Source organism: Phaenicophaeus curvirostris, chromosome 3 (assembly GCF_032191515.1).
Source record: "Phaenicophaeus curvirostris isolate KB17595 chromosome 3, BPBGC_Pcur_1.0, whole genome shotgun sequence".
Classification (NCBI taxonomy): Eukaryota; Metazoa; Chordata; class Aves; order Cuculiformes; family Cuculidae; genus Phaenicophaeus; species Phaenicophaeus curvirostris.
This window is the reverse complement of record NC_091394.1, coordinates 79,391,158-79,925,992: the sequence shown is the minus strand read 5'-3', so window position 1 is coordinate 79,925,992 and position 534,835 is coordinate 79,391,158. Positions and strand designations below refer to the sequence as shown.

At 38.6% G+C, this 534,835-nt stretch overlaps 2 protein-coding genes and 2 non-coding genes across 7 annotated transcripts; 2 read left to right on the top strand and 2 right to left on the bottom strand.

Moving 5' to 3' along the window:
* Positions 1–154,156: 154,156 nt before the first annotated feature.
* Positions 154,157–161,768, top strand: ABRA (actin binding Rho activating protein). The gene is made up of 2 exons (XM_069854531.1): positions 154,157–154,978; positions 159,537–161,768. The coding sequence occupies exons 1-2, from the start codon at positions 154,227–154,229 to the stop codon at positions 160,009–160,011; spliced, it is 1,227 nt and encodes a 408-aa protein (XP_069710632.1). The 5' UTR covers positions 154,157–154,226; the 3' UTR covers positions 160,012–161,768.
* Positions 161,769–166,081: 4,313 nt separating this feature from the next.
* OXR1 (oxidation resistance 1) lies at positions 166,082–439,983 on the bottom strand. 4 transcript variants are annotated; one of them, XM_069854518.1, is made up of 18 exons: positions 439,899–439,951; positions 400,800–400,878; positions 313,396–313,561; positions 306,385–306,581; positions 230,710–230,792; positions 221,437–221,544; positions 220,269–220,388; positions 215,421–215,573; positions 208,541–208,725; positions 204,843–205,633; positions 201,112–201,280; positions 197,862–198,024; positions 177,060–177,140; positions 173,550–173,675; positions 172,683–172,835; positions 169,419–169,514; positions 168,781–168,854; positions 166,082–168,066 (listed from the first exon to the last, which is right to left on the bottom strand). In XM_069854518.1, the coding sequence occupies exons 3-18, from the start codon at positions 313,452–313,454 to the stop codon at positions 167,931–167,933; spliced, it is 2,694 nt and encodes an 897-aa protein (XP_069710619.1). In that variant the 5' UTR covers positions 313,455–313,561; positions 400,800–400,878; positions 439,899–439,951; the 3' UTR covers positions 166,082–167,930. The 4 variants fall into 4 exon arrangements, with proteins under 4 accessions (XP_069710619.1, XP_069710620.1, XP_069710621.1 ...); XM_069854519.1 differs by lacking the exon at positions 313,396–313,561 and having other exon boundaries at positions 439,899–439,983; XM_069854520.1 differs by lacking the exon at positions 177,060–177,140.
* Positions 384,315–384,397, top strand: TRNAL-CAG (transfer RNA leucine (anticodon CAG)). Its single transcript has one exon. It is a non-coding gene; the product is annotated as a tRNA-Leu (tRNA).
* Positions 415,884–415,966, bottom strand: TRNAL-CAG (transfer RNA leucine (anticodon CAG)). The gene has a single exon. It is a non-coding gene; the product is annotated as a tRNA-Leu (tRNA).
* Positions 439,984–534,835: the final 94,852 nt, after the last annotated feature.

The window sequence follows — 534,835 nt, the reverse complement described above, 5'->3', positions numbered from 1 at the left end:
CTGGAGAGCAGGCCTTATGAGGAGCAGCTGAGAGAGCTGGGGTTGTTTAGCCTGGAGAAGAGGAGGCTGAGGGGAGACCTCATTGCTCTCTGCAACTACCTCAAAGAAGGTTGTGGAGAGGAGGGATCTGGCCTCTTCTCCCAAGTGACAGGAGACAGGACAAGAGGGAATGGCCTCAAGCTCCGCCAGGGGAGATTTAGGATGGACATTAGGAAAAAATTTTTCATGGAAAGGGTCATCAGGAACAGCTACCCAGGGAGGTGGTTGAGTCACCTTTCCTGGAAGTGTTTAAAGGATGGGTGGATGAGGTGCTGAGGGGCATGGTTTAGTGATTGATAGGAATGGTTGGACTCAATGATCCGGTGGTCTTTTCCAACCTGGTGATTCTACGATTCTATGAATCTATGAAAGAGACAGTGCTCTAACATCCAGTACTGGCCTGTTGAGTAGATAAGTCATCTCCATTTATAATCACCTGTAGAACAGGTTACCAAGACAAAAAAAAACTTTAAAAATCCTTCCTCCTATAATAACAACTTTCTTCTCTGCAGATCTGCAGCTCAAACCAAAGCTCTGACCATGCCTCAAATAATCTCACTTCTGCTTTGGGAAGAGCAAAACTGAAACAGCATCACAGCAAGAGTTTAACTCTCTTAATTTAGAACCAGACTGTGCCACAGTTGTGCCAGAAGACATTCCTACCTACCTGCTCTTACATAAGCTGGACAGCTTGAAGAGAGAGCCAGTAAATCCTGAACACAGCTGATGCTGTTGCCTGACTGACCTGCATGTGCATGCACATGCACACATGCAGAAACATGAATTCATATGTCTGAAGAAATCCTGGCACAGCCAATCAAAGTAATGTTTTTAAAATTTTAATCTCAAGGAACTGTAATCTAAGACCAAAAAAAAAAGCAGAAAGCACCAAAAGTGCAATTAATTAAAACTGCAATGCCAGCAGGAAGGGAAGACTAAGGAAAAGTTTGTGGAAGGTAGGGGAGCAAGAACAGGAAAGAGAGAAGACAGCGATATGGGACTGTGTTGAAGAGAGAGAAAAGACAGACAGATTGGGAAGAGCTGAAGGGAAAAGATTACTTGTGAGACAGCAGCTCCATATTTCCTGTGTCATGTCTCTCACACAGCGTAGAAACTCCCTTCTCCTCCAGGAATGTCCAGCCCCACCCCCGCCCTGGCATTTGAGCAGTATGAGCAAGAGTCTATGGGTCTTGTTTGCCTTCAAATTCTTGTGGGGAGGGCGTTTGTATGCTTTTTAAGTTTTGGCACAGGGAGCAATTTAGTAGGGATCTTTGACAAGACATAGCTGCTTATGGCTATGCCAAAATAGATCTGTAGCATGAGGCTTCATAATTGAAAGATTCCTTTAGAAAATGCTGTATTCTGTTGTGTGATTTTAAAGTACTGGTCACAAAATAGACCCTATAATCATCCAAAATCTTGTGAAATTAGAGCCTCTATTCTTCCACTAGCTAAAATTTCTGTTGGGAGCAGATCTTGTTCTCTATATAAATGGTCTCTGCAGTTTTATGAACCAGAGAATTCAATTAAAGAAAATTAAAGAATGGAATGTAAGTATTATCCCCCAAAACCACATATATTGAAGTATATGAAGACCTAGACATCAGTTCTGTGTCCTAGGATAGAGAATCTTGATCCCCAAAGTGTTACCAAAAATTTTCCCATTATGCTTCTCACCTTTCTGTCAATTTGATAGTGCTGCTATGCCTCATCTGAGACAAATTAGTCAGGGGAATCTGTTAATATATTAATTGGAAGAAAATTAGTATCCAATTAATTATCCAAAACCTAAAAGAAACAATGTTGCCACTTTACATTCTGTTTTCATTTAATATTTAAAATGTAACAGTCATAAATTGATATCTGGTAAAATTTAAAGCAATACCTGAAAAACAGTTCCTTTCCAGAGTAATTTTTGGTAACAGGATGCCTGAGAAACAGTTCATACTTACAGCATGAGTTGAGAATCCACCAGTAGATAAATCAACTTTGGATAATATTTATTCTTCCACTAAAAGATGTGGATCTCCATCCTTTCGCAGCTCTCTCATGCTTATATTTAGAATCATTGTCCCCTTTAAAGGAAGCTACAAATCCCAGACTTGATCTCATTCAGCTGCATTGTTGAACCACTGATTTGTTTTCGTTTGAGTAATGGAGCATAACGCCTGGATATATGTTTTACTCTTTCTTTTGAAGCAAATCTTTCTCCTTCTCTGCTCCCTCACCTCCCCCATTCAAAATCTTCTGCTTTAGAGTTCATCTTTCATCCACTAGAGATTATTATTTAGTCTCTCTTTGATAGCTTCACTTAGTGCTGTTTGTTCTGTAAAACCTCCAGGCAAAATTCTCCTCCTGGACTCATGCAGTGTTTCTTGTCTTCAGTCTTCTGCTCTGCCTTCATGTGGAGTGAGCATCACACTGCCAGTAACAAATAGTGTCCTATTTGAGGATTTTTCTTCAGTCCTTCCAGAGAATCTGGAACCTCCGTGCAGGTCTCCAGTCCCACAGATCCTGGCCCATCCCTGAGCACTGACCAGCAGATGCCCAAATCTCCCTCTTCTATGAGTGGAGAGAAGTATGGCCCGGGAGCCATTGTAACAGCACTTTTTCCTGAGTTGATGTCTCTGTACATCTTCAGGCTGTGCACACTCTAAAGCAGCACTAGTGGAGTGAAGGTGCTGGCTTTTAGACTGCCTGATCACAAGCCAAAGATGATACGTGCCAGTATGGCCTCATTAGCTCAATGTTTTTCCTCTTATTTTTCTGTTAGAATGAGAAACTAATGTTAGTTTTACCACAGGAGGAGTTAGGCAGTTACCTAAACATGCAGGCGTAGAAGTGTCTAGCATTGCTTCAGAGGACTGACACTCTCATTTGCCTGTAGCACCTGTCAAGAGCTTTGGCATTTGTTTAGGGTTTTTAAGGCTTTGGAAAAGGCAACAATAAATACATTGGACTTTGTGCTGTAAAAATAGATTTCTAAGCAAGAGCGGTTTTGAGTATGAACGGTGTAAAATGAAGAGATGGCAAATTTACCTCTGTGGCTGTGACTATGGATTTATCAACAGAGGTTGAGTTAAGAGCCAGCACCTCTGTCACTGCTTCTTTCCCATTATGTGACTTGTACAAATTTGCATGACACCATCACCTCCTGAATCTCATTTCCAGCCACTGTGAGCTGTCCCACAGTTCAAAGGCTGTATCAGAAAAACTGACTCAGTTTTATGTAATCTAAAATAGGTTAAATGATACTGCTTCAAGTCAATGGATAATGCAGGAAATCAAAGGAGATTTTCAAGATGATTAATCTGTTTAGATTAACATTTTACACATGTTAAGTACTTAAAAGGGGGGGGGGAAGCAAAAGTGCTTACATTTTCAGTACAATTAGATACAATATAAATACATAAAAATATAGTTTAAATTGCCATTGGAAGCGTGGGGAAAAAGGAAATTGCCATTGGATGTGTGGAGAACTCATCCTACTCAAAAGCAAGCTATCCTGCCATCTCAGTTTACTCAGAGATGCTGAGAAGCCCTTGTTTCTGAAGTTTTTGCTGTCTACTGCCACCTGTGGTTCAAAATGAAGCTAAACATGCAATAAAAGATCAAAAATAAGGAAACTGAAGGGAAAAATAAATATGGTTAGGATGTCCACCATGGATCGCCAAAGTTGAGTCTATATTTATGTACAAACTTTCAATCCCACTGATTTCAGTTTACCACAAATGGATTAAAAATGCATTGCTTTTATAGAAGTGTAGAGCTTCCCTAAGGAAAATAATGAAGTTTGCAGGGTTAAAAGTTGCTCCACAAAGCGTAAGCGATGGAGAAAGGGGAATCACACAAAACCATTCATGTTGCCCATACTACAGTTTGAAAAGATGAGAGATTTATATATGGAGTACACATCAGGAGGCCTAAGAAAAAAAAGCAAAGAAAAGAAAGCTATATTTTGAGACAGGAACCAAACTATAGTCAAAAAATTTACATTAAATTAGTCTTCAGGACGAATGTTCAGTAGTAGGAAATGCAAGGATTCACTTTGTTCTTCCAACCTAAATTTAACCAACTTATGCATAGCGCATCATCCTGAAAGTCTTTAATTACTTTCTCACATGCAGGTTTTAGCACATGGTCCAAGAATCACATTGCAATAGGGTTTCTGACTCATGAGAAATAATTCATTGGGAAATGGAAATAAATCTTTATAATTTTATACTTTTCATTCCTCAACGAATCAGCTCATTTTGGCACCTTTATTTACTCTGGAATCATATTTAACTATACAAAAAAATACTGTGTCTTTTCAAGAGTTTAAGAATTCGTTTTTTTTCTCTTAGGTGTACCTAAGTGATACTAACCATAAGATGGTTCAAATTAATATCTTCAGACCAGCCCAAACTGCTAATCCTGTTGCCATGCATAAGCTATCTCATTTCTCTGACCTTTCACTTTCCAGTGTTCAAACCAGAGTCGCTCTGAGGTTACAACTTAGAGGTCACAAGGCCATAGATAACCTTAGATATTAGTAGGACTCCATGTCATTTTCTTACAGAAACCAGAAGTGAATCAATATTTAGAAAGCTGGAGAAATCCAGGGATTCATAGTCTTTTGTCTGCTTTGAGTTTCAAAATCTGTGAACTTAACAGCTCTGATTAAAAATGAATGCAGATGGAACAAAACCAGAAGCAATTTGGTTACCCATGGGCCACAAGCACAATGGTCAAACATTATTTTGCTGATGGGTCTCCAGAAGATGGTCTGGCTCCATATCCAGGTTCACACAGTGGCTGTGGTACAGCAGTGATAAGCTGACGCTGTTACACGTGTAGTGAAGATACCAGGTCTGAGCACCTCAGCTGTATAGAAATGTAGGCTTACAGAATATGTACCATGAGAAAAAGCAGTGTTTTGAATGGAGATTTAATAGATGAAAGATAGTTTTTTCATGGCAGCTGTGCCCTGAGCAGTTCAGTTCTTATCTGCTTTGCATGTGATCGGGGAACTTGGGGCTCCACAGTGAAAACGGGTCTAATGCCCTTCCTCTCTTCATCTTCTTCAGGTCAGGTGAGGCTCTCACCATAAAGGAGCTCAAACACCACATTCCACACTAATTCTAACAACTCTTCTCAGGGTCATTCCTGAAGGAGCCCAAATCAGCATGATTTCACATAACTTGTATCTCCTTAGACATTTCTGTGCACTAGTTAGACACTAAAATGTTTTAAGGATGTCATTCTATATGTCAATTTGTTGACTTGCAAAATACTTCAGTGTTACTCTGTACTTAATGCCACATATTTCTCAAATGAGATATTTTCTAGTTGTCTACCCTCTTAAGAGCACATCCAAGAACCTGTGCAAAGCATACAGTTCAGAACACGCCCACATGTAGAGAATAAGGGAAAATGAATGTCCTAATGCACATCAGTCCATGTCATATTAAAGGCAAGTGAAACTGAATAATAAAGCCCATGTAAAGCCTTCTGAAGTAGTAACATTTGTGATTGCATGAACAGTCAAGCTGTTTCAACAGGAACTGAATTATTCCCTTGGTTGTGGCTTTTCTGCACGTTTTAACACTGTATCTCATGATATCTCTAACTCCTAGAGCTCTGGGGCAGGGTCATTGTCTGTCAAAACTGATCCTGAATTTGTGACCTTTAATCTGGAACACAGTGGAAATTAAAATAAAAAAAAACATAATGAAGCATTCTCCTTTCTTTGCAAAAATGAAGTCAGGAAAGGCTAGTTGGCACTATTTCTTTCTGTATTCTCTTTGTCAGTAGCAACACTGAGGCTTTTACACAAAAAGCAAGATAGGGAAAACAAGGATTTTTTAGTCCAACAGGTTCCTGCATCATCGATGGAAACATAGAGAGATGCTGTTTGTGCATGCATCTTTCTGACTCTCCTGCGGCATCTGCAAATCACCATATTAAACTGTTCTCCAGGAAGGAACATAACAACAGCGTACTAAGTATGTCAAAACACTGAATGGACTATAAAAAAGATTTGATCTGTAAGAGAAATCTTCAGTGCTCAGTCTGTGAATTAGGGGATTAATGTCCTGGAAGGGATAAACTTTGAATTCCACCATGAAATATCAGGTTGATCTATGCATCCTGAAGTATTTATTCCCTTTTAGTGTTCCATGCATTGTTATCAGAAACAGTGATTACACAATAAACAGTGCTAGTAGTCAGTCAGCAGGACCCTGCCAAATTACAATGCCCTCTTCGGTACTGTGAACGGAGCTTAACTAACAAGGGTGAGATTTCACCTTCTTCCTTCCGTAAAGGCCACATCACTGAGGGATTCTTTTCAACCCTTGCTGTCTTTCCTTGTTTGCATTGATCAGCTAGAAACTGAAGCTTCCTTAGCTTGTCTTCTTCTTTTCCTTCCTCCTAGAAAGTGCATGTGGAAATACTTTAAAAATATTAACATGGACTTGATCCTAAAACAGCTCTATTCATACCGAAATTTCAACAGACCTGTTGCAACTAATAATTTTGAAACCTTTTGACTGTTCTTTCATATGACACCTGTGAAGTGGTACCAGAAATTTAGTGAGAAAGGCATACAAGATGGGCTTTAATTTTAGGAAACTGCAGCTGCAGTACAGTCACTTGGGACAAAGTAAAGTAGGTGCTACTTGATGACTTGTCAAGGACCAAGCTGTCCTTCATGGGCTCCAATGCCTGTACAGCATAAAGCCTATTTTTCACCTTTTCAGATTGCTATGAGTAGCTAGGGAATAGGAACATCCCATGTGCACTGTCAAGAGGATACAGGCTGACAAGGCAAACTGACAAACTTCTGAGGAAAAAGAAGGAAAAAACCTTTTTTCTCTAAAAATTGCATATCTAACTATTTGCTGGTGAGTTGAAAAGACTAGTAGGCACTCCAGCATCCAGAGGCATCATCAGGGTGTCTTGGAGAGGGCTGGGGAGGGCACTCTAGCCTACAAAATCTGGTCAGTGTTCTTGCTCAGCTCCGAGAGGTGTCTTTTGCTGTCAGTCAGGGTTGTTTTGCTCAGGTCAGACTACTACTGTGTTTCCAAGATCAGTCCTCTTAAGGAGTGAAGTCCTGCTCCTCAGCAGCATAGCTGGTGATTAGGGTCATCAGAGCTGTCTTTACAGGACAGTGCCTGGGCTACTGTCACTCAGGACACCAGTTATTCCAACTCAGTTGCAATGCATACCTACCTGAAAAAATAATGGGCAATTTCTCAAAAACAGTATAAATCCAAAGCATTTCTCATATTTCATAGGCTATGAACTGGTTCCTCATACATTACTTTCTAGTGGAAATCTACCGCTGAGTTGTGCTTCTCTGATTTCTTTGTTTTATTTTGTATATCCAGGTGAGACATCCATTGCAAAAAAAACCCTGAGTCGCTGTTTTCCAGTGTTTAACACAAAGAACAGAGGAAAAGAACATCAGGTGGAGGAAGTAGCAGGAGATTCCTACTAAAGTTTTCTTGGTAACTGGGATGAACAGAGTTGAGGAAGAGAGGGGAAAAATGTAGTAGTTCAGATGGAGTAAAAACATATGTGACAGTGCAGGTCCCCTAAACTATCACAGGACCTCCAACACAAAGAGGCCCTGGCTACCAGAAACAGCAGCAAAACACGGAGCATAGATGAATTTAAAGTAGCAGCATGGTATTGATGATGTCAGACAAGGAAAAGAAAAAAAAACCAATGAACTGTCTGTCTCTCTGATTCGATGTCTTGTTCTATATGATGTCTATAAAAGCTAAGGAAGGATTCCGCATGACCAGACTGGTATTTTTTTATGGTCCACAGATCACTACGACCCAGATAGTCATTTCATTTGTTGGTGACAGAGTCGCTGAGTTTGCATTCACTAGCCTCTGTTCACCCCTCAAAGCTCCTTCACAAACACACAGACATGAAAGGAGAAGAAGTAATTCGGGAAGTCTCCTAACACAGCAGGGTTACATTTGTAATATGGAAGGGGTAAGATTGACAATCAGGGTAGTTTAATTCTATTTTCAGAAATCGGTACCTAGCACTGGATTATCTTTAATGACAGACATTGAAGTGTCAAAGGACTGTGTCAGGTTTCAGACCTTTCCATAGTTTAAATTCCTGTGTTTAATCAAAGGTTAACTGAATCATTGCTGGTGGTGAAGAGTTACTTCAACGTGATGTTGTTGTGGGTGGCCTACCATAAGTAATACCATACTCAGCCTACAGTCCCCTACCTGCAAACATATTTTCCATGCATGTCTGTGAATGGGAAATAGATGTGACAGTATATACAAACTGTCTCTCAGGAGAGAGACAGTGCAAAATAGTTCTAACTTCAATTATTTCTTGACTGCTTTATCCCTTAGCTGAATACTCTTATTTTTTCTTGTGACTCTTAAAATTATTTCCTTTCAAATAGGATAAAATGAAACAATAACAATTAGCTTGTCTTAATTCCTAAGTGTCAGAACTTATATCAGCAGAGTTCTCTCTCATTCTGTCACACTGCATTTTCTTACTCATTTTTTTTTCTAGGCAGCTTATTAGTTAGAGAAAAAAAAGAAACCGACTTTATGAACTGATTTTTTATAGGTTTGGCAATACTTAGCATATATACATAAAGTAGGACATAAGACAGAAATCGTCTCATACCTCAAAATTGTAACTTACATGTTATTTTTTTCCATCTCCATTAATACAGCTGTATTGAAAATAATTTCTGTGAAGAGTATGGCAGCAGAACCCATGGGTATTTTTTATGTTCAGATACAGCTTTGCATCATATTTGGAAGGCTATTCCTTCCTATTCTATTCCTTTGTTATGGTAGCTAAACTGTTACTTAGTTTGGTTGATGTTAACCCTCAGAATGTTAACCCTCAGATGTTAACCCTCAGATGTTAACCCTCAGACTACATTGACTGGCTTTCTCCAAAGTATATCTTTTGAGGCCATTTATATTTTCCTGTTTTACAGTCCTTGGTCAAATATACATAAAATTTCTAAGATATTATAAATAGTATTACTACATAAAGGACAGATGCATTTGACACTTATTCTAGACCTGATTTGTAAAGTTTTCAAGTCTAAAAAAGGTGAATGCTGTGATTAACCAAGATGCTTCAAAAAATTGGAACTGAAAATTCTTTCCACTATAACGAAATATCAACACCATGCTAGTCTATTTCTACAAAACAAGGATTTTCAGCAAAAATTTGCTATTTAACAGAAATATTCAAGGCAGGGAATTTCTTTCTAGAAATACTTGTGGTACCACTGAAAACCACCAGATGAAACAGTTGGTTTTCCAATGAAATGTCCACATTGGTATAGTGGTGGAAGAATTCTGTTTTCTTGGTTCTTTGCTCCTCCCTTTCCACCCCAAAATTCCACTAAGGAAAAGAACAGTAAAATATAAATAAGAAACAACAATTATTAGCTTTCTGGGAGAAAAAAAAATGCGAAAATTTGCATTTCCTACCTCTTCCCTCTATGTTATAGGTGACATCAGGGCATGATTAAGTGTCTGAAAGTATATTCCTATTTTAGTGCCTCTGTAATACACATATAACAACTGAACCAATTCTACTAAAATCATAGCTGCATATCTAGAAGCGATAAGCTGAGCAGAGGAAATATTCCTTACTCTAATCAAGTGTCTTGCACAGAAGTTCACATAAGATGGAGTTTTTTTGCTGTGCATCTTTGTTCAGTAACACCCAAAAGAAAGACACTAATTTCCTCAAGCCTCTCCAAAAATAATGCACTACCTGAGATAAATCAAATTTTATTCAATCTGTAAATGTACAGTCAACTTCCTACCCTGTATCCTGAAGCTCTCGAGATGAAGTGGAAAACAATGAAAAGCAGCAGAAATCCTTTTTCTGCTTCCAGGTGGTGCAAGATCTTTCTCGCTGTATACCTCCTTTTGCTTTTGCCACTGGCCAATTCGAGACACACTTGATCAAGTAGCCATAAGTAAAGGAAATTTGTCATAACTTGGGAAAGTACAGGTCTCCATATAGCCTCCTGAAGGTCTGCCCCTTCATTCTATGAAAAAAATAAATGCATTCCACAAACTAAAGATTTGGTGTTCTGTATTGTCTAGACAATGCACTGAATTTCTCACCATTTTAGGTCAAACACAAGGTCAGCTCTTGAATGAGTTAGTAAAATAGTATGAAATCTGGTGGAGGCAGAAAGTTATGTAAATGGACTGCACATTAAGCCAACCTCTCCTTATGTTAGATACATTAAGGGGAACATGCATCTGCTCTGAATTTATAGACAGATATAAAATGATTATTGCAAGAATTGTAGATAATATGATCCAATGTGAATACAAATCTCTGGAGTATCCAAGGAATTCATTTTAGTTTTGAGAAGACTTTGATCTGTCAACATTGCTATTTTCTGTTCTAAATAACAATTAATCCATTAGAGCAGTGTAACTGAAGCCAAGTTTTCTGTAGATTTCCACCCTGCAACAATAGAAGTCAGTTGTAACACAAAATAATTCATATAACAAAAGAAGTCATTCAAATTTTGCTCATCAATAAAACCCTAATGTAAAATCACATCCAAAAATGACATCTGTAGTTTTAAGCAAGGTGGGGTTACTCGAGTAAATCGATATAATGTTTGACCATAAAGAATTCATGGCCTTCCCTTGTTCCAAAAGCTGTCTAAGCTGTGAATTTATATTACTTATTTTTCCAATATTTTAGACTGTGGTGGAAGTAATGAAATGTGTCAATAATTTGTTACTTTAGACTGCTTGCCTCAGAAATCTGGTTTCAATTCCATTGAAATAGCATCTACTTATAACAAGATGAACTGTTTCAATGTATCCAAGGCCAAAAAAACAAATCTAGTGCTGAACTGAAAATCTAGTGAACATGTCAGTGCCTCGGTCAAAAATAAGAAGTATTAGCAGTCAGAATTCCAACTTAAAAAACTTACTAAAATAACAATTGAACATAGGACTGTACCCCTAGGGTGTTTGGTGTATTCTTTAATTTTTTGTTTGATTTCCATAAAATCTATATTGCTGCTCTGCTGGCTCTTCCAGGTAACAAAATACATTTTGGAGAAAGTCTAAAATGTTTTAAGTACTTTTTGCCTCCTGTTTCTTTTGCACTTCTCTTCATCTTAAAAGTGCAGAAACAGGAATATTCCAAGTGGTTGGACTTCGGGTTTGCTTTTTTTCAGTTGTGTCTTATCCTGCAACATCCTAGGAATCCTAAACACAGAGTTTAAATCTGATAAAGCCTTCAAAATTTTAAGCCAAAAGAGTTTAAGGAATATCTTTAATTTCATTAAATATTTTTGCTCATGCTTGAAGGGAAGAATGCTCAGTCACATCAGTTTAAAGTTCTAAGATGTTTATATGATAAAAATACCTAAATAACCACAGTGCAAATTCTGTATTTTTTGTTTGCTACTCTAGCAAATCACCCTGCACCTCTGCAGTAATAATATCCGTCAGGAATTCCAACCAGCTCAAGCATGATCTCCACTTCCTGAGAACACATAGCTGTTCTCAGGCTGTCGATTTTTCCAAGGGTATCTTTATTTGATCTCATGAAACACTTTTGTCCCATATGAGACTAAATGCATTGATATACAATTTCTAAGTAAATCCCTAGACCACTTTTTTAATAATGGGGTTATGCTACCATGGCTCTGTTCTTGGAGATCTTGCTTTTACTAAGCAAAATCGTAAAAATACCTGCTTACGCTTCTCAAATTTCTAATCTTTCTGTCCTTATCAGCTTTGGACAAATACTACTTGGCTTGATGCCTTGTCAAAAATGATATTTCCTAGGGTGTTTGGTGTATCCTTTAATTTTTTGTTTGATTTCCATAAAAGCTATATTGCTATTTTTGCCTTTGCAGTCAGAATAGCATTTACAGCACAACCATTTTACACCTCTGTTTTTCCCTCAGGTTTACTTTTAAACTACAGACAAACCACACCACCAAAGCCAGCAATGTAACTACAATTTGTGAAATAATTTTGATAAATGAAGAATTCTCAAAGAAAATTAATTCTGACAGTGGGTTCACATAAACTACATTGGTTAAAAATGACATATGTTACAGCGAAACAAATTTTGGTTTAATGAAAGAGATTGGCTTGATTTATTCCTATAGAGATTGAGTTTGTGACTGGAATTATCTGTACAAGTTTAACAATTTATTTTCCTGCTAAATCTCTTACTGAAGACATCACTGTCCCTAAATGTACGTCAGGACCAATCTGGTTCTGTACTTTTGCTGGATTTTATGAACAGCCAGTTTTGGAACCTGCACATTTTTAGAGTCTGATACTTTATGTCTTACACTGCTTCTATCTACAGAAGTACTTGTTGTCCTCTTATTATGACTCTCCACTAATGAGGTGACTCTCAGTGAGGACAGAAACAAATGCATTTAGAGAAGATTAGAAAGCCATTAATGGATTATTAATATTACATAACTGTCACACAATGGAAGAGCCTAAATAGTAATTAGAGCAGGAAACTGTTCCCATCCTGTCTTCTTCTGCATATACAAAGACATACACAATACAGTACATGTCCTAATAATTTACAGCCTGCCAGCAATGAATGGATGGACAAGACAAACGTATTAAGTTATAAATACATCATCTGTTCCCAAGAAATCTCAAACCTCCAAATGGTGTCAAAAGGCTGAATTTATACTGGGCTTATAACCAAGGAGGGGAGGAGGGAAAAGTTCAATAATCACTAGTTTTTAATCAGAATTGAGAGAATAATTGTCTCTAAAAGATACGTTGGCACTAGTACTGTTATGGTGGAATATGAAAGGACTGATTCAACTGAGCTTGGAAAACTGAGGGAAAAATATATAAAGAAAATGTAAGTGGATTAGTTCACCAGTGTCTCAAAATCATGCTGCACTGTCTTGTGTGGTATTTTGAATTACTCTAGCTGAAAAAAACTGCTTAACTGTTGTTTTTCAAATGTATCTCAGCTAAGGTTTCTCAAAGGTATTCGTTGAGGTTTGTAGGTAACCAGATACCAAAAAGGGTCAAACTTGACAGGGTGGCAGTTATTTGGTTTTGAGCAGATGCATTGCTTGCACACATTTCCCCAGATGATGTACAACACTATTTCATGCAGTCCTGCTGAAACAGCCTCCAGGCCTCTGAAGATCATTCCAGCAAGGGACAAAGACTTACAGATTCTGATGGAAAAAAATAAGAAAATGTAAGAGCTGGAAGTCCACAACCAATTAAACCCCACATGAATTTCCACTCAAGTGATGGCAGCTGTCCTGTTCAGTGCACTGAGCACAGAATCAAAGATCTCCAGTATGCGAGGTTTATTAAAAGGCATTTACAAGCATCTGTGGGTGGTACCTTGCTCAGGCCTTGTGTTCTCTCAGCACAGAAGGGGGTATCCAGCCACATCGACCAAAACATTGCACAGACAGTCATTACAACAAGTAATCTTTCCTGAGATCAGCAAGAGTTGCAGATTTGGGATGTAGCATTATTGCTTGGTGAATTATGAGTAAAATCACATATGCAATAATCCCACATGTACTGTTTTATCCTGCTGCAGAAACTGAAAAATGAGGAGTAACTTGATAAAGTTTTATCCTTTTAAAATGATGTCTTTTAAATAAAGATTTCTAAGTCTGCCTTATCAAGTCTTCTGTATTATTTCATTCATGACTCTCTTTTGTGCATTTAACTCTTCATTTTAAACCAAACTGACACTGCAACTGTGGCCTAGCAGTCTGTGTTATTTTCTACAAAGACTGCAGCCCTTCTCCCTCCACTGGACAATTGAAATTTACAGGCCACAACTTCAATAAGGTGTCAGTTTTCAAATGACAACATAGGAAAGCTTGTATCTGGTAAAATCAAACTCCTCCCTATATTCTGCCTTTTTTTACAGAAGAATTCTGTGCAGCAGTTGAAGTTTAAGACAAAAGGGAAAAGCAGACACAGAATATATGGAAGATTTCCATAAATATTGCTCAGTAACTTTGTCATTCAGAAGCAATGTCTTTTATTTGTTGACTATAGATTTTGTCCCAATATTTTTTACAATAATGTATTTTAAACCATTTGAACTGTAATATTTACAGGGTATTCTTATTTTTATATCATCTTATGCAGGAAAGAGAAAGACAGTGAGCTTTCCTACTCTACACCACTCATAATTTTAATGGACTATGTACTCCTTTATCTCTTCTTTAGTAGTAGAGATCACTTGTTCATTTGTTGTACAGGAATTGTTTCAAACATTTAATCATTCTTCTTTCCTTTCTCTCCTCAACCTCCTCTTCACTCTGCTACTATATTCTGTTTGTGATGAAGGCAACATAAATGCAGTCAGTATTCAAGATGTAAGAATCCCATAGCATTGTATGATGGTGGGGTTTTAATTCCTGTTTTCTTTCATTCCTTTCCAACATTGAATTTTCTTTTCTGACTGCTGTCGAACAATGAACTGATTAAATAACAAGATAAGCTCTAAGCTTGTCTAATATGAGCTCTCTTCCACACTTCCATATGCATTAAATGTTTGCAGATCCAGCCATAGACCAAATTTTCTTTCAAATGTTAATCAGAAATGAAAATAAGAGTTTTCAAAGAAAGGAAAAAAAAATCTATTAAAAACATCTCTAATTTTATTAGAAATAAGATTGAAACTCTGTCCTTGTAAGTTACTTTAGATGGATTCTGGAAAGTTACTAGAATAATTTTACAGAAAGTTACCTACACTTTAAAAGCAAAGTTTCAATTCCATTTCTAAAGATAAGAGAAAAATCGTGCTTTTTTTACTCATGTGAGTAGTGTTTTTAAGGCATAATATGGACTCACCAGCACTGACTTAAATCCAGGGTAACACTGTTGGCTTAACTGGAGTGGATTTAGCCTTGGAGCACTTTGTAGCACTTTGGCAAAGTTCTTTGAGCAAAAGTTTTTATGTGACAAAAGCAAGACATTGTTAGCTACTTTCCAAAAAGCTTGTTAGAACAGATGTATTCTCCCTTACACTGTTGTTGCTAAGTCATTTGTCATTTGACCCTGAAATCTCTTTATGGTGTGAAACGAAGCCCAGAAATCAGTGGGAAATCTTCAATTTGGCCTTGTATTTTCAAATTCATTCCTTTCTTCGGGACATTGATGTGCTAAGCCCATTGTCATTTCTACCAATTAGTTTTGACTAATTCAGTTGATGCAATATGATTTTTTCCACACACATCTAAGATCAGAGTTTGGCAGAATGTTAACAACACATCTTAAGATATAAGATAGTGCATATCTTTCCTCATATGGTGTACTGCTGAAAAAATATTTTCTCAGAGACCAAGATCAAGTTGCTCCAGCATCACTTCCAAATACATATGGAAGAATATTTTACCACAGTACTCAGCTTTTGCTTAGCACACTCTGTGTGGGGGTCGTGTGTTTGTGGTAAGAACAATGCATGGCAAAGCATCCACCTTAAACAACTCCTATGTAAAGTTTAAATTTTATGTTGCTGTAGTTGACACCTCCAAATCAGTAGAGAAGTTATACTTACTGGCACTGGTCTTGGAGGCTACTGTGCAGTCAGCACCCTTGAGAGCAATTCTTTATTTTTAAGAATGAATTATGTGGATACTTCATGGTAAATCATTTTCATTTCTATCCAACAGGAAAATTGTCATTTGAAACATCAACAACATTAGCCTCTCCAAGGATAAGTCATCAGGTTGGAACATTGCATGAAAAATGAGTAACATCACCAAAATGTACAACTTAACATCAGCAAAGGAGGCATAAAGCAAATTTGCTTTTGCTTAGTATGGTCTAATTTAGACTATATGCCAACCTGATGAAACTTTAATCCTCTTGAAAAAGTGGAAAACCAGGAATTTCCCCAAAGCCTGGAGATGGCTGGTGGAAGAGGCAAGGGTAGGCAAGACTACACTTCTTTGTCTCAAAGTGAAATATGAAAGTATTTCACTTTTGAAATAGTGAAATTTTTTTTTTTCTGAAATTTGAAAGTAAATTCTTGTGTGCAATTTTCAAGAATAAATAACAGTAGCATAATCATGTATGGCCACCTGTTTGCATGTTTTAGGTTGATATATTCACAGTTCTGTGAAATACCAGTGCAAATGTCTGATTATTTTCTGTTCTTGAAATCTGAAATTGTTCACCTGTGCATATCTTGAACCTGGGGCACTAGCTGCAGTAGCTGCAACGCAGCATAGACTCACATGTACACACATGTTGTTCCCTTAAATAACTCATCAATCAGCAGCAAATTATAATATTCAAATATTCAGTATAAAGCAGTCGGCTGACAAAATGGACATCTGGATTTCACATTAAAATTGACAGAGCGTGCTTTGCAAATGTTCTGCTTTATTTATGTGAAATGGAAAAGCAAATACATGATGAATCATTAGACTATATTTACATTACATTGAAGCCACAGAGATATGGTCTAATTAAGGGTTCATATTGCTGTCCATGGAGCCCACTGAGTTGATTTTACCTCTACTGGAAGTCCCACCAAACAGGCCCACAGAAAAATGAGCCTGTGATTGTGCCAGTGAAGCAAGATGAGCTGCTGGTGCTGTAAAGAGATGGGGTCCATGAAACAAGAAAACTGGGGATGGTTGTATTGGCAGAACACAATGTTCATACAGCATTTGCCGCCAACAGGGCTACCATATCCTTGTTAAAGTTTCTCCCTTTGGACTGCATGTTAGGTGGCATTTATGAGGACATAGGGGCTCAGGGATGGCTTTTGATCATAGAATCATAGAGAAATAGAGCCATAGACTCATACAATAGTTTAGGGTGGAAAAGACCTTCAAGATCATCAAGTCTGAGTGTAAATCACTAAGCCGTGTCCCTAAGTGCCACATCTAAATGTTTTTTAAATAATTCTAGGCATGATAACTCAACCACTTCCCTGGCCAGACTGTTCCAGTTCTTGACAACCATTTCTGTGAATTAATTTTTCCTAATATGCAATCTAAACCTTCCTTGACACAACCTGAGGCCATTTCCTCACTACAACCTCCTTTCAGGTAGTTGTATAAAGCAATAACGTCTCCCCTCAAACTCCTTTTCTGTAGACTAAATAACCCCAAGACCCTCAGCCACTCCTTATAGGACTCGTGCTCCAAAACCTCCACCAGCTTTGTTGCCCTTCTTTGAACATGCTCCAGCAGCTCAGTGTTTTTTCTTGTAGTGAAAGGGGCCCAAAACTGAACACAGTATTCGAAGTGCAGCCTCATCAGCGCTAAGTACAGGTTGACAACCACTTCCCTAGCCCTGCTGGCCATACTATTTTTTATACAAGCCAGCATTCTATTTCCCTTCTTGGTCACCTGGGCACAATTCTGGCTTATATTCAGGCAGCTATTGACCAACACCCTCAGGTCCTTTTCTGCCTGGCATCTTCCCAGCCACTCTTTCCCAAGCCTCTAGTATTGCATGAGGTTGTTGTGACCCAAGTGCAGAACCCAGCACTTGGTCTGTTAAATCTCACTCAATCGGCCTTGGCCCATTGATCCAGCCTGTCCAGATCTCTCTGTAAAGCCTTTTTTCCTTCAAGTAGATCAACATTCCTGCCCAACTTGGCATCACCTGCAAACTTACTGAGGGTGCACTAAATTCCCACATCCAGGTAATTGATAAAGATATCAAACAGAAGTGACTCCAACACTAAGCCCCGTGGAACATCACTTGTGACTGGCCACCAACTGGTTTTAACTCCATTCACTACAACTGTTTTATGGCAGATTTCAACTTACAGTTGCTATATCAGGCTTACCAGCAAAAAACTGTCTGTTGGCCAAATAACATAGATCAGATTGTAGGTTCCTCTTCCAGCTTGCGTGCCTTCTATCTATCTAAGTGGCAAAAAAAATCAAGGAGAAAAAGAGAGGAACGAATAACAGAGTACCTCACTCTGTAACTACTCCAGCTTTCTTTTCCTCTCACAATCTGTAATTTCTCCAGCTTCGGGCTTCTTTTCTTCCCAAAGCAGATGTGTTACACTTTCAGCTCCAGAATCCTTGGGCGCTCAGGTTCCTCACTCCTTCACGCTGCTTGGTTTCCTAGCTCCTGCCAGATTGTAACCACACTACTCTGACATCAAATCCTAGATTTTCAGGAATGTCTACACTAGTAAACAAAATGGATAATGATCCATCTTGTGGGTCCCTGAACAAGAAGGGCAAGGAGTTAATATTCTGCCCCAAAGACATAAGTCCCTTGAAAATGAAAGAGTGTCAGCTGGTGAGAAATAGAGGGAGTGTTCATATTCCTTTGATCCAGTAGCACTCCATTTGTTATGTGGCCTCTGAAGACATTTATGCCTATTTTCCCAGAGGTTTCAGTATATTTTCATGATAATTGTTCACAAATAGACAGAGCAATCAAGGGACCTTCTGAGCGATATGAACAAATAAGACCTCATAATACTTAAATCATGCTTGTTTTGTTATTCTGAAATGTCTTTACTGACATTTATGGGGAAATAAGTTTTCTTTTTTTCAGAGTGTTCTGTGGTATCCTGGTAGCTTCAGCTGAATACTTTCCAGGACTCAAGACAAATTCAGTCTGGGTCAAAACAATAAAGTTAATATTTCACAGGATATATTTTAGAAAAATTAAATAGAATGGATCAGCAAAACCTGCAGAATTATAATGTATATTAATATAATTTTTAAGCATTATAAATAAAACTGAATATCAAACAGTCCTGCCAGATACTGCAGTATGTCTTGGATTTACATTGACAAGAAAACGCTGCCACCAAAGTGTGCTTTGGAGATATTTGACAATGATCAGATGAGTGCCTTAGAATGGAAATAAGATGTGAAAATCCAATCTCATTTAGCCATACATAGATGATTTTGAAACTGCAAAATCGGATTGTTTAAACTCACTAGCTGGAACATTATTCATTTAAAGATCAATGGATTTCAAATATGCTGAGTACATGTTTTTGAACTCCACTTAAAAAATAATTAATATTGATTTTTACCTCTATTTAATTTCTTCTAAAATTACCAAAAAAGTATCCAAATAATACTGTATTTCCTAGCCTGCGAGTTTAGACAAATCTGATCTACTGAAGCCTGTTTCACAATTTTAGATAATTTTAAAAATTTTAGTTCTGTTACCAGTGCTTCTACTAAGTCATGTTTTATTCCATGCGTATCCTATTTTCTTGCAAGAGAAAAATATCAAGAGGATGAAAACTTTCCCTTGTCCAATGATCTGATACCTTACATCAGCTCCATTCATTTTACTCTGTTCATTTTACTCGTTTGCTCCCCCGCTATTACTTGCCCTGGGCTTGTTATGACAACTTACCGTAATTTTATGACAACTTATCATGGTAGCTTAAAAGGTAATAATCCACAATGGGAAAGTCTCAGGACTGCAATATTTGACTCCTAGACATTCTGCTGGCATCATCTCAGTGAGAAACAATTGAACAGGGGTTTGGAAATCTTTGCTTTGTACATTGGAATGTGTCCATATACACAAAATAGTACTGCAGATGGAGGTGAGCATAACTGAGTATTTAATGCAACTGCACTAGTTTCAATACCCCAGCTAGTTCATTCAAGGCCAGATCTGCAGCCATGTCTATATGGCTCTTTCTTTAGCTGTCAGTTCACTGAAGTTACAAGCATTAGTAAAAATTAAAAAATGAAATTATTGATATAAATATGAATGTAACCTTAACAGATTGCCTGCATTTGTTCTTTGAGAGCAAGACAGAAAGCTAGATAACTCTATTATTGATTTATTGGATGCAGGTTAGTAAAGCTGCCATTTAATTTTTCTTCAGTGCTGCTGCTGTTTAGCCTATAGCTGGCAACAAATCTATATATGCAGCATCTCTATCACCCCTCCCTACCCCAGGAGGACAATTAGAAAAGGAAAACTCACGAGCTGAGATAAAAAAAATTAAAATGGTTTCAATAGAACAATGAAATAAGATAAAATAACGATAGGAAAATACTAATATTATTATAATTATTATTATATACAAAATGACACTCAGTCCGTTCCAAGAAGTGATAGCAGAATGTGTGCTCCAACAGTGAATGCCAAGTAGTGGACAGAGTAAGCACAACAGTCCCAGCCAGTGCAGAGATCACACCCAACATGGAGAGATCACCAAACATAGAAACTGAACTCAGAGCACTGGAAACTGGACACTGAGAATACAAATGCCAAAAGCAAGGGTAATTCCCTTCAAACTGTCTACTTACAAGTGGAGCATGACGTTCATTGTCAAAAAGATGCAACTGGAAAGATACAAATGATTCCTTACTGAGAGATTGAACTTCACACTGAACTTTACGAAAACATTATAGATATTCATTTTCAAGCACATTTATTTTCAGCTCAAACATATTATTTTCCATTCTCCGCAATATGCCTCAGAGTTTGGTTTTTTTTCATTGAAGAAAGAAACAAAAAGAGGGGTTTTTCTGTTTTCCTGAAGCGATTTCCTTTAACTTTTTATTTTACATAGACAAAAAGGAAAAAAAGAAAGAATTCACAACTCCCAGGCAATTATATAGTGATTGTAAATATACACGTTTATATGTATGTCCATGCAGTGTCTCAAACACATATTCTTGCTCAGTTGCCAGTGATACTTTTTTTAACACAGAAATTTGCTCCCTGACATCGGCCCAATTCTGCAAGACAGTGAATAACCTACCTATTGTGGTGACAGCATTGATTCGATTGAGAAGTCTGCATAGACACCAGACAATGTCCTTGAGCGTGGTAAATTGCTGAATGACAAACAAAAATTTTGGGGTGTAAACTTCAGATTTCATTTGCCCTTTCCCAGTGAATATTTAGTAGGGGAAGAGTGCATCTAATTGCTCCTTTTTCAAGGCTTTTAAAATAAATTCCTGTCTATGTATGCTGGTAACAGAAATAATTATTTCCAAGAATAATATCTGAAGGCTCCATTAAACGACAAAGAGTTCCTAGGCACTCTGAGCAGAAGCCAAGGGGAGGCCACAAGTGATACAGAGACTGGCTCTGTACACAGACAGCTGATTTGGCAAGAAAATAACCAACATACAGAAGAAAGCCTCTTTTGGTTTTCATTTCCTTTAAATCTCTTTCAGCACTGAAGCCATGAGAGTTGTACGCAGGCTGGCACAAGTAAAAGTGTTTAAAATTATCTCTTTCTTGACACAGAGCCACTGGATAAACTATGAAAATTTCTTCAATTGGTTGAAACAACTACTACTTTGGTGACAAAAGCTTTTTAATCCAATGTCACAGCATCTCTTTGTTACATTTTTTGGTATGAAAGTGGACTCAAAAGAGACAGTATAATTATTTTTGTACTTAAAATTTTCTTCTTTTTTCCAATAGGGAAATAAATCTTCCTTTAACTGGAAGGCATATGGCCTGTAATGTCCTTTGTGTTTATTTTTTCCCTGTGGTTGCTTTTTCTGTATACATCTTTAAAGAGCTTTCAGGCTGACCTACACGCCTGTTGGCTGACATTAGCTGGGAGAGTTGAAGTATCTTGAGAATACACTTACCATCAGGACCAAGATGTTCAACTGACAGAAGGGCCAAATAATTTTTGGATACTGACGTACAGATTGACAATGTTATATGAGTAAATTTAGAAGAACTAATTTGTACCTTTACAAAAAATGAAAAATACAGAGAAATACAGAGAAAATACAACAAGAGTAGTTTAACATGTCACTAGAAAAGTTCACATGCATTTTTAATTAAATTATGTAATCATTATTCTTAGTCTAGTCTAGTCTAGTCTAGTCTAGTATTATGTCCCGATTCTCATGTACTGATGTCAATCCAGTATAAAGCTGTAATGGAGGAAATAGTAAACCAGTATGTCATCTGCCATGTTAAATTCAACACATAAAAAAGGACTGATACTGAGCAATTAACACTCCAAGCATTCTGGAAATCTTCCAGTTTTGAAAGGCTTTATAAAGTTTATAAAAATTCATGAATTTTAAAAGCCCTGGATTTATTTTTTTTTAAATGCAATGCAGTAGCTGGAAAGAACCTGGAACATACAGGCGACCACCAGGAACCATATCTGGGGGAAATGGGTCATCATGATGCAGGAGTTGAGGCAACTCTATTGCCATCACTGGAGTTACAATAGTGTAAAATGACAGGTTGCTTCTAGGATCTGTCCTGACATGAAAAGTGGGTTTGATTAAAGACTCTACATTCTTCTAAAGGATATGAGAACAGCACAAGTCAGTCCCAATACCAACACACTTCAATAACTCTGGTGTGTAAAACTGCATGTAGATTACTTGGAGCAATGTGTGTCTCATGGTTTACCATTTTTTAAGAAGTCATGCATTAGTAAGTTTAAGACAATTTCTCAAAAATGTCACATAAAATCTGTCCCAGTCCTCCATGCCTTGCAAATCAGGTCACTATTGCTCTTCTGATAAAATCAAAGCAATTTTCCTCCTACTGTTGTGTAGTGTAGAAAATGAACCCTTACCAAGACTACAGTTCTCAAAGGCTTCTTGGCCCTAAAAGAGGACATATCACCATAGAAAAAAACTAACCTTCAGGGGAAAAAAAAAATTCTTGGGGGATATTTTAAGATCAAACAAAAAAGGTTCCTTAAATGACAGACATTTCTTACCTTTTCTCCCTGATACAGTTACTATATCAGAAAAGAATCAATTCAGTCACCTAAACAAAGGCTTCTGGTGACTTCTGAGATATCTTAAGGTAGCTGAACAAGGTGTCCCTGGTGAACAGGAGACTGGACCTGCATGAGATCTGTATTTTTCTGGGGAAGCAGTTGGAGGTCAGGTGGTCTACATGACTTACTGTCTCCATTTAGGCATCTGAAAGGAGGCTGAATACAAGAATTTCTATTAATAATAGGGCATCAGAGAACAGAAAATTTCTACAAAACTAACATGCTCTCTGGATATCTCTAGCTTTGAAATGAAGGTTATAATTCATCCCAACATTAATACTTTATTTTCAGTTGAAGCTGAACATAACTTTAGGGAAATAGAGCAATTTTAATTTGACAAAGATCGAAGTTGAAAGTTCTGGGAAATTCTTTTATTAAATTAGAAAAAGATGGATATAAACATCTGAAACACAGCAAGCTCTTGGGAGCAAGATTTAGACACAAATCAATAGGATACTAGCTAGATAGTTTATGATTCTAAGTTTTCTTTTGTTTCATTGACCTACTTTGTAGATATTTAGCTGACAAAGTGCTGAGAAATATTGTAGATGATTAATGACAGTAACATTGTTCTGAAATATCAGGGTTTGCAAGAAATGTTTGCTACTATCTCCCACTGGCTTCAGGCCTGTGTCCAGACTTCTCTTATTCGGCACCAGCAATGAGAATTCCTTCCTCTAGCATGTCCCATTTTGATTACAACAATGCAATTTACTGAAGCTGGAAAGTATCAGCCTTGGGAAAGTTGCAGCTGCTGCAGATGCAGGAGCAGTTCACTTTCTCAGACCTGTTAGTCACAAAACCTCTTGGTTTGCACTTGTAGCCCACACACCATCTAAAGTGGTCTCTAGAGGTGAATTAATCTTTTTACCAATTAAAAAAAAATTCCATGGGACTGTGTGGTGCCTGCTTGGAACATTCAGTTAAGGATATACATTTTGTGGGACGAGCTCTGGCTTAAGTGGGACTGAAGTTTCTACATAGTTTTGCTTCATGGGAGGCATACTTCAGTCCCTTCCTGTACCTTCTTCCTCAGATAGTAAATCACTGCATTAAAATTCATTTTACTATTTGGGAAACCAAAATAAAAGAAGTGGGGGTTGTATCAAAATGAAATATCACAAGATTATGGTTATGAAGGTAAGTTAGAGATTGAATTTGCTGTTTTATCAAAATAGTCAAATATCCAGCTTTAACATACCATGGAAAAATTAGCATAACAACTCTTATTGCTAATTCTTACTGGTGTCTTTTCAACACTGTAAAACTTTTGAGTTGCATTTTAAATGAAAATTGTATCTAAATATAAAGTTTGACAGGACATTAACTGAACTCCCTCAGTAATATATAAATGGTATTTTCTATATATTCACAATACGAAGGCCATAGGCTGGATGTAGACTGCTTACTTTTCTAAAAAATCTAGGGTTTACATGCATTCATATATACATACATACATAGATATATACCTATCAAAATTATTAGTGTGTATCAGGGAACAGATGTTATTTTTAGATTTGTGTGCAAAAAGCAAAACTTCAGAAATATATGGAATTTCAAATAGTGTTAATGAATTCAGGAATTCAGGAGGGCTCAGTATGGATGAAAATTTGGACTCTTGGTCACATCTAAGTTGGACCATTTTGATACTACAAATTAATATTTTCTTTTCAGTGTGTTTATTTTGACTACATTTTGTTGAACTGCCCTTATGAAATGAAATTTTCTAGGATAGCTCTGTTGTGGTAGCTATTTGTGTCTTCTTGCTCCCTTACAGCTTGTGTATTTCCTACTTTAAATGTACACCCTCTTGGATTTTAGTCCTATGCTGTGTCACATACTACAATCAAATCCAATGCCATCCATGCATTGTGGCACCCTGAACCGCAGGAAAACCAAATAATAACTAGAGGCACATATGGACTTGCCAAGCACATTTGCTTTATGATGAAGATAATCTCCTGATTGTACCCACTTAATAAAATTTTCTGATTCATATCATAGAGTGATCTTGGGGCACCTGAACTGGACTCCTTTCAGACATTAAAGAGTTAATACTGCTCCAGCCACAGATGGTTTGTGTCTGGACTGTGTGCTGGTTCACACTGACCTACTCTTCTTCCTCACCAAATGCACGTAGTGTGCGTCTCCAGAAATATTTCCTTATTCATGCATAACCATTGTTATCAGTTTGCTCTGTTTGCTGATGGAGATCTGTCTAACATCTGAAGGAAAACTGACACTCTGTTGGCTTGATCTTCAGGAGTGGTTTAGGGAATATGTTGTATATATTCTGAAGTAGTTGAAAGGGGATTATAAGTGGAAAGCTTTTATTTTCTTATTACTTTTCCCTGTCACTTAGGTACTGCTTTGAAAATTCCTTAATTGATTGAAAACTTGAAAAAGAACCTTTTTCCAGAGGGAGGGAAGTGGACTGTACTTTGTAAACTTACTGATAGTAAAAAGCACCCAATTAACATCAGAATATATGATTTTTTTTAAAACCCAAAGATCTAAAAAAGTGCAAGAGCACCTCGGACATTGAAAGGTATGAGGATTAAAAAATCAGATGGAGGAACAAAGAGAAAAGAGGGGGTGTGTGTGAGAGAATGCCACCACAATAGCCATACCAGCTAAAACATTGATAACAGAATACATAAAATATTTCTAAACAATACCACAGCCTACGCATCAACCACAGGGTAATAAAGACCCCACATAAGCAAAGACATTACTGAACATATAATCTTCATAGACAAGATCAGTTCCATAGAGTCCCAAAGTTCAGAAAGGAACAGTCAATTACATTTATTGTGAATATATTGCCAAGAATAGACAAGGTTCAATTGTACTGAATGGTTCCTGAGGTCATGAAATATCATTGTTCTAAGGCTTCCAGCTGGCAAATTCATTCTCTCACTCTTTCATTTAGTCCCCTGTGTTTATTTTATAATTGTACTCATGACTGCAGAATTACTGAACCCGTCTGTGCAGCCACAAGATGGTTGTTTTCAACAAAAAGTGTGTGAAAATTGTTAACCTGTCTGTAAGCAAATTATTCAAAATACTGAGTTCAGTCCTGATCTCATGTTTATAATTAATCTCCAAGCTCTAATTTGAATTTGTAATGGCAGTTTCAGATTCTGAAATCCATTGTCCAGGAAGAGGAGTTTTTACCAGGTCTTATTCATAAATAATAAAATTCCAGACTACATTTGTAAATTGTGCCTGGCTGTATTCTGGGAAACCACAGCAGAAATAATGTGAGCATTAATTGCGTTTAGGCCATAAAACTAGCTGAGTGGTGAAGGCTAGCCCTTTACTATCACAAGCAAACTCACCAGCTAATCCACTTTCTAAAACATAACAGCACTAGGGCCCTTTATCTTTATGCACCATAGAAGAGTTACATCATTGCACAGTCAAATCCTTTTGCTTTCAAAACTGACACCTTTGCTTCCATTCTCCTGGTAAGGGTAGAACTAAAGAGCAGCCCTCTAGCAAGGATCTCCCTAGCTAGACAGCTACATGCAAAACTTTGAAGTATGCGTGAAATGCAAGAATCAAGGACTTCATTAGGGTCCAAAAATGAGGGTGGACTCTGTACAAGATCAAGGAATGTCATCTTCAGATGTTTACATGTAACCGTTTTCACTAGAGAGCAGTGACTGCTGGAGATCAGTGGGGATCAAAGTAGCAGATCCTTAGACCCGATGGAATTCAAGGCACTTGGAAGAAGAAAGGCACTGGCTGATTGATATACTGCCTCTCTTCACAATGCTGACTCTACCAACTAGCTGTCCACAGATCACAATTCTGAATTACACATTTGGTACAAAGCTATACAGATACCCAAATTTTTCTTCTGGATTTACTTTCATTTGTAAAGACACAGTTTAGTTGCCTAAGCAGAAGTACAGAAAACCATCTGAGATGTCCTCAGTATCTGAAGTGGCCTCCATCACCTTCTTCAGGAAGGTGAGACTTTCTTAGCTCTCATGACTCTTGTGTCAGTCACGTATGGATAACAACCTGACTAACTGAATCAAGGCTTAAGAGAACAAGAAAACCCTTCCTACTCTGGAGATGACCAAGAGAAGATTTATTTTAGGTTTTTATTTCTATGAATAATTCTACATTGCTGTGGCAAAGGATATATGCAGCAAAAGCTGAACCTGTCTTTTTTGCAAGACAATGGAGAAATACACACTCTAACATACCTCTTATCCTTTTATTATTATTTTTTAATCATATGCCTCAAAAGCAACTTCAGCATTTATTGTTACTATTTTCTCGTTTTGCTTTCATATTCATAATTAGCTACTGTGGGGTTTTGTACAACAGCAGTGAAATTGCCTAGTTTGTGGGATCCCATGTAGCTGCAGTACAGAGTATTGATTTACATTCAGATATGTCTTCCTATTCACCTAGGGCTAGCCACTTGCTGTTTCAATGAAAAAACATATAATTCAGAAATGACTGGTTTAATATTTCCTGGAATGTTTGCAAATTTCGTATTAGAAAATCATTGCATAAAATCCAGAAACATTCCAGGGAACAGATAGGGACCTTTCTCTGGACTGCTCCAGCCTACAGAGAGTATATCCTAGTGGGCACAGATCCAGGGCCAGACACTAAATATTTAGCAGACGGATTTTTTATTACATTTTCCTTATAATTACTTCTTATTTCCCTTAGCATTTGTTAAATTCATATAGATTTGGTTAGACAGCTGAATTCATGTTTTAATGTTGAATTTAAGACCACCTGTTCCTACTCTGGCAAGTATTGCTTACACTCCATGACACACTCACATTGTCAGATTGGTAACAATATACACTATTATAGAGGAAAATGAGGGTTCCAAACTTACATTTAATGATATTTTCTTATTTGTTTTGATGTGGTGTGTGAGCCAGCATTTCGGTGTCTGGCAACTAGGACTCTCAGACAGAGATGTCATACTCACGATACTGTAATTCTTGGCACTTTTTTTCTCTAATTGCAAATGTTTTACCTCCCAGAAAGTAACATTTTCCAGAAGAAGAAAACTAGTCATCCTAGCTCCTTAACAAACAACAAAACTCTCCAGATGCTACTGTCATGTAAAGGCTTAAGTGAATTTAGCATTAAGTATTTAAATAAAAAGTGTCAAGACTGTGCCAGCACTTCATAATAAACTTCTCCTCCTTAAGGCTGTGAATTCTAGTGTAAAAAAATGCAGCCATTGTAACTGCTAGAGTGTGGTAGGTCATAAAAGACCATTTTCTCCCAACTGACACTGAACTGATAATGGGTAATTTTCATTTAAAATAAATAAGAAAACAATTTATGCTGTGCTCTTTTTTGACTTATAGAAAACAAGAAAGAAGACAAAGTTGTACAGGCAGGAGAACTTACTAATAAGATTGTATCTATTTTAAAAATATTAAAATCTGAGATGATATCTTCCTGACTGGAAGGGGATGGCTGAAGTGTATCTGACTTTTAAATTCTACTTATATTTCCAGTTGAAGACATTCCTGTCAGAAAATGTGTATTAGAATAGAAATATATCAGTTCTCCTGGACTATGAATGTAGATTTGAAAACCTTTTTCCAAATTTTCTAGTGTCACATCCTTGGTTTTGCCAAAACTTTGCAGGTCTAAGCTGTGAAGACCCCCCAAACTGCCTTTTTCTATTGCAGCCCTGCAGGTGGGAAGCTTTTGGAACTCCAGTGAGATATTTTTGAAAAAATCAGTTCAATTTTTTTCTGGAATTAATATTTTTAAGATGTTCTTCCAAAGTAAATACCTATCCATATTGTGTATGAATGGATAGATCTACCCTTTCCATGCTAAGGTACTTGAATTTGATACTAAAAACTCCCTACACATTAGTAGTTTAAGTTCCTAAACAGGTTCTTTCCAATCCCTTAATATTTCTTTTGATGTTGGGGAAATACCCCATGTAACTGAAAATTATGTGTTCTTTTTTACAGAGTCTTGCCTTTGTCTTCAGTCATTATTTCAGGTCATCTGACATTTAGGAAAACAACTCTTTCGCCTTATTGTTCCCTTTTTTTTCCTTAATTTAACCTAAAAAAAAAAAAAGACAAAAGAGGGGAGTTTTAGCTTTTATCTGTTGGGAAAGAGGAAAACTGACAGGCTGTAGGAAAGCACTGACAAAGTGTTATTTGCTTGCCAGATGGCTTCCTCTTCTTATATCTAATTATAAAGACAGAATGCCTCTGAAAAAAAAGGTGGTGTTTCCATTTTGTTGACAAAAGACATACTCATGTCATTCATATTTTTCTCCTTTCCAACTTTGTATAAATTTAAAAGACACAGGACATTGGCTTATAAGTGATAAGAAGCTCACTTCAGTGTTATAAGGTTAAGTAGTTCAATCTATCTAACCTAAAAGAAAAATATGGCAAGTTAAATAAAAAAATCTATATTTTAGTCAAATTTTTAATTTAAAAAATAAACTATAACATTAGGTCATTGGTCTATTTTATGGGTAATTAAGTGATATTTATAAAGATTTTCTTGCTCAGTAATGTCTTTATTCAAAGCATGAATGATTACTAGATCCCTATTTCTAATTTTAAGCACATCTGGGGAATTATAAGCATTGACAGACAGAAAATATTATATAAAAGTCATTGATTTTCTGGGCTGACTTTTCTGCATCTGAGATGGTGAGTAGGAGACACATTATTAAGGACACATCCAAACTTTCTTTCATAAAGCTGTTCATTTCTTTCTCCCTCACCTTTCATTCTTTACTCTTTATCTGTCATAAATCATGTCTAAAATTTCAAAGATGTCCAGTGTTTCCTTCAGCAGGACTTAACTTGCTCACCTCTTGAATCCTTGTATGGAAGTCAATTCAGCCACACAAGATGAAAAACTTCAGCTAGTGTGCTTTACTGTATGCTTCATTCCAGAAAATTTATGTACATAGAACCTGGGAGACTAGCGTGTAGAGTTCTGTGCAGAATTCCTTTGCTCTTATGTGAAAATCACTGTTCGTGGGGGGTTTTGTGAAATAAGAATACATATTTTTACATGTCTGTTTTTTTAACTGAAGAAAAAAAATGTATTGTAATCCTTTTTGGGGAAAAAAAGTATTTTCCTGTTATTTTTTTTTTTTAAAGATACAAGCTAAAAGCTTCCTATTTCTTCTTTTCTTCTTCGCCACAGTTATCTTCCCACTAGCCAATGGGACTTCTGGGTGAGAATCTTTGAACTACAGTTGATCTAAGTAGTAAACTGACTTTTAATCCTTAGCAAGAGTAATATGACTAGAGAAACCGGACAAAATATTCACATTGTTGTTTGTGTTACAAAATACAGCAGTACATAGAGGCCTCTGTCTACAAGTGTGCTGCATTATTCTTGACCTAAGTCAAGATCCTAGGTATATTTTACCTAAGTAAAATGAGGGATAGATCTTTCCACAAACACTTCTAGAGTTGATAAGCAGAACAGAAAATACATGAAAATGTATCTACTACATGTATAGGTGGAGAAGTGAGCCACAGAAACAACCATGTAATATCATAGATTGTGACACATACTGGGGCTGAGCCCTAATCACTTGGGTCAAGGTGGAAATGAAGAAATCTAGGGTCCAGAAGATAGGAGAAGAGTGGCTAGAAAGCTGCCCGGAGAAGAAGGACCTGGAGGTGTTGATTGACAATCAACTGAACATGAGCCAGCAGTGTGCCCAGGTGGCCAAGAAGACCAATGGCATCTTGGCTTGTATGAGAAATGGGGTGACCACCAGGTCCAGGGACGTTATTCTCTCCCTGTACTCGGCACTGGTGAGACTGCTCCTTGAATACTGTGTTCAGTTCTGGGCCCCTCATCACAAGAAGGATGTTGAGGTTCTGGACCAAGTCCAGAGAAGCGGAATGGAAGCTGGTGAAGGGGCTGGAAAACAGGCCTTATGAGGAACGGCTGAGAGAGCTGGGGTTGTTTAGCCTGGAGAAAAGGAGGCTGAGGGGAGATCTCATTGCTCTCTACAACTACCTGAAGGGAGGTTGAGGAGAGGAGGGTGCTGGCCTCTTCTCCTAAGTGACAGGGGACATGATGAGAGGGAATGGCCTTGAGCTCTGCCAGGGGAGGTTCAGGCTGGCTATCAGAAAAAAAATTTTCGTGGAAAGGGTCATTGCACATTGGAACAGGTTGCCCAGGGAGGTGGTTGAGTCACCATTCCTGGAGCTGTTTAAAAGACTGGTGGATGAGATGCTCAGGGGCATGGTTTAGTGGTTCATAGGTATGAGTGGACTCAATGATGGTGGAGGTCTTTTCCAACCTAGTGATTCTGTGAATACTGTAGATTAAAATACGAAGTTATAACATCACGTCACTGATCTGTGTTGTACAAAATTAGCCTATGCTTACAAGGGTTCTGTTGTCAGAAAACTGCTTGAATTAAAAAGGAGTAATAGAAATCCCTGACTACCCAATATGTTCTTCTTGAGCATTTTCAGAGGACAGGCAAACATGACACAGATCCTAAACTTACTGAATGCAGATTCATGTAGAAATGCTACATATTGGCTAATATTTAACACTTCTGAAGCCAGTAGGAGTTTTATCACTGTTTCATGGGATATCAGAAGTTCATCATATTGTGGTCATCTAAAACACATGCTAACCACCAGATATATTTATTGCTGTGCATAACTATTTGCAGGTATGAACTCCAAGGGAGGACAGAACGTTTAGTCATCCATATTCTCTTATGTATAGTCCTGAAATTAATTTGGATTACATGGATGTGGACTGTCTTACAGTAGAAGAAAATATTAAATATAATCCATATCTTATTAAAAGAAATAATAAAAATCCAAAAATAGTTAGCAGCTTGTTCCAGAGTAATCCCAAAAGATACATGCAAACACCTTTCAAAATATCAAGCATCAGCTAAATCACACATCATGAGACTAGGAAAAGAATACATAAAATATCTGTATTATCAGTTTTGTCCAGTGGATAATGATGACATTTTACAATTATTATATGTTCTAATACACAGACAGGTTTTTCTAATATTTATAATTTTAAAATTTTTTTCTTCTGAACTACTGTCCATAATATGCAATGCCAGCAATTGAATTTATTCAATTCTTTTTAGGGATATCATAATATCTAATTAGTAAAAAGATGTTAAATGATTTGTAAATAACAAAATTTATTAACAGAAGTTTTCTTATGTTTTACAACAGAGTCTTGGTCAACTTTCCAAACAATTTTATCTACTATATAAATTCTCTTTTTTTTTCTTTTTTCTTTTTTTTTTTCAAAAATTTGGAAGTTTACATGTCTTAAAAGTTCACTTTCTGTTCAATGGCTTTTTTTTTTTTGGTAATCACTTTTATTAAAGAGAAAAGGATTATGCAGAAAGGGATAGTTGTTGTAGGAGATATTACATGACTATGTTTTTGAGAAACTTGAAAGGACAAACAGCTTGGGGTTACTTCAGCTATTGATAAGATGAGATACGAGCTTGGTTCACACACTGAATCAATTATAGTAAGATGATAATTGGGAACAGTTGAATAAGTCTTAATTCTTTACCTAACCTGCTAAGGCATATATAGGACTCTGGGGAATAGCTGCAGACTATCTTAAAACTTCCTTCTAAAATATTTGTCAGGATTTCCTCTGAGAAGTTTGGAGGACAAAACTATTTGAGAATGTCTTTCCCACAAGGTTTTCAACCATAATATCTTCTAAATATCTTTTTCCATTACATAAATTCTGTACCTTGACTTTTTTACCTCAACATTTATTGTATTTGGCTCTTTCACAAGCCACTTCTTTCCTATTTAAAAATTCTCACAGTCATCATTTACACCTACATCCCTTCTACAATATGTAAGAGTGCAACTCTTATTCCCCAGTGCACATTTTTATGCACCAAGTTTTTTTAAGCAGTAGGACTATTGGGATCCTAGATGTTTTGGTTGGTCCAGAGTGGAAGTAACAAAGTATACATACTTGAATACAAGTTACTGTTTATCAGAATATAAAACAATCTCTCGTCAATCAGAATTAGAAAATAGCATTTCTGACATGGGAAAGATTCAGGCCACTGGAGAACTTGGGAGCAATCCTGGATCCATGCTGTATCATTATTGCATTAAGAGTACAGGCTCTTGAAGTTAAGTACTAACAAAGCTAGGGCATCTCAGTGAGTTTTAAACAGTAGTTATGTATCGCTTGATGATAAAGGACAAAAGAACAAAGTATTAATTTCATAGCACAAGAGAATGGTATAGGATAAAGTAAAAAGGTGCATTCTGGGCTATATTGGGAAAAATTACTAGAGGAAGAATCAAAAGAAATGGAGCTGTATGATACTCTAGCAAACACCCTGCCATTCCCATTGAGGATGAAAAAAAAGAAGGCACCACAGGAAGTCTGACATCTAGGAAAAGAAGACTAATTTTATCATTTTCATGTTTGTACAGCAATAAAATTACTGATGTAGATTATAGTGCCTTCATTTGAATTAATTATCTCTTTTTTAATGTTAGATTCTGACAAGTGTCAAATGATTTAATTATAAGAAATTAGAACTTAGGAAATATTACAAAATACACAACCACTGCTGAAAATTGCTTTAGCTTCCAGCTGTCAAAATTAGATAATCAGTTCAGAATTTTGTGCTATCACAGAGTGCAATTACCTGAAAACTGCTCTATCCCATAGAAACTTTTTCTTTGATGCTTAGCTGCAGTCCAAACCTGAAAGAGCGAAATTAACTCTGGATTCTGAATACAATCTTATGTTTAAGGAAAATTAAATCATCTACCTTCCAACAATCAAATCTCAATGGATTACTCTTCCTAAGGGTGTTTACAATTAAAAAAACTTTCTGATTCTTCTGTAATATAACTGGGCTCAAAAGTGTCCCCTGTTCTATTCCACTGGAAAAAAATAAAAACAAAAAAACCCCAAAACCCAATAAAAACTTACCAAGACCCAACAAGAAAATTAAGGAGACAATTAGGTCATTTGCCTAAAACTATTCTCTTGTAATTCAAATATAAGTGTTATAAATAATGTAATATAGAAATTGAATAGGAATACTAGTATGTAAAACTAATTTTACTTCCAGATGAACATGTAAGAGCTTGTTACAAAGTTATGCCTGAAGAAAGTTGTGAAGGAATAATGCAATAATGATCTTTCATTGACTCTGAGTTAGTGTTTGCATTGTACAGCTAGAAAATGCCATGGAATACTTCCTTTTCACGTACAGCCCATAGCAGCAGGAGCTAAGACATATATGTGCTGGGAGACAGGAGTGAAATGCTATTCCCTTTTCTTCCTTCATGTCCAGTAGAAACGTGAAGCCAGAACAGCTGAGAAAGTAAGTAGCTGTGCAGTTAAGACAAACTAAACTAAGCTCAAGTCTGCCCCAGAAATAAAAATGAGAAGGTAGCAAAAGCTAGTAACAACAGTAGGCAACAATACTCATTAAGACACCTCATACATCCAGAAGCAGGACTTCTTTGTGTTAAGCATGACGACATATCAGCAACGTCCTTGAACATATTGCCAATGTTAACAAAAATCTCTGTTTTGAAATCAGGAAGCATCTGTAATAAGGGGACAGGTAACTGCGCTTAGGATCAAAAGGTTTTGTGTAAATATCCAATATTGTACATAGAAATTGTTAATCCATTCAAACAGTACTTTCTCAGATCTGTTAAACCCAATCTGCTGTTCTGTAACTTACAATCAAGCTGATGAGGGGAATGTTTTCACTGTTGCGAGTGTCCAAAAATTATTCTATTCTACTTTTGGTGAACATGAGACCAGGTCATCCTTAGCCAATCTGTATGGCAGACTTTCACCAGCTATCCTGAAACTATTCCAGCATTGATTTCCCTTTCTGTGCGATTACAGGTTTACAGTTTCTCCTAATGAGTCACATGTAACTTTTCAGAACAGTGAGGGAGGGAGGGCTGTGTTTATTATTATCTGCTTATTATTCTTTGCTTTTTGTCTGTTGTGTTTCCATTCAGTCATGTTGGCACCTGTCATCATAACAATGTAGGCATAATTTAGTTATTTATTTCTCTACTTCCCGTTCAATAAATCAACAATAAGCTTGGGAACTGGTCCATGACACTTCGCTCTGCAGGCTTAAAGGAAGTGAATAGTAAAGAGTTATGACTGTTCATCTCTCAGCTTATCCATTTATAATTTACTATTGAAGAATTTAATTTCCCCATTACCTTATGGATAACTCCCTGATAATATGCCACATCAGTTGTTACTCTTAAACATGAAGATTTCCCTTTCTAACAAGGTGAAATGTAACCTGTTGTCAATAATGTTTCTTTCTGGTTTCTTTCTCAGATGAGAACAGGTTGCAGGAACATGATCACTGCAGCAGAAATGGCCTTTCATATAAATGTTATTTCTGAATGCTGATCACAGTAGTCTCGTGGAGTGAGAGACAATAGCAGTGACACTGGTGCTCATCTGGTATTACTGACAGTACCAACTGCAGCTCTGCTGATGAGAATAAGAGAAAAGAGAGGGTGACAATGGCAATGCATAGATCACTTCTATAATATGATGAGTAGAAAAAAATATTTAGAAAAGTTTCCAATTCAGTAAGAATTCCAGTTGGCACTGTAAACTTAATGCCTTGCTTCAGTAATTCCTTGATGCCATAACATGAGAAATGTCTCCATTTTAGCCTTTAATTTCCATGAAATAATAAGTTATTATCTTCTTATTGATCACCTACTTGGATATCAAACTGAGGAAAAAAAAGCAAGAGAAGTAAGCAGACATCACATTTTTAGTTTTCGTGTAATATAAATAACAGTAACTTCACAGACTGTGAAAGGCTACACCATTTTCTCTGGCTCAGGTTTTCTGCTTTTTTGAGAGCCATTACTCTTTTGGGGCTGAGTCCTGGGCCACAGATGAAAATATGCATTGCATGGCTCACACAATATAAAAGTTTCTTTCTCTGCAAAAGACGCTGCTCCGAATTTATATAGGTGTTTCGGAAGCAAAAGTGTCCATCTCCTTTTCTTGTCTTCATGGATTATTTATGTTAATGCTAGTGAGTCAACCATTCAGCCAAAGTGTCATCCATGTACTGCCTATTTCTGAGAATGTAATGATGTTCACTAACAACATTCTTTAAAGAGAAATGCATACTGACTCAAGTCTGTTCCTATTTAAAATATAAAAAATATAATTAAATAGGATCAATTCTCAAGCAGCATTACATTGTGATACATACCCCACATCCCATAAAAAGGCTAAAGCAACTCTGTGTCACAAGCACATCTGCAAGAGGCAGAAGTGCTGTTATTACTTGTAACAGCTTCTTGGGCTTCTTTATATGCACAGAAAGGCAAATACCTCCAGTCTTTCTCCCCTTCATTTGTTTAACTATTTCTCTAAATCTGAGGCAGATTTCTGGACCTGTGAGTGCTATAGTACTTCACCTGTAATTAACTTGTATGTGTAGGAATATTTGTTCTTTATTTGCTTAATTGCAGTCAGTTGCTTCATGATAACAGAGTAGACCATAGAGCAGATAGCAGACCACAGAAATGAACAATTGCAAAATATTTACATCTTTAAAATAGGAATACAAAATTCAGCTTGAGAAAACAGCCACTTTTCATTAGAAGCAACCACTAGTGTGTCTTGGACTTAACCTAAAAACAGCTGTTGCTGCAGAGTAAACATACTCTGGACCAGCTGACATGGAATAATCTAATCCCATACTAAACTCTGTTTTCCTTCAAAACACGGTTGGTTGTATCCAAAGTACCCACTGAGAATAGTTCCTGACCTACTGTACAGAGTCCTAAACTATGCCTGGTCATATCTGTGATTGTGCTGGAGACCTCTCCTGCAATTTATTAGTACGGATGATGGAGTTTCAGTGCCTGGGAGCAGTGTGTGGCAACTTTTTATCCACTAGTCCAGATGTAGCCCAAAGAACTACTTCTGGGCTGCAACATCATTTAAAACACTTTCAGTACTAGGGAAAGAGATACTCACTGCACGGTTTGTGTACCAAGCACATATTTCTGTGAAAATTACTTACAGAGAGAGGAAAAAGACACAATTATCTTAATTTCAGTTAATGGAAAAGATCAGGAACTAAAAAGTAAGAGAATGCAGAGCTCATCACTCTTATTTTAGCAAAGCCTAGACTATAAACGCATTTGTTAATCTGATGGCTCTTTTTTTTATGGAGTTTTTTGTGGTCTCAACAATTTTAACTCTGTTTTTCTTAAAAAAAAAAGGTAAGAAAATAGATTCTAGCAGAGTGAACAGAGAAAATAGAAGTAAAGACACAAAAAAATAAGAACAAACTATTCAACATCACATTTGTATCATTTTCTTCTACCAAAATTAAGGATTTAATGGCTGCTAAAGGTCAGTGGTTCAAATCTGAAATTAAATAGCTGGTTTTCAGAGTTAGTGGTTATCTGCTTTTCTCATAGACTTCTGAAGATTAAATATCCAAAATATTTTAAAATCAAAAGTTTGGGACTAACAGAAGGTTTCAGGCATGCAACTTTCAGAAGCAGTATGTTGTACTGGATCTAATGTAGAACATACATGCTAGTGCTTGATAAAAAAGGTTAGTTTTGCATATCAGGCCACTGGATGGAAAATGGCTTAAGCTGGACCAGGTGCATAACTGTGATTAATAGCTCCCTTTTACTTGCTAAACTATAATGCATCAAGCAACAGAAGAAACAACTAGAGAATCCTAGACTTTGTAAAGCTTCTGGTTTCTGGGAAAATACAAGATTCACAGCTTCAGTTTTTTTCCCTACAGGGTGCACTTTGCTCACTTTCACTTTCAGAAAATCCAAAAGGCTGAGTCTGGGCCAGCATTCAGGTGACTCTGAGCATATTTATGGACTGACTCTAAATTAAGAAATGGATGATTCAGGTAAGATATCTTAGCTATTGGAACTAAACTGCAAAAAGAGATGTTGATGAACATGTGAACTAAAACTAGAATTAGATCATGTATCCAAATGCAAGAAATTTCTCAGAGACCCTTTGAGGAAATTCTGTCAAATCCCATACATCATTGAGATAGTAAACCTGCAGAAAGGCAGTGTGGATTAGATATCTTGGATGCAAAAGCCCAAGCCACTTTCCTCCCAGAGATTTACTAGCGGCATTTCAAATTATGTGGAACTTCCAAGCCAACCCAAATACAGTAACAACTTTGGTGTAGTGCCGATAAAATACTTGAGGAAAAAAAACAAATTAAACAGATAACAATAATGTGATAAATCAAACACATGAAAAGCTATATGACAACAAAGGCACTGAAATTCACTGTGAAACTACATTGATTAAAAAGGATGAAAAAGATCAAGAAGAATAAATTAAAAACTATAAAGTACATCCCACTAAAAGTAGAATTAAAACGTCAAGAACACTTTTGTATTTTATTCATAAATTAAGACTTAAATGTGATCAAGAAAATATTTCTTTATTGTTAAGGGGAAAGGCAATAAATCAAAGCCACATTTGTAAGATGAAAAAAAAATAAGTCATTGAAATGATAAACAAATAAATAAAGTTGATTTGGAAAAAAAGAAAACAAATTATCTTCACAGTAATTTAGCTTGTGATTTTTTAATGACATGGTGGAATGATGTCAATTAGAGCTCTTGAAGATCCAATATTTTACAACATAAATAACTCTGAAGAAATATCAGTATTTGATACTGCATTCCCAGCTGAGTGTCTCTTGAGAGTCTCACTGAAGTGCTGATGCTTCTTGTCAAGTAGTATTTTGAACAACAGCTAAGCTATATAGAGTTGCCTCCACCCCTCTGGAGTTCAAGCAGCACCTGCCTACACCTCCACAACCATGGGCACCTGCTTTGAAAGTTGCAAAACCAGGGTCTGTAGCATTACTTCATGTAAAGACAGAAGACAGAATGAATTTAAAATTTGGATGTGTGCATGTAGGAAATATCCTGCTTTTTTTTCCTAGTAGAAAAGGAGGATGTGCTGCACATTGTACAAATAGGGTTTTAATCCTCATTCCACTGTTGCCAGACTGAGAACATAAAAATGAGATCTTTCATAATCTAAAGTACTCCAAAAAATCTGAACAAAAAAAAAAATTCAAAAACTTGTCCCAGAAATAAAGCATAAAGAAGAAAACATACAAATACCTTGTGCATGTAAAAATGGATTCCCAGTATTTTAAAGAAGACACAGAATCATAGAATCATGGGATGGTTTGAGTTGGAAGGGATCTTGAAGATCATCTGATTCCAATGATCCTGACATGGACAGGGACATGTCCCACTAGATCAGCCCACCCAAGGCCCCATCTAACCTGGCCTTGAACACCTCAAGGAATGGGGCAGCCACAACTTCCCTGGGTGACCTGTTCCAGCACCTTACCACTCTCAAGGTGAAGAAATTCCTTCTTATGTCTAGTCTAAATCTGTCTGTCTCCAATTTCTAGCCATTCTCCCTGGTCTTATCACTACATGCCTTGGTAAAAAGTACCACCTCCACTTTCTTGTAGGCCCCCTTCAGGTACTGGAAGGTCACTATAGGGTCTCCTCAGAGCCTTCTCTTCTCCAGGCTGAGCAAGCCCAACTCTCTCAGTCTGTCTTCATATGGGAGGTGCTCCTGTCCTCAGATCACCTTTGTAACCCTCCTCTGGACCCATCCCAACAGTTCCATATCCTTCTCATGTTGATGATTCCAGAACTGGACACAATACTCCAGATAAGGTCTCACAGGAGAGGAACAGAGGGGCAGAATCACGTCCCGTGATCTGCTGGCCACGCTTCCTTTGATGCAGCCCAGGACACGGTTGGCCTTCTGGGCTGCGAGCTTCCCATCAACCAGCACCCCCAAGTCCTTCTCTGCAGGGCTGCTCTCAATCACATCATCCCCCATCTTGTATTGAATTTGCAGATTGCTCCTTCCCAGGTGTAGGACCTTACAATTGGCCTCGTTGAACCTCATGAGATTCAAACAAGAATAAAATTTTACAATTTCAAGATTTTGAAAGTTAAATGCTTTACTTTAGAAGACCTAGGATTTTACACTTACTTAGTATTTCATATTTACTTTTAGAGAGGAAGTGCTTCAGGTCAGGAATTCAGTCCTCAGGAAGAAGCATTAAGATCGTGTAAATAGTAGGATACACAGATTATTCTGTGCCTGCACAGCACTCACCACATTACAGTCTTAATCCTGACTGAGCCTTTGGACATTAGGATGATTCCAGGTAATAGGACCAATAAGGAGAGCAACATCAAAAATAACATGATAAAAAATTATACATGTGACAAGTTACAGTAGTTACAGTATGAGCTATCTCAAGAACCACTGAATCACTTTGCTATATTTCAGATTATACGGAGAGTCTCGCTGCTTAGCATCTATGAACAGCTAAAGCATGACAAAAAGAATTGCAGCCTGCTTTGGTGAGAAGGAAGGAGAGCTGAATTAACTGCAGGAGTATTTCTGAAGCTGACAGTCATGATCCTTTTGGGATCTGACTTCTTTTAATATCTCACTGAGCATATAGATGCAAGCAAATACCAGTACTTGAAGAAGAAATAGATGACACAAGTCCATGTGATATCTAGAACCAAATACAAGAATCTGTTGACACTTATACCTCACATAATGTATTTTCAGGATCAACACTTGTACAAGCCTGAAAATAACTAACTGGCAGAGAATGACAGCTCCTGTGACAGATGCATGTGTTCTTTTATTTGCAATGCTGCAGCCCTCTCATTTAGAATGTGTTGACTGACCCTTATTTGTGAGAGGCAATTTATATGCCTCTCTTCCTTTTCAGGTGTGAAAATTGCTCTTCAAAATTGTCTTAGTATGTGACACATAGGTTAGGAGAAATCTGTCCTGCTGTAGTGACTGGTTTCATAACCACAAACTGTCTTAACTCCAGATTTAAACATGTTATCCAGTGACTTCTAGTGCTAGAAACAGGGAAAGGATGCCATTACCTGATGGAAGTTTTACTATGAAGTACTATCTTAATATGTGAGTCTGGAACATATCATGGTTCAATGTACTGAACTGGTATCTTTTGTCATTTTTACTGGATTGAAACCACCTGTAGAAAGACTTCATTCTGAGATTGGCTTTATCTGTACAAAATCATCCTAAGATACGATGATAACCTGAACCTGTGTTCGAAAGATTTCATTTTTGAAAATTACAATCACATGTTTTGAATCTTTTGAATAAATATTTGGAGGCAGGTAATGTTCTTAAAAGCACAAATAATGTAATTGTCAGCTAAATCCATAATTCAACTGCAGAACACATGTCCTAAGAAAAGGTCAGATTGACAATCTTATGTATGCAGGTGCCAGAAAAATAAAAAACATTGCAGAAACTAGCCAGAATAGCACATCTGCGGGAAAAAAAATAGTTGTGGATCTGGCAGTAGCCACCACAAAAGAAACAGTAATATATTAGTTGACAGTAGGAATGTAGCAGATCTGAAGCCAGTTTTGTACTGAAGATTTATATACTATAAAGAAGTGTCTATATCTGGGGAAAAGTATTGTGGATGCCAGGGAAGCTGACCATCTGCTTTTCAGGTTTCATAGATGTCTCTTCTCAGAGACAAGCAAAGGGTCTGATTTTGTAGTCTTGAGTAATTTTATATTTGTTTCTTAAAAAATGCCACATACTCTTGTTTCCACATAGTATGCTAGGTACCCTGAGTGCAAGAATCAGACAGTACATACTATACTCATAAAAGAAAGTAATTAAATCCTACATGTGACAGAATATCCACTGCCTTTTATATAAGCCCAAAATCTCTCTCATGCCCACTGTGCTCCATGAGATGATAACTCTCTAGATCTCATCACTGCCCTGTTTCAACACATTCTCATGTCACACTTTGCCCATTGCTATAAAAAAAAGCAAGAGAACCTTACTTGTACTATTTTATGGGAAGAAAGAAGGGTGCTCTCACACAAATGCAGAATACCTCGCAGTAAGACGATGAATGACTTGTTCATTTCCTAAGTACTGACATTGATATGTAAATACTTTTGAAATGTTTATGTTTTATGTTGGTGCCACTTCTAGACTTCTAAAAAGAACTCTTCACTTTTAAGGCTATAGGTCTGAGAAACATTCTGAGACTTTGAGCGTGCAAACAAGCATAACCACAAGCATAACTTTCAGTGCCAGGATACAAAACAATCTCTTTGTTTCTACATCAGATATGCATAGGTTTTATAAAAGGTTTCCATATTTTTTTTACTCTTCCTGACCTCTGATTCTGTAAGAACAGAAAATGGACTCAGAATTTGTATATATTTCTGTATGTCTATCTTTTTTTATAAACCTAGCTACAGGAATGTCATGCAAAACAACCTGCAATTGATATGCAGATATCAACAGTATCAAATTTACCACAAATGTGGGCACAGAGAAGTGGTGATGAATCTAGTAAAACTTCTTGTGCTTCATCCCTTTTAAGCACTTCAGCAGTAGACCTACTACTTTCTTCTCTCGTTTTCTTTTTCAAGAACAAGTAACTGCATTTTTAACCTAAACTCACACTTCTTAATATTATTTGTTCCAAGAAAAGAATAGTTTTGTGAGACTTTGCATTTACTGAACTAAACAAGTTGTGTATCTGCATATTGCAGTAAAATTACTGTGCAAAGCATCTGTTTACCTTATACTTAATTTGAGAATTAAGAATACAGAAAATGATGTATTGAATCCTAAGGCTACCAAAGAACATTACTTGGAGTAATTTTATCACCTTTCTGAAGAAGCTTATTCTAAGTCATATACTGAATTACAGATATTTTTATTATTGGTTGTTGTTGTATGAGAAAATAAAAATAAATAATAATGAATATTTTACTATTTTGTGCACCACATATCTCTTGACTGTAATTTCTATATTAAAATCCATATTAGACAGAGGTTTTGTTCCTGAGTCCATAGTATCTATTATAGCCTGTAAAATACTTAATCCCAATATTATGTCTAAAGCTTTGCAATACATTTCAATTGAAGTGCTTTTTCTACCACTGAAATCGTTCTGAATCTAAATGTCTGTACGTGTGTGCGTTAAGCTGTATGGGTAAGAGCAAAGCTGTATAACTAAAAGCAGACAATATCTGTTTTCTTGAAACTTCTTCTAAAAACATGACAAGAGTTCTGACAGTTATGGAGGTTAGCCAGATTTCTGGGCAATGTCCAGTCCTGGCCTATGCTACTCCATGAGATAAGCTGACTTCTTACAATTACACTTCAATATCCAGTATTTATTGTACAAATTAAGTAATCCCTTAGAACTCCTCTTTTCTGAAAATTTTTTTCAGACCTATGTCATCTATTTTTTACAGCTTTTTTCTAAAATACCCAAGACCAGATGTTCAGTTGCTAGAGATCCATCAACTGCAACTTACAGAGAAGCAACTAGTCCCAATAAGAGTGCAATATTAACATGTCTGAGAACTAAAGTCTGGAAAGCAGAATTGAACTGCCAGAGGATCTAATGAAACAAACCTGCTAATTCATTCAGTGCTAGACAAGAAATAGGTGCAAATCTCCTAACATCATCACAAAAATCACTCCAGAAAGCAATACAATGTGTCTGCTGTACACATCTGTATAAAATTGAATCAGGATATTAAAAATGAAGCATTTCCTTTTTTAGAACAAAAACATTGCAAGTGAGATCTGTCCAAACACATATCACAGTTAAAGAGAGGCTTTCTGTTGATTTCAAAGAACCTAGATATGCTGTTCACGAGCAGAAACATGGAACCAGCCCTTTATACATACATACAAATACATATGAATATGTATGTATGGCAGTTACCCACAAATGAAATGAGAGTAGATTGTAGGGAGAAAAACACAGGAGACAGAGAGCCTCCTGATAACATAAGTGAATGCTCAGGTTATCACTGACTCTTTTTTGCTTGACCTTATGAACACTCAACTGAACAGAAAATTGGTCTAGATTTTTACCTCAGTCACTTCTACAGAATTTCACTACTGTAAGTTTTTAATGCAAATATGGAAGGTCCAGTGCATCTGGTAATCGGAGCAGTGAGTAGGGCTACTAGCTCTCTATAACTGCATTTGCTGCACTGTACTGACAATATAAGGAGCTCTGACAACTAGCAAAGATGCTGTGTTGGGTTTCTTTGCTAAAACATGAAACCTTCCTACAGATTCTGAGCTGGAGTAGAATTTAGACTTGTCCCCATATAGTTTTGGTAAATTCTAAAGACATACCAAACAACTCCAGGACTGCCTGCAAATTTCAAATAAATGTGGTAGTCATAAATTGACAACTCTTCATATGTTCAGACCTATAAACCACTCATCAGTCTCTCTAATCTCTATTGTGCAGGAAAAAGAAGAAATCACAGGAGACATCTTTTGGTTTAATTTTTTTTTTTTCAGGGTCAGGCTGATGACAGAAATATCTGGCAATAGAAAGTGGCATACTTCTAATAGCTACCTACGAGATGAGGTGTGAGAAGCACTATTACTCAAGTGAGACATAAAAAATTGACTAGACATGACAGAAGAGAAAACTATAACTTTAAATTCCAGTTGTCACTTTGGAAATAAAATAACCAGCCTTAGTGATGTCTTGATTAGCATGTTGGCATCCTGTCATCTCATAATCCAATTGAGAATAAAATTGTTAATATCCTGGTATTCAGTGTTTACCTACTGTGTATTTTAAGGTTATTGAGTTAAATTAAAAGGCTGAACTCATTAGCAGAGTAAGTAACAAAGCACAAACTACATTCTACTTAAATCTCTGGACAGGTGTTGGAAAGAAGCCCAAATAACAACATATTAATCAACACCTAAGCTTAGAATTCTTTGCAAGTGATATATTTTTCACATCAGCCAGAGCTTTTTACCCCTCATACTCCATCTGTTAGAAAATAATCATCTTCAGTACCACCAAAATAGAAAATTACAACTTTTTAATCCTCAAGGAAGATGAATCACTGTAAAGAAGGAGCAGGAAAAAAATATGTGTATATCCTGTCAAATTAATGCATTATCAACTAAAATAAGTACTTTTCTTATCATGCATGTTTTCTGACCTCTCAATGCCCTTTAATAACACTGTAAATGAAAGAAAAATGCTGACATATGAAAAAGAATTGTATCATTTTCTCAACCATTAATGGAAATTCTGTCACCCTCTGAAAAACAAACTCAATCTTAAATTGCTGGAAACTATCTTTAAACTACTATTTACATCTGCAGAGAATCTTCCTTATTTTTCATTCTGAAAGCTTTATATATCGTGCTTTCTAAGCCATTTGCAGCCACCAGAAAGCACACAATTTGAAACAGAATAGCCAAAAAATCTGCCCGACAAGGTCCTCAGTGTGCCTCAAACCGCTTTTTGCCTCACCTTTTCTCCAGTACTACCGGTCCAAGAATTTAAATACAACAAATCTTGCCACCAGTCTTCTGCAGACAAAAATCTAAAAACAAAGTATCAAAAAATCCTGAGGTATTTTAAATATTGTTTTCATGGCTCAAGCATCAAAATGAAAAGGAAAGAATTGTAAATTCAAGGACAGATCTTCATGTCATCACCATATTTCATAACATATATCCTCGGTAGATCTACACCTTCCATGTGTTGGAGGTATAGTCATACTATACAGTGACTTTATTTATACAATTCATTTTAAGATTGTGAATCCTGAACTCACCTTCTGGAATTCTGGCATCTTTAAAATAGTCACATCCTTACATGTGTCCACTAAAACATAACAAAAAACCAGGACTTATTTTTGCACCCTTAAGTCTGCTTGAGGTTTTGTATTTCCACGTAGGAATTCACTGAAGTGATTACTTTCAGTAATTTGAATAAAAGATATATAGAGAGATAAGGACTCTTGGAAGAAATATGACTCAAATTTACATTGTTCTGTAGGCAGGGAAAGCTATTTACTTTAAAGAAAGGTAGATTAATGTCAGAAGACAAGTCCAGCCATAGAACTCATTCTTATTTGCCATAGAGACCTAAACTGATCTCCAAAGACAATGATCATCTGGGGAAAAAACTTGTTACCAAATGCAATGCCTTCAAGAAAAACATCAAAAAGGAAAACAAAAAAGAGAAAGACACAGAAGTGAAGAAATCAGAATCAAATCTAAACTGTTAAGCCTTCCAAAATCCTCCTTTTCATTGACACTGGGAGACAAACCATCGCTGGTCATACAGCTTTCATATTGCTGTCTGTTAGTAGCTAGAAGACATGCCCTCACCAAAGCTTCTGGAATTTAAAGGAAGGATCAGTAGCACAAAGTGAAAAATTATTGTAAATTTAATTCTATTGGTCTGAGGCATATACGTCTTTTACATTATTACCTCATCTTCTATTTTCAAGAGAAAAGTGTGTAGTTTGTATAGCTGCAGAAAAAAGTAAAAACTTTGAAAACCCAAAGAAAGCATTGCCAGCACATTTCCTTGTGCTGACAGAGGCTCAGAAGTCCTAGGGCTGAGGAGTGAACTTACTTATTAGAATCTACTCTGATTCAGATTTTTCTCACACAATGTAGAGCAGACCTTGCTTTCAGACACTGAGCTGTGCAGGCAAAAGCAGAATTTCCAAGTGGGAAATCCATGAGAAGTGAGGGGGATTGGGTGAGAATGAGCTGAAGCAGTTTCTATGCAGAGGAGGTCACTGGTAAATGAAGTTTGCCACTTCAGCTGCCCCCTCCTCCAGGCATACCCTGCCACCATCCTCAATGTATGCAACTAACTCACAGGCTCAAAGTTTGCTCTTCAAGCCACAAGACATCCCCTGAGTCAGCAGAGCCCCTAGATCCACAGCCTTCTCCAAGTCCATGTGCCAACCCTCGAGATCCTATCTCCACTGCCCATAGTCTCTCCTGCCTCGTCTGATTTTGCGCATCACTGTCTTACACAGCAGCCTCCCCAGAGTAATATCTTTACCCTTCCACATACATCTCAGATGCACAATACATCCACATCCCCTAACTATGTTTATGTCAAGTTGATGTTGACATAGGAGCTTTCTCATCTTCCAAAGACTGAGGAAAAAATGTTCAGGGAAGAAAATCTGAAGGAAAATCCTTCTTCTCCAGCCCCCCAGGATAAGGCTGTTGCAGTTGAGCGCAGGAGAATGCAGTCTATGTCACCAGCAGACAGACAGGCCACTGCCTTCACTGAAAGGACAGGAGAACCTACTCCCATCCACTGTCCAGGCGGGATCTGCTCTCAGGGCCTTTCACTTACCACAACTTACAAACTCAAGTTACATCCCATATGTGATGTTAATAGAGAGAAGATAGACTAATATACAGATAAATGGCTAATTTTTTTTCTTAATTTACTGTGGCAAACTGATTTCCTTCAGCCTCAGGACCTTATTTATTCTCTTGAACACATAGCGCTATTATCTGGACAACAGCAGAAATAAGAAATTGCAAGGCAGATCTAGATATCAGCATTTTTCATGACCTTTTCTCTCTTTTGCCTGCATAGACACAAAATTTCTGTCATAAGAGCAAGAAATTTTAGTCTAATTAAGACAAAAAGAGCTGAAATGGAGGAGATCACAATGACTGCATATACTTATAGAATCATAGAATCACCAGGTTGGAAGAGACCCACTGGATCATCGAGTCCAACCATTCCTATCAAACACTAAACCATGCCCCTCAGCACCTCGTCCACCCGTGCCTTAAACACCTCCAGGGAAGGTGACTCAACCACCTCCCTGGGCAGCCTGTTCCAGTGCCCAATGACCCTTTCTGTGAAGAATTTTTTCCTAATGTCCAGCCTAAACCTCCCCTGGCGGAGCTTGAGGCCATTCACTCTTGTCCTTAGAACAAACAAGGCAGAATTTTTGTTAATCTTTATTCCTGCAGTAGAACTCAGAGCAAACTTTATATACACATTACAGATAGCTTGTACAGAGCCTTTGTTCTAATTTAAAAGATTACTTCCATGTATTTATTTTGAAATACTGTTATTTTACCCTTGGGATAAGAGATGAACCAAATCCAAAGGCCCTAATTCAGGGCTTATTGAATTCAGTGGCCTCTTTTCCTCAGACTTTACTGGAAGTCCTTAGTACGTTGACATCATTACCCTGAAATATTTACTGTACAAATGTTATTCTGTCAGAGACAGCAAATAATTTCCATGGGACAATTAAACCCTGACTAATTTGCTCATGTGAGCGAGTTTGAATTTGATGTCATAGGAGTGGCTGGAATAGTAGTAGTTATCAAACTGGATTAATGGGCTTCAGAGAGTCACTGTCAAACTCTGCTATGGGCGTCTCAGGCAAAGAGCTTGCTGTGTGTAATGGCACATCACATATCTGTGAATATAAACCAGAAAGTCCCAAGAAAACAGCATAAGGTATTTTTCAATACCTACTAATGCTAAAAAGATCAAGGTAAAAAAGGAAAAAGGGTAGTTAAAAGAAGGTGGATGTTTTCATTTCAAACCAAATATCAGTTTAATTTTTTAGAGCTTTGCTAGTGACAGCTTTATGAAAGCTTTATTTTTTAAGCTAGCCTTGAAATCTAATCCAGCTCTGACAAACAGGTCATTTAGCTTTTAGAATTACATTTATTTCAGCTAAAGAGTTAAAATAAATTCTTTACATGTGATTATAAGGCTTCTTTGTAAAAGACACTCCTTCCATTTATTTTTCTATTTGTTCCATTTCGTTGCCAATTCACAATAAAACAAAATTTCTCCTTTCAAATGATCACAAAGATCAGCATATTTTATTAATCCTACTCTAGGCACATAGTGCTTCTGAATTAGACATAACCACAATTCGGTGCAGTAGTAAAAAATCTCAGGTTATCTACTTCTCAACCAATTTCAGTGTAATTTTTTTATGATGATTCTGAGAAGCTCTTGTGCATAACCTCATATCTATGTACTTTACCACAAGGACTTGATCAGTCAAGAAGTATATTAGACAACTTTTTTATTACCAGCTAAGACTAATGCTATAAACTCAGGGATTAAACAACATATACAGACGCATGTCTGGACATTTCAGTTTTCAAGGCACATTGTCAGAGCTCATTTATAACATTCTCGCCCTTGACTACAAATATAGATTTATACACTGTAATTTTTATGAAGAAGTGGTCAAGCTGAAATATTTTTGGAAGCTTTGCTCTGTAATGAAGGCAAATTTCAAGTGCATCCCCAACTTAGCCCAAAGCAGTAACTCATCAACACATTAAAAGAGAATGCAAAACATGTTTCTTTTTCCTAAAGGTATAGTTTGGATGTAAATTCATCATAATTTATATTAATATACTTGCTTATTCTTTAGAAGAAACAGTTTAAAAAAGCATGTATTTATATTACATTTTATTAACACAAGTCCTTACATTTTTTGCTAAGATCATCCATACTCCAAGGCAAATCAAATAGCCACTGGGCTGTTTCCTTCCTTACTCTTTCTGTCTGTTTGTTTTATTTATAAAGTTAAAGATTATTCCGTTTGTTTCAGCTGCCATTGAGTGTCATAGGAGGCAAAGGGCATGCTCTGTGCAGGTGAGTGTTGCTCAGTTTGCCCATCATAAGCATTAGCCACATGTGACCCAGCTCTCTTCTACAAACCCAGAGGTCATATTAATAAATTATTAAATCCAACCCAAATTTTCCAGCTGAGAAACTGCAAAAAGAGCAGCCAGATACCACTGGATGACTTCTAGGCCAGGGTTGGCCTGTATCAGGTTAACAGAGAGCAAGGAGGGCATGAACTCAGCCATGCTCACACTCTCCTAGTACTTCTCCAAAGGCCAGCCTAAAGGGGCTTCCTCCACCAGGAATTTGCTTTAATTTCCATTCAATAGTCAATAAGAGAGCAGTCTATCCGTTTCTCCAGCCTCTGTCCTTATAGCTTTAAATTCCGTGGGTTTTCAGTCACATTTTAAGATGCTTTAAAGAAACAATTAAATGTTAGGAAATTTTCTACTATTGGACATTGTAGATACTACTCTTGTCAACTCATGTTTGATTATGAAGCTTATAGCTGTTACTGGACAGTTAGTTCAAGCTCACTAGTGTAAAAAATCTCAAATAACTCTAACCTAATCTGGGTCCTGGTTTCGCTGCAGGGGAAATACTGGGCTCCAGTGACAGGCGTGTTGAACTTCTTTTAACTTCTTTTTTTTATTCACTGAGAACCAAGAAAGTTTTTCAGCCTCATAAGAGAAGTTCTGTACATGTGTCTTCATTTTTATCAGTCAGAGAGATTCTAGAGAGATTATTTTCTTTTCCAGTGTTACTAGAATGTCATAGAGATGTTAGTCTTTTTTATATTAAAAGCAATGGGATATTTGCCACTGATTTTAATGAGGACAGGATTAGGGCCAAAATCCTAACTGAAGGGTTGTTTTTTTAAAAAGAAGAATTATTTCATACCAATGTCCTCTTCGTTGTGCTTTATCTGGCTAAACTGCATACTCTGTGTTCAGTATTTGTTTTTAACTAGATCAGGCCAACATCATTTTGGTTGGCAGTTACTCCTAAATGAACAAACCCTTAGAAAGACTTCATATAAGAACTGTGCTAAAACCTTGAATTTAAGTACAGTTTAATATTTTAGTATACTTTAATTAATGTCATATATTTTTAAAATATATTGGATTGTAAAATTGGATAAAAATTGCATCCTGAAATAAAATAGCTTGGATTAAGGATTCTCAGTCCACATTAAGCTTTATTTTACATTCTGTAAGACTTTTGTTTATATATAGTACTTCGTGTGTCCTACAAAATCTTAGACACTTATTCATGACAACAACCACAAGCTTTTTCAACTCAGATCCTGAGAGTTATTTTATTTTATTTTATTTTATTTTATTGTATTTTACTTTATTTTATTTTAGTCATTGATTCCAACTGTACATATTGATCAATCCTAAAATTTAAAAGGATTGTTATTGTAAAAATGTCAAAATATGCTTGAGAAACAGATCACAGAAAATGGAATCCAGACTTTTCCCTATTATTTAATCAGTTAAAACAAAGAGGTAACAGTATTAAATAAACTATTAAAATGTATTTAATTATTTGTTCACTTGAACATTATCCAGTGTCCTATGAAGCATCTAAGATTATAATAATGAAGATAAGAAAGAGAATGCTATCTTCCTATATAGCTTCAGTTTTATTTTGAAGTTTAACAGCTGATTATGTGTAATTTTTACTAGTGGTAAGCAAGTTCCTCCTTTTGATTTAACTGATGTTTCATAGGGTGATCAGTGGGAAACAGTATTGGAACCATATAAAAAAATAGTAATAGCTCAGGTTGGTGATTTTTTACACAGCACATTTTTCATTAAGCTACTTATTTACAATTTTGTCTTACAGTATTTCCCTCTATTATTTTGTAGTGACCCTTGATTACATTTTGTGAACAACTGTGAAAGCCACAGGTAGAGCTGCAGCAAAACTTATTTCAGTTACTGAGCTTGGCAGCCTCTTGCCCAGCTGCACTTTACTGGCATTGCCAAGCTATGGAGCCATAGATTTCCCTTAAGACACAAATGAGGTCTCAGTTCAAGATCTTAAGTTATTTTCTCAAAGTTATCTACACTACATGTTATCTCTTATTTTATGTAAAATGTCCATGTAATTTACAATATTTTATAGTGTATTAAAAAATATTATGAGAATGATGCTGAATCAAGAATGATTTGGCAACCAAGCTCAGTTTTTGTAAGTAAAATCATCAGACATTGCTTTCATCATTTCTTACAACACTCACAATTATGGATACTTAAGAACTCAGTATTCAACCATTAGCTAGTCTTCAGCGCCTACAGATCTCATGACTGATCAGACAAACTGATTGAAAAGAACATAAGTTTTTCAGTTATCTGCATGGGAATTGTTTCCTATTGAGCAGCACAGCTTTCTTTATTTGAACACATGATAAAAAGCAAACCAATTTCATAGTAAAATAATTTTGATGAAGCACAAGATAACAGGTTTTTAAGAAGTTGTATCCCTGCTTTTTTCGCCACCTTAAACTTAAGACAACTGGCTGACTTTTAGATTTCCTGTTGAAACTATGAGGGCTTTATGTGTTTACATCTTTTAGGCATTCTTAAAAAAAGTAGATTTATGTAAGTAACAAAAATGAAATTTGTAATGAAATTTCGCCCAGAAAAAAACATATGAATGTGAATTTAACTTCATATGCGTACTTAAAACTCATTCAACAGCATTCTCTTCTAGTTATGAAGTTCAAAATGGCTTAGCTGAGAAGTGGAAAGAAGTGATCAACAAAAATAAAAGTAGCCACACAGACCTGCTTTTAATGAAATTAGATGTTAGTCTTGAAAATGAGCTATTAGATTGTACTACTATAACAATACTATTCCGTTTTATAAACTTCACTGCTAATAAAATAGTAAAAATCTCTACATTTTCTGTAGGTTTACAATATATCTCCCCAATTTGGTTCCAGAAAGCATTTCAGATGATTTTACTCATTATTTGAGGCAGAGTTGAAAGTCAGACTTGAATTCATTACTGATACCTCATCTGAGGGAATGGTTCCTGACTGTCAGAGGCTCAGAGTATTTTCACTTTGGCCATACTGAAGTTTTTCAGGATTATCTTGAAAATACTGCAGTGATTCAGCTTTGTTTTAAAGTGTTGGCCTATGTTTAGTTTTGTTCTAGTGTATAAAATGTCTGTGACAAAATGGACAAAATTATCTTATTGGCTTTGTTTTCAGGAGGAAGCAAATACTCAAAGTTTTGATAATGGTCTCTTTCTTAAATTCATTTTCCCCTCTCCAGGTTTTCAAAATTCCATTGGGAAGTTTCATATCTAACTGGGTCTTCCAAAGGTTTCCTAGTATTCTGTCTCAATGATTTGTGGTTGAGCTAAAACCCTGATCCTACTGAAAATAAAAGCAACACTTGATTTTGTATTACTAGTAAAACGTAGCCAGGAAGCCAAAGGAAAAGAAGCACCCAATAAAAATGAAAATCTCATTTTGGGATCAAGCCAATACACATTTCTGTCAAGTATCAACAAAACAGCCCATGCATTTTCCCTGGCTTAAACCTTACTATAAGATACATAGTTTAAAGGCCTTTTCCCCTCTATTTAAAACAAAACCAGAAGGCAACACCCACTTGAATTCCATGACCACAGCATGGACTTACAAAAAATTTATCAGCACACCTGAAATGGAAGCTGTGACATGAGACAGATAGAAGCGGTCAAAGAGTTCACCTGAGTCATCAAATTGGTAGTGCTGCTGAACTATTTGATACATCAAAAAATAGTTTCAGGGAAGAGCTAAAAGAAGAAAAGAAAGCCAAAGATGAAAGGTCACCACCTTCTACTGTTACAAGACTTCAATAAAATCTGGATGAACCTTGTTTTCTTAAGGTTTTTGTAACCTTTATGTAATGTTAGAAAAAGCTGGTTTGTTTTAAGAAACAAATTGCTTGGTAAGGCTTTATTTAAGATTTGGACAAACTAATTTTTGCTAAGGAATCCTGAATATTCCACCACTCAGGAAGAAGTGGATTGACCTGCTCAGGTGAAGTGATGTAACAGTCAACAATGGCTAAGAAACATTCACTGAAGGAGAGTTCAGCTTATGAACTGCACAGGACAATAACCATTTTGTATATAGCTGCCTACAAACATTTAGCTTATCTTTTCACCACAGACATCCAAAGAAACATTAAATAACGTGTCATAATATGCAACGGCATCATGACTATCTTTAAATCTTGACAGCATTTTACACTCACCTTTTAAATTTTTAGCATTTATTTTTAATTATTATGCCAATGCAAGTCAGAGTTGGAGACGCATAAAGGTAAAGATTGCATGGCACCTGCACCAGCCCTAAATATCAGCCAGAGCTGTTTTTCACTCTGCTTTCCTGAGCATTAAATTCTCTCAGGTTCTAAAGTGCAAGAGGTAGTGTCTATCACACACACAGACATTTAGTTTCTGAGCATTTGAAGAGGACAGGGTATGCGACTAAATCCTCATCTGGTTTTAATAATTGGACTTAACAACAGATTTACAGCAGCTGAAGATGTCCTGTTACCCCTAAAATTAGATACTGGCCTGATTTTTCAATGGAGAAATATCTAACAAACAGCGAGATTATATTTATATTCTTAATGAAAATGTTTTCTCACCCAGACTTTCAGTCTTGGCCTTGGGCTACATTTTCTTCATATGCTCAGAATTTTCTCACATTAGACCAGCTCTACTGGTAATGTACATTATTGCAATGACCTCATTCTCATGTAGTTCTTTACATTTCTCAGAATCTGGAGAATTAAAGACCAATTCATTTGTCTAGGATAAAATTAAATAGACATTTAGGTCCAGAAAATTTGGAAACTTTTTTGTTGATGCTGGCTTCAATAACTATCTATTTTTACTGTATTATTTTTCTTTGCAATAAACCGTTACAAGCTGGAAAACACCCTAAAACGTGAAAACAAGCTCTGAATGCTGCAGTCAAAAGCATCAGCATTACTCTTCACTAGTTATTAACAGTATCAATTCATTATGTTAAATAGTACAGAAAATGCAAAAAATAGATGCATCTTTATTATGAACTAGGCCTTACCTTGTTTTGAAATATACTTCAAAAAGCTACAGAAAAATACATGTTTATACATACAGTGTGGCAACTACAACTACAGGCTGCAAAAGAAATGTCCTAGGAATGTGCTCTAGCTTCTGTATGACAGGCGTGAAGGAAATTGAACTTTTGATGGGAAGAAACAGGTCGCAAAGTAGGAGGAAAGCAAAACTGACAGCTTATTAATTCTTACATGGTTATGGCAGTATTTCATCTCTATGTAGATGTTAGGCACAATGTTTTCATAGCTGCCATAAATTTAAAAATCTTGGCACATAATTTCTTATCCCTAGTACCGGCAATTTCAATACATGGTTTCAGTATAACAATAAAGTTACTTAGTTATATGGAAATGTAAACAGCATGCTTTCTTTATTATAATTTGACAATAGTTTGCAGCAACATTTTAAACTGAGAGCCAGAGGCTAAAGGTGTTCTTTTCTTACAGGTTATTTTTTTTAAAAAAGTTGACTGATTTATTTAGTAAAATTACTATCACCAATTTACATCAATGTAACGAAACCTAAAATGTGTTCCAGTGGTTTTCATTTACCACCATGCAAATTGCTGGTTTTAATTTAACTGGAAGTTCTTATGGGAAACACCTCATTTGTGGATGAGAAAGACTTCCAGGGAAAAACTAAAAAACTTTCATCTTCATCCACACTGATTTCCAGGGAGGGGTTTGTTTCACTAGCAAGGAATGACGATCTCATGTCAGTCAGCACGTGGGATTCTCTTATACCCATGCAGAAGGAGTAACTTACAGATGTGTACTGGATAAAGCAGTGCCAGAAGATGAATGAAAGTATTAAAAGCAATACTATGATTAAAAATTGGACATAGATGCTGTAACGTTAGTACTTACTTGCTGATATACAAGATTAAACCATCATTTTATGACAAGGTTTCATTTAACGTAATATTTTCATCAAATGAGATAATTAGTAGAGGCAGAATGAAGGGGGGAAAAAAAGAAACTGTTTTAAAGTTTTTAATCAGTTGATTTTATTTTTCGGCATCCAGCGCTCTGGGGAACTGAATAGTGCTACCAAAGCCAAATAGCACACGGGAGAAACTAGGTAAGCCAAGTTCCTCGTGCTAGCTAATTGTGTTAAATATGTGTTGATTTCCTGGTGCAGGCAGATATCCCCCTAGGAATGGTGTCACTTTACCTAGAATTTTACAAGTAGGAATTCAAATCTGTAGCACTCAATGTATATCTACCTGCTGCTGCATGTGACTCTTCATGATATCTGCTGAATGTGATTTTTCATGATATCTTTTGGCAATTACCTGTGTGCCTTGACTACTTGATATATAAAATGTCTATTTCTGGAAATTTTTAGCCAGTTATCTGCGAGTTTCATGTGACCCTATACTAGAAAAGACAGAAATGATCACTTCTGCAACAGGCTTGAAGTTGAGCCCCTAGTCATCTCTTTTACAACTTGACAAATCCTACTCGACAAAAGCTGTTCTTTGTATGAAAGCCCTTCTAGACTTATGATATCCTTCTCTGACCCTGTTGCAGTTCTTATATATTTTCTGAGATGAGAGGGAAAGGTGCTGTAAGAGCAGGCAAGATATATACACTTCCTAGAATTCATGGTAGTATACTGATGCTCTTGCAATTGCCTGTTCAGCACACGCATGACTCCCCAAAGACAGGTAGTTCTCACTATCTCATTTTACACCTTTGTGGCTTGGAAACAGACCATTTCACAGATAAGGGATTTCTTTGGCAAACTGTCTTTCCAAATAATATGTTCTGTATAATAATACAAATAATATGATTTGTATATGGTAGTAGGCTTCCCCATATAGGCCTGAAAGAGATAAATGTTGCTTAAATTGTATATGATATTAGGAGTCTTATTGCTTGCTAGTCGTGAATCAGGGAAGAGCACGCTTAGCTCTAAGTGGAATGAGACTACGAGGTGAAAACAAAATTAAATCCATGTTAGTAAGACTAACACATTTTCAGTCTGGAAGAAAAAATTCTTGGCTATGTCTTTTGAAGTGAGTTAGATGTGGGAGAGAAAGGAAACTCAGTCTGGTTCTAATAGAGATTTCAATACTATCTAGAAATAGAGGAGAACTCATTTAGAATTTAAATTGTACCATGTGTATGAATCTAAAGATATCAGCAATACTCTCTACAGGTTGTACAACTTGTGCTTCCATCCAGCTCCTAATGTACATAAAATGAGAAACACAACCCTTTCTTCATTCTCTTTTGCTGATTATGGGTAAAATTACAAGCCACTCTTGAACCGCATAACCTCCAAAACTGGGATCAATTGTTGATTCAGCTGAGGGAAGTAAACAGTCCACATATATCTACAAACAAAAAAAATGTAGACACAAAGAAGGTCAAACAATAGCAAGGTGGCTTCCTTTAAGTAGATGTATTTCAAGAATATGCCAATAGTATATATTAAAATCAGAGACAGATAAGAATAGTCTTAAGGTTAGTAAGTGTGGAAAACAAACTTAGTCACCAGATATTCGTGAACTGCTGAATTTACTGAGAACTTACACAGACTTAGAAACTTCTTAACATGCAACTTCACCATAAAAAAACAACTGTGTAAGATCGAACGACCTTCACTTAGATTGAAAATAAATTTGCAGACAGTGAAAAGCCAGCTAAGAGGATAAAAAGAAATCATTATTATTTCTATAATAAGCATTATTGCTGTATGTTATATAAACCAGCTCCAGTCTAGGTTAACTCTGACACCTACAGTATTACCCAATACCTTGTGCTAAGGTAATGCTCTTTATTTTGGCAGTAATGCCACTTTCACAGTGATAGGCAGAGAGATAATTAAGTGGCACTAGAGCTGGTTTCTATTTGGTTTAACCCATTTTTGTGTACAGTCTTCCAAATCCAATTGTTTCAATTGAGTTGCTGATAGGATAAGCCTTTTATAGTTAAAAATAAGATCTAGTAGTAGTGTTCCTCATTTTGATAGTTAACAGTCAAAAAACAAACTTTATATTAGCAGAAGTACAAAGTTACCTTAATTTTGAAATAAAAAAAAAAAAACTTAAGGGTCCTAGTTTTTGTTCTTGAATGCATTAATAATAAGCTCTCTAGTACCAGTAACTTTGCCCTAGATACAGAGATCAATGAGAGGCAGAAGCTGATACAGTCAAGGTTTACTTATTCTGACTTCTAATTATTTACTTGCTAGAAACTGCAGAAACAGGCAGAAAGAGATCCAGTGCAGAAATGTAAAGAAACATTCCTCTGGAAGCCTGCAGATTCCTCTTTGCACAAGTGGGCAGAGGAGAAGATAGAAAGGGGTCAAAGTGGAATCAGGAGGGATTGTGTTCTGTTTCTTTAGCAGTATGACACTCCTTTCTGAATAAGAAAACTCTTCTTAACCAGACTTTGAAAACAATGCTGAAAACTCTGAGAACATATCTAATGGTCTGTGTTAGCAACTAAAATGGTGAACAAGTACTATCGTTATAGAGACACTAAACAGATTTAAGTGTTACTCGGACACACTAAGGCATATGAGCAAGAAAAGTAAAATGGCATCATTCTGCATTGATAAAAATTTACAAATGAATGACGCTTTCTTGTAATTAACTAATATAGCTGAGGAATAGGAAGACATTAAAAAGATAACAAGTGGGGAGTGGGAAGAGAACTGCTACACTTAAACATTTTAACGGTATACTTAGGCTCATTAGTTAGTTTTAGATATTAGCCAGAATGTTTTCTAAATGACTCCTGCTATCCATAACTAGGTTTTCAATTCATTGTCTAGATAAGTTTCTTCAATCTCTAATTGCGCATTTTGCGTTCAGAGGAGCTCTGTGTCTATAGAAAATCCTTCAGCTGGAATTAAATTTGATGTTTCCAGCTGAGAAATTAGGAAAAAGCAGAAAAACAGAGCATTGCATTAGAGAGATTTGGAGCATTGCTAGAGGCAGAACAGAATGAGAACTTACATCATTCCTGCTATGAAACATCCAACTAATACATATGTGTTTACTTTATCACTTTAATTATAATGGAACGACACCTACAGAAAACTGACCTCCTTGTTCCCTCTCCTCTATGTTTCATATTTCTTTATTCTTTCAGAGAGAGCCCATGTAGGTCATTGGCATCCAGGGAGAGATTTGCCTCTTGTCACTGCTACCACGACTACCTAATAATTAGGAGCAGCATTAGAGATTGAGGACGTATGGAAAAAATTTCAACACTGTATACACACCAAGGAACTTAAAAAACAGGGTGTTTCACCATAAATAAACACTGTTGCACTGGTGAAATACTGCCACAGTGTGTCTCTCTTCAATCCTCCTATATTCATTTGCACAACATAAATGAACGTGAAAATAAAGTTTACAAGATAGGTGAGAGGTGTTATTTCTTGGTCACGTTAGATTTATCAGTCACAAATCATTGTAAATAATTTTTGCTATTAACAAACATTTTGCTTTTGATCTTTGCATAGAAAAAAGACACAACGTAGCCTAGTTTAACTATTTTATAACTTTAAGCTAAAATATCAACAGACTAAAAAAATAAACAGAAAAGTAGGCTAATTTTACAATTTCACAAGCTGGTATTGTGCAAAAATCAGTTTATACTTACAGGCCATTCCGTGCCTTTGAACAATGAGATACTTTGACACCTATTTCATCAGTCTTTTCTAGTTGAATCTGTTTCCTGACACATGGGCTACTGATCATAGAATCATAATCATAGAATCATAGAATAATCAGGTTGGAAAAGACCCACCAGATCATCGAGTCCAAACATTCCTATCAATCACTAAACCATGCCCCTCAGCACCTCGTCCACCCGTGCCTTAAACACCTCCAGGGTAGGTGACTCAACCACATCCCTGGGCAGCCTGTTCCTGTGCCCAATGACCCTTTCCGTAAAAAGTTTTTTCCTAATATCCAGCCTAAACCTTCCCTGGTGGAGCTTGAGGCCATTCCCTCTTGTCCTGTCCCCTGACACTTGGGAGAAGAGACCAGATCCCTCCTATCCACAACTTCCTTTTAGGTAGTGATAGAGAGCAATAAGGTCTCCCCTCAGCCTCCTCTTCTCCAGGATAAACAACCCCAGCTCCCTCAGCTGCTCATCGTAAGACTTGTTCTCCAGCCCCCTCACTAGCTTTGTTGCTCTTCTCTGGACCCGCTCCAGAGCCTCAACATCCTTCTTGTGGTGAGGGGCCCAGTACAGATGAGAATAACCTCCCTGGACCTGCTGGTCACACCGCTTCTGATACAAGCCAAGATGCCATTGGCCTTCTTGGCCACCTGGGCACATTACTGGCTCATGTTCAGCCGCTGTCAACCAACACCCCCAGGTCCTTCTCCTCCAGGGAGATTTCTAGCCTGACGTCTCCTAGTCTGTAGCACTGCATAGGGTTGTTGTGCCTCAAGTGCAGGACCCAAGCAGGCCTCAAGTACTTCTTAACTCTTCTCAAGCATTTGAAAGAGATGCATTAAGTCTCTGTTTTGTTCTCTTTCAGCTGATTTCACAATCCTTCTCTTAAGAAATGCCAGCACTCCTCTGGTAGGCAGCAGTCCAGTTTCCATGGTCCTACTACGGGGCAGGAAGGAGCCTAGTCAGATTTCCCCTTCTACTTTCCTGGTATTCTAGATGTTTCTTTCAAATCTGGCTCTGAAGAACCAATAGAGCAAGAGATCAATGAATTTGGTATCAAGGTCATTTATAAAATGCTGTGTCTCCTTTGGCAGCCTAAGAAGAATGAACTTTTCCTGACTAGAGGTGTGGTAAGGATGGCCTATCTGACCTGAGTTTAGATCCCAAGTGAGAGCTGCAGTGAAGAAACACCACATTAATTTTTGTTTTATATATATTTGTTCTAAACAAGTTTCACATCTCCTTCCAGTCTTCCTGGAAAAGACTCAGATTAAGTTTGATTTAAGCACTAGGTAGAGGTTCAGTAAGACTGCTTTCGAAACAGCAGTTTTCCTGAGAAAAGAGTAATGGACAGAAAAAAATAAAGTAGAATAAATAGTTGAAGAAACCTAAAGCCTTTCCCTACTCCCACCTCTATGAAATATCAGCAAGTGATTAGATTATATTTCTCCTACTGATTTTCTTTAATAAAAGAAAGTTCAAATCTCATCAGTAAATCAGATTAGTCCGGAAAATAAAGTTCTCTACTGGACTGTATTTACATTTAACCTATTATGTAAATGCCTAGTCAAAGTCTCCTCTCACTCACACAGGGAAATCTACCAGCTGTAGCACAATTTAATTGTTATATGGGGGCAGAATTTATCCTAGTCTCTTCTATATGACCTCAATTTTTGGTATGCTGCTCGCAAATATCTATCTTACCTGCTTTGTGCCAAAATATTCTCAGGCATAAAGAATTTCACCTCTTCCTTCTCCAGTCTTCTCATTCTGGCAGTTTGGCCCTGGTGCAGGTGCTGAAAACTAGATTAGATGAGGGAGGGAAAAGTAACTTGATAGAGTGGTGTGGATTGGTGTGAAGGATGGAAAACTACATTGGCACTCACATCAGATAATCAGGCTACTCAAGAATAGTAAAGCTTCAAGGAAGTTATTCAGGTCATCCCAATACCTCCTCACTTAAAGAGCTCTTGTAACATGTCCAAAATATACTGTGAAGAACGTTTAGAACAATGAAACTGTTTTTGTTAAATATGGATAGATCGATAGCAAATCTATGGTAATATTATTTAAGGAGATAGTAGCACTTTACTATTTTTACTATGTTTTACTATTAAAGCTATGGCATGGAACAATAGTTCAAAGGTCTTCTGATGAAGTATCTTCAAAGTATTAGAGGACAAAAAAAAAGTTTCGATACTTGTATAGGATCTCTTTCTCCCTCTCTCTCCATTTTCTTGTATATGTGTTTATTAAAAATGTACCTTTTCAAATGTCTTTCCAAAGCAGTCCCTAAAGAAAACAGTAATTCAGTAAGTGGAAGGTATTATGAAAACAACTGAAGTAAAAGTCAGGTTTGAACGCAGATACTGAACCAGCAAGACAACCCTATGCAGGGAGGAACTGCAGATTTGAGGGGCACAGCACTGAAGGCTCACCAAAGGAATTCCTTCTGAAAGATTGCGTTGACAGGATAACAGCACTGCTGGCTGTTACAAGAGCCAGCCAGCATATAACTCAATAAGCAAGCTGTGGCATACATTAGCTAAAATTAAAGAAAACATTAGTCAAAGCAAGGTGATGGATTCTTAGCTGACAACAAGATCAACAGTGAGAATGTAAATTTAAATGTGATATCACATCTCCCGTGAATGAGATCAGCCATAATGTATGTGGCTCCTGCTAGTAAATTTAGCAACCAACACCAATACAATTGGCACCAAAGAAAATGGAGAAAATAAATCAAATGTATATGTGACTGCATATCCATATGTGGGGATCTCTTCCTTACTAAAATTTCTTTATAGATATTCACCAGAATCGAGGAGGTTAGTGCAGTTTTCTACTTCCTGTACATTTTAACACTGCCTAACAAAGGGGAAGAAGGGAATATTCCACAGTCATCCAGGATTTTTCCCACAACTGTTCAAAATAATTTATGGTATTCAGATCACACCTTCTTTTCTGGAAGGCTCTGCCTTATTAATATTATAACATAGGAAAAGAAATAGCTTATACATGGCATATGTTTTGTGACTATCAAACGTCAGTAATCAAAGATAATAAAAACGTCAGGCAGACCTTTCCTGGATCTGGATAGCATGATGTGAGAGGTACCTGTATGGCTCGTTTGAGTAGTATAAGAACAATAGGTGCAATGACCTAGACTCCAAGTTGATGTAAGAATCTCTTATTAACTGGAAGACATAAGACTAGTGGCTTCCTATGAGCTTTAATTCCTTTGAAATGTGGTTATGGGCACATCACTTTCCCCAGGCAGTCTGAAAGCTGACGTTTCTTTGCACTTGCAACTTCTTCAGAGGCTGCTTTCCTGTCAACTCCCCTTTACCCAAAAATCAGCGTAGAATTTAAGACTGGCAAAGATATGCTTGTTAGAAGGTCTTATAATTTTTTTGAAGGAATTACAACTGTAGTGGTGAAGTGCTGGATTTTTACTGAGAAAGCTGAGGCAAGGCAAGGCAGGGTGAGACAGAATGAGAAGCCCAGACCTGCGCGTGGAAGAAGATTCAGAAAGTCTTTTTCAGTCTCCACTGAAAATTCTTCACTTTCATCAGAAGACAAACATCAAATATTTTTTTCTATTTGAAGCAGAAAGCTATCATCTCCTTTTGGAATGTATTTGGCTTGTTCTGCATTGCCTCTATGCTGTTATGAACTAACAACATTTTGGGTTTTGTTATGTGTTAAATCTATTAGCTTAAAATATCTTTCTGTAACACTCTCCAATACATCTAAAATTAATATATTGTAAGAGAACTGTAGCCAAAACCTACAAAATATATCTTATACATTACATTTTAATCTGGCTATGGAAAAAAGTCCCCCAAATATGAAAATCCATTCTGACCTTTCGTATATAAGATATGCATATGATCTGTACTTGACAAATGAGTTTTTAAACTGAATGGGTTTTTAGGAGGAAATATGACATCAACATAAATTAAACTACAAGTCCCATTCCTTTCATCTTCTCATATTGAGCACATTTTTAAAAGTACAAATCTTTAACGAAACAAGAGTTTGTAAAAGTTTCATAAGCATGAAGTGAGTCTTTCCCTGTAATTCTTACAGGTATTGATTTCTCAGTCTGATTATTTTATATTCTTAAATTGTTCATAGAAAATGCAGCATGCTACTGTTAATCTTCACATCAACAAAAAGACTTTTAAATTTACACAACAAAAAATTGTAACTTAAAAACATTTTTTCTTCTTAATTATGGGTAATAACCACTTTTCTTACTGCTACCAATTAAAATACAAAACAGGAACTGTAAGACAGAGGTCAAGCACTGATCAGAAATATAATGAACAGGGGCATAGTGTAACATGCCTCTGTAAAAGAGAAGTAATGTACCAATGCAATGAGAAACCTGTTCGACCAACTAGACATTCACAAGCCTATGAGGCTAGATGGGATCTGCCCAAGGGTATGGAGGGAGCTGGCAGAGGTGCTTGCCAAACCTCATCATCTACCAGCAGTCCTGGCTGACTGGGGAAGTTCCACTTGTCTGGAGGCTGGCAGATGTTACACGCATTTACAAGAAGGGCTGGAAGAAGGATCCAGGAAACTATAGGCCTGTCAGTCTGACCTTGATGACAGGAAAGGTTATAGAGCAGGTCATCTTGAGTGCTATCACACAGCACTCACAAGACAGCCAGGTGATCAGGCACAGTCAACACGGGTTTATGAAAGGCAGGTCCTGCCAAACTAACCTGATCTCCTTCTATGACAAGGGATTGTGCCCCTCTACTTAGCGCTGGTAAGGCCACACCTTGAATCCCATGTTCAGTTTTGGGGCCCTCACTACAAGAAAGACATTGAGGTCCTGGAATGCATCCAGAGAAGAGCAATGAAGCTGGTGAAGGGGCTGGAGAACATGTCTTACTAGGAGCAGCTGAGGGAACAGGGGTTGTTTAGACTAGAGAAAAAGAGGCTGAAGGGAGACCTTATCACTTTCTACAACTACCTGAAAGGAAGTTATGGAGTGGCGGGTGTTGGACTCTTCTCCCAGCTGACAGGTGATAGGATGAGGGAGAATTGGTCTCAAGTTGCACCAGGGTAAGTTTAGATTGGACATTAAGAAAATTTTCTTTGCTGGAAGGGTTTTCAGGCTCTGGAACAGCTGCCTAGGGAGGTGCTTGAGTCACCATCCCGGGAGGTATTTAAAAAATGGGTAGATGAACTGCTTAGGGATAAGATTTATTAGTGGACAGAAACTGTTTGGCTTGATGATCTCAAAGGTCTTTTCCAACCAAATGATTCTATGATATTATTCTATTCTATGATATGATTTATATCAATCATACTTATTTTTAATTCAAAATTTACTGTGGAAGATTTTTCTCATGCAACTCTAACCACAGATAATCTCAGCTGAATTTTAACAAGTTATTATGGTGAGACTTCACCTTTGGTATCACCAAAGGGAACTGCAGGGTGGCTGAGGCTGGCAGGCAGCCCTGGCTTTCATCCAGTCCAGCTTTGCTCTGAGCAGGATCAGCCAGAGCAGGTTGCCCAGGGCTGTGTCCAGTCAGGTTTCCAGTGCCTCCAGGGATGGAGGCTCCTCTCCAATCAGACTAGTCCAGAATTTGGCACCCCTACAGAACCAAAGCTTTTTCTTATTTTTAAGTGGAATTCCCTGTATTTCAATTTTCACCTGTGGCCTCTTGTCCTGTCACTGGGCGCCACTGACTAAAGCATGGTTCTCTCTTCTTTTCGCCCCCTGTAATATATTTATGCACATGAATAAGGTTACCCCGAGCCTTCCCATGTCTGGGCTGAACAGCACCTCACCCCCTTGCCCCCTTAGTCTCTCCTGGTATGACAGATACTTCAGTGGCTAAAGTGGTTAACAACCTTTTCAGAAGGTACTGCAGGTATAACGTGTCCTTATTGTACAGGAATTAGAATTGGATGTTTCAATACAAAAGTTCTACGAGGCTTTGATGTATTGTTTACTTTGTTGACACCCTTAGCCAAGTCATACAGTGTGAGAATCACATTTCTGCTTTCCCTATTGGACCTACTAACATATTTCTCTAGCCTGTATATAAAATGCTGCAGAAATTCTTCTGACCTTTGAATTATTATATGCCGTGTGTAACAAGATATTATCCAGTGCAAAAATATGAAGGAGGTTTTTTTTCCACAAAATGTGTCACATTTACCACAAATGGCAGATCAAAATGCTAGTGGAACAGACAGACAGAAAAGGGTGAATAATTTGCCTTTCACATTTCCTTTTAAACTTCATTCCCAGAACTTGTATGTTCCAATCCATTGTAAGAATAATCATAGAATCATAGAATAATCAGGTTGGAAGAGACCCACCGGATCATCGAGTCCAACCATTCCTATCAAGCACTAAACCATGCCCCTTAGCACCTCGTCCACCCGTGCCTAAACACCTCCAGGGAAGGTGAATCAACCACATCCTTGGGCAGCCTATTCCAGTGCCCAATGACTCTTTCCGTGAAAAATGTTTTCCTAATGTCCAGCCTAAATCTCCCCTGGTGGAGCTTGAGGCCATTCCCTCTTGTCCTGTCCCCCGTCACTTGGGAGAGGAGACCAGATCCCTCCTCTCCACAACCTCCTTTCAGGTAGTTGTAGAGAGCAATGAGGTCTCCCCTCAGCCTCCTCTTCTCCAGGCTAAACAACCCCAGCTCTCTCAGCCGCTCCTCATAAGGCCTGTTCTCCAGTCCTTTCTTCAGCTTCATTGCTCTTCTCTGGACTCGCTCCAGAGCCTCAACATGCTTCTTGTGATGAGGGGCCCAGAACTGAACACAGGATTCAAGGAGCAGTCTCACCAGTGCCGAGTACAGAGGGAGGATAACCTCCCTGGACCTGCTGGTCACACCATTTCTGATACAAGCCAAGATGCCATTGGCCTTCTTGGCCACCTGGGCACACTGCTGGCTCATGTTCAGTCGCTGTCAACCAACACCCCCAGGTCCCTCTCCTCCAGGCAGCTTTCTAGACAGACTTCTCCTAGTCTGTAGCACTGCATAGGGTTGTTGTGCCCCAAGTGCAGGACCCGGCATTTGGCCTTGTTAAACCTCATGCCATTGGACTCTGCCCAGTGGTCCAGCCTGTTCAGATCCCTTTGCAGAGCCTCCCTACCCTCCAGCAGATCGACACTTCCACCCAGCTTAGTGTCGTCTGCAAACTTGCTAAGGGTGCACTCGATGCCTTCATCCAGGTCATTGATAAAGACATTGAACAGGGCTGGACCCAGCACTGAGCCCTGGGGAACCCCTCTTGTCACTGGCCTCCAGCTGGATTTCACACCATTTCCCACCACTCTCTGGGCCCGGCCATCCAACCAGTTTTCCACCCAGGAGAGTGTGCGCCTGTCCAGGCCAGAGGCTGACAGTTTCTCAAGCAGAATGCTGTGAGAAACTGTGTCAAAGGCTTTACTGAAGTCCAGGAAGACCACATCCACAGCCTTTCCCTCATCCAGCAGCCGAGTCACTTTGTCATAGAAGGCGATCAGGTTAATGTAATGTAAAGGCTAGTGAGTTTATTTAATTTAAAGATAGTTTTCACTTAGCAAGAAAGTAACATTCATGAAAACAAATTACAGTGAAGATCTTCAGTCACCAAAGAGCACATCTCTTAATTAGATGGTAATAACTAACTCCAAGATAAATATATTCAGAAACTGGTTCCAATAGTATTATCTACTTGTATCAGATAGTGTTTCAAATGGAGATGAATAAATATTTCCACCGTAGGAAAAATGTGAAAAACTAAGGCAAATAAGTAGGTCTGAGCAAGAACAAAAAGGCCCCGAAAAGTAAAGCAGCATAAACCTCAGTATCACTGTACATGGATCATTTATGGCAGGAAGTGATAAGCATGTCTACCAAAAGACGTGTCTACCGAAAGAAAACAACTATGTTCCATAAATTATGGTTTCTTTTCATGTTTTTACTTAATTTTGTCTTTTTTTTTGCTAAGGCTTGATATAGAAAAACTGTTAAAATTAAAGGAAATGGATTTTAGCAAAACAATGAGGAATATTTTAAATCAAAAAAGAACACCGAACTTGTTTTGGTATACTATTAAGTTTACTTAAATTAAATTGTTACTCCTCCACTACAAAACCACAATTCTTTTTTCCCATTTCCTATGGAAGTATCAAAACAACAGTTAAGAAGGAAGACATCCTGAATACCTAATGGGTGTAGGAGTATCTTCTTCAGCACAGCCCTCTTACTGGCATACAGGCGGACTTTAAGGAGCTTGCTGCTTAGGCACTATGCAAAATGCACCATAAGGTAAGCACAGATCCTTTGGAAAAGGGTGAGCTCCTAGCTTAGGCTTCTTTGGAGACCTTCTGATGTCCACTTCGCCCAGGTGGACTATTCAAATAGCAGGGTTGGATTACCTAAATAGCATTTGTGGGAATAGATATTTAGTTTCAAAACTAGAACAAAGACTGTTTGAGAAATGAGGGTCCTGACTCACAGAACAACAAGACCATGTGGGCTGTTTCTGACATCTTTTTATGACTCCTGTCTATCTCCAGCTACTATATAGCAAGACTTCCTGATTACATGCAAGTCTGCAATTTTCACTCTGTAGAACAGGGTCTAGGAAGTAAATGCTTTGCTTTTAGTATTAATATCTCTATCAGATTCAACCCAATGCTTGCAGGAGTCCTCACCCTGCAGAGCACAGAGCTATAGCAGTGCTCTCCTGAGAAGAGCCTCTGCTTCACGCTTCATATACATATCTATACCAGGACCCAGATTAGACCCAAATGTCTGTTTCTGAGTAAATCTACTTGAATTTATTCCTTCTTCTGATTTCATCATGCCAAAACCTGGTGTAGTAACTTGAAGACAAAATGATTTAATGACTTTTTTAAAATAACAGCAACATATTAACTCTATTACTTTAACTACTTACTCCCAAGAATTGTACTTGCCTCTAAATATATTTTTTTTTTACTTTTTTTTATAAACTGTGACAGATCTCACATCTTCTTTATCCTAATTATTTCAATACATTCCATCCATGTGGCTCTCATTCTATTGTGTCATTTATTTTGCAAATTAGTAGTGTGTGTATGGTGCCATTTTGCTGCATCCTAACAGCAGTCATTCTGTTCAGTATGCAACTAAATACTGCATACACAATTACTTACATTTAGGTCTAGTTTTCCAGGTACTGCAACAGACTGTGTTTAAGAGCCAATGATAAGCTCTTGGGTTTTCTGTAACAACATCAAACTTCAATCAGCAGTACTGATTTTTGCACTAGGATTCAGATTTTATTCCCCAATATCACAAAAGTCAAGTGATTAATTGTCTCTCTCTTCTGGAGATAGCATATGTTGCTAGTACTAGCAGAAGCTATTTTTTTATTCATAGCAGGCCACGTAAAAATTGGAATTCTAACCCTTCTCAGATTCAAACTGATTTGAACATTTGGCACAAATCTTCAATATTTAGCATTTAAATCTACTGAGGAAATATTTATATCATCTGACTCTACCGACTCATCCTAGTCTTTTAAGCTACGTTGATAGTACGTGAACTCCTCACTTCTGTGCTCTAAATCGCCTGCTCAAGAGGCCTGCCATTTTCCATTGAACATACAGAAAGTTTAGAGTCTTATCTGAGGTGGTTTGAAGAAAACACTAGGAGGACCTTCTGCTGAAAAAGCCTGTGTATCTGCTGTTGACATGTCACACGTTTGTACCTCAGCCTCTTGGCATTTCTTAAATGTTCTAGGTCAGCAACAGTCTAGTAAAAGAGTAATCTTTTCTAATTGCTGACCTATTAGAAAAGCAGAGAATATTGGGATACTAAAACTTGATGGCCAGCAGAACACTTCATTGTCACAGTGTAATAGTTACATAAAAAGAAAAAAAAAAAAAAAAGCCAGCTAGATTTGTAGCTGCTATGAATCAAAATGGCTTCAGTGATCTCAATAAAGTGACATCCATTTATCTGAGGCATCAAACTTAAAAAGAGTAATTCTTTAAAAAATATCTACATCTCAAGTACACATTCTTTGGGGACTGATCTCATCTAATCAGAATGGGCTGAGTCAAACAGTCAAACAGTCAAAATAAATCAGAGGTCATTTTTTCCATTAATAAGGTGTAAATGGATAAAGAATCACGTGTCCAAAACATCACTTACCTCAAAATAACAAAAGTTAGAGTTTTCATTCCTGAATATAAAAGAAAAGACAATACTTGTACCCTATCCACTATACCACATCCTTGTCAGGAACTGTTGAACTGATGGTCTTTCTAGGCAGTTTGAAACTTAGATCTTGAAACCTGGTGTTACATCTAACTTTACCCACTGCATGGAGGTTCTCTTCAGGAATGATAAGTAGTCAAGATCCTAACTCAGGCAGTTCAGGTCAGTTCTGAAAAGTAAGAAGATTTAACCCATTTTTAAGATACACAGTTCTAGAATAGTCTTTGGAAGGAGAATTTGGAATTTGGCCAAAACCTAAAAAACTCGGTAGAGAATACAATTGAGAATATACATGCCTAGAGATAAAAAAAAAGAAAAATGAATAGGAAGAAGGAGCTAATGAACACTTACTAGCTAATGGATACTCACTATACTTGTATTGAGAGAATAAGAAGTTTAATCAGCAGTCGGATTTAAGAACAAGTAGAAGACAGTTGTTCACAGAAAGCTTACTTCATCCATGGAGCAAATTGCCACAAGGTGTACAGGATGCCAAAAGTATAAATTCCTCAAAAAGCTATTAGATACAATCATGAGAAAGTTCATGGACTGTTATTAAATGTGGGTGAAACGCTGCAACCTATGGATCAGGATTTCCCTAAATTACAGATTGCCAGCAGCTGGATATGCCACTGGGACTATCATTTTATGCTCATTTTATTTTTATTCGCTTTCCTGAAATATCTGCTACTGGCAGTGTCAGAAACAGGATCTTAGGCTAGAAGAACCTTTAGTCTGATCCACTACAGCCATGGTTACAAGATCCCAAAGAGGGTTTTTTTCTAAGTAATGGGGCTTTTTTCTAGAAATTCCCAAACTGTACTTTATCACACCTGGGACATTCTATGCTAAACAGTAAAACATCATTCACCATTGCAAGACACCTTAAAAAAAAAAGGGCAAAAGTAGTTCAAAGGAAGGGCCTTATCTATGACTTATTTTGCTTTTATCAGTTTTGGTTAAATCATTAATGTTTCTTCTAAAGTAGAATTATTTTTAATACTTCATTATGTAAAGTCTGTCTTCATGTTATATTTGTATTGTCACTACTGATTTATGTGCTTTTAATATATCAGTTTTAAATTTCTTGGAATGTTGATCAAGCCTTTAATGTAGTTTGAAAAGTATCCTTTTAGTGCTTTTTAATGCAATTTAAATCATTTAATGAATCACCCATTTCATCCATCATTAAATTATATCATTTACCTTAGAAGTTGTCTGGATTATATATACTTCTGTATTTTAGGTGGAAAAAATACAACTCAAAGGTATTTACATCTCAAAGGTAATTTAAAAAAAAAAAATCACAAATTCCAAAATCAATTACTTTTTCAAAATAAAATGCAGTGCTTTGAAAAGGTACTTCCTTTTATTTCTGTAGGTACAGTTTTTCAGTTTATTCCCATCCAAGAAAATGAAACACTTTGTTTCTCCATAATACAGCATGCACTTTCCAAGTGGAACTGACTCATGATGTAAAAAATCTCTCTTTGGTACTGCTCTGCAGGGTGGCAAACGTCCATAGATGCACATACTCAGAGGACAGCATATGCATTATTTCTGGCTATAAATGAATCTAACAAAATAAATTCAACCAAACAAAAAAGAAAAGAAAATAAAATTAGTATGGACAATCAGGATGTTAATATCCAGGATGATTTGAAAAAACTAGATGGCATCTCCCATCAAAAATGGAGAACATAATATTAGCTATAAGTTGTTCTGAGGAAAGATGTATTGTTGAATATGAAAGAGAGTTTTCACCAGTGCATCCCTAGCCATGCTACCCCTGGTGAAAAAGAAAAGAAAAACACTTTTACCTCTACTTAGCACCCCATGCTGGAGGATGAGTTCTACTTGACATTACAGCTAAAATTGTTACTCCTTAAAGATATGCTTTCCCTACTCAAAGCATGAGTACTGGTTATTTATGCCTACAAAGCCATATGGGAAAGGCAACAATTATACTTTTACTGATCTGCCACTACATTGAAGTAAAAGACACTACCATCACCATGTTCATTGTTCTAGAAAAAAACCAATGGATAACTCTCCAAGCTGCAGTATCATCAAGCTTCTTATTGTATAAACATTTCTCTCACATTTTAAGTGGGTTAGAAGTAGGACAGCAGGGAAGATTAAACACCAGATTATTTTATGAAGCGGTGAAATGCCCATTTTACCATCTTCACTAGCAAGGTTAGGTGCTCTTCTCTAGTTCCATGCATGTGTGACTTTTCAACTCTTAAAAGCAACCAAATGGAAGAAATTTAGACTTCCACATCTACTCATACACAATGCCACTGTCATACTCACTTTTGAGTTGCTTACATTTAAGTCTACTGAGGTCTGTAATTTTAAAGTGTTTAACTTTCATTTGTTTCCCATCCTGATCTAGTTAGTTTGGAAGGCAGAGACATGTTAAGACATCTGGGATTCATCTAATGTGTTCTTTTTAACACAGGTTCAGTGTGATCAATCCCAGATGCTTGAAAACTAAGGTTATATATAAAATGGTCATAGTTTTGGGGCAAAATCAGATTCACTTTCTGAACCTTAAAAGCAGGTGTTCTTAAAATAGATATGAGTTAGATTTAATTCATTTATTAAAAAAAATCAAAACTAAACTAAAAAGAAAGAAAGGAAGATAGGTGGGAAAACTGGAAATTAATCCTACCTTTTTTATTAAAGTACAATCATAGAATCACAGAATCACTAGAATAGAATTATAGAATCACTAGGTTGGAAAAGACTCCCCAGATCATCGAGTCCAAGCATTCCTATCAAACACTAAACCATGCCCCTTAGCACCTCATCCACCCATCCCTTAAACTCCTCCAGGGATGATGACTCAACCACCTCCCTGGGCAGCCTGTTCCAGTGCCCAATGACTCTTTCCGTGAAAAATGTTTTCCTGATGTCCAGCCTGAACCTCCCCTGGCGGAGCTTGAGGACATTCCCTCTTGTCTTGACCCCTGTCACTTGGGAGAAGAGGCCAGCACCCTCCTTTCAACAACCTCCTTTCAGGTAGTTATAGAGAGCAATAAGGTCTCCCCTCAGCCTCCTCTTCTCCAGGCTAAACAACCCAAGCTCTCTCAGCCGCTCCTCATAAGGCCTGTTCTCCTGCCCCTTCATCAGCTTCATTGCTCTTCTCTGGACTCGCTCCAGAGCCTCAACATCCTTCTTGTGGTGAGGGGCCCAGAACTGAACACAGGATTCGAGGAGCGGCCTCACAAGTGCTGAGTACAGAGGGAGAATAACCTCCCTGGACCTGCTGGTCACGCCATTTCTGATCCAAGCCAAGATGCCATTGGCTTTCTTGGCCACCTGGGCACACTGCTGGCTCACGTTCAGTTGTCTGTCAACCAACACCCCCAGGTCCTTCTTCTCCAGGCAACTTTCTAGACAGACTTCTCCTAGTCTGTAGCACTGCACAGGGTTGTTGTGCCCCAAGTGCAGGACCCGGCATTTGGCCTTGCAAACCTTCATTCCATTGGTCTCAGCCCAGTGGTCCAGCCTGTTCAGATCCCTTTGCAGAGCCTCCCTGCCCTCCAGCAGACCCACACTTCCACCCAGCTTAGTGTCATCCACAAACTCACTAAGGGTGCACTCGATGCCTTCATCCAGGTCATTGATAAAGACATTGAACAGGGCTGGACCCAGCACTGAGTCCTGGGAAACCCCACTGAAATCCACTTAGAGAATTCAGATTAGTTTACAAGCCGTTTTAGGCTGGATTTTCAATGTTATCAGACATTAAATTTGCTCAAGACTTCTTACCATAAGCTCCATCTTTCAGTCACGTTTTGAGCCATCAGGGTAGCGGACTCAATTGACATCTTTTTAAGGAGATTTGGGCCAATGCAGTTCAGCCTTTCCTGAGAAATAAGACTGGAAAGAGGGAGATACTAGCTTCCCATAAGAAAATAGTCAATAGAACTGTTGCTAGAAATTCTATCAAACCAAATGTAGTGAAATAGGACCCTGAGGTTAGGTGGAGGAGAGAGGCAATATAAGGGATCCCCAAGTCAGAGAAGGGCCTTTTGCCATTGCTGTGAAGTTTTAGCCCAACTTTAAGAAACTAAGTTACTGTTGTTTGGGTAGGATTTATTGTATGTATGCTTGATATAACTGCAACGTGAATGCAACATGTCCACCAAAGCTGATGAACCCAAAAGTGTAGCGTAAAAATTCTAATTTCCAGAGACTTTAGTGGGTATTTAACTGAGTTTAGTTCTTTCCTGGAATAAAGCTGGCATTTGTATAAATGTAGGATAGTTACATGAATCTTCAGATTTGTCTTACAATAGCTTAGGCTAGGCAATGTATTTAGTGCTAGTCGTTGACTGGAGTGCATAGAGCCTTGTCACTGAATCTGAGATTGCCATAAATTTATAAGCAGAGTCACATAATGTGTGACTGGTGTGTTTTCTACATTTTTCTACTTCTCTGCTCTAAACCCAGAGCATGTTCATTAAAGAAATTCTGAGGGGAAGAAACACCAAAAATAAAAAAATATTAGCTAACTTATACAGATTAGCTTTCTTTTCTTCATGGATACAATAGTTTCAAAAGCTAGTACCTAGTGAATTTCCAAGGTCTGAATTAAACAAAAGTATTTTCCTAGTTCAAAGGTAATTTTCATTTTCTATTTATATATGTGTCTCATTTCTAGTCCTGCTAAAACCTGCTACTGATTCAACAGCCTATATCATAATTTTCATGATTGGCAAAAGGCAATGGTGGCAACTCTCTTGACTCCTTAATCATTTGAAATGTCAGTGATAGTTCCTATTAAGGAGTAAAAGGGAAAATGTGAGTTGTGTGGACAAAGGTGTCTGATAAGCACAGTTCATCCCACCGGTAGCTTTGTGTGTTATTTCTCAGACTCATTTATATAGTTAAAAATTGCAAGATGTAATTAATGGTCACACTGTTTGATTACCTTTTCTAGCACCAGCATGCCCAGCTGAAGCTGCTTGTAAACTGGAGTGTCATAGGACCTGATCCCTGCTTTTATTGCAGCTGTTTGAGTGTACTGAATGGTTTTCAAGCATCATCAGTGTGCGCAGGATAGACAGCACATCTAGGCTTGGAGAGATGATGGGGAAGAAAGCATTCTTCAAGTAATTCTCAATTATCTAGCTGTACCTTTATTGACCATCTCTCTCTCTTCTCACTGAAAGTTGTTCTCAGGTTTTCATTTGTTTGTGGTTCTGGGCCTTTTTTGGTCAAGCAGAAATCAGATACATGAGGTTTTTAGATCTAATTTATAATAACAATTTCTTTTAATGTAATACATATATGTCTTTTTTGAACAATATTCAAAATTATGGAAGGCAATTAATAACAAAGCTCAGAAAAATCTCATAATTGACCTGACATGCTTGAAATAACTTTGGATAGGCTCATTATATGGTAATGCATGTCATAAACAAACTGGCTTTATTTCTGCTATAATACTGTTGAGGAGTTTGATCATTCAGCAGAAATGTCTGTTCTGGTCCTTTACATATCTCTTAATGACATTTCCTCTGAAGATCTCTGAAGGAAGCCAAGGAAGCAAATTGTGGGAGTGTATTATTTCTATCATGGGAAAAGGTGAACTGTTTTCTTAGACTTTTAGATTCCTGGTGTTACTGAGAAGGATAAAAACACTTCTTGTGCGGGAAAACTTTTTATGAAAGTATTGGACCAAGGCTCCCACTCCTAAACTGAGCATGGAAGCTGTGGGAAAAGAGATTATTGAGGTCAGACAAGGTAGAGTTCCATATGACAATAGGTTTTCATAAAAAGCAAGAGATTTTCTTGTCAACCAGACACAGAAAGTAAAGGCCAATTTGTAATTTATTAATTCCAGAATTAAATGTTTATTTTGTTTTAACATAAAATACATGGACCTTGTTGCTTATTACTGAGAGCTTATTATAGAGACCTACAGAGAACTGATTTCAGGTTGAAAAAAAAAGGGAGAATGGGACATAGAAATGACAAAAAAAAAGAGAAATATTGAAGATTGATAACAAAGGGTTTCTGGGTGGAGAACATGCAAGTAATAAAAAGTGTAATAGAGGACGAAAATTCCTGAAGTAATGAAAAACTTCAATGATATTGTTTTGATGCTCTGAGCTTGTCAAACAGTTTTGAAAATATTTTAGATTAATGTTTTGAAAGAATGAATGCAGAAAAAAGAACACAGGAAAACACCGAGCAAATTAACTTTGAGTATGAGCAACTCTATAGCACATTTTGCCACATCAAATCTTACCATCTGATTCCTGAGGAATACTGTATGGAATGTATGGAAGAGAAAGAGAGGGAATATAGTAGGAAGAAAACAGAAACAGAGGTTGTTTTGAGCCTCCAAGTCCAGACTTCCTTCCTTTTAGCCTCATCATGTTGATCAACTAGACTTGAATAAGAAAGGAAAGAAGCAACCAAATAACCTGTTTAATTCAAGAAGACTTGCATCCATGCCATCTAAGTGTTCTATTAGGCTCAGTATCCCTGAGCTGCAGCTGCTCTTTGTTAGTTTAAGGCTAAGAATAGAACATATGATAAAATGAATAAACAGTCTCCTACATTGAGAAAATGATTTTTTTCCCTCTGTAACCGGTCATTTAAATACAAAAATATTTATCCTAGGGGTTTGTGCAAATAAATAAATGAGCAAAATTTAAAAATAGCTTTTTTCTTTCTAGTGTACCTCTTCAGTGGCTAATTGACATGGCTAGAGAATTGCATTGCAACAAGACCTCAGGATGAGTTACACGGAGCATGCAACTCTTCCCCTACTGATGACCTCTGGAACCTCTCTCTTAAGCAGCTAATACTTTACTTACTTGGAGGGAGGATGATAGGTAGCTAGTCTGCTTAAGTCTGACAATCCCTAGGTTACCTATATACTCTAATGCAAACATCTTTTGAACTCTGCATCCTAGAATGTATCAGACCATAAAGATTCAGTAATCAGATAAAGTTGGCAGCCACATTTCTTCAGGCTTCATACATCAAAGACACAGAACAACATTTTGAGTTATTTTTATGTCTGCTGAATAGAACATTTTTAATCTCCAGTTGAAAATAAATGTTTTCTGTCACAAGTCTGAATCTAATATGTCCTAAGACTTTTTGGCTGTCATCAAGCCACTTTTTCACAGAAGGCAGGATGGATATCACATTCCAGTGAGAAAAACAGTTACCATGAGGCTGGTTTTACTTCCATTTGCACTGGTGAGAATTCACACTTTCTTCCAGTAAGCTCTTTTTTAATCTAAGCACAGCCATGCCCAGGCAACAGGAACTGCATGCACCTCCTTCCTATTGCAAACCCAGTTCCCAGGGACCAGCTCGCTCTTCCCAGCTGTGAGTGTAAAGTCCAAAGGCAACTGACATTGAATAAATTTTATCGAAATTTGGCTGTCGAGCTAAAGTTCTGGAAGTTAGTTTCTCAATATCACATTTTAGAATATGGACAAAAGTAACACTATGTAGTTTAGACTGATTTTCAGATTAAATTAAAAAACATATGAGGATGCCTAGGATCGAAGAATCACAAATCAAGCATGTATATGGCAAAGTTATAATGCTGCCAAGGTCATTCGTTTCATTTTCTGCCAGCTACTGAATCAGGAGTTTTAAATGTCAACAGTAAAAAAATATGTCATTGTAGAATGCAGAATAGTAGAGAAAAACAGTAAAATGAAAAGAGCAATACCTTTCAACATAAGCTAGTATAACTTTGAACTTGGATCTGACCTCAGCATGAGCCTTTCTTTGAGCAGCAGGTCAACTGAGATGCCTTCCAGATGATTCCTCTCATTTGAGTCAGTCTATGCTTCTATAATATCACTGTTAAGTTTTACAAATCATGAGGATTACAAGACTGGACTATAATTCAGTTTTCCATATAAACACAACATATCTCAGACTACACTAGCAAGGACATAGAAATTAATTTCAACAGTAATTTCAACAATAATGGAAACATCAAAGTCATAAATTGTTTATTGAAGCTACTAGTGAAACATAAAAGATATCTGTCTGAGGCAATATGATACCAGAACTTCGCATGCTTTTAAAAAGAAATAATTAAGAGAAAGTTGAAACACATGGAAATAAACTCAAGGAACATATGTCAATAAAAAGACAAAAATTTCAAATAAATGTAAAAAAATGCATTTAAATTCATACACTTGAACTCACATGAATGTGTTTCACTGTAAACAACAGATATTGCTTTCTCTTCCCAAAATGTAAAAGCCTTTTCTTCTGCAAAGGACAAGGGATAAATCAAGCAGGAACTTAATTGTGACTGAACTCAAGATCCTGATAAAATATACCTGGAAACATGCACACAGGACTTTGGAGAAAGCAGTCCACTGATAAACTCTCACCGTGTTTGCTACATTAAGTAGTAATCATAAAATAAGTTAATCTCGTAAAGCCCGGAAAGTCAGAATGATTGTGTAATGCAGTGCAATAACTTCAGGAACAAGCGGGAAACAGACCCCATCTCTCATGAATTACAGTGGCTGATACAGAAAAAAGAAACTTATTTCCTCTTCCCTCAGCTGCCTTTGATTAATAATTGGATTGAATTCATACTGCTTTTGACCATCTAGAAGTCTCATGCCCAGTCACAGAGTCATAGGATACGGAATTTTTACACAGTCAGTGGAGAAAATTGATACCTCTAGATAAATGGATTAGGTTCCAGTGACTGTCAAGGACCAGTTTGAGAAGGCTGGGTTCAAGCCTGGTTTGACACAGATTTGAAATTGATACACCTAGATACCTAGATCAGGTATTGGTGACTACTTCCCACCACAGCTGTCTTAGTTAAGTATCTAAAACCATCTGTGGTGGGTGTCAGGAGTAGAAGCTGTGTTTGAGCTCAGGGAAATGGACATAATTGTAAGATCACAAAACTATCATTGCCACAGCTGTTGCAGATCAAACTGGAATTGTTCTCTGACATTTGCAGTTCAATAACATCTTTTGAATTCTGACAACTTACATTCTGTGCTTGCCTTTGTTTATACTTTCAGTAATGGTAGATATGCTATAGCAGGTATATCAACATGCAGATGCTTAAAAAAGACATTTAAAAAAATCTAGATCCTCCTATGTCCCTATTTAAGCCTGAGAGACTATGAATGTTTTCATTATCTTTAGTAAGCCCCTTAGAAATGGTTCATGAATATTGAAAGATTACTAATTTGTGTGTAAAATCCATGATATCACAGTCATCCTGAGAAAACAATAATTTTGTGAAGTAATTCAGAATTTCAGCTAAAAAAATATGCTAACAAGTATTTACAGTATAGTGGGTGGAATGCATAATCCCTTGGTTATATGATATTACTGTCTTAAAACAAAAATGAAGATGTTTTTCCCATTATATTTCTTTCTGAAACTTACAGTAACATTTCAGAAAAGTGACCTTTATTTTCAAAGCTAAGATTATCATAGCTGAGACAATTATACCTCAGCTTCAGTATCAGAATTATACCAGAGTTTCAGTATCTCTGTTTTACTGCTTAGTCTTCCACAAACACATTCTTATAAATTTAGTGTTTCGCTAAATGATTGAGATCACTCAGTCATCAAGTGACTGAGATCAGGGTTAATAGCATCATGCAGAGAAATGAGTTTGTCTCTGCTAATATTCTGGAGATTAAAAACTTATTTTCTCCAACAACCTTTCCACTTTTCACAGGAATAACATGCTGATCATTTTCCTGTCTTTCTAGATATATGACCGATGCACTGTATGGATCTTTTCTGACTCAATTTGTGTTGGAGATGGGGACAACTGCATTTTCTTGTCTATAATTCCAGCATCTGTTGAGGAAAATTTGGCCCTGAAGTGTTGCTTAATGCAGCTTAGAAATCTACTACAAGAAGGGAATGAATGTGGCATGAAATGGTAAACAGCTATCTAGGGATGCTGCAGGGAGGGGCTCCTTGGCTCTGGTCTAGGTGCAGACATCCTGGCAGCAGCTTTTCAAATATGAGCGAAACTTTAACTTAGCAGGAGCTGCAGTATGGTTGTCAAGGTTATATGAAACTGCATCAGACCAAGGAAATAAAAAAAAACTGGGTTTCTGAACCTCATACTGATGAAAAATCAGTAAGAGGGGTGGAAAAGACAAATTATGATCACTTTAGGTGGGTCATGATCTCTGGAAAGGGAGGCTGAGCAAGTCTCCTTTCAATGCATGCATCACACACTGTGCTCTGAGGTGACTGGCAGTGGTCCTGATGAAAGGACAAAGTAAATTATGATGCAGTGCAATGAATTAATTATCTACTTTTTATGCCACAGCCATATCCTGTCACTCTCCAGGACGCCGGCTTTGAGCAATCCGTGATTTCCCATGCTCTAGGCTGAGTAGAGATCATGTGGCTTTAGTTCTTGGATGCTTTAGCATTGATTTTGGTTTTGTTGTTATTCTGTCAATAGGAGTAAATAATGAAGAAAAACAAAAGGATGCCAACTAGCTGAAAGACAACTTCAACTGCTCTATGAGAAATCAGACAGCAGGGAATATAGCATACAATAGATATTTTTAGAGACACAGACTCATTCTATTTGCCACTTTAATGACCTCTCATTCCTTAGACTGAATAAAAATCCACTACCTTTGGTCATGGGAAACCTGGCTTTGTGGCACAGCTGCCAAATAGCCTAGAGAACTCAGTGTACCTCCTGATAAGTGTTTTTTTATATGGTCAAAGATTCTATGATCTTTTTGTCAATGCATGTTTTAATGGTGACAGTGTGTATTCTCACTGCTAACACTGGACAGTATAGATCTTCATCTGACACTGTAATATCACATACTACAGAATGTTGTTCTTGCAGTGTAAGAAATGCATAAAACAATTAATCAGTATTCTGGAAAGACAAAGCAATCATGATGTGACATTCAGGCAGAAGAAAAAAAAGAATAGTCTTCAATATTTCTTTCCAAAACAGATGATATGCTGACTGATACAGTAACTTGGCTTGACTGCTAGAATGCATCCTTCTTCATTGTCTCTTTCATATTGTGCAAGAAATTAGTTACTAGATCTAACATTCTAAGGAATTTTACCTCTATAACTTCAGTGTTAAAATCCATAGAATCTTATCTGATGGCTTGTGGTCTACACGAGAGGATCTGGATGGAGGAAAGGCTCATTTGTGAAAGAACAGAGGGCATCTCTTGTGGGATCAACTCTACTTCTGGAGGAGACCAGGAGGAGTTGACAAGGATGGAGAAAGCTAAGTAGACCCAAATCCTAAGTTGGTTTTTTTGTGGGATTTTTTTTTCTGTAAAGAAGTATGTTTTAAAGCTTACCCAATACAACCATGTTTAGGAGAGGTAAGACAACTCAGTTGTATTCAGTATGTCTGGGTGAAGGAATGAGCCTAACCATGTGCACTAACAACTGTGATGAACAATGTAGCGTATGATTTTTTTGAACTGATTTTTTTTAAAAGGAAAAATTTAACCCAAGGAAATCTCCTATTTATGATATGACGACTGCCTGGTTACTATGTATCACCTCAATTTAAAAGAAAGGGAACAGTGCTGTGAAAGACAGTCCAGCAGCTGTACCGGCACCGACCATCTACTGGCTGACTGGTGGAAGCTGGGTGGCACTGCTAGGGAGAGGTTCTGCTGCCACCAAGACTAAAAGGTCAGGTCCAAATCAGGATCCAAATTTGGCTCTGAACTCACCAATGCCTGAAGGCAATGAAGGAGATACCAGACTTTTTGAAACCAGATTTTATTATTTCACGAGGAGATAGTCAGGCACATAGTCAAGTTTGCTTAGAAGCTGAGAACTTGAATGTAGAATAGAAACAGCCTATTGTATTACACCAATGTTTCCTAAGCAGACCTCTAAGTAACATTTTCAGAGAAGGCTGAGAAAAAATTAACTAGCTCTGGCTAGATTACGAACTCTATGAAGTATCTATTTCAACTAATGCTGTTCTCTTTTTTTCAGGCTCCACCCTACAGAAGCTGACCCACTTATAACATTAGTTATTGAGGTAAAAGGGACTGCAACTAACTAATGCAAAACATAAACATCTGTAAAGGATCAGGCTCTGTGACAGTAAATTCCAAATTTATCCAGGAACTCCGCATTTCAGAGAAGACTCACAAGTCAGTCATGGTATATCTGGCCAGGTAAACATTCAATCAACTACACTAAGTAGAACAACTCTGTGAGGAAAGACTGGTGCAAAACTTGCATCAATGCTTTGCATTCTAATGCAAAACAACCTGAATCTGAGAAATAAACCACCCATCTGGTAAACAGGATACACTTATGATTTTTCATAGTCACAGCAAAAGGCAGCATCTTTCCCCCTGACTACTCCAATAACTTTCCACCTACCTGTTTCTGAAGAACTCATCCTTAGGGACCTCTCAACCCCCTTCACCTCATCCTTCTGAGACCATCTCCTTCAGATCAGGACATACCCTAGAGTCCACACTGCTCTATGACCAGCAGGAACTGAGTGACAGGAACCAGAAAAGGCTGGTTCCTGTACCTGAATCTCAATGAGAAACAAATGGAATTTTGTTTCCAAGTGCCTAAATTACTATAAAAAAACAGTGCTAATTGACTTGCTTCAAACCTTTTGAAATTTTTATGTTTATTTCAAGAATTACACATCAGGATATCATTGTTAACACATTTATTATCTTATTTTGCAGATTTTGACTAAAGAAAAACAGCTCTGTGAGTCAAGAACCTGTCAAGAACCAGGTTTATTGACCATGCCTTCAAAAATAGTGAGAGCATTAAACATAATATTTTACTGGGAAAGGCTGGAAATGCAAAGCATTTTTGGCCTGGTACAGTAAATCATTTTCCTCTTTGGTATGGCAAATAGAGGGACCGCTATCAAAATAGATCATCCCTCAGGCAAGTATATTCTGCTTTTTTAAAAAATATGTTCTTCTTCCTCAGGATGCATTTCAGTGTATAAGAAAGGCAAACACAGATGAATCAGATTAATAGTATTGGAGCGTGTCAACTTGAGATCGTGTAAAGATCAGTGCTTGCCAATAGCCAGCCACAGTCAGAGTGAGAACATAAGGCTCACATTACCCCCATCCTCCCCAGAGCAGATACAAATCTCAAATGTGTCAAGTGTATGTTTGGTCCTGATTAATCATAGGTAGAGCAGCTGCACTGTCAGTCTTATGACTGACATCAGTACTACACCAGCCAGGAAAAAAATCTTTCTCTGCTCAGAGCAGTACTTCACGCATTTCATTTTAAAATTGTTTCTGGGACTGTCCTCCATGTTAAATATTTCTATGGCTTCCTGAATGCTTCATTTTCTATCCATCAACTGAGACTGATTTCAGTCCATTTTTCTTTTTCAAGTTTATGCCAATGTCTACTGATTAAAGAGTTGCATAGGAACATCTGTTTCCAAATTTCTCTCCCTCTTGTTTGTAACATTTCTTCTGATACTTAATATATTTGAACAACTAAATATCTGAATATCAATCTTATTTAGCCATCCACACTATGTGACACACATATTCAGGTATATTGATAGATATGTATATCATGGAGGAGAAAATTCAGGAAAATCTGGATAAACCACCAGTGAATTTTTTAGTATTTCTGCTGGTAAGTTTTAGCTTTTATCTGGCAAGAAGGCAGGCTCTTGAGTATATAGATATTTGTAGAGCTAGGCAAACATGTCAATCACACTTAAAACTGATTTTTTTTTTTTGACTTTTTAAATTTTGCCTTTTATAATTAAAACCAAATACATGTTGATTTTTTTCTTATTTAATGAATATTTTATAAATGAAAAAAGTCTGATTATATGTGGCATTTTATTTTTGTGTACTAAAAACTATTTTAAAGAAAACAAACTGAATTTTCAAGATATTTCATTTACATGCAAATATTTAATTTAAGCATTAAAAGCCATTGAGTATCATTAAAGCAATAAACTAGAAAAAGAACCAAGAAAGTTAAGGATTTAATATTCTGCAACTATTTCAGTTTTGAAATGTGTTAAATAGACTAGTTAATTACAGAATGAAAATTAAAGCTATAGATAAATATTAGTTGCTAGATTTGATCATAAACTGAAAATGCAACACTAATTTCTTGTTTTCAAAGGAAACAATAATCACTTTTTTATTTATTTCTATTTCAAATTACCCCTTTGCATACTAACCAGTTATTTTGATCCCTCCAAGTAGTTCAGAAAATGAAGGATTTCTTTATGCAATATCTCTCTTCAAATTTTACCAAGACCTAAAACCAACATCGATGTTAAAGAACTAGGTTTGATAGCCATGTGATAGCCATGTGTGGCTTACTAATGAAACAATTGCCACAGTGTCAGTCACGAGAAAAGGCTGTCAACGTTGTTGTCCTAGAGGGGGACTATTTCAGGAAGAAAATGAGCACTCAGTTATTGCCTTGAAAATAAAAGCCTCATACTTTATAGTGCAGCTCTGAAACCAAAGTCATTGAATATGTTCTGGTACGATAGGGAAGAGACAGGGACACCAGCATCCCAATTATCCTTTTTTTTCTGGAAGTCTTCAAGAATAAGTTTCTGTGCTGACTGGGACACAGAGCTTCTGGAGGCACTTTAAATCCTTCTCATTGGATCACCCAAGTACATCACACAGGACAGAAAGAAGTGTGATTCCCTTCTTCCATACAGCTGGAAACTCAGCAGAGAGGGAACAGAGAAATCAAGACCCAACAGTAAATATTAGTTCCCCTAATGACTGACCTCGTTGAGTACAGAGTAGAAAGATTTCCATCACCTGCCTAGGGTCTACTAGAGTTTTGTATCTTCTGGAAAGCATCAAGTTTGATGAGCCCATAAGCTTCATGGAAGCAGAGCAGGGGACTACCTTGGTTTTCATGGAGTAATGTCATTTTCATCAGCACAAAAATCTTGACAACTTCCTTACAGAGACTAGCACTCTGAACCATAATGAGCAGTGGAGAATGGTGACTGCTTCCAAATCCCAACTTGTCAGCTTTTAAACTTTAAAACTGCAGGATGATGTTTTATAGTGAGCATAACGGTAACATAAAACTGTGACATTTCAAGTGACATTCTTGGTTTGAAGAAAAAATATCTGACACTTTCAACTAGCGAAGCTCTTCCCTTACTGACCCAAGAGTAACGTTAGAGTTGATAACAATCTTTACCAAACAAGAACACAAGTTCAGTAATAAATAGTCTTCAGTACAACCACCATCACCACAGATGAAAGACCAGAAGCTCAGATTATACTCTGTTATTTGTAGACTTTAAGCTTAAAACAACAATCAATTAAAAAAATCATTTTAAGGACAGATACCTCTACAGAAAAAGCTATAGTGACTTCTTACATGTATTTGACAAAAGCCATTAATCTACTATGTTTTGCAAGATTACATTTTTCTAAGTATTCATAGGGAAGAAATACACAGAGTCTTAAGAAAGTCACAGTATTTCTGTAATTGTGAGAATGAAATATAATTGCTAGCTTACAGTTACTAAACTATCCCTACCAGTTCTTTACTTCAACACTAAAGTAAATGGCATTTAGAACCAGTGTAAATGAAAATACAAAAGAGGTATGCAAAACTTGTCCCCCAGGTGTATCAGTTTACTTTTTGGATTGTAACCAAAGCTCTCAATTTTCTTTTAAATTCTTTCTGTTGATTTCAATAGGGTCAGGTCCCTAATATGCTAAATCATTATACACGTTGTTGAACCTAATATCTGGTAGTTGCAGTATTAGCTGCAGTATTTGCCTTGAAGAGATGCTTCCATAGTATTTTCACCTTATTCTTTGTCTAACATTTTCATTGCTTTTTCACAGTCTCAGAAAATTGATTTGGACATTTTTAATTAAGGAAGCTCTTACTCTTGGTGTTCTGTGTGTTCATTCTTGTATAGTGTGCCACAGGTTCAGCCTCTGCCCAAATTAGTAGCAGTAGTAATATAACCAAGAAAAAAGAAACCATTTCTGGATAACTAAAACCACAATCAAATCTATTGATTAATTAAAGCACTTCAATTCTAAAATCAAGATTTGAATTGTTCTCTTTTTGTAAGATCATTACAAGTTACATTGTCATTGTAGGGTTTTATCTTTTGATTATACTGATCTGGATATGAGTGCAAAAAATACTTCAAGTGAAATAAAATTTAAAAACATTTTTCTTAAGGAAACATATGCTTGGGGCACCAATGAACAGCTACTTATCCACACAGGCAGCATAGTAAATTCATGTGCATGTAAATGTAAATATCATTAATTAAACTCTGACAAGTCCCAGATCGTATTTCAGGGTGGAGCTCAATCTGTGCAGCACTGGCAGTGCGAAGATATGCTGAAGTTCTGTCAGTGGCTGTGGCATTCTGTTCTTCTCCAGGAAAACCAGAGAGATCGTATCTTGATAACAAAATCTTCTGTCATTTGAGCCCGGATTGGTGTATACATTGCAAACACAGAGAAAGCTACACGGAACTACGATTGTTATATTTTCTTTGATGTGGTATCTCTAACAGAGAAATAAAGTGTAGCTGATCCCATATTTTACAAATTTCCAGATCTATTGGCATACTGTAAATAATAAAAAAGGGTTTTTTTTCTTTCTCTTTAGGGTTGAAAATTCACCTGCTATTAAATCATAGATGCATATACCCATTAACAGAAATTTGTTTCACTATATTTAATATAAAGAACACTTCATTGACATTTTAAGTCTTGTCATTCTGTATTTCTTGTAAGATACCATGCATACAAAAACTACCCTTGTAATCTGCTTATATGAAACTACATTAACTTATTTAGATGATCAAAAATAAAGGAGCCAAATTTCAGGCTTGATTGCTAGACAAGGTTATTCGATAGATAAGAAAAATAAAGCCTTTTGTATGTAACAGCTCGAAATACTTGTCTGATCTCCATCTAAGACACCTTTCTAAGAATTAGGTTTGTCTAATTAAAGAGATAAGGACTAGAAAAGTTCAGCACTTTTTTTTAAATATGGCTGGTGGGAACATTAGGTCCCTGATGCAATAAACCTTTTATAATTTTATTGAATTTTAAATATATGAAAATACTGTCTTCATTGTTGCTGCTCATGTGAGATCTAACCATATAGTCAACATGTTGCTGCTGCAGGGCTGGTACCTCACAAGTTAGGTTGTCTGTCTGAAACTCCAAGTGTGTAGCACTGATTCAAGAACACCAACACATGCCCAATACTAAAAGTATTTTGACAGTATTTCTGCTGCAGGTACAAGCTCTCAGAGCATGAGCTTAACTATATGTCTAACTATCTACTTATGCAATTAGAAAGAATCTTAATCCAAGAACATAGAAATAGATTTAAGATAACAAACAGCATAAGAATGAATGTTCAAAAATACTTCTGAATTTTCTGAGTTCATTCAGAAGGGAAAGAGCTGGGAAAGAGTTTATTGCTAAAGCCTTGCAGTAGTATATAACAATAGCTTGAACATCTCAAGGATGTGAGAGAACAAGGCTTCATTTCAAAACCAGTGTAACCAGAGATGAACATTTAGAGTCATAGCTGTCAATAGAGCACTGAACAAATGCTTTAGCCCTTTTATTTTGATATTTTTTAAGTTTTCCATTCTATCCAGTAAGAATACTGTTCTGACACTAAGTACAACAAAAAAAAATCCATAAATTTTATGAGTAAGAAGTGGGTTTGAGTAATATTAATAAACAAATGCTAAGGAACAGTATTCAAACACTTAACTCAAGCATTTCTTTACAATGCAAACCCTCTGCCCTAAGGGCCATGCACACAGTGGCAACCATATCATAGGGAGACCTGCTGTGGATATTTACTAACTCAGACCACTACCAAACATGCATAAAAGCCACTCATATGCTATGATTCTGTATGAAATGCCATAAAATAATCTTTCTATCTAACCAGAGCTATGCTAGCTAATCTAAGGTTCTTATACATTATTCCTTCCTTTGATAATTAATGAATTGTGGTAATACTGAGTATGGTATATTAGTAAAACATAATTACATTTTATCCCAAACTATTAATAAACAGAGTATATGCTTATTTTTATCTCAATGTCATAATGCTTTACAGCATGTATTTTTTCTTTGTGAAGTGGCAAATTAAAGATAAAAAGAAATATTTAATCTACTCTACAATAATGTGCTTCTGTTTGAGTCTCTACTTTTTTTGCTTACAGAAACAGGAGCTCAGTCAAAATCAGCTGGTCAGTTTTTTTAAGCTACAATTCCACTGTGAGTAGTAATTTCTATATAAATGCTCTGTAAATTTTAGGTGGTCATGAGGGAGGATTTCCTTACAAGATAGGAAAACAAATAAGACATTTTTATTTCAATTAAGCAATAAGTAACACAGTTGTGATGACACAATTTATGTTCGAAATACCTGTAAAATAATCATAGTAATTAAAATACAATAGTCATCATATAGGATCTAATTTACAAAAAAATTTATAGTAGAACATTATTGCAGTCTGGTGTCCACCTGTCCTGGGCAGTTATGTACCAGGAACCTTGCTGTGAGTTCTCTAAAATGTAATAAAATATTATTAGCTCAGGGAATTCTGGACAGATGTCAAACTGGTCCTAGCCTCTTCTACTAAAGTGTTTCCTGTAGTAAAGCACACAAGTGCTGCAGCTAAGGTGACGCATTTAAATCCAAGTTTTAAATCTTACAAAAATATATGCCTCCACTGCTGTTGTACTGGGAAGTTCTCACATTTCCTATGTGCCAAAGTTGCTTCCAACATGCCTATCCAAACATCCAAATACCTACTGAGAGCCCTGGTGCCTAGGAGTGCAAATAAGCTGAGACTTCATGCCAAGAAGCAAGATACCCACGTTTAAATGTGGTGCTTTCTAGGTTTTTGAAACCATCTTGTAAAACGGGAAGCTACAATGTCCATCAATATTACAATATTTCACAACTGAGAGTTTGTGGGTGTTATGATAACAGGATACTGTGGTCTAATATAACAAATATATTTTGAAAATGCCCAAGAAAAAACTAGTTCAGAATCATTGACTTGAAAACAATTTTCCATGCTTTTTGGATCTTTGAATATATTTTTGAGAATACCAGATGTTCAAATATGGTACTGCAGGAGCAGTGCTGATCCTGCATAGGGACTGGGACAGGGTCATGTGAGGTACTTCAGAATCTGCTAAAATGTTACAGTCCCAACCCTGATGAGTATAAAAAAAAAAAAAAGCAAACTCATGACAGTACAAGAACAAAAATATCTTTTGCCTCTGCTTACAAATGCCTGTCCAGTTTATACTTCGATTTGAATTAGTGGCAAGCATGTTTTATATTTAGCCTGTCCAACTTATAAATGCCTGAACAACATTGGGATTTCAAAGTAACATCTGGTAACAGAAGTAAGCAGCATCATTTTGTATCCACTGGTATCTCTCTGTTGGTTCCACATGGCATTTACAGATCACTTTTCTTACAAAGTTCAGCTCTATCTGAATAGGCTGAGATAAAATTATTCTATGCAGATTAAAATAAGCAAATTACCCAAGGCATTTATGTAAAGAAGAGACAAAAGTGTGACTGAGCTGGGAAGTCATGGAAACAAGACATGAAAGCTATAAATTTATTTTAAATGAAAATTTATTGTAATATTCATAGCCAAGTACAGAGTTGAAGAAAACTGTACAAATATTACCATTTCCTGGCAGTGGATACCCATAGGTGCTCTTCTGAGAAACTAGAAAGGGAATGACACTTTAAGATTTATGTTGTTTTAGACTATATAAATTACAATATTGAAACAAGCTTTTTGCTTTACTCTCCTTTCCATTCTACTTCTGCTGCTGGGTACACCGATTGTTTATCTAGTGAAACTTAGTCACATAGTACCAATATTAGTAAGCAGAATGTGAAATATAATGAAAATATGACTTAGTTATGCTTGGCTCCAGTAGGCTAAAGAATATAAAACACTACCAACAGAGATTTTCCTTTTATGGTGGAATGGGATACAGTTGTAAAAGAAGGCATAGCAGGAAGAGTTTAAAGTTATGCTAAATTGGCTACAGCAGTTTAATTAGGGATTTGGATATAAAATGGATTTTATTAAGTTCCTGCCTATTTTTAACAACTCCTTTAGCCTTTAAATTTCTATAATACACAGATGTTTCACATGCATGTATTATTTATTATGGGATGTTTATGGTTGAAACATAGTAGATTTACTACTAAATAATGCTCCCTAGCTGTTTGAAATGCCAGTAAGTAACAGATGTGTTTTTACTGAAGTTTATCATAACTCTTTGGGCTGCCGAAAGTTTCATAAGGTGACTAGAGGTCTCTAAGAGGCCTCAGTTCATAGAAGTCAGAATGCAGTTGTTTGTTCTTTCATCCAACTTATCTTGAGCTGGACACAGGAGCTCACATCAAGAGTACTTTTGAATCTGTCTCCTACTGTGGAAGTAAGGGTTTCCTTAGATCAGGCAGTAGTGTTAAACCATCACCGCCCTCATCTGCCCTAACTGATTCTGTGTTAAAAATCATCATAGAGATAGTAAGTATGGCTGCAAGTTCAGTCAGCTGTCTCCTCTGTCATCACAGCTCATAGTTACATCAAACCACAAAAGCAACTTCAGAAAAGGTGCTAGCAGAGTACCAGCATTGTGTCGAGTATTGTCTGTTCTGCTGTCTGTGCTATGGTGTTAGTAATTTACTGCAGAAGATCAGGGCACATAGCAGTATCTGGCCACCACCTTAACTGTCATGGCTAGATTTGTCTACTTAAGCCCTTGTTTAGAGCATGTGTGAAATGCATACATTTCATGTTGGTAGTGATGTTTTATTGTTATGTTACTTGGCAAAATTAATAATACTGTATTTTCTCTCTTCTTTTGAAGATCATTGTACTCAGACACACAGCTGCAGGCTCAGGAAGTTCCTGAGCCACAAAACATTGGAGGCTGGAAGAATAGTTTGGAAGTGCTAAATCACTGACTGAGTATATCAGTGTATGTTTTCTCTATTTTGAAATTCTTTCCAAGACATCTGGGTTTGGCCCTAGTAAAGGATAATGAGTTGATGGACTCAATGGGCTGCCTGATCTTGGAATATAAACTGCTTCTTTCTATGACTCTGAGCAAAAGCATAGCGACAGCAGGGTAATCAAGCAGTGCTTGGCAACTAGAAATTATGAAAAGTAATGAGAATTGAGGACAAGTTCCAATAAAGGACATAGAAAAAAAGGAGAACCAAAACCACATGCTAGGAAAGCATTTCTCAGTCACACACCACAACCATGCAGAAGGCAGAAGACTTACACATATAAATGTCAACTCCCAAAAAAATGAAGAGCACCTAGAAGTAAGATGGGACTTGACCTTTGCCTCAGTCTGTAATCAGTCATTCTTGTAGTCAGGATGAGGGTCTATATGATCTTGTAAGACACTTACAAGAAGATTATCTTCCCTTCTGATAAATAAGGGCAACTGAAACAGCACTGTAACTCAGAGAAGCTGACTAGGAAAGCAAGAAGCTAAACAGTTTAAATAATCATTTCAGGATGGTTTTATAGGACAAACAGAATATGAATAGAAACTGAGAAAATAATTTATGAATTACCACACCTATAATGATAAAAAAAACATGATAAAAAACTGAAACACATTTCTTGGCTAGCAGTGCTTCATTTTGTGTTTGCTGTAAGGATGTCCTATCGCTGTAAGCAGTCCTATCTCTGCTTCCAGGTTAGTTGCAGGAAAATATATGACTCCATCCTCTGACAGATTAGATGAAAGAAGAAATACTTCTTTTCCCCTGAAGTCTCTGCCATGGGAGAAATTTCCCCTGCTCTTGGCAGAATGGGGAGAAAACACCTCCCACCTTGGGGGATATCACCCTCCAGAGCCGATTGTGAAGGGGCAGAAATTTGATAGGAGTGGTTGGACTCGATGATCCAATGGGTCCTTTCCAACCTAATGATTCTATGATTTTATGATGTAAACGCACTCCCTACTAAGTTCCTAGAGGACACCGGTTACCAAGGTTTTAATTTCACTTGTACCAAGCACAGTCAAAGTTATATGCGTCTATATTAGTACTAGTGGTCATTATCAAGGTCCCAGCCTAGTGAGTTGTGTAATGTGGATGAACTCCTGAAGTCATACAGAGTTCTGTCCATGACAACCTCCCATTGACCTCAACACAGCTGTGCAGAATTGGGAAATACACCAAGCTACATCCACCTTGAAAATGTAATCCTGAAAATGTGAATGAAGGGAGGGCACTAGTGTCCTAGGTAATTATCTAATAACTGAGTCGCTTCAGTTAGATTTCAGCAATTACAAGGCATGAACCGTTGTCAAATTGTTTCAGAGAAATGTACAAAGTGTAGTGATAATGACCATACCACTGACAGAAAATAGGAATAATTGTGACAACAGATGGATGAAATTAAACAAATCAATAATTGTGCAGTTTAAAAGCTTATACTCTGACCTCATATAAATGTTGTCCTAGCATGAAACATGGCATTGATTTGTCCACATTATAACATAATCTAAAAGAGGTCCTTTGGTAATTCATTTTGTTCTTTCAATTCAGAATTCATTATATTTTCCAGTCACAGTGTCTGTTACAAAGCACCATAAAAAAAAATCTTTAACTTTACATGTTTTTTACTTATCTCTTTGCTCTATTTTGTAGTCATAATATGGTCAGATTTCATAGGCTGTAGCTTCTGCTCTTATTTTTATAGCAACTGCCTTTCACTACACAATGGCAGCTGCAACTGTACGTCCTAATTAAAGCATAACTCTCCCTCCCTGCCTCCCATACCTGACACCTGCCCAGAACTACAATTATCTTTACCATTCTGAGATACTGCAAAAGCACAAAGAATTTTCTTTTTCAATTTCTTCCTCATTCACCCTATTTTTGAGTGAAGCTATTCTTCAAGCAGAAAGCTAAAGGCTGCACATTCTTGCCACTTTTATGCACCATTAACTGCAGCTCATTCACAGAACAAATCACCAATTGCTTCATAATCCTTTCTTTCTTAACAGGAATTTCCAAATGTTTTTCTTTCAACAGCACTGCTTTCTGCATCAGGAAGTGCAGGCATTCACCTTTAACTCCATGCTTTTGCAATATCGTGGCACTTAATCACATCCAAAAATGGTTGATATCAGCTGGGTTTGCCATCCTGCAATCTTAAAGTGTCCAGTCCTGCGAACAGAAATAAAACGCTCTTACTTACTTTATAGAAATTACAGGGGTGAAACAATAAATAATATTAAACAATAAAGAAGTAAACACTGAGGAAGAGTTTTAAGGATTTAGAAGGACTAGGGATAAACTTTTTCTCCAGTCAGTTTTCCTGATGTTGTTTCTTTATTTACAGTGAAGGTGAAAAATGGTCTGAAAATAGACTGGAATGTAGCTGTGCTTTAATATTTCTCTGCATTTTGCCTGCTGTGAGAAAGTATCCCACAATAAATTGAAACAAAATGAGGTTCTTGCTTGACCTCCAGCCTTACTTTGCTCTAACAATAAAACTGGTCACAAATACATTTGATTCCACTGATTTCTTTTTATAGGAATCAAAAAGAGCAAATTAGGTTGCAATGCACTGAACATAAATCTGCTGTGTTACTGAGGTTGTACCAATGAATAGGAAAAACGTGCAATTGAGTGTATTTTATTGTGAAAAACAGTTCACTTAAGTGGAAATAATTCCCAAATCTCAAATCAAACCTGATTTATTGCATTATAGTGTTTATTATATTCAATTTTATGGATAACTTTGCCAGATATACATTGTAGAAAACTAGTGTATATGATAATGTAAATCAGTCAAATACAATTTGGACAAGGAAAACCAGAAGGATGTGTGATGTCTGTACTAGTTTGTGTATCTTATGCACAGGGAGCTCTTCTGATTTTGATTTTCATGAAACTGAAATATGATTCTAAACACATAAAAGTAGCCAAGATAGAAAATGCATTATCTTGGCCATACTGTATACAGAGAGAGTACATACTGTATACATAGAGAGAAAGCCTTGGAATGCAAGCTTTTGCCATTTAAATGTTCAGTTTGGATTAAGAGACATCCCTTCATAAAGAAAACCATAACACTTCTTCCTCCTTACTTCTGCTCACCCCATTTCACTTTAGTTCAAAATACTGCCATCTGAGAAAATCAAGATTATTTTATTTGTGTCTTTTATGGCTTTTTAGAAAATGTGAGGTCTTCAGCAATGCTATTCTCTTGTGGAGGTGGCATAAAAGTTTGTGAACTCATAGAGAATAGATAAGTTGGCCTAAGATAGGTTAAGTGGTCACATTTAAATTTATGACTGCGGACAAATTAATTCACCAGATTCTCTGGGAATATCTAGCATTTTGTACATTGTCTCCTATGCTCCTACACTCAAACTTTGAGCTCCAGAGAATATTTGATTTTCTAAAAACATGACAATTACCTTATCTAGTGCACTATACCAAGAAACTGAGAAGTTTTAAGGAAAACTGGACCACAGTGTTAGAGAGTAACTCCTAGATTATGAAGGCCAGCAACCACATTATAAAACTCTCTAGCAATTCCTCAACTATATCAAGAACGTAGGAGTAATATCACATGCCAGAGGCATGCGACTAGTTTGTTTTAGCTCACTTGTACCAGAGGCATGGACAGAATTGTGACAGGGCTTTGCTGAGCATGAGATAGACGTAAGCTTGTGATCGTAGAGAGGGAGTTGAAGAAATAAGCGTAGAATGGAATAATTTGGTGGTGACTTGGGTGACTTGGGTGAACCTAAATCTTAGCAAAAACTCAGGCTGACCCTTTCCCTTCCTCTCCATGCAGGCTAGCTGCCACAGAAGTGTCATGCTGGTAAGTTTGGCCTAATGGTTTCTCTTAGGGACATATTGCTACTAGGGGAATATTTTTTATGTCTTCCAAAAGCAGCAGTCACATCAAGAAAATAGAATAAGAGTAAGTAAGAGAAAGTGACATTTTACATGGGCTTCCTGACCCTTTCTGGGTTAGGACCATGAGCATTATAAAGGTGAGCAATAAAAGCAGTCATGGTTGAATATCCATATCCTATACAACATTCTTTGAAGGTTGGTAAAACATTTCCAGTAATGCAAAAATAAAATAATACAATGCAATCTTGCCTCAGAGTATTTTTTAAATTATCTTACAAGTCAATTTTCAATTTCTCCTTGCATTAATGGTAGAAAAAAGAAGGCAATTTTAAAATAATTTCCTATTGGTCTCCATGATTTTGTCACCAAAAACCTGCTGGTGATATAGAATATAGTTCAGCTGCACACCTCCACCATCCAGCTCACAGCACTTTCTAGGGGTCCAGGTGTCTCCAATTTGGAAGAAATTATTAAAATCTGTTCAACTGGTTCTGAATCAAAGAGCTCTGTAATTGCTTGGTTCTGGGGCTTTCTACCATCTGAGGCTGAAATGGTAACCATCTGTTAGGAATTCCTCCACTAAGTAATTGTATTTATATTCTGCAGAATAACAAAAGAAAAATAAAATTGTTAAAAAACAAAACCACTTTTAGCTATAGCTTTGTTTTGAATGGAGTTCTGAAACATGCACTTCACTGTGGTTCTTGTCAAGTTTCTGCACTGGCTGATTTTACAGCAGAAAGAATAATTTACTTTCTGTGGCATATTAGTACTTTATGCTAATAATAACTCACAGGAAAAAGCAGCATTGTTTTGCTATTATTCATACATCAATATAACGTGTACAAGGTGCTGAGAGCTCCACAGATTAAATTCAAGAGAATTCCTGGCACAGGGAGCATAGGATTAGAAGAATGGTCTTCTCTGTAAAATAGTTTCTGTAAAATTAATGTTCACTTTCTACTATCTAAGGTCACTTTGTCTTTTACAATAAGGCTTAACTTCAACAACTCGTCACATCTCAACATTAGAGGTCTAATAAAAATCTAGTTCTCTAGGTTTTGTCTGTAGTCAATAATGAGGAAAAAAAATCACCTTAAGGTTGTTGTTTAAGCTGGGAGAGGTGACTCAGCTTGTGGAAGAATGTCACTGTCTATCCATCTATATTCAGTTTTGACAGCCTTTGGACTCATTATTTGTGCTTTAGATGCTTGTCCATAAAAGGAAGTGCTTAATTTCTCCAATTTGTTATATATTTTCCCACTTCTACAATTGATGAGGGTACATAGAGCTCCTGAATAGAACTTCATTTTCAGACACTGATTTCTATTGCATTTAATAACAGTGAGTACCCATGAAGGAAAGATTACATGATTAAAAAGAGTATTATAATGTATATACATATAAGAACATTAATTCTATGATTTCAGGATTCTGAAAAAAATGTGTTCAGGGGTTTGATTTTGTGGTCTTTTTTTTATTGGGAAATGGAAGGGAGGAGATAGTATCAGTTTGTTGCAAAAGACATCTCCTTTCTTAAACGACAATCACATAAGATAACTCTCACCTTTGAAGACCCTAAAGACCAAAAGAGTAATGTGAGTGGATGATTGTACAGGTGGACAACTGAGGAACAGAGAGGGACTGATCAGTGAGTTAAGCAAAGCTTCAAAGAATGCCTACAACAAGAGTTGAAGAGTACTCTCCATTTCCAAATTCAGATTTTCTGCAGGGCTTCTCTTTGCCAGTTCAATATACAACTGCTGACTCTGTCTCTTCATATCTGGAGAAGACAGCACTCTGCCATCATGTCACACGTGTCAGGCTCTTGACATGCGGCTTCATTCCCAGTTCTCCCAGTACAAAATCTGTGGAAGAGACGAGAATGTTGGTTTCTTGCAGAAAGTGACATTTAAATGACCATACTTACAATGTTTCAGAGGAGGGGACAAAATGTTGGAATGAAAGCTAGGAGACCGTGGAAGAGGGAAATAGAAGAGTTCCCACTTTTATTGCTCACCTTTATAAAGCCCATGGGCCTAACATGAAAGAGATCTGGAAGACCGTATAAAATGGTACTTTTTAATTTACTAGACACATTAATTATTTTCACCCCTTCTCCCACACCTGTCTCTCATGGAAGCCTTGTAGGCAGGAGGTATGCTGTAACTCGTGCTTGCCTTGCAATTTTGAAGCAGGAATAGATTCCTTGTACAGTGAAGAGCACAATAAGGCCTTGATTGTGAGTTTGCCTCATTGGTGTAGCATCCTTTAATGCAATATTTCAAATTTATTTTTAAATTACATGCCTTGTAGATATGTATGAAAATAGGGAAGTAGGGGCTTCAGTTTTCATTTGTCTTTATCTCTTCCTGAAGAATAGATAGATGGCCATGAGCGTGTGCTTTCAATCCATGTGTTTTACGATATTTGGAAAGTGTATTTTACTGGGGATTGGCGAACTGCTTTATCCTAATGCTCCTCTTCTCAGTAGAGGTCTCCTTACCAGTGAAGTCCAGCCTGTAATTCCTTCCTGGAGCCTCCTGAACAAGCAGCCTTTTCTCTTCTGCCTTCACTTCAGGACTCGAAGCCACTGACAGTCTGTGAGTAAATGCCCAACCAAAGCAGACCCCTCTTAGACAGGCCACTGAGTTGTGGTTAGCCCCAGGGCTGGACATTTAATGTTACAGCTTGCATTCATCCCACTTCAGGCAAAGCATCCTCTGGGGACTGTAAACTAAGCCATGTACTTTATTAATTCATTAGTGCCCTTTACTGGCTCTCATATTATTGCGGTAACAGAATTACTGTGACCATGAATGCTGTTTTATGGCAAAAATAAAACTGGAGCTAAATTGAGTGTGACAGTGACCATAGAGAAGAATAACATTGCTAATGGAGCTCTTGCACTGCTCAGATTCCACAGACAACACTGGGACTGTAAAATAAGACTCAGTTTGATTTTATACATAGCAACAATATCAAAACTGACAGAAACAAGGGCTGCAAGATAGAACCATACCAAAACTACGCTTATGTCAGAAGAGTTTGACTAATGAACTGAAGACAGGAGGTCTGAAGCAATATATTCAGTGCTAAGGTTAGTAGCAGTGCTGTAACTTAGCCAAATATGCTTTTCTCAGCTCCATTTTGTTTCTAGTTGGGGAGATGCTTTGTTTCTCAGCTGTTGTGAAACTGAAGAGAGTTAATAGCAAAAGTCACTTCTTTATGGAATAATATTAACACAGCAAGAAAACTCGGAACAGTTGTCACTAAGTCAGCATGCTCAGTCCTGCCACCTCCAGTGCATGGCATAAAGGACAATGGACCCAGGCACACAAGGAGCCTTCACTAGCAGGTGGTGGAGAGCAGAACACGGGACTGGCTTGTAAGAAGAAATCTCCCTCAGCAACAAGGCCAGCAACACACTAAGAAGCTGTCAAGCTGACAGAGGTGTTTGCAGTTCATTAGCAGAAGTCACATTAGTATCCTGGTTTAAATGAAGCCTGTTGCAATATGGAGATCTCCGTGTCGGAAATTTAAAGCATCAATTGTAGCATGCAGGTTCAAATCAAAGATCTGATGTAGCGGAAGCTGGAAATGAGAGAAGCAAGAACTGAAATTTAGTCTCAAGCATAATGTGCCATGCAGATGTAATCTCATCGTGTAGTCACTTTTCAGAATTCAGAGAATACTGTAAACTTGCATTAACGATTCCCAGGATAATAACCACATGGTGCATTAAACAGAATATGGAACAAATTCTCCTTTCTTTTCAATGATTTACACAGAAAAAGATGCATCCAGCAGCAATCAAACTGATTAAATTTATCGGAGTTCAAACAGGTAGATAAAAAATAGAGAAATTAAAAAATTAATTTTCAACTCTTAATATTAAGCTGACAGTATCATTTAAAAAAGTTAAATCCCTACTTTATTAACATCCATTCATCCACAAACTGTGTTGGCACTGGTAGTGTCATTTTTGGAAAGAGCAGTAATCTCAAAGATTCAAATTTGGAAGTACATGCAAAATTGTGCTAGCAAAAATATTTTAAAGCCTGCAATCCAAAGGAAAAAAAATAAGAAAAGACGTAAATTTAGTAATGATGGTTGTGCATGCATAAGCCTATGTAGAAGCTGTAATGCAGAACACTTGTACACTTCTACAGATTGTTTAACAGACATGAAAACTACCCCAAGGGAGATTTCCAACCCATAAGAAGCATCCACACCCTTCAGAAAAATCCCTCTCAGAATATAGTCACATTCAAGCAGAAATCCTGTAAAAATATTGTGTCCTACACTGATGTAACTCATCACGCATATGCACTCATTGGGAACAAGTGGAAGCATAAGTGTAGCTGGCTTTGTAGTTGAGGTTTGTTCCAGGTTTTTATTCTTGCTTGCTTGCATGCTTGCTTTTATTCAAACTACAGAAAGAGTAAACTGGATGGAAGAGAGCATTTCTGATAAATTCCCTTCCGGGAGACCTATATTTGGTCTGGTTTGTTTTTTTCCCTTTTACTTTCTAGGTGGTTTAGCTTGTTTTCCCTGCTTTCACAATTGCACAGCCTGCTGCCCTCTAGAGTTGCAACTCTTTGATGTCTTGATGCCTCCAGTCCTTGACTGCCCGCTTTCTGGAAAGGTGGCATAGACAAGTGTCCCGGGAAGCTACTACCCTGGGAGACCTAGAGCTGAGAGCACTCTGGCTTGAATGACAGGTCTGATGCATTCCCATAGAGTCAGCAGTATCCAGTGACCCTCCATATCTAGCTAGAACCAGGGATGACACTGACACAGCAGAAAGCTGCCTACCTTACTTAGAAAAGTTTCCACCAGTATCTTTCCAAGAAGTACCTTGGAGGTATGTACTACATCTGCAAAAAGGGTGAAGGGGTTGTTTCTGAACGTGCTTCCCCAAAAACCTGTAAAGGTATTTAACTTTCTTTAGTATACTAGTTGATGCTGTCTGCTGGTACATCAAGCCAGTGACTGTGGCACACATGTACCAAGGCAGCACAGCCTTTTATCTGCCAAGATAAAAAGAAAGCTAAAAATACAGGCATAACTCTTATCTTTGGAAGAGTCTGCTAGTGTCAGAAGCCAACTGCAGGCTCAAAACCACTGGAGACAAGTTCACCTAAAGGCAAAATTTGGTCCCAAAATCACATTGCATGAAGGAAGTGCTATTGGAAGCAATTAAGAAATCAGCATGTGTCAAGGAAACCACAGTTATTTTCTCTTGAAAGTATAGGAAGGTAGTGATATATTAGGTACCATTTTGTAACGACAACCACTGTATCAATGTGAAAATTTTTAAACACCCAAAAGGTCATTCACAAACTAAATCTGATGTCCTTCATGTCATCAGAACAAATATATGACACACAGGGTTAAAAACAGGACACATCAGAAACTGTGTTTATTCTAGTAATTACGCGCATTCGGGGTGAGGTTGCATAAACATGAAGAAAGCAATATTGCATAATACATAATTTCAGGTTTAAGGAATTATATTTATAGAGTATTTAAAATTGTGAGGTTTCACCTTAGGGAAGTTGAAGTCGATGTATTATAATGTATTTTAACAGGAACTCTAACAGGTATTTGAGAGATGTGTGTTACCTTTGAAGATCCCCATAGCTTTATTAGTAAGCATTAGTAGCATTGAATCAGAAATTCCAGTTCTGTCATTAAAAGACAACAGCTTTTCCAGTTTGGTTTGCTTGACCAAGGCTTTGCTTTCACCAAGTCATACATCAAACATAGACTACTATGATTATGAAAAATAGTCTACTGTACAATCTTGGCCATGTGACTTCAAGAAGATGTCTTGCAACTGAAACCTGCTGGTGAACAAGTATGATTTTAAAATCACCAGAGACAGATTTTTTAATAAGCTTTGAGAATTTCCCATTATTGCTTAACTTTACTTTTATCTTATTACTTTCATATTATTGCAATATTACTTCTGTACATCAGATATTACACTATTATAATGCTCTTACACATCCATATTGAAATTTTCATATTGCTCACTAATAAGTACTGACATTTTATTTTACAGTGAATTTGCCTACTGTTGAATTCTATGCATTTGATTTTATAACTTTGTCACATTACAGTCATCCACTTGTGAGTATTTAAAAAGTGATCAATCACCGTGTAATCTTCGCCTTCATTTTTCAGTCTTTCAATATGAATTATAACTTTTCAAACAATTAATTACTCTCTGAACTGTTTTTGGAATTTCACTCAATATTTGAATATATTTTTTAAATTACATATAATAAATCTGAATATCTATGAGAAGTGCAGAAACATGTAATACAAGCTGTACATCATGTACCTGCTCCTTAATATTGAGCTTTGTATATAAAAGATATATATTGCATTAATAGCCTTAGTCAGAGAAAAGCTTCGAGACTTTACAATGAATTGACTGTGCTTATACACCACAATCAAATCAATTTAGTGCTTGTTCTTCCAAAAGGTCATCAATATTGTGCCCATGATCTACTTTTTTGCTTCCTGTGAGTAAGCATTTCTCCTTTGGCCGTGAAATGAAGTTGCATACTATAAGCTGGCTCTCATCTACAAGGTGAGTCCCACCACTCCAGTCTGTTACTTTATCTCTCACCTAAGCCTGGAACAATATGTATCTAAAATCAGCAAAGACTTTATGTTTCTTGCAAGTAATTTATGATAATTTTTAAAAGCATAGGACCAAGAACTATTCCAACAAAATGCATTTTAATAGAAGCTCACTTTTTTTACTAGTAATAAATCCCAATTTATATTCACTTTTAGTCAGGGTTGGATATTCCAATCCATCCAAAATAGATCATTTGTAACACTCTAGCTCCCTAAGTGAAATCACAATGGTGTAGTAATTCAAAAATTTAATAGAACAATCAATATACTATGTCATTAATATTCTGTCTATTGGCCAAAGTGATTACATAATGTTAATATGAATTAATCTACAAGCCCATGTTGACTATTCTAAATTTTACTTTCCCCCCCTTCTTAATGCTTTATTAATTTATTATCATATCATCATTTATCAAGGTTATGATGACAAGTCTATGAATTATTCAGATTTTTCTGCATCCAAATTTTGGCTTTACATTAGCTTAGTTTGGATTTTTCTCAGTGTTTCCTGGTTCACTGAAAATAAATATGAATGAATGAGACAGTCTCAAGCCTTGTCTTTTAAATATCTTGGAAACATTTTCTTTGGACCAATAATTTAAAAATGCCTTAAGTTTAGTAATTACTCTATGACATCTTGCTAAGAGTCTATTGGAAAAGAAAGTACATGTGTGGCCTTGTGTGATACAATACTATCTCTTTTTAAAGATAGCTGAATTCATGCTTTTGCATTTTCTGTATAGCTATGGAATCCAATATTAATATTCAAATTTTCCTTGTTTCTAACATACTGCATGAAAATTCTTTTGAGTTCTACTTTACTTTTATTCATTAGTACTTTTCCTTTCTTTTTTTTCATTTCACTGGTAGCCTTTGTGATTCATTCCAGTTAAATGCTTCACAGAAGAAGAGTCTTTACCTCCATTCCCTGACTTTTCATTTACATCTATTAAATTCAGCTTAGATAATTCCATTTCCTCTCTACAAAAGTTTGTTATGCTTATGAGTAGGATTTTTGTAATCAGCCTAAACATTTTTTTCCAGATTGTGGTTTCTAAGGAATTAAGTCAAGTTTTCTTTTCATTTTCAGATATGAATCATATTTTTCTGTTTAAATTTTATTTTGGATTATTTGACTCATAATCAGCTTCAGCTTTGAGAAGTTAAAGTTCCTTAAGGCATTACATGTTTATTTATATGAGGTCATTTGTTTTAATTCATTTGCAATCTTTATAATCTAAATATGCACAAAATTTTTACTTTGGGATTAATTCTTTCCTGTCTGACAATATGGGAAAAACAGAATTTCCAATATTTACTGAATTCAGTTATTTAATAGAAGTCATCTATAACATAAAAAAATTGTGATTTTTAAATATAATTAAGAAGAAAGAACAAAGAGCTGCTCAAATTTATTGCCACTATGATAGTGTATGTTTTACCTTCAGTCTGTAGTTCTGTTTTTAAGCATAATTTGCTCATTAATACAAGCTACCACCTAAGTGACTATATTCTGTGGTATCTGGTGAAGTACTCCTCCTGAGCAGTGGGTGAAATGAAAGAAGTAGGCAATGTATTTTTCCTCTTCTCCTAAAAGATTAGAGATCATGATTTTTGATATTTCAGTCATGCAAAGGTTCTGAAGAGATCTGATTAACATAAGACAAGTTTCACCCTTCCTTTTGCAATTTGCATAACACTTCTCTGCCTTACCCATCAATTTCTTCCCTCTGAGAATGTAGATGCTGTTTCTGCTGGCTGTGAGCAAATTCAGACCATATGAACTCCATCAAAGCTTGAACAGAGAGTGAATCCAGGCATACAAGTCTCAGGATTCCAATCACCTGTTCTTATGCACTTAAAATTATTCAGTAACACTCTTGAGGCCAGAACACGGAGTTTCTTAAAGAGGATCATGAAGTGCATTGCACTGGGGAGCATGCCTAAGCCCTAGTGAGAGACACTTGATTTAAATCCAAATTCCCACAGGAAAACAGTCTGATAGATACACTTAAACTCCTAGCTCCCATGTATAGAATTGAGTCCAGTGCAAAGCTCATTCTCTTTGCTTGCAAAACATGCACAGAGGAGCCCAAAGAGGTGTTTGCCTAGGAACAATGACCTGCTCATGACAGTACCTGCTCAAGAGATTGGAAAACTGAATTTTAGGTTCACTTTCAGCCATAGGTGGTTTGAATTCACTTTGCTGAACTGTCAGTTGGTAACTGCCAGGCTAGAAATTCTTCAGCTTCAGTTTTAAGACTGGGAGAGTACCATTTAAAGCCAGAAATACTACAATTTTGAAGCGAAAGAATGACTTAAACAAGAGGATCTTGACTCTATGCTGATCAAGCATCACTGCTGGATTTGTTCCCTTAGGCAGTGGAGTAAGGTCAGTGCAGGAGCGCATCCCTGGTACCTCAGTTTACCTAAAAACAAATGGGGAAATATGTGACAAATGTGAGGTGAAGAATATCACACCTCTCTATGGCTGGTTGATGACTGGACAGTTACACAGTGAATTATGCTAAAATCTCTCAGTTTTCATCCTGTAGCTATTCCCACTGCTGTGCTACCTAATGTTTTCTTTTGATACTTCTGTCAAAGTATCTGTCCAATCACTGCTCCCAAAGGGAAATTGTGCAGAAGCCACATGCACGTGGGTCTGCTGGTTGGTATGGCTGCTCTATCACACTGGTGCCCACACAGCTGTAATTCACAGTCTTGGGCTAGAGAGAGTTTACACAGTCAGGTCTGAGACTAAGAGGCCAAATTATTGTACCTTGAACAAGTTCTTTTAAAGATACCTAAACCAGACAAAGGTACATGGATGGTGCTGAATGGCAACACTCCAAACTTCCCACTATATAAGCCAGCATGGTTCTGCCAAAGTGTGACCCTCACATGGAAACACAGTACAGTAAAACAAGACTAAGCCATGGAGGCACTCCTCCAGACAGAGATTCCCACCAAGTCTCCTCATCTGTATTTGCCTCAGACATGCTCTATAACCATGAAAAGGATGGCAATACACAACTCGGCTCTCCGCTCCCTGTAGGACATGAAGGAATGACATAACGGGGTGTTAAAACCCACAACACAGCTGGAAAAGCATTCTTTCAGAGCAGGGAAGACAACATCGCACATACTCCAAGAATTCCAGTCCAAAGCCTTGGAATGATTCAAGCATGTTTTATGTTTTCCTGGACCCTGAGTGACTCCTAAACTCAAGCACTTAAAAAGATGAGAGCACAGACACCTCTGGGGCAAACAAACACTCGGGTAAAGGCATACTTACAGTTTCCCTTTCCCCAAATATACTTTTGGATGGAATCTGAGATAAGAACTTCTAAAGGAGAGCAATGACAAAGAAAAAGTGCTATTTTTATTCAAATGACCAGTGAGAGGTCTTTTCCTTGGTGTTATAAAGATCAGTTTGTGATACTTAAAATAAAATTGCCTCTGGTGAAAACCTTTGTTTCTATAGGAATAGACTCTGCAATGATAGAAGAAAGAAACATAAATAAATAAATTTATACTGAAAATGTTAGCCTGACCACAGTATAGTGAGGCTATGTATGTATTAACAAACAGAAAATGCTATTTGGTAATAAAACAATAAGATCAAAATTTATCTGATAAAAAGGCTTTGAGAATGAGAGAAACACACATCACAGAGACTATTCAAAATTCATAGCTGTGTTTTGTAAACATTGCAAATGAAAGATAAGGAGTGAGACAGATTAGAGCTCCATGGCACTTTTATTGTATTTATAAATTTTAACACAATGTATATGGGTTTTATTTTTGTGCCTATTAAAATGTGGGCCCACATTTTAATATTACCATCTAAAGTTATTCTCACTGAATTCGGCCTACTGAGAAATGCAAACACTGGCACATACATGGTGATTAAGTACAGATGTGATTATTTGACAAATAATCATAACAAATAATTGTCACTTCCTTGTTTAGAAACCACTAATTTAAAACATGTGTGTGCTGACCTAACCTTGCTAGTGCACCCTCTTCTAATGTTGGGAGAGAAGAGGGAGAGAGGTTCAAGCTGTTATCTTTTCTACAGGAAAATTAAACTTTTGTTCTCTGGTTCTAACTTTCTGTTTCACAAAGTTACTTTGCTCAGAAACATGTTTCACACTGGCTTCTGTTCTGCAACGCTTGTCATAAAAAAATGCTTTTGGAGATAGTTGAGTGGGAAGACAGGAACAAGACATGATACATTATGATACCATTCCTTCCAGATACAACTGTGACAGTCATTTACATTATTAGAGTGCTGCATTTTTCCAGACATGAAGAATACACAAATATTTTTTCAGTTAGAAGAATCTTAGCCTAGATAAAGGCAACAACTAAACTGAGATATGTTTCATGAGGGAGAACATGGTTGCCTCATCTCAGGCTTTGGTCTTGATACGCCCAGGAATGACTAGGAGCTCTCTGTTCATATTGTTGGAGACTGATTGCCTTGAGTTCACAACATGGTTTTAGAACGCAAGCAGCCACAGAAACCTGTAGGTACAAGGGACTTCAAGCAACACATGCAAGAAGAAATGAAATATTTCAAAGAGAGAGTAAGACTCAAATGATCTCAGCTGGCACATAAAACATCCATTTTGTTTGTTTGTTCAGGAACCAGACATCAAGTCAGTATTGGCATTTAACAATAACTCCTATAGTCATAAAAGGCACAAAATATTTAGTTGTTTAAATATTATAAATTAGGAATTTTAATTTACCCATTTACATCCATAAAATCAAAGGTAATTTCATTTCAATTAATGATGTTCTACCAAAGATAAACAAACACTGTCAGCAGTAATTATTAAAATGGCATTTTCCTAATGCATGTGTCATGTAGTAGTGTTTACTTTGAAGTACGTTGTTTATCTGTACTGAAAAATGTTAAGCCCAGTCTTCAAACAATTTAATTTAGGTTCTCAATCAAGTACTGGTGTGGAGTCTTTAGGAAAAAAGAGCAAGACTCTCAGTGACTGTTTATGTAAAAAAAGCACTGTTTACATTTCAACTTCCCCTCAGAATCTGTAGTGTAATATTTATAGAAAGCAGCTAGCAAAGTTGTATAATTTAATTATAATGAGCAATACAATTTTAATTAATTATTACAACTTTCTTTCATATCACTGTTGTGAAAAAAGAAGATAAAGGAGGTCTTCTGTACTAACAGGTTGTGGACTTCTTTCACTTTCTCTGGGTTTTTTGTAGATACTTTTTATAAAACAAGAGAAATCACAGCTTTGATAAGTCACTAAGCTTGAAATCAACAGGTATTACGTTTTATCTAAGATCACATTTCACCATTCAGTTTAAGCACGGCTACTTTCCAGGTCTTCTCAGCCTTATCTTTACTAGAAAAGATGTTGTGAGGACATAATATAGTCCCTTTCAGGAGAAGCAGTGGGAGTCCAGCTGCACATACCAGGTTGCAACCTCAGCTGTGGAACTCACCAAGACCACCAAAGTCAGAAGCTGTAGTTGTCCCAGCAGCTTTGTTCATCCACCATGAATAAAGAGCTGCTTTGGCTCCCAGGACCATGAGTAAGCCTTTATTACCTCACTTGCTGCTGCCTACCTCTGCTCCGTTCTCTCCCTTGTCCTTTTTATCAACAAGAAAAAAAAAGACTAAAAGCAACCCAACAGAAACAGCTTATTCTTCTCTCTTAATAAAGATGCTTCCCAGATCAAGATCCCACAGCCCAAACCTCTGGTGAAAAAGACTCAGGAGTCTCCCAAAGGCAGCTTCCTAACCTTTCAGTTTCAAAACCCCATATGTTTTGTACTTTATTTGGTTTTAGTTTGTTGGTTTTTTCCTCCTGCACAGTCTAATCAATTATTTTTATTTTTTTTTATTGTTTGTTATGAATATTCCATTCTATTTACCATGGGAATTAGCAATCCAAAAGCTCTGTATTCAAATATCTCAGCTACTTGTGACTGTTTTACAATGGCATGATCAAGTTAATACCTATGTGACTCTAGGTCCATTTACTCTATTAAAATTAATACTACTGAGTTTATTTCCATAACAATTTTATGTGTCCTTAAATATGGCATTTAAATGCATCCATCTAAAGGAGATATTTTGGCCTCGCTTTATTCTGCAGAGTTTCATTTTCTGAATAAAGTAAATGATGTTTCCTCAGAGAAATTTCCTATGGAAAAATATGTATACATTTAAAGCTAAACCTGTGATTCTCTGGATTAGCCCCTATATAACTGCTAAGAATTAGACACAATATCAGGAGAATTAGTTCAACATAATTTTATTATATTAGGAAGAAAGAGCACAGAAACCAGCTCAGTACTGGGATTGTCAGAAGGAATGCATTGGTGATATGACATGTCTATCTTCCCCAGCTCCCCTTAGTGTCTGATCTCAGCATACCAAGATTGCTGTGATTTCTGTGTATGGCTGGGGCCGAAGAAAGAGATTATCTTCTTCTGTGATGTGACACAACTGGAGAGAACATTTCCAATACTAAGGTCAACTTTTCCTTGCCCCATGAAAGACAAGAACCTGTGGAAGCTGAATGATATAGTGAGCAATGAAAGAAAGATAAATTTACTTTTTGGTCCACTTTCTTAGCAGAAAGGAATGTGTAAATTATATGGTGCTAACAAGAGAAGTTGATTCATTTAATTTATGGGTGTATCCTTAACTATGTCATTGGGAAGAACAGTTCTAGGGATGTGTGACAAAAAGGCATGAAGAAACCACACCAGATACAGTAAATATGGTCTTATGCCAGGGGAGATTTAGGTTGGATATTAGGAGGAATTTCTTTACTGAAAGGGTTGTCAAGCATTGGAATAGGCTGCCCAGGGAGGTTGTTGAGTCACTATCCCTGGAGGTGTTTACAAGACAAGTAGATGTCATACTTTGGGACATGATCTAGAGGTGGACTTAGCAGGGCTGGATCAATGGTTGAACTCAATGAACTTAGAAGCCTTTTCCAACCAAAACCATTCTGTGATTCTGAGAAAAGCTGAATTTCAAGAAATTGTCACAGGTTTTCTGACTGTAGTGTAGTCAAGTAAGCTGGCTTTCTAGGGTACATCAACCTAATGTAAAACTTTTCTCCGTGTCCTTGATCAACATATGTGGAATCAATACTAATCAAATGCAACTCTTACACACCTGCTCTGGCTTTGAGAGAACTATTTGATGGGGTGGCTATCCAGAAAAAACAGGTAACACTTGAAGCACCGTTTTCATTGACTAATGGTACCGCTCACCCAGACCTGATTCTCACTTGCTTCCCTCAGTCTCGCTAGTTGATCTTTGGAAGGAAGATGGAATATGAGATTTCCCTTTCACCCTCAGTCTCACTGAAATACTCAGCAGTTCAAATTTTCTCTTTCCTGCTTCCTACAATCCAGCTATAAATTCACCTCAGAAAACAAAGCAAAATGCAATACATCACCACTGCAAAGATGAGGGGGTGGGAGCAAGGCAAGAAAACCCCTAAAAACCAACCAAAAACACAATCACACTGAAGGCTCAATGTATGTGGTTACCTTGTTATAAAAGTCTTAGCACCTTACATTTCAACAGCTCCTCCACAGTAAATCCCCTGTGTGCAACTTGTTTCTTGAAAGCTCAGATGCAATTTTCTACATTCCTTTAGACTGGGGCTCACTCTGCAAGTGAAAGAGCTCATTTACACATCCTTTTACAGATCAGAAGCAGTAGGCCTGTAGAAATTTGTTCACCTTAATTCATCCATGGAATTGGAAAAATCTGACTGCAGATCTGTGTAACAAAACATTGGCATGCAAGGCAGAGATGTTGTCTCGTATATACTTCCTTCAGTGAAGCATTTTGCAAATGTCTTTAGAAACTACTGGAAATATTTTTTTGTAAACATGTTCTATACACTAAGATATTAGAATGGTGTCTTTTGCACACTTAAAGGAAAAAAAGTATTGTGGATTGTCCATGAACAACTGATTTTTATAAGTACTTTACCATATCATATCATAATTTAAATGGTTATTGAGCGAGTATTTTAGTTCTCCAGGAGTGAATCAGTTTTCTGTGATGATTTATGAATTGGTCAGAATATTATCTCCGTTTCTGTACTGTATTAATTAAATCAAAATGCTTGTTGTTTGACTTTGGGAAAGTCATTTTGATTAGTAAAAGATGAGTAGCAGTTGAGTAACAATCAATAAAAATTCCTTGCCAACAGTGTCCAAAAACCTACCAAAACAAAGATATTTTCATGTTTACTTATTTTTTTATTTCTAAGGGCATTTTTTGCCATTATTGAGAGAAATTACATTGATTCAACAATCTCAGAGTTTGAGTAAGAGATACATGAAAGAAACCTATGAAAAGTGGATAGAAAAATATTGAAAATTGTATTTAGCATGTAGGTAATTATAGTTTATCATCAAAACATTTCAATCTAGGCAGAAATAATGGAGAAAATAAATCAGAAGATTATCTAACATTTCTTTAGAAACAATTATGTATGTTATGGTGAACAATTAGCTGAATATGACAAGATAATATTACATTGTTCCTTCCAGAAAAAAATGTATATAACAGCTGGAGACCCTCCAGAGGAAAGTAACAAAGAAGATGAGAATCTTGCAAAAGTCTTCACTGAAGAAGGGCTGAAAGAAACAGGATTGTACTATTCAACCTCCCGAAAAGTCGTTGTAGTGAGGCAGGTGTTGATCTCCTCTCCCAAGTAACAAATGATAGGCCAGGAAGAAACAGCCTCAAGTTGACCCAGAGGAGGTTTAGAATGGGTATTAGAAAAAATGTCTTTACAGAAAAGGTTGTCAAACATTGGAACAGGCTGCCCAGGGAAGTGGTTGAGTCCTTGTCCCTGAAGATATTTAAAAGACATGTAGATGTGGCATTTAGTGATGCGGTTTAGTCAGTGTTGAGCTTATGATTGGACTTGGTGATCTTAAAGGGCTTTTCAAACTGAAAGAATTCTATGATTCTATGAATCTTCCACGGTGGAAGAAATTTGGCCCAAATTTTGTGGTTCTGTATTCCTCACTTGCAAGATGAATGTTGCTGACCTTCTGTTACTGCGCAGTGATCTATGATAGCAAAGCAGTCAGGTAGAATACAAGTGCTATGAAATACTAAATTATGTATGGAATTAGAATTTCCTACCTCAGGGTCACTCACTACAGTTTGCTTTGACTTTTCATTAGCTCTATTGAGGGAAAGGTTACTCTGCATTCTCTCAGGTCCTCCAGGGATAGTTTTGAAAGCAGAAAATAACGACCAAATGACAAATACCAGAGTATAGAATATATTGTTAACAGTGAATACTCTTTTTCCTTTGACAAACCATGCTTGTTTGCATGTGAATGTGGGTATTGATTCAAATAGAAACCATTTCTCAAAATCTTCTGTAAAAAGAAACCAACTGATTATTGGAAGAGAATAGGTTGCAAAATGTGTGAAACAAACCTTAGGACTACTTAGGATTCTTCTATGATTACAAACTGTATTCACCGTTCAGCCAGATCTATCGTAGGATTTGCAAGCAGGGCCAAGCCCACCACCAACCCAGGCACTATGCAGCACTTAAATACATTGGCTAAACACAGGTAAAGGTCACCAAAATTCATCATCTTATTAGGATGATTACAGCTATATTTTCTCCCACTAACCTGCTGTTTCTGCTAGAGACCTTATGCACTCACAGACCTGTCACTTCACGGGAGTGAAGCATTCTTTTCATCATATATTACAGTGCTAAGGTCAGTTCTGGTTCACTAAGCCAGAGGAAAATCTATCATTTCCATATCTAAGAGTCACAGTGAAATGTCTAATTTTTTTGGCTTCCTTTTTCTGATGTCTTCAGCCTTCTGTAAGACTCTTATTCCTGTTTCTCCTATCAGCTCTTGTTTAGTTCATATTTCTCTTGGTATGAGATGCGCTCTGCTCTGTCGTTACCTCCACTGTCCTCCCACAGAATAGCCATGCCTGGGCAGCTTTTCATCGCTCTGTGTCTCTAACTTGAGCTGTTGGTAATTTATAAACGTGATAGCTGCTTTCAACGGAACTGAACTACTGGACATAGCACAACATGTACTGGGGGACATCTACAGGCTGATTCCTGGCACAGAAATTTAATGGAGAGGTACTTCTAGGTAACTCAAACACATCTCAGTCACACCTAGGTCATCTTCCTTCTTTCTTTTAATCAGTCAGTCTTTAAAAATTATATCCTCACTCAAAAAGTTAAAACAATAAATCCTCTATTCCATATGATGTGCATTAAATTACCTGAAACTGCTTATTACCCTCAAAATAGCTAGAAGGCGATTATTTGATCAAACAGCACTAAACATTTTCAAAATAATGATATGATGTAACAACATAGATCTTATGTCTGAAAATTTTTGATCATTTGGATGTCATTTAGCAAAGCAAAAGATCCAAAATTTTAAATACTCTCACCACCAAAGCAATGTATTTTATATACAGTGGTCTGATATCATAGGTATGAGGAATACAGTAGTTTGGCTTTTTGCAAGATAGTTGTTGTGGCCTTTTTTTCCCCTTTTTCACTGGCTACAAAAAGCCAAACTACTGAATGAAAGAGAGGTCTGCTTAAAAGGGTAATAATATAGGTAAATCTAGCTGAAAAATCAGTATATTTCTCCTTAGCCTATGAGAATTTCATTAAGGCAATGAGAATTAGATCTTTAAAGAAATGCAGGCACCCAGGTCCTAGTGAACCCAGCGATACTGTGAAAAAGAGTAGGTGTAATTAACCTATAGGAATGTACATACTGAAATGTATACAGAGTATCATATTTAACTTATGCATGAAAAGATTTCATGAAACACAAACTATAGATAAGATTAGAAGCCTTCTCCCTGGAAAAGTCCTATTGCTTCCACATTTCCTCAGTGTCAATAATCACCTATCAACCTATAGCATAACTTTGCTGGAAGGAGTGTACAGCTGTCATTACAAAGTGTAGCTTACATGTTCCCCAGTTTCCAGACTTTTTGGTCACATGTCACTTCAGCTATCACTGCTGAGAGCTTTCTCAGTTGGCAGAGTGGACATAGCAGTTTTTTAATTCAAGATCTTTAGCCGTATCTTCATACTACGTGAGCACCTAATAAAGCCTCAGTGCTAAAGATATCAGGAGTAAATGAAGCACCAAACACTTCCACAAAAACTGTATTTGATCTGTGGCTCTTAGTACTGTCTGCTAAATATTAGTTTACACTTAATGGCCAAGAATATATTTATAGAGGTAACAGTCGTGTTACAACAAAATTTTCAGCAAAATCCTAATTTATTGGGTCTTCAGTGAACAGGAGATATCCAAACCTCATATTGTCCTGAAGACTTTGCAAAGGCAAAGTTGCCTTTATAACACCAAGCAGATCTCCTACAGCTTGTAACCAGATTTCAGCTGCAGCTCAGCTGCATGAGTGCCAAGCACCTAGCAGAGACAAGGTTTGTGTGCTATCAACAGATGTTCATGATTGTGCTTCTAGTGCTTAAGCTGCTGAGCTATTACCAGCATCTTATTACACATTTTCTAACATAGATAATATTTTCCAGGCCATTGATCTCTTTTTCTTCAGTTGTCCCAATGCATTCAAGCAGCTCCATGCAGGTGAAACAGTTTTCCTACATGAGGCTGAAGAATGTGGGTTTGGGGCTGGGAGCCCTTTGCGGGATACAGACATCTCCTTCCTGTGACTGTAATTGTTTAAATCACTAACTAATGTCAGAGTCATTTCCCTTTATCCCATCTTTACAAAGACCGACCTTTACTGAAGAGTGGCCAAAGGGATGCAGAGCCGTTGGCTACAAGAGAAGAGCAGAGGAAGTTTTGGGAGAAGCCGTCAGTAGGCTCTGATAATCTATTAAGTCTTCTGCAACAGAAGGTTTGTGAAACTCCCCAGAGCTTATGTGGACTCTGTTAAAAAGGTAATACCATATTCTCACTTGAATCTATCCCAGGCCTGGAATCTACCCCAGAAAGAAAAATAAAAGAAGTACAAATTAATTTTCAGTGTGTAGTAAAGCCTCTAGTCAATTACGTTATGGTGTAACATTTCTCATTTTTCCCAGAAATGCCGCAGAACATTTTTTAAAAGCCAAAGTGGTACTATTATTTGATGTGGTACTATTATTTGATGTGAACCTCATCATAGAGTTTCCAACCATAACTTAGTAGCTTATTCACTTTCTTCGTAAAATTATTCACTTCCCTCTCTGGAATAATTGAGTTAAAATTTGCTTTCCTAACTGTTCTTGTTGAAATACAACCAATGTATCTGAGAGATAAAAAGATCAGACATTTTCCTTGTGTCTAGAGTGAAAGTGAAGTTCAGTGATGTGTTGGCAATATTCTTAGTTACTTCAAAATATATTTCACAGTCTCAGTTTAAACATCAGAAAGTTGTTTTAGTTATGAAAATTAACCCACACATCTAAGTTTATTCCTCCCTGATAGCAATCTGTCCTAGACAGATTACAATACCATCATTAAAGTGTGGGTCACTTTTTAATATAACTATACTTTCTATGTTAAAAATATTTAGCTGTGCTATATGCTCACATTTCAACTACATATATAATAAATAAACCTCATTCTCAAGGTCTTCAGTTAGCACACAATTCCTCTGAAGTTACTGAAAAATAGCTAATATACAGATGTAAAAATCTCAATTGAGAAATGAAGATATATTCATTATTTATTTGGCTGTGAAACAAGAAAGTGACAGGTCTCTACAAACCATATAGGAATAAAAGAGGAGTTAAGTAGGAAGAGTGACAATACAAGAACTATGATGCCATTTCTAAGCAGCTGGACTGGTGACAGTGTCAAGACCATTCATGAGCTGGGAGAAGCTCTATCTTTACATTCACAAAATATAATAATTTTAAAGGTAGATTTATTTCTACATTTTTTCTGATATGATATTTAGGAAAGCATCTGTCTTTCATATGCTTGTAAATACTTAACTACCTTTAGGACACCATAAAGCATTATGCAGTCTGCTATGGTTCATAAATTTAGAACAATGAACCATTGTATGTGACGTTTCAATGTTAACTTTTCAACAGCCACTAACTACAGTTTCCTAACAGTGCACACAGCATAGCTCTCAGAGGATCACTTCTCTTCTGGATATCAGGGTGTTAAACTAGATGGGAGGCCTGGTTGACAAATGTTCTGTCAAATTACAATACATAACTATGAAAAGAGCAAGTGGAAAAAAGCCTTTGTCAGACAGGACAACTTTGTAGGGTCAGTCAAGTGCTAGCCAATGTCAGCTCTGCTTTTGCTAGTTCTGCTCTGCCACAGGAAAAGCATCTAACAGGCTGCTGAGCAAAAATATCCCTAAACATAGCTCAAACCAGGCACTATGAACAGAATAGGTTAAAGATCACAGAAGGAAGTTATTGACAGCCAAATGACTAGCACTCAGTAACACCACCTGCAAAAGGTGCTCAGATGCATCACTTTGTATCACGAGTCACCTAAACCTTGGACACCAGAAGAAGCCACAGACAAGGGCATGTAGAAAACTGCCAGAGAAATATCTGCTCCTCAAGTAAAAATCCTCAAACAGCTAAGGATGTCATTTTTCCAGGACAACAAGATGACTTCATACAGAGAGCTCATACATAAAGTAGGCCTACAAGGAGATTGAGGGAGGGGCTATGCCTACAGGGTGACACTACATCTGTCAAAGTAAACTCAGTTGCAATGGGAAATGTTCCCAGGCAGAAGGACTCAGTTACCTTTTCTGTTAAACTATTAAAATGGTCCCTGGACATGTTTTGGTCTCCCAAATAATCTGCATTTCTCACTCCTGCACATAGAGTCCAAATGGGCCGCATGTCACTCCCAAAAGGCAAGTGGACACCTTATTTTAAGGGGTGGCAGAGTATAGTGGTTAGAACAAAACATCATGGAGTTTCAGTACTGCAGAATGGACATGGACACATTTAGCTGGAGTGGCTTAGAAACTCATGGACTGCAGCTACAGCACTAGCTAAGCAAAGCAAGATAAAAATTCTGCCATAGGCAGAAAGCACAGCTGAACAACAGGAGCAAGGATGCATCCTGCTGCTCCAGCACTTACAGCTGCTCTTGCTGTCCTCCAAGGCTGAGCAGCCTCAATCAATTACAGGCCTCCCTCCCTTTATTGCAGACCCAGCAGGCCAATCCAAAATGATCTCCTGAAAACAGTGTTTCCTGTGCACTGAAGACTTGCCCCAGAATGCTGTAACTCTATGCAGCACTCCTACATTCACTTTTAAAGGGTTCATGCATCACCAGTGCACCACAGCGTGGGAACTCTAATTTGTATATCATTAATCCTGCCTTGGGATAGGAAAACGGACTGGGTGACCTTCAGAGATCTATCCTAGCCCTTTCTTCTATGATAAATATGGATTCAGGACACAAACTTTCTTTTTTTTTTCTTTAAAGTCATTCCACAATTTCTATACTTCACCAAAAAGAAAGAAAACATTTTGAGAAAATAATCCAAGCCATGTTCATTTAGTGCCTGAGAAAATACATGGGTCTGCCAAGCTCTGTCAGACTCTGAGTCTGGTCAAGAAAGCCAATTTTAAATTCTATGATCTCCCATGAGAATACTCTGCTAATATTTATATCTCTGCTCTGCTCTGGGTGGTTGCCCAACCTCCTCAGCTGAACTCATCCACTAACCCAGTGTCAGGAGAAAACAGATTGTTGTTTCTCCACTATGAAAGCTGTACCACAGGGCAACCAGTCCACTTCCAAGTCTCAAGCAATACCACCAAGTGTAAAAGATGCATAAGTTTACCTTCCCTTTTGGGTCAGGAGACTTGGGGGTTTGTTGTGATGATGCATTCTAAGTGACAGTTCTGGTGGACTGTAGAATAGCACAATGATTTAACTCTCATATCTAAATTCTGGGAGATATTCACTGAATAGCCAAACATGGACACCTTCCTTTAAGAACTGAGGGATTCCTCCTGACTAGCATGACCAGGGTGCACTTTCTCAGCCAGGATATGGAGTATCCGTCAGAGTTGCTTCCACTACTACTTCTCCAGATGTCCTTCAAGACATAGTTATTACCAGTTTATGGGAGTCAAATCACAAGTCAAACAACAAGAAGATACTGGTAGAAGACATCTTTCTAGGTTCTTCACTAATTTTCAACCATGGTCTCTCTGACTGCATTGTACAGATCAAAACACGTTATAAAATATTTTGAGCTTGCAGGAAAAAATGCAAACCAAACTCAAATAATTTATGTTTATCAGTGACATAAAAGAGCTTATCACCATGGGGTTTACCAACAGTTCTATGTAAAATCAAAGCACCATGACAATCACGGCCAGTGAGCAGCATTTCCAAATATCTGAAAGTCAACAAACTACAATTCTTTTATATCGGCTTTAATCAAAGCAAACTCAAAGAAGAAAAGGAACATGTTCTTTAATTGAGAGCATTATATTAGGCATTCTATATCTATTTTTTCAAGAAAGCCCTCTTGGAAAGCATAATTGAGTATGTTTGCTCTTGCCCAGCTTAAAGCAATAGACTCCAGATTTACCCATTTCTCTCAGCTTTTCCAGGTAGCATCATTTTTAAAACACCATGCTGCTTAAAAGTAAATGTTTCTTTTCAAGTCATATTTCAACACAAGCAAACAAGCAGTTAGAGGTCCACCATGAAAACAAAAAAAAAAAGTGCCTCATAAATCAAAGCTATTCAGCTAAATGAAAGGAAATCGTATCTCTCTGTTTACCTATAAGAAACCCTATAATTGCAGATAAATATTTTTCACACCTTAAGTACTGATTTTTCTTAAACTTCAGAATGACCGCAAACTTTCTTTCTCTAAAAAATTTATAGAGAAAATGCAGGAAATCCCAGGAGAAAAAGTTCCTACATATTCAAGTCACTATATAGCTTCAATACAAGTTGGCTTTTTCCCCAAGATGATCACCACAATCTTAAACTACAGCATAAATGAAATTATAAATATGCATTGAAAACATGATTCAAATCTACCATGGATTTCCTGTCAAAAATACAATATTTCAGATTCACTCATTAATTGATGGACTTCCCATTTTCTACTCCACAGCGAAGTTTACTTGCTTCTGGTAATTTGGCTTTTTCAGCCCCAGATCACAAGAATTGCATCCAAATCTGACAGTCATTCCTGACAGCCTTACTCAGTTAAAGCTTATTGAATTCTGTTAAAACCTCACAGCAAAACTTTGTCACAAATTAGAAATGGAAGAGGGAAAAATAAATGACTTTTTTTTTGCATCTAATAAAAACAAACCCTATTACTCTGCAAACCATTGAGCAGCTGCAAGTGCTTTTCATGGAAGAATGAAAAACCTTATTTTCATTTAAAACCTGGTCTGGACTTCAGTTATACAGAACATGTTCCCACAGGTACCGCTCTTAACCCTTGGATTGTTTCCCCTCAAGGAATAAGTTATTCCTAGCAAAGAGGTCTTGTTAACTTATGGCCAGATATTCATTATACAGAACATCCTTAAGTAGCTCAGCTAAGGTCCAAAGACCAACTCATGCCAAAACCATACGGAGGCAATGACAGGGAAGCATTATCCTAAGCACAGAACTTTTCCTAGCGTCTCAGATGAGAAGTCATAGAATCATAGAACCATAGAATGATAGAATGGTTAGGATTGGAGGGGACCGTAAAGATCATCTGATTCCAACAACCCTGCCATGGACAGAGAAAACTTCCACCAGACCAGGTTTTTTAAAGCCCCATCCAGCCTGGCCTTGTACACTTCCAAGGAGAGGGCATCCATAGCTTCTCTGGGCAACCTGGTCAAGGGCCTCACCACCTTCATAGTGTAGAATTTCTTCCTTATATCTAGTCCAAATCTACTCTCTTTCAATTTAAAGCCATTAACCCTTGTCCTGTCTCTACATATCCTTGAAAAAAGTTGTTACCCATGTTTCTTGTAGTCCCACTTCAGGTACTGGAAGGCTGCTATGAGGTCTTCTTGGAGCCTTCTCTTCCCCAGGCTGAAAAGCTCAAGCTCTCTCAGCCTGTCTTTGTAGGAGAGGTACTCCACTCCTCTCATGGTCTTGGTGGCCTTCCTCTGGATTTTCTCCGTCAGGTCCATGATCTTCTTATGCTGGGAGCTACAGAGCTGGATGCAGTACTCCAGATGGTGTCTCATGAGAGCAGAGTAGTGAGTAGAATCATCTCCTTTGACCTGCTGGTCATGCTTCCTCTGATGCAGTCCAGGGTGCGGTTGACTTAACCAAGACTCTCAAGTCCTTCTCAGCATGGCTGCTCTCAATGCAGTCTCCACTCAGCCTGTGCACTTGGGATTGTCCTGACCCAGGTGCATGTCTTTGCACTTGGCCTTGTTGAATTTCACAAGGTCCACATGCCTGTCAAGGTCCTTCTGTATGACATTCCTTACCTCCAGCATGTCAGCTGCACACAGCTTGGTGTCATCAGCAGACTTGGTGAAGGTGAACTCAATTCCACTGTCCCCGTCTGTGGTCTGAGACAAAAGATGTTAAACAACAAGGTCCCCATACCGATCCCTGAGGAGTATCACGCATCATCGGTTTCCACTTGGACATCGAGTCATTGACCACAATTCTTTGACTGCAATCATTCAACCAATTCCTTTGCTACTGAGTGGTCCACCCTTCAAATCTACATCTCTCCAACTTAGAGACAAGGAACTTGTATGGGACAAGTGTGTCAAATGCTTTGCACAAGTCCAAGTAAATGGCATCAGTCCTCAAGAAAACTTCAATCTTTGTACCAAATTTCCTCAAGACAGTTCCTGAAATAAATATGTCAATATTTTAAGGGGTTTCAGGAATAGAATTTTTTCAATACTTTGCAAAAGAGCAAAAGTTGTTTAGCAATTGCCTAAATGGAAGAGTAAACAGAAATTTCTCAGAGTCATTTCCAGAAAGGACAAAATGTCATATTATTTTTCTAACACTGATTGTTGTTCTGTTGTTACCTAATATTGCACTAGATAATCCCATTCTACTGTAAATTGGTCTGACAAGTGAATCAGCTCACTGGTTTCATTTACCTTTAACAGAAAAAATTGATAAGTGTATGCCACTATTTCATTATAACACCCAATCCTCCAGCCTTATGGTTTTCTCTCAAAGAAAAGCAGACCACTTCCCATATGTTTTATTTTTTGAATCCATAGTAACTGTTTTTAATTTTTCCCAGGCATGGGTTCCCAGCCTAGGAAACACCATTATTTAACAGCAGGAGGACAGCATGGCAGGGAAGAAATTAATTCTTTGTTTCGTAACATGACTTTCATAACCGTAGTGACTTTACTTTCAAAGTACATGAAAGCTATAGCTATTTGAAAGCCATAATCCCAAAGTTCAAACTGCCTTGAGTCCAATGTCATATTTAAATACCAGATCAGGGAAGTTGTCTTGTCTGCGCTTTTTGTATAATGATGCTTTTATATAAATTTCTTTTTCTTTCTGCTTCCAACTGGACTGGGGAAGCCTAGCTCTCCCCAGCCAAACCTGATTGTACAAAAATGAAGGGTATTTTCCATTGAGATGAAGCACAAAGTCCAGTGTCATTGTAATCTCTCAACATGAAGCAGCAGAAAAGAGGTCTGCAGCAGTCACCTTCCATCTGAGAAAATCTCACACTATGAAACTATACAGAAAATTTGCACCATAGAGTTAATGGCACTGAAAACAAATTCTATTTCCATTTCTGGATATTGCTGTTTCATCATCCCAACACAGAAAGCACTAAGTTGGGAAGGAAAGCATGTGGACTTGACATTTTCATGCATAGATATTTGCCAGAAGTTTAGTCTGGCAGGAGGTCTGGGAATCAGATATCCCCTTTTGCTGGTTCCTGATGCTTAAAGAGTCAAATCTGTCTCTACTGGAGGAGCTACTTTATTTTCACATCATACTCTCTTACACACAACTATAAAAAATTTTTTGCATTTCTGGAAAGTTTCAGGTGGGACTACCTTGCTTCTCAGACCATGGCCACAAGAACCGTTCCACTGTGTACAGATTTAATCATTCCAGTCTCCATGCTGTTCCTTAATGCTCATTTCTGCTATTCCACTTCCTTGATGCCAGCACAATATATCAACTGTTTGACCATTTTATGAGCTAGATTGATAATGAAATGGTTTTTATAGTAGGCATAACCAGAGAAGCAGGAAGTTCAGGCAGGTGCAGAACAAACAGCTGGGGGTGAACTGAGGATGAAAATAACATCAATTATATCTTTCTCTTCAATGATTTAGCTCGTGCAAACCACCTGTGAGTGCATTTAGCAAGGCAGCCGAAAACGTGATCAGAAAACTTCAAAAAGGAGACATCCTGGTAGGCATACCAGTTTTACAGCTTGTCCAACATCAGTTTTAGTAGCACAGCTGAGGGGACAGAGAGCTGTGGTATGGAACAGGAGTCATGACTGATAATGGGAACAAGGAGCCAGGAGGAAAGGATTTCCTAGACCAGCATCTCTGCCAAGATAGGACAGAAGCTCATCCTTTACAATGTTATCTACCTTGGTTTAGGTCCTTTCCAGAATCGGGTGCTCAAGAGCTATGCAGGGGTCTGTACCTTGAGCTGAGTTCACAGCACCAGGCTGCACAAACCTCAGCACCACTAAGGCTGTCTATAGTCACCCCTGCGGAGCATAGTCCCAGCTGCCTGCTGTCCTCAGTTCCCTGATTGCCTACTACCTTCCCTGCAATAGTCCTTTGAGGATATAATAGGTTGCTTTCCTGGTCAGTGCTGCCACTTGCCAAACACCCCCACAGGCTCTTGAGAGACTAACTTTGATTATTCAGAATTGAATTCTCAACAGACTTTATAATTTCATACACATATATCACCTTCTGTTGCAGGTTAGCTATATTCTCAGTGTACAGATGTCTGTCTCTCTCCTGTCAAACTGGTCCCTGTGTCCGTACAGCTCTGCTACACCTGATGAGAAGCACCGTGTTGAGACAGAGCTTTCTGTCCTTGCAAAGCAGGGTGCTGGCTATGTTCCTACCAGCATTTGCACAGTCAGCTTGCTAGGAGAGGAGGCAGGCTGGCTGACACTGTAAGTCCACTGAAATTGCCAGAAGAGTTTGATCCCAAGAAAAGAAGTAATTCCTTCGTAAAGGTACTATTCAAAATTTGTTGAAAGTTATTTGAAAAATTGCAGAAGCGGGGAGCATCTCACAGCATAGAAAAGAGTCTGTTGAAGGCTGGAGCAAAAGAGAGAGGGCTGAAGGAAGCAATTTTGTTCATATCTGTGTTCCTCTGCATTGTCAAGAGCTCCAGACTAACTTTGATTCATATTGCCACCACTCACCATTTCCGTTACAACCCACATTACATCATACAGTAAATAATATGAGTAGATAACAGCCCAAGAAAATCAATGTTTCTAGCTCTAAGCGCTGGATCTGGCTTACAAGCAGAAAGATGAATTTTCTCTCCCTCACAGGTGGACCGAGTATGTACTGGGAGAGCCATAACGGGCACTGGTGGTCACAGACCTGTTAGGAAATGTAAGCCTATTGAAATTAATCTTCATCCCCCAAACTGGGGTAGCACTACAAAGTACTCTGCCTAAGAGGGAGTTGGCCTTTCTACTTCTTAAATCCACCTAAGACAGGGGCTTATAAACTTTTTGGCATTATTGCCAATGATCACTATTTGAAAATGTGAAGAATATTATTTAAAGCTTTTCTCCCTTACTACCCCACTGTAGAGACATTTTATAGGGAAGAAGGACTTGATGCTGTGGGCCTTGTTGATGTTGAGCAACCCTGACAAGATCTTGAAACAGGGAGCTAGCTCGGTGGAAAGAAGAAGCAACTGAGAGAAAAACAAAGAATAAAAGTGTCAACTTGGCTAATTTTAGTGTAACTTGTTTAAAAGCATGTGAGGTTGTTTAGTCAATAATATGTTAGTAATAGGCACGTGAACAAGCACTTTTAAATAATAATAATCTGTAGATAAGTACGTGAACAGCTTATGCATAACCAGATGTGTAACCTGAAAAAGTATATAAAGAAAAAACTAACACAATAAAGGGTCTTCAATCCATCAGATTGAAGTCTGTGTCTCAATCCCATCAACACCCCACCTCCCTTTGCTTTTCTTTTTCTTCCATTCTTGAGAAATTGAATGCAAAATCAGTTCCAGTTCTCCCCCTTGTGTGACAGATTTCAGCTTCCCCATAACAATGCATGAGGGTGCCATGACTTGTCTTTTAGGCAGTTTACTATTCTCAGCAAAACCATCAAAGTAATGCATTTAATGTTACTACTTTTGTTTATGTTTTCTGCACATTTTTAAACTAGTTCGTATGCCTCATCTAAGACATGAAAACAAAAGTCTTTGTTTAGCTGTAAAGATGTGGAGTAAGCAGCAAAAATGACTGTGTAATAAGCTGGCACTCAGCCCACAAAAGTGAAAAGCTCCAGTCAGGTAGGTACATATGTATTCATTTATAATTCTAGACATCAAAACCCCCACTTTGTCATTTTATGTTGCAGTAAAAGTAAACTGCACTTTGTTTAAAGTGATTCTTCATTCTCCCAAACCGATAAAAGTTCCTAAAAGAAAACATTAGCAAGAGTAATCTAATTGATCTTCTGGGTGAACAGAGTTCAAGCACAAAAATGCCATAGTCTCCACTGTAGCATAAGCATAGGATAACCATGGGCTTCCAACCTGGGAGGCAAAGGCACAAGGTCTGTCCCCTTAGGGATGCACTTGAAGAAGCCAGAGAGATGTCTATATGGCACCAAATCCTACTTCAAAGTTCTCTGTTTCCTTTCTTATATGGATTTGAAGACAGAAGTAAGGAAGAATTCCTTTTCAAATCCTGCCTGTAGTGTATTCTTCCTTTAAACTAACCTTATTAACCTATGTAAACAATCTCTCTGGCTTTAGGACCTTAGAAACATAAGATTCCTTTTCCAGAGGCTCCCATGTCTGCCATCCTCCAAGCAGCCCAGAGAAAGCTGGCCATCTCCGGCCCTCCGACAATCCCAGAAAAGCCTATTGGCAAGCCAAGACTCCTGCCCTGACCCTTTTTTTTTTATTATTTATAATAACCTACATGTCTTAAATAGTGTCCCCTTGAAAGATCAACATCTTCTGTCCCAAACTGTTTCCTTACTCAAGCCTCATGGATTTGTTTATTATTCTGGAGCAAACAGTAGCACTGAGGTCTCCTTGTATTATCCTACACTTACATATTAAGTGTAAGAATTCAGATGTCTCTGGGAAAATTACAAGAGCTCGCTGAAGACAATGGGGATGCATTCATTACCAGCAAAATGTAAAAACTCTAAAGTAAACAAAACCAATGAAGGCTACTAAAACAAAGAATTCAAAATCAGTTTTCTAGGATCAAGGCAGTTAATGTCTGCTGGCAGAAAATACGTTCATTATAAACACCTAATTGGGGCCACAGAATACATTACAGTTAACAGAGTTGTAATAAATGCATGATTCTCCACTGTTTCTGTGGCTGTGGATTTAACCATATTAATATTCTAGAAAGAAAGGATAGCATCCAGTACAACCGTGGCAAGCTTTGAGGAGAAGGCCCACGTGAACCTCATGAAGTTTAATAAGACCAAGTGCAATGTTCTGCAGTTGTGTTGGGACAATCTCCAGTATCAATACAGACTGGAGCATGAACAGATTGAGAAAAGCCCTGTGGAAAGTGACTTGAGGATATCAGTGCATGAAAAATTTGATATGAGCTGATGATGTGCACTTGCAGCCCAGAAAGCCCGGGCTACATCAAAAGAAGCATGATTAGCAGGTCAAGGGAGATGATTCTGCCCCTCTACTCTACTCTGCTCTTCTGAGAACTTACATAAAGTACTGCATTCAGCTATGGGATCTCCAGTACAAGAAAGACATGGACCTGTTAGAACAGGTTCAGAGGAGGGCCACAGAAATGATAAGAGGGCTGGATCACCTTTCCTATGAAAAAGGCTGAGAATGCTGAGGTTGTTCTGCCTGGAGAAAAAAAAGCTCCAGAGAGATCTTCAATATTTAAAGGAAGCCTATAAGAAAGATGGAGGAAGACGGTTTACTGAGGTTTGTAGTGACAGGACAGGGAATAATGGTTTTACACTGAAAAAAGTTAGTTTTATATTGGATGTAAGGAAGACATTTTTTACAATGAGGGTGGTGAAGCACTGGAACAAGTTGCCCAGAGAAGCTATCGATGTCCCACCACTGGAAGTGTTAAATGTCAATCTGGACAGGGCTTTGAGCAACCTCATGTAGTGAAAGATGCCTCTGCCTATGGCAAGGGGCTTGGACTAGATGATCTTTAAACATCCCTTCCAACACATACCATTCTGTGATTCTATGATCTGAGATCTCCAGCACTTCAGAGCAGTTTGCACAGAAGCCTCAAGATTTAGGGGAAACATTCCTTAGTCTGCCTGCCAAATACGGCCTCTGCTCCTCTCACTAAATGAGACAGATGCTCCACTTAAAGGGTTGCTACCTTCTCCATACAGGTTTGCAGTATGTACAGGGTTCTGTACATTTTGCAGTGGTGGTTGGGCTCGTGAGCCTTGAGTGAATATATTTGCTGCCAAGATAGAAACAATAAGTTAAAACAAAGAAAGGCAAAGAATTACTTTTGCAGCCAGCAGTGTACAGGCAGTAATAACACTGTGTGTGATAATTAATGAAAGATTTTTCTCCAGGTATCTAGAAAAAGCTGATGGATGGCAATTTGAATATGTAAGGAAGACTATATTTATTTAATCACTGAATGCAATAAATTAAGATTGCATGTTATCTTAATTCCATGGGAAACACGGTCAACTGCACTTATTTTTTTAAAACTATGCTTACAAAGAGCCAGCTCCGTAGCCTAAGAAAAGAACTTTCTGTTGCCAAAGACACACATCCAAATCCTAGGCTTGGTAGGAGTTAGATAATAACAATCTAGGGTAGGAAAGAATAATCTTGATTTGCACCACAGAAATGTTATGAGCTCATAAAGGCAGCATTAGTTGTTTTGAAGAACATGTGGTAAGCCTTTCCAGGGATGATCATGCAACATCTGTCTAAACTGTGTGTAAAACCAGAATATAAAAAAATAGCAATAGAAATAGGTTTCACCATTCCATTTTATCTCATTATCAAGTTAGTGATTCAACATCACTGCTTCTACCCGAAAACACCCATTACATGCTTATGCTTCCCTGGTGTAAGGAATCACAGAGCCAGGTGCTCTGTTGTGATAGAGCATATCAGGGTGTAAATGGAGAAGTACTTAGAAGTACTGAGTATCTACCAAATGAGCCAGTCAAGCACATTTTAAATGCTCAGGTCCTTTGAAAATAAAGCCAGCATGATTTAGTGGCCTTGAAATACACTGAAAAGCCCATGCATCTCATCTCAAACATATACTTACAAGCAGAACTTCAGACTCACCACAAGGAAACTTTCTCTTTACATTGTTAATATAAGTCATGTTCTAAATGAATTTCTTACCAAACTGCCTGAGGAATATCTTGATATACTTCAAGATACAGCATAATGTTATGTATTTTATTGATTGTGTAGAATCCAGAATCCCAAGGGGAGAATTAAACAGGATGAATAATGAAGGATTCATCTTCCCAAAGGTAGATAGAAGGTAACCCCTTGATAGCAATGGTTGGACTCGATGATCCTGTGGGTCTTTTCCAACCTAGTGATTCTGTGATTCTGTAACTCCTAAGTAAGTAACTATTCAATACAGATATGCAGATTTATCTTAGGGAAGTGAACTCCATAAACTGTCATTCCTCTATAGTCGGGAAGCTAGGTGATTTTTAACAATGGTAAAATTGTCCTGCAGAACTACATGCCCCTTTTCACAACTACCAGCTGGGAAAAAAACGAGTGCTTTCTAAAGCACTTCTAGGGCTTAGTTCTGGAAAAAATAAAAATTGCAAGGGGAAGATCAAAACTGCAAAATTATCATCATTTTTAATAATTTGGCTAAAACTTTACAACCCTAGATATTGTCCCTATACTAGCATTCTAATCAATGTTGAATCATGTTCTTTATTTTAATATTTGCTACTTCAACTACTATATAGTAATTTTTATTCACTCTTTTTTCATAGCATTTCCTGTTATATGTATTTCTGTTCATATTTCTTTGAGCAGTACAGCAAACTTCAGTGTTCTTTTATCCTATCTCATTTTTCCAAGTAGCATGTAATATAAAGACAAAACAGTTGAAAACTTGTCACAGGTTATAGCAACATGAAGTTCAGGATAGAATTTATAACCATAGATTGCTCCTGCTGTCTAAGCTTCTCTGAGCCATGGAGGAAATTTCACAAAAAGACACAAATATTTAGATGAGTCAAAGTAAATTTTGTTTATTCTCTTTGAGATGTGCAAGTCAACTTATCTTGACTGACATAAACTAAAAACAGACTAGCTACATCTGCTTCTAGAATAGAAATTGAACAGCTGGAATTTGATTACATCCTTTATATTTAAAGGCATGGATGTTTCTGGTATGTGGTTAGGATTACAATTAGTCTTCCTTGATTCATACATATAAGCACTAGCATACTAGCCAATGGGATAATGCGCAGATGTAATTCAGATTCTTGTTTCCCTGTGTGCTGAAAGATTCTCTGTGGTTTTAAGAACAGATCAGACTGAGCACAGTAATGAAAATTTCCTAATGACACAGTAGACACCACTTTTAGTTCAAGACTGAAATGTTTTTAATGCCCACACTCAGGGTCATATTGTCTTTATGTTCAAATGAGGAAACTGAGAAATGAGCTTCAGTCATATACCAAAGGAGTGGGAACATGGGAATGCAGTCTAGCAAGGAGTCTTTAAGATATTAATCAAATGATGGTACAGGAGAGGAAGTTTATGATGTTTGTTTGAAAAGGAGAAAAGAGTATATGTAAACACAATCTCCTTTGTCCCCTCCCCAGAATTTGTGTCTGAATGTATTTTACCCCCCCCAGAATATTTAATAGGCTGAATGTTAAAAGAATAGAGGTGCCCAGTAAGGAGTTTAAAGTGCATGAGTTCATCAGAGATAGGCAATGCCAAACTGAGCCCATGTCTTTCTTTGCTAATTTCCATGGCAATCTGATCTACCTGGACTTCAGTGACTATGATAGACTATTGCCTAAGACATTAATAGATAAGCAATAAGAATTAGAAACGTAAAAGAATTATGAGGGGCTGAAAACAGCTGTGGTTAATGTTGAAAGTTTTAAGTATCAGGCTGGGAGAAGGAAAGGAGCTACAGTGCAGCCCTGCAAGGCTTGGTTTGGGGAAGAGTTTCACTAAGATTTTGGCACAAAAAGCAGCATGCTTGTAAAACTTGTTGATGACACATAGTTGGAAAGCAGCACCAGAGGGAGATCAAAATAGCAAACAAGAAGAACTGGTGATGGCTGTCATTAGATGGACATAAGGAACAGTACTGGGAACAGGATTAAATTCTAGGGGCATGTCCATGTACAAAAAGACTAGTAAGAATTTCAGGTATAATTTTGGACAGTCTCACACTGTGAAATGAAAGGCAGTGTGACACTGTTAGGCAATCAAAAAGTGGCTAAGCATTCTCAAATATTATAATCTAAATCACAGAAACATAGAATAGTTTAGGTTGGAAAGGACCTCTAAAGGTCATCTAGTTCAAGCCCCCTGCAATAAGCAGTGATATTTTCAACTAGACCAGGTTGCCCAGAGCCCAGTTCAGACTGACCTTGAATGTTTCCAGGGATGGACATCTATCACCTCTACAGGCAACCTCTTCCAGTGTTTCAGCACCTCATTGTAAAAAATTCCTTCCTTCTATCTAGTCTAAATCTACTCTCTTTTCATTTAAAACCATTACTCCTTGTCCTATCAAAACATCAAAAGAAGCGTGGCCAGCAGGTCAAGGGAGGTGATTCTGCCCCTCTGTTCGTCTCTTGTGAGACATCATCTGGAGTATTGAGTCCAGTTCTGAAATCCACAACATAAGAAGGATATGGAACTGTTGGAACAGGTCCAGAGGTGGGCAACAAGGATGATCTGAGGGCTGGAGCATCTCCCATATGAGGACAGGCTGAGAGAGTTTGGATTGTTCAGCCTGGAGAAGAGAAAGCTCAGAGGAGACCTTACAGTGACCTTCCAGTACCTGAAAGGGGCTACAAGAAAGCTGGAGAGGGACTGTTCACAAAGGCTTGTAGTGATAGGACTAGGGGCAATGGGCATAAACTGGAGAGGGGCTGATTTAGGCTAGGTATAAGGAAGAATTCCTTTGCTATGAGAGTGGTGAGGCACTGGAAGAGGTTGCCCAGGGAAGTTGTGGATGCCCCACCCCTGGAGGTGTTCAAGGCCAGGTTGGATGGGGACTTGAGCAGCCTAGTCTAGTGGGTTGTCCCTGCCCATGGCAGGGTGTTGGAACTAGATGATCTTTAAGGTCCCTTCCAACCCAAAATATTCTATGATTCTATGGTTCTATGATTCTATGGTTCTATGATTCTATGGTTCTATGGCAATGCTTCTGCCCCTTCTTCCTCGCCTGTCCTTTCTGAACAGCCTGTAGCCATCGATAGCTGCACTCCAGTTATGGGATTCCTTCCATCAAGTTTCATTAATGGCAACTAACTTTCTAGCAGTGTGGTGGCTTCCAACTCCTAAATGTGAACCTACAATGTAGATTGGCAATTATCTCCAACAGAGGGTATGTCAATACTATTTCATAAGATACTGATGAGATGTGAAGAGAGATTTTTAGGGCAGCTGTATCTGATGGGAGGTTTGAATGTCTGCAAGCTTGTGTACTAACATCTGCTGTTAGATAACTGCAAAACCTCTGTAGAATTCCCATACAGTTGTCACTGTGAAGAAGCTAATCTGCTCTCTCAGGATCTCCCTATGTAGCCCACCTACAGGAATAACTTTTTCATAGTTTATCTATTACTTTTCTGGTGCTCATAGACCTTGAGGACACTGTCTCTTCTAATTCTACTGCTAATAGTATGTAGCAGAAATCAGATAAACTCTTCTCCAGGAAGCCTGTACCATCTGGTGGTCAATGAGAGCTTTATAGCAGGGAACAGAATTAATACTAATAATAAAGGTGAGGTGTTTGCATGCAGTCGTCTACATCTGAGTCAACTCATAATCTGTTACTATAGCTCTTTTATTCAATCTTTCTTTTAGGAATTAGGAGGGAATGGTAAAACAGACAGTGGAAAAGCATCCCTCTGTTTCCACTGTTGGCAAGGATTCTTCATTGCCTGATTGTGCTAAGCACCCACATGCAGCAAGAAAAAAATCAAAAACGAATACAGATCCTACAATGTATATGCCAAGAGGCTTGCAGAAAGATGCCTGCTGCCATCTGATTTATAAACACCATGGAACATGCCATAGCCTTGTTTGTGGTTATCATATTTTATATACTAAATTACACAAAGATATTTTCTGTGCACAAGGCTGTTGTTCTTGGCTGCAAGATATCCTGCTCTCTCTGCCTTAGCATCCTCTCAGTGAGTTTGCAGTACAGCTGAAGCCAGGAAAAGTGTTTATAGACAAAGTAATTAATTTTAGTTGGTTAAGAACAAATTAAAAGAAAGTATGGAACTAGTCAATACAAAGGAAATGATCTTTATTTAAGGAATTTCCAAAAAAATAATAATTTTTTTAGTCTCTTATTACTTTAGTCTCCTTTTGTGCAGTCTCTGCTCTCCACACAAGATGGCAGCTCTTCCTTCCTTCTACCCAGCTATTCCTCAGCACACTGAAAAGCATTTCCCTTTCACTTGGACACTGCAGGTGCTACTGCAAAAATAAAAAAAAAAAAAATAACCAAGCTAGGGACTAGCCTTGTGACTCTAGTCATTGTTTCCTCCCAAAACAGCATCTCACATGGTACAGCATGATTTGTGAGGAGCAGCACTCTTTCCTGGAATACTCCATTTGTCTAATTCCAGCAAACAACAGTAATTGATTTGTACTGCATGTCACAGTTTTTGAGGTTTGAAAGTGAAACATAAAAGAGAAAATCAAACACTTGTTTCAATTCAGGTTACAGGATATTCGCATGCAGATAAGGACATATAACCCTATGATTAAACTGTTGAACCACATCTCCTACTGCCCTGGCTGTTCCGTCATTTAGAGAAGTGCATGGCTATTTGCCTTTCACATTTGTTTTAGCACACTAAGTAAATGAGTGCATTTCAGCAAGGCAACAGAGAATTCAGTCTTTGCATAACTCAGACTTGCTAGAAAACAAACAATGAATTTTATCAATCCTAATATCGATTTGACCCCAACATTGCATTGAGTGCCTCTGTAAAGTCAGAAATTCTGAAGTGGACCTAGCAATTAATAGTTTGTGATTAGCTGTCCTAAATGATGCCAAATTGCCAGCAATACTGTTTCCTTCTGAAACAAATGACGAACCAATTTAAAACGTACAGCTTCTGCTCTGCTGAATCTCTTTCCTCCTGGAGTAGGTTACGGAATGCCTCTCTCTGTAGTGAGCCAGCCCCCAGCTGGTGTCGACGACGTGGATGTCTGCACCATAATCATAAGCATGGCCTGCCCCTCTTTAAGAGGAGCCTAGAAGAAATGCTTAAGCACCTGAGAGTCATACTTATGGTCGTCTCAGGCGCCGAGAAGAGAAAACCTGTACTCTTATACTATGCACATAAAGTAATGTAGGCTTAACCCAGTAAATATTTGTTCCAAATGTATTAATCTCCTCTAAAGGTCCAACAACCAACCATGAAGGAACTAAGAAGCAGCAAGCAGGCAATAGGGCTACCCCACTTTCCCCACCCGCATTTCCCTCTGTAATTCTGAGTTTTGTGTGAGTGAGAAACCAGCAGGTGTCAGCAAGAGCTTGGGAATGGGACAGACTCTCACAGCCCACCAGGACTCCAGGAGAGGCTGAATCTGCTCAGTGGTGGAAAAAAACCAACTTTTAAGTGGTTGTTTAGCTTAAAAGAACTAGCGAGCCCTCTCCTCTGGCTGATTTCAGAAAGCAGTGGAGCAAAGGCAGCCGGAGCTGCAGGCAGAGCTCTGCCAAACTGCACAGCCTCTCTTTCCCGCTCAGGCACACAAACTTGGGCACACAGCCCTGGATTTAACTGCAGAACTTACTAGGAATATGTAGGGTTTTGACAGACCATCCGAGTGCTGCAGGTTTGAGGGCGGCCTTTGCGCATGCTTTTAGCCCAAGTTTGGATTCAGCCACACTGTAGGGATGAAGGATGAGGATGCTTGGAGGAGTAGAGCCAGCAGCTGCTGCAGCTCTCTGTATGGATCCTGCACTGTAGCTCTCACTGCAGTGAACTCCAAAAGTAAAAAAATTCAGAACAAAATCAGCACTGAAGCTACTACTGAATTAATTCTCACTCCAATAACTGAAGGAGCCTTTTATAACAAGCATATTTCATTTGGAGTGTCTGACTACCATCACTTGAAATGACCAAATAGGTCTGTAATTGAGAAGAAACAGAAAGGACACAATGTCTACTCTTTTCAAGAGAAGACATACGAACCAGCCATGCTAAACACAGTGCTTTACATAGGCAAACTTTCAAGGGCAAAACCAACTAACATCAACTAACAAAAGGGATCACTTTTGTTCCAAACTAGAGAAATCTACTATGAGGCCCTGAGCAGTATGAAGCACTGATGCTATCCATCAGCAACTACAGGGTATTTGCAGGGCATTCAGCAGGTGAAAAACCATCATATTATTTTCCAAAATGCTCATTCCAAATTAAATGAGTCAAGCTTTTTGATCCTTAATGAGCTTTTTATTTGCTTCCATATCCCCCCCCCTTTTTTATTTTTCTTTCTTCTATGCAGTGTAGCTAGGCAGCAGTATAACTATGTATCTATACATACAGAAAAACGGGCAGGGAAGAGAAGAGACCAGCATGGCTGAGTCAAGACCTGCTGGTTAAACTAAAGAAGAAGAAGGAACTGCACAGGTAGTGCAAGCAGGGACAGGTAACCTGGGACATGTATAGAGACACTTCCCGGTTGAGTAGGGATGAGGTCAGGAAGGCCAAGGTGCAGCTGGAGCTGAACATGGCAAGGGAAGTGAAGACTAACAAAAAGGGCTTCTACAGGTATGTCAGTCAAAAGAGGAAGGTCAAAGAGAACGTACTCCCACTGGTGGTTAGGAATGATGATCACGTATCAACAGACGAGGAGAAGGTTGAGGTAGTTAACAACCTTTTTTCCTCGGTCTTCACTGATAACTGTTCTCCTCACCCCTCCTGGGTCATGGGATAACAAGATGGTGACCAGTGGAATAAACTGCCTCCCACTGTAGAGGAGGATCAGGTTCGTGACCATCTGAGGAACCTGAGCATATATAAGTCTATGGGACCTGATGAAATGTATCCCAGAGTCCTGAGGGCATTGGCAGATGTGGTGGTCAAGCCACTCTATGATATTTGATAAGTCATGGCAATCAAGAGAAGACCCTGGTGACTGGAAGAAGGGTAATGTTGTGCCCATTTTTAAAAAGGGCAGAAAAGACAACCCTGGGAACACTGACCTGTCAGAATCACCTCTGTGCCTGGGAAGATCATGGAACAGATCCTCCTGAAGTCATGCTAAAGCACATGGAGGACATGGAGGTGATTAGTGGCAGCCAGCACAGCTTCACCAGGGGCAAATCCTGTATGGCCAACTTAGTGGCTTTCTCTGATGGGGTAACCACAGCAGTCAACATGAGTAAACTGGTGGATGTGATCTATCTAGACTTCTGTAAAGCCTTTTACACAGTCCCCCACAACATCCTTCTCTCTAAACTGCTCTTTTATGTTTTCCAGGATGCCAATGAGCCAGTCAGGCTCCATGTGTGTAACTATGGTGCAGTGAAAACTGTCCCACAACTTTTATAATTGCACCGAGAAAGGAAAAATGTTTCCTTACATCAGCTGCCTTACGCCAACCCATAAGTTACCGACAGTCTATGCATATATATTTTTTGCCTTTATTCTCAGTTTTCAGAAACATTTTTCACCACCAAATAGCAAAAATATAATAAAAATTCTGTAGTGTTTACTAACTCATCTAGCAAGATGAAGTTCTGAATGCATAATGTTTTCATTGACAGACAGCATCCTGATGAAAAAGAAAATCCTCATGGAGTTAACACAAATACCATAAAGTACAAGGAAGTTCTTGGAGAAAACTTCGCAGGTTGTTTTCATTTAAAGGTCTGTCTCCTGTTTTGTTAGGATCCTTTCCCTGAGATAGATATATGACGTGTAAGATAATATCGATTTCATTTCTTTTTTAATGCTAGAGTTGAAGGCTCTATAGTTAGCAACATTACAAAATGGAAACAGCCTGCTACTTCTGGACAAGATTGTGCAATCAGCGTGGCAAAGTGTGGGTGCTCAGCCACAAACTGAAAATACCCACTGACCTCAGTGGCAACTGCACATTCCAGAAGAGTCTCATGAACACCCTGAAACATCACATGGGCTTCAGCTGAGCTCGATGGCAGTTTAACATGCTCACCACTCCACTTACCTGCCGCACCTACTGCATTTGAGTCTTCCTGAACTGTGAGATGATGTCACCACACTAAGAAGAGAGAAACTGTGGGCTCAAATAGGCATCAGAGGATGAAGGAGAGGACTCAGGGCTGTCCACATGATGCATCTCCCAGTGCGCACCTGTAGCCCAGCAGAACTGGAGCCTGATGCCTGCCTACACTATCACACTCCCTTACAATGAGCAGCAAAAGAGAAGAAGCCACCTAAAGGGATAGGTACAACTTCACCTGGGAAAGGTGCTAGTCTGAATACAGGCCCAGACTCCAGAAAAGAAAATTGTCCCTCCCCTGCCTCCAAGCCTTTACCACCATGGTGTTTCTTCCCTAGAAAATTTCACCTTGCTGCACTGGAGTGACAGCTCTACACACAGAGACGCCAACTGTAAGAATTAGTTTAACATGTCTAAAACATTTTGTGCTTTCTATGCTTGGAAACAGTTGGGTAAGGTTTGCTGGGACTTTCCAAATATGGCACCCACAGGAAATGTCACACTGAACAGCAGGAGTTACAATGCAGAGGGTTGCTGCTGGAAGTGTTGAATAATTTTACAAAAAGTGCTACCAACACTACCTTAAAAAAAATGTCATCTACTTCAAAAATAATTGGTCCTTCATTTGCTTGGGAAGCCAGGTTCAAAATTCTGTTTCCCTGGCAACAGTTGAGGACATTAAACGTGCGATGTGTCTAGGAAAGAAAATAGATGGGAATGGAAAAATACTCCTGAAAATTAACTAGAAGGATTTGCAGAAAACCAAGAATGGGTGAGCAGTCACATATCAATAGACTCAAAGATCAAATATTTCATTCTTCTAAGTTGTGCAGGAGATAAAAGCTAAAGCTGGTAGTTGCTGTTGTTTTTATCATCCTGTTGCTTTGTTTTCTGCAGTTGGTGTTACACTTAAAACCTGTTTTGAGTTCTTCTAAGAGAAAAATAGAGGCTGAACATTGCATGCTTCCCTCCTTTAACACTGCTTGCGAAGGCAGCATTGCAGGAGCTGTGCTAGGTAGCCATTCTCAGAAGTGTCCATTGGTTCATTTTGTTGAAAGAGGACACCTATATCTATGCGGGTCATTAGTGTCCCACTCTGTGCTTCAGCGTGGCCTCCTGCACGCTCACCTGGCACTGCACAGAGACCAGTGTGAGACAGATGGAGGGCAGATGAGTTGTGCCTGGATGCTCTGTCCAGCCAGCATGAGCTGCAGTGCCCAGTCAACGCTCTCATTGCACTCCACAGGCAACAAGCCATCAAACCTAATTCCAAGCACCCAGCAACTGGATGAAAAGCTTTGCAGTACAATTTGCACAGTGTGGCACTGTTTGCAGAGTGGCATTTTTCAGTTTATTCCTATTAAATAGAGCCCCAAATTTATTAATTTTCCGCTTTACCTGAGTTCTCGTCAGAAGACTGGCTTAGTTTGCTAGCTGAAATATTTTTGAGAAGTCATGCAATACTAACGGATTAAGAGCTTCCACAAATTATTCTGTGTTTTCCAAGAGTGAAAAATGTCAGAAGAAAAAGAGCAGAACTCTGTTCTACCCCTGTTCAAATGATAGGAACAAGTTCTTTCTGCATAGAATCACTTTTATTTTTTTTTATATTGAATAAACCAGTAGACTTTACCCTCCCAATCTGAACCATATTAAAAGAAGAGTGATACAACACCTACAAATCCTCCATATACCACTAGCAGTTATCTGGAAAGACAATGGTGGGAGAACGTGACTTGTTTAGGACCCAGACACCAGCTGTGGCATCTGAGCTGATTTGTGTCCGTCTGCCTCACTGCTCAGTTCTACTAGCCGAATAAAACAATAAATAAATCTGAAGTTGCAACAAAATACCAAGTATTTATTTAGACATTTAATGTGTTTCTAGTCTGTTTGTCTCTAAATTGATTAAAGAGTTCCTCTCAACTCAATTTTTTTGTAAATTAAGTTTCTTTTCTAGGCTCGTTTCATGTTAAGAGTGATTTGAGACTGATCTGGCATATTTACTGCCCTTTTCTCAGGGAGCTGTGAATATACTTAATACGAACTAGATTACACTCAGTGACAGCCACATCCCTTGGTCGCAGGAGTCTCTCCCTGTCCTCCAGTAGCCTGGCCGAGGGCTGACAAAATCAATTGTCAGATTTCTGGTGAAAGATTTCCTCTGCAACTGCTAGCCACTGCCAGTTGATAAAACGTAAGAAAGCAGAACGAAAACTGCCACAGCAAGGAACAGGTGGCTCTATGCTTTTTCATGTTAATAGTCCAGTTTTATTGATGGTACTAGAACTGGGGCAGCTAATACCTCCTATACTTTAGCCTCTGGCTGTCACACTTTATTGTCAAGCTCTTTTTTATTATGCTTAGCGGGAGCCAGTAGGAAGAAATGAGTACTGCACAAGTGCAAGATCCTTGTTAATCATGGTTTGAAGCCTCTTCCAAGACAAGTTCCTGTTCCTGCACATGTCCTTCCTCTAGGAAAATTAGAGGAAGAAGATCAAATATGATCCCTGAAAAGAAAGATCAGAGGCCTAGTTACTGGATAAATGAAGCTAATGGAAAAAAATAGTCTTCAAAAAGAAATAAAAAAAAGCAGTCCTAAGGATTGGTCTGTGGATGAGAAGCCATTTAGGTATACCAGATAGGATTTGACCTTGCAGATGATGTGGACTTCAATTCTGTAGCCCTAAAATTATTTCAGCATGGTAGGAATAGAAAGGCTGCAGCTGGTGCTCTCAATACCAAGTTACGTGCCACTGGCACAGAAGTTACAGCAGTTTATTCCAGCCACTAGATTAGATTCAGATGCTAATAATGGGAGAGCAGCAAAAAGCACCATTAAGGTAGCATGGCTGTGCCCACCTCTGTCCAGCATCCAATTTCACCATCACTACATGTTCTGAAGTCATCCTCTGCCTCCAGCAAAACAACCATTGATGCCTTTTCTAGGAAGGACACGGAGCAGCTTTCCACTTTTGTTTTTAACCGTCCTGGGTGATTGTGCCTTGGCTGAGTTTTGCCCTTAGTTGCAAATCAGTATTGACTGATTCCACCAAACCGATTATGCTTCCTTCACCTGTGCCTTTTAAACTTAAAAGGCTGCCCTGAGCTGCTTAGGAAAGCAGTTCAGGTAAGCAGGCACTGCGTGTGGAGCAGCAATATAGGAACAGTCATTTCTGGAGGAAGGTGACAAGGGTTACCCTTTTCTCTTGTGGAAATTTGTTTCACAGACGCAACAGCCTCAGGAAAGTCCTCTACCTCCCACACATCATTGTTACAATTGAAGGTTTCCTTGTACCAGGGAAATGTTTTTATTTCAGTTATTATCTTCACCCTACAGCTTTATGCAATCATGTAAAAAAGGCAAAATTGCTGTTTCTGAGATAAGAACAAGGTCTCCAATACAACTTCTTTTCTATGGAAAGTCGTTGTGGATAAACAGAAGAGATTTGAGGTGCTTGTAAAAACATTTGGTGCTGGTAAACTATGCAGCAGTGCTTTCTCCTGGCTAAAGCTTCCTAAATCTGCTTTCCTGTATGCCCATTAAAATCGTCTGGCTTCTAAATAAGAATATAAGCTTAACTGAGGACAATTTTCTATTCATCAGGTTGGAAGACAAGTAGTAGAAAACTTGTTTTATTAAGGCTGAGAAAAGAGAGTTGTATTGTTAAAGGAGCCTTCATGTGTTGCCTTCCCCAGTAAACAGTGATAAAAACTATGCAAAGACAGAAGGAATGATAGCGTGACAGCTAATATCAGCCACGGCTTTCACAGTCTTCAGCAGCTGACATCCAGTCACGATCTTCATCTGCTCCCCTCACAGCTTCACACAAGTTTTGATAGACTTGTGAAGAGAAAAAAAAAAAAGAGGTTTACAGAATATGGCAGTTGGAAGAAGACAAGGTCTAGTGGCAGACATTCCTTTCTTAACCTTTTTGGGACCCCCAAGAAGAATCTATCAGATTTTAGTACACTTCTCAAGGCCTTACTGTTTTTCTGTGGTCTGTAGAGAGGTCTAAGAACTGAGGATCAGTTCCTGCCTAGCATCTATTACCAACAGGGGACCATCCATCACTGGCTTTAAAATTATTTCCATTCCTTGTCATGACCTGAATCCATGTTGTGCCTGATCTAAAGTGTTAACTTCAATTAGAGAAACTTGTAACAATCTTAGCATTTTCTTTGTGATTGTTGGGAAATGGGAGGTTTGATGCCTTATAGCAGTGCTAGGTGGCATTTCTTCAGGGTTGGCCCCACTATGATGTATTACCAATAGGAATAGGAAAGCTCTCCTTGAATGACTTGGTGCTTGTTTTAATCAAATGTGGCAGTGGTTCTCCATGATTCTCATATTAGTTAAAAGATCATGGAGCAGAGTCACAAGGTTTGGGTCAAGATGCCATTAAGATAGTCTTTCATCACATCACATCACCTCACATGGTGGGGTTTTTTAATGCTTTGTGCGTTTGGAAGACTTTAAGACCAGTTTATTTTTTGAGTAAAATGCAATTAAAAAATGTATTAATGCTTAACATTTGCAATCTACTTTAAGGTATTTGATTGGAAATTCTAAGCCCAAGCCTCTATTTAAACAACATGAAAGTAAACCTTCCTCATCTTTGATGCTGATCCTATTCATAAACATTTTTGGCCACACCGGCTTTGTCCAAAGGGTTACTGCAGAACAGCCCAGTGAAACACTTTATCAAATGGAAATGCCAACAGACAACAAGGAGGGAGCCAGCAAGGTGCAATAAAACAATTAAAAATCAACATAAAGCAAGACATTGTAAAATCCAAATCTACTATTACAGTACTAACACACTTATTGCAGTATTAAGTTTATGAAGTTTAAATTATCCTAAGACTTATTCAAGTCTGGTGGAAAAACACCCTATGCAGCCAATGAGACAAGAAAAAGACAAAAGAAATCTCAGTCCACAGAATTACTGAGCAGCCTAATTTCAGTACAAAAAGTATTTGATTTCACAGAGTTCTGTTAGCCCAAGTCAAGTTGAAAAAGGCCAAAGATGTGTGTGGAAATGAAGTTCCGCTACGTGTCATTATATAAACATATTAATAGGCTATTCTCCGAATTTCTGGGAGACTACAGAACTGCTGAGGTCTCAAAGGGCCTGACAACCACTGACTGACAGAACTGCAATATTCATCAGTTTTATTTTGGAAAGGCGAAGTCTGGTCATTGTGGCAATGACAGTCACAGGGAGGTCAGCGAGCCTGGCAAGGACTGGAGTAACTTGGTCCAGCAGCTGGCAGTGCTCACAAAATACACGTGAGAAACAAGGGGAGATACAGGGAGAAAAAAAGTGAATATTCTTTTTAGATGTAGCAAAAAATAGTTTCGTACCTTCCTTCCAAACAGAAAAATCAATGGAGGAAGCAGAAACATTTAATCAATTTTACCAAAAATAAGAAGGACCTAATTTTTGTTTCACCACAAAAGTAAGATTTATAGTGTGAGGTTTTATTTAATATCTCATATAAAGAATTCTGAAACAAAACACTGAAAAATGAAATGCTATAGTTTTCAAGCTCTGAATGAGAAGAGTTTTGGATTTATACAACTTGTTTTCATATTTTCCTTACAAAATCCTTGGGCATTGGGAGGTCAGGTGAAGGTCATGTTCTTTCTTATGTGGCAGCAAAAGATGCAGTTTTGAAAATTCCTGATGTTATGTCAGAATTTTCTTGAAACTCAACTATTTTCTGGAAATATTTGGTTTTAATAACTTTATATTGCAATAGAAAATGTGCTCCATAGAAAATCTTCCAGTAAACTCTAACAGAAGTGCCTTGTGCTATGCAAAATGTTGCTTTTGTTGAAGCTTTATAGTCAAGAAGAGTATTAGAGGTACTACTTTACAGAAGTTAAAGACCTTATGCTTCTGCAGCTCTGTTCCCTCCTGCCCCAGGCAGCTGTCTCAACCCAAGAACTCTATCCACCTTCCACACAGACCTCTCCTCACTCAGAGCACAGGACAGAAAATGTTTTGTAATAAGCGATGTCCCTAGGGCTCAGTGCTGGGTCCAGCCCTGTTCAATGTCTTCATCAATGACCTGGATGAAGGCATTGAGTGCACCCTTAGCAAGTTTGCAGACAACACTAATCTGGGTGGAAGTGTGGGTCTGCTGGAGGGCAGGGAGGCTCTGCAAAGGGATCTGAACAGGCTGGACCGCTGGGCTGAGACCAATGGCATGAGGTTTAACAAGGCCAAGTGCCGGGTCCTGCACTTGGGGCACAACAACCCTGTGCAGAGTTACAGACTAGGAGAAGTCTGTCTAGAAAGCTGCCTGGAGGAGAGGGACCTGGGGGTGTTGGTTGACAGCCGACTGAACATGAGCCAGCAGTGTGCCCAGGTGGCCAAGAAGGCCAATGGCATCTTGGCTTGTATCAGAAACGGTGTGACCAGCAGGTCCAGGGAGGTTATTCTCCCTCTGTACTCGGCACTTGTGAGACCACTCCTCGAATCCTTTGTTCAGTTCTGGGCCCCTCACCATAAGAAGGATGTTGAGGCTCTGGAGAGAGTCCAGAGAAGAGCAACAAAGCTAGTGAAGGGGCTGGAGAACAGGCCTTATGAGGAATGGCTAAGAGAGCTGGGGTTGTTTAGTCTTGAGAAGAGGAGGCTGAGGGGAGACCTCCTTGCTTTCTGAAATTACCTGAAAGGAGGTTGTAGAGAGGAGGGATCTGGTCTCTTCTCCCAAGTGACAGGTGACAGGACAAGAGGCAATGGCCTCAAGCTCTGCCAGGAGAGGTTCAGGCTTGACATCAGAAAAAAATATTTCACGGAAAGGGTCATTGGGCACTGGAACAAGGTGCTCAGGGAGGTGGTTGATTCACCTTCCCTGGAGGTGTTTAAGGCACGGGTGGATGAGGTGCTGAGGGGCATGGTTTAGTGATTGATAGAAATGGTTGGACTCGATGATCTGGTGAGTCTTTTCCAACCTAATGATTCTATGATTCTGTGAAGTCATTATACTTTAATTTTGTTTTCTGAGACTTATTATGACACACTATCCAAAAAACATCATCAATTAAAAAAAGTATAAATGGAAGTTATTTATACTGATAGTGGCCAGCTCTTGTAAACATTCAGCAGCAGCAGGCACATTACTCCCATTTTTCAGATAAGATTTATAGATTGCAAGACCACTTATTACTGTGTAATTTTAAATAGGGCATTTTGCAGTTAAAATAGGGTTTATTGACAGCTAAATGGAAAGTTAATAAGTTTTCAAAAACAGCTTGCTACAATATTGATTCCATCATTTAAAAAAAGGTGAAGTTCCACTAGTGAATCTTTCTCCTTAACAAACATGTTTACAAAAGACACAGAACAAGATGGTTTAAGTGGTTTCACGTGCAGAGGAACATATGTCTCGTGACAGTGTCATGCACCAAGATGATGGCTCATGGAAGATGGTTTCAGGTTTCTGAACAGATTGGTGCTGGGATGGTGTTGATACTAAGTGAACAAGCCAGACAGGATCAGAGCTGAGTCTTTCATGTTATAGTAAACTCAGACAGGACCCTGACAATATGACCTCATTAACCTCATGACTTTTGATCTCTCAGTTATGTCCAGCTCTCTGCTCACGAAAGAATTTGGGACAAGCCTGACTCCAACAGTAAAATTTATTTATTTTTATAAACGCTCTAATTACATTGGCTTGGAGGTCATCATATATTTTTTTTTACAGCCACACTGAGTAGGGTTTATCTATTCTTTTGAGATGCTGTAATGGTCTGATAATACAGATGTAGGACACATATGTTGTACAAGGAAATTTAACCTGTGAATTCATTTGCAAACTAGAATTTCAGCATGAAACCAGAAAATGACAAGAAGTGTTGAAAGTGTCACTTAAGATTTACTGTGATTATGTAATTATATGAGCTAGACCTGTCGGGACTACAAAAATCCCCTTGTTCAGAAGGCAGGTGAAGTTTAGAGAAGAGCTAAGCTATGCTAGGAACATGTTGAGCATGTAAATGACCAATACAATACCAGTGTGGAAAAAGATGGAGGTGATAGCTCAGTGCCAACACAGAAGTTACCCACAGAGCTTATTAATGGGAGAATATTTCTGAGTTATTTTGTCCAGTAAGAGGGCTCTGGATCAATGTTGGTGTCGTAATTCTGTCATTATTTCTTTTGCAACCCTGATGTCATTATTAAAGTAAATAGGCCTAAGGACCCTTGTCGCTTGTTCTATCCTAGAGTCACAGAATACACAAACCTCCCAGAGTAAAATCAGGGGGTAATTTGGCAGAGAAGCATCCCAGCTGTTGCTTTAAAGCTTCACATGCTTCTTACAAATTCTGTCCAAATGAAGTCACTGCATTTTCATTACAGAAGTACCTGAGCAACCTTGGATCAAGGCATTCATTTTGATGAAAGATTAAAATCCTCCTCTAGTTTGACATGTATTACATTGAAATATACTATGGCATATGCTAGTAAAGATAGACAAATTAAATTTTTGTTAGAATGGAGTGCGTAGGAGCTAACTCATGTAACCTCCAAAGATAACTCCAAAAATAATTCCTGGCACATTGATGTTTCTCTGGTTTTCAATGTCACTAAGGTACTGTTGCCACTGTTATTCTCAAATGCTTTAAAGGTAGCAGTTTCCAAATTAACTGGAAGAGCACTTTCCATGTCCTCAACAGGGAAAAAAAACATCTAGCTCTCAAGAAAACATTGATCGTGTATTCAGATATATGTGGTTACTTATGCAATGTTTTTTTTACCCTTCTGTTAGTATATGGTATGTGCATTCATCACTGCTACCATTTAGCTCTGTACCTCTGGCCTGGGCTGCCATGAACCTTTCAGGGTGGTGAACTCCATTCCATGCCCTTCATAGAATCATAGAAACATAGAATAACCAGGTTGGAAGAGACCCACCAGATCATCGAGTCCAACCATTTCTATCAATCACTAAACCATGCCCCTCAGCACCTCATCCACCCGTGCCATAAACACCTCCAGGGAAAGTGATTCAACCACCTCCCTGGGCAGCCTGTTCCAGTGCCCAATGACCCTTTCCGTGAAATATTTTTTCCTAATGTCCAGCCTGAACCTCTCCTGGCAGAGCTTGAGGCCATTCCCTCTTGTCCTGTCCCCTGTCATTTGGGAGAAGAGGCCAGCACCCTCCTCACTACAACCTCCTTTCAGGTAATTTCAGAGAGCAAGGAGGTCTCCCCTCAGCCTCCTCTTCTCCAGGCTAAACAACCCAAGCTCTCTCAGCCGTTCCTCATAAGGCCTGTTCTCCAGCCCTTTCACCAGCTTTGTTGCTCTTCTCTGGACACACACCAGAGCCTCAACATCCTTCTTGTGGTGAGGGGCCCAGAACTGAACACAATATTCAAGGAGCGGTCTCACCAGTGCCGAGTACAGAGGGAGAATAACCTCCCTGGAGCTGCTGGTCACGCCGTTTCTGATACAAGCCAAGATGCCATTGGCCTTCTTGGCCACCTGGGCACACTGCTGGCCCATGTTCAGTCGCTGTCAACCAACACCCCCAGGTCCCTCTCCTCCAGGCAGCTTTCTAGACAGACTTCTCCTAGTCTGTAACTCTGCACAGGGTTGTTGTGCCCCAAGTGCAGGACCCGGCACTTGGCCTTGTTAAACCTCATTCCATTGGTCTCAGCCCAGCGGTCCAGCCTGTTCAGATCCCTTTGCAGAGCCTCTCTGCCCTCCAGCAGACCCACACTTCCACCCAGCTTAGTGTTGTCTGCAAACTTGCTAAGGGTGCACTCGATGCCTTCATCCAGGTCATTGATAAAGACATTGAACAGGGCTGGACCCAGCACTGAGCCCTGGGGAACCCCACTTGTCACTGGCCTCCAGCTGGATTTCACACCATTTCCCACCACTCTCTGGGCCCGGCCATCCAACCAGTTTTCCACCCAGGAGAGTGTGCGCCTGTCCAGCCCAGAGGCTGACAGTTTCTCAAGCAGAATGCTGTGAGAAACTGTGTCAAAGGCTTTGCTGAAGTCCAGGAAGACCACATCCACAGCCTTTCCCTCATCCAGCAGTTGAGTCACTTTGTCATAGAAGGCGATCAGGTTAGTTTGGCAAGACCTGCCTTTTGTGAACCCGTGTTGACTGGGCCTGATCATCCTGATTCATCCTGTTGTTTGTCCTCAGTTGCCCATACCCTCCAGTCCTAGTAACATGGAGTACTCTGTATTGTCTATACTGACTCTACTGACTGCTATGTACAATTAAAATACAAGGTTTTCTTTTTAATCTTCTGATAGGCCAGCACCCTTCATAATATCAGACAGCAACCACTTATCATGGGAGTATGTTCACCGGTATTGTTGGGAGTCCCCCTGTAAAAAGTCTGGATCAGCAGCAATACATATCAGGGTTTAACCCTTTCAGATATTCCTAAATTTGAACTGCTTTCTGTACTAAAAGATTAAGGAAACATGAAGTCCATAGAAAAACCCATAATAATGTTTAAATAAGAGAGCTACAGCACTTTAGTCTGCATCAAATGCTGACATTTCCTAAAAGTACTGTTTCACAGCTGGACCTTAGTCTCTGGTCTACTTTTAATAAATGTCAAGGAACCATCCCAAACTAAAGGCAATAGCACAAACATGAAAGGTGCAATGGCTCAGTTGTTAACCTACTTGTTTACTATTAAGTGTTATTCCTAGTAAACAGTTCAGAATCAAAATTTATCATCAGTAATCAGCAGAAAAAGGTCTTCCTCCCTTTCAACTCCTCAGCCGGCCACTTGCTGTGGACCAGTGCTCTGGGTACCTGACTCTGCCCATGGTGCTCTTAAAAGACCTTCAGTGCCTGGCACTGTGGATCCTGCTCCTAGTGCAGAGCGTGGGCATTTGCCAACAGTCCTCAGCCTTGCTGGCTTTGGTGTGGGTCCGGCCACACCTGCAGAACACAGCACAAGCAGGACTCACGAGCAGCACCAGCAGGGAGGAGGAGCTGCACAAAAAGACAAAAGACTGTATGCTCCATGAGACAGTAACATGGGGGGAACTGCTAACAGAGGTGAGGGTGTAGGAGCTGCACTAAGCATTTATCATGGCAGAAGGCCTCCATTGTGTATCTCCACTGTGGATCTCATGGTGGCTCATAACCAGCACCTCCAAAACAATGACAATGAGAAATGTTCTTCCTATATCCAGCTATTTTTATTGTACTTCTAATGTATACATGGCAGATATATTTCTTGCTAAGGATTTTTCCTAAGCTGATTGCCAAATGTGTGCAATATTGCAACCCCAGGGCTGAACTAAACTTTGCCCTTTTTTTGTTATTCAACTGACAAAGTAGGAGAGCTCTTAAAATGGAGCTTGAGAGTAGATCTCCGTGCTCAGTGCATTGCCTGGTGCCAGCCTATGGATTTCACTCACAGAAATGCTTCTCATGCGATTGCCAGTGGGTTTCAAAGTGTGGGAAGAGAAGCCTTTTATCCCTATTACCTCTCTTCTACTATTCAAAATCTCCCAGTCACTTTCCCATTCTTTCCTGAGTAAAGCTGGAACTTCATAAATTACTATGTGGAAAGAAATATCAAGAGAGAAATAAAGACCAATATTGATACAGTGCAGCAATTTCTGCAAAAAATTTATTGGCAATCATATGGCTAAGAAAAGAGCAAAAATAGATTACTTACATCTGACTTAGTTTCCTGATGTAGTAAAGCTTGTTAAGCCCTCAGGGACAGATCTGCTGGCCTCTGCCACAAACCTTAACAGGCTCCATAGAAGAGAAAAGGCAAATGCAGCAGCCCCAACAATACCACACCCAGTCCAGTGATGTGAGTACCTTAACACTCTTTAAACATAAACGTCAACATAAACATAAACATAAACGTGTGCTTCTCCTTTCTCTTTATTTCAAGAAAAAAGCTAGAAATGCTGAGGCAGCATTCTGGGGCTGTTAAATAATACTGGATTTTTTATTGCTCAGTCAAATCCCACTTCTAACTATCTCCTGAGATATATAACGCTGGATTAAGTGAGCAGTGACTAATGATCCAGGGAATGAGCCAGAAAGGTTCAGCCCAGTATGAGCTAGAAACAGTTTACCTGCCTGAGAAGCAAAACTTCTCAAAGCAGCCAGACATGCATTTTCTAAAAATCAAAGCCACTCTCGAAAATTCACCACTTCCTCAACTTTTCTGTGGTCAAATGGCTGATAATATTTGTGAGTGAAGTTGGCTTTGTTCAGTCAAGAAAAGGGAGTGAATAGTCATTTTTTTCCTCCAAATCTCTGTTAATACACTAGTCTATATTTTAAATCACTCAATCATTCACTGGATTAATAAGCATACCTGCCCATGTGCTTAAGAAGAGCATGCTGTCACACCAAGTTGACAAGAAAATTTAAGTTGATATACCCATAACTCTCATCCCAGAACAGTTAATTCCACTTTGGGTTCTGCTACAAGCAATTATATAACCTTGTATCCAAAAGCAAAGCATAGCTTGCTCCCACACTGCAAATCAAATAATGCCTATGGGGTAGAGTCCTAAGGATCCCACTCCTCTGCTCTCATCTCCTTCTTGTAAAGAATTTTACATCTTTATTATGGTCCATCAGTTAGTCTTACATAACGTAAGAAATAAGGTAGATGTCTGAAGATCAGTTTAAAAATGAGGAAGGTGTGTAACTTAATCTAACCAGTTTTTGAAGTTTTTGATCAAAACTAAACCCCAAAGAGCCCTGGGAATCTCAGCTCTAACTTCAATGGCAGTTGAAGCCCAGTCATGAGCCATGGAAACACCCATAAACACTGTAAAAACCACCTGGTCTCCTGGTAATTCCCATCACTCACTACTTGATATCAAATGTCAGCCAGGCTCACGCAAGTAACTTCACAGAGCAGCACTCCTCTCATAGATTGGCCACGGGACTTTTGTTTGATGAAAGCCAAGCAGCGTTAGTGGTCTACTTTTACTAACAATAACACAGCTGCATGCTGTTAAAGCAGTTGGCGTTTAAGTGAGAACTAATAAATAACGGTATGTCCTGCCTGTTGCAGTGGAATGCGATAGCGGAGAGGGAGCGGGCAGAGCTGACAGCACTCAGGAGAATTCATTTGCATTTCTCAAAGGTCAAGAATCACATCCTCAGTTTACAGCTTTAGGATACTGGTATAATTTTCAAAATTAGATCCCCTGTACTATGAGAAACATCGTGACAAACTAGCCAAGAGGATTTCTGACTTCTACCACAGATATTTCCAAATCTAGGCTATAACGTCACTTGTTTCAAAAAATCCTTTGTGTCAGGACCTGTAAGGATATGGAATGACAACAGAGCTGAGTATGATTTTGACTGAGGCATTGAATTGCTGATTGCTAATTGCTTTCACTAGCAGACAGATTAAAAAAAATGCCTAATCCAAGAAGCAATATTAAAAAACTTCAAAATGAAATCCTGAAAATATCCTGAGATAGGCCTGTTTCCTCAGTTCTGAGCCTGGGCCTGAATTATACCACTTTAAAGCAAATAATGAAATATTAGATTTATTCTATATCAAACCCTGTTTCTCTGTATTTTTTTGTCTTTCTGTGTGTTGGCTTTTCTGTATTTAAAGAGTTTGGAACATGTTTCCTAAAATACCCAGTCTGTCTTCTTCTCCTTCCACAAATCATGGTTTCAGAAACTAAGATTTTTTTTTTAAAGGTGCAAGACTTACAATATAATGACAATAATTAACAATTATTGAATGCAAATTTTCAACAATCCTTCAAAAATCTGCAGTAGGTCAACTATCTGCATCAAAGGCACAATTGCGTATGTTCGGTACTCTGTACTGTCAGATTTTAAACAAAACTGGAAGATTGCAAAGATAATACGTACAGGAGAACAAAGTGATGCATACCCCGTAATACCTGGAAGTGAATGAAATTTAAACAAACAGATGACAAAGCAAATACTTATAATGTTATTCATTCAGTTCTTCTCTGTACTGCTCTAATTAACCAGAAGACATCATCTCTAAAAAGAAAAATATTTTGGAAATTGTGAAAATTCTATTTACCTCTCACATTTTTCACCTTTAAATCTGAGGAACACCAATAAACAGAAACATGCGGTTAGTTTAACATAACAAAAAAGAAAACTTAATACTTAACACTGCCTTATTAATACTTAGAAGATGGTGATTTGATTGTTAACCTCTTAACTGAGGTTTTGTAACATCTTTTGTATATGTAGACCTGTGGGGGTATTTAACTTACTATTTTTTGTAGATGTTTAAAGTACATTCACCATCTATCATGTTACACCTAGGTGTTTGATTTCAGGCTCTCCTATTCTGGTATGGCTCCCATCCATCTCATATTCCAAAGTTATGTGAAGACTTCAAATTCTTCATATTCAATGTTCTGCACAGGGACAAGCTTCAAAAGTAGCCAATAATGTTATATTCTCAAAGCCATGAAACTATTTCTTGATAAGCTGTAAACTAAGGTACATTGGCAGGTTGGGACCACAAAATTAAATTGCTCACAGTAGTAAATAATTTTCTTGTCAGAAAAAGGTAATCATTCACACACAAAGAGATATGATCAATTTAAACTTGAACAGCAACATATTTGTAGGTATCATTTAAAGGCTATCTTGTTTTCACGGTCTGTAGAAATTACTTAATAATGTGAAGAGAACTGAAAGCAAATTATTTCCTGCAAATGTTTGCTTGAATTTTTAAATGAAATTGCTTCATTACTGCTTGTTCCTTGTTTCTGTTCAATTTCTACAGATATTCAGATGAAAGACGCATTTATGCCTGAAGGTACAATGGGACTAAAAGCATCTGAGCTTACATCTGCTTTCTTTTTTTTTGTATAAATTTGATAGAACTGCACAGTCTTTGCAGGCATCTAACTCCCAAGGAAAGCAGTGGACACTATATGCAATAGTAGGAAGAGCGCCAAAGTGCTTTAAGGCTTTACATCCTAATCTTAGTTTTCTTCTCCTGTATAGTGAAGACAACTTTAGACAAGTGATATATTAAAGACAGCAGAGAGTTTTGTTGCTTCTGTAGCAAGGCTTGTATAGGAACTTGAAGATATATGGATGCAACTCTGCATCCTGAGTTGGGTTTCTCTCAGCAATAACAGCTAGACGGTGATAACAGCTTTACCAGACTGTGGTGAAAAATCATGCTAAATTCTCATCTTCAGTCAGTTGATTCTTGATTCTGACCAGGGTTTTCTTGGCAGTTTGTTGGGTGACAGCAAAGCTGTCATGATAGGTCATGATAAGCCCTGATCTCTCATACGGTTGAATTCTGAAATTACATATAATCAAACTGAGATTGAAGACTCCCTGTTAATTACATAGGGCTGGTTTACTTAGTACAATAGAATTTCAGCAAAAAAACACTACGGGTATACATAGGATTCAAACACAAGGAACTGCACTCAAAAAAATGCATAGATTGCTTTCTTTTAATGGCTAGAGAGGATCCAATCCAAAGGCTTAGGACTGGTCCGTTTCTTAGAACTTCAACACCTGGGTTGTACATGAAACTGCACGCTGAATGAGATGTGGTTGCTCATTGCTATTGTTAGAATTGATTCATATGATATGAACTCTAAAAATAGGGAAATCCAGAACTCTAACCTTTTGCCCAGGTTTTCTGTGATCATCGGCAATATATAACATTCTGACACAATGTACTTAACCGTGTCTTGATGAAAAGAAAATTCAGTCTCGAGGTTCTTATTGATAATGGCAGCTGGTTATATTTATGATGAAACACAGCTTGTTTTCATTACTCACCACTAACTCTGAGGATGAAGACAGTCTTTTTCATACACTTACAATTGGTTGGAAATTAAATTCCTTGTTTAAAGACATTAAAATATTAAATAATTTATATCAATATCTGACCGGGTAAAGTTATAGATGAAGGATACAGTTCTACTTTTGAAATTAAGCATCCTAATAAAAACTGGAAAAAAAAGAGTTAATGACTAACTGGTCCTTCAGAGACTGTTAGTATTCCAAAACATGAGAGAAAAAACAAAATAATTGTAGATAGTATATAACTATACAAAGAACAATCCATCCGGGGGGAACAAACAAAAAAAATACAACTTTTAACACTGACATTGGTAACCCCTCTGCTGATCCTTCATAAATTTGGATTCAGGAAATCATAAGTATTAAATGAAACACAACAATATCCAAAAGCAGCATCAAGGTCCTAGGAACATGAGCAGACTTGTCTCAAGATATCCAAGAGATTAAATCCGTGTACATAGTCAGGGGCAAGGAAAAGGGATTTTACAATTTTCAATGTGAGTTTCAACTCATCTATTTACTTTACTCAATTGCTCGTCCTCCTATATACCTTCTGCAATAAATCATCCCTCAACTCTGAATTCAAGCACAGGTTTTGGACTTCTGAAAGTCTGTGGCCTCACTATGTATTGGAGTATACCTTGTGAGGTAGAGAAGACACACAGAAAATGTGGTCTAGGCTCAGCTAGCCTAAAACATATTCGTACCTTAAGGGCTTGGCTTTTAGAATTCATAGAATCATAGAATCACTAGGTCGGAAAGGACTCACTGGATCATTGAGTCCAACCATTCCCATCAATCACTAAACCATGCCCCTCAGCACCTCATCCACTCGTCTTTTAAACACCTCAATCTGGGCAGCTTGTTCCAGTGCCCAATGACCCTTTCCGTGAAATATTTTTTCCTGATGTCAAGCCTGAACCTCCCCTGGTGGAGCTTGAGGCCATTCCCTCTTGTCCTGTCCCCTGTCACTTGGGAGAAGAGGCCAGCTCCCTCCTATCTACAACCTCCTTTCAGGTAGCTGTAGAGAGTAACGAGGTCTCCCCTCAGCCTCCTCTTCTAAAGGCTAAACAACCCCAGCTTCTTGTTCTCCAGCTCCCTCACCAGCTCTGTTACTTTTCTCTGGACATGCTCCAGTAGGGAGCCAGTAGGGAGATCAGGCACAGAAATGTAGGTGTACAATTGGCCTGTTATTCTACCAAGAATAAAAATTTAAACCCAAGAAGTAATAAGTTCTACTCTTACTGCAGTAAAACATTACTAAAGTAAGCAACCCTCAAAATATGAATCTGACTGGATGACTCAGATTTTATTTAAACTTTTCTTATGGTTAACAACATCAAGACATAAGGCACCACTGAATGCTTTCAAGACAAAATCATAGTACACCCTAAAATTAAACATCATAAATTTAGTTATCCTCAGAATAATTGCAATAGTTTCACTGGCACTTTGGACAAGTCTGTGGTGTTCTAACTTTAGCTTAAAATAGTGAACAATTTAATCTAAATATTTGTTTAACATATTGCCATGCAACATGGATTTAATAGTAGTTTAGAACTGTAACCTTGGTGTTTTTCATTAGTGTTTAAGTTTTTGTTGTCATTTATCTAAACTATGTAAACATTAAGTCTGTGGGACTATGACCAGTACCCCAAGGTCAAGGACATTATTAAGCAGTTCTTTGAAATGTACTTTAATTTCCAAACATTCCTCAGGAACACAATTCTTTTTTAGTACCATGAATTTCAATACAACTACTTGCAAAGACAGTATGAGAGTAAAAGCGTCCAAGAAACTCAACAATAATTACAGTAAAAAACCTAGCAGAGCTCCTTGTAACCAAGACAGTCACAACCAATTTTGCTTTGACAAATTACATTATATCAACCTTAATTCTTTTACAGAAAAGCAGCATCCTTAGGAAGATCACAGAATCAGAGAATGCTTGATGTTGCAAGGAATCTCCAGAGGTCTACCAGTTCAACCCCCAAAGATGAGCCAGAGCAGCCGATGCTACTTGATATTGGTCAATTTTTAAATTTTTCTCCCATTTGCAAAACTCATTGGGATAGTATAAAAATAACTGGAAAGCCTCAAATAAATACTAATAGCTCTCTGTCAAACTGAATGTGCTTGTTAACTGGGTCTACTTTAAGCTTACCTGCTATTTTCATTTGTGATTCCAAAAGTGGAATAAACAGTTCATTTATGAAATATGTATCCAGTTGCAAAACTGGAATAATCAAATTAATCACAACAAATTGAAAAAGTTATCTGAACAAATCACAACACAATTTAATAATAACAAAGATGGTGATGTATGAAGAAACAGCTCTGTGAATAGAGTCATTTACCAGGAAAGTCTTTGGAAACTCTGGAGACTGCATGTAGAATATCAACCAGGAACACAACGTACAAGACATCTGTTTCTTCTAATCAGAGTGGGTAAGCTTAAACCAGAATACAAACCCAGTTCTGGGCATCACACTTGAAGAAAGATGCAGACCTAGCGCAGGAAATCCGGGAGCTGGCAAAAGAATGATCAGGAACCACTAAAATACAAGAAATTTTGGGAAGAAGTGAGGCAATTTAGAAGATCAAGAAGGAATACAGAGTCTTTGCACGGAAAGGCTGCCTCAGAAAGGGTGGGATTTGCCTGTTCTTGGCAGTACTACAGGCTTGAAATGATGTCATATAAGTGGAGGTTAGATTCACAAAAGGTTTCATTTAAACCAATTAAACCCTGGAACAGACGGCCAAGTCAGAGTGGGGAGTACCTACCACTGGTAGTCTTTAAGAACATGTAAAATAGGAACCTGAAAATATACAGGCAGAGCTGATCCTACCTTAGGTCAGGGGTCCCTATTGGTCTCACACCCCATGATTGTCCTTCAACAGCTTTTTCATCTTAGTTTCACTGCACTTCTTCCCTGGCCTCACCCCTTAACTCTGTATTTATCTTTCAGCTCATTTCTAAAGCCTTGGCCACCCTTATACTCAAGAAATCATAAGGAATACAACAAGCTGGTGTCATACTCCTACTCTTCATGTGCACTATTCTCTTCTTTCACTTGTATTTCCCTTTTATATTAGGGAATATGTACCACTCTGCATGCATGCATATGTGTACTCTTTAAACACAAGAAGTTCCCATTCCTGGTTAACCTTAAGAAGTTACCAAAATAAATGTTGTGTAACACATGCTTTTTAATCAACTTGCATCAGTACTCCTCACAATGCCATTTCAGAGTTATGATGCAGCTGTGATTTTACAGTATATAGAGGTGATACATTTCTTTCTAAAAAAGAAGTCTGAGTAAATATCGGATAGCAACACTGACTTACATTATGTCATCAGTTTTGAAGAGGAAATGACCCCACAGATTAATGAGGAATTCTGCCTAGAAGCCAAAGGTATGATATAGTCTTATATTATTAAACAAGACCTAGATATGAACTAACTTACTTCCAACAGCACAGCCTTTAACAGGGAGAAGAGAAAAAGGGCAGAGTACCAAGAATCCATATTTATATCTGGTGTAACACCAATGAAGCCAACAGAATTCCTTGAAGTCCAGTGTGCCTCAACACGTCACATGGCAAGTGCTGCTGGTCATCCTGTAAGCCGCAAGGCATGATGGATTGAAAAAGCAATGTCACTTTCCGTTCCTATTTAGGAAACTAAGAAATAAAATACTGCCATAGGACTGCATCTGAGAAAATGTCTGTTTATTACTATGTGACAACTGGTGTATTGATTCACTAAACAAATTTACAAATTCAAATATGAAGCCCTCTGGAATGAAGAAATCACAAAATTTCCCAGGAAATTTCATATTTGCTATGCTGTACATACCAAAGAGTGCAATAAATAATACCAAACTCTAAGTTTTATGCACTATTTTCTTGAAAAGCAGTCAAGAATTAAATATTTTATTTTTTCAAAATCTGAAAACTAGATCATTCATCCATCTGATCAAGGGAGATTTACTATATTAATCCGCAGACTAGAGACAGTGATTCCCTTATCCTCAGCGCTGACACCAAACACTATAGTGTTCGCAGACCCCCCTGGAGGTACATTTAAATAGATGGACATTAATAGATAATGACTGAGAACAGAGCACGTACATACCTTTTAAAAAATTAACAAACCTGGATTTCCTTAGACACATGAGCAATAAAAAGAGATCACCTAGCATCTTTTCAGAAAATTAATCTAAAAATTTCTCATTCATAGTCTGCTTCTGGCCGTACACTCCATGACAAGGGCTGCTATTTACTTGTGATGACAAGGGGTCTCTACTCTGGCCAAAGCTGTCAGCAACTGACAACACTTCCCATTTAGCAGTTTCAGACACTCTGCTCAGTATCTTTAACCTAAGATCTGCACTTCCAGAAGAACAAGAGTTTTCCCAACAAACTGAGAAATGAACAATCCCAGGGAAGGGTGACTAAAGGAGCTGTTGATTTTCCACTATTTCCAGAGCAGGTATGTGTCACCACATTTGCATCATACATCATTCATCCCCTGCGATGAAATGCAACCCTGTGCTTTAAAAAAAGACCTCCGTAACAGCAAGGATACTATATCTTTGTGAGAAATGTTTCACATATTTTCCATGGACGCAAACTGCTCCTGCTTCTATTTAAATCCCCGTAGCTCCCTTCAGGGGACACTCTTCAGTTCAGGAAGCTCATTCAGTAGGTGCTTAGCATAAGGAGAGGAAAAGCCAGCATGGCAGCAGACAGCAACATGGCTCCTGAGGAAAAAACAAGCGTTACTCCTGCAAAAAGGGCTGTCCACAAGATCCGAATGGCCAACCTAGTCTTCAGCTTGGCACGAGGTTGGCAGCAGTGGGCATCTGACCACCACACAAAGCAAGCTCAAGAGCCCTCTGGATGGGTACCCCCTGCAGAAGACTCATCAACTGAGCCTGTACAAGAAAGATACCTTGAAAAATGGCCCAGACCAACAGCCAAGAGGGACCAAGGAAAAGATGATGAAAAGTCCTCAGCAAAGGAATCAGTGACAATAAGAGATGCTGAAAAAAATTCAAGGGAATCAGATGAAGCCCTCAAAAAGTTCAATATTAAAAGCAAAGAAGTGACCAAAACAGTTGTAAGCAAAGCCTTCGAACGAGGAGGTGATGTTAGCCTCCTCAGTGAAAGATATGAGAAAAACAGTGGTAGTTCAGAGGTGACCAACCTCAAAGAAGAATCAAATACTATTGACAAAATTCTTAATGGCACATTATCTCCAACCATAAGGAGAAAGTGTTCGAACGTCGTATCACAGCTGACCAAGGGCTGGAAACAGATTGAACAAGAAGACAAAGAGAGGGCTAAGGAAGAACTGCTGCTTAAGTATCATGATGACAGCCTGGATGCAGGGGACAGTGGTTACGGGGAAGCAGAGGACAAACTCGAGCAAGAAGACAGTGACCGAGAGGTGACGGCTGTGAGGATTAAACGACCTGCATCATCTTCGTAAGTAAAACATCTTTATAACATTATCAGAATGGAATGCCCCAAATAGATATTACTTTTAAGTACATCAAATTTCAAAGAATTGAAAATTTCACAGAAGCTGGGACCCCAAACACACATTAGAAAGCATCCAGACTGCCTCAACATCTCCAAGATTTATTTATTGATTTATTGTGCTATACATTATAAATAATTTTTAAAAAAAACCAACCAAACTATCTGAATAATCAGTAAAATGTTCAAATGAAGGTCTTTCTTTAGGTACACTATCCTAAGGGGCAGGGAAGGGAAGCACATTCATTGAGTGTGTTGTGGAAGTAGTTGTTCCTGCATGCAGACATTCTTATGCCTGTAAATGGTGTAAAGAAAAAGGAAGCAGAAGCTGCTACTTACCCTTCAAAGTTATTACAGGTTCTACATAAAATTTTGAATTAAATAGCAAAGTCATAGCATCAGATAGTTTTGAATAATCTTTCAGTAAAAGGCTTGTGCTTGAAGATTACCACACAACAGCAGGCACATATTAAATTTGGAGCCCAGGTAGTAAACAAGTAGAGTTCAGCCACAGCTACGCAGTCCTTGGGAAGTACCCCAGAAGAGCAGAGGAACAGCAGCAGCTGTTAGAAATCCTACAGTTTCCTTTCCCAGAGATCTCCAGCAGAAACACTTTTCCAGAAAACAGCTACAAACAGTTGTACTGTGGCCAGACTTGCCAGTGGGCAGATGTCAAACTAATTCATCGCTCTTCTGTTGCTAAAAGATTAAAAGATCCATATGTCCAATGCTACAAGATGGGAAACCGTAGGCAGCTGTTACAGCCACAACATGGTGTTTGCTTCAGTTCTCTGTCTTACAAACTTGGTAATTCCCAAGAACAAAGACAGCAGAAAGGAACATATGGTTAGGCCTGAACTGTTTTGGTACAAACCCTCACACCTAGCTGTAAAGCTGTGATGAAGGTTGGTGCAGCCTCTGAGCCAGGGTGCACCGAGCCGTGGCCAAGGTGCAGCCCGTGCTGTCTCTGCTGCCTTTGGGCAGCCGGAGGTGTAACTTGACCAAAGGCAGAAGGCAGCAGCCGGAGGTGTAACTTGACCAAAGGCAGAACTCATCTGCCTGAGCCCACAGAGACCAGAGAGGCTGGCACCAGGACATGGTTTCCCACCAGGAGTCATTCCATGGTGGAGCCTGAGCATCCACTATTTCTGCTCTGTGCCCATCACCCACAGGCATGCAACACGAGCTAAGCGCAAGGCAATCTGAGATGAGAAGGCTGGGTTTTCACCCACATTATTAGGCATGTAAAGAACAAGCAAGGCAGCAGGAATCAGAGAATCGGAGCCAGTATGCTCATACCGCATCCTAATCGCTATTTAGGAAATGAAAAACTGAGACTAACACTGATTAAAATTCCAAAAGACTTTGTGATCCCTCTGCAGATAGGCTGCACTGTTCCTACTGCTCAAGGTTTATACCTCACTACTAATAAGCATTTACCGTGACCAACATTAGACTATGACTAACATAGTAATGGATTTCAACCCTATGGTACTTTCTAGCACTGCTGTCTGAACACAGGTAGTTATTTTAACTATTCATGTTGGTGATTAGAACGGTGCTTTGCTGTACAGTTAACTAGCAATCACGCACACAGAGCAAACAATTACTAGCCAAACTGAAAAAAACACTTTCCAGTAACCTAGAGCTTGAAAGTTGGTGGCTCTTGCTTTTGGGAAAGACCATGTGCATTGTCCTTTGGCAGAAATTAGGACCTCAAGAACAAAGATCCCACACATACTGCAGGGAAAGAGGATACATCTGCAGCAGATCTTATCTGTAATAACCTCAATTAAAACAAATTGCTTACATTAAAGAGCTGTAGTAGAAAAAAACCAGCTATCTTTCTGTTAAACTTTACAAACATTTTCTTCATATGTCTGACTTTAGTGCTGGAAAAAAGCAATTCGCCATATTTACTGAGGTGCAAACTATTGAAATAGCACCCTTTATGTTACAGCTCTCTCTTCCACTGCAATCTGACACAATAGTAACTTTCTGCATTTACCATGTTGTTATCAGGACTGGGTTTTTTAACTACCCATTTTTTAAAATTTATTTTATAGCCTCAGAATACATTATTTCAGCCTGTTACTTTTATGAACCTGTCAGTGTGGCTTAATCTTCTTCAAAAAGACCATAAGTAAATGGTTGTTAAAGCAAATCTCCCATTTTCCTCTCTGTATTCCAGGAAAAAAAAAGCATCAGTACCTTCATCATTTCAGGCTGCAATATTTCTCAGAGTAAGCTTGCTTCATTAGCAGAAGGCACATTAGCACCTACAGGCCTAGGAAATATTATTTCATTCCTTCTTTGGAGCCAAAGGGGTGCAACAGTGATATGAAACTTGAAATATTAAAAAGGGATCCATACTTTTCCCTACAAAAAAGATTGCAAGGAATGCGGACATTTTTCTCCTCAAACTTCAGAATTTATTTAGGGTCATCAGACTGGTTAATATAGTAACTTATTTGTTTGCTACAGGTAAAGCACTTCTTAACAGTGAGTTAATGCTCACAACCTTCATTTGGATCCACAATCCATCTGTAGGTGCTGTGCAAACATGAAAAACACGCTTCTACGTGTATACAGTTTACTGTGTTAACTTATCATTAAGCTAAATTATAGGGAAAATTGCCCCACAGTCATCAGAAATGGTTAAATTAAAAGATACATTAAAAAAAAAAAGAGCAAAAGAGAGTTTTCTTCCAAACCCGCATGGGGCATGATAAAAGCAAAAAAGATGGTGTTTTTCCTAACCACTGAGAAGGTTGGGATAAGAATGGTTATAATAGTATTCAGCTGGAAAAGGGAATATTTCAGTAGGAAAAGAAGAGAATACAACTTGTTTTGTATAACCAAACCCTGTGCCCACAGTTCCTCTGGGCAATGAAGCCACAATTCAGGGTGAGGGGCAAAGGATCACAGCTTTCCCTTTCTCTGTATGACAACAGTTTACATACAGGAGGATTTGGTTTATCATTGGGAAACAAAATTATCTAGCTTCACCCCACCGGTATTTTAGTACTTTCCCGCCACCATCTACCTGTCAATCATTTACTTGCACAAAACCTCAGGTATATAAACACTGTCTACTCCCAGGATGCTCTGAAGTCACACAACGGAAGAAAGGTTAATTTATGTGGCAATCCTATGTGATTAATTCTTCTGATGCTTTTCACCATATTAATGGGGGAAAGTGTTTTGGAGCTTTTAAAATACAGCTTCTTGATATAGCTAAGCCAGGTTAATGGCAACTCCACAGCTAAAAGAAGGGTCCTGGTCTCTTATTCCTCCTAACCCTTTCACTAAGTGTTTGCAGTGCTTGATTTAGCACTATAGTGCCACCAAGAATTGGCATCCTAGTGCATAGACCTGAACTGGGCACATCTCTACCATTCTGATTCTTTCAACAAGCTTAGTAGAAAAATAAAGGAACACTCAAAATTTTCTGCAGGTTTTCCGTTCTCTGTACTGTTTTGCTAAGTGTATTTTGGCTCTTCAGCATTACTATTAATATTCAGCTAGCATTACTGTGGAGTTTTCAAAACAGCCTTCTGGGGAATAAAAATATTAGAAAACAAATTACTTTGGCACAGCCACAGCACAACATACTCCCTAGCTGAGCTCTGTACAGACACAATGACAGGATGTGGACAGCACAGAGACTAGCTCAGACTATCTATAGCTCCCCCCCAACATGTGAGACTGGCCACTAGAGGAAAAAGCATCAACAATCCGTCTGCCTGGAGTCATCCAGCAATACAATGTTGCTACATGTGCGCACACACACACACAAGAAAAATCAGTAAGACCTCTGAAGGTCATCCTCCGACTTCTACACAGAGCTCAGGAGTCCTAAGTTTCTTTCAGGCTTGCAACAGTGAACATTCAGCAAGAATGTGAATTTTGGACCTCAATACTTGCTCAGAACCATATTTCAAACATAAGTGGAGGCAGAGCTACTGCCCTTTATTAGATACTGGTTGTTGTTTTAAACATCAATATTTATCACAGGGGATGGATTTTTATAGAAACCACCCTGTTTTTCAGCCAGGAATAGCTGAGGATCCAGACGATACAGTTACAGTTATTGTCATCTCTAACACCTGGGCAGGCAGATTTCAGGCTCTGCTAGGCAGATGGAAATGGGGAGCCGCATGACTGACCAAAGGTATAGAAAATGCAGGCAATCAGCAACATACTGTTTTGTTCCCCTAGAGCATTAAGTCACTCTGGGCAAAACTTTTTAAAAATGGGCTCAAAATCTAGGCTGGAGGGTGGTAATGTACGTAAGATCAAGCTGTGATCAAGAAATTTGCTTTTGAGTGCAAACTGGAACATGGACTAAAAGCCCCCAATTTAGAAGCAGTGAACTCGTGCCACCTGGTGGTTAGCATCTCTCTAGAAAAACATGGTAAGCAAGTTAATGGAAGAGATTAGTACTAGAACTGTGCAGTTAAATGATGAAATGCAAAACTCAAATCCACTTTGTTTCTTCCAGCGCAAGCAGGCTTAGCGAAGCACACACCAAAGCCCACAGGACATACAGCCCTGTTAACAGCCTGAAGGACAGATGGCAAGAATGGGCTGATCAGCACATCCTAACACAGAAGCTGAATCCCTTCAGTGAGGAATTTGACCATGAGCTGGCCATGTCCACACGCCTGCACAAAGGAGATGAAGGCTATGGCCGTCCAAAGGACGGAACCAAAACCGCTGAAAGAGCCAAGAGAGCTGAAGCCCACATTCACCGGGAGATTAGAGACATGTGCTTCATCATTGAATCAATGGCTAAACCACGGCGTGATGGCAAAATCCAGGTCACTTTTGGGGAACTCTTCGAGAGATATGTTCGTATTTCAGATAAGGTTGTTGGGATTCTCATGAGAGCCAGGAAACATGGGTTGGTGGACTTTGAGGGAGAAATGTTATGGCAAGGAAGGGATGATAATGTCATAATTACTTTATTAAAATAAGCACACTACAACAAGAGAAACTTGTTTTGGAAAACCTTTCTCCACTTCTCTCTTGCTATTAGCATTTGCACATTTTGAATGCAAGATTCCCCCTGTTCACCCACACAGAAAAGACTGAGTAGTTTTCTGAAGATGTATTTTATAACTACTGCATGATAATGTAAGCATCCAAAGGGATTTTTCTCTGTACCGGGAGGGCTTGCAAAAACCTCACTTAATTACTACATGAAAAATAACAACAAAATCTATATTGAATATAAGCAGCTGAAGATAAAAACCCATAGCAATATAGACAGTTAGAAATTACTTGTTCTTACATTCAAGATCTTCCCAACTACTTAAACTGGGATATAAAACATGTCAGGTCAGAAGTTGAATGGCAATATAAACTCAGACCAAGTTTCTGACCTGTGAAAGTGATGTTTTGTATATATAATCTAAATTAATTTATTTAAATACATGTAAAAATAGTTTTATTTAAACACAGACTCAAGGAGTCCACATTAGTTTCCTTTACAAACAGTATATGATACTACTGCAGTATTATCTTATAGCAACTAGTGATACTATTTTAGAAATCACATACAAACTAGGACAAAATCCTTTTTATAAATGGGGTTTTATATTTAATGTATTTATATATCTGATTTATAAGACAGTTTCATATTTAGAGTTATGGATGTTGGAGAGAAAACACACAGAATGTATTGCACAAACAGTTTTTAATAGATAGCCACATAGAAAATACCTCCTATGCAATGTTATGCAATGTATCATCTCATTAAGTCTGTAAATGCAGGGGAAAATAATATGTATAATCATATAAAAAACCTGTAAGGTACTTGGACTGTTGTGTATAGCAAAAAAAGCGACTACAATCAGCATCTTCCATTGAAATGTACCTCTGTAAGGAAAGATACAGAAACAGTGTTCATAACTGAAATCAGCTAAAGGAAAATGGTGTTTCTCATTACACAGAAACACTGGCCTAATTTTACAGCATTTGCCATTAAAATCATTCTGATGTCACTGAAATAATATATTTTCAGACTAGGTGATGCTGGGTAAATGCTAATGAACTAATACCTCCAGGTCTTAAAACTGTATTATGCACAAATCTGAGACCTCAGTAAGGTGTACAGCACATACTGAATTATATAGATTACTGTACTACTACTATAAAAACAGCTATCCTCTAAAATGTGCTTCACATGAAAAGCATTTGGTTTGGAGCAAGACGCCTGGGCAAGTGATATGTATAATGAAAAAGAAATGTGTTTTTTCCCCACAAATGATTCTTTCAAACTGAAAGAGCAAATATCTTCTTACAGAAGAAAAGGTCTACAAACATCTTGTCTCTGTGATAAAACAGGTATTGCTAACTTATTATGAGAGCACAAGTACTTCAGTTTGAAGTTTCAATGAACGCAATCTTATGTTAGTGATACAAGAATTGATTACTATGTCTATTTTAAGTCTATGTAAATTGTTAATATTTTAAGCACAGTTATATGTTGTGAATCCAAGAAAAAAGATTTAAAGATAGGTTCAGTAGAATTTATTTCATGTTTTCTTCATACCTCTCACTACTCAACCCGACCTGCAGAACAGACCTCTAAGCATAAAATGTACATATCAGAACGTTTACCTGCATATTCTTACCTTATATAACTATCTTCACAGTTTGTCTAAATTGTCTTAGGAAATTTTTTTGTCAAAGGAATACATGAACCATAAATAAAGCCCTACATGGATTATTTCTTGTGTTATTCCTCCTAGTCACTAGAGAATAAATAAGTGTGCATATTCTGTGAAGTAAAGCATCAATAATTTGTTTCAACATTTAAGTATATTTGTCTGTTCATAGGCAGTTTAAATATTTCCCTGCAAGAGCCTCCCTGTCCAAAGTACCAAAACAAGATTTTTGAGTACATGAAAATGAAACAGTTCTTACACAAAACATCTGTACAAAGAATGCATACTAAAGGCATATAAGTGCTAAGTGAATTATGTATTTATATATTTAGTGACCTGAGACACTAGGAGCGATACCTCTGTGCTGAAACACTCAAACTGTAGTAGATCACCAAGAGTTGCATTTCCGTGTTATGCACATTTACATGTAATAAGAGCTTGTGCTTTGATATGAAGTCTACGCCATCAACTACTTCACCCTCAGGGAAACATCCGGAATTCAACTAGGCATGTACTGCTTAAGTAGGAATAAAAAAACCCCTGCCTTCCTGGCTTAGATCTTGAGGCCAATAAATTAGCCTGTAGAAACTGCAGAGCAAATAAGTTTTCCCATTCCTTCCTAACTCTTCAACAGGAATATGGAAGTGCCTTTTCTACTTGCTGAGTATTACTTATTTCTACTGCTTCTAATGTAGAAATCGCTTCATGACATGAAGGCAGCAATTGTTGCCAGCAATTTTCATTCACGTAAGACCACCTTTCCCTCGTTGCATTCCTACTGACAAATAAGGCTGGGCTGGATGGATCACAAGCAGATTTAGCTCGAGCTTTTTACTGCTCTTGCCTCATATGATGCAGGGAGGCAGACACTTGACTTGGACTGAATAAACTGTTGGCATTCTCAAACGCAGCCATCTTCCTTCAGGTTCATTAGGGCAAGTTAAAGCACTTTGGAGGCAACAGTTGCTCCTAAAATTAAGGCATATCCGCACTAGAGTTAATGCTGAGATTCACAGAAGCTTCACCCATTTAAACATTTGCAAGCAACAGATTGACATTTGACTTTTCTGCAGGCTCCTGTATGCCCACCAGAAGTCATTGCGGACAAGACAGTTTAACAGTTTCACATAATGCAGATACTAGTACTAGGGGCAAGAGGCAAGAAGAGAATAAGCAAGAGGACAAACTTCTTAGCTGAACTGTAATTCAGTGACAGAGGAGATGGGGAAGCTTCCCATTTTCTCCTTTACGGAACATAGCACAGAGAACTGAACTTCTGCAGCTCTTATTCAAACATTTTCAGAAACAGAACGGACCAGCAGCACTCTGCTTCTTGAATCTCAACATTTCATTCAGCTGATGCCTTATTGTATGTTGTGCATCACATATATGTTCATTACGCTAACCATATATGACAAAAACAAGATTGTAGGTTTACAGAAAGGTAAAATTAGATCAATTGACATTTGACAGAAAAGAGACTAGCCTTCAAGCTCACAAACCCTCTTTAAACCTCTTGGTGCCTTTAAATCCTTAATTACCTGTGTAACAAATATAATCATGACTATAAATCACAAACCCATAGCTCACTGTTAGATAAATTCTTTTTGTCCCAATGAAACCTTGAAACTTTATGATACAAAAAGAAGGCTTTTTCCATTTCTCAAAATATTTTGTGTCTAATTGGATAAAAAACAACTCATGTGGTATAACTAGCGGTTTGTCTCATACTGGCCTCCACTGTTTTCCTCTGATTAGGCAGTACCATGCAAAGTCTTCTAAAGTGTGAAATGTATTTACAGTTTTTGAGTAAGAAAAATACTAGATATTGATATAATTTATGATGTATGGTGGTGTTTCAAGTAGGTTAAATGTCTTATTTTTTTTTACATAATATGTGTAAAAGGTTTATTCTAGCAAAGCAGGTAAAGAAAATAAATATAAATTCATCAAAAAACTGAACAAAAGTACTCCATAAACTAGCTAGTCTAACCCTCCTACTACATTGTAACTCTTACTTTCCTGTGAACCAGTGTGACCTCTCACAAGTGCAAACATTCTGCTAAAAGTCCATGTAGCAAAATTATAAAAGTCAGAAACTGATTGATTAAAGCAGTCTTCGCAGATTGTACTTAAGACCTGCTTCCCTTTTCTAACTCGCTTGCAAAATAAAACCATTAACCTTTCAAATAAAGAGTGAACAACTTTTAGTTGCTGTCATGGTAGCTTAGCACAGTTTTCTTAAAATACTGTATTCCCCTCAAATTTTTATTTTAAATAGGTTTTGTTCTGATAAGCAACATCCATTCTCCTGTCTGAGGCTTGTATTGCTCTTGCAAGGGTTGTGCAGCTTTCCAAGAAAGCAGAGTTCCTTCCTTGGTATTGAAAAACTTGTGTTTTCATCTACAGCAACTGTGAGGTACATTTTCCATATTCTAAATGCAACCTTCAGGATTAAGTGACAGCATAGAATTTGTATCAGAAGAAATAAGTTTGACTTTGACATATTTTTTTCAAGTCTTAAAACAGTTGCTGCAGTGGCTTGAAGAGAGTGGATATTTCACTGGACGTGTATCCCACCCACTGGAAATCAGCTCCCTCCTCCATGGTGATAATTCCTATGCAGCCAGAGTTCAGTATCACAGCTCATTTTTAAAACAAGAAAAGGCTACAGAAATAAAAAGTAGCTGTAGTCAAAAGTATAATATTTGTGGTGAGATGTTCAATCATCACTGATCACAGAACAAATATTGGCAAGCCCTGTTGCCACAGCTACTTCAGCTGCTCTGTACATATTGCATCACTCAAACATCTCAACTAAAGTCACTCCTGCCACCACAGGGCACACAAAGCAGTTTAGCATTCAACAGCATGTGGACTGCTAGCAGTGCAACTACTACAACAGAAACTCAAAGAGGACCACAAAGCTTGTCAGATAAGCCAGACAGCAGAGCTTAAACAGATCTGACAGTGGTGCTGGAGCAGAGAGTCTGGCTGACAGAATGTGGTGCTGGAGTAGAGAGAGAGAGAGTCTGGCTGAGTAAATGTTGTACACTTATTTTTGCTGTGGTATGTACAGACCAAAGTGATCTTGCCGACTGTCCAACTGCAGTATCATCACAGTGTAACTCTATTTCATATTGCAGTAGCAGGTATACTTAAGGGGAGAAAGAGTTAAGGTTTTTTCCCTTAAATGAGTTCTGTGTTGCTGTGACAATAGTAAAAGAGTGTGATGTCTTGTTCATTTACAAAGGAAGAAGATAAAAGCGAGATTTAAGATTCAACTCTTGAATGAGGAATATTGGAAAGCACTCAAATGAAGATTATTTTTTTTAATTTGAAAATGGGTAGTAAATATTTTTACTCCTCTTCAAAGACCGAATTTTATGAAGACATGCTAACCCCCATACATAGCATACGTAGGTGAGCAGGAAGACACAAGCACAAGCCATATGTGAGAAACTATGTTCTTTTGTATATTATACATAAAGAGTGATTAACTTAAATAGGATTCAGAGATAAAAGATGATCTGGCAAGAATCCCATGTATCTGAGCAAAACATCATTAGTCAATGAATACATCCAAGTACTTCATCACAAGACAGTCTTCTGCCACTGAACTCTTAAAACGTAGCTCATAAAGCCTTTAGCGTATGTTGAATTTCAACTCTTTAAAATCACAGAATCAAACCTTGCAAGGAAGGATGGAAAGGTATTACACAGAAGAAAATTCATATTGAATTGAAGACAGGAGGTACATCAAGACACTGGCTTTGATCTCATCTATACAACCTTTTATTTGTGTAATAGAGAAGTTAACTATACATTTGGTTAACAGAATTCAGGATCTTTCACTATCAGACATGCATTGTTCTCTGCAGATCCTTTGCACAGCTAGTCAAATCACTATATCCTTCAAGCCAAATGCCTTTCTGTTCCTTATCTAATTTAGTACCTATACAAGTGTGATTGCTGTTGTACCACTTACTATGCTGTTCATAATTTCCTCTTCTTTTTTCCCCATGTGCCTTTCTAAGACTGGTCCAATACTCAGAGACATTCAGCTACTGAAGATTTTCTGTGCTTTCCCATAACTCCTTGAAGTATAATTCTTTGAAATATATGTGTAATATTCTTTGAAAAACTTGAATAAATGGGTTTTGTCAGCAGGAATAAACTGAGACACATTTTTTTTAAAAAAACGTCTGAAGATAGCGTATTTCCCACTTCCCATTGGGCTTTCAAAAACAAAAAGAACCCCTAAAAGGATGAGCAAATGCATCCTAAACATTCAGTAAAGCTATTATATGAACAGCAATAATCCGCATTTGTGGTTCTAAGTAAACTCCAACTTCTAAATAAACTCCAACTCAGATTTATTTTTACATATATTTAGTTTTATTTACTCTACATCACTGTGACCTTATAGTACTTAAAATCCATTACAGGATTTTTTGTTGTTGTTGTTGTAATAATCAGTCTTAACTCCACAAAGACAATAATACTGCTGTGGAAGACCAAAGGGGAGAAAAGCCATTTCAATTTATTTACAGTTCCTTATTTTGTAAACATTTAGTCTACACATTGTACTAATTTCTAATGAGGATAAAGAGCTATACATAGAAACAGGAATCAAAGCCCTGTATTTCTATTAATATTCAGCATTAGCATATTATAGATGAAACGCCCGCCCTTTCTCATTACCATAGCAGTAAGCTGTCTTCAAGTAAGTTTTTAAAACTTTCCAGAGATGTAAATATTTTGAAATAATATACAACTACATCTACTTAAGCCAACACCTTTGGCTTTTATTCCATTTCTAGAATAATTTAAAGTGCTATAAGCAACCCGTCAAACAACACTTTTCTATAATAACAAAACTACTTTAAACATTAATTTACAAGATAATATACAATGTTCATCGGAAATAGCTGAAATTTCAGCACAAAGTCAGTCACTGTCACACTTAACAGCACTTTTTTTGTTTGGTTTTTTTTTTTGTTATTGTTATTTTGTTTCTTTTTTTTTTGCAGAACATAGAATAAAAGCTTTGAAACAAACATTTTTGTTGAGCTGTTATTGCCACAATGGCTTATCAATTTTCCTACAAAAGTGGACAAGAGCTACTGGAACTGTATTCTAGTCTGTCATTTTTATTTTTTGAGGTCACATGACAGTAAGTTTGCATATTCCACAAGTCTACTGAATTACAATATTGTCTACCTATAGTACATTATCTCATTTTAATCAGAGCTGGTGCTAACTGTAAATTTACAACATAGACCCAGTCAAAAACATCACAACTATTTTTTTCTTTGGACAGGAATAAGCTATATTCTTGGAGTTGATGTGCTACACGGCTACAACAGTATATATCTGACACTTTATACTGAAGAAAGATGCATCTGTTTCTGTACTTTTAATGCCCTACTATAGCTACAAATTGTTCACCGAGTTTGGCTTGCTTCAGCCTTTTAATTTTGTAGAACTATTGCATTCTTACATTCCCTTGCTATTTTATAAATCCTTGCCATGTAGCTCATTATTGTCAGTATTTGTCCCAAACCTGCAGATCATTAACAGCGTGTGCAAAACACTCTTTAATACAATCAGCATGCAGCTAGAACATGTATTAACTGACTTTTTTCTAAACATGAACAACAGACAAGTGGCACTGTTGACTTTGGATATCTTCTAACTTCACCATATGCGTACTGGTATCTGTTAAGAAGGAATGCTATAGGCTTCTTGTCCATTGTGGCACCATATGAATTATCCAATCATTGGTCCAGACCAATCTCTGCAGTACTGCTGCCAAATACCCACACACAGCTTTCTTATATACGTTCACAGAGGGCAACTCCATTCATATATAATTTGAATACAAAAATAATAAACTATATCCAGTGAAGCAGCCCCCTTGGAGGATTGCAGAAAGGTGAGTGTGGGAAACCTGGGAGGCAACAGTAACAAGGATTAGAAAATTTTGTAGGCTGCAAGGCTCAAAGCAACAAATGTTTATTTTTAGTCCACATTTGTAAAAGTGTCTACAGCTTAGAAAAAGGACAGTATATTACAGATGTGAAAGCATGAACAAAAGTCTGCTGAAAACCTAAAAGGAAAAAAAAAATGTAAAATGGTGCATTATATTGCTCCTAGGGATTTTTAAGCTGTACTGATTCATGTCAGGTTTGGGACAACAGCCTGTAAAAACAGATAAAGATTCATTCAAAACCCCAGATTTCTATGTCTTGAATAATGAAGTCTTCTCGCTTAGAAAGTGTATGATTCCCAAATGTTTTACATGAATGACTTCTTCCATGGTAGAGATCACCATCGAGCCAAAGAGCAAACTCCCCTCTGCAAGACAGACAATGTATTAAAGCAAAAGACTAAGGGACTAAGCATTAAACTTATGAATGTATTTTTCATTCAGAATTCAGAAATGTGGATTATAAAATTCTTTTTCAACACAATTACCTCATAGTTGTTGATAAATTTGAAGTTGCAAAGACTTATGGTTTTTACTAATTATTATAACTTTAGGAATATCCCTCTTTTAGATGTTCTAAAATAACCAGAATTCCTCAGTTTTCAGCTCTTTCCTTTCGTATTAAGTAAAAGACATTAACAGTATCCTTATATGTGATGAGGGAAACATCCCAGAAACTTGCATGGGGGGGAAAACAAGGGGTGAGACAACATAAAATTTCTGAAGACACTGCCATGTCCTGAGATAATACAGTTTCCATTCAAGCCTTTCCTACTTGCACATAATTTTCAGATTTACATACCATAGATTCATGTGTCCACTCTGACTATACCAGGACTCACATGGAAGCAGAGCATACAAGGCATCATAACCATGCAGGGCTGAAGCTTGATGCCACACTATGCTGAAGACAAGCCTCTTGTTTAAGTTTCCTTAACAGAGCAAGCTAAACATCCGACATACTAAATCCTTCTTGCCAGCTAACTGTTGAGCCCCGAGCTATCAAACTCAAGTAAATTCCCAATTTTCTTCTCAAAGATGTGCAGACGTACACACACAATGATAAAGAAATTTTAACTTACCCTCCTCCACCAAAAGCAAGGGAGTCCATGTCTCCTTTAATGAAGAACATGTTGTCTCCTGTCCATTTGAAAACCTAACAAAAACCAAAACAGACTGGTAAATTAAAATATCTGAACTTTTGGTTAGCGTGAAAGGGAAACCAAACACCAGAGGAGACAGACTATAGGTGGCTAAAGGCCAATTTAATGAAGTCATCAAGTTTATACAGAAAATTTAGAGAAAAAATACATAATACAATTTTTGTCTGTGTTTTATACTATTTAAAATACGACCATTCCAAAATAGGTCTTCTTTCAGCACTGCAACTTCTACACAATGACAAATACCAAAACAATTTACTTAAGTTGGACTACATGCCCATTACAAGGATGTACTTCATGAATTTACAGACAGATACCTGGCAGAATTTCAAAAAAGTAGAAAATCTTCAGTACAAAACCAGTCAGGTTGAATATATTTTTCACTATGCAAACACTATGGATTTAGGGTGTACTTACAGATTCTGTGGAAACACTAGTATGACGACATATTTAGCCAACTCCTAGAATTTTTCAGATTATTTACAGTTTGATCTATTCAGTAAATATCTTACAATAATGCACACGGAGAAAAAGCATACAAAGTTAATACTACTTACCTCAAAATCTGGAGAAAAAGTGAACAGAAAGGTCTCTCCAGTGCCATAAAAGCCATCACTCACTTTAAATGGTTCAGATGCTAGTGCACCAAAAACCTGTGAGCAAAAATATGCAAGATAAAATACTTAAAAACCTACAGAGCATCTGAGAATCTCTAATGCTACCAACTGATAAACAATCTCAGAACCACAGAATCAGTTAGGTTTAAAAAGATCTTTAATATCATCAAGTCCAACTGTAAATTTAAGTCAAGTTCACGACTAAACAGTGTCCCTGTAAGCATAAACGCTGCCACATTTGGAATTCACTACAAGATAAGCCTTAAATGGTATCTCCGTTCCAAGAGCCTTGATCGAGAATACGATATGATGTTTTCTGGTACAATAAAAAAAGAAAGGTAAGAGGACTCTTTCTCAATAAAAAGTGAATGTAGTAAAAAAACCAAAAGGCTGGGGGGATAAAAAAAATCAACTCAGGAAATTCTCAGAAACAATGGACCTATTTTTAAAACTTCAGATCAAGAAGTTCTGCTCCTTCATGTCTACCTCATCTTCTACTTAAACTAGGCTATTTTCAGCAAATTCCTAGCTGTAACCAAGTTATTTTTCATGTAATTTATTCATTCCAATTCAAACAATAAGTAAGCACTGGTTAGCCTGTCTTACAGCAGAGACGCTTTTTATCTAAGCATTTGCAGGGTAGTAGAACAGTTTATAGTATTCAGAAGTAAGAACACTACAACAGTAGATTAAAAAAGACTAGATAATCACTTGTTAGCCTGATAGTCAATCATTCTAAGCTGGTACTTTGGGTATTGCTGAAAAGTCCCTATACATAAAGGCTGGGAGGAGGATTTTTCTATGCACGCTTTAGTCAGCTTTGGTTAAAGCGTTTAATCATAGATTTGTTGAGCACCTTGATTAGAAGATCTCCTAGAACTGAAGCAGCCAATTTAGGTGGCTTCAGATTCCAACTTTCAACTAGAAAATGCTCAGCTTTAATGAATCATATTATGAAAAGCTACACTTGCTTCTTATTCAACTTATTGTCAATGTCAGATAAAGGCTGCTTTCATAAACATGGACAACAAAGAGTAGGATCTCAGAGGAAATAACCTAGGAAATAAAAATGAATTGTAGTTTGATGGGAAAGTACCTCAACTACAGATAAGACAAAACCATAAAAATAGGACCTATAAAGTGGGAAGAACAAGGGATGCCAAGAAGGACTAAGGAAGTATGCTCAGCACATGGCACAAGAAACTTTCTGGTCATAATTCTGTCATTCTTCAAAAGGGCTGAATCTCATTTGAAATCTTCTCTGAACTGGATAGCTTAGAAAGCAGGGAGTGATCTTGGAGCATAACATACGAAAACACTTGGTCTCCCTTGAAACACACTACTTTTATCTTAGCATATTGCTAGCGAACTTTTTCCAGATACACTCTCTTAGAAAAAAGTACTCTAGATTCTTTTTCAGTAATGGGAAGCAGTTTTATAGGACTATCTGCATGGAAGTCATGAAATATTAAAGATTAATTAAACTCTTTCAAAAAATTCATAGCTTTTTTAAAGAACGGAATACACTGATTATTTATTATGAAAGGGCATAGTAGGCTACCATTGTTTTATTTTTCATGATTGCAGATCCTTGCATCAAAAGGACAAAGACTCTACACTGAATTTTCATAGGTTCTGGATGGAAAGATGAGGGTGAAATTAAATTTTCTGCTGTGAAATGCAAAGATGTTTCTAATTAGTAGCTATGAGACAGAACTACTGGAAAACACTGCTCTCACGATATAGGACTGAGCACGTAAAGCTTGTCTGAACCTTTCCTTCTGTTGCATATATTGCTCACTGAATACACACAGATTTCACTCAGTCTTGTGTGGAACCTGGGCAAGATCTGGTGTACACTGTGAAAGACAGGTTCAGTAGGCACTTGTCCTAGAAGCCCTAGGAACACCTTCATAGATGTTTGCGACCACTGTCCTATAAGCAGAGATCTGTCATTGTTTCTCTCACAAAAAAATTGACGATGCCTACGAATCTCCTGTTTCGGTTGGGCAACTATGATGCTGTTTGAACATGGTAGATGAGATATTCATATATGGAAAGTAATCTGAATACCTTCAGTTACAGAACATTACTACACGCTGGTGGCAAGACAGTCCTATCAGGAAAAGGACATTTGCTTTCTAGACCAGATAATCAGGTACTAGGAAGCAGGTATCTTTCAAATTAATCTGGAGAAGCAAGTAGGGGAATCAGAGAATGGAAGTTACCAAAGTACATTTGAAGAGGTCGATGGCTCTGTTGAGACATCAAGTCTACTGAATAATTATCTTCAAGATTAAAAAGTAAATGAAAAAAAAAAAAGACCCCTTTTAAAGAACTTCTGGGAAAGAGTGCTCTACTTGTAGAGATTTAGAAAGGATTTTTCTTTTTTAAAGGATCCCTGAGGCACGAAACAAAAGGAAAAACAAGTTGTGACTTGACTTAAAAAACATACCCTTCATTTATAGTTTTCAGACCCTCTGAATTATATGAGGTGATATGAACCCATGCTTTCTGAAAATAAAAACAGTGGTTACAAAAGTGGGGCAGCTAAGTGAAGTACATGCTGTAGATTTTGCAGTGCTTCTGTCAGTTCTTCACAACAGCAGTAACTTGCTTCCACAAGAGAGAACAGAAGTTTCATAAAGAGAATCAAAATCTCATGCTGCCTGTAATGTTAGAATATTTGAGAGAGGATGTTTTCTATTCAAATGGTGAGATGTGATCCACTTTCTGAAATTCATAGCCTAGTCAAAGGACACTAAAGCCCAACTACAGAGACTCAAGTAAAAATTCATTATGCAGCCAGGATCCTACCACTCTTGAATGGGAGAGTGATGCTAGCTGCAGCCACAGAATGTACCAAGAAGCACTGGCCGCAGCTGGTAATGACTCTCCAACTCAGCATCAGAAAGTTTTAGAGATTAAACTTCACCTGCTTTAAATAAAAAGGAATATTAATAGTAAATTCATTAATTGGGTATTATGCAACTCATGCATTGTGACAACAAAATTGTATCATTGAAGTACTGCCTAGAAATGTAGTATGTGAGAGGACTGCTTGACAGTGAAACATGTTTTTAAAAGTCTCTAAGTAACTACCAAAGGAGAAAACAGCTTGATGTACACAATTATCTCCCACGATGGCTGAATGTCAGCTATTCCTTTACACTCTTCTAACATTTTTACTGCTAAGCCCCGTACCTGCCCATCACTGTCCTTGATGACCAACAGCACAGGTGTGTCTAATCCCATCATAGTTCGATACAAAGTCTTCAAGCTCATGCCATGCTTTGCAGTACTGTAGACAAGAGTCCATGGATACCCAATGGTCCGTGGTGGAAGAGACTTTGTGAGCTGTTAACAAGACAACAACCTTGTATTTAATATATTCTTAAAAACAGTAATAAATGTATTGCGTATAAATGAAAGCTGATTATGTTCTTCTGAACTACTACAGGTGACTCTAAAAGCTTCACACCAACCCTGAAGTTTCTCCTGTGTATTTTCTACCCCTGGTCCCTCAAATGGTACCAGTGACCTGCAGGAGAAAAGCAATTTACCAACTGAAGAACGCGTGTTTGGCAAGGTCTTTAAATGGTTTATCTAAAGACAGTAAAACCATTTAAGTCATTCTTGCATAAAATACTATTCTGCATAAAATACGTACGGGAGTCCTAGATCACTCAAGTCAACAGGTAACAAGCTGAAGGGTAAAGGAGGCTCACTCTCCTGTTCCTGTGCCTTTGAATGCAATTGGCTTTGATTGAAATCTTCAATAAACACATTCAATAAGGTGACTTTGGAATCGACAGCTAGAACTGCAGTGAAACCCAAGCTAATTTCAAGGAAGAATGAAGGAAGGACAAAGACACAGACCAATGTTGTCATGGTGCATGGGAAATTTTGGTTAGAGAAAAAAAAAAAATGGAACACTTAAGCACAAGACAATTCATCGGGAATGCTTTAATATCATACAAAGTCTTCCTTGTGGTGTATCTTACACTATGGTCATCACATTTGTAATACATTGATGTACAACACTAAAACCCGACATAAATTGATTAATACCTTTTCAATTTGTTCTGGTTGTAGTAATTCACTGGGATCACTAAGATTTGGCCGGAATGCTTCAGGCTCCAGGTCTGTTTTGATATTTGTTGCCTGTTTTGAATTGGTATCTTCTCTTGTTGTTATCTACAAAAAGAACAAGAAGAAAATAAGTATTTGTGATTTTATTAGCAGGGGAGATAAACTTTGCAGGCTTAAAATCACGCACCTCCTGATTTACAGTTATGCAACTCCTTCAATAGTTAGGAAATCCATTAGATTTGATCTGATCAGGACTTCCACTGCTTGTAATAGCAAGCCAGTACTCAACTATATACTAATAATAAATTACACAGACACCTAACTTAGAAGAAAGCTACGGTTTTATGTCAAAAACCTTCAAAAAAAGCAAAGAGTCCTCATACACAGCTAAAGGACTCCAAATGCCTATCAGAGGCCAGCTTACACGGTACTTGAATTTTGATGCTAACAGCATTTACATTAAATGTAATTAAAAAACCCAGACAGAAAAGGAACTGACACTTCAACACGGGCATTTCTCAGTAGTTTCTGAATGAATACTCTTTTAGACTACTTGTGAAAGTTTGCAGATATGCAGTAGACAAACGGGAAGACTCCTACCAAGAATTTTAAGTAAAGCATCTGTATGGAGCACTAGGGATATTGCTGCTCCATAAGGTGATCTGCTGGAGCACTTACAGCAATCAAAGAAGAAAGAATTGAGAGCAAGGGGAGAAAGCAGCAGTAATACTTAAGCTGCATAGTGAGCTATGGGGTCTGGGCAAAGATGCCCCATGCATGAAGATCCTGTAGTAGTTTTAACAAACTGCCCCATACATCTATCCTATGGAGCTGTTGCAGATCACCATTCAGTGGAGGTGACAGAAGGCCACAAAACTCATCAGAGATCATAGTTCACAACAGATTCTTACTTCAGTCCACATTCATTGGCACCTTGAAGCTCAAGTGCCACATGTTGAAAGCCAGACTAGAGGAGACCCAAACAGGTTTCCTTCTATAAATCTTGCTGCAGCGATAGTTAAAACTTGCTATGGGTATAGTGAAATTTGACAGAGGGGTAGGACAAAGCGAAGGAAGTTAGTAACTTAAGCCATTGTAGCAAGATTTATTAAAAAGTTGAGAGATTTGCTAAAGAAAAAAAAAAACTTAACAAAAGTGCATATGAATAATTTATCAGCTTGAATCAAGTTTCAGTGACAGTCATACTGTCCAAATTTAAAGCCTAAGTCCTGAGAATTTCAAGAAAATATCTGCTAAAAGCACCTGCCAACTCCATTATAATAACCAGTGTTTACCACATACCTCATATCCTATATATACAGGACAACGCTACACCACTTCACATACCATTGCAATAAACTTTGACAGGCCATTGAAAAAAGAGATTTCTTAACAAAAGAAAAGCCAAATTCAAGGAAAAAAGATATACAGATAAGACTACTTAAACAAAGACAGCCATCTGAGTTGGGAAAATAGGGGTAACTTTCTTCACCCTTAAAAGATATGAAAAATTTACCATCAAGAACTTCTGTTACTTAAAAATAGGCTTATAAAGTTGAAGCATCAAAGTATATTTCATGATAACTTAATTACAACATTGATTCTTAAGTCAAGAAAAGGTATACTTAAAGGAAGTATCAAACAAGCAAAAAGCTTGTCTTCAATTTTTCAAAGGAAGGAGACAAGCGTTTTTCTAATGCAAACTATGCTCTCATTTCCACATCACAACAAAAAAAGCATATGCATTTATCCATACAGTTTCACATAGAAAAAGATGACCTACAGACTGCATTAGAGAGTGCAACCCATAAAATGTCATTTGATAATCCAACTTTTTTCCACCTTAAATGTCTTTCATCCATCACATATCACTGCTTCAACTCCATAAAAGTTTGGCATTGTTCAAGTGCACAGCAGAAAGCTTATTCCCTTTGTTATCCTTCAATTTCAATTAAAGTGAACCAAGCAAAATGTGAATAATTTGGATTCAAGTGATGATGGTGCAGTTTTGGAGTTTATTGAGGTTTTTTGTTGGCTGGACTTTTTGCCTTTTAAAAATTATTTTTTTTACAGTAGAACAACTTTTCCTCTAGGAAGAACACAACTTTGTAGAAGTGAACAAGGATGCGTCTGTTCAAAGATACTGTTTCACAGAATGCAGTGTAGTTTCAAAACTTTCAAATTTATTTCCCACTAAACTCTGACAGAGCAGACTGACCTGTAGTCAGATTCCAGGGGCTTCTGAGGTCAGTGACTGCCATGCAGTCTACTTCACAAACACTCAAATGTCCTCAAAGCAGAGTTTATAGGCTCCAGCCAGTCATACCAGGCTGATTTTTCAAGTCAGCCTAAACTTGAGTCTGGGCATTCCAGGTGACAGATATTTGAAAAGCTCTTACACTTATGGGATATTAATACAAAGATTCTCCACCACCACATGCCAGAAAGAGAATTGTTTTGTTCTCAAGTGGGAATGAAAGGTTTTTTTTGTAAAATCTCCGATTTTCCCATAAAGTAGAATTGCAGGTTTTGGGTTCATGCTCGTTATTGATTTCTGTAATCATACTACTTATAAAATATTTTAAAGAATTTAATTACCGATTATTAAACAGAAATAAGAGATAAAATGTTTTCTTCTGTGTAATTGTGTAACAGGTGAAAAAAAGCCAAGATCAAAAAAAAAAAAGAGAACTGAACCTTTTTAAGAGTTTCAGCAGCCAATTACTACAGCAAAACAAAACACTCAATGCTTCTAAGGAGTTCTAAGCTATGCTTCCATCAGTCACTCACATATGATATATGGAGCAGCTAAAAGTGTTAAAACTGTTGAAGAATTAAGAAACACCTAAAAAGAATGCAAATATTGTTTTAAGTCCATATCAGTAAACCATCAAAAATCTGAACTAAAGTAGTGTTTTCGAAGCATTATTTTTCTAAGAGATAGTTCTATTACCAGCTCCATGTGCATGACCTTTACTGTGTTGAAACTGCCTCAGTTACCTGCTTGCATAACAGGAGAAATACTTACCTATTCCACAAACGTGGTGAAGCCTCAAACTTGCCAAGTACTGTAAGACTCTTAATGAAAGATCCCTATATATAATTGAACACCCATGCAATAAGGTTTTAGATTCTTCACCTGGTTTGCATTCTTTTTAGGAAAGCCTTTATCTAACACAACACACCAATCTAAAGTGGAAGTTAAAACACATCACTCTGAGTCAAGCAGTACTGAGAACAAATTTTCAAATTCTGTCAGAAAATTCCCGTTTGAAAAAGTTGTAAGTAATAATTCCATCAAAATTACTTGTTCCATCATGGTATTACACAATTAAATACATCCAAACCAAAGGAATTTTCTGCCTGATCCTTGTAGTGCTGTAGACAAGACAAACCCACGAGGTATGGGACTTGCCCTGATCAAAGACACTACAAAGAAAGATTTATTTTAGTATCTGGAGATGGGGTTTAAACTACTGAAGAGGGCACCTGGAGACGTCTGCAGAGTGTGCGCAGTTCTTCGCTATTTAGAGCATCGATCCTGCGGTGATACTCAGCCACTGACACTACCTGAATATGGAGACAGGAAGACAATAATTCCACTGACAGTTGAAGAAAAGGTAAGAAAAAAAAATGTGGAGGAGAGTAATGAAGGGAAAATGTGCAATGATAACAAACAAACAAGAAGTGGTAAAAGATGCTTGTTTCTGAAAGGACAAGAACCTTGTCCTTTCTCCTGTATGTATGTGATCTTAGACGTATGAGTAGACATAGCAAAATTACAAATTAAACACTAATGGCACTAGCAGTCAGATATATCTCACTATTCTACAATGAATATAGAGCCAATACAGGAATGTATAAAGTTATCAGTGTCAAGATGCTAAATTAGAAGTCAATCCGAGTTGCATGCCTTTACGCAAACTCTTCAGCCCAAAGCCCTCTCAAACACTATTTACACACATATTAATGAAGCCTGTGAGCCTGGTTTGCTTTCCCAGATGAAAGACTAGAAGCAAGCCTCAGGCTTCCCAGTATGTTCCCACTCTTCTATCTGGCAGTGAAGATAAATTTAAGACAACGTAGCAGGACTAAGGTTTAGTAACACCCCAATACCACCTCACAATATCTTTATCCTGGACTTTGTATTCACCTCCAATGCTTCAGGAGCTGCTCATCTGCCAACACACCTCCACTTTGGCAGGAGGGGTACAGCCAAAGAGCCTATAGTTAGAAAGCTCTAGAACATGCTGCTTTGGTGCAGTAAGCTGGTTAAAGGACTACAACAGTCATTTTGATGTAACTACAGCAAATAATGTGATTTTGAGAACAACTCAAAATCATCATTTGTATGAAGGCATCTTAAAACAGCTGGTGGAGAGATTAAATGGATGTCCCATGTGGTAAGAGCATATTAAAAATTTCTAGAGCCTACCACAGCGTAAAGGAAGATAACCACAAGTCCAGCAGCTCCCCATCTACCTGTCCCTACTACAAGGAGTTTGGCCAGATACTCGCCACTGTCCTGAGTACAGAGCCCACAGTCATGCATGACTGGCTCTTGAGCAGCGATGGTTCACTCTACCCCATGCAACTGCAAGGCAAGGAAAAAGGAATACTTGTGATATCCAGTTTTATTACTGAATAATCAGTAATTACTAGCACTCAATTTATTTCCACCATTTTCTACTGTTTTTTTACAAAAATATCAAGAAAATTGTTGCAAATTGTATTTGTTTGTACATTCTCAGAGTCAAGTAGCTATATGCAAAGCTTTAGAAATAGTCCACTGAAGCATACAAGTGATAGTGTAGTCTTATCCTTTTATTTACTATGAGAGTTCATTGAAAAAGAAATTTTTCATACCAGCAACTTATGAATATAATCCTGAAAAGCCTTGTTGCTTCTTTAAGCTCAGCCCCTATCACAAGAGGCAGTATTTAACTTACAATGGGCCATAAATGTGTGGTTACATAAGGAGATTCTTCGGGGGAAAAAAAAAACCAACCAAAAAAACCCTCAACAAAACCAAAACCCAAACAATAAAACACTCACCATCCCAAACACCTTTATATAGTTGCTGTTTCACCTACTAGAATGTAGACAATTTTGTAGGTAATGCCAACTTGCCTTTGACCTGTCAAACACACACTTTACTACCATCCCATACCTAGGAACTGCTGTGATCTGACACACCATTTCATATGCTATGGCAGCGCTTGCATCCTCACAATACTGTGCACAGGGTATTTAGATAAATTTCTTACACGGGAGAAACATGAGTACTTATTTAAATTTCTATACAGTAACAGCTCCTTGGCATCCCAAACCTGTTTCACACCCTCACATTACATCTTCATGCTTGTTTGGTGATCAAAAGCCAGCATAGCGGCAGATCACGGTATGTAATGACAAACATCATAAACAGCATATCATAGAATGTCAAACTACCAACAGGAAAATTAAGAGCAAGGAATCCAACCTCTCAAACCCCGTGCTCATTTTAAATATACAGTCCGTTCTAAATTATGTGAGTAAAACAGAAGACAGACTCTCAAAATTATTGACTCATCACTGAACCAGGGTTTAAGTAAGTATGCTAGGATATCTGCCTGATATCTGCTGGGTGTACAACACAGCAGAAAGGAAGCAGTCTAGGAGGTTCCTGGAGTGCGTGGAAGACAACTTCCTCGCACAGCTGGTGAATGAACCAACAAGGGAGGGTGCCCTCCTGGACCTGCTGTTGGTGAACAGAGAAGGCCTTGTAGAGGATGTGGCGGTAGGTGGACGCCTAGGACTAAGCGACCATGAGATGATAAAATTTTCTGTTCTAGGTGAAGTGAAGAGGGTGGTTAGCAAGACGGTAGCATTAAATTTCCAGAGGGCAGGCTTTGATCTCTTCAGAAGGCTGGTTGGTGAAGTCTCATGGGAGACAGTACTCAAGGGCAAGGGAGCCCAGGAGGGCTGGGAGATCTTCAAAAGGGTGGTCCTAGCAGCTCAGGAGAAAGCCATCCCCGTGGTCCGGAAAAAAAGCCAGCAGGGGAGAAAGCCAGCTTGGTTGAATAGAGAGATCTTGAGGGATATCAAGAAGAGAAATGTTTATGGGCTCTGGAAGAAGGGACAGGCCTCTTGGGTGGACTACAGGAGGGAAGTGAGATTGTGTAGGGAAAAAATCAGAAGGGCTAAGGCTCAGCTAGAAATTGGATTGGCCAAGTCAGTGAAAGATAACAAAAAATCTTTCTACAAATATATAAATAATAAAAGGCAGACTAGGGAGACCATACAGTCCCTATTGGACACAGAAGGAACAACAGTAACAGGGGATGAGGAAAAGGCTGAGGTACTTAATGCCTTCTTTGCCTCAGTCTTTAGTTGTAAGGAGGGTCGTTCTGTCTGTGTACTAACCCAGGAGATAGAGGAGCATAATGAGGCTCCCGTGATCCAAGAGGAGGTGGTCAGAGCCTTGCTAGCCCGACTGGACACCCACAAGTCTATGGGGCCGGACGGGATTCACCCTAGGGTACTGAAGGAGCTGGCGGATGTGCTGGCCAAACCCCTTTCCATCATCTTCCAACAGTCCTGCAAGACTGGGGAAGTCCCACTGGACTGGAGGCTGGCTGATGTTGTGCCCATCTACAAAAAGGGCCGCAGGGAGGACCCAGGAAACTACAGGCCTGTCAGTCTGACCTCAGTGCCAGGGAAAGTCATGGAGCAGGTGATCTTGAGTGCTATCATGAAGCACATACAAGAGAACCGGGTGATCAGGCCCAGTCAACATGGGTTCACAAAAGGCAGGTCTTGCCAGACTAACCTGATCGCCTTCTATGACAAAGTGACTCGGCTGCTGGATGAGGGAAAGGCTGTGGATGTGGTCTTCCTGGACTTCAGCAAAGCCTTTGACACAGTTTCTCACAGCATTCTGCTTGAGAAACTGTCAGCCTCTGGGCTGGACAGGCGCACACTCTCCTGGGTGGAAAACTGGTTGGATGGCCGGGCCCAGAGAGTGGTGGGAAATGGTGTGAAATCCAGCTGGAGGCCAGTGACAAGTGGGGTTCCCCAGGGCTCAGTGCTGGGTCCAGCCCTGTTCAATGTCTTTATCAATGACCTGGATGAAGGCATCGAGTGCACCCTTAGCAAGTTTGCAGACGACACTAAGCTGGGTGGAAGTGTGGGTCTGCTGGAGGGTAGGGAGGCTCTGCAAAGGGATCTGAACAGGCTGGACCGCTGGGCAGAGTCCAATGGCATGAGGTTTAACACGGCCAAGTGCCGGGTCCTGCACTTGGGACACAACAACCCTATGCAGTGCTACAGACTGGGAGAAGTCTGTCTAGAAAGCTGCCTGGAGGAGAGGGACCTGGGGGTGTTGGTTGACAGCGACTGAACACGAGCCAGCAGTGTGCCCAGGTGGCCAAGAAGGCCAATGGCATCTTGGCTTGGATCAGAAACGGTGTGACCGGCAGGTCCAGGGAGGTTATTCTCCCTCTGTACTTGGCACTGGTGAGACCGCTCCTTGAATCCTGTGTTCAGTTCTGGGCCCCTCACCACAAGAAGGATGTTGAGGCTCTGGAGCGAGTCCAGAGAAGAGCAACAAAGCTGGTGAAGGGGCTGGAGAACAGGCCTTATGAGGAGCGGCTGAGAGAGCTGGGGTTGTTTAGCCTGGAGAAGAGGAGGCTGAGGGGTGACCTCATTGCTCTCTACAACTACCTGAAAGGAGGTTGTAGAGAGGAGGGTGCTGGCCTCTTCTCCCAAGTGACAGGGGACAGGACAAGAGGGAATGGCCTCAAGCTCCGCCAGGGGAGGTTTAGGCTAAACGTTAGGAAAAAATTCTTTACAGAAAGGGTCATTGGGCCCTGGAACAGGCTGCCCAGGGAGGTGGTTGATTCACCTTCCCTGGAGGTGTTTAAGGCATGGGTGGATGAGGTGCTGAGGGATATGGTTTAGTGTTTGATGGGAACGGTTGGACTCGATGATCCCGTGGGTCTCTTCCAACCTGGTTATTCTGTGATTCTGTGATATCTCAGCAGCTCAGTTACCATACTTGACCTTCTATAAAATGCTCACAGTTTAGGTCAACACACTATTTTTGCCTTGCAGTGGACAAGATTATGTATTTCAAGACTCTAGAGCTCATTCAATCATGAAGTCATGTATGTCTAAGCCTACTGACAACAACCTTCTACAACTTCATTCAGGAACCAATTGAGATGTATCCTGACAACATCCTGCAGAAGCCGAGAGGGCTGTTCTGAAATGTTAGCGGTGTCACTAGTCCCAAATTTATCCTGTTTTATAAACTGGATTAATTCATAGTCCATTTATGCTGTTTCCACTTCCATCAAGATTTCTTCATTGTGCTTCCTTGTAGTCATATTAATCCTCTATTCTCTTCCACCAAGGTAACGAACAATTATTTCTCCCCACAGCCCCTACATCAGCTGTCTGTTCTCCTGATCATTCCAGAAGCTACTTTCTACCTTGTTCCAGTCTGAATTTTCATTTTTAAACATTGAATTTCATTAGTTTTTCACACAATATTATAAATACGTGGAAGGCAAGGCCTTTAATTCATGAAAGACAAACATAGTTTTGTATGCATCATACTGGACTGTGGTTTTCAATACAAAACATTTCTTTGTAATAAAAATATTTCATTTTTTGGCAAGCAGCAGTGGATGCCATTTATCAGTATTTCAGCAAGGCTTTTGATTCTATCCTATAGTAAACTTGCAATCAAATCAGTTACATATCAAGTGTATGAAGAACAAGGCTGCAAAACTGTCTGGCCCACTAGGCTCAAAGGGTTGATGTTATCAAAGATTAAGGACTGGAACAGGCTTCCCAGAGAGGCTGCAGAATTTCCATCCTCAGAGGATTTCAGAGTTTGACTAAGCAAGTTCCTGAGCCAACTTGGACAAGTTGTTACACTTAAGTCCTTAAGGTATAGGACAAGACTTTCCAAATTCCAATACAGTCCATGTTCTTATACAGAAATTGCCAAATCATCCAAAATTGTAGCAATCTATATATCCTGCTCAAGGTGAAAGTATAAGCCTATCTGAGTTTGCTACGTGCTTTATTTACTGCACTCCTTTCACTTTGTCATATTAGCATCCAGTTTTCTTGATACCCAAAGCTATGTTTTTGAGAAATCAGGAAGAGTTCCTGAAGGACCCTCTGCCCTCTCTTCCTAATATCTAATCTGAATCTACCCTCATTCAGCTTCAAACCAATACAGATTGTCAGTTCAGTTTTAATATTTAATGCTATAAATCAAACTGAGGGTTTGCACACTACTGATTCAACCAATCATGAGGCTTAGGATTCTCCTCTTGCAGAAACCGATGTTTCTAAAGCTTGCTTTTCTGGAAGTACATCAGAGTACCTTACTCTGGCAAGTTGTGCTGGCACATGCAGTGAGCAAAACAGAAATAAAAATTCCTAATATTGAATGTTTTGTCCTTCAGCAATGCACATGAAAAAGCAGTTAAAACTGTTTGAATGTCCACAAAGGAGTTTGTCATGCAGACATAACACATCAGCCCTTTCAGCCACTGGTCATATCAACCTGCTATACACAGTTGTAAACATGGAAACTGCTTACACCAGTTAGACATTCCCCTGGCAGTTCAATAAAGCCATGAGTGACCAGCACAATCCATGTTTACTAACAGGGCATTGCAACTGCTGCCTTCAAACCAACTACAGCTAATCTTTAAATGTTAACAAGTAGCTGAAACCCTCTCCTTAGAGAAATTGAGCTTCTTATCAGAGCTGAACAAGTGCTTCTGAAAGATAAGAATGGAGAAATTGTCTAAGTGGTTCTCTTCAATGTAAGTTACCTATACCGTCATCATTAACTGTGAATATGAACTAAAAAACAAATATTAATAAAGAGAAAGTTGAACAATTTTACTTTGGATCTTATCATGAACATTATTTCTTGAGAGTCAAAGTTTCACCTTTAAAGTTCCAGAAAAAAATAAATGCCAATGTATTTCTATCAAGCTGTTTACAAAGTTACTTGAAAATATCAGTCCATATTAAATTAGTTAGTAAGTGAGGAGGCGGAGGATGGGACTAAACAGGCTGGACCACTGGGCAGAGTCCAATGGCATGAGGTTTAACAAGGCCAAGTGCCGGGTCCTGCACTTGGGGCACAACAACCCTGTGCAGTGCTACAGACTAGGAGAAGTCTGGCTAGAAAGCTGCCTGGAGGAGAGGGACCTGGGGATGTTGGTTGACAGCGACTGAACACGAGCCAGCAGTGTGCTCAGGTGGCCAAGAAGGCCAATGGCATCTTGGCTTGGATCAGAAATGGCGTGACCAGCAGGTCCAGGGAGGTTATTCTCCCTCTGTACTCGGCACTGGTGAGACCGCTCCTTGAATACTGTGTTCAATTCTGGGCCCTTCACCACAAGAAGGATGTTGAGGCTCTGGAGCGAGTCCAGAGAAAAGCAACGAAGCTGGTGAAGGGGCTGGAGAACAGGCCTTATGAGAAATGGCTGAGAGAGCTGGGGTTGTTTAGCCTGGAGAAGAGGAGGCTGAGGGGAGACCTCATTGCTCTCTATAACTACCTGAAAGGAGGTTGTAGAGAGGAGGGTGCTGGCCTCTTCTCCCAAGTGATGGGGGACAGGACAAGAGGGAATGGCCTCAAGCTGTGCCAGGGGAGATTTAGGTTGGACATTAGGAAAAAATTTTTCACAGAAAGGGTCATTGGGCACTGGAACAGGCTGCCCAGGGAGGTGGTTGAGTCACCTTCCCTGGAGGTGTTTAAGGCAGGGGTGAACACGGGTGAACGAGGTGCTAAGGGACATGGTTTAGTGATTGATAGGAATGGTTGGACTCCATGATCCGGTGGGTCTCTCCCAACCTGGTTATTCTATGATTCTATGATAAACCCTTTCTAAAGTCAGTAAATATCTTCCAATGAAAATAAAAGGTACATTGGTGAATTGAACGCTGTTATGAACATTTTAAGAGAAAACACAAACTATATTTTTTTAGACAAATTTAGTTTCCTCAGAAAATCTTAAGACACTACTTGAGAAAAAGCAATATTGAAGAAGTCGTCTTCTCCATCACATATGAATGTTTGGGACATAACAACTCCATTACAATAATGCATTAATACGTGGAGTTTCCCACATCAGAAAAAAAGAGTTAAAAGGTATCATTCTGGAGAAAAAAAAAATACTAACTTTATTTTTTAATGAGGGAGGCTGTGAAACTAACTATTTTCCACCTTGTGTGATTTTCAGCCAGTTCAGCTCCCTGTTAAAGCACTGATGACAAGTAAGGGAAGGTACAAGAGCTAGCCACTTTGAGCAGAGTAGACGGACTGGAGAATCACAGCAGTCCCCTAAAGTGGCAGGCACTGCAGTTTGTTCTCTTTCAATACCCTTAAAACTGGTCGTCTCAGAACTGTTCTGCATACCAAGGTGTTTCCCAGAGCAGGGACAGAAGAGCCGAGAACATTACAGGACAGCAACATTCTCCCTGTGATCAGTATTGTCCCCACAGCTTTGCAGAATGGACTGTTAATTATCTTCCTCAAAGTGCTCTAAGCCCACAGCACCTGTACTGAGCCTTACATAACATATACTGAACATAAAATTAAAATATGTGCAATAACCAGAATTAATACATTAATGTGAAAAAAGCAATCAAAGTCTGCATCACATAGAAAGTGTTACATCGAGTCTGGAAACCTTTATGACAAGTAATTTTCTCAATACATGAGAAAACACTAAGAGATATGATAATACGAGCAAGAGAAATAAATTTCACACAGGTAAACACTAAACACAGGTTAGGATGTTTGTGCAAAGAACTAAGAATTACATTTATGAGTTACTTTCTTACACAGGCAGGTCAGGCAACTTGACCCATTTTGTCCAAAGAAAAAAGATCCGTAGCAGCATTACCAACAAACACCAGCTCTCTTGCAAAACAATTTAAGGAAGCTTCAGCATCATCAAGAAGACAAACCAGAGGTTCAGTTGCTGAACCCACAGCCCCTGGTGTCTGACCTCAAACTGCTACCCCAGGAGAAGGCAGGCCAAGCAAGGTGACAGCTCATTCAGAGTGCCACACACAGATCCTCTCAAGTATGACAAGAAAGTGCTATAAATGCTTATAAGTATATAACTGAATCACAGCCGAGTACAGAAATGTTTGTCTCATTTTAATCAGAATAAGGATCGACTAAGACTCAACTCCAGATTACAGACCGTACAAGAGAAGATAAGCCTATACTGCTTATTTATTTTCTTTCTACTAACAATCAGCCTTTTCAAATGTCCATCTGCTACTCTACTCTGCATTTGTAGTAAGGCAGGCCTAATATTTCACAATTATTAAAACTGTGAACAATGTAACACCTAATAATTAAATGGAAGATCTAGTAGAGGTGTGAATGCATAACCCCTCTAATTATTTAGGGACAGTGGGTATAGCAAGTATTTGTCATCGAGGAAAGGTTCTAGGCTTAGTGATCAGTGTGAGATGGATTGCAAGCTGCTTTTTATTTCTTATTTTATAGAGACTCAGATCATCAGTTCACTCTATTAATCTAACCCAAAACTTAGTATGGGAAACTGACTTCAAAAAGACCTTTGTAGCAGTATTATTGGATTGATGCAACTTTCTGACATCCATAGGGATAAAGTACTAAATTCCCATCTTCCACACGTAAGCCTCTCACTATCTCCATAACAAAAGAATTACAGTCACTATCTTACCAACTACAGCTACAGCATCAAGAATCTCAAAAATTGTGCAAGTCTCAAATCACAACCTACTAAACCCAACACCACTTTGATTCCCTTTGCAGAACACCTTACAAATATAAAAGGCAAAGGTAAGTTTTTGTTGGTTTGTCCCCTTCGGCTATGCTGCCTATCTAACCTCTGCAAAGCATTCCAGCAACAAGCTTCCCAAAGGTGTCAATCCACCTTCTGTTCTCTTGCATTGTTTAGATGCCTTTTGTCTAAAGTGCTTTGACAGAAAGAATAGTTGCCCATATTTGTGACATTCTGGAAACTCAGTGGCATTTCTTGTGTTACAGTACAATAAAGAGACACAGTAAAGCCACACAGATCAACTAAATAACTTTGAAGCCAATATTATTCGCTGTTTGAAGAGGGAGCATAATGCACTGGTTAGTCACCAAAGTTTTGATCTCTTATCCTGAGAAAGTATCCAATCCCTACAATGCTGAACCCAAATTTACTCTATCACCACAAAAATAATGAAGGCCTTTCAGGTAAATAACCCAGGGCAACTTAGTTGCTTCAAGGAACCACTTGTGTATTATGGTATCACTTAATTTGGTCCAGCAAATCTGTTATTTCATCTCAGATGAGTTTCCATCCAAATTTCAGAACAACTACTAATAAAACATTTATTCAAAACTCTGTACTTCATACCTGCCACTCAACTCTTTAATATGCTTCTCACTTTGTCCTGCATAAGACAGGAGTAATGGTACAAATACTCCTTCCCTCTTTTTTCGCACGTCTTGTTGACACAGCTACATTTTAAAAATACTCCCATATGTAGATATTTCTATATGTTTTGTTCTGATTTGACTTGTTTTACACATTATTAAAATAAACTCTCAAAGTAAAGAAGATTTGCATGCAGTTTTCTTCAGTTCAACCTCTCCTTAAGAGCTGTTAACTGTTGCTTTTATTACCATATTTGGACTCTGGCTAAAATGAAGTGTTGATCCTAAGGGAAACAACTATAACAAGGGATACTACTAGTTTTTCAATTAGCTGGGCAAAATATATCTGTATATCTACATATATAGATATATATTAAAGAACACAGATACCTTTTATACTGCTACAGGGTATGCTCAAATTACATTTGAGTTAATATAGGAATTACATCTCCATTCTGCATTCCATTGCTACAGAGGGAAATTAAGAGCCTATTACATAAAAAAATATTTTGTTGGTTAGGAACACACACTTACAGAACCAGTTGTTGCCACATAATTTCATATTCTGCAAGTAATCTGGCTACAAATAAAGGTCAAAATAAAAATCAAAGTAAACAGCACTTTTGAAAAATATGCATCAAAACCCAGATACCGGTAATGCCTAAAAAGACAGTATAAAGCCTGTCACAGGCAGAATTTGAATGAAAAATGGTAAAAAGCACAAATGGTGTATCATCAAGCTCACTTCCTCCCTATCCCCAAGATGTTACTATTTTGCAAGTCTCACTGAGAACCATTTCCTTTACATGTTACTATAAAATTAAGTCTTTTAGGGTAAAACAACGCTGAAAAACCACAACAGTTACTTTCATAAATCTAGTAAACTGTAAAAACAGTGGTATTATTCCCCTACTTCATTATAAATGTGAGACTGGGACTACAGCGTACTCATCTCCACCAACTTAGACATATTATCAGACCTTCATATGGCTGAATAACTTCTGAGAAGGTTTAATCAAACAGTAACTCAGGAGATTCGCACTTATCTAATTAAATGCCCATGTAAACTACTGTTCATGGTATTTAGCTATAAATCACATTTTTGTTGAAGAAACAAAACTCCAAGGGAAAAACAAAACAAAAACCAGCACCCTAAAACTGCTGAATCCCTTAATGCCCAAAGTAGTTTCTCTTACCTAATGCCAATGGAATCTCAGCAATTAGGTTATGCACTTACAAGTAAGGAAAATACATGACTTAGCATACTGTTTACACATTCAAAATTTAAATTCCAGAAACTGTAGCTGTATCACAACAATACAAGAATGCAATAGCAGAAATAAAGAGTCTACACTGAAAATTACCAGAGCACTTTTATGATTAAATGGCTGGTGCTTTCTTCCCTTCTTCCCATCCCAGAGATGAGACATTTCCCTCCTAAAAATAAAATGAGACTAAAAAAGAAATAAAGCGGTCATTCAAAGCTGTTTGAAAGCATTCTCTGTACCTGCTGTCAGCTCCCGGCACAGGCAGAGCACCACGATGGTGACAGGACTGTTTGCTGGATACACACATTTGACTGACACGGCAGGGAACAAATGAACGAGCGTACAGTAGGGGGATGTATCGCAAATGATGACGGTACAGAAGAAAGGTTTCCTGTATTCAAGTGTGGCTGCAGAGCACTAGTTTGTTAAAAAGGCTAAGATATTTAAAGATACAGAACAACTTAATTTTTCTTATACAATATTGAAGAAAAAAAACCCCAAGAACTGATTGCAATATTCTAATGTACTGTAATGGCTCATAAAAAAATTTCTAATTTAATAAATTTGCATTCAATATTAAAATAATAGTTTGACTTAGATACATTGACAACTGTATATAAATATTACCAGATACTTCTTAGAGCGCAGAACCAGTTAAAGTGGTCAGTGAAGTTTTTTTTAAAAGTGTTACTTTAAAAAAGGTGTTTAAAGCACTCTGAATCTGTTAGCCTCACAGCATTTTCAGTTCTGTACACTACAAGAAGAAAGTGAACCCTTTTGTCTATAAGCTAAACTTGCTGTATGGGTTAACTGCTGGTCGCAGCTATAAAGTATTTTTGGAATCATGATCTATTTTTTTTCCTTAGGAAAGGATGTTTAAACAGACACATGCAACAGCAATATGCACAACAACCCTTTAAGAATTTCCTTGTAGTAGCACTTGGAGGCTTTTTTTTTTTTCCCCTCTTTCTCTCTCCTCCAAAAACACCCCGTGCTCCAAGTCCTGGGTAGAAGTACTCAACAGGCCAGAGCAGCAGCAGGCAGCATTACAACAACACTAAAACATTGCTCACTCCTGCTGCTGCACCGTGATCTAAAAGCCAAGATGCCCAAGCAGAGAAACCAGCACCAGAACTGGTACATAACTATGCTGCAGACTGCACACTGGAATGCCTCACCATCCCACAGTATCTAACTAAACATAATTTGGATAGATAAAATGTTTTTGTTTTTAGTAAAGCCTTTCTCAGGAGCTGGGAACTCTAAAATTCAATTTGCTCTGACTTACGAGAATTATTAAGGTGAAGACAAAGAACTATTTTGTCATTGGGACATTGAAAGCTGGGATTTAGGAAACTCGTACACAGTAATGCACTAGATACACACTGAAATGGTGTAAGAGTCAAACAACAAAACATATGCCTATTTATTTGATACTTTTTTAAATAATAAGCAAGCCAACACTGAAGTAAAACAAGAACAAAGGGTGGATAGCTTTAAAACTGTTTAAAACGAGACAATTAAAAGCAATATAAAAAAAAAAGAGCTACAACCTCCTCCCTCCAAAGTCTGGCAAAACTCAAAGGAATGGAGACCATACAGAAAAACTATTTCAAACTATCTCTGGACATGCAACTTCTAAACGCGAAAACAAAAGCTAACCACACAACTAACTCCCCAGCCCAGCCTATTTCAGCAGCCTTCCCACCCTCCTCTCCCCTCAGCCTCCTCTCAGAAAAAACCAAAATCCTCCCGAACACTAGCCAACACAATTGTTTCTCAAAAACTGGGGGAGGAAGGAAAGAATCTGGGCCAACACACAATTTTTTTTTGTTCTAGAACATTTAATCATAAACAATTTAAACAACTTACTTGAATGTTTTAAGTTGTCTCTAGAGAAAAAAAAAATCAGCTCCACAGACAGCTTCTCAAAAGGATTTAAAAAACTTGCTCAAAAGATAAGAGAGCAATAAACTTCTTTGTTAGATCTGACAAATCACCTTTTCAGTTAATTACAGCTGCAGAGCGTAATAGGAACAAACGCCCTAGTAACTCTCCCGTCAGAGCCCCTGCCAGTCTGGTGTCATGTCCAGCCCCCCAGCAGCAGCCACCCCCACCAGCCAGTAGTTGCTCTGCAGCTGGAGCATCTCCTGGAGGGCGAGGGTGGGTGGAACACAGGTCAGGGGAGCCCAAGCACTATCCTGAAACAGTGCAGGCCGCTAAGTGGCAAAAGCTTCCTCTGGTGATTGGCTGCCACCGCAGCCCTTTAGCAGACTTTTTTCCAGATTGGTGGCAGATGTATTTCTACTAGCCACAGAAGGAAGCCGACACAAAAAGCTTGACCCCAGCAGCATCCCTCAACTAAAGATAAATAAAACACGCTGCCCTTTTAGTCTTTGGTGCATTTGTGGATATTACTGATGTGCTAATTTGAATCAAAACCTCCTGTCTTGTTGCTAGTTAATATATCTCTTGCCATAATTGTTCTTAATTAAAAAGATTCGAGAGAGGAGTAAAGGCTCAGGGCCTGCAGTACAGCAGCACACATTTAAGACAATCCACCTGTTTGCTACCTAGACAACAGAGCAAACCAAAATGTATTTAACTACACTGAATGATAACCTTTTTGCAATTGTTAGTCTGTAACCAAGCTAAGTATCTCTAGACAATTGATGATAAAGGCAGAAGCACTAGCCCTTCCAAGAACTGCAATTTACAACTATTTTTTTTTCCTAAGAAACTGGTTAATCTTAGAAAAATTATTTTTTATAAGGCATATAACAGTCAGCCAAATTAAGGTCTGTTTTATCTTTAATAAAAGGAAGAAAGGTTATATTCAATTAAAAAGAAAGCCCTTCAGATGACTAAGGAAAGACTGCCAATGTAGCAGCAGAGTAAAAAAAAAAAAAGTGTGCCAACAAATACAGGTACAGCTTATGAAGTGTCTTATTTTTATTCCAAATCAATTATCTAGCTTACACCTTTTACCATCCAAGATTTAAAGTTATCAGCTGACAGGATCTCGTAACCTAGAAACAGGATACAAAGTACAGTAACTCTAAACTTGAGCAGGAAGACTGGATTCTGAGTGAGAAGAAACCTCTTCGCAGTTTGATTAGATAGCATTATTCTGTTTCAACTAGTAGCTAGCACAACATTCTGATACGACAGGAGCATAAAGTTGTGATGTTGAATTCTACAGTCCCTACATTTAATATGCATACCTTTAGACCAATACTACATTAGTAAAAAAGTAATTTATTTCCCCTGCTTGAAGAGGGATGGAGAGAGATCTACTGGCAGTGAGGGGGACAAAATCACTGTTTAATTAGAACTTGCTGTTGATTCCACATAAAGCATCTCCTGAGAAGATTACACAAGATATGTATAAAATAAAATAGTTCTCAAAATTTAATAAGCCAATTTCAGAAGCAGCCCTGAGAACAGAAAAACACGTAAATCACAGAAATCAGATTGTTTAACTCGAGTGCTTCAGTGCAATTCATGCCTTTTGCATTTTTGAGGAGAAGAAAGCCTTTTTTTTTCTGTCGTATTGGTCTGCCTCAGAACAAATGAATCGATAAGCAACGTTAGTTTCACTTTCACTCATCTATCTGCCTGTTTGAATGTAGTTTTAGAGGGATGAGACTGCTATTTAATTATATCTAACAGGCATGTTTCACAGATTATAATAAAAACTCCCATCACCAAAAGAAAAAAAAAAAAGTTGCCTCAAGTAGCATTTAAAATAGTGTAGTTTCAATGCACTTTAGTATTGCAGAAAACTCCTCTAGAATTATAAAATCTGTTAGTCTTATAGTATTCAATTTTAGAACAGTATTTTACAGCTCTGATAAGAGATGAACATCCTGTATGTTTATTCTATGTATTACAGTTTTAGGATATAAGATTCCAAGAACTGCAAAATTACAAAGACATCTAATTCAGATGCTCAGGCCACCTAAATAGCCATCTTTGGAAAGAATCCCACTAGGTGAAAGAAAGGCAGTTTCATATTTTGATAATATAAGGCATACAAAAGTCAGCCTAATTAAGGTCTGTTTTCTCTTTAATAAAAGGAAGACAAGTTCTGTTAAGTGAAGAAAAAAAAACAAAACCAAAAACACCAAAAACCAAAAAAACCAAAACCAAGGCATTTTGGATGACTAAGGAAAGAGTGCCAAGCTCAGGAGCAATGAAGTTAGAATGCAATTAAAAAATAAAGAAATAAAACTCAGGTACTGGGTACTAAGCAAGCTACTACTTTGTCTTCTAGAACAGCTGGATCTTTGTAAAAAGTTGTTGCAAGCAAAGCTAACAAGGGATTAGGTTAACTGAGGTCCAATCCCTTCCCCCTTTCCTGCTACAAGAAACACTAAACATTACAAAAGCCACCTCCCCTGGCACAGCTTCTCAGCTGGCTGATAATATTTCCATAAGAAAGGAAGTCTAATTTGAGAAGTCATGCTTTGTTTCCTTTCAACAGATTCGAGGAAGGGGAAAAAAGGCAGCATTTTTCCATCCACAAAATTTTCATCAGGAATTTCAAAGGTTTTCTGAAAGCTACTAAGTCTCAAAAGCATAAGCTTTTTAGTTGAATGATTCTGCTCCAACTCTTAGCAGAGGGACTGTCCCAGTTCTCACTATTAGATACATGAAATAACCATCAATTACAATCCCACATTCATGATTCCAACCACAGGGCAGCTCCCAGTGAAAATATCCAAATTTTCACTTAAAAGTTATAAATAGATTCCAAATAGATTAAGTAGAGAAAGTAAATAGACCAAAGCAAGAAATATCCCATGCATGATGTTGAGAGTACAGTGTTTGCTTAAGTGAATTGCAAAAGCAAGGATGAAAGTTACCAGTCTCTACAAAGGCCACTGCATTTTGCTAATGGGCACCAGTCTCTTCAATCAAATTAATTTTCTGTAGCAGAACCATTTCTAGTATTGCATGATGACTGATGAAATTCAAGACTCTCATCCTCCAGTACAAAAGCAAAGCCTATTAAACATGCTTACTAATGCACAGCAACACAGGCATAGTGACACAAGTGACACATCCTATTTTTCAATAGACAATGTATGATGTAAAAACCAAACAACAATCTAGCTTGCATATCTAACGTACTGTCATAAAGAGACAACCTTTCAAAAAGCGTAATAGAAAAACACACTTATTTTGAAGACTGTTAATGTGGTGTTATCTGTACACATTGTGTGCACTGTTTCATGCAAGGAGCCTACAACTTCCAGGCTTCCTCTCCTCTCTGCTGACCCAGTACTATCCAGCTTGTCATACAGCATTAGGATCATACCACATTTAAAATGTAAGAAACAAGCAGCTGTTTCACTAGCATCTGAACACTGAAGCATGGAGTAGGTAACAGAAGCAAACTGACAGAGAAAACATGATTAAGAATACCAAAACTTAAGACAGTGGCATAAATTCAAACTGAAACACCCACTTTAATATAGAAATGTTGTAGGTTACAGTTCAGATCCAATAAAGAACCTAAGCATCTACATCCAACACTACAATCTTGAAAACTCTTTTTCAGATGTGACCTGATCAGTAGACGTAATCACTGTTTGTTACCTTTATGCTTCTACAAATACACAGAAATAGAATTATGAGACACTCCAGAAGTGAGTTTTGTTAATGTTGAAATGTTGAGTGTCTAACTCAAATACCATTTCAGAAAGGCGGAACTTCATTTCCAACTAATGGCTTGACCTAGTAAACATTTTCAAACCACGTCTAAAGTTCCAAGTGAAATTCAGTTTGACAAAGAAGTTACCACACAGTAAAGATTTCCAGAAGTATTATATCTGTATTTATTACAGAAACTGAGCTTGCAGAAGGTAAAGATTATGAAATGAAAGTCCAGAACATGCTCAGTGAATCTGGGAAAAATCATTTGGAAATATCCATCAACTTATGCTTCTTTTTGGAAGTTAACTTCTAGGCAGTTTTAAGTCAAACTGATTTTCTTTTTTTTCCAAACAACTGACAAACTAATAGAAACAATAAAACAGATGACCTCCCAACTACTTTAAGACTAGCTTGCAGGTCACAAGAAAAGAAATTTCCTGTTTTCAAATATCTTGTGAATGAGTATTCAGATTTATGCGGCCCTGAGGTATGACTCAATCCTGGATAAGAGCAATAAATAAGATCAAATGACAGGACGAGCTGGGAAGGGGGAAGGAAGAATCAACACTTTACATAATTAAGAATTATTCTAGTACAGAGCAATTCTTCTGTTTCCTTAACAGGTTATTTCAGGTTTAAATAGGAACCAATTTCCTTAAGTGATTTCTTACCAAGTACTGCCACACCCTGGGATTTCTTTTTTTCATGAATATTCTGTCTGATAACCAAAGACCCGATCAGTCAACATAAATTTCCTATTTCCAATACTGCATGACAAAGACACCAGCTGTAGTAGCGTACATAGATACTGTTTTGATTGTTCTAGACTCCAATCCACAATCTAAAGCAAGATTGGCAGTCTATGTCAGTGAGTTATCACAGAAACAAAAAGTGCATTTATACACATGCAGTGAATATAATCGTACATCTCAATTTTCAGCTCCCTATCAAAACTAAACTGCTTAAAGAATACAGTAGGTAAGTCCCTTTAGTGTTCAAGGAGTGCCATTAATTTTGAGAATTAGCTTCACAGACCAACAGATGAAGCATTAAATAAGCAAATTAAGGTATTCTTTCTCTACCTCCCCCCATCCCCCCAAAGTCCTTTAGTTAAACGCAAATAAAAGGTGCAAAAATATTATGATAATACTCACATGGGAAAGCACAAATTGTGTCATTTCTCCTTTATGCACTAATGTTTCTTACGCAAATAGCCATTTCCATTGTTGGCATGGACTGATTTTAAGTGGAAAAGTATCCTTTTTAGGGAGCTTTGCCAATGGGACAGGCAGACTACTCTCAGGAAAACAGATACTGAGGAACATCAGCAACAGGAGCTATAAGGTACCTGACAGTTTGTTTTAAATGCTAAGCAACTGATGACTATTAATTAGTCACCTTTAGTGAGGGTTATGTTAAACAGTAGTCGATTCATAGTTATTTCTAATAAGTCAGTCATGTACCAAGTGTGCAGCAAATAATACAAAAAGAGTCAGCTAGAGGATTCCCTGGATACAATGCAGTATTTTAATATGACAGCAGGAGTCTTGATGTCTTTGTCACTAGACCAGCTGAGGTTATATCTACTGGACTGCTTCAGGGAAAAGGAAGCAGACTACTTTGTGTACAAATAGAATAAGCAGCATAAGCAGGTGAAAAAATGGTGTAAGTTCAAAATAAGAGTTCAGACCTATTCACTGATCTATTTAATAAACTTCTAACCCAACCCCTACTGCTTGTTTCATATACTACTGATTTTTGCTTTTGCAAACAGTATATTTTTTTTTTAGTACATCAAGATTTTGCATTCCATTTCCCTTCCACCCTGAGTCTTCCCATCCCTGTGTTCTAAAAAAGACAGCCTATTTTTCATCCGAATACCCACAAAAAGGTTTCAATGATACTCTTTCACCTGCTATCTTAGATTACACATGGATCAACAGCTGACAGAAAAAGCCCACTGGGTTAAAGGAAGCAAGAATATTGATTGAAAATAATGACTGCAATTCAATATGAATAATGGGTATGACAACAGGAGCTACTATTTCCTCTATATACTCATACTTCCTAGCATAGACGTTAAAAGCCTCTGAAATGCAGTTGTACGTAATGACAGGTTGAACCATCTGGTACTGTCAAACATTTTCTGATTACAAAGTTAGTTTTTAACAGCTTTCAGATTTGTGCTAGAAGGCAGTCATAAGAAGTCAGTCGCGTAACTCAAGTTAAAATGCATAAAAGACAACATTTGCATATTCCTTGTACTTACATAACATCTTTTTTTAAAAAGTTTTCCATTTCACTAATCACACTAACTTCTATATATAATAATGATTTTATGGATTATCTTATGGATTATCTTATGGATTATCTTAAGAGAAGGAAACCTGACATAATTTTCACATAACACATACAGAAATAATATTTTTGAAACAGGTCTTCCTCTGCTTCCAGAAGAGAACTAAATAAAGGATTAAGGCATGACCTCATTCTTTAGTAAACCACTTACATATTTTGATAAATGTAGGAAAAAGACTGCCTGTATCATCTTCAGAAGTTACTCCTAAAAGTTAAAACATTTAATCCTGAAGAAAAATTAGCACTACTTCCTGTGGAAATTATTCTGTAATTATATTAAGGTTCAAAGGTACTGAAAAGCTCATTAAAAGAGAAACACACTGTGCCTTAAAACATTATGTCGATCACCTGCCACACTGATCCCCATGTTCCAAAAAAGACAAGTTTTAAAATATCAAATACTTATAAGGGCTTTGAGCAAGAGTCAACACCAAAATGCATTGCTGGCAACAACACTCAGGCAATATATATGCTGAAAATATGGAGATTCAGAAGACATGCATTTTTTATACCAATTTCAATGTCTCAAAGCAGAAATGCTCACGCAAAATCATTGAGCTATAGAGACAGTGTTTTGTAACCACAGCCTAGTACTTCAGCTAAGTAAGCAAGAAGTTGGGAGTCAGAGTTCTATTATGATCCTAAGTTTTGAAGCTAAGATGAAAACTATTGTCCAGAGCTACATTATGGTAGTTTTTAAAAAACTCTTTTACATTCTACATAAAACACAAGACTTCCTTAATTTCAAGATGCTCCATTGAGGGGTTGGGGGAGGGGAGGAGGAAGAAGAGAAGAAGAATCAGTCTTACAGTCAGAGATTTCAAGTGTTATCCTTAGACTCAAATTAAACACTACAATATATATGACAAGAATCATCATACTTTTGACTGACACTTGAATGCACAAGACTACAAGTGCTTTAACTGTATGTACACTACAAAACAAACCATGTAGACATGTAAAGATGTGTCCATAGAAACACAGTGGACACAGATTCACATGGGAGAAATGTGTTTGCTATAAAAAAAAAATACAGAGATATTTCCAGTTATACTATATTACTAAAAACCATGCAATAGCATCTTAAAGTATGAAGAAGTTAATTGAGACATTAATTACTGGATTATTGGAAAAACATGTCATTAACAGATTAATTTTCCTTTTTTTTCGTCTCATCCCTGTTTTGAGACTTACAAATAAGTATTCAACATTCTAGATACCGCAATAACAAATATCAGAAAATAGTCAGTTTACTTGACTTAAAACTAAGTCTGCTTCATGAGAGTTGCAATTTCTCGGCTGTACTCACATTCCTTTGAGCTCTGAACTTTAAACTACAATTTGCTCCATACAAAAATGACTTGTTACTGTGAAATGCTGCCCTAAACTGATGTTGGAGCAAAGCGCTAGAGTGGCATAACTTACAGTCATGACCACAGTAAGCAGACAAATAAAGTGCATTGCTTTGTTTTACTTACTGGAAAGTATTTAATGCTATCTTAACTATATTACTATGAAAGTACTAAAATAAAAATCTATGACATTGTTTTTCCTTACCTCCCACTCTACAGCAGCATCTTCAGTAGAAGATTCTTCAGTAGTTTCAGGGTCTTCCTTCTGTTTTACCACTATAAATCCAGGTTCCCGAAGAGATTCCCCAGTGTTTTCTGCATAAATCTCTGGACTCCACTGGATAAAGAAGACATACAAGTGATCTGTCCTAGAGAAGTCAAGTAATGACACAGAAGAGGAAAATAAGGTAAGCTTGTGATCTTTCAGGTCATATCTAATAATGAGGAAGTATTTAAGCTTAAAATAAAAACACTATTTCATGTTTTACTAGATTAAGAGACACATTTGAAAAAAGCTAGTTAGTATTTTTGTTTTCTTTTTAATTAAAAGTTGACTCTTGAGGAAAAACAGGAAAAAAGTTGGCTATTGACTAGCTGGGTTTTCATATACAAGTAGGGTCCTTCAACCACTTCTGTCCCATCAGAAACGTCATTAACAACTGAAATAAATTCCAAAACAAAACACTAAGATATTTTTATATTATTTAAAAATAGTTTCATAAAAACAGTAACAAAATTTGAACTTAAAACCATTTGCATGTCTGTTTTCCTCACCCCTGAAGAGCTGAACACTCCCAAGATGTAACCAAAGTGATACAGACTGTGAGAATTACTACAGATTTGAGGAAATAAGGCTGAAGGTATGCATATCTATATATAGCTCGATCATAAACTACAGAATACTCTAAATGCAATACTGCAGTAAGTACCAAGATTCAAAGTTACCTCCTTTAAAGTTAGCTGCCACAAATGGCACAGTTCTCCAGTTTGGAAGAACAAGATGCCCGGATTCTCAGAAGCAAGTTACTTACAACCCTAACAGATGTCAATCTATACTGTTTAAGCATTTAGAAAAACGATGAGCAATGAATCCACTAGTCTTTCTTCATCAACGAAAAGAACTTCAGAGCTAGAACTTTGCCTCTGGTTACTAAGACTTTGAATAACCCTTATGGCTCTCTTCAAAGTTACTTGCTACAGTGAACCTGCATACCAGATTAACATGAAGAACAATATTTGGACTCTTTTTGACCCCCTTCCTTACCAAATCCCTGCAAAACTGAGTAATAGAAGAACAGCAAGAGATACAGAGCAGAAAAAAAACAACCCTGCACCTGTAATTTTCATGTACATCTATGTCTAAAAGGATGCAGGACTTGGGTACGTAATAGTCCCTGAGCAGGGTCAGTTATTCAAAGTCACCCTTATTTAAATTAATGTTCCTGGAAAACACTGATGAAAGAAGAAAAAGACAAATCTTTCTGTAACAGTAAGAAAGAATGAAACATTTCAGATGCATAGTTCTATGACAAAGTCAGAAGAAGCTGCAGACACCTTATGTGCTTGACAAGTTATCGATTTTAAAAAGCGTTACAAAATAAAAAAATAACTCCTGATTTTAACTCTAAGAACTTGAAAATGTGTATAAATATAACAGTTAAAAAAGTAAATAAAACTTTATGCTTAAGGAACTCTAAGACACTCCCCCCCAGACTGGTTCATTGCAGGTTAAGAACACTGCATTAATGCAGGTTTGTCAGATACCTACTTCTTTCTCTTTCTTGCTACAAGGTGACAAAGACAACTGGGCTGACACTAGGTATTTCGATCTGTGCAGAGTAGCACTCAGCAAGGTTAACTCTGAATTAAGAAAACAAGACCCCACTAACACCACACCTGGCTTTTTTGAGTACAAAAGCATAAGACGCACACAGGACAGATAAAGAACAGATTAATAATTCTCATGCAGTTAGAGAGAGAAGCCCTTCGTAGGCAGAGTCATTTCCAGAGAGTTCAGATACAGACTGTAAACTGAGAAATATTTTTTCATAAATAGGTGATAAATTCTGCTTTATGCTGAAGATAAGTACTTGATCTGCTACATTAGAAAATGAACCAAAGAAACAGTAATCATTTTAATCAGCTGACGTAGACAACATTGCCATGCATGGAACATTTATCTGCTTTCAATTTAAAAACATACATAGAACAAAAAAGAATTTTGAGTTGACCATAAGCGCAAGAGGTCACCTGGCCCACTGAGGGTTAGCTATACCAGAATCAGTGAGACAGACATTTGTCTCAAGGAATTACATAATCTCCACGATTTAAGAGTAGTAGAGGTAATGTTTAAAAGCAAGTTAATGATGTGGTAGCATACTCAATTTTCCATGTTGGAAAACTCAAATACTTTGATCTAATTTCAGTCTATTACACATTTTCATTCAGAGTGGACACACACACAAAAAAATAAAAAAATACTGCCTTTCTTGTTGCAGCCAACTTTTAAGTACGAAATGATTTTATGTTTGTAATCAACCTTTTCTCCTTTAGATTAAAGAACCCCACTTACTTCTAATTTTCTTTATATGTTACACTTTCTAGGTATTAATTAGTCTTGTTGCTTTCCTCTGGGCTCTCTCCAATTGATCCATATCTGTCCTCAACTGCAGTGCCCCAACTGGACATGCTATGCCATTCAGCTCAAAAGAAAAGATGGAAAAGTGACTCGATCATTGTGTGTAGGTATTTATACAAGATGATAGCTGATAGTTTTTTGTTGTTGTTTCTTTCTTCCCCACTCCCCCCTCTTTCTGACAAGGAAATAATCTCCAATATACTCAAAAATCACATTCAACTCGAAAATAAGTCAAGTCAGTAAGTTTCCTAGCAGTAAAGACCATTTAAGAATTCAAGACTTTACCAGTGAGTAAGTATGGACATGTCACTGAATTACTGCAACAAATTTAGACATTTTTCCAGTAGACACATGTAGGTTGCTTCCTGGAAAAGTTTTATTTTCCATATATAAAGACAAGACAAAAGAACCCCAGCTAGATTTTCTGAACCCAGAGCAATAAGAAGTAGAGAGGATATTTAGAAAGTTTCAAAATAATGGGAAGCACAGGTAACGACAATAAACAGTTCATTGCAGAACTCACTTCCTTCAACAGACACCACTTACTTGACTCTTTCTCTCATTATTTAGTAGCTACAAGCACAAGCCTAAATAATATCATGAGAATCTACTGGCTGCGTAACTCAAGTAAATCAGTAAAACTTCAGAACGGTAATGAGGTATTCCAGTGTTAAGCCAATCACCAGCATCCTCAGCTGTTGACATTTTTGCACTGCTTTATAGACACAGTCATTGAAATATTCTTAATGGTGCAGAAAAAAACAAGCTCAAAGACCTATTGGAAAGTCTTGATTTTTGCAGTCTACCTCCTTCTTACCTTTCTTGAGGAACAGCAAACCAGTACTCATGTTTTTTATCCCTCTGTGCATACTGTTGCATTGATGCACTTGCTTGTGAAACAAATGTTTTTCTCATGGGTTTTCCAACTCTGAGACGCAGAAACTTGTGAGATCGATGTCGTCTTTTTTCTTTCGTAAGAGAAGAACCTAGTAGCAAACAAAAACTAAGCTGTCTACAATGTACAAAAGAGCTTAACAAAATTATTAGCCAATTTTGCATTAAGCAATACAGGTATACAGGACACACATAAATAAGTAACAACAGATGAGGTAAAATAGGCAGTAATAATTATCTGTTCTTTTCTTAATGTAAATTGCATCAGTAGAATTAATTTCAGAGTACAACACATCTGAATAATTCTAACATTCATTTCTGCTCCTAGCCCCAGATCACATCAGAATAGTCTTTTATCTGTGCTTGAGAGTATTTCATTAAGTATAGTCAATGCATATTCCTTAACACTGAATCAGACAACCCTCCCACTGTTAAAAAGATGTTCCATACAAATGCAAAAGATATGGCATTAAATAGGTACTTCAGCCTGACTCATATACGTCAAAACTGTTCAATAGTTACTTTTCATTTAAAAAATGGAAAGTTTGGCACTAATAGAGCATTTAGATGAATTTTAATTTGTTAGCAAGATCAAACACTTCAAAGGTATGAGCACCACTTCAGGGTCAAGTATACTGGACTTTGTGGTACGGGTTTTTTCCCTCGAGTAGTATACGTAATTGGACTAATAGAATTATATGATTGCTCTTAAGGTCTGGATTATCAAAACAGCACAAGGTAAAGGAAGAAGCCTTCTCAAAACTGTTTCCCTGCGAGATTAATGGCCCAGATCCTAGAACATGAGCTCCAGACAGAGGAGACTTTTTAAAACAAGGAAGGAAAATGTAAATTTAAGAGTTCTTACAATCAGCTATGAAAACAAAGGATTTATCCTACCTCTAGTGTTACATGTACATAAATCTATGTTCCAATAGTCTAGGACACTCATCTTTTCTGAAGTTCTCCCTCAGTATCTACACAGACTACAGTTACGCTGAGCACAGAAAACATCACCTTCTTGATCTATAAACATCTCTACTGTATGTTTTCTTAATCAGACTTTCACCATAAAAGATTTTTTTCAGTAAATACAGTTTTCAGTTACAACATCTCAGAATTATACCTGTAGCATACAGTATGGTGTTAATAAAACAGTTATATAAAATGCTTTCAAGCCATGCATATATGTCTGTAAGTTCCAAGGTAAATTGTCCAATACTGTCCCTTCCCCCCCATCCCCCACCCCCCAGCCCAAAATAAGAACAACTCAAACCTTTATAAGACTGGCACAAAAACTTTGTGGCGGTGTTCGAGAAGTACTCTTAAGATGACCCTATATTTGAGATTTTGGTCTTTCAGCTGTAGTGGTTTAGAACTTCTCTGACAAAGCTCAGAGAAATTGTATTTGCCCTGCTCCCAGTTCTCAAAAGGACTATTTCAAATACTTGGTTTTGGTATATTCTCCAAAATATTTTTGTGTATTTGACACAGAATTAATCAGAAAAAAAAGACTTTAGTAATGGCTGTTGAGCCTCTCATGCTTTTTAACTTTCAGTCTCTGCCAATATCCAGCTAACTAAGTAGCAAACTGATATGTTATCTTTAATGCGATTTCAGCTTGTTTATACACACACAAAACCACAGACCATTATTATTTCTCCCAAGTATCACATACATCTAGCTTTTATTTCAGTCCAGTGGTTACTAACATGTCTGCAAAAATAGAAGAGAATATAAGAGAGTCTTGTGTAGTAAAAAAAAGATGAAATCCAAGGGCGAACTTTTTAGCTATTCTAGTCTCCTCATAGTTATCAACTTGCATTGTGTCACTTGATCAACATTCAGAGCAGATAGATGGATTCCAAACTCTGAACCATTTCACTGCTGCAAATACCAACAAATGGTAGGTTCATATTTAGTCTTGGTGAACTTCAAGAGTTAAACCAATAGATATATGCTTCTACCTCAGCTCTATTTAAATTTTCCTGCAGACGAGGCCAGCAGGAACTTCACCAGATCCATCTAGATCAAGAAATATTAACTTAATTTACTGTTCTATTCGCATTCTGCTAATACAATACAAAAGAATGAGAAACACACAATAATTCCAACTGATGTTGGACTGAAGTAATTAACACTAATCCGCAAAAAATAACTAGTGCTTGGTTTTGTCTTCTTTCTATTTTACCCCCATAACCTTCAATGAAGCTATAAAACTATACACGGAAGATTTCTAGCCAGTCCTCCTCTGTCTGACTACACAGATACGTTTTTGGTCACATATACCTATACACACTGTGCCTGTACAGATTGCAGGTTCTTCATGAATGAGAGTCACTCGATGATACAATCTTTTACAATCTAGCACAACTGAACTATAAACAATATTCAATTTTAAGAAAAGCAGCAAAGGTGGCAAAGAATATTAAGTGCTTACATTTAAGTCACAACAAATAACTAGTGCTAGTTGACATCTTTGCCAGATTATTTCCTCTAATATTTAAGGCACAAAAGCCAAACTTATCACAGAATGATGCAACAATTAATCTGTTTCAAATTTCAAAATTCAGTAACTTCTGTGACAGAAGGAGGAAAAAACCTCCAAAACTATCATATTATATATATTGTGGTGTAAGATGGATTTCTGTTAAGTGACATACATACCTCTCTATTCAATACAATCTCAACTTTTAATTATTAGCACATACATCAGACCTTTAAATGCACTTCACATATAACCTATTAGTTTGTGACAGCTGCTATAGATATGTTTCCTTTTTAGCCCCCAAAATATTGCACAATTAAAACTCATTTATCTCAATTAGTAACATGGCAAGGCATCAGTACATGACCTATGAATTTTTTCAAAAAGCAAAATCAAACATTTTTAAGTTAATTAAAAAAGACACAGCATTTTATTATATTAATCGAGTAGTTTCAGACTTACGATAACTTCCAACTAATAATCCTAGGGTCTGACCTTTCCAGAGCAGTAAAGTTACTCAAGAAATAACCTAGCTTCTCCTCATATTCATATCATTAGCTTTTTTTATCATCTAGCTCCTATTTATCCTGAAATATGCCTTTTGTTTGCTTACCCTTATTCTAGTCAGAAAAAAAGTATGGCAAGATGCAAATGAAACAAAGTTCTGAAAGTGTTAAGCCTCCAATATTTGTTGCTCATACCACAAACATCAACCAGGTAGACATGCTATAAATAAGATGAAATTCACTCCTTGAAATTCATTCATACACTTGTACACTGTGATACAAATTTAAGTGACAGACAGCTGTTTGCTAAAGAACATCTCTAATTTTGAGCTCTATGGTGATCAATGCATTATACAGCTAATTTTACAGAGTCATTTAAATTTCCCCTACAAATACACTGTTTTTCAATATTATCAGAAATATAATTTCAATGAGAAAAAAATAACAGTAATAAAGATATCCTTGTTTCCCACTTCCCGAGCAATATCTTCCCCACTGGTTTATATAAAGTATAACTTTGGTGCTTCTTCAAACTTAAGAGAAATTTTAACAGTATATGGAGCAAAATGTTCTACACAATGAAAAAGTACAAAAACTGATGTACTGGAGGGTGATGCATTGTAAATCTGGAGGCTAATGCTGTATCCATAAATACTGACTCACCTTCTAATTGTCCACCTCCTGCAGCCAAAGTTTTCCGATTAATTTCTTTTTGAGAATCCTGCTGCATGTTTTCTCTTCGTTGTTTGGTTTGTTGTATAGTGTGGGTCTTCCAGAGTTTGCGGAGCTCCTCAACTTCTGTCTCCGAGTCTTCAGTTTGCCCTCTCACTACTTCTCCTTTGCTAGTTGCCTCTTCCTTTTGAAAGACTGTGGTATCTTCACAACGTGGACATTGCTCTCCCATCTTACTCTCTCCTTCTGTTTCTTTTCCTAGTGAGGAATCTTGATTGTTGCCCACGTCTGCCTCTTTGTCATGCCCTTCACTACCATGTGATCCTTGCAAAGACTGCTGGAGGACGTCTGCAACATTTTCATTAGGTTCTTGTCCCTCCTTTATAGACATTTCAGCACTTTCTGAACCAAAGCTGTGGGTACCAAGCTGTTTAATGTTAATCCTTCCAACACTGAGTTTCAAGTCACTGGCAGCTTCACTTGAGTCCGAAATGATTGTTAAACATTCAGCACTAGTCTGGTTTATTGTTTGGACAGATTCTAATGATGCTCCAGATGATTTGTCTTGTCGAAGCTCATCTGAGGAAACAAGTTCTTCACGTATTGGAGAGAGTTCTGATTCTGTGAAGACATCTTCTGAAAGAGACTCCTCTGTGCTCCGTGGGGCAGTACTGGCACTGTCATTGCCTGTGTCCCGAATCCTGGAATCCATTTCATCTGTATTGCTCTTTGCAGCTTTCTTGGAATGGCAAAGTTCCCTTACAGACAACTGTTCTACATCTCTGTTGAGCAAATAAGAATGTCGTTATATCAAGCTCTTCTTCACAAATTTTTTTTTTTTTTAATGCTGAAAAAAATTAAGGGGGCTCTTAAAGCAAAACAAAACCTAAAAATAAAAATTAATCCAGAGCATCAGTAATAAGAAATAAGCATAAAACATGGTCTTGGCAAGGGTAAGCTTATGGCAGATCTTTTGCCAGCATGACACAAATAGGACTTCCCAACATCATGACACCAGTTTCACAATGACACGCTCTTGTGAAACCAACAAGATTGAAATACTTAAAGTGTAAAAACGGGAAAGCCAACAAAAAGCCACCACATAGCCCTAACATCTAAAGTTAGAAATTCTCCACAACCTTTTAAGCTTTGTTAACCCAAGAGGCCAATACAATAGCACGTATCAGCCCTGTTGTTCTATTATGGAGATGACACTTGGCTCACCATAAGAACTGAATGGCAGAAATCGTCTGGTCTAACCAGAACTATCTTAGCAAGTCAATGCAGAACAACAGGAACCCAGAATCTCAAACCACTAGGTACAGCTGAACAGTTTAAGGAGAAGATGTCAAGTGTTGGTAACTGTTGAAGAAATGTCAGATGTTAAAAAAGTTCTTCTTTTAACTTGCTCATTTTCCACAATGGAAATAATCTTATTTTAACTTGCCTTTCAGAAAAAGCTAACCAGAAATTCTACAGGTTTTAGAAAGAGAGGACTACAAAGGGACGGTGAACACGCTTAGAACTGCATCTTCATGACTCAAGCTTTTCCAGTGTTGTCAAAACAAAAAAAAGCAGTACACAACCTCATAAAAAAAATCTCAGGTTTAAACATACTTTTGACAAGAATTCTCAGCATCAACTCCCTTACTAGCACAAGCCCCTTACATCTTCCATTACGTACTATCAAACGCTTTTAAGCTCATACCTTAACCTCCCATCTAAACCTACTCCAAATTACTACAGAATTTTTTTTTTCAGTTAGGTAATATTACTTACATAGTAAAAATAGTGCTAAAATTCCAGATGTTGGTAAAGCGTATGCAGCCTCTACCCAAGTGTTAACATGAAGTTGATGTCAAGCTTAAGCTGATGTAGTAATTTTGCTTACAAAGCATATGGATTAAAATTTAGGATTTTCACCTAGAGACTGGGCCTTTCCTTAATTTTTCAGGATTATATTGGTAGAGATGTGCTCCTTGTACAAGCAGCACCTACAGTTCATAAAATCTATAAAACATCTGTACATTTTCAGATTTATTTTTCCAGTTTCAGCATAGATTGTGACTTATATACAAAAACCTTACAACATGAAATTACAGTTTTAAGAACTAAAGAAACACCTGGGTTTGTGATCAGTTTCCAATAATCTTATTTTCCGTATTAGGACTGTTTTTCCAAGTTTGACAGTTGGCAAAATTAGGAGAGGAAGAGGGTTAATTATAACAATAGAATATTTAGAAAAAAAAACATATGGTGCAAAACCATGATTCAAGTCTGAAATACCTCGAGACACACAGATCTTGCTAGACTGAGATGTAGCCGTTGGGAATTCTGGTTACAGACTTAAGAAATGTGAATCTTTTTTCCCCAAAATTTAAAAACATGCCTCAAATTTTGATATGGTTAAGGAGTATAAAGTGCTAGGACTGAAAAAAATGCTAGAAGTTACCTGACAATAAAGATAAATCAAGCTGAACATACAGGGCTCTAAACGCACAGTGTGTGACCTTTTATTATTGGGTATGTTTTTGTTCCACTATACATTGATGTTATTAACAAAAAAAAAGTGCATATGCTACAAAAGCAAGGAAATCAACAGGGAATGTAGAGTAAATCTGAAATTCAACACTGAGTCATAAAGAATCTAAACTAGGAAACAAGACTAGTTTTGCAGCAACAACATTATGTTTCAAACAGGAAGATTAAGAAGAGTTATCTAATTTTCATCATCTTATTACCTGCACTATCAGAAAGGGTCATTGGACACTGGAACAGGCTGCCCAGGGAGGTGGTTGAGTCACCTTCCCTGGAAGTGTTTAAGGCACAGGTGGACGAGGTGCTGAGGGGCAGGGTTTAGTGTTTGATAGGAATGGTTGGACTCGATGATCCGGTGGGTCTCTTCCAACCTGGTTATTCTATGATTCTGAAGTGCAACCTTTTAAAACCCATTCTGGAAAAAAACTAAAAAACTTCTAGAAAGCAATCATGCTGAAGTTATTATGCTACTTCAAAAGCCCCAAAAGTACTACTATAGTAATACAAACGTTAGTTTTTCAAGAAACACATGACTTCCAACAGGAAATAAAGCCAAGCTGAGATACATGTCTACTACCAGTTTTCTGCTGATACTGAACTAAAAATGGTACACGTTACTTCTTACTCAAAGGCAAACGTGCAGTTCCTCCCCTAGCCAAAAAGGGCCTAACACCACAAAAAATATACACAAACCTCAGAAAACTGGTCTATGATCATTTATCAGAGCAACAAGAGGGTATGTGAAGCTAGTTTGAGAAGAAAGTGGAAAACAGCAAACAATAAAAGTTTGGAGTTCTTTATTCTGTAATTTTTAAATTAACAAAGAATCAAATGCATGCGTATTTGTTTTTGTAGTGTGGAAGGGGCAGAGGAAGCTGTATGGTACCTCTTGCTATACACTGATTTTTAGACAAGATATTGGAGTAAATTTGAATCCATGTACGCAGAAGGGGATTTCATCTATATAGTAGGCAGACTGTGAGAATTCAGAGTAAAACAAGCTTTCTCAAGGGTCTTTCCGAGAGTCTTTGATGCTCTTCTTCAAAAGGAAAACAACAGAAAAAACCCTGTAGTTTTGCTAGTTTTGTATGGTCATCATATGTCTACAGTTCATTTTTACTCAAAACTTTATAAATGCTATACTATCTTACATGGTTAATGAATCCTTAATTTTGCTGTCCACAATTTCCTTATACAGAGCAGCTGACATCACTTCTTCCATTGGGCACATGATGCCATACTCTTCACAGCCGTTTTCCTGGACCAGAGGATCCATTTTATGAGGATCAAACATTATATTATTTGGCGTCACTAGCAGCACACCATTGACTGTACCCTAAAATGAGAGGGAAAAGAAGTGGTAAATTTTCTTCTTCATATTTCAGCTTATTCTCCTTGGTTTTTTTTTGTAGGAAAAAGGTGGGTTTGATTTTTTTAAAAGCATATTTATATTTAACCAAATTTCTTGTGTTTTGCAGTCATCTAGAAACATAACTGTTCCTCTAGGAAAGCAAAATTAATGCCTCCTACTTTCCCAAAAGAAAGTTTTGTTCCTCAGAGCTACTTAATAACTGGGTTGAGTTAAAAAAAAGAAAAACCTACACACTCTGAAGAATGTGCTAGAGAGCTCTCCTGAGGTAAAGACACATCCTTCCCACATAACCACAGTGCTTATTGCTAGTTTTGCAAGAAACTTCAAGCATTGTCTAAAATTTGACTCTTAACTCTTCACACTTTTTACTGTTTAAGTAAAGAACAAAGAAAAAAAAAAGATCTTCAAAAACTTTCATTTATCATCATTTTCTTTATACAAAAGCAACAGCAGTATCTGATGCAAGTAATTATAACTTAATGGATCTGTTGACTGATTGGACAGATACATTAACATGAATGAAACTAGATTAAAAATATTAAAGATTTTTAAAGAGGCAGTGGCCTCAAGATGCAGCTTTGAATGGATTTAATCACAATGATACTGCTGCAGTACATGAATAAAAGTAGATTTTAAACTTCTAGTATGAAAAAAATAAAAGTTTATATCTGCACCATAAGCTGCAAGTTTCTTACACAATACAGCTACCAGGGTAATTCACAATACATGGACACGTTTTTTTAAGTGTTAGAAACAAACACCAACATCAGCTGCCCACTAAAGAAATTCATTAAACTGTTAGAATAGTAGAGTAAGCTAAAACTGTGAATTGGAGGAAATGTAGCTTAGCTTAAAGCAGGGTGATAGTGATCCTTCAATTACAGAACTTGGATCCTAAGTACTTAACAAATTTAGAAAGCAATTTAGAACTTCTGTGAAAGAATCACAAGAGTTGCTGGATGTGCTGCTGAAGCTTATCAGGAACTGAATAAATATCCAAACTCACTCAGAAACTGTTCACAGTCATTACAAATGTGTATTAGGGGGATTGTTTGTTTTCTCTTCTTTTCTAAGATATATCAGCACAGCATGAAATACAGCTACAATCCTTCCCACTTCCAAAATTTGTTCCCAGCATTGTGATGGTTGATGACCTTCACAGAAGAAACAACAAGATGCCATGCAGTGAACAAAAGATTAAGAGTGATAAAGAACAAACTCAAAATAGTATTAAAGCCTGCAGCAATGACCACTGATATCACTGTTATAGAAATGTGTAAAGGAAGTCTGAAAAGCAGCTCAAACACTAAGTACTCTTAGTCCTTCAGTGCTTAGTCAGGTTTTACACGTGTTGTTCGGAGTACAGATCATACGCTAAAGATTTAAGTCAGAAGAACATATTAATATAGCTCCAAGCTATTTACGACAGAGAAACACAATTGTCTCTGGTATTTCTTTCTCAGCACTGTACTGTGGAAACAGACTTTCAAGATGCAAAAAGAAACTCCAAGAGGATGCATCAATAGAAGGTTACACCTGGTTATAGCCACTGCAGTCTAGAAAATAAACTTAACATGACTGCAAAAGTCAGCATAAGTCTACTCAAAAAACCAATTTCTTCTCTTTCAACAAATACTACTTCTGTAAATTCAGTACATAATGCAAATAGCAGCATCAGTTCTAAATCTGAGCTCTTTCATTAATGACCACATAGGAAAGTGAAATTATATCAATATTCTCCAGATATGACCCAGAAAAGTCAAGGCCATAGCCTTGATGGCAGTTGCACTAGATGATCATTGTACGTCACTTCCAAGTGAAATATTCTGTTCTTTCACTGCCCACACGTTGCATATGAATCTTCAGAACAGTAAGGTTGGAGAGAAAAAAAGTTGTATCACTGCCCTTGCTGAACGATTTAAATGTTTAACACCAACTTCCAAAATGATGCATTACTCAGTAGATGCAATCAGTAATCAACTTCACTGGAGAACTCATTTCAGACTAAGATTTTGTCTTTGCTTGTTCACTATTTCATGAACAAATGATCCGGCCTTGATAAGTTAAGTACACAGGAAGTGCTAAAGCTTTTGAGGCTGAAAAAGACTTGAGGCAATAAAAGCAGATGACATTTTTCTATCAAAGAGTGAGCTGTCAGGACTGACACCACTCGTGTCAGCAAAATAACTGGTTTTATTAAACAAATATCAAATCCGATGCCTTATTTGTGCTCTCAAAAGCAAGTTAAAAACTGCTTCAGCTGGCAGTCCAGATCAAAAATTGATTAAAAGATTATTTTATTACAAAATAAGTTTCATAAGTCAATGTTACATTGCTTATCTGAACACTAGAGTCACAATATTAGAATAACCTGTGTGAAGAACCAGGTGCACATCTCATTTGAGTTACTGTGCTTCAGCTTACTTTTTAGCAATTCAGAACACACCAACTTACCTCTCTCAAACCCCACAGACCAGGCTTGACAATATCTTAAAAAAATGTCATCATACCCAGGACAAAAGTCTATTTTGAGAGCAAGTTCAAATGTGTTTAAAGAAATTGTAGAGTACCTTGGTTGAGACTCAGATGCTGAGGGACAGTAAATACAATGTCTCAGCAGACAAGTATTCAGCCAAAGTAGCATGCAAGGTTGACTACATAAAGAAAACAAACTTAAGAGACCTTCTCTTGTAAATGGAACCTTCCTAGAACACCCTGACAATGACCTGTCTGATGGCAGAAAACCTCCAAACCTTCACAAGCATGGAAGATTCTAAACACCACCACTGAAGTGCCAGCCAAAGATACAGCTAGAAACCTAAAAGCTTGCTTATCCTGGTCATAGAAGAAACCCTCAACACCTATATGTAAATACTCAGCATAAAAATTAACCTGAAAGTGTAATTCCATTTAAAATACTGATAGAAAAACAGAGAACTGAACCTTTGGAACTATCAAGCTTTTTATTTGTACTTGGCTAAGAAGCTGATCAAGCACTTCACTTGCAATGACCATAAGCAGTTGAAAGATTACACCAGTATTTTGAAAACACTGGCTGTATTACTCCTTAACATGACCCGATCTATTTCACTGTTATCTGTTTAGAAGATGACAGGAGGCGACATTTCTGTTCTGGCTCACAAGTTATTTGATATGGTTCACAGTTAATAAATTAACACTTTAGGGCACTTCCCTAGAGAAGAGCTGCTGCCCCAAATTTACAGGCTAGAAATGAGATTCTTAATTGTACACTACACATTATTAATTCTGTCATTTTTCTATTGGTATTACCAAGGATTACTAAACATTAACCTAGGTAAGGCACAGGTAACAGCCAGATACAGAAACGTTTTGCTTGGTCTCAAGTATCAATTCAGACATGACAGTGTTTTTGACACTTTCTGTAACAAAATTCTGTGATTCTTAAAACATAACTTCTGTCTTTACTACCTCCTAACTTGTATGCAAGAGAAAAGCTTCCTTAAAAAAACGTGGATTTTTACCCAAAAGATGGGTTTCTAAGTGTTCTAGAAACTCAACTGCTGAAAGAAAACAATGACTAACATCAGAACAAAACATGTAAGAAGGGGCACACATGCATCTAGCCTGGCATCTACAGGTCAAGAACCACTCACTGCATTATACTAGTTCCCCCCTGAAAGATGGAAACTAAAACAGCTTAAGCCTTTGGGAGCTAACACCACAGTTTTGCATAACTGAAGATAAAAATTTCATACAGCATACTGGTTTTAGTGGCTTACTTTCAATAACCTAACCTTCCCTGCTATTTCACAAGCACTGAAAAAGACTGATAGCCTAAAGTGTGTTCCCTACAAAATCATACTGATTCCTTGCTTCTGGAACAGGGAGAAAGTTTGAAAGCTCCCTCTCAGTCCCAGCTGAATTGCTGAAAATATTTTCAGTGTGAGTATATTCTCTACTCTAAAGAATAGCATGGGGGCCCTTCCTATGTTCTCATCTACCCATACCAACACAAGATGATGATCCCAGCCTCTCCTTTGTGGTCACACTCTGCCATGGTGTGTCTTCAGCACAGATCCTTTCGATGGTAATTAACTATTTGTTGAACATTTTAGAAACGGCTCTTTGAGTACTTTTATACAAATTAAATTTTGAAAATATTTTCAAAAAATTATTTTTACCAATAATGTGGCTAGAAAGAGACAGATCAAACCCTGTAATTTACTACTTACAAAGCTTTTATCACAAAGATGTCAATTTAGTTTTATACTTTGTTTCTTGCAGACGACTTGAACCTTTCAGTGTTGTCCTTTTCACTTCAAAAACAGCGTTTTTACTTTTTGTGTCCATATTGCCAGGTTGTTTAAGGCTTCTTTTAAGCCTTAGTATTGGTAATTTTCCTTTACCTACCACTTTTCAAAACAAAGCAAGTAAACTAGCAAGAGTAATAAAAAACCAAAGAATTCAAATCTCTTCTAATAGTTTCAGTTTCAATCAAGCAGATTGTTTAAGGTACCTTTTTCTGCCTTCAAACAATGCAAAGAATGAAAGATAAGCGCATACATTTCTAAAAAAGCAGCAAACAGTGTAGCTGCAAGAAAGGGCATGCCTACATATTCAATAGAACGGAAGTTAAGGTGTGACACTGCAGCACATTGGTTACTCTGATGTATTGTCTGATCAGGATGTGGCATATTTGCACCGCTGTTTCTAACAGTGCCCAACACCCTGCCTTTAACAACAGCCATAACCAGATAACAGAGAGCAGATCTTAGAACAGAGCAAATGTTTCCAGGTTCCAACCACAGCATCCTGATAATCCCCGTAAGCTCATCCAGGAAGTCACAAGTGTGACCAAAACCAACTCCAAACATATACAGAATAACCAGTCTTGAAAGTGAGAAATGAGACAGTACCTTGATGCAAGCACTTTCACCTATGTGAATTTAAGCATGTTGAAAAAGAGGCTTTTACTAGATTTCAGTTTAAAAGCATCAGTCACAGTGATGACTGATTTCACATTTGAAGCCCTCTAAAGCAGATAACAATTAGTTTCAGAAATCACTTCTACATTGGGAAGCAGAAGAATAATCTTTTAAGCTTTCTCCAGAAAACTTTTAAAGACCTATATTCCTGCATTATCAGGAAATTTATTAAGGAAAGGATACAACTACAATGCCAGAGGACATCAGTCCTACACGTGACACAAAGACTAAAGTAAGTGTTAAACTTAAGAAATCTGACACTTGTATCAGAGCAAGTTAGCATTCATTTCTCTCTCCACCCAACTCCCCAAACATGGACTGACACTGTGGTAGATTGTACAGCGTCTTAGAAACGGAATATGCCTTGTGGCTCTCAGAAGATAGTCTGTAAAGATGCAAGTCAAAAGACAGATGCTTTGAACAATCTCATAATAATTCTGATGCGGACTTACAGCATATAAATAACATTCTGTAAACTTTAACCCTACATTATATTTTTCCAGTACAGCCAATTTCTAACAGAGGCTCAGTTTTCAATTCCTCTGCATCAGAGCACTTAAAAGTAACAACGAATGATTTGTGTAGGATCAACTGAAAAATGCCACCTATGGACAATGCAAGGAGTGAAGCAAGAACAGCTGCAAAGAGGAACAAAGTAACAAACAAAGCTTTTCCAGTACTTGTCTTACCATCTTTTAATACATGACTTTTGCCAATATGTATGTGCCAGTAAAAGGCTCCAAGTAAAGACACAGATAGATGAGCAATCCTTGCCATTAGCAAAAAAAAAAAAAAACAACCCAAAAAAAGCAGTTTTATGAGATTCTCAGTTTGTTTTATCATCAGCGTAACATACCTGCAAACCTACTGATGATAGAATCAGCAGTATTTGTATATGCATACCAAAATTTAGGTGAAGGAGTAAGCACTGTAGGTACTTCGAGTTTCTTTGCATTTATTCAGCTTGAGTGAAGGCATGATTTTTCATTAAAGTGTCTAATAGTCATTTTTCTGTGGGGTGGGAAAGCACTACATTTTGGGTTTTTTTCCTAAAGTGTTCTGGGGCAAAGTCTTTTTATGTGACCTCAGTCCCTAAAAATCTCCACAAGACTTGCCCACCTATGAATGGAACATTAATTAAGGAAAGGAAGTTAAATAGGTGCCACTAACTTGGAGGCATTTGTGTAATGGCACTACCAAAAGAACTTTAACTACTTCAAAGAAAAAAAAAATTAATAAATCAAGATTTCTACTACACTATACTAAATACAGAAGCATGTGTTTGCAGAATCAGAGTTTAATTCTGCTCACACTTTCCACTTCATGGAAATGGAAACAAAGGGATGTTATTCTCCCCTGTAAGTGAAGAGAATTACTTTTGAGAGACACTAACATAAGGTGCAAACAGACCTTAGGCCCTCAACATGAGGGAATCACTTAACAGCATGTCTACAGAGAAGTTAGTCACAGGTTAATCGCATATTAACTGCTTGCATCACATCTAAGAAAGAAGTGGTCTGGAAATCCAAAGAAAACAGTGAATAAAACCCCCATATATTTATGTACACATGTATGTATATTAGCTGATCCATCTATCTATTAGTAACTAAATTTTACTGTATGTTTATGGTTTAAATGTACTTTAGTTTTACATCCCATATAGTAACTGTAAAACTTGAATGTTTTAAGTACCTTGCCATTAGTGATGTACTTGCAATTAATTTTTAGAAATTTCTCTGTAAATGCTTCCTCCTCTTCGGAGGTGGACGATACCACTCTTGCAGGACGAACACTCGCATGTGCTGGTGAGGCAGCAGACTCTTTCCGTTGGACACCATCTGGATCCTAGAAGAGAATATAAAAACAAAGAACTTAGCGACTTGCCTTTTTCATTAAAGGATTATTGTTTAATTTTTGTTTTCCTTGGACATGAAAGCAAAGAGTTTCAAATCCACTGCAGTTTAAAGCACAGCATACATAACTTATGAAGCACAGCTTAACCAGCCCATGACAAGAAATGCAAGCGGGCCAAGATATTCAGAAGCAACCTGGGAATAAAGATGAAATAATGATTAGAACTCACAAAAGGAAACCATCTAGTATACTGTCACATGCAAAATTTGACCAGAAGTTAGCAGAAAGGATTATTTTCGAGCTTCCACAGAAGTCCTACTAGATGTCTTCTGTTATCCTTCCATAACTTTATACAATACTTTATGACAGGAGGTTTAGCTAGTGCAACCCTGAGTTCAAACCAGGCCTAAGCCTACATTAGATCATGTTGCTCAGGCCTTTCCAGTTGAGTTTAAGTCTTCAAGGCTGGAGATTCCACAGCCTCTCCAAGAAACCTGCTCCAGCATTTAACCACACTTATTGTGAAAAGTATTTTCCTATTATTGAATTAGGACATCTTGTGCAGGAACTTGCAGCTGTTGCTGTCCACTGTTTTACTATGAACCTCTGAAGACCCTGACTCTTCTCTTCCCTCTAATCTGTCTACTAGGTAGTACAACACAAAAATCAACTTGTCCAATAATATTTTCTTCTCCAGACAAAAACAAACAAACAACCCAGTGCCTTCTGTCTATCTTTATGCCTTGTATCTTTCCATTCCCTGACCATCTTAATGGCCTTCCACTGGTCTCTCTCCAGCATGTCAATCTTTGTCTGCTACTGAAGGTGCCAGAAGTGGGCACTGCAAATATAGCTTCACAGACTCCCTAGACAGGGGAATAACTTTTCCATAACTTGTTGGCATTCCTCTGGGCACGTGATTAGCTTTTACCATCACAAGTGGACATTGTTCAACGCCTCCACCAGGACATTACTCTTTTACTGCAGAGCTGCTACATAGCTAGCCAGCTGCCACCTTGCACTACCACATGGGGCTCCTGCCCTAGGCAGGTCTTAGCTGTCATTGAACAACAAGCTGTCTGTTATTTCATCTCTCCAGAGTATTGGTGTCCCTCTGATGAACAGCCCTTGCCCTTCCTTCCAGTGCACTTGCCTTAATTTTTACTGCCCCTCCCATCCTAGGCTTGCTGACTGTGCATCCTGTCCTCTGTCCCATCATTCAGGGCACTAACGGGCAGATTAACAATATTAGCCCAAACAGAACCCTACAGGATTTGCAGCTGTCCACTAACACAGAAAATAAAACCCAAAAAGTAGCCAGTCACACACAAATGCTGAATCACTTTAAGCCCAAAGTGATTCAACCCAAAGATCCTGCCAATTTTTCCAGCCCAACTTGTATTCCACCCATTCAGTTCACATTTTCCCAGTTTGTAAAGAGGATGTTTTGGGACAGTGTTAAGGGCCTGGCTGTACTCAAAGTAAGAAACATGCACTGCTCGTCTCATCTGCTGAGGCAGTCATCTCATCACAGAAAGCAATCACTTTGGTCAGGCATGATTTACCCTTGGTAATTTACTCTGGCTGCTCCTAGCTGTCTTTGCCTTTCACATGCCTGGATATAACTTCCAGAGGATTTCCTTCATGACCTTTCTGTGCAGATAATAGGAAGAGTTACCCACCTTGCTTATACCCAACAAAGTAGTGAAGATGCAACCCTACCAGGGACAGGACAGACAGTGAAAAAATCGATCTTGAATAAAAGCTACACATAGAGCAGACAGACCACACCAGAGTCTGTATTATTGTCAAGGCAACCATGTTTTGGAGCTTAATCAACATGTAAAGACTTCCATTCCATAACATAATTGCTATTTTTAGTTACTAATAAAATCTTAATATTTATAAAAAAATGTGAATTTCTATGTTCCCTTTGGTTTTCTGCTTTTCTGTTCAGTTCTTTTCACTAGTACAGATTGCAGCTAAGAGCCATTAATAATATCCAGGAACATTACGCACTACTGTTTTCAGTTCATCATCTCTCTGGCACTACTTTAGCCTTCACTTGCATCTTTTAATTTTAGTTCAAAGGAAACAAACCCAAAACAACTTGTAGAATACTGAGACAAATTTTGCTGAAAAAGCTAATGAAGATAGAATCAAAAAGAAATCTTTCTTGAGACGACTCCCCTTTCTGTACATGCCTTACTCCTAAGAAATCACATGGTCACCTTTGTGATAAATATAACTTGGCAAGAGGCTGCAAGAGTCCCCAGTTGATACTCAAATCTACTGTGAATAAGCCAGCTATTTCTCATTCACATTGCCATGCAACGCAGAAGCAGGAATAATACTGGTAGTAGACTTCAAAAAATTTAACGAAAATACACACTGAAGTGTAGCAACACACAAAACCTGAACAAGGTTACAAATGTTTCTATGTAGCCACATGGTTTTGTTAAGCTACTCCAATAAAATAAAACAAAACACAAACAAAAGGACAGAGCCCATCTTAGTTTCTATTTTGCCTCAGACATTGAGATGTTGGTTAGTCATCTTATTCAATTTCTAGCAAGAATTCACTAACTGCAATGACCATAGGACAAAGAGAAGACACTTTCACATTATATACGCAAAGTAACACATCCTCTTTACCCTGAAATGCACTTAAATTTAAACTGCAAGCCTAGAGTTAAAACTGGAGGATAGTCAAAGGAGACAGACATCAATATAAGGCACTAGAGAATGCACGCTAGTACTTCTCATTCATAAGGATAGCAATCAGCAAAGAGAGGAAAGAGAAACAAACACCAGATGCTATGATGAAGAATGAAACCCTCCAGCCTTAACTGTTCAAATAGAAGTTGAGTGCTTTTTGTGTTGGAGAAACGGTGAAAAACAAAACCACAAACACACAGTTCACAAAGACAGGCACGAGTGATTCACATTCTTTGCTTTCTTTTGACAAACTGTATTTAGGACCATCCTTTCCCTCCTCACATGTACTTTGAAAGACCTCAGAAACAGAAACTTCTATGAAGACTATTACATATTGTCACATTACTCGTTTATTTTACTTTCCTTGAAGCAGTTAAGAACCACTTGTAGTGATCCACAACATGTAATGGGATACACAAAATAGCTCTGTAACAATACATTAGGAATCAGTCAAATGAAATTTAATGCTGAAATTGTTGCCAACATTGAACTGCCTACACTGAACAAACTATTTTGCATAAGAGGATTTTAACTTTTAAAATACTTTAGTCTACTATGTTTCTTCTATAGTTTAAAGCTTTTATTTCTGTTATGTGCATAGAGTCAATAAAAAGTCACAAGTATGGTTACCCTATTAAGCATCCTTACCCACTATATGCAAACAAACATATACAAATAATGCCCGAAAGCAAGAATAAGATATTTTTCTGACATGGGATCTAGTGTATTGTCGAAAGCACTCTGATTTCTAGTAGTAACACTTACAGTTTTCCCTCGAGCAACTCCTCAATACATGCTATACGGAAAGGCCTATCCTAGCATTTACAGTCATTCTGAGACTGAACTGTAAGAATGTATTCCTGCAAGCTAGTCTATTTATTGTGCTACAACACCTTTGGTTTGCCATAAAACGAATCATTCAACACAAGTGACATCAGACATCTCACAAGAACAGGTAATTTTAAGTAGAAGGGTCATCACAGCTTTTGTAATGCAGCTGGGGAAGCCATTCAGCAAGAAAGCAATACGTTTATATTTAAACTTCTCTGGATCAAGTCATGCAAGCAAATAAATAAAACGGATGCTTGAAATCTCAAGCCTTCCTAAACATTGAGCACACAGAATCCTGGAGTACACACGTGACAGTTAAATGAGCACTACAAAGAAATGCTATCAATAAAATTTCTTATTTGAGAGAAAAAGATAACTGGGAAAAGAACAGTAGTGTCATTAAGAAGCATCTGAATAAGGTCATAATTGCATAAATTGCAGAGAAGCTCAGGCTCTGATACTGCGTCTTCCTGGTTGGAGTTCTTCCCATGGAATTCTGTTGACAGCAAACCAGTGTTCCTGAAAGATATGCTTTTACAAAGCTTTTAGACCTAGCCAAAAAATCTACATTTGAGCTGAATTACATAACAGCTTTGACAGCTAAGCATTTTTAGTATTTGGAGGTCTACAAAGGTAGAACTACTAAGAAGTCAGCTGTTATCAACTCTGTTCAGCCCATCACTGAAACAGACTTTATTTTTCTTCATTCGTTTTGCTCAATGAAACTGAGAACCCCCTCCTACATTTCTACATCTCCCTCCCTGCATCTGAGGGGAGCTCTTACCTTTTAGCTACATCATTGCTACACAAACTATCAATAAGATGAGAAACAAATGTTTTAGTTCTGAAAGGTAACAAATACAGAAATGCAATAGGAACTAGTATTTCAATCAGCGTGCAAGAACACTGTTTTGCTACAAATAACATGCCTTCCAATCAGTTTCCATGTAGAAGACTCATTTACAAAGATTAAAAGCTTGTATTTACTTTAAAAAAGCTTCTATTTTACTTCTGAACTCCCAGTGTTTTAAAGTACTTTCTCCCCAAAAGGAAAGGATAGTTTAAGAAGAAAGCATAGCATCTGTAGCATTTATTTGGTAAGGGAAAATTAATTTCAAGGACAACAGATATACCTACATTTACTGTAGCCTTGTCAAGCTCTGCTTCGGAAGATGTAGGTGATAAGGGACTTATAGGACTTAGAGAGGGGGAGCTGTCCACACTAGAAATGTAGTCTGGGTCAGGAACATACAAAATCTATAAAGAAGATATAATGAAGTTAGAAGTTATGCTTTTGTGTTTACTTTAGATTTCCCAACAGTTCAGGTATATTTGCTATGCTTTCTCAAAATTTGCTACACAAAATCATTCTTGCTCCTGTTAACTTTAACAGAAATTATGATTTGAGGGAATAAGCATTACCACACAAAGTACTACTAAATTTCAGGTTTTTTCATTCTTAAATGTTATCTTGAGATAAGACTGATTTTCAGTCACAGTAACTGAGGAAACATTCAGATAGAAAGCATTAGAAGCATACAGCATGCCAGAAACACCCAATACAGTGTCCAAGGAAGACCTGTCCAATTATTTCTCTTGCTATTACTCTGTTTTCTGAGCAACCAAGAAACAGCCTGGGGGAAAAGTTCATAGACATAGGTCTTAGCATTGAATGTAAAAATAAAATAAAATAAAAAAAAAAAATCAACTTGCCAATGGTTAATATTGTAACTGACCCATCATTTGTTTCCAGGGAAAGAGAAAAGCGCAGGCAAGAGAAAAAAAAACAACCAAAAAACTAAGAAAGAGATGTAAGCAATAGTGACCTATAAAAAGTGAATGATAGTTCATATACTGCCAGTAAAGACAGCAAGTTTTCAGAGTGGAATGGAAACATTATTTGATTTATTAAAATAGAATGACAGGCAGTAATATGCAGTCAGGAATGTTGTTTGGAAGCTGTACTCTGAATTTGTCTTCTGGGCTAGAGTTGGTAAACAGTCTGGTATATTTGCAAAGTAACAATTAAGCTTGTACCCAACTGTTATTATATGACTAAGTATATTTAAAGTCCTCTGATCCTATTTGAGAGAGACAGGTACCTTCATTACACGTTCGGTTTTTGGGCTGTTACTTAATAGGGATAAGGAATTCACAAACTACAGAAAAATGAAAAAAACCCACATTTTTTACAGAGCCAATAGGAAAACCAATAAGAGATACTTTAATGCTTGCTTGGGTAGAGATGAGAAATACAGGGAAAAAGGTTTTTCTTGGATAAATTACATATATAGTGCAATAGTACCTGTCCAGGAACGACTGCTCTGGAGAAAAGCTTATTTAACTGAACCAGTTCATTGGGTGTTGTATCAAATTTCAAGGCAATACTGTTTAAAGTATCTCTTGATTCCACCTGTATCAATTGGGGAAAAAGAAAAAAAAAACAAACTGTAAGCAGTTAGTTCAAATAATGGCTTACAAATTTATCACACGTAGGTTTACTGAGATTTTGATGAACTTCCAGTCTTTATATCTTATGATTGCCCCACCAAACAATCCAACCTCTAGACATATCTACTCCCTAAACACTAGTGTATTGCAGCCCCATCTAAACACTCCTGCTTTCCCACTGTTACCAGGCAGCCAGAGGCGGCAGCCACACAACCTCAGCTGTAGGCTTAGCTATTGCACCAGAACTTCTTGTCTATAAATTCACTGCTGGTTACTACTAGAACCATACGCAATTGACATGTTTCATAGAATCCTTCATTCCCCACCTCGAACTCCTGTTCTCTGCTCTTCACCAGCAGAAAAGTCAAACCAATCTCTACAGATGAAAAAGCTCTCTTCCTATTGAAATAAGGTTCTTTTAATCTGACTTTCAAGTAAAATCCATCACGGAGATGAAAAGCAAAAATACAGAAGCAAACCAGGGCAACCAGTATGATAGCAGATGGAGCATAAGTATTTTGAGTAGGTGATTCCCAAGTACAGGAAGGAGTTTTCAAGCTTTCACTTTTCACCCCGTCTCCCAAAAAATGTATTCAATATGAATCAATAGAAGAAAATAAAAGGAAAAAGGTTCTATTCACAGAGAGTATTTCAGAATAAAGAATTCATAACAAGAATTTTAAGAATCACGAAGATATGACAAGGAAGTATACAACCAAAAAAGATTTCCAGCATAATGGCACAGGGTTTCATAAACACAATATCAGGACAAAGTACATCTTAACAGTTAAAAGGTTAAGATGTTAAAAGAAGAGGTGATTATCCTGTTCTACTTGCTCTACTCTACACTGCTGCAGTCCCACCTCAAGGACTCTGTCCAGTTTTGGGCACCACAGTATAAAAAGAATATCAAGCTACTGGAGTGTGTCCAGAGGAGGGACGCAAAGTTGGTGAAGGGTCTAGAGGGGAAGTTGTATGAGGGGCAGCTGAAGTCACTTGGTCTGTTCAGTCTGGAGGAGAGGAGACTGAAGGGAGATGTCACTGCAGTTCACTGCTTCCTCACAAGGGAAGCAGGAGGAGCTCTTCTAGCTGGTGACCAACGATAGGACAGGGAATGGCAGAAGGATGCGTCAAGGGACGTTTAGGTTGGATATTAGGAAAAGTGTGGTGGAGCACTGGAACAGGCTCTGCAGTGAAGCAGTCATGGTGCCAAGTCTAACAATAGTCAAGAAGCATTTGGACAATGCATTCAGACACATGGTGTGAATTTTAGCATTGTCCTATGCAAGGATAGTAGTTGGACTCGAGGACCCTTGTGAGTCCCTTTCAACTCACGCCATTTTGTGATTCTGTGAAGATGAAGCAACATAAACAAAGCTAGATTTGTGCTGCTAAATACGAAGCACAGGTAGAAAAAAAATTCATACTTCGGCCTTAAGCATCCTTTTGCCTTTTACATTTGCAGAAGATATACACCTTCCACTCTACAAGTAGTAAGCAAGGGACTAATCATTCACGGGTTTAATATTCCTTCTATTTTCAGGCTATTCACTTAAAACTAAGTTTTCTTGACAATTATAGAAAAGAACGGTTTCTTAGATTCCATTTTCTTTACCTAATTTTCACGGGAAAAGTAGGAAATGGGTGAATGTGAAAGACAACCACATTTTTCTTCATAGTGTATGTTCTACACAACTCTTGAGAAATCCAATGGATATCATTAGCTGACTACATACCCACTATGTATGCTGCTTTTCACTCACTTCCTTAACTAAGAAGTGGGAGCGCCATGTCACGTATGCCTTGTCAACTGCTGTTAGACTGAAAGGTAGATGTTCTTTACTTTTAAGGCACATGGAAAACAAGGCACTGATAGCTGACAGCCAACATGGCTGCACTAAGGGACCATAACAGGCTTGAGAGGTGGGCCCATGTGTACGTCATGAAGTTGAACAAGGCCACATGCAAGGTCCTGCACCTGGGCTGGGGCAATCCTAAGCACAAATACAGGCTATTTGAAAAGCAGCCCTGCTGAGAAGGACATGGGGGTCTTAGTTGCTAGGAGTCTTAATGCAACCCAGCAATGTGCACTTCCAGCCCAGAAAATCAACTGCACCCTGGGCTGCATCAGAAGCATGACCAGCAGGTCAAGGGAGGTGATTCTGCCCCTCTACTCTGCTCACACAAGACCTCACCTGGAGCGCTGTGTTCCTTTCTGGGGTCCCCAGCATAAGAAGGGCACAGACCTGTTTAAGCAAGTCTAGAGAAGGGCCACAAAAATGATCAGAGGGATCATCTTCTCCAATGAAGGTAGTATGAGAGACTTGGGGCTGTCCAGCCTACAGAAGAAGAAGTTTCAGGGATACTTTAGAACAGCCTTCCAGTAGCTAAAGGGGGCCTACAAGAAAGCTGGAGATGGACTTCCTACAAGGGTATATAGAGGTAGGACAAGAGGTAACGGCTTTCAAATTGAAAGAGAGTAGATTTAGATTAGACATTAGAAAGAAATTCTCCACTAAGAGGCTGGTGAGGCACTAGAACAAGTTGATCAGAGAAGTTGTAAATATCCCCTCCCTCGAGGCAGTCAAGGCCAGACTGGATGGAGCTTTGAGTAACCTGATCTAGTGGAAGGTGTCCCTGTCCACGGCAGGGGGGGTTGGAACAAGACGATCTTTAAGGTCCCTTCCACCTCAAACCATTCTATGATGATCCTGCCCGAATAACTGAACCAGGGCCAAAAGAAAACCGAGGTTAGGGAAGGAAGAGTGTTAGAGCATGCATGCGTTAGCTGCTTTTAGTACTGCTTGCCCTGAAAGAAGAGCTTGACCTTATACAGTGAGACAGAAAAAGGCAGCATTTGCAACCTAAAGACTAAAACACTCTCTTTTCCCAACTCCATGGCAGTGGAGCTAAATAATAAAGTATACATTGGGCTACCCTGCTTCCAGCCATACTCTGCTGTGGACTGTTCCAGTTGAATTAGTATATGCCATATAACTAACAAGCATCATATGCTCAGTGAAATCCAACAAGGCACATTCATTCTTCACATTTTTTATTTTGCCAGAGTGGAAGAATATGCATCTACAGGTTACAGTATGAGTTAATACTGGGTGATTAAGTATTTAATATTTTAATACATTTTATTTGCAGTGAGAGGATAGGTGGCAAACATAGTTACAATTGGGTACAAAGCAAAGGTAGATATAAAAATTTAATTGCTCCTCAAAATGTATTCCCACTTAAATGATCCAAAGCTTAACACTGAAAAGAATTTTGGCCCCAAGAATTTAGGAAAAGAAATTTTTTCTCTTTGTAACCTTGTTTTTGAAGATATGGCTTGTTAGTGAACATATGTTGACAGTACAGGAATAAAAAAAGTATAACTTACAGATACAAAGAAGCAAACTATATGCTTTAAATAGAAAAGTGGGTTGTCCTACAAGAGGAAGTGCTTCAAACAAGGTATTATGAAAGCTGTTACAGTTTAACACATAAAAAGAAGGCAGCTTGGGATACTAACACAATTAAGGTTCAAGAGTAATAGTTAAAGAATTCCTTTCCATACAGAATTGATTATTATTTAGTAAAGGTGCATTTGTCACCCTGTGTTCATTAAAGGAAAAAGATAAGTATTGCCAAAGAAATAGCAATCAGCTTAAAGATAAAATTTCTAGTTCTATTGTTACAGTTCTTTATATAGGAAGACATTAAGCTAAGAAAAGCTCTCTAGTCTTTCAGGAATGAAAGATTGTATTGCGGTATCTCTTAGTAATTCAGTACTCTGACACACACATATACACATGAAAAATATGAATATTCTCGTATGTCACTTTTAATTGGTACTAAAAGAGAAATCAAAATAGGACCTTAACCTGACCAGATGTGTGCCATTTATTTCATAGATAAGAAAACTGGTAACAAGAACAGCAGCTCTACATAGTACAGAAAGTTTACTAAAACCAACTGTAAAATGATATTCAAAAGTTTCGTCTAATTCAAAAGCTAGCTCTCAAATAAATTTTGGAGGATAATGGTTAGCTGCTAGGTAGACACTGCTGAAGTACCACTTAATGACTGAGATATTAGACTAGCTTAGGTTATGAGATTAAAATAAAACATTCAATTAAAACCCACAAAACTTGAGACGTCTAAGAGTGCATTCACTCTTCTAAGCCTTCAGAAATAAAACCATCTGGTAAGAGCTCTTGGCAAAAAAGGGTTTGTCTCACAAATTACAAACACGAGAATGGCACGTATGAGCTTCCTTTTCTTACTTGGCTGTAAAGTTTGCACAGTTGGATCTCCACACTACATGGGATTTTAAAGACCAGCACTGAGATCTTGTTAAAACAAAGAAAATGTTCATATAATAAAGACTTCCTGAAGCATCTCCCTGTATTCAACTTCCCAAATTCTTGCATGTTCTACTATTTAAAAAAATAGTATCTGAACTGCCAAAAGGTGAAACAATTAACTACACTTTTCCACAAAGTTAAGAACTAACAGAGAAAAAACACAACATACCACAGCCACCCCAGCTTTTCCAATCATTTTTTACCCAATTCAATACAGAAAGAAAGGGCAAAAAGTAATTCCTTCCTTTGCAGGAAACAAACTTTCTATACATTATGCATGTAACTATTTAAATGTTATTCAGCATGTTAGGATTTTAAATAAGCATGTGAATATTCAAGCACTATGCTGAATCTTCATGGAAAAGTTTCCCTTTTGAGGGGAGAGGGATGATGAACACCGATTATGTTGTTTCACAATTTTAACAGAATGGCAAGATGTGTTCACATACAAGTAAACCTCTTAAAAACCACCACCATATACGTGAACACAGTATTTTATTCCCTGAAACAATCCAAATTGGGCTTGAGCAGGCCAGCTGGTGCTTCGAAGTGGTTCAAAAATAAGCTTCCTTCAGTATACTGACTTGAGTATAAAGACTGAAAGATACTGATTAATGAAAGAGTAAAAAGAAAACTAGAACTGCTTATTCAGAACCACATTAACTTTGACACACACAAACACGCTGCTATGTGCAATCACTTTTGTTGAAAAATAGCTATTAACATTTCAAGTAGCTTTCCTGTACTCAGTAGTAAGACCTTTTAGTTATAGATTCTTATCTAGACATAAGACAAATGAGGCCTTATTACCTAGTAACTTCTACCTTAGGCAGTCACTTAAATATGTGTACAGATAAGTCAAAAATTTTAAGTTAGCTAAAATCAGTTTTTACAGATATAACTAGATGAAAAAGTGAACAAGAAAACAATAGTTTAAAGGGTATTAAAAGGAACTAACAAAATTAAAGAGATAGGAAAACTAGAAGGAGGGGTGAGGATAAAGGGGAGAAGACGACACAACTTTGGTGTTGTTCCCAAGTCTTTAGAAATATCAGATTATGATTTTATTAATATGCTTAATTTCTATAACATGCAACATGAAGAAAACGGAACTTGCAAATATCATAAAAGCAACTTAAAAAATAATTCTAAAATTACGTAAAAGATACAACAGATAAAGTAACATGTCATCATTATGACCCATATTTTCTAAATTCCCTCAGACTGGGAAGAAGACTATAACAGTAGCACACAAAGAAAAGCTACCGAATTCCTGACTTTGAAATGAAGCACCAAGAAAAAACCCCAAAATATCCTAAAGCATCTAGTAGTTTAAACAGCATGTAAAGGCTTACAATAGTAATAAAACTAGCTGCACCAGAAGGAGGTCCTTTTGGCACTGTCCAGGCTACCCTAAGGGCTGAAAGCGAAATTCAGTTATTCTAGAAAGATACTAGCAAATACTCACCACTTATCTAATCTCAATATAAACACATTCACTAAGTCATTACAGCAAGAAATTCCAAGTATTCATTTGAGTTCAAAGTCTAGTAAACTTTCACCTGTTTAATAGTCACCACAAAACTACTTCCTATCCACACCCCTTGAGCTTGAAAAGGATCAAAAATTCCTACCTTGTTTTACCTTAACAAGCTGAGTTCAGAAGCCCTTGTAATTCTGTTCTCCATATACTTATCTAACTGGTATCTAACTAAAAAAAAGCCAAGACTCAATTTCTAGATGTTGGACTTGCCACTAAACAACTGGGAAAAGACCACGTACAGGAAGACCAGCAGTGCAATGATGAAGAGTCTGGCTTAAAACTCAAACTCAAGACTCTAGTCTACCATAGGCTTGTGCAACCTATGGCACTTCTCATAATATGGACAATATATTCTGCACATTATGGTGCTTATCTGCTATTTCAAAAGAGCACAGCCTTTGATCTCCAGAGAGTTAAAGACAGAGAGTGGGGCAGGGGAAGGGTAGTCTTACATTGGATCCTCCGAAATGGATAATCCAGACCATCTGTCTTCATTGCTCGCTTGTATTTCTTTTTTCCAGAAAGAAGTGCATTTCCTGCACAGTCCATTGCACTTGAGAAAAAAAAGTCTGTAAATAGCCACCATTATTTGCTTTTTCTCCTCAACTCATGCAGCTGCTACCATACTAGTATGACTGGTGATCAGTTGTACAACACGTAACATGAAATACGTCTAATGCAACAGTAATATAATGATGTCACATAAGCAACTTAAAAATGCTATTTTCACAAGATAAAAAGGACTAAAAGTTCTAGCTAGTAACAAAAATTTATCTAAACTGTCTCCTCTGTTGATCTGAGCCTGTTCACATGGATCAGCTGTGTGCAGAAGGGGAAAAAATTGGCTTGGAGTGCCAACTATGAACTCTGAAATAGTAAATTATATCAATCTGCATCTAATCTATTGACTGATATGCAGAAGAGAAACTATATTAACTTAAAAAAAAAATCTGATCACTGTCTAAGGAACAACAGCGAAAATAAATCGGCGTTTTCCATCTCTGTCAGAGGCAGGCACTGAAAATTGACTTAGTGACATTCTTCTAAAACTACTAGCCTGGGTAAGCCTAGGACTTGCTTCCTTCACTTAGTACCACATCTTTTGATTTCTTCTTGCTTATGCCGCATACAGAACACTAGTTCCAAGCTTTTATGCTTTGGGAATCTTAGATGAAAATCTTTTAACATTAATGACCTTTTGGCTTTATCTTTAAAAAGAAAATACATTTTATTGTTTATTCATCCCCAGAGTAATTATTTAAATTTAAAAAAAAAATCTGAGGGAAAATGATTTCACCTTAAAAACCCTTAGTTTGCATCAGTGAGATTCCATCTCTCTAAACTTCAGGAATACAAAAAAACCCCACCCTCCATGTAGCCATTGGATAAACTAACACATTAAATTGTTATTAAAAAAACCCCAAAACCACAAACAACCAGAAAGCAAAATAACTCCACTAACTTTTCAACAGTACTCAGGAGGGAGTCTGGTTTCTGTCTTCATCCCTCTACTACTCCACACGTGTGCACATATATTGTTACTTAGAGAGGTAGTAGGATGAAGGCAGAAGCTAGACGAAAGCTCACCTCTCCACATGGTACAAAGTCATAAACAGCAACAGCAGCTAATTATCACAATAGTTACCAGACCTCTCTCACACAAGCAGTGAATATAACTTGGCTTCTAAAGGTTAAACGTGTGTATTTTATTAAAACGTATGTGCATGGCAACTGAAAGCTCTGAAAATTTGATGTTATTAAATACTTCACGAGAGAGGTAGATTGAGACCAGACAGAATACTGTAATTGTGAAGCTGAAATGCACCATGACCCATACATGCTACAGGCTCTCTCAGAAGCTAGACTTAAAGACAAAAGGCCTTTGATTCTTGTGTATCGTCTTTTTGACTCACAAGGAAATGATACATAAGGAAGTTATTTTTGCAAGTAAAACCCCACCTACTGGAACACAAAAAACTGCAGAAGTACATGACAACTTGACACAAACATACTAATTTAAAAAAGGGAAGCTTGGTGCTTTAGCTTTGCCTGAGATCTTACACACCAAGGTAAATGCATGCATATGGTGGCAGGAGATAAGTTATGGGGTTTACTGACTGAACAGGAGCCCCAGTTTTACAGAGTTAAATGTGAGCATTTTTTCAAATTATTTCAGATGAAATGGGGGCTAATGTAACAGAAATGACGGTCACATTTATTTCACTACTCTTCAACTGCTAGAATCTAAGCAGAAGAAATCTCTTTTCTGAATTTCAGCTTAAAGAATTCTTTCATAAAGGCTGGAACTATATTCAAGTTCCAGTTACAAGCCACACATCCTCTGTGTCTCTCCAAATGACTACCATAGCATCCTCCGTATTTAAGTCATACCACAGCTTGGCCTAACGTAACATTAAGAGTTAAGTCTCCATCTCCTCATTCCTGGAATAAGGAAACACCATGAAGTCAAGTAAAGCGTTTCTAGAAAGAAGTTCTCATTTTCATTTTAACATGTCCAGCTTCCAAAGCATTCAAAGATAACTGTGACAGACTTTCTCTGTTTTAATGTCAGTCCTATAAGCATTATTTATAGGCTTAATTATATTTTCAGTATATAACATAAGACAGATACTTCTCACTTCAGTTTCCCTTAGTAACCACAAATGTGAAGAGCTGACTGCAGCACAGTTTGAGGGTCATTTCAAGAACAGAACAGGCAGAGAAAGGCTCCATTTTCAGATACTGCTGCAGAAACAGATCTGTACAGTAAAAGGTATATATCTATGAAAATTTTTAGGAGAACGTCAGAAGGTCAGTATCGAGATATAGCTCCTTCTCTCCCTCCCCCAACTTCATTATGTTATTTCTCCTGATGTCAACAGTTTATTAATAATAGTGAAAGTGGGGAACTTGTAAATGATTTTATAATGAAGGCTATTTACTGTTTCTAACTGGTTACCTAAAAGTGAACCAGTTAGGCTTATTAGCTTTTTTTTTAAAGAGAAAAAAGTAACTTAAAGAAAAAAAAAAAGCACAAATAAGAAAAGCATTACTCAAGTATTACTAGCTAATTCTAGATCTAATTCCTGTTAAAATAAGCTGTTGGATACATAGAATTCTAAGTTTAAAGGTAAACCATGTTACTGTTTTGCTTATATTTTGTAATGAATCTTTTAAGTCTGCACTTGCTATGAAATTACATTCTAACAATAAAGCAGTAACTTACAGAATATTCAATAGTCCCCTTAGGCTTTTGAAAAGACATTCGTCGCCCATCTTTCTTGTCTGGGGTCTTCTTCTGGCCAGTGTCTGAAAAAAATTGAGGCAACGAGCGTGTTAAGTTCATTTTCCTCTCCCAGTACTGTCACAGGCTGCTGACTACAGCCCCGTGGGCAGACATGTAATTCACCAGTTACACACAGCTTGCTCCCAGTGACTCTGTCTATCAGACAACCAGCTGCTAAAACAAGGACTTCATTGCTCTGCAATGCTTTAAGAATTTGACCAATATAAACCACTGATAACTGGGAATCAATTAACTGCGTAAGTACTTGCTGCTATTCAGGAAGCTATTAATGAAGACCAAATAGGAGACTGACCCCATCAGGCAAGCAACATTTCTGAAACTACTGTGTTTAATTGGTTTTATATCGTACTCTGTCTGTTTTTTATAGAGAGGAGATGACCTGGAGTTCCTGCATGTTCGATCTAATCAGCTGTTATTCTTTGTTTAAATGTTGTTTGATAAATACAGAGTATTTAAAGCTTTTTTTGTAAAACTAAGAACATTAATATTTAAGTTCACATGTCCTGTCTGTAGCAAACACATACCGCCTATGCATAAACAATAAAGATTATAAATAAAATCAAACCAAACTGTTCTTTTTATTGGGGCATGACATTTTGATGACTTCCATTTTATAAGCCAAACTGACAACAATTTGTACCTGAAGTATACTCTACTTTTTTACAGTAATTGGCCTGACACTGATAAAAACAATGCAGCAGTGCATTATCTACATGATTCAACAGAAACCATTTAATTTTACAGCTCTAGAAAAGTGGGGGGTATTTTAAGATATCCATTTATATACATACACATGCATTTTTGGAGATGAATCTCTGAAGAAGTTAAGTCTCTGTTACAAGGTCTGCACCTTCAACAGTTAAATATCTGCTATAAAGGAGCCCAAAATACATATGTGACTGCAATGTTCGGTTTTCATGCTACAATGAGATTATTTATACTTCCATTTTAACAATTCAAATTTCTCTTACCATAACTGAACGTATTTATTAAAATAGTCCACACTGAATTGAATAGAAGAAACAAACCTCACAATATATACTATTTTAAAATATTTTAGCATGGCTAGATTGGGAATACAAGACATGCTGTACGTTTAAACCTCATCTGAGGCACTAATGAAACCTGCCATAAATCCAGACCAACTGCCATGCATTACAATTTCTAATTAGCATCTTGACTCTAACACTGTAAAAGAAACTAGACAAGTAAATGCACGAATTTCATATGCTTCCTCCATTCCTACATGGATAGTTGAAGCTATCAAGATAAGAGAGGGAAAGAATTCAAAACAAAATACACAGAGTTCTGAAGTGTCAAAAGATAAACAAAACACACACAAATAAGACCTCAGCAAATATCTTACATTCACTATATTGGGCAAGCTACAGAGGGCAACAGTGAAAGTAATTTCAAGCTGATTCAACATAAGTACTCTCCTGGGATGTTCCTTATATAATAAGGAAATAAACACTGAACTAATTCTACTTTTCTTATATATTGGAAAAAGTGTAAGTGAGAATATTCCCACACCTACAAGACAAAAATTCATCTATAGGTGATATTAAATATGGTAATTTTTCAGAACTATGAAAGACAGTCAAACCTTAAAGCCTACTTTTTAAAAGTTTCTAAAAATCTAAACATTGTAGTTCTACACATACTATTATTCTCATTCAATACATTAAAAGGTATTTCTTCCCTTATTTGCTAAACATAGCTTTTTAAAAGTTATATAGAGGAAACTTTTATTTCTGACTAAATTAATACTTTTTTGAAGATGCTAAGTATGTCTCTAGTTAAGCTAATTCAGTAATGAGCATAATACACCAGACGTTTGTGTGCAGACTAACAGCAGCCAACACTTTCCTTTTCCAGGTCAAATATTTTGTTACCAAAGTTACTACCTGACCTTCCAACACAGTAGGCGCCTCCCCCGCAAGCTACTGAAAAACAGCAACAGCTGCTAGACCATAGCTGCTCCATATTTCTCAGCCCGTATCAAAGCTTTGCCAGCAGCCTCATCATTTTCTTTCAACAGTAGCCTGGGTCAAATACTCTGAAGCAAAAGTCAAAGGACATAGCTGAAGAGTGATCTCATCCAGGATCCCATACATGCCTTAATAATCTACACATGGAGTACCCCATTGTAGAATCTTCTTCCACTACCCACCTCCCCCAACCTGCCCTTCCAGCCTTTAGGCAGAAATAAAGAAGCCCTATACTATATATGAGTGTAGACACTTCATTTGTATACAGCCCAATGCTGTTCGTGGGGTTTTTCACAACTCAAATTTAAGTTTTGTTTCTCTTCTTACTAGTTGATATATAAGATCCTAAAAAGTTTGCAGTTCAATTGCTGCTCAAGAGGTCAAGGTAAATTATTTTCTCCATCTCCAGTAACTGAACAGTAGAGCAAAATCTTGCATGAAGTTTTTTTTATACTAATTGGCCTGACACTGATGATAAAAACAATGCAGCAGTGCATTATCTACATGATTCAACAGAAACCACTTCTGTTCCTTATGCCAGAAAGAAAAACAGGAAGTTATTTGTTTTTCAAGGCAGAAGGACCTGCTGCTTTACATTTCAGAACACTCCAGCAACGTCAGGAAAGTAAAAGCAACCAGAGATTAAGGATTGGGGAAAGAAGGTCCGTATAGGAGGTACCCTGGAGGAAAGCAGATGCCAGGAGAACACCTACCACAAATTCCCCAGGAGCTTATAATCTGCAGTTATTCATAGCATTCTTAATGTCATCCTCTCCCCTACCTAAGACAGTAATTCCTACCCTTCCCATGAGTGTTTACTTTCATTCCTTCCCTGTGATGGCATTATTTCCCCCTTAGTATATGGATACATGATGGAACTGTTTCATAACCTGCTCAGTTCTCCAAGTCAAGAAGAGATGGAGGCAGGCAGCACTAACCTTCACATGTTCTGCACAGCTGGCCAAGCACCAGGACCAAGCTCCACACCTCTGCCCACAGCCCAAGTGCTTGAGCTGTCTGTTCATAACGAGCCAAGCCATTTCACATAACATCTCTGAAGCAAAACCAGGAGCTATTTCAATTGCAAAAATAGGTCAAGAGCAGCAGAAATAGGATAGGATGGTTGGACTCAATAGGATTAAGGTTGGACTCGATGGATTTTGATAGGAATTGTTGGACTCGATGATCCAGTGGGTCCTTTCCAACCTAGTGATTCTATGATTCTACAAAACATGAGTTCAACCTCCCTGACGGCATACTGCAAAGCCTCCAATTACCTCTCACTGAGTGAGCAGGCTATTTATTTTTTGAGAAGAAAGTAAATGAATCTTTCAGTAGTCCTTGCGCCCCTAGTATTCTAGGAGGTGTATGAAAGCACAAATAACTGCCAACAAAGGGTACAGTGGTCTGAAGAGACTTCAGCATCAACAGGAATCAGTTTTATCCTTTCATTTTACTTATTTTCCTGGTAACCCTGTTGCATATGAGCTCATCTTGTTAAGTTAGACACAACCATTACCTCATCTGTCAGCAACATGCCAGTGAGACTACCAAAGGCTGATGTTCTCAGACCACAGGGATAAGAAGAACTTGACACTAGCTATGCCAGGCATGACCTCAGGAGTCAACAGTAATTTGATTAACAAGGGGATCTGTGGTACTAGGTTATCGGATCTCTACCTGTGCTGTTTCAGACAAACAAGAACAGACCTTTTTTAACATCAGGGTTGATGCTTTAATTTTGAACTACCTTTTAGCAGGACTGTGCCTTTATGACAGCTTGAAACATCGAAGTGAAAAAGTATGTCAGATTCACAAATGACAAGAAAATACTTCAACTGTCTAGGATTTAGAAGAGTAGAACTAGAGAGATGCTGAAGGTAGTGTTCAGAATTACACTAGATCAATATTTAGTGTGAAAGCATGCATACAGAAACTTAAGATTAAATGACTGTAGCATAAGAATGGTTACACCTGATCATCAACATAAGACAGGACTTACTGTTCCAACATACTTGCAAAAGATGGGAAAAGGGTTTTTAGGAACAATATGACTTAGAAACATACAGATATCAATAAGGCAGCTTTGACATTAAAATACGTAATGGTCAGTGACATCATTTAACTGAAATTTGAAGACAACTGCAGTTAAATATCAACATTTATAAGGAGGGTTCTACTAACTGCCCCAGCAAAGCCCTGTGCCCTGTGAAATATTCCTGTGGCATTGCCAGTTCAAATTAACACGACAAGAGTGATACTCCTCATTTCTTAGTATGCCCTCTAAGCTGAATTGCAGACTTCTTGTTTTCCGTTTGCCGATGCTTCTGGAGCATTCTTAGGACTTCTGGCAATAAGAGCTGATAAAGAGAATTCAAGATTTGTATTATGAGTAACAACACAACGATACATGTCACGATTTAAGTTAAAACATGAGAGACTTCAGAGTGAGAGTTTACCAATCCACTTAACTCTTTCTTTGACAATCTTGCAAGAATGGAAATAAATTGCTCTGCTTGTTGGGTTACAGCAAACACAGAGCAACCACGCAAGGACAATTAATGTTATCTCACTTGCTCAACACCACTGCAGTTGGGCTCTTATCGAGAAAATCACAAAGACAACCTTGTCTAGCTTGCTGAGTTTAAAACAGAAACTCCTTTTAAATCCCCCTTTAACAGTTAATATTCCTGAGGCTTGTATATGTGCAAACAAGTTATTTTTATTATAACAATTCATGACTAAATAAGGGTTTGATGGTGGCTGGGGTTAAGATACTGTTCGCAAAAGTACATTAAAAATCAAGGACCTGAGCCTAGATAGGAGTGATATAGAGGCAAGAAATATGTACTTAAGGTCAAAATACAGAGAGATAATAATAATTAGCTGGATGTTAAGATATATATCTAGTGTGTGCAAAACAAGTTTTATCCCAAATAGTGTCCCAATTTGGGGAGGAGGGGAAATGGGGTCCAAACAGTCAGCTGATACCAAAAGTTTTGATGACATTTCCCTCCCACACCCAAACCTTCCCCCTTTGTTCTCACTTTTGTAACAACTTGCACCTTTGGGACAGAGTTTTAGGTGGAGCTTGAGTGATGGAAGTCATTGCATCAAACCCTGCTGATTGGCAGAGAAAAAGTTTTCACTTTGCATGCCAAAAGTTGACTATGCATGCCCAGTAGGAGTGGTTTGCCTCAGAGGCAGGTAGCCTTAAGTGTGGAGGTGTGTTTTAGCATTATAACGACATTACAATGATGTTATAATGAGTACAGATCAACTGGAGGTCAGGATTGCCAGAGCAGTAGCTGCAATTCATCTTCTTGGAAAATAACTGGGCAGTTGGCTTTGTGCACCATGCTCCTTGCTGACAGTGGGGGCTGGCCACGTTCCCCTCCAAACGCCCCATCCCCCACTTCACAGGGCAAGATATCCCCTTGCTGCATTCCCTTCCCATGAAGTGTGCTGCACCTGCATGTGTTGCGTCTCCACTGAGCTTGCTTTTAAAGAAACACTGGCTTGTACTCAGCCTGCAGCGGATGAGTATTCAGAAAAATTTGGGGTTTCAATTTCTCCCCACATTTAGCTTTATTCCCACAATATAAGCTAAGAGCTGGTTAGGGGTATCTTCAAGCTCTGCACGGAACAAAAAAGTATTAAATTTTCCTTTACCTTATTATTTTTCTGCATTATAAGCTCAAATCTCAAACAACTTGCAATGCTTCTTAGCTGTTCATCTTCTTCATTTCAGTGTGAAAAAAAATTACACAGACCGTATTTTCCAGAGGAATAAATTGATAAACTGAACACATATCCTCTAAGATAAAGGAAGTAAGCTGGACAAGACAACAATTAACATGAACTATTTATAATTAATAATTGAACTTATTATGTTCAAGATTATGGGAAAAAGTTTATTTATATTTCCTCACCCCTCCTCACCGAGAACTGCAAGTTATGCATTAGATTTACATGTGTTTAAGAAAAAGGCAGAGGCGGCAGCCTTGTTAAATGCTTGTCTAGGACACAGTTTTTCACAGGATCTTAAAAAAACCCATGCAGCACATATGGGGCGAAGATTTTTAAAAACTGAATCACAAGAAAGTAAGGAAAGAAAAGTAGTCTGTCTTTGAAATATTCTTGACTACATTGATATTTAGCAGCACATGAAAAAACTTTCTAATTGATAAAACAGAGGAAGCATAGATATTACATCTTTATTATATTAGCTCTGCTCGATAACAATTAGACCTTTAAAATCTATTCATAAAGATACAAAAAAGATTAAATTAGGAAGTCTTTATGTTCCATAAGGCTTGGTGACTTGGGGTTCCTAACAGCAGAGGCTACATCTCAGTGGATTAACTGTCTTGCTGATCCTTATCCCCTTCCTGTTAGAGACCCTTATGCTAACTACTGGAATGCTATTTTCAGTTATCTTTCAAGGTCTTATGAACTAGAAGCAAAGAAGCCCTAACAGTAGCCTTCAAATGCTAGTAGCCTGCAGTATTCTAGCCAAAATGGCAGGTTTTCAGACCAAGGAAGTGTCATAAACAACGTCTCTTTCAGTCTTCTCTTGCTAAGCAACTGCTCCTTACTCTGTGATTCAATCTTCCTTGTAAGTCATGCTCTCAAAACTCTTGATCCTTATCACTGCTCTCCACATGACTTTGTTCACATTTTTGTCAAGGAAAACCCCAAACCAAATGCATCCAAGATATTGTTAATGCTGCACCAGTACTCCAAACCTATCAAAAGAGCTTTTTCCCTGCAACACAGACCCAGCACTGATTCAAGTTCATTTTGTGATCCCCCTAACACATGACTCTCTTCTGCTTCCCAGTCAGGTGCATGGCACATAGGCAGAAATAATTAAATGCATGATTTCAGGATGAAAAGCAATAAAACCAAATTTAATGCAGGCCATTTCTCCAAATGGCTAGGAGATAACGCCAGCTCCATGCATGACACTCGTGGTATGTGCATCACATAGGTTTTCTTCTAACATAAGATTTCACATTTTGGCGTAAGAGAAATACTTCACCAGATTTTCAGACTATGCCACAGTATGCATTAACTACAGTAAACTTCCTTCCCTGATCAATCTGAAAAATACGCGGATGCAGATTAACACACTAGAGACTACTTAACTGTAATCTCCACCTACTGCACCACCTCTCTGCAGGCCAAACGTATAAATTACTCAAAACTTGCAAAAAACATGACTGCTCAGACAGCAAAGAAGTCAACTTTCCCTATTAATAATTACTGTCCACCTCTTTCAGATATTTAAGTACATTTAGTTGTACATCTTCAAGCCTACAGAACACCACATATGCAATTTGAACATCAAGCAGCAGTACTAAATTATCTTTAGACATCGATAACGATTTATATTTTGCCTTACCACACATAGGCCAATGGTAGCCAGTTTTTCTGAGAGCTCAAAGCCAGTCAGCCCATCCTAATGATGCAGCACACTTGCACTCCTCAACTGCTCTGCTAACATGCAAACATCTTGATACATATGTGAAGTCACACCCAGTGCTTCAGTAAACTTCTACTGTACAAACTTATCGCATTAGGTTTGCGGATGACATCAAACTAGGGGGACCAGTCAACATACCTGAGGGCAGGGTTGTAATTCAGAGGGACCTGTACAGCTGGAGGAACAAGCTGACGGGAACCTTATGAAATTCAACAGGACAACAGTCCTCTGCATAGGAAGGAAGAGTGCTTTGTGCTTTACAGGCTGGCACTGTCCAGACAGTGAGAAACTCTGCTGAAAAAACTCTGAAGGGTCTTGATAGGTAGCAAGCTGAACACAAGCCAGCAGCGTGCCCTGGCAACGAGACAAGGCAACAGCATCCTCAGCTGCATTAATAGCAGCATAACCAGCAGACAGAGTGCCAGAGAGAAGCAACTATTCTCCTAAACTTGGCACTCAGACTGCTTTTGGAGTACTGGCTCTAGTGTCCCTCTCCTCCTCCCCCTAGTCCCTTTGAGTAGAAATAAGACATTGATAAATGAAAGTATTTCAGTAAAGGGACACCAAGGTATTCAGGGGTGGTGAGAATAGGGTAAGGGAACAGACCTTTTCCAGCATAAAGAAGAAATTGCTTGGAAGGACTGCAACAGCAGCCTTCCTGTACCTTCAAGGTAACTTCCCCACGGATGACAGGATAACAGAGCCAGGCTTTAAGTGATGTATCATGGGAGAAAAAAAGACAATAGACATAATGGACAAAACAGGAGAGCTTCAGACTGGATTCTGTGATTCTGTGAAACTAACTGCCTAGAGCCAGTGCCATTTCCACCCTTGGACATTTTCAAGGCCCAGCTGGATAAACCACTGAGAAACCTAACCTGAAATCACAGTTTTTTCTACTTTAATCAGGACAAATAGTCTTGCTCACAATTTGAGTTATCTGTAACAGATTCCTCTCACACTTTTCTGGCAGGCAACGTAGATGCCGAAGGCCACCACCAAAGCAAGCCACAGGGAGATCCACACACATGACACAGCGAGGTGTGTTGCTTACTGATGAAAGAAAGGTATTTATTCATTCATGAACTAAGACAAAAGGCAGCTATGAGCATGCAAGTTCAAAATAAATCATCAGCTTCAAAACTACTTTAATGTTAGAAATGGGAATGAAACAAAAAAAATTAAGATAAAAAAAGCAACATAACACGTTAAAACAAAAATGCAGTATAGTAAAAGAATACCAGATGACTAGAATAAACCATACTTGTATTATAAACTAATCCAGCAGATGACAGATACAAATTGAACTTCAGTAAAACATCTGATACATTAGAACCATACTGAACAGTAAAAAATTGACTAAGAATTCTGAAATGTGTCAAAAATTCACTAAAGGGAACACTGAAATAGAAACTAGCAGAATGGAGTGGTATATTAATGAGTTACCAATAGACCAGGTTTTAAAACAGTTAAATCACACATCAGCAAACAAACTCAGAAGCATAATCAACAGCAAAGGCTGGGCAAAAAAAGACACACAATGAATTCGGTAGTCTCAAAGCTTGTAGAAAAAGAAGTAGGGTGAGATGTATTAGTACAAGGCATAAAACAAAGTCGAAGGTAATTTAACATCTCACTTGGGGAATAGCCAAGAATTTCTATACACTAGTAGCGCATAAGCCAGAAGAAGATATTGTGCATACATTAACATATCACAAGATGACTGAGTCACCAGCCTGATACATTCCAAAACCACATTTGCTTCTTATGCCTGTATACCAACTGAAGTATTTTCAGACATGAAAGAGAAGAATTAGCATGTTTGTAAAGGGTGCCGGTACACTTAACGTGTGCTTCATCTGGAACAGTGTGTACAAGAAAACTTGCAGAATTGTGTCTCCCCAGTTGGAAGCCTCTCTTCATACTTTATCAGCTATACACCTGTTAAAGTAAATTTCTTAAGACTGAAGCAATGAATGAGAATGAAATGAGAAAATAACCTACCTTATTCTTATGTCTGCTTTGAGACAGATTTTTAGAAAGAAAGATATTAACTGTTACAGCATGACTTGACAAGCATACTATAACTTGGCCCTGCACATTTCACAGAATCACAGAATAACCAGGTTGGAAGAGACCCACCGGATCATCGAGTCCAACCGTTCCCATCAAACACTAAACCATATCCCTCAGCACCTCATCCACCCATGCCTTAAACACCTCCCGGGAAGGTGACTCAACCACCTCCCTGGGCAGCCTGTTCCAGTGCCCAATGACCCTTTCTGTGAAGAATTTTTTCCTAACGTCTAGCCCAAACCTCCCCTGGCGGAGCTTGAAGCCATTCCCTCTTGTCCTGTCCCCTGTCACTTGGGAGAATAGGCCAGCACCCTCCCCTCTACAATGTCCTTTCAGGTAGTTGTAGAGAGCAAGGAGGTCTCCCCTCAGCCTCCTATTCTCCAGGCTAAACAACCCCAGCTCTCTCAGCTGCTCCTCATAAGGCCTGTTCTCCAGCCCCTTCACCAGCTTTGTTGCTCTTCTCTGGACTCGCTCCAGAGCCTCAACATCCTTCTTGTGGTGAGGGGCCCAGAACTGAACACAGTATTCGAGGAGCGGTCTCACCAGTGCCGAGTACAGAGGGAGGATAACCTCCCTGGAGCTGCTGGTCACGCCGTTTCTGATACAAGCCAAGATGCCATTGGCCTTCTTGGCCACCTGGGCACACTGCTGGCTCATGTTCAGTCGGCTGTCAACCAACACCCCCAGGTCCCTCTCCTCCAGGCAGCTTTCTAGACAGACTTCTCCTAGTCTGTAGCACTGCATAGGGTTGTTGTGCCCCAAGTGCAGGACCCGGCATTTGGCCTTGTTAAACCTCATGCCATTGGGCTCTGCCCAGCGGTCCAGCCTGTTCAGATCCCTTTGCAGAGCCTCCCGACCCTCCAGCAGACCCACACTTCCACCCAGCTTAGTGTCATCCGCAAACTTGCTAAGGGTGCACTCGATGCCTTCATCCAGATCATTGATGAAGACATTGAACAGGGCTGGACCCAGCCCCGAGCCCTGGCGAACCCCACTTGTCACTGGCCTCCAGCTGGATTTCACACCATTTCCCACCACTCTCTGGGCCCGGCCATCCAACCAGTTTTCCACCCAGGAGAGTGTGTGCCTGTCCAGCCCAGAGGCTGACAGTTTCTCAAGCAGAACGCTGTGAGAAACTGTGTCAAAGGCTTTGCTGAAGTACAGGAAGACCACATCCACAGCCTTTCCCTCATCCAGCAGCCGAGTCACTTTGTCATAGAAGGCGATCAGGTTAGTCTGGCAAGACCTGCCTTTTGTGAACCCATGTTGACTGGGCCTGATCACCCGGTTCTCTTGCATGTGCTTCATGATAGCACTCAAGATCACCTGCTCCATGACTTTCCCTGGCACTGAGGTCAGACTGACAGGCCTGTAGTTTCCTGGGTCCTCCCTGCGGCCCTTTTTGTAGATGGGCACAACATCAGCCAGCCTCCAGTCCAGTGGGACTTCCCCAGTCTTGCAGGACTGTTGGAAGATGATGGAAAGGGGTTTGGCCAGCACATCCGCCAGCTCCTTCAGTACCCTAGGGTGAATTTCTCTTTCTAATGCATTGCTGCTATAGTACAGAGGACAGACAGACCACATGGCTTATCAGATATATTATATATGGTTATCTTACCAGTTTTAGGGTCTTGACTGCTAAGAAAAAAATGTAAATAAATCCACAGGACACATAGTTTAGAACTGAATAAACACATTGAGCCTAAGAGGAAAACAAAAAACAACAACAACAAAAAAATCTTTTAACTGAAGGCATCTAGGACAATTTCCCTGACAAACTGGTTAAGAGGATTCTCTGCACAAGGAGTTCTCAATGACTGATTTTCATTTCTTTAACTCTGGTACTTAATGAGACATACTGAAGGAAATCAAGACTGCCTGAACAGTGTATCTTATCTCTCCATGAAATCATAGAATCACAGAACCACCAGGTTGGAAGAGACCCACTGGATCATCGAGTCCAACCATTCCTATCAAACACTAAACCATGCCCCTCAGCACCTCGCCCACCCGTGCCTTAAACACCTCCAGGGAAGGCAACTCAACCACCTCCCTGGGCAGCCTGTTCCAGGGCCCAATGACCCTTTCCCTGAAACATTTTTTCCTAATGTCCAGCCTAAAACCCCCCTGGCAGAGCTTAAGGCCATTCCCTCTCATCCTGTTCCCTGTCACTTGGGAGAAGAGGCCAGCACCTTCCTTCTCCACTACTTCCTTTTAGGTAGTTGTAGAGAGCAATGAGGTCTCCCCTCAGCCTCCTCTTCTCCAGGCTAAACACCCCCAGCTCTCTCAGCCGTTCCTCATAAGGCCTGTTCTCCAGCCCCTTCACCAGCTTCGTTGCTCTTCTCTGGACACCACAGAACAAGCATTGGATGACCACAGACAGTAGTGCAGCGAGTGTCCATCTCTTCATCCAAGTAAGAAGCGATGACAGGAAACAGTGTCAAGTTATGTCAGAGAGGTTCACACTGGGTGTTAGGAAAAAATTCTTCACTGAAAGGGTTGTTAAGAATTGGGACAGGCTGCCCAGGGAAGTGGTTGAGTCACCATCCCTGGACAGATGTGTAGATGTGTCACTGATGGAGATGGCTTAGTGGTGGACTTGTCAGTGTTGGGTTTACAGTGGGATGCAATGATCTTAAAGGTCTTTTCCAATCTATATGACTTTATGAATCCAAGTGAGGTAGTAATGTTTAAGAGGGAGAAGCATGAGACTTCAGGTATGGAAGAAGCATATCCTCACAAAATCAAAGAAATCTGGAAGAAAGTTCTTGAGTACATCTACTTCAGCTTCCAGGGTGAAGCAGGAATATAGTCAACATCAAATTACGTCAGCCAAAGACTGTAAGTTGTGCCAGTATGGACCACTCTTCTTTTGAAGGTTTTTTTTCCTATTCAAAGTACGGCCTCACCAGTATCACAAAGAAAAGAAGCAAAACCATGTCCCTTACTGCCAGCCATGCTCCCCTTTACACAGCAGACGAAGCAAATAGCACACTATAAGACACACTGTTGGCTCAGCGCATTTAAGCCAGAGGTTTGTATAGACGAGACTCAAATTAAACTAAACATTCAAGTTAATTCTGCAGTAAAGATAATCCTTAATCACACATTCCCTAAAGCCCCGAGTTGCATCTTAACGCAAACAAAAACGCACACAGCTTCAACACGCCTACACGCAAAATATATGCCAATAAACAAGAAAGCTACATTCTGCTCTAGCTAAAGTTTCTATGTAAATCCAGGCCTTGAATACATACATACTAGCTCTTTCTAGAAATATTCAATATACCATCTTCAGAGGTAATATTTCAAAACCCACAAGATCTTTTTATTTTTTTAAAAGGGATTTTGCACTCCAAAATTACTGGTAGTGCCCTTACTGAAGTCAGATGCCTTCCCTAGAATTTCTGGTTTTCCTTTGTTTTTATCCTCCACCACAATCATTAAAAGACAAAACACCTTCCTGAAGTTATTTCACCGACTTGGCTGCCAACACAAGTAAACTGGTTAAGCAGGTTTACAGCCTCCTATAGCACTACTCTGTCCTTTCTCCCAGCTAACGAGTACTATACAGAGTTCTGTATGTACCTAAAGAACACAGGCTCAGAACAGTCATTTAAGGCACAGCATTTGATCAGACTTGCCTCTCTGAATTTAGAACCCTTATAATGCAACTGTTCAACTGTTTAGAAAGATAAGCAAGAAAACAGTAAATCTAACTTTACCACTCGTATATGAATAAAATTGAAATACTATATTGTAGAAGTGAAATTAAAAATAATTCAGAATATAAAGGGGTTTTTTTTGTTCCAGAAATGTGGAAGCAGGGTTTTAAGATATTTATGAATAACTGCTCTTTTAAGAAGTAATGCATTATGACAACTGAACCATGTGAAGAAAAGGAACACTGAAAAGATCTGAAAGTACAAATTTGGGAAAAAAACCCCTAGAATAATAAGGAGGCCTGGACCCAGAACACTGCATACAGAGACTGAAAATTCTAAGTAGTTAAAATTTGTCATTAAGGTTTAAGTTAACGTCAGGGGACCCACCTCTAATTAAAACACAAGCTGGATTTCAACTGAAGTATTGTAATTACCATTACAGCTTCCACAGCACCCATTACCACGCCACAGGCAGTTTGTGAAAGCCAGCAAAATGTTTGCCAGAAGAATCCTACAGTCACAAAACTTTATTTTTGCTGGTAACTGACAGAAACCCCATGAAGGAAGGGCAGCATGGGAGGGCCAAGCTCTAATTGCCTTGCACTGTGCACTTTGCTTAGGTGAAGAAAAAAAAACTAAGTATGGTTCTGTCAAAACAGCACATCAAACTCTACATACACAGAAACACATCCCGAGTTCCGGAACCGCAGTCACTTTTCATTAACACAAATTTTAAGTACTATGTTATGAAAGTATCTGAAGAAATACATTTCCTGCTCAAAGCTAGTGAAAAAACCCAAAATATTACAATGCAGCCTAAATTAATCCCCAGAGCAAGAGAGAAAGGAGAGTCACAGGCAGCTTATCCCTACAAGAAATCACAGGTATCACTGCAAAACCCTTTAGACTTGCAGCTGAACACACAGTCTTGTAAGTGATTAAGCGACCAGAAGATGCTGAAGAGTTTTACTGCCACTTAGCTTCTGCCAAAAAACATAAGCAACGCTTGTCAACAAGCCTTTAACAGTTTGTAGCAGCCTTATTCAAGGTATTCCATCTCACTGCTTAAAGGCGTGTCGCTGTGTCTTTCTCACTCCGTATGTCTGTATAGAGAAAGAAAGTGTGGCACTGTAGCTCTTACCTGTTCCCTTTTCTGGCTGAGAAAGACACACAGGGAGATATCACATCCAGCACATCAAATGGACTGTTTGCCTACTACGGTAGCTGCAAATACCGCCTCTTGAAAAAACACAATTATTTTACTCTTCCAAAATAACCTAAAGTAACAAAGAAACTTTCGGTAGAGGCCTGACTTCAACCTTGCCTACAGACTATGAAAACATGCGATCATTCACTTAGCACAGAGCTTCTTCAAACAGGAAAAAAAAGGAAAATATTTACTATCCGTTGTACACTACTCTTTAGATGTTCAGAGAAGATTTTCATGAGCTTCATGCGTCTTTCTCTTTCCAAGTAGCCCTTCGACCACCCCGCTCTCACAACTCAGGTCCCGGTTTGGTTTCAGTCTTTAATTAGCAGCGTTACGCCCCTCGGGTCCCGCGGGCGCTCACGGAGCCCTCGTTGCTCCGGCTGACGCGGCGCTCGCCGCCGGCCCGGGAGGAGCCGCCCGGAGCTGCCGAGCCCCCCTGGCAGCGCGGGGAGGGCCCCGCCGCGCCCCCTCCAACACCGCTGCCGCCCCGCGCCCGAACGGGCTCCCGAAGCTCCGGTGTCTCCCCCGCAGGCGCCAAGCGAGGGGAGGCGCCGTCCCCCGCAGCCCCGCCGGTACCTGGGTCGTCCTGGCAGCGGAGGCGCCGGGGCCCCGCGCCGCCCCAGAGGCGGCCGGCGGTGCCGCGCAGGAGGCGGCCGCCCTTGCCGCCCAGCGCGCCCAGCAGCTCCATGGCCGCGGCAACTTCGCCAAACTTTGGCGCGGCGCCCCGCCCCGCTTAAAGGCGCCGCGGGCCGGGCCGGACGGTCCCGCGCGGGGCGGCCCCAGCCCGCCGGGCGGGGCTGAGCGGGGACCGGCGGCGCCGAGCGGCCGTTAAAGCGCGAGGCCTGAGAGCCGCGTGGCACGGGGCTGGCAGCGAGATGGTCATTAAGGTCCCTTCCAACCCAAACTATTCTATGATTCTATGATCTTAGACTATCAGGACAAACGCTGCAGTTACTGTTACTATTTGGAGGATAGATCCTTGTTGTAAATGCATCCTTAGGTGAATCTATGCCTCTCCCCGATTTCAGTTCAGGATGGGGGATGATGTGATTGAGAGCTGCCCTGCAGAGAGGGACTTGGAGGTGCGGGTCGATGAGAAGCTCGACATGAGCCGGCAGTGTGCGCTCACAGCCCAGAAGGCCAACCCTGTCCTGGGCTGCATCAAGAGAAGCGTGGCCAGCAGGTCGAGGGAGGTGATTCTGCCCCTCTGTTCCTGTCTTTCGAGACTTCATCTGGAGTAATGTCTCCAGTTCTGGAATCCTCAACATAACAAGGATACGGAGCTGTTGTAATGGGTCCAGAGCAGGGCTACAAGGATGATCAGAGGGCTGGAGCACCTTCCATACGAGGACAAGCTGAGAGAGCTGGGGTTGTTCAGCCTGAAGAAGAGAAGGATCCAAGGAAATCTTATAGCAACCTTCCAGTACCTGAAGAAGGCCTACAAGAAACCTGAGGAGGGACTGTCTACAAAGGCTTGTAGTGATAGGACTAGGGGCAATGGGTATAAACTGGAGAGGGGTAGATTTAGACTAGATATAAGGAAGAATTTCTTCACCATGAGAGTGGTGAGGCACTGGCACAGGTTGCCCAGGGAAGCTGTGGCTGCCCCATCCCTGGAGGTGTTCAAGGCCAGGTTGGATGGGGACTTGGGCAGCCTGGTCTGGTGGGATATGACCTGCCCATGGCAGGGGGGTTGGAACTAGGTGATCTCTAAGGTCCCTTCCATCCCAAACTGTTCTATGATTCTATAATCTTAAAAGCACCAAGAATTGTGAGATCAAAGAATGCAAGGGTACAAATGAACTCCAGAAATCAAAGCTGTTTTTCAAAAAGAAAGAAACATCTGCATACCAAGTAAGTTCTGCTGGGAGACTAAAGCAATGGTAGTCCATGCAAACTTGGAAACTAAACCCACAGCTTCAATGAAATAGTAATAATGATGATTAAAATAATTAAAAAGTTATAAATATATACAAATACATGAGATTGCGCCCCGACCCTTCAATGAGTATATGTCACCACAAATACTGCAGAGCAGGCATGAGGGAATGTGTCCACAGCCAGGAGGGAGCTGAGCTCAGGAACTGTGTTCAGAAACACATGGAACTGGGACCAGGAGCAACCAGCCAGATGAGGTGTTCACTGGACATTGGCCATTGCAGAAGAGGATGAGACCCTTGCAATCTCTCAAGTTTATACCAAATATGATGCATATGGGATAGAATACTCTGTTGGTTACTTTAGGGTCACCTGTCCTGTCGTCCCTCCTTGGAGGTGCAGCCAGTTTTTCTGCCAGCTTGAAGATGGCCTTGGCTGCTATAGGGGTAAATTATTACAAACATTGGCCTTTTAGCATACCAATGCCCCACATTATCACTTTGGGAGAAGAACACTGTCTCAAAAATGGGCTTTCAGAGAATGAAGTTTCAAGGAATGAAGTTTCAGAGAATGAAGTTACTTACAGCAACTGAGTTCTTCATAAAACCGACTCTTATTTAGCTCAAACCACAACAACAGCCCAAGTTGAAGTGTGCGACAGGAGGTCAGGGTCGAGGTCAGGGTCAGGCCAGCGGCCTGTGTGGGCACAGCCATCCTGGGGCCAAAGGGCAGTGTTCCCTTAGTTGCACGTTCCTCCCGTACAGTGCTGGGGTTCCTTGTTTTTCAGGAGGACGGTAGAAGGCAAAGACAGGGCTCCTGAGTGCCTCTCTGCTGCAGGAAGACTGCCTGAAGGAGGCTTCTGGGGTGCAAGCCCTGAGGTCGGTTTTGTGTTGGTCATGAACGGAAGCGGGGACACCTGAGTCTCCATTTTAGTGTTGTTGTAACTGGGATGCCTGGGACATCACTTCCTTTTAGTGCAGGAAGCCATGGCCACCTGTACAATCTTCATGGACTCAGCCGCAGCTGGGGGGAGTAGCTACTTTGTGAAAGCTTTGCATCTCTGCTTCCCTTCACTAAGAAGCGTAAAAACCATGAATCAAGGCAATTTCTTATTCTTAAGTCTTCTTGCATTTGTGGATATTACCATGTTTTGCCACAACTGTAAAACACAGCAAGCTGTGTGGTTTTGTTGTTTTGCTTTTGATCCCTCACACTCTCAGAATTCTCTGCCATCTGGGATGCCACCATGCTAGCCCAGCTATGTCTCATAATTCTTGGAGCTTTTAAGTTTGAAGACATAAAACCATTAGGATGCGATCCAGCATTTTAACAGAGAAAGAAATATCCAAGTCATTGAATTTCATGATTAAGATCTGCCTTACGATGTGCATTCTGCACATATTGAGGCTGGAAGAACAATATCATTTTATTTAGTACCTGTGCCATAGACCTTAAGGATGCAGAACTGTAAGTTAATGTGCTTATATTCTAATCAGAGTATGATGCAATTATATGCTGCATCTAGCTGCAAATGGAAGCATTGTTTAATAAAAATGCTCTTGTTGAGCCAAATCTATTGTGTACATGCAGAATAGAGGAACAAAGTGCTGAGCTATCTCAACTCCTATTCACTTGTAGCAGCTGCTCAATTAAATCAGAGTTGAACGTCAGCATTTTGTAGTGCTGATTTCTGAGGTTTACTTGATGTAAACAGTACACTCAAATCAACCTTTCTACTACTTAAATCAGTTCCTGCTCAGGAGATAATGATGTTCAAGACTTTTTTTCAAATAAAACATTTTTGTGGAAACAGAACAAGAAATTTTCAGCAGAACTAACCCTCCCTTCCCCCAAAACCTGCCAGTGGAAATGAACACGTAATCTGTCTGTTCCAGGACTAATGAATAAATAGGGAACTGCAGAGTCAGTGCATGATCCAAGTACTACTACATGTTTAGTATATAAACTATTCTGCCTACTAGATCTGTCTTGCCCTAAACACTGTAATTAGTTTTCATTTCATTACAGTGTTTCTGCTGTGAAGGAGTTATGTTTGTCTTCTGCCATGTTGATTATATTTTACGCAAAATTTACCTGCATCTTTGCACCAAACTAGTTTACAACTGTAGTGCTTAGCACTTTTGAAATGTCAAGCTGGCTTGTCCGCTAGTATTCTAGACACATACACATCTCTGTTATTGTATTGATTGCATGTATTTCCTCTGTGATTTGAAATAGTTCTTTTTTCCCTTTAGAGCTCATATTATGCAATGTTTATCATATTGTAGTGATACAGGCTACAGATTTAAATTCAGCCAACATTTTCATGAAGTGTTCAAGGTAAATGTTTTCACAACTATGAATTTATTACATTTAGCTGCTTTCATCTTCTTTGTTCACAAACTGTCTACCTGAAGTATAAAATGATCACCTATTACTGCAATGTGATTTTCATAGTACTGAAAATCATTGCCTATTCTCAAAAACATTTATCAATGTTTTTACTTAGGAAGGACAAATTCTTCAAGTGAACCGTCTTAACTATTGAAACAAGATTTAGGTATCTGTGCTCATAAAAAGTAACATTATTCCTTAAGATGTGTGACACTCATTGACTACTAATAACATTTCAAGGCATTGAGGTAATATGATTATTATTATTATTACATTATTATTATATTGTGAAGAATGTAGTCGGAGCTGTACAACTTCAGTAGGCATCTTAAGCACAAACATCCACTACTACTGCTATGAGCTTTGAGATGCTATTTAGTTGTGCCACACCTATAATTCTAAGACTTTGACAAATATCTTCAATCAGAAAACTAAGCAGGCTTAATCCTGTGTCATCTATAAAATCAAATATACTGAGATTTAAGATTATAGCCCACATTTCTGTCTGAAAAGCTTTGTAGCATTCCTCAACTTTTTAATTGGTAGGAGCAACGTAAACCCTACATACATAAGTAATGTGTGTGCCATAAACATAAATATTTTCTACAATATTTATAATAATTCTTTACACTTAGATTGATCCTGAACAGCTTCACAGCAGCTTGGTCATACTGCCTGCACATTCTCAGTGTCTAGAAACAACAGGATTTTGCTGAGGGGAGGCTAATAAGTTTGTATTTGATTTCAGAATCTACAACAAGGATCTCTCCTGGGTCTATTTTCTGCCCTGTGGTGTTGGTGCAGAAATCACTACCTATGTAACTCTACAATCAAAAGTTTTAACTGGCCTTCCAAAAGAAGGAGCTGGTCCTACCTGCTTTTAATTGCTTCTACTTGTTCCTGTTCCCATGCAGTGTGAGCACTAGCATTCAGTTGGCAGGTGAATGAACTATGCCGTGCAGATGCATTTAAAAGTATCTTTTAGTTTAGTCAAAACTAACTAAGCATTTTTTTTTTGTGGGGTTAATATTATCCTCTGCTAGATCTCCAGATCTGATAGAGTTGTGTGTAAACACATCTGTGGAAGCACACGTTGCAAAGTGTCAGAAGAGTGTGCAGAAGTGGCTGACAGAGAGGAAAGGGAGGGAGGGAGCTGCAGGCCAGCCTCTTCAGTGCCAGGGAATGTTAGCTCAAAGTGATACTGAAACCGTGGCATAAATGGAGATGCCTTCATATCGGTATTACACACCAAACCACCTTCAGTAGCTACAGAAACATCTGACAGAACTTGTTGTCATTTATGATGCAATGCTTATAACACATGATGCTAATCAATTGCTGTAAATAAAGGCACAACCAGGTCTTGTAAGCTAGATCCCAAAGACCCAAACAAGAGCAGGCAGAGAGCTGCTTGAGCTGCATGCAAAAAGATCTGATTGTGTAGGGAAGAGAACACAGGGACCAGTTTTAGTCAAATAGAAAAGGACACAATGAGGAAAGAATATTTTTCAATGCCTGAACATAGAATTATATGGAAAAGTATTTCAAAAGACAAAAGAAAAAAAAAGATAAAACCACAGCAAGCGGTAGTGATCTGTAATTTTTTGGGGACAGATTTGTTGCTTGTGAAAATAAGTGCAAATTGCAGCAGCTAGTTCGAGGAAAATGCCAGCAGATGCAGTGCAAGCTTTGCTAGGTCTTGGCCAGCTCACATGCCTGGTGTACAGGATACGGGCCTCTTGCTATATTCATCTTGCCAAATTTCCAGTGCTACCAAACTGAAGGCAGAAATACACTAGACACTAACATAACCCCCCTATTTTATTTTGTAAGAAATTAGGTTTGTGCATGCTTTCCTAGGTTAAAATCTTGACTTCAGTCATTTGGCAATTAGCTTCCTTACTCATTCTGGAGGCACCAGCTCATTTGATGCTGTAAGGATGCCGCATGCCTTTGTTAAGTATTCTAAATTACCACGTCTGGTCAAGACCCTGCCATTTATGTGGTTGCAAAATCTATAATGAGTGGCTAAAAAAGAGGTTTGAATTAGAAAATGCAGAAAGGCCTAACTTCTCTCTTAATTTTTAATGAAATCTATTTTTACTAATGTAAAATAATTCAGGAACTGCTTTTTTTCTAGTGAAAGTGCTAAACTCATAAGACAGAGAAAAACAGATTGCAGTCTGCTACCAAAGCTGTTTCAGTAAAAATGAAATACAATGAAGAATGCACATGCAGTCCCTGAAGAAGGGACCAGAACAGAGGCATGCAGAACTCCCACGTCCTCAGGCCTATTTCCCTACTAACCCACTAATTTGAACAATGAAGTATGGAAGTACACAGTTGTAGATGTAAAAAAAGGTTGTACAAATCTATTTTTGTGATTAAGGCAGTCCAAATGGTTCACAAGGGCAATTCAGCGTAATTTAAAATTTGGAAGAAGTTGAGAAGAGATAACCAGTAGATAACAATAAGTAAATCAGTATGATTAAAACAAGTTTTACAGACAACTGGAGGTTGGGTGTGTCTTTCCATACAGGTTTCGTAATACCACATCCCCTTTTCACACTAGACATTTGGCAAGAAGGAAGCTATCATCTGCATACTAGCATAAGAAATTGTAAACCTGGAATTTCAGACTTCAGCATGTAGGGTTATAAGTCTGGTTTCACTAACCACCTTCCCATACCATTAGAATGAAATGGGGTCCAATCTCTACCTCAACCACTGATGCTGTTCACTGTTCAGCAGAAATTTGTTAGGACATTACTGAAACAGGAAAAAAATGTTAATTGATTCACAACTGTCCTACACTGGCATACGTAGCAGTTACAGAAATGCATACTAAGCATATGAAACTCAATTGAGCGAGTGTAAAGTTAGTAAGTGTATTTTACTTTGTAAAATTTTACTTTGCAAAATACATTTAACCTCATCCTACAAAATAATTAGATGAGATTTCAAAAGCCTGCCACAATTTTTTGACTCTTTTGGAAGCACAAAATTCCATCTGCATGCGACTTGAATATTCAGAGATTCAAGTAAATAACAAACTTAGTTGTCTGCAGTTACCCATCTTCTCTGCAAAATTTTATCATATAGTCACTATCCACGTGTTATTTATGTTAGAAGTATTTTTCAAAAAGCAGTGAGAATTAGCATTACAGAAATGAATATTCAAAAACTAAACCTGTATTTTTCTTATTTTGCAGAAGTGTAATAAGTTGTGGTTAGATGTTGAAATGGTCCATCCGACAATATCATACCATATCAGCATTTGTTAGAATAAAGATATCCATATGGAAGTTTTCAAATACAGCCTTGAGGACAACTGTATATTGTGCTGAGAATTCTCTGTGTTTATGGCAAAACTTTAGCTTCAACTACAATTACACAGCTCTAAATATAGACTACCTTATCAAATAAACATGAAATGACCTCCAGATCTTCAGTTCATACTTATTTGGTCAATAGTGACTTATTATAAACAGAACATTCTGTTCTGTTCAGGGAATTTTATAAAAATTAATTTCAACCCTGAGGGAAATGCATGCATGTGCATAACACCTATGCAGTTTAAGGATGCTCACTATGTATAGCACTAACTGAACAAGGTTAATTTTTGGTAGACACAGATGTCTCCTTGTCTTCATGTTATCATCTCGATTGACATTTTGTTCTTTCATCTTGTGTTTCGAAACTGTATGCGGAAAACATTGACAATATAATTGATGACTCCATAGTATTTACTAGCTAATCCCATCCTCCACAGAGGCATAAATTATACAAATGACAAAGAATTGCATAGAAAAAGTAATCAGAAAATTGATTATTCATCAGGTATTTGAATCCTAGGCAAACAGTCCTGACTTAATCCTTTTTTTCCTTTTTGCAGTATAACCGTAACCATTCTTTCCTTAACAATCTAATTCTTATCTTATTGTTATTGTACTGTATTCCTGTAAGGAGGCTGCTGATACTTGCTTAGAAACAATAGAACCAGATTCCAATTCACAACAGGCCTTCTTACATGCCAGACTGACTCATAATAACATGTAAAGTCCCTCTGGCAGGGTGCTTACAGTTGTTAAAAGTTCAGTTCTGTCATACATCATTTCTGAACACTAAGCAGTTATAGTACAACTAAGATTTCAAATCAAAACATTAATTCAGATCATCGACTGACACGAAAAATATCTGCTTTGTGATCAGCATCTTGTGACCTCATGACCAGCTATATTCCTCATTTTTGTAGCAAGATCTACATACTTCATAAAGTCATAGGAGAAGCTTTAGAGTGGGAAAACTTGCATTAATAATTATTGAAGTGACTCTATATAATGAATAGGTTCTGTCTGTTTGAAGACATAATCATCTGCTTGTCACATGCTCCCATTATATTTATTTGGCACCAGATCAGTTTTCAGTTCCAAAAACATCATGGCTTCTTGTTATAGGTTATGAGTTTTCGTTGCAACCTTTAGACATAAAGTTATGTAAGACAGAAGGATCCTTTTAAGGGATCTGAATAAAATGATTCTGCTTAGACACCTGGAAGAAGCAGACTCAAGGACAACTGAATACCACCCATATAATGCCAGTTACAAGTAAAAATGCCATCTGAAGTACAGTGATAGTTTTCAGATAAATGGGCCAAAATATTGTCAGAATTTTTCAGGAATAAGAATTACCAATTTTCTATTTTACATGCTCCTGCTAAGACAGTGCATTCTAGGATTAAGGACTAGTGTAAAAAGAGTGAATTCTATTCCTTTCTTTGCTACCTGATTTTGTGATTGTTTTCCTTGTGTAAATTAAGTGTATGAAAGCCTTTTGTACATACCTTTTCCTGAGCCATCTAAATCTGCGCAGAACATCCCTGAATTTTTCTTTTGAATGAAAACCAAGGAATGAAGGAGTATGTTGATCTTATTAGGAGGAAATTCTGCTTTTTCCTTCTTGTTAATTCTTGCTTCTTAAGGAACATCTGGTCTGTCTCTCCTTCCCTCCCCCACTAGCACCACATCATAAGCATATGCCTGATTCATTTGCTCCCATAATATCATGTAGAAAACCTGTGGGTAGTTACTCACTCTGTCCTTTTGGGAATAATTACTACAATTTGTCCTGAAAAATCAAGTATGTTGCTTCTAGCAAGCTAAATCATTTGAAGGTTGTCCATTACTGTATTATCTCTGAATTAAGAAACTCTATCCTATACACATTAATTTCCCTCCCTAAGATTTAGCAGCTTTATTCTTGCCTCTCTCTCACGTTTTAGTATCCTATCTGATTACTGCCACAGTTTTTCTTAGAAATGATTTGCAGTATGTTGTCTGTCTTGCATTCAGCACTATTTAGCTGCAGTGCTGTATACACTATTGAGAACTTATGCACATACACAGCTTTACAGACCCTACTTGCCTCTGATTAATTTCCTTCTGTTTAGATGGGCTCTTCTGTAGGCTTCATTCAGAATGCCTAATGGTATCTCTCACTGTCATCTTTGTAATTCAGCTGAGGACGAAATATTGTGTACATATATTGTGCACAAAATCCCAAAGAAACACAGTTGTTTTGATAGGTAATTAATGTTTATCTGTCAAGGTTTTTATTCCAGTGGTTCAGGATCAAGACTTGGAATTGGTAAGTGATTTGGCTGACAGTGATTAACTATGAAGCACTAGTGACATACTTCTCATCAAGCAAACAGGTTGAGTGTCTTGCAGAAGTCAAAAGCTTATTTCTCCCAACTATAGACCCTAATGTTAAGGAAGGTTCACAAGTGGATACAAGTGGTGTTCCACAGGGCTCAGTGCTGGGTCCAGTTCTGTTCAATATGTTTATCAAAGACATGGATGGAGGGATAGGTTTGCGGATGACACTAAGCTGGGAGGAAGGGTCAATCTGCTTGAGGGTAGGGAGGCTCTACAGAGGGATCTAAATAGGCTGCATCAGTTGGCTGAGACCAACGGGATTACATTTAACAAGGCCAAGTGCCAAGTCGTGCAAGTGGGACACAACAACCCCATGCAGCGCTACAAGCTCGGGGAACAGTGGCTGGAAAGCTGCCTGGCAGAGAAGGACCTGGGGGTGTTGGTTGACAGTGACTGAACATGAGCCAGCAGTGTGCCCAGTTGACCAAGAAGGCCAATGGCATCTTGGCTTGTATCGGAAACAGCGTGACCAGCAGGTCCAGGGAAGTGATTGTGCCCCTGTACTCAGCACTGGTGAGACCGCACCTCGAATACTGTGTTCAGTTTTGGGCCCCTCACTACAAGAATGACATTTTGGTCCTAGAGCATGTCCAGAGAAGAGCGAAGAAGCTGGTGAAGGGGTTAGAGAACAAGTTTTATGAGGGGAGTTGTTTAGCCTAGACAAAAGGAGGCTGAGGGGAGACCGTATCACTGTCTACAACTATCTGAAAAGAGGTTGCAGCAATGCAGGTGTTAGTCTCTTCTCCCAAGTGATAAGTCATATGACGAGAGGGAATGGCCTCAAGTTGTGCCAGGAGAAGTTCAGATTAGACATAAGGAATAATTTCTTCACCGGAAGGGCTATCGGGCACTTGAACAGGCTGCCCAAGGAGGTGGTTGAGTCATCATTCCTGCAGGTATTTAAAAGATGGGTAGATGAAGTGCTTAGGGATATGATTTATTAGTGGACAGGTATGATTGGGCTTGATGACCTCAAAGGTCTTTTCCAACCTATTGACTCTATGATTCCATGAATTATACTAGTTCCAAGGTGGAAATATATAGACCATACTGCTTTAGCCATGAACCTCAGGAAGGTCAACAAACCTCAGTGAATGGAAAGGTAATGCTGAGAATAGAAGGTGTTAAAAACTACTGTCTAGCCTTGATCTGTTTTCTTATTAAATATGTAAGGAAAAATTCAGATATTTGAACAGTGATGGAACTTGCCTCTCAAGTTCCTGCCAATGTGATGGTGAAGTTGTGCATAAGTTATGGCTCATGGCTCAAGTTTACTGAAGAAAGGTGTGCTTCCTAGTTGCACTGTAGTGTAGTGCCACTGTCTCATTTTTGTTCCAGAAGTCTGAATGATTAGTCCAACTAATCAGCTGGGCTGGGTGCATCATGCAGTGGTGCAGAAGTAAGGTAGTGGAGATGAGTGCTGAGATGCTGATGCTATTGCAGGAAACCAGGGCCATATAACTAAGTCTCACTCTGCATAAAATGCAATTGCTTAATTTGTATTAGTAACCTCCTGTAATACTGGTTGATTATAAAGACTCAGTTATTTTTAAATATAGAATTTTAAATATGCTGTTGTCATCTTTTACATCTGTTTCTTAAAGCACCAAAATCACAGCTGTTCATTTTGAAGTTCAGTAGTACTGACAGATTATTTATTGCTATAATTAAGTATCATCTTTATTAGAAGCCTTTAATATTTTAGACTTGTTTTAGATTCCCAGTAATCTTGCTTTTTGGGTTTTTTGGGTTTTTTTGTTTTTTGTTTTTTTTTTTTGCACAGAAAGCTTTCATGGACCCTGTGGTTGTAAAAGGCCTCTGGTGTTATTCAAGATTTCATGAAGAAATTAAATTGTAATAATAGCATTAGAAGACATCTGGATAAGTAAAATAGCAAAGCATCAACAAAATTTTTAAGTCTTAGTTTGTAAATCTATAGTTTTTCTTTGAACGAGTCAATAATAAGCACGTGGATAAGAACGATCAATTGATAGCAGTGTTCTTATATTTTTAGAAAGCTTTTCAAAAAGTCCTGCACCAAAGAAATGAAGCTGTTGTAGGCTGAGAGAGCTCATCACTTAATATCCTTTAAAGTACAGTAAGCAAGAGGTCAGATTTCACAGCAGAGGAAGAAAGATTATCAGTTAAAAATTATTTCATGATACAGAACATAAACAAAATGGGAAGTGAAGTTCACTGTTGATAAGTGCAGAGTGAAGACAAGTTTTCCTCCACATCCATCGCTATGTTTATATATACACACACAGTGATGAGCTTTACATAAGCTATTACCATACAGCAGAGAGATGTATGAAAATGTCAGTCAACAGAAATCTAAAAGGCAAAATAAATATGAAATATTAGAAAAATATAGTTACACTACTATTTAAATTCTTCTAATGAATATAGCTGCACTGCTGGTCACCCTGTTACAAAAAAAAAAAAAATGCAGTCTGCCCAGAAAAAAGTACTGAGAAGAGTAACAAAGCTGTCAAGTTGCTTCTGTCTTTGAAAGCAGAGAAAATACAATGTAGGTAAGTACGAAACAGATCACAGAAAATCTATTTGCTATTCTTCATAAAAGAAGTAGGGACACCTAACGAAATTACTGAGAAGTTTTAAAGGGAAGGAAACACTTTGTTACACAGCATAACTGAATCACAGAATTCCATACCACTAGATGCTCTGCATGCCACAACTATGAATGGTGCAGAAAGTAATTAGAAAAATTCCTGTGAAGTCCATCAAGACCCATTAAGCACAAGAATGCAGATGCAAACTCTGGTTTCTGGAAGTCCCTATGCCACAGACTGCCTAAAGCTCAAAGGAAATACCAGCAAAGTGTCTTTCCATACTTGGCCTCTTCTTATTCTTCCCATAATTACTACCTGCTGCTGGCCACTGTGGGAAACAGGACATTAAGCTGGACGTGAGCAAAAGCATTAGCTTTACCTCATTCCACTCAGCTGTTCTGATGTTAGGACTTGCCATGACACTGCCCCAATCCCCTTACTCTGAAACCAGAAGTCCTCCATAAATTCCTTCCTTAGGTCATTTACAGTGTGAAGGGTGTGACCTCTACAGACTGAAGAAGCTCAAAAGAACAGCTTTGGAGGCTCAAAGAGATACCTCAATTGCTACAGATGTTGAAGCACAAAGAGAGAAAAGTTATTACTTTGCCTTCATTTTTCTCCCTGTTTTAATCTCCTGAAGTGAACAGAAGTCGATGTGGCTTCTCCACTTCAAATGATGAATTGGACATCTCACCACCTGCCAGTGTTGATAACTTCTTTCGAAGAGAAGTCTAAACTAAAGTGTATGGGATAACAAAGTCAGGAACCTATATGGACAAGAATCCAAATGCACCATCAGGAAATTCTGAAATGTCTAAGCATTAAGGGCTCTGAAGTTGTGCTGTACAAAAGAAAGCAAATGTGGCAAAATAGAAAGAACTGAAGGACAAACACCAGATTTTGCCAAACATCTTGGGTATATTATAGTGGCTCTAGACTGGCCTGGGAAGCCAACTGACTCTGAAAGGGCAAGGAATGTATACTACAGCAGCTTTAGAGTTAGCATAACAAATAACCCTCTGTGCTGACACAGCTGCATTGCCAGGCTTGCTGGCAGCCAGGGAGAGGAGCCTGCCCATGCCCTGACTGCACAGATGCCACTTCACACTCTGTAATACAAATAGTTGGCACAGGAGTTTCACAGCACTGTTCCTCCACAGACAGACATAAGACAGGTGATTCTTTGCTTTTAAAAATCAAAATGAACCTTCAGAATTCAGGGGTTTTAGGAAGAGAGATCCTATTTTATTTTTTTTGTAATCCAAAATAACATTTTACTATAATACAAAGTTATTGTTAACAGAAGAACAGTTACAATTGAGAGAACTAAGTGGCCTACAGAAGAGAATGTTACTGAGAAAAGACTGTAACCCAGCAAGATTATTTCATAATTTTTATTTAAATCAACCCGGAAACAGTCTGTCATCAAGAGTAAAGGTCTAACTTTTCATATATGACTTACCAAACAGAATATGATACTTTACCAAAAGACAACAGCAGCAATACTCAAGATTTGCTTGCTAAAGTCTTACAGCTGTGTCACAGAATCATAGAATCATCAGGTTGGAAAAGACCTCTTTGATTATCGAGTCCAACCATTCCCACCTGCCCCTAAACCATGTCCCTAAGCAATTCATCTACCCATCTTTTAAATACCTCCAGGGATGGTGACCCAACCACCTCCCTGGGCAGCTGTTCCAGTGCCCAATGACCTTTTCTGTGAAATATTTCATAAAATCGTAGAATCACCAGGTTGGAAAAGACCTCTTGGATCATTGAGTCCAACCATTCATAGTGCACATTAGAGGACTCTGATATGACACCAGTCTTCTAATATACCATAAAATTCCTACTTGCAAAATGTACAAAATCAAAATAAAATAATTTTAAAACACAGTCAGAGGAAAAAGATATTCTTACTGTTGATGCACAGCACAAAGAACTAGGAGCTGTTATTTCATTTTCCTTGGCCAAGCACACAAATTACAAGCATGACTACTTTTTTTTTTTTCAAAAAAATTGTATTCTGTGCCCAAACAGAGAGAAATCTAAGGACTATGCCAAACAGATATGATCACAGGTGCTCTGATTGCTCAGCACTTTGAGAAATTACCTAGGAACTGTGGTTTACTGTCCTTCTATCGGTTTGCTTCAACTAGCAGCTATATCAACTAGTGGAAAGCCACATTTTACCTTATCTCTCCTACTGCTACTACATTTTCTGTCTTAACACGTTTGTTCCTGATGGGACAGTTTGGGATAACATGGAGAGTGCTGGCAGTTGTTTTAGAGCATCTTTTTCATAGCTCAGCAGCACAGTGCACCTGGAGTGACAGCACAGATTTGCAGATCTTACAGGAGACCACAGGAAACAGACACTGAATTATCAGAATGAATAAAGTATTTTGATAAATACCATCATTATTCTGACTTCTGTCTTCATTGCTTCTAGGAAAAGTAAAGGGAGGCAGAGAATTTGGGTTTGTTTGGCATTGGCATTGTGCTCAGCTCTTTAAAATACACAGATATAAAACAAATTCATGGCCCAAACAATTCATAATCTAAACAGATTCCTGCAAACTGAAGTCATCCTGGCTTCCTGATGAGAGAAGCTTTTCTGATGAAATAATTTTGCTTCAAAGGTGAATACAGACATATCAGGCACGATATGCATAGATCTATATGGACCACTCACCTGCCAATATTTTAAATTCTTTGCATCCTTCATGCTTCCCGTGTCTTCTGGACTAAGAATATTCCACATGATTATTCTGAGGGTTTTTATATACTTCCTTATTTGACTGTTTGACTTACTATTTTTTAAGGGAATTGTATTTTCTCTTTTTACTAAATTCAACTGTCAGAAACCTCAATGAATATATTTAAATTTTTACCTAATGTAAGTGCTCCACTTCTATTCATATAATGCACATTTTCAACTTATATGTACTGAGTTGTTCTTAAATTAAGGCATGCTTCTCTAAAAAAATTTTTTAGCCTCAGTACCATAAAGTTTCCAGGCTTTTTAGTATGTAATTTGTATTCAGCATTCTCTGTGTAAGGACATCAAACTCAATACCACTTCTGGCATTAAGTATTTTATTTCAAGCTATTATTCTTTTAGTATCGGATATATTTTGTGTTATAAGTCACAAAAAATACCAGTACGCTTTCAAATGAGATGTATAGTAAGTTTTGCACTGAATACTATTGGCCTTTCCTTAATTTCTGTGAAGACTGGTGTATTGCCCTTACATTTTGAAGCCAGCAGGTAGAAAACAATGTGTCATTTTATAAAGTGTGCTTTATATATTTCTTATGGATGCAGTATTTACTTATGTGCTGAAAAATGTTGAGGTCAATTAGAACTTTTAGGCAGCACACTGCAATTCACTATTTTTCAACAGACTTAACATTTAATTTCCTTTTAATAGGTGGGATGATGTCAGGGAGCATAAGTTATAGCTTCACTTTATCACATTGTTCAGACTGGATGACACAAGGTCTTACTGGTACCATAAACATTCTCCACCCCTCCTGCAAGGACTGCACCTAAGCCTGCAAAACAAGCTTGTAAGTGCTGCAGGGCCCTGGATAAGTGGCTTGGCAGGTACATAAGTGGCTTGGCAGGTACATAGAAAAGATTTTTACTGAATGAAACAGCAGAGGGGAGTAAGCCACTAGTGGTGATATAAATAGAGATTTCAGGAGCAATGTAATGGTCTGCATTCACCATAACTAACATAGCGTGACCAAAATGGTCCATTCTGTAAACTTGTCTGACTCAGGACAATAATGTGTCAGTAAAAAAGTCAGCATCGCTGTGTGGTTAGTGTAGATGATACTCTGTCCTGGAAAACACAGTTTATTACACATGTTTGATGTCCCCAGCAGTGTTTTGACTGTTTGAGTGCTTTCCCATTTGTTTGGATAGCACGTTATTTCTTCAAGTATCAGCATTATTACCCTAAAGGAAAAGAATTAGGAACAGAAATTGTGTACAGCTTGCACAACCACATAAGTCTTTTGAAAGAGGTAATTAGACCTGAGAAAGCAGGTTGCCATGGCATATTGCGGATAGGAAAATCTTGCTCAATTTTGTGGTCTGTCATGCCTCTTGCATTTTGCAAAGGCATTTTGCATCATCTGAGGGTAAAAATTCTTATAAATATTAAAAAGCAGAGCAGCTATGGTTTGTTTTATTACAAAGCAATATTGTCTTCCCCTCTCTCAAAATTTATTTTGTCCCTTTCTTTAACAAAAACATACATTTAAGCAAATGTTAGTGCCACTACGTTCTTTGTCACGCTCCTTTAAATGAACTGCTCTTCTAATGCTTTCTTAAGCTTAGCATCAAATAGAATCTTACAGAAACTCTAAGGCAAGGAAAGTGTAGCCGTGCTGGTCAGTCAGCCCTGCTGTTAGTCAAAATGCACTCCATAAAAATATTTTTTCTTGCCATTGCTATCTCTAATGCCAAGAGTTGGATTTCTTTAATATCAGGACCTTCAGACTGATCTCCAGTGTTTGAAAATGCTTTGTTTGTAAGGTCTTTGTCTTTTTTCTTCCAGAACTCATAGTTCAAGAACAAATTCCAAATCTTAGTCTAAGTTGAAGTGCAAAAATATCCATAGGGATCATATCCAAACCATTTTCAGATTATGTTCTTCCTCCTTTCTTTCCTACTGATAATCAACCACACCCAAACTTACCTGAGATACTGCTCTTTACAATTACTCTGTTACAAAGAGCGATAATGTTTGTACGAGGGCAAACAGTTATCAGTAAGTGCAATAAATTCCCCTTCCATTAGTTAGCAGTTGGATAAACCTTTCAGCCACTTCACTACTTACAGCAAAGTAGCACACAATTGATTGTTGCACTTTAGTAATTTACATTCCTCAGAAGTCATTTTTCTCCTCTTTCATGGTTTCACTTATGTAAAACATGAAATATTATAACTAATGCTATTGTACTTCTCTAAATCAAGTTTTCAGATGTTCAGTGGGCTGGTTCTGTAACAAAAATGTGGTGCACTCAGTGAAACAAGAGCATTACACAAGTTGAGACCGAGCTCCTGCAGTGGTGGGGAGAGAACATTTGATTTCTCTAATTGATCGAACTATCACAGCAAGGAGTCAGCTGAGAAATATAAGTGGCAAAGTGTTTTCACGTACGACAATAAACAAATTGTAAATGGCCTACTTGGGAATCTTATTCTTTACATAACCAGTGAACAAAATATTAAAAAGACAATGTACAAACAATCCCAATAGAACAAATTTTCCCTTTCAAAATATGTCTGTCAATTAAAAAAGCTTTACTAGAAAACACTAGTAAACTGCTTGACTCACCCAGTTTTCTTAGGCATACACTATGGTAACCTCATATGAACAAAGTACAGCTGTATTTCAGAGCTACAATGCAAAATGCTTCATTTTCTTCCGTCCCTTATATTTGATATCCATCTTGACAACAGTCTCTTTTCCCACATAACCACTGTCTGAACTAGTAATAACACTTTTACACAGCTGATGATATAGATATGCATAAAATGCCTAAAGCTGCATTGAAGAGACACACAGAAGTGTGTAGTAGTTTAGTATCAAATAGCATTGCTTTTCTTCAACACTTGGCCTCACTTGATCCCTTTTACAGAATCACAGAATCACTAGGTTGGAAAAGTCCTCCAGGATCCTCGAGTCCAACCATTCCTGTGAACCACTAAACCATGCCCCTGAGCACCTCATCCACCCATCTTTTAAACACCTCCAGGGGTGGTGACTCAACCACCTCCCTGGGCAGCCTGTTCCAGTGCCCAATGACCCTTTCCGTGAAAAATTTCTTTCTGATGTCCAGCCTGAACCTCCTTTGTCGGAGCTTGAGGCCATTCCTTCTTATTCTGTCCCCTGTCACTTGGGAGAAGAGGCCAGCTCCCTCCTCTCCACAACCTCCTTTCAGGTAGTTGGAGAGAGCAATAAGGTCTCCCCTCAGCCTTCTCTTTTCCAGGTTAAACAACCCCAACTCCCTCAGCTGCTCCTCATAAGACTTGTCCTCCAGCCCCTTCACCAGCTTTGTTGCTTTTCTCTGGACTCGCTCCAGAGCCTCAACATCCTTCTTGTGGTGAGGGGCCCAGAACTGAACACAGGATTCAAGGTGCAGTCTCACCAGTGCTGAGTAGAGGGGGAGAATAACCTCCCTGGACCTGAATGAATTTCGTATATGTACAGGAACAACTTTGCATTGCTGACCTCTAAGAAGGTGCAATATCTGGTGTTAGCTTTACAAATTATATCTTTGAAAATTCCCTGAAGTACATTGCAGTACATTGTCCAGTGCAGAAGTACTTTTTCAGATATGGCACAGGTATAATGGTTTAACTCCAACACAGGTGAATCTAGTGAAAGGCCATAGTCAAAAATGAAAAAGATGCTCTGGATCAATTTTTTCTGGCTTCTTGGGTCACACTCTTACTTCAGTTTTGCTTTTGGGTCAAGAGGGAGGTTGTTTGAAGAGCACAGCATGGTATGTTTGCAAAGCACAGAGCGGGAATCCATGAGATTTTACAGCAGAACCCCCATGGTGCTACTGGAAGTCCTGCACTTTGCTTCTCTTCTTCCACTACAAAAACCTTATTTCTAAATGTTAATGAACTGGCTAGAACCTTGGGCAGAAGAGGGCTAATCAAGAGAAAAGTAAAAGGGGAACATTCTCTTCTTGTTAATTGTTTTCAGATCAAACCTAGCATGCAGTAGATTTGAAGTGAAGCATTTGGCCAAGATTTGTTCATTCCAGACACACCTTTTCTTGCCTCCTTACTGAATACAGAAATGTGTGTCTCCCTGAGGGCATTCTGCAGAGTTTTGAGATATAACGTTTTGACAGTGGAAAAGTACAAGTCTAAATATAGTGCTTTTTGTCAAACTTTGTTTAGAAGACTGTTCCAACAGATATCTGTTCACAACTGTACCTTTCTATTGGTTCCTATGCAAAACCTATGGGGATTGTGCAGGTCAGTGAAACCAGTACATGGCCACTAGCCGAGACTGATTGTTTTGGCAAGTATTGAGGCCACACAATGGACCTTAGGTTCACATTTATCTTTGTCATAGTCTGGAGTGCAGGAACTCTTAACTATTTTGTTTCCTTCTTTTTGTTTAGTCACTGGTTCCTCTTCTGTGACACTTAACAATGCCGTTGAAACACACAAAAAGTACAGTTAGCTACTTTATCTCCAGAACACTTCCATGACAGATTCAAACCCACAGCTCACAAACTTTTATATATATGGAAGGAAGAAAACCTAGCAGTGAGCAAGCAAAAAAAAGACATGGTAACAAGTATTTGTGGCAAGGAAATTCAGTATCTGAAAAAACACATAGCATTGAAATCATAAAAACGAGAGATGGAGAGTTTTAATGAAAAATAGTAGAACTAGTTAAAAGATCACTTTCTCTAGCAGTCAGTACTTCCAGCACTGGAGTTCTCCCATTGTACACTAAATTTCATATGTAATCCTGTGAGGCGGTAGTGGAGACAGGCACAATTACAGAAAGAGAAGGGAGGATGCACGTTGATGCAATTTTTACTGCTCTCTTGAAAAGTTTTTCTTAGTGCAAATGAAAGATTTGCAGATGGTGCTTCAATCTCTCCCCTGCTTCTGTTTTTTGATGGAACCCCCTGAGCAGGAAAAGGTGACCTCTGGGAAGTAGCATGCAGGGAGTAACAAGCAGGTCAGGATCTCCTCACAAATAACATCACCTACTGCGGGAAGCCTAGCAAGTGTGATTCTTCATACTTTACTGAAGCTCTAAGTCCAGCCTTTGACTTATCCTGTGACTGCAGGAATGTATTGTGGCTCATCTGAGTACCTAGAAAATACTTGATTTTTTCCCCTTTTCTGTTTTCTGGTTTACTTTTAAAGCTACATTTAGGTTGAAGTAGATTTTTGCTTACATAGTATAAACAGCTCTTCAGGTACTGCTGTGATACAGTAAATGGCTACTGGAATGAGAATAAAGAGAATGATAAAAAAAAATGATACAGAGACAAGGAAAAACAGTGAAGATGAAATCTCAGCTATGATGAAACAATACCGAGCAATTTTGCTGCTTTTTAAGTTAGAAGATGAGATTTAGATTTTAAAAATACTACGGAGCAGAAATGATATCTTATGCAGTCTTTGGTGACAGCAATTCTACCACCTTTCTTTGCAGCAGCCAAACGGTACTGGAAGACCCAAGTCCAATTTCGATGTAGAAAACATAATGGTGTGGGGAGACACCCTCCTCCCTCTTACCAGTAACACTTGTTAATAGCAGGCAGAGACCCAGCAGGACACAGAAACTGAGCTATTATTTTAGGTTCTTCTTCCTGCCTTCTAACTCAAGAAATACTTAGGAAGCCCCCTAATGTGGCCTTTGGCACCAGACTATCATTTTCCTGCTGAGGACACATGCACATATTGGTGTTCCCCATTCCTCTTTAGGAAGTCCTCCACTGGCACTGTGATGAGTTGACCTCTGCGGAGGTCAGCCTCTATCCACATGGATTGTAAGAAAAAGATGCCACAAGGCCAACAACAATGGCACAACCTGAAAAGAAATAGCTGAATGCTTGTACATAATTTAGTACATAATGTAACTTACCAAAGCTTCAAGTTACTCCATGGCGGAGGTTCTTATCAAGTGACTGTTGGACTTGATGATCTTAGAGGTCTTTTCCAACTTTAATGATTCTATGATTCCATGAATCACTTATATCTAGCCAAGGCCCATCCTCAATGTTTATTTTATATATTGTTGTCAGATTTAAAATGACTGCCTTCTCCTGCGCAACTCTTCAACCTACAGGCTTGTAGGTTGCAACTCTTGTAGCTTGCAACTCTTCAACCTACAGGCCCCTTGGAGGGAAGGATAGAATTGAAAAAGATTGCCTGAATAAAGAAAAATTTAGAGAAATTTATCCAGTTTTCATAAACATATACAATAATTTCTGTGAAAGAAGAACTGGAAAAGTCCAAAGGAATTTGGGCACTCTAGATGTTTTCCCTGAGTCATTTCCACATCTGGGAGTCCTTCCTTGCAGCCACACTGGAGACAGACCAGATCTTACTCTAAACTCATAATGAGGAGCCCCTCAGGAAGAACTGTCCAGAATTTCATGTTTCCAAGCAGCTCACATGTATAGGTCTCCCTTTGTAATTGGCCTTCCAGAGGATTTTTTTTTTTTTTAATAAACAAAATGTTTATTTCTTTACTGGATGGAAAGTTGTTCTCTTTAAAAAAGCTGAACATGTATTTTAGCCTTCAGAAAAAATGTTTTATCCCCTAAGAAGTAGATTGGCAAAGAGAGGAGTCCCCAAGCAAGCCCTAAGGAAAACAGTGGCCGGTAGCCATGCTGAGATGTGTTTTGAGAAGTTTTCTGACACATCAGGTCCCAGCTGGCACACAGCTGATGTCCCCATCCAGCTGCGAAGGGCAGGGATCACAGAAGCCCAGCGAAAAACTTCTTTTAGTTAGTGGCATGAAATTTGAAGTAGTTTCTTAGAAATCCCTAGCACCTAAGCCACCACATGGAGACTACCAGTCCATGGCTTTTAGAAAACAAATTAAAATAAAAATCTCTGAAACCTCCTGAATCTCAGCAGGAAGGAAGAGTCCTCTGTGCCTTCCAACGAAAGAACTTCCAGCCATATTTTAAAGTCCATATTTACATGGTTGAGAAAAATCCACATGGTTCTTTTTGAGTTTTTTTTCTACAAAAAGTTTTTAAATAGGCAATTATAATAATAAATTTTGGGGCTGGATTGAAAGTGTATTTATTTCTCCTATCTGGCCATGGGATAGGATATGAAACAGTGACATAAGGAGATCAATCACTGCTTTCAAAGCAAAACTCTCTGGATTCAAATACTTACAATTCTTGCACAGTGGGATTGAGCTCACCCTCAGCAAGTTTGCCAGTGACACCAAGCTATGGGGTGCAGTGAATGTGCTGGAGGGGAGGGATGCCACCCAGAGGGACCTTGATAGGCTGAAAGAGTGGGCCCATGCAAACCTTATGAGTTCAACAAGGCTAAGTGCAAGGTCCTACACCTGAATCAGGGCAATCCCCGTATCAACACAGACTAGGGGACTGAGAGGTGCACTGTGGAAAAGAACTTGAAGATAGTAGGGGACGAAAAACTGATCATGATCTATCAATGTTTTTGCAGCCTAGAAATCCAACCGTATCCCAAGTTGCATCAAAAGAAGCACGGCCAGCAGGTCAAGGGAAGTAATTCTCTCCCTCTACTCTGCTCTTGTGAGACCTCACCTGGAGTACAGTGTGTGCAGCTGTGGGATCCCCAGTACAAGAAAGACATATATCTGTTCCAGCATGTCCAAATAATGGCCATGAAAATGATCAGAGGACTGCAACGTGTCTCATGTGAAGAAAGGCTGAGGCAGATGGGGTTGTTTAGCCTGGAGAGAAGAAGGTTCTGTGGAGAACTTCAGTATATAAAAAAAGAGGCTTATAAGAAAGACTGAGAGAAACTTTTTACCAGTGCCTGTAGTGACAGGACCATGGGCAGTGATTTTAAATTGAAAGAGGTTAGATTTAGACTGGACATAAGGACAAAAGTTCTTTTATGATGACAGTGGTGAGATAACAAGTACAAGTTGCCCAGAGAAGTTATGGATGCCCCATTACTGGAAGTGTTCAAGGCCAGGTTTGATGGGGCTTTGAGAAACCTGGTCTTATGAAAGATGTCTCTGCCCATGGCAGGGGGATTGGACTGGACTATCTTTAGAGGTCCTTTCCAACCCAAAGCATTCTGTGGTTCTATGACTTGTGTCCCATAGCTCCAGTAATATTTCATTTGATATGAAGTTCCTCCTAGGTCTGGTTGGTGGGCTACATAACAAACAAAGGGTAAAGTAAATGAAATCCCATTTTTCCAGAAGTGGTTCCCCTTCTCTTTCCTGTCCTGCTGCATGGTTCACAAAGTGTTTCAATGCTTATGATTTTATTCAGAGATACATACGTAATACAGGTCTACCCAGTGTCCCTTCACTTTTCTTCAAAATGCATTCACCATTGGTCCCTCTTTTTTCCTTCTATTTTTTCCTCCCTTTTTACTCCTCAAAGACTACCAAATCATACTGCTTGCAATAAACCATAAAACCCAAAATCTTTAGATTTGGAATGATAACTCTAATAGTCTGTAGAAAAGAAGACGATAAAATTAAAGCCCTACATTAGCTGTCTCAAAATTGAACATGAGTGAAGGTAAAACATGAAGGCTGTTTGTATAAAAGACATAATTGTAGATAAAAACACACACCCCCACATACACACTCTGACACACCCCTCATAAAGCAGAAGTTTTATATGTGTTCTTCACTTGCCTTTAAGGTAGGAATCACTTATTAAAGGGTAAGTTTATTCTAAGGACATCATGTTCTCATTTACCATGCTTCGGAAAGACTGCTCTGTAATTTCCTTAGTAAAGGGTACAGATAAATATTCCTGCCAAGCAGACAGACAGGAGCTGAAGATCATCTCTGACTCAACTTGGATTGAACAGTCTGAACCCTGAAGACTCTGGCTTCAGTCTGCTATTGTAGAAACTCTTGGTTCACCAGAGACAGATCCTTAAGAAAAGACTGCACTGAGAACTTCAGACTGTTCCAAGCTGTATCTCATGACAATTACATGGGATTTTAAATTTTCTACATTAAAAATAATTACATTTTCTACATAAAGAAATTAAAAGCTACACCTGCTACTTTCCTCCAAAGATTTTGTCAGTAAGTAAAGACATAAACTGTCAAAGGGGCTTTTGACAAGAGAATTAATTTCTCCCTATTCTCTTCCAGTCCCTTTTAGCTTCCAGAGAGAGATTCTTCAGTGCAGTTTGAATCAGCTAGTGATACTTTTGATGTTACTTCTCTTAAATTTCTTCATTGCATCTATATGAGTGCCGAGGGGACATATTTACCAGTGGTTGAAAAAATGACATTTGGGAGTCCATGGACACTGTGCACAGCTTCTCTTCATTTGGAGGTTTTCAAATCTTGCTAAGTTGCTTTACCAGAATGAAAAGTACCTTATAAAATGAGTTCTCAGGAAGGATATTTAACAGAATGCAGTTGCTTTCTCTGTGACAAAATATTTTTTCCCCTTTAAATAGTAATCAGTTAAGCAAATATTACATAGCAATAGAGGAAAGTACATTTAAAAATAGGAGCCGTGCTTCCGCTTGACCAAATATAATCTTAAATGAAACAACAAACAACCTTTTTGATAACTTTTCAACACCTGAATTCAAATTAGCATTGACAGAAAAGACTGCATTCATTTTAATTGAATTCTTGTTTTCATTAGAGATTATTTCAAGGTAGTTGAATCCTTCTCCTATGACGCATGAAACAATGCAACAGAACCTGTACTCAAGCAATAAGAGCAGCCTGACTGTGATGCTAGCGTAACTCTGGTTCAAACGGTGACTTCCAAGTACTCTGGATGAAAGCTGCAAGTTTTGACTGCGAATTGTTTGTGGGCACAACATTTATGATGTTTATGCTAGAAGGAATGCCCATCAGGATGAAGTCAGTTGAAGAAAAGCAGATTTTAATCTCACAAGGTGGCCAGACCTTGGAGCCGTATAAAAATACAAGCCAAAAGCTGCAGGTAACTGAGGAACTGCATTAGAATCCCTCATCACTAAGGTAAGCACCAGTTTGCCATCATCCTCATCCTCAGGCTCCTCTCATCAGACTTCTGCCAATATCCAGATTTTTTACATGACTTTGGTCTGTGTATTGCAAATTGCAGCAAAACTACATTTCAGCTTCACAGATGGCAGGTTGGATCTTCTGGCTGAATGTATTACAACTTGTCTTGGAAGTTTTAGATCTGGGCTTGCTTTCAAGGGAATCTCAAGTGTATGTTCTAGCAAATGCATCAATTTCATTAACGAGCCAAGCCTCCAATATTAAAATTCAACCCCAGTCTTCCTTCTGTGGCAGAGTTTGGCACAGTTGACATTCTGATTAAATCCAAACATCCTAAGAATGTAAAATGCAAACTATAAGAATAGATAATTGTAGGAATAAATCTGTCTAGAGGTGAGGAATAAAAACCATAAACACGATTTTTCTAATTGCACATTGCAATAAAACTGCATTTTCTAGAGAGATTGTATGCTTGCAGCTATTTGTGATATTCCCAGTAGCAATGTAATCCTTAGTTCATATTTATAAATCTGACATCCTCATTCCTGGTGATTCAGTAGGTTGCAAAAGTCTTTTTTTAAAAAAAACCCTATCTCAATAAACCCTAAGACATATTTTAATCCTTTGAAGGTAAATTGAATAATTCTACAGCGAATATTTACTAACTTGACACAGAGAGGAACTAGAAACAGAAAATTCTCGTTGAAGCTTTATGTTAGAACACTGGACCTTCCTGATCTTTTATAATTGGGTTATTTTTCTTGCTTTTGCTGATTTACTAAGGAAAAGTGTTTCAAGTTAATACTTCCATACAGTTAGATTTCACATTTGAAAATGCTGCTGTTGTGAAGAATTCTTTCAAGTAGATGGTACCAAGTTCAAACTTGGACCTGGTTCTAGATGCCAAAATGCCCCTAGATGAAGGGGGTTGGACTAGATGACCTTGAAAGGCACCCTCCAACCCAAAGTATTCTGAATCTACGATTCTAAGCTCATCTGTCACAGACTGTCCTAGATATGAAATGTCCAATAGCTATAATGTATGCAGAAATCACAATGATTTTTAAAGAAAATTTGCACATAATGGAATGGGACAAAATAACAAAACATACATGGTACATCAAAGATGTTTAAGGAACAAGATAAACATTACCTCCTGGAAAAGAAGGCAAAAGATTTAGAAGATAAATGTTTCCCAAGCTGATGTTTGTAATTAGAAAAACTTTAACAATCATTCAGTAGTGCCTTCTAGTGCCACAAGATCTTCTCTGACATTTCAGGTATCATTTATAACTGAATACAATAATAATACAAAGTGAGGTTATTATACACTCATGCAGAATGATTCAGATTTTAATTTCTTTTTTTCCCTAAAGCAGATTGTTTCTAATTATAATAATAAAATATTTTAAGCACTAAACTCTTTTGCTAATCTTTTGTAATATCTAGTATTCCGGAAATAATTTTTTCAATTTTTTTTCATTCATAGCTACACAACTTTATATAGGAGGTAAAATCTCTCTCTAAAACTCTGAAATGCCAGACACATTCCTGAAACACTTGAGTGCAGTAGTCCTAAAGTAAGCTACGGTTATCACAATTACTTTTATAGAAACTAAGTGTGTGTGTTAGGCACTTCACAAAAATGGAGTTAAATCCTAAATCACATCTACAGTCAGCTCAATCACTCCTATCCTAAGGCTGGTTCATCAAGACCCCCAGTCTACAGTAATCAAACAGCCATTCTGAAGTATGCCTGCTGGAAATGCCCCTAAAATGCCAGCCACCAGCTGGGAAGAGCTAAAGCACAGTAGCTACTGCTCTGATCCTTTCTGTTCTTCCAGTTTTCTTCAGGAAAACAAACAAACAACACAAGCCTACCTCAATAACGTTATTTCATTACTTAATTTATGAATATTTGCTCTCAACATTTTGTCAAGCTTAGTAAGCTGTTGTTTTGATTGGCTCCAAGTTATCCTACCTTTCCCATTCTGACCTCTTTTATGTCTACCTCTTCACCCACATCAGCTACGTAAGAGTGATCCAAAGGCTCTTTCAGGGCCACATTTCCGGGGCATCCACATAATGCATAGGCTTGGGGTGCTCTCAATAGCACTAGAATAAAGTCCTAGCAGGCATAAGGGACTAACTAAGACCTCAAGACTGTTGATCCTTTACAGCACTGTCTATTGGATAATCACTGGCAACTTGGGATAAAAAATTGCATCTGAAAGTGCCTTAGGTCACTGTCATGTACCATCAGCTACCCTGTGCTCCACAGAATCACAGAATCACAGAATAACCAGGTTGGAAGAGACCCACCGGATCATCGAGTCCAACCGTTCCTATCAAACACTAAACCATATCCCTCAGCTCCTTGTCCACCCATGCCTTAAACACCTCCAGGGAAGGTGATTCAACCACCTCCCTGGGCAGCCTGTTCCAGTGCCCAATGACCCTTTCTGTAAAGAACTTTTTCCTAACGTCCAGCCTAAACCTCCCCTGGCGGAGCTTGAGGCCATTCCCTCTTGTCCTGTCCCCCATCACTTGGGAGAAGAGGCCAGCACCCTCCTCTCTACAACCTCCTTTCAGGTAGTCTGACTCCCTCGGGTCTTGGAAAACTTCGTGCATAGGAGGGGTTTTGGAAAACAAATGGCATGGCCCAAAGTTTTCTTGTTGAGTCATTTTCGGCTGAGGTAGTTTTTCACTGTATGAAGCACAGGCAAATAAAAAGTTTCTTTGGTTTACATTGGACACTAGCAGAGCTGGTTTTGAGCTGGGTCAGATGTTCTGCACCAGCCGTATGTGCTTGGCAAGGCTGAGACAGGGGGCCCTCCAGCAGGCTGATCACAGGACTCTTCATAGAATTGTTAAGGTTGGGAAAGATCTCCAATATCAAGTCCAAGGATCAGCACCATGCCTACTAAACCATATCCCAAGATAACACATCTACAATTACTTTTAATACCTCCAAGGATGATGACTCCACCACTTCTCTGGGCAGCCTGTTCCAATGCTTCACCACTCTTTCGGTAAAGAAATTTTCATAATATCCAAGTTAAACATCCCCTGGCGCAACTTGAGGCCATTTCCTCTCATCCTACCATTTGTTATTTGGGAGAAGTGACCAACACTCATCTCACTACAATCTCCTTTCAGGTAATTCCTGACCTCCTAACCTCCTTCTCATTGCTTGTCTTCTACTCCTTTCAATCTTCATTTGGAGGCTGATGGAAAAATGCAGAATATGGTTTTCTTTGGATGTTCTTGGCTGCTCACAGCTAAATGTTGCTACCAGAAACACGTAGTTTCTTTGGGGGAAAAGCAGGGCTTCTGTAGAGGACAGGAGGCTGATCTTGATACTGGTGATAATTCACATACAAAATGGGAAATCACAGCAGGCTTCAAGACAAGAAAATATTTACTTTATTACAAGACTCACCAAGTGGATTCAAGGCAGGACAGCTAACATGGTCCTCAAAATACATGGGCTGAACAAGGGACTGGTTGTTAGAATGTGAAATTTATAGGAACTTCGGTTTTGTCATGTGTGTTTCCAAAGTTCATACTAAATTGTGACACATCAACATTAGACAAGGTTCATCTCAGACAAAGCATTATCTAAAAAGGCAGGCCATATACAGCAAAATCAATAAAAAGAAGTACCAAAAAAGAAGGGGTAGTTTTGCTTTGTAACTCCACTCTGTGTTCCAGCAAGCATCACATCCTTTGGGGTTTGAAAGTATTGATGTGCTATTGTATGGGAACTAATCAATTTAGCACATTTAAATGGAGTCTTTTTGCTAGCATATATGCTACTTATTCACTTTTTGGTATTCTGAACTTAATTCTTGCTATCTGGTTTTCATTTCTAGTCCAGATTAGAAATAACAGCAACAAGTTTGACAAGAAAGTAGTCTACTGCAAACATGTATTTTCTGGTTGCACGCACTGTGCAAAGGAGCCTATTATCCCCAAATACAGGTACACAACCCTTGCTTTATATATGAAAAATAATTTGCAAATAACTCAATATCCTTCAGTGGAATTGACATTTCAGAAAATCTTCTGCAGTCAGTGGAGTTTTAATATCCAAGCACACTGGTATGCAGTGAACTCCAAGCATATAGGCCATGGGCTGAAGCAAAATCCTACGAAAGCTAAGGCAGTGTCATGAAACGCACTGTTGCAACTCCATGAATGAGGAAAGATGGTAAATTATGCAGACAAAAAGAACGCCACTCAATGTAGCTTTCATTCCCTTCCCTCCCCTCCCAGCTGAGTAATTTCTACAAGCATCATGCAGTAACTGTGACTGCTCTCACCCAAAGGCAGTCAGTATGCATCCTGCCCACACCTTCCTCCACTGGATATGTCAGTGAATCAACTGCAAATTCATTAATCAGCAGCAATTCCCTCTCCACAGCTTTAATAAACTGCTAATCAGAAAATAGTGTTTCGTGTTCACAGTGAGGTAAAAATTACATCTTTTATATAATTATACAACCTAAATAAATTCATCAGAACATTTTTACATAAGACTATGAATGCACATACACAGATCTGCAACTAAAATAACTGCCTTGACTTTGCACTGTTCCTGTTGAAGTTAGTTAGACATTTAACAGACTGTATATTTCAATGAAAAATAAAAAGCATTTTTCTGAAATGAGGCATCTAAATTACCCAATTCTTTTCTTCTTGAACATTAGAAATTTTGTAGCCATTTTTTATGTCGTATGAAAGAATATACATTCTGGAATCTATAAGCTAGTTCACTTAACAGCAAAATTAGTGTCCATTTCCATAAGAAGCAAGGTAAATATAGATTTTCCTGTATATATGCAGAGACTTATTGGTAAAGAATTCATTTGGCATCTTGGAAATGCAACAGAGGTTGAGCCAGATGAAAAATAAAAAGAAAACGGAGAAAGGCGTTAGCAGTGCTGGACTGATGTTGTCTTGTTTTCTTTAACATTTAAAAAACCCCACAATAATAAATCAATCGTAATGTTGCTTGGTATTATTCACAGACCATTAAAATTGTCTTCAGTAGAGTTGCTGACTCTCTGGCAGGGCAGGCTGCAAACTGCTTTTGCAAGCACACAGTGAACGATTCCCTGATTTTTTAAGGATAAAGTATAGTCAGGCATTTTTTGTAAAATACTAAAATTGACCATAATACATAAAAATAGCCATAAATGGTAGTTCGACTTGCTAATGAGATGCATAACATTGTCTTCCTTCAGCCAAAAAGTCCTTGATTTTAAAGGCAGCCACTTCCTTGCAATTTTACTGAAGAGAAACATGCAGCTTTCCTGCCCACTTAAAACTGAGTGGTACATCACATTCAAATCTTCGGAATTTTCCAAACACTTCTCTTTTTAAGATGAAATAAATCAAATGCTCTTCAATTTTTTTAATCTTTCCATCCTGCAGTATTAAACAACCACAAAAAAATTGTGTTGTCCTGCTTCTTTCTTCCTTCAAAGAGGAACATAACAATTATTCCTGTGAGTGCAGCATAATGTAGTAAACCTCTTATTTACAGTATAAGTATTTTCAGTACAGCAGTTTCTTTGTAATCCTGGGTGTGCTGGCAGGGTGGTATGGCAGGCTGCAGGCAAAGCATGAAGAGCTAATGCTGAAGCACTGGGTGCCACCTGACAAGTGACCAGCTGGTCTGTCCTTCCCCCAGGCATGGGGTAGGGACCAGGGACCAGCCTGTGGCATCCAGATGCACATTTTAAGGGATGGGTACAAGGCATGGAGATGAAGAAGCCTGGCGGACATGATGACTTGGGAGAGGAGAATGCTCTGAGGGGAGGAGCAGAGCACAACATGAGTGCCCTCCTTCTGACCTGTGCCTTGCTGAATATATGCAAATACCACTTACAGAGTCATCTGCATGTTGCACACTGACCCAGATTGTATTGAATTACGCTCAGATTCCTGTGGAGTTGATCTGAACTAATTTTTGCTTTAAGCAGGTCTTCAGCTTGATTCAGCACTGACTTACTTTGCTTTCTGGAGGGAAGCAGATGACACCAGAATACACCCATTCCTAACACGGATTTACCAGCTTATACAGTACCAGAAACAAGGGGTAGAGGTTGGAAAGATGTAGTCATACCAAAATTTGTAAGAATGATACATGATAATGAAATCTTATTGACTTCTTAAATGTTCAAAACTTTTTTTGATCAGAACCAAAGTTGCCTGAAGGCATCACATCACTCCTCATATCCTGACCCATATGCTTTTTCTAATAAGTTTTCTTGCCTTCATGTACTCATTTACTTTCCATTATGAAAAAAGATGATAACTTCTTCAAATGATTCATTATTTTTGCCTTTTACAAAACACTGCTTTTCATTTTTTTTCTGCATGGCTTATGAAGATAGAGATAAAAATATAAATACCAGCATATATATAAACACATATGAGTATGTCTTTCCAGTACATTTTAAGTGACTAATCTGAAGGGACATGATTCTCCTAAAATAACAGTGTCTCCAACGAAGCACAGTGAAGACGCATACTAAGAATCACCTGACAAATCAGGAAGTAGCATCATGTCAATACTTGTCAATACTAGTGTTGCTGCTACAACAGTTTAGGATAAGTGAGGGGTTGAAACAGTGTAATCTAAATTAGGCAAACTTCAATTATTAATAAACATAAAGGAATAATAGAGAAAATGATAGCAAAAAGAGCTGGTATCATCTACACAGGCAGAAATGTGCCCCTATTGCCTTGTAAGAAGGAATATGTGCGGTGGATGACAACCAACACCCCATAAGCAAAACCCCCGATGCTGTTACCCTGCTCTGAATCCTTCTCATGCCTCAGGAGAGCCACACCACTGACATTCATCAGCTTGTATTTCAGATTGTATGTAAGAGGAAGCAAAAGGCTCAAAGGGGGAATGCTTGCAGCAAGAAAGAGTGGCTGAGCAGGGAAACTGCCTACATGCAGAGCCACCAGCAAGGCTGTGAGGACCCTCACCAATGCCTCCAGGGACATGCAGTGAGGAAGGAACTGCCCCACCACCACATCCCCAAAGGGAGACAGCAGTAATTGAAGATATGGGTGCTTCAATATGCATGTGAGCTGAGGAACAGCTCATGAGCTGTATGGCTGGAGCTACTGAAGAAAGGGGATCTACCCAACAACTATCGGCAGTGACACAGAAAAGAAATTGAGGTAGTCTTTTACAATATGTCTACATTATTTGAGACACTGAGAAGATACATATGCTGCCTGATTACCAACTATATCAACAGATGATTTGCTGTAGAAGTATCTACCATCTGCAGTCTGAGGAGACAGACAAGATCAGCACTACACACTAATTTGGACTTGCCCAATTTTCCTTTAATTAAACTCTACTTAAATGTTACAAAATATCCACGTGTGTCACTGAAGGCAAATTCCAAACACATTCACCCATGATTTTTAGAAACAGTAACCCAAATCAGTATACCCACAGAATCAGTGAGTTTTACAATTCAGTGACCCAGGATCTTAATTCCTATTTTCCTAAGGACCTTCTTTTCCTAAGGTAAAAGGAATTTTTGGTGTGCAATACAGCAACCATAGTATTTTGTCTATTCAACTGACAGACACCAAACTTCTTGCTAACACTCACACTTTCCTAAAATTAAATTCATGATAAAGACAACCCTTGTGACACTCAGAGCAATATTTTATAAGCAGTGATCAACTTAAGTCACATTTAATCCTCTAAAATACCTCAAGCAGGGAAATCCATGTGGCAAGCAGGCCCAGGTAGATAGGAAAGCTGTAGCAGACTAACCCATTTGTTTGTCCGTAGGAGGGATGAGAACAAGACAGAGACTGCTACAAGTAGAGGGTAGGCACAAAAAAATTTAGGGGAGGACTCCTCTCTTGTCTTTGAGTTGGCAACCACAGCATATCCAAGATCAAGCCCATCTGCAGGTAAATACAGTGAGTGAACTCCAAGCACTGGCATGATCTTATACTTTTCTGCACCTTAGCAAAAGGTTTCAGGCCACTGGAGTCTTGGCTCTTGGAGCAGCAGTTTTCAGACACTCAAAGACCACAGCAGTGCAGGGATCCTTCTGAGGCTGCAAGCACCCAGGACTCTGCATTGGGAGCCTCTTGGATGTCAGACACTGACCTTTTATCCCAGTCTGACCTGGTACATGCATGAGCATTGATGTGCAAAGATATGCTTTGGATCTAAACACACCCTTTTGGCTAATTTGTTTGCAAGATGGACTCATAACAGAAGCAGATTCAGTAAGAAGGGCTCTCTGTCCTAAATTAACTGTCATCAAATATGTGTGTGGAAGATTTTAATTAGTAGTTTATTAAGAAACACTTCATTAAAGAGAGTGAGAAAAAGGCAAAGAACAAAGCAGGCTTATCTCCTGAATCATGAAAGGAAGAAATCCACAAATGCTGACAAATTTCTTCTAATTAGTCTTTATTAAACAGCTGATGCCTCATTAAAAAAAAAAATTAAAAAAATAAAACAAAACCCAACGAAGAGCCCCTTAAAATATACATTCAGCTTAGTAATATCTGTCATATCTGCCATAGACTTTCCTGAGGGCAGAAAACTGTTCTCTTCTAATATTACTGAGGTTATTTATATAGCCATTTATCATCATTTCTTTGAAGTTCATGTGAAAAAGACCCTAAAAAGTCCTAAAAGGATATCATCTATATTTTACCATTAGTGACTACAGAGGGTTAGTGACTCATTCTTGATTCTACCCTAATCAATGGTATTACTCATTCCCTTTGATAGGCACAAGATGAAACTCTAAAGGTGAAATCCTAATTTCCTGAAATCAACAATTATTTTTATCCATTTTACTGGGTTCAGGATTTCAGTCTGTAGCTTTAAAGAGAGTAGAAGTTATTTACTCCTTTGCAGAGGCCTGACACAGTGCCTGTGTACATTAAATCCGGTCTGAGTGCTCTGGTAATATATAGCACTTGCATCTCTCACCTGAATTATGGCAAACCCAATTACCCCTGAAAGTAATAGTCACATACATTTCTGGCATATTTCAAAACAAAAAAAAAAATCTACAGAGAGATATAAATCTGCTTTCTTCCAAAGAAGACTGTATGCCCTGTACATACACCTAGTACATGCCCTGTGCGTAATGCCAAAAGCTGTTTCCTACTTACATTCCAGTATCGTTTACAGACATTGCAGTAACAGCTTCATTGGTTACACATGTACTGCCCTGGGTCCCTTGTTTAACAATTACTCCCAGGAACAAAGTAATTCTTCTGGGTTTTGGGGTTTTTTTTTGGTTTTTGAAAGCAGAACTATATTCCTTGAATAAAGCCAGTTGTCTAGACAGCGTGCATCATAAGTAGACCAAAACATTATCTTCCATATATATTTCTGATTCTCATTTGGTTAATTAGGAAGAAGAGAATCCCAAAGACTTAGTGTTTATATATATACATTTATATAATTTATTCAAATTACATCTCAGAGGCAGTCTAAATCAACATATTAAAAATATCAGTGGATTTACCAGCCCCAGCAATAGGCCTCTTTGAATTACTAGCTCTCAAAAACTCTTCTGTTGCTCCCCTTCACTGAGAGGGGAAGCGCTGACACTGAAGTCACTGGTGCACCTAAGTGCTGATAGCACTTGAGTCACAACAGCACAGAAAAAGTACCAGGCCTGTTGGCCATGCTTGCAGCAGAACTTCAAGCTACTGCAGATACATTTCCCATGAGCTCAGTCTCAGGACCCTCAGTCCACAGGCCATAGCATCTCACATCCCTACTGTGATTATTCAGCAGACTCAGGACTGTTTTAAGACTTCACCAGTAATATGCACATTGACCCAAATAGCTTTTTCACAACAATATATTCTCTAATGACAGCAGTAGGACAGGAAAACAAAAGAGTGAGGTGTTAAAAATAGCCAGTTCACAGCAAAATTTGCGGACGACACTAAGCTGGGTGGAAGTGTCGATCTGCTGGAGGGTAGGGAGGCTCTGCAAAGGGATCTGAACAGGCTGGACCGCTGGGCAGAGCCCAATGGCATGAGGTTTAACAAGGCCAAATGCCGGGTCCTGCACTTGGGGCACAACAACCCTGTGCAGTGCTACAGACTGGGAGAAGTCTGTCTAGAAAGCTGCCTGAAGGAGAGGGACCTGGGGGTGTTGGTTGACAGCGACTGAATATGAGCCAGCAGAGTGCCCAGGTGGCCAAGAAGGCCAATGGCATCTTGGCTTGTATCAGAAACGGCGTGACCAGCAGGTCCAGGGAGGTTATCCTCCCTCTGTACTTGGCACTGGTGAGACCGCTCCTCGAATACTGTGTTCAGTTCTGGGCCCCTCACCATAAGAAGGATGTTGAGGCTCTGGAGAGAGTCCAGAGAAGAGCAACAAAGCTGGTGAAGGGGCTGGAGAACAGGCCTTATGAGGAGCGGCTGAGAGAGCTGGGGTTGTTTAGCCTGGAGAAGAGGAGGCTGAGGGGTGACCTCATTGCTCTCTACAACTACCTGAAAGGACGTTGTAGAAAGGAGGGTGCTGGCCTCTTCTTCCAAGTGACAGGGGACAGGACAAGAGGGAATGGCCTTAAGCTCCGCCAGGGGAGGTTTAGGCTAGACGTTAGGAAAAAATTCTTTACAGAAAGGGTCATTGGGCACTGGAACAGGCTGCCCAGGGAGGTGGTTGAGTCACCTTCCCTGGAGGTGTTTAAGGCACGGGTGGATGAGGTGCTGAGGGGCATGGTTTAGTGTTTGATGGGAACGGTTGGACTCGATGATCTTGTGGGTCTCTTCCAACCTGGTTATTCTGTGATTCTGTGATTCTGTGAAAATTTGTTTATATTTGATTGAAGATAAAACACAACAGATTTTTTTACTGGAGGACCAAAGCCAGTATTGTCATGAAGAACAAGACTCAGGTATACAGTTTAAGACCCAAGCCTTCATTGCTGCGTGAGTCTCTCAAAAGCGTTGGATGGATCCACAAGAGCCCATGGACTATAAGCTGAAAACCGCAGGATAATTTAGGTCCGGAGTAGCCTCTAGAGGTCACTCCAAAATATCCATTGCTCTCCCTTTATCTAGTGAGCTAGTCATCTCGTCAGACACTGCATTCAGTTTGCTCAGACACTATTTGCCCTTGGTAAATCCATGCTAGGTGTTCCCAGTCATCACCTTATCCTTTGTGGGGCTGGACATGGCTTCCATTTGTCTATCACAGGGACTGAGGTGTCTGACAAGTCTAAATACTCCTTCCTGAAGACAGTTGTGACATTTGTTTTTTCCCAGTTCTCAGGAACCTCCCTGATCTGCATGACCTTTCAGAGAGGACAGACACAGGCCAACTCCCTCAGCACCTTCAGATGCTTCCTGTCTGGTCCCACGGATTCATGTATGTCCCGGTACATACTGCATATTTAATAAGAGAACTGTCTTTTGACAGTTTAACTTTGACATTACAGACTGGACATTTAAGACACAATCTTGTGTATTTACAAAAAAAATACTTATGTTCTTGCTTGATTAAGCATACCTGAAAATGTAAGGAATATATATAAAGAGTAAGTTATGTAGATTCAGTTTATCCTAGGCATCCTAGCCTTTGGAATATGAGGTCTACTCAGTTTCCTATTCATCTCTTCTACTTTTTTTTCTTTGCCCTTCTGCTCTTTACTTCGTTTTTCACCTGTCCCAAAATCAGTTCCATGCACACAGACACCAGTTCCTCCACAGCACGGTGCCATGGCTTGGCTTTAAAACATCCTCACTGGTACCAGTGAAAGGCCAGAGCTCGAATGAGTGACACGTGCACTGTCCGGAAAGCCTTAGATGACAGTCTTGGTGTAAGCCAGCCACAAATTCAGTAATGCTAATGAAACAGTTCAGCTGTCTTCCCAGTCCAGGGGTGAATACGGATATGGGATCACATAGGCTAACTGTAAAGATTTTGAACCTGTTGGTCTGGATGGACTATGTGGACATGAAGATATCTTAATGTGAGGCTGCCATCAATAAAGGCTTTGATCTCTAGGCGATATTAGATCTTGTCTCTAGGCAATGACAGTTTTTAAACTTAATGGGTGTGCTAACAGCCTTCCTTCAAGCTACACATACTTCAATGGACAAAGATAAGGAGACAATAGTAGCTATCGCCCACGGCAATCATTCACGTGATAAAACTTAAGTAATGTTATGCTTTCAATATCTCTAACTATCTTATTTGAAAAAATGTTTAATTCATTCTCTGTTTATCTGGGGAGAATACAAGTCACCATATCCATCAGCTTCCACAGTATCTGAAATTGCCTAAAAATAAATTCACAGAAGGGCCAGCACAGCTTATTAACTCGAGGGCTGTGCTACTTCTGTTGCTTCCAGGATCTGTCGACAAACTGACTACTCTGTGTTACCCAGGGCAAGCATCCTGCAAAACCAAGGCAGCTCCCAGGCACACCAGACAACTGACTAATGTGGACCTACAATTGGTTCTGCATAGTCAGCTAAATCCGCTGGGTTGGTCTTAGCTCTGCTAGGCCTAGCAGAATCACTGTTTCGCACCAATTTTCTCAGCATGCATGGTTTCATCAGCTTTCCCTCAGCTGGGTCTGAACCTGCTAAGTGCATCTCTGTTCAAGCTAATGAAGTCTTCCAGAAATGGGAGCACTAAAAAGCAAAGTGATGAGATGCCAATGGCTCTGTGAAAGCCAGGCTGTGCTTGGCAAGATTGGTAGTGCCGATCCTGCTGGTGTTTATATCCTTTTAGGTCATATTTCTCATCCAAGCCCTCCCTTATCCAGGTGCCACAGGTCATTACCCCAGGAGATAAAAGGAGGCTGCTGGAGGCAAATCCTCAAGCAGTCACTTCATCAGAGACGTAGAAGAGGCTGCTTGGCTTTTTGCAGCATCAGCTTATTTTTTTTTTCTTCTCCTTTCATGGCCTGCTGGTTTTGCCAATATTATTTCATAAAGAAAATCTTAGTCTTACTCTACTGTGGAGTAGTAAAATACTCACCGGTCCTCTGGAAGCTCAAAATCATCCCAGTCTATGAATGCAAGGGAAGATATATCAATGAAAAACAACAACAAAAACTGCCACACAACAACACAACAAAAAGACTACCAAATCTATTGAAAGAAGTCAAATGAACTCCTATTTCTTCCTGATTTTTTCTAATGTGTTTTTCCCCTGAAGATTAAAAAACTACTTCTAGTTCTACATTGTGAAACTGTGAGATTCCCAAGCCATATAAATATCACCAGTCATTAATGTTATATTATAAAATATTGCTATTGTAAACATATTATAAAAGAAAAAAAGGCAATGAGAAGTTATTTTATCTGTTTCTAGAAGCCTAAGGCATAGATTTATTTAAAATACACTGTAACATGATTGTTTCCTGAGAATTATTATAATATTAACATCTCATACAAAATTAAATGATTAACACGGTAAACCAAACTTAGTTAGCGAAAGAAAAGCATGTCACAACATTGTGTTTTAGACACAACACTGTATTTATAAACTCTCCCCAAAACATACTGTAAGTGCCAAATCTATGCTTGACACACAATTCATACAGCCCTGCTAAGAACTGAGTGAAACCAAGCAGTGCTAGGGATGTAGGCGTTCAAATACAATCACCCACATCTTTGTCGATAAGTGCTGTTTTGATTATGTAACTCAAAGCCCAGAAGACACATCAAGGAACAATTATATTCTCTACTACAGCAGCAATGATCTGATTAACTTAATCTAGTTGATAGATGTCACTAGCGATTTTTATTAACAAATCGGTCCTATTATATTTGCAGGCAGGAGACATTAATGCTATTAAGAGTCTGTGACATGTCAGAAGAGCAGGATTTGTGCCTGACCTATGTCTGAGAAAGTCATTCACATAATACATCAAGAAGGAAGCTTGCTAAAGACACTGTGCCCTTAAAATGCTGTCCAGGAAGAATCAGGCACCACATAAGTTCCTTCCACAATTCACTATTGCAATTATCCATCCTATCTGAACTCCACAGGCTTATAAGAATGATATCATTTGGAGGACAAAACTAAGAGAGAAACTAGGACTAAAATATCCAGAAGGTAATTGCTCACAAAAAAACCCCAAAAACCAAAAAAAAAACCCCCGAAAACTCAAAAAAACCCCCAAACCAAAAAACTCTGGGATATTTGTATCTGGTTTTTAACACATTTTGCAGCCAGTTAAAATCTTTGTGCTTGTTGTAAAGGGACATGTAAAAAACATGACACAAACTTCTTTTTTTAAAAAAAAAAGTAAAAAAAATTTAATTTTTCAGCTCTTTTTGCATGCTTAGAATTTGCAGAACCCTCATCACTTCACTTCTGGTCATTTCATACCATCTCATAAATTTCCAGCTTGTTGTGTCTGCAGACCTTAGTCATTTAAATCTATAACTGAACCCTGAAGAAACAATTGTGTGCACTGAGGGCTGAATAAAGCTTCACCAAAATATTATAGGTGCTGAGAAGACACTTTATCTAAGAAACACTCAAACACTCTGGTCTTTGGGAGTCACTGCTGCAGGGTTGTGAGGTAGAGCACATAGCTCGCTTCCTCTGCTCCCTGGGCACCAGCAGCATGTACAAGCCTAAAAGGGTCTTCATCCCAGGAGGATGGTTCTGGGCCAGAAAGGAAGGTCCTCAGCAACCTTTTCCCTCATATAACCAGTTGGAGACTGGAAGCAGTTGGTCCCTGAATCTCTACACACACTCATAAAAGATGCATCACTTCTGAATTAACGCACCATATAGTCATAAGTGCAAACATGCTTTGTCTGAACCATACAGTAATTGAATTTTTGAAAAAAAAGGAAACTAAAAGGCATGTTACGTTGGGTTTTTTTAAGATGTTTATACACTCAAAGTTTGGGCTATCATCAGTTATGCCTGAGAGCCCTCCTACGTATAAGCATAGGTTAGGCAATCTTCAAACTGAACTGTAGGTTTTGTTGCCATGAATAAATAAAATGCTTCCTTGTGGCACACACAACTGGTTTTGTAGTTGTTCTCCATGACTTGTAATTGAATGTACTGGGTACATTAGACCAGAGCACTGAAGACTGGAGACCCTGCTTTATTAGCATGACAGATAGACCACACTGTCACAGCCTAAGCGTATTCTCAGTACCTTCTTACCAATTAGGCTAAATACTGCTCTGAAGAGATCACTTCATGGGTGAGAGACTAATGTTTACTTTATGATTCTCCACCTTTCAGTCTCTGTGCTATGGCTGCTGCTACAGCAGCCCATTAGTATTAATTGGTATAGTCTTTTAGGACACACTTGATCAGCAGAAACCATTCCCATGTGAACAGTTCATTCCAGAGGCACAGAAGCCACCCAGAGCCACCAGCCTGAATTAGTTCTGGGCTAGTGACCAGACTGGAAAAGCTCAATATCCTCTTGTTAATTCAATGAGCACTTACTAGCACAATTAAGTAAGTGTAATACTACTTTTCCTAGCAGTTTAAGTATCATTCTTCTTTTTTTTTTTTTTTCTAATAACACGCAGTGTTCAGTGGGGAAGCTTGTTATATCCTCTGCAGAATAACATAAAAATATTTGACGTCTCAAGAATAAATAATAAGTACTTCTGTAAATTCAAGATATCATAACACTGAGTTATCATTACAACAAAAAAAATGACGTGGATCCTGTAGTTTAATACTGCAGAACAAAAGAGAACATGCATGGCTATAATATGTAAGATTGTAGCAGGAGTTGCTGTTCATGATTTCACAAAGGAGGACAGACATGGACTTTCCGAATCATAGAATCACAGAACCACAGAATGATTTGGGTTGGAAGGGACCTTAAAGATCATTTAATTCCAACCCCCCTGCGATGGACAGGGACACATCCCACTAGCTCAGGCTGCCCAAGGCCCCATCCAACCTGGCCTTGAACACCTCCAGGGATGGGGCAGCCACAACTTCCCTGGGCAACCTGTGCCAGTGCCTCACCACTCTCATTGTAAAGAAGTTCGTCCTTATGTCTAGTCTAAATCTGACCCTCTCCAATTTATATACATTCCCCCTAGTCCTACCACTACAAGCCTTTGTAAACAGTCCATCCTCAGCTTTCTTGTAGGTCCTCTTCAGGTACTGAAACATGGCTAAAAGATCTCCTCGGAGCCTTCTCTTCTCCAGGCTGAATAAGCCCAACTCTCTCAGCTTGTCCTCTCATGCAAGATGCTCCAGCCCTTGGATCATCCTTGCAGCCCTCCTCTGGACCCGTTCCAACAGTTCCATATCCTTCTTATGTTGAGGATTCCAGAACTGGACACAATACTCCAGATGAGGTGTCACAAGAGAGGAACAGAGGGGCAGAATCACCTCCCTTGCCTTGCTGGCCATGCTTCTTTTGATGCAGCCCAGGATACAGTTGGCTTTCTGGGCTGCAAGTGCACATTGCTGGCTCATGTCGAGCTTCCTGTCAATCAGCACCCCCAAGTCCTTCTCTGTAGGGCTGCTCTCCATCACATCATCCCCCATCTTGTACTGAAACTGGGGATTTCCCTGATCCAGGTGTAGGACCTTGCACTTGGCCTTGCTGAACCTTATCAGGTTCACACAGTCCCTCCTCTCCAGCATGTCCAGGTCCTTCTGGAGGACATCCTGTCCTTCTGGTGTGGCAATTGCACCACTTTACCACATTTACATCCCTTTTCTAGATAACAGGAATAGTTTATCTTCATATTTAGCAAAGCTATGAAAATCACAGCATTTATTTACATAGCAGGCACAGACTCCTGTCTCAAGATTTGTAATTTCATGCTGACAATCTAGAGCAAGAACTGCAACAGAAGATCTACACATGTATCTTGAAAAAGTATTTTCACTGCCACATTAATGCTACAACAGAAGTTAAAATCTCTTTGATTTGATTACACAGAGGCACAGACATCTGTTTACAGATGGTTTTGGGTGGATGGCTGTGAAACCCCAACAACTGTGTGACAGCATGCGAGAAAGACCTAGAACAAAGAGGTTGTTTTCCTTTGCTGCTGCTGATTACTTTGCACAGCAACCAGAACCTAATTTCCACCCTAGTACGTGCCTCAAGAAGTTTTACTTCAGTGATCTGATCCTGATTCACAAACTTATTAGAAATTCACAGATGGTGTTCTCACTGCCTGTTTTTATTTGAAAAGAGGTCAGTGATCTCCAAAAGGACCATGTTTTAGCTCTGCAAAAAGTACAAACTACTCCTTCATAGCCTAGCTTCAATATTGCGAAGTAGTTTGGCTGAATTCTTTCCTGAGCCTCATTCAAGGTTAGGGGCTTTTTAAATTAAAAAATAACACAACACACAAAGAAAAACATTATTAAAATGGTTGGCTGCCTGGGCAGCGAGTGCACACTGCTGGCTCATGTCGAGCTTCTCATCAACTAGCACCCCCAAGTCCTTCTCTGCAGGGCAGCTCTCAATCATGTTTTCCCCCAGCCTGTACTGAAACTGCAGAATGCCCAACCCAGGTGCAGGACCTTGCACTTGGCCTTGTTGAACCTCATGAGGTTCACACAGGTTCACTTCTCCAGCCTGTCTAGGTCCCTCTGGATGACATCCTGTCCTTCTGGTGTGGCAACTGCACCACTCAGCTTGGTGTCATCTGCAAACTTGCTGAGGGTGCATTCGATCTCACTGTCTATATCATCAGGTCTATGATTCTACAATTTATTATGAAGAGACTCTTATAGCCTGTCTGAACATGTCTGTGACCTCAGAAACTGTTCGGGTTTCTTCCCAACTTCAGTAACTTCGATTAGGATGTCCAGTTGATACAAACTACCAGGATGCCAGTACTGCCATGGTCCACAAAATTTTACGTCTCTGATTAGGATGGCCTGCCCTCACATATCTGTGCAATTGTTCGCAGACAGGAATCAGAAATGTGAGCTGGAATCAGGAGGAAGGGAGATAAGATACTGGAGCAGATAATCTGCCTTGCAAAACAACTAATTTACCCGCTGGTATTGTTGGCATTATGAAAACTAAGATGATCAGCATTCATACAAGAGTAGAAAGCTTCCCTTTCATTTTAGCCCATGGTCACAGTGACTGAATTTGAATTTCATGCTAGCAGTTCAGGAATTTGTTTGTCTTTTAATACAAAACTGAGAGCATTGAGGAACCGGGAGACAGATGCTTAGTTTCTACAGAAATGAAATGTTGTCATCAATTTTAACAGCCTTTTATGTAGGGTCCTGCTAAGAAAGGTGGTGGCAAATTACTTGACCCTGCTTGCAGCAGTGAAACAAAATCTCCTGAAACAAAATTTTAAACCACACTGAGATGAACAGGAATGCTCTGTACTGAAGAGTTTGAGCTGAACCTGTTCATTCTGTTTGGATGACAGCAGCATTACATCTGTTGTTGGATTACAGCCTAAACAGACCAAAGGCATTCGCGTGAAGATGGCTTTGAGTAAGTCATTTAAATACAACAAGATGAAAGTACATTTAAACCTTCTACTCCATGAACAAATATTACAGCTGTTTGCAAGGTATGTTTCTATCAAGTTGTGTTTACTAAGAGAAGCAAGACGTTTTCGAATGTCTGTGTCTCACATACAATCTCACTTTTTCAAGTGAAGAAAACAAAAATCATAGAAAATAACAAAATGTCATGTAAGGACTCTCACAAACTTTAGGACACATAGCATGAATTATACTGCTTATAGACATTTACAAAAAGAAAGAGGAATCCTCCATCAGTTCTTTGCTGCAAATTTGAAGCCGATTAAAAAGAAAAGGCAAATATCAGCTTCCCACCCTGTCCTGAACTCCTGAGTTCAAAGTGTGGGAAGAGTTGTTCTCTGTTCCTTTACATTCTTACACCCTAGCAAAGCACAAGGTCTTGTAGACGAAGCAATTAAGCTGAAAATACATTGCATCCCCCATCCTCTATTAATTCAGAAACTTGTAGGATTTCCCTGAGTGGGATACGCATTGTTTCAAGCAATGAAATCCATCTACACTTTAACTGAAGATGTTGCTTTTATTAAGAAATACAAATACAGTGAAAGAGGAATTTATTTAAAAACCGTAATTGTTCTGTATTGTCTTTATCAGTGCTTCCTAAATATCCTGTGTTTTAAGGGATTCCTGATTATTTAATTTTCTCTTGCTGTGATAATAGACTGCATGACAACAGCTTTCCCATTATGCTAATATGTCTCAAGTGTTAGCAAACAACTAACACTAGTTAGCTAACTCCTTAGAGTTCTTTTATTAATATGAATTTCCCCACTAGGATGGGATCACATTCTTAGCAACTTTTCTACATAAATCACTCAAGCAGGATCATCACTAACATCACATATAGATTAAACTTGCTTTCAAATAACATTACTTGATGCTAAATAATCTAGATGCAAATTGGCATTAATAACAATTAATGCATTAATCCTGTATGCCTTGGGGTTTCACATAAATAACACTGGATTGATATCCGTTATTCTAATGTCCTTATTCTTCTTCTCATCTGTGCTATATCAGAAGTAAACAAACTCAGAGAGGCTGATCTTTCTGCCATTTTTCTCCTCAAAATCCAGAAAAAATGGCCAAGAATTCCCAAAGCAACCCGCTCTCCTGCCCCACCCAAATAAATAAATCCCACCAATAAAAACTTCATACATACGTACTATCTTTATGATGGAGTGTATAGCAAACACAGGTTAGTCATGTCTGAAGATTTACATACTCTAGCCTCTGTGGGGGGAAGGGGAGGAATTATGCTTTATGCTTTACAACAGAGTTAATCTGTAAATAACTGTTCAAATGAATTAGTCAGACAGCAAACCCTACATTTTATGCTATCACCTGGTGGCACTGTTATACAGTCTTCCAAATCTCTGTTTTTAGTGCCTGGATCCTGGGAAGACAAATCCTGCCATTGTTACCCTAGGGTTACACTAGGTCTCTGCAGGAAGGTTTGGGATGGAGGAATCCAACTGACCTGCACATTGGTTTTTTGCTTTTAAAACACAGCTGCCCTCCCCAAACAAGCATGTTGTTGGCTTGATGTTTGGGAAGAATATACATCTAGATTTCATCTCAAGGCTGTTGTTGGTATAAATAACAGAAATTTGCACATACATTTTGTATTTCTGATAATTCTGTCCTAAGCAACAAACTAGCAAACTAACTGAAGACCTGGGAGGATTCAATTAGATAAATACCAGAATAAAGCTGTAGTATTACTACAGATGGTTTGAAGGGAACTTATTTCATGGAACAGATGATCGTGAAGATCAGAGAATATAAATGCCAGAAAGTAAGAATAATTGCAAATATTAGCAATCTGTCCCATTGGTAGAAATAATACTTTTTGACCATTTCCTTTAGTGAAGATAGAACAATCTATATATTGTGCTAAAAAAAAAAAAAAAACAAACCACAAAACAAGCAAGAACAAAACACAAGATCATAATAATATGCATCTCCTATCTTCCAGAGCACAGATAGTACACTAATTTGCAGGTAGCTTACGAACATCAAAAACTGAAACATCATTTGTGCTGTTAAGCAACAGAGGCCTCTTCAGTGTATGAGGTTAGATACCACTATACATAGTTTTGCATTCCAACATACTATATGCATGGGTTAGAAAAACACGATCCTGCTGAATTCTCTAGCAAATAAAAATTAGACTATATTGATTTTTTTTTCCTCTCTGTTTTTACATTCTATTCACACATAAGTCAACCTGACAGTAGAAAACGGGCAAATACCAAGTCTACAAGTGGGTGGCTACCTAAAACATGTTAAATGTTTCCACCTTTTCCCCCTCACAAGAGTATAAGCAAAGGACTTCTTATGAGGATATTTGAAATGGGATTTCTTATTTTTACTAAAGAAGTAAATTAGCTAGAAATTTTCTCCTTACTCTTTAAAATTAAAAATGTTCTAATACCAAATGTGATTGACAGGAACATCATCAGCAAAACAAGGATCAGCAGTACACTAGCTGATTTTATTAACAGAACATTGCATTATAGCATGGGATGGGGCTTTTTAGATATACTGTATTATTATTCCAACTCTTCTTAAGTGAATGTTTTTGTGGCTCCTCTCCTTCTCACCCCCTGGGCTCGATTCTCATTTGCTTGAACCCCTACCCTTTTGCTGCTTTCTGCTTGTAATGGTGCTTCACTGACCACACGTTCTTCATTCCTGCAGTGCTGTGCATTCCTTGTCTCCAACACCTTTCCCTCTGTGATCAGAGTTCCTTTCCTGTACCCAAGCAGAGCTTACTAATTCATGGTTTATTCATATGAATTATAGATCCCTCCTACATATGACTTCAATCATATGAAATAATCTCTCAACCTTTCCTTGCTAAGTAATATAGATACAAGCTGTAATGAAGAATTTTTGTTCTCTCAATGTAAGACTGCTTCACTATTCATGTTTAAATAATAAAATTAAGCATCCTGTTTTCAAGTTATCTCTGTCATCTAGCAAACCCCCACAGAAAAGTACAAAAATTAAATCATTAAAAAAGAACTTTGTTGCAGCATGTTGTTCTTGCCAGCATAGAGAAAAATGTTTATTGCTCTGAAGAAGAAATTGGCAAACTATCCAAAAGAAAATGAAGTTATGCTTTTTCTGTTTCTGGCAAATGAAATAAGAAAAATAATTTTATGGTGTTTATGGTGGTAAAATAGCGAAGGACATGGGTCTTCTAAAAGACCATCAAATGTAGGAATCCTGTTCAAGAAATACTGAGACACTGAGCTGAACCAAATCAACCTTTATTAATGGAGCTTATTGGCAAAAGTATTTTCTGGCAGGATAGTTACAATCAAGTGTAATAAGGATACGCTATCCCTAAGAATATGCTATTCCACCAAATGTATTCTCATTAAAAAAGCCAGTCTTTCAGAACAAACTTGCCATAGAAAACCATATTCTTCCTCTCTTGCAAGAGACTGCTGTAGGGTTTGAGGTGAGCCCTTTACTTCTCACATTATCTACCTTATCTCTCATACTTCTTATTCGTGAGAAATGTAGTATGTAGAAAAGGCCATACTACTGGGCTTACTTGGCTTGTCTGTTTTCCAGCAGATAATGAAATCCTTGCTAATAAGAAATAAGGTGGTTTTTTGGATTTGATTTTTTTTTTTTGCAACTGCTATAATATACTCTTCTATCTGACTGCTTTGGAGTGCATGTATTCAATACTGAATAAAGAAAATCTACAACAAATCAGTACAGGTTTCAGTAAGTGTCAGATAATGCAAGAATGTTGTTCTACCTTAACTAAAACCAATCAAATCCAACTCATATATGGAATACAAGTTGAAACCCCACGGGGATTAATATTTTTCTACTGGAGCTGAGTTTGGGCCACACCATTAGGTTAACTTTTTTTAACTTAATGGCTCAGCATTGGCAGTGGTGTCAGTCAGTATTTTCTCAGGATTCACAGTGGCCATGGTTTATGTCTGAAATACTTTTGTCATTTAATCTGTAGAATGAAATCAAGTCAGTTTCTCAAAACATTATTCCATTTTGTTAGTACATTTAACTTGCCTGTTTTCATAAACAACTATACAGAAAAATTTTCTCTTAGACTCATGCAGAGCAAGAATATCAGAAACTTGGCAAACTATCAAACAACCTATCTCAGAACTGTTTTACATAGAAGTGAAAAGGAAACAACATAATATAAATTGTAGGTAGATCACAAAAGCACCTAATTACATATCCAAGTAGTCGCATGTGTTCTTAAGCAAATGTATGGCTTATGTGACTGAGAAACTGCAACTCAACAACTCTCAGAACGAATCATGCTTGCCAGATTTCCTCTGGCAGAGGACAGAGATTGTCATTCTATCTTTAATAAATTAAAATAATAAAAGACTCTCTCAAGCATATTAATTAATGAGATTCACCGGAAAAAAAAAGTGGGCTGCTGCTACTATTTAGTTTTCATGACCATATCTGGCCAATTAGTAACTAAATTTATAAAAAGGCTTCTTTCATAAATGTTGAATATTTTATACTTGTGAAGTCTTTGCATATTCCTATGTGCATACTAATGCGCTGTAATTGTTGAACACTCAGTAGTACAATAAATCCATGATAAAATCCAACTTTTCTTCATGGTCCAAGATAAAAATCAAGGTTTGGCAACAACACTCAGTTCTCATAGAATACTTTTTGGGGTGGAAGTCAGGTTTTTGGCTCACAAGCCAGTTTGTTAGAAGTCCAAAAGGAACTTCACAGCAAGCTGTCCTGGGGGTGAACCTAACCCAGCAGCTCTGCCTCCTGAAAACTGCATCTCATTCTTATTTATCTAACAATACAAAGAGAAAGCTTGATACAGGAAATGGCAAAAAATAGTTGAAAAAAAAAAATGGTAGCAGAAGAGGAAGTTTTTCAAACCACTTGTTTGTTGCCCAGCAAGCGCTGAAAGATATTTGGTAGCCCCTCATGTTCAGGACCCATAAATATTAAATGGTGGGTAAGACCTGTCCCAGTACAGTAAGAATGTCTTGAATTAGATCATTGCCAGACTTGCAGGAAAGCACTGTGCTTGTCAGGGAGAGAGACAGTCCCACTCCATCAGCGCAGGCCACCTTGCCTCAACACAACTCAAAACACTGTTCATGCAACAAGGAGCGGTCGTGCCTCCCACACCAAGGGGTGGGTACTGTTGGAGGCTGCCCGGGGTTACCTATTCACAGCATCAGCCCGGTTTGGCCACGCTGTCACTTGATGTTCCAAACCAACTTCTGCTTTAGTGTAGTTATTCAAGAATAAGTAACATCAGACGTGGACCTTGTATTTCATAATCACACATACAAGGTTCAACAAAAAAAACCCCCCGAGACTAACCCTATAGCTTGAGAACCAGGAGTGGGAAGGGAGAGAAAAGAGACGGTTATAGAATATGTTCTAGCCTGTCACAGTGCAACAAGGCACAACTTTATTGCTTCACTCAGTACAACTGGGCATGTGTTCAAATATAGATTCTTACCCTCAGTCAGAAAATGTGTGCCAGCCCACAATGCTTTGTCTGTGAAGCAGTTTTCAGCCAATGACATAATCACTGTGCTTCAGCACCCACCTTATTCACCAGACCTGGCTCCCTCTTCACAAAGATCAAGGTGGTGCTCAAAGGAATCCATTTTTTTGTTGGTAGAAGACGTGAAAGCAGGAATGATGGAGAATTGCTGTGGAATTGCTTTGAACATTGGGAGCATTGTATGCAGCTCTGTGTCAACTCAGAAGGGAACTGTTCTGAAGGTGATAGTGGTTGATTTTCTTAATTTGTTAAATAAGAAGAGTTACAAGCACAGTCTTGGGGTTTCTGTGTTGGACCTCATGTGATGTATGGGAGGAAACATACTGGCTTCATCATCTCAATGGCAGCTTCCAAGGGAAGAGAAGTCATTTTCCAAACTCAGATTACCTGCAGAATTTGTGCTTTGATTGTTTCCAAAGTGTCTTTTCCCATTTCCTCTCATCCCTGCAGGCTTTTTTATGGATATAAAGTAAGCTTAAGAGAACAAATGAAAAAATATGCCAAGACATTTGACACTATCACTAAACTTGTTTTTCTGATTGGTACCACAAAATCATAGCTTTCATAATACTTAAATGGAGAACAGAAATCACATCTAAAACAGAAATATCAGACTCCTCTTGCACTAACTGGTGTTCTGTGATATTTTAATAGAAGAACTTTTAAATAATCTGTTTCCTTTAAAAGAGTCAGGAATCAGAAGAACAGGTAATGAATTCAGCTACTTTAATTTTTTTTTGTGGTTGTGAATTGAAAAATCACAATTTTTTATAATCAGTTTTAGTGCATAGTTTTAGCTATCTAGAATTATCAAGCTGTCTGGAAACCTCACATTTTACTTCAGAAAGAATAAAATAGGATAAACATAACAGACGTTTAGGTATGATAATATTCCTTCTTCTCATAGAGGTGTTTACCAGATAAAATTATTGGAAACTAATTTAGCCTAGCAGTCCATGCTGAACACTGCAAAATTTCAAATTTCAGCTCTTATAAGTAGTTGAGGAAAGTATTCTCTGTGAATAAAGCTGTAAGCCAGGGACAGTCCCATGCACATGCAGTAAAACTCACTTGCTCCAGTTTCAAGATTTAATGTCTCAAAACACAAATAAAAGTTGCTATCAAGAACTTTGTTGAAAGAGAACTGCTTAATTTTCACCTGAGTTAGAAAATCCTGGTTTGCACTGGATTTTATAGTTTTAATTTAGAAAATTACAATGATTCAGAGAACCAACAATCTCTCAAAAAAACAAAATAATATATTTCAAATAATTTGCAATTTTTGGTCAAAAGATTCCCAGGATAAATCAGCCTGGGAAGGACCTCAGGAGGTCTGAAATCTAATCACCTGTTCAAAGCAGGATCACCTATGAGATCATATAAGGTTGCTTAGGGCTTTATCCAGTTGAGAATTAAAAATGTACATCCTGTACATTTCTGTACATCCTTATGCACTGGTTGAATTTCTCCATAGGAAAAGCTTTTCCTTATATCAAGTCTCATTTTTCAGTTCAGGCCAATTGTCTCTGATTATCCTGCCATACACTTCTGCAAAGTACAGACTACCAGATGTTTTCTTGGTAGCTTCCATGCAGATAGTGGCAGGTTTTTGTAAGGTCCCCCTGAATTTGTCCCTTCTCCAGTTCCCTCAGCCTTTCATCACAGGACCCCTATGGGGTGTGGGTATCTACCAGTCTCCCATTGTCCACAGATCTCTTCATTTCATCCCAGAGGACAATGAAGTTCGAAAAGCATGAGTTACCCATGGTAAAGCCATGCTGACTATTCCAACTCACCTTCTCCCTCACATGTCCAGAAACAGCTTCAAAGAGGTTCAGCCCCGTGATTATCCGGAGGACTAAAAATATGGCTGAATAGCCTATCATTCTCTAGATAATTCTTCTTGCCCTTTTTGAAGAGGGGTGCAACATTTTCCTTTTTCTAGTCATCCTGAAACTCTCATGATCTCCATGACCTTTCAAAGACACCAAAGAGCAGCCTTCACAGTGCTCCTTCAGCATGCTTCTTACGTATCCCTTTGGGTCTCCTGACTTCTATGGATCAAGACATTTTTTAAGAGATCCCTGACTTAGCCATTTCCCACTACCAGCAATTATTGTCCTCTATGAACCCTGTCTCCAGGCTCAAAAGGCTCAGCCTTATCTGCATCTGCTGTCACTAAATCACCCAGCTATTTCAGCAGTGAATCCACGTTTTCTGTGTTTGTTCTTTTACTGTTAGAAGGAAGATACTTTCACAGTATTTAAGGCACAATTGAGATGTTAGAAATAATCTTTTTTCAGTCATACTTCCCTTATACAGAACGCCTCCAATGACAGAAGGACTGAACAGGGATGCACCTTTTATCAGCCTAGAGCTTACAGGTCGAATCAGTTTCTCTTTTTTTCTCCCCTCAAAAGTTCAAGTTTTAGTATCCCAAGAGTACACACTATTAGCTCTTCTCGCAATCTGAATAGTTTGCCTATAGAACTATAAAAGATTTCAGCTTTGTTCTGATATAAAGCAGAGAAATGACAAAATCTTGAAATACTTCTTGCCAAAATGACTCAGCAGATGATATGATAGCAGTCTATATGATTAAAACAAAAACGAGAATGCTAAGAAAGGGGATATGCTGAGATGAAAGTACATTAATGAGCATCACTCTTTTGGTGGATGCTGTCTCTATAGCTCAGAACTCATTTGTATTCAAATGATACACAAGGTATCTGTAAAGGACAAAAGAAGGATACTACACTCAAAACTGCCTTCTAACAACTCCAGGTTTTAAATTCTAAACAAGAGGAAAACAAAGACATGAACAAATACTTGCTTGCTTAGCCAGAGTGGCTATGTGATTTGAATCAGTAATAAAAATATTCAGGAAAGCTGAATGAGTAAGAATTTTGCATAGTTACTGTTGCTATGAATGGTACTTTCCTTATTATACACAAATTCCACATATTACTTCCTTTTCCTTATCACTCACAAACAGGTGATGAGATCCTAGGAAAATGGCCACATCCTCTAAGTTTCTGAGATCATGTTTGTAATGAAGAAGTCAGAATGATGTGCCTCAAAACGCAGTGAATGTTCAATAAGGAAATTGTAAGTGTATTGAATGGGACAGTCAGACTCCGCAAACGTGTGTGAACAGCATCTGGAAGATCCTCTGAGAGAGAGTTGGCAGCTTCATCTCCCATCTGTCCTTCTCCAAGAGAAAGGATACAGCTCAGTTGCACATCATGTACTGCACCAAACTCCACCACTTATCCAACAACTTCTACTATACCTACCTATGTTTCATGCTTTGCTAGTATTAGGAACAAACAAAAAAGGTAATTGCACAAATAGGAGAAAAGTTGGATGTTTGGGAGTGTCATTGGTCACCTTCCTGTCCCTGGCTGGGTCAGCAGCTAAACATGGGCAGTTGTGGCCCAACACTCCCCCATACAGGGAAAGGGAAATTAGAGAAAAAATTGTGCGTTGGAAACTAAAACTTAAACCTCTTTAATGAAACAATAATAATAAAAGGAAAATAATATTAATAAGAAAATAATAAAAGATATACAAATATACAAAATGCCCCCCCCCATCAATATAAGTCACCACTGATGCTGCGGAACAGGCATAGGGAAAGGTCCCGGACTGGACTCAGTGGCAGATGGGAGCTGGTCTTAGGAACTGGATTTGGGAATGCACAGATCTGGGATATGGGGCAAAAGGATAGACAAGGTCCTTGTTAGCCATTGGCCATCAAAGAAGAAAGCTTGACGCTCTTTGTCCCTCAGTTTTATACCAAGTATAGTGTACATGGAATGGAATACTTGGCTGGTTGGTTTTCATTCACCTGTCCCGTCTGCCCCCCCTGCATATGTGAACCTTTTTCATCCATTTGACTTACTGCATTCCACCACCTTCAGAGTAACCTTTGTTTCCATAGAAATAAATGTAAACATTGGCTTTTCTGCATATCAATTTATGCTTGGTGACATGTATAAATTTTAAACGTTATCACTATTGGAGACAGACATTGTCTGAAAAAGAAGTAGTAAATTTCAGCAAATGAAGTTACTTAGATGAGGCTTAGCTCATCTAAATAAAAGTTAAGTTGAGCTTTGGCTCAAACCAGAACAGAGATCTACTACAGAAAGGAACCATGTTCAATTCTGCAGAACAGGGCAAGGAAATATACTCTATTGCCAAATGACAAGAAGAACCTTTCAAAGACATGTTTGGAAAGAAAGGGGCATATTCTTTGTAGGAACGTCTCTCTACAGTAAATGTACCAGTTATGATCAGATCATGTCCCCTAAAATTAATAAGGTATTTCTACAGTGATCCAAATAAAATGTCTCAGAGCAGGAAGGTATTTGAGTACTAAAAAAGAAACACTCACCATGCCACAAGGTCTGCCCTTCATATTATGTTTATGCTTATTTTCAGGAAGAAGGTGAGAGGAAGGCCTCTAACTTTGTTTTTAATCAGTGACTACATTAGCAAGTAGTCCCATGAGATAAACCCTATAAGATTCTCAGCTCTGTTGTAAAGAAGCATATATTTTCAGGTGCAACGATGTTCTCCTTTTCCAGTTTTGAGACCAACAGCATATTCACTGTGGTGTTTAACCAGTGGTCTAAGGTGCTCTCACGCCAGACCTCCAAAATGGCTAAGCTGGTCCATGAGTGACAAAGCTCCATCAGAATAAGACATCACTGACATACAAAATCACCACTCAAACTGATGTTAGTCTTGCATAATAATTTTATATTAGCAGATAGTGTGAAAATGTGTAAATTTAATAAAAAGTATGGATGAATTCACACTTACTCTGGTAGCTCTGAAATAAAGCAAACAATGATTTAATGGAAGAAGAATTCCCAGTAAAATATGCTCTATTATATTCTCTATCACTCTATACGCATTCTCTTATACTGTTTTGTGCATTAATATTAATTCCTGTGACCAGTCATTATTTACATTTATATGCCATTAAATTCTTTGGAAGATCCATCTTCTTTTCACAATAATACATTTTGAAGTACTAAATTAGTAATGGTGACTAAAATAATCCCAACTAAATTTAAAGTGACTACCCACTTAAACTTTCTCTCTTACAAGTTTAGGAACCCACAAAAAAGTCTTCCTATTTATCAGTTTGGCATTAGCTAGTAAATACTTTTTTTTCAGAAACTCAATCAATTAATGTATTTATTCAGAGCTGCTTATACCAAAATCTTCATTTTTCTTCCATGCTGATTTTATATCAGTTAATTCCACTACTCTGAATACGTAACATGTTGATATTCAAGGAATATATAAATGAGAGTACTAATATGGGCAGGCCAAGGTAGCAGAAAATATTTTCTCTATTGAGATTTCTGCTGACCTAATTTGCAAGAAAGATTGGAAAAGAAAAGGGTTTGTTCTTGTTTTTCTTTTACAAATGAAATATTTTCTTAAATAATTAGCCACCGGAGTGAAGGAAACTTTGGCAATTACTATTTCCCAAGTGTCCTCATGCTGTATATCATGTACATGTACACACACCCATGCATTCTGTCTAAACTAGTAAGTGTGTGTAGCTGTAGCAGCAATACCTTCTGCTGAAGACAGAGATTCTTCCAACAAAAGGTACCTCCTGAGATAGTTGGGAGTTGTCTTCTAAATGAAATAAGCTGTGCTAGAAGAAGCCTGTACAGCAACATTTGCATTAAGGCTTATATATATATATATAAAAGAAGATACAGTAAAATTTGCTGCTTTCATTGTCTCTCCACCACCACTGTACTTTAATCATATTTTCCAGTACGAACTATTGTCTTGCTTCATGATTTATTTTGCCTGATTCCTAAAATCACAAAGCACTTTTATGTAACCATCTTATTATTAAATAACATGTTTACTCTATACCAGTGTTTCAGTTTTATTTTAATAGCAAATAGAACAAATGAAGGCCTTCCACATCTACAAAACCAGAGTTACTAGGTAGATAGTCTGCTGGGAATATCCTCTTAGAGGTATCTAAGCACTGTACTCATTGAGCTTTTGTCGCTTAATGAGAACCAGAGTATACACCTCAAGTGCACGTCTTTATAGGGTAACAACATTAGCTACTTCAATCACCTTACTAAATTGCTAAACATATATTCTGAGGCATCATACCATGAAGTATGGTCCTACTGCCCTTCAGTTAGGTCTTACAAGCAACACAGCTGAGATGCTGTGCCTGCGCTAACTACAAACCAGCTAAGAAGAGGTAGTTGTAACCTGGACACAACATGAAGCTGATACAGTCTAACTGCTTCAAATTCAGGTTACCCATGTGATTCTCCTAAAGACCCAGATACTTTCTTTTTCTCATTCGAGGGAGTTGCTCAACAATAATCACTTCAGAAATAATTGGCCTGAATTTTTCAGTGTCTGAAGCATCTAAAAGCCTAATTTTAGCTTTTTTTTATTTTTAAGTGTCTTGGGTGCTGTTTCTACAGTTCTCCAAAACACTTCATCCAACCCACCATGCAGACTGTTTTTCCTACACTTGCCTTATTAATTTAGGAGTTCCCACTCAATTTCTTCACACCAGTTCAGCACTGGAGGTGCAGAAGCCTTCCTGCCTGCTGAGCCTGCCATATGGAAGAGTTACTTCTCCCCCTCACTGGCTCTCCATTTTCTGTTTCATTTCATCCGAGCACACAACTTGCTCCCCATTGCCTATTCTTCTCAGTTATTCTCTCTCTCTCACCTATTTCTTCCCACTTCTAAAAAGTGCAGCTGCACTCATTAAGTTTGTGAAGCATTTGAGATGCAGTCTGTGGGGAAGATTAAATGCAAAATAAGTATCTTGTGGATACTCCGAAGTGGGAGCAGTGCTGATGAAATTTTAAAATCTCTTGGAATTACCAGAATATTTCCTCCTCATTACACATGCAGCTTTGAAAGGTCTGAGGAAAATCTGTGTATATGTAAGGTGACACTAAAAAAGTTTAAAAATATTCTGATGCTACAGAGCTTTAGGAACACAGACTGTTAGACAATTGCCTGTATCTGCCCACAGTAGCTGCAAGCATACACAAGCTGCTACAATTTCTTCTGCAAAGCATTTGCGTGCAAGGTAAATGCCTACACGTCTCTAGGTCTGCAAAGCAGAGTGCGATTTATATAAAGATCTCTGATGTGCTTTCTGCACAGCCAAATCAAAATCCCATATTTTTAAAATCATTTTGATTTTACTATTTCCATGAGTTGATAAAGTAAAGCTGGTTACATATTTCTTTATACATAATTTTAAGCGGCATGGCTATTCAATAAAATGGGTAGCCATTAACAAATCCAGCTAGGCCTTAAAGTTAAATTTTAATAAGCAATGTGCTGCTGACATTTAAATTTTAAAACATGTAAACTGTACAAGCTGCATGTCTAAATATAGATGTCATACTTCTTTTATATATCCGGATTTTAACTCAGTTCTCATATCTTCTAAGTACTTTGAAGATCATAATAATTACTAAAAATAGGTTGTTAAGGAAAATACGAGTAACATAAAACACAACTGGCATTAGTTTACTCAAGCTCCATTAGTCACTACCACAAACACTGTCATTTGCCAGTTTGGCCTGAGGTTAATGTAACAGGATACTAATTTCAAAGCAAAGCCAACCAAGAGCATTATTTTTGTAACACATTTTCTTAATTCATTTATCACGGTAATGATTAGTTCGTGTTGCCTGATCTTGGACACAGATTGCTTTTAGCAGAGAACAACATACAAACAAGGGCAAAACAAGGTAAAAGCTTGTGTAATTGTATTAGGTCAGCAACAGCTATTTAATAGACAACTGTACCCAAAATATCACTAGAATAAAATATTTTTAGAGTCACAGCCCACTGCAGGTGTGTCACTACATTCATCCCCAGAAACCAACAAACTACTTGATTAGACTTTGTCTTTTAGAAATCATTTTTGAGGCAAGCCATAGAAAAAGTAGTTTTAAATCAAAGGGTTAAGTTAGTATAGGTCATAACTTAAAGTACACTGAAGTTAATGGGAGCTCTAAGAAGATAATTATTGTTTCCCTAAGGTTATCAAAGCCATAGAATCAATATCAGAACAACTCAGAGAGTATAGTGAACATGTTCATCTGGTACCAGTACTGCGGTGTCCAAGATTTAAACCTTTAGTTTTCACAATATTCAGAATTGTCTGTCATTAAATGGTCGTGGAGATACAGAGAAACTCTTGTATCTTCAATGTGCCTGTCAGCAAAATCCAAACATTATGTAGTATGCAGCAATACTGCCTCTAGCAACTTATTCTTTGTGATTGAGGGAAGTCACACAGACAAGGCTGTATATCTAAGAACACAAACCCAAGATTTCTCTCATACTGGGTCAGTCCAGCTGAGCCACCTTCCCCAATACTTTGTGCAAAGGTAATGGAAGATGATATTTAAGAAAAACGTGAACTTGGCCACTTTCTACAGTTTGTTCCCCTCATACCTCCCCATTGTCGACAATTGTTGTTCACAAATGTTAGCATCTGTTGATGGGCAAGTTGCCTGTAAATACTATTGCCTACGGACACGTTGTCCATGTTCCAGCATGATACACTGAGAAGTGGTGGAGTATCCATCCCTGGAGACTTCAAAGACCCGGGAAGACAAAGCTTTGTCTGTTCTGATTCGGTGTTGGCTGAGGTCCCACTTCAAATAGGACACCAGACTATAAAACCGTCAAAGGTCTTTTCCACTCAACAAGTCAGTCAAATCAAGTGCTGCACAATATTCAAAGAAATTAATCAAATGTATTAACAACATTTTGTTATTCCAGCACTGAGGTTAGGTCCAGAACAACTAGTGTTTAGACCTTGTGATGACTAGAAGCACATCTAGGTTACCAGTATTGATGGAGTTCATATTATAAAGATTTTGTAAAAGTTCCAAACAGAAAATGAAGGAGAGTCAAATTTAACAAACAGATAAATGCAAACCTAAGTCTGTATTTCCATACACAGGTTGTGTTTTGGGTGATCACTGACGAATTTACCAACAACGTTTTTTAACTGTGAGTTAGATTAAGAACTCATTTTGATGGTGTGGTGGTATGACAGATGCATTCCACACCTCTCCTTGGGCCCCTTTAACTAAACCAGCAGCAGTTTGGTTCAAGCTTCAGAGGAGATAAAAGCCTGCCTGCAGATGGGCCAAGAACTCCTCCATGAAATGCATGAGGAGCAAAGCAACACAGAGAATACCAGTAAGGAGCCTCATGCATGGCTCTATTATGCACAATTTGACTACGAGACAACCACTTTTATCCCATAAATATGACTGCCTAAGTGAGTTTTCTTTGAGTTCTCCCTGCCAGACAGTGTGGCTGCATAGTAACGATCTCCTCTTGTGTTGGGGCACCTCTCAAGGGTGCTCATCAAAACAATGAGATCTTTTACCAATGACAGATCACTGGTGAGCCCCATCTGAATCCTCCCTGGATGGCAGCTGGACTACAGACCAGCCAGTTCTCCTCTTTAACTGATTGTTTGTTTAGCCTAAGTAAGTAACATTAAATAGAATAATAATTTAGAGTTATACTACTGTATGATTCAGGATGCTGTCAGCTTAAATAAGATTTTAGAGTTATAGTATTATGTGATTCAGTATGCTGTTTGCTTAGCTTCCTTAGCATGAGTAGCAAGACTTGCACTGAAGTACTAGGCCACAAGCTGGAAATTTCCAATTAAAAACTTCCCCAGTGAATACAACCTATTCAGTCAAACAAGGTCTCCAGAGTCAACAAAAAACAGGAAATTACAGAGGCTTCAAGGATACAGATCCTCAACACCAGCTGCACCAAGACAAGATAACAACCTGTCTGAATGACAGCAAAGAAATCCAACGAGGAATAAGAAGACTCCAGACCCAAATATTCTTATTGGACTGAACTATCATGTGACGGGTGGGTAAATAGTCTGTAAGGGTATAACTGCCCAGGGATTTCTTGGTTCACATCAGCCTCTCTTTCTGTGGAGCTGGTCTCTCTCCCCAGAGTCAACCATGTTTGTGTATCTCTCTATTAAATTATTCATTTTATAAAAAAAATGCCTGAGAGTTTGCTCTATGAAACCTCTGATTTGAATTCTGGAGCAAACTCATGCTGGACGCCCAGATGGGAACGCAAGTTAATTGGGGATAGGCATTATGAAACATTGAAATCTGACCTAAGTGATGCAGGGAATCGGGAGCACACATACAATCTTTTGGCTATAAGGACAAATAATTCTTTAGCTATAAACACATATAACCTGATTTTCCCTCATATATTTCCTATATGAAATAAGTAACAATGTAACCTCATCATCATACTCTATTAAGGTGCTCTTTTATTTAAATACAAGTTTAATCTAAAAACTTGTTCACGACAGGTGGATTTCTACTTCTATTGTTACTATTATGCAAAACTCCCCTATTCCATCCCTGCTTTAGATATGAAGCAATCTTGGTGTATCTCGTAACTATACTTTATCAGAAAACATGTTCTATGCTTACGTATAAAGTATTTCTTTTTTACGGTGCTATTCTCATAAATAATACAATAAAATCTTCTTCCAAGGATTATTCAATCTGAAATTTTTAAAGTAAAATTTTAGACCTACTGTCCAAGATGCTAATAAACTCACCAATGCTTTCACTTTTCCACATTTTTATTTATTTTGGGGTAGACAGGATTGAATGATAATTGAGATCCTATGAGTTTTCGGAAGGCAATTGCCCAGGCCATTTTTGAATACACGACATCAAAAAATGCAAACATGTATGATCATTCACCACTTAAAATACAGCCTTCATTATTAAAATGTGTACTTTGCTAAGGTAGTTTTCTTTAAGAACAAAACTTACAATGACAGCCAACACCAAGCATTCAGACATAATACAATGAAAAGTGTTTAAAGCAACACATTTTTCTTTACCTTTTAGACAAGTTAAAGACACACAAATAGTTACCTTGGAACAGAAGAAATGATCACATTTTACTGCATTAATTCAATAGCACACAAACCCATAATGAAAATATGTAATTTCTTTTTCTTAAATCTACTGACATTTTGCCTCTTCAAAGTACAGCATTACATCTATCCCTCTTCTTTCTACCACTCTCATTAACACAACTACTTCTCACAAGCTCTAATGAATCCAGCACAAACACTACAAGGACACTCTCTGCTCTCTGTTAATCAGATGAGAAGCAAAATGTAAAGAAATGAGTCAGGCGCAGCCCCAAAACGATTTATGGGGAAGCAAGTTATGAAGCATCTCCAAGGATGCCTAAGACAGTTTTATAAGAATCATGTAGATGTAAAACATTCAGAGAAAGATATCCAGAACCCCACCTGCACACTCAGTAGGCCAACTCCTTCTCTTAACTGGAAAAACTTTCTAACCAGGAGCCTTCTAAACAATGTCTGCCAAAATGCTGATGCAATCCATTGTCAAAGGCAATTATGTTCTTCCTATATCCTTCCTCCCAAAATTGCTTTTATGGTTTCTTCAATACTTGTTCTTAAGAAAAAAAGGGAGGAAGAAATTCTTGTAAACAGTGCACAATAAATAATTCAGGTTAATTCCTCAGGGTAGTTTGACATCAGCATTAAGATATGACATCTTAATGCTTGCTGTGGTAATTTGTTATCTTAGCAGCCAACTGCAACTAACCAAAAGAAATAAAACACAACTAAACAGGTATACCTGGCCTTTTTAATAAGCATATTTGTTTTTTTCTGTGGAAGGAAACTCACCAATGGTGTAATATCTCTTCAAGTCACTCCTCCGTGGATTGCGCCTTTGGGTGTTTGTGGTGTTGTTCTGTTCCTCCTCAGAAGAAGCTGTCTTAGTGGCAAGCAAAGATTTACCAGGCTGAGGTGTTTGAGCTTCAGCTGCCACTGGGTTGCATCCTGGCCCACTAATATCCACCGACTGGGACTTTTTCTTTAATCTAAAGACAATTTAAGGCAGTAAGGCATCATTAATCATTCTATACCTAAATTATATATAGAACAAAAGCAATATATTCATTGTACAAATTGTGCATGTTGCAGCATAACACAGAAGAACAGTGTCAAATTATGCCTTGTATTAATTTTCCTTTTCAGCGCCTGCTAAATGAGTTACAGCACTTCCATCTCACATGTAGCTACAAATGGTAAATTGCCCTCCGATCAGCGGGCTGAGTTGCTTGAAGGATCAGTCCCTAATCTATTTCAGAGAAGATGAGCTGCCAACAATTAACCTATCGTTAAGTTGCCTGGCTTAAGTTTCCACAGATGAGGGGAGAACAAAGAAATTAAACCATTTGCACAAAGTTGCTGAAGGGCCCAAGGGAAAAGAACAGACTTACAATTCAGACATACCTCTACAATTACGTTTCTCATTCTGCAATAGTTTCAACATATTGTTTCTCACCGAAACTCAAGAATCTCACTAACCCCAGGTACCATTTTCTGCACTGTAACAACAGTGGACAGAGAAAAATAAATTCTCTGTCCTGCAGAAGAAATTATTGTTACTCAACTTGTTATGGCATCCAAGTAAAGTACAACTTTTTAACCACTATCCTCTGAACCCAACCATCCAATCAGTTTGTTACCCAACTTAATTAATAGTTTTATTAGAGTAACAATTTAAAGCTAAGCTGTCTCCCTCTTAGCTCCCTGCTTCCTTATTTTTAAAATATTTTCTCCATACATTGTTTGCAATTAAATAGTATGGATTCCTGCACTGAGAATGGAATCTGCTACTTTATGAGATTAACTGATAAATATAATAAATATTACTGCTATTATTAGACAGGAAAATCTTCAGGTCACGATCAGCTCTGGAAGATATATTAAAGTATCAAAGTGTATTTAGAATTTTATGAATGACATTATGATGGTAAAATTACTATACTTATATATGATATTGTTAGTCCACGGAAAGGAATAGCAGTTAGAAAGTTAGCAGTTAGAAATGAGCTTCTTTATGAAGCCCAGTGAGAAAGACTCCTTCCACTATAACCTTTCCCTAGACTGGCCCGGGATGTCTCCTCTTCAAATCAATGCTCCTCAGCTCCAATGCCTCTGCACAAAAATTCAGGATGAAAGTGGTCTTTATCTTTCCTACGTACGAGAAAGACTGTACTGGGCTGAAGCAGAAGTTTATCTAGACAAATGTCTTGTCTCTAGCAACTCCATCAATTAAAAGAGTAGAGACAGGGGCACAGTGCTGCCTTCCCCAAGATATCCTTCCAGCCTCCAGCAAACTCCAGTTTACAGGTTTCCTGAATCAGATGATGCACTTTTATTAGCTCTTGGAGTGATTTTTCTTTGTTTCTCCTTAATTACTCCTGAACTCATCTAAACTTTTGATATAGGTGCCATCCTGCTTTGACAGGTTCTGGTTTAACTATGCATTGTGTTCATTTTAGCATACAGTAGCTTATTTTAATGACTTGTAGGAGTAGCATTATAAGAAACAATGAACAACTATTACTCCATATATACTAGCTGCTTACATTAGATCCTGCTGTTCAAACAACTCTACAGACATAGTAAGAACTACTTGTCACTGTGATAAAACTATTTTTACATTGAGGATCTCGGCTGATGGTCCCATAAACAGAGTCGCTGAGGTCACCACCCTGAACAGCGTGGGATGAACTAACTGAATACTTCTATGGGCACCGATAAATATAAAAATCAAGATAAGACTAAGTAGAACATCCTCTGAGTAAGGCAAAGAAGGTTGTTTGAAACGATGCTCCAGAAACTGAGACCTCATTTCCAGCCATTCTAGCTTTACGCCTACAGCTGGTCAAATGTATTCACCTAGAACGAAGGCTGGACAATTTCATCAACTCATTAGCAATGACATGGTGTTCCATTACGATGTTAAATTCTGCTGTCTTGCTGAATACGCCATATTTCAAGTGATATACAAATTCTCTATAACTCTTCACTACTTGAAATTTTTGAAGATTTATATGATAGCTTTTGGGAAGAAAATCACTAGTTGTCAAGAAGTAATGTTCTACCTCAGACCAAAGCTTCCACTCTGACTACAATGTCTCGATACTGTGTTGTGCAAAACAGTTGTGAGCAACAAAGCAACAACATGCATAGTCCTTCCATAACCTCAAACTAAGGCAAGTGAGGCCTTAAGATCACTGTGTACATGTGTCCTGCCTTATACATTTCTATGCTTTGCCTCAGAGGAAGACAGACAGTAGGTGAGTTGAAATGAATCATACAAATTGAAAAATACTGTTATGATTTATATTCTCAACTATGTTACAAACAAAATCTTCTGTCTGAAGGACCACCCAGTTAATAAAGCCATGAATTACACTGTGGAGGTAGCTAATAAAACAGCTTGCTGCACAGCAGGGAATATCAGATTTGTTACAAATATACTGTGTCTATTCTTCTAGAATCATATAGGAGTAAAGGGACAATACCTGTCATCTAAGCAGTAAAAATGTCACATGGCCTTTTTCAGGTGACTTATGATTAATAAAAGACTTGGTTGAAACGCCTATAGAAAATTGATGTCCAAAACATTCTTGCAATCCAGAATAATTTACATTTAAGACTTCCAGATAGGTCATAGATACTGGAGTACTAAAATTAAAGAATAGGAGCATGAAAGATGAGCCAGTGCACATAATACTGTCAAACTGTTCTTGAGAGATCATGTTGACAGTGGTTTTACTGCCAGAAAAGGCAGAAAGATGCAGAGTCTGATTTAATCTAAACACTGTGATAACAGGGTCAGCTAAGGACACAACTTTATAGGAATGACTTGACAAAACCAAGTAACTTATTGAGATGGATTTTCCTTCAGCTCACCTGAACTATATATTGACACTTTCATGGCTGGCAAATAGTTTGAGAAAACACTGCAGCTCTGGAAGTGCATCTTCACTAGACCATCATGTCTTGTAAAGAAAATCTAAGTTCTATGTATGTTTAAAAGCCAAAGGAAGGAATTCTTTGTAAGCCTGACCCTTTTCCAGTGCCCTGCTTTATTGCTAGTTTTGTGTTGTGTTTGGTTTTGGGTTTTTATATTAAAGCTGCACAGTCAGGCTGAAACAAGATTTATTTTCTCACAGATAGGAACCTGAGTGTGAAATGCCTCAGGATCACATGCCCAGTTTTTCCTTTGTTTTGGTCTGTCTGCCTGTAGAAAATTAAATAAAAGATATAAGAAATACTGTGGCAAAGCTTTTTTATCTTTTACTCTATGTGTTCTCTAGTAGTCTTCAACTAACTTTTCAATAACGGGCAACACAGGTCATTCAATAATGCCTGGTGTGACCCAAAATGACTCTGCTGCAGACAGCCAGCAGCCAGCACGCCAGCAAGGATTTCAAAGTCAGCACTGCACTAGTCAGGCTCGGAAATGCATATCCGACAGCAAGGTCGAAGTCCTAACTTGACTGAGATATGAAGTAGAAGGGGCAAACAAAGTTCTTCTGTAGCTTTCCTTAAATTATACGAGTTCTAGCAGAGAGAAAAAAAAGGTACACCTGCATCCTTTGAGAGGTTTGAAACCCCACGCTGGTCACTGTTGTTGTCTTCTGGCTACTGATGGTCTCTGTGAAATATGACTGTGTTTCCACTTGGGTGTTAAGACAGACAGGCATCTTCACAGCAATGGCAGTAAATTCAGAGGAGAGGCGAACATGGAATGACTGTGAAGGCCCAATTATTGACAATTAATTGAGGCAACCCATCCTGGGTCCAAGTTCAACTACACAAGAGGAGAGGTTACTCAGCTGGTAACTGGACTGAGACATGCTGTGTTTGTTTGGAACATTGAGGAGCAGCACCTCTGTTTTAGAATCCTGTCCAAAAAAACATTTCACACACTTATTTGTGTAACTCAATTGTACTATTGTTAATAACCCATTAGAATCCCATTTGCTTCATTTATATCTCACTGCATTTTCCTGGAACAGATGTCACACACCCCAGAAACTCCAGACGTCTGAGACCACCTACGCAGTCACTCCTTGGTGCCTCTAACCTACCAGACAGAGGCACAAAGCCCAAATCTGCCTCTCAGCAATCTGCCAGTAACTGAAAGAAGATTTGCTCATTTAGCTAACCCAGGAGGAATGTGCATCTCCAAACTGTGTGACTTGACATACACTGGCCAGCTTTTTAACTTGTGCTTTATTTCTGTTTCCATCCTCTGCAGACAACTGCAAAGTTTTCTGTTGCATCTTAGAAACAGCCTAACAGATGGCCCCAGCTATTACCTCCTCCTGACCAGCTGGCACCCTGCGCTCCCCAGCAGCACCTCCCAGGAACAGGTCACTTTGAACAGATTCTTTCCATTTCCCTCAAAAAGAAAATGTGGTCAGGTGATTAGATGTTTGGGCATTGACCACCAAGTGCTACAGGCAGTCTATACGAAGCTCTGAAATCCTGGGGCTAGTGAATTCCCTGGAGAGTCCGCAATAGATTTTAAGAGCATTAGGACTTCATCCCTGACATTCATGGTCACAACACTATTCCATTGCTAATACAATACAATGCATGCACTTCTTCATGATATAATCTCAAACTGTTTTTTCCGTAGCAGCATGGGGGAAAAAAATGAAGACATTATTCTCTATACAGATTTTGATAAGACCTAAACCAACAGACTGGCTGACAGTCCAGTCTGAAAGAAAAGGGGAGAAAAGCATTTAAACCATTTATGATGGAAAAAAACAGGCATATGAAGCATCCCAGGGGCTGGGAATCTATACAATTTGGTCTTCGTGAATGTCTAAGTAAAAATCCCTTACTGTAACAAAGATTTGAAGGAACACCTAGCTCACTGTTATGTACTGAATACAAAAAACTTCCCTGCACCCTTTGCGACTATCTCAGAGACTTTACTACACAGTTAGTAACAGAAGAAAAATCATTCATTTGAAGAGTGATGCTTATTCTTATTCTTCAAAGATGCATTTAGTATTTTTGAACACACAGAAGAGTTGGTTATGAATTTGATTCCTTTGTAGCAAAAAAAGTGATTTAAACTGATTTTGACAACCAGGATTTATCTGATTCTGGGGAAAAAAAGCAAACTAGTACTGTTTACAACACAGCACTGCAAAGTCTGACAACTCAAACACAGAAAGCCTAACACTTGAGTGTCTGCATGGACGAGTTTCCAAAACAGGGACTTTATTCCCGTGTACACACTGCCCCCTCCAGCCTCCACACAAATCTGTATTTGCATATGGCTGGCATTTTTTGGATGGTGTGGCGATTTGGTGATACCAGGTAAAAAGCTTGTGGCCTGCCTTAAGGCTCCATTTACCGCACACTTGCAGCATGAAGTGATGCCAAGGATGGCTGCTGGAAAGTCTTTGCTGTAATGGTCTTAAATACCACCCACAGCTCTGGCCATCCCCTCCCAAAAAGAAGATAGCGGGATTAAACTGGTACAGACAAAAACCAACCATGATGATGATGAGTTGGTGCTTCACAAGGTGAGGCAAAACAGATGCAGGAAGGAACTGTTGGTGGGAGACCAGCGCAGGGACCTCTACAGCTATCAGGCCTGGGAAAGGGGAACGGCAAATGGGGTTCTGTTGTGGGAGATTTAAGAAGCACCAAACAAAGGCAAGCAGCAAGTTTGAAACAAACACAAAGAAGTACTTCTTTGAATGGTATATGATTGCATGACAGAAATAAATTGTGCAGGCTAGGAGTATCACTTGGTACAGGAAGAATGACACAACTTGGGCAGAAAACACTCGCTAGAGGCTGTGAAGCATGCAGGTATTTCAGCAAACAAAGTCCTACAGCCAAAGATTGCTGGAGCGTGGAGGGGTTTTACAGGGAAAGAGCCACTCAGTCTATGATCCGTCTCTCATGTTATCCCTAGGTATCCACTACTATGTAAGCACTACATATAACTGAGTGCAACAGAGTTGTAATTCAAATATAAATTTATCATTATGAATTGGAGAGAGAAACAAAGCCAACCACTACAAAGCAGTTAGGAAATAGAGCACCACTAAAATTGATGCCTGTCAGTAAACAAACAAAAACTCCTCAGAAAAGCCCTTCAGACTGTTAATTTGCGTGTTGATCATGTGGCAGATTTTTCTGATAATGCAAGCAGCTTATGCAATCACTTGATGGCAGAAAACAAGAACAAGACCACCTTCACAGAGGTGACCTTATAAAAGGAGTAAGAATGAATTCACACCTCCATAGCCCAAAAAGCAATTCAAAGCAGCAGGTGTGTTTCAATAATGCAATGTTCAGCCCAGCTTCAAGGAAGAAAACAGCGCGGGCACAAGAGCTACATGCAAAAAATATAGCGGCATTTCAACATCACAGTTTGGTCTATACTCCCAGCAAATTATTATTCGAGCACATAGAGCAAGCACACAAAACAGTCTTTTTTTTTTTTGTCCCTTTATACACACTACCAAAAATTACTGTGCAAATTACAGACATAGCGGTTGTTAACCATTAAAGAATCATCCTCTCTGCATTCCCAGTCACCCTTAATGAAGCGGTCCCGGCACATGCAGGAAAATTGCCACCACCCCTCTTCTGTAAGAAAAAACAATGCCAGACCAGAAGTTTCCACTAGGCTACAGGGGAAAAGTTGAAGAGTATCTAAATGATTGAAAAATTGATTTTATGATGTGCGGAACAAGCAACCAATGCCCTTTGAAGAAGATCTATAGGCAATGCTGGCATTTCATGTTTCAAGGGCACACCACAGAATAAAGACTTATGAAAATTAACACAAACCTTGTGATTATTCCTGGGAGCATGACAGCACTGCTACAGGTAAACCCTTGGAGGACCATTTACAGAAGACATTTAGATTGGTTGCTGCCAGGTTACATCCATGAACTGCAAGCAGGAGAATCCAGAATCCACTTGTGTTTCAAGTGTGACAAGGCATTGTCACTGCCTGAGAGAGAAGCGTTAGTGAGTCTGCGGGCAAAGAAGTCAAAATGCTCTGCACACCACAGATGGGCCTGGAAATGTAAATTCGCAGGAAGATGAGGTATGGCAGGAGTCGGGAGGGAGGTGATGATGATGATGATGATGATAGAGAGGAAGATGGCAGCAATCATGTTAAATACGTAATGAAACACAGCATATACAATTCATTCTTTTTTCCTGCCTAAGCTTTTGTAGGGATTAAGAGCTCAAGATCATATGGCTTCACCATGGCTGTATGATATTTTACAGCTGGTTTATATGGTGGAAGTAACATGCTCTAAAACTAGGGTGTGTGTTTTGTTAGGGATGAGAATTTCTTGATCTTTTCTCTTGGGATTTTGAGAGGGTGGGTTGCAATGCTGTACTATTTGCTGACAGTTATCTTGATTTTGGATATGTTTTAGAATAGATGTGCAAAGTAAATTACTATTTTGAATCTTGCTATTTTGTTAATAGCTGCTATACTGTTACTTAAATAACTCCCACTAGTTCCATTTTCACAAAAGCTCTTCCAATGCTTTATGCAAATCCACTTTAGCACAATTTGCATGGGTCTTGAAATTTCCAGCTCTGTCATGTTCAGCATAGGAAAATTTTGCATAATGATTTTAAAGTGATGATAATTTCTGCTTCATTTTTATTTGTCTCGTTAATGCTGTAGCATTATATCTAATGCAACTTTATTTATAAGGATGGATTCAAATTGTTCAAACTATTTTAAGGTTGTATCACTACGGAAAGTTTGTACTTCATCTGATTAGAAGGAGCTATTTCTGAAATCTCTATTATAGGCTATGCAACCAGCACCCAGATCCTATTCCCCTGGAAATTACTGTGATATTTTCACACATCCTGTATAATGCAGGACCACATCCTATATTACCATTTTTTCCCTCCCAAAAACAGAATTCAGATTTTTCAAGGACAGGTATAGCCAGTGGTCTGGGAGCTGCATGACATACCCAGAGACATATGGAATACCTCACCTACAGTGAAGCCATACAAACTTGTTGCATTTTTCCATATAATTAACTTGGTCGTAATATCAATTATTTCCTGTGCTAACTGCAAGAAATTTATACCTCAACAAAACTGGTTTTTCCATAGCCATTAATTCAGGCAATTGCATTTACATTTCTGATTCCAGCCCTAGGCTTGACTGTATGCTGAGTTGTTTACAAATCAGCTGCAATATCCCTGGGCACTTAATGTTCCTGAGATGGCTACAGTATATGCAATCATAACACGCATCCATTTACATAGTCAAATTTGAAAGCAAAAGGGGCTTTTTTCTCAGAGAGAATCATCGAATAGTTTGGGTTGGAAGGGACCTTAAAGATCATCTAGTTCCAACCCCCCTCCCATGGGCAGGGACACCCCCCACTAGATCAGGCTGCCCAAGGCCCCATCCAGCCTGTGATTCTATGTTACACTGTGCTGCTTGGCAGCCACAAATACTGGTGCTGGGACCAGAGGTGCAACAAAGCAAGAGAGCCTCCACCTTTAGCCTTAACATTAGGACACATCTGTGTCCTGCACCAGGCCATGGTAGTGAGAAGGGGGTTCCGTCCAGGGCAGCAGAAGATGCAAGTATCACAGGCTCGTCTCATGCTCTTTCCCAAATGGATCCTCTGCTCCTCTTCCTAGAATCACAAGACTCATCCTCACACTGAGGTTTGTAGTGCCTTGTGGACAAAGCTACGCTCTTCCCTCCAGGCATGAGGGGTTGCACTGTGAAAGCCATTACTGCTGTTTCACTTTTCCAAGAACCAGGCACAGCACATCACACAGATGTTCGCACTGAAAAAAAATATCTGATAGCAAGTAGTCTTTGGAAGAACCCACTTGTCTTCATCAAATACAGGTCAATTACAAGACCAGACAAAGGCTATCAACTTAAACTGTAAGCCAAACAGTACGTATGTTAGGCAACTATATTATTCAACTCATATAAATACTGTGTCTTCATACTTTTGCAATACAGCTTAGCCTTGAAATAAAGATTATATAGATTTGCAATTTGTACAGAATATATTCTTCTATAAGTCCTCACAGGACAAAAAGCAATTGTCATAAAATGAAACAATTAGCACCAATTCAAAGGGCAGACTCGTTACAGTGAAGAGAGAGACAGAAGATGTTCCTTGAGGAGACTAAAACATCTAGCATTTATCTTTGCTAGGAACATAAACTGGTTCTCAGAGGGTTCTGCAGGATATAATAATATCAGATAAAATTCTGCAGAAGCACTATCAAAGGCAAGTTAGGAACTTGGCAAAAAGAGGAATCTTTCATTATCTTAGCCAAAGGAGAATTGAGATTTTGCCTTTCAACTCATGCATAACTCAAGATTTTGAAAAGTAAGTGCCATTTTAGGATTTTAGTGGGATATGCAGAAAACGCACAGACTGTATAAAATAAGCTCTGTATTGGTTGGGGTTTTTTACTATTATTTGATATATACATCCTCCACTGAAAACATCTTCATTCAAGCTATTTTTTCTTCAGGAAGTTTCACTAGGCACTAGCCACACAGCTTTGGAAAAAGTGCTTGTCTTGTTCTTTTTGCATTTCCGATTCATAAAACAGGTCAGCCAAGCTTATACCAGACAGGAGATAAACATCTTTAAAGATCTAGGAATATTTTGTACTTAAACAAGACAAAATTATCCTCTTACCCTTCTGATAGGCCACCCTCCTGCTCTAGTCTTCAGCTCTGACTAACACCAACCAGATTTCTCTTTTCACCTGGGGTCAGTAACGTGGCAAAGCAGTTACCGGCATTTCCTCCAGAGCTCCAAAGACAACCTAAACGGCTGACTTGGGATGTCAGCTCATACTCTATTTACTCGAATGCTGCAGTCACACAGTAGAGATACAGAGTCTTGTTAAGGTCCCATCAGACACAATTAGAAAATGGGAAGTCTGTTAATTGCACTTCTTGAGAAAATGCTATCTTGAGCATATATGTTTTCACATCTTGTCATCCCAAAAAAGCAATGCCACTTGATAAGCTGATTAATAACAAGTTGTACTAAGAGAATCTATATATAAAGACGAAACCCACATCTGAACAGATAGGTTGTGAAATAGCTCCTACTTATGTAAAAACAAATGGAAAACCTACACAGGTTATATTCTCTCCTTCTCAGTGATTTACAGATGAGCTGCATGACTTTTAAGGACAGTAACTGCTAAAGCCTTGATGGATCAAACAAGGAGGAACTTGCTCCCAGCAAGAATTTAAGAAAAGATACCAAGAAGAGCAGTCCTCATGAACACTGCATTGACGTTGCAACATTATGAAAGAGATCACTAAATTTTACCCACAGATTGGGTACCTTCTTAAACTTTCAGCTGCAGATGGAAGGGAGACCCTGGGGGAGAGAAATAAAAAACAGGAAGGCAGGGGAAGACTTGCAGCACTCCTGGGCAGCCACCTATTCTTCTGTGGTGGCAGCAATGGCTTTGCTGCTTGGGATACAACTCATGCCCTGATAGGCTATGAGGAGCCTCACTGCTGCTTATTCCTCTTTCCTTCTGCGGATGGGACTTACAGGCAGCACATACTGATATTCAAGAGGACAACCTAAAAACATAATTCAGTTTCATGCTGAAGTAAAGACATGTTCTCAACAGCAGAAAACGATGACCTTTCCCTTGAATCACCACCTACAATTATGCCTGCGACAAAGCAACAATCTTTTCCTAAATATTTTTTTCACTCACAATGACACAAAATAGAGCTGGAGAAACACAGAAACAAGAGATTGTAGAACACAGCTGCCCTGCAGGGTTTTTTTTATTATTATTTTTAAATCAATAAGCCTAGAGAGCAGAATTGCTATAAGCACCGCAGCTACACCCATAAAAAGGCACTGGAAATCTATAGGCATCATAGTAAATTATATTATTTAAAGAAGAATTCAATCATAAAGCACTACACTGTGGCTATCCAAAGCACAGTGATGCTTTTTTCTCCCTTAGTCCAGAATAAAGAGCACCTCAAGGCTGGTCTGGCATTGTCAGACTAAGATCCCCATGATCAGACAGAAGCCTCGACAGGCAGCTGAACAGAGGAAGCTGAGGAGACAAGGAGCTAGTGTCTGACAGTATGAGAAAGAGGAGCCAAGGAGAGATTTAAATACAGTTGGAAGTGATCAAAACCAGAGCCCAGAAGACAAATGAGGCCACAGCATGTTAAATGAGGCAAGTGAGTTTGGAAACATTTATGCATTTAGCGTCCTAACTAGAGCTCAACTCCAAGGCAGAACTGTTAAAAAAATCACCTGATCAGAATTTGTAAGAAAACAGCATACAAGCTAAAACATGGGAGCTGCATTTAGATGCATGCAATAGAATTGTCAAGATTTTAGAAGTCCTGCCATATAAATGAGAGGCTTTTCATCCAAATGCAAAATAAGAATCAGTAAATCGCATTTTGTTTTCAGGAAGTATTGGCAGAATTTCAAGATGTATTTAACTAATCTCACAATGTGTGGTTTTTCCCCCTGGCTAATCTTCTATAAGAAGTAACTTAGGAAATCAAAATATTATGGCTAAGTCTTGTTAATGGCTCTTTTGACTGGAAAGGTAAAACCTCTCACTCACACATGAAAAGTGTGAAGAGGAAGAATTTAGGAATATAAATCAGCAGAAAAAAAAGTAGAGACTGTATCTTATTCTCTCCACACACTTCAATAACCCTCTGCATTTATCTGCCCTCAGTAAATTTGGGATTAGCTTTTATATATTTGGAGACTGCAAAAAACACCTACTAAAACCTGTGTAAGTCTTTACAGCAAAATCAAAAGAAGAGAAAAGAGAAAAGGCAGTAGAGTTCCTCACAGTCTTGCCCATCCAAAGCTGACTCAAGCAGTGTTTGGGACCTGCATTCACTGATCACAGCCAGGAAAGGACCAGCAGGCACCTCGTGCTTCTGCTTATTGCACTGGTGTTTGAAGGGCTCTGCTCCAGCTTCGTGTGCCAGGCAGGGTCCTCACTTGAAACCCTGGCATCATGAATACCCATGCTTACCTCCTTCAGCACAGTACTTGAAAGCTTCAGTCCTTCCTGCAGTCTAGATTTCCACTTTAAGAATGGTTCAGGCTAAAAAAATAAAGTTGCCACCAAAGTCAAAACTCAGAAGAAGTCAAGCTTTGGATGGGGAAATTATCTTGTTTTCCGAATTTTGCCTAAAATAATGCTTTTCCTTAGAATAATGCATGTTTTTGGTAAATGAAATCCAGACTGAACTGACTAAGTTTGATTCTAAGATTAATGCCCGGTTTGTATTTTTACAGAAATATTTTAAAGCAACAGAAAGATTCATTTGGAGATACCTCAAATCAGACAGAAAGCTTGTTCCTACTCTGCAGAAGGAATATAAATTACATGCAACAGTCCAGTGTCTGTCTTGGTATTGATCATTACGGTGACCTCCTGCAGATCCTGTTCCAGAGCTTTTCCGAGATAATTGGGTGCCCAACTGACATATATAGAGAACATTGTAGTACTCATAACTGATGTGAACAAAATACAGAGTTTCTTAACCTTCCATTCCATTTATTCTGTAGTATATACTGCAAGGAAAAAATTGGCTTGGAATTCAGTAATTCATAAAAGTGCACTTATTGTGAGGATATGAAGCTTTTAATGTTAATATCGTAGGAACTGGTCATCTGCTCCTATTAAAAAAACTGGACATGTAACATTGAAGTGGAGAAAGGGTAGACACAATATTTTATATTTGAGAACTCTTCACCCATGATATAGCTACTGCATTTCATCTTTAGAGAGTGCTGAGAAAACAAGAGTTATATAACCTAGTAAAAAGCTGATAGGGCCAATGTCATTTTAAATCCCACTATGTGAAAATCAAATACAAGATGTGCAAAGAAAAAGAATATTTCAGGGACCAAAATCTCCATCCCATAATATATCCTTAGATATGTATATTTTTAAATAAGAATGAGCAATAAAACATTAGAGAAAAAGAGAGAATGGGAAGTGGAAGGACAGGCACAGCAGAGAAGGAACAGAATAATCACAGATTTTTTCAGGATGCCACTATGATGAAATAAAAGGACAAATCATTTTGATGACATCATGTTGATTCTGCTTATGCTAAATTGTAAATAGGCAAGGTAATAGTTATTTATAACAAGAAGTTTAATTGAAATAAGAAAGCCAAACAATGCCTGCATACTTGTAAGATATCAAACATTTTTCAACCTGGAAATAAAGTCCTACTTAGATCAGTCTGCACTTTTCTAAGGGAAAACAGTCCCATCAAAAAAAAAAAAAAATAAAGCTATCCGTGATCGGAGGCAAGCTAAGCCAAGTCTACAGATGCAAGGAAGACCAAAACCAACAATGCTACACTTTCAGGGACGGGCATCCACATTTTTTGGGGGCAACATGCTTCAATGCTTCATCACCCATATTTTAAAAAAATTTCTTCCTTGTGTCCAGTCTAAATCTACCTTCTTTCAGTTCAAAACAGTTGCCCCTTGTCCTGTCACTACAGGCCCCGATAAAAATTCTCTCTCCATCTTTTTTATAAGCCCCCTTTATAGATTGAAAGGCTTCAATAAGGCCTCCCTGGAGCCTTCGCTTCTCCAAGCAGAACAACCCCAACTTTCTTAGTCTTTTCTTCACAGGAGAGGTGCTCCAGCCCTCTGATCATTCTCATGGCCCTCCTCTGGATGCACTTTAGAAGGTCCATGTCTTTCTTGTACTGGGGATCGAAGTTGCATCAGTTGCACATTTTCTGTTGTCTAATGAAGCTTTAGTTTCTCACAACACAAATAATTTCAACAAGGCAAGAAAGCAGCAAACAAAGAAAAAACTAAAATGGAGAGGGAGCTTGTGAAGCTGTCAGTCAGAGATGAATCTGTTCAGATCAGCCATCTTGTATTCAAGGACTTTCAAGGAGGCACTTCTGGACTTGAGTATCAAAAATCTGCCCACGTGCCTTTTTTGGAGTAGAACAATCTGCCTTTATGTAACATAGCTAAGGTTTAACACACTGTTTACATCCAAAATTGATCTCTGGCTCCAGTGAATCACCAAACTGCTCTATAATTGGGAAATAGCATCTCTCCCAGCACCCTTTAAGAGAAAATACCAGACACTGTGAGGTGTTGCTACTAGTCCACTAAGAAGCTACTGAAGACAGCCCACCAGATCAAGGTGTTCACATGCTTAGGCATAGGACTCCCTCTGGATGTAGTTGTGAAAGAAAAGGTGAGAGCCACATGGAGAGAAAAGGAACCGCTGTCCATACCCACAGAAGGAAAACTTTGCACTGAGGGTTAACGCCAAGAGTTAAAACCATTTCTTGAAAATGAGCATCAGGAAACTACAAGTTTTTCAGTCAGCTGGTCTGTTATAAGATCAAGGCTGAGACTCTTGAGCACAGCAAGCTGGAGAAACACATATTTGCCCTCGGTGCACAACACTGTCCAACAGGAAACAGAGAGCAGTTTCATTTGCCGATAGTCTTTGTATGATCAGGTTAGCTGCCAGCTGAACCTGTAATCTGGTAAACTTCCTTTCACCAGAGTATTGTTTACTCCCAGTATCATATTAATGCATTATATTAGTATATATATTGATATATTTTACAAGCACAGGATAAAGAAATGTTCACTGCACATTGTTCAGCCATTTCAGAATTCCCCACCATTCAAACAACAGCAGTAGAATTTTAATGACTGGGAAACTGCAGCAGTGCCGTAAGAGAAAACTGTAATGCAGCAAATTGCTACTTCTGTGAATTTCCTTCTCAGTAACTGATCTTCTAAGTCTTCTACAGTGTCAGTACAGATTTATTTAAAATACAGCTTCTAGCAAAGATTGATTAAAAAAAAGGAAAAAAAGGGATAAAAAGGCTTGAGAACTTCTTATTGCAAGTTCGACAGTTACAGTACCTGGGAAAGATCTAACCAACCAAAAGCAGAATTCCCAAATAGCTCCCACTGCCATCTGATGATAGGTTTTCTTTCTTTAGTTCCTTCTTTTTAACTAAAATGCCATTGCATTTTAAAATAGCTGTGTGTTCACTGTACCTTCCTGCCAAAGATGCCTTCTGGTTAGCAATTAAATGTATAATTGAGATCTTCAAGACATTAGGAGGCAAATTCAGTGTCTTTTTAAATGGCTGCAGGGAATGAGATCACACAAATAAATTCTATGCCAAAACACACTTTTGCACACATGCATTCAATATGCATCATGTGACCTCTCGTAAGCCTGAAGGACGTCTTCCACAAATAATGCTCTCCAGGTTTACATAAAAGAGATTTTCAAAGCTTTAAGATGAAGTTTGCAACTGTACTGTGGATGAGATCATCAGTCAAATGTTAAGTTTTTAAACTTCTACTGATGGTAGATATTTGAGGCTAGATTTTTAGATATCCATGTTGATCCAAAGACTTTTCTTCTCTCATTTTGTTTACTAGTCATTAAAGGAGCTGGACTGTCTGTCCTTTGAGACTCATTCTCACATTTGCAACATAAGGCTTCCTGCAGGAGACTGACAGGAAGCACTTTATCCATATTGCTACCTTCTTACAGTTGATAGTCTCGTTTATTTATCAGTGCTTTAGTTCACCATTCACACTGAGGAACAGATTAGTCATTCACCACTGCTTAGAGAATAATCATTGATAAAATTGTGTCTCACTAGGGATGAAAAAACTAAAAAGTCAAGGTGCTGCTTCCAGCTTTGTCAGAGCACTGTAGAAATGCAAAACCCAACAACCCTGTTGATAATCACTTCTTACTTTCACTAAATGCCTAAAAAATTTTCCAAATAAAGACCGTATTAACTCTCTACAGCTCTTATCTCCTTTTCTTCACAGTCATACAAATGACTCACTCCTCATGATCTGAAATTAAGCTCAGCAGACACTAAGCAGTGCCTTTCATCTGGCTGACACAGTAAAAGCACAGCAAGTCTCGTGCTTCCCATGCTTAGCCACCTTCTGATTCCTCCTCTACCCATCAAGCGGACGGCACTACTTCGAAGATCTCCCCCATCTTAATCTTCTTGTTTCTCTGTAATACTTCTCCATTCATATTGCTCCACTTCCTCCATGATTACAGTAGCACATAAGAAAAACTAGATAAGAAAATTCATGGAACTGAGCTAAGCCTATTTCTACATAGATTTTTCTCTGTGGGAGATACTTTTTTTTTTTTAAAGAAGAAAAGATGGATGGAGAACTAACATAAGCAATCAGATTTTGGAAAGCTTCCAAGAGCAGAAATGTCAGGAGAATTACTGCAGATGTAGTATTCTGTGCATTTCAATCAGGAATATAAATAATGGCTATGAAATTCATTTAAACTGGCTGCACACAACACTCCAATAAGAAATCATTTCCTTTTTGTTTCTTAGGCCTTTATCCTGGCAGGAGTTTGAAACCATCACCCCCAAAAAGGAAGCCTTCACTCAGGAGGGCAAAGCTCTGTCATGAACGATGCGCCCTACAGAGCTGGGCATCTCTTCCTTCTCATTTCAACTTCTCTCCCTCTTACTGTAGCAGACTCCTCTTTCCACCCCAATGGATCACTCTGGGAGTCTCATGCCTTCTGCATCCTCAGTTCCTCTCCTCTCCTCTTTCTTAAGGGAGGGGGCCCTTTCTTATTCCTTTTCTTAGGAAGCAATGAACTGCAGGACACAGATAACCATTTAGTCTGTTTTGAAGTTCAGGGCTCCTCTTTTACGTCTGGTTTCACCCCTGATAGTCCATGTTAAAGTAGCCTTACCTGCATCTGCTTTGTTCTGCTGGACCTGATAGTCCATGTTAAAGTAGCCTTACCTGCATCTGCTTTGTTCTGCTGGAGAAACGGGAAAAAAAAAAAAAAAGAAACGGGGTGCCATCAGCATGGAAGACAAAGCAGGACCCAATGGATAGATTAAATCTTGCTGGAGATTGAGGTGTTTTACATAGACACAAAAAAAATAAAAGACTAATGATGTCTGAATGCATTAGTTTCTGGTGTATAACCACCTTATTTAGGCTACCTGAAAAATCAGGAGAGAGAAAACCAAGTCTATACAGGACAGATTTTCCATTGCCATTTTAAAGATTAACAATTATACAGGGAAATCCTAAAACTGGGCAATCACTGTACAGCAACAGTATATAAGAGACAATGATTAAGACAATATCCTCTCGTTCCTCCCATTCCTCTCCCCAGATTTCCAAGAGTGGATCCAAAGAAACATCCCCATTATTTCTGTTTAGCTCAGTGCTGGGCCAGTCCCACAAGCCCCTCACCATAGATGTGTTTATAAGCCAGCTGGAATTTTTGCTCAATAGCCTGCTTATTAGAAAATTAGAGAGCTTTAAAATCAAGGCATAAAGTTAGAAGCATCTTTATCAGCCAGGACGCTGTCACCAGTTTTAGAACAGAAAGCACACTCCATTCAGAAACTGTGGGTACTTTCAGATACCATATACCAAAAGGAAAAGCTGTTTTTAACATATTCCAGTACTCAGCAAAGCAAGGCCTGCATTAAGAAATGACAGCACCTTTCAAAAATCATTTCTTTGTGGAGTCACTGTAATCCCAGGAACCCTCGGCAAAAGCAATCTATTTTCTAAGTGACTTTCTCAGCAACCACTTGCCGTGACACTGACGTCAGCCACCTCTCAGGTTGGTGCCTGTCTCTCATAATGAGAGTTTATCTCGCCACTCCAGAATTATTGGTGCCTTCACAACTGCCAAGTCAGGGGAGTGTTTAATCAGTGCTGTGATCTAAAATGCCTGCTTGCTATAAAAATTTTATGTTTTAGAAATGGGAATTAATTCGACTCTTAAATTAATAAAAAAGAAGGCTGAACATTTCCTTTTCCAGGTGTAAGTCTCTTGACCATCCTCTACCCTGTGAAACAAGATTGTCAAAGAGACCACGTTGCCACTGTCCTAGCCAATTCCTTTCACCAAAGCTATTAGACTGTCAAGGAACTATATCAAGGGTTTGGTTTTGTTTTCTTTTACTTCTAGGTACTCTGTGTAGTAGGAACGCCTTAAGTAACTGCTTTTCCCTACTTCTCATCCCATCCTCTCTCCTCCTACTAAATAGGCCACACAAGACAGGATAGATGGGCAACTCTTGGAGTCAGTTGCCTTCCGTCATCACAAGCCATCTCACTTCTACTTCAGTGACTCAACCGGGGCAATCATAAATAGGAATTGTTTAGCTTTTCTGCAAGTCACATTTTATTTCTCATGGTCTTTATTTTCATCAGCAGTTGTAGAGTGTGCTAGCTAGCTCTTACAGCCAGCTTGACACATGAAATGTGAGAAGATAGCAAGCCATAAAACTTACCAAAGAAAACAAGCTTGCAAAACTGCACTTTGAAAGAAACCTTGCAAAGGAGATCACTGCCTTATAGACCCCAGGAGTCACACTTCGCAGTTTTAGAGAACAGTAGGATTTTAATCTTGTTGGAAATCAAGGAACTGCAATATTTCTCTCTTTCTGATCGCAGAAACATTGAAGGTCAATTTTGAAAGAAAGTATACATTCCTAATTTCCCTGAAGAAAACTAATTTAAGAAATAAACATCAATAAACATTGATGTTAACTATAAATAGCACAGGGAGGAAAAGCAGTGCCAGAGCTGTTCGTGAGCATCTCTTAAGTTCAGAAAGCAGGTGGCTAAAAGTGACATTTGGAAACAGATAAGCAATTTATTCCCATTTAGCTGTCATTTACAGGAAGAGGCAATATAAAAGTATGAACTAATTTTGTTACTTACCTCACAAAATGATCTATCATTGATGACACCTAAACTTGTTATGTTTAACATCATGTAATAGTGATGAATCCTTGTGACAACTGTCTTTTAAAACAAAGCTTCACAAAAAAAAGGAAAAAAAAGAAAAAGAAAAAAAAAAGACAGACAGCACTTATGGTTCTTATTCCCAGCTCCTGTAATAAAATTAATGTTCCAGAGGCCATAACAGTAAAATTCAGTGATTATTTTAATTGTTTTGGCCTTTTACTTGCACCTTGATATAAAGATTTCAGTTGGGAACAGGCTAACTCCTAGTCTAAATTTTCCTTCTAGAAATGTCATCTAAGGGATAGATATTGTATTTCACTATACTTTTAAAAGTGCAAATTTAAATTTAGGAACTGATATCACCGATGACCTTAGGTTTCTCCATTTTCCTTTACTAAAACAGCACTGATCATTAAGTATACCTTCAAAACAAACCAAAACACATTATGCAGCTCATGGTTTTACCATCTATGCTATTAATGCAGTTTTGTTCCTCTCTAATGGTTTCTTTCTTCCCATCCTTTCAAGGAGACTAAACAGACATCCTTATAACTAATACAGGCCCTTTCCATTGCTTACTTCCACCTCAAATTCTGTCAAATCAATTTTCTCCTCCTTGCAATTTATGAAACAAGCACATAATTAGAAAGGCTCATGCCCTGAACTAAGTGGGTTGCTAACATCCTGCTTTGTATTTACACAAAGGACTTTACAAAAAAGTACCCAAATAAGTAACAGCTATCAAAAAAAAAATAGACCAATCATGCTAAATTTTTTTCAGCTTGGTATTTTCTAAGAAGCTATCTGTACAGCACCACCTGCAAACCCAGCACTAATTTGCTTAGTGTCCCCTCTAAGAAGAAGGTCCCATTGCAATTTTTTTTTATTCCCTCATAATATAAAATGTACAGGAAGATATAAACATTAAAGCATGTGGTCATAAAAGAAACAATATAGTCAGACATAAATTAGTGTCTAGAAATGTGAACTAGAAGAATTTCCATTCTCTGTAAAATTTACTGACAAATGTAGACTCGTCCACGAACTGATAGGGCAATCACCTCTCTCTGGTAATTTAGACAGTGCTTATACCTCCCCTAGGGAACTTGTTAGATCACTGCTCAGAATCCTCCCAGCTGAAAAACTACAGGTTCATATCTTCATGCTTGCCACTAATACTTAGCAACATCTCCCCTACACCCACAAAGTGAGAGGAACAACTTTCTTTGAAACATGTAATGAGACCACTGTGCACAGTTCCAGGTTTTCCAGCAGCAGAAACTTGTGTGCTAGGAAATCAGACGTAATTTTAAAAGTTAAGAAGCACAAATAAGGAAGTAAGAGGAAAAGCGATGTGCTGTGATATTCATGGCAAAGGCACTCCAATTAACTCTGTCTTAGCAACAGTTTGAGCGCCTATGTATCAGGAAAACAAGTGTATATACTATATCCACAATGCTTTGGAAAGCAAAGCTTTGTCAAGTATCACAGCTTGGTAGGTATTTTCCAACTTCAGTAGATTGGTTACGCAGTGAAGTACACTATTCCCGTTATTAACATTGACACGTTTCCTGTGCATTCAGGAAGAACATTTAGAATCAGACCACTGAAAAAGTACAAGTTGTCTCCCTTTTCTGTTCTCTGCAGCACAAATGTTTCTCTTCAGCAGATTTCTCTGCTTTGAAAGGCAATGCAATCAGATGCTGAACAATAAAACTGCACAGGCGCTCACGGTGAAACAACCATATTCCTATATAAAGGAGCATCCTGATGTTCAAAAGCACTGAACACACGTAAATACCTACTGAAATTAGAGCTACTTAGTACTCAGTGCTAATCTTAAACTTTTGCATTGAATGAGGATCAGCATCCAAGATGCTTAACCAGTATTAATCTCCAAACTTTGGAATTAAAGTTCGGTTTGTTTACAAATATAGTGAATGACTTTACCCACATCGTTCCCACCAGTTGCTCACACCTCTGTCTGTGTGCAGCTTGCTGGGCAGGCTTCTGGGCTAACGTAGTAAGGCTCCTGAAAATCAGAAATAAATCAGGCAGAGTACAGGAAGGTTCCTGTGCAAAAATTGCCTTCACTGTGCAACTGTGGCATCTGCCAGTGCCATTAATGTTCCACAGTCATTATCACCATCAAATAAAAAAGGGAGAAAATTAAGGACAAAACAGAAGCCACCAGCCACACCTGGCAATGGCAGCTAACCAGGACATCAAGCGGTTCTGGAGAGTGACAGTCACAGCAATTACAAAAAACACTCTCTCTCTCTGACTGAAGCCCAATGGCTGATACAACAAATCTGGTTTTACTACCATAAGTCTATGAGATTAAATAAGGATCCCTGGCCATGGATGCGTGGAAAATCTAACTAACACATAATGAGCTGGGAGTCCAGGATGCAGAGATGGAGGCTGGCATGCGGTACACAGGCATACGGTTTCTGAGCACACCCCCCACACACACACTCTCTGCTAAGCCACATTTGTGGCAAAGCTGAGTTGTGACAAGTCTATTTATTAGTAAATCACCTCTACTGAGAAGCTGCCTCTGCCTCTGTCTTTGCATAACCATTTTCACAAAGCTTGTATTTCCTGCTACTGTTCTGTATATCAGAGGAACTGTTACCTGTATCCCCACCTCCAGCTCCCCAGAACACCCATCTGAAAAAGGACAAGTAGGAATTAGCCAAAAGGGGAACATGCATGACAGCATGGAGGAGGATCCAGTTATTATGAAATCTCTGGTGCTTCCACTACTGCTCCCAAGGAAAGGCAGGAGTGATAACCCGCTAACACTGCATCCTCAAAAGCTTCTGAGAAGAGAGCAAATACCATGCAGCTCCTCCTGCCAGTAGATCTGATCTTTCATTCCTTCGAATCAACAGGGATACCACAGAAGTATACACATCCTTCTTCCTATGATGATCAAAATCTGTCTATTATGTATAAATAGTTGCTCTCCGTGTAGAACTTATGCATCCTCTTGTGCCTTCCAGGACAAGTATCCTAAATTAGCAAAGCCTGACTGACAGTGGTTAAGGCCTAAATATACCTCAAGTCATGTACCTCAGTTGATATATTTTCCAAACCCTTGGTGCAAAGGAAAAATGTAAGAAAAAGCATCACTATTTTTAATGCCAAGTGTTTGTTTGTTTGTTTGTTTTCCTAAGGATGACTGCAGAAGAATTAGTCCTAAATTGCAACAGTCATCTTCCATCTTAAATAAGCTGTTTAAGAAACGATGGCTTAGAGCAATAAAGTGAATTGCTAGGAAAATCCAGAAACTAAGGTCATAATGCAGAAAAAAAAGAGTATGTTTGTGAACTCATTAGGAGTTCTTTTGGTGAAAGTAAGGGATGATCACATCAAGACCATTTTCACTCAGTTCAGGATACAATCTATTCTGACACAACGTATATTAAGGCCAAATTCTTGTACGAGTGTAAAAAGAAGCAGAAACATTTTCCTGATCCAGCACTACACTCACGAAGCGGGAACTGAGGCTTGCATTTCTGTAGGCACATGAAAACCCAGCAGGTGCTAGCAGAGATTGAGGCACATTTCCCCTGCTGCCGTGACCTGCTCTGACCAAGGCTGGATTCTACAGGTACACGGAAATATCCATTACAACCTCACTATTCCACTCTGCCAGGAGTACAGGACATATGTAACTGGAGGCAAAATCACAGACTTCAAAATACTAAGCTCTACCTGAGCCCTGTCTGAGCTCTGTCCAAGTGGTTCAACATCCATTTGTCTATTCACTGTATTGCCTACTGAGGAGAATGAGCATCAGGCTCACTGCTTCCGGACAGAGGGCTCCTGGTAGCTATGCCAGAGAAATAAAACTTGGCCATAGGTAGAAATGTTAACATTTAACTTGCTAAAACTAAAACAAACATCTTGCCAGCCTCTCACTGAATCTTGCTTAAAGACCTGTCTATACAATTTGTCTATACAATCCCATATTGGAAGCAACCTTCCAGTACCTGAAGGGGGCCTACAAGAAAGCTGTGGAGGGACTGTCTACAAAGGCTTGTAGTGATAGGACTAGGGAGAATGGGTATAAACTGGAGAGGGGCACATTTAGACTAGACATAAGGAAAAATTTCTTCACTATGAGAGTGGTGAGGCACTGGCACAGGTTGCCCAGGGAAGTTGTGGATACCCCATCCCTGGAGGTGTTCAAGGCCAGATTGAATGAGGCTTTGAGCAGCCTGATCTAGTGGGAGGTGTCTCTGCCCATGGGAGGGGGGTTGGAACTAGATGATCTTAATGATCTTAAGGATGCCTGCAACGTAGGCATCCAATAAGCGCCTGCAACGTAGGCATCCAATAAGCAAAGGTAGCTTTAGAATATCCCAGGTTTAAAAGGTAACTTAAAAATATCACAAGCTTTGGTCATCGCCTGTAGTCCAGAGGATGTGTCAGAAACCCGGTTTCATGAACTCCTGTGCCTAAAGAAGTGGATGGTGTTGATCATAGCTCCCATTGTTCATCAGTTGGTGTTTCCTGGGTACCTGTTGCTGTAGTGGGTGTTACTCTTAGGTGATGTGTAGATGGACAGCCTGCTCCTAGAAGTAGTTTGTGTGCATGAAGTGTGTCTCAGGCCCCGCAGCCTGTTTGCTCCTGTGCATTTGTAGCCATGGTGCGAAAATTCCCACTAGCATTGTTCTGTCAAATGCTTTTTATTTAAGTCTCCTAAGTTTTCTAACCATTTTGCCCCTTCATTCTCAAGTCAGTAGCTTTTATTATAAAATCCCTGGTGTATTGATAACTATTGGGGAAATTCCATGATTCTATGATTCTATATACCAACGTAGGGCAAGTAATAAAATACCTGCCTTTGTAAACTGAGCAATAAAATTAAACTGTAGCTGAAGAAAGCTCTGAACAACTAGGGTTTATTTGTTTATTACCCACCTTATAATATGTGGAGGATAATGTGGCCATTCATTCTATGGCACTACCAGGTAAATTGTGTCCCTCATTAGCTAGTCCCACTATCTGGAAGAACTCTAAAGATTTCACTATTATACATTTAAATCTAACATTAGCATGGTAAGGACACAGCTGTCTGCAATGGACAAACTTTGGATTTTCTTTAGGATAATTGGTTCACTCAGCCTTCCTGCATGTTTTCCCAGGTCAGTTGGTTGGCAGAAGATATATGTCTGGTGAAGAATATTATCTGACATATACTGCAAACTTTATCATGAATTACTGCTACAACTTTACATCATGGGAACATAAGACTTCTGTACTCCACTGCAAGCATGAGCAGAAGCTAAATGCACTTGAATGTAAGGTTAGGAGAAATTAATCCTTTTGATCTCACATTTTCCATGGCTTTTTCCACTAATTTTTTTCCTTGTTTCTTCCTTTTAAAGTTGCTTTTATTTTTTTGCACATGTTTTAACTGATCACAAGTATTGTACTAGTCCACAGCGTAAGACATTTTGGTTCCTGTGCATTATCGCTTTCTTTAGTCTCTTTCTTCTTCCTTCATATCCTACATCTCACTTTGTCATAACTTTTGCCTTTGTTCTTCTTGCATCTCATTTATTTTATCAAATTATTTCTTTTTCCACTTTAATTTTTCAGCACACTGTGCAACAAAAGTTTGCAAGTACTTTAGTTTTAAAATGTACTAGTGCTATTTTAGGGATACTTTTGAAAAAACTCTGAACTAATGAAATTTTTTGTGAACCTCTGTTCTCTCTCTGGGAACATTTTTATGTCCTGCCATCATAATGTTGCATAATCAGCAGTCAGAGAACATCACATGGACCTGGACAAATTCTGCCTGCAGCAGTGGGCTGCACCGGGGGCTCAGACTAATGTTAAAGCATTTGTTGCATGTCTTTTCTATCTGACAACCCAGAGGAATCTTGCAGGAATTCACTTTCTTACAGAAACAGGGTAGTGTTAATACCAGAACAGGAACATTTCTTAAAGAAAAAATTGGAGAAGTCTCAGATAAAAGAAAGGGCAACAATTTATAACATATCAAGACGAAGATGTTTTTCTTCTCATTCTGTTGCAATGCTGTGGCAAAGCCTTCCTCTCCATGGCATGTACTGACAGCTCGCTCCCAATTTATTCCATTCCAAATGAACCAGTAACACAAACCAGAACTGGACCTGGCAGCCTGTTAGCACAGAACCCAGGCAGAAGCTTAAAATGTCAACTACATTTAGCCATTGATAGAACAGTGGCTTTTCACAGAAACAACTCTGTTGGAGAAGACTTACAGAAACCTAACAGAGGAGCAAAGCAGATCTTTGCCTAGAGTCTAATCGGCTTAATTACACTACTGTAAGGCTGTTTAATCTTGCTGACTTGAAGGTGATCACATGTGTAAGAAAATGCCAGTGCCCATCATGGTCTTCAGTGCATCAGAGCATGACTGTCCTCCACTTGCTACTGAATGGGACAAGATCATTCAAACCCAAAATAGGCCGAGAAGGAGATGATACGATACATACTCTTATACTTTCTGCTCAAACAGCAGCAGCCAGGACTGTCTCTGCTTATAGTGTGTGCCCTCCACAAACTCCTGTCAGCCATCATTGCTTGTGAAACCCCAAAGAAATGTATTTTATAAGATCAAATTACCAAAGAGAGAACTCTCTGTTTACATAAATAGGTCTGGATTAATCCTGCCTAGCTGAAACTGGAAATGTCATCTTACAGTCCTCACATTTATGGAAAAAGGGACATCTCCAGACTACAATTCAGGTCTTAGGGGAGCTGAATTAATCCCTGGATATGATTCTTTCTCTCTCTGGAGACTATAAAAGGAGTGTACAGCAACTTAGCACAGAGTTATGCAGGATGGACTTCAGTGTGACTGTTTACAGTAATTATGAGTGACCACATTTAACTCCATTAAATCTTATGAACTCCCTTCTTGAGAAATGCATAATAATGAAAAATATAGCCAGGTACTCTAAAGATAGTTTTGTTATTGCAAATGAATAGAAAGTTATATTTTAAAGCAATTCCTTAATATTCCTTCTCTCCCTCTTGTAGTTACAAATATAGAGCAATACATTACTGTGGCAAATACAGCAATACAGAAAAAAAACACACAACACATTGAAATGCAGAAAACCATAGGTTTTTTAGAACCATGTAGGTTCTACATGTAAAAGGTTTCTAAATGCAGAAAGCCATGAAGGAATACAACTGAATTTGCACATGGTCTTCAAAATGGACACTGATTCAACTAATTATTTAACTAACATTATAATGTTCTCAAAAAGAGGTAAAGTGATACATTGTCCAAACTACAGGTTGTTGTAATATTTTTTTTATAGAAGTGGAAGACCTCTGCTTATATTCTTCCTAAAGTCTCCATAATCCCTGAGAGCCAATCCCTACCTATGAGAAGAACTTGGGAGATGCAATGTCAAATTCCCTCTCAGAAAAGACCCACCTCATTTTCATAAACAACTGAGCTGAAAAGTGCATTTATAGGCATTTGAGAATAACATCTTTACTGAATGTATGACTTGACTCAAAGTCAGTCCATTTCAGTGGATCAGGACTGCAGTATATCTTACCTTTGGGATGTGGAAAAGTTACATAGCCATACTAATAAGATGACAATCCTAATGGTACTGAACACAACTCTTTCAGTATTTCCTTTTTGATGGGATGATTACCATGATAGAGTAAAAATTAGGAAAGTGTATTCCTCCTTTTCTAGCAAAAATAGTATTTATTTCTCTTTAACAATCCCCTCAAAAGAATACTTTCTCTGGATTTTGGGGCATACTAAAGTCAGGGCAAAACGAATTCTTTTCAAAATTTAGACAAATACAAAAGCTGGTGATCCTTATATTTAAACGATAAGTAAATGAAAAAGATTTTATTCATTTGACAATTTGCCATTGGACTAGAAAGTAAGAGTTACACATCTAACAGAAACTAGGCATTAGGAGTCCAGTGACAGGCAGAAATTACTGGAAAAGCCTGGATTTCTTCTATTTAGACGTTAATAACAAATACTTCCCATTGTCTTTAACAGTTACCACAATGTGAGATTTAATTCTGCTATTTATATTATTTTCATCAGTTCTAATGAAAACCACAACAAATACTGCAGTTAAGTGATCAGTCTGGGAGAAAACATCCTGCCTTAACAGAAGCCACAGGAATTTTTACTTCAGTGGAAACTGTCCTATAGCTCCTTTCCATCTCTTGTGGCAGTCTCAGAATTCTGAACATTGAAAAGGCTATAAATACCAAATAGATACATATATGTGAACCTTTCTGCATCTAATATTAAGTAAGTGGTCTGCTTCAAAATACAATCTGGCTTTCTATTTGCAAACAGAGACACAAAGCAAGACTTATTTTCAGCCATTTATAATAAGGCAACAAGCCTTATGAGGAAGCTGAGAGAGCTGGGGTTGTTTAGCCTGGAGAAGAGGAGACTGAGGGGAGACCTCATTGCTTTGTACAACTACCTGTAAGAAAGTTGTGGAGGGGAGGGAGCTGGCCTCTACTCCCAAGTGACAGGGGACAGGACAAGGTGGAATGGCCTCAAGCTGCGCCAAGGGAGGTTCAGGCTGAATATTAGGAAAAAATTTTTCACAGAAAGGGTCATTGGGCACTGGAACAGCTGCCCAGGGAGGTGGTTGAATCACCTTCCCTGAAGGTGTTTAAGGCACGGGTGGACGAGGTGCTAAAGGGCATGGTTTAGTGTTTGATAGGAATGGTTGCACTCGATGATCCGGTGGGTCTCTTCCAACCTGGTTATTCTATGATTCTATGATTTTATGACATATGATGGGGCATATTCTCAGAACTGATGAAACTTTTTGTCTTATGGCTATTTTTTAGAGATACTGGATAGAAAAAAAAACCCAAAACAAACAAACAAAAAAATAGAAGAAGCTTACGAAAAAAAAAAAAAGAGCTGGCTGGGACCTGCTGTGTTTAGCACAGGGCAGCCCTCAGTCTCTTCTCACAGAGGCCATCCTTGAAGCCCCTCTACCAAAACCTTGGCATGGACACCCAATACAATTGCTAAGTGACTCATGATTTAAAACATTAGAATAAGGCTCTTGTAATTGTAAACAGGAAGCATGGAGAGTAGTTTTAAATACATGCTGCATTCTCAACGATGTAAGATATTTATCTTAGCAAAAACAATGCAATAGAAAGATTTTAAAAGAAGTAATAAAAATAATTAAATGAGAAAAATAAGATTAAAATGTATTTCTTAAGATTTCTCTAACTGATGCAAGGCATACACAAACCTGCGGTCTGTCACACTCTTATTCCCTACTGCTTACTGTCCATGGCTACGTCTCCTGTTTTCAAAAGAGAGCAAAACTAGGTCTTCAGTACTTAAAGAAAGGCACTGGTGGGAAGCTTGCACTGGCAGTTCCACATCTCTTAAAGAAAAAAATACTCATAAAATTCAGAATCTAATAAAGTCAAGAATATTTAAAAAAATGAAGTTATCAATCTGTAAACCATTGCTTATGACTAGAGTAGTATAATCTTAAAATATCTGGATTTCTCAGAAAGCATTGATGAATCTAGAATTACGTACTGTATTGACATTTAACAGAAGGATCAGTATTTTTCTCTGAAAATAAGGTTTCTAGAAGTTTCTCCACTTATTAGATTTCTATTGATAAGATTTTTTTTAAAAAAGGGAGAGATGTTACATGGCTTGTTATTCCATCATCAAAATCTTCCTATATAGTGCTATTTCTTAGCTTTATGTCTATACTTGTTTGTTTTAATATATGTTTAGTGGCAGAAAAAGAACTCTGGACAAACACAACTAGTGGTTTTGGTCTCCTGTTTCTCAGGACCTCTTTAGAAAAATTGTGAAGTGTTGAGAAACAACTTCTAAAAAAAAAGATTTCCTAGTCAGGGCTTCTTTTCCCCACTCCCTATTTCAGTTTTATCTTGAAGCTTCCAATTACTATGCACACCTAGAAGAGGAGGGAAAAGCCCCACAAAGCTTTTGTCACATATGTCTCTACACATCATGGGGTGGATTGGCCACAAAACTTAGGCTTCCTGGGGCACTTTTTACAGGCAGCTGATTTTACTGGCTTCTTGAGGAGTTCAACGCCCATGTGACCTACTGCCACACACAGTATTTGCACACACCATTTGATCGTGTTTTGGAGAAGATCAAAGGTTGGCAAAAAGCACTGATTTTAATGCTTTGTGATATTTATTGCAAGTAAAGCAAAGAACAATTGTGGGAAACTTTTCCTGCAATAACCGAATCATCCAATAAATCTGATACAGTCAAGCTATATTCTGTTTGACAGTATCTGACATGAGCTATCAAAAGGCATGAAAGCAAACATGAAAACACTCCAAAGTATTGTTTGAAAATGGCAACGGAAAAGATCAAGTATTGAACCAGAGCTACTTTTTCTGGCAATAAAGCAAAGTCCAGAGGATTTCAGTGATCAGATGGTTCACATGAACTTGCACATAGTTTCTTGCATAAAAGCAACGTCTTAATAACAACCATACCTGTCGCTTAACTTTCCCACAGACACCTAAATCTAACAATTCATCTCAAACCTGAATTAGATGCTAATAACACACTACCACAGAATACAAATCTTTAACATGTTTTGGGTATCTATTAGGATGTTCTTAAATTCAATAAATCCCTACACCCTAAGTGTGCATCAACAGTGCAGAAGTTTCTACAAAGATTCCCAAAGGCACGAGTGCTTCAGGGCAGCTGCAGAACAGGAGACACAGGTAGGGGCAGATCCACCACCACCTGGCACTACACATCCAACTGGACAACTCAGGCAAGGACTTTTAAGGGCCTTTCAAGCTAACAGAGAGGCTCAGGTTCTACTCAGATACATACTGGGGACATGCTGGTAGGCTACAACACACATTACAGCATGTTCCTAGTGTTTTGTTTCTCAGCATCAGCGGCTCCTTCTCTGCCTGGCTTGACTAATAACAGAATATTACACATACTTGAAAAACTCTGCAGCAAAGCTGAACTGAGCAGTATGTTTGAGAACAATGACCTGATCCCCATTTCTCACCGTGTTCAGCAGTAGACTCAGAGTTTCATTACCTATCATCAGTGATTTCAAAATTGAAGAGCAGCTGATAAGAATATACACGCCTTATATGCAGAGTTATAACTTCAAGAAGAAGTGGCATCAGTCCTTGTTCTGGATAGTGAACTTACAGTGCAAAAGTACCACAGTGCTGACCAACCTCAACCGCAGCGACATAAACAAGGCTATAAAACATGTGTAGTGACAAGCACACGTGTGCAGAGAGCTCAGCAATATTTTATGCCACCCAGGAACAGAATGATCGGCAAAATTCTGGCTTATTTCCACCAGTGACGGAACGACTTAAGTACTCATTTCCAAGACAATTCCTCCTCCTCAGCTTTCCTCTGCCAGGAGGTCAGCTCTGCTACAGGTTGCAGCAAGATCCCTTCTGAGGGCCACACCAAATAATGAGTTCAGCACAGCCCTACTTATTCAAGGTACATGCATCTTTGTCATGTCAACCAATTCACACATACGTGTGCTTCAAACACCAGAAATACATCTATAGTACACACATACGTAAGCTTGGCTTTGCTGAGGTAGAGGATGACAGCATAAATCTAAAAACATCTTCAGCTTCCCTTTGAAGAGAACTTTCCTTTCTGGGCTAGTACTATTTTTTCAGTGCAGAAGAGTCACTGAGTTTAAAAGCAGGATGACTCATACTTGTTTAGAGGTTTATAAACTACCTGCAGTTAAGGAATATGTTAAGAAAAGATGTCAGGAAGGTCTAAATACTGTTCTTTGAAGGTGTGGTGAAGTGATAGCTAATGTACTAATTTCTGAGAGCAGCTAGTTGAGGATTAAAATCAAAGTGACTTGGCCTTTCGCATCATCATTTTATCAGTGCACACCACTTGCTAACAACAATCTCTTAAATACAAAGCAGAGAGTTTTATAAAGAAATTTTCACTATATAAACAGATAGAAAACTTAATATGGATTGTTTTCACACTACAGCCTCAAAAATGGCACCTCAGCTCTGCCACTTTACAACAAAGAAACATAACTATGGCTGATAGGACTAGGGGATTGATGTAACTAAGCCCAAATTACCCAGATAAAGGTTGCTTCTTAGTCTTACAGAAGCACAATTTACCTACCACACGCAGTGATACATATTTAATGTTTTAGTTCCTCTAAATTGCTTGGGTACCAAGGGTAATAGAAGAAAGTTGTATCATACCATTCACTACCAGCTACTTCTGGTCTCTAGTCTGTACTTAGCACAGCCCCAGCTACCTAGAGAAGATAAGACAGACAGATAAATAATATTTTATGCCAAGCAGAAGTGGTCATTCCCTTTCACTCATTAGATGGTCTGGCCGAGGCTTACTCCAAACCTTCTTTCTCTATTCCCTAGAAAAAGAGGCAAACAAAACAAATGAATAGCACACCCGAGATAAATCTCCTCTCCCCCGGCGTTCATAAAAGCTGAATAAAGACAAATTAATCAGAGGATAATTAGTCACAATTTGCACAATTTTGTCACTATAAGTAAAAGAACTTTTTCTCAAGATTAAAGGGACTGGAAAGCACTATTTAAAACCTTTCTTGACTTTTTCTTCTCAGGGGAATTTTGCAAAGCTATCTTACAGTACTTCCTGCAAGGAACTGATTATGTATTTTAATTTATTTTCCCTGTAATTAGTCTAAAAAGCTGGGTCATATGAATATATAAGCTACTTTAATTTGAGCAAATCTTCTACAGAGATACACAAAATATGAGTTGGAATTTGGGGCACTGAACTCTGTATAGCCACCGGTTTAAGCGGGACTAAATAGCCTCGGAGGATGGACAACTGCAAACCGGATTCTGGTCCTCTCCACCCCAAAGCAACCAAGAATGCATGCTTTTGCTTAAATTTAGAAAAGGTCTAAGGAGCACAGCAATCTACGCCAGGCATAAGGATATGGTCAAGTGTTCGCCTACCATGCAACAGCAATGATGTAAAGGAGTTGCTGCTGCTGAGATATGATAATTCACCACAGAGCTCTCATGATCTGTGTTAAAATAATCTGTATTCCTTTCCACTGAAAGAGACCAGGAACACCCCTATCTTTCAGTGGAGGGGACAGCAGTATCTTGAAATACTGTATCTCCTAAGGAACAATTTTATAAGAGGGAAATTTCTCAGCAGTATAACAGCCTAGCTGGTAGTTGATAGCTAGTCCGTACAGAGTGCCCACCGTACAATGACCTCGTCATCTCCTTTAGCTTCCATGTTAATTGTCTGCCCCATGAGCAAAATACAAAATTGTAAAACTGATTAGCTAAACACTATGCTAGCAGCAGAGAGGGCAGAGGCAAAAACTCCCACAACATTGATTGGATTGAGAGACAGGGTTAAGAATTTCCTCTGATTCACAGTCATGGAGAAATACACATAGAAATCATTTTGCTTTGCTCTGAATTCCAGACAGTACACTGAAAAGCTGCATGATAACTGATATACCTGCCTCTTGAAATAACAAATATCTGTAAAGGGAGTGTTTTCTTGTTGCATAGCATAGTCAGGAGGAGTCCAGATTGCCTCAGGGAATTTTCTTTTTTTTTTCTTCTCAACATTGAGTTCATTACTGCCGCAAAGTAAGTGGTGTTAATATTCTAGAAGCCTGTAGTCTTCCCTTATTGGGTGTGGAGCTAGACAGGATTATATTACTTTATTTAGGAAGACTAACCTGAAATATTGACCATATATTCTTCCTGGATCATCTTATGAGGTCATCACTGTGGATTAGTGTACTACACTAGCTGTTTTACTACGCTTCTTGTTCTGCTTTAATAGAATTCTCTAGTCTAACATTGTATTCATGCATTGCTTGGTTTGATATTTTAAAATGCTAATCTTTAAATGAAAATCAAAATCACATGTACAAAAAATGCTGCAAATTTAAAATCTGACAGCAAGTCTTACTGTCCCAAATTTCTCAACCTAACTTTCTTTTAAATGGAAAATCTACTGACGCCCGAAAACAAGAAATTTCAAACAAAGTGTCCGTTTTAACAAATGGATGCCAATCTGTCAGTGCTACTGGCAACCATCAAAACTAGAAGATTTCTCTATGCTTACATGAGCTTAAGCCTGACTGAAAAAGTGATGCTAGAAAGATAAAAAGAGAAGAAAATTGGAGGAAGGATTTTGTACCTGTGATAGAAGAGGAACAATTAATTGCAACTTGATAGTACTAGCAGAAATGCGAATGAATCTGGAGAGCTCATAAAACATAATCCAAAATGACATCTAATCTAAAATGAAAATATGATCTAAAAATTAAAATATAAACCAGGGCTAGCAATATTTTACATTTAAATAATACTCTAGTTGTTGCATTTCTATTGATACCTACTAGTACCTTATTTGCAGCACAAGGATGAATGCAATATTGATACTGTTATTACATTCCTTGCTTACATCTGTATTTTACAGAACTCTAAGTAATATTGCAGAGAAGTATTTCTCCTTAACACCCAGCCATAAGCTGAGACTCTTCTAGCTGGCACAAACTAGCTAATTTGCTGGAGCACACCTCATTACTGCCAACCCTTCTCAAATTAGGTCAGCTGTCAGCTCCTCCATCCATGCTTACTTTAGGTTTCTTATAAATTATGACAGGTATTTTTCTTCTCACACAAGAAGCCCAGTGACATGTCCTTTTCCTTTGTTATGCAAGGAGGAGATTCATGCCCTATACACATGAAATCCAATTAACACACACACCTGTTCCTTAACATTTTTTCAATACAATATGCATCAGCTTTTATAAAAAAAGATTGCCCTTTAGAGAGTCTCATCATCACTAAAGGTTTTTATTATCTTTGCCATAAGGCAAGGAAGAAATATGCCCACCTTACACTTCAAAGATGAGATCCAAGACAGATCCAGACCTAAAATGCATGCAATATGGATAAAACCTTGGCTTGAGCCTGTTCCTGTCTGGCATCCAAACTACACAGATCTAATCATTGTGCATGGCTGTGGGTTCTCTGTGAGCTTCAGAAGAACAGCTGGGGCAAATTTGAGAAGGAGGCTCACACACAGCTGCAGATCATAGAATCATAGAACGTTTAGGTTGGAAAAGACCTTTATGATCATCAAGTCCAACCATTAACCTAACACTGCCAAGTCCACCACACCACTAAACCACATCCCTAAGCAGCATATCTACATGTCTTTTAAATACCTCTGGGCATGGTTATTCAACCAATTCCCAGCCTGTTCGAATGACTGACAACTCTTTCCATGAAGAAATTCTTGCTAACATCCAATCTAGACCTCCTCTGGTACAACTTGAGGCCACTTACTCTTGTCCTGTCACTTGTTACTTGGGGGAAGAGACCAGCATCCATATCACTACAACCTTCTTTCAAGTAGCTCTAAAGAATGATAATGTCTCTCCCTAGCCTCCTTTTCTTCAGGCAAAACAACCCCAGTTCCCTCATCCCCTCCTCAAAAGACTTGTAATTAAGCAGAGCCCGGCCAGGACCACCTCTGCTCAGACAGGTTTTTAAACATAAAAGCAACAGTCTTGTGGTGACACCATGATATGGGAGACACTCAATAGAGAGGGCAGAAAGACTTTTTCCAGCATTACAGGCATGAATGCTATGTGGCATTTGCAGACATTTCTCTTGAAGATTGCATTTACATACACTACAAGACAGGGATTCTGCTGCTTTGCAGGCCACCTCCTGAGGCATGTCAGTGCCAATGGCATAGATAGGTTGCACAGATAACCTAGATAGAGATGATGGAAAAAAAAAATCTACAGATAAGCCAGGAGGTGAAACAAGGTCACGCATTCCTTCCATTTTGGGTCAATCCAACCTTCATATCTTGCTGAATCACAAACTGTTCCTTTCCTCTCCCCTCCTTCTGGACAGTCAGGGGACAATTAGTCACAGCTGCTGTGGAAAAGGAGTTTACAACAGGCTTTCTTGCACAGAGATGGAAGTTCGTGCTTTGTTTTGCTTGCTGAGACACTTTCTCAGTCTATGCAAAGCACAGACAACCAGATCAGTTTGCATATTTCTCTGTCTGCAGTCAGCAGACTGTCTCACACCAACATGCCGCTCGCCATCACAAGTCTACAGCTGGCTATAAAAAGCTTTGCGAGGCACTGATGGCAGGCGAGCAGCAGTCCTGCAGCACATTCTGGCAACCATGAAGAAGGTGTGGCTTCAGAAAATGTGCTGCCTGCATTAGGTCCTGAACTTTGGGGAGCTTCGGGGAGCACATGGAAAAAGAATGTAATTTTTGTAAACGACAAAATACATTGTGCTCACTCTCAAAGTGCAGCTGTGAATTTATCCTTGTCTCTAAGCTGCTGTTCTCCTCCTCCATAATTTTCTGTACTGATTTCATAGAGAAATGCATTTGCTAAAGTCAGTTTTGTCCTGAAGGACGAATCCAGTACAATAAAATAGGGGTCCAGCACCTAAATACTGTTTTATCCCATCTGTTTCACCTTCTGCTCAGCTACTAGTTGATTTAACATAGTCCACTTCTTAACCACTAAGTGGGGCTTGGGCCTTCTAAGGTTTTCCAAGACTTGTAATGTCTTATTTAAGCTTTTCATAATAATGGTGGAAAGACAAAACAGTAACTAGATGCAGAGTTGGACACTAAGTCCTCATTGCTCTCTACAACTACCTAAAAAGAAGTTGTGGAGAGGAGGGAGCTGGCCTCTTCTCCCAAGTGACAGGGGACAGGACAAGAGGAAATGGCCTCAAGCTCTGCCAGGGGAGGTTCAAGCTGAACATTAGGAAAAAATTTTTCATGGAAAGGGTCATTGGGCACTGGAACAGGCTGCCCAGGGAGGTGGTTGATTCACCTTCCCTGGAGGTGTTTAAGGGATGAGTGGACGAGGTGCTGAGGGGCATGGTTTCATGTTTGATAGGAGTGGTTGGACTTGATGATCTGATGGGTCTTTTCCAACCTGGTGATTCTATGATTCTATGATTTTATGTGTGACACCAATTGTTGAGAGACAGAGTCGAGACAGGAAGATGGGGGACACAGGAATAGGAACCATCATGTGCTATTTGGGTGTCCCCATTTGGCACAAGGCTTACTTCACCTCATGACTCAGAGCCTCCAAGTTCGCTGATTTTCTGTGCTACTTCCGTACAGACTTTCTACAAAGAACATGTTCCTAAACAAAAGCACTTGAGTGACCATTTAATGTTTAAATCCTACTGTGACCTCTTCGAGAGAAATGACTGAATGAGTTTATATTCTTCCAGGTTGGATACACAGGTTTGGGATTACTATAAAAAAACTGTCTCTGTTACTTACAAAGGCACTTGAAATTCTCTTTATACAGAAGCAAGGCATGCAGACAATATACAGCAAAATTTTCCAATATTTTCTTTGAGTACTAAGATATAGGCACATACACTTGCAATAATCAATCTCTTACTGTAAACTAGGCAAAATAAGGAAAAAAGAAACAACTTCATCTGTTTTTAGCTTTCCTTCTTTTCTTCTTCTAGTTGAATTCACTCATTAAATATAGTTAAAATAAAGAAAAACATGGAAGACAGTCATGGAATTTTTTATAGCCCAACACTGCAAAACAGCTACAAATGTAAAGGTTCAAAACACTAAGTAAGAACTGAAAACTAAAGGCAAAAATTTTGCTGAATCTTCATTTTACTCTAGTAATCTGAATGTGTGTGAACAAAAGTAATACAAAAACTATATGGATACATGAACTAAGTGGAAATTCTACAAAAAGGTCACTACATAAATTCTTATACACATACAATCTAGAAAGCAATAAAGAAAAAAGCCCTTGATAACAAAGGTTTTTTGTTGACTTTCAACTCCCTCGATCACAGCTGATTATAATGGTCTGACCCAGAGAGCTGCTAGGGTTAGATCCACTTTGACACAACAAGGCAAACACTCTGCTGGAAGTCAAAAGGGTGTCATCTCACTTTTTCTGGACCTGTTCTGCAGTTGTACAACCAAAGTCTTGGGTGGTTCTGCTCTAGCTCAATGCTATTTTAAAAATATCTCTTCAGCTATAGTGTTTTCTGTAATTTTGATAAAGCTCTAATTAAAAAACAAACCAAAAACATTTTAAAGCAGAAGGGGTACCAGTTCAGAGTAGCGATATTTTCAGTGGCTCAACAGAAGAGCAAAAATATGCTATAAAATAATCCTTCATAAGCAGAAGACACGCTTTTACATCTTAATACACTTTTCAGTACCAGCAATTTTCCTTCTCTCCACATTAATCAGAGGATAACTGGCTTTAGTAGCTTTAGTAACTTTAGAAACAGCAATTCCTTCAGTTCCCACGATACTCAGCATGTGGCAAACACTGGTAATACATCCCTGCGGGATATAATTTTCAAAGAAAACACATTAAAATGTATAGGAAACAAGATACAGAACAAAAGTAACATGTACCATTTTGAAAGAATGTGAGTAATTATCAATCATGATGGAAAAGATACTATAGACAGCTACTGTAAATCTCCTTAAAATGTCCTCAAATGATTCTGTAAGATCTATGCCTTACTTGACTGCAAACTAAACACAAAGCATCTACACATAAAAGTTCTTGGGTACTCCATACATGCCCGCAATTTTCTGAAAACCAAAAATCCCAGATTTCATGCAAGCTTCATAACAGGGCAGTTATACACCTTGCTGCAGTGAATCACAGAATCACAGAATCACAGAACAACCAGGTTGGAAGAGACCCACCGGATCATCGAGTCCAACCATTTCTATCAATCACTAAACCATATCCCTCAGCACCTCATCCACCCGTGCCTTAAACACCTCCAGGGAAGGTGACTCAACCACCTCCCTGGGCAGCCTGTTCCAGTGCCCAATGACCCTTTCTGTAAAGAATTTTCTCCTAACGTCTAGCCTAAACCTCCCCTGGCGGAGCTTGAGGCCATTCCCTCGTCCTGTCCCCTGTCACTTGGGAGAAGAGGCCAGCACCCTCCTCTCTACAACCTCCTTTCAGGTAGTTGTAGAGAGCAATGAGGTCTCCCCTCAGCCTCCTCTTCTCCAGGCTAAACAACCCCAGCTCTCTCAGCCGCTCCTCATAAGGCCTGTTCTCCAGCCCTTTCACCAGCTTTGTTGCTCTTCTCTGGACTCGCTCCAGAGCCTCAACATCCTTCTTGTGGTGAGGGGCCCAGAACTGAACACAGGATTCGAGGAGCGGTCTCACCAGTGCCGAGTACAGAGGGAGGATAACCTCCCTGGACCTGCTGGTCACGCCGTTTCTGATACAAGCCAAGATGCCATTGGCCTTCTTGGCCACCTGGGCACACTGCTGGCTCATATTCAGTCGGTTGTCAACCAACACACCCAGGTCCCTCTCCTCCAGGCAGCTTTCTAGACAGACTTCTCCTAGTCTGTAGCACTGCATAGGGTTGTTGTGCCCCAAGTGCAGGGCCCGGCATTTGGCCTTGTTAAACCTCATGCCATTGGACTCTGCCCAGCGGTCCAGCCTGTTCAGATCCCTTTGCAGAGCCTCCCGACCCTCCAGCAGATCGACACTTCCACCCAGCTTAGTGTCGTCCGCAAACTTGCTAAGGGTGCACTCGATGCCTTCATCCAGGTCATTGATAAAGACATTGAACAGGGCTGGACCCAGCACCGAGCCCTGGGGAACCCCACTTGTCACTGGCCTCCAGCTGGATTTCACACCATTTACCACCACTCTGAATTATGCAATAAGATATATCACACACATATTCCTGTGAGAGGGGCATGTGCAATTTAGACTGTCCACTTGCAAAATGTTTAAATAAGTTGACATCTTCAACAGAATTAGCATTTCCAAACACTCACACTGAACAGCACTATAATTGACAGTTTGTTATTCTACACATTCAACAGCATGCAAATAGGTATATGTTATTACATTTATATTTGTGATCAAGCATTTGTAGCTTGGCAGTCAAAACTCCAACAGCATTTATAATGGTTACAAAAATGCCCTCCTTGTCCTCCAGTAAGTCTCTGAAAATCATGGTGTCAAAGAGAGCTAGCAGCAATCCTGTGTTCCTCATCACAATCAATGCACAGACTCATCAATATTACATGGACCTTCCTAATTTCACGCAGAGACTTAGCAAGAGGCAAGCAGGCACAGCCCAGCTAAGCAGATAAGTCTGTAATAGCAAAACAAAGCAGTTTTTCTGGGTTGTTTTGGGTTTTTTTTCTTCTTTCTTTTTAAAATTTTCTTTAAACTGTGACAGTACAGGAACTGTTGCATTGTCCAGAACAATCCTTTTTGTCTTCCTCAATTTTATTCCCAAGAGTAGCCAAAAACTTAAACTTACAGAGAGAGAATAAGAAAAAAGGCAAACATATTATCCTTCTGTATTTATCCTTCTGAAAACTGGTAGCTTAGGAACTTGCTGAATGGATCAAAGAGATTATATCTGGACCACTATGTTTGATCCCTTTTTCAGTTTAGTTATGCTTTTGGCCTCTGTGGGAACTTGTAGCAATTGACTTCAGTAAATAACTTCCTCAGTTTCTGTGTCTGGTACCCCTTGTTGCTGACAGTAATTTGGGTAGCTAACCAACATAATTTTCTAAGACAAACAGCCATAATACGTCAGTGACCCTTCACGCATCGCCCCCTTCTCTCCTTTCCAGTACTGCGGTTGCCACCAGGATATTATGAATTACAGAACAACCAACCTGCCTGTCAGCAATGCAATAAGACCATTTGACCACCAAGTGCTGTCACTAGGTTGTGGTAACATCCTTAGCAAACAGGGAAGCATATCGGCATGTAAGATACTGCCTATAAAATAAAAGACTTGTGGGACATAGACCAGAACTGCTACTGGTCGGCAAAACTCATGATCCCCTGAGAGCCTGGGACACCTCCACCATTGCCTGTTTCCTCTGAGGCTAAGGGAGTGACTCATGTTGTTTTAGGCAAAGTCTGAGCCAAGATTAAATGCACCACACATTGATTATTAAGAATTTGACCAATCTGCCCAGGGTCCAGGTAACTAAAACCCTAGAAAGTACAAGAAAACACCACCAATTACTAGAAATTCTGTTTAATTGAAAGCTATGATAATTGATAAGAATGTTCTGTAACACTGAGCATACTCTTAACTGCTAGAAATTTGACAGCAACTGGGTATGCTGATTATTAAATTTTTATGTAATAACAAAACAAAAGTAGAGCCTAGGGTCAGTCCTCATTCTGCCAAGGATCCCTGTAAGAACCTGTGTATCCCTGTTAGCATCAGCTGACAATATCATATCTATTTACAGCTAAATTTAATGGATGCTTTACAGATATTATATATGGTTTTGTATGTATATATATCTTCTCAAACTGAGGAGTCCCTGCTTACTCTCTCCTTCTACGGACGCCACACCACTCTGAGCAGTTTTGTCTTCCTTCTCTGCTTGTTTGTGGTAAACATTGACTAAACAAACAAAACTCTACTAATGCCAAAACTTTATTCTGCACAGCAACCATCCATCCCCATTAGAAACCACCTGCCAAAACAAACATCTAAAGCTGCTTGGAAGTTTTCCACAACAATCCAGACAGATAAAGCTGGCAGTACACCAACTTTTCAGGTTTTATCTTTGCTGAATTGATGTAGTTGAAACAGCTAAGAAAACAAGTCAAAGAAATTTCACTTTACTTGTTATAATACTTCCATATATGGCTTTCCATACATGAGGAAACACAGCTTTTGGATACTTTTTATTCAAAGTAAGTATGATGAAGTATAGAAATACAAATTAATTAAGTACTTTTAATATAAAACTGCCTTTGGAAGGCTAATTTGAAATAAAATTGTTAACTTTGACTTATAAAATAATAATCATTATTAAGACTGAGTTCCAACATTGGTAACAATTATGTATTCTGGAGTCTTCTGCAGTGTTCTAACAGAAATCTAGGGTGTATCTGTCTGCTGGTTAACAAACTACTACAGCTGAACTTACACAGCCTAAGAATGCCCAAAGGCTTACATTTTCTGTTTGAAAAAGCCCTTTCTGTCACCATGGAACACATTATTTGCCCTTTCCAGGATACAATATAGTTATTTCCCTTTGGCTGCCAAGTAGTTGTCTAAATTGTTCATTTTCCAAATATAGGTAGATTGACAGACATCCATCTTATTTACTGGTTTTTGTCCTAGTGTTTCTGAGCATAACGAAGGAAAATAACAACCCCCAGAGAGATAGATGGCAAGCCATCAACACACTACAAACTGTACAAAATCTTAAGTCAACTCTAAGGAGTAGTTCCATTACCACTTTATCCCTTCTGCGACCACTAAGTAACATGCATCTGTTTTGTTTTGAAGTCTAATTTAACACACAGCCTGTCACTCTAGCTAAGCAGGTGGGCCAAGGAGAACTTTGAAGCTCCATGGTGCTTCCTAATTGGAGATTGAGCCATACAGCAATGACGTTACCCAAGCCTTGATTATTTGAGAAGGAGACAAAGCACAGAGGTATGTCTCGGGTCCTCATTCAGGACAATGAGGAGCTCAGAAAGGGAACACAGGCACCACCTGATCTAGAAGCACCTGTCCTAGTGTCAAGTTTGCTAACAAAGGCTTAAATCTGTAACTTTGTAGGTCCAATGTCAGACTTTCTCACTACTCTACTCAAAAGGAATACATGACCAAGACATAAGATTAAAAATTATTTTTCAAACAAGCTGGGGACTTTTGGACAAGAGTCAGTTAAACAGCTCTGTTCACATGTAGAAAGGACACAGTACCCAATATCTCAATACAACATAAAAAAGGAGCTCAAACCCTAGGACAGGCTCCATTCTGCTGCACAGACAATGCTCTCATCCAGGCACCTCTGGGGCCAGCCTACAGTCTTGGAGTTTTGAGAAGTGCAAGTTCTTCAGATCTTGAAAAGAGACACAATGTGGTATGAATTGACAGAAACAGCCTTTAAAAGATCATCCACAGGTTTTAGAGAAAAGCAAGATACACAGAACATGTCTTGCATGCAAAAAAAAGGCCCTCTCTTCCTTCAAAATTATCTGTTTTCGTGGAGAGGTACCTCAGAGTTTGTCCACTAGACAAAAGAAATTAGACTATTTAAACCAAATTTCTGTTTCTTTCTTCAAAATTCTCCACTTTTAGGCTTGACATTATTTATGGAATTATTATTTATAGGAATATTCCTATTCAAGACACTAAAAGTAAAACTGTAAAGACAAATGGACAATAGGAATGAGGAAGACACTACCAGTGCCTGAAGCATCTCTGCTATGAGGGAACTAATTAGGTTAAAAATGCCCAGATGAGCCCAGCAAGGGAAACGCTAGGTCCCCAGCTAAAAGATGTGGAAGATGTAACATATTGAGAGGTCAGAACTGTCATTTTAACGGCACAAATGCAAAGAAATAAAACTTGAATCAACATCTCAGCAACAGAAAATCTTTCTACAAATACTCTACTGAATATTTAGTCTCAGCCTAAAATTGCAGTCTGAGAATTTAATTCTGTTAATATCAAGAGACCTAGGAACTTCAGATTCCTTCTCCTTTTGATCTTTGGAGGGGGATGGCAGGAGAGAACAGGAAACATTGTGGTTCCATCCCTATCCTTTTAAAACAAAAAATACAAACAAACAAAAAGTACAAACAAAGCCAGAATATAAGAGGAATAACTGAGAAATATACTGAGTTCACTGTAAATTGAAATAACAACCCATTCATTTCTAAAGGGCAGGAGTTCTGAGGAATGCACAGAATCTATCAGGAACTTGTTATTGCAGATGAGTCTGTATGAATCATGCTTAGTTGCTAAGGAAAGTACAACAGTACAAAGCTCCAACATATGTCAGGAAGACCTTGGAAGCAGAGAGACCATCAGTTTTGCATCATTGTCAACCTGTTGTGTATCTAGTGTCACTGAGACCTAATTCTTTCATCATCCAATGTCTAACTTTTGCAGTGGCCTCTGGGACATACTCAGAACAGCCCAAGGAAAAGAAGAAAAGAAGCCCTTTCAGGCTGCTGCACCAAGAATCTGTAAGAAACATAAAATCTTTCTATAAATCACATCAAGTCTGTCAAAGTGTATCCAGACAGCTTAGCTTGCATGATCACACTGTGTTCCAAGGTGCTCTCATACTGAATACTATAATAGAAGTCACTGACACTAGCAGGACATACTGCCCTTTCTAACATACGTAACAGAGCATCATACCAGATGAGGTGTGACAGCTGCCTGCAACTGCTGGGCAGGGTGTAATTTTGTTATGGGAAGCTCCACATGCACTTTCTGCCTATGGATAGCATCCCCAACAGAAGAGGGTAGCCCCAGCAGCCCTCAGCAGAGACCTGCAGGGACAGCACCAGCGCCAGCCACTTCTGACCAAGAGGGAGCCCTTTGACCAAAGAGGCCGCCAAGGATGGGGTGACCAGGTTCAAGAGAAACAAGTTCACACCACTTGAAGCAAGCCCTGTTAGCAGCTGCATCACTGCAAGGTCAGGGCTGCCTAGTGCCGCTGACAGTATGACAGCACCGCAGTGCGTTCGTCTTCCCCCAGTGCAGCTCACGCTCCCTCACACCCGTCCCAACCCACAGCACAAGTTACAGATTGCCAGGAGCAATCACAAGACAGTGGATGCAGGCACAAATGCTCAGAGGCTCTTGCACAGGACAGCATGGCCTGGGGGCCATACAGCTCCTCAAAATTTGGCTCAGAGCATGTAGAAGGGCCCCAGTGGGCACATTATAGGCTGGGTATCCTTTCAAGGATGCTGCTGCAGCACAGACTCTTGGATTCAAGGTAGCACTGAAAAGCCTCCTGCATAAAAAACTTACAATACCAAATAACACCACAACAAATACATGTGCCCCCCAACACATTTTCATATTGTTTGCATGCTCTAATGTGACGATTTGTGAATGAAGTTATTTTGCACTGATTTCACTAAGAATTGTACAACTGGTTTAGTGCAAGGTCAAAGTAATAAGCTTCAAATATTTTTTTACAGCATTTAAAACTCATTGATTAAGGTTGTTACGGGATTAGAAACTAGTTTAAGAAGTCATCTAAGGAAAACAATCTTAATTTCTTTTTAGAAATAGAGTCAGATAGATAATTCCTTTCATTTTAGGAATCATGGAAAAATTTGGGTCAGGCTGTTATTAAAGTAATGTTCTTTCCTTCTTCACCCCCACATCTTAAAAGGGTACAGATTAATATATTCCTGCAGCAAACATGTTAAAGAGCCCCTCATTCCCTGTAAAAAGCATATTTTTTTCCACGGCACAAGTAGTAAGTCTGTACTTAAGGAATTCACATCCTTGCTGAGATAAATGGGGTTTGTTATCAAGTCATGTACATATTTTTTATACCCTATAAAGGACCTCAATACACAGCTCAGCCTTTGTGAATTTGTTTAAATGTTGGGAAGTGGAAGAAAAGATAGTTCCAGGACCCATCTACCAATTAATTCGACCTTACCTGACTGAGGGTGACTTAATCTCTCTATTGATGACGGGGGAGCAAACAGAAATTTGACAACAGAGCGAGGTCCTAAAAACATTTCATGTGAATGAATGCAGCTCTTTGTGCCCAGCACTGTGCAGTTCTCTGGGTTGAGGCACAGAGCTCATATGAGCAGACGCTGTGCATTTGGGATTAGGCTGCTATTGTTAGCAATGACCATAAATCAGAACCTTCCTCAAATGGCAATAAAATTAAACTTAGGAGATGTAAGAAAATCAAGCATCAGTATCTGAAGAAACAGCTTATGAGAATGTTTATATTCCTTTTGATTTTCAGTCTAATATATTTGTGCTGGTTTTGGCTGTGGTAGGATGGATTTTTTTTCAAAGTATTTTGTATGGAGCTATGTTTTGGATTGTGCTGGAAACACTGTAGGCAATACAGGGATGTTTTTGCTTATCGCTGAGCAATGCTTACACAGAGTCAGGGTCTTTTCTGCCTCTCACCCCGCCCTACCAGTGAGTAGGCTGGAGGTGTACAAGAAGCTGGGAGGGGGCACAGCAGGACAGCTGACCCCAGCTGTCCGAAGGGTTACTCTATACCTTATGACATCTTGCTTGGCACATAAACTAGTGGCATGCTGGCAGGTGACTGCAGCTCTGGGGCTGGCTGCGCATCAGTCAGTTGGTGATCAGCAATTGTTTTCCATTGGCATCACTTGTCTTTCTTGGAGTTTTTATATCTTCATTATTTTCTTTTTCATTAAAATTTTTATTATTATCATTAGTACCATCATCATTCAATTATTAATCTGTTCTTACCTCAACCCATTATTTGTCTCACTTTTACCCTTCCAATTCTACCCCTATCCTGCTAGGGATTTGCCCCAGCAAGTGGCCGAGGTCAAAACACAACAACATTCCATGGACTTTACTTCTCCAGAATGCAATATTCAGTCAAAATTTAGCTTTCTAGGAGAAGAGTAGGAAGGCAGACAGGAAAGGAAAACAGCCATAACAAAACAAAGCTAGAATTCATTTAATAAAATAAACAGACTAGAATTAATGTGCATCTATCTGCTGACATGCATATATCTGTTTTCCTAGTACCTCCACTGATTGTATATAGATTACATGCAGAAAAAAACCCACCAAACCCTACAAACCCTAAACGTGTTTAGGACAACAGATGTTCTTTTTTTTTTCAGTTAGATCTCTGAAATTTAATAGGATTTTATGGAAATAAATGCTGACTTTGATGTTACATGCAATTTTCTAAACAGCATAATTTATTCTAAATGCTCAGTAAGTAACCAGAGCAAATACTTAGTTTATCCATCCCAGTCACTAAAACAATATTTAGGTCCCTGCAAGGGGTATATGAAAAAACATTTCTGAACACTAAAGCCAGAGAGCACGAACCAACAACACAGTATCAATAAATAAGAAAATTCTCACAATTTTTCTTTATATAAAGCTGAAAATGCAAAATACATTAGAGTCTCTGTCTCATAAAAGCAAATATTTTGCATCAAGTCAAATAAACTGCATAGGAATACTGTTTGTCCAAAGTGACTATGTGTTCTTGTTACTCCATACAAAGATCAGCTCTTGATGTGCTAGCCTGGCAAACTGTATTTGCACTGGACATGGTGCCAGGTTTGTGGCACCATGTACTTACCAATTCTTGAGGCAAGTTAAGCAATAGGCGTGAAAACCTGCAGCTTACTTACAACCAATGAGCCAAAGTCACAAAAAAGTTTCTAATGCTGGCCTTAAATGGACTACCAAAATAAACAGAACAAGCATCATGAAGAACAGAGTGGGTTTATATCTTTTTTTAGTTCATTTTGAAAATTAAACTTGCTTCATTGCTTGTTCTGTACAAACAGCATGTTTGTTCTATACAAACAAGGGTTAAACTCTTAGTGTTGACTCTAACCGATGCTACATATAGGGTTTTGGTTTTTTTTCAAATCTCAGAGTTTCCTTCCAAAAGTCTTGGCTTAAAGTCTGGTCTTCTTAATGGCACCTGCTTAAAGCAATGTTTTTGTAGGGTAGGCTGACCTTGGCTGGCTGCAAGGTGCTCACCCAGCTGCTTTCAGTCTCCTGCCGCGGCAGGATGGGGAGAAAATAAGATGGGAAGGCTCATGGGTTGAGATAAGGACAGGGAGTTTACTCACAACTATCATCACAAGCAAAACAGAGTTAACTTGGGGAAATTAATTTCATTTTATTGGCAATTAGAAACAAAGTAGGCTAGTGAAAAATAAAAGCAAAATTAAAAACACTTTCCCCCACCCCTCCTCCTTCCTAGACTCATCTTCACGCCTGACTCATCTAGTTCTTCCAGCATTTTTTACCCTTTCTTAGGTAGGTTATCACAGCAGCAGCACCTTGGCAGATGGGCTTAGCTGTGCCCTGTGGTAGGGTTGGAAATGGCTGGAAGTGCCTGGAAACAGCTGAGTCCAGCAGAGGGTAGCCCCGGTCTCTCCTCACACAGACCACCCCTGCAGCCTGCATTGGTGTCACCTGGGCACTGACACCCAGTGCAGTGGGCTTGGTTTCAGACACATGAAAACCTGATTCTTTTTAACCTTATATACAACTTTAAGGAAGAAGTGTAAAATCATGTCAATGTACATCTCTTTTACATTAATTAACTTGATTTAGTTGCCTCCAAAGTCCTTCAGAGAGGTCTGTGAAATGGAAAACTGTCGCAAGTGAAAAACCTGGGCCTGGCACACCCACAGCACCTAAACTGCACAGAGAATTTACAGAAAAAAAGGTCCTTATTGCTTCTCTTGGTGCAAAAAGCTGCATTTTGCAGAGAAGAGGAAAGCCCTACAGGATGTCAATGATGCAAAATTGGAGTTCAGAGAAAGCAATCGGAAAAACAGTACATTGGGAGGAGAAGGGGAAACAGTTTTACGTCACTGACATTCTACTTTCTGTCCAGCCCAGGAAGAGCAAATCATCTTGGACAGCTGTTATCAAAACCAGGAGGTCCTCAGAGAGTAGAGCTTTGCAGGGTTCTAAAACTTTGCCATGTGGGTTTGGATGGTTGAAATAGAAGTCTTATCCATTTTGTGAGGTTCATTAAAAATACTGCGGTGTCACAGGAGGAGTTGCCCTCTGCCAGTCACTCCCTAGTCAAAGCGTCTGATAATCCTTCCACGATATAAATCTTTAAGCTCTCAAAATCTACTGCAAGTACAGATACTTTCCCACATCCATATGAGCTAGGAGTATGGTAATAGGATCACAGAATGGTCTGGGTTGGAAGGGACTTTTAAAGGTCATCCAGTTCACACCCTGTGCTGTGATCAGGGCCATCTTCAATAAATCAGGCTGCTCAGAACACCATCCGACCTGACCTTGAATGTTTCCAGGGCCAGCACATCTACCACATCTCTGGGCACAAATAATAAGTCTCCTTTCATAAAAAATTAATCACCTTCTATATACAGAACAGTTTAGTAAATAAATATTTTTGCATTTAAAGGAGAATGTGTAAAACTTTCACACAATTACCAATATGCTCAATTAATTGCAACCTGTGGAAATACCATTTCCTATCAAAAGGCCTATGATAATTAAACATTTCTTTGTGATATCTATGCTACATATTCAGAAGCACAGGCATCTTTTTTTTCCAATTCCAAGGCAGACTTTTTAGCCCCACATCTTCCCAGCATTTATGCAAACTTGTAGACAGTCCAGTCACCTCTGAAGAGGTAAAAAGTCAAGGAGCAGAACAGCCCAGGCCAGTCTCTTGTCTCAGCTATTGTTATGTCCTCTGAGGCACTACAAGAGCCACTCAGCTGAAGCTGAGCAGAGTGGGTATCTGTTACCCCTGAAAGCCAGGAATCTGGTGGATGGGGACAGGAGTGAGTGCAGAGAATGGTCTGGGGCAGCACGCCGAGAGCAAACCACAGCTCCTGCCAAGAGGAACTGTTTAATTTACGTGCCGCTGCACTGCAAACAGTCCCATAATCCGGTGAAATGATTCCATCTCTGCCTCCTTACCCTACAGGCACAGTCAGCAGAGGCACTACACCACCAAGGAGGAGGAAGCTAGTTTCTGCTGCTGGGTTTTATTTTTACTGGCAGCTACATGCAGCTTTTGAAGCATTGTACAGCCAGGAGAGAACAGAAAGCTAGTCTGGCTGGGGCAGATCCCAGCATGCTGTGGCCTTTGCGTGTAAGGACCTCAAGGGCAACAGGAAGGCAGCAGAACAGCTCCAGCCCCCGCACTGGTTCCTGCATCGGTCAGGGTGGTGTTCAGCAACCAGTAGGAACTGGGAGACCCAGCGTGTGGGTTCATCTGCACATGCTGCCACACAGCAGTCTGCAATTTTCTTTTGGACTTTGTTCTGAGTTGGGTTTAGTCATGGAAGTCTAAATAAATTTTTAGTTTCAGGCATTGGGCTTCCAGGTTTTTGCTTGTTTGCTTTTGTTAACAGCGAGCCAGTTTGCTGAATTTTGCCCATGATTTTTAATGATTTCTTCTTTCTTTTAAGGGTGATCAATGCAGAAAATCATATTTTTTGTGCCATCTATCACCCATTACTTTGAAACCACCACTGTGAAATAACACTATTATAGCAGCAGTTTATTTTGCAGCGGACAAGCCTCAACCAATTGGACCTGTGAGCACCACAAAGTGCTCCCACAAGTATTCAAGGAGTGTTTTGTTTTGCAGCTACAGAATTTTGACTGTGACATGCGCTACAGACTGCACATACCAATGCATCTGATCCCCAAAAACATCACCAAGCAGTCAGTGTGTCCCCATGTGCATGCTCCTGATAGGAAGTCAGATCCACTTATGTATGTTTCTTGTAGGAGAAAGTTTATTAACAGAAACAACTGTAAGTGAATAGATTAAATATAATTACATCCACATGCTAACAGAGGTTTCAGTTTATCTGTCCTATGTCTGCTGGTTCAGACGTATGGCTAGAAACTCTCTGAGTTAGAGTAGCTCTGTTTTCTCCAAGGAGAAAGGGTGTGCAAGTGCTTCATTCTGTTCAGACTATCACAAATGCCTCCACTTGCACGTGGAGGGCTAGTAAAATTGCACGTATGCAGCTTTTTGCTGCTATTCCTCAGAATCCATCTCTGCTAATAAGGTCTCTCCTACAACATCCCACTGAAAGTCTTATGCAGTTCTGCGAGGGTCCCATGAATTTAGAAACCTTAACAGCATATAGTGAAGATAAAGACTGCTGCTGTAATTTGCAATGAAAGTCACTTGATAATGATATGTTTGGGTGGTTTTTTTGGCTGAAATCTTTCCACCATAAATAAATGGTGATGTTTTAAAATGGAAACAAGCCAGATTTCTCAGGGACCTGCAAATTAATGTTCCCATGCATCCCTCCAAGCCCTCATGCTGGTGGCTGTAGATTTTAGTCAGGGGGCATGAGAAAAGTAATTAGCCTACAGAATAGCCATGCTGGCATGAGTGAGCATGAGCTTGGATGTAACAGCGTAATAGCTGGGAGGGAGAGGATGATGGGCCTTCACCCCAAGCCTTCTTCACTTCACGCACAGGCAAGTGCCCAGAGGCAGGACAGGAACATGCTTGCTTCTTCAGTATCTGTAATTCTCAAGTGGTAAAGTTTCTCAGTTTCAAAAACTATTTCAGCTATTCCTTGCTGCTGCCCACACTTACTGAAGGGTTAAATATAATATTCCAGGAGCTGAGAAATATAAAGAAACAGAGTTTGCTAGCATCCATTGCCAAATTATAAAAAGACAAATGATAAGGGCACATAGGGAAACCTTTGGCTCTTCTAGCTCTCACTTACGAGCCCAACTGATGTTTTTGTTCACATTAGTGACCAATAAGACGTTTGGTTCCAGGCATGTCATTTTTATATCACCTAGCAGGCAGTGCTAGAGGCACACTTGTGTCAGAATGCTGGAATCTGTGGTATATTTTTAAAAATATATCATTATGGAAAAATAGTCCTAGACAAAAAAAAAACCAAAACAAAACCAAAAAAAACAACAACCAAACAGATTGAATTAATCCATTCAGTCTGAAACTTCTCTGAAAAGAGAATAGATCTTATCAAAACTTGACAAAATGTATGTTTTGTGTGTTGGGGTTTTCTTTGGGTTTTTTCCACAGAATTACCCTGTTTCATCAAGGCTGAATTGTTTCACAGGGATGTATCGATTTCAATGGAAAGGTTTCTGTAGTTCATGGTATATTCTTGTCACTTCCAAAGGGAGATGCCAAATAAACAAATTAATCTTTCCAATTTGAAAATGGATACTTGCACGGAATTTCATTTTGTGATGCTGCTTTGAAGGTTTTGGATCTATTCCAGCACAGAGCATAAACAAATTGAAAAATGAAATTGCCATTGTTCCGAAAGCTGAACTTAGAAATCCTAGATCTGTGTCAGTGTGGCATTTTTTCAGCTAGAAGCATAAAGACATCAACATAAGATCCTCTTTATCTGCAGCAGATTCTTGGTCTTCTTTTAATCCATGTTAATTTAGAAACAAACATATGTAGATCTTCCTTCAGAGGCTGTTAGTTAAAAGGCTGTAGCTGTTCTGACAATTTCCACATGGCCCAGGCAACCATTGAGAGTGATGCTCTAGAACTGCAGGCTGTATTTTTGCATTTCAGTAATGAGCAGTTGATGCGAACTCTCTTCCATCTTGCAATCTATACACAGACCATATGTCTGTGCTACACAAATCTCTCAGTTTTGAGGCATATGGAACTAACCTCTATTGCTGCCCTTCCCTCTCATTTCTCTGAAACTGGTGATTCATTAATTTTATTGCACTAATGCAGCATCTCTCCTTCTACTAAACTCCACGTTTCAGATATAACACATTGGCTTGCCCAACTATAATGTCCCTGGAGAAGAGGGAGGACTGTGCTGCTGTGCAGAGCTGGTTACCATGTGTCTCCTACAAGCATTTTGTGATCGAAGGGTGTCCCCAAGGGGAAAAAAATCCACATTCTTGCTGGTTACAGCCTTCTGTCACAGTCTACCATGTGATGCAGTGCATAAAAACAGGTTAATTACAAAGGGATAAAAAGCTGTTAGACATAACCTAAATCTGAGAATTCATGTATAAAAGCTGGTCAAAGTGCCCTTGGCCAACATAAAGAACTGGTGACAACAAGGAAAACAAAAGAAAAGAAAACCAAGCCCAGCAGCAGAGGTTCATCATCTGGCTTCTAGAGCAAAGTATTGCTCAGGCACCCTGTTTTGCATGTCATGGGAACCCAGCTAGTCCAAAGTAGGAGAACTAGTTGCAAATGTCCCTTGACTAGATTTCCATCACAGCATTCATTTCAAGTTTGCATATATTCTTTTCTTATATAGTACTCCTAAGAAAGAAACCCACTTTTCCTGATGAGAAGCAGCCACAGCAGTAGCAGTTCCAGAAATATCCACCCCCAATGCAGTAATATTTTCCTAATAGTTTTGCCGGGAACTATAGGAGCTATAATTTTGTTTTCCACATTCCTCCTATGTAGTTACAGGTTTGAGAAGCGTAACAGATAGAAGGAACATGAAATAACTGTTTCCTACTGAATTTCCAGCTCACCTGATGCATAAGGAGATTTATTGCTCAGCACAACAGAAAATTGTTCACAGCAGCAATGTAAATTAGGAGTTGCTAAGGTGACAACTGCCGTCATCCCAAAAAGGGACGACCCTATTAAGGCCAGTAAAGAAAAGACTCAAGCAAACATATAATCAATGCATGGAAGTAAGTTTTTCCAGGCAAGCCCATTCATGCTAAAAACCTCTCCAGCTCTGCGCCTAACATACAATTTCTTTCTACGCGCATTCATATTGCCCACGCAGATACAGAAGCCTGCAGCAAGCAACCTTACATTCAGAATAATGAACAAATGGGAAACTGCTGTAACGTAGCTAAAAATAAACAAATTTTTCACTTATGCTATTGTTGCTGCAGTGTCATGCTATTCACATGCAGGATGGACTGGAAAGAAGTTTGTTTCTAACTCCCTTCCTCTCCAAACAGGCCTTCCTTTGTTCTCCCCGGCAACCATTTAAACACCGTAAAGGCAGAAGATCTTATGGGCCTCTTGAATACCAGGGCTTCATGTACATGTTGCTATTGCTAGACCCCAGCCGTCATGGACAGAAGAAACCACAACAGCTGGACCAACACCTTGCGTGTGAAAAGCAGGCACACCATGTCAGGATTATCCAGTCTACCATTAATAGAGTAACAGCTTCTTCTGTTTGAAAGCATATTCTGCTAGTTTGTCAACTGTTTGTCTGCTAGTTTGTACACTGGTGAGACCGCACCTCGAATCCTGTGTTCAGTTCTGGGCCCCTCACCACAAGAAGGATGTTGAGGCTCTGGAGCGAGTCCAGAGAAGAGCAACAAAGCTGGTGAGGGGGCTGGAGAGCAGGTCTTATGAGGAACGGCTGAGAGAGCTGGGGGTGTTTAGCCTGGAGAGGAGGAGGCTGAGGGGAGACCTCATTGCTCTCTACAACTAACTGAAAGGAGGTTGTAGAGAGGAGGGAGCTGGCCTCTTCTCCCAAGTGACACGGGACAGGATGAGAGGGAATGGCCTCAAGCTCCGCCAGGGGAGGTTCAGGCTTGACATCAGGTAAAAATTTTTCACGGAAAGGGTCATTGGGCACTGGAACAGGCTGCCCAGGGAGGTGGTTGATTCACCTTCCCTGGAGGTGTTTAAGGGACTGGTGGATGAGGTGCTGAGGGGCACGGTTTAGCGATTGATAGGAATGGTTGGACTCGATGATCCTGTGGGTCCTTTCCAACCTAGTGATTCTATGATTTGATTTATTTTTTCACTCAGAAAATAGCACCTTACTAACAACAGTCTAGAGATTTTTAGGACAACAGAGGAAAAAAACCCACACCAAAATAAACCCAAACCTCAGAAAAAAAGCTAGTGTAATCTGCAACCTATTTTACCACTAAAGGTACTGTGGAAACAAAGGAAAGTATAAATATTCAATTTGATTACTGTTTAATCTCTTCTAGTGATCATGCATTATTTTAGGCAAAAATCTGCCTATTGAGAGAAGCAGACATCTGAGATTCCGTGGTTAAGAACCACAGCAGTGCTGAATCTGCTTCAAGTTATCAGTATCTTAACTAAGGATGTAAGAGTTCTTACATCATACACCTCTAGACAGATTAGAAAGACCAAAAACAAGATAAATAAATACTAAAACAGCAGTAGATTTTGCAAACACAGCCTGAGTGCTATGCAACCTTAAGAGATGAAGAGGAGGAGGAGGAGAAAAAAGAGAGGAAGAGAAGCTGGGAAAAGGTCCTCTGGGAAAAGGACCCCTGCCCTGTGGCAGCATCTAGCAGGGAAGGAAGAGACTAAATGCTTAAAACAAGGTTTAGGTGCTGCTGTTGCTGGAGTATTCACTATCTCAGTGCACCAAAGGGAGATTTGTGGGGTGGAAGTCTTTCGACTGTGCTGAGCGGTCAAAGGAGAGAAGTGACAATTCCCAGCTCTCTGAAAGTGTTCATGAGGAGGGTACTGCATAAGTGGAAGTTTCCAGATATTTTCCAGGTTCTTTCTCACCTACAAGACTATCTTGCCCAAAATATTCACTTTTATTGCTATTTAAATCACTGATGAAGTGAGACTGGCATGAGTACCCAGTCTATTAGATTGCATTGGGAGCTGCTATCACAGGAGAAACAAATATTTGCCTGAACAGACAGGGACTGCTGTCTGAATTCCAAATAAGTTTGAATATTTTACTAAACAACCATTTCTCACTTTCCTTAGTTTTCACTGCCAAGGAAGTAGAAGTATTTTGGTTTATACTCCCAAAATGAGTTTGTAGGTTTTAAGCAAATCTTTCAGAAATAGGTAATAGCATAAATAATTACAGAAAATCAGTGTGAAGGGAAAAAAAAATCAGTCTTAAAATTCAAACAACACATTAATATTTACAGGAGGATTATGGAAAGACAGGAAGGGACAAGGATTACACAAGGGAGAGATTGAATGCCAATATAACGATTAGCTCTGTCCTTCTGCAGAGCGGCAGCAGATGCTCAGCTTCTGCAGGTCTGCCTCTGGGAGAAGGCAGGAGAATCAGAAACTAATAAGATGTTGCAATAATTGTATTTGCACATATTTACACCCCTCTGAGGACAAAAGTGTTCAAAGAACAATCAAAGAGTGTGTTCTTCCTTAGTATTTTCACACCAGACTTGTAAATGTGGGATGTGTAGAAAGGACTTTTTCTTCCAGAAGAGACCAGTTTAAAGAATGATGCAGCAAATAACTTTTTTGCTGTTTGTTACACTTTTCACAAAAGACCACAGAAAACTTCCCCACTAAATTATTGTTTCACACAGAGTTGTACTCTAAGGCTAATAACTTTCTTGGCCTCTAAAAAAGGATGCTGCCTTACTACTTCCCTTCCATAATTTTATCGTAGAGCAAATAGTTTCCAATGCATCATTTAATGACATAAGAAAAAAAAAATTTACTTGAAAAAAAAAGAAATAACTATATAGATTAATAAAGTTATACATCATTCAGGAAGGTGTTTGGCTTTAAATTTTGCCACTACTTGTTTGGGTCTTATTTAGCTGTCAGTTCTAACAAAATAATTCCACAGAACAGTTCCCTAAAACCACCAACAGTAAATTTAAATCATCTGAGGAAAAAAAGAAAATGTTTTTCAGAACCAAAATTTACAGATTGAAATATCTTTTTTTAGAATATCCCTGAAAATCCCTCAATACATTTTTTTTTCAGGAAAGAAATGAAGATTTTTGTTTAGGAGTTTCTAAATTTTTCATCAAAATTTACTCTAAACACAGACAGGTTTTTCTTTTCTTCTCCCTTTCAAGTCAAAATGCTACCAAACTAATATTTGAACATGACTGCTCCTTGCTTAGTCTCTCATTTAAAAGGACAAAACTTAATTAAAAATTCCATAAAACATTCTTTATGATATTTCTACTAAAAACTATTTTAATATTCAAATTGACTACAGACAATTCAAGGCTTCTTTTGTTTTCAGAGTATTCAAGGATTTCAGTTGTCCATAATTTTTATGTAGCTGTAAAATTAGACTAAAGCCAATCTTAATATTATGCCAGTTTTTAGCACAGCATAACATCTGCAATATTTGCTGAGCGAAGCTTTTAGTCCCTACTCCATTTCTGCAAATGCAATGAGTACTCTTACCCCCTTTCAAGGATTAATTTTGCAAATGACATTTTAAGCACTCCAAGCACAATGGAACTCAAAAAATCCTACAAGTGCAAGAGGCCAGTGCAGATGTGCATAAGCCTCAAATGCATTTCATTCCCCATGCCGACAATCTGATGCATCCAATAAAAAAGGCCACTGAGACCATCACAACAATAATATTAAGCTTCATCCTCTTCTCTGTCTGGAAGGGCATTCAGGTTTATGCAATGCAGCTATTTTATTTTCATTACAATTCACTTGCACAGCTGGAAGATCTGGGCAGAAGGAAGATGTGGTTGGCCACTCACATCTCAAAGCAGATCAGCCCTCTAGCAAGAACAGTAAGGGTTTCAAAAAAACTCTCCTGAAACTACAGACCTTGGGTTTGCAAGTTCTCCCAATTCCCAGCTTAAGGTTTATCCCACATTATTCCTTATGCTAGTGCTACAGCTATTCCTTCCAGTCTTCAACCTCTCAGACTACAGAAACCAGGCTGCAATAGAAAACCATCAGGCACCTGAGCTAGCAGAGACTGTTGCTGCTCCTTGGGACACAAAGAGGGCAGGACAACTGTCAGCAAAGGCAGCAACAGCACCCGAGTCTGCAAGAGCCACTGGGCAGCTGGGACATGGGGTCACTCTTTTTAAGAAAAGTCCAGTTCAATTCTTTGATTTGTTTTTGAACACTTACTCATTGGTTACAAAAAGGCTAATTTACTGATTCTCTAATTTTCTAACTAGTTTTATAATATTCAGAAGAAATATTCTGTGAAGTCTCTAACAAGTCAGGCTCCTTTGGGTTCATTACAGGAATTGGAGTGAGGGAGGCAGAGCTCACAGCCAGGACTCAGTATTATCGAGGATTGCCTAACAGCCACAGGCAAGAAAAAAGACATTGAAGGTCAGTGATATTCCCCTCTCTGTTTCCTGAAAGCAGATGGTGGAAGACTGGAATTAATGGCCTTGCGGCACCCAGCTTGGTACCATCTCCCTGCAGGGATGATCAGCCTTCTCTGCTGACAGCCTACAAGCCAGCTCTCAGTCCACGTTGCAGTATATGTGCCCAAGAACCACCCCACAAAGAAAATTTGTGAAGATATGTCACTGAATGGAACCAAGTGCATTAAGAAAACCTGAATTCTTGTTTATAGTAGGTTTTATTGTTTAATTCTATCAAAGTCATCGACTTGCCTTTCTTTATACAGTAATTCTAACAAAGGAATAAACATACTGAATCAGGTGCAAGTCAAGATTTTTCTCCTATGATCAATGTAGCAACACAAAACACTGCTTCAGAGAGTCACAGGATAATAGCCCCCACCTCCCCCCCTTTAAAACTATCTTTAAATCTTTATATTTAGATACAAAAGCTAGTTCAAAATCTTTTCTCCTCATTAAAATGTGACAGTATTTACTGTTATCTAAAGTTATCCTTACCACCCACAGAAAAATTCAAGGCCTCTGAGGTCACTGTTGTCACCGTGGTGACTTATCAATAATTAGATGCAAGAAACTAATTAATGCCAGTCAACATGTTTTTTTGAAAAAAGGTTTTGTCACTTCACCATTCTTTTTTTGTTCTCACAAGATAATGTGCTTCCAAGTAAGGATGAAAAATCTTGACTTCGAAAGAAACAGCTCAAAGATAGACTTGGTTATCTAAAGCTTCTCATAAAGGTCTGGGTCCAATGCTGGAGTAAAATACTTAAATCTTTCTCTTTTCATATATGATTGAATTAAATACTACCAGATTAGAATGATATTTCTGATTATAAAGTTTATTATTTCCACTTCCTGAAAACTGCCAAGGAGAACGAAAGTAACCCTGTGGCTGAAAAATAAGCCTTGCAAGACTAAATTAAAGAAGTTCAATCTACTCAGCTCATAAGGGAAGGATGAAAGGTGAATTGTCACTGAATTTATATGATTACATATGGAAAACGCTTAGAGGAAAATTACTTTTCAGTCTTGCAAACAAAGGCATACGATTCAATAGCAGTAAACAGAGCTTAGATGAAAAAAATCTTAAGATGAAGTTTCCTGACAGTAAGAGAAATTAAACTTTGAAATAATTTACAGAATGGAAATCCAGTACAGATGAGCAATGTTGCAGTGGCACTGCTGCCATGTCCAGGCCTGCCTTTGCACTCACTGACCCAGACCCCAACATGCGAGCCAAGCTCCCAGCCTGCTCTCAGACTTGCTCATGGCATGACTGCCGGACCTGGGTGTGATGCTGGCTACTGTCCCCACCCCTGCCCTCCTGGCTCACACGGGGATGGCTACCATGCTGGCCCCCCCATGAGCAGCCTATCCATCCTCACCCCCACTAACTGCCTCCCCTGTGGTGCTAGATTTGTGCTCAGTTGTTGCCACTGGATCATAAACACAATCATTTTGCAAGATCAAGTACTGCTATGCTTTATTGCTATACATCTGCCTATACTAAAGACAGGGAAAAGAAATTAGAAAGGTGTCATGAAGCCTGGTGACTGTCATTATTCATTATCTGTGCTCCCCTCCTCTTGCCTCCCATGTTCTTCATGAGCAACCAATCTCTGATAACAGTCTGCATGTGTTATCAGAGTCGCTTCCCATATTTTGCCCAGCACATTCACCTGACATTTAGAATGTTTCCATATTCTCCTGCACAAAAGATTCTGTTTTTTTCACTGAGTGGTACCTTCTCTGCTTTCATCAACAGAAAGATGCACTGAACACAGTGGGAGTTAAGCAAGTCCAGAGAAAGGTGCTTGTACTCTCTGTTCCAGAAAAATATTTTTAGTTAAAGCACAGTGAAGAGCAACGTGCAGAAACTCAGGACCTACCTGTGATCTAGCTCTAAGCCTTCCAGGTCTTCTCTACACCCATGGAGAGTTCAGCTTTCTTGGATTTGTCACTATTCAGCTGCTGCTTCTTCTGCACCCTGCCTCTCCACAGCCTGCAGAATACTTTATTTCATGTCACTGTAGGTACTGTGTACCCCACACCTACCTTCCAGTGCTGTTATTTTTTGGAAATAAAAGCCATGATATACAGCAGATATGGGAAACAGGATAATATGCAAAACACAGTGTCCAGCAGAGATGTAGTATTAGAATTCTTTATGACAAAGACAGCTGGAGAAAAATCAATACAGGGCTCAATTTTGGTGGTACTTTAGTTTTGTAAACACTCCCAGCCCAAAAAATGCAATTACAAAAAGTCCCAGTAATAGCAAAAACTACTCCTGAAATCATGATTAAAAATTTAGTATCCTGAAGGCTACCAATAACTACTGCTTGATGAAAAACAAAACTATGGTTAAAAAAAGCAAAAAAACCCATGTAGTTCTTAAAACAAGCCAGGCATCAACTCCTCATGTCACTTGCAACCCACTAGCAATATATCAGGATAGTCCTCTCTCTCCAGCATACAAGCCAGGCACTCTGCAGGCCTCCCAGCAGCACTAATCACAATTCAAATACTAGTAAAAGCAGAAAGTCAGTCCTTAGAAACTCTGAGAAGTGCTCATGAGGAATCCTTGCATGCCCAACAGGACTATTTCACAACCCTTCCTGGAACAGTCGTTCTAATTGTCAATACTAGAGAAACCAAAAAAGAGCATTGTTTTTAGTCCTACAGCCATAATATTTCACAAAGTTATGGTTTCTGGTGTCAGAAATTATTTTTTATCCTAAATTATTGGTAACATTATTAGTCTTCAGAACTACTCCCCGTGTGACATATTTAAATACACAAACAATTTATTATATTGCAGCTTTAGTAAGTAAAATAAACAAGAAAAATCAAAAAAGTCTCCTTATTCTTTATATAAATTATCTGAAGAACATCAGAGCTCTACAGATTTTCATGAAGTCTATTACATAGCCTATTACAAGCTCTATAAAGTAATTCTCACTCATTTCCCAATCTGTTGTTATAAAACCAGATGGAGAAGAGATAGAGAAAAACACTATAGTCTTCAAACACAACTAACAAGATAACACCAATCAAGAACGTGTGGGTTAAGCCTAGTAGGACATTATGACAACTTGTGTAAACACAGCTTTAACGCACATCCAAGACCCCTTCTCCTGAACTTCCAGGAAAAAAAATCCAAAATGGATGTCTCACTGGAAACAACAGGATATGCAGTTTTGGAAGTTGCTGTCTTTCTGAAAATTTTACTTAATTGAAATCTGTGTTTATCAGAGTAAAGCAGGCATCAACCCTAATGGTGAGATGGCTGCCACGGCTCCGCAATAGCTCCTTCCCCTGGGACTCACCTATCAAAGCTGTCTGTGAAGTGCTGGCAAAAACTCAGTGCCATTCCTACTGGGGGTACAACTAAAAATACCAGTCCAAATTAGCAGTGTTCAAAGACAATCATTAAGTACCTTAATACATTCCTGGTGGAACACAGGCAGAACTTCTGCTCAAATTATATTAGCACATATCTTTATGAAGCGCCCCCCCCCCCCATTAGTTCAAACTGTTTTTAGGCTACTGCTGGGAGGAAAAAAAACTACCCCTCACCCCGAACCTGCGAAAGTACTAAAAGCAGCCCATTCCAAGACAAGTTCCTCTGCCCTTTGATGTATCCATGGAATAGCTGTTAAGTAACGTTTAAGAGTATCCACTCTAACAGAGCATCCAATATTCTTTAGAAAGAGTGAGATCCAGACACACTAACATCAACTTCACAAACTCTCTTTTCCTTCCTATTACCAAGAGACACTATTAAAAACTGAAGTCATGCATTATATTAATGAAATTACTTATGTTTCGTGCTGCAGCTGCAGCTGCTCCTGTATCACTATTTGTTCTATCTTCTAAAAACGAAATCTCCATATACGACAGTAACGGTTTTTAGAGTAGGAGCCAGTATAGATATTTGACTCAGAATTGCTGAGGACAGTAATGTCCTGTAATATATGTTATTAGTGACAGTGTTTCACCTTATTAGCTAGTTGGTTTTGCTTCTTCCCCCCAAGCCCAATTCTGTCAAAGCAGTGCTGACACAGGAGTAAGGAGCCTGGGCTTTTGCTAATTTGGAGGATATTGGTGTTTGGCTGGGAGAGGAGAAAGGAACAGCTATCCACTGTGCTCCTGACTATTTGGAAACACCCACAACAAAGCCAGCACTCTAACTGTGAATCTGCTACACAGTTTCTATCACTTCTGTTGCTCATTACCTAATTGCCATTAACTGCCTTTTTTTCTAGGTTTATCAGGGTCAGCTCTGCCTCTGCCCTTACCTCTTCCCCTTCCACCTTCCACTAAATGGACACACATCTTAAGAGCACTAACAGACCACTAGTAATAGTAGTAATACTACTCTCACTCATAAATATTCCTTTTGTTTCCTTTACATGTTTTTATATAATTGTAAATCTCCTTGTCTTCAGGTAACGCCAATGTTATTTTGATGCCATTTTCAGTGCCATTCTTGGTGCTGGAGAGCATTCCCACTCTCCCTTTTGCATTACAAACCACTGCTTGTGGATTCACAGTAAGCAGCATCAAATGCACTGTTGAATTGCCCCCTCCTCTAGCCATGTAGCTGCTGCTCCTCTGCTGCCTGTCAGCAGCAGATACTCAGATAAAGACCACAGATTAATTTTAAAATCTGAAATAGAAGTACCAACACCTTCAGTTCTCCTTTAAAAATAAATGAATTGTACTCTTTTCTGAATTACCTCAGAGGATTGCCTGGTTCCACACATTTCAGGATAGAAGATGGGAACTGCTATGCTATTTTGTGTCATTTTCTCCTTTACTCTTCCTTCAGCCCCTTCTATCTGGCAACTACCTCACGTTCAAGAGAGATGGGAAGAGAAAGGGAAGAACCACCATACTTGTTCCCTGCTCTTCATTTCAGAATTTTGTGGAACGCCATCTCTCACAACACTCCTCAGGTGAAGCTCTGCAAGCCTCTGACAAATTATTTTGTTCGCTTAGCCACAGGCTGGCTTTGCTAGATAGCTCCATCCCCTGGCACCCAGTCCTTCTCCTCTCCTAGCAGAGGCTGGCTCACCCAGTCAGCTAAAAGGACATTTTTCCTCCAGCAGCAGGAGCAGCAACTGCCTCTGCTGCTGCCAAGCCCTGCAGCAGGGGATGTGTGCCCTGTTTGACACAGAGCCACAAGGCTCCCAGCACAGCCCTTTCCCACTGCGGCTCCCAGGCAGAGCAAGCAAGCGAGATGCCAAAGCTGCCCAACAGAAATTTTTGTCTGTGAAACACCATACGTAAGCATTTGGGCTAATCAATCTTGTACTTTTAGTTACAAATTCTCATGCATAAGGGATTCTAAATCCAGGCGCTCTCAGTGCAAAGACCAGTGCTGAAAGCTTTGCTTTAGCTGCAGGAGAAATGCACGTCAGGATGTTGCGATACAGTTTAAGATTATGCCATTAAAACAAAGGATGAAATGGTTACTTTCCTTAGCACAGTATCAGTAAGCTGCAATCTAATTTAAAGTGACATTTTTATAGTTCTTGCAGAAACATGAAAATTAGAGGGTCAACTTGCTTAATAAAACATGACAGGGGTTTTTACTACAGCATTTTTCTTTTTTATGTTCTTATTAGAAATAATTAAAATTTTAATTAACAATTGATGATCAGACTCAATGTCTCTGATGAAGCCATTATTATCCATGAATAAAACAGGCTTTCTCATCTGTGCCCTAAAAGTAAATTTAAAGTAATGCAAAAACCCTACAGACAAGATTCTCAGTGAGCCTGAACTGAAGTTGTCTTTGTTTGTAATGGGGTGATATTGACTTACATGAACACCTCAGCCCTTATGCCTCCTGGGTATGATGTACTGAGTTTAGGTCACTTGCAGTTTAACATTCCTTGTGAGCATCTTCTGCCTTCTCATTAAAAAAGAAATAACATCAAAAATACTTCAAAGTATCTACTAATTTGATTCTGAAGTTCTGTTTTTACCTAGGAGTGAAAGCTGTCTGTCACTTATTGCATGTATAAATCAGGATCTAAATAAACGGTCGTTTTGATTTCACAAAGTCAGTATGACAGTAGCAGAACAATAGCTGTACTAGATAACCATCAATTGGTTTGAGTATCTCATAAAAACAATCGTGATGGCAACAATGAGTCAAGTGACAATTTAACAAAACGCTATTAATTTTTTGACCCAGTTACTGGTTTGCAGTAGTCTAGGATGGCTGGTCAGGCCAAATGAAGTCCTCCTAGACAGAACAATAAAGCCAACACAAACTGACTGCAAATATCTTTCCAGAGTATCACTGCCCCCAGGCTTTCATATCTGAATTTCTTTCCAAAAGCAGTATCAATCAATCAGCAAATCTAATTTGAGAAGGAAAAAGAAAGTGAGGTATTTTTCTGATATTCAGAATGAAAGAGAAGCTTCAACAAACATGGGAACAACTTATTGATGCTTGAACATAATTTTGAAAAAACCAACATCATGTTTTGATCACAAGAATTACACCACTCATTCATAAAACTCGCCTGCAGTTAGGAACTTAGGATGTAATTTTTAATAGCTGAAGTACAAAGAAGTGAGCTTGAGACTCTCAAGGCACAGGGAGAAAGAATCAGTAAGAATATCAACAGCCACCACTCCTTATCCTTCATTCCTGGTATTGCTGATCCACCCTAGCTGGATTACTGAGATATCTCCTCCTGCACTGCCCTGTTTGCACAAGGGAAGGGTGCAGTAAGGGTTGCTCACCCTTCACTTGGCTGAGAGCAGGAGGTTTCAGACATGGACAGCCACAATAACATGTGCAGCATGATGAGACCCTGGCCAGTCCAATTTCCCCACCCACCTAAAATTTGTCCCAGGCACCATGACCACAGGTGACACTAATAGTGAGGAGAGAGAGTTTTCTTTCCACTACAGGAAAACATCTGAGGCCTGGCACAGACTATTATATGTCTCATCCATTTCCCCTCAAAACCAAATTACTTCATCTCTTAATTTTTTATCCCAGTGGCAGGAATACATCACAAGATACAACAGGCAAATTGGAGCAATCCTTGACTTCCAATGGGAAACCTTGAGGAAAACTAGCCTCAAGGCATACAGACTTATGAATCATCAAAAAATTAGTTCTGGATTTATAGTCCATTTTATTTTGTTTTGTTTTAAACTTCTATGGAGATAGGGAACAGCAACCATTTTTTATTCAATTTAGCTGGTGACTTGTAACACAGAACAACTGAAATTCTGAAGTTCTGCACAGCTACCCTGTTCATTTCCCCAAGTCAGCGATCCTGTACTCCTGAACGCAGAAACAGCAACACTGGAAAAGGTGTCAGGTACTACCTTCTTTAAAATACAAGATCATTTAAAGTTCAGGCTGAGCATTAGTTCAGATGCTGCACTGCAACAAGCTACACAAAGTGGTGGCATCCCATTGTTTTGACAGAGACATCTACAGATATTTCAAAAGTCATGGCAATACCGATACACATTATTACTAAGTCACTCATGGTTTACTAAATAGGGACCTCAAACACACAACCTTACCCCAAGGAAAAATTTTCCTGAATAATATGTTAGGATCAGTTACCTGCTTTTTAAATTTAAACAGCTTGAGGTCTATAAAACCTCTGGCTTATCACAGGTAAGGATCCTTCCTTCCATGTGTGTATTTCAACCTAGCAGGGACACTCAACAGGTAATGACACTATAAAACTACTTTACCATAACACACAACTACTCTTATGCCAGTCAGCTTCAGAAGGAAACATTTCCTATGAAGACAACCGTGAATGGTAACCACTTAAAGAAAAAAAAAATCATAGAACAACTATCAACCTGCTTGCAAAATCAAACTAGCAACATCTGTTGAATCTCAGCCTATGACCACTGCTGCCTGGATCACAAAATTTTTGATTTATCTAGTAGAAGTTCTCTTTATATTTTGACATCTCAGTCTATGCTGTACTGTGCCTGTCACCTTCTAAGGAAAAATAGTGTACTAGTATCATTCATTAAAAAAAACGTGGTTTGCCCCTTCATGGTCTGAGTGATGATGTTAAGTGGTCAGCAGACTTATTTGAGGACAACATACCCACCTGCAAATACAAACTGTATCATTTTGTGAAGCAGAGATAGAGCCCAGGACATTAACCATATTGATTTTTGTTGTGTTTATCTCTCTCTTTATATCTCTGCAAATCCCTAGTGATTCTGATATCGCTTTCTAACAGTGCATTTTCACTGTTTTCCACTGAATTAAATGTCAGTGGATGACAACTTATGCTCTGTTGTTGCCATTTGGTAATTTAACTACACTAAATGGGGAACAGGATAATCTTTTTACACTAGCTCCATCTTTTTCTGCCATCTTAGTAGGCTGAAGATCAAAAGCATAAATGGTAAACCTGTTAACAGCCTGTAATTTCACTGTTAATCACTTAAACTGCGATTCAGAAACTTTCCATAACTGATTTAAGAATCACAAATTTGGCACATATGGTTAACTGCTCAGATTTAATTTATTTTTGCTAAGATTAATTCAGGGAAATGCGAATAAACAGTCCAGCACATTATATACTAGTCGCGCCAGTGTAAACAAATCACTACCTATTTTCTTGTACAATACCAACTTTTTTATCCTGTGCCACCACTTCTTTTGTTTAATATGGTCTATATTTGATTCAGTTGGTTCAGCATCCCTGTTCACTTGAAGCTTAAATAACACAGTTCTGCTCTTTCCTATTGTTTTCAGTCCCTGGTTCCATTTATACTATTTCCAGACACACATTAGGTGTATATTCATAAAGACTAGGAGAGCCATGGCTCCTGAAAAGAGGAGTTACATTGCCTCTAGTGATCTTTTAACTACTATTTCCTCACCTTCTTTTCATGGAGGATGCAGACTGCTTCTGGAGGACCCTCATGGGTCTCCAGGCTACTGCAAGTGCTGGTGGGAGGCGATGGGCTGTGATCAGCCCCTAGGGTGGAAATCAACTCTTGTCTGTGGGAAGCTTGTGACTGTGTGATTTAAACTGGCCTCAAGCTGTGCTGGGCTGAAGATGCCAGGATGCTTTCTCCATCACTGGAGAATGCAAGGTAACTTAAGGCTGGGAGTTTCAACTTACTCAAATTTTAATCTGGGCAAAACAAGAAATGGAAAGATTTGATAATCCTATGCATACCTCAATAGGTGGATGTATGGCAATTTCATAATTCAGTATCACTACTAATTTCTACCCAAGACAATTCAAAACCTGGAATATTGTGAATGCTAGCCAGTTTTTATTACATTAATTCTAGAGGAGAGCTTGTTTTAACATGTGTTAGTATTAGGTCTGACTCCAGCAACTGATCCTAATGTTTCCTTGCAGACGTACCACAGCCTCCAAATGAAACAACTAATTCAGGCTTATTTATTAAAATTAATAGATTTGAAGTGCAGATGGGAAAAATGAAAGAACTAGCAGATAAAAAAAAAATCAAGAAGGAGTAATTAGCTCTTTGTTTTCAATCTAAGGGAATGAATGGACATGCAACAGGGTTTGCCATAAGCACCTCAAGACATAAGCATCTCATTCTTCTCATCAAGTGACTGAAGATGAGCCAAGTCATGCAAGTTCTTGTACCAATTCACCTTCAGAAGAACTTAAAAAAATACCTCAGCAGAAATAACATATGCATTTCAGTATTATTGACTATCCTAACAGTTTACATGGGCCATTCTAAATCTCTGAGAATTAGGCCCAAACATTAAGCAAGGGAATTTTTTAATACTTACACAAAACCACTAGCCCCAAATGTTAATGTCTGCAAGTAAAATAGAAGTTTCAATGGCTAAAAATGTGCATGGCTGCTAGTAAGCCACATGCCTTAAGAACATATCAAGGCGCTGTCAAATCAGAGAAAATCATGTATGCACCAAGTTGTCACCCGTCATCTTGGATATTCATTTGTATTTATTGGAGCTTCATCTCTTGTGCAATGAGTGAGTCAGGCTGCTGTAGGATCCAGCATCTTTCACAGTAATGGGTTCACTAAAGCTGTAGTACTGCTTTTGGCTTCTGCTCAGCCATTGGCCTGAGGTTACAAACTGTACTGTTTATTGAGCCTCATTAAGACTGCTGTCATGTGGAATCAGCTTAGCTTGGCTTTAAGAAAATATTATAGAATTGCCTAAATGTGCAATTCCCTTTGAAGTTGGAACACTTAGTTCATAACATTTACCAGCGACTCTAATACATCATATTCTGTGACTAATACATGGTCACATGTGTTTGCTGGTTTAAAGTCTGCCTCCAAAAAAAAGTAATAATCATATCAAAATAATTTGAAGTCAACATGCAATTAATGTAGCAACACAATCATTCATGTAAGAAACAAAACCCAAATCTTGATCACGCAGGGGTTGCAAATGCACAGTATGTGTCCAATTCCTTTGGCAAGAAACCAAAGAAGTATTTTACATTTCATATTCACTGTTCGGTTCACCTAGTCTGGCCCTGAATATTTATTGAACTGTTATGTCACATACTATAAAGCAGTGACAAAGCGGGTTCTGCATGAATGCTATTAAATCTCCTCATGTCGCTGTTACAACTGGTAGCCTTATTGTAGAACAAAACCTTAGCAGCTTGTGATATATTATACAGTAATTAATACTAGACTGTGATATATCATCAAAGTGTTCCTACTCCAGGAGCAGGGCTGGCTTCTGGGAGACATGGAGGAGAAAAAAAAATTTCCCCTAATATGTCTGAACATTGCCTTAGAACCATTTTATATGTCCGTATAGAAAGAAAGTCTTAGAAAATTACTATAACAAAAAGCGGTATTTAAGCAATTGTTATAAAGATGGAACATGGGTAACAGTTTTAAGTGTCAAAGGGACATACTTAATAATCCAAGAACACAAGAGAAAGAATGAATTCAAGCTAAAATAAGGAGATAATTCCTAACACTAACATCGATTAATAAAGAAATCATCCAGGCATTCAACCTTCTTCTGCTAACATCAGCAGCAAAATTCTCAGCAATTTTGGAACATTACATCCTATGCAGAAAAATTAAAAGCTCCTTTATCAAACTACATGCCCCAGTAATTTCCTCTGGGAATTAGGTTTGGTAGGGTTTTTTTCTCTCTCCAGTCATTCCCATGATTTTAAATAATATCCAACGAACTTTCACCAACACAGAGAACAGAGTCCCTTTGCTGTATTACACAAAACTATTTGGAGGTGAAAGTTAGCATTAAGCTTGTGTTACTTATAAATGAGAGTCTAATCTTAAGACCAGAAAGCCCACTGTTACCTCACTGGGTGATGCATGTGATGGGAGGATGGCAAAAAGAAACAGGAACAGAGATATTCAGGTATAATCACTGAGAAGCATTACTGTATTCTCATGGACCAAAATCTCCTCCATAATTTGTCAATCCTTCTTCTTCACAATCCTTTTCCAGATTCTCTTCAGTTCATCAATTTTTATGTTCTTTGTTGTACATTCCAGGGGATTACTCTACACTACTGGAGGTCTATAGAAAGAGGAATGCCCCTAGAAAACAATCAGACATATGAACTGCATCTTGTATATGAAGTATTTGATGACTTCTATAATTTGTATGCAAATATTTAAGTCCCAAGTATAAAATGTGAGGAAGGCTGTAGAACTTCTCTGCTAGCTGGCTCACAGGAGAAAACGTAGTGGTTTCTTTCTCTTCTCAGTTACACTTCTCCTATCACACAGTGAATTTAAATCTCAACAGTGCATGAGAAATTAAACACTTACAATGCGACATTATCTTTATATTTACTCCAGGAATATTCTGACTGCTTAAATTAAGAGCCATTACAGTTTATAGCTCTAAATCATCTTCTCAAGTAATCATTGTTTGCAAACATCAAATAATCAGATCAATTCAAGTATCCTATCTCTAGCTGTAAATTTTTATGCTTGGAAGTTGAACATAAGAAAAGAAAATCAGAACTCGGAGCAAGAAGTGAGTTCATCATGACTTGTCATCCTCCACTAACCCAGCAGGCCAAAGAGAACTGTAAGAAAATTAATGCAATACCCTACAGCATAACATTTGATATATAGTGATACCAATCTTTTTTTCTTTCTTTCTTTCCCTGTTTAAAAACTTATGCAAATTTTCTTTTCAACTCTCTATCACTATGATCATTTTAAGTGAATCTGATAGCCTGTTTTATCACCTCTTTGGAATATTCTTAAAAGTTTAGGCTCTCTTTTTCTGTTATATCAGAAGGGGCTATTATTTTACTCTGAAAGAGAGTTAAAGAATCAGCAATTTTTACGAAAGAAGCCAAGCTGACTGGAACAATCCCACTCAGCCTCATGGTATCACCGGTCCATTTAGGCACGTAAAACTAACACATTAAAATGAACCAGCAAGTTTAAGATCAAATAGATGGTGGAGATAGATATGCAGTAGGCAGTTATAAAGCAGCACGTCAGCACTGAAAACCTGAATTCACCCTTTTCAATAGCACAATGGCATGAACATGTAACTACTGTATAAAGTCAAACCAAAAATAATCTGGAAAAAAATGAAAATTATTCTCATAGATGACATAATCCTGTGTTGAAATAAGGCACACTCTCTGTATGACACAAGAGAAACCAGAGCAAAAACAAAGAGCCCACAATAGCAATACGTCTTAACTGTGTGAGTAAATTTTCATTCAATTGTACATAAACAACACAAACAGAAATACGAATTATTATGTTTTGACTGTGGTCTATTATTATGGCAGATGAAATGCCAGCAAATGTGACTCATTAGATCTTCTCATATGCTTTTCCTTTGTTCAGAAATGGATGGAGTAGTGGGCTCTAGCTGTGGCATCTGCGCTTTCCTCTTCACTTCACCTAGAAATAACCTTGGCAGAAGACAACAGTTCTAGAATGGTATTTCAGTTTATGCCTACTTGTTTTTGAGTAAGAGTTGTATGTCCAGATGCAGCCCCATCATATAAAGGGAATTAAAACACCATAAAAAAAACAGTTCAGAAATCCAGAGTGAAAACAGGAGGCCAATTGCTGACAAGCAGCCAGCACCAATGAGCAGAACCCAAGGAAAGCTCCTCCAGACTGCAGTCAGCCAAAAGTCTCACTCTCTGAGCAACAAGGAATTTTTCTGGTATTGCTTAGAAAAAACATCACCCTGTCTTAACAAAACCCTGAGTGTTTCATTACCACAGAGTGAATGTGAAGGGTTTTTTTAAACTTCCTAGACCTTTTGCCTCTGTGGCATCAGCTCCACAGGTTAATTACTTCTTGGGTTAAAAAATTCATATAATTTTTGGCAGGCATAAACCCATCACCTTTTAAATTTTTCTAAATGAATGTTTTCCTTAAATAGTAGTATAAGCATTAAATTATCTTCTCTAATGCCATCCATTGCCTTGTGTACTTTATCCTTTCCCTGATCTTTCACTTCCTAGTGATTGCAATGAATGTATCATTTTCTGTATCCTCCACTGACCTCTTCTAGATGGTGAACACCAGGAACCAGCACAACTTTAATTCCCCTGTAAAGACACAGGTCACCTACCTCAAATCAGCAGGAAAGAAAACACTGCAGTACCCAAATAAAAGTACATATAATTTATTAGAGAAGACCCCGAGTATTTGACAGTAGGAAAGAGATTTTTATTAAGGAACCATATAGGTAATGCAACTTTTTTTTTTTTGTTATATATATCCTCATATCACCTCTTTCACTAAAATGCAATGTTTTAAAGTTAAAAAGGGCTCAGCTCTGCCTCAGAAGACTCATGTAGATTTCCCCCTGGGGAGGGAACCACAGTGCCTGAAGCCAAGAGATAACAGACCTGGTTCTGATCTCTCTTTGGCTAAGATGAAGCCCTTGCAGCATCTCCAGTTTCAACGGGTTACACCTCAAGTCCAGTGACATGAGGCTATAGAGATTTCTCACTAGGAAGAAACAGATACTACTGCAAACACACACATATAATGTAATATAATCTCGCCATAAGTCAGAGGTCATCTGCCTTCAGATATATAAACCTGAGAGCTTTTCACAAAGAAATTACAGCACATAATTAAACTCTTCTGCAGATATTACAAGGAATGCCAGCTAATCTCATCACTACACTAATACCTCAAAACATGGCTTCACTTGGCAATTCCAGGCTGACTGCCTCCAGCTAATGTTACAAGTAGCAATGACCATCTGAGAAATCCTTTATCAAAATGTTCATTGAAATTTTGTTATATGCAGTGGTCAAGGGCAATTTTTTTCCTTACAAAATGCATACAAGACTGTCAAAAGGACAATTTACTTAAGCCAGTAAGTGGTAATATCTGCAATGATTTCCTGCAATAGTAGAATGACACGCACACCTGAGAGAAGAGTATCTTCTCATCTAGGTTACAACGCTCTTTAAAATAGAGCCAGAACAGCATTCACTTCCTTTTGGTTGCAGTGAATACTTTGAAGGTTGAAATTACATTCTCTGTCGATCACTGGAAGGCAAGCGTAGGGACAGATTATTGAAAAATTTCAGTGTCCTTTTGGCTGCCTTCCAGTCCCATCTCCAAGAGGCTGCTATTCTATTTAATGTAACCAGAGTCTACCCTTAGGATGAATATCTTTCTTCCTAACAGTTTTTGTTCTTTTTCAAGGCAGGGAAATAGACGCAGACCAACAAAGACTGCCAATCCTCAAGCCTCCACCAAAGGGCTCGGAAATGGAACAAACAACATGGCCAAAATGCTGCTGCATGACTGTCTTGCAAATGAGTTTCTCTGAAATTTCAGTGAAAACACAGACGATAAAACAGCTGAGGTTAGGATAATCATAGAAACACAAATGTTTTTCAATCAAAAAGACGTTAAAATAGGAATGTGTTTTGATGAACTTGTTCCAAAGCTGTAATACATGGTGACCAGTCAGAAAAAGATAATGCATTGTTAAAAAATTGTAAGCTGCAGCTGATTCTTGTTGACAACAATGTGAATATTTTTAATACAAACCACAGTTTGGCTGTCTAGCTGCATGTAAAACCTGGGCATCTGGCTGCATGTAAAAGCTTCATACTTTTAATCAGGGATTCCAGAACAAAACCCAACCTGCTTGAAGAGTCTTCATAACCTTCACACATAGGTTAAACAAATTATGTAAGTGGATAGTCCAGGGTTAATTGCTAACATAATTATGCACTGTTTGTACTGAACAGGTATTAAAGATGTGGCAGTGCAAAGGTTCAAAAGTATGGCTTAAAAAAGCAGACTCACAATAACATCAATCTGTGTCTAACCTACAGTGCCTTTTGGGAATATGCTACACATATAAAGGCAAGTTCTGCTATGTGATTGTTTTTCATGGCTACAGGCTTCAAAATTAGCCAAGCTTCTAACGGACTGATTTGCATCGGTAGAGTTACAAGCTCTTCTGACCATCAGGCTTAGCCAATTACCAATGCTCCTCACAGACCTTCTTGCCGTTCTGCACTGCAGTTGTTTGTGCAGCACAGAGGCTCAGATGCACACAATAAATTGGCATCTCCTGCTCGTTCTATCTGCAGAAGCAAAACTCTAACAAGTTTAGGAGACATTTATGCTCCCAAAAATAGCCCGAGCTGATTCACATTTACCCCAACTCACATAAGTTATCATAACCACATTACTTTCAGCAAAAACATCAGTTAAGAGGAATTTGTGTCAGGACCACAAGCAAAGAACTTCACATCCCTTACAGCATGCCTGTGCTGGGAAGTTGTTAACATCTTCAGCAATTGCCTTAGGAAATGTCAGCAGCAACGCCACAAAAAGAAAAAAAAAACAAAACCAAAAAAAATTTAGTTTGCTTAAATATTAAGAGGCTGAAACAGTTTCTAAAATGTCAACAAGAAAACCACACTCAAAACCAGCATGATTTTTTTTGTTGAAAATATAAATAGTCTTTATGTAGTTCTGAAAGCAAATGATGGGGAGTCAGCATGGATCTCACACAGAAGTATAGATTCCCTCTTCACAGTATGCAAGGAACATACTAATCATGCAAATGGAAAGTTTTTTTGAGGGCAAGAGAAAAGACACTATCTCTCTTCAGGAAAACAGAAGCAATTGTGTAAAGATTTAGAAAAAGAGGAAAGTCTAAAGAGATGGCTAATATTTGCCAGTTACTGGGTTACTGGTTTCTGTAAACACTGAAGGGCTAGATTTCTTGCACTTGACATATTGCTTATTTCTTCTACATGCTGCATAACACAGTCACAAGACTCTAGTATTGACAACAGCACTAACAAACTCTGTTTTCCCAACACACAACACTCTTGAAAAACACTTTCCACACTTTATAATATGCTAATCATTATTAGATATTTTATTATTTTTATTACATGATTATATATTATCTCATTTTTTTCATCATTATCCCCAGTTCAATATTTAGCAGCGCGGCACTCGTTGCACTCTTTTTTATTGCGAGTAAGCCCATATAAAGTCAGATGCAATTTCATTACCTCTGTCCTCTGCACCTAAGAAGCAACATTTACTTATGCACCAGAGAGCAAATAGCCACTGGCCCCATGCTTTCCATACAGAAAGTAGAGAAAGGCTGGAACGTGCAAAAGGATACTAGTTGTGCTTGGTACCAATACTAACAGGTCTGTGATTTACAGTTTTCATAGAATTTTGCTAACTAGGAAGTAGCTTTATTGTACAGAAGTAGAAATCAAGCGCAGCTTACTCTCCTTTCTCCAAAGCTTGTTCATTACCCTGCAAAAATTTGGAAAAGCCAATCACCTGCAATAATCCCACATGGTTCTCTCTCCTCTAGCTAACAGGAGGCCAGCCCCTCTTTAGCTCCCCCTTCATAAGGTCTAACACCTAAACCCTCTTTAGCCTTGTTTAAGTTAGAAGTTCTCTACCATGTCTCAGCCTTCCCAGAAAGCACCAGGAGATAACAGAGTGTCTCCAGCACAGGTCAGGCAATAAACTGCTTTTCTCCCTGGTTCTTCTACTTGAGAGTCTTCCCAACAGAACATCACCTGATTCTTTTAACATTAACTAATTACCATGAGGTTGCAACACTTCGCTCCTTCAGGTCCTTTGTTTGCTCCTTAGTTTGCTATTGCCTTTATAAATAAGGACAGAACTTTAACAGACTATAAATGTGCAATTGTGCTTGAAATATTTTAGGAGCTGTCATGTAAAAATTCATATAAATTCACTGTTAATAATAAAATACAGTTATCCTGTTATTGCAAGTTTCTATGCTTACCACATCTCCAATGATTTACAGATTCTCTTTGTTTTTTTCTTTTCTAAACAAGCACAAGGATATTTGTCATTGTTAGAACACTTGAGCTGGAATCTTAAACTCAGGTTAGATGCTTACTCATCAATTAGTAATCAGGATTTTGCAGGTCAGGTTCTGCCCTAGTGCCAGCTGTAAAGTTACCTTTTACTGCAGCCATGTTAAATACACACCCACGTCCCCACCCTGTATTTACAGTCATAAATATAACTGCTTTTATCCAGGAGAACTGAAAGGTTGTTGGACAGGACAAGGACAGGCTGGGAATGGGACTGAGCTCAGCTTTTTATTTTAATTTGTTGTAATGAAAGTGGACAAGAAATCCACTCACTATCCTCAAGCTGTTAAAGCCTTACCCTAACCAGGAACTAAAAACCTTACTCATGACTCTTCTAAACAGCAGACATGATTATTAAAATAAAGGCAGTTCTATCTTTTGTTTTGAAGGATCCTCCAATTTACACGTTGAAATTAAAAGTATGAAGAAAAAAATGTATTCCAGCTCAACAAGCAGCAATGACAGAGCAAAGAGCTCTCCAGCTGGTGCTCAAGTTCATGATAAAATAGTGATTTGGGAGGAAAAGAAAGCTGATACTTGGCATCAGTTTGGAGGATAGAAGGAATTTTCCCTTTCCTGCCACACACACAGATGCTGTACTTCTGGATCCTGCTGATAGCATACGCTCCTGAGGCATTTTCTGTTATCATCACAGAATGCAGACACACTATGCCAGCCTTCTCTAGTATTCCCAATTTCCTATAACCACCACAGGGTTCCACACATTTAATCTGCTTTAAATCTTCAAATGTAGTTTACTAATTTGGGGAACTGAAAGGCACGTACTTAATTCAATGAAGGTTTATGAGCTTTTATAGAGAAGACTCCTGTGAATAGAGCAAGACAAAGTTTTTTGTTTGTTTGTTTGTTTGTTTGTTTTTCTCAGCTGTCCCCCTCAAATCTCTAATTCCCGCTAGAATGGATGGAATGTGCCCAGGACAAAACCTCTGTTACTATTCAAGCCCATTCCTACCTGTAACCTGTAACCACAAGAAGACTTGAAGTTCTGCTGCGAATGCAGGTGGCAGCTAAGTTGACACAGATCCAATGCAGTCCTGTTCCTAGCTCATAATCTGGTTTTGCTATTGATGAGACAGATTTTTACTATAAAGGAGCGAGTCTGGTCCCTAAAGATTACATGGAGCAGGAAGAGAGCTTCCCAGGTTCCTGATAACATTTTGAGTCCATGAATCGCTTTCTTTTACTGTCTGTGCAACCAGAAGTGTCTGGCAACAAGACTAGTGACACCTGTAAAGTGAAGCACATTTGTATGTGTAGTTATAAAACATTAAAAAGGCATCATATTTTTAAAGTAAATGTCCACTGAACCACGTTTAACCTCACTATCATCCATAGAATGTACATCACTTTGGCTGTGGAGGAAGATGCATTGGTCCCATGGGATACAGCCATTCTTTTTGAATTAATAATTAGTTATTTCAGGGGCCACAGGGAGATTCATGAAACCTAAGTAGGAAAACAACTCTCCTATTCAGAGAAAAAAACACCACAAAAGTATGAAAGATACCCTGAATGTGGGTATGGATTAAAGCAAGTGGCTTGGATTAAAGCAAGACAGAAACCCAGAAGGGCCAAGGCGTTTCAAGTGACAGAGGAAAGACAGAAATGTGGGAGAGGGGACCTAGAACACTTAATTAGATCAGCTGCTACTGTACACTGACATCGGTGTAAATCACTACAGCACAGCAAATTTTACCATGATATTTACAAGAACAATTCCAAATTCAATATTGAAACTGCACAGCACCACTAATCTTGGACCCCTGCAGCCACACTGGGTTTTGACAGGGTTGTATGGATGTAAGCGTAGGGGATGAGAACGTATTACTTTCTGTTCCCTGCTGTGCTGGGTGAGAACGTTACAGCCCCAAGACCTGCCAGCTTAGTTGACCCTTCTGTATATCATTTCAGCTGTAAATGCTCCTGGGTTAATCTCTTTCTTCAGAAAGTGTTTAGGGAGTGACAGCCAAAGCTGGAGTAGAATCAGAAAAAACTTGTACCCTCGTACAGGTGTGGCATCTCTCCTACATTTGGAAGCCCCCATGTTCCTACTACTTATTACTTCTGAACTTCGCCAAAAAGAAAAGCAGAATTTACAAACATTTTCTAATTGTAAAGCGTTTTATTAAGCATTGTGCAGTATCCACAAAATCATGAACTTCATCAACTGACACTATAGGTAGCTACAATAGCTGTGAACTCATAAGGGAAAAAAATATATATTAAACAAAAAGCCTAGTGGTTTATTGAATTCTATCTGAGGAAAGATATTTTCCTCAAAAATGTTTCCTATTACTCTGATTAAATCCATTTATTCACTGTAATGTGAACAGCATGTAAAGCTCCATTATTTACTGTGATCATTGCTGACACTTTCACATTAGTTTATATGGATTTAGCATTATTCTTAACTTGATTTTTCAAATGGGTTTTCAGAATACATGTCATTACTAAAGATTTTATTATGCACAGCCACATGATAATTATTTTTCAGTATTTTTCATTATCTCATTGAACCTTTTAGAAGAATGTCAGCTGTCATCCAGTATTCTGAAAATAAACTCAAAACTTTATACTGGGTTTTTTGTAACATACGCAAATAATAAAAAATGAAATCAAGTTTTCTCCAGTTTGCTAGGGATAGGTGTCTATTATTGAAGTCTAAGGCTGGGCACCAGCATAGAGACATACGAGGGTGTATCAGCAAGGAGACACAACAGAAACCAGTTTCCTATTCTTCGCCTGCGATCAAAACATGTACTCAGGGACCAGTAAATCTAACCCTTCCAATGGGTAATAACAAAGCATCCCACATCCCAGGGACTTTCTTTTCAGTGGCTGAGGAATTTGCTGGCGCTCATCAACATCTTGCAACGGAACAACCTCCAGCCTCAAGTCCCCCTACTCAGCACCAGTGCAACTGCATCAGAGGATCGAATTCAGCATTTTGGGCTCCCCAGTTCAAGAAAGACATTGACAAACTGGAGGGAGAAGAACTAGTTTCTTCAAACAGTAGCAACTGTTTTCCTTAAATACCAGTACAAAATAAAACCCATATCAATTTCTGACCAATCTCATAGGATCTGTAGATTTTGTTACCATTGGAACACATTGCTTCTTAAGTTTCTGGGGAATAATTACAGTTTGGGGCCAGAGGTATACTTGCCATTTCTGATAGACAGTTTCTGGCTATCCCATTCCAAATTTTGATTTATGTATTGAATTTAAATTCCAAAAGAGCCATTGGATTTTAGAGCTGATGATCTTAAACAAGTATACCTCTTGTCTTCCATATGGACTTTTACTCCCAAATCCTGACCACATTTGTATATTTAGAGCTTCTTGGTTGCAAGTTTTAAGTACATGAATTCCTTTTATAAAAATGCAGCGCGGGACATACAATTTGTTTCAGTGTCACAGTCCTCTTTCCAGTGTCACAGAGAACTCTCATCATGACTTACTTGTATCTGTGTCAAGGGGATTTTCATAGATATTCATAGATATTAAAGGAAACAAATCAGCCTTAAGCAATGCGCTTGCGCAACATATGGTACTTTTATTCATTTCTCTATACCTTCAAAGTTCTGCTTTGGCAAATGCAATTTATATGCTATAGTCACTGCTTTTTTCTCTACGTACTAACAATCAGGTACTCACAGAATTAAAAGCCTCGTGTACCAAATTAACAGCAGTTCCATTAGATTCAACACACATCCCCTGTGTGAGAAAAACAGAAGAATAGAGCATCCCTTAAATATCTACAACTACACGCAGTAACCAGCAGTATCTGCAGCACCTGGGGGTCAGGATGGCCGAGCGGTCTAAGGCGCTGCGTTCAGGTCGCAGTCTCCCCTGGAGGCGTGGGTTCGAATCCCACTCCTGACAGCTCCTTTTGGGGCTCAGGGGTCACTTCTACAGCCAGTCCTCTTCAAGACAGTCACCAACAATCTGATGCAGGATTTCAGTGCATCATTGCTGAGTTTGCTGATGACACCAACCTGGCAGGCCCCGTTCCCTCCCCTGGGACAAGAGCCCTTGCAGAACAATCCAGATGGATTGGAGCACCAGGCAGTGATTAATGGGATCAAATTCAACAAATCCAAATGCTGGATTCTGCACCTAAAATAGAAAATCAGTGGGAGCCTGCAGTGCCCCGGCAGCCAAGAGGGCAAACCGCATCCTGGCCGGCATCAAACAGCGTAACCAGCCGCCCAGGAGAGGTGACCCTGCAGTCAGTGTGGGTGCAGCCTCACCTTGCGTGCATGGTGAGCAGTTCTGGGCTCCACGATTTAAGAACAACAATCAACGTGGAAGTCCTTGAAGCATCCTGAGGAGGGCAACAAAACTGGTGACAGGTGTGACAGGGCTGGGAGCCGTGTCCGCTGAGGAGCGGCTGAGGACTTTGGGCTTATCTAGTTTGGAGAAAAGGAGGCTGAGGGGTGACCTCATGGCTCTCTACAGCTCCCTGAGGAGGGGAAGGGGAGAAGGAGGTGCTGATCTCTTCTCCCTGGCATCCAGGGATAGGATGCATGGGAATGGTTCAAAGCTGCATCAGGGAAGGTTTAGACTGTACGTTAAGAAGCGTTTCTGTCCCAAGAGGGTGGGGTCAATCTCTGGAAGAGGCTCTGGAGAGGTGGTCAGTGTCCCGAGCCCAGAGTGTTTAAGAGGCATTTGAGCAATGCCCCTAGTAACATGCTATAACTTTTGGTCAGACCTGAAGGGGTCAGGCAGTTTTACTAGGTGATGGTTGTAGAACCTTACCAACTGAAATATTCTTTTCTGTTCTGTTCTGTTGTATTCTATGCTATTCAAAAGAAAAACACCCCCAAATCTGGTGGGGTTCTTGCTTCCTCCACATCACCATGCCTGCACTAGTTCTGCTTCTCCCTCTCACTGCTCTGATGCTGGATCTCAGGCAGTATGTTTCACTGACATAGCAAGAAACGTTACTACCCCAAGCTGGTCATCTGCTGCTTTAGGGAATGGGACCTACCTGCCAGTCAATCACCTGTAAAGCTCCACTACTTCCCAAGTGACAAGAGCAGGGGAGTAAGTGGAGCAGCTCATGAGAAAGGAAGCAAGAACCCCCATCTCTCCCTCTTTTGCCAGAGATGAGCCGTTATTTTTGCTTCAGATATTTCCTAAAACTACAGCTTCCATCTCAAAACTAGTGCTTTTTTCTTTCTCTTTTTTTCTATTTTTAACATGCTCTGACAAATATTTTGAATATTGCCTTATGTTCTTGTTTGTTAAAATTCAAAAACCTTTCAAAAGCACATATGAATCAGTAAAGGAATTAAATTTTTGTGTTACATACTTAGAGTTATGTACACATTAGTTGACATTCTGGAATACAACGTATTTTTGAAAAACAGGCTGCACAAGAGTTTTTGGATGTATGAAACAAAAGCAAGGTCACAGGACTCACATAGCCACAGTTTAAAAGGTCTGTAGCCATGAGCTCTGCATAGTTTCTAATTAACAGCATTTCCCTACTAGTGACACATTGTAATGCGTGAATTAGGTATGCATGTGAGATTTCATCTGGATTTTCAACATAATTACACAATAAAACACAATATTCTGACAAGTCGACTCCTCCATATTCACAGACTTTAATAATGGACCAAAAAGAGAGGGAATGGGAGGGTTAAATCCAAGGCCATCATAAACAACCAAGACCATCAAGAAATCCCTGTAGAAAGTTCAGTTCCTTGTTCTTTAGCAGATCACTTACCCTGAATTGAAGGCCTTCATGTAACAAAAAATCTGCCAAACCCTTCATTAATAGGTTATGTAGTTTACAGTCATTATAAGAATATGCACCCAAATCGTGGCAAAGCATGTATTAACTGACAGTATTGATTTCTGTGAAGACAATCCCTTCCTATCAACCAGCTTTCAGAAACTTTCACAAGATGGATCAGACAGAATCTAGAGAAGCATATGAGGGAAAGAACAATTACTTTTTTAAAAATATTATCAGTATGCATGCTAGCTATTTCATAATCACATGCCAGTATCTGCACTCCTTTAGATACCAGCTGTTTAGTGAAGATAGGTTCAAACTCTTCACATGATTATGTTCAGCTCTCTAGTCAATGTAAAATCAAAATAACCGTATTACCTAGACAAGATGTCCAGACTTAAATAACTTCCATTATTAAAAGAAGCGTATGATTGAGTTTCTCTGAGATGGAACCTGTATACATCTCAGCCATTTTCACGAGGACTGAGACCAAACTCTCAAAATCACATATGCTGTGAATATTTCCTGTGAAAAAATGTCACAAGGCAAGAAGTAAAGAACCACAAGGAGCTCAGAAATCTTTTATCTCTCTGGAGTGGTGCACAAGGGGATGCTTCTGCTAAATAAGATACAGAAAATGACATTTTTTTTCTTTTTTAAAGAAAGGGACCATACACTTTTTCAAACACACATATTTCAGGATGCCAGGGCAAACAGGAGGTAAAAGCCACAGAAGGATATTGTGCTTTACCAAAGGAGCAGTTTTCTTACAGCAAGCCTCTATTAAATACAATCTCTCAACTAGTAAGGAATAAGGATTCCCTTGCTCCTGTGCAGCAGCTGCAGACAGAGCTGCGCCTGTGAGCAGAGCCCTTATTGATCAGAAGAGGAAAGAACAGAGGCAGACCCCACATCCTATGTGAAATCCCCCTGAAGAGGTTTCAGGGAAATACATCATTTTATGGGCTAATTGAGCTTCTTCCATTACCACCACTGCATCACTATACGAGAGGATACTGCCACACAGTATTCTTTCCTTCATATAAAATTTTCTCCAGCAAACTAATGGCTATCACCAAACTTTTCTCATCCTGTTTTTATGAATGTTACCCATAGACTAGAGGAGAATTCAGCAAAACAAAGACCATCTCATTATATGCTTATCAGAAATCATAATAGATACCAAGATGGATCAGTGCTTATCACTCAGCATGAGCGACTGAATGACTGAAATGGATGGAAACTGCTTCCAGTACTTCTCTCCTGACACCAAATTCACACATCATTTTGAAAAGAATTAGATGAAGTTCAGCCAAGTATACACTAAGTAGGTGGACACTGAGGGAGTTTTGAGATACCTCATTACTTCCACTGCTCATTAGTGGATAGAACAGTATATTTCCAACACTTCCTGAGCTTCAAAGATTATTTTTTTAAAACAGAAGTAAAAGGAATAATCAGGATACTATGGCTCACCTGCTTGCTTTGTCATTGAAACGAGCCTACATTGGCAGTTCAAAGCATATCTGAATTTGCATTTATCTTACTGAGAAACAACCCATTACCAGCAGCTAATGATCTTTTTTACCCTAATGAATGTACCTTGAATGGAATCTACCTGGAGCTCCATGCTGTTCACAGTTATTAAAACATGAAAGCTGGACTAACTCAGCTGAGGACATTGATGGTTAACTCAGATGTCAATTAAATGCCAGCTTTATGAACTGGAATCAATTGAAACAATTCAAGTCTATCCTTATATTAAAGATGATGCGTGCAGAAGCTCTTGCTCAGTGTAGAGGTCCTGGATCTCTGCTAGCATAAGCTACTCTGCAGAGGGGCAGGCCTGAAGGACAGCTTTGGCATGAAAAAACACAGGTGCCTGGAAAGTGAAAATGACACATAGATGCTTCTAATAGCAGAGAGACACTTGGGATAGCACAAGCAGAAAGCTACCTGCTGCAAGGTAAACTTGCACGTGGATCTCCTAAGGACAGGCACCATCACAACTGGAATACGATAAATAAACTGCAAATGTCTATAAACCTGCCTCTTTATTTGACTGGTGTCAGTTAAGGTAAAATAAAAATTACAATCTCTATGCAAGGGAAGTTACATAAGTAGCTGAGTGGGTTTAAAAACAAAACCCAGATCTCAAAATTACATTCACCTGTCAAAGCAAATAAACTATCAGATGAAAGGGAGGCTAGGTCTGAATATGATTAAAGCTCCCCCCCCAAAAAAAAAGAACACAGATTTAGACTTGCTGAAGTCTGCATATTTAAAATACACAATAATAAAGATGAGCTATTGAGTCATCAGCAATTATTTTAAAAAGCAAACTGTTTATTTATAAAGAAGCTGACATTTATAAAGAAAGACAAGAAGGACTCACAGCTGAAGAAGCAGCAGTCTTTGGAGTTTGGAGGTTTTATTTTTCTAATTTAATTTACTTTGCTTCATCTCTACTTCTAATTTCAGAAGTATCACATTTCAAATCTTTTCTTTCTAGCTTCTCCTGCTGCAGCCTTTAGAGTTTGTGGAAAACCTTTCACATACCTTAACAAGATGCCAACCATTAACGCAAAAGTCCTATCTATTAAACAAGTGAATCTAAATAAGTGCTATTACACAAAAGCCTCCCAACTGCCTAGCAGTCAAATGTCTCAAACTTCAGTTTGCTTAGCTCTTTGGATAATGTTGCATCCCCAACACCCGGACTAAACACAGTTAAAATTAAGAGAAAGCTGTGCTGAATTTTGAAGAGAAGAGGTGAGTACAGGGCACCAGCCTGCTTTGCACTCTACCTGCTGAGCCCCACCAGCTCGATGGATCAGGCAGGAGACATTGGCATTGCCCAGATTACCAGCATCTCCACCCTGAATTGCAGTGCCCATAGGAGAAATATAGCTCAATGTTAGGACTCTTCTTGAGCTGCCCTGAGTGGATCACAGACATAGATGCACTGCTTTACCTCCCCTCTTAACCTCTCCTCCACAATTCGAATTACTCCTTATCTGCACTCTAGCCCAGTATCCTCTTAACACATAGAAGAACAGCCATGCTGGATCAGACCTATGGCCAGCCTAGCTCAGCATCCTCTGGGATGGTGGCCAAGATCAGCCCTAAGGGAGAAATCAATACAGACAGTGTTAAACAGCAGGATAAACAGTAGGACAAAGCTTTCCTACTCCTGGGAATTTACTGTTCAGAGCCTTCATAATGTAAAGGTATTTCTTTGTGTTTCATAGCCTGCAACACACTACAGAGTAACTGCGGCTGATGGGAACCTCTGGAGATCCCCCAGTCTGTCCTTCTGCTCAGAACCAGCTCAGCTGCAGCAGAGAGCTCAGGGCCATATCCAGCTGGGTTTTGATTATCACCCAGGAGGGAGACTTCCTCATACAACTTCACAGCAAACTGTTTAAGTGTTTGACCACCTTCACATTAAAAAAAGTTTCTTCTTAATTTTCCTGCCTTCTTAGCATTCACATGCTGCTGCAACAAATTCCAGAGCTCGCCTGTAACTGCCTGAGGAGCCACGCGTAAGCCTGCTGTATGGGGTGGGGATTAGAATAAGGCCAATGTTTTTCATGACTCCCTGCCCTCTGCATGGGAACACTGCTGTAACTTAATGTGGAGTGGTGATCTTACAAAGGTCTTAAGTCCACAGCATTCATTACTTTTACTGGAATATTTTAAGACACTTCATTTCTCTGGGTTCTGAACTTTCCCCATGTTGTCCATAAGGATTCCTTTCCATCTTTGTCACCAGCAGTGGAGCCATCTAGCATTGCTCCATAATACCCAGAGAAAGAAGATAATTCTGTTTGTAACTAGTTTCTGATAATAAATGCCAAACTATTTCTCATCTCTCATATAAGAAAAAGTCAGACAAAATGCAATTATTTGCCAAAAGGTAAATTACCTCTTGAAGGCATCTCCCGTTCTTTGAGATATTCTCATAAATAGCCCTTTTGATTTTATGATGCAGCTGTTGCATTTATTTCTCCTCTTCCCATGAGACTCCTCATCTGCTGTATACATCCGAAATGGCATCCGATAACTTATATTGAGAAAACAGCCTTAACTATTCCAGTCTTCAGATTCATCTTTTCATAAATATCAGAATAGAGAGTGATATTAGGAAATCAGACCTAGAAGTCTCTGGTCAGAAAATAACCTTGTCCATGTTAAGTAACAAACAAAAAAATGGGGCTTTGGAGATGACAGAAGTTTTCACAGTACACAGGTACAGTTCGCAGGAGAACATGCATTTAAAATAAGATGAATGGAAGGAGCTGACCAATCATTCAAACAGAGGAACAGAAGAATTTGCCATTATAATTCTTAAGTCACAGGTGGTGTTCTTTTACTGTGTTTATTTAATGTGAATAGTATCTTAGAATTATATTAAAGATGGAAGACTAAATAGGGACAAAAGCTAAGACTGTGTTGCCATCCCCCCATGGAGTTTGTTACACAGTTTAGGATGGCTCTTGAGAAAGCTCCGTTTCATCTGGAAGGAGAGTTAAGTGAAAAGTAAAGCACATTTTCTACCTTGATTGAAAGACGGATAAAAGGGTGGAAGTCATGTTGTACTGAGGCCATAAAAATATTACAGGGATTAAGGCAAATACCGTATGGCATTACAAGCTGTGTACAAACTTGGGTTAGCCCTTTTGGCTTTGCCGAGACAGAACCATGAATCACACACCAAACATTATCCAAGATAAATCATGCAGAATATTAGTGGTAAATGAATTATCTCCGCTCCTTAGAACGGCTCTTTTTATAAAACCCCAAACCTCTACACAGTCTGAAGGGAACTGAGTGAATTTTCTTCCTCATGTAACTATAAGAAACAAGAAAGAGAGCTAAAATTCTCATGTAATAAGTTCCATTTGAACAGTTAGAATTTTAATATGGCTACCTAGTTATAAAAGATCTGCTATAAAGATTACAACTGTATTAACAATGAATTTTTGGTTGTTTATAAGCTTAGAAACTGTTACAGAAATGACAAAACAAAAATATTGGCTGTAGGTAAACCAGCTTGCAGTGCTGTTCTGATAATTACAATTAAGGAGCTTAATGAAATCCAGCATATCAGACTAATTTTATAACCCCTACACCTCTGATTTGTACTACCACAGCATCTCCAACAGCTATGGAGCAAATGGATTAGATCTACAGACTAATTTTTAAGTCTTTCCTTCAGACTGATTTGCTTGTACTTTCCAGCAATATTTAAGAAAATATTTTCCAATTAATTGAAAGCTTTTTAGTGCTCTCACCAAATTATTCCTCAATGAGTCTGGAACAGATTCTTTTTCCCAAGTGCCTTTGATTTCTTCTCTGTGCATACAGATATGCACTTAATTAAAACTTTCCATCGAAATGGCATTAGCTAGACACAAAACACATATCAAGTCATTCTTAGGCTTCCTGCCAGAAATCCAGCAGTGCTAATGCTTCCCTTCATATACTTTAAAGTGTCAGAAAAACAGGCAATTTATGACCACATAAATATGGAGCCAACAACCTATGACCACTATTTGCAGCAATATACCAGAGATGCAGCCATTTCATTGGTCCCATTCTTGCTGACTGGTTCACGTTACTAAACATGGATCAGAATGAACTTTACTAAGTGTCTTTTATAACACTGTAATAAAATAACTCACCAGTATGAGTGCTTAAAAAGTTGTCAGGGAGCAGTGTGAACAAATCCTACTAGCAGACAACAGGATTTGTGCAGTATCTACTATGCCTGACTTTGAAAATTTAACCCCGGGGCTTTCTACATACAAGCAGGATGCAGACATATCACATTGCGAAATGAGGTTTGGTTTTTACCAGGATATTGCGATTTTTGTTACGACATAAAGATAGAGAGGGAAAACCTTTTGCTCTGATATAATTATGATTGTGGGCATGGATTAAAAAAAAATAAAAGGGGAACATCTGAGAAATCATGTAATTGCCAGAAGCATTCGAAAGAGTTTGTAGGACACCACAAAAGCTCTCATTATGTGGTACCAGTTCTACTTCGGATGGTTTCAGAGATATATCTGGCAAGCAACTCCTGAGAGAAAATGTATTTCTGATAACAACAGTATAAATATTCTTATATGTGAAAGATGCAGCACAGTATAGACAATGCTATTTATCTGTGTTAGATGCCAACTGTCATATGTGTGCCTTTCACATTTAAGCTGAAATTAAATTAGAGTGGTTTTAAATTGAGACGAGATTTCATGCGTAGCAGCACTGATAATTCTCTCATCTACCGAGTTTGTTTCCTAAAAATGAAAGAAATCTCATAAAGTTATTTTTACAGTCAGAATCTAACAGAAGCAATTCCTCTATGACTGGAAATATACCAATAACTGGAGATATCTGCAGGGCATGGAGGCCCAAGCTCTGCATGAAATCTGAGCATGAGGAAAAGTTCAGCTCTGTCTCAGAAATACCTTCGTACTTTCCTGTGCAAGAAGAAATGACTGAACTGGGGCATAAGTATCTTCTACTGACTTCATCACTCAGCAAGACTGACCTTCAGTTTATACCCTGGCATATTTTTCTTCCAAGTGCATTTCTTGAAAAGCAAAACAAACAAACAAACAAAAAACAACAAACCACTTCCCTCATCTTGTATACTTTTGGTAATGAGTATTTTTAAGAAATTGATGTGAATTCTTGACTTCTAGAATAAAAACAAAAGAATTTCACTGACTTCAGAATTGCCAGGGGTTTGCTCTTCAGCAGGAGCTTGAACAGGGTGTAACGGGGAACACTGAGGAGATGAGCCACGTATGTGCCGTATCTTAAGAGTGCTGCTCAGAAACTCTTTGCAACCCTGAATCTTATAAAGCATAAGGGTACGGGAAACATGACAAGAAAGGTGTCTGAAGGTTTGCTCACACATTAATTACTTGAAATCAACTGGAAGGTAAATAAACATCCAAAGCAAAGACTGCAAAGAAAAACAACAATGGCAAAAAATGCAGCCACTAAGATATTAGATCCTCTTTGTAATTTGAAGTGCCAGCCACTTTTGGAGAAAGAACTTATGGTATTAAAGGTTATAACTAAAGTGCAAGTGTACTCCTACAATTAAAGAATCTACAGGCAATAATCAGACACTCTTACAAAAAACTCCAAAACAAAGAAACACAACAGGAGAATTAAATGATTCTGAGTATTGTAGCTACAGCATGAAGTTTTTACAGAAATGGAGATGACTTTCTCTAACAAAAAGATACATGCCCAGATGGCTTGTTAGCTCCTACAAACATCTTTGAAAGGTGGAGTAAAAACCTTATTGTAAAACAGACTTCTGTAAAAACATAATTGAGAAACTGTTAATCTAAACAGACTCAAATTTCTTTTCTATTTTAATTTGTAAAAATATAGATTATATCCAAATATTCATTCACATTTTATAATTAAAGATGCAGTTCCTTGCAGCAAATTTTTCAAAGCTGTTCACTATAGCTTAAAATATTTTTTATTTTATTTGTATGTATAAAAAGTCAAATTTTTATTAGATGGACTGCTTAGGTAAAAATATCTATTTTCCCTACTTCGTTATATATGCAATCATTTTACTGGTTTTTCAAATATATGAACATTGACTAGGCTTTTGACATTGTACTGCTCTGGCTGGGGTGGATTTGATTTTCTTCATAGAAGCCCTGTGGTTCTGTGGTTTGTATTTGCGATTAAACCAGTGCTGGTAACACATCAACATTTTGGCTATCCCTCACACAGTGTCAAGTCCTTCTCTGTTTCTCACTCTGTCCCCCCGTCTTGTCCCCTTGCCAAGCAAGCTGGGGGGTGGGCAAGAATCTGGGAAGACACACAGCTGGGACAGCTGATCAGAAGTGACCAAAGGGTTATTACATACCCGTGCAATGCTGTGTTCAGCAATAAAAGCTGAAGGAAAGGAGAAGGAAGGGGGAACTTTTGTGGTTATGGCATTTCCCTTCTAACATAACAACTACATGTGTTGAGGCCCTGTTATCCAGAAAGTGGTTGAACATCTGCCTGCCAATGAGAAGCAGTGAATTAATTCCTTTTTTCCTTTGTTGAGTACACTTTTACTTCACTTATTACTCCATCTTTACCTTGACCGATGAATCTTCTCATTGTCCTCTTTTCTCCCCATCCATTGGACAGTAGAGCTTGTGAGCAGATGTGTGGGTGTTTGCTTGTTGGCTGAGGTGAACCCACCACATAATCTGTAAACTATTCAGTACTTTTTTTGCGGATCCATGGCAAATCAAATTTTATTATATTCCTACTTCATTAGGTTAACATTGCTACTTTGGGGTTTAATTTCATTGCTACCAGAGGAAGTAAAAAACATGAAAACTCAGTCTTCCTTCCAGAAAAGTGAGACTCAAGGAAGGTAACAGAGGATAAGCTTTCAAGAAGTGTATGTTTAAGGAAGCTACCATGTCCTGGATACACTCAGTCACAAGGAGATCATTAAGAATTTTGGTGAATTGAGTCCAAGTGGGTGAACTGAGTTCAAGAGGCAGAAGATGCACAGCAGATGCTCAGAGAAGGCAGAAATAGAAAAGAAGAAACTAAGCGCAAAGGGATCAGAGAAAGTAGTGTGTGGCAAATAACAAATCCAATGAAACCAGGATAAACTAAGCAGAAAGGAGACTTGACAGGGGAAGCACCTGATGAAGATAAATTGCTGTTGTAAGGGAAGCTGAAGTTCTACTGCATGTTAAGTTCAGGAGTTATAAACACATAAAGCTGTCAAGAAATAGAGAATTTGGCCTCTTACATCCTGGATCAAATGGCACTGGGTCAGTGTGAACACTTAAGGTGAAGAAGAAAAATCTTCCCTGCTGCTATCTGATGTGAGCAATCAATCATTAATAAATCTGAGCACTCATAAGCATAGCACAGGCTAGAAAGAATAGCTGATGTGTAAAAGAAAAAAAAAAACACCTTGAAAAACAAGAGACAGTCAGTATAGGATATACTGCATATTAGACTGTCTGTTCTGGTTGAATTAGAAACCAAGTCCCACAGCTGCTTTATCATTTTGCATTATTTAGCCTCCAGGTCCCAAAGCAATAAAACAGTTCAAGACGTTAGAAGTTCATATTTAGGAAATGGTGGTAAACATAAAAAGAGACCATGTCAATAGATATTATTTTGCAGTTCACCACCATAACAATGTACAGCAGTAAGAAAGTTAATTCCATAACAAAACAGAAGAGACAAAGCATTATTCAAGTAGCCTTATTCAAGTAGTGTCACTTCCAATTAGAAAGCACGAGGAGATACTGAGCATCATGCGAATTTAGGTCAAGCCAGATAATTATTTTTGTACATTTACAAACCTCAAAGAAAATAACTTTGACACATGCTCCTAGAGTTCATTAATAGACAGAGTTTCTTGGTCATTCCCTGGCCACACTTCAGAACCTGGCAGAGATATCAGAACAAACACTGGAACGGTCCAGGACTAATGCCAATAAAACCCATGAAATTTAGAAACCATGTGTGAACACAGCCTTTCTGCTAAGGGAAAAGAAGAAACACGGCTTATATTATCTTGAAAACACTACAGTCTGTTCATACCAGGAGCATACAAATGAACACTATTTCCTTAACTTTCTAATCAAAAGCAGATACTAGACAGTAAGCCAGTAACTATCAGTGACTAAAAACTGATGTGTCTTTCCAAATCTCTTTATCCTCCTTCTGTACAAGTTACATCACTTGCCCAGCTCAGCTATCATCTAAGATTATAAACATACCAATATTAGTAGACACTGGAAGAAAGTTTTTTTTTTCTACTTATCATAGGATGCAAATTGCTGCTGACAGACCTGGCCTAAGAAAATTTACTATAACTTTCCAGGACAGGTGATTAGAATATGATTTGGAAAGAAAATAATTTGCCTCTAGACGCTACTGCTGTGCTGTGAAATGCTTGGACCACTGGCCAAGGCTGTCAGCACTGCTGTTCATACAACCTGGTCATCCATCACGAAGCACCAAGCCAGCCACTGGCACATTACAGAAGCCACCAGTTGCATCAGCCACCAGTGCCTCAGGCTTGAGTCACACACTATAAATAATCATAGAATCACCAGGTTGGAAAAGACCTCTTGGATCATGGAGTCCAACCATTCCTATCTGCCAATAAATCATGTTCCTGAGCATCTCGTCTATCCGTCTTTTAAATACCTCCAAAGATGGTGACTCAACCACCTCCCTGGGCAGCCTCTGCTACTGCCTGATGACCCTTTCTGTGAATTTTTTTTTCCTGGTATCCAGTCTGAATCTCTGCTAGTGCAGCTTGAGGCCATTCCCCCTTGTCCTGTCCCCTGTCACTTGGGAGAACGGGCCAGCTCCCTTGTCTCCACAACGTCCTTTCAGGTAGTTGTAGAGAGCAATGAGGTCTCCCCTCAGCCTCCTCTTCTCCAGGCTAAACAACCCCAGCTCTCTCAGCCGCTCCTCATAAGGCCTGTTCTCCAGCCCCTTCCCCAGCTTTGTTGCTCTTCTCTGGACGCGCTCCAGAGCCTCAACATCCTTCTTGTGGTGAGGGGCCCGGAATAAAGTGTGAATAGAGGGGCGACCATCCAGCCCATTCCTCATCCTCCGAGTTACCCGCCGGCCAAGCGCACAAAACTTCGAGACGGAGGCAGAGGAGGAGGAGGCAGAGGAGGAGGAGGAGGAGGAGGGAAGGAGGAAGGCTCCTGGCGCGGGGGTCCCCGTGGCGCCCTCGCCCCCGCCGATCCGCGGGCAGCTGCCATAAATAAAATACCCTTCCAAAGAAGACCACAATAAAAATAAAACCTGAGTTCACATCAGGGTGATCAGGGTGCCTGGAGATCAGAGTCCTTTCCTCTTTTTGTTTGCGTTTTCTTTCTTTCCTCCAAAAGAGTTTGAATTAAACCTGGTAACACTAGCCCTCAACAGCCTGAACACTGGAAGGAGATCACACAAGTTCTAGCTGCCCTCTTAGCTCTATGGACCTTCTTGAGCTTCAAACCAATGAAGGGGGAAGGAGACACTACATGCTTACCTGAGACAGACATAGATGGAGCAGTTAACTTCTAATTAGCCTGTCGTAGTCTGCACACTTCAAAGAACCAAGGTGGCATCCTCCACAAGCACAACTCAAACATATGCCCTGGGAAGGCTCCTCAAAAAAAAGACAAATGGGGATGCAGCTCCAGACATGGAGCATATGCTGAAGTAAATGCCCTTATACTTCTCACCTCCTGCATCTCACAATTGCTTCTTCCAGTCTGTTAAACTCATTTAGAGACCAAATGGCTGGGCACGAGGGGTTAGATTTGTCACTTAAGCCATATTTTGAAGCACTCCAATCTAGGCTAGAGAAGTAAAAGAGAACTGAGCATGCCATCCAGGAGAAATACTCTCTAACTGCATGGATATAGTTGAAATAAGTTCTACAAAATAAGGTTTCCAAACTGAAGAGTGTATATAACCACAGAACAGAGCACCCTTGAACATCGTGATGCCAGTGGTAGGTAGACAGTGAGACAGATTTTACTGCAGATCCCGAGGATGTGTTAATTTGGAGCCTATCTTTGCAGAGCAACTGCCACACAGAAAGCTGGTTCCCACAAAATGAAAATTCCTTCTCTAACGCCATTTACATACTTTTCCCTTCCCCAGGAAGAAAATGGTATCAGCAATTCCTCTTGCAAGACTGAAATAAGTACGCAACATGAATAATACAACACATCAGAAACTCATTGGTATACATACTGACCTCTGCTATTTCAGTGCTGGTGTCTATTGTAAATTTAATTAACGAGAGGAAAATTAAGATGATAGAGAAAAGGATAAGAGCAGAACACAAGACAACACAGAGAATCCACATTAGTTCAGTATTTAAAAGCTTGGGATCAGGTCTCAAATTAAATTGAAATTAAGAGGAATTCACCTCTCTGTTAGCTATGTCAGTTCACATTAACAAAACAGCTTCTTATAAAGCAGCTGAGAAATATCTTCCTCACATGCCAATTCTGTCAAAGCTGTTCTGATAGGGCAGTCACTTTTATCAATATCATTATTCAGTCCGTTCAAAAGGACTATGAACTAAAAATAAACTTTGTATGCAAAATTAAGAGAAAGGTATAAATGAAGAAAAATGGAGGTACTATATACCTGATAACTTCTAAAGATCTTCTGACATGAGATAATTCATTCTCCAAGACAGTTCTGTTAAGTGTTTTGTGGGGATTATAACTAGGAATGTATTATTAGAGCTAATTAAAAATTAATTTTACAATTAAAAAAATATCATTTTTTCTGATTGAAAAAATTGGTTTGTTCCTCGTGAAATTTCCAAGAAAATACAGTATTTCTTTTTAGGAAAAGAATTAACATAACAAACTAAGATTTTCATAAACTCTCAATAATTTCAGGCAGTATATTTGTAGGAGTTTAGAACCTTTAAAAATTATGAATAAAAACTCAAGATTTTCTTGTACGCACTTACAAATTTTCTATCAAAATTAAATTCAAAATGCACTGCAATTGGGACAACAAAATACCTGACGTACTCAATCACTGCCTAACTAAATATGGCACCAATCTCAAAAACACTTGATGTAATTTCCCAGCTTACACACAGAAGGCTACTATTACAGAAGTTCACTCTGCGCCTCTTTCCTTCACAGAAACATGAAATCCCTTATTTATTTTAAGCGGTTCAAAACAGCCTGAGTAAGTAAGAACTAGCAAAATACAATACAGTGGAGAAGTAAAGAACATCTCCTCCCCAGATTTGCTTATTTTTCATAAAACCTCTTGTTTGCAGACAAGAATTTCATATTGTCTGTAATACTCCTTATGAAGAATTTTCATTTGAATAGTAAGCAAGATTCCATTTGGGAGAAAAAGAAGGTAAAGACCAAAATTTCAAGGCTACCAATCAAACATAATTCTTCATTTTGTCATTGCTTTACAATGCTAAGAAAAGATAAAAAAGACTATCCTGAAAGTAAAAGACGCCTAGAGTTCATATGGCTTAATATTAAACAGTGGCAAAACTAACTAACCCACCAGAATAGAATAGAATAGAGTAATTTATTTCACTTAGCAGAATGTCTTTGGTTAACTTCAGTGTTAATGTTCTGCAAAGGCAACCAATTAAAAGCAGAAATCCTCAAATGGGAAGTTTGCAATTCCGTTCCTGTACCCTCAGCAACAGTCACCCTAAACTCATCATACTGACAAAACCACAGATTTTGCACTTACCTGAAAATAAAACCAAAGTTTCCTTTTCCTGAAAAGTTACTATAAAGATGTGCTGCATTTGCATCTTGTATACAAGGTAACAGAGTCTGGACTCCAAAGCCAAGACCATTTTAGACAGACACCAAATAGCCCATTGCATCTGTTGCTGTGTGAGGCAGCAGTACCCACACCTGCAGGAACACAAGGACTCTGGCAGCTCCCAGGAGCATCCCAACTCAAACCTGGCTACAGCTCACATGGAAGACTTGCACAACTGGTATGGGAGCTGGTGCCTCAGAAAACCAAGCTGCTTTTTCTTAATATTTGCCACCCATGATTCCTGTAGGCATACGAGATACTGCTTAATATGTGCTGCTTCTTAAGGGCAAGCTAGCCTCCCCTCTTCCCAATAATTCTGAAGAGATGAGGTACTTCTCCAGGCAGCAGATTAATGGAGCTCTGCCACTCCACTGAGCAAATGTTTCATGAGGCTGTCACGTGACTGGGGCACAAGCGCTGAAGTCCTCAACTAGCTTGTACTAAAAACCTAAAAGCCTACCAACAAGGGGAAAAAATAGGCAATTCACACAAGGGGAGGAAGGGCCCATAGTACCTTTGTTCCACAGAGAAATCATTCTCCTGTGGAAGACCCACAGGTGCCTCAGGTGCCACAACAGCTTGTGCGGCTGCAGGAACCTGAGGGGGGGGAAGCAAGGCCATGCTGTCTGCTGACATATACGGGAGCAGAACCACACTACTCAGATGCTCAAGAGAAGCACTTAAAGAGTGAAGGAAGTAAAGCATGGATTAAAAAATGTTGATTTCTGAGACATTTGGAGTATGACGCTGAATCATGCAGAAGAAGAGATGAAGGTTACCTTAGATTCGTATTCAGTATGGACTCCCCAGAATGGCAGAAAAGAACCTATCTCACACTGGTGCTTTGCTGTCCTGGTGTTATTTTCTGTACTTAAAAAGCAGGAGGAATGCCCTCCAACACTAGTACAGTGTCTTCTTTGGCAGTCTTGCTGTGACCCATAATGCCTTGGGGATATTATTTGCCTTTGTGCTACACAGCCTGTATGCCACATACCTATCAATTAAAGTAGACCAGAGCTGTATAGCAAAGAAAAAACAATCAATATAATAGAACGAGCAATATTATCTAGCTGAAATAGTCTGTATAACAATACATTTAGAAAACGTAACATTTTCAGATTATATTCACAACAGCCATACCATTTTTTGGAGATGAAAAGCATAACAACAAAGGTGAAAACTGACCTCTTAGTGCCAAACATGATGGTGAGGACTTATTTCACATTTATGAATGCGCTGCTCGGCACAGGCTGTTTCTGTTGACCTGGATGAGAAGAAAGAGATTTTTAAATAAAGTAACTCAGGTTGTTAATTTTAATGTCTCAAACAATAAGTGCACTAGTAAACATCTTCCAGTGAAACTTCAGATGTACTTACAGAAATCTTTCTTGTTGCCCTTCACCTCCTCCGCTAGTTTCAATTCTAGCTGAGCTTTGGGTTTCCTGACTTTATTTCTACATGTTCTCACAGGTTCCACATTTGCCCCCGAGTAGTCTGCCTCTGCTTCCACCATCTGTGCCCTTTCTTTTTGTGTTTGAGTCCAGTCAGCATTCAGAACACTTCTTTACACATGGTTTGCCCATCTGATCTTATCACTAGTCTCCGAAAAGCCTGCATCCATCCACTGCAGCACTGCAGTCATGAGGGCTATTCTGCCATTTACCCGTAATCTCGTTATGTTCACAGCACTGCAAAGGTCCATGAACTCCTTCCTAATTGGCCCTGCTTCTTGCCATGCTATGTGCATTTCGTACGGTGGAGCAGGAACCTCCCTTCTGCTGCCCCAAGTCATAAGCTTTCTTCCTTCTCTGTCAGAAGAGCTACCACTGCTTGTTCACACATGATCTGCAGCTGCCTCTCCTTCCTCATTTTGTGTGGCTCAGGTACTTTGAAGAGTTTCTGCAAAGACACCAGGTATCTCCTCAATTCTCTGGCAGTTCATGGTTTGCTCATCATTTCTGTAGATCCTTCCCCGTGCAAGTCAGCACCTTGCTCAATGTGCCTGTCCCCAGAAGAAGCTCCCCTCGCTTAGCCTCAGGAGAGGCCGCAGGTGCCCTGCAGCTCCACACCAGGACAGCGGTAGCCTCCCTCAGATTATATACAGTGCTATCTGTGTCAAGGCCTCCAACATACCAAGGACATTAGCACCACTAGGTGCCAGGTAGCATCCCTGTGCAGTGTTGAGACCATCACCGCACACCTTCCAAGCCACCCCAGGCAAGTTTAAGCAGAGATGCCCTGTGTCCCTGCTGTACTAATGGCTGTAACAAGGGTGTCGCTGCTGCTCCCCATGAGCTTGTCCCTCCCAAAGCAGGAGGCAGCCATTCCCAGCAGCAGCCTGGATGTGAAGACGCTAGAAGCAGCTCCTAGCAGCATGGGAAGATGTTTTGCCACAGAGTGCTAAGCACAAAATGCAATTTACATGAAAGCCCAGACTCTTGAATACTCTGTGAAATCAAGTTTTACTTAACTTTTTACAACAAGAAAGGTAATAAATGATTAGTAGTGATTAACAACAAGGTAACAACAGTTTTAAAGGCAATGCATCTAAATTAATACTACAATCGAATTAACTATACCAATTACGAAAGATACATCACTAATTGTCCTATTATCATCATCCATAGCCGCAGTCACTGGGGAAAACCTTTTGCAGCAAAGATTTGGAGAGCCTGTCCTGGACAACTGGGGGTCCTCTGCAGTGCATCCGCTCATAGGTGAGGTCTCCAAAGATTGCTGCAAAGGGTCCAGCTTTTATATAATTAAATCAACAACTTAAATAATTTAAAAAGTGCAGAGTTCCTGGTCCCAGTTGCTCACTGGTCCTCCTCCCCGCCAGAGCACAGCCAAGGCCCCAAGAGAAGACATAAGGAAGCAGCTGGATATCTCTTTAAACTAAAGGGGGTTATCAAGGTGCAGCATTCCTACATAGTTCTGTTCACACAGTGCTCATGCTCGTGCTGATTGGTCAGCCAGGGTGTTGATGGTCTTTTTCTTGTCAAGCATATGCTAGAGAAGCTACAGTTAAGGTGGCACAGTCCAGTTCTGCTGATAATACAAACTATACTACTCTTCTCACACTCTGTATTAAGAATAGCACAGCACAATTCTACTAATAATAGCAATGTGAGAAGTTACACACAGCAATGCAATACGAATCAACCATGGCTCACCTATATTGGTTTAGGCCAGCGGATCAGGCTCCATCACTTCAGAAACAAAGACTAAAATTGCTCCACAAACTGGGAAGAACAACCATGAAGAGCAGCCCTGGCAATGTTTGGGGTGCCCCGCACACTCCCAGCCCCATAAATTGCCTCCTTTTTGCAGCCCTTGTTCAGAGTACATTGGTCCTTCACTGCCTAAGGAGCAGCTGAATAGCGATTGGAAAGCACAGGCATGTGCCAGCCCCTCCAGCTCGAGGCTTCCTCCACCAGGTCCCTTCCCATAAGACTGCAATGGCTCAGGCCCTTGGTTCACCTCCCTTGTGAATGCCACCACATAAACACACACTGCCCTCACAGCATATAATTTTGATGCTACTGAAACCTCTCTGCCCTACTCCCTCTCAAATGTTCAATTCAAAGCAAAAAGATACAGCTGACAAAACAAAAAAATCTATCCAAGTTTAGTAGGTTTTTTTTAAAGGTGCAATGTAGATACAAATGTTTTGTTCATCAGGAAGACGCTGTGTTTACATCTTGGGATGGAAGAATTTTTGTCTACAAATTCCTTCCTAAATATGTAAGATACTCAAGAGGACTTCACATCTCCATATCACAGCAAATAAAATGACACCAACTAACATGTCTTGTTACCTCCAGGCGAAGAAGTGGTATTTTCACAGCACCGTATTTCATTATGCGTTAGGGCACTGATATTTTTGTCTCAATTTACCGGTTGCTCTTAAAGCACTTCCATTTTTGTTGTGTTGGGTTTTTTGGTGGTTTAATTGGTGTGCTCCTTCACTCCTACAGCTGCACAGAAGAGTCAAAGGGAACCTCCCCCTTCCTTTCCATGTCCTGTTGTTCAGCCTTGCAGCTGGGCAAGCAGCACAAATATCAGCCTGAAGTACATTTTCCTTCTCATGCAATTATTCCCCCTGCCTCTCACTAACATCAGCCTCTTTACATTGAAAGCACAGCAAATGCATGCTTCAAGTTAGCTGTCTTGATTGGGAATTTCTAAAGCCTTTAAGCCAAGTGTCCATTCCAATTGAAAATCAATGGATTTGAGGCATGCACATTCCCTGCATGTCTTGGGAAATCACACTCCAGTTCCCTATTAATTATTGTCAGGCTACTGGGAGCCTAAGCTATGCCTACACTGTCAGATATGCAGTTCAGAGGTGGAACATGGATGAGATTAAGGAGCGCAACTCAGCCTCCACCCCAGTGCACACATTAAGTATCTCAAGCCATTTAAATAGCTGATTGAACAATGTGAAGCCTGAATTTGTAAATGCACTATAAAGGGGTTCCTTTTCTCTTAAAAGTAGAAAGGTTCAGGCTCCTTAATTGAATTTGCAGAAGTATTCAGGTTGTGACCTAGAAGTCCAGGTCCCATATTTGAAAATGATACAGTCATTTCCGAGCCCAGGAGCATCAGTGTAACTTTGACACTGAAAATTTTAACCCCAGATTATTCAATGATTTGATTATCATCTCTGTTCCCATGGAAGAGCACCATTCACGAGCATTTACAATAATTCCAGCATCTTACATTAGTAGGTAAGACTGCCTTTATGCTTGCCAGAATTTTAACTGAAGGGCTCTGATGCTTTCTGGCCCTGCTTGGATATAAATAATAAAGTTGATGATATAAGGTACTGCAGTTTCTCAGAAAACAGGACAAGCTATTCAAGGAAATCCAACGGGTATAAAATTACTGAGTAGCTGAAGCATCCTCCCTTGAAGGTGACTGGCGCAAACGTCAGGTGTTTGCTATGTTGTCACTCGTGTCAGCAGAAACTTTACAGGCAGCATCACCTTCCTTTCCCTTGAATCACAACTACCTCCTTTTTTGGAAAAAAAGGCTGATAAAGTCACCAAATATATTAAATAAAACATTAATTTGGTCTTTGGTTGATTTTTTCCCTTACACAGAAACATTTCCCATAGCATTTCACTAGCTCAGTGAGGGTAACTGCTTGCCAGCTACTGCCTTTCAGTTGAACCTCACACCTCTCTGGTGGAAGGTACCATCCCCAGGACAGCCTGGAAAAACCATCCTCACTTTCTTCTAGACAGCCACATCGAACTGCTAAGAAATGCTGTTTAAAGCAAGCAGACTCACTTTTCACTGGAGTAGATGAGAAATATAATTTAACTGCTTGGAGATTCTGAAGGCTATGAGTTCCAAAATGAGAAACTTCTTCACAGCAATAGCGATGTCTAAAATTATGTCACAAAGATGCCATTTTGTACAGTAAAGCTCACACAAAACCTCAGTAAACCTTTTCATTTACACTAGCTATATAGAATCATATAATGGTTTGGGTTAAAGGGGATTTTAAAGATCTAGTTCCAACCCAACTGCCACGGGCAGGGACACCCCCAACTAGATCAAGCTGTCTAAGGCCCCATCCAACCTGGCCTTGAACACAGAGGGGACATCCACAACTTCCCTGGGCAACCTGTTCCGGTGCCTCACAACCCTCAGCATGAAGAATTCCTTCCTAATGTCTAGACAAAATCTTACCCCCTCCAATGTAAAGCCATTACCGCTCGTCCTTTCACTACATGGCCCTTGTAAAAATTCTCTCCCCAGCTCCCTTGTAGGCCCCCTTCAGGTACAGGAAGGCAGCTATAAGGTCTCCTCGGAAGCTTCTCCAGGCTGAACAACCCGACCGCTCTCAGCCTGTCCTCATAGCAGAGGTGCTCCCGCCCTCTGACCATCTTCATGGCCCTCCTCAAGCTAAGCACGAGCCAGCAGTGTGCCCTGGCAGTAGAAACAGACAACAGCATCTGAGGCTTTATTAGCAGGAGCATGGCCCACAGAGGGAAGGGATCACCATCCCCCTTATACAGACATCATCAAACCTGTATTACTGCATCCAGTTCTGCACCCTCCCCAGCATGAAGGAAGTACACTGTTAAACTGGAGGAAATTCAGCATAGGGCCCCCAGCCGAGTTGGGCTGGAGCGCCTGCCCTGTGAGGAAAGGCTGGAGCTGCCAGGGTGCTCCAGCTTGGAGAAGGGGTGGCTTCAGGGGAAATAATGGCTCTTTCCAGTACCAATAGCGAGGTTGCTGAACAGATGGAGCCAGGCTCTTTGCAGAGATGCATTGTGGTGCTTTTTACTATGAGCACAGTTCAGCAGTGAACCACATTGCCCAGAGAGATTGTGCAGCCTCCATCGTTTGAGTTTTTCAAAACCTGTCTGAATAAAGCTCTGAGCAACCTGGGCTGATCTCACAGCCGGACCTTACTTTGAGCAGGAGGATGGACTAGATCACTTTTGAGGATCCTCCAATTTGACTTATCCTGGAAACCCATGAGCCTATATAAAGAAGGAAAAACATGGAAAGGGATGTGAAATAGTGGTTGAAGTTGGGATAATTAAGATAAAATGCTGGTACAAGTATGATGACAGGATGATTACAGATGATTTTTTGTTTTAAGGAAATAGCAAGAAAAGAACACTTTAAAATTTCTGTTCTTAAGGGTTGAAAACCCAAATTATATTAAACTACTCTCAGAAGAGGTAGAGTCAGGATATTCATATACAGGACTAAAAGCAGCAAACAGGAACAAAATATATGAAAACATAAACCTGACTTAGTTGAGTTGGAAGATATTGAAAGATAGGAGGGGGCAATAAGCAGATGAAGCAAGACCTGTTAAATGAAACACTGCTATGCACAGTGAGCCCTGAAAAGTAAGATCAGGACAAAATATCTTTCATTGGCATTGAGTAATACTGAGTCACAAAATAGCAACCGTACCCAAAGGTTGCAAACTGTTACCTTTGAAACACCATAGAATTTCACCAGTTCAAAAGAAATAACAAAGAATGAAAAGGGAGTGACTCCAGTACCTGCTGCATTTGCAACAACTGGAATATAAAAAGTTTATTAGTAGCACCACTATTACACAATTTTTTTTCAGAAGCAAACAACCGAAGAAGAAAAATATAAAAATAGAAATAAGAGAGAACTACAGTTCAGCATTTAGGCAAGTGAAAACAAACACTGATTTGCAGAGAACAGGTCCTGCTTACTTAAGTTACAGTATGATGAAGTGACAATGAGAGCTAATGGGGATGAAACAATTTTTGCCCTTCAGGAAAGCTTTGATAAACTGTCACATTAAAGACGGTATGTGATGGCTGCTGATGTAAGTGTTACAGTTGCAGAAAAATGGAAAGGAGAACTCTTAAAAAAGACTTGGCAGTCATTTAATTCAGGCCATCTCTGGGAAAGTCTGCTGAGAAACAAACAGAGAAGCAAAACATGACATTAACTAGAAATACGCACGATACTATTCTTGCTGCAAAGCAACCACTCAATGGAAACAAACTTTCTCCATTTACCAAAATCAGTTACTGCTGTATTTCACCATTCACAATCCCTTCAAAAAAAAAAAAAAAAAAAAACCAAAACACCCAAACACCACAAACATTGCTAACAATGTAAAAGAATCTTAAGACTTAAACATTATTCAAAATTCACAAGTATGTCAGGAAGTGCTCATACAATATTAAACAAATATACCGCTCTAAGTTCTTTACACACACACACACCAAGGTACGTCTTGTGTGCTGGCAGATCCCTTCAAAAGACTGCAATACTACCTTCCTGTATTCAGCTACATCACCCCCTAAACCACATCTCATGATTTTGCTAAACTGTACTTTCATACATTTAAGGCCTTTTGAGTAATTCCAGTCAGTGTCATCGGATATTAAAAACACGTAATCTTGGTATTCAGTGCGTCTCGATGATACAGCATTAAAGCTAAATAACACACTCTAGTAAAAGTTACTAATTTACTGACTCTTAGAAAAAAAATTCTGATAAGCTCACCAACACCTTTGAGATACCAAAAGATGACAAAACCCCACAAAGTAAAGGACAAGGTCACCTACAGCAGAAGCTTTTTGATAGGTCAGTGCTTTTCTCCCGTCCTCTCTCTGCCTTGAAAACATAGGGTTTCTGCTGTAGGTTTCTGCCCTCTTCCATACTTAAGAACTTCATAAACTGTTTTAAATTTAACAGTCTGAACAGCTGAGAGTAAAAGCAGCTGGGTGATATGCAGATACATCCAGATATATAAAGCAAAAAAATGCCACCTGAATTTTCAAGCACTTTACATGACAGTGTAAAAAACCTAAGGCACAAAGGAATGTGGGAAATGGTTTATCAGCAAGTAGCCCTCTGCAACGTACAGGATAGTTAGGTAGGATCTCAATGTCTTCCGAAAACCTATGCTTCCGAAAACACAATCTATGCCTAGTCAAAGACACTAGGATAATACAGGGCTAACCAGAAGAAATATAATGGTCAGTGGATATAAAAAAGATTTATTATTTCTCGCCTTTAACTCTGTGAAACTGCCTGAGATCACTTCTTTCAGCCTTTTTTAGAACATTACACAACAAAGAATTTCAAAATTAAAAGAAATAATTTCTTCAAAACTTTACGAAACACAAAATATATTTATTCTCTATATAGTTTAGCTTGATTTTTTTTCTCTTTTGTTTAATTACCTTAATACTTGAAGGAATTACATTTTAAAATTCAAATAAACAATTAAAAATTTAGTTTGGCATCTCTTGGAGCTAACTCATTAGTGGCTTCTTAAGCAACTAAATGATAAATAAAAATAAATAAGCCAATAAAATGAAGTCCTATTCAAGTAGAGAAAAACTAATGTAAAGACTGATTTATTTGAAATGTAAATGAAATCTTTAACAGCAATTTTTATGCAGTGAAATAAACCAAACTGCCACCTGTTGTTGATCAAAAGTCAACTCAGTATCAAAAGTTTAATAAAAAATTCATTTGTCTACCATAAATGATAAGGGCAGCCAACGTTATGGCCATTCATAAGTATTAATTCCATATGTTTTCAAAATATGTTTCTTCTGATATCTGAAGGGAAAATACTAGAAATATAGAAATTAACTTCATATATTTGACTGTGGTGACTATTTCATCCGTTAACAGTCTTTTACAGCAACCACATAGTTGCCAAAGATCTAACACTATTGTCTGTTACGATTACATTTGTAATCCTGTTAATTTAATCTTCTTACACTTCCATTTTTTTCTTTACAAATTAATTAAATTATAACTGCTGTATGCTTTTCATTTGAATCATACACTTTCCATGACAGATGTTTACTTCTTCCAAAATGAAGTTAAATATTTCTGGTTTTAAAACAACACCACCAAGAAAGAATTACAGTTCGCCTCCTCAGTCCAGTGACAGCTCAGGTGACCTCATCTGATAATTTTTCATTCATCCTTTGTTTTTAAATCTCCATCTTTCATTCTTTAAAATATTATGATCACCAAAACCTCATGATATCCTTAATTTTGATTGACTTTCTTTTCTCCTCTTCATTTCCTACATTGTGCAACACCACAGCTAAGTGCAGCTTCCACCGCAAAATCTGAGTACAATAAACAATGCGGCAATCTAGGTGTGCTCTGTCACTCATTCCCTGTTAGATCAGCCACCTTTGCCTACAGCTAATTCCAGACAAATCCCCGCTACTGTAGTAGGAGAGAAAAAAATCTCAGCATGCTCTCTGTGAGGATTCTGAAGAAATGTATTGATTTTTAAATAAGACAGACAAAAACCCCCAACCATTTCTCCAGAGTATTTTGCCCTCCTTCACCTTCATGGCACTACACACAGCTTCCTCTCCTATGATTTCAGAATAAAGGGATATTTCTCTATATCATTTAGATCATCATAAAAACTAAGTTCCTTGGAAATCTGAAGTGGGAAAAAAAATGACTGCTTCTTCTCTAAGCACAATTGCTGGACTATCATTTATTTATTATTAATTAAGTAGTAGAAATGCCTATGAACAGAAAACAGCACATATACAGAGAAGACTCACAAGGAATAATCAGGATTTCATTATTTTTCTTTCTGAAATTTTTTGGGAAAACCCCCACAAAATTAAAAACAATGGAAAATAATAATAGGCTAAAAAAGTTTCAGTGGGCGTTCTAATGACAGGTCTTAATCTACACAGAAAAGAGGTAATCTCTCAGGTTGTATATCCTATGTATATATTAAATATACAATCAAACGTGTGTTGACCTGGGCTGGCTGCCAGATGCCCACCCAGCTGCTTTCTTATTCCCCACTCATTAACAGGACGAGGGGAAAAATAAGGTAGAAAACCATATGGGTCATGATAAAGATAGGGAGACCACTCACCCTTTACCAGCACAGTCAAAACAGACTTGATTTGAGGAAATTAATTTAGTTTTATTGCCAATTAATTGTAACAGTAGGATAGTGAGAAATAGAAGTACATTCAAACCTACATACCCTACCCCTTTCCTTCTTCCTAGGCTCAACTTGACTCCTGACTCTTCTCCCTCCCCTATTAGGCAGCACAGGGGGACAGGCAATGAGGGTTGTGGTCAGCCTGTAATGCCTCATCCTGCCATCCCTTCTTTCTCATGCTGTTCCCCCACTCCAGTGTGGGTCCCTCCCGTGGGCTCCAGTTCTTCAAGAACTGCTCCAGCATGTGTGCTCTCTACAAGGTACAGTCCTTCAGAAACGGACTGGTGAGTCCCCCACGGGGTCACAGATCCTGCTGGAGACCTGCTCTAGTGTGGGCTCCTCTTCACAGGCCACACCACCTTGCAGGAGCCTGCTCCTGCATGGGCTTTCTACAGGCTGCAGCTTCTTTTAGGGCACACACACATGCTGTGGTGTGGGGATCCTCCACAGACTGTAGGCGTGTATCTGCTCCACCATGGTGCTCCATGGGCTGCAATAGGGACAACCTGACTCACCATAGTCTTCACAACGAGCTGCAGGGAAATCTCTGCTCTGGCATCTGAAGCACCTCCTCCATCTCCTTCTTCACTGACCTTGCTGTCTGTAGAGTTGTTTCTCTCTTCTTTTTTCTCTCACTTATAGAAGCGAGAGAAAAGCTCACAGCTGCCATACAGCTTTTTTCACCCGCTCCTAAAGATGCTGTCAGAGGCACCACCAGCATCACTGATGGGCTTGGGTTTGGCCAGCAGCTGGTCCATCTTGGAGCCATCTGGAACTGGCTCTGTCAGGCAGGGAGGCAGCTCCTGATGTCTTCTCACACCAGCAACCCCTGTAGTCCCCCCCAACTATCAAAACTTTGCAATGTAAACCCAATACAACGGTTTCACTTTTGTCCGATTACAAGCCACTTAAGAAACTGTGTGTTAGATTTCTACATTTCATTTGATGATGCTGCAGAAAAAAATGTAATATAATTTACAGTGACAGATGAAGGACTGCAGGAATTGAAAGTAATTTCACAGAAACAGAGATGCAGAGATACTGCAATTCCTAGGACCAAAGCAGATACACTGCTCTCTTTCCTCTACTCCTTTGCGCTGTTATGAAACACAGAGGTACTGTAAGATCAGTTCAGTACTCCACAAGTATTGTATTTCTTAACAGATAAAAGCCTCCTCTCCTCAGAACAGAGTAATGTCAGCTAAACATGATCGGGGCAGGGAACAGAATTATACAGACCTATGTCTCTAGTCAGCCAAAACAAAACTAGAAACCTTTGGAGGATGAAGAAATAGAGATGAGCTTTGGCTGTAGTTATCTGGACTAATTCAAAAGGGAGCAGAGCGAGTATATCTTGGATAAACAAAGAAGAATGTGAGACACACAAGTTTATTAGCTATCATCATAAAAAGAGGCATTGCCTTTTTTTTTTAAACCTAGTTACAGATGCTACAGACACAACAGCAGCAGTAGAGTCATCTTTAAAATGCATGGATTCCGGTTTTCACATTTCAACTTTTAGTCTAATGCCCCAATACTGATTTTCATCTTAACTACAGTTCCAGTGATAAATACTTATATCTAAAATTAAAGAAAAGATGTCACTTAACTGTACAGGAGGCTATAAAATAGTAATTTCACTATACTAATTTCTTATTAAATAGGCACTCAAGCACTTAATCTAGTCTGTGATATTTAAAAGGAAAATAAAAATAGAATAACATTTATTAAATACAATGTGAAAGGTATTTATGCTTAGTCATTAGCTGGTTGAAGAATATAGTCCAAGATACAACAATGAAGATTTTCCTGACTTGTATTGCAAATACTTCTTCCTAGACAGTTCAGTTACTAGAAGTCTCTCCTAATAAAGTGGCGTATCTGCCTATTTATTCCCATATTAACATCAAAAATTCCATTTCATTCATAATCACCGTGGTGGTCCTACTGCCAATCATTTAATCATATTATTAGGTCTTATTCTATCTTTTAAAAGCTATTACCAGAAAAATGACAACATGAAATATTTACAATAACCTATTTTTCTTTCACAATTTATATATATCCAGTTTTGCTGTTTTCTACTTCTGTTGCTTTTCAAGGAGAAAACTGTCTATGCAGTGAAGCTGCCAGCTGGAATCAGATCTAAGAGTGCTGCGGACTATAGACTGTGCCACTCTCAAACCTCTGGGCCAGATCTGTAAGAACTGGTGAACAGGGTTTTCAGATCAAAAGTTACGCTTCCAGTTTTGTCAATAACTAAAATATTCCACTTTCTGAAACTGTGGAGCTTTCATCCCACCAAGCACAGATGAAGCTGAGGTGGATTTATTATAACAGAAAAGGCTGATACATGACTCTGGCCCCTAAAGGTGATTGTTCATGAATTCATCTTCCTTCAGTCCCATTTTGAAGAACCCTGGCTGCAGTCGCATTGTGACTTTCTACTTCTAAATGCAAACAGAACAAGTCCTGCTGTTTTTCTTTCCAAGCAAAACTGAATTCACGGTAAGCTGGGAAACTACAAGATCAACTCCACAAAAGAAAGAATTCTTCAGAGAAACATTAAATTATTTTACCAAGTCAGCAAAAACTAAAGACAAAAGGAGGATTACCCCAGAAGTGCTAAGGCTGTGTTTGGCAGACAGATGGAACAAAGAATCAGTGGATCACAGGGGTGTCAGAAATGTAGCGAACATAGGAGAGGGCTAAAAGCCTAGAAGTGATTAGGAGACTACTTATACTTTATGTCCAAAGCAAAATGAGATGCATTTAAGCCACTTCTAATATATATTTGACTAACTATAACCTGTTCTTAAAAACCTCAGTGGATGGAGGTTGTACAATGTGAAGCACAGGTTTGCTCTTCTAAACATCAGATTTTATTTCTGAAAATATTCTTTCCGAAAACTCAAGCTCATTATTTGTTACTCTCCCAGCAGAAACAGAGAATAATTCTTTGCCCTCTTTCTCACAAAAGCATTCCCAAATGTGTACGTTTTTTAGGTCAAACATGCCCTTAGAATACAATTTTTCCTAGAGGTCACATTTTTTAGATTTCTGATAGTCTTTATTCACATTTTAAAATGAGGATGCCCAACTTTGGAGACAGTATTCCATGTAGAACTAAGTAAAATAGGAATTATTTATTATCTTCTGCAGAGGATTAAGGGACAACACACGACCAACATGATCAAGTGAGCCGTTTTAATCAGAGTTCACAACACATTTATACCTATCTTAGCTGAAGCAAGCCATTGTATTACAAGCTGATCCCACAATTCTCCTTTAGCAACAAGTAATTATTATTTACATACATTATTATACTTTCCCATGAGAAACAGCTATGTGAGCACTCTGGTCTACAAATTGATAGATTACAAAGTAACAAGTCAAGGACTACCGGGGAAAGCTTCCCGTGAGAAACAGAGGAGTACAAGACTGTGCAGCTTTCTAATGTTACAAAGAGAAACCTTAAAGACAGAGTGTCCTCTACAGTAACTGCTTCTTTTGCAAAGTTAGCTTTATTCAGGCGCAAAAGCTGGGTTGTGCACGTCTAAATATCCGTGCCCATTTTGATCTAAAAATTCCTCAACAATCTTCCATATAGCAACCTTGGTTCTATATTCCAGTTTGATATTTCCTTTCTTCTTCCTAGAATTTTACATCAGTAGCTAACTAACATTGTTTGCTGTTCTTTTCTCATGGTTGTTCTTTTTTCCAGCTCTTCCTACACACCTAATCATTACCTGTCTCGTGTTTTGTAAATTCTGGAAAGTGAACAATATATCACACTTCTCAAAAAGGATTTATTAACATGTCCTTTGATGGCTACAGACAGCTTCCCATGTATTTTAGCATGAAAATCATTAAGTCCATATGATTTAAGACTAAGAAATGCAAACAATAAAGTAACAAGTCCACCAATCATCTGTGTGGTCAAATGGTCTTTGACATTGAAACTACAGCAGGCAGCAGGAATGCAGCATGTTTTGCCACAGTCACCATGCTCGCTGTCATGTAGAAGTACAGGAAATACTGCACAACTGCTATACCTTTGCTGCCCTCAGGCTACGAGCCGGTAACAACAAACCAAATTAGAGAATAAGAGAATGAGATGATTTTTCCCATCTCTCAAAGCTTCAGGAAAGCTCTGAACACCACGTAGATTGCAAGATGCTCCTGTTCATTTTCTTGACATGTCTCCTTTTCTTTTGCCTCTTAAGTCACCTCGCTTTCAGTCTACTTCTCCCACCTCCCCCAAAAAAAAAGAAAAAAGTCAGACCTAGACTGCCAGGGCCTCATACAATGAAATATCAACGTAGCTTTTGACCAGAAAGGCAGCTAAAAGCAAAGTCTTTCACAGTCCTGAGCTAATACAGGTTTGCCAATCGCTGAACAGATAGTTGTGTCATACTTAACTTTTTCTAGCAGCTCTGTTAAGTGTCAGTGCAAGGAACAGATGATGTGTTTAATTTCTTGCTGTTCTCATCCTTCCCTACATTTGTGTATTTAACTCATTTCGTGCTTCACAGACAGGATCTGACTCACACAGTAGCAAGAACAGTAATGACTTCAACCAATCCCAACGAACCTTATCTTTTTTTCCCTGAAAGGACAGTTAAAAAAAAGGATATGAAAAAAACCTGATTGTAGCTTAAAAAGAGAACAGAATTCCTGGTGTAAAAATTTGTGTTAGTAACAAGGTAGAAGAAATTTTAGTAGAATAGACTACACTATTTCAGTTGGAAGGGACCTACCATAGTTTGGGGGCTGCATTCTGAAATGCTCCCATCTTTAGGATGAGACAATTAGATCTCTCATTTTAATTTGATGCTCCCCACCCCCAACTATTTTTTTTTTTTTTTTTTTTTTTTTTTTTAGAATAGCATAGAATAGCATAGCATAGCACATTTCAGTCGCAAAGGATCTAGAACCATCACCTAGTAAAACTGCCTGACCCCTTCAGGTCTGACCAAAAGTTATAGCATGGTACTAGGGGCATTGCTCAAATGCCTCTTAAACACTCTGGGCTCGGGGCACTGACCATCTCTCCAGAGCCTCTTCCAGAGATTGACCCCACCCTCTTGGGACAGAAACGCTTCTTAACGCACAGTCTAAACCTTCCCTGATGCAGCTTTGAACCATTCCCATGCATCCTATCCCTGGATGCCAGGGAGAAGAGATCAGCACCTCCTTCTCCCCTTCCCCTCCTCAGGGAGCTGTAGAGAGCCATAAGGTCACCCCTCAGCCTCCTTTTCTCCAAACTAGATAAGCCCAAAGTCCTCAGCCGCTCCTCAGCGGACACGGCTCCCAGCCCTGTCACACCTGTCACCAGTTTTGTTGCCCTCCTCAGGATGCTTCAAGGACTTCCACGTTGATTGTTGTTCTTAAATCGTGGAGCCCAGAACTGCTCACCATGCACGCAAGGTGAGGCTGCACCCACACTGACTGCAGGGTCACCTCTCCTGGGCGGCTGGTTACGCTGTTTGATGCCGGCCAGGATGCGGTTTGCCCTCTTGGCTGCCGGGGCACTGCAGGCTCCCACTGATTTTCTATTTTAGGTGCAGAATCCAGCATTTGGATTTGTTGAATTTGATCCCATTAATCACTGCCTGGTGCTCCAATCCATCTGGATTGTTCTGCAAGGGCTCTTGTCCCAGGGGAGGGAACGGGGCCTGCCAGGTTGGTATCATCAGCAAACTCAGCAATGATGCACTGAAATCCTGCATCAGATTGTTGGTGACTGTCTTGAAGAGGACTGGCTGTAGAAGTGACCCCTGAGCCCCAAAAGGAGCTGTCAGGAGTGGGATTCGAACCCACGCCTCCAGGGGAGACTGCGACCTGAACGCAGCGCCTTAGACCGCTCGGCCATCCTGACCCCCAGGCGCTGCAGATACTGCTGGTTACTGCGTGTAGTTGTAGATATTTAAGGGATGCTCTATTCTTCTGTTTTTCTCACACAGAGGATGTTACGTATTCCAAACTGAAACTGCAAAAGGATACATTATCAGCACTGAAATATTAATCTTCAGGACAAAAAAAAAAAACCAAACCCTCAGAAGTTAGATTTCCCTTATTTATGTTTCTCTTTAGAAAGCTCTTTGCCTCATATCTATGTAAAAGCAATCATTCTATTGAAAATATTTGGAATGGGTACACTGGGAGGCACCTATTCAAATCTACCAAGTCACACCTTTTTTTGCATGAGTCACTAGTCATAATTTCCTCAAGTGGTGGCAACTCATGAATGCCAATCACAGGACAACAGCTTGTAAGACAGACCTGTGGCTCCCAAATATACCAAATACTGATGATTGTTCTGCATCATTTTGGAGTGGGCTGCCCAGATGCCAGCTAGCTGTCCTGAAGCCCAGGTCAGTGGCTGCCAAGCCAGCTTCAAATATATGACCTGCAACTTCCTTTTTTCTAGGATGTTCTTCAGGAAGAGGGTATCACAAGAGGTCAAACTCTTCTATAGATTGGCTCAGGCACATCTTTGGGACTCTAAATGAGAGCTGCTAGAACAACTGCAAAATACCTTCCTTGTCCTTGACAAACATTATTTCAGGTTTTGCAATCAGAATAAGCCTTTATTTTGTGTAATACAGGAAACTTATTAAAGTTGGTTAAGAATATAGGTAAAGTTAATGTATTTGGGGTACAGTTTCCTGAACTGGGTCACCTTTATCTGGTTATATAGATTCAAAGGACTCAGTTGAATATATCTCCTCAAAAAAAGTGAAAAAAAACCCAAACCCCACAGTGGAAGTTGGGCCCCAGGAAATCCCATTTGTAGAATGGGATTTTGCAAGAATACCAGGCAACATGCAGACAACCCGTCAGTCCTGGCAAAATTAATTGAAAAGCCAAGAAAATTACTCAATATGCACGAGTGAAAATGCTTGTGCATATCTTTCTTGGCCTTACTGCACGCTATTCAAAATCAAAGTTTATTAAAACCATAATTCTATTGAGAGAGACAATGTAAGAGTGGTGGTTTTCTTGTAAGGAAAAGAAACACCATATTTAAAAAAAAAAAAAAAAAAAACCAGCATTTGAGAACTAGATAATACAACAACAGCAAAAGAATTTTGTAAAATCTTTAACATTAGAATGCTACTATTTGTGTCACAAAGTTCTCAAGACACCAGGAAAAGCAGAAGTCAAACTAAAAACTAAATGTAAAACAAATAAAAATCAAGCATCAGACAATTAAAACAGAAAGAAACTTATGTTTAGAAATACTTTGAAATTCTAAATACATCAATAACTGATAAACTACTGCTGCAATTACTAAACGTGTGAAAAGAATATTATTACATGAAGCTAAATACAGCATTCTAGGGTTTATTTTTTCTGAGAGAAGAAATCAAAGTCTGATCAATGAGAAGCCTTGATCAGCTCAAATTTATATGCAGCTTGAAGCAATCAGGCACAAGTCAGATGCCAAAATACCTTTCTAAAGCCAGCTGGGTGGAAGGGAATTAAAAAATGACTATGCTGTGTAAAAAGAATAAACAGACATTTTTCCTCCATCCTCTTTACTTGCAAACAGTTTCTTCTCAGTTGTTAGCAAAATTCACTTAGTTGGTTACTCTATACACAACAGAGCGTAACACTTTTCCTTCATTTAAGATTTTTTTTTATTTATTTCACCAGCTAAGAATAAGTAACAGAACTGAGGTTCAATTTATTAAGATCTTTCATGTTGGTCTCCTGGGAGGCACAATCAGCAACTCAGAAGTGAAGTCAGAAAGGATGTCATTGCCCTTGGGTAGCCAACATTCATCACAGCGGGCAGCCTTTATTGTCCACCATGCTATAATAGTTTCTCAGTAGGGAAGACAGCATGTAGTAGCATGATGACGTGCGAAATAATGCCTAAAAACACAACTCTGTTTTGGAGAGAGACAGTTAGAAGTGAGTGTTTACAGTGGCAGCGGAACTAAAGAAGGGCAGAATGACTTAGTTCTCTTATTAGTCCAAAACATTGCTAAACATTTTAGTTATCTGAACATGATACAGAGTTGAAGAAGTTTTTCTGTTATGTGGTGTTTATTTGGTCATTACTTCTTTACCTCTCTTCTAGAGATCCCTACTGAACTCTGCCATTTATGACATCTTATTTCCCCAAAATAGGAAACACCTAGGTCTAACATATTGCCAACTGTTTCCTTGTTCCTTACATGACAGGCAGATAAATTGTCACTCTCACTGAATTTCTATTTTACTTATGTAAAATGGCTGGAGAAGCTGAACCAGAGTCAGTCATAGTCATTAGAATTAGCTGAGCAAAAAAAAAACAACAAAAAGGATTTCAGCTAACAACTTTGTACAGAAAAATAGGTCATTCAATCCAAACCTTTTTAATGAATATCAGGCAGCAGCAGACTACCTTATGTGAAACTAGACTGATTACAAATTCTCCACAAGAGACACTACGGCGCTGTGCATGTATGTATGTGTTTCTATGCAGAGAAGTAAAAATGTGCAGAAAAGGCAAGGTCTGCAAAATACTTGTTCTCCTGTTTCTCATTAAATCTCTTTCAGATTACATTGAATCAGATTTTGAAACTCAGTTTACACATTTGCTGTGAATTTTTAAGCAGTTTCACTCACTTCAGTTATCTCAGTTTCTATTTAATGTGAATTAAAACCAGCAACAGTTAGCATTCTACCACACTGAGTAAGGACGCATTCAGTGAAGGACTAAGACACCTGAAGATGATTCAAAATCCCTTCTTTGATGATCTCACACTCAGAAGTTCCAGTCAGCTCTTTTAGTGAAGCAGTGCTACGCGGCTGTCAGGAATGCGAGAGGTGTAAAGCCAAGCGAGCAAGTAGGTGGGAGACAGATGCTGGAGCTTCCTATAAAAATACTCAATTATGCTTTACAGAGCATCTGTCCACTAACTGCAAGAAGCAATATGCCAAGACATGGTGTGCTGCATACCACCTTCACAGTGGTGAAATGCTTCCCAACATCAGGGCCTGGTCTTTTTCTTTGATAAGATGCAGTGTCCATTACGTGTAAAGAAACGCAGCTGCTTCTGCAAGACTTGGGGAGACTTCACAAATTGATGAAGATGAATGGGTTTTTTTGAGATAAAGATGTTACCTGGTCATTTGCTCAGATTCAGGTATACTGTTGGTTAAAAAAGTGCAAGTGTAAATGGATTATTTTATATTAGTGCTGGGGATTGGCTGCAGCCAGCACTTCTGGATAATGCACGTTGGCGGGCTACTTGTTTCTGGATTTGCATTTATAAATCACAAGGTGAAAAGGTCACATAAGAGGAAAATTAGTTGCTACAGAGCAGTACTTACATCCACAGTTATCATTACCCTCATTCTGCAGCTACAATAAACAGATCAAGTGCCCATACCCTGGATGGGCATGAAATATGAAAAGCCCTCCAGGTATCCAACTTCTCATGCAAAACGCAACAGGAATACCATCGCTGCACTGATGGACTGAAGCACTGTTGACACAGTACAGATAGGATTGACGGGGCATGAAACTAGGTCTATGAAATGCAAAATATGTAGTTTGCGAAATCTGGCCCTATTTTCTTGGAAAAACAGGAACTAGATTACCCAACCTGTCACTTATTGGTCAGCTTAATCTCAGAAAAAGGTGTGCAAGTCAACTTCCAAGGACAAATTCCAGATATTCCCACTACGCAACTTCTGTTTGGTGTTTCCTGTATGAGGAATGGAAGACAAAACCACTGGATTGAAAGATATTATTGCCGTGGCATGTAAAATATTAATCATTTTAATTCTTTTCAAGTATCTTATTAGAAAACAAATCTACTTGATGTTGCTTCAGTCTTGCAGATGTTTTGCTTTCAAGCAATTATATTATAGTCATATTGCCTCTCAAGACAATTTCTAATGAGAAACCCAATTAACATTCAGCACTTTAAAGAGGCAGAATTTAAGAGTTTGGTGTTAATCTTTTCCTACTGAGCTAAAGGATGAACACAATATATTTTGCATAATAAAAACAAGAAGGGAAAGTAATAGAATGAGACAACAGGTCCAGCAGGGGATGCCTTAAATATAGCTTGTTATTAATCAATTTATATCACACAGTGGTTTCTAAGTAGCACAAGTGTATGTGTACCGTGTGTCCATAAAAATAATAGGAATGAAAAACTGGATGTTCTAATTCTTAAAGGATGTTGATCACTGAGGATTAAAAGCATTGCATAAGAACATGAAAACAGCGCTAGGTCTTCAGCTACAGGATAATACAGTTACTTGAGAAATATATGGCATAAAGGTCTGGCTTCTATTTTTATTTGTGCACTTCAGGTAGTGGGGAAATGTATTGTGTTCTTCTAAAGGTATAGTGATGAAGTATATCCACAATGAACAAGATCAACAACTGTATCTGTTTACAAACAGTCTGATTACAAATCTGCTAACTTGCCATCCTGAAAGCTCCTTACTAAGTCAGATTAAAGTGGAGTTTCTGTTTATCATCCTGACACAGCTAAATAACCTCACATCCAAAGAATAGAAACAGCTCCCTTCTTTCAACACTGTAAATTTCAGTAAGAGCTCTATGTCCATTTCCTGTATTTACAGTAAAATGTGTACAATATTGCCAAACAGAGTATATAGAAATCACAACTCATCTATCCAGGTATACCAATCACGATCTCATACGTTGGCAAAATGGATTTCAAAAGGAGGTTAAAGAGATGATTCTTAGATTTTATCAATAAGTTACACCTGCAGCACATGCCTGTATGCAAACCTGAACTAAAAACCTTTTGCCCAGCAATTAATAAACTGAGCAGAACCCTCATATTTAAATGTTTACATTTAGTAGGGCACATATATCACTTAGGGGTTTTACTGTGAATTTCATTTTAAGTGGCTCAGGCCTAAGTATATGTAGCAAATTCTAGTGAAACAACAAGATTGCCTGGATTGCCCTATCTGTTACCCCAGCCCCAGGCATTGCAATGGACCTGCCCTTCTGGGGAGCCGTAACTAATATTTGGAAACACATTTACTTCCGTCAGGAACCCACTTTCCACCAAATGCTGCTTTCACAGCTCTGAATATGATTTGTAGAACAGACACCCTTTCTTTCACTAAGATTAAAATTAACGGAACAGAAGATCATAGAAATGAAACACACTGTATCTCTCCCTAAACAGAACTCCAGAAAAATGTTAGTTTAAGTGTTTGGGGTTTTATAAACTATAATAAATATTTATTACTCTAAGTGCTTAGTCTACCCCTGGGCTAGAGAATGCCAACCAGTCTTGTTCAACTCATGCTGATTTATGAACACACGCACCAAAGGGACAAGGTGTAGGGGCAGGGAAAGAATAAACAAAGAATTTTCGGTAGACATGGGCCTTGGCTTTGGGAATATTTAAAAAGATGAGCTACAGGAGAGCAAATTGGCCCAGATAGCAAGTGATGGTACCTGTACAAAATCTGTGGCCACAGTGGCATAAGCATGCTCAGGAGCCACTTCTCCAAGAAGCCCCTGCTAGCAGGCCTCCCCTGCCAGAAATTACAAGTCTCTGGAGGCAGCAGAGGAGAGTGGGATGTGGACAAGCTCTAGAAAGCAGTAAGATTGCACAGCAGGAACACACTGGATCATCTCCCATGAGACTTGGAGGCAAGAGGGCAAGTCATTCGTGAAGTTTACTGAGTATCAGATTTTATCCCTGATTAGGTATACAGAAGTGAAAAAAAATCCCAAAATACAGTAGTTATAATCCTATGACCTCACTATTGTATTTTGCAGCAGCCAAATGCAGGGAAAGTCCAAGAGGAAGAACAAATTACTCTTTTGGCAAACAGTCTTTTTTTTTTTTCCTTAACAGTTTACAAACAAAATTAAAATGAAAATCTGCAACTCATAAAATAGTGTCTAAGATGCTAGTGAAGAATTTTGCTGTATCTCAACCGTGTACTTTTCCTTACTTTTCTTCCCCATATGAAATTACACTGCTGGGGTTTTTTTGTTAATTAGAAACCAGGTCTCAAGACTAATTTAGCAACAGCAGAAGAAACTATTTCCTTCAAGAAAACTTCATACTCATCCTCTGTTTTATGATAGGAATTTTAAATATTGGAAAAAAGGCTCATGTAAGGCTGACTCTAATTACCTACTTTCAACCTCTGCACGTGGAAAAGTGACAATACTTCGTCTGACATTTAAACTGCAATTTAAAAAAAAAAAACCTGAAACTTTTCCCTTCATATTAAACTATAATTTACAAGTAGTACATGCAATAGCATCTAAACAATTTGAAGAAATCTAAGTCAAAGCAATTTTTTTATTAGTCCTTATTAGAAAGAAAAAAAAAACATTAATAGATGAACCCACTATGAATAGAATATGAATAGAATATGAATAGAATATGAATAGAATATGAATAGAATATGAATAGAAACATATTTGAGAGAGCACCATGGTCACAGACATTTTCAAGACATAGCATGTATCATATAGGACATGAAACACACTTAAAGTATAAGGTGATACCTAAATATACTTAAAAATATTTCCAAAGAAGTCACTATTTTATATACCCCCGATCAAATCGGTCCCACTCCAAAACAAGCTGCACCAGAATAACATTTTGCATTAATACTTTCTCCAGATGGAGTTTTCAGCTTAATGAAAAACAAGTACCATGAAGTCTTGTAGCTAAAATTATACCCACTCAAATCTGAACAGAGGAAGAAGCAGAGAGATGAACAGGAGACTTAGGGCTGCGCTAACCACCCTAAATACCTGCTCCTCCTAAAACTTTCTTCATCGTAAGTACTTGGAAGGACAAGGTCTGATGAATGACTCGAGATACTAATATCAGCTCATTCACTGAAAAACAGACTACAGAACTTTCAAGGAAATGTGGTATCATAAGGTCAGAGCTGGATTAAAAAAAAACCAGCCCTATCAAACTTCCTGACAAAAGCCTGTAAAGTCTGTTCAGTGCTTATCCTGTATATAGTAATTTGTTTTAAAGAGAAAAAGTGGACTGATTTCACTGAAGGTGGCTTCTTGACTCATAAAACTGATGTCATAAAGCCACTCTCAAGAAGAAATTAAACTATAAGGCCAACAAAAATTCAGCTCTTCAGTAATGAAACAGCATGCAGGTTTACTTTGACAACTGAGAGATATTGCATAAAAAACATGAACCACACTGACAAAGAAGTAACTGAGTAAGAAATACAGCACTTTCAAAAGGGAGGCATAAGATTCATATTTAGGAGATCAGGAAAATTTAAGAACACAACTGGAGAAATTCAAGAGCAGGCTAAATCAATTCAAAAAGGATCAATGCAAAATGTCTCACTAGAGAAATGCTAAACTTTGTTAGCATGCTTTAAAACCTACTACTCTTGTGTCCAAATATCTAGGAATAACTCTTTACTTTTAATTTTCCTATAACATGTATATGACAAAAAAAGGTTATAGTGATAGAATTGAGTTGCCTGTACTGCACTTGCAAAACACGAAAACAAAAGCTGCCATTTTCAAACCTGGACTGAAAAATTAAGACAGAGAGTATTTGTGAAGGCTGATTTTAAGACAAGAAGGTAACATGGCAACTAGCTCCTTATCCATGGACAGAAAGATAAATAGACAAACACCATAGAATAATTCAAGAGGAGATGTCTAATTTAGCTGTTAGTTAGGTAACACAGCTTGAACAATGGAGCCTTAAGAGTTCAGGCTTTGGGTATTCTGTCATCTCACACAAAACTTTGTCTGATTTCAACAGTCCTAAACACAAACCGCTCTTACTAGCTTCAGTGAAGGTCAAGATATTTTTGAACTTCCAAAATTAATAGGAATTCAGTACTGTAGAAAACCAAGTGTAACAATAACTGAATTGAATTCCACTTAGGAATAGTTTCATCCCTGTGATCTGTAACTTCTTCAGCCTGGAGAAGAGAAGGCTCCAAGGAGATCTTATAGCAACATTCCAGTGCCTGAAAGGGGCCTACAAGAAAGCTGGGGAGGGACTGTTTACAAAGGCTTGTAGTGATAGGACTAGGGGGAACTGGAGAAGGGCAGATTTAGGCTTTATATAAAGAATTTCTTCACCATGAGAGTGGTGAGACACTGGAACAGGTTGCCCAGGCAAGTTGTGGCTGACCCAACCCTGGAGGTGTTCAAGGCCAGGTTGGACAGGGCCTCGGGCAGCCTAATCTAATGGGATGTCCTTGCCCATGGCAGGGGGGTTGGAACTAGATGATCTTTAAGGTCCCTTCCAACCCAAACTATTCAATGATTCTATGAACTGCAAAAAAAAGTATCAGCACAGACACTCCATGCTACTTTGAGAATTTTAAAAGAATAGTCAAAAATATGGATCTTCTATTGTGATATTTGTTTTCTTTTTTTTCTGGCCAATTACATTTTTAGACATAATACAAGAACTAGAAGCACCATGCATTGCGCCGTTACGTTTTACTTCTATCAATATGGATGCTATCAATAACAGAGTTTTCTTATTTTGAAGACAATTTGTGCCACAATACTTTTCTTAAAGCCCTGGTTTCTATATGGTGAGGCTTTAATTCCACTAGAAATTGAAAAGAGAAATGCTCTAATTATTTTGATTTTTCAGAAAAGTTTGAAACTGTGAACTCTTACTATTGCCTTCTGAACCTCACTATATTTACCAGTCATAATTTTTTGAGAAGAGTCTTTAAAAACTACTTGGAACTGAAAACAGTATGGAAACAGGGAAGAGATCGAAATAAATTTGATAGATTCAGAGGCATTTGATGGAATCAGAAGCATTTGCATTATAAAATTAAAGTGCAAGAAGTTCTGAATGACAGCAAACGGTAATTGAATAGACAGACCTGAGAGAGAAGCCTCACGGGAAACATCATGAAAATGGCAAGTACTTCAATTTTAAGATGGATCTGGGACTGTCTATTTGTGAACGTTGATAATACTGTAAAATCAACAAGAAAGAAGTGAAGCATATGGTGCCTGTATTCAAGAATTCATCTGCAGAGTTTCAAGGTTCATAAATCCTCATATGGGACATTTCAACTGCAGTACAGAAGAACAAAATTGGACCTAATTTTGCCTTTGTTAATAAAGTCAATTATACAGTTCATCTTTTTCTAATTAAAGCTTAGAACTGGTTTAACATTCTTCCTCACTTTTTTCCTAAGAAACATGTATTTAGTTGGTTCTTAAATGTTCTAACTTCATATTTTTTTGCAAGTCATTTTAATGTGTAAATTAAAATAATTTCTATATGAAAACAAAAAAATACTATATAATTCCTCATTTTTTATTGTTAAATTCAAGTCTCTATATAATGATATGAATAGCAACAAAGCTGCTTGATCAAGTTCTGCTTAAATGACACTAGATATTCAGTCCGCTGTTTAGAAGTCTGATTTTTAGGATTACAAGGGCAGACATCACTTATTTCCTACTTGCCCACTTCCACTTAAATAGAAGCTTAAAAAATCTTTAATGAGTCTATCTAAATGAGGAGAAACCATCTCTTTTCCTCTTACTTTGGTACAAAACACTTTGACAGATCACTGAATGAATGTCAGAAACCTGCCTGCTTTACAGGTCTATTCTCAGCAGGTTAAAACTGGAGGCGAGCAGTATGGGAATCCCCTAGATCTCATTAGCTGAGGAGGAAAGGAGTTTTTACATACACTTGCAGTTCCAAGTGGAAGTCCAAAGGAGAGCCTACATTTGCTTCATCCCCAAGCTTAGGACCACTGTTCTTTTTTTAGCCAGAAGGGGCTTATCTTATTACCCTTCTTAGCTGTGATCTCCACATAGAACAGGACATCATCATCCCAAAAGGTACACATCCCAAAAGGCAGCACATAGAAAACAAGCAACTCCAACATCCTTTTGTGCCTTTTAAGTGCTTCACAGGACTCAGTTCTTATAGTCTGACTTCGTGCATCCTGTTAATGTAAAATCATACTGCTCCCTTTCTCTTAATCTGGGTAAAACTAATACAGTGTAATAATTAACCCCGCAGCTGTTTTTTAAAAAGCCATACTGCTTTATTAAACTACAGTTAAAGTCACTTAGTTTTGTGCCTGGCAGGATCCATACAACAGTTTTTCACCATCATATGATGAATAATTCAGGCTTTCTATATTTGTGCATAAATAGGTTCCTCTATTCTATTTCAGGTATTACACCATGAGTATTACAAGTAGTTTCCACATAATCTCAGACTGCCTGCATTAGGCATTTTTTCCAGCACTCTTCAACTATGGCACCTGCAAAGCAATTCAGGGCATAAGACAAGCAAGAGTGACAAAGTGTGTTCTTACCAAAGTGACAACTTCACCACTATCCCCACAAAATATACGAGGGCACAAATTACCTTTAGCACACTGTGAAAGCAAGCACGTATGGGGTTGCTCAAGAACAACAGAGCCCTCTGACAGAAACAGAACACTGTCACAGAACTGAAATAATATTTCAACACTTGTCAGAGGTTATTTATATAATGTTGGTGCAGGCTTACAAATTTTCCAGTCATATAGAAAACTCACTACCACAGTCACATGAGATGCAGTTGTCTGCACCAACATAATTACAACAGTTTCTGAGTCACAGCGGAAAATCTGGCCCATTCTAATACATTATGCAGAACACCTAGAAAAATGACTGTGCTGAGAGCATTAAGTAAGAACTATGCCCATGGAAATAGAAGTGTTATTGTCTCCACAATACTGAATTTATCCTTCATATAATAAATATAGGAAAGTGAAAAAAATTAACACCTAAAAGTATAATAAGCCATTCAAAACCAAAACATTTTACCATCTACTCATTATTTATATTCATGTCACTCACTATATGAGCCAATATCAACCAAAAGATTTGAATTGTGAACTGGGATGTTTCCAGGTCATTTCTTTCCAAGCATAAACAGGATTTTAGCAGGAATTAAATTAATTGGAAGAGAATGAAGGCGATTTTTGCTCTGCTCCTGTAATCTGTTTCTTTTACTGGCAAGCACAGTAAAGCTACTGGAAATTCGCAAAACAAAGGAGTAACACAAAACACTATTGTGTAAAAACTTAATTTATGCAAGTCATTTTTCTCCCCACATCTGGCTCGACACTCTGCGGAAGAACAAACACAAAACACTTGTTCCTATCTATTCTGCAATTAAAGTGCTCAAGGATTTACATCACAGAGCCAGTTCCCTTCCAACTGCCCTCTGACTGCTCCACCTGCAGCCATACTTTTGCACCCATTCCATCCATTGTGGTGAACAGTGTTTAGGTACCAGCCACATGTAAAAAATATCATAAAATCAGTGGTGCTGAACCAGAAGAAGCCTTATGTGCTTATAAAATTGATTAATGGGCTTTTAAAACTCATTGACAAAACCCTACAAATTTGTGCCCCTTATGGCATGCATGTCCAGTCCATGGCAACTTAGTTCCACATTACCAATTAGCCAGAAGATAGAGGACAAAAAACAGACATGGACTTAATTTTATTAGATATAAACATGTAATGATTGCTTCCTTATTGATGAACAGAAGGTAGGAATATTCTCCACATATGTCTCAAAGTTGTTAGCAATACACTATCTGACGTTTCACTAATACATGGGAAGAGCCTGTCTTTCACCACCTGTTGATTTGAAGAACTGATTAAGGGAAAATTACCCTGCACCTTCCAAACATTAAAATAAGTCAGTCAAACTCTATCTCTCATGGCTCTGTTCTATATTCCAGACCCTGATGAAGTAGCTCTTTAAGGGAAGGAGATACATTTCTTCATTTCAATGATTACTACGATTTTTTTAAAAGCATTCTCCAAGTGGTGTCACATAAACCAATTTTTTTTCTTTTTAAACAAAGAAAGTGTGACCTATTAGCAATACTAAAACTGTACCCACAATGACTAAAAGGGTTTTAAAAAGCAAAGCATTCAGAGGCAGACTAGATGTTCTGGAGGAGGAGGGAGAAGTTTTGAGACAAATGGTCACCTCAGACCCTTTGCTGGGATTCATAATTAAGAGTCATGCACTCTTAAACATGGAACTCATTAGTACATTGTATAAATGCAAATGTTCAAACTTTTTGTTCATGCAAAGTGATGTATACATTTTACAGATGTAAAAAAGTATCTTCGCTTCAACATCAAGAGCCTAGTTGAGACAATAACAAAACAAAGGAACACAAAAGATCACAGTTAAAAGAACAGGAACTTCATGTAAATGTCACATGCTAAGGAGCAATCAATAAAACATGACAAGAGTCTTGTCTTAGCTATGATGATCTACTAACCAAACAAAGAAGACTTCCTTTTGTTCCTCCTAAGTGCTTTTGCACAGCTCAATAGCTGTGTGTTTGGATAAAGCATCTTAGAGGGTTTTAGTCTGACGTCCTTCACGAATAACATTGCATTTCTCACCCAGCGTTCAGAAGTAGGTTATTAGTTTGGTTTCTCTGCAGAAAATATTATTTTACCTTTCTTCACCTGCTAGAGAGACATGGTTAACAACGCACAAAGACTAGACTGGAAGATGTAGTAAGATTATTATTTATCAGTTATATGTTATCTTAAGCATAAACAAATTTGCATCCTACAGATGTGCTGCAGCTTAGAGATGATCACAATCATTAATTTATCATAATTCAATTTTTATTAAATGGAATAGGAATCTTCCTAAACAACAACAAAAAAAACAGTGGTTTAAAATTGCAACAGTCCAGAACTCCAAACAAAGTTGGGTAATTTAATCCTGGCATGGAAACTGAATGCTCAAAGGCACTGAAATTTGTACTGTGTCAGTGTGTAAGCACTGCAGTATAAAATGTCAGGTAAAGCATTTGGAAAACTACAAGCTGCTTATACCACCTTCACTGCTTTACACCATCTCAGTTTGTGTATATTGGCAGAAATTATATTAATTTACCCATCAAAAAAACTTTATCTTCACTTTTTTTCACACTATTCTTTAAAATCTTTCTAATAATCATGCACTTACATGAAGTCACTTAACTCATAAGTGTTAAAGCACATTTGTGAATGCTTTCCACAGAATCACTAGCTTGGAAAAGACCCACTGGATCATTGAGTCCAACCATTCCTATCAAACACTAAACCATGCCCCTCAGCACCTCGTCCAACCGTGCCTTAAACACCTCCAGGGAAGGTGACTCAACCACCTCCCTGGGCAGCCTGTTCCAGGGCCCAATGAACCTTTCTATGAAAAATTATTTTCTGATGTCCAGCCTGAACCTCCCCTGGCACAGCTTGAGGCCATTCCCCCTTGTCCTGTCCCCTGTCACTTGGGAGAAGAGGCCAGCACCCTCCTCTCTACAACCTCCTTTCAGGTAGTTGTAGAGAGCAATGAGGCCTCCCCTTGGTCTCCTCTTCTCCAGGTTAAACAACCCCAGCTGTCTCAGCCGCTCCTCATAAGGCCTGTTCTCCAGCCCCTTCACCAGCTTTGTTGCTCTTCTCTGGACACACACCAGAGCCTCAACATCCTTCTTGTGGTGAGGGGCCCAGAACTGAACACAGGATTCAAGGAGCGGTCTCACCAGTGCCGAGTACAGAGGGAGAATAACCTCCCTGGACCTGCTGGTCACACCGTTTCTGATCCAAGCCAAGATGCCATTGGCCTTCTTGGCCACCTGGGCACACTGCTGGCTCATATTCAGTCGGCTGTCAACCAACACCCCCAGGTCCCTCTCCTCCAGGCAGCTTTCTAGACAGACTTCTCCTAGTCCATAACTCTGCACAGGGTTGTTGTGTCCCAAGTGCAGGACCTGGCATTTGGCCTTGTTATACCTCATGTCATTGGTCTCAGCCCAGCGGTCCAGCCTGTTCAGATCCCTTTGCAGAGCCTCCCTGCCCTCCAGCAGATCCACACTTCCACCCAGCTTAGTGTTGTCTGCAAACTTGCTAAGGATGCACTCAATGCCTTCATCCAGGTCATTGATAAAAGACATTGAACAGGGCTGGACCCAGCACTGAGCCCTGGGGAACCCCGCTTGTAACTGGCCTTCAGCTGGAGTTAACTCCATTTACCACCACTCTCTGGGCCCGGCCATCCAACCAGTTTTCCACCCAGGAGGGTGTGCGCCTGTCCAGGCCAGAGGCTGACCGTTTCCTAAGCAGAATGCTGTGAGAAACTGTGCCAAAGGCTTTACTGACTACAGCTACAGCCTTTCCCTCATGCAGTATGGGGTTCACTTTGTCACAGAAGGTGATCAGGTTAGTTTAGCAAGACCTGCCTTTCATGAACCCGTGTTGACTGGGCCTGATCACCTGGTTCTCTTGCATGTACTTCATGATAGCACCTCTCCTACCCTTTCTGTCCCACCTGAGGAGTTGATATCCCATCATAGCTGCACTCCAGTTATACGAGTCATCCCACCACGTTTCCGTGAGGGCAACTACGTCGTAGTCTACTTGCCCTACAATAGCTTCCATCTCCTTCTGCTTATTGCCCATGCTGCGTGTATTGGCGTAAATGCACTTCAGCTGGGCGGGTAAACCCTCAGCCCTCATAAACGGAATAGTGTTCATTTCCAACTGACTGGTCTTTGGAATATCTAACCCCTCAGTGCCAGTTTCATCCTTTCTGTCACCTGATGTACTCGCCCCTACTCACTCTGTGGTGATATCCTGGTAGTCCTTGCCAGCGCACCATCTCTCAGGCACTGGAATTCCACTTCAGGCTCACTCCTGACTAGCCTGGCCTTGTCCCCCTCCCCCTTCACAACTAGTTTAAAGCTCTATTTATGAGCCCTGATAGATTTTTAATAAGCACTTTAATCCCCTTAGGAGACAAGCGTGCCCTCTCCCTAGTAAGGAAGCCTGAGGGTGCATGGGCCAGTCCATGATCAAAGAACCAAAAGTTTTGTTCCTCACACCAGGTTCAGAGCCAGGTATTAATCAAGTGACTCATTTTGACCTCTTGCTTCTCATTCCTTAGCATTGGAATGGACCTAAACACTACTTTTGCCCTCATACAGCAATAAATCTAGCTCATTTGAGCAAACGTGAACAAATTCACCTTAAAAATATTTTCAGACCTTTGGAAAAATAGAGATACTGTGCTTGTCATAGGTAGTTATTTAAAGCCAACTTCTATTAATTGAAGATCTAGTGGTTTATGTAGAGGCATACATTTGGAAACCTAAATGCAGAACACTGAACTAAAAAATGATTGAGCATTAATAATAAGTAGAATAAACATAAGATTTTAAAAAAAACACCCTAGAGTTTCAAAAATTTTTATACTTCCTCTACTTGCATTTACTCAGCAAAAGATGTAGGTAATTTTGCCATAGCGAGTTGTAATTAAATTAACTGGGAAGGAGAATTAGAAAGTAGAAAATAATTAGCAGTTATTACAAGAATTTAGAGCAGGTGACAGTGATCCTTTGCAAGTTTCATGGAGATGGAACGATTTCCTTCCTATCACTGCCAGCTTTCAGATTTCCTTTATCCCTTAAGAAAGCAAGCCCTGTAGGCTCCAGCCACTGGTCTCTTTTGTTTCCCAAGGAAGGTCAAAGGAAATGACATTCAGTTCTTCCTTTGGGGAATTCATTACTACTGCCCATTGCCACATCATCCTAAAAAACCTCTGCCTTTAGGTACACCCAAGAAACTAAAGTGGTGAGAAGTGACAGAGGGCATAAAAAGGCATTGGAAAGAGCAGGAACAATTTTACATTCTGCCTGTGCTACAGTTTTAGAACGTGTCATATAGAATCATAGAATCATTAAGGTTGGAAAAGATCTCTAAGATCATCAAGTCCAGTTGTCAGCCCAATACCACCATGCTTACTAAATCACAGGTCCCTGAAAAGTGGGGAAAACAAGGTAGAAGAATTTGGAGGAAATACATATGGGAAAGTAAGAGTATCTTTTCTGGGCACTTCTCAATACATGTGCGTTCACAGTATCTGCCCTTTAAAGCTTCAGTAAGGTCAAGCCTTGCCTCTAGGTACAATCTAAGCCTTGTTCCAAACTTAATGCTGCACTGGTTAAGAGCAACATTACGAGATGTTGACAGAACTACAGTGAGACAGTTTAGTGTTGACTGTGCCACACTCCCATGCCAAACTAGATACATAGATAGCCTCTGATTACATTTCATCACAGCATTGCTTTCCTTCCAAACACTGTGGGCTCATTCCAATCCTACTACTTCTCCACCCTCACTAGTTTCACCCATTTTGCAGACCTTTATTAGTGCTGTTAGATATGATGTATGCATGTATTCATCCTCCAACAGCCAATTAACATAACTTTGACACATAAAGCTGTATTTCCTTTATGGAATGTAAGAAAAAGTATCACACACCACAAAATAAAGACCCCTTGTATCTTAATTCTGTGTCATCTGCTCCTCTCTGTATTTACCTGCTCTCCACTATTTATATGTAGCAATGATTATGAGGACTGTTACATAGATTTCTTCTCCCATGGCCAGATTACCACTACAAGGAGCTTTTCTCACCTTCAAAGACATCCTAATTTGTAAGGCTGGTTGTGGTTTCATGAGGACTTCAGTAGGTATCAACCCCCCATACAATGGCTGTTACTTCCAAAAACCGAAGTGCGTCTAAACAATATTCTCAAAGAGGATGTGTAAACAGCCTTATGTAGCTTTCAGGTATGTGTTCACACAGCATTTCTTTCCATCAAGACTGCTTGTTAAGTTAAACGGAAGGGTTTTCATTTACTCTGGATATCCAGGCAGCATCAGCTCTAATATTTTAAATCCCACAAGGGTCAGAAATACAAGTTTACAATAATAAATAAGAGGTAACGGGTTGTGAAGAGGCAGTGTAATGAGGTGAAACATCTTTAAGAACTTGCCTGAATTACAAGACAGAAAGAATTGGAAACTTTGGATTCCTTCTAGACTCCACATAGCCCCCATAAGATGCAGACTCTGCTACTTGCAGGTCTTCCTAGTTGCTAGTGCCATTCTTACCTTCCTTCAGCTCCATCCCGTTCCCATCACCACTCTCCAACAAACTCATCCACCAAACAAGATTTTGTCCAGCTAGCTTATCTAAGTCCTAATCTGACCCAAAGCCAAGACCTTCTATCTCACTTTCCCCAGCCCCAAGGACAGCAATTTTTGCTTCAGCATTTTAGAGCGCTTGCTCATAAGGTTACCTAAATTCCAGCCACATCTCAGAGCCTCAATGGTTAAAGGACATGAAGAGCAAACATGTCCAAAATTTCACTTCTTTCAATCACCACTGCCATAGACAAAACTGAAAAAAAAGAATAAATACTGGATAGGTCCTCTTTGACATTGCCTTCTTAGACATGAGTACGTGCACTCAGCTGAAAGAAAGTTGTGCCCTCTGGGACCCCTGAACACAGGGACACTTTGAACAAAAGCCAGGCCTGGAGGTAGATTCTTTGAGGCAATAAAACAGACCAGTACTGCTACTGCTCTACCCAAAACTTCAGGTATAGTCAGGAGGATAAAGTTACACTATGGAAGTACATGAAGCAGCCATTATGGCAGGGACACCTGAGAAAAACTTTATATTCAAAGCTTCAAATTTGGTAATCTGTATTAACAATTCAATGTGAAAATAAACATGAAACACACACTTCAATTCAGTTGATTGTGTGCAGCCCTCAAAGAAGTAAATACAGACATTCCACTGTAGACAGCTTACTGTGGGGAAACACAATATACAGTAAGACCCTGAGAAGTAGTAAATAAAAAACTCATTAGAGTAGTGAAGCTCTAATAAATGTTAGTTCCAATTCAAAACTTTACTTCCAATTTCTTACACATAGATATTTCACCGATTCCATCCTAGAAGAGTCTCAAGTCATTCACTCCTTCAGGTAGAACTTCTCAGTAGAGCCTAAACTCCAATTATAAGCTTTCAGATCAGGTAGACCTTACAGAAAAAAAATAAAGGTAAAAAAAGGGGTATGACAGTCTGCATAAGTAAGAAAGTTTCACAGCCAAGTGTTCCACATGGACCAACTAATTCCTGCTACTATCATCCCTTCTGGCATATGGAAAAGGCTTGCAAAGAAAAGCACAATTTTTGCCATGGTGATATACTAATAGCAACAGAACATATGAGTGGGAATTCTATCAGCAGTTTAAGTCCACACTTAAAACTAGTATTATTCTTTGAAAAATATTCAAGCAGAAAGTACCACAAGGAGCTTGATGTTTCATCTAGAAGTGAGATTGACTACTACTGGATTAGCATTACTCCTCCCTATGGCCATAACATCTGAGGTTATGAGGGATATGGTGCTGAGGTGCTGAGGGATATGGTTTAGTGCTGATATGGTGCTGAGGTGCTGAGGGATATGGTTTAGTGTTTGATAGGAACGGTTGGACTCGATGATCCGGTGGGTCTCTTCCAACCTGGTTATTCTGTGTGATTCTGTGTGATCTCACAGCAGTTAGTGCTCATATTGACTCCAGGGAAAAAAAAAAAAGGAAAAATATATATAGTCATAATCCCAGAGAAAATTATCAAAAGCCCACAGAGACTAGTGGTAAGATCCCAAAGAGAATTAAAGACAGAAGAAATACATATATTTTGTTTCCCACTGCATCCATTTTCCATGCTATTGCTGTTTGTATTCCTGAATAAGGGCCATTTCCTACTCTAAAGGGGATTTAAAGCTGTTATTGTTTCTCTTTTCAGATGCTACAGAAATTGTGATAATCATTGGTTAATTATCTTGGAATATGCTTGTATTAACAATATGGACATCCTGGCTTTTCAGTGCAACAAAATGCACAAGACAACTTAGAATTTAACTGCCAGAGATTCGGATGACTGAACAGATTAGCTTTATATCAACAGTATATAAATATCTTTTTCTGAAATATAACAATATTAATAATTTAAAATCACAAAGGAAATATAAAGAAGACTCGCAAGTAAATCCAGTTTCACTGCAGTGATATAAATACTAACACTTTAGTATGCTCTGTATTATTTATGAACTAGGGAGATGACTTATTACCAAGCTTTTGTACAGTTATGGTTAGATTAAGGAATAAACTAATAATGTATTTGTCATTATTTTAGAAGGTATCTCCATGAAAATCTGCTTGTGTGATGCTTTGGGGAAAAACAAGTTCTGACTACAGTATCAAAGTCTTATCTTTATGTGCATGTCATATTATATAAAGATTTCTGGATACTTATTATCTATAGGAGTATTTAAGCGAACAATGTTTTACCTATTTGTTTCACATCTATGCCCCAGAAAGCATTTCATACAAAGGAGCATGGGAGACAAATTATTATTCTACTACTGTTTCTACAACTCAAGTTTATACTGAAATGAATGGGAATCATACATAAGAGTGTCCAGAAAGAAAAAGCATGTCTATTAAGTAGCCATGCTATGGGTTCACATAGCATATTTTTTCCCCTAAATTTTGTTGTTTTAATGGGTGAGATCACGTACTGAAGACAGACAAGCTGGTTCCTAGTAATTTGTCTCGATGGCTGTGAGAACACCTCCCAAAACAGAAGCATGTGCTAAAAGCAACACTGAACGAAAATAGTACCTACATTACCAAGAGGGAATGCTTTGTCTTCCAGAGGTATCCCGAGTTTGATAGAGAATGGCTACGGCTTTGTTTTACACACCCAATCAGTAAGAAATGCTGCACAGCCACGACTGCACAGACGTCTGCTGTGCATGGGGATGCAAAGAGTATGTCCCAGGCTGACCTAAAGTGCTTACTTTTTCATCACTGATTACTGAAGAACACATAAACTATAACAGTGAATTTTACATGACTAAGGTCTCATTCACTGACCAACAAAGCTTCTATTTTACACAGAAAATGGTTGAATAAAAAGCAACCCCAAGCTCAAAATAAGTTCTTAAGAGCAAACACTTAGGCTAATTAATAATTGGAAAGTTCACAATGGATTTGGATGCATTCACAAGTGGTAAGAGGGGCTTATTCCTCATTTTTAAATGAAGAGTAACTTTTATTCTAAGTGGCAAGCCTCAACCAAAAATTTACTCAGTCCACCAGTTTCTATTATATGGAAAGTCACTACACATTGCCCTTCTGGTTTTATAATGTCCAGGGTTGTGCCAGGGAAATACCCTTGTTCCTTCACAAGTTTTAAGTTTAAGTCTCCTTTACTTATCAGTAAATCAGGCTTTGAAACTTGATTAACTCTTACTCACTAAGTACTTTGTTACTTCAGCCCTAATCTTGGGAGGCAGGGGGAAAATGGAATCTCCATCATATGGAGTAAAAGGGTCATAAAAGCTTACCAGAAATACATCAACTGGTTTAGACTTATCAGTCTAAGCCTGAAAACAACTGGATACAGTAAAAAGAAAATAAAACCAAGACCAGTATACCTTTCATGTCATAACACCACGGTGCAGTTTGTCCTGGTGCTCGGGAGTCCCATTTTTCCCCATCTTCCCATCCCTGGACTACGTGGGGAACACGTAACACTAGCCCCAGAGAAGGTGCACACCTTTGTTTTGTGAAAAATCACACATTTGTAAGCTGTGTTCAGGGCTCCACTGTGAGCTCCACTATAGGACACATCCAGTTTGTGGGTAGTTGTCCTGTCTTCCCTTATCACCCCTTCCTCTCTGCATGATTTCCCAAGTACCAAACGGTAAAGATAACAGAGTGTATTCCTGAGGAGTAACAAAGTGAAGTCGAATGGTCCTTTCCTCTCATGCCATTTAAGAGTTAAGGAGCCAAAACTCCAATTTGTTCTCAGTACAATACCTGTGGAAGACTGACACAGGTCTATGTATTTTTCCACCTTACATGGCTCTCCTCTGTGATTTTTTTTTTTCTTCCTCTCCAAACCCTGTAACAGGGGGCAGAATAACAAAAAGTAGCAAATACTCCTTCTATCTGGGTTTTTTTAGAGCAATGTAAGAATGCAGGAGGTCATCACTTGTTTCAATCTGTAACTGAGAGATAGAAGCAGTAACCTTACCTACAGGACAAACTCACTAATTGCACTGCTGTGGCCACAGAAACTCTCTCTGTGACAGAGGCCTCTGCACAATCTGAAGATCCAATCCTCCAATCCTGCAGATCCAATAACTTCCTATCTTAGAAACTGTTTGATGCATCCATAACGTATCATGAGATACTCAGGAGATATCCTCTCCATATCTATGCCTAATCTTGAGTAAAACTGGTAGGAGCAGATGCTAGAATAAACGGGTAACTTGCAGCTCACTGCTGCAGTACAGCGCGTCAGCATCTGCTCCTGGCACCAAACACAACCGATGAACTGGAGCATGTGCAGTTCTTTGCATATCCCAAACTGCTCCTTCTACCTCTGATGGTAACAGTTCACATACCAAAGAACAACACCCTACCTTAACAAATATCTGCTGCAGTAGATACGGAAACCATCCTAAATTTAAGTAAAAGGCTCTATTAACAAAAGTATCAGTATCTCCTAAGTGGACCCATTCACAAACACATAGCAATCTGCTGCTAACCTGACACCTAACCAGGCCTGTCAGCAGTAACTGCTTGCTTCTGTAAGGTTGTCACCTTCCTTATGTATTTCAATATTATGTTTAATATTTTTGCTATAGTAATTTTAAGAAATAACAGCAGCTCCAAGAGTGAGGAGGAAACAAGTTACAGTAGTTCATCAATAAAAACAAATGCGAGGAGACCTTCTTGCAAGTTAACAGCTGATAGGTAATGCTGACCATACTAGGCTGCTGCCTTCAGCTATCAACCTTGGAGAACAACCACTCCTTGGAGAACAACCACTTCTCTATGAAAATCTCCTAGAGCACTACCTCTTTTTTTAAATTAAATGCAGTTAAAAAAATAATAGTATTTCTACATCTCTTTCTATAGTTCCGATATTCCCTAAAGTCTTGGGAGGACAAGTAGATATTATTTCCTATAATGGGAGATTACACAGGAAAAAGAAAAGGAAAAAGAAAAGGAAAAAGAAAAGGAAAAAGAAAAGGAAAAAGAAAAGGAAAAAGAAAAGGAAAAAGAAAAGGAAAAAGAAAAGGAAAAAGAAAAGGAAAAAGAAAAAGAATTTCCATAGGTGAATAATGGAGAAATGTTTTCAAGGGAAGACATGCATTGAGAAAGATTACTTTTTTTCCTGCCCAAAGGGAAAAATAACTATATGCAAATGCTGCAGCTGCTAACTAGACATTCCCAAATAATTAATGTGTAACCCCACTGCCACTCAAATTATTCTCTCATTTCCAGCAGCTGCGCTCAAACATGGACAATTAATGATGAATCAACTGATACTCTACAGGAACTATACCACAGTGTATATTCTAAAGATGTGCCTATATGCTCCATCTGCATATGCTTTGACTATCAAAGAAATGTTTATCTGGTTAGGAGGCTGAAATAATCCTACTAATCTGAATGAGCTCTGGAACTATAACGAATGGTAAAGTGCAACACAAATGCCAACTATCAAACAAATTATTACTCCAAGAGCATAAGGAAGGCATTTTTAACATTCCAATTTCAAAGACTTCCGATATTTTACCAATATTTTTGAAATAGTATAATTTTAGCTCAAATCTAATTACAGAGGAAAAATGGCAGGTTGCCACAAAAAAATTTCCCTCCTTATTTTTCACTATATCATCAACATAGGTAACAGAAGCTGTTCATTCCTCCTGCATTCTCTTAAGGTCCTCTGCAGCAAGCAAAAGGCATCTACTCAAGAATTCATTTTTTCCTTATTATTGCATTCTCGTAAAAATGGAACTGACAGGACAGCGGCTTATTCGTGCACAAGTCAGATCCCACACACACACCCGACTGGCTTTCAAAAACCCATAGATTAACTGTTATTGTTTGAGGGGGTTGTGTTGTTGGGGGGAAGGAGAGCGTTTTATTTAGGAGCCGGGAAGAGTTGCAGCTGGACTCGATGATGCGGTGGGTCTCTTCCAACCTGGTTATTCTATGATTCTATGATTCTACAGAAACAATCACACAGCAGTTTTCCTGTCTCCACTGCAACAGCAGTAATTAATAGAATATAGAGTGGGAATGGCAACTTCTGGGTCTATAACTACTGTAAAATATGTCTAATTTTTATAAGGCTTAGGATGAAGACATTAAAGCTTTACATGTATATTCATCTCTGCGAGTACTCCACGATATCTAAGTCAACGTGCCAAGATAATCACGCACGCAGGAGTGTCAAAATTCAGGTCATTAAACTGAGAAAACCTATCAGAACAGCCTAATGAAAATTAAGACACCAAGAGCACCTTAACGGCCCTCAGTTCATCCAATTCTTTCACCACGTTAAGCAGCGGAATTTTCATAAGTGATGCTCAGTTTCATAGAAAGCTCCACAATTCTCCCTTCCTCTATTATTTAACGATTTTAATGAGCTGGCTGCCCTAATACAACTTTGCCAACAGGCACGCTGACTAGGGAAGCGGTTTCTGAAACCTCCCCTCATTCCAGATGCACCGAGACAGGAATTCAGCTGAAAGGTGCCCTTCCAACACTACGGGAAGAACTTTACACTCCCCAAGAACAGCTCCACCACCACCCGCCGAGCCCCCAGCACGGTGCCCACACCCCCGGGGCTCGGCAGAGGCAACCGGGGCCACCAAGGAGGCAACCGGGGGCACCAAAGACGCAACCGGGGGCGCGACGCCGCTCGCCCGACGCCAGCGCCCCCCCCCCCCACCCCCTCAGGGGCAGCGGCCGCTGCCCCTGAGGGGGTGGGGGGGGGGGGCGCTGGCGTCGGGCGAGCGGCGTCGCGCCCCCGTCTCGCGCGCGCGGAGTAACTTACTTGCAGGCAGCGGGGCCGCGCGCCCTCCTTCCCGCGCTCCGCGCGCCGCTGCCAAGCGGCTTCGGACATGCTCAGTGCTCCACCCCCCCCCCCCCGCGCCGCCGCCACCACCACCACCACCACCCCTCAAGCTCTGCGAGCCGGGCGGAACATACCATCATCACCACCGCGGGGGGGTGGGGAGGCACGGAGGAATAGGGGGCAGAGCTGGATGGTACCAAGAGGATGAGCTAAAAATAGGAAGAGGACAGCTGCGGCTTAAAGGGGCAGAGGCGGCTTGGCGCCAAGCGGGGCTTTCGTGGCGTGGTCACTGGGTCCGTCTCCATCCTTGTTCTGAGGTGGTTTTGGTGGTCGAGATCCGCTCTCTGCAGTGGAGCCAGAGCGGTCAGATGAGGGTGTGACAGATCCGAGGCAAAGAGCTTGCGAGAAAGCCCCTTTCATATGTTTTTTCCAGGCTGGGAGATGGACGCGGCAAGAGGAATTACAGGATCACGCTCTCCTTTTGCAGACACTACTATGTTTCAAACCTAAGAACTGTAGATAACTGTTAGAAATTAAAACTGTTAGAAATTAAAATACCCAAGTATTTGTGAATGGGAGTTTCTCTTGTGTCCTTTTTAAGCTCTGGCGTATCATTGCCTGCCTTCCTAAAAGACCAATAAGAATAAGCATGATACCACTAAACTGTTTTAGATTTATAAACTTGCTAAAAAGCCTAAAATTATATTAATCTAGCAGGATTTCCAAGTGTTTGCTGAATTCTGTTTTTACAGATATTGAAAATTGCTGCTGCGCAACCCCCAGCTTTACAGTATGAATGCTAAAGAAGTTTCACTCAGAAAAGAATATTGGACAACACTTTCATAATGATAACCTGCTACCCTGATGACATCACGTACAATAGTATGCGCAGCCAAGATTACCTTGTTAAAAAAGTTTCATTTAGTTCACTAGACATGAAAGGAGAGCGTTGGAAGTTTATCTTAATCAGAACTCTTAACAGCCTTCAGCAATAACTACTGCAGAAAAAAAAAAAGCTCGGTTACATTCATGTAGGTGAGTATAATCAGGAAAGGAAACATTACTTGTCAGTAGTGTCAAATAAAGTGAGAGCAAGGAAGCAATTTTCCTCACAGACTGACATACAATGGGATAGATTATTAGGCAAGATTATGTAGGCAACTCTGCTGCAGTACTTTAAGAGACAAAAGATGATGTCACAAAGATTATAGTATTAAAAAGAGAATGAATCACGTTCAGTAATTGCCTGCTCTTTCTGTGTTCTCTGTAAGCCATGAGATACACTATATTCTGTAGTCCAACGGTAGCCTTAATGCTATATATTATAAAAAGCTGTATGCTATGCAGCATGCGTAACTTTTATACAAACTGATGAAAAAAAAATTATGTAATTATTTCACCTGGAGCTATTGATCTTGAGATAGACAGCAGGGGAACTAGAAAAGGCAGTTTTCTGAGTACAGCCTCAGATTTAGGATAACAGAGGACTAATGTAATCCTGGCTGCAGCTGGAGCTCTGCAGGAACAGTAGGTAGCCTCTGGAGAATTTCCTACAACAGTTTGCCCCTTCATCAGCATACAGCTCTAGATTAATCAGGAAACCAAAAGATGTCCTGAGTCTCAGGAGAGTAGCTTCCCATTGGGAACTCCTGTTGTCTAGGGAGTGCACAAGTCTGTCCATCATGGGAACAAATGTCTCAGTTAAAATAATGGTGAGGAAAATATGTGTTTTTTGAAGTCTGCATTATCATTCCCTGCAGGGATAACTATATTATCTTTCCTATATCTTTCTTTGTCTGTGAGGAATATCTTCAGAACTTGTCAAATACAGCTGCTTTTGCAACGAGATATAAACATACATGGGTCTTTCTTATCCAAGACATGCTGTTGTAAATTTCAGGAAATTATAAATAAATTTGCCTGAGATAACAATTTTTTATAATCCCAGCTTTCAAAAGACACCATCATCACCCAGATGCAAATAACCAAACTGGACATTGGCAAGTAAGTGGTGGCAGCACGTGCTGTGCCAAACAGTGAACTGTAAATTATTTAGAGGCAGACACCCTTCTGAAGCTGGATACTGTTCCTTTCTTTTCCAGTTTTGCTCAGCAGAAATACCCATAGAGATGCATTTTGTTCCTGCAAAGCAACAAAGATTTAAATATCTGCCATGCCACTGTGCCCCTACCAGATGACAGAAAAGGAACAATTCCTCAGCAAGCAGAAGACATGCAGCTCTGGTCTCCATGAGTAGCACAGCACTTTGCCAGTCTGTCTTCGTATTGCTTGGGAAGGCTGTAGTAAAGTCTCTCTTTTTCAAACGTATCTCCCGTGATTCCACATTGCTGATGATCTGAGGCTGTGATACCAGTGACTGGCTCTGGCTCTCAGACTTCCACCTCAGACCTCTCATTTTTTATCCTCTCATTGTTACTTTTACCCTTCTCCCTGACAGCAGGGTTCAGATTCTCTCTTCTCTACCCTCTCCTTGTATAACTCAAAGCTACATCCCAGCAACCTTATCTTTCAAGTTCACTGCCCTAGGTAACTTCACATTATAGTCAAGTACATAATCTTTCTCTGTGGTAGGTAGAATATGCATTGACTTGGTTTTGGTTTGGGTATTTTTGTTTGGTTGGTTGTTGTTGTTTGGTTAAGGAACAGAACTCATTTTCAAGGGATACATCTTGGAAATTTTAGTAAATATGTAAATAAGAGATAAAGGTTATTTGCTAATGGTTTATGATGCTTTATGTGACTGTTTCTGGTACGTCTTCTTAAACTAAACACTATGGGGAGAGGGCACCAAATCGAAGTTCATATTATTAAGTATGGGAAAATGGAGAGACATGCATGGAGAGAATCCTGATTTTGGGCTGGGGGCCAAATCAGAGATGTTCTTTGGAGCAGCAGAAAGGCTGTGCTTAAGGGAAGAGGAACAATTTTACTATGCAACTTTCCGCTTTTAGGTTACTGTTAAGAATCACAATATAAACCTGGATAACTGGTGTTTCACAGTGCGTGAAAAGGCATCCTAATTTTTCTTTAAAACCATATCAGGCCTCTAAGCAAAAATGTCTTTTTTTTTCCATCCCGCTTGCCCTTGGTTTACATTAACCCTGAAATTAGACTCCTTCAGAAACAATTGTGGAAGAAAGATGAAGAAAATGAGCCCAACCCAAAAGATTAAGAGAAAAATACTGAAAATCTGAAAATTAAAAATGTATATCAGATTTATTAGGATGCATCTGTATCATAATTTTAAAACCCATATCCAGTTAGTTCCAAAGTTTATGAAAATGTTGAAGTTATTGTGGGGAGCAGGGAGCACAAGTCCATTGAATTTTAAGAAAAAAACAAGGAACTAAAATAGAAAAAAAAGTAGGAGGAGGGTGGTTGGAGTGGAGGAAAAAAAGTATATAAGGGCCTGCTGCTGTGGAGGTGGGTGTGGAGCAGAGATTGGAAGGGCACCAGCTCCCACAGAACCCCAAAAAGCTGAAAATGGGGAAACCCCAAGATGGTGATCACAATGGGATGGTACTATGGGAAGTAAAGCATGAGATGCTGGCACATGGGAGCAAGAATGTGAGACATAAATCTGCCTGCTGTGGAGACTACTTTTGGAGGGAATGAGAGCAGAAGGCAAAGGAATTTTTTGTTAGAACAGGAAAATAAGATATATGGGATTGAGAAATATGGGAGTCTCATAAGGAGTAACGGGGACTATTACACAGGTTCCCTGAAGTGAAGTGGAAAGAGAAGGAGGTATAAGGCATATTACAGTATATTTAGAGAAAATAATCTCAATTATGCTTACATGAAGCTGACCTCAGAGCTGGCAACTGCTATGCAGTAAAGAGCTCTTGGTGTCATCATTGATCAGTCTCTGAAGTTCTCAGTTCAATGTGCAGCAGTAGCCTATAAAGCCGATGGAGTGTGAGGCTTCACTGGGAGCAGAGACTAGGCTTCATCTGCAACCTCAAAGGACAGTGCTTAGAAAAGGTGCAGAGAAAGACAACTGCCATGAGCAAGCAACTGCCCTCTGAGGAGAAGAAAAGGCTATGACTCTTCAGTGTAGAGAAAAGAAGCATGAGGAGGCATGTGGATGAGGTTTACAAAATCATGAAAGCAGTAAGACAAAAAGTGGATGGGAGTGATTATTCACCAAATTCCACAGTATTGGGTAAACTCAGTGAAACTGTTAGAAGTGTACGACAGATGAAAGAAAGTACTTTCCACTGCCCTCCCCTAAACACAGTAGATAGTAGTCTTCTGAAAAGTATGATGGAGTATGAACATCATCAGCTGGTGCAAACAGATTTGGCAAAACCCATAGGCAACAAATGCATTAACAGGGAAGGGAATGGATGAGGATTGCTCTTAGTATCCTGATTTCAAGAGCTGTGGATTCTAGAATCTGCCTCCAGATACAGTATATCTTTCTGTCACTGCTGGAGACAGTACAGCGGGTTAGATATTACCTGTGGCAAAATCAGTTGTTGCAAAATATACTATGTGTGATCCCCAGGTTGGATCATATCCATGCTTTCAACCACAAAGGTGATCTCTGTTACAAACTCTAGAGGTAGCTAACAGCGTGCTCCTGTGTTATTTAGAATTTAAGAGTAATGAAGCAAAAAGTCTCTTTACATTTTATAAACCAGGGTGTTTTATAAAAAAATCCCAGTTTCACTATTAATATTCATTAAGCGTGACTGGCAAAGGCCTTTGGAGGTTTAGTTTAAGTAGCTTTCCCTGCACTGGAATTCACAACGGCCAAAATCCTATCTCCTGATTAAGTCATGAATACATAGATGTCTTGCTAGGGATATTTAGAAGATTTCTAAAGAGGCTAACCTTTTCCCACAACCCTTGATAACTGGTGATTGTTACCATTGAGTATCCACTCCATTTACCACCCAAGGGGCTTTCCTACCGTACACTCCAGAAGCAATGGCCAGTGGACATAAGTGGTTTGAAACCCCTGGATATCCATCCTTCTGAAATTCATTATCTTTTCGGTATCCTTTCTTCTCCCTTGACCATGTTAAACGGCCGTTCTGCTGTTAACAGGACAGTCTGTGTCAGTGTCAGACTGAGCAACTGGTTTTGGTCCATAAGAGGAAACAGATGCAAACTACAGTTTCTACAGCTCCTGTTAGAGGAGTTTGATCAGAGCCAAGCAGAGAGGTTTCATCTTGCCATTGCTGCACAGAAAATGCACTGACAGCAGTGTAAGTGTTACCCAATGGACAAGTCTACATTCTTTCTCTTTAGAAGGGTTTTTATGTGGCTTCTATGAGTATGTTGACCAGAAAAGGAAGGTTAAAGAAAGCATACCCCAACTGATGATTGAAAACAGTGACCTTGGATCAACAGATGAGGACAAGGCTGAGGTACTCAACAACTTTTTTTTGCCTCAGTCTTCACTAACAAGAAGAGAAGGCTCCAGGGAGACCTTATAATGGTCTTCTAGTACCTGAAGGGGGCCTACAAGAAAGCTGGGAAGGGTCTTTTTACAAGGGCATGTAGAGATAGGACAAGGAGTAATGGCTTTAAATTGGAGGGGAAAAAAAATAAATTAGACATTAGGAAGAAATTCTTTGCGCTGGGGGTGGTGAGGCAATGGAACAGGTTACCCAGAGAAGTTGTGGATGCCCCAGTCGTGGAGGTGTTCAGGGCCAGGCTGGATGAGGTGTTGAGCAGCCTGGTCTAGTAGGAGGTATTCCTTCCCATGGCAGAGCAAGAACAAGGTGATCTTTAAGGTCCTTTCCAGCTTAAGCCATTCTATGGTTTTGTGATGCTATGTGAGAAATAGAATTGTTAGGAGAAACAACTCAAAATATAACTGAATCTCAAACTATGAATTTCACATTAATTCCTCATTAATGAGAAAGAAAAATAACATTATTTACTAACCTAGGAAGAATACAGAATGAGTTTTTACTCAGAGTGAGCTCAGCATTTTCAACATTTCAAATTTGCTGGCCATATTCCCCTCAGACATTTTCTTCTCTGTAATCAATGCTTTTTTCCCCCAGTTAGTCTGCAGTAATCTACTTTTTACTGCCGTCTGTGGGCTTTGAAGTTGTTTTTTTTCCCTTAGACATTGGAATTTAAATATCCATCTCTGACTTCTTTTACTGTGAGTTCTGCCAGGCATTTGGGGGCTTTGAGCTGAACATTTTACTTTAAGGTTGTGCTTGTGCAGTTCTCAGTCTTGTATAGGCAACTTACTTGGTTCATGCATTACTTTCACACTTTATGCAGATTTATATACATGAGCTTAATTTGCTTTGTTTTCAAAGACACCAATAATTGAGCAACACTTGTTATGAGCATAGTCACAGGCTTATATTGCTATGTAAATATAGTAAATGCTTTAGAAAGGTTTTCTTAGTATTCTTCTGGTGGGTCTCTTCCAACCTGGTTATTCTATGATTCTATGATAATAGAATAAATCATTGAACAGCTCCAGCCTTCTTTCAGCATCACTGAAGTTGTGCCCCTGTAAAACTGAAAATTGTAACTTTTCTATTATTTAATTATTGTAGGGCATACAAGTTGCAGTAGACATTGTAAACCCTAAAATAAACAGAGAATATGAGATCTTTAATGTGAGAAGAAGTGTGTGTATGGAGCACACTGTACTAGGAAGCTGCTGGAAGCATCTGTCTCGGAAGTAAGGACTAAAAGCAGAATGCTATTAGTGCTGCTATTAAAAACACAAGAGAGAAGTGCAGCATACTAACTCTGGATCAATGTTTAATCTAATATGGCCCCTTGATTTCTCTCAGTAATCTCAAACAAGTCATATAGTTGTTTACAAAGGAAAACTAGGCAAGGGCTCTGGCAGTCAGCAGAGCCAGGGCAGTGGCAGGCACTGATGAGACTGAGATATTGGCTCAGAAGTAGTTGTATGCTCATAAAAGGAAGATGTGTCAGTGTTTAGTAGAATTTTACGAATTTTCCATCTGGTTTAGGAAACATGGTTTCTAATAACCTAGAAAACTGGTCTCACCATTTAAAAAGAACACAACACAAACTAAAATCAACTTTAAAAGAAGAATGTCGCTCCTTGAACATTACATTTGATCTCTGCTGTTTTAAGTCCGGCAGAAAAATACAAAGCTACAGTAAACCAACAGGTAAACTACTTCCGGTTAAAGTGCAAGTGCAAAATTTAAATTCAAGCTACTGCAGTAAATTATATTAGCTAAGCCAACATCTACATCTACAGCATATGTGTTATTATGTAATGGCATATAGGTTGCCCAAAAATAGCTGTTCAATGTATGCAGTTGAAGTTACATTTTCGTGTTTGTGTTCAGGCATTAGGCAAGGTTAGCACCCAACAAGAGCAATATTAAGGAGCATGGAGGATGGCAAAAGGCAAGGTAGGCATTAAAAGGACCATGGAACATTCATGCATTGATCTCCACTTCTGACAGGAGGTTAAAAAAAGGAAAGGCAGGATTACACAACTGACATGGCTACTATTAAACTATAAAAATATGTCTTAGCTGCTGGAATTTTCCTGTTCAATTCCAGCTGTGTTTGAAGCTGGACAAGAAAAATACATAAATAGACAAGCAAATTCTCCAACTACTATAGAAATGCCCAAGTAGCTTAAATAAAAATTAAAATCTTCAATCTTTTGATAGGAATTATGTAAGAAAAATCCCAAACTAAAAAGCAAAGCTATAAAAAAAGTGGGATTTTTAGAAAAAAAAGTTGTCATGTTTCCTTTAATTTGAAAAAAATACCCAACCCTCCATCACATTTTGATCTTGAAATTACAGAACCTCTTTACCTTTTCTTTAATGTATCTATAGGTATTTTTTTTTGAAAAAAATCAAAATTATGCAAGTGAACTATGTCAGAATTTTTCAATTCCATCTAGGAAAGAAAGGTAGAAAAATACAGAACCATTTCCTTTATTCAATCTAATTTTAAAAAAGCTTTTTATCCTATACCTGTTTTTTTGACACGATCTTTAAAATAAATTCTCCCGTTCTATGCTTAACACCATGTTCTGCTGCTGTTTTGAATTCTTCATTCCCATCACAGATTTGCTTTGCCGAATGGTGCAGAGATAAATGACTGCTCCTAGCAATGCAACAAACAGCCCATAGCATATTTTTAGGCAATATTTAAGCCAATGCAAACAGGGTCTGTGATTGTTTTTCTGTTTACTTCTTTGTTTGTTGCAGGAGATATCTGCTGTTTCTTAGCAGGCTAGAAACTTCTGGCATCTTTACTTTTCACGTCCTGCATTGCAAATAGTTTCTCTTAAAAATGAAGACAAATTGTTTACAAAAATAAGTAAAAGGGGCACAGGTGCATATTACTGACTGCTTTTATTGTAGATGTTCAAAGATACTGAGTCACAGCAAATATTTTTAGCTCTGCTTTTAACCATTCTTTTCTGCTACATTGCCTAGGTGGAAATCATTTTAATAGTGGTTTAATCTTGATGTTCATTTGAATTTAATTTTTTTGTCAAATAAGTTAGTCTTTCAAATTTCTCTCAATATGTAGATCTCTGTCTATCTGATTCTTATACTGTTAAGCTTGCGTTTTCAAAAGCATATTATTTACATGCCTTAGGACAGAAAACTTTTCAGTTGTGTTTTTGGATGTATAATGCATGATTACTAATTTAATTTCCGTAAATTCTATGAGAAAACTCACGAGGTTTCATAAAATAAGTACCTATGTTACTGCTGTTCTTGTGTATCCTAAAACAACTTAGGCTACTTATTGTTGTCACAAATAAGTTTTTTTGTACAAGAGACTGAAGTATAACTTCTGCTATTATGGGCAAAGTGAAGTCTAAATTCTATAAGGCTTTTAAAATTCTTAAGAAAAATATCAGTTAATTTTAGATATGTGTTCAGAACTTGCTCATTTGTGAGTTTCAAATGCAAATTGTTATATTTATATGTAAATTGATGACCATGAGGGATTACCAGCTGATTATGTATTTATTTCTAATTTAATTCTTCTGATTAAAGTTTTACTTGAAGAATTCCTATGTTTGGAGATATTTCAGAGTAGATATATTCATAGGAAGCATCAGAGGGCAACTGGTTGGAAGAGGCTTGACATCACTTATTATTATCAGTGGGTGAGTTGGTTATATTTATGAATTTAGGTGAGAGTGTACAGAAACCGAGAATATGTATTAAGTCATTATTTCCATCTTTTGCTGGCACACACTATGTCTCCATTCAGACATGACTTCGTATGGTATTTTTTGTTTCAATCTTTGACATTTCTGGGAAATGGATTCAGTAGTCATCATGTTCTTGTAATTAAGTTACTGTATTTTGATGACTCTAGAGTTCTTTGCACCAGTGTTTTCTCCAGTGCTGTTCATATTCAGTTAATAAATGTTATATAAACAGATGCCCAGCCTCTATAAAACAGGCCATTGTGGAAGAGATAATCTAACCCCACATCTCTAGATCCACTGAATGGAAATGAGGACAGATTTAATGTTAGCACTTGTTAATTATAAAATTTAGATAATACCAAAATGGAAATTGCTACTTTTCCAACTTTCTCTGAGTAATTTGAGTTCTTGATCTTTTTATCATTTGCTTCCTTAAAATTTCAAGGTAATCAAAGCAAACAGTCCAGAAGTAGAATCCAAATCCTGATTTTCTATGGATTTCTGTCTACTGTGAACTAAAGAATGAGTTTACAAATAAAACATTTGCTGTTATTTGCAGGATTTCTAAGTATGCTTTCCATTCTGGATTCTCTGACATTTGATAAATCATCAGGTGAAACTACAGCCATTTTTAACTTCTGCCTTTCTGCTCGGCTGTGTGGTAAACCTCACTTTTCTTGAACTAGTGCCATCTTCCTGCCTTGGAAGTTATTGAAAAGCAAAAACAGAGAAAAATGGACAGAGTAAGGCTTCAATTGCGTAGATTCCACTTACAAAACAAAGTTAAAGGAAACACAAAAGGCATTGAAGTGTGTGCATCTACAGTTGAAATATAATTTAAACACCTTTGCATGTAATACTGATTTGCTATGTCAGCGTAAATGTCAGGCCTATGAAGAACAGATAAAATAGAGGATACATCTGAAGATAATCTATAACTCTATCACTCATCTGAAGATAAAAAATCCCCACTGAATAGTTTCAGAGTCCTTCTTCCATTTCCATGCCATACTCTGAATTGTTTCTGAAGAGCAAGATGGTGGCTTTCAAAGCAACTAAGACACCATATTCTACTGAATATAATCCATAACTTTTTTTCAGAATACTGACAAAAGCCTGATGTATTTATAAAAGTATATGCTTCAAGACAACATTTCCCAATGACTGATTGATGAGAATAGTGAATCTGTTCACTAAGCTAGTTTGAATACAGTGCAGTCAGCAAATGCCATTCTGACACAGGAATGTAAATCAGACAAACATTTGATGGAGCAAAGACAAATTCTATATAACAGGATATGTCACAGAAAGGATAAGGTCACTTTACTTTTACTTTACATTTATTTTGACAGCTACCTTTGATGTACACTTGCACTTACCTGTTTTGGAAGTTTTTTAAAAAGCTTCCTTTTAAAGAAGCAAGGCTGAGTTATTCTCTACAGTTAAGCTAACAAAATACTTTTGAGCTGTGAACTGCAGCATACCCTCAATGGTGAGAAGAATATGGCCACAAAAGCTGGTTTCACCCTTACTGTGCTGCACTCAGGTGTGTAGCATCTTTGCAGCACGAAACAAATGGTAGGTGGAAACCGGGGAGGTGGTCTAATAGGTATAGCACAAAGCATCCATGGTCCATTACCTGGTTTCCTCACCCACCAACCATTTCTAAGTGGAAGATTTACTTTCCTCAAACTGTAGGGAACGTGCCAGCACAATATATGCTTTTGTAAACCTCTGAAAATATTGTTCTGGACATCATTCTCAACAGCCTTTCATACTGGGCTCTGGTTAATAGAGATTTTATTGTTTATTGATAGTCACAAGCCTATGGAATTGTTTCAGATGTTTAGTAATACGTGTGGCTGAACTTTATTTACAGTAGACATATTTACAGATATAATGCATTCTGCAGCATTAATAGTAGCTCAATATAGAAAAATGAAGCCAAGGATTTAGAAGGTGTCAGTACAAATTGCTTGAGAAATCTTTAAAAATAAACTTACTGCTGTCAATAAGGAGTGGTTCTGAACTATTGTAAAAGAAACAAGCATCACAGCATTTACTGCATGGAATAGGACCTGCTATCTACAGAAGATAATTTAGAAATTTGTATTTACAATATGCATTATGGTATTTCGTTACTGTGAAATATTTCAATACTTCACAATAACCTTTTCAGGATAAACAGAATTTCCCTATTTCCAAGTTTAGAGTTTGGAGTACAGCAAAATGAAGGAAGGCTACTGAAAAAAGCATTTTCTAGGTAGAACATCTGATTCTTAACAATTTTCACTATGCTGCTGCCACATCCTGTTTTACCAGTTCCTAATTATCTAAGGTTTTTATAGCAGAGTTCTTTATACCTACAGATCTCTTCTGGCAATGACTAGAAGTATGTTTTGAGCCACTGCAATGATGAGTTTATCTTATACAAATCCTGACAGGATTCACTGACATGACATGTTTCTTTTATTTGAGCGAGGGGACAATTTTAAACCTGAACAGATTGGGTTTACACAAGAATACAGCTAGAAGAGAAGTAGATGGTGTCATCTCTCCTGTCTTCCCACAGCTTGAGCACTCACCCAAAAATCCAGACTCTAATTGTCTCCTTTGCCTGGCAGCTCTTGAATACCTGTCTCCCACTTCCCTGCAGGATACCTAATGCTCACACTCCTGGGTAGTCTAAGGTGAAATGCTGTGTTTGTTTCTGTTGCAGAAGATGTTTCATTTTGCATGAAATAATCAACATCTGAATGGACTATTCAGTGAAAACCTGAATGTCCTAATGCCATGCCCTAATGACCGTATTCATCTGGGAAGTGGGATACTTGCAGCTAATGTAGCCGCAAGTATTTCAGATTGAATAAGCAAAGTACACAGCACAAGTTTTTTCAATTTCTGCACTGATTTTTTTATAAACAAGTTGAGGAGCAAAGCAGACTTTTACTTGCTCTCTTCAACATACACCAGATTGATATTTAATCATCACTTTCAAGTGAAATAGTCTCGCAGAGAAGTCCTACTACAGAGCACCATAATGCCTCTGCTGCTCAGGGCACTTTTCTGAGAGGTGGGGAATCTACTTAGAAAGAGTGATGAGTGCACAGAGGAGTATTTAAATGAGACATTAGATATTTCTTATCTTTGACTGTTTTAAACAACTTAGCATTTTGAGCTCAATTGGTTATCCTACTTTGCTCTGTCTTTTCCCAGTTTAGGGCTTCAGATTTTACTTAATAGCCAGGCAACTGAAAGTTTGCTGTTTGGGCACTGTCTCATTATCAAGAAGCACAAATAATGCAAAGGATCAGGTCTTTATGATGGCCAGGAGGTTACTGACAGGACCAAAACACACAGAATCAGAGCAGCCTACACCCTGGAAAGTAAAACCTCAAAAAACAATATTGAGGATGTGTGAAATACTCTAATTGCCTTTACTGCATTTTTATACAGGTTTATCAAAAGACCTATAAAACCTGTTCTCCCTCAGCTTGTTTTTTATTTAAGTAACCAGAAGAAACATGGAGAGAAAAGCCTTTTGAAGGGAAAGATACGGGAATTGAAGAGTCTGAAGCAATTTGTCAGTGGCAGATTGCATCCTTTCTTTATTGCAGAACAATCTTGAATAAGATTAATGAGAGAAACAAAATGAGTTTAATAGAGAAATCCTGTAGGAATCAAATGTTCATGCTATGCATCTGCAGTTACCATATAATCTTGTTTTCACTGATTAGATTGTTTTATCAGAGACCCAGGTAGAAATTTAGTGAAAGATGGAGCTCAGCATGATACTTCCAAATTAAGCATATAATAGTAGACACAGGCCATGGTGATTCATGTGACTGATGTGCATGCAAGAAGAGTTAATAACACTGCATTTCAATAAGCTGTCACATTTCTGTGTTGTAATTTGGATGTACCAGTTTAGTTGGAGGTTACTTAGATAACGTAGAATGATATAGAGAACTGCCAAGATTTCGTCTCACACTGTCTAATAAAGGAAATAAGATTTAGGTGTGAAATTTATCTGAGAAGGATCCCCTGGTTTTTTTTTCTAGCTAATACAAAAGTTAGATATCCTTTCATGGCTGTCCTAAGAGTGCGGTGCTCCCCTTTAAAAATCATTTATAGATCCCCTCCTGTTTCAGCCTTATTCCTTTTCTGGAATACAGAAATACATTACTTACTGATATTTTTTGATGGTTCAAATACAGACAGTGAGATCTGTGATGCAGAAATTGATGCAATGATGGTGTAATTTATTTCTGGACAAATTACTACACAGGTGGTTTCGATATGCTATTCACTATGTGTATGTTTGGCTTGAGTAAAATAATTTATTCTTTTATATAAAAAGTGTAGTTGACCACAGTTAAACTCCTCTTTGCAAAAAAAAAACCCTTATATGAAACAGTGGTTGTTTACATTTACCAGCAGTGGAAGGGGGACATGGTTTTGGATGAGGGTAGGACAAAGACGATATCTGTAGCTGTTTCTCAGGTAAAGCCGTTTTTTTTTGGGTCTATTTGTATCCTATGAGGGAGACTGTCAAAAACTCAGATGCTCAGAGGAGGGTAAATCATTCAACTTTGTTTGCCCATAATTCTTCTGAACACAGATATAAAAAGGAAACATACCTCTACCCATTTGTAACTGCATTCCAGTTTGTAGTGCTACTCCCTTCTCTCTTCTCTGCAGCCAACTATTTTCTATTCTTTTAAAAAATGACTGGATGCCTCAGGTAGAAGTCAGACTCACTTTCTGTCAAAACAAGGAACAAGTAGCTTAAATATATTGCCCCATAGCCATTATAAACTAAAGCTGCATATTTTTGCTTATAGAAAACAACATAATAATAGTGCAAAATAATCTGGTTTTAGGAATTAATATTAACTTGGACTATTCTTGCAATGTAATATTAGGCCTTATTAGGCCTATTTTTTATATTATGTAATCTAAGTAATATTTTTATATATTTATAGCTGTAAAGTGATCAAATCCATGTCTCTGAGCTAGGAGATGTAAAAGAAGGCTCAGAACTGCTGATTGGTAAATCAATCACGCTTTCTCTTCCTCTGTTCTCACTGTTGAGGTCCTCTGCACACTTCCTGCAGCACCTGGGCTTCCTCCAAACTGAGGATTTCATTGAAGTACCACTTCAAAGCAAGACACGATGAAGAGAAGTTGAACAACATTTTAGCAGAGTGTATGGGCAAGTGGTCATTTGGTCAATCTGTCTGCTGTATGCAAACAGAACAGTGTCCGAGCTAGTAACATAATTAGTGTGTTACTGCACATATAGCCGTAGACAGAAGCACATACATTCATGACAAGCTAAAAATTTGTACATGACAAGCTAAAAATATTCATGAACTATTAGAATGTCTGAATAGGTGGTGGGTAAAAGGGTTTGTAATAACAGAGAAGAACTAGAGTTGACTGTAACGAGCATACCCCGACGTTCAATCCACAAGTGAGAGGGAAGACTGAGCTGACTCAAGAGTGGAAGTAAGAAGTTAAAAAAACAGTAGCTAGTAAAGCTAAGAGGTCTAAACCCCATGCATTTAAAACCACCAAAAAGAAATAGTACAATAAGCTTTCACAGCTATTCATGTTGATTTTTAATAAAGTTTGAAACAAAGGGGAAGGTAAGAGAATTTGAAAAAAGCTTTTCTTAAGCCAGTACTTTCAAAGGGCACACTACCATCACATCTCAGTCCTGGGCAAATCATAGAATGTTTGACATCATCATTGATATATAATTGTATTCCCCTCTTTTTAATATCAATTTTATTTTATGAAAAATAAATCTTTTCAAACTAACTTGATATTTTTCTTAGATTATAGATCTAGTTCATAAGTAATACCAGCAATGTGTTCATTTTTAAAAATACTGAGGGGCATTTGCCCTAATAGTGTCTCACATTGTTATTAGGAAACTGGAATCACAATTATGAATTTAGCCTGAAAGCATTAAATGGATTCAAAACTTGCTAACTAATGGCTTTTAAAATTTGATTGTAAAGAGAAAATGCTTGTGTGGTAATATGTCTAGAGGTTTCCTACAGGGATTTGATCTGAAATCTATGCTATTTAACATTTTTGTCAGAAAAGAAAGGAAGATAAAAAAAGACACTGAAACAATATGTGAATCACAGAAGAGTTTCCATAACAATAAATAATGAATAGAGTCTTTACCAATAAAGAGTCACTTGGTTAGTTTAGTAATTTCATGATAGCAAGTAGTTTACATTTCAGCATAGGAACTGTTGGATCATTGAGTCATATTGAGTCAAGGAGAAATAGTTGTCATGGCTGACAGATGAGATACTAACCTGGGAACCAGTGAGTCTGAGCAGGACAGGACTCTCCCCCAGAGAAGATTTGATAAAAAATTTAGGCATGTGAATGCATAACTGTGATGCTGAAAACTCCAAATACTTCTTGTACAGTCCTGACCCACCTTATTAAAATCTTATTTAATTACCCAACATTAATGGAAATGCTTTGTCACAAAAGGACCTGCTTACGTCTTAGCTGGATCAGGTCCTGAAGCCTGGCCAGGTGTTACAAGCCTTGCTATTTGCAGTGTTCTCACTAGGCACCTGCTGTACTGCAGGAGGACAGGCAGCTCCCTAAATACCTCTGTGATACCACCATCTCTCCACCCTTGTCACACCCATGTGACTTTCTGCCTTCTTTTTCTCATCCTTTCCCCAGTTTATAAGCTATCTAAAATACTCAAAATGGGAAGCAGATAATTCAGTGACGTCTTCTCTCTGCATGAATTAAAACTTGTGTCTCCTACTTCTCAAGACAAACCATTTATCCATATACGGTTCAGAATAATGTCTGTAGCAGCAAACTAAGAAGGAGCTGAGACCTTTCTCAGGCCCAGGTAGGACAGCATGGTTCATGTCCACCTGGTGGCCTCTCCTGTACTTTCAACTGGGGAAGATTTCATGTTGTCCCCTGAATCAGGTTCAGTCATGGTCTGGTGATTGCTAGCTGACACAGCTTAACAAGTAAACAGTATAAACGATGGAACTAAATGTGTCCCAGCTTTATTTCAGCCTAAAGGTGCAGGAAGCCTTACAGAATACACACTATTTAAATAAAACATTTTGTTTCTGAGGTGTCTTTCAGTGCAGCTTCAAAGAAACAGAAAGCTTCCATTCATTTGTTAACTTTCCAGTACTTAATCTAGGGGAGGGCATGTGGTGTGAAATCAAAGAATAAACAACATATATATCAATGTTGTTCAAAAAAGTAAAAGAGATTTAAAGAAAATCAATCTCAATTCCCATCAATTCCCATCAATTCCCATACCACAGTATGGGAATGCTTTTATTCACACTTTTTCTGCTGTAAGATGACACTAATGTGCTCTGAGTTCTATGCTTTCTTTTACACTCACACGTTTGTTGCACAAGAGCACATCTAGAAGACGAATGATAGCTCTGCTGCTGTATTTATGAAATTTAGAGAAGTGAGGATCTGAAAGCTTAATTCAGTAGAGGTAGTTTTTCTAAGTTCTTACTTCTCCTGAGCTGTTGCTCCTAATGGCCAGCACCCAAGTACATCTGAGAGGAAATGGGCAGATTGTTTTGTTTCTCCCTCCCATCTGCTTGATCTGTCCACACCTTGAACACAAAGCCTGCTTCTGAGAAGACCATGATTAAAACATAGAGGCAGTAGAAATAAATAATCCCCTGCCCCAGACCCCCCAGGTCTGTCCCAGGAAAATATCAGCACCACAGTCTGGGTGAGACCCGGCACCATGAGTCCCCAGGGGCATTTTTCTACAGCATTGCACAAGGCAAGTGCCTGTTCTGGAAGTGGCAGTCGTTATGGGATGGAGGTGGGAAGCATTGTGAGGTGTGTATGTCTGAAGGGAAGGGTCAGAGTGCACGGATACAAGCATGCTGTCAAGTTCTGCAAAGACAGATGCTGTTCCCTGGACACACTGTAGATGCAGCAAGCTGCAGGACAGACTTCCCCTTTCCTCCTTCCCATCAGAGAGAAGACTGAAGACCCCAGGATATTCATGGGTCACATACACTCCTTGAACTGCAGTGAACATGTGTACATTGGAATGCAAAACACACTGTGGGGTCTTTTAGCTTCAGCAGAACTACTGCTTGTTCTGTTCCCGCAAGGCTGTAGTGAAGTAGCAGCTATCAAAATTTCTCTTGGGTGAAGTCTACAGTTGATGCTTCATTGCCACATATTTTTCACCCTTTACTAAAACTTCTGTATGGCCCATGGTCATCTACATAGGGATGCTAAAGTCTAACAGAAGACAAGCACCATCAGCTCAGATACATCCTGACTCTTTAATGATACTAACTTTGTATCTGTAAGGAGGGAGATCATGCAGGGCATGCCCTGTTCTATCTGAGGTGGCAGACAAGCACTGTATACTCATCGGTGCTCACAAATCCACTGTGATCTGGAAGGACCTGTATTAGCAACACACTGTAAAGTCACAGTGGAATGTGTTTCAGGCACACAGACTTTGCTGATCAACTTGTCACTTCCATTGGCACAAGGCAAGTCAGCTTTACTGACTGCTTTGTAGAGTCCAAGGTACAATAGGTAGCTAGAAAAAAGGTGTGCAAGTCTAAAAATTTTAGACAGCTGAAGCCCAGCATGTGGTGGCTACACATTTGGGCATGATGATGTGTAGGCTTGTAAGGTGGGGCAAGGGTCTTGGAGAAAGGAACTGACCATCACTCTCCATAGCCAAGCTTTAATTGCACCCTTGGTCTGTAAACTTTTTGCAGAGATCCTGGCATGGGCAGCTTTTCTTTGTTATGCAACATGGCCTGACCTGAAAAACTCTTCACTTTACTCAGCAATTCATTGCGGGTTTTAATCAGTGAACCAAAGATGAAAGATCAGCAGTTTATTCAGTACCATTCAGCTCCATCAAGTACACCTAAAATATGAGAACAGACATTGCAAAACTAACATTTCTGAGTCAAGCTTGGGAAGATTATATTTACATTGTTGTCAGGAAGGTGCTTCTGTTTTTAAAAGCCTGGTAGGCTTTGTAGCACAAATACTAAACTTGCATACTAATAAGCTATATTTTGGGCAATAACATACATTAGTTTGTACTTGATGTTTACTGAAACTTAAAATTCTATAAATATTAACAAAACACTTGTACAAAGACACTTAGTTCAGAGAATTTTTGCAGTAGTTACAGTTGGAACTTTATCTAGTGTCTGTTTTAAACCTAAGCTCTCAGTACTTTACACCTTTCATGCAAAAAGATGCTTTTTTCCATGTCATACATGAAGGTGATCACAGAGTTGAAGCATGAATCTAATCCACTGCATTATTTAGTGAAGTCTCAGAGCAAACATTGCAAGCCTATCTCTCTCCTTCCTCAGTACAGATAGCTTGACAAAGCTCAACACATTCCCAATATGACATTTCTGAAATAACTGATCCACCTTATGACAGTCTCCTATTCAGTTTTAATTCTTTGTGCATGTCAAGTGTCAGCCTGAAGTGTTTTCCTTCCTCTTTCCAAGAATGTCTAGAGACCAGTATCATGGGTAAATTGCAAATAAATAATACAAATAAATAATTGCAAATTTCACTGGATTTGTGAAATAGGCTGTGTTGATGGGATGAGGCCAATGGGATGAGGCTTAACATGGCCAAGTGCAGTCCTGCGCTGGCAGAGAAAGACCTGGGGGTGTTGATGACTGAACATGAGCCAGCAGTGTGCCCAGGTGGCAATGAAGGCAAATAGCATTTTGGCTTGTATCAGAAACAGTGTGGCCAGCAAGACCAGGGAAGTGATTCTCCCCCTGTACTCTGCACTGGTGAGGCTGCACCTCCAATCCTGTGTTCAGTTTTGGGCCCCTCACTGTAAAAAAGACATTGAAGTCCTGGAGTGCATCCAGAGAATCATAGAATCATAGAATCATAGAATAACCAGGTTGGAAGAGGCCCACCGGATCATCGAGTCCAACCATTCCTATCAAACACTAAACCATGCACCTCAGCACCTCGTCCACCCATGCCTTAAACACTTCCAGGGAAGGTGACTCAACCACCTCCCTGGGCAGCCTGTTCCTGTGCCCAATGACCCTTTCTGTGAAGAATTTTTTCCTAATGTCCAGCCTGAACCTCCCCTGGTGGAGCTTGAGGCCATTCCCTCTTGTCCTGTCCCCTGTCACTTGGGAGAAGAGCAACAAAGCTGGTGAAGAGGCTGGAAAAGAAGTCTTCTGAGAATCAGCTAAGCAAACGGGTGTTGTATAGCCTGGAGGAGGCTGAGGGGAGACCTTTTTCTCTATACAGCTACCTAGGAGGAGGTTGTAGAGAGGGGGGTGTTGGTCTCTTCTCCCAAGTGTTAGGTGATAAGATAGGAGGGAATGGCCTTAAGCTGTGCCAGGGAAAGTTTAGGTTGGACATTAGCTAAAATTTCTTCACAGAAGGGTTATCAGGCACTGGAACAGGCTGCCCAGGGAGGTGATTGAGTCACCATCCCTGGAGGTCTTTAAAAGGTAAGTAGATAAGTGCTTAGGGATATGATTTAGTAGTGCTTACGTACAGATGGAGTTGATGATCTTGAAGTCTCTTCCAGCCTAATGACTCTATAATTCTAAGTTCAAACACTGGTTTTCTATTTCATTTATATGAGAGAGGTGAGAGAGACTCTTTTTGTCAACCTTTTTCTAGGAGAGGCTCTCGCATGCTAAAGTGGCAGCTGATTCTCCATCCTACAATTGCTCCATTACCCTATTCTGGAGTTTTTAGTCTTATCCTCTTTATGTTTCTCTGTAAAAGCGTCCTTCAATGCCATTCTAGGTCTGGTTGGAAGATATGAGAAGCACTCTGGGAAAAAGTGTCTTGCTCTCAGTTTTCTTCCTGGAGTCAGAACAGATGCTAGCACCAAGAACTATGAATGTGAGAAGTTTAATATGATCTGTCTCTCTGACAGTGTGACTGTCGATGTAAAATACTTGGACAATTTATAGGTAACTAACTCTGGTAGTCAGAAAATATATGAGATATATATTTTTGAATGGTTGATAACTAGGATGGGGTTGGGCTAACTTACAAAGGAATGTTGCTGATGCAAAGGTTTTTGTGACAGGTTTCATGTTAATTTAAATTCAATATACAGATTTCTCTTAAGTGCTCTAAGTGTGAGAAGTATATGCTTTTGTCTTGCCTTGTTCTCAAAAGCAAATATGTTATATTAGTTTAAAAAGAAAAGAAAGCAACCTCCCCCTAAATTTTAATATATTGTGTCAGATAAAGTTGAAGTTTGGCAAATGGCACAAACTGAAAACAACGCATTATACAGTGATGTAAAACCCAGGGTAGTAGCATACCATGAAAAGATAGATCTACAGCATGGCTTAATTATTGAAGGCACTACTTTAAAGAATTACAATCCCATACATAATAATCTGTCCTAGCTTTAGTGACCTGTTCAAGGAATAACAAATTTTAGTCTTGTAAGACTATTTTTAAACCATCTTGATCAGTGAAAGTGGTGTGTAAAGTTACTTTACATACGTATTATGCTAGTGAATAATTCATACTGGAATTTACTATACACTGATAATGTCCAATAAGCCTGCTTTGAAATCTACATATATCTTAAGCCTTTTATTTTCAGTGACAGGAATTACTTGACACATGCAAAGATAATATCTATTTAACCCTTCAATACACAATTTTCAAATAAGCATGTTATTGTTGAGATACACTTAGTAGAAATATACAGGGGGAAAGAAAGGGTTCTGATAATAATGAAAATTCATTCCTTCTTTAATCTTGTCATAGGTCATCTCTTAGAAGGAAAGATGGATTTGCACTGCCCCTATACAGTGCATATCAGACCAGATTTCATTTATTCAGACTCGCATTCCTCTAAACAACAAGGTGTGGCTTGAAGGCAGAAATGTTATTCTTGATGTAAAATAATCCCTGCCAGCTATATGTATGGTTCAAATACAGGAAAATAGAGTCATATTGGTGAGCACCTGTAGAGCTTTTAAGTTGCAGAAATGTTTTTTGTGAGACTGGTGCTCTCTCAGGTTTTATTCCATCACTAACAATGAAAAAGAACCAATCAACTTTTCCTTCTTCCCCTTCACCCTCAGTTCAGTGTATGGGAAGGCATTTTGGGCCAGTTTTCCCTCATTTAATGCTTCATCTTGTTCCTTACTAGAAGATTGCTCTACTGGGGCACTATTTTTCAAGAGTCACATCTCACTGTAACTCTTGAAGTTCACTATCAGAATTGCACATATAACATTCACCTTATATGTGACTTTCCATAGCAAACATATTTCATGTTGCATTTAACTGCATTTCAGAGATATGTAACTTCCTGCCAGATCCACAGTTTACATAGGAATAATGCAAGAATAATTGATTCAGCACTATTTATTTAGTGGTTCTGTATAGCAAATAATGGAAGAAGTCACTGCAGGCCACCACTAGGCATCCTGTGACAGAAATGCCTAAAATTGCTTAGAGGTTTTACTGTAATATGACTTAGTATTGTATAATTCACCATGCACCAATGTTCTGTGGTTGTTCTGTAACTCAAAGAGACCTCATTTCATTATTAGTCACTTATAAACCAAAAAAAAAGCTAATGTGTGTACTTTCTGTAGTCACAAACACCAATGTAGATAAAGTAATAATATCTTTCCACTTTGCTCTGGCAGTATTTTACACTCTCTATAAAAGCATAATAGCTACCCTCTTTTTCGCATTGTAAAAACTGGGCCCATAAGCAGTAATTGCTCTGCTCTGTATTCCTTGCACAAGCTGCTAAATATTATATTTCTAGTAAGATACGCTTGAATTCTAAATATAACTTAAATGCATCCTGCTTTCATAAATAATATATTGGTGACTCACTGATGTATCGTAAGACACAGTTAAGTAAGAACCAGCTGGAAAACAAATCAATATTAGGCATAGGACTGTTTTAACATCTGTTAGTTCCTCTAATAAGACATTTTGGAGACCTGTTAAACAATTAGGTTCCTACTTCTGCGTACACTTACAATCCTGTCTAATGCATGTTCTTTGCTTCCTGCAATTAAGTTGGTTTGAATCTAAGCACAGTACTGTGGTTCTGAGAGCACTACAAATACCAGCCACATGACAGGGTTGTCATTAAGTGCATCTGAATGGAGATGTTTGTGTAACAAATAGCCCTCGATGTTATAGAACAACTGGACAAACTTATTTTCAGCACTGGACATGGCTAGAATAATGCACATAATAAGGAGCAGGTAGCTGAATGCAGTGTAAAAAAATCCACATAAATCAAAGTAAAATAGGCTATAGAAAGGGTAAGTGAAGAAACTAAAAGTAATAAGAATTAGTTGAGGCCAGTAAGCTTTAAGAAGCTTTTGAATAATTTCAAAAGATCTTCTGTATGATTGAAATCCATATGTGTATTCATTACCTAGTGCTTAATATGATGCAGCAAGCAGAATCTATGACTTCAAGGACCAACATGAAAACAGAGGCTTTTAAAGCAACTTTATGCTGCTTCCTCCATACTGCAGTTTCTTCAGTCTTAGCACATACTCCATCCCCCTTTTCAGCTTGACAGTGCAGCTCAAGCACCATCTTGAGAGTGTATGTTTCCCACCAAAGAGGCATAGCACCTTCCTTTCAGTTCTATATCCACTGAACATATTTGTGTTCTGGCACCATCCAAAGGGAGAAAGCCAGGACTGGGCAGGCAAGCACGGACACTCCTTGTTGGTGCTCTGTACTTTTGGAAGATAGGAGGGAGATATCACATAGTCTGGGCTTTTTGCAGGGACCAGCTGTTTCTGCCTGAGGACGATCTTCCCTTTGATTACTTCCGTTAACCCAGACCATATTGCAGCACTTAAAGCATCCTATGATGAGGATCAGTTTACAAATAGCTTCAGGGCACACACATCTAATAACTCACCTCACCACACGTACATGTGACAGTAGATTATGATGCCATTAAGTCCAATGTGAAAACTTGATTTTACACAGAGGAACACATTTGATCAAACACTAGATTTTGTCCTAGTATCTTGTTTTCTAGTCATAAAGAACGTGGTGACATGTACTGCCTATGTGTAAGGTTGGAACAAAACCACAGCAGATGCAGCCCAGGAATTCAAATTTCGGAAATTCCCCTCAACACCACTCTTATTTCAACTATCATTAGCCCTGTCATTAACTCAACACTAGCAATAATCTGCTGTCATATCAGCAATGCAATTACACAAGTTATTCCTTGCACATAAACACCCAAGGAAATTGGCTAACAAGACAATATTGCCTTGGCTAGTTCAAAAGATATTCAGAACATCTAAGTGCAACATGTCTCCTGCTATTGCAGTTTGTTGCTTTGATCCATAATCTTCAGTTTCTCTTAAACTCTGACTTTCCTTATGCTCTTAAAAATTGCACAAATATCTCCTTAAGGATCCTCTTTCCCCAGTATTAGTTCTTGGGTCTATCTCCTTAATCCTGTTCACTATACTGCAGTGATCCAAAGTAATCTCCATGAAGCCCCAGTTTAGAGAATCCTAACCCTAACCTGAACTCTAACCTTAAATCTATTCTTAACCTGAGCAGAGAAGCTTGCCTGTGGTGCTTTGCCTTTGCCACACTACTGGGACAACATCAAGAGGTCCCTCAGGGTGAGCCATGAGGGACCCAAGGAGATGCTCTTGCCATCAGGAAAGTTGCACGTGCAGAAGCAGGGCCAGAACCTGCTTATCCCACAAAAGCTCCTGCTCTGGTCTGCTCTACAGGTGCTGTTGTCTCACACAGCAGCTGCCATGCATGACAGTGGCTACCCACACATTGCCTTTCCTCCCCACCAGCTAAAGGACATGGTCCGATCAGCCCACAGCCAGTGGAAACAGACAGTTATGCATCAGTAGAGAAACAGAGATGCCTTTTGTCCAAATGCAAAACACTGGTTGTGCTGCACAGTGTGTAAAGGGCCTGTGGCCTTACCGTGCAGCCTCATTGTGCTGCCTCTGGCTCACTGGCACCAGTGAGAGGCAGACTTGGCCATGAGGCAGGACAGTGCAGCATCCATAAAATCGCAGGTACATCCTGACTTTGAGGCAGATGTCAGGTTGTTGACAAGCACACTTCAGAAGCACACTTCTGTACAAGTTGTGGCATGAAATGTGGGCAACACATGATGTTCTCGAGTTCTCCTCACCCCCAGCTCCCAGCATATCCCCTCATTGTCAGACCCCCCTATGCCTGTTTCTTAGGCACAGACTAAGTTTTCTTCAACACGGTCTGGCTACCATATATGCAATGGTCACCCCTTCAGAAGGATCTGGCATCCTGTTTTGTGTTCATCCTCTGCGGGGAAAGCTTCTACAGGAAAGAGACACCTTCTGCGCAACTGGCCACTACACAGAGACAAATATAGCTGTATGCATCACTGGTGATGAGAGAGGTCAGACCAGGCAGGGTTATTCTGGTGATGTCATCAGGGACAGTCAAAGGTGAAGAGCGCTTTTAAAAAAACAGTCTATTCTGTTCTAGATATTGTTCAATTTTTATGTTCAGGAATCTAAAATGTCCTCCTAGAGCTTGCTACTAGCAATCTGCCTTCCTGAAGGTCTGTGCAGATATGGCTTTTGTGGGACTGGATAAGACTGCTCTGAAGTAAATCCCTCCACACCCCCAAAACAGAAGAAGATGGGTTGCTGGTTTCTCTTAGTCCCCATCTCTTTGCCTTCCCATGGTACTCAGAAACCAGACAGCCAATGAGCCAACTTGAGCCCAAAATAAAGGTTATGAACTGTAGGAGATTCCACGAAAATCCCCTCTGACTACAGCCCCAAAGAAAAGCCCTGTAGAATAATTCTGCCTGATATCAAGACATATTGTTTCTAAACAGCACAGAACATCACCAGACAAGGATGAACTTCACCTCTGTGAACGCTCTCAGGCTGGAACAGAAGAAGATGAGAAAGGCTGTGGGTATTTGTTTGTGCAGGGCCCTTGTGCCTCACCTGTAGCTGTGGGAGGGGGAAGTAAGGGTCTTGCCAGGTTCTGATGATCAGAAAGAGGACAAAGCAGATGTCCCAGCCCCTAGTGTGAAGCCGGTGATAAGCCTTCCTTGCTCTTCACTCCTCCCCATGTAATCCTCTCTTGCAGCTGCCCAGCCTGCCAGCCTTACCTGCAAGTAAGCTTTGTACAGCCTGTGTCACACATAGAGAAAAATGAGTGCATCCTGGGGGCTGGTGAGGCTAAGAAGTGAGTAGAGCACAGCTGGGGCTGAACCTGTAAATACAGCTGCATCTGAGAGACAAATATACCTATAACAAGGCTTGGTATCCAAATAAGTATAATTGCCATAGGTCTTTCTCTACTTATGCACTTCTGCGTTTGTACAAATCAGTCATGGGAAGCACAGTTACCTACTCCAAAAGGCCAGTGTGGGCTGTCTGATGAAAGAGGCATTAAGAACACCTGAGCAGGCTGCAGGAACATGCATATGTACCATCAAAACATGCTGCAATTTTTTCATGTTGACCAGGTTCATATGCAACTGCTTATGAGGTAAATTTGGGTTGCTTAGCAATGATGTTTACACTTTCCATCTAGAAATGTTGGGCCAGTACCCTGTGGTGTCCTTGAGGAAAGGAACACATCTGAAAACCAAACACCTGGTGTGAAAACAACAATATTGCTCTATCAGTCCATCTGGACCTCTCTCATTTCACCCGTGAGGGGAGATGCATCTCATTGTAAAATGAAAACAGTGCATGTGGTCAGGGAATATGATCTTTGGGGACAAAAAATACCCTTACTGACATAAAGATCATATTACAGACAACACGTTCTTCTGTCTGAAAGCCCAATCTTTTGTAGAAACAAGGACAGTTTTAAGAAATTACCAAATTGCCTGTCACTGCCGTAGCACATAACCAGTAATATCAGACTGACTCCATCAACTTTGCATGCAAATCTGCTCAAATACTGAAAGTCTTCCTGTCAACTTTAGTCCTCATTTAAAGCAACTCCTAGAACAATATTGCTATAAAACTTTCAGTGTAGGAAATCAGTGTTTTTTCCCTATTTAATTTCATAATTGGCTGAACTATTTTGAATGAAATGTTCCAAGAATGTCATCTTGAAGTAGCACCTGGCAGGCAATCAGTGAGAGCCTAACAAAGTTGTAAGCAATTGGAAGCAGAGTCTTATAAGGGGAAGTGTCAGGCAACCTTAATAACAGCCTGTGTTACTAACCCTCTATGAGAGAACAGAATTTTTTTATTCACAATATTAATTTAGCTGAAGTTGTGTAGGTGGCAGGTTTTAGCAGGTGCAGAATAAATATTTCCGGAGCAACATCATAGAAGGAGAAAATAATTTAAATTATTAATTAAGTTATTAAGCTTGCCAAATTAAATACAAAAGACGTTCATATTAATTATACTGACATTTTGCTGATCCCTTTTATTCCTGCCTTTTTAATACCACTGGAGATCTGCCTAGTGCTCTTACACACTCTAATGTATTCTGAGATGACAGGAGAAATGACATGCAAAAGAGTACTTTTTTGAAAAAGGGACCTTTCTAACCTTCAGTAAATGTCCAGCTATTCCATATAATGTATAAAATATTTGTCATTCTAATTTAGTAGGGGCTTAAGAGAGAATTTTACTCTCTCTGAATTAGTAAAGGCAATGGCTACATGTTGCTTATAGTGACCTTCCAGTACCTGAAAGGGGCTACAAGAAAGCTGGGAAGGAACTGCTTACAAAGGCTTGTAGTGGTAAGACTGAGGGCAATGGATATTGACTGGAGATGGTCAGATTTAGACTAGACATAAGGAGGAATTTCTTCACCATGAGAGTGGTGAGGCACTGGCACAGGTTGCCTAGGGAAGCTGTGGCTGCCCCATCCCTGGGCGTGTTCAAGGCCAGGTTGGATGGGACCTTGGGCAGCCTGATCTAGTGGGGTGTATGGGCAGGGGGAAGGCACTAGATGATCTTTAAGGTCCCATTGTAACCCAAACTGTTCTATGATTCTACGATTCTATGATTCTATGTATTTTGAAGTGGATCTCCCTATACTTATCCAGATTTGGTTTTATGTTAGTTGGAAACTAGCCATTACTTTCAATAGGCTTGGAGTCAGGACCTAAACTGTTCCTACAATTTATGAAGAAATAAAGTCAGAATTCTAAAGGGATGGAGGCAAGTTGTTCTTCAGAAGTTATTGTAAATATTTTTTTGACCATCTTCCGAGAAAAATCTACAAACACACAAAAAACCCCAACTAAAATTGTGGCAATGGGAATGGTCTGCTTTATTTCTGGCTCAGGGCAAAATCCACAGAGAGGTCATGATGCAAACCAGCTATGCACCTGTTTCTGTGCTTATCACTGACAACCTCTCCAGCTCTTTTCTTTTTCCTAAATGCAATTTGCAGGAGCACTGTCTTACATTTGTTGTGAGGTCAGCCGTTTATCTGATAGATCAAAATTCCTCCAGTTATACTTACTCTATATTTAAATGGAAAGAAAAGCTAATAGATGAGCAATTTATCTTCGCTGTGGTTTGTCTATTCCAGCATAGGCCAATATACCAAGTTACATGGACAGGTTTTGTCGGCAATACTTTTCTGGCATAATTTAAGTCTTTTTAAGCACCTTCCTCTATTGACTCTTATGTCAGATCTCCAAATGTTGCTGTGTAGGCAGCAGGCCTATATTTGGCAAAAAAATGTGCTATGAGTCCCTGATCCAAAAGAGGATACAGAAAGGTCCATAAAAATATAACTGTCAGCTCTGTAGCAAGTTGAAATTTGGGGGGAGAGGACGAAGGTGGAGTTTTTGTCAGGAAGGCAAAGTTCTGAAATCAGACTGCAGTTTTAGTATCTTCAAAGCAAGTCTGCTCTAAAGCTGCAACACTCATGCTTTCTTTACCCTACAGATAGCCTTACGGATGAACAAGGATTTTGTGAATAAGCAGATTTTAGGAAGATTGAGAGAACAGCTGAAAGTTCTGGAGTGGCTCCACAGAGTGGCAGTACGCTTTTGCTGCTTCTAAATGCTCCCTGCCTTGATGCTGCAGGTGGCTGACCAAGAGGTGAAGGCTTTCCAAAGCGAAGAGACAGAGAGGCAATGCCAGGTTCAACAAGCAGCAGGCAAAGGAGGCAGAAGGCCAGTTCTCTCCAATCAGTAGCACACTGGGTAAGGGCACCACTGGCACTCAAGTAAGATTTGAGGACAGTAAGAAGGGACTCACTGTAGCTTTCTTCTGTGGAACAGGGGTGATGCTGTGAGAGATCTCATACACAGCTGGAGGAAGAGGCTTGGGAAATTGATGCGGTGGGAAGTGTATGACAATTCTGGAGGAGGAAATCTTGGTAAGACACAGAGAGAGGCCTCGCAGAAGTAACTGTTGACATGTTTGCTCATGGTATAACACATTGGGAATGGGAAGGACAGTGTGTTCCATGCTGTGGGTATATTTAAGAGTTACTTGAAGACTAGGAACTGCTGCTCTGTGGCTGTGCATACCAGGATCTTGAGAACACAACTTAGACCTCTAAGATGGAACACGTAGGTTTTAAAGCCTAATTTCAGGTCATTTCAGGAGTAATTTTTTGAGCTTCTACTCCTTGGAAGTAATTTATTCCAGACTGTTTTAGGAGCAGCAAGGAATGCATTCAAGAGCTAAAATAACAGCAGAAACTATACATACATTTGCATCCTGTGCTTGAACTCAACAGAGCAATGTTCTACCATTGCACTGTCCTTGGGGGAAATGGCAGTTCAGAAAGAGCTTCCTGTTGACTCACCACATAGTGAGGTGTAGTGATGAGGAATTAATTAAACTACACACTGCTGACATGCTTCTTATTTTAGCTGATGTTTTTCATCTAATCACAGTATATGAATTGAAAGCTAAGTAGATTTACATTTCTAATTCTTTTAAATGTGGTTGCTACACCAGTTGCTCATACTGAGGGCCTGACAGCAATTACCCTAGTGTGAAAATTGTTAGTGCAGCGAGTGTTCAGTCATCTCTGTTCCCTTTCTGAACTTGTTTTGTGTTATTAGACATTACCCTGTGAACTTCTTCATTTCTACTATGGACTATCCAGGGCTAATGCCAACATATACCAGTTACCTGACAACAAAGAAAACTTCAATTCTTGCAGTGCCAGCCTGTTGGTAAAAGCGAAACAGTGTGTGGTGGGAGCTACAGAAACTCAGTTGGGAGCAGTGTTGGGGAAGAGGGGAAGAGGCTGTCATGAAAAGGTATATCTCCTCTTGCGGCTTACAGATTCATATAACTCTGCATAATGCAAGACTTATTGAAAAAGACAATAGGTTCCTACAGGATATTTCCTCACTCCCCTCTACGGAGTTGTTCAGACATGAGGGAAAAGGTAGCCTTTCTCCTCAGTGAGGAACTCAGGGAGCTGATGCACTCAACGAGACTGGATCCTCCCCAGTGCTTCTTTATTGTTCAGACCAGGCCTTTTCAAATTATCAGACAGATGTTGAATTTTCAGGTTGGCAGAACTCATATACAGTATCCTCATATCATAACTAGAACAGCTTTATTCACACAGTTTGCTGGAGGATGAAAAAGGGAGAAGTGTTTATGACAACCTAGGAGTGATGAGGCAAATAAGTCTTTATACACAGTAGTAAGACTTCATTTCAATGCAGAACAGGGATCCAGCATAGCGGTGAACAGGGAGAGAAGCTGTCAATCTCCTTCTTGATGTTGCCCTTATCCTTCACACAGCCTTTTTATATACCCCTTTCTTTTGTTCCTCATACTGCCAGAAGTACCATATTACTGCAAGACCTGCCAAGAATTTCCCAAATGGAAATTCCTTTTCCAAAATCAAAAAATATTCTGAGTCTTCAAAAGCTTAGAAAGAGCTGTTTAAGAATTGAATTAATAGATGTTTAAAGGCATGTATTTGAAAAAAAGGGAAATACGTCTTTAATTACTTGTTTCCGAATTAAAACAAAACGAAACAAATCACACTAGCAACAAAACCCTCTTTAACAAAGCTTTTAGTCTACTTTTGTAATATTTCTTTTCCTCTTTGTAACAGGCCTGTACTATCCCAGAGCAGCTTTAATTAGGATAACCTTTCATCTGTTTATATCCTGCCAGTGACATTTGAAGATTGGCCTTCAGCGAGAGCTTTGGGTGATGTGTACACAGAGTCTTTGGACACTTCTGGACAAGCTGCCAGCAAACTATTACCCTTCTAAATGTCAATAAGCTAGACATCAATTGTCAGTTTGCATAATTTCTAAAAGCCTGCTCTCTCTGTAGATTAGATCAAAAGTCAGATGTACACTGAAAAAAATAGCACTAGATTTTGATCATATATTAAGCTTTTTTACCCCTTGGGACTTGGGTGAAGAATGTTATGCTTGAAAGACTCTAAGTTACTATTGCGCAGTTCTAAAAAATACAATAAGGATTTATAGATTTATTTTTAGAATATTAAGCAAAGGCCCTAATGTATTTTTATATAAATATATAAAGGTACATTAAAAAGGGATATCTACTGCAAGGTAAAATTACAAAGTAGAAATTTTAAAGAAGTTTCAGTACTCACACCTGTTTGTGTTGGGGAGGAGCATGGACTGGAAAAAAGTTGTCGCTGAAGATGAGTACCTCTAACGGTGAGACCATATGCTTTACAGACTAAAAATACCTGTGTTGAAGACAATATATAATTTACATTTCTCTGCTACATGGCCAGTTGCCTTCATACCTTTCCTTGCTGTGGTACCCATCATTTTCAATTACTGTGCCTCCAAAATAATTTAGAACTTACAACAGGGCCATAATGGAGGTGATCTGATGCAGTCCTTTGGATGTATAGCATAAAAACATTGCTGGCTGCTAAATCAGCTACAATAAATATTTACATAGAGCTCCTCTTCCTCTTAATGATGCTCGTCCTGTAGAATCTCTATTGCCTATGGTTAGCTTAGTGCTTACCACTATCTTCTTAGGGTATGATGGAGAAAGAACAACTGTGATAAAATTGGCATTATAGACCCCGCTATCTCACACCTCCATGCTGAACCACTCCCTTTCCCATTGCCCCTTGATCTCCTCCATGTGATTTAACTGGTGTTGTTTTTAGAGCTGAGAGTAGACTTTCCCCAGAGGCATATGAAGCATTAATAATTGTATTCTAAAGCTTTGTACTTTAATCTATACATCTGCAACAGAGATTCCTCCTACATCACCTCTTCATCACAGCGTTTTACTTTGGCATAGGTTGGGCAGACAAATTCATAAGCTTTTCTACTACAAGCTATCCTCTAATCTCCCTTTTTAGACTTTTCTTCTCCTTTACTTTGGCCTTTATTGTGAGTGTAGAGTTACAGGGAAACACATTATGCTAGGTCTATCTGATAATAAGTAGTGAGACATGGAGAGATCCATTTGGTGTTTACTCCATTTGCAGATCTTGGCAATCATTCATTTGTTAATTAGAGACATACTATTGATGTGATGTTACTAACTTGACCTATTACCAACCTTTCTTACGTATTATAGAGATTTTTCAAGTGTAATGGATGTGGGATGTACTAATGTAACTCTCTATGCTATGTATCATGACAAATATTATTTTAAGTAAGTGCTTCTACGAGCAGTCAAGAAATAGATGAGCTGATGATCTTCACCTTAGTAAGTAAAAGAAAATACGTAACATTAGTCTTACTATTTATTATTTTTCTAATACTGACTTTTTCTCTCTGCGACATCATATTGTTCCTGTTAATCTCTTGTAATTTGACTAAACCAAAGAGAATATGAAAATTGGTTTTCTGCCTCTTCTGCTGTCAGAAGAACCTAGACACTAAGTTCAGAATGGAATGATCGCATTCTAGAAATTCTTCTAGCCATTCGTTACACTTAAAACAGACATGTAGCTTAGCTATGATGCTTAACTTTTAGATTTCTAAAGGTAGATGAGACAAATCCAATGCAGCTTACTCATGCTTTTTTAACAACCTGAATCAGATTATTTGAAAGTAAGCGAAAGTTGACCATTGACTTCCGTGGGATAGAAACCATATGCAGATAGCAATACAATTATAATGTTGTGTTGATGTCTTGTGCTAACAATTGTTGTAGTGATAATACTGATATGTCATCACTGAAACTACTCACAACATAAAATTGGCTGAGAGTTATTTCTGAGGATAGATCTATTGCTAACCCCAAAATCTGTTTGTCTGGCCTCATTTCATTATCAGGCAGCTCATTGTTCAGAAGGAAGTGTCTTTTCCATTTTAGATTTGGATAGGCTGAATTCGCTTAGCTCCATTGACAAATATTATGAAACTGGAGTAGTTACCTACTGAGTTTTGAGTGAGTTTTTTTCTGTAACTGACTCATCTCTTGATGTGTTTCTAAGCACTTATAAGGAAAAAAAGAATGTAGGCCTGAAGCAGATCAAATAGAAAAAGATAGAAAGGATTCAGAAGGATCAAAGCGAGAAAAGGTTATTCCCAAATGCTTTCTCTCAAATGACAGTCTTCAGTGCTGAATTGAAAGATATAACTACCTATTTCCAATCAGAGCTTGAAGTATGCCAGCAAGTACATGCTCTTCACTGTAGAAGTCTGCATTCCAAACAGAATCTTGTCTCTTAAATTACACCTTTTTTACTAATTAGGATTTTTCAGCTCTCCTGCATTCCTCTTGCATTTCTTTATCTTACCTTGCCTATTGCTATAGTATGCAATAGGTGAGCACAACATTGAACGGAGTTATATTACCCTAGCGGCTGAGTTGACTCAATAAGGGGATTTTTGGTTTGTTTGTTTGGGTTTGTTTTGACTCAGGAAAGCAGCAATGAAGGAGGAAGATGCATCTATCTATCTATCTATCTATCTATCTATCTATCTATCTATCTATCTATCTATCTATCTGTCTATCTATCTATCTGTCTATCTATCTATCCATCCATCCATCCATCTATCCATCCATCCATCTACTTACACTTCTTTGTTAGCTTAAGTTCAGGCTGTCAAAACACTCCTGCAATGATATCTAACAAGCACTTTTGAGCCATGGCTCAAATTAAAATCTCAGAAGTCCAAAGAATTTTCTCAAAATAGTCATTCTTTCAGTTCTTTAACTGATTTAAACATAATTAACACCCAACCCCATATATTCTCCCAGTGATAAGTTTAGTTATAACTAGATTAGATAACACAGGATTCTTCAGATGTGTTGAGTGTGACAACATGGCTCAGATGAGAGAAGACAGGTCTGCGGTAAACCTGAAGGCAATAAAAGCTAGCATGACTGATTAGCACATGTGATTTTAACTCTACTGGCATTTTCACTCACTGACAGCAATAACAAGAAGTCATATTTATATGGCATTCGTATGTGTATCCAAACTGTTTAAAAGAGTTATTCATTATTGATATTTCTGCTTTACAGAAAAGGACATAATAAGACAATATCTCTTAGGCTCTTACTACAAACCTAGGATTTCAGAACAGATCTCCCATGTTGCACCCACCAGTGCGGATGGAGCTGGCCCATGTTATTGCTAGGCTCCTCTGGATTCCATCAGTTCCACTGATGGTCTCGCATCTTCTCTACTTCTTGAGTTCTTTGGATGCTATGGGTGTCAACTTAAAGCAAGCCTTGAAAACCTGCTACATTTCCACATCATACGTAGTTTTAGAAAGAAAAAAGGCTAAAAAGCACAGATGTATTCAGCAGCTCATGTAAAAAAAAATCTGGAAGGAATTAAACTGTTAGTTGTGTTTCCCACTAGGGCTTTTTTCAGACAAAAGTCCTTGGGACTAATCCTGCTTCTAACCATACCAGCTGCATCACTATATGTGGTGGAGTAACTCTTCATTTACAGCAGAACAGAAAGAGAATTGCCCTCTTTAGACTTCCTTAGCAAATTTTTATGTAAAGAAGTTGGCATAGCTGTTTACAGAAGGTACCCTGTATGCTAACAAGAGCTTTTTCAAAAACTATCAGCTGTGTGTCTCTCCCTCTTTTTCATTTTTTTCTTTGTTTTTCTAGGTACCTTAACAAGGACCCTAAAATTGGAAATGACCAGCAGAGATATGGCACCTTTCTAAACAACCAAAAGACATAAGGAGAAAGAGAGGCCAGGGACCATCCTAAGGCAGTAGTTCTACCTCTTCCTTCCTTTACTTGAAGTCTTAGGGAAGAAGAAAAGAATCTGCCAAAACATTTAATGATGCACAAACTGCAGATGATCTACTAAGCTATTATCCAAACCAAATCTTCATACTGGTCTTGCAAGTAGGAGTGTTCAGTGGAGGGTGCAAAACCTCACAGTTTTGTGCCATTTAACTCAAACTGAGCCTGACATACCTTTCACCATGTTTTGAAATTAAAACTGCTTGGAAATGTGTAGATGTACAGAAGGAAAATGTGATTCCTTTTCCCTCCTTTTGCTTTCAGAAAGCTGACTTGTTTATGTAAAGCACATTATTTTTTATAGTGAAAATAATGCTTTTTATAAAACAGACAATTAATTATACATTGCTGTACTGAAATCAGACCTCCGATAGAGTGAACTCATGAATCAACAGCCCACAGCCGTTGTTTCTAAGTACACTCTATTTATAGAGGAGCACTTACATGACATTGCAGAGGCAATAAACCAAAGATAAAGTTAATTTACCAGAGCAGAAATCTCTACTTCAGATAAGATGGTATTAAGCATCTCACTTTTATACAGGTTTATTTAGTGTCTCTGGACACAAGCATATCAATGTTAGCAAACTGTGCAGAAAATATTTTCAGTCAGGCATTGCATAAACCTGAAGCATTATGGGGAGAGGTAGAAAATATGAGCAGCTGAAGATCTACCAGGAACAGTCAGAGAGCTGTAGCCCCGCTTATTTCTGCCACCTGAGGTCAGCACACGTTACATGTCACATGACTGGCAACAGTGCAAACAACCTCACTTTACCAGTATAACTGCACTTATCCTCTAGGATACCTAGATATTTGGCATGCTATTTGCAGAGTTTTTATTTGGGGGGATATATATGTAGAGATTTAAGAGCAGGAACAAGCACGGAGAAGAGTCTTCCCTTGTGTGTGAAATTACACTGCAAATTCAGCTTATTCACCCCCACTTTGTACTTCTTTGCCTCTCTTATATGTCATCATGTCTTCACCTGCAGTGACCTCATTGCAGTCTGCAGCGACCTCATTGCAGTCTGCAGCTTCCTGAAGGGAGGTAGTGGAGGTGGGAGCTGCTGATCTCCTCTCACTGATATGATATCACCCATAATATGACATGAGTAAAAGGTGCAAAGCTGCATCAAGGGAAGTTCAGCTTGGACATTAGGAAAAGGTTCTTCACGGAGAGGCTGGATGGTCACTGGAACAGGTTCCCTAGGGAAATGGTCATGGCACTAAGCCTACTGGAGGTCAAGGAGCATCTGGATAATGCTCTTAGTCATATGGTTTAGTTTTATGTGGTCCTGAGAGGAGCAGGGAGATGGGCTTGATGATTTTATGGCTCCCTTTCAACTTGAGATATTCTATGGTTCTGCGATTCTCATATTTTAATGGTGTTTTAAACAGTAGCTCGATACTTCTTAGTTTATCGTCCAGAATGGTAAGTAAGGAAAACTCTAATCCGTATGGAAATGGGTAAAAGGTAGGATTATTATTTTCTTCAATCCATACCATCCATAACTTGAGACCTAATTAATTTTTTCCCCTTTCAATATATTTGATTAAATAGATACTTTTTTTTTTTTTCCACAATCCTACAAGGACTTCTGAGCTTTAACTAGTCAAGAAGGATTCTAAAAGACTTTCTTAACTTTCTTATCACCGAGCTGATCATGTTATGGAAAAAAATCTCAGCAACCTTTATGCACAGAGTTTTGAAAAGAATCTTCCTTCAGTGGGAGATGAAAGAGTGTTTAAAGAAAGATGAGAAGGCAGGAAAATGGCAGACAAAAACTTAAACACACCCATGCAGGAATAAAACTGTGTGTTTTACTCTAGAGAAGAATGAAGGCAAGAAGCTAATTCCTAGAATTAACGAGAGACCTTTTCCATGCAATAGTGGTCTGAGCCAATACATATTTCTATGCAGCTTAATTGACAGTAGTGTGAAGATAATTCATAATTTAATGAAGAATACCACTTTTCTTGATATATGCATATTCATGTGGCCCTCAATCCGTTATTCACCGACAACTATAAAAGGACATATATTTAAGTAAAAAAATTACAAGGATCTCAAAGCCTCTCTTCAAAGCCTCTCAGCATACAGAGAAGTTGTATTTTAATAGCTGGAAAAAAGTTCCTAGAGAGCCATACTGTACAGGGAGGGGCAGATGCTGAAATCTGCAGTAATTAAGGGTAAATGTATCAGAGGGTGCTGGCCCCCTGTTGTGGAATCACAGTTACTTTACACACTGAAATGAAACATAATTATCACACTACTGTCGGGTGTCCATCTAACTGCGCAACTGTAGATGGAAAAGAAAGTACAAGGAGACTGCTGAACTGTTAGCTTCAGGGAAGTTTCCCGACTACGTGCTGTACAGCATAGAAGGAAACAGGAGATCAGATTCCCCAGCTCAAACATCATCAGATCTTGACAAGATGCAAGGCAATCATGAGATGTCTCTATATGTCCTGTTCTGAAAAAGGGCTGAAGTAATGTGCTCTCTCAACTCTCCCAATGGTGCACTCTGGCCACTTTTCACTATTCCAGCATGAGTTGTGTTTGTAGCTACAATCGAGCACAGTAGGTGGATTCAGTCTACAGCTATTTAAGTTACTGTAGGCTTTTCAAGAGATCTACATGGGGCTGGCTGAAGTGACACTGGACTGAAACAGCAGACAACTACCCTTCAGAAGGTATAGACAGAAAACAGGGAAGATAGTTAAGGTATCTCAAATGGTGGTACATGCATGTGGTTGGGCAATTGAATCATACTCAATAAGTCTAGGCAAGAATACTGCAGGAGTGAGTTCACGAACCTTCAAAGAGGACTTAATTTCATCTTGTTTTAAGGGTGTGTTCCAACTTAATAGTCTCACTGCAATATGTTTTAAATGATGCATGAAGTGAAAAACCCAAATGAGCAGAGGCAGGTTTTTTTGCAACCATTATCTTGTTCTATGCAATTAGATTCGCTACTCAGTACAACCAACCACCAAGGCCCCCACCTCCTTGTGATGTCCAGACTAAATAGCAATATCTTAAAGTGTTTATAAAATATTTATCTTTCATTTTCTCCCTCTCTATCCTTGCAGAGTCTTGACTGCCTTGATCTGGAAATCATCTATTTTCTGTGTCTGGAATAAAGCATATTATTTGCCCACACAATTTCACTTATGACAGACATTAGTTAAAGATATAGTTAAGTGGTACTTATCATGTAAAGATACAGGAGTAGAAATATTCACAGTTCTGAAATGAAAAGATTGGCAGATTTTTTTTTCCTTCAGTTTTATTGGTTCATGTAAACAGTATAAACTGGTAAAATCAGGAATTAGTCAGGTCAACTGGGCAAATACCACGGGCAACGTATAAAATACATGGACCAGTGGAGTACAAAGGTCAATTGGTCAACCTTTCACAGTTCCTCCTAGCACTATTTTCTTTAGTTTGAATAAATGCCATAATCTAATGTGTTAAGCTTCACATTAGTTAAATAGTATCTTTGCTTTGCAGTAGTTGCAAGCATTTGCAGTTTTTAGAGGAAGGCAGAATTGTACTGTTAATAATACTGATTATCATTTAGAATCTGGAAACACATTTGGGTTAAAATGCTGGCTTAAAGAGGTCAAGATCTCACATACATTTATTCTTTCATGTTCACTTATCATGCATTTAGACATTGGGAGGGATCAAATAATTATTCAAAGTTACTTTAAAAATTCAGACAGGTAGTATTTGAATATTTCTGGCCTTATTCACATCCAAATATAAGTTTTCTATTCTGTCTTTAGATAGTAATTTTGCCATCTTTCTTTGTCTCTTCTGGTTGGGAATGTGCATTAGTCATTCGTACCTCTTTAACATGTACAGGTCATCAGGCTTGATGACTAATGCCTCTAATCTTCAATAACAACACTAAGAATGCTAAAAGCCTCATCAGACTAATCAGTAAGAATGCCCTTGAGCCAGCTACAAGGTCTTGGTACAGATCACAGAATTGCTATGTCTGATCTTTTTAGTTACTTCTTCTAAGAAGTATCTGGTCGTTCCATGAAGATCACAGACAGCAAGCAATGGCTTGAGAGTTTCAGTTTTGTCAGGATTTTTCCCCAGATAGCTAATTTCAATACATTGAGTCCATCACAATTTTTGTGAATGAAGATTGCTCATCTACAGCTGGTTATATGACAATGTAAAAAATACTGATCAAGGAAGAAACTTAGATAATTCTTAGCCAAAATAAAATTATTTACTTAACAAATTGAACATGAAAGCAATGAAGATAACAATCTTATGCCAAAGATACATGTTTTTGTCCCACAGGGAAAAATAGGTGAAGCCACAGTAGTCAGTAGTTGGGCTATTTCTGTTATTGATTTAAGAAGGGCCTCAAAGGTCAAATGCTATTTTTTCTCATGCATTATCATTTACCAACTTTCCTAAAGTTTGAGGCAAGTCTTTCTCTTATTTACTTAAGTTTTGCTATCATTATTCCTAAAGTACTGTTATTCCTAAATTTACCCATGAATCTGGCTTGTAGATCCATATAGCCTTGCATTGTTAACATTCAATAAAAGCAGTGAAAGATTGGCTTGAAGACAGAAGAAATCATCTGTATTTATTAGAGTCAGCTTGCTTCCCCAGATCACTACAAGCCTTGATTCACCACTAAGTCATTATAAAGGTTTCAGGGAATGCAAATTCTCTTTGTAATAAGCAGCTCTACATTTTTCTATCATGAGCTTTGTGTGTGAAATACAAGGTTTTCCTCCCTAATACAAAGTTTTGTTCTGAACTGAGATACTGGTATTTCTGAGAAGTAGTACAGGTTTCTTTCTTGAAAACAGCAATCTTATTCTACCATTGTTTAACAACACTCCACTAAGCAAAATCCTGTGAAATTTATCCTGTGAGATTTATTACTGTTCAATATTTGATGGTGTTATACTAGCCTCAAGATTAGAACTAAGGCACATCAATTCTGGAACCTCTACTCCTCAAGTCTCAAAATCCGTATTTTCACATATCATCTTTATTGCCAGTGTGGAAATTATTCTATGTGCCCATCATGTTTCATAGTTCCCCAGTTGCGTTCTGTGGGATAGGACAATTGTTCTAACTGTAAGTGAACCACTTAACTATTTTTATCTGTCTGTACTCAGTAGGCTGAAACATTCCTCTTCTTCCCTTCTCTGTTGCACAACAGACTATCACATAATCCCTCTGTCAGGGCTCAGTCCAGTCCTTTCTGAAATCTTCTGGTATATTTATATTTATATTTCAGTGGGAGCTTTGTTCCTGAACCAAACATCCTGTTTTTTTCCCACATCAGGTGCATAGTTTCTGCTTGCTACTTGCTACCTGGCTGTTTCTTGTATCATCAGAATTCTGATGTTGACATATGAGTTCAAAGAAATGTAAAACTTGTGGAGAAAGGCTTCCCTGATCACCTTTCTGCTTTCCCCTTCACAAGCAGAGAAGTGAATTGTGCCTGTGTACAGTGCCAACATTCCTGACTCGCTCGTAGAAATCTCTGTCCTGTTTTCGCATTCAATAGAGTTGCCACAGGCAGACAAATTACTATGGAAAGTGATTTTTTTCAGTGTCAACATCAAGACGTTTTGAACATATCTGTGGAGACCTTTGTACAGTGCATTTAGAAGAAATACTGCTGCAGGTTGACTTCACAGTAAGATTATTTCATTATTAGTTGATAATTCCAAACACAGATGCATCTGAAGGAGAAAGCTAGAATGACAGTCATGTAGCCAGTTCCTTCCTTTGACTTGTTGAGAACAGATCCTTTAAGATGCTGCTCCATTCTGGAAAGCAGCACTGTGAATAGCAGCATTATGGGTTTTACTGTCTTTCAGGGAGGAATTTCCTTAACTAATGTAGGAGTCTTGTAAGTGAAAAGATGTTTCAGCCAATGCCTCATTTCAGAAGCAGAATTCAAATTGCACATGGACCTACATCTGTAGTTTAGGAGTAGTAATAAAACTCCTGTGTTTGTAACAGATAACAAATTATCTGGTGATTTACAAGAAAAAAGATTCCAATTCACTTTCTTAAGAAACTATAAACTCTGAAGCATTTATATATGAGGCTCAGTGCAATGTGGCTATTACCACAATTTGGTAAGGTACAGAACACCTAAAAAACCATTAAAATAGGTTGTATTTTCAACTAAAATTAACTCTTCAAACAAAATGTACTCGAACACACACCTTCTTTTAGAAACACAGAAGATGAAAATAACAGGTAATAGAGTTTCAGCACAGCTGTACTGATTTTTTTTGTTTAACAATCTAGAACTCTGTGAGCAGCTCCCTGCAGATTTATGCTTTGTGGCTGATTAACTTTGGTTATACACCTGTAATTACATTTTGGGTCTACTGCAGAATTGATCACAATCTCTTCCACCCGGTCAACTGGTTCAAAGCTAAGATATTAAAAGAACATTTTAGGTTATGGTCCAAGTTGTACTGTTTCTTTCCAGAATTGTTTCCTGACGTTTCTAGCATGTTACTCTGCCAGTACTATGAATCTTCTGTCCAGCTATGTGAAAGGCATGGTTGTTCTCAATCCATCAAACTTCTAAAATTGTTGCTTTCGTTTTTTTCATTTTTCATTCCAAATCACCATGTCATGATCCTCCAAAGAGAATGAATGTCTCAAACTGTTAACAGTTTCGTCTCAGTGATTTCGCATGGTTATTTGTCATGCAAAAGTCCTGGTCTAGCAGATAAATTAGGCAAACTATCCTTTCTAATTAGTCATTTAATTCCAATCAAGAGCCCTAATTTTACAACAGAGTTACATGTTATTGGTATGTATTTCTTGGTTGATGTTAGTTTGCTAATCATAAATATTTGCAGAATATTCTGCAGAACATCAATCTCGTATGAACAAATTGCAGAAAGACTCCTGGCAGGACATCTTGCTTGTTCCCCAAACTTGTGTGTTGCTAAGTGTAGAATGAAAATTCTCTTTTTCAATAAGTCTGGACTGCAGAAGTTACAACTTCACACACTTACATTAGTTGCATATAACCTGCAGCATTTGTTATATTTCAACAATGCAGTGTAAACAAAATGTTGCTCATGATCAAAAAAAAAAATTATAATCTCCCCAAACACAAAGAAAAATCTATGAAATAAAAGTAATCCACACACACTGCATTAGCTGAGGACCTCGGTGACCTGTTCCTTGCACAGAAGTGAACCCAGTCCTTAGGATACATTAAAGGGTTTGCTGATAATATTCAGGAAGCATGCATGAGAAATAATGAACTCAGCTCTCCACTCCACTCTCTCGTAGATCATTAGTTCCAAATTAATACTTAGGCCACTAAACTGAGCAAACACTATTGCAACAATATACATTAATTACCTTTGTTGCTTTATGGAAAAGACACGGACACTTATTCTAATACCAGTGACAGGTTAATTCCCTCCAAATATATAAATTGTATCTCCTGCAGTTGAATTCTGAAGATGTTTTGCTTTAGTCAATATTTTAATACACTATAGTTCCTAGAGAAATCAGAAAGTAGGATTTTATTTTTACTTTTTTACTAGGTATTATTTTTTAATTTTGCTTGGTTTTAGAGACTAGTATTTCAAAAATCAATATATGCTTTCTTGATACATGGTTGAAAGAAAACAAATATGAAAAAAGGAAAGGAAAACAAAAGGTAATAATCAGAATGGGTCCCTCATAATTTGAACCGATGTATTAATGTGTTAAGGAACTAATAAGTAAATTGCTATTTTTCTTATCTCACAGGTGTTATCCTAGTCAACTCCAATTCCAGCCAAACAGACTCAGATCCATTAGACTTACTAAGTTTCCTAAACAGAGCACACCTTGATCTTACAAGGCTTCTTGGTTGCTGATGCCCTTCTAAGCAGTGCAATCTATCCAGTGCAATTAGTAAAACCTGGGAGCAATAGTGCTTGGTCTGACAATATGTCTTTTCAACCTGTTTCTGCCTCCAACCTCATTTTTTGGAACTTAATTAAAAAAGACAAGAATTAAAGTATGACTCTAATAAATCATAGAATCATAGAATAACCAGGTTGGAAGAGACCCACCGGATCATCGAGTCCAACCATTCCTATCAAACACTAAACCATGCCCCTTAGCACCTCGTCCACCCATGCCTTAAACACCTCCAGGGAAGGTGACTCAACCACCTCCCTGGGCAGCCTGTTCCAGTGCCCAATGACCTTTTCTGTGAAAAATTTTTTCCTAATGTCCAGCCTAAATCTCCCCTGGCACAGCTTGAGGCCATTCCCTCTTGTCCTGTCCCCTGTCATTTGGGAGAAGAGGCCAGCACCCTCCTCTCTACAATGTCCTTTCAGGTAGTTATAGAGAGCAATGAGGTCTCCCCTCAGCCTCCTCTTCTCCAGGCTAAACAACCCCAGCTCTCTCAGCCATTCCTCATAAGACCTGTTCTCCAGCCCCTTCACCAGCTTCGTTGCTTTTCTCTGGACTCGCTCCAGAGCCTCAACATCCTTCTTGTGGTGAGGGGCCCAGAACTGAACACAGTATTCAAGATGCAGTCTCACCAGTGCCGAGTACAGAGGGAGAATAACCTCCCTGGACCTGCTGGTCACACCGTTTCTGATACAAGCCAAGATGCCATTGGCCTTCTTGGCCACCTGGGCACACTGCTGGCTCATGTTCAGTTGCTGTCAACCAACATCCCCAGGTCCCTCTCCTCCAGGCAGCTTTCTAGACAGACTTCTCCTCATCTGCAGCACTGCACAGGGTTGTTGTGCCCCAGGTGCAGGACCCGGCACTTGGCCTTGTTAAACCTCATGCCATTGGACTCTGCCCAGCGGTCCAGCCTGTTCAAATCCCTTTGCAGAGCCTCCCTACCCTCCAGCAGATCAACACTTCCACCCAGCTTAGTGTCGTCTGCAAACTTGCTAAGGGTTGAAGTACATTTTTATGGATACTACAGACTTGCAGAGCAGAAACTACACGGTAAGAAAACTTTATCTTCTTCATTCTTGACAAGAAAAATGTTGTTTATTATAGGACATGAACTGTTATTCTCCTCCTTTTTGCTAAGCGAAGACACAGTTTTAATTTGTGCTTTTTCTTCTGTGGCGTTGTTCTGTGTGGTTTCACTCCTTTGGGTGAAGGATCAGACTTCTTCGCTTACATTTTCTCTGATAAGGTGATGTAAACCCAAGAAATTTTGGGTTTTGTTTTCTCCAAACCACTGGTGAGAAAGGAGCGGTCAGAAAATTAATGAGTACATTTTTTCTTGACTCTTATATAGAAAATATGTGGTTTTAGGTTCTGTACATTTGTTTACTGAAACAGCCAAATAGGTAAACACATACTCATTAAATGTATTTCTGCATAAAACACTTCTACTTATAAAACTCTGTGTGGAAAAGAACTTTGTCCTTTTGCCCAGCTTGAATCTTACTTCTGTTGCTCAGTCCTTGGCACTAGCAGAATTTTTCAACTACTTATGATATTGATTTCCTCTGGTGGATATTTGAACATCTGTTACTTTCAATGGGAGCTATACAAATCTTGATGCATACTTTAGGATTTGGAATCATTATGGCCGCATGAATCTCTAAAAATTAAAATATGGCATTATCTCAGCCAGTTAAAACATCCTGTTCTGACTCCATGAAAATCCACAGCAAGAATATTATTATTTGTTCCCTGAGTTTTATCACTCACCCTCCCACATGTTGTTTGTCTTTGTCCTACAGCAGTAGAGGAAATATAGCCCACTAGGTGAATTTGTCTGCATCACTAAACTGCTGGGAGGCCTCATGAGTCTAGATCTGCACATTGCATTGATGTTATTTGATGGAAGGTGTTTCAACCAACAAATGGTAATCCTGTTATATAGAATCTCCTTAGCTGAACTCCTTTAAACTTTTACCAAATAGGTTTCTCTATACTTCATTAAAAAGTTCTGTATAGAAAGCTAAGAAATACTTTCCTTGTTTACCTAATGCAGATATCTTTTTTTCTTAACTTCTGCTGGCCATTTCTCACTTCAATATGGCAGAATCTCAGATATAACATAAGGAAAGGAGCTACAGAATAATTCTGGATATTCAAAATATAATTTACATACCCTCTTTCCCTGACTAGCTAAAAGAAGAACATTTTCTAAAGGAATACTTAAAGAGATATATCGTTGGCATCACAAAGCAACAAGTAAAAGGTGTGCATTAAGTCCTAGATGATGTGTTGCATAGACCTATGGGCACTGTACTTAGAGCTGACAATGTCCTGCATAGTATTGCCTCTTATCTTTAAAATCTTTAGCACTTGCGTCCCTGGAATGATTGCTGCAGAACTGAAGACAATTCAGTGTTCCTTTTGATAAATGGCTCTCAAAAGCCCATGACATGCTCTGTCTGGAAGAATTCACAGCCATCTGCAGAGAAGCTAATGTATTCATTTCACACGTACAAAATCGGTTTGTGGATGATGTCTCACTACTTTGCACTAATATGACTTTATTGGCATTGAAAGCAACTTGCACCAAAGAGAAAATTGAGTTGCAATCTGACCCATGGAACCTCGCTTCGCCTCGCCTCGCCTCCCCTCCCCCCCCCTCCCCCCCCCCCCGCCCCTCCCCTCCCCGCCCCTCCCCTCTTTCCAGAAAGAACTTATTGACTCCAAGGGAGCAAACTTGGATTTAAAACTAGTGCAGAATTCAAATCTGTGGTTTCCAGCCTTCACTTAGAAATGGTCAAATGAAGTCAGATCCTTTATTTACAGTCACGGCATTTCTACTGAAGTCAGTGAACCCACATTGGCTGAGGATAGCACAGGTGTAATCAGAAGCAATTCTATTAATTGAGTCAATGCATTTAACCACTGTAAACCGATTAACTTTTAGCACAATGAGGGGCATATGTTTGGGCTTCTGAGTTTGTAAACATCTATGAGCATAATATTTTTTTGCTTCACTGCAATCAATTTTTACTCACAATCAATGTAGAATTTGGCCCCTCCTCTAAGCTCTCCACACTGGTGCTGTTTGGAAATCCAATAGCTAGTTCCTAATCTCTTCTCAGTTTAGGTAAATACGGATTGCTTTCTGATTGTTGTAGTTCACTTATCTTCTTGTGGTTCTCATTATTTATAGTACCATTTTAATCTTCAGGATTTCTTGCTAGTTTTCCAATTAATTCCCAGTAAGTAGGGTTGAAGAATGCATTAAATAACCTTTAGCTGCTGCTTAATTTCTTATTGTATTTAGGTATTCCATGAAGTGCTAGGTCCTTTTTTCCATAGCTGTCCTTCTAACAGCTTTACTCATATATCAATAAAATGTGTTTCCAAGCATAATATTCTCTTGGCATAATCATCTGTTCATTCAGAAATACCATCTGTGCCTTGCTGGAGACTTCATTCTTTTATGAAACTGGCAGTGGTGACAAAGTTCATTTGAATTCCCAGGATATGCAATCATCAAACAGCTTGAAATTCTCTTTTCAGAGCCAGTTTCCCACACTGATAGAACTTTTAAGTACAGATATTTCATGATCTGTTGTTATTGTTCAATGTTTCATGAAACACTGTCCACCATCCTTCCCCTCCTCCCACCACCATTTTCTCTACCAACTTCTTAGCTAAGGCAAGACGGATGAGACTCCCTGTGAAGCCCATCAGCACTTGCTTTTTAATCAGCAGTACAGATTGCTGTTGACTTAAATGAAGCATATTTCCCACCCAGGGTCTGAGCACATTGCCTTCAAGCAGATCATTTTTAAAAATAACCTTAGGAAAAGATCTTACATCATATAAGCCTTGAGAAAAGAAAAAAAAAAACAACCAAAAAACCCCCTGCAAACCAATATATTTTGAGCATGACGGTAAATTACTTTTGCTGTTCATATTTATGAGAAAGATAGATTTCCTTTTACTTCCTTCTAATACTTTACAAGCACTGAATTCACTGCTAGATTCCTGCAGCTTTTGAAATTAGCAGCTAGAAGATTAAACAAGCTCAACTTCACTTGCCATTGATTCTTTCCACTAGGTATTTTCAAAATTTCTAAGTTTCAGACACAGAATTCTGTAGCACATGACACAATAATTTACTTTCCTGTGCCTGTTTTTAAAGTCATTTTACAAGAAAGTAAAACCTCTGGGCTTGGTACTCCTCAGTTAATAAAATCCTGCGCAGTACGTGAAGAGCCCACTTTCATAAACAGAAGAATTAAAATCCCTGATTCCTCACTAGAAAATCCAGTGGGTTAAAGGTGCATAGATTCTTGGGATACATCTGGACCACACAACCTTTTTTAGTGATTCCTTTGATTAATTTACAGAAGGTTACTGGTTAGCATTCCTACATATTCTGCTGGCAACCTAGATGCCTGACTTGGAATATGATTGGTTAGGCTTTGAAGCACCCAGGTGGTCCTTCTCAAAGCAGTAAAACCCTTAATGTGAAGTTCTTCAGACCAGCAGAAGAAGTTATACAAGAACCTAGGTTGGCCTGTCTCAATCACGCTCTGAAGGAGTACATCTCTCTATAGTGATTAAAATTCCTGGTGCTTTGCCAAGAAGGACCTGAATTCCAGGTCACCACAATGGAACAGTGCAGTATCATGCAGTCGTGTAATGTAATTTGTGTTGGGTTCTTTGGCCTACACAAATAGGAAAAAAGATAGGACAAGTTTATGCTGTGAAGCTGAACTATAAGTTCAGTTTCACTCCCTGCACTGGGCTCATGCCAGCTTGCTTTGCCATTTTGTTCACTGTGACTTTCTTTTTGTCCTGCTTCCACTTGGATGTGTGAGACATCCCCAGAAAGCTGTGTTTCTTAATGGTGTGCTTTGAATTCCAGAAAGCACCTATATGAACAAAACCATGATTTGGATACTTAACTTGGCTGATATAAAACATTTTTCTAGAAATATTGGTAAATTAAATTACAAGATACTGTGTAATGTGCAATGTCAGAACAAGGCCAGCCATCCACTGCTTCTCCATTTCTACCAATGCAGAGTGTGCTTCTGTGTGCTGAAAGTATTAACTACTATCCTGTGGAACAGTCTTTTTATTACCTGAAGTTAAACAACATGTATTAATTGTTCCAGAAAAATCAAGACTTTTTAAACAGTTAATGTTTAAATTGTGGGCTTTTCAGCATGCCTTCCAGAAGTGCGAATCAAAATGTTCCAAATAAGGGAAGTCTTTGCTAAAAAAGCCCTTCAAATTAATACCTACTAAAAATCATTACTGTGGCAACATCTGATAGAGAAAGCATTTTCAGCAGTTTCGGATGAAAAAGATCTAGTGCACTTCAGTTTAAAACTGTTTAATTCCTTTAAGTCAATTTCATACAAAACAAGGGAAACTGAATTATAGAATCACAGAATTGTTCAGGTTCTTTAAGATCATCAAGTCCAGCTGTAAACTTAATGCTGCCAGGTTCACCACTAAACCATGTCCCTAAGTGTCACATCTATATGTCTTTTAAATACCTCCAGGCATGGTAATTCAACCATTTCCCTGGACAGCCTGTTCCAATGCTTGACAAACCTTCCAGTGAAGTCATATCTCCAAATACCTAGCCTAAACCTCCACTTGGTGCAACTTTAGGCCATTTCCTCTTATCCTATCACTTGCAACTTGTGAGAAGAGACCAACTGCCACTACAACCACCTTTCAGCTAGTAGTAAAGAGCGATAAGATCTCTCCTCTGCCTCTTTTTCTCCAGACAAAACAGCCCCAGTTCCCTCAGTGGTTCTTCATTAGTCTTGTGCTCCAGATACTTCACCCACGTTGTTTTCCTTCTTTGCACATGCTCCAGCACCTCAGTGTCTTTTTTGTAGTCAAGAGTCCTAAAACTGAACTCAGTATTCAAGGTGCAGCCTCAGCAATGCTGAGTACAGGAGGACGATCACTTCCCTAGTCCTGCTGGCTGCACTGTTTCTGATACAAGCCCGGACGCTATTAAATTGTATTTAAAAGGTCAACATGTATTAATTAATGATTGCATCAGAGCCCTAAGGCACCAATGGGCCCTACTGTCCCTGCCAAGCCTCACTGGGTGTCCCCCTCCCAGCCCAGGACCCAGGATCCCATATCAGCTCCCTCAGGCCACCAGCCCCTGCTACAGCAATCCAACAGCGTGGCGCATCTCTGCCTCCCCACAGCCCTACCCTGCCTGGCCATGGGCCCTGCTAAGCCCAAGTCCTAGCCTGTCCTCTGCCCATCCCATCCCTAGAAAAGTGCCCGAGGTTGTCCCGGTGTCCCCGTGCTGGGGCTGTTGTAGTCCCAGGCTGATAGACCCCTCTCTGTCACCTCTGGGAGCCCTTGCTGCCCTCATCCCCAAGGAGCTGCTGGCCCAGGCAGCTCCCTGCCACATGCTGACTGTTCAGGGAAAAGTGGCATTTGCTTTCTTCCAAGACTAGGCTAAACTTTGTAACATCATCAATAAACCCAATGGTCTATGGAGTCTTAGGCAGATTTCAGTGTTTGCTGCTTTACCTTTAGCAAGGGTACTGTAATACTTCAACAAATCATAAAGGTATTGCAAGGATTGTGTTTCTTAGAATACTACTGACTGAAAGGAAGAATAACCTCTCAAAAAGAAAAAAATCTGCCCTATTTCAATGCTGACAGTTCACTATCTTTTCTTCTAACTTCCCACAAGAAAAGGAACAAGGCTGTGGTAGTTACAGAGATTTCGCTGACTGAATGTGTTCTGACATTGAGAATTGTTGATGTGTACATTAATAATTACCTCATAATTTCTATTATTTTTTCACCTTACATAAAACTCTTTCATGCTGTGTAATTGTTAATCTTCACAGTATTTTGTGAACCAAAGCTGTTTATTCAGATTAAAACCAAACCACTCTACTAGAAAGTAATCCCCTAAGCTCTGCAGCCCTTTCAGACACTTCATTCATTTAAGAAGTCTTGCCATTTTTATAAGGTAGTTTCCTGACTTCCATAAGCTTGCTTGGAGGCTTTCTATGCCTCTGTCACACTCTTAAGGTCAGAGAAGGCTAGTACAGAGGGCTGTCTGCTTCTCCCAGAAGCAGTGAGGGACCTCTGTGGTCTCTGACCTCACCAAGAAGAAGCTGAGATGCTGAGAATCATGTCAGGGTCAGATCAGGCCTGGAGATAGTGACCAGGACCAGGCACTGCTGAGTGATTGCCAGTCCACAGTGATGGGACGGCTCCAGGGCTGAGCCCGAAGGTCCAAGCAGTGGGTCTGGACAACAGTCAGCACCTAGGAGCTCTGACAAGGAGATGGTCTTGGGCTTGATAGCTCTGTGCCTTTGCTCTCCAGCTATGCCCCTGGGAGGGGAACACTCAGGGCCCCAGCAAGGTCTGGAGTAAAAAGAGAATGCAATTTTTAAGTGAAAACTTTCATTATTACCAGCCAAAATGAGCTGAAGTGTATTTAGAAAGAAAATTGTTAACGTAGGCAGTACTACGAGTTTTTATTGATTCTCTCTTACTCTCTAAACACAGGTGATTAATTTACACCCTGAAGCGTGACTTTTTACCAGAGTCATTACCAGGAGCACAGAAGCTGTTGAACATTCAGCAAAGCTAGCGATAAAACTTGTGTTATTTGGCATGACAGAAAGGAAACAAAATAGAAGTATTTGTAAAATGGCTACGCTAATGACTTCTGTGATACCAGTAAAAGTTCACAACATTTTTCTAGCCTAACAAGGAGCTTTTATTCTTTACCCCTAAAACCTCTTCACGCTGCTATACTGTACAGCATCAGTTTAGTAATATCCTAGCTATTAATGCTCTTCCAGCCATGGATTTAAAGGGATAGTGAATGTACATTTTCAAGATTTATAAAGGTGAAGAGAAGGTTATTCTGTATGTTAGATTTCTTGAATCAACAAAAAGCGATTCAAGAGCCCCCAGGCTTGACTAGGCCACTGGTTTACTTAAGGCAGTATTTTGTTCGCAACTGCAGAGAACTCAACCTACAGCATGTTTCTGCACTTTATGCATCATAATGATCTGTAAATTCACTTTATACAGCATAAAGAGCCCCAGATTATCTCAATGGCCTTGAAAATATGGCCCATACTATGCATAGCATAGCTTTGGCTATTAGCTGGGGCAGTTGCCAACTGCAATCATAGGACATGAGGCTTCAGAGCTTTATTACATTTTTCACCTGTAGCTTTTTGCTAAAGTCAGTAAAGTTTGGAACGTGCCTGGATCCAGGCCTAAGCCCACAGCCCACATTGGCTAGGTCAAAGATTTTACAAGGCCTTATGACTTTACCTAATGAAACACTTTCTCAAAGCAGATCAAGACTTCTTGGTAATGAAGGCAGAACTGAATTGTCATCCCAAGAAAATGGCCAGAGTCTGGCCCACAGTATTAGGAGAGAAAGGTGAGGACGTATAGCCAGTGCTCTGCTGGACCAAAGGGAAAGCAAGGCCTGAACTCCGCAGGTTTGTATTTCAGGTGAGGAACCGTGGTTCAGTGGATATTCTAAAGCTGGAAGTAAATATTTCATCATCTAGCCCGAAGGGAGGTAGGAAAAAGGAACAAAATTGAGCTATAAGCTTCAAAACTAGCAGAGAAATTTCAAAGATTAAGTTTAAAAATTACTAAAAGTGGTTCGGCGAGAAAGACCTGAGAGAGGCATTGGTCAAAATACTGTCAAAATAAAAGAAGAAAACTTTTGAACTCGCAGTTCAAAGACAGCTGTCCAAAAACATCTAAGGAAAGGATCACGTGGAACAATAGAGATCTATCCTGTCTAACTGCTTTCTTACAGATAAAGCAAGGCTTTGAAGATTTAATGCATCCAGTACAATGGAATCTTCCTTGGCCCCTTGACTTTTGATCCCTTTTTGGAGTGAAGAAGCATTGTGAGTATTGAGCCCATGGTACCATGACTAGTATAATTGGTCTCTTTAGGCTCATACTCTCTGCCAGTTTTAGGTTTATCTCCAGATCTGTGTCAGTGTGGAGACTGAAATGAATTAGATCTTCCATCCTAGCCTGTTCCTCTTCAAAGTAACTTGTATCAGACTTTGCAAAAGCCACAATTACTTGTTTTACTCAGAGTAATTTGTACAAAAATCTGTCAACCAAATATACCTTACCAGGATAAATACACAGTATATGGAACTGGTAAGATAGCTGTACCTTTTTTTAATGTAGGAATGATCTGAAACAAAGCTGTTCCATAGAAGATACTTTTTTTTTTGATGCATAAGCCTTTCTGATGGTCTAAAAAAAAGCAGGAAGGAGAGAAAGAAGCAATAACATCATGTCTTTCTAATAGATTTTCATGGTATACAAGAGCAATAGAAGCTACAAGATCTGCAGTCATGACAGTGATTGTTACCTTTCTCATTGTTGAGAGCAGCTTTGAATTCTAGGTTTATGGTTGGCAGTGAACAATTCACGGTAGTAGAAACTTGGCTGGTATTTTTACACGCATGATTACGGGGAGGGCAAAACTGACAATGTCCCCATCACCTTGGCATGTCATTTATGATGTTTCATGAAATCAGGAAAAATGCAAGCACTTGCTTTTCATGCAGTGAATTACTAGACTGTATTAGTATCTTTGGAGCTTTTTAGAAATGTAGTACAAACCAGTATGTTAAATATATGACTAAATTAATATGAAATTAGGATTTTTTTCTCATGCTTAAAGTGATCATATATTCCTGGTCACTCATTACTGTGATCTCAGCATTACAGAGCCAAATATAAACAGTCAGATGAAACAGTCACGTTAGAGAAAGAACGTCAGCATAACCAACTGTTTGTTGGTTTGTACTCCCACCAATCTGCCAGCTGCACTTGATCCAATGCATTGTACCAGACTCCCCACTCTTACTACAAATCCTTTGCTTCACAGACCCTAGTTTCATTAAATGTTCTTTCAATTTGGAAGGCAGTGAGTCTCTTGCACTTTCCCATCCATAAAAGTTATGTATATTTCTATACTTACTACATATAAATAGAAATATATAAGAATATATACATATATAAATACAGGAACAAATGAAGAGCTTTAGTATTTCTCTCTTCCTCACTTATAACATCAGGGGATGTGAGGTTGTCTAAATAGCCTTTCTTCACAGCAAGTGATACAATGATATGGTGCCATAGATGCCAGCTTACAGGTGGATTGTGCATTAGTGACACCTGTTTATTCTTATGGGTAATATTTTTGACACTTTGAAAGGAAAATGGTATTTGAAATTTTTGAAGAAATACGATTCAAGCAAAATCAGTGTCCAAGGCAAAATGTGCTCAAAGAACAGTAATTTTATCTCCTTGTGGTAGAAATGGCTGTTTTCTCTATTAAAAAAAAAAAAACCAAACTGGTTTTATGTAGAGGTAGGGAGGCTCCACAAAGGCATCTGAACAGGCTGGATCAATGGGCTGAGACCAACAGGATGTGGTTTAACAAGGCCAAGGGTTGAGTCCTGCACTTGGGGCACAACAATCTTGTGCAGCACTACAGGCTTGAGGAAATGTGGCTAGAAAGCTGCCTGGCAGAGAAGGGTTACTGGGCACTTGAACAGCTTCCCAGGGAGGTGGTTAAGTCACCAGTCCTGGAGTTATTTACAAGAAAGGAGGATGAAGTGCTTAGGTATATGATTTAGTAGTGGACAGGTATGGTTCAACCTGAGGATCTCAAAGGTCTTTTCCAACCTAGCAGTTCTATGATACTATTCTATTATAACAATTACTATAAATAGAGAACATCAAGTGTTTCCAGTTTGTTGTTCCAGGAGCTAAAATACTGTTAATGATTTTGGAGAAGCAAATCATTATGACTAGGTAAGCAAAAACTTTGGCTTTGCTTTTCGTAAGGATTGCCAGTGGTGTCATATGAAAGACATGGTAAATATGGGTAAACGAATCCTTCAATTTACAAAAATTAATCTCTTTTGAAATATTTCCCATCCATCCTACCATTATCAGTCATCTTTAGCAAGAGTGAATAAATAAGTGTGAGGTGCCCTTGCACAACAACTTCAGTGCTTTGCAGACTGAAGTGGAAAGACACTGGAGTTGAGAGAGGCAGTTGAATCTGCTCCTTGTGTAGCAACCAGTCCAACTGAGAAAAGGTCATGGGTGATAGCAGTAGCTGACTCTTCTGAGAGGTGTGGAAAAATCCACTTGCCAATCTGACCCATACTCTAGAGAGGTGTGCTGCTGCTTACTGGGGGCACATATCAGGGCTTTCACCAAGAAACTACAAAGCCTCGTACATTCCACTGACTTTTATCCATCCAGAAGCAGTCTGAGTAGTACCAAGAAGGATTATAGAGCCTTGGGAGTACAGGTAGTGTTTTTCATCAGTCCTCCCAGTCAAAAGGGTGAGGTTTGAAAGGGCCGTAAACTGCAAATCAACAAAACGCTGCAGGACTGGTGCTGTAGCCAGCATTTTGGCAACTTAGATGATATATCTTTACATATTTTTTGTATATTTTATATAAGATTGTATAAATTAACGTATGTGTTAAAGTTTTGTTGCTAATCCTACCTTGAGGAGGCTGCCCCAGACCTGGAGGTGTTTAAGGCCAGATGCGGTGGGGCCTTGGGCAGCCTGATCTAGTGGGATGTCCCTCTCATGGCAGGGGGGGTTGAACTAGATGATCTTTACTGTCCCTTCCAACACAAACTATTCTATGATTCTATGCTTCTATGATTCTATGATTGAGTAATTTAGCCCAGTGATTTCATCAGTTGCTTCCTCTGTTCAGTATTGGGAGGAAGATGCTTCATCTGGAAAGCAATAACAGCTGAGAAGTGTTAAGAGCATCTTCATAAACCACCCTTCATGTGTTCATTGCTGTCTTCCAGTTAAAACTGCTTATGGATGGAGGTTGTTTGAGGGCTAACCTGGAGGAACATTCCTATGCTTAGTTATAAGTAGTTTAAGAGAAACTAGCCCTCACTTTCTTGCAGGTGGAAATTAATGCCTACCACCATGTGTGAGTTCATGTTCATCCAGGCAAGTTCTTCTTTGTCTGTGAATCCCTTAAGGGTTTTAAAACTTAGGAACACTCTCTTTGAAGGTTACAATGGCTGGGAAGCTAATATGGTACTGGGGTTGTGGAAATCAAGATTTAGTTGAACAAACATTTAACATTCATGCATGACAACTTGGTACTACTATTGCTCTGACTTTATCAGAAGTAGCTAGTGTTTACTAAAATACTTATTGTATTTTCGTCATGGACTAAAAAGAATTTGCCCAGATAGAATACATATTATACTGCAGTATTTAGAATGTGTAGTTTTTTCTTTGCTTTCCTCCACAACTAAAACTTTATTCTTAGGAATTTACTTTTCTAAGGCTTTTGCATGACACAGCATCTTTCTGAAACTGCAGTTGAGAAAGTCTTGTTTGAAATTTTGCTGGCATGTGAAAACTGTCTATGGAGAAACTGGAAATGTAGGAAGTGGCTGATACACAATAACAGTGGCAGAATTGTGATGATCTGAACAAATCAACATCAAGTACAAGTCAGGGAAAGGAAGCAACAACATCTTTAACAAAATGCACAGGGAAAAATAAGAAAGCACAGGGAACTGTTTGTAGGAGTGAGACTCTTATGTATATTGTCAACTCAATCTTAAAACCAGGAGCACATTTTAGGGTGGATTTTCAAAAAAGCCAATATTTTTCTTTTAGTAGGGCATGGCAGATTTCATTATGAGTCCTGCAGCATGTTAGGGAAGTGCATTGCATTTACTGATACTTTGAGACAGAATAGCAGTGTGAGAAATCAAGACAAACACAGATCCAGAGTATGCAGATTTCCCCAAATTCAGGGTTGCATTCCAGCTGTTTGTGGGTCAGTATATGTAGCAGCAAGGGAACTGCTGTGTATGATGAAATGTTCTCACATGACTGTAGAGGCAGTTCCCTGAATCTGCAGCTGTGCATCACAAGTGAACACATTGTAAAAGCTGTGTATGGGATTGCGTATATTTGTCATGTCATTTCAAAATTTGTCTCTATGGTTATACAAGCCTAATTATTTCTTATTTTATGTAACATGGAGATTCAGGCCCTGTAGCAGCCCATAAAACTACTCTGAAAATAAATGGAAAGATGTTAGGCTACCACTGAATATGTTGCAGTGGTGTACATGGATATAATACACTCTGAATTATGCCAAATCCATACAATGTCTCTTAAGTGCAACTTTTTTGAAATGGTACATACCACCTAGTTCTTACTTAGCAAATTCTAACAACATAACTACACTGATTATATGCCAACTGTTTTTTTCAATTTTGTATTTGAATTTACATGCATGGCATCCTCCTCACAGTCATGTAAATACATACGTACTCAGTAGTGCAGACACTCTTAATTACTTTTCAGGTCAGATGAGCCCATCTTTAGGACTGGAGATGAAACACTGATGAGATACACAAGTCTGTCAATCATCATTGCTATCCGCCACTATCAGCACCTCCACAGCTAGATAAATATCTTCTGAAAGCTGTTTATTTTCAAGTATTTGCATGATGGAAATGGCCACAGGGTTACAAAGGTCTTATGAGGAGCGGCTGAGAGAGCTGGGGTTGTTTAGCCTGGAGAAGAGGAGGCTGAGGGGAGACCTCATTGCTCTCTATAACTACCTGAAAGGAGGTTATAGAGAGGAGGGTGCTGGCCTCTTCTCCCAAGTGACAGGGGACAGGACAAGAGGGAATGGCCTCAAGCTGTGCCAGGGGAGATTTAGGCTGGACATTAGGAAAAAATTTTTCACAGAAAGGGTCATTGGGCACTGGAACAGGCTGCCCAGGGAGGTGGTTGAGTCACCTTCCCTGGAGGTGTTTAAGGCACGGGTGGACGAGGTGCTAAGGGGCATGGTTTAGTGTTTGATAGGAACGGTTGGACTCGATGATCCGGTGGGTCTCTTCCAACCTGGTTATTCTATGATTCTATGATTCTATGAAAATACTTTATCTCTCTTGGAAGAATTTGTCCATCTTCTAGCACTGTAAGCATGTGACCTCTCTTCTGACTAATATTTTGTTCTGGCTAAACAATACAGTAAGTGCATTTCTTGATCTTTCTTTTAGATTTCTTATATCTTAATTTATGGACATGTCCATTTGATTTGGTTCTCAGCCTAGTTCCCTCTTTCTCCTGCAGCTGATGAGAACTGAATATTTTTCGACAGACCACTTCTCCAGTGACAGAATGTCGATGCTGGAGGAATTGTTAGATTTCAAATTTGTGCTAAAGAGACTGAGCAGAACATCTGTGAATGCACTCTAAATAGATCCTTCATCCATTTTGCTTCTATCTTTATGGGATAAAAATAACATTGCCTTTATTATTCTGTTGAAATTCAGCATAAGCCACAGTTTTGCAAGACAATGTTTTCTTTGCTTGCATTTCATTTTCTTTACCATGTCTTTTTTTCCTCCTCTAATAGAACCTCTTACTGGGTTCTACGATTCATCTGACCTTTTAACTTGTTCAGGACCTTAATTTGACAGTATTATTTAAAATGAGTAGTCATTTACTCCATTATTGTTTACTCACATTGGAATCAATTGGCATCTTATAGGCTATCTTGAGTGTAAAGATAACAAAAATAGGCTTTCCTATATCTGCCAAAAAGTAATCATCTCTATTGCTTTTTATTAAATGATGCATTTCAGGTTACTTATTTACCAAAATATCCATTATTGTATCCATTGAACAGCTTTCTATTCCTGGGGCAACTGACTCAAAAGGGCAGTTACCAGCATAATTTTCCCTGAAATAAGTTTTTTGAGAAGGTTGTAGTGTCTGTTTGTTTTTAAAAAAATACAATCATAGAACAGTTTGGGTTGGAAAGGACCTTAAAATCATCTAGTTCCAACTCCCTGTAATGGGCAGGGACATCCCACTAGATCAGGCTGCCCAAGGCCTTGAACACCTCTGGGGATGGGGCATCCACAACTTTCCAGTGTGTCACCACTCTCATGGTGAAGAAATTCTTCCTTATATCAAGCCTAAATCTTCTCCTCTCCAGTTTATACCCATTCACCCTTGTCCTATCACCACAAGCCTTTATGAATAGTCCCTCTCCAGATCTCTTGTAGGCCCCCTTCAGGTACTGGAAGGTCACTATAAGATCTCCTCAGAGCCTTCTCTTCTCCAGGCTGAACAAGCCCAACTCTCTCAGCCTGTCCTCATATGGAAGGTGCTCCAGCCCTTGGATCATCTTTGTAGCCCTCCTCTGGATCCATTTCAACAGCTCCATATCCTTCTTATGTTGAGGACTCCAGAACTGGACACAATACTCCAGATGAAGTCTCACAAGAGAGGAACAGAGGGGCAGAATCATTTCATTGCTGGTCACGCTCTTTCTATGCAGCCCAGGATACCGTTGGCCTTCTGGGGAGTTCTGAAACTGGGGATTGCCCTAAACCAGGTGTAGGACCTTGCACCTGGCCTTGTTGAACCTCATGAGGTTCTCACAGGCCCACTTCTCCAGCCTGTCCAGGTCCCTCTGGATGACATCCCGTCCTTCCAGTGTGGCAACTACACCACTTAGCTCATTTGCAAACTTGCTGAGGGTGCACTTGGTCTCATTGTCAATATCATTGATAAAGGTATTAAACAGCACCAGTCCCAGTACAGAACCCTGAGGGACACCACTTGATCTCCGTCCTGACTTTGAGCCATTGACCACTACTCTTTGAATACAACCATCCAACCAGTTCCTTATCCACCGTACCATCCACACATCAAATTCACATCTCTCCAATTCAGAGAGAAAGATGTTTTGGGGGACCGTGTCAAAGGCTTTATAGAAGTCCAGATAGATCACTGCTGCGGTTACCCCATCATAGAAAGCCACTAAGTTGGTCATAATCAAGTGAGTGTTTTTTTCAGTTTTCCTTAACATGACTGCATTTGAGTGCTAAGGTTTCACCACAATTCCTCTGGCATTCAGGTCTGTCCAGAAACACACTCAATGAATAACTCCTGATAAAACAGCCTGGGCAGAGATATTTAATAAGACCACCATATATATAGACCACCATAATTGTTTTATAAGTTAATTCACATCGTATATGCAGTACATTCTATGGGAAATGAACTACTCATGTGATTTAAATTATGTTAGCTACAATGAAAGAAAAAACACTGGACTCTTGGAAGCCTCATGTTAAAAAATACAAAAAGCTAGCTATATAGAACCAACATATTGAAAGTTGTCTAAGTTTTTGGCCAAAGTTTGTACTAAGCAGGTTTCTTCACTTGGAAGCAAAAAGAAAATCAGTAACTGCATGAATTTTGGAAACCTGGGCCTATAAAGGAAAAGGTCTTGTGAATAGAAGAAAACATTCTTACTGGTCCATTTAAGACACAAATAAGGACCTAAAAAGAGTTTCCTTTCTCACAAAGCTTATTTCATGAACTCAACATTGAAGTCCCTGTGACAATAAACTTTAGAACTGGAACCTATGATCCTCCAGAAAATGCTGAGGGTTCAACTAGCAAGCATAACAGAAGACAGAGCTAGATCACAGGTCAAACTTTCTACAGAGGCTCAAAACCTAAGAGTTAAGCTTCAGGATAGCTGGGTAGATACTTCTTCACTGACAAAGCAAAATAAATCTAAAAACAGCACAAACACCAATACCCAGACATGATATTTCTCTGAGAAGCCTCTATATTCCGTAAATGGTATGTAGAATATACAATACATATGCCACCTGGAATGTTAATATTTCTCAGAAAATCTAAAACCTTGCCTCTCTGCTACTAAGATGTTTCCTTTCAAGCAGCAGTTGCGTTGTCTTTCTGATCTGCATCTGTTCACCTTCAGTTATGCCAGGTTTCAAAATTGCATTAGATTGAAAATCAATTCCCAGAGTTTTCTGTCAGAAATCCAGGAAAAAAAGTGGCACTTCTATTAAAGTATCTTTGCAGATGAAAGAGACAAAATAAATCTAATTGCACCAATAAATACATAAATATGAAAACAATCATACAGAAGATAATGAATAAACTCACTGTTATACTACACAGAAGACTGCCTAGAGAATATCCATTGCAAAAGCTCAATATAAAGGACAGAGAATGTTTTCTTTCATTTGAAGGTTTCTACAATACTTGTTGAATGAAAACATGACTGGACCATGGGAGCACTTATTTATTTCTTCACTCACAGTGTTAAAGAAGGCATGGCTTTTGCTCTCAGTGTCTGAACCCTAGGGTAGCAATAAATATTTTGGATCACTTTAGAAAAATCAGGCTTGCAGTAGCCTTTATCAAATATATCATAACCTCTTAGACTGACTTCTGCCTCTCAATAATTCTGTATTTTGTACTCTTTTTTGGTCTTCACTCTTCTGGACCACAGATTCTCTGCACCATTATTAATGGAAACCGTATGTGCTAGGTAGCTGGGTTGCATGTGCAGTTCTCACAGTCTTTCACAGCCTGAAGGGATCATAATTTCTGTTAAATTCTGTAAATCATCAAGACTATATTATTTGCTTTCAAATCAATACACAACAAAAAACACCCTCTTCATGTTGTATTGTTTCTAAATCTAGAACAAAAATTTCCACAATTATAATTCACTCAAGAACTTGATCTCCTACTCCTACAATGACTTTTTTTGCTTGCCCTCCAGAACACATATTTTTAGGAGGAAACTTGTCTGGATAGTGCATAATCAATTTCCTCATTTCCAGAGCCAAAGCTGCTTGTTATCTGGAGAATTATTAAAATATAGAAGTTGAACAGTTGTGTCTACTCCTTTGTATGAAAAAATACCACTATTGAATATTTTATTTTGACAAATATGATGCCCACAACCACATCAAGTAAATTGCTAAGTCATATTGCATGGATTAAACTGCTATTAACAGTGACTTAAATCTAAGCCAAGAGCAATCATGACAGTATCTCTAATGTTAGATTCCTTTGTTGATAGGACAGTTTACACTGAATTGGCCAGCATAATTTCAGGAATGTGTGTAAACACTTTTTCTCCAATCTGCCCATAAAAAATGGCATTTGTTTGCATAATTACTGGCCTCTGAATGAAACTGGTTTATTCTAATACAGAAGTGAAATATAAAACATGGGTCGTTAGGAGTATCTATGCCAGACTAAATGTGAGTGGTAATTGGAGAGTGATTGCACAGCTGCTGAATAGGTCCCCTTGTTTCTCTGAAATGTCAGTAGAATGTAGAATGTTGATTACATTACAATTACAAAAAGAGGACAAGTGATGAGCCTAGAATTTACCTTTTAGTGTTTATTTGAATGATTCCCTTTTCCCACTGGAAATTGAAAGATGCTTCAGTGTGCAAAGGAACATTTTCTGAGACTGACAAATGACTCAAGCAGTGTAACAATTTCTATTGCAGCTATCTGTACACTGAACGTGCACACAGACACATACAAACACACGCAGGTACACACACACAAGTTCTACATTCATTAGCAGTAGAGATGATAATAACAATCCTTTTGAATTTGTCAGTAGACATATTCCACAATGTGACTGGGAAGGCTATGTTCAGAGAATTATTTCCTCTCTCACAAGAGCTGTTTTTTTCTTATTTTTTTCCAGAATCTGGTGGTATTGAAACCCATTCAAGGGCACTAGAGAAAACAAGTAGGAAAAGAAATAGATGCATCTAGATGACACCTGGATCACTGCTTTTCATCACTTATTTCCACCACTGTGAGACAATTCGCAGAGAAGAATTAGTAATGAAAAATATTATGTAAAGACCAGTGCCTGTATAGGTTTCTGAGAAACACAGTACAGACAGGGATAAGACGTATGTTGCTGCTTAGCTTCAAAACATAAGCATAATACTCACAGAATTTGATTTGGGCATCTTGTATTACACACTGAGTTTCTGAAAGCAAGTTTGTACACTATTTATGAGCATATAGCAGTCATTCACAGAGCAGAAAGGCAAGACTAAAATGATAAATGCCAAGTATCACTCTTTTCAACACCCTGAAAAAGGTGCTCGAGAAATACTTGCCAGTGACTGATGGCTGATGAGTCAGCAACTAAGTGTTGGCTTCTATCATTCATTGGAATGGTCAGATCTTCAAGATTTGAGCTAACCCTCCAGTTCCGCTTTTTTTCCCCCTATGATTTTACACTTTTTCCTCAGTCTGCTTTTTCCTGAGTTTCTGGCTTGCTAATACTACCTCAAAAAAATCACTTCTGTCCTTATTTGGTTGAGGGGTTTTTTTGTTTCCTTCTCTCATGTGGCTTTAGCTCATGAATTCACTTGCAGCTCAGCATTTTCGTATTCAGGAATGCTGAGTCAAAGTTTCCCACCTGGGCTTCACCAGACCAAGCCTCACTTGTGAACAGCTGAGATCCTGCATTGGTTTTGTTTAGTATCCATGCTTGCTCTGGTGCTGATGTGAGATAACAGCTTCAAAGAACACACACAGCTGAAAATTATTAACACAAATTCTGCATATTTACCTATGCATCTTTGTTATAGAGATAAGATTTTTGGAGGCTACTAGATCGGTAGTTTTGTGCACCTATTGTGCTTCTTCTGTAGAGAAGACTGGAAAACTACCAACTATAATAAGCCATAATAAGATCAACATCTACCTGAAGAAATGAAAATGTGATATGAATCCTATGAAAACTGTTAGCACATTAGAAGCAGGTGTCTAAAAATCTAAGCTACTGTAATAGTGAACAAGGAAGGTAGAAGGTTAACGTGCAGTAGAAAGTTTTCAACCGTATTAGATGCATTGATTTAATGTATAAATAATGGGTTACATGATGCAGTTGCTTTTCATTCCTGCACTACAGCAAAGTCTAACTTGTACTTACCAGAAAAACAGGAAAGTAAAGTTTTCTGGTTCAATGAATCACTTAAAGTATCGAAATGCATTCTTAAAGAAGTTTATATGGTTTTCAGATGACAAAAATGTCCAGGAAAAAGACTTAATGGTCTAATGAGAAAACAAATCAGATGCATTAGAGCCCTGTAGCTAGAAAGTAATTGGTGAACTGCCATAACTTGAGAGACTTCTACAGCGGGGGGAGAACCCTGTAGAGCTCTATGGCCCAGTTGCTCAAGGGGAACCATGTGCACAGTACGTGTATTAAAATAATCAAATACAAAACCAAATATCTACAAGCAAAGACTGCATATACTCTTGCATGAGCAGATGCAACATTTGAGGAAAGAAAGAAAATATTTAGGAGTTCTGAAGGATTTATATCCCCGGTGCTTGAGTGACATAATGCAGCTGTTGAACTTGAAGACGAAACAGCCGAGAAGCCAAGCCATTTCTGCAGCATAAGGCACTGTTGAATCCATTGTTTGAAGATTGTTTTCTGTTAAGCTGTCAGCATTGCAGAAAGGATATTAGAAAAATAAAATATGTTTTCAAAACAGATATAAGAATTATTTGGGCACTGGACAAATTTCTTACCAATTCCATTTTGTTGTACCTATATGCAAAGGAGCAACAAGATGCAGTTGCAAGAAGTTAAAGTCAAGCAAATCCAGGTTAGAAACAGAAGTTATTATCAATTGACATAACTTGTCCAGGAACACGATCACTGATCTGGCATATGGAGTCTTGAAATCTTGCACCTCACCTGCTACCTCAGTAACTGAAGTACCTAATTTGGGACTTTTGTAGTAAGTGCAGAGGAATAATCATCTTTAAAGGACTACTGAAACATTAGAAACCCTGAATTACTGAAGGGTTTTTTATTGATTTATCATAAATTACTAAATTGGTAACCTTAGATGCTTAAAATTCAGTGATATAAATCAAGGTTTCACTATTCCTCCAAGGTTAAGTTGCACAACTAACTGAATACAGTAAGGAGGGAATTAAATGAAAACAAGGGGGAAATTGGAAAGCATATGTGTACGAAGGGAAATCATATAGAAAGACATGCAAGTAGCAGAGTCTGCGTCTTATGGGGGCTTTATGGAGCCCAGAAGGAATCCAGAGTCTCCAATTCTTTCTGTCCTGTTGTAAGTCAGGCAAGTTTGTCCTTAAGGATGTTTCACCTCATTACACTGCCTCTTCACAACCCCTTACCTCTTCCTCTTATTAATTACTGTAAACGTGTATTTCTGACCCCTGTGGGATTTAATATTAGAGCTGTTGCTACCTGGATATCCAAAGTAAATGAAAAGTTCCATTTAACTTTAGTATCTGTACTTCAAGTCATTATCTGTAAAATGAGGATATTAACTGCACAACGTAGCTTGATTTGGTGTATATTACAAGCCACCCAATCAAGGACAGCCAACTGATGAAATCTTCTTCCTCCAGCTACAGGGAACCGGTGCTGTTTGATATTGCATTTCTGCAGAGTTAGCTCAGATTGTGCTTAATGTTATAGTTCAAATTTTTGAGTTAAAATGTTTTTCCCACAAAAAATAAAAAGAAAATAGACAACCTTGAGGCTTGCAGAATGTTAGAGAAAAATGAAATACATGTAAACTGGTTGCTTCCACATGTTACATTGAAACTAATAATTGAACTTTTTAGAAGGGAAACAAGTTTATAACATTTTTTTGTTTGCTTAGTCTACACGTTTGGTTTGTGTCACTGACCAGGAGGAGGTGATCACTAAGCTACTGTCATTCACAGTCAGAAACAGCCAACTATATTTTGCTGTGATAAGATTCTCCTTGTAGCTAAGGAGGAAGAGATTACAGTAGCTAATTGACACACCTTGTTGAAAGGATTCTAGGAGGCATCGCATTAGCTTCCCACTTTACCAGTCTTAGTACCAAGGTCACAAAACCAAATTATCTGAATTACACTGTGGTTCTTCACATTCACTTGTCATTATCTATTGATATCTTGCTCTCATGGACCAGATCAAAACAAAGTAAGATTCTTTTTTAAACTTTGATAGCTAAATCAACAAGCCAACCTTGAAGTAAGGAACAAAAAAATACAGTTGCTAAAGGGATTAAATACGTTCATTCTTTCATCTATAGTTCATCATTGTAGAGGATGTCATTCTTTGTCTGGTATAACATCAGATAAATCTTGATGAGTGAGTCATCTTTTAACTTAAGAATGGTGAAGTGTTTCCACTGATTAATATTTAAAATATACATATGATATAAGAAAAGTTTCCTTTTTTTGTCTTCTGTGTAATTAGACCCTTACAGTATTTATGCTTCCTGGTAAAAATGGGCTCTGCAAATTACCATTTAATGGAGAGAATTCCAATTTAGCAAAAAAGAAATTATATTTTCTTCTGTATCTTTTTGGATTTGTTAACAGAGTTTTCTCTTCAGCATCACTGTTGTTAGGGGATGTTTTTAGGTTGAAATATCTGATAAATTTTAATTAAGGTTTTTATTTTGATCTTATTCACTTCTGAGTACTAAATTGTCATGGTGATAATTTTAACGGACATGATCTTGGAAATTTTCCTGTGCCATATACTTCTTCTTCTGGCAATCAGTTTTGCATCCTCTGCCTGAACAGGATTTGCAATGTGGGTGATCTGTAACTTTTTATACCTGATCATGCAACGTAATCAGGAATGTCTTAGGCTTTTTTGAAAAAAGTATTCCAGAATCAAAAGATTTAATATTAAACTGTATGAAGTTAGAATATAATACATCTGAGAGAATGAGTATTAAATGTTTAGGAGAATGGAGATGATTTGTTCATCTTAAAAGTGAAATTACTGTTGCTATGTGATTTTTGTAGAGAGAACAATTCAACCTCTTCCATCACATGTACTTTGGCTGACATAATAATATTTCATTCTCACAAGGTTCTACATAAGTAAGCCTACGGTTGTTTTACATAGTGGTGTTTCAAAGAAGAGCAAACTGCTCACTGAGAAAAGATATCATTCCTTTTAGCGGGTCATTAGCAATAAAATCCTGACCATCTAGCTCCCAACTCTTGCTGCTTCAAAGAATTTATGTACTATTGAAACAAAACATATTGAATTGTATAATTCAACTAAATGAGGCAAGAACTTTTATTAAGAAATCTAGGGGGTAGATTGAACAATTTTATTTTTTTTTTAGAAAAGGATAATATTAGACACAAGAAAGCTGTTTATTTTCCTGCTGTATTTTATCTGTCTAAAATGTTGGCTGGTTGGGTTGATGGAAGCACTTCTGATATCAGGTCAGAATGGGTGAATGGATGAGAAACTGTCTTATAATACAGTTTGCTCAGATGTGGCAGCAAAAATCTCATTTCACAGTAAGACACTAGAAGACATTCATATTCCCATGAATCATTGCAGGGGTGGATTTCAAACCTTTAAAATTGGAAAGGAAACATTACCAAAACTTTCAAAGGGCTGTGCTAGTTCCATTGGGAAGCTCTGCCATCTTGTGTCCAATTAGAAGATAAATCTGGCTTCCCCAGATGAGGGTAAGTGCAGGGATTTGTGAGTTGTCCTTACATTTTCTCAAATAAGATACGTGTGGGAGTAAATTCATTGGCCTGGGATTAAAGTGTTCATATAATCTGTAGTATTTTCTTAGATAAGTTTTTCTTTACAAACAGGGATAGTACATTTAATATCACATATGAGTTTCTGCAAGTATCTCAGACTCCAGACTTTTGTGTTTGTGATATGTGATGTTGCCAGCTATTCAAACTTGCCTTCATATTTGCAGGATTATGGCACCATTTAATGACTTCAGAATAATAAGTCAGGAGAAAAAGTGCTTCTTTACTTGGTGAAACATGGGTTGTGAATTGAATCAGATTATCATTGGTCTGTGATAAAAAAATTTTAATCATGTCAGTCATTAATGGATTAATTGAAAATGCTATTATGGTACAGACAGATATTGTGAGTGACCTCTTCTGGAGCCTGAAACAAACAAGCTTTCTAGTCCTGCTTCTGGAATCCCCCTACAGAGGGAAATTATGCCAGGGCATAGGAGGTTATGTTGCGAAAAGTGAGACAGAAATCAGTTATTGGGTGTATGAAGCAGAAACTATTACGGAGATAAGGCAAGGCAATATTTTTCTATGGAAAAACAGCAGGCAAAAGCTTTTAGCTACACAAGAAGATCTGTCATAGATAAAGCAACCATCAAGCTTGTCAAAGTTTTAGAATAGTTGCAAATACACTATAAAATTAGAAAAAAGGAGAGATGAGAGAGCCTCTGGAGCCAAGATGGGAAATCTTTGGAACAGTATGAGAGTATGAGGTTAGTCATATAAAGGTTTGGGGAAAACAATAATGGGCCATAGAAGAATGTTTTTCATGTTCTAATGAAATTCAGACTGTCTTTAGAAGACAGAATTCTGTATTCTGTGGATTTCTCCTGAGTATCAGTACTGAGAGACTGGAGGTGGTTTGGTTATTTTTTTGACAGCGGGGGATTTTGCGTGCTATAACTGTGGTTGTGAGAGCTCATTTTGTTGCTTAAGGATTGTTTGATTTTATTTGGAGAGTTTCCATAAGAGTATTTGATGCTAGAAGTAAAAAATCCAATTGTGGGATGCATGTGTAAGATCTATAGTATCAATGATTTTGAGTGGGTTGCCTTTACTGTGGTGTACGAGGAGATGTGTTGGCAAATTATGAGTTTGCTGCTTTGACAGTTTGCTCCCATTTAACTATTTGTTTTAGGAAGTCTTGCTTTGTGTGACAAGTTTGAAAGTCTGGAAAGTTGTCTGAATGCTTGAAGAGGACACACATGGAACATTTATTTTGTGAGATGTTAATTTTTAGTATAAATTGTAATTGCTGGATCGTTGTTTTATGTATCACAGTGTTTATTGGTATGTCACAACTTGGGCTGAAAAGAAAGACTTTTCTGCATTTTAAGTTTGAACATAAATTCTGTATTGAAATATTAATCTTGTTTCCTGGGAGAATGTTTGAAGAATATATACTGCTTGTGAAACAGCTGCAAATCTGAGTCAGAGGCTTAGATAGACTAGCCATACTAGATTAGTGTGTTTGAGAGAATTGTAGGTTTGTTGGGAGTATCTAAGTGATTTATATGTTTCTAGGTTGTAATTCCTTGTTGATTGCAGAGTCCAGGAAGTACATGTTGTGCAGGTAAGCAGTAAAGTAACAACTTGACTGAGAGATAATAATAGCTACTGATTTTGTGGAGGGGACCAGACAAGTTTTCAGACCTTCATCATCATCACCATCTATGGGTCTTAGTCATGTAGTTGGCCAATCAAACTTACTAACTGGAAAATCATTGGTCGTCTGCAATGAATATTGTGTATAGTTACAGATTCTTTGCAAGAGGAAGTCCAGGCATTATGCTTATTCAAATGAACCACCTTCTGTAGATACTGATGACTTTCTTGTTATGAAGAGATGGTGCCCTTTTCCTATGCTCATGGGGACGCTTCTGCCCATGGCACTTTTAAGGAAAGGTGGCCTTCCCTATGCACAGAATCCTGGGCATGGCACGTGCGGACACAGGATATGCACAAGGAGGCCTGCCCTCTTAAAACTATAGTCTTGTAACTTGGAACTATAGTGGCTCTAGATTACTACTGATCAATAAATAAAAAAATTCTGGGGTTTAATTTTACTTTAAGAAGCACATGGTAGCAGTTAGCACCTCTATCTTCTAAGACTCAAGACACAGATTACATGACAAAAGCAAGCTGGAAAATTATTTTCTGAGATTAAGCATATGCTGCTGTTGAATTGTATTGAATGAAAGCCTGCTGTTGCTTTTCAGAACAGACTCTCAAACAGGGATTTCCATTTTCTATTAAAACTCTCGGGGTGATACCTTACCTAAATTTAATGTTCAAAAATTTGCAACTGAAATTAGTAAGTTTTGTATCGAAAGACATTTATCAAAAATTCTCGATATAATGCATTCATTCTGGAAAATCTTTGCTTTTTGTAAATATTATGTTAGTCCTGAAATATCTGTGTTAAGCTGTTTGCATAGTGATGGAAAGATAAGCAAATTATGTTTTGATGATATTATTGCTTTTTCTTTAATATTTTCTATATGCAAAGCAGAAATGAAGTATATTTGTAACAGAGAGGAATTGCTGCTATTTTTATGAAGCCTGAAAATGCACTTAATGACAGCAATATAGGATTTTAGATTTATTAGATATGCAAACATTATGCAGGGTTTTCTGCCAATGCAAACTAAAGCAAAAATGCTACAGGAAAAAATAATGAATGGAAAAAATTCAATGCATAAAAATTTAACTGTAATGGAATTTAACATTGGCAGCAAATGTAGACCATCAGTGAAATTACTTTCGATGTATGAACATCTGTCTATGTCTGCAAAGTCTTAATAGAAAAATAGCTTTTTACATTTTTTTAAAGAAACTGGTGCATTAATTGATACAACCAAGCCTTCCAAGGTGCTGAAGCAGAGCCGTGAAAGAGTTCAGCTGTGGATTGATTTTGTGTGCTTTAATTTTATTCTGGGCTCATTTTGAAGCCTGAGTTGAAGTGTGACTCATCAGTTTAATAAGAAAAAGATGGCTAAACGTGATATTCATCATACCACTCTCTTGTGTATTTTTGTCAGTAGAAACTAGAGTGCTTTAAGCTCTCTTACCCTGTAGGCCATTTTGGCTTAAGATGTAGATTAGATTGTAGTTTTGAGTGTTTCTGCCCTGATTATCAGTTTACAATACTGCTCATACGACTGCTCACTAGCAGGTCTATATGCAGGTATTAAAATTCATTGTTATGGTTAAGTTCTACTGAGTATAATGATTCTGTATCACCTCCATCACTGAAAGGATGTCTGGATTCATTGGGAATTACTGGCATTTTGCAGTAGGATATGAGCCCCTTTTCTTGATAAATGACATTATACTTTCAAGATATTCATTAATTTTTACATCAGTCTTCCAGCTTTGGCAGACTGTCAGCATGAAACCAAACTTCCCTTTCCTTTAAAAAGGTTTTGTACCTGAATTACTATCCTACCTGAATGAAATTAGTAAGGTTATTTCTGAAACCAGTTTCTCTTCTCATGCCAGGAAGCAAGATCTAGTTATAATTTCCAGTTAAACAAATTTAGTAACTAGTTCCTGGCACTCTTATACATTCTATACATACAGGTCAATACTTTGTACAAGTGAAACAACAAAATAAAATAGATATAATGGTGTTATCTGCATAATGACTGGAAGAGTTTGAAGTGCCATTTGTATACCATTGAGAAACTACACATATAAATAAAGAATAGTTCAACAACGGGTCACTGAAATTGGAAAAAATGCTATTGGATTACGAATCTCAGACACTAAAACTTTATACCAAAATACATAGCATTGTCCTGTTTTCTTTACAGTGGCTGAAGGCAACAACGTTTGCTGATTTCCAAGCAAGTATTAGAACAAATGTACTGTTTTAGAGAAGCACAGAGATGGCATACGTTATTCATGGCAATAAATGTGCAGGGAGATATACAGACATATGATCAGAATTTAATGGCCAGTTTTCAAAACTGTTCTGTGCCCAGAAGTTCTTGTTGTGACACTTTTGGTCATGCTAATTAAACAGCTCCGTAGATAAGGTGCTAAATCCTTTAGAAAACTTGGTGCTGTTTTAATTTTAATGAGAGGTGAGCTTCTTAAAATCTGGACCACATAAGGAGATCCTTCTGCTCCTTGGATCTGGGTGTTATCCAAACCCAATAAAAGTCACTGAACTCAGTATCTCTGGGTCAAGAAAATTCACTTGAAGAAATTTCCAGCTGGGTTGACATTATTCTGAAACTCATGACTTTGTGAACTTGGTGAAAAAAAGGAATAAAGATTAAAAAAAGTTAGTACCTTGGTCTATTGGAAAGGTTTATTGAGTGGTTTCCAGAGAAAGACAGTATGGAAGATTTGGGATTTTGTTGTAAAGAAGTTTTTTTTGTTTTACAGCCTGGGTTCAGCAAGACGGCTGCATTTCATGGAAACATTTAGGACAATAAATGTGTGAATGATGAGAAACGTGCTCTACTCATGTCCATGTGATTATTTCTTCTATTTTCTTTCAATCATCAATTCTCATGCGAAGCCAGTGATAAGCAGTCTCTTGATTTTCCTGATTAATATTGATTCCATAATGATACAGAGAAGGAGTTACAGGTACTGAATAAATTTTAATGACACCACAGGTTGAGTTGACCTGGAGGGATCAAACATGCAGGATCATGCCCTAAGAAAAAAAATTAGAGCAATTCCAGCCACAGACGCCTTCCTGAGCATGTTACCTGGCACTCTGGAGTATTTCATGGTGTTCATAGATTTTTAAGATAGGAAGAGACACCTTCAGTCTGACATTCTGCAGAGACTCTAAAATTACTGTAGCAAAGGTAATCACTTCTACAGATATTACCTTAAAGAAATGTTGTTTCAATGGTGAAGTTTCTCAGACCTTTAAGGGAGGTCTTACATTTGCTCTTATAAAGCAATAAGGATTATAGGCTTGGTTGCTAATTTACATATGCATTTTTACTATCATAACATGTAACTTGTTAAGCTTTAAGGGAAATGTCTATGGCTGCTCTCAGATAAATTTATTTAAATTAGCATTCATTGGAAAGACGACTCTGTGGCTTCCTTTTGAAAGTTTACTGTATGTAGTGGTAGGTCTGCAGTGGTGGTAATGTGGTTCTTTAAAGACTTGATATGATGTTTGGTGGTGATGTGTTTGTTGTATTGCAGTGGGTCACTGTAATCTTTGCAAAAGTTACGTGCATGATTTAAAGGAAGGTTAAAATGACTATCTTGGATGTATAAAAATCAAAATTCTTATCACTGGAGAAAAATACTTCGGTAGCTTGCATGGCTGCATCATGTGATAATCCGTGTTTTGGAAACACTGTGTTTTAATAATCCTGCTTTCCAAAGCTGATATGAAGTATGCACATAAGAAAAGCAAGTTCTTGGCCTTAATCGTGTATTACTAATTATTTTAAAAACATATCTTTTCAACTTTACTTATGTTTTTTTGCTGCCCAATCTTCTTTGAGAAGTTAACATTTAGACCTTTTGGCTGACATACGTTTTCCAGAACCATGCCAGAATTCCGTGTATATCACACAAATATCTGTTTAGATGACTTGCAAAGGTGCCTGCGGTGCTCAGTACTTTTACATTATAAACTGTCTCCATTTTAGAATAAGGTATAGCACTTCTTAGCAAGTGATTTTTTTTTGGAATACAGACAAGAATACCCAGCCTCCTGCCTCCAAGATAAAGAGCCTCTCAGACTCTGGGAATATTTACCACTACAGGGACCTTTGTTGGTAGAAATGGAGGGCACCTCTCTATAAAGCAATGAGTCATGACTCGAGAAATACTACTGCCTGCTCTGACTCTACTAAAGAGGAATTTGAAACAGATTCTTTCATATTACAGGTGCAATGGGAGACAAAGGGCAACAAATAGAAAGGTAAGTCTTGATTTATACTTTTCTTCTGCTTTTATTTAAACATCCATGAGTAAATGAATTGAGTTTTGCCAGGAGGAAAAGAAAGGTTAGCCCAAACTGGAATAACACTTGTCTATAAATCAAACACATAAACAATTCTTTCTAACAAGTTTTTCCACTTGGCAGTCAAAGTAAAAGCCCTAGCCTATTTATATATCTCAGCTAAAAGTATATTTGGGATTTAAAAGTCCATACTTCTAGCTACTTCACACAGAATTAGCTAAATTTACCTAATTTTGAAATCTCAGTGCATTTTGGAGAATTTTTATTCTTATTATTTGCTAATATTAGACTAAATTATGCAAAATATACAGCTGGCTTCAGTGTACTGCTTACTGTAATGTATGGGAACTCATTCTACACAGACTAAATGTAATCAGAAGTATGTTACCAATCTATTCTTGTATCTATTACTCTAAGTGTTTCTGGAGCAGGGAATGTGATTTCTCACAGACATTGGAGAGTGCTGCTTAATTATTTATCCTGAAATTTAATTTCAAACCTTGTAATCATTTAACTGTTTAAACGGAATTTGTCACTGAAACAAGCCAAGAGGAACTAGAGCGTTATTTAACACTCACTCATTTTAGTTTCAATGTAGCTGAATGACTGGCTCATTTAATGTGCAGTCCCAGCAGGCCCCTGGAACAAGGCACTTATAATATTGATTATTTTTGTTCAGCTAGGGTAGGTAAATTTCCAGGTATGAATGGAAATTTTTTTTGTGGTACGTGCCAGTTCTATTTTGCCTATTTTATTTTTTGTTATTAAGACGTTTCCTGTAAGTGAGAAGATACATCTTTCTCCTCTGCTCTTAGGTCCAGCCTACCAAAGTGGCTGAAACACATTCTTTGCAATAAACAATATAAAAGGTCTGTGACTTGAAACACATGTGCACATAAAATGAATAAAATACTTTTTATGCCATCAGATATACTTCAGAAATTAGTGCTTAGCATGCTACAGCAAATTCCCTCTGTACACCAACTATTTCTGCCCTAGTACTATTGCAGAAGCAGGAGCTAAAGTAGTTCATGTCATCCATGCACTTGAAATGCACCCGTACTTGGTGTCAGCATAAACTAGTGGCAAATAGCTGTCCTTTAGGCGTCCTTCCAACACATCTGTGTTGTCTCCTAAAATGTCTTGCTGTAGGCTGTCGTTCTCTGATGTAGACTACAGTTCCCTTTTTACAAAATTCTGTTAGGAAGTACAGGTGGATGTGATCAGATAAGTCTTGTGATGCCATTAGAGAAGTGCGTGCAAACTGCTTACACTAAGACTTGCATTAGTAGATGTCTTCCCCCTCCTCCATCTGGTACTTAGAGCAGCAAGTGAAGGCCTGTTTCACTATGGCTAATTTCACCATTGCTATCATTGCCATTGTTAGTTGGGCTGGTGGAGTGTGTCCCATGGTAAGGGAGAGTGAGCCCAAAGCAGGCATTATGTTCTCCAGTGAGAAATAGCCAACTGAGAGACCCTGAGGTTGGGCCTTTCAACACTTGTCCAGCCTTGTGAGCATCTGAAGACACTGGACTGCCTTGAACCCATGTGCATTGCATTGTGCACCCTTAGGTATCCTGCCCATCATTGCAGCTCCCCATCAAGTTCATGTAAAGTAGTCATTCATAGACTCATAGAATCATAGAATCATAGAATAACCATGTGCCTGTCTGTTTGTGTTCCTGCATGGCCTTGCAAGCCCTTCAGATTCTGGCAGAAGGGAATCTTTCTTGTCCAGGGATTGGAAGAGTTAAAGATAGGAACAAGGGAGCTCCCCAAAAGACCTAGATCAGTGAGTTGTGTGTTCTTCCTCTGTCATTGCTTCTGTTTTTTTTCTATGACTTACATCTACAAGAACTCAATGAATATTCCACAGTTATTCACGAATTTCCCAGGATGCTGGAGCAGCATAAATTAAGTAGAGCCTCTATATCCATCATTTCATAGAATCATAGAATAGTTAGGGTTGGAATAGATCTTAAAGATCATCTAGTTCCAAGCCCCTGCCACAGGCAGGGACAACTCACTAGATCAGGTTACCCAAGGCCCCATCCAACCTTGCCTTAAACATTTCCAGGATTTCACAAGTTAAAGCTAAACATACCTCATCTGAAACTTTGTTAAAACTATCACGGTAGAAAGCACAAAAAGGACTCTAAGTTAGAAAGTATCCTCATTAAAGAGGTCTATGCAGAGACCTCTCCAAAAATTAAAATATCAAGAAGATTAAGTATGCTTTGCCTTTCAAATAATCTCATTTCTCTTAAAATTAGGATGAACTTAAATAAGAGAAAATTGATTCCAAGTTAAGATTTTGATCAGCGCTCCTGTTTTTTTTATATTTCTTGGTATAACTAAAAAAGCAAGCTTTGTTGACTTCTTGTTAGATCCAGAAATTGTCTAATAGTTTTGAATTCATAAAAATGTTAATTAATGGTATGTTAAGATCCCTTTTGTGAACTTGCTTGTGATATGTGAAGACATTCTATAATGAAAAAAATAGACCTTTACCTTCTGTTTTTTTGGTTTTTTGTTTTTGTTTTTTTTCTTTTATGGCTAATGTCTTCATCTTCCTTTTCTAAGTGAAAATTGCAATAAAATGTCTTCATTGAAATATTTAATAAACATTCTTCATATCTCTAAATTAGAGACATAAATGTACTCTTTAATGTAGATATCCTGACAAATAGTTGAACTCTTAAATGTTTTTTGGATAACTGGAAGACTAGATTTTAATTAGATACGTACAACACTGCAGTATTTCTTACAGTGAGTGTGCAAAGTACAACAAATCAATGAAAAGTAAAATATGAAACCTTTCTGAGGCCACTTTCTGTGTATCTGTTGTGTGAAAGAAGGTTTAAACCTGACAATTTAGATAAAACAAATCTTTTGAGGAGAAATTTGTTTAAGTACTCATATTCTGTAACAGAAATTCTGTTCTCAGTTTTAGGAGAAATAAAGAGGAGTAATTATTTACATATTATATGCTAAAGACAAATTTTGCAAAGACACTTAATCCTTTTGCTTTGACAGAATTATTTAAGAAAAAAAAAGTTCTTGCTATTTTTATTCACCTTACTTCAGTACTCAATATTGATTACTTTATTTTATGTTGAAGTTTTCTGAATAAGCAGATAAATAAATAAATAATAAAGCAGACAAATAAATAAAAGCAGGTAAATAAAGTTTAATAGGAAACTTAGCAGGAATGCGTGTCAAGAAAAGAAAAAACACCACCACATTATTATTTGTCCAATTTATTTGTGAACAGAGTTCTGTATCCTTTCTTGTTATTCATATACACTGTGTCATGTCTCCAATGTTGATGTAAAGTTCATTGACTCTAGATCAATTAGACCAAATGCATTCCTGCTGTGAAAAAAGAAAGAACGCCGATTTAGAAGCTTATTTGAGGGAATTGCAGGATAATAATCTATCTTCTTTTATTTTGAAATACAATAGTTAGTAGAGACATCAGAATGAAGTAAAGATAGGCTAGTAAGTTCTGACTATTTTGGTTTAGAAGATTTGTCCAATTGCATCTGTGAAACTGCTTTCCTCTGAACACATGCACAGAGTTCTTACAGAATTCTTTTTGATTCAGTCACATTTTATATTACACAATTTAATTAATTATTTTCAGACTCATTTCAGGCTAGAAAAAGGCAGATAGCTTTTTAATAGAGATGGTTTTGCACTATTTTGGAAACACTGCTTTTATATGTTTGGTATGCAAATCTATAGTCTGGTCAAAACCTTTGTTATGAGTACTAAAGAGTTATGGAATTCCTTTTTGAGTTTAATATAAACATTTGGACAGAAATAAGCATAATCATTCTGCCTGCTTAAGCACAGTGGCATTCATACAAAATATATTTTATGGTATATCATTGCACATGGCTCATGGTTACTTGTTTTCCAAAAGCCCAGGTAACAGATTCTCACCTGCTACTCCAAACTTATACAGGAAGAAAAACATCAAAACTAATACAGCATCAGCTCTGCAAAACTATTAGGAAAAAATAGAATCTGACATATAAATTGTAATTCATACTTGAGTAGATGATTAGTTTTGTGTCTTTTGTAGCCATGATGTGAAGATGTATTTTTTCTGAAAAGGAAATGGAAGCAATAGTATTTCAGCTATTAAATTACAAGACAGACTTCTAATGCAGGGCTGTGTTACCACTGCTAATTTATTTTACAGAATGCTTGAATTGGTAGGCCATCTGTTGTGATGGATCTACTGAAAAAGCAGCACTATAGTGGGTGAGCCAGCTCTGCCAGTTCATGTTAGTTGGGCAGGTTTGCTCTTCCTCTGCTGTAAACCAAAAGCAAAGGGGAGAAATGAGGCTATACTCACCAAAATGTCTTCCACAAACATTTTAACAAGTATCGGGTAACATGTTGCACATTGACTCAGAGCCACAGGAGAAATTGGCTGAATTCCTAGGTTTATGTGAGGGATTACCAAAATAACAGTACTTTCAACTAACTTCATCTCTCTAAGGCCATAAATGATTAAACTGTGTTGCTACATCTGCGGTTATGTATAGAAGACCATCAAAGAACACAGATCTAGTGCTCAAAGAACTTCTGCCCTCTTGGTTCATCAAGTGAACAACTTGATTCTTTCTAATTTTTGCATGAAAACATTGCTAAAACATTTGCAGCTTTCATATCTCAGTATAGAATCATAGAATCATAGAATCACCAGGTTGGAAGAGACCCACCGGATCATTGAGTCCAACCATTCCTATCAAACACTAAACCATGCCCCTTAGCACCTCGTCCACCCGTGCCTTAAACACCTCCAGGGAAGGTGACTCAACCACCTCCCTGGGCAGCCTGTTCCAGGGCCCAATGACCCCCTCTGTGAAAAATTTTTTCCTAATGTCCAGCCTAAATTTCCCCTGGCACAGCTTGAGGCCATTCCCTCTTGTCCTGTCCCCTGTCACTTGGGAGAAGAGGCCAGCACCCTCCTCTCTACAACCTCCTTTCAGGTAGTTATAGAGAGCAATGAGGTCTCCCCTCAGCCTCCTCTTCTCCAGGCTAAACAATCCCAGCTCTCTCAGCCGTTCCTCATAAGGCCTGTTCTCCAGCCCCCTCACCAGCTTTGTTGCTCTTCTCTGGACTCGCTCCAGAGCCTCAACATCCTTCTTGTGATGAGGGGCCCAGAACTGAACACAGGATTCAAGATGCAGTCTCACCAGTGCTGAGTACAGAGGGAGAATAACCTCCCTGGACCTGCTGGTCACACCGTTTCTGATACAAGCCAAGATGCCATTGGCCTTCTTGGCCACCTGGGCACACTGCTGGCTCATGTTCAGTCGGCTGTCAACCAACATCCCCAGGTCCCTCTCCTCCAGGCAGCTTTCTAGACAGACTTCTCCTAGTCTGTAACTCTGCATAGGGTTGTTGTGCCCCAGGTGCAGGACCCGGCACTTGGCCTTGTTAAACCTCATGCCATTGGACTCTGCCCAGCGGTCCAGCCTGTTCAGATTCCTTTGCAGAGCCTCCCTACCCTCCAGCCGATCAACACTTCCACCCAGCTTAGTGTCATCCGCAAACTTGCTAAGAATGCACTCAATGCCTTCATCCAGGTCATCGATAAAGACATTGAACAGGGCTGGACCCAGCACTGAGCCCTGGGGAACCCCACTTGTCACTGGCCTCCAGCTGGAGTTAACTCCATTTCCCACCACTCTCTGGGCCCGGCCATCCAACCAGTTTTCCACCCAGGAGAGTGTGCGCCTGTCCAGGCCAGAGGCTGACAGTTTCTCAAGCAGAATGCTGTGAGAAACTGTCTCAAAGGCTTTCTGAACTCCAAGAAGACCACATCCACAGCCTTTCCCTCATCCAGCAGCCGAGTCACTTTGTCATAGAAGGCGATCAGGTTAGTTTGGCAAAACCTGCCTTTTATGAACCCATGTTGACTGGGCCTGATCACCCGGTTCTCTTGCATGTGCTTCATGATAGCACTCAAGATCACCTGCTCCATGACTTTCCCTGGTACTAAGGTCAGACTGACAGGCCTGTAGTTCCCTGCATCCTCCCTGTGACCCTTCTTGTAGATGGGCACTACATCAGCCAGCCTCCAGTCCAGTGGGACTTCCCCAGTCTTCCAGGACTGTCGGAAGATGATGGAAAGGGGTTTGGCCAGCACATCCACCAGCTTCTTCAATACCCTTGGATGAATCCCATCCGGCCCCACAGACTTGTGGGTGTCTAGCTGGGCAAGCAAGGCTCTGACCACCTCCTCTTGGATCATGGGAGCCTCATTTTGCTCCTCTAGCTCCTGGGTTTGTACACAGATGGAACAACTTTCTTTATAATTAAAGACTGAGGCAAAGAAGGCATTAAGTACCTCAGCCTTTTCCTCATCCCCTGTCACTGTTGTTCCATCTGCGTACGATAGTAAATCCTCTCCTTTTGATAAGTGTACCTCACCAATGCAAAAGTGGTATTACTGAAGTGAATCAGTAATATTTGGTAAAGTAGAAATAATAATAATTGATGATTAAGATTTCACAAAGTTTTCATGTAATGGATAGTAGGTGGGAACAGTTCCTGAAGTATGAACACCATGCTAGGAGTATGAAATTACATAAAAACAGTGTCATTGAGTTTTTAAATAGCTCTCAGTTGGTTTCTTAGTTATTCTACAGAGAATTAATATTTGACATTAAATATTTTGTTGAATTCTCAGTTTGGTAGTTGTTTGGATAGCAAAGGGACTGATATCTGATCACATGGACAACCTGTTCCAGTGTCTCACCACCCAATCAGAGGTGACTGGGTGATGAGACACTGGAACAGGTTGCTCAGGGAAGTTGTCGATGTCCTCTCCCTGGAGGTGTTCAAGGCCAGGTTGGATGGGGCCTTGGGCGTCCTGGTCTAGTGGGAGGTGTCCCTGCCCATGGCAGGAGGGTTGGAACTGGATGATCTTTAAGGTCCCTTCCAACCCAAACCATCCTATGATTCTATGATTCTATGGTTCTATGACATCTATTTATATTTTATAAGATAGAAAGAAAGGAACACAAAGGCAGAATATTTGAGTGTATATAAATATTGCACACATCCATATATTCATAGATACACAATAAGACTGTGAAATTCACTGACACAGAACAAAGGAAAAGGCCTTTGATAAAATTTTTAAAGGAATAAACCAATAACCAAGCTAAAAAAGTTTATAAGCTATTAGTTCCATTTACATTCAGACATCACAGTGACAGTAATGTTATACCAGCTCCCAAACTTGCTTATACAGAGTCTCCTTAAACTTCTGAAAAAAATTGCTTTTCTAGTATAAGGAGGATAATTCTCTCAGTGTACAATATTCCAGAGATTTATCTCTAAAATATCTGGCAACAACTGCTGTCATTAAGACTGACAAATTAAATAAATGTTTAGATTACTTGATATGGTAAATTCTTTACTGCCAAAATAGCTATCTGTCAGAATAGTTATATTTCTTTATTTGACCAGTTATATAAAAAAAATGAGAGCAAATTACAGTGATAAATATAAACTTTTTAATGATGCAGCCTAGCATGCAAGTCACTTAGATTGCAGTACACCCAGCCATCTAAACAAATGTTGTCTATACAGTGCTTTAAGCACAGGTCAACAGTGGAATGTCGATTCCTGCTTGGTTACTGCTGTACTGCCTGGGCTGGTTACTGCTGTACTGCCTGGGCTCAAATCTGTGCTCAGGATCAAAAGCCTGGAGGAGCAGGGGCCTCCATCACTGCTCATCCTGAGTATAGCCCCAGATGCCCTTTGCACTGTGTGGTAATATCATGAAACTAACTTCAGGGAAACAATCAAGCCAGCAGGTTCTTCTCAGAAAACCTAGCACATTGTACAAGACAAGGTTGTTGCAACAGAAGTGTAGTAAAACAAATGCATGTACTATACTGATCAATTAATAGCTCTTGGGAGCCCCTGTGAAGAATACACAGAAATAAACACAACCAATCACAGAATCATAGAATCACTAGGTTGGAAAAGACCTCTTAGATCATCGAGTCCAACCATTCCAATGCAATTTGTATGTGGCTTTAGTAAAATCTTCATGTCAGTGAATGCCAGTAGCAATCAAGTTCTGGAAAAAACGATATAGAATGTCATATATAGAGACATAAAAGATTAATATATGAAAAAAAAAATACCTTTAATGTTTGCTGCCTCTTCTCTCCAAATTCAACTACATAATATTTGCATACTGTATGTAACGTTTTCAACTATGTCTCTCTACTTTGCAGGTTCCCTAGAAAGTCATCATACAGTACATTGTCCTGTACCAAGGTCCATCCCCAGCAGTTACTAGACAAGTATCACATATTAGACTAGATAAGTATCACATATTAGCACATTTTACCACATTTTTCTGTAAAATAAATTCTAAGGAAAGAGAACTGAAAAAAAAAGAAGAAAAGATTTTTTGAACTTTTTTTTCCAAGTTACACTTCTCTGCGTTAAGGCTCTTCTAAATGTCTGTCAGGTACTGAAAAGCTTCAGACTCTCAATCTCTATAATGCTTGGGGTCATTTCTGCCCACGTAACTGCAGCTGCTGAATTGACAGTGGCTGCATCTCCCACCATGCAAGTGCAGTGCTTAGTCTACTGAAAAATTCATCCCATTTGATAGTTTTGTTTAACCTTCAGATCTGAAGAGCTCAGTCTTTAAGATTCAGATTTCATTTTATAAATAATCATTTTCTGATCCTTCTCTTTGTGAAGAGCTGAATATTTCAAACGGGATTGCAGGAAACTGAGGCAGTGTTTCCTTCCTGCACTTGGAAAAAGAAAATCAAACTTCCATTTTTCTTCTCTTTGAAAACTGGCAGTACTGCTGCTAAAGTCAGTGGCAATTGCTAGAAGCAATTCTGATAATTTTTCCCAGGGAGGTTTTGTCCAAGTACAGTTTATGCTGTGACTTACAATATGTAGCTTGGTATTGGAAAAGAGGGCAAGGACATGGATTTGTCAAGGGAACTTAATGCACAGTCTATGTTAAAATTGCAGCTTCCCATTTGCTTTCATTTTTACAATAAATTTTGAAGTATTTTTATTGTTTCCAGCAGTTCAGTCTTTAATATAATTAGATGTAGTAGTTAGGATGATGATATTATATAATGTAGCAGTTTTTCTTTAAGCTATATCTTTATGCAGGCAAAACAAATTCACATTTTATCCAAACAAGCAGAATTCCCACAAGACAGTTCAAGTTATACTCAAATTAGAGATGTGCTAGAGGCAAATTGGCACTGTCCTTCGTTAAAGAAGTTTTTGTGCGTTTGGATGCTTGGTGTAAGCATTACTTGTAATGTAAAGCACATATCCTGAGGCGTTAGATACATGCAGGAGAATTGTCTCCATATAAAGTGAATTAGGAGTCCACACAGTTGAACGGCAGTCCTCCTGACAAGTTTTCCTACCCAATGGTCTAAAGATTTCCATTTGCCATTTTAGAGAGGCATTGCTATGAGCTCAGTATGAAGAAACTGTTGTGCGAGAACAGTACAATAGGAACATCATAATAAGGAGTAATATTACTGAAAACTAACCAAACATGGCGTAATGCATTTATCAGTATATTCTTACTAACTGCTGACTATTTAGCTGAAGCCATGTCAGCATTTCTTATTCTAATAAAGTGTCTGAGTGATGTAGGAATTACATTATTACGTTGTTGCACTGCTAGAGACCAGATGCACCCAGTGATTTCAATGAGCATGGGCTTTCATTGCTTGGAGATCATTGTGGCGGCTGTTCTTGTTGTGGTGATGAATACTGTCCCTCAGATATCCTTCAGAAGGTAGATTTCATAGACTCTGAGGTAACTGTCTTAATGACTTGGATGAGGGAATCAAATGCACATTTGCAGATGACACTAAACTGGGAGGAAGTGTCGATCTGTTGGAGGGTAGGGAGGCTCTGTGAAGGGATCTGGACAGGCTGGATCGATGGGCTGAGGTCAGTGGGCTGAAGTTTAACATGGCCACGTGCAGAGTCCTTCACTTGGGATACAAACACCCCATGCAGTGCTACAGGCTTGGGGAAGAATGGCTGGAAAGCTGCCTGGCAGAGAATGATCTGTGGGTGTTGGCCAACAGCCGACTGAACGTGAGTCAACAGTGTGCTTAGGTGGCCAAGAAGGCCAACAGCATCTTGGCTTGTATCAAAAACAGTGTGGCCGGCAAGACCAGGGAAGTGATTCTCCGCCTGTGCTCTGCACTGGTGCGGCTGCACCTCGAATCCTGTGTCCAGTTTTGGGCACCTCAGTATAAGAAAGATATTGATGTCCTAGAGTATGACCAGAGATGAGCGACGAAACTGGTGAAGGGTCTGGAGAACAAGTGTTACAAGGAGCACCTGAGGGAACTGGTATTGTAGCCTGGAGAAGAGGAGGCTGAGAGGAGTCCTTATTGCTCTCTACAACTACCTAAAAAGAGGTTGCAGAGAGGTGAGTGTTGGTCTCTTCCCCCAAGTGGTAAGTGATAGGACAAGAGGGAATGGCATCAAGCTGCATCAGGGGAAGTTTAGGTTGGACATTAGGAAAAATTTCTTCTCAGAAAGGATTATCAAGAACTGGAACAGGTTGCCCAGAGAAGTGGTTGAGTTGCCATCCCTGGAGGTCTTTAAAAGGCAGGTAGATGAGGTGTTTGGGGACATGATTTGCTAGTGGATAGGTATGGTTGGAGTTGGTGATCCCTAAGGTCTTTTCTGACCTAATGATTCTATGATTCTACGAACCATACATATCAGCTGTTTCAAGCCTAATTGCATGGATGGTTTTCTTTTTTTGTCAGAGTGGGCTTTCTAAAGATTATTTCATTTCAAGTCAGCAATACTTATAAACAGCTGTTACAACACAGTGCAATTAAGTCTTTGAGTACATGGTTGGTTTGTCTAACTGGACATTGCCCATTGACTAGCACCCAATACTGCTTGTCTTTAAAACTTAGTAATTTAGGGATTGTGAAAGCTGAGGGGTGGACAGTTATTTTGGCTACAGTCCTCCCTCTACAAGACAATATGAGCACAGGCTTTACTGTCAGTGTTCCTTCAGTAGGTCTCAAAATTGTGAGAATATGTTATTGTTCACCTGTATTTACTCCTCTGCTTTTCTGGAGCTCTGCTCTTACTAAAACTTGAAGTGTTAAATAAAGACTACAAAATTTACCTAAGAAAATTAAACTCCTGCAACAAACTTATGTCTCTTCTCATAAGAAAGTGTCCATTTTCCAATACTTAGAAGTAAGACAACATAGAAACAGAGCACACAGGCAAGTTCATTTCCTGCAATTAATTACAAAGCAAGTAAGTCTTCAGGTCAGTCTAATGGCAGCGAGACTTCACACTCTTACTGCCATCACAGTGAAATGTCATAATGCAGTGATACATCGTTAGGGAATTCAAAGGAAGTCTTGCTCATGTGTTCCTACCATGGGGATTTTTTTGATGTCACTTCCAAGAGCGTCAGTATACTCCACAGGAAGTCTTACATGTGACAAGGAGGAACAAATTACATTTTTGTAGTTGCTAATACCTAGAGCTATATAAGATATGGAAGAAGATGGGCATGATTTGTTTTTCAGAACATGAAAGTCGTGATCCTTGAAAGTCACAAAAATGCTTGTGGGTTTGCATGTGTAGTGTGAAAGAAGATAAATTTAATTATTAAAATAAAAATCTTCCCTCACCTTAAAACATCCTTTGCTTTCTTCTTAAGCAGTCATTCTTTTGAGAGAAAACAATTTCTGATAAACAGTTATTTCTAGCATTTTTAAGTAGAGGTTTACTAAGAGCTTTTACCAGGTTTTTAATAAAAGTCTCATATTTCTGCATATAAATGTTCTTACTACTTACATTGGGAATGCTACAGAAGTAGGATCCTCATTATACAATTTTCACATTTCCTTTCACATTTGATTGTTTTTACAGCTATTGAATTTTTACATTTCTTTTGGTCCAGTCTTCTGCAACTACTATAAATAATTCCTTAGCCCTTAAGAATGTTGTCTATGCTTTGAACCAAATTTAGTGTTTTCTCTTACATTTTCTTTCTTGTGAAAAAGCTTCTAAAATAATTTTAATGATTCCAATTGGTAGTTCCCCTCTGGACTTCTACTGTTCATATATACAGTTTAGCTAATTAGGGAATCAGGCACAGTCAGGAAACTCAAAAAAAAATGCACCACTATCCTTAAGAAGAACATATTATTGAGGTAGAGAGAAAGACAGAAACTTCTTTTCTACTACCTGAAGATCCACCTGAACATTCTTGCTGTTGTATCCATTTCTAGTCAGGGTGCAATTTCAACCTTAGTCTCATCAGAAAGGAACCCGTTTTGAGTACACCAGTGCTGTGCCTCAGAGTGTACCTTGGAGTTACTCAGGCGTGAATGTAAAACAAATTTATCCACCAAAGGAACCTCTGAAGTTTACCAAGTAACTAATATAGACATGTTCTATGTGACCCACATCATAACAGCTGCAGCCATGACCTGGTTAGATGGAAAGAGAAGGGTTCCTTTAAGTGGGTATAAATGTCCTTGACCCATGTACAGCCTGTGTCTCCCTCTAGAGACTTGGAACTTTTAATAGGTTGCATTTACCTGTGACAAAGGTGCAGCAATTCTGAATTACCAGCTCATGCAATAGAAGTTTATGTTTCAGAACAAGAAGATTCAGTCGTAAACTCTGCAAATAAATTGCTTAGCAACATTATTATTCAGGAAGGAATAATATGAAGTTAGAATTAAGTGTCCGAGTTAAGGGCTTTGAGTTCTATCAAAGGTAGGAACCATAGATTTAATGTCAGTCTACACCTCCTATTTCACTTAGGTCTGCCTGTGATTTCAGTTCTATGGATTTAATAATCAGTAGAGTTTTCTTCCCTTTTTTTTTTTTAAAAAAAAGGGAAAATGCCATTGACTTCAAAGGACCTTTGGCTCAGACCCTATGTGAGGCACAATCTGAAAATGGAAATGCTATTATCTCAGCTGAAATGTGCTGCATTACGCAGACTAATGTAGTATCAATTCATAGGAGAGTATATGCCTTCAGTCACATCACGTTTTAAGAAAAACTTCTTGTTCCTTAAAATAACATATAAGACTTTCACTGCACTAAGGTCAAACCTTCTTGTTTCTAGCATTTTACGGTCCCTAGAGCTATTTTCAAATAATAAAAATTTGCTTCAATTGTCCTTGTGGAATCACTTCAGAATTGTGAATCCTTATGAGTGTTCTTTGATTTCCATCCCCTTCTTGGCTCAAAATTGCTTCTTACAATAATCCCTGACTTTTCAGGGACTTGATACAGAAGAAAATCTGACCATTCATGCTCTGCACTAAATACAGACAGGGCAATTCAAGTACCAGAAGCAAGCAGGAAACATAAAAGAATGCAACTTGACCTAAGCAAAATTGTTACATGGTTATATTTCTCTGGTACCCAAAGCAGTTTTGGCAATGCTAGCTTTGCTTCCTCTCATTGCAGTCCAAATACTGCCTGTGAGACCTGGCAAATGGAAAAAGTTCCTGTCAAGACCTGTATAAAGACATTCAAGAAAGCACCAGGATGTTGCAGGTAATAGTGCAATAGGCACTGTTAACATTTTAAATACTAAATTCAGCCACAGAGTAGCAAGACTTTCTTGTGATATCGGAGTGTCAAGAGGACCAGTCAAGATGAAAGCTTTATAATAAACCATATAACTTTCACACACAGAGCATTAAGCTATTTCTTTTCTTGAGAGCCTGCAATTAAAATGGGTGTAAGAAGAAAAGGGTTAGAAAAAGGCAGCACTGCCAGTTGTGCTGTTCCAGATGAAGAATCCCATACAGAGACAGTAACTAATACTAAAGTTCAGCTACAGTCTCTCGAGTCTGACTCTTTAATTACAATATTGGCCTTCTGTCTTCCTGTGCTTTTATCATAAAACAACAGTGTGAGCAACCTCTTAACTATTTCGTAACTTTGTTTTTTTCAGATTAGTTAACTACAATATCTTGAGCAGATCTCATCATAAATCATTGTTCTATTTCTAATGGAATGGCAGCTCACTGCAGAACTTTTTACAAAAAAAAAAAGTAGCTGCCTATGTGTTTCATTTAATGAAAACAGCAATAGTCAGAACATGATCTGTATTTCCCAAGCTTGTGCAGTATTTAATTTTACAGATATTTCTTAAAATTTTATATAGCTTCTTGTAATGTCTTAAAATAAGAGGAAGGTCTAATAGTTAGTGACCCTTTCTATTTGAAAGGTTTCTGCTGTCTTCTTTTGTGAATTTATCATTATCAGTTTATTGCCGTTAAGTAACAATCTTTCCTTCGCAAATCTCTAAGTAGTAAGATTAACCAACACCTATGCTTAAAACAAAGTCTGCTTGCTTAATGGATGTAGTACTGGTCAGGTAAGAAGGTTTTTAGAACAATGAATGGTCATTCACATAGGGCATAATCTAATGATTCCTTGTGGTCTTAGGTAGTAGGACTACAAGGCAATTCTCTGTTGAATGAAACCAAAAGACTCTTGTGGACTGTAGATGAAAGTATTTTCACTTTTTTTTTGGTGAGACTTTTATAGATGAGGCAAAAACAAATGCCAAATTACTATAATTTTTCCAGGGGGTTCCTTCAGACAAACAAAATTAGTGTTTGTGTAAATACCCTTGTGTGTGTATCTATGTTGATTCGAAAGTAGATAGAGTTTACTGTAGCAATCCTTGAAATCAATATGATTGATAATCTATATAATTATGCATAATTCAAATACATATATTTGGATTAATGAAAAGACTATGAAGCATTCTTTTACATTTGTTCACCTCCCATTAACTAGATGGGAAATATAAGTCTTATGGATAGAAAATTTGACACAAGATAATGCCAAATGAAAAAAGACTAGTATATCCCCTTTAAACTATTGGCTGTAGTATTTACAATTATGTTTAAAGGATGCTGCAGTTTCTGAATTATATACTAACAAGCACAAGAATTGACAAAGGAAACTAGCTGCAGCCCCCTCATTTATGCATCGTTATTACAGGCATGCCCATTACCACTGAAAAGCGTGAACAGAATCCAGATTTCCAAAGTCTTATTCCAAGGAGTAACCAAAACAAAATGCTTTCCCCTCCAGTACCTTGTGCAGCAAATGAAACAGAAATGCGGCAGAACAAAGAACAAGCAGTCTTATGTTTAAAGACTATGAAATGGAAGCCACATAAAAGTTGTGAGGGCAGACTGCATTTACTCAATTTGAGAGCTTAATCCACTCTTCCACCCCCTTAACTCCGTGTTGTCCCATCACATTTAGCAAGTTATAGAAATTGATGAGTAGAGAGCAAGAGGTAGATACCAGCCTTCACCTGGGAACCATATAATGTCACTTTCCTTGAGTAATTAGATCCCTAAACTGGCAGCTCTTTTTCAGCATGGCTTTGTTTGGCCTTATAAATTCAAGATGCTCAGTGAGAGGAAGTGTTAAAGATGCTTTTGTCCCCAAGTTGATGAGGGTGAACTCCTGCAATGTCCATACCCAACCTCTTTGCTTGGCAGTGTCAACTCCTCAACCTCTCTCATTTCCTACCAAGAAGTTCTTTGGGCTTCATGGTACCAACCAAAAGGTTGGTCTCAATGGTTGCTGCCAAATGGATCATTCCCATTCCTCACAACTATTCACACAGGACTTAGCAAGTGCTGCACCTTCAACTGTATCACTGCAAAGGTTTTACGGCAGAAATATGTATGAAAGAAATGCCTAAAAGTTTTAGACCCCAAGAAAATAAGGCAGTACTAGCTGATAGCCTGCATTACTGCATTACTGTTTGCAAGTGAGATAGACTTAATCCTGGGTTTTAATATAAAACATTAAAGATACAGCAAAAAAAATTGCATTAAAATCCTTCTAATTTTCTTTTCATATCCATGAATTTTAGTCTTTCTTAACATTCTGTCTTTTTTTATTACTATATGCAGCTTCCATATATGCATGGTGTAGGGGGTGGGAGAGTGTTAGAATCATAGAGTCATTTAGGTTGGAAAAGATCAGAGTCCAACACTCGACTCAGCACTGCTGACCCCACCACTAAACCATGTCCCTAAAGCATGTTATGTATGTAAAAGATGAAAGAAAGCCAGAGATGCAAATCCATGAACTTGTGTAGAATGTATAATGTACATGTCATCCATATTTCTATGTGTTTCATTAAAGTTTAGAAGATCTCCTAAGGCACTCTTGGAGCATACTAATTCCATTTAAAGGATATTACTAAAAGTCAAAATGTTACCAGTTTGGTGTGATGCAGTTGCCATGCTTCTAGTTGCAGCAAGAGGAAGAAAACATAAATTTGCTTTTGACATTGTATATGTTCCTGAAGATCTTTTTAATCTTCTGCAAATATACTGCAATAAATAGTTCCTGCTAACTTTATTACCAAATGATTAAGGAAGAAAAGAGAAAGTGAATGGAGAGGACTTGCAAATCTTTGATTTTTAAAGTACATATCACCATTCCTCTGGTGTAGCTTAGTATATAAATCCAATTTTAAAACATCATTTCCTAAAAGCTTGGACTTGTTTCTCTAGAGGAGACGAAAACATCTTCAGACTACACGTTATTTAGATAAAAGATAAAAGCCATATATGATAGGCTTTTAATTTAAGAAACAATGTTTAAGGATTTTTCCATTAGACAGTGCAAATGATGTAGTTTATCCTTGCCAAAAAGGAAAAAAAGTTCCTTTGCACTTCTGGGGCTTTCAGTTGTTGCCCCTAGAACTACTGTAATTCCCTGACAGAGACTGAGGTCAGGAAGAGAAAAAGTTGGTTTATATTTACCATTTTATTAATGTAAACTAACTAGTTAGTAATTTTAAGGACACTCAGTTAAGTTTATTAAAGCATAGTTTTTCTATCAAAAGAAGAAAAAGCTGTTTATTTTTGCATTAATTCCAATAGTGATATTTACTGCCGCATTGGCTGAAACACTGAAACAAATACTTCTGATGAACAGGCTCTTAATTAAACCTTATTTTTATTGACTTAACAATAGTTAAGACAGACACAAACAGTGGTAACTATTCTTCTTCAGCTGATCATACAGACTTGGTTTGGTTTTGTATAAACTCAGGCAGAAAAATCAGAGAGAGATGACTAAAAGCACATACAGTTTTGATCAATCTGTTTGTAAAGAAATACATTGAGAAGAAAGGAGCAATATTTTCAGTCACCCCAGTGAGAGGATAACCTGGACATCGTATATTCTCACTGAGCCCTGATGAGCTGTGCTTCCTGTCAGTCTAAAATAATGATACATTAGACATTTGCTGTCTTTGTAAAGAGATGTCTCATTGAAATATGTGAAGAGAATAGTATTTCTCCTTTTTTTTCAAAGCAGAAATAAACACTTGATATTTAATGCAGTGCTACTGTAAACTGGGAAACATCTCTCTGCAGAGTACAAAGAACAGCTTTTTGCCAGCAGGCTTTTTAAGCATATAGTTTTGCTTTGTCTCTAAAGCTGTTTTATGTTAAAGGAATGGGACTAAATACCTAGCGAGGAAGATCTTGCCAAGAGTAAGTGGACTGAGGCAACCACCCTTTTTAAGTGTATCATTGGCTGCATATACCATGTTCTCTAAGCTAGGATTCATGGCAACTCATTTTAGCTGTTCACAAATAAGCGTCTAGCCAACCTTAGATAAAAAGAGAGAGGCAAATCCAAGGGTGTTTAATTTCATTTTAAAAGAGGAGGAATGAGTGACTGGCTCATCAGAGTTTCCGTAGGATGTCTCGCCTTTGATTATGGAAAGACCCTGAATGCCCAACTTGGACTGGAAACTTAACTGTTAGATGATTAAATGCAGCTGGTCAAGCATCACCTTTTAGTCTTTACCACACCATTGTCATTAAAATTTCTAACCAGTGAGTGAAAGCCTTTATGTCCAGTTGTTGCATGTCTTTATTAACAATGTGCCTGGTTTTAGTCAACATGCTGAAAAACAAAAAGTATTTTTCTCAGTAAGAGTCAAGTTCTTTTTAACCAAAGCTTGAAATATTCATGGTCAGAGACATCTGAAATTTGCATATGATTCATCTTAGCTGCAAATAGTAGGAGAAGGAAGAGAAAAATCACATATTCATTTTTTAATTCTTGCAGTGTCTGTGCAGCAGTATGTGGCACTCAACACATCTTGTTATGTAATAGAACTAAACTAGGAACAAGGATCCTGCTGATTTTTTATTATGAAAGAATACTTCAAATAACGCACAGCTTTGAAGCAGTTAGTTGCTCAAGTCATGACTCTGTGTTGCCTGAGCATCTGCAAGGAGTTACATATATCTATAGTGGATGACTCATTTCCAATTTTATACAGCAATACATGTGTCACATCTTTGGTTAATGGTACTGGTAGTGAGAAAGATAGTAGGCAGGAGAAATTCTGAAGAGGTCACTGCAGTCATACACATTTGTTAGACGGAGTTTGATGACATTCATAATTGTTACAATTGCTTTAAATTGTCCTAACTTGACACATCTTACTTGGGAGGCAAATTGTACAGGGCTCTCAGATGCAAAGGGAAGAATCTGAGATTTCAGTCTAAGTTGAGGATTTCTCAGTATTTGATAAAATTTATACTTTCCTAGCTCTGTAGAAGTGTCAAGCACAATATTTCCCAACAGAGGAACGTGGTGTCAAGGATAAGTTCATCAAGTGAGCTACTTACTCCTCAAAGTAAACTCCTTGTGGATGTTTTTATACAAGCAGCAAGATTATGTTTAACAAAGAAGACATTCTACGTGGCATTTTCTACCTTGGAAAAGTATCCATTTGACGTCAAGTAGATTTTCCAGTATTTTTTTCAGTTTAATCTAATTTCCATTATCTACCATCATCAGTTTTTTTTTCCTTCTGGACATCTGTACAGTATAGAATATATTTGATATTTTCCATCCAGTATCACTTAACTAGGAAATACAAAAATACTTCTCAATCTTCCCCTACTCTGGAGTGAGAGGGATGGGCAGAGGCATCTTGGCTGTAGGACTGCATGTGGATTTTCCATGGCCAAATGCCAGAAGATTCCTGTTGTTTGAAAGATGGCAGAGCCCCTTCTAGGCAGCTGCCTTCGTGGCAGGTGCAAATCGGTGATAGATGGAAGGCATGGAAAGGGCTCCTCTGTCTCTTCCTTGATCAAGTTTGGGGATCTACATACTGAACAACATTACTTAGGAAAGATTTTTTCTTAATTCAGTTATTTAAAAATATATTGAATTATCTAATGACAGGATATATTTCTCAAACATTAAAGCTGAAATTAAGGCTAGCAAATCTTATTAGTCTCTTTAGTTCAGAAGTCTAGGCATGGAAATGAAGAAAATATATGTCAGAATATCTTATAGATTTTGATTGGTGGCATCTACTAACTTACAGGCAAAAATTGCATAGGGTGAAAATGTCCGAGTTCTCTTTGAATTGCTCTGTTTTTAATAGGAAGTTATTATTTGATGTTAATGTGATTCAGATCCTATGACTTGAAGCATTATATGGGCAAATTACATTCTACCTCAAAAAACTTTGGTTGCAGTAAATAGAGAGAAATTAATCTCTAAAATTTTACATATTCAGTATTGGTCACATAATTAAAGGACAATCAAAGCACAAGAAAAAAAACATTACTCTTAGTATTTTCTCTGGGAATGTATTTTAAACACTTCATTACTGAATAGACACAACATTTGTGCTGGCTTATTGACTTAAAAGTTGGTGCTGTTTCTCATGTCCAGTGGAGCAGAAATTATCAACAGTCTTAAGCAGTACCTAATGCTAACTGAATAAATAAGGATTTTATAATACAATTCACTCTTCAGAAATGCATTCAGGGAAAATGAGGGGAGCAGGAGGAGAAAGAGAATGACAACAGAATGTTACATGCTGTATTTACTGGGATAAACAGTCTCGTTTGTCTATAAATGCTGGATGAATGAAAGCAATATTTTTTTTTAAGAAACACCATTGCAAGGTTGTGTGCAAAACCAAAATATTGGTAACTTTCAATGTGAAGCTTTCAGATTAAATCTTTTGCACAAAAAATACCTTTAAAAACATCAAATTCTTTTGCTTCTGTTCTTGATAAATATTTTTAAGGATAGTTCTTTAGCAGTTTATTCTATCATCTCTAAATGCTAGTTCTTTTTCTATCCTGTGGTTTAAAAAGTGCATGAGGGAAATGGGAAGAGTAACAACTGTTTTCTGTTGCAGGTGTTTTCTTTTAATGATATTCAGAACACTATATTCTTGCAAATAATTACATGGAATAATTCTGCAATAGAGACAAGTCTATCCTCCTGCTACTTCCCCACCTCATCTGTGCAGAGCCAAAACCTATCTTAAATGCAGTCTGCTTCCCTACATTTTTAGAAGAACTATATTTGATACTTGGGATGAAAACTAGCTCATCTACATTGATATGAATTTTTAAAATGTGTTAGTATCCTTAATGCATATATATATCAAGGTGCACCTTATGGAACTTGTCATCATAAAATAAACTTTCCATAATCCACATTAGTTTGTAGAGCAAAAACTCAGACTATTTGAAAAAGCAGAACAATTCAAAACTGATTCTTCAGAGAAGTGTGGTTAAACCACATTCTATATTCTTTTCATTCCCAAGATGAAGATATTGTTATCACAGATCTTATGACTTGAAAAATCACATTCTTGAATTAATGCCAGAGTCCACCTACGCTGAAATGTAATATAATAATGAGATCCCTAGTGCAATTAAATTTTATGAAGCTCAGGCACGGTCAGGGGGCTCATATATTAAAACGGAAAGGTCAGTGACATTCTTTTTTTTAGAAAGTTAAGTAGCTACCAAATTGCTACAAAATTGGAAGAATACTATTTATTCAACATAATCATCCAGCAATGCATAGCTGTATTTTTTCTTTCCTCTTCCAGCAGAGAGGCCAATTTTGTGCATTCTCAACTGTGCAGCTAAGCAGTGCAGATACACGCTGACCAGACTGTCTGGAGTCCTAGCTGCAGTCTGGGCTAACGTTGGTGCTTACCAGAGGGTATCCAAATAATGCAACATGCTTCTTTTGCAAAATAATCTTCTTGTGTCTAACTACTTGCATCTGAGGACTGCCTAATCTAGAAGTGCTGTCAACAAACTGATTGTTGGTATTAGAAGCACCTCACAGCAGCAAACACTGCATGAATACTGCAGACTATGGCAAGGCAGTCTGCTTCTCAGGGTTTATTTCTTTTCAGGCTCTTAACCTGTAGCATGTGGTGAAGGGGCTGGAGAACAGGCCTTATGAGGAACGGCTGAGAGAGCTGGGGTTGTTTAGCCTGGAGAAGAGGAGGCTGAGGGGAGACCTCATTGCTCTCTATAACTACCTGAAAGGAGGTTGTGGAGAGGAGGGTGGTGGCCTCTTCTCCCAAGTGACAGGGGACAGGACAAGAGGGAATGGCCTCAAGCTGCGCCAGGGGAGATTTAGGCTGGACATTAGGAAAAAATTTTCACAGAGGTCATTGGGCACTGGAACAGGCTGCCCAGGGCGGTGGTTGATTCACCTTCCCTGGAGGTGTTTAAGGCAGGGGTGGACGAGGTGCTAAGGGGCATGGTTTAGTGTTTGATAGGAATGGTTGGACTCGATGATCCGGTGGGTCTCTTCCAACCTGGTTATTCTATGATTCTATGATTCTATGATTCTATGTGTGAGGTAGTTGCCATGTTATGTGTGATGGGAAAATTGCTGTAGAGTAGGCAGTATATCCTAAGTATGTGGTGTAGTTAGACACATTATGTGTTGCCCATATATATGACTACAGATGCCACGAATTTGGAGGGCAACCAGTCAGTCTTCTGACTAAGATAAATAACTCTGAAGCTTACATATCAGCCTTTGTCTTGTCCAAACAAGCTTGAGCCTTTTTATTTTGAGTGTCCTTCATTACCTTGTTGTCTCATTTTTCTATTTCTTTCTGTTACTCTTCTGACCATATTCAGGTGCTGATCTCTTCTCTCTGGTGACCAATGAATTGAACCCAAAGGAATGGCAGGAAGATGTACCAAGGGAGGTTTCGTCTGGCTATTGGGAAAACATTCTTCACCCAGAGGGAGGTGGAGCACCAGGCTCCCCAGGGAAGCAGTCATGGTGCCAAGCTTGACGATATTCAAGAAGCATTTGGACAACCCCCTCAGACGCATGGTGTGAATTTTGAAGTTGTCCTGCACAGGGACAGGAGTTGGTCTTGATGATCCTTGTGGTTCCTTTTCAACTCAGAACATTCCGTGATTCTTTGATTTTATCTTTCAAAACACTATGCAAAGAAGAAGGAATTACTAATTAGACCATTGCCTGTATGACTGTTACTCTCTTTAATACGCCTTTAATACAGTTCTTTTTTAATACAGTTCTTTTTTGGCACTATTGATTTCAAGATTAGAATGTAAACACGTATTATTGAAATTTGAGTAAAATGATAATCTCACTTAAAATCATGGTACAATTTGCAGTTTTCAGATTTTCTTAAGGAAATTAGTTGCTATGAGCAGAAGAAATACCAAAAATGTGCTGTATGGAAGATGACAGAGGGACAACTCTGCAATTATATACTTAAAGCAAGAAAAGAATAGTGAGATGTACAAGCTGGTCATGTTAATAGGCAAATACTGACATTTTATGAGCAAGTAGAAAATTATCAAGTCTGTTTGAACTAATAAACAGCAGTTACATTATCTGGAACAAAGACCAATCTGGAAAAGAGGCATTAAGAGAAAGACAGGATTTCCTCAATGTCTATGGGCAGATAAATTTCACCTAAAATAACAAACCTTAACTTAAAGGGGACTACTTCTGTTGTTAGGAGTGATAAAGAAGCTTATTTAAAGGGCATTTCAAAGCCCATTTCCTGATGCTTTGAACGTACCTCTGGATAACTTCTTTTCCTCACTTTCCAGGTACTAAAAGAGGAATCCTACTGCTGCTAATACCTGATTCATTTTAAAGTGAAAATT

Bases quoted from the DNA above. Each gene is read 5' to 3' on its own strand.
- ABRA (XM_069854531.1), top strand. From the start codon at position 154,227: ATGGCAGCAGACAGCAACATGGCTCCTGAGGAAAAAACAAGCGTTACT. The intron at 154,979-159,536 runs GTAAGTAAAACA...TGTTTCTTCCAG, and splicing joins AAACGACCTGCATCATCTTC to CGCAAGCAGGCTTAGCGAAG.
- OXR1 (XM_069854518.1), bottom strand. From the start codon at position 313,454: ATGGTCCTCCAAGGGTTTACCTGTAGCAGTGCTGTCATGCTCCCAGGA. The intron at 205,634-208,540 runs GTAAGATAGTAT...TTTGCTCAACAG, and splicing joins ATTAAGGATTCATTAACCAT to AGATGTAGAACAGTTGTCTG. The intron at 198,025-201,111 runs GTAAGAAGGAGG...TGACTTCTCTAG, and splicing joins TTTGCTGTTCCTCAAGAAAG to GACAGATCACTTGTATGTCT.